The sequence below is a fragment of the Chionomys nivalis genome, chromosome 18, assembly GCF_950005125.1.
Source record: "Chionomys nivalis chromosome 18, mChiNiv1.1, whole genome shotgun sequence".
Classification (NCBI taxonomy): domain Eukaryota; kingdom Metazoa; phylum Chordata; class Mammalia; order Rodentia; family Cricetidae; genus Chionomys; species Chionomys nivalis.
Window position 1 is genome coordinate 58,667,687 of NC_080103.1, and position 576,716 is coordinate 59,244,402.

The 576,716-nt window shown below is 44.9% G+C and overlaps 7 protein-coding genes across 12 annotated transcripts; 4 read left to right on the top strand and 3 right to left on the bottom strand.

Annotated features, from left to right (window-relative positions):
- Positions 1-5,106: 5,106 nt before the first annotated feature.
- Usp33 (ubiquitin specific peptidase 33) lies at positions 5,107-56,350 on the top strand. Of its 2 annotated transcripts, none has more exons than XM_057793392.1 (24): positions 5,107-5,259; positions 16,821-16,951; positions 17,121-17,174; positions 17,573-17,635; positions 19,143-19,295; positions 21,250-21,352; positions 23,021-23,090; positions 27,146-27,259; positions 27,490-27,568; positions 29,079-29,493; positions 32,471-32,611; positions 35,250-35,362; positions 36,623-36,792; positions 36,888-36,982; positions 37,662-37,695; positions 40,127-40,172; positions 41,089-41,269; positions 42,090-42,216; positions 43,469-43,638; positions 45,192-45,273; positions 46,206-46,314; positions 52,597-52,699; positions 54,525-54,593; positions 55,228-56,350. In XM_057793392.1, the coding sequence occupies exons 2-24, from the start codon at positions 16,871-16,873 to the stop codon at positions 55,383-55,385; spliced, it is 2,730 nt and encodes a 909-aa protein (XP_057649375.1). In that variant the 5' UTR covers positions 5,107-5,259; positions 16,821-16,870; the 3' UTR covers positions 55,386-56,350. The 2 variants fall into 2 exon arrangements, with proteins under 2 accessions (XP_057649375.1, XP_057649376.1); XM_057793393.1 differs by having other exon boundaries at positions 36,912-36,982.
- Positions 25,171-59,865, bottom strand: LOC130889570 (atherin-like). The gene is made up of 2 exons (XM_057793397.1): positions 59,148-59,865; positions 25,171-25,257 (listed from the first exon to the last, which is right to left on the bottom strand). The coding sequence occupies exons 1-2, from the start codon at positions 59,576-59,578 to the stop codon at positions 25,218-25,220; spliced, it is 471 nt and encodes a 156-aa protein (XP_057649380.1). The 5' UTR covers positions 59,579-59,865; the 3' UTR covers positions 25,171-25,217.
- Positions 59,000-127,631, top strand: Zzz3 (zinc finger ZZ-type containing 3). 4 transcript variants are annotated; one of them, XR_009058606.1, is made up of 15 exons: positions 59,002-59,272; positions 80,728-80,838; positions 83,351-83,492; positions 88,350-89,902; positions 111,239-111,377; positions 113,192-113,339; positions 113,426-113,541; positions 114,114-114,185; positions 115,074-115,175; positions 116,261-116,356; positions 118,367-118,519; positions 121,125-121,259; positions 122,650-122,750; positions 123,014-123,453; positions 123,562-127,631. XR_009058606.1 is itself a non-coding variant. In XM_057793395.1 (14 exons), exons 4-14 carry the CDS (start codon positions 88,380-88,382, stop codon positions 123,156-123,158), a joined length of 2,727 nt encoding a protein of 908 aa, XP_057649378.1. In that variant the 5' UTR covers positions 59,000-59,272; positions 80,728-80,838; positions 83,351-83,492; positions 88,350-88,379; the 3' UTR covers positions 123,159-127,631. The 4 variants fall into 4 exon arrangements, 3 of the variants coding, with proteins under 3 accessions (XP_057649378.1, XP_057649377.1, XP_057649379.1); XM_057793395.1 differs by having other exon boundaries at positions 59,000-59,272; positions 113,429-113,541; positions 123,014-127,631; XM_057793394.1 differs by having other exon boundaries at positions 123,014-127,631.
- A 36-nt stretch (positions 127,632-127,667) lies between these two features.
- Ak5 (adenylate kinase 5) lies at positions 127,668-292,111 on the bottom strand. 2 transcript variants are annotated; one of them, XM_057793433.1, is made up of 15 exons: positions 291,731-292,111; positions 284,357-284,543; positions 280,601-280,768; positions 279,164-279,333; positions 278,963-279,076; positions 250,730-250,921; positions 197,012-197,102; positions 192,068-192,144; positions 165,537-165,579; positions 162,324-162,368; positions 145,972-146,135; positions 143,710-143,826; positions 138,021-138,212; positions 137,143-137,146; positions 127,668-128,789 (listed from the first exon to the last, which is right to left on the bottom strand). In XM_057793433.1, exons 1-15 carry the CDS (start codon positions 291,788-291,790, stop codon positions 128,734-128,736), a joined length of 1,680 nt encoding a protein of 559 aa, XP_057649416.1. In that variant the 5' UTR covers positions 291,791-292,111; the 3' UTR covers positions 127,668-128,733. The 2 variants fall into 2 exon arrangements, with proteins under 2 accessions (XP_057649416.1, XP_057649415.1); XM_057793432.1 differs by lacking the exon at positions 137,143-137,146 and having other exon boundaries at positions 291,731-292,110.
- A 33,083-nt stretch (positions 292,112-325,194) lies between these two features.
- Positions 325,195-404,719, top strand: Pigk (phosphatidylinositol glycan anchor biosynthesis class K). The gene is made up of 11 exons (XM_057793390.1): positions 325,195-325,304; positions 333,492-333,545; positions 335,040-335,131; positions 349,389-349,524; positions 351,602-351,713; positions 353,820-353,916; positions 355,769-355,886; positions 356,021-356,131; positions 359,859-360,031; positions 377,122-377,206; positions 404,497-404,719. Exons 1-11 carry the CDS (start codon positions 325,212-325,214, stop codon positions 404,611-404,613), a joined length of 1,188 nt encoding a protein of 395 aa, XP_057649373.1. The 5' UTR covers positions 325,195-325,211; the 3' UTR covers positions 404,614-404,719.
- Positions 404,720-423,379: 18,660 nt separating this feature from the next.
- On the bottom strand, positions 423,380-565,215 carry St6galnac5 (ST6 N-acetylgalactosaminide alpha-2,6-sialyltransferase 5). Its single transcript, XM_057793982.1, has 5 exons — positions 564,990-565,215; positions 564,075-564,308; positions 446,092-446,501; positions 440,906-441,013; positions 423,380-427,397 (listed from the first exon to the last, which is right to left on the bottom strand). The coding sequence occupies exons 1-5, from the start codon at positions 565,002-565,004 to the stop codon at positions 427,166-427,168; spliced, it is 999 nt and encodes a 332-aa protein (XP_057649965.1). The 5' UTR covers positions 565,005-565,215; the 3' UTR covers positions 423,380-427,165.
- LOC130890040 (NADH dehydrogenase [ubiquinone] iron-sulfur protein 5-like) lies at positions 488,087-488,407 on the top strand. Its single transcript, XM_057793983.1, has one exon. The coding sequence runs from the start codon at positions 488,087-488,089 to the stop codon at positions 488,405-488,407; it is 321 nt and encodes a 106-aa protein (XP_057649966.1).
- Positions 565,216-576,716: the final 11,501 nt, after the last annotated feature.

Consider the following 576,716-nt stretch of genomic DNA (forward strand, 5'->3'; position numbering starts at 1 on the left):
TTCTGGCTTCGGTGGGCGCCTCACACAGGTCATACACATACAAACATGTAAAATAAATTGTCTCTCTTCAGAGCAGCAGTCACACCTGTCTAAACAGCTGATGAGTGGCTGGCCTGTTCCAACAGCACTCCAGAACCGCCCCCCCACACACACAGGTAACCCCAAGGAGGGCCTTGGCTACTGAGCAAGGTGATGGGTAACCTGGAGCTTGATGGAATGTACTAAAATGCTGAAACAATTCAAAGCAAGAATTTCTGTAGATGAGATTTTGCTGGGGGCACATCTCTTCTTATTGGTTTTTAAAACTACATATTATTTATGTAAGTACATGTCTGCATGGCTTTTTATTGTTTTTATAAATATATATTTTTCCGCTCCCCTCCCTTACTTTCCTCTGCCCTTCTACCCTCTCTCATGGTCCCCATGCTCCCAATTTACTCAGGAGAACTTGTCTTTTTCTACTTCCCATGTAGATTAGATTCATGTATGTTTCTTTTAGGGTCCTCATTGTTGTCTAGGTTCTCTGGGATTGTGAACTGTAAGCTGGGTTTTCTTTGATTTATGTCTAAAAGCCACTTATGAGTGAGTACATATGATATTTGTCTTTCTGGGTCTGGGTTACCTCACTCAATATATGTTTTCTAGGTCCATCCATTTGCCCACAAATTTCAAGATGTCGTTATTTATTTTCTGTTGCTCCATTGTGTAAATGTACCACATTTTCCTTATCCATTCTTTGGTCAAGGAACATTTCGATTGTTTCCAGGTTCTGGCCATGACAAACAATGCTGCTATTAACATAGCTGAGCACATGTCCTTGTGGTACAATTGAGCATCCTTTGGGTATATACCCATGTAGCTGAATGTGTAAAAGAGGATAAAGAACCAAATTGAATAATCCCAAGGTAACTCCAAAAGATTCCAGTTATAATTCTTTATTGTAAGGGGGAAACACACAGAACAGAAATGAAAAGTTCAACCTCAAGGTGTGTGATGTGGGAACAAGAGAGGAAGAGGTTGGCGGATCAGTGGTTTTCTCTGGGTACCCAAAAGGTTACACCCTAACCTGGTCCAGCCTCTTAAAGGTCATTGGCTGAAGGAGGGTCCCCATCACACCCAAAAGTGGTATTGCTGGGTCTTGAGGAAGGCTGTTTCCTAATTTTCTGAGAAATTGCCACACTGACATCAAAAGGGGCTGTGCCAGCTTGCATTCCCACCAGCAATGCAGAAGTGTTCCCTTTTCCTCACAACTTCTCCAGCATAAGTTTTCATCAGTGTTTTTGGTCTTGGCTATTCTTGCAGGTGTAAGATGGAATCTCAGTTGTTTTGATTTGCATTCCTCTGATGACTAAGGATGTTGAGCATTTCCTTAAGTGTCTTTCAGCCATTTTATTTTTTTTTATTTTTTTTTATTATTATTAAGTTTATTTTTTTATTAATTAATTAATTTAATTATTAAAGATTTCTGCCTCTTCCCCGCCACCACCTCCCATTCCCTCCCCCTCCCCCAATCAAGTCTTCCTTCCTCCTCAGCCCAAAGAGCAAGCAGGTTTCTCTGCCCTGTGGGAGGTCCAAGGACCACCCACCTCCATCCAGGTCTATTAAGGTGAGCATCCAAACTTCTTTCAGCCATTTTAGATTCCTCTGTTGAGAGTTCTTCGTTTAGGTCTGTACCCCATTTTTAAAAATTGGATTATTGTCGGGCGGTGGTGGCGCATGCCTTTAATCCCAGCACTTGGGAGGCAGAGGCAGGCGGATCTCTGTGAGTTCGAGACCAGCCTGGTCTACAAGAGCTAGTTCCAGGACAGGCTCCAAAACCACAGAGAAACCCTGTCTCAAAAAACCAAAAAAAAAAAAAAAAGAAAAAAGAAAAAAATTGGATTATTTGTTCTTTTGATGGCCAATTCCTTGAGTTCTTTATATATTTTGGAGATCAGACCTCTGTCTGATGTGGGGTTGGTGAAGATCTTTTCCCATTCTGTAGACTGTGGTTTTGTCTTGTTGACTGTATCCTTTGCTTTACAGAAGCTTTTCAGTTTCAGGAGGTCCCATTTATTAATTGTTTCTCTCAGTGTCTGTGCTGCTGTGGTAATATTTAGGAATTGTGGGAGATGGATGTCCATGATGGCGGACACAGGTGCCAGCGGGTAGCTGGAGCAGTAACTCACACTCACATCTTGACCAGCAAACGGGAAAGAGTGCAATGGTAAGGACACAAGGCTTTTGTAGCCTCTAAATTTGTCGCCAGTGACATGTCTATTCCAGGAAGACCACACCTCCTACGCCTCAAACAGCCATCAACCGGGCGTCAACTTTTCAAATATCAGAGACTTATGGGGAATATCTTAAACGACCACAATGGGTATATGTGTGTATGTGTGTAGCAAGTGTTTTTCTGTACTGCCAGCTCCCAAATAACGACAGAGACTTTTTTTTTTTTTTTCCGTTTTTCGAGACAGGGTTTCTCTGTGGTTTTGGAGCCTGTCCTGGAACTAGCTCTTGTAGACCAGGCTGGCCTCGAACTCACAGAGATCCGCCTGCCTCCGCCTCCCAAGTGCTGGGATTAAAGGCGTGCGCCACCACCGCCCCGACAGAGACTTATTAATTAATTATGAAAGCTTGGCCTTAGCTTAGGTTTGTCCCACTAGCTCTTATAACTTAAATTAATCTGTTTGTTTTCATTTATATTCTGTTGCGTGGCTCATTGCTTCGTCTCTTGGTACTGTTCATGCTGCGTCCTCCACAGCTGGCTAGTGACCTGTCTTCTTCCTATCTTCCTAAAGTTCTCTTTCTCTCTCTCTCTGCCCAGAAGTCCCACCTATACTTCCTGCCTAGCTGTTGGATGTTCAGCCTTTATTACACCAATCACAGCAATACATCTTCATGCAGTGCACAAATATCCCATGGCGTGTGTGTGTGTTGAATTGTGTGTACTGCATGTATATAGGAACCCAAGGAGGCCAGAAAATGTCACCAAATCTCTTAGAATTGGAATTACAGATGCTAGGAAGCTAATTCAGGTCCTCTGTGGGTGTATGCATGTCTCTGTGTGTGTGTGTATGTGTGTGTGTGTAAATTCTCAGTGTCAAAGGCTGACAATTTTCATGGCTGGAGTTAAAGGGGGTTTATAACTGTTCAACATGGGAAAACACATACTGTGTACATATAAAATATTAATAAATAAAAATTTAAAGTACTTTTTCTCTGTCTCCTGATGTCTACTGCTGTACAAACAGCCAGATCACACTCCTACCACCACCACAGCTTTGCTGTGCCACAGACCAGACCCTTGAATTTCACAAGTCAAATGATCCTCCCATCCGGACTCTAAGAAATCAGGACACAGGGTCTATGTAACAGGGGCATGTCTTGAAAATAAAATACCAGGCTGGAGAGATGGTTCAGCAGTTGCAGACCGGGACTGCCCTTCTAGAGGAGTTGGGTTCAATTCCTAACACTCACAAGACAACTCACAACCATCTGTAACTCCAGCCCAGGTGGAATCTGACACCTGGCCTCCTGTGGCACCACACAGGCAGATGATGCACAGACTTAATGTAGACAAAATGATCATATAAATAAATAAACGAAGTTAATTAAAAATCGTCACCAAAACAAAGCAAACAAGCCCGTCCCCAAATCCTTGTATGTAGTGAACATGCACGGTATGGTACTCTGTCCTCTGGGACAGTTCATCAGAGACTCTCTGGTTAGCAGCAAAGCACCCTTGCCAGATGGGATTCATTAGCATTTTTCCCCATGGAGGGAGGGGCGGGCTCCCAGGCTCATGTAGCCCCTCCCATCTCTGAGGAAAAATACGTGGTTAACAATTGCTAGAGGCATAGGAGATACTCATGGTGGTGCAGCTGCCCTTTAAGTGGTCCATGCTTGAATAACCCCAATTAAATCCACTGGTCACCAGGATGCATGCGGATGGAAACATTTATTTGGTCTGCTGGTTGTTCTCTCTGGGTGACTAGGAATGGACTCCCTGGGAACAGTCATTCAGTGAAAATTGAAAATATTATTAATTTGGATATCGATGAAAGCAAAGAAGCAATATTTGCAATCGGCCGAAATTAGAGTATAGCGGCACCCACTGAGACCCTCTTGAGTGGGACGCTTCCGTCTCCTCCGTGTCGGGCCCCACAGAGAATGTGGTTTCAAGGTTAGTGTCCTCCACCTCCACCGGAAGAATAAGTAGAGGCCCCCGAGTTAGTAACCTGCTTCTGATGGAGCCGGTACACCTTTCATAACATTTGGATACGTCCTCCCACATAGAGACCAAACCGTTGGAGGTAATCAGATAAACAGGTCTCACTCTGTAATCCAGGGTGGCCTGGAACTCACAATCCTGCCTCCCGCCGCCCCCAAGTGCTGGGTCTGTAGGGGTGCACCACCACGCCTAGCTGACAAACTTTTTCAGCTTAGCAGTTTTTATTCACATCTGTTAAAATCAACCCAGGGAAATGCAACAGACTCACAACTAGAAGTTGGTTTTTTTCCCCCAGTGCTCTCAGCACCGAGAAGATCCCAAGGTTTCAATAAATATTTTATTTGATCTTGAGTTTGACCTAGTGGAAAATGGTAGAGATTAATTTCTTCTTTGTCTATGTGGAAAAGAGAAACGCAATTGCTCCCAGAGAGTGTAGGTCTTGAAGAAGTAAGAAGACAAACAAGGGTTGGGATTAGAGTTGAATTGAGGTAGGTCTAATATTTCTTTTATATATATATATATATAAAGTGTTAATGCCTCACACGGTAGCACAGGCTAGCCTGGAAGTCATGGTAATCCTCCTGCCCCAGCCTATTAGTGCAGAATTTATAGGAGTTCAGATTGCAACCCTGAGACCTTTCAGTGGTTTTCCGTACTGCAGTCAGCAACGTACCGCGACGAGACCTTGGGAAGTCGTCTTGTGACTGCAGCGGGTGGGAGACTACGAACAAAACCGGGAAATAGAAGGTAGCAGACAGGTCAGTTGCGGTTCCCTATCAAGGCCCCAGGCAAGCGCAGACCTGACGGAGAAGCCAGGCCAGACGCGAGGCTCCGCCCCGGGGCGTGCCCTCCGCTAGGCCACGCCCCCAGAGCCTGCTGCGGCCGCGGAGACACCGGAAGGAGCGGCGGCTGCCGAGGGAAGCGTCGGGCTGCGGCCGGGATCCCGAGGGCCGCGCTGCGAGCAGTTTTGCGGCCCTGCGGAGCCGAGCGCGCAGGGCTGTGAGGAGGAGCGCTCGGGCGGCGGGCGGCGGGCGGCGGCGGAGGTGAGCGCGGCGGGAGGGCGGGAGAGAGGGTGGGCGAGCGGGCGCGCCTGGGCTGTGGCTCGCACCCGCGCGCGGCCCGGCCGGGCGGCTCCTTAGACAGCGACCGGGGTCTGGGGACGAGACCCGTGCGCGCCGCCCCGTTATTCATTGCTACGGACGGGAAAAGCGAGGTGTCATCGTCCCGGTGTCTTCGGCCGACTCTGCGTTTGGGTCGAGTCCAGTCCTAGCGTCTGTCGGTCCGCAGCTTTTGTTCGGGTCTCATTTCCACCGTGTGTGTGTGCTTTCCTTAAGTGCTTAAATGTTTTTCAAATACAGAATGCTCTTCGTCGGAAAATTCGTAATGTTGGCCTGTTAGGTAACGCGTCTGATTGCCTTAGGGATTTTGCACTCCACCTAAAGATTGTTACGGTTTACATTCTCCTGGAATCAGTATTAGGCCTGCAAAATGGAGACAGGGGCTGACATCCTGGCTGGAGCAGATTCTAAACTGAGGATACATTTTACCAATGGTCTCGAGACTTAGTGATTGATGTACAATTCTAAAGTATTTTTTCTTTTTCCTTTTTTATTTTTGAGACAGGTCTGTCTGGCCTCCAACCTCCAAGTTGCTGGGATTCTAAGTGTATTGCCACCAAGTCTAGTTAAATATTTTTTGTCTGATTGGATGATTTTTTTTTTTTTAACTTTAAGAAAACCCTGTTACCAAAGATAATGAGAGTCAGGCTAGATAGCTCAGGCCTAGAAATACCAGCATTTGGGAGGCAGAGGAAGGAAGAAAAGGACGTGGAGATTAGCCTGGGCTACAGTAGCCCCTATTTCAAAGGCAAGCAAATGAAAGAATGGGACCGTTTCTCCTCCTTCCGTCTGCATTTGAGAGGTCAGAGCAAGTCAGACGATGGCAACAGGCAGTCTGATGATTTTAAGAGCCTAAATGGCAGTAGTGAATTCATACTGTTAATATACATAGAGGGAAACAGGAGAATCTTACTGTTTGATAATGTTACTTCTCTTTAGTAACTTACCCTGTGCTTGTAGTTTTGCTATTTCATTTGCTTTGGAAAGATGAGAAAAAAAGACACTTCAAAAAAAAAATCCTACAATAATACATTTGACCTGCCGTACACACCACGGATATTGGACTTATGATGACAGGTCATTTTTGATGTAATTAATAACCAACTTCCAGTTGCTTTCTTTTTCAGTTCTGTGAACCATGCATAAGCAAATCTTTTTACATAATTGCAGTAAAGCTGACCTGCTGATTTTCAGGAACCTTTCCCTTACAGAATTTTACTGCTCTTACCCCAGTCCTCTGAAGAATGCCAGTAGCCTTTCCCCAAGTCAGAGGGAGCTTCAAGATTGTGTAAGGAGCCGCATTTCCTTCTGAAGTCACATTGCCAAATCAGCCTGTGATAAAAATTGAGATAAAGATTAAGATTAGAAAGATTGAGCCGGCTGTGGTGGCACATTCTAATCCCAACCCCTGGGAGGCAGAGGCAAGTGAATCTGTTCTGGTCTCCAGAGGGAGTTCCAGGACAGCCAAGGCTGTTACAGAGAGAACCCCTGCCCCCAAAATAAATAAATAAATAAATGTATGTATATGTGGATGGATATATGGACGGAGATGTGACTTACCACGCGAGAGAGACTGACACAGGCTAGCCTTGAACTTGTGCAGTAGCGGTGACCTTGAACCCCTGATTCTTTTACTCCGGCCAAGTGCTTGAACTACAGTACATAATTGCCCTGCCACAGCAAGACTGTGTGCTTCAAGAAAATAATGTAAAATGCTGCAATACTCTTAAGAGAGGAAATGTGAATTGTTTTAAAAATAAGGAAATAAGGAGATAATGTGCTTTACCCTGATGCTCTGATTGACCTGGGACCTCCATGTTTTCCCTCTCCCAGCCTCCCCAGTGATCAGGACTGGAGGCATGCACTGCCACATGGACTAACACCTAGCTGCAGGTCTAGTCCATTAGTGTAGTTTTAAAACTGCTAAAACTCTACATGGGATTTCGGGAGCATTTTGATAAAATTCTGTATGAAGGTACATGCATGGGGTTGGAGAGATGACTCAGTGGTTAAGAGTGCTTGCTGAAGTCTTGACTTAAATTCCTAGCCAGGTAGCTTGAACTCCATCTTCTGGCTTCCATGGATACCAGCAAACACACCAACACAGAAAATAATACAAATAAATCATACATATAGGGCACATGAATTATGAGCAGTCTATATATATAACGAGGACTCATATTTAAGAAACAGTGTTGTACCAAATATTGCGTTTGTGTGACTTCGTAAGATTAGGTAGGTCAATAACTGGAGTCTAGTGAAGGCAAGGAATGGGGCTGGGGCTGTAGCTCAGTGAGAGGTCTCTTCGTCAGCATGCGCAAGGCTCTGGACTCTATTCCCTGGAACCAGCTAGGAAATGAAAAGGAAGCTTCAGGGTTTCTAAAATCTTAGTTGAGTGTGGTCTTTGCTGGGATTAAACCCAGGGCCTTGCACGTCTTTGTTTCTCCTGGCTGCTTGTTTGTTATTTTGAAACTAGTCTTACTAAAGAAAGAGCCTGGGTTGATCTTAACCGCTGAGCCATCTCTCCAGCCCCTTGAACTTTTTACTTTTTCCTTCCTTCCTTCCTTCCTTCCTTCCTTCCTTCCTTCCTTCCTTCCTTCCTTCCTTCCTTCCCTCCCTCCCTCCCTCCCTCCCTCCCTCCCTCCCTCCCTCCCTCCCTCCTTCATTCTTTTCTTTTTTAGTTATTTGGATGGAATCTCATGTAGCCCAGGCAGAAACTTGTTGTGTAGCTCAGGCTAGCCTTGAACTTGAAAAGCCTGCACCCATTCTAGGGTGTATACATTTTCCCCAACAAGACTATTTAGCCCTGGCTATCCTAGAACTCACTGTGTAAACCAGGGGGTGGGGTACATGCCTTTAATCCTAGCACTTGGGAGGCAAATGCATCCTGGTCTACAGAGTTCCAGGACAGCCAGGGCCGTAACACAGAGAAATCCCGTCTCAATAAACCAAGACAAAATAAAAAAATTACTGGGTAGACCAGATTGACCTCAAATTCAGAGATCTGCCTGCCTCTGCCTCCCGAGTTAAAGACAGGAGTCACTATGCCAGCTTGCCTCCCGTCTTAATGAATGTCCTTACAGTGCACTGCAACCTTTCTCCGTCCTTGCTTCATCATAAATAAATAACAGGAAAGGTCTCTTGGACGTTAAGTCGAGGGAGACATTCCATATTGCTCCCAGCCCTGTACAGAGTGAATTCTTAGGGCCGTCACAGAGACTGGAAGATTAACTTGGGTAGCTTCAGGTTAAACTAGATCTTGGCATCGTGGACTCCCTGGTTTCTTTACATGAACATGAATTGACTGTACACCATGGTGGGGTTCCGTGTGATATTTCAGTGCGTGCATCCTGGGATCTACATCGTCTTTGAGGCTTTCACAGTATCTGTTGAACTCAGAACTTAGGTAACAATATGGGTGTGCGTGCTGCTTCAGATGTGAGACGTGAGCAGAACCGCCTCTAAGGACGGGCCACCGAGGGCTTACTGCTGCAGAGACTCTGGAGCTGTCCCCAGTGTAGCTGCGGTGTGCTGTTTCCTAATTACCTCTGTCCTTGATGACTGTGACTGCTCCAGAAAGGTTCCCTTGTGAGGGCCAGGCGGGCTCCTGGAGTGGTAGAGGAACTTAGGGGTGAGCAGAGCTCTGGGGTGGGACCCTGGAGTGTGCCCGGAAGTCATTTGTACGGCTGCCGTGAGGCCTCAGGTAGGTCCAAAGGGCACTGTGGCAGTGTGTTCCTGTGAAGACAGTCCTGGTGTGATTTACAAGGAATGGAGTTGAGAAGTGGTGAAGACAACAACCAGAATTCAGCACTAGAAAGTAAGGAGGGAATTTCAGAGTAATGATGGTGGAAAGCCACCTGTCATGGGCCTTCAAATCAGTTGTTTCAGGAGAATGAAGGAATGAGTGTCAGGTGGGAGCAGGAGTGATTGATAAAGATGAATGGTCATTCTGAGAGCCACCAATCGCACCGAGTGCTGGTGTCAGGCCTGCATTAACAATTAGTCTGTTTCCAGGGCTTGTAGCAATCCTGACCTGACCTACTGTGAGTTAATGAAGGTATGGAGCTGAATGCGACATAAACGAGACTCTTGCTGACAGTTTTCAACTGATTATGAAATCCCAAAGAAGGAAATTTTTATTGGTTTTGTGGCAGCATTACTCAGATGACTTAGAATTCTTCTTTACTCTTTCGTTTTGAGACCAGGTCGCCCTGGGTAGGCCAGAGTGGCCTTGAACTAACAAGTTTTTGGCTTCCAGTTCAGGGCTGGGATGAAGGCGTGTGCTGACACTCCTGTCAGGGTTTACTCCATTGTGCTCGCTGATCCTTATCCAGTGAGAGTGCAAACAGGTCCACCATTTTCTTTATGCTGGCTGAATAAGTAGTTTGTGTGGTGCTGGAGAAGGAACCTGGGATCTCACGCCTGCTGGAAAGACACAGGATCACCGAGTGCATCTCACGTCTGCCGGAAAGACACAGGACCACTGAGTGCATCTCACCTCTGCCGGAAAGACACAGGACCACCTAGCTGCACTCTCCAGATGAGTTGTTCATGACTGACCGTTTGTTTCTGTCTGTGTAGCTCTGGCTGGCCTTGAACTCACTATGTAGAACAGACCATTCTCAAACTTGTGGGCATTCTCTGCCTCCCTAGTGGTGGAATTATAGGCAGGGGCTACTGTGTGGTGCCAATGACTGTTCTTGATCTTTTTTGAGTTAAGACTTAAGGCTCAGATTACTTAAGGCTTTTATTAGGCCTGTGTCAAATTTGTTAACCCCTCTCTCCCATGTCTGTCAGAACTAATTCAACTAGATAAACTAAAATTGACCATGTCTTATTACTTATTGGTTAGGGTTTTTTTATTATTTCTTTTTATTTTTAAGATTATTGTGTAATTATGCCATTTCCCCTCCCCTTTCCTTCTGCCCAGCTATCCCGTATACTCCCCCCTTAAGCTCCTTAAAGCATGGCCAGGTTTTTTATTAATTGTTTTTACACTTAGGAATACATATATATTCCTAAATATAATCTGCTGAGTTACTTGTATGAACGTTTTCATGGCTGACCACGTGGTAGTGGATGACCAGCTGGCGTGCTCTGCCCTGGGGAAGACTGTCTTCTCTCTCTCAGCAGTTCTTAGCCACCGTAGTTCTTTTGCAATGTTGAGGTCTTGTGGGTTTTCTCCAGTCTATAGTTTCTCATGCTTGGTCAGTCATGCTCATGAGACTATCACTTCTGATGTTACTAGGAGACACAGTCTCACAGAAAAGCATCTGGTCCTCTGGCTCATACAGTCTTCCCACTCCATCTTATGCAGTGTTCCCTGAACCTTAGGTACAGAGTTATTTTATAGGCATGTCAGTTGGAGCTGGGCCCCACAACTCTGCATTTTATTGGTTGTAGTTTTCTGTAATGGTCTCTGTTGCAGAGAGGAACTTCCCTGATGAAGGGTGAGGACTGCATTTGACTTAGGGCATGAGGACACACATTTACAATGTAGTTAGGAGTTAGGCTGGTTTAGTAAAGTGATATTTGTAGGTTCCCCAAGATGCTTGACTTACTAGGCCCAGGTAATCAGGCTGGGTTTCCAGAACCAGGCATGATTTCCTTCCTGCGTGGCTCTGAAGTCCAGTGAGAGCAGTTGGTTATTGCCAAGGTGTGCACACCACTGCTGCGCCCACAGTCACTGTGTGCTGGCCACTGTCGTTCATAGGTGTCATAGCTGACAGAGTTTTTTCTTTGTAGGAAATACTGCTTTATATTGACAGATCTCAAAGGATTTTTGTTTGGAGTGAGGGCTGGTACTTTGAAGCTAAGCTTTGGTCTGAATAATTGTGGCAGTGTTAGAAGTGGACTCCACAGATGTAAAAATAGGAGACTTTTTCCCCCAAGGCAGGGTTTCTCTGTGTAGCCCTGACTGTCCCAGAACTCACTCTGTAGACCAGGCTGGCCTCAAGCTCACAGAGATCCAACTGCCTCTGCCTCCCACGTGCGGGGATTAGAGGTGTGTCACCACCACCCTTTAATGGAGACTATGCTCTTAATAGACCTAGACTCTCACTGACTGGACATTCTAATTAGACAGGTATTTCTAGGAAGAGAGACTAGAGATTTTACTCACTTTTTAAAAATAAAAAGTTAAGGATGATTTGGATGTTTCGGGACTGCTTGTGTGAACTGTGGAGCTTCACACAAGTGTGAAGGGTTTGCTCCATAGGGTATTTGTATGAAGTACAAGAATCAGCTTTAAAATCTGTTTTGATGTTTTATTTTATGGGTGTGCGGGCATGGGCTTCAGTGCCTTTGTGGAGGTCAGAGGGAAGCTGAGGAGTTGGTTCTCTCCGCTCACCATGTGGGTCACTGCAGCTGAACTCAAGTCATCAGGGTTGGTGTGTGTTTTGTTTTGTTTGTTTTTAAGACAAGGTTTCTCTGAAACTTTGGAGCCTGTCATAGGGCTAGCTCTTGTAGATCAGGCTGGCCTCGAACAGAGATCTGCCTGCCTCTGCCTCCCGAGTGCTGTGATTAAAAGCGTGCACCACTACTACTGTCCAGCCGTTTTTGTGTGTTCTTTAGAAGTTGAATTAAAGGATTTAGTTGTTGTAACTGCATCTGAATACACTATAACGAACACATCCTTTTTGTTGTTGTTTTTTTTTGAGACAGGGTTTCTCTGTGGTTTTGGAGCCTGTCCTGGAACTAGCTCTGTAGACCAGGCTGGGCTCGAACTCACAGAGATCCGCCTGCCTCTGCCTCCTGAGTGCTGGGATTAAAGGCGTGCGCCACCATCGCCCGGCCCAACACATCCTTCTTAAAGGATCATTTTGTTGCCAAACTGAAACAACTTACTAAAGCTAGGTAACAGGAATACAGAAGGCTTTCTGTTTAGCTTTTTTTGTTTTTTTTCTCTTTTCCTTAAGGGGAAAGCCATTTTAGAAGTTCCTTTTCAGTCCCACCCCTTTATTTTCTCTGAGGCAGCCTTGAGAACCTTCCCATTCCACTAGCAGACAGCAGAAGTCCTTAAGGGACATGTATAGCTTGCTTTTTGTTTCCTTTTTGTTTCTTTCCCTTTTTTCCCCCTCTTCCTTTCTTTCCTATTTTGTTTAAGACAAGGTCTACTGTGTTTCCCAGGCTGGCCTCTAACTTCCAATTCTCCTTCCTCCATCTCCTGAGAACTAAATTATAGACGTGTAGCACCAAGCCTAGCATATTTTATTAAAAATTTTTTATTTTGTGTATTAGCGTTTTGCCTACATGTACGTATGTGAACCATGTTCATACCTGGTGCTTGAGGAGTCCAGAAGAGGGTTCAGAGCCCTGCATCTGGAGTTACAGATAGTTTTGAGGTACCATGTAGGTTTTGGAAACTGAATGCAGGCCCTCTGCAAGACCAATAAATACCTTAATGTCTATGCCATCTCTCTAGCCCCAGATTTTAATTTTTTATTGTGGCCAAATGTGACCCTGTTGTCCAAATTGTCTTTCAGATCTGGGCTCAAGTAATCATTCTCCCTTGGTCTCTTGTGTGGTTGCTGCTACAGGTGTGTGTCAAAATGAGTAAAACTGATCCATGAGCTAAAAATTTGAATTAACAAGTTATCTTGAAGGGACTGAAAAGGCTGGGCATGGTGCTACATGCCTTTAACCGCAGCTCTTGGGGGGCGGAAGCTGATCGATCTCTGAGTTCAAGGCCAGCCTTGTCTACAGAGTGAGTTCTAGACCAGCCAAGGCTATACGGCAAGATCCTGTTTCAGAAAAACCGAAGCCAAAGCGAAACAGAATCTTCAATGACAAAAGGAATTTGTCATTGAAAGCAGCAGAATAACAGATGGTTTTCACTTAAGACGTCGTCATCATGAGGAAAACCCTCTGTCCCCTGCTGGAAATGTTGCTCCACGAATACTGTCTGACATGCTCTTATCTCTGAAAAATGCTACCCACACACGAAACACAGAGTGGGTAGTGTAGTATTACCCAGTGGGTGTACATAGGAAGGAACGGGCTAGCCACCTTGTTTGGCTCAGTGGAGAGTGTTGCCCAGCATAGGGATCATTGCTTACCAGATCTGATCATAGATGCTATCAGCAAATGAAGCAAGAAATATGGCAAGCTGTGAGTCCCCTGAGAGGTACTGGATAAAGTTCAGCAAGACCAGTTTTCAGAAGACATCTGAGCCACTGGCGGAGCCTAGGTGGACTGGGCGGCTCTTCGAGAGGATCTAGGTGCAGTTCCCAGCGGTCCAGCACTAGGGGAACAGACGCCTGGTCTAGTCTCCATTCACCAGCACTTGCACACACTAGTATACAGTCACACATACACATTAAAACCAAAATAACCCTAAGTAAGAACAGGAAATGACAACAAAAAAATGCCAAAAAGTTCAGGAACTTCAAGAGTGAAGAGATAGGATTACAGGATGAGAGGAAAATGTGTTGTCAACTGAGCATCGAAGATAAGTGCTAGAGTTTATGAAGAACCCAAAAGGTAAACGTTCCCCCAAGCAATCATCCAGTAAACTAACCGGAAAACAAACAGACAATTCTCAAAAGCAGAACTACAGATGGCCATTAAATATTTGAAGGGAATGCTCAACATGAACATGCTGCATTACCAGGGAAATACCAGTTAAAGCTGTGTTCAGACTGCTGACAAGCAGAGTGGCTGGCCTCAAGAAGACAGGGACACATGCTGGGGAGAATGGGGAGGGGTGCTGCTGGTGGGGTATGCTGTGGCCGCTGTGGAAATCGGGATGGGAGGTTCCCCAGCCTGTAAGACAGAATGTCCAGCTGTGCCCTGCTGGCTCTGTACCTGAAGGGATCTAAGCCAGCACATCGCATAGGCGCTTGCACGTCCATGGCTACTGAGGCTCTAGTCATCGTAGTCGAGTGTGGAACCAGCAAATGAGTGGGTAAAGAAAATGTGGCATATGTACACGATGTAGTTTGGGTTTTTTTTGGTTTTTTTTCAAGACGGGGTTTCTCTGTAGCTTTGGAGCCTGTCCTGGAACTCCCTTTGAAGACCAGGCTGGCCTCGAACTCACAAAGATCCACCTGCCTCTGCCTCCCGAGTGCTGGGATTAAAGGCATGCACCACCACCGCCTGGCTACACGATGTAGTTTTATTCACCCATAAAAAAGGATGAAGTTATGTTACTTGTAGACAAATGGATGGACTGAAAGTCACCATGTTAAATGAAATAAGGTAGACTCAGAAAACCAGATGCCACATTTTCTGTCCTATGTACAACCCAAGTTTTGTATCACAGAAATCTTGAAATGGGTTTCAATTACAGCTGTATTCCCATGCTTCATCATCTGGGAGATGCTCTATTCTGTACTCTACTAGGAAGACAGAAGAGGTCATCAGCATTTTAAATTGTGCAGGTTGAATGATCAGGCGAAGGCTGAGCTGGCTCTGTCCTCTGCCTGCGTGTGCCACACCTTGATCATGTGTAGAGAAAATTGTGTCAGAAGGAGGTTTTACTTTTTAGTGGAGTAGACATTGTTACAGTCCCTTTGGAAAAGAATCTTGTTGCAAAATCTGTTTTTAAAAACGAGCCCTTTGCTGGATAGTGGTGGCACACACCTTTAATCCCAGCACTTGGGAGGCAGAGGCAGGTGAATCTTAGTGAGTTCAGGGCCATCCTGGTCTATAGAGCTAGTTCCAGGACAGCCAGGGCTGTTATACAGAGAGACCCTGTCTTGAAAAACAAAAACAAATAAAGCAAAAGAACCAACCCTTGCTGACTGGGGTTCCAGCTCACTGATAGAGCACCTGACCAGCATGTACAAGGCTCTGGGCTTGTAAAACCAAACCAACCAAAAATAAAAAAACCTCAGCCTTTTCCAAAGTTCTGTTTCTAAAGGTTCTTTTATGCTATGTGTGTGTGTACAAGTGGAGACCAGAGTCCAATGTTGAGTGTCTTCTACTTTGTTATTTTTTAAAGATAGAGCTAGCTAGGGTAATACAGGACTCAGAGGCATGAGAGGCACTGAACTGGATGGAGCCCAGCCTGTCTAATGTAATGTGTTCCAGGCTGATCGGGGCTACATAATGAAATCTTGTCTCAAAAATCAAATAAAAAGCCTGGTGGTGGTGGCCCCAGCACTCAGGAGGCCGAGACAGATGAATCTCTGTATGTTCAAGGCCAGCCTGCTTTACAGAGCAAGTTCCAGGACAGCTAGGGCTGTTACACAGAGAAACCCTGTCTCGAAAACCAAAATCAAACAACCAAACAAACAAAAAATTTGATTTATTTTTGTTTTATGGTTATGAGTGTTTGCTTGCATGTATTTTATGTGTATCATATGTATTCCTGGTACATGGAGCAGCCAGAAGAGGGCACAGGATCCCCTTGGAAGTGGAGGTATGTATGGACAGTTGTGAGAAGCCATGTTGATGCTGGGAAGTGAAATTGTGTTCTCTGGAAGAGCAGCCAGCGTCCTTTAATGCTGAGCCATCTCTCCAGTACTCCTTTCCCCTTCCCCCATTGTTTTTTTTTTTTTTTTAAAGACTTCCCTTTGAGCTTTTAAAAGGCAGTACCGAAATAGCTTTAGTTAGCAGGGATGGTTTTTTTTTCATTGCTGAGGCACTGCATCTGGATGCTGTCCTCCATTGTGTTAGCAGTCTTAAAGCTGTGGCCGGTGGCAGCACAAGCAGCCTTGTTCGTCCCTGAGAAGGGATGTCATGATCCAGCTGTGCACTCATTAGTGCTGGATGAGTCTGTGATGGCAGCCCTGCTGGTTTTCCAGAGCTTGGTTCCTGTCTGCTCTTTTCTCTGGGATGCTTGGGATACTGTACCCTGTGAGTGCCAGTCACCCTGGGCTTCCCAAGTTCCTTGTTGCCCCTTCACCTCTGAGACTGCCTGGCCTGTTAGCGGTTCACCCTCGCTGCTCTGAAGTCTGGATGTCTCTCCAGGAGCACGGGGCATAATCGTAGTTCTGTCTCATTTTTATTTAGTTGGGATCACTGTTCTATACCGTATGTTGTTCCATACCAAAACCCATTATTTTATATATTTGTTTGTTTACTTTTGTAGCTAAGTTAAAAGAGCAGTTGAATCCAGTTCTCCCCTCTTGACTGGCAGTGCATGTGCTTAGGGGCATAAAAAGGAAAGAAGAGAAGTTATCTTAAAAACAGGAGTAAGAACGTTAGCAACTGTTTAAATTGTGTCCACAGTGTAGTTTACTTAATAATTTTTCAAATTCTAAAAATTATTACATTATTTTTATCTGTGTGTGTGAGTGTGTGTGTGCGCGCGTGCATGCGCGTGTGTTTAGGTACATGTGTGCTGCGGGTGTGTGTGTGTGTGTAAGTTGAGGACAGCATTTTGAGAGTCAGTCTTCCCCTTCCTAATCAGTCACCAGCCCCAGGTGCGTCTGCACGTGCTTTGCAGGGTGAGCATGTATGTTTCTTATTTCATCTTTTGCTTTAATCATTGTTAGCTTGTTAACATTTTGTGATTAATTTTTGGGTCATTTTTCCTGTAGATATTGCTTGATTTGGAAAACCTTGAAAAACAGGGAAAAAAGTGTAAGAAATGACGACTTTTCGAAATCATTGTCCACATTTGGATTCAGTTGGTGAAATAACAAAAGAGGATTTGATACAAAAATCTCATGTAAGTTATATTGTAATCATCCTTAAAAAAACCATACTTGCTTTCCTCTTTAATACAAATTTAAGTAAATTAATAGAACACTCGTGTCAAACTTAAAACTTGTGTGTTGCTATAGTGAACTGTGTGTGTTCCCCGACATAGCAAATATCTCCTGTGTTTACTCTCCTAGGGAGCTTGCCAGGACTGCAGAGTCAGAGGGCCCAATCTGTGGGCGTGCCTGGAGGTGTGTATGTGTTTGTATGGGTTTCCTGAAAAGTCTGCTATTGTAAATTTATACATATTAATCACAATTTTTGATACATTAAAGAATTTTATGTGAGTATACTTTTAAAATAATAACAAAAAATTAAGGTTCAAACTTTGGATGAATTTTAATTCAGATGTTTGTAGAGTTTAGTGAACCACTCATATTTTTATCTTTATTTTTTTATTGAAGTTGGGATAACTTTCAGTTTTGAAATACTTAGTCTGGTCTTTGTGGTTGATGGCGTGTAGTTACGTTATCTAACTTTGGGAAGGAATCGTAGAATTAAAACATAAAATCAGAACTTAAGTGGGACTGTTGTCATGCTGTTGTGAACTCAGTGCGTCTGTGATAACATGCGTGCCTTTTATTCACAGGACAGGTGTTCCTACGTCGGCTGCGGCGAGTCGCAGGTCGACCACAGCACCGTGCACTCGCAGGTATTTACGTGGTGATGGGCCGCACAGCCGTGTTGGGGCTGGGAGTTGGATCCTGGGCTGCGCCTAAGCCGAGCATGCGCTGGGTCAGCACTGAGCTGAATCCTGGCCGTGCGAGAGTGTTTTCAGAAGAGCTTGCAGGAGCGGAGAATCCGTGTAACATTAGTTCAGACTGTGACTGATGCCTGCTAGGCTTCTGTGTAGCCTAGCCCAACCTGGCCTGGACTCTGGACTCCTCCCTGTGTCTCCTGTATGTCACACCACAGATGTGACAGCACACCAGCCTAGAGTTCTTGCTTTTTAGAAAATATATTCACTAAAACTTTGCTTGTTCTCAGTGAAAGGTCGGAGGGTGGGGTTTTGAGAAAATTAGCCTTAATACATGACTGTAGTTGAGTATTGATAAAAGAAGTAAGCATACATGGATGTGTGTGGAGATTACAGGTGTAGTGTCAGACATGGAGGTTGAAGTTAGTGTAGATGTGTAGGTTTCTGTTCGTTTTAAAGTTAATTTTTATTAGCTTGTGTGTTGGAGGCATGTGTGTGCCACTCCATGTGTGGGGGTCAGAGGATGCCCTTCCTCTGTAGGTTGTAGGTTTGATCTTAGGTTGTCAAGCTTGTACCAAGTGCTTTTTCCTGCTGAGCTGTCTTGCTGCCCAGTGCAGGTTTGACTGCCTGACTCCCTTCCTCGCGATCCAGCTTTTGCCCTTTCCCCTGCTCTACACACCATTCTGACTGAGTGCTGTTGACATCGCTCCCATGTGGTACTTCCCATGTGACTCTGATGTGAATCTCAGATCTGTTAGGTAGATCTTCCACTTTAAACTAAGTTTCTCTAATGAATGCTCTCTTTAGATGCCCACTGATAATCTGCAGCAGCTAGTCTCAACCAACGTTTCCAGTCCTAAGGCAACATTGTACAGTTTCTTCCCTGTGCATTGGAAGTGGTACTTTCTATGGCCATCCCTTAGAAAATTGAGAAATTAGCCAATCATATCTTGTATATTCTGTGCGCTCACACAAAGCTCCCTTTGAGAAAGGCTATTGACCAACTGTTGCTTGAGTTGTATTGTGCTTCCATTTAAATAATGTGTGTTCCTTTGTAGTTCTGTTCTCCTAGATTAAACAAACTAGCACTCCCAACTCCCTAAAAAAATGTCATGTATCCCGGGTGGGGCTTAGATCCGCTGTGCAGTGGAGATGATCTTAAGCATGTGATCCTTTGGCTGCTGGGATTCCAGCAGTGTTGCTGTACTGCCCATACTGTGTCCTTCTGCTCTCCTTTGCTGATGCAGAGCTGAGGAGCTTCCACCGCTGTGTTTATCTTCATCTTGTGAATGAGGGGAAACAGATGCTAGAATAACTTGGAGAGGAGGTTAGGTGTTGTTACTATGTAAGCATCTACAGTTACTCTGTAGAAGTATTTGATGTGTTTATGTGTGTGTTCTAGATTAGCTGTTCCTTTGCAGAATCATTCTCAAGCACATTTTCCCTCCTGTGAGCTGTGTAGGAGACCAAGCATTATCTGACTGTGAACCTCACCACTCTTCGAGTGTGGTGTTACGCTTGCAGCAAAGAAGTATTTTTGGATAGAAAATTGGGGAGTCCTCCTTCATTGCCTCATGTAAGACAACCTCAACAAACACAAGACAACACTGTCCAGGTAATCTGAGTTTAGATAATATGTGTTCAGGAAATCATGTCAGAATTTGTCGTGCAGTTGGAATTTACGAAGCAGGCCTGGGTACCTTGTACTTTTAAAGCCAAATGGAGCACTAATGCCTTGCTTTGCTCTTGTTTAGCGCAGAGTGAATGGGAGATAAGGGTGGGATTTGAGGTGGAAAACACCTATCAATTGTAAAAGTCTTTAAGGAAAGGTTGGAAGGGATATTCCATATCAGGTGCTAGATTTTCATTAATAACCTGTGCAGAGTGCCTGTGTTCAAGTTCCTTAAAAATTTTTAAAAATTAACTACAGAGTAGTAGGTTTCCATACAGCTTTTTAAAAAATAATTCTCAGCCGGGCGGTGGTGGTGCACGTCTTTAATCCCAGCACTCGGGAGGCAGAGGCAGGCGTATCTCTGTGAGCTCGAGACCAGCCTGGTCTACAAGAGCTAGTTCCAGACCAGGCTCCAAAGCTACAGAGAAACCCTGTCTCGAAAAACCAAAAAAAAAAAAAAATAAATAAAAAATAAAAAATAATAAATAAATAAATAAAATAAAAAAATAAAAAATAGTTCTCTCTTTCTGCAAATCTGAATCTAGGAAGGCGGTAAGGTTCCTAGGAAGGGAGAGAGGTCTGCAGCTGAGTGAATACAGCTTCTCTCCCGTTCTCTCCCCTTGGCAGCCTGCTACTCGCTGTTATCAGTGGAAACGAGTAGAGATGACAAAACTTAGTTAGCAACAGTATTAATTTCTCCCCTGGACCAGGAGACTCAACAGACAGGTTTGTGCAGATGGAGGACTCTGGTTTGCAGAGGTCTGTGCCATGTTTGTGGTTCCATGTGCAGGTCTGGCAAGCACAGTGATGCCCAGAGAAACAGTGGGTCTGTGGATGGGCTCCTCTGCCAGGTCCTTTGTTTCTGTAGAAGTTACAGAATCAGAAAAGACAAGGCATGCCACTAATTTACATAAAATTAGTTCTTGAGCTTGTATTCAGAAATGCCATTTATAAAATGTTTTTGGGGGACTAGAAAAGCGTCTCTGGTTAAGAGCACACACTGCTCTCACAGAGGACCTGAATTTGGTTCCTAGCGCCTCTACTGGGTAACTCAAAACTGCCTGTAACTCCAGCTCCAGGGGGTCTGGCCTGCCCTGCACCTGTTCTCACATATACACATTCTCACATAGATCTGCAAGTATATAATTAAAAATCAAAAAGCATGATTTTGGCTGGGTGGTGTCAGCGCATGCCTTTAATCCCAACACTCAGAAGGCAGAGGCAGGCAGATCTCTGTGAATTCGAGGCCAGCCTGGTCTACAAGAGCTAGTTCCAGGACAGGCTCCTAAACTACAGAGAAACCTTGTCTTGAAAACAAACAAACAAAAAAAGCATGGTTTTGTAGATATTTGCTTTTTGTAAAATATAAATGCAAATTTTATAGTAATTGCTAATGCCATAAACTCTTAGGGTTCTATCTTTATCATTGTTATTATGTTATTTTTTTAATTCTTAAAATTATTTGGATGTGTGTCCATGTGAAGGTGTGTGCACAAGTAAACGCAGATGCCATAGGACTCTAGGAGAGGCATCAGACCCCCAGAACAAGAGTCTAGACAGTTTAGAACCCAATGTAGGCGCTGGGGATCAAATTATGTCCTCTTGCTCTTAGCACGAAGCCATCTTTCCAACCCTGCTGTTATGGTTGCTTTTGAGTAGGGTCTCATGTAGCCCAGAATGGCTTCTAACTTACTAGTAGCCAGGACTGTCTACACCCCTTATCCTTTTGTCTCTGCTTCATGAGTGCTGGGGTAACAGGCATGTGCCACCGTGCTGACCAGTTTGTTTTAATATCTTTTAACAGTTTTGCAGTGTAGATGTTATATAAGTTAAAATTAAAGTGTGTTTTGATATTGTAAGAATTTATTCAAATGTGTTATGTCTTTTTGTTATTAAGGATTTTAAAATACCCAGCAATACAACACTGAAAACCCCTCTGGTTGCTGTATTTGAAGACCTGGATATAGAAATAGAAGAAGAAGATGAGCTGAAGGCGAGAGGTAAGGCTCCTCTGTCAGCATTCCTCTGTGGCACGGCTATTCCCTGAGGTCTGAGAAGTGTGGCCTTGCAACCTTGTGTTCGCAGGTCGTGCAGGCTTCGTTTGTCCAGTGTCACTTTGTCACAGCTGACGCCACCTTTTGCTAGTCTTGCCTTTTGTGAGCCTTTTGTTCCCAACCTATTTTTGAGTTTTCACCTGCCAGTAATTGCTGGGCTGATGTGAAGGTATTGCCCTAGCAGGCTGCCTAAGGAAAGCCGGACTATGGAACCTGAACTCTCAGGAGGCTGAGGTCAGCCCTGAGCCACTCAGTTTTACTTCCACCCACCAAAAAAGAAAGAAAAGAAAAGAAAAGAATTTTCAAGGGGGCAGCATTCATTTGGAAAAAGAATCAGGAGATTCCAGTGGACCTCTTGCCCTAGAATTTCAGCTCCTAGATTGTTAGTATTTTCCATATTTTTCAGGCTCAGAATCTTTAATATGAACCTTGATTTTCCTGCTAGTTCTTGGCTACATCATTCGTCCTAGAATTTTACTTTTTATGGTTGTTGTTCTTTTGCTTTTTTTTTTTTTTTTTTTTTTGAGACAGGTTCTTTCTGTTATGTAGCTCTGGCTGTCCTGGAACTTGTTATGCAGACTGGGGTGACCTTGAACTCACAGAGATCCACTTGCCTCTGCCTCCCTAGTGCTGGGATTAAAGGCTTGCACCACCATGGTTGGCTTATAATTCTATCTTTGAAGTATTTGCTGTTGCTCCAGTGTGTGTTAGAACTTGATCTCAGGGGCTCACAATGTTGAGTACACGGTTTGCCTCTGAGTTAGCATCCACACTGACGGTTTTTCTTTTAATGATGAGATAAACTGATGGAAACAGAGCACACATAGAAGATCTAAAGATACAGCCTTGGAAGGGAGCTGCTGTGAGGGCTGGCATCATCAGGTCAGCCTCCTCTTGGGCCTTGGGAGGAATGAAGATTGTAATCTTAACTCAAATTTTTTTTTTAAAAAAATATATTGTTAAGCCAGGTATAGTTGCACACATGTTTAATCCCAGCACTTGGAAGAGGCAGGCAGAGATCTCCGTGAGTTCGAGGCCAGCCTGGTCTACAAGAGCTAGTTCAAGGACAGGCTCCAACGCTACAGAGAAACCCTGTCTCGAAAAACCAAAAATTTTGTTTAGTGAAAGATTTTTAGAAGCCTGACCTCTGAGTTATTCAGACTGTTGTCTTGTATTTCCATGTTTTGTTAGTGTTCTTTTTTGTTGTCGTCCCTCTGTGTGTCTGTGCACGTGTGCGCATGTGTGTGTTTGTGTGCACAAGGCATCGAGTTCAGGATGTGTACACAGTAGGCACATGCTCTACCAGTAAGCAGATTTTAACCCATTTCTGTAGCTTAACTTTTGTTTTTTTTTTTTTGGCTTTTTTTTTGGTTTTTCGAGACAGGGTTTCTCTGTGGCTTTGGAGCCTGTCCTGGAACTAGCTCTGTAGACCAGGCTGGTCTCGAACTCACAGAGATCCACCTGCCTCTGCCTCCCGAGTGCTGGGATTAAAGGCGTGTGCCTCCATCGCCTGGCTTGTAGCTTAACTTTTGAAGTCATTCTCAATAAAAGCTCAGATATTTATGTCATTAATACCTTCTTGAATGGCGACTTATAGTTGTTCTTTCTTCATAGGTCTTACAGGTCTAAAAAACATCGGAAATACTTGTTATATGAATGCAGCTCTCCAGGCTCTTTCTAACTGGTAAGTAGTGAGACCGATACAGATTTCTTAGCTTGTTGCTGCAGTTGGTGACTAACTCCCAGCGCAGAGAGGCAAGAACCTGGGTGAAGACAGCTGCAGCCCCAGTGGGATTGCTGTGTGTACAACTAAGTTTGTTATGTTGCTTTTCTTTTGAGAGTGTCTTTTAGCGCAGGTTGGCCTGGAGCACTATATGAGGATAGCCTTGAGTTCCTGATCCTTTTCAAGTACTGGCATTACAGGCATCTATGAACTTACCCGGTTTATGCCTGTAGTTTTCTAAGGAGATGATCCTGGTAAGACTTCCAGAACTATGTCCTTGAGCAAAGTATTTGTGTTGCTTTTTGCAGAGCTTGGCTTTAAACTTAGGGTCTTAAGCCTGCTGCTCTACTGGATGATGTCTATGGCAAGTGTATTTTTGTACAGAAAACACGGAGCCTACACTTATCAAATACTGAGATCATTTTTAGGTTAGAAATCTTTTTTTTTTTTTTTTTTTTGGTTTTTTTCGAGACAGGTTTTCTCTGTGGTTTTGGAGCCTGTCCTGGAACTAGCTCTTGTAGACCAGGCTGGTCTTGAACTCACAGAGATCCGCCTGCCTCTGCCTCCCGAGTGCTGGGATTAAAGGTGTGCGCCACCACCGCCTGGCTAGGTTAGAAATCTTATTAAAGTGTTTTAGATATTTCTGTGTGGGATCTTGTGAATAGAGCGATTATTTTTCTCTCCTTGTCTGTGGCATAGACTGAGTGATTATTATTGATGGCTTGAGTCAGGGTGGAATTCGGAACCAATGACTGGCATTGTCGAAGCACAGCCTGAGTTTGTAAGCAGCAGCTTTGGGAAAGAGCTTAGTACCGAGAACCTGGAAAAAATCTGTGTGGCACGCATAGTATTGAGAAGTGATTACATAGTTCTATGTGCAGCCCACATTAAAATTGAAGTCTTTGGTGTGGTAAGAGACCACCAAAGTCCTTTTACTGCTGGGTAGTAATCTGTTTTATAGCACTGGTCGCCATGCAGATAGTGGATTGCAGGCGATTATAGAAAAATGTTTGATTTGGGAAAACAAGATTTGCAGTAGTCTAGGTGAGAATAATGGTGTCTTGCACAATCTTGGAGTGCATGCATTGGAGAAAGACAGTTTTTAGGAGAAGAGATGGTTGCTAGGATATGATTAGAGTAAACAGGGAAAGGAGGAGATATGAATTAATAATAGAATCATACGATGAAGGAACTGTTTTATGCTTAATTTTGTATTTTATGTGTGCAAGTATTTTACCTACACTGTATGTCGGTACACCATGTTCATGCCTGGTTCCCACAGAGTCCAGAGAAAGGCATTGGACCCCCAGGAACTAGAGGTGGTTGTGAGGTTCCATGTTGCGGCTAGGAATTAGAACTGGGTCCTCTGGAAAAGCAGCAAGGCTTCTTAACTGCTGACTCTGGGTTTTTTCTTCCTATCTCGTTCTCTTTCATATGCACAATGCTGATGGTAACAAGAATGTAGAGATTGTAACAATAAAATAATAATAATAATAATAAATTCAGGTTCACTTGAAAGTAAGAGTTTGAGCATGTTAACTTTAAAATGTCACGACAACTGTCAGTTTGGGCATATAAATTCAGTTGAGATAAGATGACTGGAGGCTGATGTTATACGAATTTGGCCATCATTGGTATATTGGTAGGGATTCAAAATGATCCAAGAGAAGAGTGTATTTAAAAGAGAAGAAAAATCAAAGAATCAGAGTCATGAAGAACTGAGAACCGAAAGAGTACTAAGAAAAACAAGTTGCATGAGAGGGATAGTAGAAGAATACATTGGTTGATTTGTTTAGGAATGAGGGCAGCTGACATGGTGCATGTCTGCACTTAGTGTGAACAGGAGGAGACTGAGGCAGAGTGGTCATGAGCATGAAACCAGCCTCAGCCACATAGGACTCCCTCCTCCCCTCCCACCATTTCTTTCTCTTTTACCATCTCTTCTTGCTCCTCAGCATCTCAGTCCTTCTCTGCCTGTTTCCATGCCTCCTTCCTTCCTTATTTTCTTCAGATAGGGCCTCTCTGTGTAGCTCGGGCTAGGCTTGGACTCATGGTGTTCCTCCCACTCCTGTCTCCTAAGTGCTGGAACTACAGGTTCGTGCAGCGACACCCAATTGCAAGACTTTGCCTAAAATCGGAAACAAAAACAAAAAAGAGATTGGTTTTGTGATTCAAGCATTTTTATCCCAGCATTTGGAAAGCAGAGGTCTCCTTAGTGAGTTTCAGGTCAGCTAGAGTGACCTAGAAAGATCTTGACCTCAAAAGAACAATACTCAGTTTTATATGGAAAAACAAAAAGCTCAGGATAACTAAAACAGTCCTGTACAATAAAAGAACTTCTGGAGGTATCACCATCCCTGATTTCAAGCTGTACTGCAGAATTATAGTAATAAAAAAACACATGATATTGGCATAAAGACATACGTTGATCATGAAATTAAATCAAAGACCCAGATGTAAATCCACATACCTATGGACACCTGATTTTTAATAAAGAAGCCAGAAATATACAACGGATAAAAGACAGTATCTTCAGCAAATGGTGCTGGTCTAACTGGATGTCTGCATGTAATACAATGCAAATAGATAATTACCACCCTGTACAAAACTCAAGTCCAAGTAGATCAGAGACCTCAATATAAAACCAGATACAGTGAACCTGACAGAAGAGAAAGTGAGGGACTGAACACATTGGCAAAGGAGACAGCTTCCTGAACAGAACACCAATCTTATAGGCACTAAGATCAACAATTAGTAAATCAAACCCCTTGAAACTGAAAAGCTTCTGTAAGGCAAAGGAAACCATCAAAAGGATAAAATGGCAGCCTACAAAATGGAAAAAGATTTTTACCAACCCCACATCCAGACAGAGGACTGATTTCCAAAGTATATAATGAACTCAGGAAACTAAATAATCAAAAACCTCAAATAATCCAATTAAAAATGGGTTACAGATTTAAACAGAATTCTCAGCAAAGGAATCTCAAATGGCTAAGAAACACTTAAAAAATGTTCAACATCCTTAGATATTAGGGAAATACAAATCAAAATGATTCTGAAATTCCATCTTAATGCTTGTCAGAATGGCTAAGATCAAAAACACAAATGACAGCTCATGCTGGAGAGGATGTGGAGCAAAGGGAACACTCCTGATGGGAGTGCAATCTTGTACAGCCACTTTGGAAATCAATATAGCAGTTTCTCAGAAAATTGGGAACCGATTTACCTCAAGACCAGCTATACCAGTCTTGGGCATATAGCCAAAAGATGCGTCAGCCAAGCACAAGGACACTTGCTCAACCATGTTCATTGTGGCTTTAGTTATAATAGCCAGAACTTGCAGACAACCTAGGCATTCCTCAACAGAGAAATGGATAAAGAAAATGTGGCACATTTACACAATGGAGTATTGCCTCAGCTGTTGGAAAACATAACATGAAATTTGCAGGCAAATGGATAGAACTGGAAGAAATGATCCTGACTGAGGTAACCCAGTCAGAGTTAACAATAACACATGAGAAAGACAAACATGGTGTGTGCTCACTCGTCAGTGGACATTGGCCATAGAGTAAAGGGTAACCATGCTACAATCACAGACCCAGAGAGGCTGAGTGACACGGGGGAAGGGGAAATAGAGTTCATGGGTGGATGGGGCAGGTGGGGGTGGGAACAGAAGGGATCACGTGGGGGAGAAGGAGGATGGAGTAGGAGCACTGAGAGAAATGCTTGGCATTGGGCATTTCGGGGATGAGGTGGAAACCACTGCAGGGGAAACTCCCAGGAATCTATGATGGCGACCCCAGTGGAGACTTCTAACCAGCACAGGCAAGGCTTTTAGTAGAGGAATTGGGCCTCTGACTTGGTGGTTCCACACGTGAGTGGTTCGGCTTATGAATGATGCAAAGGGCTGACCGCCAGACAGAGGCTGGCGTGTGCCGTTGGTTCACTGGGCAACTAGAAATGAATGAGAATTCAACTTTGATTCCACTCTAATATTTTCCTCTCTCTTAAACTAGCCCACCCTTGACGCAGTTCTTTCTTGATTGTGGAGGACTGGCTAGAACAGATAAGAAGCCAGCAATTTGTAAAAGTTATCTCAAGCTAATGACAGAATTGTGGCACAAGAGCAGGTATGTACTTACTATAATTATCTTTAAAAATCAATATATAAATATGGAAAGAGTGCAGATCTGTTTGGAGGGCTGAGAAAGTCTGGGAATGTACTATGTTAATTTTCTTTTAGCACTGTTTAGAAGTTGTGTTTTTGAAAAAATACTGTGCACTGTGAGAGTAATAAAATTATAAAAAAAAATGAAAAGAAACCTATAAAAATCTCTATTTAAAACTATTTCTTTTTAAGGCCGGGATCTGTTGTGCCTGCTAATCTGTTCCAGGGAATTAAAACTGTGAACCCAACTTTCCGAGGCTATTCTCAGCAGGTTAGTTATTCCTTTAAGAGCCTTACTCTTTTTAAGGTTTATTTTATTTGTATGAATGTTCCTGTGTGTATGTACGCATGTTCACTATGTGTGCCTGGTGCCGACAGAGGCCAGAAGACGGCACCAGACCTCCTGAGATTGAAGTTACAGGGGCCTGTGAGCCTCATCATGTGGGTGCTGGGAACTGAACCCGGGTCCTCTGCAAGAACAAGTGCTCTTAACTGCTGAGCCGTCTCTCCAGCCTCCACTTTAATAATCTTTAATAAGTAGAAAATGTCATCTTCCTTTGTTATTTCCCCATTTACCTTTCTGAGCATTGCTCCCTTGTGTCTGTAGAATTGGGGCTTTGGTGACAGGGTTTTCTATAGCCCTGGCTGGTCTTGGCCTTTCTGTTTAGCTGAAGATGACCTTGGGTTCTTCCTCTTCTCTTCTTCTCGTGAGCTGGGGCTACAGAGGTGCCACACCACACCTGACTGTGTGTTTTTGCATTTCTGTGGATCCAGTGAATGGCTGCAGGGCCTGTTGGATGCCAGGCATGTGTTTCACCACTGTGTTGCACCTTCTAACTCTGTGTCCTTTCCTGCTGTCATAGGGCAGCTTCAGTTATCGTAGTTTATTTAGTACCTTGAGAATTTATAGCTGCTCCTCACACATTCCTCTTTTCTCAAACTATTACTCTTTTTCTACTAACTTTTCCCATATAAATTTCCGAATCTCTGGAGATTATAATCTAGTGCTGCGGGTAGTGGGCCAGGAAGTTGTTTTATTTAACATTATTTGTGTGTGTGTGTGTGTGTGTGGTGCACGTGTAGCAAATGGTCATGCTTGATTGAGCCATCCTCGCAGCTCAGGAATTTATATTATCAACACGTTCTTAGGATTCATCAAGAATTTTTTTTCTTTTTTCTTTTCCAGTTTTTTGAGACAGGTTTTCTCTGTGTAGCCCTGGCTGCCCTGGAACTCACTCTATAGACCAGGCTAGTCTTGAACTCACAGAGATCCACCTGCCTCTGCCTCCCAAGTACTGGGATTATCCACTACTGCCTGATAAAGAATTTTTCTTTAAGACACAATCCATGGATGGGAAAAGCTCTAACTTAAACCAACTTACATAATATTTATTATTTTTATTAATTTTTTTATTGATTTTTTTATTGAGCTCTACATTTTTCTCTGCTTCCCTCCCTGCTTCTCTCCTCCCCTTCAGCCCTCTCCCAAGGTCCCCATGCTCCCAGTTTACTCAGGAGATCTTGTCTCTTTCTACTTCCACATAATATTTATTTTAGGATGTATTTCTGAATTCCAGTTATCAGCTGAGGAAAATCCTTATTTTCTGTTTCATCCAGTTTCTTCCCAAAGCACTGCTTTGTTTGCCTTGTTTTTGGAATGCAGCGTGTTGCAGCTCTGCTGAGCGAGGGCTACGGATGTACAATTCTACCCATGTCGTTCCTGTCGTAGGCTCCACAAGCGTTTGCTCTATACTCATAATGTGGTTGTTGTTGATCTGCAGGATGCCCAGGAATTCCTTCGCTGTTTGATGGATCTGCTTCATGAGGAGTTGAAGGAGCAGGTCATGGAAATAGAGGAAGACCCTCAAACACTGGCTTCTGAGGAAGCAGTGGAGGAGGAGAAGAGCCAGTCGGATGTGGACTTTCAGTCCTGCGAATCTTGCAGCAGCAGTGAGAAAGCGGAGAATGAGAATGGCTCCAAAGGCTTCGCTGAGGACAGCAATGAGACCACGATGCTCATCCAGGATGCCGACGACCTGGAGATGGCCAAGGACTGGCAGAAAGAGAAGATGTGCAACAAGATCAATAAAGCAGAGTCTGAAGTAGAACTGGATAAAGATAGAGACACTGTATGTGACGCAGTTGACCTGAACAGCCAGGAGACTGTCAAAGTGCAGATACATGGCAGAGCTTCAGGTGACAAGTTAATAATCAGATTGTGAGATGATAGTATTTCCTGAGCAGGGGAGAGTGCTTACCTGTCACTTTTGAAACAACTCGTTCATTTTTAGGCAGGGTCTCAGTGTGTACCCCTGGCTGGCCTGGGACTTACTGTGTAGTCCAGGTTATCCTTAAATACATCCACCCACCTCTGCCTCTTGAATGCTGAGACTAAAGGGGAGTGCTATCATGCCTTACTTTGGGGATCTTTAGCTAATAGACTTGAACTTTAATGCTGTCCATTTTAAGTGTTGAAATCATAAAATTATGAAACTAAAAGTAAGATAATTTTGTGGATCATTTACTTAGGAATTCATTTTTTTTTTAAAAGCAAGGGCTCATCAGAATTCCTTTATATGGTTACATAGTAATCTAGAAAATTAGTCCCCTTGGAATTATCTCTTTTATTTCTGTTGCCATCCTGGCAAAAAGAAAAACTCAATTTATCTTTTCCTTTCTTGTCAGGTAAGGGCATCAGATCCCACTACAGATGGTTGTGAGCCACCATGTGGTTGCTGGGAATTGAACTCAGGACACTGAAAGGGCAGCCACTGCTCTTAACTGCTGAGCCATCTCTCCAGTGTCCAACCCAAATTTTCTAATCATGCATGTTATTACATTCCAATGGTTATCACTGTAGACATAGCCAATATGTACATGAACTTTGTTAGGATATATTATATCATGATATTGGACAGTGTTCCTTTGACAAAGGGCAAATACCCAACTGAAAGAAAGTAGTTAAGTTGCTTTATATACCATATTTATCTCTTTATACCTTGATGTGGCATTGGCTAATCTAAATTCTGTAAAATTAGATGATTAGGAAATCAGATGATGTGACTCAGTGGTGAAGAAGTAAAGTTCATCTCTGTAGCAGCTGGAGAGGACTAGTAAGCAGTTCTAAGTATCGGAGTGCACTGAAGGTCTTTCTTGAACAGTGTTTCCTTAGCGTAGGAATACTGCCTTGTGCCTTCTAGCTGGGAAACCCAGGAGTGCTTAGACTTTTTACAGACTCGCTGTGGGTAGAAGTTCTTCAGTCAGTAAATGCCTGAATGTCAGTTCTGATAACCAGACTTCCTGTCAAAAGCCAAAGGGAAGCATAATTCAGGGACAGACTGCTCCTTTATTGCTGGCGTGTGGGTTTGTTCTTAACACAGTAACTAGATAATGAACTAAAGTAGGTCTGACCATTTTATGTTTTAGATCCTGGGGGGAAAACCATGACCAAGATCATGTAGTGTGCACAGGACCTGAAATACTCACTGTCTGTCCCTACAGAAACGCTCACTACCCTCTGAAGCCTTTCTGCTTCTCTTTAGGAAGTCCAGAACAAGGCTTTCACCACTAACATTTTGCTGTCTTCTTTAGTCATGGTTGATGTGTTTTATAATTATTATTATTAAATTTATATTTTTTGTGAATGAGTGTTTTGGCTACATGTATGCATGTGCACTACATGTATGCCTGCTGTGCAGTGAAGCCAGAAGAGGTTGTCAGATTCCCTGGGACTGGAGTGATGGATGGTTTTAAGTTACTGCCATTTGGATTTTGGGAACTGAACCTGGATTCTCTGCAAGAGCAGCAAGTGCTCTTACTGCTGAGCCTCTCTCCAGCCCGTGGTTGATATCTTCATCGACAGCTTTCCCTCTGCCTCTCTGTTTGCACAGTCATTCAACACAGCTCCTTATGTTGGGAGATAGATATGCTAGGCACTAAGACTCTAGCAACACACTGTCAGAGTAGCAGCCGCGAGATCTCCTTGCTTGGTGCCTCATACAGTTAAATTCCAAAGAGATAGTGTCCTGAGAGTTAGGTCTCATTTTCATTACTGTAAAAATAAATATGATTAACTTATACCTGAATTTCTTTTTAAAAAAGATTGTTTATGTGTATATGTGTTTGCACACAAGAGTTGTTGAAATCCTAAGTGTACCACATGTGTGCAGGATCCCACAGAGGCCAGAACTGGGCATATGATCTCTTGGAACTGAAGTTACAGGCAGTTGTGAGCTGCCATGTAGGTGCTGGGAACCAAACCTCTGTCCTCTGTAAGAGCAGTAAGCACTTTTATTTACTGAGTCACTTCTCTAGTTCCCAATGCCTAAGTTTCTTGTTTGTTTTTCATTACTGAGTTTATTTGGGACAATAGTCTTTTCTCTCACTTAAACAATCCTTGGGTTGAGGGAGCATGGGTCAGTGGTGGAACATTTGCTTAGCATTTTTTGAGGTCTTGGGTTACTTTCCCAGCACAGTGAAAAAATAAATAAATAAAAACAACGTGGGTGGGTGGGTGGGTGGGTGGAGATACCGAGATGGGTCAGCACTTAGAGCCCCCTCATTGGATGGCTCACAATTGTCTGTATCTCCAGCTCTCCTGGCGTCCAGTGGCATCTACACTCAAATGTATGTATTCACACAGAGACACAGGCACACAAAATTTGAAGAAATGTCTTACAAAGACTTAGGTTGCAGACATGGCAGTACATGCCTTTAGTCCCAGCTTTTGTGAGGTAAAGGTGAAGGGTCAGGTGGAATATGACCTCATCTCTGACTTTGTAGAGTAGCCAGCCCGAGCTACATGAGTGAGACCTGTGTTAAGAAAACAAATGATTCCTTTTGTAACTTGTGGGTAGATTTTTAGAAATTTTACTAAATTTGGGGAGTGTGATTGTCTTTGGTTTTGTATCACCACTACTTGTTGCTGATTGACTATAGCAGTAATGTGTTAGACATTAATTGAATACCTAGGTGGGAAAATCACTGTTACTTTGCTTAGCAAACACTTTGTTAGTATTTCACTTGGCATTTGTTAACATAGACTGTCTTCAGTATATCAAATTAAGGAGTCTTTCCATTATAGTTAGCATTATTGCCCACATGGAATAAAACTGCTTAATAGTTTTATTTGTAATTTTAATTGAAGGTAATAATAAAAATTTAAATATTACAGACTATATCACTGACGTCCATTTGAATGACCTGTCCACATCACAGAGTCTTCCATCCAACGAAAGCGTTAATACACGTTTATCAGCGAGCCCGCCTAAGTCAGGCAACCTGTGGCCGGGACTGACACCTCCACACAAAAAAGGTAACAGAATTCCCTCACTCCAGTTCCTCAGTTTAAACTGCTGATTCCAATGTTGGTAGAGTAATATGAAATATGTGATCTCTTAGAGTTGATAGAATTACACAACCACCATTAGAATTTTTTACCTGTGGTTCTCTGCATTAAATCTTTCTCTTAAAGTTTAATAGTGCGTTTTAATATTGTATGTGCATAAGTCTTTTCCTGCGTGTGTGTATGTGCACCACGTGTGTCCCTGGGCTCGGAGGTGAGAGGAGGGCATCTGCTCACCTGAAGCCGTAATGGACGTTGCAAGCCATTATCTGAGTGCTGGGAACCAAGCCTGGGTCCCCTGTAAGAGCATCAAGTGCACGTAACTGCTGAGCCTTCCCAGCCCTCTTAAGTCACCTTTTCTGTGCCTTTTAACCCATTCTGTCCTACAATTTCGAATCAGGTTATCGTCCTCCCCCAAGGCCGATGGACCCCTGACGCCTGCCACTCCTGTTGTCCCCTTTCCCAGAATGCCCTGTAAATGATACTACACAGTAGGTAGGCTTAGGAAATAGCCTTAAAAAATGTAGCATAATGTATTTAAGAATTGACTGCATTATTTCATATCTGAATATTTTTTCCCTACCAACTCGCATTTCAATTGTAACCCCAAACCTCTGTTTATTCCTCATCAAAGGATTTTTGAATTGTTTACAGCTTTTGACAATTATGAATAATACCACTGTAGATATTTGTGTATAGTTTTTATATGATCCTTAAGTTTTTGTTTGTTAGAGATAAGGTATGAGGATTTTATTTCCTGGGTTTTATGTTCATTCTATACTCAGTGCTATACAAAACTGCCCGTCTTCCCAAGTGTTTGTACCATTCTGCACTGCCATTTGCTTTATATCAGAATGTTAGCATTATAAAGTGTTAAACTATAAAACTTAGAGAGGGCCCCATGTGGTAGTGCATGCCTTTAGTCCCAGCACTAGGAGGAAGGTTGATCTCCGTGGAATCAAATCCGAGGACAGCATGGTCTAAATAGGGGAATCTAGAACACTCAGGGCTACGTAACGAAAACCTGAACAAACAAACAAGCGAACAGAAAAATATAGTTGAAGGTCTTAGAGACATTCTTATAGACATGAAAACACGGGCCAGCGAGGTGGGCCAGTGGATCACAGTCTCGCTGTATAAGCATGGCAACCACAGTTTGATCTGCAGAACCCATAATAAAGGGAAGAACTGACTTCCCCGAGTTGTCTTCTGATCTCCATACTTCACCTGCATCTACTCTGCCGCCACATACAAAACAAAAACCACCATCTATGAAAGAACTAAAAAAAGTCTTGGCAAAGGACCTTGTTAAGATTTTTTAAAAAGGGGAGCATAAGATTAGAAAGATATATTTGTAGGCTGAAAAAGAACCTGTGTCCAGAAGAATGTGTATAACTGACCTAACAGAATCCTTTTTTCATATGAGCCCCAATGCAAAACAAGCAAGTACAGTTGGGACTGTTGTGAAGGGATGATGTTCAGGCTAGGCCCTCCTGTTTCATCCTTACATTTTTACCCTGGCTTTCCCATCTTCGTCTCCTTCCTCTGACTTGAGCATAGATATCCCAGTGATGGGGGCTAACTCCTTATTTTGCATATGGAACAAATGAGTAAACTATTATGCTGTTTAATATTAACTAATTTCAGATTGTTTTCATATTCCCCTATGTACATTTTATGTGGCCAAGAATCATAAATACTTTAAAGCCAGCTTAAGCCTTATTTGATTTTTGATTGGCTTCTCTAAGTAGTGATTTTTTTAAAAAAATGTATTTTTACTATTATTCATGTATATGTGTTTTTCCGTGTATACATGCTATATGTGTTTGGATACTTATGGAAGCTGGAAGCAGATGTAGGATCCCCTGGTGCTAAAATTGCAAATAGATGCCTTATGTAGGTGCTGGTCCTCTGGAAGAGCACAGTGAGCCATCTCTCCAGCCCTCAAGTAATGCTCTTGGATGGCATTTTTAATTTTTCTTTAGTATAGTAATTAAAATTTTTCGTTATGTGTGTTTGTGTGCGTGTGTGTGTATGCACATACCACAGCATACTTTAGAGGTCAGAGGACATCTTGTTCATTTCCTCCTTAGGTCATGTGGGTCTTGAGGCTCAAACTGAGGTCTGAGGCCATACAGGAAGCATTTCTACCTGCTGAGCATCTTGCAGGATGAGTGACTTCTACTGTTAAAAGATTGTATACAGGGTTCAGGACCCAACAGTTAATTCGGATAGCTGTCAACTGCTTCTGACTCCAGCTCAGGGAATCCAGCGTCCTCTTCTGGCTTCCATGGGCACCCGCATGTACATACACCCTGACATAGTATACACATTCATAACTAACCCTTAGAAAGGAAGAGATTCTCGAGGAAGCTAGGCGTGGCAGCGGGCGTGGCAGCAGGCGTGGCAGCACTCTCTAACCCTGTGTCAGGCAGTGGAAGCCAGGGATCCAGGATTCAGGGTCAGTCGTGGTGTCGTAGGGAATTTGAGGCCAATCTATACTACGTAAGATCCTGTCTCAAAAAACAAAATCCAAGACAATGCAAACCTATTTTAGAGAAAAATATTCAAGCAACTAATGGTTCTTTTTATGTTCTTTTAATTCTAGCTCAATCTGCATCTCCAAAGAGAAAAAAGCAGCATAAGAAATACAGAAGTGTCATTTCTGACATATTTGATGGGACCATCATCAGTTCAGTGCAGTGTCTGACATGCGACAGGGTGAGTAGGAGGGACTGTAGCACACAGCATGTTCCTGCCAAATGGCTTTAAGGATCTGAAGAAGTCAAAGAGTTAAATTGCCATTGCAGACCATGCATACATGTCTGGTGTGTGTCAATCATAGATGGGAGGGATGAGACAAGTCCTTGGGAAAGGACCTTAGCTCTCGGTCTCTTTTGGTTGCATAGAAAGGTGAGAAGTTGCTTGGCAACAAGGTAGATAACAGTGCTTATTCTCTGAAGGCTGATGAAATTAGGTGTGTCTGGAAACGGTTGTGTTCACAAGGAAAGGCAATAAGTGTGTGTCTTACATTTGGTTTTGTAGGCAGCTTGTAAAGACATAGGTGCTTCAATAATAAAGATAATGCCAGATTCACAAACACAAGAAAAATAACTGACAGACGTCCGTGCCTGAAACATAAATTAAAATTATCGTGAGGGTTTGACTAACACCTACTCTTTGGAAATTCTTCGTCTCACTTCAGTGCTAGGTGTGTATGGTTGATGAATGAAATACTGTCTCAGAAGCAAGAGAAATAAGCTTTCCGTTATTGTGTCGGAATGTTAAGTCAAATGGTAGACGTTGAGTAGGGCCATCTTACATAGACAGTGTATTACCCAAGTGTTTTTACTTGCGGTGTGTGGGTAGTGCTGCAGCTAAGGACGGACTGCATGTGACTGTCATGTAGTGAGAGCCTATCTCCAAAGGCATTGTAGTCATCTAAGTGTGTGCATTTACACTCCATGGTCGCCTGAAGCCGTGTATCTCCCATGGTTCATCCCTGCTGTTAATGCTGGTCCATGGCAGGGCTGGTTTTCTCTTCACCCTCTTTTAAACAACATTTAAGACTATTTTCAGCCTGCAGTTTCTGTACTTGGGAGGCTGAGGTGAGAGAATGACTTGACAGCGTTTGAGAACCTCATGGGTCATAAAGCATATAATAAATGTCCCCTCCCCCACGCTCAAAGAATCTGCGTGCCAGTCTTCAGTAGCCAGGTGGCTGGATTTGCTGTGCTTTTTAACACTGTGATATCTCTGATCCATAGATAGAAATACCAGTGGCCTATATGAAGATTACATTTGAAACAGCACCTGGTACAAAGCAAGCCAAGCTCTTTTCTGTCTGTAGTATTCTAAAAGCAATATGCTTGTTGTTTATATTTGCTTATTATAATAACTTGTTTTCATCTTTGGAAGAAATCTAATCTTATAAATAACTGTGCTGGGTTCTTTCCATCCATTAAAACCAAACACTTGCAGGTGTCTGTAACCCTCGAGACCTTTCAGGATCTGTCCTTGCCGATTCCTGGCAAGGAAGACCTGGCCAAGCTGCACTCCTCCAGCCACCCCACCATAGTCAAAGCAGGCTCGTGTGGTGAAGCGTACGCGCCACAGGGCTGGATAGCTTTCTTCATGGAGTATGTGAAGAGGTGTGTATTTGCTTTCTTTGCCTTGACTGATTGTTGGCTGCTGCTTCTGCTGTACTAGCAGAACACTTCCTTTCTCTTCTTCAATGATGTTTCAGGTTTGTTGTCTCATGTGTCCCTAGCTGGTTTTGGGGTCCAGTAGTAACCTTGCAAGATTGTCTTGCTGCCTTCTTCGCCAGAGATGAACTTAAAGGTAAGAACTGTAATCACGTTTGTGGCTGGTTTTGTAGGGAAGCTAAGGCTGAGGTTTTGGGCAGCTTCAGCAGGACTTGCTCCTATGTGCATGGGAGACCTTCCACAGCAGTGGAGATGTGATGAGAATTTATTTATTTTATTTTTTTTGGTTTTTCGAGACAGGGTTTCTCTGTGGTTTTGGAGCCTGTCCTGGAACTAGCTCTTGTAGACCAGGCTGGTCTCGAACTCACAGAGATCCGCCTGCCTCTGCCTCCCGAGGTGATGAGAATTTATATACATTTCTCTAATACAAATGACAGACTTTGAAGTTTTGTGGTTCAGAGAAGGGAGAACTTATGAAGACAAGGGATGTCAGATGTGTCTTGAGTTGTTTTTACATCTTCAGCTTCTCTGAAGGTCCTCCATTTTTCTTGTGTGTTGAGCATCATGCTTGGACATATCACATATACAACAGATGTCAGTCTGGGCATAGCACAGACTACCAATAAATTCTGTTCAGTGAATAAAAGCAGAGACTGTTTCCTGAGTTAGTGTGTCAGACTGAGAGGAGAGGGAGGGTAGGGAAATGAGCATAGCGAGTTCACTGTCGCTGTGCTGTGAAGTCCACGTTGGGCACATCTGGGAACTGAGAGGAGTTTGCTGCAGTTAGATAGTGACTAGATCTGCTCTGTTTGCAGGTGACAATATGTACAGTTGTGAAAAATGCAAAAAGTAAGTAACATTGCTTTTGGCTTTGTATTTTGTATTTTTCTTGGTTATCTGAACTGGGCACATTGGAGTTATACTTGATGCTATGTCTAGAAAATTTTAGGCCAGAAAGCCTTCCTCCAAAAATAAGAGACTGGTTATTTTAATAAAATACGTTTAAGGTAAATGTTTAAGTAGTCTGATGTAAGATGCTATTAAATGTATGGATTTTGATGAATGAAGTTAAGTTTGTGAGTTTGCATTAACTATATTATAAAATAAAGTGACTCTTTTGAATTGCCATGCAAGAAGGTTTGCTATTATGGGGCAGAACAACAGGATGGCTAAGTCTCATTTTGTTCATATCTGCTACCAGCTTCCTTTTCTGTCTCGTAATAATTTTGACTTTTAAAAACCCTTTTTTGGACTGGGTGTGGTGGTACTCACCTTTTGATTCCAACACAAGGACCTGCCAGCTTGGTCTAGGTAGTGTGTTCTAGGCCAGCCAGAAGTTAACAACTACAGCAAACAAAGTAAACACCTCTTGATGATGTCAGAAAATGTGAGTAGAAGTTTGATAAAGAAAGACAAGTATTTTTGGTGTAGAGAGAATTGGAAAAATTTTCTGAATCTCTATAATAGAAAAAAGGAACTCCTAAGAAAAGCTGGAATCTTTATTTTTAATTTTTATTTTATGTGTATGACTACTATGCCTGCATGTGCGTATGTGCAGCAAGTATGTGCCCAGTGCCCATGGAGGTCACAGGGGGGCACGAGATCCCTGAAATTGGAATGTGGTTGCTGGGAACTGAACCCCTGTCTCCTGCAAGAGCAGCACATGCTCTTAACTGCTGAGCACCTCCCCAGCCCCTCCAGCTAGAGTCTTCACAGACGGAGAAGCTGCTGCAGCCACAGCGGATGTCAGCCTGCAGCTGTTGGAGTGCAGCATTGTTAGCCAGTCATACAACCACGTGTAGTGGGAGCTGTGGGCCTCTTCCCACAGCCCTGCTCATGGCTGCCTGGCTAGCTTTACCCGAAATAACAACACACAAACTGTATTCTTTTAAACACTGCTTGGCCCATTAGCTCTAGCCCTTACTGGCTAATTCTCACATATTAATTTACCCCATTTCTAATAATCTGCATAGCACCATTAGGTGCGCTTACCGGGAAAGATTCAGCATGTCTGACCTGGTGGCTGGCTACATTGCATCTGCTTTGGAGCACAGCATCGTGGCGTCTGCCCCAGAGAGGAGAGGAAATGGCATCTAAGCTTACTTCCTCTTCCTCCCAGCATTCTGTTCTGTTTACTCCACCCACCTATGTTCTAACCTATGAGGGCCAAGCAGTTTCTTTATTAATTAACCAATTACCTTCCTCCATCAACCACGAACGAATCGATCCCTCTCTCACCACGCAGAAAGGGCCGTGCCTAGTTTTACAGCTGAAAAGAAGCTGAGTCTAGGAAGGTATCTCCCCGTGATGCCAGACGTGCCAGCTAGAGGAAACAGCAATGAGGGGGAAGAACCAGTGTTCGCCCCAGATCCCCAGTGCAGATTGGACAAGTGGTCATTGATATTGGTTAATTATTATAATCTTTGGCTCAAAATTTTCTTCAATATTTAAGAGTAAAGGTTTCTAGTCTAAGTGTGATATTTATGTATTATGTCATGGGCCTGATGTGGTAATGCATGCCCTTAATCCCAGCTCTTAGGAAGCAGAGGCAGGTGGATCTCTGTCAGTTTGAGGTCAGCCTGGTCTACAGAGTGAGTTACAGGAATGCCAGGGCTACATAGAGAGAATCTGTCTCAAAACACCTGAAATGAAAAAGGAGAATAAAGGTTTTCAAGCCAGGTGTGTGGTAAATGCTGGTATTTTGGCACTGAGATAGGAGGATTATATTTGAGACTTTGTCTCTAAAACAAGATAAAAAGAATAACTATATGACCCTAAACAACTGATCTTGAAGAGCTGGAGTTGTTGCACTGTGCAGTATCTGCATGTTATAAAAGTGTAGACAGTGTCCCACTTCCGTGCTGTGCTTTTAAAAGCAGGAGCTCATGTATCTCAGGCTGCCTTCTAGCTTCTTAATGGAGCTGCAGGCTGACCCGGAGTGTCTGATTTTCCTGCTCTACCTCTCAAATACTGAAACTATAGGCATGCGCTCCCACACATGACCTGTGTAGTGCTGTGGATGGAACCTGAGGTCTGTGTGTGCTAGGCAAGTCAAAGCATTCCACAGTGATTTTTAGCTCTTTATTACTATCTTGGTATAAGTTATTTTTTATGATAAGGGGCATTTTATTGTTAGAGTATTTAGTGTATAAATATGTACATAACTCGGGATATGCTACTCTGATAACTTTTTTTCTTGACATTTTCTGCAAGATTTTTGTGGTCCACTTGAATGTAATAAATGTTTTGTAGATTTATTAGGTTTATTTTTTGCCTTTAGGTTGAGGAATGGAGTAAAGTTTTGTAAAGTACAGAAGTTTCCTGAGGTATGACTTCTTTTTTACTCATTCATAAAATGTGGTCATGTATTAACGTCACACACTGTGGTAACTTGGCATAGCTGAAGCATCATGCGTACCCTTAGAATTCATGTTAGGAGGCTGGGTTAAATATATGAGCACCTTTTAAGAGTGTGCTGCTGAACATGTCACCAGACATTGCGGGGTACACTAACACTCCTTCACAGTGTGCTGTTGAACATGTCGCCAGACATTGCAGGGTACACTAACACCCCTTCACAGTGTGCTCCTGAACATGGTCACCAGACATTGCGGGGTACACTAACACCCCTTCACAGTGTGCTGTTGAACATGTCACCAGACATTGCGGGGTACACTAACACCCCTTCACAGTGTGCTGTTGAACATGTCACCAGACATTGTGGGGTACACTAACACCCCTTCACAGTGTGCTGTTGAACATGTCACCAGACATTGCGGGGTCTTACAGGTCTGAAGTGTACAGTCAGGAACCAGTAGCACTGAACTTGGGAAGAGGAACCCTGCCCACTCTGTCACACTGAAATTATGTCTGGAATCATGTTAGAATTCAGGATGATATTTAACATTCCTACTTTGATTATGTAAATACTTCAGAGACTCTTATTGAGACTATAAGATGAGACGGGTGCGGTGGTTCTGCAAATCTCTTGAGTTTTAGGCCAGCCTGGGTCTACATAGCAATTAACTTCCAGGCCAGTCAGGACTACACAGAGAGACCTTTAAAAATGGAAGAAAAAAAATCCAAAACCAAAATACATTATTTAAAAAAATACATGTAAATGACTCTAATTGTATGTGATTGACTGCCTCATTTTCTTTTTTATAACGGAGAACTTCATTGTCCTTCTTAGCACTTGTAAACATTCCTAACCATTTGGATGCCGGGTTGTTCTTTCTTTAGATCTTGTGTATTCATCTTAAGAGGTTTCGGCATGAGCTGATGTTCTCTACTAAAATCAGCACCCATGTCTCCTTCCCTCTGGAAGGCCTGGACCTTCAGCCATTTCTTGCAAAGGATAGCCCGGCACAGATTGTGACCTACGACCTCCTGTCAGTCATCTGTCATCATGGGACTGCAAGCAGTAAGTACAAAGGCTTGATATTTGTTTTTGATTAAAAACATGTATCTAAGTTGATTGCTTAAATAAGCCCCACTTGACCAAGGGAGGAAAAGTTTAAAAACAGATTTTAGTCCTTATTATTAGAAAAACAACAGACTTAACCCAAGTGAATAATAACCATTTAGGAAAATGGCTGTAGTGGCACATGCCTATCATTGCCATACTCCAGGGCTAAGGCAGGTTTAGGAATTCAATACCAAAAAAAAAAAAAAAGGTCATCTACCTAAAACAGGTACCAGGAATACAGGTTAAGTATCTAGCTTGATTTTAATGGTAAACATTGAATGCTTGCTAAGTTCAAGACCAGCCTGGGTAGCAGAGACTTTCAAAGAACTTCTCACATTTAAGGTGATTGTGATGTTAATTGCCCTAATTATATCTTCTTCCCCATAAATATGTACAATTATTATGTGTCAGAAGAGGCATTTGAGACATTAAATTTAAAACTAAATATTTTCCCTAGACTATTCGGAATAGCAATTATAAGGTAACAGCTTTAACAGGGTGGGCTTCGTACAAGGTTTTCAGGGCTACATGGTCTAGGGCAAGTGTGGTGGAACACACTGTGTTCTCAGCACTTGGGAAGTTGAGGTGGGAGGATTGTCAGTTCACGACCAGCCTGGGCTACAATAGTGAGGCATTATCTCACAACAAAAATAAAAGGCTAAAAGTCTGGTGCTTCCTGTCTTCTGGAGTGCTGAGCGTAGTCTGACCCAGTAAGGCTACAGATGCTGTGTAGGTGTGACGTAGACCCTAACAGGCGCTTTTCCTTGCAACCCAGGTGGGCACTACATCGCTTACTGCCGCAACAATTTAAATAACCTGTGGTATGAGTTCGATGACCAGAGTGTCACTGAGGTTTCTGAGTCCACCGTGCAGAATGCTGAGGCCTACGTCCTTTTCTACAGGTGACGGGACTGTCATGTCATGGTGAAGAAAGGACATCTCTGTAGGACCTGCACTTCTGACTTGCAGGGCTTATGAGTGACAATGACAAATGTGCTCTTACGAGTAGGAGAAGGCAGCTGCTCATAGATGACCCCCTGTTCAGAAAACTAAGAATTCATAGACAGGCAAAGGGATATATTTTGTTTTAGAAAGATTTTTGTTTGTTTTTAAGTGTTTATTTTTTTAGAGGTTCACTTAAATTTATTTATTTTATGTATATAGGTATTTTGTATGTTTGTAAGTCTGTGCACCACATGTGTGTCTGCTGCCAGAGCAGGTCATAAGAGGGCATCAGATCCCCTGGAACGAGAGTTATAGGTGGCTGTGAGCCACCATGTGGGTTCTGCATATCTAACCCAGGTCCTCTGCAAGAACAGCAAGCTGTTGAGCTATCTCTCCAGCCCCTCATTTCTTTCTTTCTTTCTTTTTTTTTTTTTTTAAATATTTATTTATTATGTATACAATATTCTGTGTGTTTGTCTGAAGGCCAGAAGAGGGCGCCAGACCTCTTTACAGATGGTTATGAGCCACCATGTGGTTGCTGGGAATTGAACTCAGGACCTTTGGAAGAGCAGGCAATGCTCTTAACCACTGAGCCATCTCTCCAGCCCCCCCTCATTTCTTTCTTTAGCATTTATTTATTTATGCGTATGTGCATGTATGTTGCTGCGTGTGTGCACTGAAGCTGGTTTGTGGAGGTCAGAGAACCATTGGGTTCTGGGCATTGAACTCCTCTGATTTGCTGGCAGGCACCTTTACCCCTGAGCATCTCACTGGCCCAGGATTAGTTTGTTCATTTAAAGTATATAAAGTCAGAATTAAATACCAAATTTCTTCTCTAAATATCCTGTAATAAAAAAGGTATTACTATAAAAATCTTTGATATATTTCAGCATCTTATAAAAGGAAATGCTAGATACTGGAGCAGGAACCAAGAATGCAGCTCAGCCCCCCGACTTGATCTTACGAACACTGAATGTCTACCTTGTACCAGGGGTTACATAGATACCCATAGTTAAGATCCAGTGCTGACCCCTAGGGTAATATACAATGTATGGAGCTGTGGGACAAAGACTATTTCTCTTGAAATGCTTTAGGGACTGATCAGATCTGTGGTGCAGTGTGTATCTCAAGTCTGATAGTGAAGAGCTGCACTGCCTGTGTAATGCGGTAAAACGTGTATTAACTTCAGTGAATCTCTGTCCTCCACAGGAAGAGCAGTGAAGAGGCCCAAAAGGAGAGGCGGAGGATATCGAATCTGCTGAACATAATGGAGCCTAGTCTCCTTCAGTTTTATATATCTCGACAGTGGTTAAATAAATTTAAGACCTTTGCTGAACCTGGCCCTATCTCAAATAATGACTTTCTCTGCATTCATGGAGGTAAGGAGTGTTGTTATGTAAACAGTGGTAGAGGGTCACTGTTAAATCCTTTGCAAATTAATAAAGAGCCATGAATTTCCTCCCCTCACATCCCCATCTGGACCTGAGTGTATTTGATTCCTTATGGTTCAGAAATAGGCCCTGTGTGAAACCTAACACTAGAGCTAAGAATGCCAGAGACTGTCCCATGTTGTGAAAGCTTTAATTTCGAGCTAGAGTTGGGTGGCTAATTACGGTCGAGTGAGCCCTCTTCATGAACGTCTCCTGGGAGGGCCGTTCCTGGGCAATGTGGTTCTTACCTGTCTGTCTCTCGTGAATACGTGGCTTTCTAGAGTGTGAAGCATGATTGGGATTTATTATCTATAACATACACCTCTGTGATGGATGTGCTGTTACTGTCTGTTCCTGTAATAAAGACCTTTCTGTGGACGCTTGCACTGACCTTTATGGTCCGAGATTTGCTGTTGTTAATTATTTTTGTAATGAAAATGCATGTGTGGGAATATCCTGTATTGTATATAGAGACATAAAGTTGCATTATTTCTGAGTCTAATGATGCCAGTTAGTGATTGAACACGTGCTTGGTTTGCTCAGGGTCCTAGCCTCAAACCCTAGTGCTGCCAAATAAATAAATAATTCTGAATGTTTATTTCAAGGCATATGCTATGCTCATCTTTAGGAAGCATAGTTACCAAAAATGTTTTTTACATATATATATATATATATATATATATATATATTTTTTTTTTTTTTTTTTGGTTTTTCGAGACAGGGTTTCTCTGTGGCTTTGGAGCCTGTCCTGGAACTAGCTCTTGTAGACCAGGCTGGTCTTGAACTCACAGAGATTCACCTGCCTCTGCCTCCGAAGTGCTGGGATTAAAGGCGTGCCCCACCACCGCCTGGCTTACTTATATTTTTATAAGGAGAGATTTAAGAAGAGTGATTGAAAGCAGGTATGGTTGTATATTCCTGTAATCCCACTATTTGAGAGTCTGAGGCAGAAGAATTTCTGTGAGTTGGAGGCCAGGCTGGGCTACAGAGTAAATCCCTGGCTCAAAAAAAAAAAAAAAAAAAAAAAGGATTGGCCAGTTCCCATTAAACCTGACCTCACTGATAGACCATGCGTTGTTGACTCCCGTGGGAGGCTTTGCCGCTTCTGAGTGGAGCTGGAGGAGGAGTGGATGAGGGGGAGGAGAGGGGAGGAGAAACTGTGGTTGGTATGTTAAATAAGTAAATAAATGAAAATGACCTTATGTGCTGGGTCGTGATGACACACACCTTTAATCCCTGCATTCTGGAGGCAGAAGCAGATCTCTGTGAGTTCAAGGCCGGCCTGGTCTACAGAGCGAGTTCCAGGACAGCCAGGGCTGTTATACAGATAAACTTGGTCTCAAACCAAAACCAACCAAACAAAGGCTTTTTGTGGGGGAGTGTTTGCTTTACTTGAGTAAACTTTTGATTTAGTCTCTAGCACTGCAAAAGTTAGTTATTGAAAGTCATATAGAGAAATTAAAGAGTAAAAATTAAGTATACTTGTTAACTATGTTTTTTAGGTATTCCTCCACGAAAAGCTAGTTACATTGAAGACTTAGTTTTGATGCTGCCTCAGAACATTTGGGATAACCTCTATAGCAGGTTTGTTGTTGAATTCAACAGTATGGTGTCGTAGAGCAAGTGAGAGCAGTTACAGAAGGGCTGGGTTCTGTCACAGCTGCCTAGTGTGTTGTGTTATTTGATGCCTAGGAAGAACATTCCTTTTCTTAATTTAGTCACTCTAAAGTATTAGTAGGAAGACTTTTAGTTTGTGAGGCCCTAGTCTAAATAATGGTGATTTTATGATTATCTATAGCATATGTTGTAGTATATTTTGTACATACCAAAATTTCTCATAGTTGTACACTACACTACTAATATTGGATATCTTCCCAAATTATAAAGTTTTTAAATGTTATTTTCATTCTAAGCATTTTAAATTAAATATTAAAAATGCACTCATTAAGTGCTTTTAACTCGAGCATGGGAAGACTTCATTTGATTAAAATTTGCTTGCATAACTAAGAATATTTTGTGCTAATCTTTGAACCCTTTCACTCTGTGGTCATTTCTAATACTGTAGCAGAGGCAGCTGTAAGGGCAAAATGAAAGGTAGATAAAGCAGGGTAGGTGTCACATGGGCAGCGCTGTTTGTCCTGGGACACATAAAGTGGAGTTTGTAATGTGATTTTTTTTTTATATTACTTTGAGAATTTTCCTATAGGATTTATTCTTTAAATTTTTTATTTTTCTAAAAGTAATTCTGTATATTGTGCTATGCTATGTAATGTATGATAGAATGCATGCTATGGAGCACAGGTGGAGACCTGAGGGCAGCTGGAGGGAGGCAGTGCTTTGAGTCTTTCATGGGGTCTTGAGGAACAAACTCAGAACTTATTTTAAGACCCACTGCGCCATCTTGCCAGCTCCAGGACTTATTTGTAACTGGCAATTTAAACACTGATTAGAAAGCTAGCAGCAGTGTCCTCGAGCACGGGCCTTCTGCAGTTGTGACCTGCGCTCTCCGTGTCTAGGTATGGAGGAGGACCTGCGGTCAACCACCTGTACATCTGTCACACCTGCCAGATCGAGGCCGAGAAGATTGAGAAACGAAGAAAAACTGAACTGGAAATTTTTATTCGGGTAAAGATGTAACACTTTCAAATTGTAAGCTATGTTAGCTAGAGATGGCCAGCCGGCTGTCGGCGGTGAGAGAGCCGCAGTGGGTGTCAGGTCCTGCCTGCGCGGCTGTGACAGCCCTGCTCGGTTCTCCACAGTTCTGCTTCTCTTCTTCCTGTGGGTGCATTTCTGTTTCCTGTGCATTTGCCATGGCAAGAAGTTTTACTTCCCAAATTGTATGTTCTCTCATTAGAGTTGTCTGTAGTCTGTGCAGGCTGCAGCTGATTGTGGCTGTTGATTGCTAAAGGAACCTGCATGTTCATTCTCGAAGGGTCTGGACCCACAATAGTCTTAATTGTTAGATTTCTGTAAGGTTAAGTTTTAACCTCTGGTAAAAGATTATAGGAATACTGAATAGTATTTGTACGCAATTGAATATTGGATCCTAAAAGGCTCTTCCATGTTGTGCCTTTTGTGAATTGACCTTAATGACAAATGACACCTTGAAAAGAGCCTTTGCATAGGATTTTGAGGTGAAATCATCCCGAGAAGTTTGTGTAAAACCTAAATCCAGTCAGTGTCCCTTTCAGGACACACAGAGAAGGGAGAGAGTGCTATGGCAGGATGGAGGGCAGATTGAAGGAGGAGGAAGTGGAGGCTCTAGATCTCCAGGAACAGTGTTCTGAGCACTTTGATGTTGGATGCTTGTTTCCAGAACTGTGAAAAAACAAATTTCCCTTTTCACTTAACAATTTTGTGATCATTTATCATTGGAATATTCTACAGAAAATGCAGTTTCTGTTAAATTTTTAAGACAAGGTCTTTTTATTGTTGTTTTTGAAGACATGGTTTCTGTGTAGCCCTGGCTGTCCTTGAACTCACTCTGTAGATCAGGCTGGCCTGGAACTCATAGATTCACCACCACCTGGTTTAGGACAAGTCTTCATGTAGTGCTGGCTGGCCTGGAACTTGCTGTGTAGACCAGGTCTGCTTGGTTCTTCTCCCAAGTGCTGAGGTTAAGAGAAGTGCCAGCACCCCAACCTCACGTCACTTGCTTCCTAGCTCTCAGCTCTTTGCTCTTGTGTCGTGGTCATTTGTGTAATAGAATTTGGGAAGCAGTTACTGTAACTGAGCTTAATCATTTTAGCCAGTATTTTGAACTCTTAATTCTTCTTTCCCAGTTGGGTCAGTGACCTGAAAAGCACAGTATAGTCAAGGGACTGTACCAGGGCCAGTCCCATGAAAACTACTTTTCCTGTGGAACTAAATCCTCTGAAGCAGGAGAGGCTCACGCTCTGGCTATAGGGAGAACGTTTTTGTGAGTGCCAGTGTCGGAAGTTGCGGGGGGTTTTCTTCATCCACAACCCACTTTTTAGCATTGTAAATCCTACTGATGGGGAAGACACGTTACTGACTTCCAGAGTGGGGGCATGTACCATAGTACATAGAACACTCTCAAGCCTGCAAACTGTTGCTATCAGGTACAGAAATTGAGTCTTTTACAGACTAGCAGCTTTTGGGTGGCAGCCTGTGGTAAGATCAGTGAACCTTATGGATGTGAGACTTTTTCTTTTTTGTATAAAATGAATTCCATGATCAGAAGCAATGTAGGCGAAATCTGATGGCAGTGATTTTCTTTTAGAATATCATAATTGCATTGTACATGTGAAAATACAGTGTATTTTCAACTTATTTACTCCTGTTCCTCCCAGATCCACTCCTACAACTCACCTGTTTTTTTTTTTTTTTTTTTTCCCTCTCTCTCAACACACAGACTCACTGTGTACTTACTCTTGGCTGTCTTGAAACTCGCTATGTGAACCAGGCTGTTTTTAAAGTTTTAGAAAGCTGCCTTCCTTTACTGCCTGAGAGTCCTGGGATTAAGGACATACACCACTACCAACCCATCCCTTTTTAAAAAATAACCCACTGAGGCAATTTCTGCTTCTCATGTACTCATGGGTGTAGGGCTGTCACTGTACTATGGTCTACCTAATGGACAACAATACCCTTAAACAAAAGACTACTTTCTTGGGCTGGAGAGATGGCTCAGACGCAGAGCACTGTTGGCTTCCTGAGTTCTTCAGAGGTCCTGAGTTTAATTCCCAGCAACCACATGGCAGCTCACAACCATCTATAATGAGATTTGATGCCCTCTTCTGGCATGTAGGCAAACATTCAAATAGAATACTATATACATAATAAATAAATCTAAAAAAAGAAAAAGAAAACTCTCTCTATTCCAGAAGCCGTCAGTTGTCAATAGTTCCTAAACTAGACATGGGGGCTTGTGAGCTTTTTTCCTCCATGATGGGAATTTAAGAGATCACAAGTTAAATGATATAGCAGTCTGGTATGTGTTATTTGTTTGCTTATTTGTTTTATGGTATTAGAGATTAAAATGCTAGGTAAGTGATTTACCACGGAGCTATATGCCTAGCCTGGTAGGTTGGGGTTTTTTGTTTGTTTGCTTTTTTAAAAAATAGATTTAACACTTAGTCTATGACTCTAAGCAGCCTTGTTCGCAAGTATTTACTACAGAGAAAATGACAACTTATGTTCACATAGAACCTGTAAACAAAACTCCTTAGCAGTCTTGCTCACAAGTTACCCTAAAATGGGAACAGTGGAATGTTCAAAAGCTATCAGATCAGTAACAAAATGTCTTAGAGTTGTATAGAGGGATATTGTTCAGCAATGGAGAGCCCATGGTTTAAGTCAAGTGTCCTGGCATATACCTGTATCTGAACACTTGAGGCCAACTTGGTTATCTAGGAAGACTCAAAAAAACAACACAGAGAGCCTGCTGTGGAGCATTCCTATGGAAAAAGCAGAATGATAGGAATTCAACATCCTCTTCAACAATATAGTACTAGTTTGAGGCTGGTCTGACTACAGAAGACAGAGTTTCATATCTCCACCCCCATAAGCAATAATATGAAAGAATCTTAAGGATTATGTTCCGTTGCATGTGATAAATATGACCTTTCTTGGCTGGTTGCACCCAGTGCCATTAGCTTTCCTGGCAAACATTGCACATTTCTTGCATAAAGGCAAGTGCAACTTAGTCTTTTCAGGGCCTCCTTACGTGGAATCTGACCCTGCTACACATTGCCTTCCCTCCATGGCTTTTTGTAACCTTGATATAAGCTTCTAAGGTTCTTGTTACATTTTACACCATGCAAAAGCAGCATTATGTAGATGATACCCAGTTCCGCTGCCAGCCTAAGGGATAGCCCTTTGGGGGACATTTCATATCCAGATCATAAACAGCTTGGTCAGAAATAAGTGACCTTGGTGCTCTGGAAACAAGTGGAGTTTCTGGAAACTTGAGAAAGCAGATAGGATCAGTTTGAAGAACCAAACCAAAAACTGGAGGAAATAAGTGAGCATAGGACCTTAGGGTTTAGAAGTAACAGATACCAGTGATGACTTTGACATTCCACGTATGTGAAAGACAGCTTAAGGGAGTTGGTTCTTTGCTACCACTATATGAATCATAGGGATCCAACTGGCCACCAGACTTGATGGTGTCTAAACTCATTGAGCCATCTTGCTGGCCTGCCTTGATTTCTTTATTATTGAGACAGGGTCTCTGTATTCTAGGCTAGCTTTGAATGTTTGTTCTTCCTGCATTTACCCCCAATGTGCTGGGATTATATGTCACCATGCCCAGGTCTTTTTTTAAAAATTGCTTTTATTGAGCTATATATTTGTCTCCACTTCCTTCCCTTCCTCTCCCCTTCCCTTCTACCTGTCCCATGATCCCCATGCTCCCAGTTTACTCAGGAGATCTTGTCTTTTTCTACTTCCCATGTATGTTTCTCTTAGGACCCTCTTTGTTGTCTAGGTTCTCTGGGATTGTGAATTGTAGGCTGTTTTTTTTTTTTTTCTTTTTATGTCTAAAAGCCACTTATGAGTGGGTACATTCTATATTTGTCTTTCTGGATCTGGGTTACCTCACTCAATACACTGTCTTCTAGATCCATCCATTTGCCCGCAAATTTTACGATGTCATTATCCGTGTCCCCCCCCCCCCCCCGCTGTGTAGTACTCCATTACATAAATGTGCCACATCATCTTTATCCATTCTTCAGTCGAGGGGCATTTAGGCTGTTTCCAGGTTTTGGCTATGACAAACAAAGCTGCTATGAATATGGTTGAGCACATGTCCTTGTGGTATGATTGAGCATCTTTGGGTATATATCCAAAAGTGGTATTGCTAGGTCTTGAGGTAGGTTGTTTCCTAATTTTCTAAGAAATCACCATACTGAAATCCAAAGCGGCTCTACCAGTTTGCACTCCCACCAGCAATCAAGGAGTGTTCCCTTTACCACACAGCATAAATTGTCATCAGTGGTTTTGATCTTGGCCATTCTTACAGGTGTAAGATGGAATCACAGAGTTGTTTTGATTTGCATTTCTCTTGATGGCTAAGGATGTTGAGCATTTCCTTATGTGTCGTTCAGCCATTTTAGATTCCTCTGTTGAGAGTTCTCTGTTTAGGTCTGTACTCTATTTTTTAAAATTGGATTATTCTTTTGATGACCAATTTCTTGAGTTCTTTGTGTATTTTGGAGATCAGCCCTTTGTCTGATGTGGGGTGGGTGAAGATCTTTCCCCATTATGGAGGCTGCCGTTTTGTCTGGTTGACTGTGTCCGTTGCTTTACAAAAGCTTTTCAGTTTCATGGGGTCCCATTTATTAATTGTTTTTCTCAGTGTCTGTGCTCTTGGGGTCATATTTAAGAAGTGATCTCCTGTGCTAATGTATTCAAATGTACTTCCCACTGTCTCTTCTATGAGGTCAGTGTGGTTGGTTTTATGTTGAGGTCTTTGATCCATTTGGACTTGAGTTTTATGCACGGCAATAAATATGGATCTATTTTATTCTTTTACATGTTGATATCCGGTTATTCAACCATTTGTTGAATATGCTTTCTTTTTTTTTTCCATTTTATATTTTTTTCTTCTTTGTCAAAAATCAGGTGTTCTAAAGTATGTGGATTGATATTCAGGTCTTCGATTCAGTTCCATTGGTCCTCCTGTCTGTTATTATGCCAATACCAGTCTGTTTTCAGTACTGTAGCTCTGTAGTAGAATTTGGAGTCAGGGATTGTGATGCCTCCAGAAGTTCCTTTATTGTACAGGGTTGGTTTTTTTTTTTTTAGATTTATTTATTTATTATGAATACAATGTTCTGTTAACATATATACACCAGAAGAGGCACCAGATCTCACTACAGATGGTTGTGAGCCACCATGTGGTTGCTCGGAATTGAACTCAGGACCTCTGGAAGAGCAGCCAGTGCTCTTAACCTCTGAACCATCTCTCCAGCCCCTGTACAGGGTTGTTTTGACCATGTCCAGGTCTTAATTTTTTTTTTTTTTTAGAAACACCATACACTGACCCAGAATTTTTCGTATCCTGTTTTATGGATCCCATATAAGTAGGTTTTGAGTGTCCCAGGAAGACTCTTGCCCTCAGCATACTTGAATTTGGTAAATATTAAAGGGTCAGGAGCAACTGGACATGGTGACACATGCCTGTAATTGTAACTTTTGGGGGTCACGTGGGTATCTGGAATTTGAGGCTACCTGGGCTATATGAGCTATTTTCTTAAAAAAAATCTATAGGGAAGGACAAAGTGTTGAGTAAGGTTTAAAGAGCTTGAGAGTAGTGTGAGGGGCTGAAGTGGTTGAGAGAGCTTGACTGCAGTGGAGTTGAAGGAAGGGCTCATAGGGGTGAGAGACAGTGACATTAATAGCTGTAAATAGAAAAGTGTGTGTGTGTGTGTGATTACTGCAGAAGCCTGAGAATTAGGAGGGTATTAGGCACACACAGTTTAAAAGTCTTAAAGAACTGGCAGTCTGAATTTGGTTGTCTGTCCTTATCTAGTATATATTGTTGTCATTTTGTGCCCAACAAGAAATGCTGATGTAATTAGACAAATTCTAAATACCCTTTATTATTTTTTTGAGGCCCTGTTAATTGCACCTCTTTTTCATACCAGTGTTTCTAGCCATTTGATCTTTACTTTTTTTTAAAGTTGGCTATGGTGAAAGATTTTTTTAATAAACATACGAAGTATTTAGTGAATTCTTTGCCTCAGTCATCTTACCGTTTCTCATGCTCCTCCTTTGTATGTTTGTTATATGCTGAGACGTAATCTAGAGTCACTTATTGATAGACTGCCCTGCATCTTAGAACTAAGATAACCTCGTGTGTATGGGAAATTGCCTTGTTGGATGCTGAAGGAGAATATCTCAAGTTCCAGATACGAGGTGTCTGGCTTTTTCTCTCTGTAGCTCAACAGAGCATTTCAAGAGGAGGACTCTCCGGCAACTTTTTACTGTATCAGTATGCAGTGGTTTAGAGAGTGGGAGAGTTTCGTGAAGGGCAAGGACGGAGGTAAGTGCTGAACTCAAAGTTTCTTAGCTATGTTTTGTTTGTTAATCTGTGATTATTGGAGATTATACCAGTGAACGAAAAAGACCTATGATTTCAGGGAACTTATATTCTAGTTTATAGTCTTATTGCTGTGAACTTGTAATTATTACTTATGGCAAGAATAAAAGAATTAAAATTGTCTTTAATTTTAATACCAGTGGCTAGACAGGTGACTTGGCAGTTAAGAGCACTTGTCGCTCCTCTGGGGACAGAATCTGCATCAGTCAGTTCATCACCACCTCTCGCTCCAGCTTCAGGGAAGTCTGACACCTGTTTCTCATCTCCATTGGCACTGGCACACACATCCCGTACACAGATACATAAATAAATTTTTTTTTTAAATCATCTAGCATTGATTTCTGTTTATTTCCTATTTGAGAAGGATTCTTTTTTTTTTTTTCCTGGCTACACAATGAAGTTTTTTTTTTCTATTTTTTATTTTTATTCTTTTTTAATTAAAATTTCCACCTGCTCCCCATTTCCCATTTCCCTCCCCTCCTCCCAAATATTGCCCCCTCCCCCCACTTCCCTCCCCCTATCCCCACCCCTCTTCTCCTCCCCCCACTCCATTCCCCCTCCCTCTCGATACTGAAGAGCAGTCCAAATTCCCTGCCCTGCGGGAAGACCAAGGTCCTTCTATCTATGTCCAGAAAGGTGAGCGTCCAAACAGGCTAAGCTCCCACAAAGCCAGTTCATGTATTAGGATCGAAACCTAGTGCCATTGTCCTTGGCTTCTCATCAGCCTTCATTGACCGCCATGCTCAGCCTGGTCTACATAGTAAATGCTGTGTAATAGACTTCATCTCACAAAGACCACCCTCTCCCAACCCGGATAAAGAAAAACCTTAAAATATCACACAACAGCATGGTGAGTCAATTATAGTTTACTAGTACAGTGGAACACAGTGTGGACCTTTTAAAATAATTATGTATAAAATTTGAAGATAAGGCCTGGTGCACGCCTTTAATCCTAGCACTGGGGAGGCAGAGGCAGGGACATCTGAGGAGTTAAGGCCAGCCTCTTCCATATAGCCAGGACTATACAGTGAGAACTATTTCAATACTAGTACTACTATCAATAATAATAATTTGAAAATAAGCTGTTCTTCATATGTTGAGTTGCTTACAAAAATGTATGTATGTATTTGAATTTCTTGGTTTACTTTTTAAGTTAGCAAACAAAGTGATGGACTTAATTATGGCAATTTTAAACATAATGGCATTATACTTTGTTCTACTGGTCCTCCTGGACTGCCCCTTCAACTGTATTTTAAACAATGCATTATGCAAAAGCAGACCACACATATATTAAAACCATATGCCTATTTTTCTGTAAGATTTTAGTTATTTTCCTTCCTCGTGTCTGTTGGGAACTTTTTGAGAATGGACAAGTACTGCACTTTCATGTTCAAAGAAAAGAGGCTTTTTAATATTTCATTTTATGATTTTTGTTTAAATAAACAAATTTGGAACTGAGAATTTTATTTTTTAGATTACAAAGTTTTTTTGTAGCATAAAAAATATCTGACGTGCAGTTCCCAGTGAGCACTTAAGAAACTGTGTTAGACTTTGTTGCTGGGTGACCTCTCACCTTTCTTGGTTGTTTTTGGGTCAACTGAAATCCCCAAAGCTGAAGATACTTAAAATAGATGGCATTTCATAAAAAGTAAGTAAATAACTAACTAGATTTTATTGGTAGTTCTCAGTTATTTCAGCTATAAAATTATGTACTTCTTTGTAGCATTTCTTTGAACGTGTTTATAATTCTTTTATCATTTTGATTTAGATCCTCCAGGTCCTATCGACAACACTAAAATTGCAGTCACTAAATGTGGTAATGTGATGCTCAAGCAAGGTAAGTTTGTTTAATAAACACACATATTTTCTTTTCTGTGTACCCCAGACTGGCCTTGAATGTGCCATGTAGCCCAGAATAGGTTTAACTTGTGATCCTCCTGTTTCTCCCTGCCACGTGTGGGGATCATGGGCCTGCACCAACATGCTTTAATTAATACTGAAACCTTTACTTGTGATGATTTCTCACTGGTAGAAATACTAACCAGTCATCCTGTTATTTTTTTTAATTAACCTAATTCAGAGATGTTCAGGCTTACAGTAGAACAAAGGGCGGGAAAGCAGTGTGTGTTAGTTGTGGGAGGGTTTTAGAGTTGTTGGTAAGAACTAGGAATAGGGCTGGAGAAGATGGCTCAGAGGTTAAGAGCACTGGCTGTGCTTCCAGAGGTCCTGAGTTCAATTCCCAGTAACCACAAGGTGGCTTACAACCATCTATGAGACCTGGTGCCCTCTTCTGGTGGGCAGGCATACATGCAGACAGAACATTAAAAAAATGTTGAAAATTAAAGATATTGCTTTTAAAAAAAGAACTAGGAATACACAACTTTAGACATTTAAAAGTATTACGTATTGTAGCTTATATCTCTGCAATATATTCATGTTTGTAAACATTCTTTGCATGCACACAATTTTAGGAGCAGACTCTGGTCAAATTTCAGAAGAAACATGGAATTTCCTGCAGTCCATATATGGTGGAGGGCCTGAAGTTATCCTTCGACCTCCGGTGGTTCATGTTGACCCTGACGTACAGCAAGCAGAGGAGAAGATTGAAGTAGAAACTCGATCGTTGTAGTTTTGAGGGTACAGAGCTCTAACGAGAAGTCGTCCGCACTCGTACATGCATTCAAATCATTCCTTAAAACATGTTTATTTCTTTGATTTTTCACCTTTTGTCACATTTATTCCTTTGTACTGGGCATTATGGGAGGGTATGTTTAAATGTGTAATATAAGTTGGTAATATTTAATGCTAAATAACTTACCATGTCTTTCAGTGTACTGTTTAGGTTCTCTGACCTTGGTTCTGGGCAGACCCAGGTGCCCTCTTCAGTGATGTAAATACTTCTGCTTGAAAACCTTTTCATTACCCTAAGCCAATCTTTTCAGTTCTCAAAACAACCTAATTGTATAGTTTTGACATGGCTTTGCATAGTAAGGAGCTTATTTTAAATTGAGAATAGTGGTCAGAAAATTGTTAATTCCCTAAAGCTCAGGAAACATTAGGATGCTAATTCTTTTGCACTGTAGCATACAAAATTGCATATTAAAATTTACAAAATGTCTTTTGAATGTAACAGGATATATTTAGTTTGAATGGAATTTGTCACCAGATAATCAGTAACTTATTGCTGCTTATAATGTAAAATGTTAAACTTTAGTTCTGTAGATCTGAATGGTATTCATTAATGTCAGTAACTTAAAAAATCCTAGTTTTAGGCCACTTTTTATTTTGAGAGCATGAAGTATGGAATGTGTCAAATGAGACTGTTGATAAAGCTGAAACACTTGCAAAATGATTTTTTACTGAAATGCACAAAGTCTTTCTAAATAATAGAGTATGCATTGTTGTTTGCTTGATTATGTGATGTCAGAGCTTAACTGTATTTCAAGTACAAACATGCTAGACGACACCGAGGCTATGCAACAGCATTCACGACAGCGTTGTTTTTGTGTGCGGTAGCCACACCGTCTAAAAAAAATGTTGTTAAAACCCATTCAATAAAAATCATTTTAAGATGTGTAAACTGAATGTTGAATTTATTGATAGACTTTTTAAAAAGGGCATGAAATTTGTTATTAATGCTTTTCTTCATATCTTATTTGAAAACACGCAACAAAGAAGTTCTTTGTTGTAATAAAGTTTATTAAGCCATTTCAAGATGGGCAGCATGGTGGTTGGCATCTGTGTTCAAGTATGAGGCTCAGGCGGAGGAATTTGAGTTTGAGGCCAGGGTGGGCTGTGAAACAAGACTGTCTCAAATGGCAGCAAACTACAAACAAAACCTGTCAACTGTGGGTTAGGAGTACTAATTTTCTAATTCTAGCACTCTTTTTCTTCTTTAATGTAGGATCTTATGCATGTTAAATACTATCATGTTCTGCCAGTTGGTGGTGGCACACATCTTTAATCTCAGCACTCGGGAGGTAGAGGCAGGTGGATATCTGTGAGTTCGAGGCCAGTCTGGTCTGGACAGTGAGTTCCAAAGCTACAAAGAGAAACCCTGTCTTGAGAAAACAACAACAGCAAAATAGCATCATAGGTGATCTTATGGCTACAGCCCCTTAACAGAAGGTAACCAGACTGCCCTGTGCCCATTGCATCTTGTCCAGGCCAAAGGCCTAAAAGTAGTGGCCTCCAACAGTGCACCTTACTAACTGCTGGTAATGGATAGTCAGCGCTGTTCCTTGATGGGATGTCAATTCCCTAGGGGACACTGCTTCAGGAGACTGAGTGCAGTGAGCTCAACTGATGAGCCACATGGCTAACAGATAAGAATAATGGGCTAATATAAGTTATAAAAGTTAATAAAAGCCTGAGCTAATGGGTCAATCAGTTTATAATTGATGTAGACCTCTGTGTGATTTCTTTGGGACTTAATGACTGCAGGAACCGGGCAGGACAGGAAGTATATCTCATTTTGAAGTACCATCCAGCTGAGGTGTGAGATGGCTGGACCCTACATCATACGATGTGGTATAGGTGCCAGCATCACCCATGGGCTAATGCTGATCGGTTTATTCTGAATGGGCCGAGAGAAGGGAGACCCAGTGGGAGGGAGCAGGTTGCTAGCGGCATGCCTTGGAAGGCTACACTTGTCTGAGACTCCTAGCTGTCCCCGAGGGTCAGCAGCTTTTCTCTGCTATTATGTCTCTGCCCTGTCCAAGGTCGAAAGCAATGGGGTCAGTTAACCAAGGACTAAATCTTTGGTTCCTTGTTTTTCTTCAGTATTTTGTTATAAAGATCAAACCACAATGTTTTTATCATTGAGTTACACACCAACCCTAGCATTCCTTTTGAGAGACCTTTGTCATTACAATCATCAGTTCTCTTGGAAACAGATGACATGGTGTGACAAGGACATGGCTGGGGCTGACAACCGGTGCCTGGCTCTAGACAATGCTCTGAGCGGCGAGAGAGGTTAAGTTCTGACCATCCCCAGCAGGAGCTATTATGGACAGAATTTGGTGGGAAAACCATGTTATTTTTATATCTTTGTCTATTCCAGCAGAGTTCAATGAAAAGCATGAGAAGGATGTGCTCTGGTGAGGCCTTGGAGACCCGGCTACTACGAAGACTAAGGCAACGGAGGCTGCAGGTGTGATCATCAGTACAACATACCTGGCACCCTTTGTCTTGTAGGAGATGTTACTTTGGGTTCAACTGAAATAAATACAAGATCACTTCAATGACTTAGTAACTTAACAGCAATTGAAAAAAAAAAAAAGCACGAGCTGGGTGGTAGTGGCGCACGACTTTACTCCCAGCACTCGGGAGGCAGAGGCAGGCGGATCTCTGTGAGTTCGAGACCAGGCTGGTCTACAAGAGCTAGTTCCAGGACAGGCTCCAAAGGTACAGAGAAACCCTGTCTCGGAAAACCAAAAAAAAAAAAAAAAAAAAGAAAAGAAAAGAAAGCAAGGATATCTACTTGGAAAAACAGAATGACTGCCTCAGGTAGGAAAACAAAAGCACTGAAGCAGGACTTTTACTTTTGGGAAAAGCTCCAACAGCAGACTCCACCAGTGGACTTGGGATTTTTGGAACATAATCTCATAGCCAGAGGTTTAGGTCAGCGTTTCCGCAGCTCAGAGTGACAGTCTATGTGCTATCCACCCATAGTAAACGCTTCCCTCCATTACTGAAGGCGGGCATTACTTTCCTCAACTCCCAATACAGGTCTTTAAAGGCAGGTGTTAGGGATTGAACTCAGCTCAGGCCCAGTACGCACGCGCTGAGCTACATAAACACACCTGAGCTCCAGTAACCACTTTTTACTACGTGTTGAGTCATTTGTCGGAAAAAGGCCCGGAGAAAAGACGTCCCGCCTTTAAAGTTCCTACATCCTTGGTGGCGGGAACACTTACAAGTAACGGCTAAAAGTGCCGTCTAAAGGTGCGCTCTTGGGAACCGGGTGGTCTGGACCGCCCTCCGACAGGCTTCTGAGACCTGAAACCCGGGAGAGGTGGGGGCGCTGGGGCTCTGGGGTCGCGGTCGGCCCTAGGCAGGGCATGAGCACGGGCGGGAGGCGGAGAGCATCGCTGAGCCGGGGCTGATCTCGGGAGCCGGCCCAGGTCCCGCAGGAGGAGGGCATCGCTGAGCCGGGGCCGGTCTCGGGAGGTCGCCCAGGTCCCGCGGGCGGGAGGGCAGCCCGGGGAGGTCCCCACCACGCCGAGAAGCGGCCCCGCGCGCCCTCCGTCCCGCCCGGCAGCACGGCCGCGGTCACCACCAGGTGGCGCCGTGAGCGCCCGGCCCCACGCATCTCAACCCGGAGGAAGGAGGGGACCGGAAGGAGCCGCCGCTGCTGCGGGAAGTGGAGGAGCGGGAGGCGGGGACCCACCTGGAAGCGCCGCGGCGCCGCTGTGGAGCTTCCTGCGGCGGAGGGCGCTCGAACCAGTGCGCGGCGGGGGCCGAGGGCGGCCACGCGGGCGGCGCCTCTCCGAGTGGCCGGGCCCGGCGCGAGAGGTGAGTGGGCTCCCGTAGCGCGTGGCGGGGCCGGCCGGAGTGAGGAGGGAGACCCGGGGAGAGCGCGACTGAAACGCGAGGGGCCGGAGCCCCTCGGACGGGCGCCGGGAGGGGGGTGGCTGAGGCGGCGGCGCCCCCACGTGGGCCGGGCGCGCGCGTGCGTGCGCGGCGGAGGGGGCGGGGAGGCCCGCGGAGGCGCCGGGCGCGTGCAGCGCGGCCCACGTGACGCTCACGTGACCCGCGGCGAGGCCGGCTGAGGTCGAGCTCGGGTTTGTGTGTGGCTCTTCGGCCGGCGGAGGGCTCCATGCGTCTTCCGGCCCTGCTCCTTCCGCACGGGGGACTCGGGGGAGACGCACGGGGCGGGGAAGGCTTGCCCCTCCTCCCGTCCGTCCGCCGTCCTCCCGTCCAAGACCGAAGCACACTTCTCAAAGCCCCGAAGTAGTGATTTTTTTTTCCCCTCCCCTTGCCGCCGCCATGTTGGTTCCAGAGCACGCCCGCGAGATGCTAGTGGGTCTGTATCGCGAGAACTCCCGGTTCTCGCGGGACCAGGTTGGCAGAGCGGTTGTGCTGGATGGCGGATCCCCGGGTTCCGGGGACCTGGGACCTGCAACTCTTTTTTTCCAGCAGGCAAGTTGTCAGGGAGGGGCCGGGGCGCGTGCCCTGGTCGCCGGGAGCCTTGCCTGCGCGCGCCTCCCCGGCCACGGCGACGGCGACCGCTGTGCCGTGCGGACGGGCCGTCGGGGCGCTACGCTCCTCCCGCCCCCAGGCACCCGCCACCTGCCGAAAGCTGCCCCGCCGGCCGCTGCCCCACGGCTGCGCCCCCCTCTGCCGTGGTTCCAGACAGTTTCTGCCCAGTTACCCTTTCCCTAAAGCATTCCTGCCTTGTTTACTTTTCTGTCGCCTGTGGCTGGGGTATCTTTCTCCAGTCGCCTAAGAGAAAGCCGAGCATCTCTGCTTGTGTCCGGGCATCACTTAGTTACTCACTTGGCCATTGATTAGTTCTTAGTACCCTGGCCGTTGACAGGAGCTTTTTGCAATGTTTGGAGCCCCCTTCATCCCTGACAGTATCTGAGATCGGAATAAAATCGTTGTTCTGTAGGTGCTTGAGGTAGGACTTTGCCTCTTAGTGTTACTGAGGTTACCATTCAATATTCGGGGGTGGTGGTTCTAGGTTTCATAAAATGATACTGGATTGTTTTAATTAAAATCCCGCTACTCTTGCTACTTAAGTTTGAGGTCATGTTTTCTTAGAGACCACTCACCACTTCTAGTATTCACGCTTAAGTGTTTACTGTATTCGTTTCATTTATTTGTATTCAGAAGTATGAAAGATGCACAGTCGGGAAACCAGATAATTTATTCATATAGTTTCTTCTTTTTTTTTTTTTTTTTTTCCAGTTTTGAAGCGGGTTCGTTTTGTAGCCCAGGATAGTCTAGAGCTGTAGAGCTGACTAGGTAGGCCCAAAACTTGCTGCAGTTCTCCAGTCTCAGCTTGCCTACTGGTGAGATGACCGGCGTTTACCATCACACCGAGCACATACACTGTCTTGGTCAGTGTATGCGAACCTGTGCGCCGTTGCTTATGGAGGCAGAAGAGGGTATCTGATTACCTAGGAGCTGGTGTTACAGGAGTTTGTCAGCCGCGCAGAAATGAAGTAGATGTGGGATCAGAATGCTGGACCGAGGGGGGCGGGGGAGAGAAGTAAGCACTCTTAACCACTAAGCCATCCATGTTAGTTTTTTGTTTGTTTTTGTTTTGTCAAAACAGGGTCTTTGTAGCGTTCACTGTTCCAGAACTCCCTCTGTAGACCAGGATGCCTTCCAACTCACAGAGAACCTCCTGCCTCTGCCTTCCCTCTCCTGGGATTAAACGTGTGAGTCATCACCGCCTGGCTGATCTGTCTCTTGGTTTTTCGAGACAGTTTCTCTGTAGCTTTGGAGCCTGCCCTGGAACTAGCTCTTGTAGACCAGGCTGGCCTTGAAATCACAGAGATCTGCCTGCCTCTGCCTCCTGAGAAATGTCAATGGAAGTGTGTTGCGGATGCTTTAAAAAGAAAACTATTTCAAGAAAAATTGAGTTTGGCATTAAACAATACTCAATAGCAGTTGAGTATTATAATAGTATTTTGGCAGCTTTTAGTATAATTGTGATACTTTTTTGTATAATTTTCTATAATTAGTACTTTGGTAACCACTGTCGTACTAGAAAAAAGTGTATGCGTGAGTATTAGCATTGCAAAGTCCCAGAAGGTGTGTATGGCTGCTGAAACTCACTGTCTGGACTTGGTGGTTTTTGGCTTTGTTCGTCTTACCTTCCTATTGTTTTCTACTCAAGTAGTCTTTCTCTGTTTAGAGTTGTACAATAATTTCTGTCTTGTCAGATGAGTGAGCTGTGTAACTTTCTCTGAGGACAGCATTGTTGCATGAAAGTCAAGCTAGTTTATTTCTCCTTCCCCTTTATAGTGCTGAGAATTGAACCTGGCACTTCAATCACGCTAGGTAAGCATTACACAGCTCAGCTGCTACCCCAGCTTTCCACCCCTTCCCTCCGCCTGCTGTTTGAAGAAGCACCTCCAGAGCAGTGACGGGTCTACTGGTGTGTCCCACCTGTGTCTTCTGTATTTTTTTTTTTCCATAAAACATTTGAGGGAGAGAAAAGGAGGAGAGAGGCAAAGCCCCGTGTGTACACCAGGGGAGAACAGAAGGAGAGAGAGAGAGAGAGAGAGAGAGAGAGAGAGAGAGAGAGAGACCGCGAGCGAGAGAGAGCGAGAGAGCGAGCACGAGCGAGCTTATTTTGGTTTTTTAGACAGTTTCTCTGTGTAGCCCTGTGTCTTTCATTTTTAAACTTAATCTTCTTTCTTACATGTTAAGAGTCCTCCATCTAATGTTTATTGAGCAGCAGTGAGCTCGGTCATTTGTAACATAGCAGAGATTCTGGGCCTTAAGCCATTGGTAACCCAAGTGCGTTAGAGGACAGCTGTGGGGAGACAGTTCTCGCCTACCATATGGGTTCCAGATTGAATTCAGGTTGTCAAGCTTGACAGTGCTTTTATCTGATGAGCCATCTTGATGGCACAGCTAGTTGTCTCAGTTGATTTGTGAGTTCAAGGAAGGCCACGTGGTGGTGGCGCACACCTTTAGTCTCATCACTTGGTAGGCAGAGGCAGGGGGATCTCGGGAGTTCGAGGTCAACCTGATCTACAGAGCTAGTTCCAGGACAGCCAGAACTACACACAGAAACCCTGTCTCAAAAAACCAAACCAAACAAACAAACAAAACTTCAAGACAGCTAGATCTCTCTGTTATAGTTCTTTCTTTCCCCCCGTCCTCTTTCTTTAGTGCTGAGGGTCAAACTCTCCCAGCCTCATTCTGCTTTATTACACACTTATCACTTAGAAATAAAAGTTTATGTCCTGGACTGTGCTGTCTCACACCTTTAATTCTAGCACTTGGGAGGCAGAGGCAGGCAGATCTCCATGAGTTTAAGGCCAGTTTGATCTACAGAGCGAGTTTCAGGACAGCCTGGGCTACACGGAGAAACAAAAAAACAAAATCAAGTTTATGTTCTTCATAAGTGAAGTGAAATAACACTTTGGGTGCATATGGATGGATTACTTTTCAAGATTATTTTCTTGGAAACGTATGTTTTGTGGAATTACCTTACTAACATCTCTTTAAGAAGTTTGTGATTACTTCCATCTTAGGTCTCAGGAACCTGGGACAAAGGCTAGCTAGGGTGTCTATTAACATGTCAGAGCAGACCTGCCCCACCAGGTTCTTCAGTAACCCTCCATCCCTACCCTGTACCCTAAACTTCTCCAGCCCAAGGACTGGGCTGCCTTTCCCTATGTAGTCATTTTGGTTACCCGGTCTTTTTGTCTACTCTTTTCCCTCTTGGTGTCCTGGTCCTCTCCTCTTCCTTCCCTCCTTCAACTCACATGGCCTGGCTCAGGGACATGTTCACTCTGGACTCTCCCAGATGTCTCTGCCTGTGGCTCCACTCTCCCTTTCATCTGTAATAAATTTTCTGCTCCCCCATACCTAGGAGTAGTCATGTCCTTCCTTTATTTTTTTTATTCTCCCCGACACCGCCACCCTCCCCCACAAACACAAGTGTTCCTCATGCTTTTCCTCTCTCCCTCTCTTTCCAGGGTCTGTACCCCAGGATGGCCTCGAGCTTGCTACATAGCTTAAGGTTGATCTTACATTTTTTTTTGAACCTCCTGCCTCCAACCTCCCAAATATGAGCCTGTGCTTCCACAGTTAGCTGTAATATTTTCTATACTATCCAACCTTTACTCCAGACCTGTCCTCTCCCCACCCCCAAAGCCTCACACATGCTAGGCACACAAGTGCTCTACCATTTACTACACCTAAAGTGAACTATCCCACTAAGTTTTGTGTTTGTTTACATTAATGTTTCTTTGCTTGGGGAGATCTTTCCTTTTTTTCCTGCCCTGTTTTTTTTTTTTTTTTTTAAACATTTATTTATGGTGTGTTACATTTCTATTGCTATAATATGGCACCATGACACAGGCAACTTATTTTTTTTCTGCATACATTAACAGATATTAAGTTCTCAACAAGAGACTATAACACCAAATTGTTTAGCTTTTAAACATGTAAATACCAGTAAAGTGTGACACTCAGAAAGTTTTTACAAGTTCACAGCTGAGTGGATTTGCACAGATTGAGCAGACTGGATGTTATCACTGAGAAGCCCAAAAAGTCTTGTACCCTTCCTCTGGCTGTTAGCCATTCTTTCCTTCCCCTGGAGAACCTGTAATTTTGATATCCAGGACCACACAGTTGTGTCCATCTCAGCGTAGAATGTGTACTTCATTGTGCTTGGCTATTTGTGCTACCGTTGTGAGATGGTACTCTATCATCATCACTTCTACCACTGTGAGATGGTACTCTATCATCATCACTTCTACCGTTGTGAGATGGTACTCTATCATCACTTCTACCACTGTGAGATGGTACTCTATCATCATCACTTCTACCACTGTGAGATGGTACTCTATCATCATCACTTCTCCCGTTGTGAGATGGTACTCTATCATCACTTCTACCACTGTGAGATGGTACTCTATCATCATCACTTCTACCACTGTGAGATGGTACTCTATCATCATCACTTCTACCGTTGTGAGATGGTACTCTATCATCACTTCTACCACTGTGAGATGGTACTCTACCATCACTTCTACCACTGTGAGATGGTACTCTACCATCACTTCTACCACTGTGAGATGGTACTCTACCATCACTTCTACCGCTGTGAGATGGTACTCTACCATCACTTCTACCGTTGTGAGATGGTACTCTACCATCACTTCTACCGTTGTGAGATGGTACTCTACCATCATTTCTACCACTGTGAGATGGTACTCTATCATCATCACTTCTCCCGTTGTGAGATGGTACTCTATCATCATCACTTCTCCCGTTGTGAGATGGTACTCTATCATCACTTCCATTTGGAGCCTGAGATGGGGATCTCAACACTAACTTAGACGTTTTTTGAGGAAGTCCGAGGGGCGGCAAAGGGACTGGTAGAACACGTTTGTTCTAATGCAGTGTAAGTAAACAGTGTATTTTGAGTTTCTGTCATTACTGCCTTGTATCAGTACTCAACTACTCCCCCCACTTAATTGTTCTGAAGACTGGAGTCCCGCGTCCCTGACAAGCTAGTGCCTTTTCATTACTTGGAAGCTCGCTTTACATTCTTGGAATTCCTCAGGTAGTAGTGATTCCTGGGCCAGCATTAGGGGGTTGCTTGTAGAATCTTCAGTTATTAAAAGACTATTGAGAGTCCAGTAAGAAAAAGTCCTAATTTAAGTTAAAGTTGTTCTGCATTCAAAATATTTATGCACATGGTCGTATGCAGATTATAAAATCACGTTGTAAATTGCTGTGTGAGTCATGGGAGACCCTTACCAAGTCAGTGTTGCTTTCAGCCTACCTTCGGATGGAAGTGCGGCTTTGCTAGCAGAAGTCGCACTTTGTCTTCCCGTACCACTCTGCTCTCTTAAAGTCATTAGGAAAGATTCATTACTGAGTTTTTGCATATAATTTAAGCACTGTTAACTGCTGAACTCTCTCCAGCTCTGTCTGGATTTGATGGAACATTTAGGAGAACATTATATTATGGATAATAAAGGACAGAGTGACATGGGATGGTTAGAGTTGTTTATCAGTCTCAGTGGATGTGTGTGCTTATGTGTTGCGAGTGATGAAACACTGGTCCTTGAGCAGATGTTCTAGTCAGTTATACTCAGTTCATAAATGCCTTGGGGATGGGGCCATGATGCCCAGGCTAGCTCCAAACTCATTGTGTAGCCAAGGGTGACTTTGAACTCCTAATCTCCTGCCTCCACCTCCCAAGTCTTAGGATTCCATATGTGTATTATCTTTCTCGGCCCACAAACGTTAGTGTTGGTGAACTAGTCCCAGTGTTTTCATTCTTGACCTGCATACTTTTCTGTTAGCCTACTTTGACCAAAAAATTTTTGATTAATTTGTAACTATAAAGTACAGGTTCTCAAGGTTTGTCATGCTTCATAAATCACTTAAAAGGTTGGTTTGCTTTACTTTGTTTTTGAGATGGATTTTCATTATATAGTTCCAGATGGTTCTGAATAGAAAATCTGCCCCAGCCTACTAACTGCAGGATCATGTATACCACTGCATTGCACCCTGCTTGGTTTGAGAGTTTTTGTTGTTTTGCTTTTTGAGACTAGCCTCAAGACTAGCCTCAAGCTCGTCGTCAGCCTCCCATGTGCCATGCTGAGATGACAGAACTGTGTCACCAGCCCCGCCATACATGACTTATTCCATCTTTTAACTCCTGGGTTCTTCGGGCTCTGCTGTCAGTGTTTGGGGGTCGAGAGGCATGTACTGTTCTCCTCAGCAGCGGGCCTTGACTCACGCTGAGTTAGGATTTGTGACTTCGAGGAATTTCAGGACTAGCCTGAAATGAAGCAGAATTGTAGATTTCATTAAATATGTTCCAACACAGGCTTTGGCATGAGAGATAGGCCAAAAGGGTACTCAGAAGAAAATAAGGCTTGCTGGAGTGGAGCACACGGGTGTGGGCATCTTCAAGGTGAGTTCCTGGGTTTTGTAGGATTTTGGTTGTATTGAAAATTGCTGTCTTATCACTGATACATCCTTAAAGGTACCTAATAGAATTATAAAGTAGAAGTGTAGCCCATGGACTTATGGGAAAGTAGAATATCTTTGCTGTTAATAGTTTTTTTAAAAAAAATTATTTTATGTATGTGGGTACCTTGAAGGCCAAAGAGGGTGTCTGATCCCCCGAAACTGGAGTTACAGAATGCTGTGAGGTATCATGTTGCTGCTAGGAGCTGAACCCAGGTCTCTTAACCTGACCTCTCTTCAGACCCTGTTGTAGACTGATCTGTAGATTCTCTGGCCCTGTCCAGGAATGGAATGAGGCCCTCCCTGCCCAAGGTCCTGGATATTCAGCCCTCCAGCTTAGTCATTGCTACATTAGCATAAATTATCTGTATATGAGAGGTGTGTTGGCAGCCTTTATAGCAAATATTAACTGCTGGGTTTGCTTCTCAGCTACTGAGAGGCGCCAGCTAGACTCTGGGATGGTGGACTCCTTTCTTTCCAGAGTAGGAAACTGAGCTCCTTAACACTGAAGAATTTAAAGAGTATGTTTGGCATAACTTTGAGATTTTTAGTTTGTTAATTAAATAACAATACATTACTAATGAAAATCATCATAGCATTTGATAAGGTTTTTTTTTTTTTTTTTTTTTTTGCTGGTAATTTAAAAGTTGAAAAGAATTGGGGATGGAGAAATAACTGAGGTTGAGAGTTGTTGCTCTTGCTGAGGACCCGTGTTCAGTTCCTGTCACCCATGTGGTGGTTCACCGTCATCTGGAACCAAAAATTTCCAGGGGACCTGACACCTTCTGACCTCTACAGGTACAAGGCACAATACTCATGATTATAAAATGAACAAAGCTTTTGTAAAAATTATTTTCTCTATACTTTTAAGTGTGTGTATTTTGCCTGCATGTATGTGCGTGTGTCATGTGCATGCAATGGCTGCAGATACCGGAAGAGGGCATCAGATGCCCTGAGGCTGGAGTCCCAGATGGATGTGAGCTGTGTGGGTGTTCGGGGAAGTACAACAAGTGCTCTTACACTGCTGAGACGTGGCTTCAGCCCCAAATAAAGCTTTCAAAAAAGTTTAAAAGAATTGCTGGTATAGCATGGGTTCTGGTCACTGGTGGAGAGCAGTGAGAGATTTGGAATTGGTCATTATTGAGCACCTGTTTGTGGGCAGGTGCGCCCTTTTTGTAGTCATGTTCTTGGGTGGTATAATGTAGAGAGCATTATTAGCTCTGTAAATTTAAGCAAATTCCTTTATCTCTAATCTGTATTTTCCTTAGAAATAAACCTAGTGCATTCTAGTTGGATTCTATAGAGCAAAGGCTTGTGAGTACTGCTGGTTCTTACTGATGTAGAGGTGGGCAGCCAGGATTTGTCACACGGTGACATGTGTCACTCCTATGCCTATGTTTTTCCATGACTTGCAGCTATTAACTGAAGTGTTTCAGTTAATAAGTAGTGGCTGTGTTAGCTTGGAGTTTTAGTTGGAGTTTTCAGAAAGTTTAGAACAAAGATAGGCAATGATTATGACCAGTGTTAGTTGTTAGTACTGACAGATAACTCTTAATAGTGCAGTGTTACTGAAATGACAGCAGATTCTATTGAGTTTAGAAAGCTGTGTGAGTAGTCTGAAGAAGTTATACCTTGGTTGGGTGTGGTGCTACACGTCTTTGGTCCCAGCACTTAGGAGGCAGAGACAGGCAGATCTTTTCAGTTGGAGGCCAGCCACATCTACATAAGGAGTTCCAGGCAAGCCAGGGTTACAAAATGATGTACAGAAACAGATAATAGCACAAAACAGAACTTCCGTACTCGAGCAAATGAAGTATCAGGCTGGACCAGTAGGAGTCCATGTTGGCAGTATACATTTGTAGTGTTGACTCTGCTCTGAAAGCTGCTTTAGGAAAGGTGAACTTGGGGGAGAACTGGAGCCGTGACTGAGCTTCTTCCAAGGATCCCAGTTTGGTTTTGAGTACATGGATAACACCACAGATAACACCATATGACATCAGAGGATACATAGAATTAAGAACGTGAAATAGTAATAAGCAGATTTGTTTTGTTGTTTCTATTACCTTGTTTAATTAAGGGAGGATTTTTGATGTGTCAAAAGGAGAGGAGGAACTATTGATGGAGTGAGAAGGGAAGGAAGACCTGCTAGGAGCTAATAACTTGTGGAGCAGTTGTTTGCATAGAGCAGGTTAGAGTCAGGATGCCGCTAGCTGTTCCCACAGGCAATATGGTTGTTAATAGTCCCGTTAAAATGAACAAAATGAAGGGACCAGAGCGAGGTCTTAGTGCTCAAGAGCACCTAAGTTCCCAACACCGGGTCAGGTGATCCACAACTGTCCTCAGCTCTGGCTTCCAGGGCGTTGATGCCTCTGACTTCTTCAGGCATCTGGACTCATGTACACATACCCCACCCCCCGGGTGTCTTTGAGGTAGGGTCTTTCTATGTAGCCCCGACTATCTTGGAACTCACCATGTAGACCAGGCTAGCCTCAAACTCAAAAGAGATCTGCCTTATCCACCATAGTATTGCTGGGATTATGCATCTCCATGCCTAGCCTACCCTAAGGTTTTGTGATCCTGACATTTTTGGACAGTTTTAAGTCATTAATTTTGTTGATTTCCTTTAATTTATGTTTGCGAGCTTTGCTTGTGGCAAGACTGAGGTTATCTATACTGATATTTTCTGTTCTAGTTGCTGTAGTGTATACTCAGGTTTTCTACCTTTTCATAGTCTCTGTTATATTTGGCTTCCTATTTTAAAATATTTTTAAATTATTTAAATTAGGTCAAAACATGAAAGAGAATTCCTTGCGATTTAAGAATATCTGTAAATTGAACAGACGCAGACAGTCTTGAGTGCCTAGTCCATGTGTGCACAATGTGCATAGGAGGCAGAGGTTGACATCAGCTGTCTTCATGATCACTTTCCACATACTTAATACATTTTTTGAGATAGGTTCTTCCCTGGACCTCACCTCTTAAACTATATTGGCTGGCCAGAAAGCCTCCTGTCTCCGCCTCATTAGTGCTGGGCTTACCAGCATGTGCCAGCATGCCGACCTGTGTGGGTGCTAGAATTGGACTTAGATCTTCATGTTTGCTTAGCAGGCACTTTACTGAGTGTCTTCTCAGCCTCCTGAGTGCCCTTCTAGAGGCAAGACCTTTTGTGACTTACACTTGTGATAATTTCTGAGTTAATTTTGCTTTTTAAATCAAATGCCATTGGGAAATGCCTTCTTTTTTTTCCTGACAGGTCAGTTGTCAGAAAATAAAGATTTATCTTATACCTTAAACAACCTTTAAGGCCCCTTATAGATAGCTTTGAGTATTTATTTGGGGTTTTGTTGGAGGAGGCCACTAGTTAGTTTCTGATCCCTTAGCCCTGAAATAATCACACAGAAACTGTATTAATTAAATCACTTCTTGGCCCATTAGCTCTATTTTCTTATTTCTTAACCCATTTCTATTAATCTGTGTATCGCCACAGTAGCTGTGGCTTACCGGCTAAAGTTCCAGCGTCTGTCTCCAGCCCCAGGGCTACATGATTTCTGTCTGACTCTGCCTTCTTTCTTCCCCTCATTGAGCTTAGTTTCCCCCATCTACCTCTATTCCCTACGTAGGCCCAAGACAGTTTCTTTATTAACCAATGGTATTCACAGCATTCAGAGGATGTGGAATCCTACATCAGGGTTTCTGTGCCATTATTAACTGTATCATTTTCTGAGCGTGTTTTAAAGTGACTGAAGGTGTATGTATCTCAGTGAATTGGGCCCTACGTTCCGTTTCCTGCACTGCACACTTAAAGAGAGCTGAAGTGCAGTCTAGTGTGTGGATACAAGATTACGATGAAAATCATGTTAGGCGAACTTTATTCAGGTATGAGTTTTATGACTACCGCCTGTGTTGAGTGTTAATGAATGAGTCAGCAATGTTAAATAAGGTATCTTTAAATAGAAATCCACATAAAGTAAGATGTGTGTTGATAGGTTAATGGATGTATTGACTAAAGGTTGGCAGGAATTTAATACTTAAGTCAGGAGACTAAAACAAAACCATAAGATGGGGGACTTAAACACCCCCCCGCCCCCCCATTTCTTGAGGCTGAGAACTCCAGCATCAAGGCCTAGAGAGACTCAGGTGCAGACCTACTTCATGTGGTTTATTTCTACTGACTTCTCCAGGTGTCCTAACTACCTGAGGGCATGAAGCTGACTAGCCCTAGTCAAAGGAAAGGTGACTCCAGAGAAAAGGAATTCAATTTTGATCAATTATCTGTATTACCTGATAGGTTGGCTTGTCTCTGAAATCTTCTAGATGATAAGCTAGTAGGCTTACAGAGTTTCCAGGCCTTATAGCTGACTGTTCAGCCCCTGCACTTCTAGATAGTAGATGGCTGTTTTCTGTATTAATAGAGATAGGGGATGAGTCTTCAGAGGACACTGACTTCAGTTTATGTCTTTGTTTAAATTGTTTAGTCCTCGCTTTATCCTTGCACTGGGCTTTGCTCAGAATCTTCACAGCAGTGGTATAAAATGTTCCTGATACTCCTCCAGCCGGTCTGTGCTTTAACAGCCACTGGGAGGAAGTTAGCATAGACTGTGCTCAGACAATGTGCGTTCTTCTGGGAAAGGGCCTTATTATGCACCTACAAACTCATAACAGCTTTGTTGTCTGCTTACGACCTTGATCTTACAAGATCAAGCCAGTTAGTTTACGAGCCTCCAGCCCTAACTAAGGAGCTAGCCATAGTTAATGGCTTCTGGGGGAGAGCTAGTTTCTATGTGGGTGTGGCTCCTGCTAGATTGAGCATGTTCCAGAGGTGATTCCTGTACTCAGAAGCTACGCACAACAGAAATGTAAGTTGGTGGGTCCCTAAATTAAAAAGACAAACCTGGAGGTAGGGAGGGAGGTGGGGGCAGACCTGGGAGGGGTTAAGGGAAGGAGTTCATACATTGTGTGAAATTTTAAAAAAATATTTGTAAGATGATAATGCAATTATACTTTCATTTAAAAACATTAAATAATATAATATGTAAAAGGTAACAACTATACCACTCCCAAGACTCTTCTGCTCCTTCAGTAGTTAAATAATGTTTTCTAGTCTAAAATGGGAGTGTTGAAAGTGAAAAGTGATGTTTTGTGTTTTGTTTCATTTTTGACATGGGCTTTCACTATGTAACTCTAGCTGGTCTTGAACTCACAGAGATCTGCTGGCCTTCACCTCCCAAGTGCTGGGATTAAATTCATGTGCCACCATGCCCAGCCAACCATAGATTTTTAACGGCTTTAAAAAGAATGACTATAGTATCTAGCTGTCATACATAGTTCATACTAACAGTTAGTAATTTGTGCTATAGTGCTTTTGCTCCTTGATATAATTTATCTTTTTTAGTACTCAGGGCAATTGTATGTAATAGTGTTTTCCTTGCCTTAAACCAGTGATTTTCAACCACAGGTTCCTTTAAAACACAGGTCACAACGCCTTTTGGGGGTCAAATTGATCCTTTCTCTGGGATTGCATATCAGATATACTGCATATCAGATATTTACATTACAATTCTTAACAGTAGCAAAGTTATGGTTATGAAGGAGCAGCAAAATCATTTTATGGCTGGGGATTACCACAGTGTGAGGAACTGTATTAAAGGGTCACAGCATTAGGAAGATTGAGAACCACTGCCTTAAATGAATGAGGAAAATAGGGGCTGGAGGTGGCTCGCAAACGAATATGACGCCTCTGACCCAGTGTAGCCCAGAGTACGGAGCCTACCCGGTGTGCACAGCCCTAATTCAGTCCTCAGCAACTGTAAAAACGAAGTTTGTCTACAGTCAAAATTTCTGTATTGACACAAAACAAAACAAAAAGCCAAGCTACATACTACTCTTCCCAAGTTTACCCTTTCAGCATCTCCCAGAATTCAATAACAAGTAGCATTTGATTACAGGTACCATTCACTGTCTTGTCTATCTCTTCCCGTGAGTGACAGGCCTTCCTGGGCTCACATTTCTGCTTTAATACCAACTGGCACCAAGATCACAGACAACTGCTTCAGCTTTCTCACCACTCAAACAAAAATGCTCATAGAGAAGACATGGAGGGCAGTCAGCGTACAGTGCATGATAAATGTTAAGTGCTGGTTCCAAGTGCTCCTTTTTCTTTTTCTTTTTAAAATTAACTTGTGCATGTGACCATATATCATGTATGTCATGGTATTTGGTCTTTCTTTTCACCGTTTGTGTCCCAAGAGGCAAACTCAGGTTATCCAGTGATGGCAAACACCTTTACTCACTGAGCCACCTCAGCAGTATTTATTGAGACAGACAGACTATAGATTAGACTGGACTACCCTCAGAGTCCTAGTAGTTATCCTGCCTCAGCCCCCCTGCAATGCTAGGGTGACAGGCTTGAACCCAACTGCAATAATATGTTAAGCTGTTAAAGTTCATTTGTTGATTGATACATGGATATTTGAGTAACGCGAGACCCTGTTTCCTCTGTCATAGAGCTTTCTAGAAGGAATCTGAGGAGGAGGTGCTATAGCATGAACTTAGAGAAAGCAGCACTGTGGTAACGGAAGAAACTTGCTACAGAAAGTAATATGGGTATGGTTAAAGGCTAGGCCATCATGTGGGGAGCGGAACCCACAGGAAGGTGGTGGAGTGTTTTCTGGTGTTCGAGAGACTAAGTGAACTCAGACTGAAGTCTCCAGCCCCACAACGTTAAACCCATCTCTGTGTCTTGGGTTACTTGCTCTCTGATCTTGAACCTTGATTGAGTTAACCTCTCATTGTGACTCAGTAAACTGAGAGGTCTAATAGTAATTGTGATGGGTCCTAAATGAGATATAGGATGCGCATGTATAATTTTTTTGTTTGTTTTGTTTTTATTTTTCAAGATAGGGTCTCTGTGTAGCTTTGGAGCCAGTCCTGGCACTAGCTCTGTAGACCAGACTAACATCGAACTCACAGAGATCCGCCTGCCTCTGCCTCCCAAGTGCTGGGATTAAAGGTGTGTGCCACCACCGCCCGGTAATAACAAATTATTTTTTAAAACATTTTGGAGTGGGTTGGATGCCACAGTTTGTGGAGATCAGAGGATAACCGCTTTCCCTCCTGCCAGTATGTGGGATGCAGGCGAGCACCTTTCCTGCTGAAATGTCTCACTGACCCTGGCCCTTCTATGTTAAGTGTTTAATATGTATCAGGAAACAATAATATTTGTTGTTATGAAATGGAAAAAAGTAGGATGAGTTTATTTAGGTACATAGGTTGGTTATATGTGGGATGTTAAGGTAGTTGCGTAGAGAAAACTGCAGAAATAAACCGCCTAGGGTAAATTGGAGTGTGGGATAGTAAAAGCCTGGAAAATAGGTGGCTTGAGACCGGAGACATCGGCCAGTAAACGGCAGTGGTAGGCTGAAAAGGTTTCATAGGCCTTAGAGAGGCCTTGTCAAGTCGGGCATGGTGGCACATGACTTCCCAAAGGTGGAATTGTGATTTCCAGGCAAGCCAGGACTACGTAGTGAGATACTGTCTCAAAAACAAAGCAGAAAGGGCCTTGCCTCAGTTTCCCTAGAGTTTAAAGTGCTGATGGCATGAGTACACAGAGGAGAGGTTTGAAGTCTAGGCTCAGGTAAGAACTGTCACAGTCTGTGTGGGAACAGAGTTAAAGGAATATGAGATTCCTTACATCCCACTAGCATAGTCTGATGAGTAACTAAAGTGCCTCCCCAGGAAAGGAGGAGACTGTCTCTGGAGAATTGTCCTTTGAGAGAAAGCAGATTTAATTATTTTCTTCAGAAGCTGGACATGGTGACACTGTTCAGGAGACAAGGAAAGAAGAACTAAGTTTGAGGCCAGCCTGGGTTACCTAGGGAGACCCTGTCTCAAGCCAGAACAATGGTTCTCTTCACTTTGTGGCAGGCTTCATAACAGAGTACATGGACTTGACGAGACTAGCGTTAGCTTGGGTAGTTAGGTCTGTGTATGGTGTTCAGTAGGCCGGGAGACAGGAAAAAGAATGGAAAGGTTACTTTGGGGCTGCTAGATGGGTCAGCCAGAGAAGGCCCCTGCTTCCCAGCTTGACGTTTTAGTTGGACCCTGGGTCCCATGTGGAAGAAGATACGGCACCCACACATTTGCAGCTGTCAGTCTTCACCACATGCTCCTTTGCGGGGCTTGCGTTAGGAATGGAGGGCACTCTGCAATGCCACCCTTAGTTAGGAAGGTAGGACCAGGAAGGTTCTAGAACTGAAGGGAGGTGGTGCTTGGCGTGTGGATGGAATTTGGAGTTTGATACTGGCAGGCAGTTCGCTATATGGATCTGAAGCTCCAAAAGGAAATGTGCAGCTGTGATTTAGACTTAGGCGAGCCTTCAGCAAATGGAATCATGGTGCGGTTATGAGAGTAGCCCTGCAAGAGCACTGCCCAGTAGGAGTGTTAGCTTCCAGCGCATAGTGAGTTCTCTTAAGCTTGCCTTTGACGTCTAAAGTGAAGTGGGTAATTTCCTAGCTCTCCCACTGGAAACTTGGCCAGTGTTTCTGCTGTGGCAGTAATGACCTTATAAGCCATCTATAATTTTTAATTTTTTCTACTCTTTTGATGGGTACAGTTTGTTTTCCAGATCACAATCTGAATGAATACTTTAAAATACTGAATTGTGTTACTTACTGTCTCCCCCCCCCCCCCCCAGACAGGGTTTCTCTGTAGCTCTGGCTGTCCTGGAGCTCACTCTGTAGACTAGTCTGGCCTCAAGCTCACAGAAATCCTCCTGCTTCTGCCTCCCTGAGTGCTGAGATTAAAGGCGTGCATCACCACTGCCTAACTCGTTTTGCTGTTTTCTTGATCTGAAGTTTCCCAGTGGCTTCTGTCCTACTCAGGAAATCCCAAGTCCTTACTGTGCCCAGCAAACTGTGCGCGCTTTCAGTTTAAGTGTGACTCGCTAGAGGGAACGCCTTGGCGTGGTGTTACTCTTCATTCGTTGTCTCAGCTATTTTATTACCATTGCTGTTATTTGTAGAGACCTTCTCAAGCCAGAACAACATATTTTTACACAGTTTATAATAGAACAGCATACAGAGTGTCTACCAGAAGTGTCTGGTAATATGTATCTTGTTTGCTTATATTTCAGTATAAGCTTTGTGAAAGCCTGGGATTTTTGCCTTTGTAATTGCAAAGCCCAAACCACCACCGAGAACATAGCTGGTCCTAGTTAGTTTGTTTTACTGAATGGATGTGAGTGACAAAATTAAATCATGGCGTTTTTCTACTTAAAACTTGTTATCCCTTCAATCATGTATTGTATTGTGCTATATTATTGTATTATTCCTTTCCTGTTAGGCATGAGTCTGAGTTTATACAGGAGCCAATATAATCTTTGAAAAGTATTTATTAGATTGTGATCTTTCTAATTCTGTAATAGAATAAAAGGTCCCCAAATTAACATTTGAAAAATAAAGAAACATGTCAAATACAGAATAGATTTCTGCCATAGCCTACAAGGCTAGTTTAGAACCTGGCTGACTGAAAATTTATTCCATGATTCTTTATTCTTGCCACTGGGTTCCAGTCTTCTTGGCATCTCTCTTAAGTGCCTTAGCTTAGTTCAGGGCTTCTGTTTATATCGTTCCACTGCTCCAAACAACTTCTGAGATCTTATTATATAACTGTACTGACCTTGAACTCTTATTTTCCTGCCTCAGAGTCTGACTGCTGGGACTATGGACATGTGTCACCGTACTTGGCTTTGTGTGCTTTTCTTTATATACACCTGTGCTTCATATAAAAATTGAAATTATAAAAATTACAGAAATATATTACACTTAGATTAAATTCCACTTTTGTGGAACTATAAACCTCCCTCTCTCTGTATTTTATTTAGATGATTCTGATGCTGTGCTTGAAAACTTCTGGTTTTCTGGGTAGTGATGGTGCACGCCTTTAATCACAGCACTTGGGAGGCAGAGGCAGGTAAATCTCTGTGAGTTCGAGCCCAGCCTGGTCTACAAGAGGTAGTTCCAGGACAGGCTCCAAACACAGAGAAACCCTGACTCTAAACAAGGGTTTGAAAAAAGTTTTAGGAGAGGGACGTGGTCAGGTGTGTGTCTCATGCTGTCTCCCTCCTTGGCAAACGGCATCAGGACCACATGTAAAGCAGTTCTCTTCATTCTTTCTCTGTTGATGTGGAAAGGGGTGACTAGCTCTCGGTTCCAGGGTACAGTTCATCATGGTAGGACAAGTTAAGGCATCTGGATCTTAAAGCAGGTGGTGACGTGTCCCCAGCCACGCAGAGAGAGCAATGACCACAGTCATGCCACCACTCAGCATGCTTTCTCTGCTTTATATAGCCTAGGGTCTCCAGCCCAGGATGTGGCCCATCTATAGTAGGCAAGTCTTCTCGCTTGAGCTAATATATCACAGACATCTCAGTCCTATTCCCCAGGTGATTCTAGAATTTAACAAATTCGCAGGTAGCACTAGTGATATTCAGTAATCCACGCGATTGATGATGAAGGTCTGCGTATGAAAATGACCATGGGTGACTGTTACAGAAGAGAAACAGTTGGAGAGTACATTTGTGTATTTGACAACATGAAGGTTTTTGTTGTCCCTTTCAGTGTAAGTGTCTGTGGATGTGGTCTAGAAATAGTCTTTCTAACACACTCTCAGTTGAGTGCGGGGCACTGTAAAGTTTCAGAGGAAGCTTGAATCAGGATTAATAAAAACTCAGGGTCAGAGATTGGGGTTCAACCTGATGATCTGAAAAGTAAAACAGCCAGTCACTGGCTCTTACCTTGACCTCAGTCTGAAATGGCGATCCTACCTCCTGGAATCTCAGAAGGAGGCTGCGTCTAAGAGCTGTCTTCCCCCGTTTTATAATCCTCTCTCGGGCTGGGATTAAAGGCATGCACTGCACTGCCCAGTTTCTATGACAGCTAGTGTGACTACTGGGATTAAAGGTGTGTGTTACCGTAACCTGGTCTGTAGGGCTGACCAGTGGGACTGTCTTCCTCTCAGGTCTTCTGGCAGTCTTCATTTCCTACAGAAGGTGGCATAAAGTGTGGCCATCATTCTGAGATGATATGTGGCCTGCATTGAGATGTCCTCAAGTAGAATGAAGCTTTGTACACTACTAGTGTCTAGACCTGACTCACAAAAGCTCTCCACAGTAGTTCCCTGAGGTGGAAGCAGGTGGTATGTCTGCAGTTTATATATGAAGAAATGAATGTAGGCAAAGTGACTAGCAGTGACAGAAAATGAAACATCTCTCTGCTTCTGGGTCTGATATTTCTCTCTGCTGAGCCATATTTCTGGACCTATAAAGGAATCCTACTTAACCTGTGGCTTTGAACTCCAGGGAACCAGGAGAGTAGGCTTTTTTAGGTCAGGCTTTATACCAAGTAGTAATTTTTTTTAAAATGGGAAGTGACTATGAAAGAATAAGAAAAATGTTTAAAAATATCTTTGACCATTATTCTATGCTTTTTACAGTTGGCTGTATAAAAATCATACTATATTTTTACTAGTTTTACTTAGATTAAGTAGAGAGTAAAGTATTAAAAATGAGTCCATAATATAACCTTTTGTTTGAATTTCTTCCCCCCAAGCCTTTAACATTACAATATTGCAGTATCTTGCAACTCAAGTTATTAGTTTAGCCTGGATTTTGTGGTTTATCTTTAATAGTGTTTGTGCTTATCCCTGTGCTTTATGACCAGAGCCAGTATTTTTAGGGAAGTTGCTGTAGCCTTTTTGAAGGACTTGTGTGTCGTGAGCACAGTAGTTCTAGTGTTCATGGCAAGTAGTGGAGAAGAGAATTCTTTGCAGTGAAGATTGGTTTTTAGATTTGCTTGAATAGCCCATGAATTTATTAGTACAGGCAAACAACCGGAGCTTTGTGGCAAGGATCGAATAAAATAAGGCTTTAAGAACGGGGCTTACATAGCTTGTTTGTATTTTGTGTATTTAAAAGACAAATAGCTATTTAAGTGCCTAGAACTTATTACTAAAATAATTCAAATGGAAAATGTCATTGTAACTCAAAGTATTTTATCCGCTTCAGTAATGCAACATTTTTTGTGGAATGTCTGAAATATATGTGAATAACGGAAGGGTGTCACGAAGGTGGAATGAGTGTTCCTTTAGTTTTAAAGACAAGGACCCTTGTAGCTCAGGCTATCTTATCCATATCTGTAGCTATAGCTTCTTACTCTCCTGTCTTTACCTAGGATTACAAGTGTGTGCCACCATACCTGGCTTGACAGTTCTGTTATCCACAAAACAGGTGCATGGTTACCTACATTTTTTTCTATATAGCTTTTTGACTTTTCTATCATGTGGGAATTTGGAGTGACATTGTAGGCATCTTTCTTTGGTTTGTATGGAAGAAGCATAAGTCACACACAGACACACTTGTACAATGATTGAAATGACTTAAGAGTTTGCTTTTGAAGTGCAGTGTTTACCAGGATTCCTGCTGCTCTGCCTCCTAAGCAGCAGACTGTAGGTGTTCACTGCTGAGTGTGGTATCTTAGTTCGTATTCAAGAAAGGTTTGTACAGCTGCATTTTAGGGGTGTTTTTTTTGTTTGTGGGTGCTGAGTTTGACTTCAGGGTTCCACACCTGCTAAGTCCATATTTTGCCATTGAACTGTATCCTTAGCCCCTTAAATTATTTTGAGAGAGGACTTCATTGTGTCCAGGGTGCCAGGATCTGTGTATCCTTTGCCTGATTAGACCTCCAGTGCTGGGTGGAGCTACCACACACTCAGCTTCACCTTGTTTTGTCATTCATTTCCTGTGTATTCCTGTGATACTTTTGTAGAGGGTGTAGTCTGTGGTAACACTGCTATAAAAGAACCATGTGTACACATGTGCATGTGTGCTTAGTGTGTGTATGTGTGTGATGCCTCACATCAGACCTAGGGTCTCCTGCATGGTAGGCACGTGCTCTGCTCCTGTCCTGAACAGCACCCAAACTGGGTAGGCCTGCACAACCCCTGGCAAGAATTCTCAGGTTATATTTAAGAGGAACTCAAGACCCCCCCTCCCCCACCCCACTTCATTTCTTTGTGGCCAGCATTAGATGTCTTCTTCACTTGCCATTGGCCTTATGGAGTCACTCACCAGACCTGGAGCCTTACCAAGCCATCAACACCATCCATCTCCCTGTCTCTTGACTCTCCAGCCCCAGGTCCTCTGTCTGTGTGGCAGCATGGTATAACAGTGCCATCCTCCTAGCCCATCATGCCATTTTTTTGTTTTTTCATATTTATTGTGTGTTTTTCATACTTTCACCTGCTCAGCCATCTTGCTGGCTCCTGTCAGGTTCCAAGTATCATGGATTTCTTTCTTCTTTTTTCTTATTTTTAAGATTTTTTTTTTTTTAGTAAATTTTTTTACTAAATGGTTTCCATTCCCTTCTTTCCTCCTATTCCCCTCCCCCCCCCAATGGTCTAATGTCTCATCCATTGCTGTAAATTTTTTCCTCTTTTTTTTTTTTTTTTTTTTTGAGGCTGGGTTTTGTTAAGGTGTGTTACTTTTGTTTATGTTGTATTTGTTTTTAACTCTGTAAAGCTGTGATTCTTTGCCTGTCTAAAACACCTGATGGTCTAGTAAAGATCTGAATGGCCAATAGCGAGGCAGGAGCAAGGGTATGCGGAGCTGGCAGGCAGAAGATATAGAAGGAGAAATCTGGGAGATTTTCAATGTAGTAGCCCAAGGAGGAGGAGGACATCAGGGCCAGCCATTCAGCTACACAGCAGTCCACGGAGTAAGAGTAAGATTAACAGAAGTAAGAGAGCAGAAATGCTCAGGCAAAAGGGTAGGCAGGATAATAGAAGTTAAGTAAAAGCTGTCAAGCAACAAGCCAAGCTGAGGCTGGGCGATTATAAGAAAGAATAAGCCTCTGTGTGTGATTCTTTTGGAGCTGAGTGGTGGCTCCTCAAAAGAGTAAAAACATAATACTACAGGGTTTCTTTCTATGTGTAAATATCATAAAATACTAGAAGGTGCTTTCTTATTAATGTCTGATTATGAACTTCAAAAATGAGATATGTCTTTAAGGCCCTCTGCTTTGCAGGAGTTTAAATTGAGAATACTTGATTTTGGGTAACTGTGTAAGAGTTAGTAGATCCTCTGGCTCTGGTAATATGTGCCGTGGTAAATAGAGGGACTCAGTTAAGGAACTCAGAAGGATGGTGTGTACTATGTGTATCTGGAGATATGTTTGTTATCCACAAGTCTGTAAATAGTGACATCATAGTGACCGTCTTGTGATTTCCCTTCACAGATAACAAGTTGTGCTAGTACAGCCGTATAAATAACTCCTGAAGTCTCAGTGTAACGTGGACATTAGCAGTGATGACACATAAATGCAGTACTAGGCGAAACCCTTCAAAAGGTAAGAAAAGAATGTGTTGTTCCCAAAGGCCAGTAAGATGGAAGTCATTGGCGGGTGTGGTTCTAGTGTATCAGGCTTGAAATGTGCACAAGAGCCTGTCTAAAATGAGAAGTCAGCTATAAGTTATGGGTTCTTTTGTGAAAATAACAATGGTAGATATTCCTAATTGGCAAGTACAGTGAGGGATGCTCTGTAGTGAGCCCTCCTGAGAAATGAGAAATGAAATCACAGTGTGGCCACGATTTCAGAGTGTACAGGGAGCCTCTGGTCCTGATGGTGGCTGCCACATTATGGACTATCTGCTCTGTGTTCTGATGGACTTCTGGGGAGGGCAGGGAAGTCATGAGTTGGAGTCTTCAGTATAAAGCTGGATTTTCAAGTCAAGCTTACATTTTGTAGGATTATGTTTTCCCTGTGCAACCACTATTCTTGCTAATTTAGAGCTTTAAACAAAAAGAGGGGAAAATAGCAGGTTTTCTACTTTATCTACTGTAGAATTTATGAGGAGAGGTTGCATTCATAGTTAGTAGGTTGTGCCTCTGTTCCTCTCTGAGAAGCAATCTCTTCCTACGTAATATTTTATTAATGTAAGTAGGAAGATTAATAAGAAATTTCAAGGGTAAAAATATATACTAGAGTATAATTCTTTTTTTATTTTAATTTTTTAATTTCATGTTTTTGAGTGTTTCGTATGCATACCAGAAGAGGGCATGGTTTTCATGAGACTATAGTTATGGATGGTTGTGAGCCACCATGTGGGTTCTGGTGGCTCAAGACCTCCAGAAAAGCAGCCAGTGCTCCCAGCTGCTGAGCCATCTCTCTGACCCTAGAGTCAGTTCTACAAATATTAGGATGAGAATGCAAGCTTGAAGAGAAAAAGTTAAAAAAAAAAATCTACTTTAAATATTACAGAAGTGCTGGACATGGAAGTGCAGACCTTTAATCCTGGCATTTGGGAGACAAAATTAGGTCTAATCTACATCCTGAGTTCCAGACAACCAGGGTGATGTAGAAAGACCCTGTCTGAAAACCAGCAGAAGGAACAGCAGGCATAATTATTTGTACACACTCGTAACCCCATCCCTTGGGAGTTCAAGTTCAGCAACCATAGGGATGTTTGAGGTCAGTCTGTGCCACTGGAAACCCTGTCTCATAAAACAAAACAACAGGCTAGGTGTGCTGGCTCACATGTTTAATCCCAGCACTCAGGCGTCAGAGGCTGGCAGATTTCTGTGAGTTACGTTAGCCTGGGCTGTACAGTGAGACCCTGTTTCAACAAAACAAAACAGACACATAAACCAGCAAAATACTATATTATAGTAATGAAAAGCTTATTATGTGTGTTAAAATAAGTGTAGCAGGCATTGGATCATTTTAATACTTACTTAGTTTCTGTTGGCTGTATGTAAATAGACCAAGTACATCTCCTTGAGCAGTAATCTATTCATTTTTACTAGATAGAACCCTGGTTTATAAGATTTGGTAATTGCACCAGTCCTTAATTACAATACTTCACTTAAAATAGTATCCATCTAAAAATATCTACTTTAATGCTTAAAATAAAGTGGCAAGGTTAGTCATAAACATTTGCTTGCCTTTTTTCTAGTACTGTTATTTGCAGATGGTCATTCCTAATAACCCAATTAGCTAGAGCATGTGGTCTCTGAAAAAGATGTTATAACATACTAGTAAAACTGCAGTTATATAATATGCCAAGAATTGGAATTTTACTAGGTTAATTAAAATATCAGACTTAGTATTTAACTCAGGAAACTTTTTCCTTTTTTTTGAAAATTTTATTGATTTGGATTTCACATCATGCATATCGATCCAGTTCATCTAACTCTTGGCTTTTTTCTTATTGGAGAATCTCTGTGGTCAGACATGGTGGTGCACACTTTTAATAATATCCCATACTTGGAAGACTGAGGCAGGAGGGTATCCGAGCTTAGGGCCAGCTTGAGTTCCAGGACAACCAGGGCTGTGTAGGGAGACCTTGTCTCAAAAAAACCAACACCACCACCAATAAAAATTTAAAAAGAAAAAGAAAAGAAAATACATATGGGTAAAGGTAGCAGAAGCTTCAGTTAGTAGCTTACTCTGTGCCTATTTGTGGGGCTCACATGTGCTCGGATACAAAGGAGTCTCAGCGTAAACTTAGCATCATGGTTTTGTTTTTATTCAGTCCTAAGTCTAGGAAATCCTCTAGAAATTCTTTATATGGTCATCTTTAAGAGGGGGGGGGAAGCCTTTGATTACAGCAAATTGCAAGAAAGGGCTGAATCATATGTTACTTAAATTAATAATTGAGTTATTTGTAAGGATTTGTGTTGTTTCAAGTTTCTTCAAGCTTTGTCCCACTTGCTAACTGCCCTTGAGGCTACTTAACCAGGAAGCACCAAAAACATCACTTTGAAGATACTGCTGCCTCTGTGTACTTCTGTAATCAGAGTATATCATTAGCATAAGTTAATTTCCTTATTTAATACTTTTTTATCATTTTATTTTAAAGAGAGACGTTTAAGAGGGTCTAGTATTCTTCGAGGCTGAAGCTGAGAACCGGAAGCTTAAGCTCTATTGTAGATCATAGCTTCATCTGCTCATATAAGGAAAAGAAGGAATATTTCCACAATGATAGATCTTTGGTTATACAGGTAAGTTACTCAGTTGTGCAGTAGAGAAAACAACTTTAGTTTGATTTTATTTATTTTGGTGGGAGGAGACATGTTATTTTCCATCTTCCTTTCTCTGCCTTGCTGTTTGATGGCATTCTCGAGCTGTACGGACTGAAGATTAAATATTTTCCCATTTCTCTTTTCTCAACAAATGGATAAATGAAATGACTATTGGTATCTTGAGACTAGACTCAACCTGTCTGAAATATGCATGTTTAAGGAGCAGTGTGAAAGTCTTTGACTTCTCAGTTCTTTTAAGTGTATATTCATTTGAATCTATTCTGTCTTCCTGTATGGCTGTCTTGTCAATCATCTATTATATCTCTCTTGATAACAAAGAAGAGATCCCTTTGTATATAACTGCATGATAGAATTTCCAGACTTCAAAGAGGTGACCATTAACTTTTCAATGCATTGAGTGGATAGGGTCACAGGTTTTCTTCTGCTCCAATGGAGTGATGATCATACAATTGAAATAATTTGTCTGTTAAGAGAGTTGTATGACTAGGTGTCACAGTATGCACCTGTAATCCTACCACCAGGACACAGGAGGATTGTTAGAGTTTTAAGGCTGGTTCGGGATGCATAGCAAGACCCTGTCTCAGAAACTACATCTCAGAGACTTGAATGATAGAGAAAGCCTGAGCACAGCTTATGCTACAGACAGGCAGAAAGTCATACTGGCGACACCTCTCGGTTACCCTTACTTGCTTTTTTCTTTGATTTTGGCCTTTGTACCTGGAAATATGGGTATTGTGACCAGTTTTCTAGATGTTGTTCACTTAATAAAACTAATATGATAATATTGGTGTTAGCTAGGCATGGTGGCATACTATGCCTTTAATCCCAGCACTCAGGAGGCAGAAGCAGGTGGATCTCTGTGAGCTGAAGGGCCAGCCTGCTTTACATAGTGAGTTCCAGAACAGCCAGAGCTACATAGCAAGCCTCTGTATAAAAATAATAATAATAACTTATTATTATCCAGAATAATAAAAATAAAATAGTATTGGTGTTAATTGCCAACTCCTCAACTCCTAAAGTAAACTGGGACACTTGGTGAGTAGAGCAGGGGCCAGAGGCTACAGTATGGAGGTTACAGGCACTGTACTAGGGATAGTTTTTGAGTAAAGCGTAGCTGCAGCATGCTTTGTTTCTAGTGGGTGGGCCTTTGTCGTTTAGTCTGTCCTATTTCTTTTGGTTCTGATTCAGTAATGTGGGTGTAGTCACTAGGACTGGAGCTTCATGATCAGAAAGAGCTAATAATGTTTCAGAATTTTAATAGTTTTTATAGATTCAAGTTCAGGGGAAGGTGCTTCAGTGGAAGTCTGATAAGAGTTAGGATGTGTGGATTTAGGGGAAGTTTGAAGCTCTGGACAGGCTGATAACGTTTGGTTGCTTGGCCCATTTCATTCTCTTCAGTAGTATGAAAGCTTAGGAGGATGGGGCATACAGGATAAAGTGTGCTGATTCTAGTGATGGGTCATGTTCTCTTCTTGTCCTCTGGAAAATGGAAACTCAGGTTTCCCTTAATTCTAAAACTATAATAATACAGTTTCTCTTAATAAATGGGTGTGGCTAAGGCTTTCATCAGGTGTCTCTTAGTTTATATTATTAAGGGTGTTCCTGAGCTATTTGGCAAATAGGTTCACTTCTATTCCCATAACAACTTCATATTTGGCAAGGATATAATTATATGACCAAACCTCTTCATTGGATTCTTTAGTGACTTTGTATTTAGCTAAAATAAGGAAAATAACAGTTTCGGTCTGTACTACTTTGCTAAATAAATAAACTTGACACAACAATATTGAGATTTGGTTGGAATAATGTAGACAAACTTTATTAAAAGTCCCATATTGATTAATGGCTTTTACGTTCAGTTTATTAGGTAATTGCAAAGTGTATGTATACTTCATATATGCTTATGTAAAAATAGGAAAGAGGAAGAAATATAACAGATTTGTTTTAAACTCGGGCTTTCATAATTTGACTAGATTTTTACTTTAAGTGTATAAGGTAGTTTTGCAATCTGTTTATGCTTCTTTAGCCAAAGCAATCATGGCCTTATTTATAATGTTTTGTTTTAATCGTTATGATGTAGTAAAATATTAAAGAGAATTATGTATCTAATTTGGTTTGCAACCTTATGATTGAATGACGTTGTTAGGCTACTGCCTGAGTGCAGTATCTCAGTGTTTCTCCTACTCCAGCATGTGTGAATTGTTGGGTAGGGTCTAAGATTCTGCAGTTCTTTCTTTTTTCTCACCTTTTCCCCTTTCTGTTCTAAGTACCAAATGCAAGTCAGTTCCTAGCAAGCTTCAGGACATGCTTCTAATGTGAACTCTCGGGCTATATGGTTACAGCAGTTTGAAATACCAGAAAATACTCACTGTCAGATGAGCTCTTCTTGTTGGCCCCCGAAAACATAAACATATTTATTTCCTTCCTTCCTCCCTCCCTCCCTCCCTCCCTCCCTCCCTCCCTCCCTCCCTCCCTCCCTCCCTCCCTCCCTCCCTTCTTTCATTTTTACTGTTTATTAGTCCTCTCCCGAAACAGGTTCTTGATAATTGCAGCCTAGTAGTTAGCCTTTAATGTAACCAGTGGATAGAACTAAAGCCTTTTTTAGTGAACAAAAGACACAGAAAGAGACTTTATCTTTGGTTCTAATCAGTGTTTTAGTTTTATAACTGGAATCATAAAAGTACAGGCTTTCATAGGTACTCTTTGATAGTGATTTCATTTATATTTGTGTGTACATACACGTTTATATTCATACATATATATATATATACACATGTTTATATTCATACATATATACATACACTTTGAAAATAATTATCAGTATTAATGACAGATGTCTGATACAATACTCTCTTTTGTGGAAGTTAAATTACAGAGAAAGGTTTTGCATCTTGTTCAGATTGGTTTGAAAAGAGAAGAATGGTTAAGGAGAGCCAGTTAACTGAAATATCTTCAGGGGGTTATAAGCCTTTAATGGGCATCAGTTATTGAAAAATAAAGCTTAATCACAAGTTATGAAGATAATTAAATTTGTATTATATTTTATAGTTTGCTTAGAAAATTTATTTTTAATTTTACATTCATATTTACATAGATATTAGTATATAACTTTCAACTTTGAGAACTCCAGACTTTGATACTTCAAAGAAATAATTGCTTTTAAAAATTTTCAGTTTGTGTTCTTTTAACGCATTAAAGTTTAACTTATTTATTTTGATTGGAAGTAGAAACTGATCAGTAAGTAAAGCAGAACTGTTTTCTTGATGGCAAGCTGTTAGAAAAATAACTTAGATTTCTAGATAGTGCAGTTCATGTGAGAGCTCTCTGCTCTGATGGAGTATACCTGCTTACTGTTAAGCTGATCTCCAGGAAATTAGAACGAGTAATGCTGTTTTAAGGATTTTAAAGCATGCCCTGCTTCAGAATGAACCTGAGTTCAACCGACTTTGCATATTTCACAGAGTACTTTTCTTCCTTAGCTCCTTGTCAGCAGCCAGAAGCAGGGCAGCAGTTTTCTTTTGTTTCTTGTGCAGCGAGTTGCTGTGCTCTTCTGTAGTTCTAGTGTTTCCAGTATTAGGTAATGCAGTTGAGGCCTGGAAGGGAATGTGCTTGATTTGCATGGGGAGTAGATAAAATGGCGTTAGATGGGTTCTGTGTGAGGGAGGCCACTGGAAGGTGACCACGGCAGGAGGAAAGCATGGTGAAGCTGCGTTATGCTGTTGTTGACCCTTTCTTTATTTAACCATTCTGTACTCCTCTTGAAGTTGTTAAGCAGCAAGTGAAGTGACAAAATATCTAAGAAAACCAACAGAAGGGGAGGAAGGGGATGGAGACATGGAATATCATAGTGCCTTTGTTCTTCTTGATCACATGGAAGACCTGGAAAATGTCATAGCTCTTTCAGAGTTTACCCAGGTGGATCAATGAGGAGATTTTCCAGTAGGCTTCCTACTTCTCTTAGAAGGTTCAAGCATCTGTACCAGAAAATTCACTCACCTCCACACAGTGAGTTAAAGATACGCTGCCCTACATACAGAACCTTAAAGAAGAAAATGGGTGTGTGTGCCTGTGTGTAAATACACACATGTGACATGTGAGATGATACTCCTTACTTCTGAAGTGACTCTTTTTGAGGACAGCTCTTGCTTTCTGTCTCCTCAGAATGCTTTCATGTAGTGATATGCCTTTCTCTAGAAACTAGAGCTTTGATTGCTTGTGGTGTTAGGCAGTGCAAGCTAGTGTTGCGACTTCAGGCCACAGTTTAATTACAGAAAGTTCATAGCAATATACCATAGCTTGTTATCAGGGGACTTAACCGAAAACCATTTTAGTAAAAACCACAAACTGATTAGAAATGTGTTCTATAAGATAGCTAGCTGATCTATAACTTTAAGAGTGCTACTTTAATAACCAAAATGGAATCCTATGTTAGGTTCATCATTTCTGAGAGGCAAAGAGACAGTGAACTTGGTCTCTACAGTTCGCTATGAACTGGCTATATGTAGGTTGTCAGTAGATTGTTGAGGCTGTCTGTGCTTCAGTCTCCTCAGTTGTAAAGTAGGTACAATAGCTGTACCTGTGAGTCGTGAGACTTCAGGGAGTGCAGGGTATTTAACATAAACACAGAGTCCTAGAACGTAAAAAATGGTATTTAACTGTTAACTATTATTAATGTCATTATTGGAAATTTTGATAATCTTTGTCCCATTATTTATTAATAATGGCTATACTTGGATAAAAAGTTATAACTTCATACTTTTGTTTTAGATATATTAACTATTACCTTTTTCTCATTATTTTGTTTACATTTTGAAGGTTTCCCAATGAGTGGATCATGATGACCGTATGGTAGGGACTTGCCATAGTATGGCTGCTTCCCGATCTACTCGTGTTACAAGATCAACAGTGGGGTTAAACGGCTTGGATGAATCTTTTTGTGGTAGAACTTTAAGGAATCGTAGCATTGCTCACCCAGAAGAGATCTCTTCTCATTCTCAAGTACGATCAAGATCACCAAAGAAGAGACCAGAGCTTGTGCCAGTTCAGAAGGGAAATGCTAGTGGAAGAACTTGTGATGTAAAACAGCAGAGTGCGCGAGAAGCGTGGGTAAGCCCTAGGAAAAGAAGATTCTCCTCTTCCGAGAAGGATGACCTAGAAAGGCAGGCCTTAGAGAGCTGTGAAAGAAGGCAGACAGAGCCAGCAGCGCCAGGCCTGAGGAACATTAAACGCTGTTCTAGAGCTGAAGCCTCAAACAGCTCAGAGGAAGATTCGCCTGTAAAACCAGACAAGGAGTCGGTAGACCAGAGGACAGTAGTGGACCATGATGCAGAGTTTCAAGGGACTAAACGAGCTTGTCGATGTCTTATATTGGATGATTGTGAGAAAAGGGAAATTAAAAAGGTGAATGTCAGTGAGGAAGGGTCACTTAATGCTGCGGTAGTGGAAGAAATCACGGGCTATTTGACTGTCAATGGTGTTGACGACAGTGACTCGGCTGTTATAAACTGCGATGACTGTCAGCCTGATGGGAACACTAAACAAAATAGCACTGGTTCCTATGTGTTGCAGGAAAAATCAGTAGCTGGAAATGGGGATTCAGAAACGCAGTCTCCAGTGTTCTTTGGTAGTAGGAAGGAAGACAGTTGTATAGAGCATCTCGTGCCTTGCACAAAGTCAGAAGTGCAGATCAAGTCGGAGGACCCCAAACTAGTAACTTCCTGCCATCCCGTGGAACGTCGGAATCAGCTGACTGCTGAGCCAGCCGTGGGCCCTGTTTCTGAAATTCAGTCATCCTTAAGAGATTCTGAGGAGGAGGTAGATGTGGTGGGAGACAGCGGTGTCTCAAGAGAACAGTGTGATGAGAACAGTGGGGACCCTCTGGACACAGATCCTGAAAGCATGCCAGTCTCCGCAGAGCCAGAACCGTCCTCTACGCTAGACTGTGCTTCAGCTCAAATGACACCTTTATCCGAACCGCAAGAGCACCGGTATACCCTGAGAACTTCGCCTCGAAGGGCGGCTCCAACCAGAGGTAGTCCCACTAAGAGCACGTCTCCTTACAGGGAAAATGGACAATTTGAGGAGAGTAACCTCAGTCTCAGTGAAACGCATACAGTTGTTAGTGATGATGTAAGTCAGTCTCCCACAAATCCTGTTGAAATTTCTCAAAGTGAAAAGGTTCTGTGTTGTGACTCTCAAAACCATGGAAGTGAAGGACTAAGTAAGTCACCCTCAGAGGCCACAATGAATGTTGGACCCTTGCCGTCTGCCAAAGAGAGTGCCAGTCAGCACCCTGCGGAAGAGGAGGATGATGACCCTGATGTTTATTACTTTGAATCAGATCATGTGGCACTGAAACACAACAAAGAGTATGTGTAAATATGGTAACCATGAGTTGTGCTTTGTTTATCACTCCAGGCTTTCAGTATCATTCATAAATGTCTAGTCTGAATGTTTCTATTGCGGAGGAAGTTAACACTTCAGTATAAGTTTAGACTTAACATAAATTTCTTAACTCAAAAACTGAGATTAAGCATTGAACTTCATTACTCGTCTCTAGTTGACATTTTCTGGTGCTGAGTTCCCATGTGTCTAAATAAGAAAGGACAAGTGAAACCATGGGCAGTGTCACAGGAAGTCAGTGGAAACATGAGGAGTGCTAGTGCTCTGGATCTGAGTTAGCACAGTCCACTTGGACCTAGAGATTTATAACATCTGCCTTTATAAATCATAAGTATGTAGCTATCGTCTAGGTACTGACAATCTGGCAAACTAGAAATTATTTGTATTTAAATCTCCATTAAATGTCTGACTTAAGAATGTGCTTGAGGCATCATCGTTGTAGATTAGTGCAACAGACAGTGCTGTTAACACTGCTGGTGGCTTCGCTCAGCCCTGGCTCATGGTGCCTGTAAGGTCTCACACCTCTACCAACGTACTTTTGCAAAAATTTCTGTATCCAAATTTTTAACAATTTTGCTCATTTATTTTAAGTTATTCTGGAAAATAACAAAAATGAATCAGAGCTAACTGTCTCTAATCCTGGAAGGACTCTAAAGTGCTCATCAAAACTACTTTAATGGGTAACAGTGACCAATTAATTAAATTAAGTAAATTAATTCCTCTCATCGGTTGGCTTTTGACAGCTGTCACAAAGTCACATTGTAGTGGTTGTACAAAAATAATTGGAGTTGAAGAATATTCTAATGCTTTTATTGTGACAGATACCTGGTCAGGTATCACTGGGACATCATGATCTCTTTACCATGCTTAGCAGGAAGTTTGTTCAGGACATATATCTGGTAACACTGTAACCTTTTAGCATAGGTCTCTTTTCTGGAAAAGAGGTTTTTTTTCTGTGTTCTTTTTGTTTTTGTAGATTTTTTGAGACAGGGTTTCACTGTGTGGCCCTGGTTGTTCCAGAACTCACTCTGTAGACCAGGCTTTCTTCAAACTTAGATCTGTTCGCCTCTGCCTCCCAAGTGCTGTGACTAAAGGCATGTGACACCGCTGCCCAGCTTCCTATGTTCTTTTAAAATTGTATTTTAAAACCATATTTAAGAAAGATTTTATAAATTACTGTAGAAGGTTCCGAGTCTAATAATAAGCGAGATCAGTTTAAGGCCGGAAAATATAATAAGTGCATAAGTGAAAGATTTCAGTTAGAAATAGAATAACTGGTACACGGTGAACCCCGCACAGTCCCAACATGAGAGGCCAAGGCAGGAGGGTGCCTGGGTCATGTAAGGGGACCCTGTCTCAAAAACCAAACAAACCAAATCAACAAATGTTTTCCATTTATACATAATTTTTAAAAAGGGGAGGGGTGGTTTATAGGTACAAAGAAACATGTTTTAGAGAAACAACTAAAACCTCAAAAAAAACGATAATCTTGTTTCATTTTCTTATCTTTGAAATGGGGGCTATCTTTCTGTGTCACCTAGGTTAGTGTTGAATTGTGACTCAGGTGAGGCCCCTGTTCTTGAGAACATGGGACTTCGAGCTTTTGTCACCATGGCTAGCTCCAACTTAAATGGCTTTGAATTTCTCCAAAACTTATGTTGTTTCTTCTGAACTGAGAGCCTGGCAGGTGTGAGGCATGTGCTCTGCTCCTCAGCCACTACCTTCTCTTCCAGGAAACAATGTTCCCTTGATTTTTGTTTTCTTTGTTACAGGGTATTCTCTTCAGTTTTGACTCATCATTGATTCTGAGAAATAGTAATTCACTCTTGTCCTTAATAACTTCAATTTTAAAAGTAACAATACTCTCATAAAATAATTATCCAAGTAGTGGCTCTAACTCCCAACAGGTGATATTCCATGTACATCAGCACGGGGCATGGAGTCCTTTGGAGCTGGGATGCTGTTTACTCCATGAGGACAGTGCTCAGTGCTGATGCATCATTGAGTGACTGGGTGAAAGAAATTATTTTGCTCCTGTTATCTTTTGCTTTGAAAATGACACTTAATTTTAGGTTTTACTTTCTTTTGCTTTCTGCTTGCATTACCACTGCTCTTCTTGGATGGAAAGAGATGATCATGATTAGTATCTTGGTTTGAAGTAGTTCTTAGAAAACAGTATTTGATCATATTGCATGTAAATTCTTTATAAATATCCTTTTTTTGTTTCTATTCCCATGGTTTTTTATTTTAATACAAATGTCAGAGATAATTGGCTTTTAAAAAACTATTAAAAAAACTATAAAACAAGCCAAGTGATTGTTTAAAAACAGCGTCACTATGATGCTCTCGTGCTTTCAAGTGTCGGGAATTTCAAATGCTTTGAAAGTGGTATTGGTGGATCCTCTCTGTTGGTGCACAGTACTCTGTGCTAGAAAAGCTCTCTAGCTCATTGCCTGTGAAACTGGGGATTTAGCTTTGCCTAAGGTATCCTTTAGTACTCTGCCAGAAGGGACCACGTCCTACTTTCTGATGCCAATTAAAGCAGGTTATTAATGTCAGATGCCATGCTGCACACAATCTACAGACCCTGTCTCAGACAAAAAGTGTCTGAGAATCCCATGGTTGCCGTCGTGTTCTCTTAAAGAGTTAGGCGCTTTGATTCTACCTGTTACAGTTAAAACTAAGCTGACAGTAATGATTTAATTGGCAGGCTTCGCCTTGTCATTTTAATTTATCCATCTCTTTGAAAGACTATCACTCATAAATGTTTTGAGAAGATACTTTAGTGTCCTAGCTTTAGTCATGGCTCATGACAAGTTTGTCAACAGCACAGGGAAGTGAGTCTGAGTGTTAGGGTACTTGATTGTGGCTAACATTGTACTTTGGCTTATTCTTCCTCTAAATAGAGAACTCTACTTGCTAACTGAAAAAGAGGCTAGAAAATATGTTTTTCTGGTGAGGTTCTTGCTCGTGGTTATCTTAGTAGTATTGCCCAAGGCAATACTTTCCCTGAAAAGTTTCCAGTCCCTTGAAGGTCAATAATGCTCCTTTGGTAGCCTGGCTGATTGAGATCACTTGCCTAACTGGCTGCTCTTCCTGGTAAGCCCTGAGGTTCTGGCTTTCAGGATCAGATAAGGATTTTAAGGTCCTAGGGTTTAGATTTAGTATTATTTTTTTTCAATTCAAAAGGTAATCACTAGAAATGAAACTTGGTGATGGATGTCAAAGTAAGTGTATTACACAGGCTGTACAGCAGAGTCTGACGCCAGTGGTAGCATACATGCCGAGCGTGTGAGGACCTGGGTTCCGTGTCTGGGACTGCACTGCAGACACGAAAAGCATCACGAGCTAATGGTACAAATGGGTCACACTTGGCCTTTAAAAAAGATGAGTTTTGTTTGTTTTGTTTTCTTTTTTGAGACAGGGTCTCTTGTAGCTCAGGCTGTCCTTAAGTTGTGCTGTTGCTGAAGGTAACCTTGAGCTTCTGACCCTCCTCCGTCCCTTTCCTGTGTTGCTGGGATTACAAGAGTGCATGACTGGACTCAAACTTCTATTTTCTAGTTGGTAATCCGAGCCATGTCTGGTTAACCTCATGGAATGAAGACTTCCTCCAGGGACTTAGGGAGTTTTTAGATTGAGAATCTTAACAGAGCAGATCTTTGGTGTTTGGTTCTTAAACAATCTGACTATAGTTATAATGCCCTCGTTTTTAATCCATCAGAACCAGCATTTTAGGTGAATGACCCTCATTTAACTTATTTAGCTGCTTTCATGTTCTTTGTTTTAATAGTGTGTTTGTGAAGAACAAGTGGCTTCATGTAGAGGATTTGGTTAATTTACAAAGAGTATTCTGAGGGTTTAGAATGCGGTGGTCTATGAAAGTCAGCAGCTACTGAGGAAGAGGGTGCTCCGTGCTCCTTGCCGGCTCATAGAAAGTGCTGTAGAACACCAGCCAAACCTGACCCAGGCTTTGAGTGTACGGATTGATGGGAGGTGCGAACTCTGTCTTAAGTATAACATCTGTTGTCAGGAGTAAGTCACTGACTGATCAAAACATGTAGTGAATTGTTGCCAACTTATTTTCTTACGTGTATGGTTGTTTTGCCTGTGTGTATGTCTGAGTACCACATGCGTGTGCCTGGTACCCGTGGCGGCCAGAAAAGGAAGTTGGGTCCTTTTGTACTGGGGTTCTAGATGGTGCTGAGCCCCCATGTGGTTGCTGGGAACCCTGCACCCTGGAGTACCAAGCACCCTGGAAGCAGCAGCTGGTGTTCCTAACTACTGAGCCATTTCCAGGCCCATTACCAAAAATTTTTAATTTTCAAGTAATATAGGTGATTTTAAATAATTCTGTGCTCTAATCTTAAGTATACTGGCGCATAAATATAGTCTTAACATTGCTGGTTTAGGGTCTTCGCTGGCTGTCAGAGACCGTGAACCGACACTTGTGACATCACTGTGATAATAGGTCTACTTTTCCATCTGGTATGATTCCTGACTTCTTTATAATCCATAGTTTCGCTTCTTCCTGTGGCTTAGTATTTCATAGCTATATTTCACAATTTTTATAGTATGTAGAAAAAATAACTTCTGTACTAATCATGTTCAGTAGTTTGAGATGCCTCATGCATAAGAAAGTTTAACTTTAACAATACATATAGGTATCTTACTCGCAGTCACCAATTCTCTCACTCTGTAACTTAGTACAGTTCATTGACATTTTCTGACAGTAGTTGGCATGACTTAGAGAACAGCAAAATAAGATCTTAATTTCTCAAGACTTCCTCACTTTGTCCCCAGTCACAAAGAGGTCCTTAAATTTATCTGTAATTTCTCATGTGATAACTTATGACTTCCCTTTGCCCTCTCAACAATGTTAGAGAAGTTCACAGACCCCAGGGAAAAAAATTATTTGATCAACTACAGAAAATGCTTGAATGGATCTGCCTGAGTGGCCATATAGAGAGGAACACATGGGAGGTTGGGGAAAGGCTAAGGCACTGACGTTTGGGCGTAATACCATCCCAGTCATAGATTGTTTCTCTGAGCCCTGCCTAAAGAATTCTTTGTTCTGCATGGTTGGGATGTGTGTGGTTCTAGCTTTGTCAACACTTACTTGTTTTGTGTCCAGCTCCATGGTAATCTTTAATTGCTCTGTAGTCTCAGGTTAGGTTTGTGGAGCTTTGTGTTTAGCTAGAGGCTCCGTGTAGATGTGGGGCTTTTTTCTGTTACTCCTTTCTCTTTGGTGTCTTGTCCTACATATTCTAAGTCCTCAGCTTCCCCAAGCTGTTTTCTAAGTCTGTTCAGAAGGACACCTCTTGTTCCACATGCTAGCAGTTCTATGGGAAGAACGGCCATTGTGGCACTTCGCTCCTCACTCTGTCCTCTCTCACTCGTCATGGTTCTGCATTGTCTGTTGCCTAGATGTGACAAACAGTTGCTTCTTTATATTCTCCATCAAGACAGTCATCCAGTGCCATTCTGCCGTAACTGTGAGTATCTGCCTTTGTGAGCTTGCACGAGTTTATGTTCACAGGTGACTGTAAGATTGCAGAGATGGTACTGGTCCTCTGTAAGAGCAGTGAGTGCTTGACACTGCTGAGTCATCTCTCCGGCCCTCCATCTGGCTTAATTTTATTTTTAAAGTTTATTTTAGATATGCATTTTATTTTATTTATGAATGTTTTGCTTGTGTATTTGTGTTAGAAGGTGTCAGATCCCTTGGAATGGATGTTTGTGGGCCACGTTGTGGGACCAATTCAAGAGCATCAAGTGCTCTTAGCCGCTGAGCCAGCTCTCCAGCCTCATGTTATATTATGATCTTTTCCTTTATTTCATTGTTTTTCTTCTCCCTCCCTCCCTCCTTTTTTTTTTTTTTTTTTTTTTTAAACAGGATCACTCTGTTGCTCTGTAGACTAGGCTGACCTTCAACTCACAGAAATCCACCTGCCTCTGCAGGGAATAAAGGCATGTGCTAGCATGCCCAGCTTGACTTAATTTTAATGCATGCTGGGAGTGTTTCTTTAATGACGCTCCTCCCACCTGCTGGTTGACCACTCCTTGGAAATACTCATCATCACTAGTTCAGATACTGTGGGTTGAACTCAGCCTCTATGTTGAGCTTTACCTCCAGCCCTGACATTCTGTGACAGTGAGGATTGGCTTTTGTTTATAGCCTAAAAATTCATATAAGTAGACATAGATTTTTTAAATAAAGAAGCTGAGTTGAGTTTGAATAATAGGAATTTTAATTGAAGAATAGAGCTAGCTATTACTTGAAATACATTTTGTTGGTTAGATATTGATGTGGTTAAAGCAGGAGTTAAAGTTCACAGGAAAAGCAAGAGAAAGTGCATGAAAGACATGAAACTGGACGGGGTTTGGAAAGGTCATTCTGACATAGTAAGTGGTCTCATTTGTCTGGAGTTTTGGTGCTTTTTCTTAGTCTTTGGAACTTTTGCTGGATGAAGCCTGCTGTGGACTGTGTTTAGAAAGGCACGGGAATGTGTTCCTTTGTATCAGTACCAGTTTAATCCAGTTACTAATGAATGGTCTTTATTCCTTATTTTGCTTGTTATGTGTGTGGGTACTTTGCTCTCATGTGTATCTTTGCACCGTGTATGTCCGGTGCCATTGCAGAGGTAGTAAAGGGGCACCACATCCCCTGGAAACTGGAGTTGCAGACAGTGATGAGCCAATATGTGGGTGCTGGGAACCAAACAGGTCCTCTGAAAGAGCAACCTGTGCTCTTAACCACGACTCATTTCTCCAGCTTTCTTTTTAAATAAAATTAACTGGCATGGTGTAGTGGCACATGCCTTTAATCTTAGCATGTGGGACATAAAGACAGACTCTTAAGTTTGAGGCCAGCCTACATAGTTCCAGGATAAGCAGAGACATATCTAGTAAGACCCTGTGTTGGAAAATAAAATTTAAAAAAAATTAGTCCTAGAATGTTTTGTAGTAATTTGTTTTTTTAATACTATGCTTTCTGCTGTTTGTTTTGGAATTTTTTTTACTTACCTTTTATTTTGCTACTTTCTACATTTTCTACATTATTGTTTCTCTTTATTTTAGTAGTATACTACTGGATTCTTAAAATAATTCTTAGAAGGAAAGTTTATGGTCATATTTTATTGATAATAATGAGAGAGTCAGACTCACTATAGTCAAGAGCAAGTGTCTTTCTGATTAACACATAATTGTGTATTTTATAGACTTACGGCAGTATTACAAACTGTACATACTTTATATGAGTCTGATTAGGATAATCGTTACATGCGTCACCTTAAGCATGTCCCTGTTTATGCTGGGAACATTATGTCTCCTGTTTTGAATTACAGGATGCTCTTGGGCAACTACAGTTGACTCTGCTGTCCTGTAAAGCATGAGTAGTTATCTCTACTGTGCTCGTTAATCATCTCCTTCCTTGCATCCGTGTTGCAGCCTCTCCTGGAGTAGCTGCGTAAATGCTACAACAGGTAGAGTTATGTGAGGAGCCACGGTAAGCGAGTAGAGCGTGCATTTCATAAGTAGTATTGTTTTTTTGAGGTTACAACTAAATAATGTTTGCAGTTTTGAAATGCTATCTCATTTAAGTGTAAACTCAAATTCTTGAATTTCTTTTTAAGTCCCTTACAAAGGCAGCATGATTGTACTAGACAGGGAGAACATGCCCCCTTTCCCTCCTGGTGCAAGGCTGAACAGACGTCGTAAATGCAGCTGCATCTCTTCTGTGACTGTTGTCTACATGACCCCGACTGTTCTTTTCTCTTTGCGTTTCACCTTGCTTCTGATACTGCTCAGCCTAGGTACTGGCTGTCTTCTTTATGTCCTTCCCTGGGTTCTCGTTAGCTGATGTGGCTTAGAGGTCTGTCACCTGTGTAGTAATGGATTCAGCGGGGAGCCCAAGCTGAATTCTCCCTCAGCAGATCTTTCCTTTTCCTTGTCACACAGGAACCTGAGTAGACCATGCATGGGAATTAGTTTATTACTGCTTCCCAAACCATTTTCAGCGTCCTTCAGTTAACTTGTCAGTGTCTAGGAAAAGGAGCCTCTTTACTCACCCACCAGCCACTGGTTGAGGTCTGCTCTTCTTTCCATGAGTATCAGTCGGTGTCACCTCTTCTCTGCATCATTTGAAATGTTTCTGTGCTAGCTTAGAGTTCCCAGTTAGCCTAAGTAGACGCTGGTGACAGTACCTACTCATTTAAAACACTTACTGCCTGCCTCTTACTTCACATGCTAGCCAGATTCAACTGGAGTTCCGGAGTTTTCTTTTAACATTTTATTTAATGGGAGGGAGCAGCAGCCTGTAGAGATCAAAGGACAACTTAGAGATGTTGATTTTTCTCCCATGGTTTGGTGGCAAGTGCCGTTACCTGCTCAGAATTATCTCTCAGCCCAATTTCCCGAATTCTTTGAGTACCCTTGCCCCAGTCAACCAAGTGTGTTTAATCTGTGGCAGGCCTCGTGTGCTCAAGGACAGCTGTGAATGCAGCCCAACACAAGACTTTAGTAAATTGTTTAGAACTATTCTCAGGGTTCCTTCCCTTGTGTGATTTTTGTAACTCATTTTTCCAGTTCTCAACCTGTGGAGCGCAATGCATTTGGAATCACATATCAGATAGTTACATTACAATTCATAACATGGTAGCAAACTTACAATTATGAAGTAGCAACAAAAGTAATTTTATGCTTGGGGGGGCTCACCACAACATGAGGAACTGTACTAAAGGGCTGCAACATTGAGAAGGTTAAAAAGTATGGTCTTAGATGCTGACATTGTGTTATAACGGAAAGGATGGGCAAGCCTGAAGGCCTGCTCTGGTCTTTCTTATGCTGATCTTCCTGACTATCATCCTCTTGTCAACAGAGGGGAACCCTCTTAGTTACGTGAAGTCTCTCTCTTCCCAGAAGGACCGGACCCTGTGTGTGTGCTCTCTTCTAGTGAGCAATGACTGCTGTAATTGTACGTAACAGAACACAAGCTCTGAGAACCTCTTCTGGTTATATAGGAGAGTTTCCATGCCCTCATCCTAGTTCAAAAATCTCAGAAAAATTAGCATACTTCTGGTAATAAAGCCTTCATTTATTTTTTCAGTGCGAAAAATTGATCCTAGGTTTTTATGCATGCTAGGTAAAGTTCTACCACTAACCTACATTCTTATTTGAAATGACTTGCAGCCACAGAACACATTTGAAAGTGATCCGGGTTTTAGGTTTTAAAAGGAAGGTGCACAGGCTGCACAGCCATCGCGCAGTTCATTAAACCTACACATGGGGAGAGTGTTGGCGGGGTGCGTTGAGGGAAGGGTAGTCTGTATGATTGCCTGCTGCCAAACTAGTATTTTACAATGAAATATGAAAAATGAGAATAAAAACACGAAGTCAGTGCATTGTGAGATAAAATTTCTATTATCAAGATGATTTTTAAATGTATTTTTACAGTCTCGAGCTTTGTATATAGGCTTCAGAAAGTGTACAGAAGGGTAAGAGTTTGGTTGAGGTTGTTTGAAGGACTTGAAAGATTAATGGTTGGTCTTTTTATGGGGCTGAGAAGATCAGTGGACAGTCTCTTGCAGGGATCACCTTTGTGTGAGCTGTTTCTCCTGTGGACAGATTCAATCTTGTGTAGCCCACAAGACTGGAGGAATGTTACTGCAGTGGAATATTACTTGGTCAGGAAAAGGGAGCAGTGTCTGGAGAGGTGGCTCAGCAGTTGAGGACACTTGCTCTTGCAGCCCAGATTTGATTCCCCGCACTTACAAGGTCCCTCCCAGCAGTTTGCTCTCTGGTTCAGGAGATGTGACAGACATCTTTTGGTCTCTGCTGGCAGCAGCCATGTGCATAGCACACAGACACGCAGGCACAACATTCATGCGTACAAACAGCAGCAGCAGGAGCTTTAGAAAGCAGTGGGTATTGTGAGTCTTCATGACTGCAATGGCAATGAGCTGGACGCAGTAGTTCCTAGGACTCTGTAGCCACAACAGGTGCTGGGAGTGGGGCAGTGAGAGTCAGCTGTTAGTGGGAGAAGGCTTCCTTTCCAGTGGTGGATGTGCGGGGCTAGTGTAAAGTCGGTGGAGTTGTGCACCTCATCACTTGCTAAAGGTGACTCAGTTATACACCTACATAAAATGCCCCGAGTATTGTGGGAGATAGTTATCATGAATGTTTGAGATAATCTGGGAGACAAGAAGAAAGAAGGACGTTTTTCTTATTTTATGTGTTTACAGATTTACTTGATCTACACTAAGGCATACCTCTATTTTTTGTGTGACCATGTAAAAATAGAAAAACTAACATTTTAGGATTTACTTATTTGTTTTTATGTGCATTGGTGTTTTGCCTACATGATTATCTCTGGGAGGGGGCCAGGTCCCCTGGAGGTGGAGTTAATGTTGTGAGCTGCCATGTGTGTGCTAGCAATTAACCCAGGTCCTCTGGAAGAACAGCCAGTGCTCTCATCCTCTGAACCATCTCTCCAGTCCTAGAAAGTATTGTTTTAACAAGGAAAAGCACTCATTGATGATGGAATGAAGTGTGTAGAAGCCTACCAACATGAGAGTTCAACTGACTTCCAGCAGACTTGAAAGTAACAACTTGTTTGGCTTTAGAAGCCAAATTGTGTGATATATTGAAATACCTTAAATATGGCCTTTTGTCCTCTTAAGTAGAGCAACAAAGTGATCTTGGGAATTACAGATTCGTGAGTGTTTTTTATATTGTAAAGGTATTGTAATTTTAATGATAATGATAAAAAACAAACACTGGGTATTTAAAAGAAAATGGGTGTTTGGGGGAGTAAACACCAACTCCACCACTCTGCAAGGGTAGGGAAGAGGACTGTGTCTAACCAGTTCATAGGATTCCCCTCTCTCTCTCTCTCTCTCTCTCTCTCTCTCTCTCTCTCTCTCTCTCTCTCTCTCTCTCTCTCTCGGGAGAGAGCCCTGCCTTAAGTTTTTCAAGACAGGGCTTGACTGTGTAACAGTCCTGGCTGGCCTTGAACTCATCGCCTGCCTCTGCTTCCCTAATATTGGGAGTAAAGGCATACGCCACCACTGCCCAACTTTAACTCCCCCCCCCCCCCCCGAATTCTTAAGAGCCATGTTACTAGCTTAAAGGGCTCCAAGGTCTACAGGTTAATTGGGAGTGTACTGCAGAGTTCCCAGATGCCCTGCCCGTCTGTTGAGTGCCTTAGGTCAGAATGGGGCGTTAGTTACAATTATGAACTGATTTTACATTATTATTGATGTGTATTCTTTACTATAAATTTCTTAATTTTTAGACCTAATCTTTAATTTTAGAGATATTTGTGAATACTTAAGAATAGTGTTGGTAATTTCTTTTAAAAAATGGATAAATTTATTGAGCAGAAATTCTTATTTCTCTGTGCTTTGAATAAAAACCTATTTTGTAACTTATTTTGTGAAAATTTAGCATTTATATTCCTCCTGTATTTTGTAAAAACTCATTAAACTATTTTTCTCACTAGATTAAATGTGACAACTTTATTTCATGATGTTGGAATCATGGGGATTTTATTTTCATGTTCACATTTCTGCTCTGAGTTGTAATTTTACGATTTGAAAAGGTGTTCATAAAGTAACAGAAATCTGTGTTCTTTTGTGATGCTGGGGACTGAACTAAGTAAGAGTCTTGTGCAAGAAAATGCTCTGCTTGGGAGCCACCTCCACCTCAGTGCTTGTCCTTAAAGTGGCAACTTGGTCCAGCTCTCCTCTTCTGTGGTTGTTACTTTGTTACGGTTACCTAACGTTTTTCTCCTAAAGTGCAGCTTCTTTCACAGCCTGCTATGTGTCCTGACAAATTAATCCCAGAAACAAACAGATAAACTGAGGTATGATTAAGTCTTACTTGATAAACTGTATGGTGGAGAAGAACAGCCTGCCTTCCTCCACAGGATCTGGCCTTGAATTTGTAGCCTGGGCTAGCTCAGGCTTGTGAGCCTTTTGCCGATTACTGTTTATTACTGCTACCGTTGACAGAGAGGTGTTGGTGGAAGAGCTGAGTGGAGAGGTGTACTTGGCTGTTAGAGTGCCTTGGAGGACTGGCTAGAAGACGTGTCATATAGTTATATTTACTCAGAGCTCTCTCTCATATATTTTGACTGATATGAGGGTCTTTTGAAATTTTTGAGGTATTAAAATGGATTATAAAGTCTGCTGAAAAAGATTTTAGTTGTTAGTATTTTTGTTTGCTTGCTTGCTTATTTACTTTTTCTTTTAATGTTTAGTTTTTGCTGTTTTGAAACAGGACTTCACTGTGTGATCCTGGTTGGCCTCCAAATCATGGTCTTCCCTCTGCCTTCCAACCAGCTTGCTGACTTAGAAATTGTTTTATTGCATGTATTCATTTGTGTACATGTCTACATGTTTGTGCATGCACTTGACCTTGGTGTAGGTGTGGAGGTCAGAGGTTAACGATGGGCCCAGGGGATAGAACTCGGTTCCTTAAGCTTGGAGGCAAGCAGCTTTGCCCAGTCACCCACTCAAGGCCTCCTTTAAAGGAAGAGGCGTGGCAGTGCAGTATGGGAGGCTGATGAGTGTTAGTTCTTTTGCTAAACTCGGGGTACTCACTGTATCCTATAAGATCAGGTGTTGACAAACTTGTTCTGAAGTCAGGATTTGGAAGCACAGTGATCTGCAATCACTCAGCTCTGCTTGCAGATTTCTGGAAATGGAAGAATTATTTGTGTTTAATGGTTATGAAGCAGCTAAGCATCTTAATGATGTACTGAAGGCAAAATGTGTTAACTGTAACTCAGAATTGATGAAGGATCATCAGACCCTTTAATTTATTTATGGTCACATGCTGTAAACAGTTGTTAAGTATTCTTGTCTTTTGGCATACATTGTAGCTTTTCTCTTAAGGTATGAAAATTTAATTTTTATTTATCATTTGTTTTAGATTTTATGTTGTACGTATTGGGTGTTTTGCATATTTATGAATATGCATGCATTCTGTGCATGCTTGGTGTCTGCAGAGCCAGAAGAGGATGTCAAATGCCTTAGAACTGGAATTACAGATGCTTGTAAACTAATCTGTGGGGTCTGGGAATCCAAGCCAGGGCCTCTGCAAGAGCATCAAGTGCTCTAAACTGCTGACTCATCTCTCCAGCCCTTCAGATTTGTTTTTAACTGACAATAATCTTATATACTTAGGACTTGCGGCATGGTATTTTGAAATATGTTCTTTACACTATACCAGGTTATGTAAAATATCTTATTCTTAAACTATTCATTTTTTGGCTGACAGCGCTCTAATTCTCTAGCCTACCTGCTCCTGATAACCACTCTGCTTCCATGAAATCTGCTTACCTGGTTCTGCCTATAGCTTGACTGAATTCCTTACCAGAATTGCTCAGACTGAAAGAATTTCAGATTTGCTGATGTTTGTTAATAGATAATGGGGCATGTTGAAATGCATGCAGTTCAAGTCTAAAGGTAAAACTAGTTATATATGTTTTTATGTACAAATTACACACTGCCTGAAGGTAATTTTGTATGATATTTTCAGAGTGTCATGTGTTGACTTTGGCCTGTCTCACATCATCAGGTGAGGTGTAGTGGCCATTGTTAGTGGAATCGGGTACTCACTATGGTTTTGATTTACTTGTCCTAAGATAAGATGCTGTTGAACCAGTTGGCTTTTTGTATATGTTGTTACTTTAGGAAATGTGAAGTCAGGTTATTTGGCCTTTGTGTTTTGTTTGCTTATTTATTTATTTATTTGGTTTTTCAAGACAAGGTTTCTCTGTAGCTTTGAAGTCAGGTTATTTGGCCTTTGTGTTTTGCTTGCTTGCTTGCTTGCTTATTTATTTATTTATTTATTTATTTATTTATTTATTTATTTATTTGGTTTTTCAAGACAAGGTTTCTCTGTAGCTTTGGAGCCTGTCCTGGAACTAGCTCTGTAGACCAGGCTGGTCTCGAACTCACAGAGATCCGCCTGCCTCTGCCTCCTGAGTGCTGGGATCAAAGGCGTGCGCCACCATCGCCCGACTTTGCTTTTTGAGACAATATTTCTTTGTGTATCCTTGACTGTCCTGGAGCCTTGAACTCACAGAGATCTGCCTGCCTCTGCCTCCCAAGAGCTTATTTTTCAATGTGGTTTCTTGTGAGTGAACTGTCTAAATCATTGTGTATTTTGGCTACTAATCATGGTCGTATATGGTATGGAATTTTCTTCCATTCTATAGTTTTTTTTTCTTTCTAAAGGTGATTGTTTCCTTTGCTATATAGAAGATTTAAGGTCTTAATATTTGTTTTCAATTGTTTTTGAGCTGATTTCTATAATTGGTGTGACACTGAGTAATTTAATTCTTCACATGCTTATATTTTGTTAAAGAGAGTACCCCCTTTAGTTGTGTCGTTAACACCTTTTTCAAAGATCAATTGGTCATCGATATACGGCTTTACTTTTCGATTTCTGGTCCATTTATTTCTGTGACTTTCTATGGTAGCACAATTATGTTTTGGTTATGATAGGTAATGTTATCATTTTCAAACAAGGGGTGACCCGAGACTGGTCCCACGAGGGGCAGTGGCAGGCCACCCGAGGCCTCCATGAAGACTCCTTGCTGGTGGGAGACCACCTCGAGTGAGAGACTGACAGATGCGCCATGCAGAGAGAGCTGCGGTATGGAGTTTATTTAGTGGGTTATGGAAGGGGAGGGGAGAAAGAAGTGTGTGTGTGTGTGTGTGTGTGTGTGTGTGTGTGTAGAGGGGGGCAGGGGTAGAAATGACCTCTGCAGAAGAAGGGCAGACAGCTCAGGCTAGAGAGGAGGCAGGAGATCAGCTTGCCTAGGTGGAAAGGGGTATGTGGGAGTGGGTGGAGTGTGTCTCTTAAAGAGACAGGGTGCCCAGGTGACAAACCAGGCCTGCAGATTACAACACAGGTTTGCATAAAAATTGTGTGAGTCTGGATTTCACAAGTAGTATGGGAAAGTTTAACTATTATTTTATAGTTTTCAGTGTAAGGGTTTTTCTATCTTCTTTGTAACTTTTTCCCCAGAGTTTTACATTTTTATGTTTTTTATAAATATAAAAAAAAATTCATTGGAATTGGCTCTATTGGGCATTAAGAGTAGAGTCCACTCCGTGGTCTGGCCTCCAGACTCTCTTTGCAGTGATCTTTCCCACCCCTCTGTTTTCAGTCTGTGTCTTCCCACTCACATGTCTCCTGGAGACAGCAAACGGGTGGCTTCCAGCCCTCCCCTTTAAATGCAGTTAACCTGTTGTTTCTTGTTAGTTCAGCCCTAGCTGGCCTCATGCTTGGGAATCCTCCTACCCTACTTTTCTGAGCTCTGGGATTACAAGTGCATACCACAGTTATTAGCAGGCTGCGTCTTCTAAGAGAGTTAAGACAATTACAGCAGGGTTACTATTGAGGAATGTGTGTTAATTCTTTCACTTTTGTTGTTTTCAGGTTGATTAAGCACTTTGTCTTTTCTTTCCTCCTTACTCATCTTAGATGCTTATTGGGTTATTGATAATGATGTTTGGTTGTTATCTAACTCTCATTAGGTGTTTGTGTGTGTGCGCACTGACATGTCTATACTGCAGCATTCATATGGAGGTCAGAGACATCTTTGAGAGTTGGTTCCAGCCTTCCACATTGCCTGAGGCAGGATCTCTTGGTCATGACATGGTATGCCAGTGCTGGCCCCTAAGCTTCTGTGGGGTGGAATGGCTCTTGTCTCCACCACCCACTTTGCTGTATTTGTGCTGAGTTTACAGATGTGTGCTACCACATCCAGCGTTGAGTTCATAGATCCGAACACCAGTCTCACATTATGCAGAGAACACTTCATCCATGAGCCCCTCCCTCACCGACATTCGTTTGTTCTTAGTGAGATTGAGTCTTCCCTAGTCTTAGGACTTTGTCATCTTTTTCCTCTGTGAGTATCTTCCTTATTCACATTTAGAGGATAGCTTTGCTGACTGTAGTCCTTTTGATTTGCTTATTTCAGTGCTTGAGATATACTAGCCTGTGTTGTCTTGTCTGCTGTTCCTCTGACAGCTTTTTCGATTGTGAGTGACCTGGTACTTTTCTCCTGCAGCACTTTTCTTGTGACTTGCAATTTTAATCGCATTATGATGCAGAGTTCTTTTCTGATTTCATCTGTTGGGTTGGAGCTGCTGCCTATGGTTGGATGTACATTTTTTTCCCAGTGTGGGGTTTTGAATGACAATTTTACTGATTTAATTGTATGTCCTTTAGTCTAGATTCCTCCATATGCAGCAGAGATTAGTTGTGGTTGGGATTGCATTTTTCCAGTTGCTGTCCTGGTGTGATACCTGCCCTGGCTCTCTTAGACCCTGCTGCTCTTTCCTCAGCCTTCAGATGCTTCCTGTTCAGTCTGACTTCCTGAGCTTTCCACACACTGGATCTTCTCCATGCTAGACTTTCTGATTTTCTAGGTTTCTTATCCAAGTCTTGAGTTGAATTCTTCATTCTTCTGTTTACTGAATCATTTTTCAGGTCATTAGTCTTTTATTACATTAGTTTTTCAGTTTTTCAAGACAGGGTTTCTCTGTAGCTTTGGAGCCTGTCCTGGAACTCCCTTTGTAGACCAGGCTGGCCTCGAACTCACAGAGATCCGCCTGCCTCTGCCTCCCGAGTGCTGGGATTAAAGGCGTGCGCCACCACCGCCCGGCTAGTAGAGGAATTCTTAAAAAAAGAAATCTTTAAAAGTACTGAAGGTAATAGAGCACAAAGCCAGGATCTGGTTGTGGTGCCCACACCTGTCATTTTGGCACTGGACTAGGAGCTTTGGGAGAGTCTGGATTGCAGAACCACGGCAAGGGTTTTCTCCAGCCCCCCAGGCTGCTCTGTCTTGGTTCTCTGATGTTGGAGTCTGCCCTGTTGGGGTTGCCTGGGATTGGAGTCTCTTGTGGTTACTGTCGGTTCCTTGCTGCACCAACCAATCTGTGTGTGTGCAGGCTGAAGTCCAGCCAGCCGGTGGGCCAAAATGTGCTTGCTGCACTGTCGTGGCTTCATTAACTTGTTCTTTGTGTGGGGTTGTAGCTGTGCACTGCTGTCTGCTCCTCTTGTGATTGTCAGTGTGTACAGACGAGGACTGAGACACATTTGTGTGCCCTTTACTCACATCTGCCCGTTACTCACTGGTGCCTGTTTCTTTTGTCCCCCTCCCCCTAACATACATATTCAACTTTTTTTTTTCTGAAGTCAGTGGCCATCGGTGCCTAGAGAGCCTGTATGCTCAAAGCTCTAAATAGAATCCTACAACCTGGGGAAAGATGGAAAGATGAGGGTTTTTTTTGTCTTCCTTTTTGTGTTTGTGTTATGTTTTGCTGTGCTAGAGATTGAACCCAAGGCTTTGGGGTGCTAGGCAAGTACTGTGTCTCCAGGTCGCCTCCAGTGCTTGTCCATTCATTGTCTGTATGCATTCGCTCCCCACATGAGAGCACTTCCTTACATGTCTTTAAATACTTAGTATCGTGCCCACCATTTTAATATTGGTGCAATAAAATAATCTACATTCTGTCACAATCTGTATTTAAAATTTTTAATTTATCCCTTCAGTTCCTCTTAACAGCTGTTTTTCTCCCCTGTGAGGGCTAATCCAACATTGTGTGTTAGTTGGATTTGTTTGTAGCACCTTTGTATCCTCCACAGGCATAGAGCAGGGAGGGTGTGGCACACGTCCTCATAGCGAGCTATAGCAAATGCCTGTGCTTTGTGCACAGTGTGATTTCTGTTGCAGTCACTCTGCTCTTCGTATTCGTAGGTAAACACGTGTGTGTGGCTGTGTAGAACTTCATTTATAAATTCAGCCAAGCCGTGGTTGTATAGATTCCTGATACAGACTAGATTTCTGTCTCTCGGTTATCGTTAGGTCTCAGATCCTGACCTGACGACCAGTTTCTCCCAGCATCACTTAGTCCCTACCTGTTAATCAAGTGTAGCTGGCACACCCCGCCCCCTACCCTAAATTTTTCCAGCCCTGTGACTTGGCTGCTCGTAACCCACTGTCCTCTATATAGTCAGCTTTTTTCGTTACTTGCCCTGTTATCCACTCTTTACTCTGCTGGCTTTACCCTCTCTTCTGTCCCTACTCGTCTCAGTGCCTGGCTCAGGGCTCTTCCAGACGTCCTCTACCACACCTAGGAGCAGTCTTGTCCTTCCTTCTTATTTCTTTTTCCCCATTCATCTGATGCTGAAACCTGGGATCAGACCTCAGATCTTCTCGCCGACTATTATTTTGAAGAATTAGACCAAGTTTTTTGGCAGAATGTCTGAAAGCTAGATTTAAAAAAGTTTCCACATTATGTTTTAAGGCTAACCTGTCCATGTGAGCTCCTAAGGTCTTTCAGCCTGGACCCTAGAGAAAGATGCTGCCGCACTCAAACACAAGTTTTCCTCCTTCTCTCCTGTCTCTCCCTCTCAGTGGTGGCTGTACTTGCAGCATCCCTGCCTAGAAAAAACAGTAAAGTACGCTGCCAAGTTACTGCTTCCTTCAGTGCCTTCCCTAGACGTCAGGGTGGCCTGCAGACTGTTCAAATGTTCATGTTTATGAAAGTCAGTAAAGGAATGGTGAAAATAACTCAGAGGAGCTCTAGTCAGATACTGTCCGCTAGCCTGAGAGCTGAACGTCTGGTGCCAGTGTCATAAAGTAAACTGGAGAACTCTAGGTTGGTGTCACCCGGGGATCAGCTTTAGAACTGGGTAGAGTTCTTACAGAATCGGTGCTCAGCTGTCCTGCTGCAAAGTTGTGACTTTTTCATAGGAAGCACGTGTCGTTTTCACAAGTCACTCTGTTTCCTGGGAGGTTAAGGAATAGCCAGAGTGAAGTGTTTTATTGGTTCTGTGGTTTTTCAGGGTGGTTTTTCCCCTCTGTATTGTATTTGGATTCTCTTTAAATATTAGGATTAATACCTGTGGTGAATAGATACCATTCTGCCATCTTCCATTTGAGGCAAGAGTTTTCTTTGTAGTATGCCTTAAGTAACAAATGATACCTGTTTCAAGTTTATGAAACTTAAAATATAGCCATGTCCGGCATATAGTATATAAAATGAATGTTGGGCCTTCTTATGTTTTTGTTGTTTGTATTTTCATATGGGGTCTTAGTCTGTAGGTTAAGCCGCCCTCAAGTTTCCCATCGTTCTGCCTCATCCCTGTCAAGGTCTAATCTATCACATTTGGCCTTTATTACATAATTGTTCATCTATCTTTTCTGTTCAGGCTTATCATTTCTGTTCAGGCTTATCGTCCGCTAAGCAGAGCCTAATGCATCCACAGGTGTGATCTGACCAGGACCATACACTGTTGCTTTCTCTGTTACTTTGGATCAAAGACAGTTCCTTCTCTCTGGGTGTGTCCCCCCCCCCCCCCCCCCCGCTTTCTTCCTCCCTTTCCTTTCTTTTTTGAAACGGGATCTCACTAGGTAGCTGCAGCTGGCCTGTAGCTCACTAACTCGATCATGTTGGCTTCAAACTCAAGAGGTCCGCCTACCTTTATCTCTCAGTTGCTGGGATTAAAGGTGTACTCCATCATACTCAACCCTCCTTCTTTCAAACACAGAAAGTAGGCTGAGCAGTGTGATAGGTCTCAGCTGCATGCCTTGGTCCCTCTCCAGGATGCTGGTCAGTGCTGTTCACTCCTGCACACCCATGACACACACTCTCTCCCTCATTGTTACACCTGAGCTCCACGTCTAATTCGTTTTGGTAGTTGCTAGAGCTTTTAAGAGAGTGCTTTGTTTTCTAACAAGAGGTGGCATTAATGAACAACCGAGTCTTACCTTGAATTCATTCGTGAACTGACTTGTTGGTTTTGCTTTTGAATGTGGAGAAAGCGGAGGTGGGACTGAAAATAGATTATGCCAGACTGGATGTTGCTCCAGTCTATCCAGGGATGCACCTGTAATCCCTCCCAAAGTGGCAAGATCTCCGAGTAAGCTGAGAAATGATTGACGTTGGGCCAGAACACTTGATGTCACATCCCTGTTCTTCTCCAGGTTTTTATTATTCTGGCTTTAAGTATTTATTCTGTGCCTTCTAGTCATTTTGTCTGCATTAAGGAAGCAAAATGAGAGTTCAAAAGTTATGCTTTCATGTCTCCCCCAGCATCTCCTGTACCCCAAGATAGCCTCAAGCTATGTACACAGCCCATACAGTTCTGTTAATGCTCAGCTCGTCATCAGGTTAAACAGAAGCAGGACGACGAGTCTCGTGGCTGCACAGTTTCACTGTAGATGTTTCTGGTGCTTTGTGGCTTCTAACTTACAAGACTTGCTCTGCTTCTGATTGGCCAAAACATCAGACAGTTGCTTATTCAAGAAATACTTTCTGAGCATCTGTATGCTGGGAAGTGCATTATACCTTGCCTGAATAAGAAAGGTAAACTAACCGGATATATTTTCTGTTATGGAGTCACAGTCTGTTGAGAAACGAAATATATTTGGACCATAAAGGAAAGCTGCTCAGTTGATATTTTAAGGACACAGCCTTTTACTTTAAAGTGAGTTTCAAGTGACTTTGTAATTATTTCTGTGAAAAGCTTCTGCATATTCAAGGCTTTGGGATTACTCATTTCTATGTGTATTTATATACAACTCAGCATTCCAGACTCAGGACAGTGTTAGCAAAAAGACTCAAAATGAGAATGAACTGGTTAATGTTTCTCTACTGTACTGAGGTTCCAGGATGATAAATACATTGATGATGTGGTTGAAATTGATGTTTGCTATTTTAAGAGAACCTTTGCAGATAGGGAAATAAAAATGCCTTCAGCAGTTGCCTTTGTCTTGAGTGCTGGAGAAGGAAGGGTGAGGAGATGCTCGAGCAGATGAGAACCTGTGACCTACTACCATATCAGCCTGTGGGCCACTGGCTTTGGGAAGAAAATGTGCCTTAGATGTTATGTCCTGCACAGTGTAGCCAGAGGGCTGCCTTTGCTGCCTCGTTTCCTTGTGTGAAATTATGTGATTTTACTTTTATTAAGAAGTTTCTTAAAACTTTGGTTGCTGGAATGTCAGAATGCTTTCTTATTTTCTGAACTCATTCAAGGTTCAAGAATTAGAAGGTTTAAGATGGGGAAGAAGGCTTTGCTTTCTCTAACTGATGTTTTCTGACTAGGTACTTCGTAACTCAGGAAGACCTCATTTATTCCCAGTAATATGTTTTACTAAACTCTTTCAGGTAACTTGAAAAAGACTGTGTGACTTCATATACAGTAGATGATAACTTGAACTCGGTTTTTAGTTATTGTTATCAGTAGAAAACTCTAGTGAGCTCTCTCTTTATCTCCAGTTACCAGAGACTGCTGCAGACCATTGCTGTCCTTGAGGCTCAGCGTTCTCAAGCAGTCCAAGACCTGGAAAGTTTAGGCAAACACCAGAGAGAAGCACTAAAAAATCCTATTGGATTTGTGGAAAAACTCCAGAAGAAGGTACCAAAAAAAAAGTACTTTGGTACTTTTAAACATTGATTGGAATATACTTGGTAATTTAAGATAATTATGTTTTTTCTGTGAGTCTGTCTGTGCTTTAAGAATATATAATTCCACCCCGCCCCCACTTCCAAGTTAGTGATTGCACAGTGAGATTTGCCCAGGAGAAGAGAACTTATTGTTTGGACAGAGCTATGTGCTCACTCCTCCTCTGTCCTCCGCGCATCACTTCCTCCTCCTGCTTCCAGGGCTCTAGGATGTGGAACTGAGCCTGGTGCAGAGCATTTATTAATTATTAACTGCTTTTGTTTGGGTTGCATTTGCTACTGAGAGAAAAAGCAAATGTTTATAGAGGTAACACAGAAATTTATTTTACGTGTTAAAGGCATAGGCATAACCAAATCCATGAAGAGAACTATGAATTTCATTTAATTTTGAAAAAGCCTTTTTTCCCCTTTAGTGTGAAACTAACTAGTTTTCTCTTTTACTTAAACAAACTTTAACAGTGAGCCATTCAGATGTACACTTAAGTGACTCAAACTAGGGAGCCCCTTAACTGATATGTGTGTCTACGCACAAGTACGTTGTGTGTGGGTGTTGCTCTTTGGTCTGGGCTGGAACCAAGTGCTCTGCTACCACTGAAGCTTGCTTAATAGATTCGAAAGCCTCGTATTAGCATTGTGTGAAAACATGAAAATAAAATCAATATGTAATGGACTCAGGGTAACTGAGATGTCATTAATGTACTGTTCCTTTCTCTGGTTTCAGTAAACACGGCATTTCATGATCAATATATAATCTATGTATTGACTGATTAGAATTGGTTTCAGAGCTATATTGTACCTTCTGTTAGATAAGGCTCCCTTGGTCCAGAATGGTGCAAATTTAAAATCTCAAAACTTGGCTGAAGAATGAGGCTCCTGAGTAGAAGGTCATCCTCAAATTTACCCATCAGATTTGAGGTCACCGTGTGCTAGAAGAGACACGGTTCAAAGAGATTAAAAAAAAAAAAAAAAACAAAAAAAAAAAACAAAAACCTAAACAACAGCCTGAGATCTTACAATAAATAAATGGAAAATATCTCCATCTTTTATCATTATTACACAGTTTGCTCTAGCACAAAGACATCATTCTCAAAATGGCAGTTTTGGGCAAATTAAATTACAACTGTTAGAGAAATAATGTATCAACTTTAATGTAACTTTGAATGCATTCACTTTGTGTCTGGTAAGCAAAAACATGCATTTAGGCATGCTTACTGGATTTATGTGCAGTTGGCTGTTTTTCATTTCCAGGTTTTATTATTTTTTTTTAAATTCAGAAACGGATGTGTTATTGAACATCTTAACTTTTAAAAATATTAAATACAGACACTCAGTAAACAGGCAAGGTTTATGTTGCTTAGGAAGACTTCTTTGTCCTGGATTTAATTTAGAAGTTTCATTTTTTTAGATGTCATAATTTAGAGCAAGGGATATAGCTATGGTGTGGGATGCCTGTGTTTGTACAAGGCTCAACACTGCGAGAAAGAAAAGTGTCATACGTTTATATGTGGCAGACTTACAGATTGTGAATTCATTTTTTATTTGTTACAGATAAAGTACAGCCTTGCGACTGAATGTCAGAGTGTGTATCTCAGAATGTGCTGGTGCATCGAGCACCTTCAGTGTGCTTGTGACTAGAGCTGATAGGTCTCTGATGCAATACAAAGAATAGTGTTTGCAGTGTGCCTCTTACATTTTATTGTACCTATTATCTTCTTGAGCTAATGTAGATTGGCACTCTGATATCTTTATTTTGTCTTTTTTTCCCAGGCTGATATAGGGCTTCCATACCCACAGAGAGTTGTTCAGTTGCCTGAGATTGTATGGGACCAATATACCAACAGCCTTGGGAACTTTGAAAGAGAATTTAAAAATCGCAAAAGACATACTAGGAGAGTTAAATTAGTTTTTGATAAAGGTAAGAACTCACATGGTAAGAATTTAATGAGGAAAATGTCTTGTAATGTCTTGCTTGAATAATTCTGTGTATGATTTTACTTTTAGTAGGCTTGCCCACTAGACCAAAAAGTCCTTTAGACGCTAAGAAGGATGGAGAGTCCCTTTCTTACTCTGTGTTGCCTTTGAGTGATGGTCCAGAAGGCTCCCATAATCGTCCTCAGGTAAGTAATGGGAAATTTCTGAGAAGCATAAAAATGTTTAACGTTTTGTTGCTCTGTATTCTTAAAATGAAGAGTCATTTACTGACTAATAATGGGCACATAAACTCTGAGGGTAACCAGAAACTGTCTGTCCAGCCTGCCAGCTGAGACCCTTTAGCTGTTGTGTATGTTCCAGTGTTCAAGTTGTAGTCCCTTAAAAATGAGATTGGTATCAGTTACATTGTAGGGTCTTTATGAATTTTAAATGGCCTTTGTGGGTACTGTGCCTAGGACCAGTGGCACGTGGAGTGAGACCAGGATTTCAGATGAGGCCTTGTCTCTGTAGGACTTGTTACTTTTCAATTTTGAACCCACATTTCTTGTTTCTAGAGATAAATTGCTGTCATTTATTTATGAGGGTTGTTAAGAGCTTAAAACCAAATGAAATACAAGAATATGAAAAAATTATTAGGAAATAGGTGATGTATATAAAATATGCAGAGATAGTTTGGAAATTCTAAAACATTCCCTGTGTGATCTTTGGCTATATCCTTGATGTTTTCCATTTATTAAAAGCCTTCTTTTACATGCAGATGATAAGAGGTCGCCTGTGTGACGACACCAAACCTGAAACATTCAACCAGCTGTGGACTGTTGAAGAACAGGTGATGCACACATGTAGCTTATTTGGGTTAAAAGACAATCTAAACTGTTGACAGTAGAATTAGCACCAGGCAAGTGTTTACTCTTGCACTGTAATCCTTTTAATCATGAGTTTAAAATAATTAGACTTACTTTTGTCCTTTTTGCATATTTTAAGAAATTTGGATTTTGAAAGTGTATGAATTTTTGAGGATAATTCTTAAAGAAAAGCCCTGGGTTTGGGAAGGAGGCTAGAAGTGATGGATATTCTGAGAAGCAGCTTTGAGAGGAAAGCCTCATGACAAGCAAAGCTCCTTCAAGTTGGGTTTTAATTTCTGTTGTCAGGGAGCTGGGAACCTGTGCCTGTGACGCCTCTGTCAGATTGCAATTGAGTGTGAGCTTGATGTATGTGGAGTTAGATTGTATATCTATAGGGCTTGTGTGATGTTAGAAGCTGACTTTTGGTCCCCAGTCAGATACTTGATGACAGATGGCACAAAAGAGGAAGACTTACTATTCTAAATCCAGGGTACGGATGTGGCTCTGTTGGCGCTACAGGCGATCTTCTGCGCATTCTGGAGCAGAGATAGTTGGGGAGTGGCATTCACTCATGTACATAACCCAAATGTATTTCTTTCTGGTTTCCTGTGCTTTATGAGGACCTACATAAGGGTTGTCATTCATTTTGCCTATGGTCTCTTATGTTTTTAAGTTTTCCTGTTTTCTACTTTGAGACACTCTAATTGGCCTCCAGAGTAGTGAAGCAGCACTGTGCTTTCAGTAAAATGTGAATGGATTTATTTAGAAATCCAGTTTTTTTTATTATTGATTTTTATTGAGCTCTACATTTGGAATTGAGTGTTTTAAATGGAATACATTTTCACTTAAAACTACTTCTTGGTTTGGTGCAGAAAAAACTTGAACAACTACTTCTGAAATACCCTCCTGAAGAAGTAGAATCCCGGCGGTGGCAGAAGATTGCAGATGAACTGGGCAATCGGACAGCCAAGCAGGTGATGGGAAGGGCTGCATGCAGGCTGTGCATGCAGATGCCTTCTAGTGGGCAATTCTGCTGCCACACTCACAGAACTGCTACAGTAGTAGCTCTTGTGTGTGCTGGTTTTACATTGATTAGCATTGCTTGTCTTTATGTTGATTGAAGAAACAGTCTAAGTAACCCTGCTGTGCATCAATGAAAAAAAAAAATGTATAGTAAAGCTGGGTGGTGATGGCACACACCTTTAATCCCAGCACTTGGTAGGCAGGGCAGGCGGATCTCTGTGAGTTCAAGGCCAGCCTGGTTTACAGAGTGAGTTCTAGGACAGGCTTCAAACCTACAGAGAGAAACCCTGTCTTTTTGTGGGTGTGGGAGTAAATAAATAAATAAGTAAATATATATTTTTTATTTTTTTAACCTGTTCTCACTTTATGGTGAGAGTATTGACAGGCAGTTGTTACTTATGAGCTACGCATTCTCTCCAGACTTCTTCATACAAAGGCATACAGGCCATAATAAATAACATGTAAATTGTCTTGTCGCAAACAAATAAGCTAGAACCGCTGTTATTGAGACAGACTCTCACTATGTAACCCTAGCTGACCTAGAGCTCATACATAGTGGACATTGTATCTCTTGAGTTCTTGAGTGTCTAGGGAGTGTGCTGGCAGTATCATTCCGGTTAGATTGTGCTAGTGGGTTTCGTGGCATTGTATTTATGTCATTGGATTGTCTCCTGAGCACAGACGTAGAAGCCCCCCCTCACGCCCTCCTGTGTCATATACAGCCCCCTTCACGTCCTTCTGTGTCACACACAGCCCCCCTCACGCCCTCCTGTGTCACACACAGCCCCCTCATGTCCTCCTGTGTTACTACAGACGGGCTTCCTGCTGTGCTCCCCAGTGTCACCAAGGAAAAGAAGGACTCAGCTTTGAAATCACACAAATTTAAATTTATTTGAAATGATTTTGTTAAGATTTAAAAATACAGATGTGTTTGTTGACTCTTTAAAAGTTATTTCTTGATTTAATTGTTATCATTTGAAACTTGGCTTATATCGCATTGTTTCATTGTATTAAAAGAGCTGTTGTGTCTCCTTAGGTTGCCAGTCGTGTACAGAAGTATTTCATAAAGCTAACTAAAGCCGGCATTCCAGTGCCAGGCCGAACACCTAACTTATATATATACTCCAAAAAGGTAAGGCGCACAGACGAGCAACCTTAGTTGAAGTCACAGCTCCAGAGCTCCGTGTGGGTGTGAGTGTGCTGGGCTGCACCTCTTCTGACATGTCACTGTGCTGAGTGCAAGTGCAAAGTGAGAGTCCGTGGTTCTGCTTAGAGAAATGTGCTGGGCTTCAGCAGCTCTGTTGTTTTCTCGGAAGTATTATGAATGAGTACTGCTTGAAGGCTTTTGTACCAATTTTGTATTAGGAATGTCTTAGTGATGTTAGATTTTATCAGGTGTTGGCTCTGCTGCATGAAGTGGTCCTTAGCCCTCACCGAAGTTCTAGAGCTGTAGGGTGTCCTCCCTGCCCCTTGGCAGGCGGCTGTTACTTATGAGCTACGCATTCTCTTCAGACCTTTGCATACAAAGGCATACAGGCCATAATAACATGTAAATTGTCTTGTCGCAAACGAATAAGCTAGAACCGTTGCTTTGGAGAAAGAATCTCACTGTGTAGCCCTAGCTGACCTAGAACTTGCTGTGTAGATGAAGACTCCTCTGGCCCCTACTGCAGCAGAATACTGGGGTTGCAGATGGTGCTGCTGTGCCAGTTTCATACTTAGTCCCAAGCAGCCTTTTTGCCCCCCAACCCCTAGGGCTTGAGCCTAGGGACCTTTAGCACGCAAGGTCCCCTTTCCACTTCCCACTAGTGAACAAAGCTCTATCTATCTCTGACAGACAGGGCGTTGCATTAACTCGCAGCCTGTTTTGGAGAATTGTAATCAGTAGAACTAGGAAAGCTAGGCTCAGTTGGCTGCTTTTGTTAGCTTCATAAATCCTTATAGCATCGCCTTTCTGCCACACTCCCTTCAAGGAAGCTAACTGTACCTTCCTGGTGGGTGCTGGTTCATGTCATTTTAATGTTACATTGAGGAAATTGTTTCTATAGTTCACATCTTAAAATTTTTTAAAGATTTACTTTTTAAATTATATATCTATGTGTGTACAAGAATGCTGATGCCCACAGAGGCCAAAGCACTGGACTCCACTAGAGCTGGAGTTTTAGGAGGTTGTGAGCCACCTTGTGGGTTCTGGAAATGAAAGTCCAACACTGCAAGAGCAGTACATACCCTTAACACCGGAACCGTCTCTCCAGCACCATCAGTTTTGAAAGTTGTTTTTAACCAACGTTTTCAAGCTTGTTTTAGTTTGCTAATTGTCTTAAGCACCGATGGTGTATACAGCTCTTACAGCCTTGGAGTGCTGGAACATTGCACACCACTGTTGAGACTGACAGCTACAGTCTCTCCTCCCTCTCCCTCTCTCCCCTTCTCTCTATGTGCTGTGGTTCAAACCCAGGAGTGTATTTAGCTTGGCAAGTGCCCTTAGTTAATCTTTCTAAAGTAAATTTATTAATGTTATTTTATACCTTGTGTTTTTACAGCTAACTAAGACTGAGTAATGACCAGAAAGAACCCTGGTGAAGCCTAACTTTGTTTCATTCTCTGTGTAGTCTCTTGTAAGGTCACAGACATTGTGAGTGTGGAGGTCTAGCATAGCCATAGCCGCAGTGGTTCCTGACTGTGGTAAGATTTGAACTATGAAGTGGGTGAAATGGTGGCCCTCACAGCGCAGAGAACTACCTGTGGTGTCCATTACCCATGAGCGTTTGCATAGTGTCGATAGTGAGGGCTGTGCCGCATCCAGTCTAATCCCATGACATGCTGGTTCCTTGTGCCTATGTTTCTTCCTCTCTAAATAACGACTTTGCTGGAAAGTTGTGAGGCCCATGTGATACTGTTACAAGGCAAGCAGTTACTTGGTGTTAGGTGATTCTGTTTAGATACTCGAGTATGACACTTCTCTCTAACTGGAAGGTGTTAATCTGACTCAGACCATTTTATGCTGTGATTTTCAGTATAAGTTGATCGTAAGAGTTCAGTAGAGCCAGCATTGAATTCTTGTAACCAGTAGAGTGTGTACATGTTTGGTTCTGTCAGTGAGATTTCATCGTTCCAATAAGACATTTGTTTTCTCACGTAGTCTTCAACAAGCAGACGACAGCACCCCCTTAATAAGCACCTCTTTAAACCTTCCACTTTCATGACTTCACATGAGCCACCCGTGTATATGGATGAAGACGATGACCGGTCTTGTTTCCATGACCACATGAACACTCCTGCTGAGGAGGCATCGGTAAGTTAGTTACCTGTTTCTATACAGACGACTGTACATTATGTATGTAATTTTCTGATTATCTCTCCTCTTCAGAGATTGCTGATGTACATTATGAGAGTACTTGATTTTTCTGACTGTTCCTTCTCTTCAGATTGCTGAGGACAGATTCTCTTTTAACTTGACAAGTCAGATTTTAAAGTTACTATGCTTTGTTTTTCATGGGGAAAAAAAGACCTTCAGCGTACGCCTAAATAGTGAGAACAGCCCAGTGAGCCCACATTCTGTCATCAGCTTTAGTATTTGACCGAGTAGTGTTAGCTCCATTGGCAGGAGTTGAGGATACCAAGCTCAGGTTTATGAGGAGGGAGCTCTTCATGTCATGGAGTGTCTGTGTCTGGTTGCTGCAGTCGTTTCCCGATGTGTGCACACACACATGCTAGGGCCCTGTGTTCCGTAGGCGAGCACTCTGCCAGCTGAGCTGTACTCACAATCTCGGGGTACTTTTGACTTGTTTGTTTGGATCCAGAAACTGCAGTGAACTGGAGGTGGGAGTGAAAACCCTCCTGTCATTTCCTTACCCTTACTGCTTGCACTGAGAACTGGGTCATTTGTTCACAGTGTGGACTGTGTCATTTGACTTGGTCCTTTGTTCTGAATTTCCTGGGATGAAATGTTTGAGTCCTTGCTGAAAGAGTGCACACTAAAACTCTGGTTGCGTAGAATCAGAACATGAGATGTTAATGGAGATGCAGCTTTCAGCAGATTCTGTCCTTTGTGGTGGTTAGTGTGCTGCAGATGAGGACTGCTTTACTAAACTGTATGTGACAGGTTGTCCCAGGCACTGTGAGCATACGTATCTCTCTGTTCTACATCTTGGGCTTGTTGATGGATCATATCAGTAAGCAGTTGTTTAGTGCTTCAGAGGAATAAAGGGAACATTGTGTCACTTAAGAGGGAGGTCAGAGAGTGAAAATGGTACAGAAAGACTGGGTGAGAGTTAGCCATGTGAGGAGGGGTGCAGAACATTTCAAACAGGCGCTCTGTGACCATCATTGTAGTGTGTGCAAGGCCCTCGATTCATTTCCCAATACAAAAAAAAAATTTAATTTGACAAAATAATGTAAAGTTAATTAGATTTAACTTTTTTGTCTCTCTGTGTAGCCTAGGAAAGTCTTGAAATGATAATCCTCCTGCCTCAGCAATCCTCAGAGCTAGAATTACAACCATGTATCACCATACCCTTCTAATCCCCATAGCTATTTAAAATGTGTATTTATGAGTTTTCTGATGTTAACATGTATAGATTTCTCTTTCCAAAGACACAGCAGCTAAAGATACTATATGTGTATCATCTACTCTTTACTGAAACATCTGTATTCCACCTTAGTATTGAAATTAGTCCCTTTTAAGTAATCCTGAAACAATGTAACTCAGAAAGCTCTTGAGTACACAGTTCAGTAGTATTGATTTGTGTTACTGTACAGTTCCCAAAATCCTTCCCACCCTGCTACCTGAAGCTGTGTCAGACAGCATCTCCCGTGTCTCTGCACTCCTCCAGCTCCTGTGCCCACCGTCTCCCTGTCAGTCTCTCTGTACAGAGGTGACCAAGTGAAAGCACCTGGTGGCTGCTGTATCTGTGTCTTTTGATTTACCCATCTCTAGACTGAACTATTTAGGGGGAAAATGTCTGTACCAAATGTGCAAGAGAGATGGGAAGGAGCATTGTGAGAGGCATGCGGCTCACGTTTGGAGCAGTACACACTCTGAAGGCAAGATCCAATGTGTAACTGTTGAGTGGGGACCAGGGGAGACTAGAGGGAAGTGACTGTGGGACTGAGAGCAGAGCAGAGAGGTCACAGACAGCACTGGACACTGAGAAGGAAGAGGACAGGCTTCACAGGACGCTTTTGAATGACACTGCTGGTCAGCTCCAGGGCTGCAGCAGTCGCCACTGGATTTTACACCTTTTGGTCCAGTGTTGTATTTATGTAGTCCACACTGTTTTCTAAGTAGCCTGTGTAACTCGGGTTTTCCCCTTGAGTGAAAACTGTGCTGCTCTGGCCAGTCACTACAGATGCAGACTGGAAAGCAAGGGTGGACATTGGTTTGCTTATTTGGAAAAAAAAAAAAAAAAAAACCATGTTTACAGAGCTAAGTGTGAAAACTAGAAAAAAGAAACCACTGCAGAGCAGGGAGGGGTCTAATAGGCTTGTGAGGTAGCCCTGGAGGCATTGAGTCTTCACTGTTGAGTCACACAGTATCTTCTTACTGGTGAGGCAGTGTGGTTCAACCTTGGAATAGCATTTAAAGTCCTATAAAATCGGAGTGACGAATCAGTGTGTAAAGTGCTTGGTGCATAAGCATGAGGACCTGAATTTGGATCCCCAGCACCCATGTTTACATGCTTAGTGCTGGGGCAGCAGAGACGGGAGGAATGATGGAACCGTTGACCTCCAGTCTAGCTGAATTGGTGAGTGTGCACATACCAGAAATACTAGCATTAATTTTCTGGTCTTAAAAGTGAGAAATGTCAGTAGAAAAATAATCAGGATTGTGTTTCTTACACTTTGTCCATTTTCATTATCAAACTAACACTTTTGTATTTTGTTTTTTTTTTTGACAGGATGAGGAAAGCATTCCTATCATGTATAGGAGTTTGCCTGAATATAAAGAACTATTACAGTTTAAAAAGTTAAAGAAGCAGAAGCTCCAGCAGATGCAAGCAGAAAGTGGGTTTGTGCAGCATGTGGGCTTTAAGGTGAGCAACTCGGTCATCTCATTTTTAAAAGGGGGGAAAGGGATATCTGGAGTATTCAGCTCTAAAGTCGATAAGCATTCAGGGAAAGGTTCCTAAGTTTCTCTGTAATTCTTTTATGCAAAGTTATGCCCACAGTGTGGGTGTGGCTCTGTGTGGAGAAGAGAACGCAGTTGTCCGCCATGTGCACTAGCGGGTGAAGGTCACCTGCTGCTTCCCCAGTCCCTGCTGGCCACGAACACATTCCCTGGTTCCCGTTGAGCGGCCTCATTGAGCTTCAGGAGGTTGGAGGAGGAGCCACTCATTGTATTCACTCCAGATACTTTCCTGGGTGCTTGAGGCTGGGCATGAGAGAGGCAGACTCAGGTTCTGCTCATCCCGGCGGTCAGGCGGGTCTCTGTGAGCTTGAGACCAGCAGGGCTGTGGAGTGAGACTGTCTTCAAATAAAACAAACAAAATAGCTGAGTCCACCTGAAGAGCATGAAAGTGGTCAAAGGCCGCCTCACGCGGGGGTTTGCCAAGGAGTTTAAAAAGTGACTGCACTTAGTGAGCTTGGGGAGAGTTCAGCAAGATGACAATGTGGTGTTGCTGTTGGTCACACACAGGACAGTGTTGATGTGTGTGGGGGTGACTGCTGGGCCTGTGGAGTACCCTTTCCTCTCGACCTGCCAGTCACCTCACTCATCCTTAAGGGGTTTTCCTAACTGGCTTCTAGATTTTGAGAGGAAATGAGATTTACTCTGTCTTAGTTTGTTCTATTGCTGTGCAGAGACACCGTGACCAAGGAAATTCTCATAAAGGGACACACTTACCTGGGGGCTGCTTAGTTTGAGAGGATGAGTCCAAGGCTGTTGTGGTGGGAAGCAGACAGACGCTAGAGCAGCAGCTGCAAGCCTTACATCCCAGCCCGCAGGCAGTGAACAGAAAGACGAGGGCAGACTTGGGTTTTGAAACTCAAAGCCCACCTCCTAATTGTTTCCAAAGAGTTCTTCCAACTGGGAGCTAAGCACTCAAACATGAGCCTGTGGGGCCAGTCTCATTCAAATTTGACATGGAGGGCAGGCTGAGGAGTCTTGTTGTGCATTACCTATGGGGTTCAGGCTGGTGACTGTCTACAGAGGAGTTGGACGCTCTCTGGGTGTCTGCCACTACACGGCTGGACAACTATAGGTCTGGTATGAGCAAGTCAGGTGTCCACATTCACACTGGTGATCGTTGGCCGAATGCCTGAGTTTGAGGTGATGACTTAAAAACTTCTTGGGTAAATACAGAGGTTGTTTCTCATCCACCAGTAGTCTCCTTCACTGGGAATTCATTCTAAGCTAGTGTGTTGTATTTCTCTACAGCAGGGGGAAGGGTCTGTCTGTCATGTGCCTTTCTGTGTCTGTTGCAGTGTGATAACTGTGGTGCAGAACCTATCCAGGGTGTCCGGTGGCACTGCCAGGATTGTCCTCCAGAAATGTCTCTGGATTTCTGTGACTCTTGTTCAGACTGGTAAGTGCTTTCTTTGTTTTGGGGACAGGAACCTCAAGCAGTGAACTTTATCCCCAAACTTCTTGTGTAACACTTTTATGCATTAGATTTTATTCTAAGCAGCTAAAATTTTCCTTAAATCACATCACACATCAGCTCTCTAGCAGTTTCCTATTAAGGCTTTCCAAGGGATCAGTTTAACTGAGAAGATTCTGTGGTGGGTAGATGGACATACATCTGGAGTCATGTGATGATGAGTCTGTCTCTGTGTTTTCTCCTTGCAGCCCACATGAAACAGATATTCACAAGGACGATCACCAGTTAGAGCCTGTTTATAAGTCAGAGACGTTCTTAGACAGAGACTACTGTGTGTCCCAGGGCACTAGTTATAGTTATCTTGACCCCAACTACTTCCCAGCCAACAGATGACATGGAAGAGAGTGTCGGCTCTAGTTCTCGTCAGCACACAGCAATGGCATCATTGTTGAAGGTGTGCTCCCCGAGTGTTCTCGTCAAGTACAGCTCTGCACCGCGTGGCTCTAGATCAGCAGCTGAACATTCCTGGTGAGCTGAGCGTTTCCCTGGTGAGACTCCACCACCACCTTAAAGCCTTGTAGGTGGTGATCTGAGATGGGCAAGATGGAAATGAGAGCACGCGTTAACGCGAGAGTAAATCCCAAAGGTTTCAGAGACCTCGGTCATAAGTATGGTGATGGAAGCCAAGGTATTTATATTAAGTCAGTTTAGTGGCTTTCAGTTTTGTGAAAATAGTTTTCAGCGCAGAAACTGACTCATAGACGAAGTTCTAACCAATGCTGGTGTTTGCTTCTAGGATGTGTACTCTAAAAGAACTCTGTCCGGTGGTCACTGATGGCCTTTAGTAGACTGGAGCTGCGTAACGGTTTGATACCTAACTTTTAATCACGATGAACTGTCCTTACCAAGAGCAAAGCGTGAGGCGGCTGCGCTCTGCTCCCGTAACCAGCTCATGAGGCGGCTGCGCTCTGCTCCCGTAACCAGCTCATGAGGCGGCTGCGCTCTGCTCCCGTAACCAGCTCATGAGGCGGCTGCGCTCTGCTCCCGTAACCAGCTCATGAGGCGGCTGCGCTCTGCTCACGGTGCGAGTGTCGTGCAGCTGTCACGCAGATACACTCTTAGAGTCATGTTATAAAGATGATCATGTGATGTGTGCAGACTGTGGTGAACAGTGCCAGTGGTAGACTGTAAAGTCTGAGTCACAGCGTTAATCCCTTGAGATACACAGCCTTCTGCCTCTGTATTCAGAGTTGTCCGTACAACTCAAAGAAAACTGCCTAATATAAAAATCATATATATGGTGATCATTTTTCCCTCTTTTGTAGTCTGCACAAGATCCATAAAAGATTGTATTTTTATTACTATTTAATGAGTGATTAAATGTAGTCTGCACAGTGAGCAAGCGTTCACAAGCATTCTTTTATACTGCTGGATTTCGTTGTGCATCATTTAAAACATTTTGTACGTTTCTTATCTGTCTGCAGTATGTTCTTGAAATGTTCACTTATCGGGATAACTGTGAGAAATAAACTATGTGGATATGTTGTTTATATTATAGAATGCTCGTCGTGGCCTCCTTTCAGCAAGTTGTTAGCTAGAATTCATCACTTGAAAGCCTGCTCCATCTGTGTGCGCTTTCTGTTCTCTACAGAGGGTGAAGAGTGTGAGCTTGCGTCCTGCTGGGGGTGCTAGTGTCTGTCCAGTGTGCTGCACACTGCAAGGCAGGGCGCTCACCAACGTTCACACGGGGTCTCGGGATGAGGCGGACAGTTCATGCGAGTAGTTCCGTCCTGACAAGTCAAGTCCCGTGTATAGAAACAGGTGATTTCCAACAGTTATCAACCAGGAAAAGATAGTATGTTCTATGGTGGATTAAGTATTATACTAGTCTTGTTTTTAACCTTGTTTGTTTTTCCTGTTTTTAAGTTCAGGGAACATTATTTACCAATTCTTTTCAATACTTAGCACTAAAGTATTAAAATCTACCCTGAAATTTTTTAAGTAAGAAAAATAGAATTTTAAATATGGAAATGAGAGTTTTAAATAATATATTGATAATGTATCACTGGTCATATTGATGCAGTCTATTGTGCTCAGAAAGAAAAGTTGACAGGCTTTTATCTCTGGGTCATTGGTGAAGGAGAGAGGTGTTTCTATACTAAATGCTCAGTTCACAGCCAGAGGGCTGCCTTCCATCTGTAAATATGCAGGACAGGGACAGCTGTCTGTATAGAAGTAGTACCAGATCACTCTGGAGAGCAGTTTCCATCCATCCACAAATCCCATGAAGCTTGAAACACCCCTTGGAAGGGGGTGAGCGATGCAGCTGTAGTGACATCAAGAGTGGACAAACACTTGAACGCCTTTCTCAAAGCCAAGGTTTTAGGCGGAGGTCATGATGGGGTTTTTCCTGTTTGAACAGAAGATGGATTTATTTTGGATTTTTCAGCTCTAAGCACATCATCCCTATGACTTGGTGGGAATGTTTTCTTGTAATTTTATTGGAGGATTGCAGAGTGGGCGGTGCTCTTCTTTGTGTGTGGACTTTCCATCTGTCTGCAATGAATACTGGCTGCTGACCGCTGTACTTGAGAAGCAGTGTTGTGAAGTGTCTTAGTAGGTCAGATTTATGTTGTGGCATGTGATGCTCAAGGTGTTTGCTACCAATAACAAGCCAAAGCTGATGTTGGGGAGAGGCACCAATAGCAAATGCCGAGACAGTCCTTACAGAGCAAAAAGCAAGCATGTGGTAGGCAGCTCACTGGGTTCTCAAGCCAATGAGGCAGGTTCATTTATTGCCCTGTTTTCATGGGAGACCTAGCCAGAAAGAAACAAATGCCTCGAGGCATATTGTTAGTGTAGTGATGAGACCTGCCTTTAAGATTTGTCTGCGTTAGGCTTGGTTTCCTAAGCAGGAACAACCCCCACTGTCAGGTACTCTGTACTCGGTGTGGTTTTGATACCTTTGTTTCTTGTGCATTGCTAGAGTACAAACCTGGGCCCGTGGTCACATTCGTGACACAGGAGAGAGATCCGTGAGTGGCTGGAGGTGACTCGCAGGAGCACACACGCATACATGCATCTCCATTTCCCCCACCTGACCCGTGGTGTCCTTTGACTCCTCTCTCCCTTCTTTCACTTAGATCCCAGGACACAGCTGACTGAGGTACGAGAATAGTATTTAAAGGGTGACAGAAAGTGATCTCCTGCTGTACTAGACAAGTCTTGTGTTGTGACATTTCCCTTACGGCCATGTGAGATATGATGAATGAACTTTATTACTGTGGACAGCACGTTTAAAGCCATGGTTCTGGGTGCCCTGGAGGAAGCGAGCGTCTCCAGGCATTCATTGTCCTTTTTAAGCCTATAGAGTTCTGGTTTTCAGTGGCAGAGTTAGTAACTGCTATTCATGTGATCCCAGAGGAAGCCAAAACCCACTGCTTTGCTTACAGGGAGTATGTATCTGTTAAATGGAGTGATTTCTGAGAGTTGTGTCACATTGAGCTTCTTGAGAACACAGTCCATATCTGTGTCTCTAGGCTCTGACCGTTTAGCAGATTCTCTACAGTAATTGTTGGTTATATGACCCAGAGTTTTGCTAAGTTAAACTTTTTTTTCTTTAGAGGTAGTGGGGCCCAGTACAGAGGTGCCAGTAACTCTCAGGAGGCCCCTTGACATGCCCCAGAGAACAGCCTCTACGTCCAACTTAACCAGTCAGATCATCCATGGGTGTGGCTCCATCATGCTCGCTGGGATGTTTTGGGTTCTATCACAGCTGGGAAAGTGAAGTACCTTTGATTGAGTTCTAGGAACTAGTTACTGATTTGCACTGCGTGTAATGGGGAAATGAAAGGCACTGAAACTTATAACATGCTATTTCTTAGTAGTAACAGATGTGTTGGGAACTGCGATAGAAAATCCAGGCCTCTGTGGAGCTTATAGACCAGCCCAGAAGACAACAATGTGCAGATAAACGTAAATAGCCCTTAGTTAAATAAAAGAACAGCAGTGTGAAGAGCATTGTCATCTTAGGTTGAGAAGCCCTCAGTGGCAAGGGTAATCAGTTTGGAGTGTGGGAACTAGCTGTGTGGATCAGCTGTAGGAAAAGGCAAGAGGATGTCAGTGGTCAGGGCCAGAGCCAGCCAAGAACTTGGTTTGCTTGGGCAGCTTTGAAGGCAGGCGCTGTGGCTTGAGCAGATGTGTGAGAGGGAGGGAGGGCACAGACCAGTTCGGGTGTGGTCTTGAGTATAGGTCATAGCCAGGGAGTTGACATTTGTGTTTTGATGTTGTCTTTGGAAGACTGGTTTGCATTCCCAGGTACTGATTTCTTTCTGTTGAAGTTTTCCAAAGTAGCTGCCACCTGATGGAACCCCGGGCTGGTCTCCCTGCCTGTCTGCGTCCTCATTTCCTCATCCAGAGTTGTGGGTGTGGTGTTTGCCAGTGTGTGTTTTGTGTTTGGAGACTGTTAGTCCCTAGAGTTGCTTGTTTAAGCTTTGATCCTGTAGCAGCACTTGGCATCTTTGCTCAGATATCCATGTTCCCCTGTCGGGAGTGTGACAGCCTGGGGTAGTGTAAGCATTCACAGCTGTGTGGATCTGGGAACATGATGCACCCTTGCTGGTAAGAGACCTGATTGTAACCAAAGAAACTTACTTTCTTGTCCAGCGTTCCTGTTTAGGAGCCAGTGCTAGGGAAAAAGAAATAGGAAAATGACCATGTATCATGAATACATTCACAATTTCTCTGTAATAGCTCAGATCTGGTCTGTGGCCAAAGTTCAAACCATATAAGTGGATCATAATTTTAAACTATTACTGTGTTTGCTTCTGTTTGGAATGAAAGCTGTCAAAGGCTTTCTAGAATGATGTGCGTTACAAATAAATAGAGAAAGAGTTTTGCTGGTTTCCATTTATTTCATTTGTACACAACTGTTTTGAGGGGAAAAAATGATTTTAAAAATACAGTTCTGTCCTGGAAACATATCTGTATTTGCACACTTGTTGAGGAAAAGAATCATGCAAACCAAACTGTTGTGTGGTGACTGAGCGCAAGATGCAGGCATTTCAGAAGACAGAAGCAGCTCCAGTTGAACAGCTCCGCACAAAGGACCCATGCCTCGCTGGTGTGGCGCATATATACCCATGGAGCAGGCCCATGAAACATACACAAGAGCCACAAGACACCCACGCACTAGCCTGTCCCCCGGCGTCGCTTAGGATACTGTTCCTTTCTTCTTACTTGGGCAGTATGTCAGGAAGTAATCATCTCCTATCAGAACTGCAAGATGGTTTTGTCCAGTGAGTGGAGTAATCATCTCTCCTACTTTAAAATTACTTCTGGTCTCTGATGCCGAGACGTGCCACACCACACGGAGAGTAGCTTGTACAGCTGCTTAGATTCCGTGTAGCTGGGCTCTCAAAAATGGATAGTACTGACTGCCTTTTTGGCTCCCTTAGAGAAGCTGGGCAATGCCTTATTTTGAAACATTTCTGTCAAGTACTGCTGGCTTGGTGCCTCTTTGTTCCACAGGGCAGTTGAAGTTCCCACCAGAGCCAGTGCAGGATGACGTGTCCAGGCTTGCCCCATGCTAAGGAAGTAGCCACTTCAGGGAGGACAAAGGGGTGAGAAGGAAGCTGTGATGGAGAATTAGGGACACGGTCTCCCTGTGGGATCGGGCGGCACAGGCGGATCCCACACTGCTCTTCCTATCCTGACTTTGCTCTGCAGTACAGCCTGGTGACAGAAAAACGTGTGCCAGAGAGGACAGCTATCTACCGGAGGGAAAGTGGGCAGTCCCAAAGATACCATGCATGGCTTCCAGGTATCTCTTACGTGAGTCGGGCTGGGAAGGAAACGGCCTGCTAGGATTGGGGGACACAGGGAAATGTGTTAATTAGGGGATGGATTTCATGTTTTTCTGTCTCTGCTTTCCTTAACAGTTGTGCATTTTCTCCTTCAGAAAACAGAGTCAATAGCTGTGCAGAGCTGAAGAAAAACTTGATCTGGTGTTCCCTCTGCGTTTACCTGTATTTGAAAGGAAGAGAGAGTTAGTAGCCCTCTGGCCTGCTTATAAATGGCATTTTTTAAGATAATGACACAAGAAGCTGCTTCTGCTCAGCAAACTTAAAACATAGTGTCGTCCTGTTCACCGCTCCCCACCCGCACCACAGGGGCTAGAGTGAAAAATGGCTTCAAAAGCAGGTCCCTTGAAGTGACTCACACGTTGAGTCACAGCACTAAGAACGGAGAGGAGGGTGGGTTTCTGAGTCCAAGATCAGCCTGGTCCACATAGACAGTTCTAGGCCTGCCAAGGCTACATAGTGAGACCCAATAAGTGGAATTACCCTCTCTAGATTAACATGAAAGAGCATCGCTACACACTCATTTGCATGCCCCAAAGCCCAAGGCTGACGCCACCAAATGCTGCCTGGGATGCGAAACAGCCAGAACTCTTGAGTGGAAAATGGCACGGCCACGTGTGAGACCCCAGCAGCTTTATTCCACACAGAACTTGGATACAACCAGCCTGCCTGTGCGTGTTTACAACAGCTTCCTTCGTGATTGACAAAAGTTGAAAGGTACCAAGATGTCTCTTAGCATTTACACAGGCAAGTAGTGGCCCCCAGACAGTGGAGGTCACTCAGCCTAATACGAATGAGCTTTCCATGCACATGACTAAGTGGCAGAAGCCAGTCTGCAAGGGGCACGTGCTGTATAGTCAGGCCATGGCAGTGCAGAGGGAGGTGAGGGTTAAGTGGGAGGATCTGAGTGTAGCTGCTTCACATTGTAGACTTATCCAAACATACAGTGAACAACACGAAGGTGTTGATGTCAACCATTGCCTCTGGGTGACAAGTACAGGTTCATCTACTATGACAAATGGATGACTGTTGAGGTGATTGTATTTGAGGATGGGGTATCTGAGAACTCTTCAGTTTCTGACCTAAATGCTCTAAAGCAGAAAGTACATGCAAACAACAAACTGAAGGCCGTGCTCGGAGTATTGTTAGAAGTCAAGGGACACTTGGGTGTTGCCATGAGAGCCCTTTTAGATCACGGTGGGAGTGTGTAGCCTGGACCAGAGGGCTCAGGAGCAGGGGTGCGGAGAAGCAGCAGAGACTAGGCCCACAGTCTACAGATCCTGGGGCAGAGTTGTCGAAGATAGATGATTCACCCGTGTAGGGAGCCAGCAGCAGATGGAGCAGGAGGGGTGGTGTCCTGGACACCCAGCCAGCCGCTGCAGAGAATAAAGCTCTTCAGAAGACGGCCTGGCCCCAGAAGCTCTGCGGAGGCCAGAGAGATGCTGGTAGCATGCCTTAGACCTCACAGGCCCTGCTTGCTTAGGAGAGTTGATTTGGGGTGGGGGGGCTTACCACTTAAAAAGGAACTAAGTTCCTGTACAGTTTCTAGTGAAACTGCATACACATAGGTCAGTGAGCAGACAGGTGCCTGGAGCCATGGTCACCAGCAGTGTCCTGCAATTGGGGGGGGAAGGGGGCTGTCCCGAGGGCTTGAAGCCATCAGCTGTGGAGGTTCATCCAAATGCTAACAAGTGGGGAAAGTATTGGGAGGAGGCAGAGGCCTGGTGGCAGTAAGATCCCCTGCAGGTGGTCTAAGAACTGGCTGCAGCACAGGGCCCAGTGAATGCCCAGACTCTGTAGAGTATCCAGCTCCTTGCCAGAGGCTCCGCGCACAGTCGGCACGTTTTCAGATGATTTTACCAAATTTTAGATGATTTTACTAAATAGTGAGTTTTACCATGATGTCTTCATAATTGCACACAGCATCCCTCAATCACAGATAGCTCTCTAGTCTCTCATCCTGTCTCCCACTGCCTCTCTGTCTTTTTAATGGTGTATTTTTAGAATCTTGATTATGCATACAAGAGAAAACATGCAATGTTTGCTTTTTCTGAGCATGTAGTTAAACCTGCTCTCCACTTCTTACATTTCCCTGGATACAAGTGATGGTTTTCCTTTTATGCTTGGATAAGCTACATTTTCTTAACCAGTCTTTTGATCCCACACTTGAATATTGTGGAATATACAGCAATATACAGGAAACATGGATGCCCAGGAGACAATTTTCCTGAGAGCTCAGGGTTGTTTGAGGTAACTTAGAGGAACAATTTTTTTTTTTAAATTCTTGTTACCTGCCTACAGTAGCTTCAATTTTGCAACCAGAAATCAATTTTTACATGTTTAAACACTCCCAAAATCTTATCTAGCAATATTTTTATGTATTTCTCTTTTCCACATTTTTTTTTTTTTGAGACAAAGTGTCATGTATTCCAGGCTGGCCCCAAACTCCTTTATATAACAGAGGATCTTGCTTTCATGCCTCCAGCCCTGAAGTGCTGAAATAAGAGAGATCCACATTAAGTTTACACACACATGACCAGAAACAAAGCTAAGTTCTATTGATCTCTTCATAGGTGATCAGACCAGAAAGAAAGATGACTCCTGAGAGCCAGAGACTAAATTGGTTCTCCTGGAGAAGAATGGGACCCAAGGAGACGGTGGGGCTTGTGTTTGCTGGCCTGTTTGGTAGTTACGGGAATGTTTGTTTTACTCTTCAAAATGTACATATTTTAAGTCCGTTTAGGACCCTCAGCTGAAGTATTTTGTACCAGGGGTCATCACCCCTGTGCTTAGGTCCCTCACAGCACTTCCTCTGCCCCAGTGCCAGCAGAGTCCACACTGAGGGGCGAAGCCGCCAAGAGACAACAGTGCAGTTCTGCAGGGGCACGGCGCTCGTTGACAGTGAAGTCCAGCAGTTCACACTGTTAGGAGCCAGGCGAGGGGCTGAGGATTAGGTATGTCTCACACAGTCCTGGGAGAGCAGAGACAAACTCTGAGAATGATAAAGGTGGCTAGTCATGCCACGTGTGATGTTGAAGTAATGAAGGAATAGTGACCTGAAGGACAGGTGACTGAAAGATGACTCATGTCGTCCAAGCCAAGGATCAGACCACAAAACTGAAGTCTGATACTTGTCAACTACATCATTATCAGATAGTTTGTTATTATTTGGTTTTTTGAGACAGTTTCCCTGTAGCTTTGGAGCCTGTCCTGGAACTCCCTCTGTGGACCAGGCTGGCCGTGAACTCAGAGATCCGCCTGTCTCTGTCTCCTGAGTGATGGGAGTAAAGGTGTGCATCACCACTGCCCAGCAATCAGCTATTTTTAAATGGCTGAATTTTTGGACATGGGTCAAGGAATGATGGTGGAATGGGAGGTGGAGAGTGAGCTACAAGGAAATGCAGAGACAAAGGTTCCTGAAAAACAGACGTAGGTGTAAAACTTTGCAAAGAACCGACAGCCGCTGAAGTAAAGCCGAGCCCTGCACTAGCAACGACAGTCTCTAACCGTGTACCCAAGCCTGCTGCCCCAGCACAGCTCAGGGCTTTGACTGAGCACCTGGGCTCTTGGCGTGAACTAGAGCTGAACTAACTGGGCTTTGCTTGGATGCTCTGTATTAGCCATGGCTGAGTTCCTTTTTGAGACAGGGTCTCACTATGTCAACTTAGGCCGAAACTCACTATGTCGACCAGACTGGCTTGTGTGACAGGATTAAAAGTGTTTACCAACAGGCTTCTGTCTTTAAAAAAAATTGTGTTGTGTACGGATGAGTATGGGGTGCATATTACCCTGTGTTCCTGCAGTAACCAAGTACTGGAATGCAGGTGTGCACCACTTTGCCCGTGTTTGTTGAGGACGGGTGAGATAGCTGTAGGGCCCCTGACAGTGGGATCTTGCAGAAGGTCGGTAGGTAGGTCAAGTCTGAATACAGTGTCAGCAAGTGGGAATTTACAGGCAAGAAGCAAAGTGGAGGCCAGTAAGGATATTACCAAGCGGCAGCAAACGCCAGCTAAGCCCACCTAACGGCTCCTGCAGTAGACGAGCTGGGGGAAAGCCACCTGTGGTGGGCTGTGCTTATACTCTTAGCACTGGTGAGGTAGGGGTAGGAAGGTCAAGAGTTCAAGGCCAGTTTCCCATAGGATGTCACAGACAGGGACATCCTCTAGGAGATGATGGGCATGGGGTAGTGATGATTTATATATGAAGCCTACAGACGGGCTTGGGATGTTCTAGAGCTTGACCAAAGTTTGAGCCAGAGACTCTTCATCATCGAGTTGGTCAGTTGTTCCTGAGGACGAGATTATCTCTCAGCACTGTTATCTCCGGAGTCTGACAGGTAGGCCCAACACAGAACAGCGGGCCAAAGGAGCATGACTTGCTTGAGTGGCATGTTTCCCCTTCCTCCCACACAGGCTGCTGGATCTTCCTGGTGGGAGATCCTGGGCTTCAGTGGGGCTAAGGGATGCTCTCATGGAAACAGGTGATCCCTTTACACAGAGAGCCATTGAGTGCCTGCTCTGAAGGACAGTGCTCGGGAATTCCTGGCCAATCAGACTTGAGCTGGGGGGAGAGAGGATGGGGGTGGGAGGCGGTGCTAGCTTTCGTGTACGGCCTTCATTTTGCAACATAGTTTAAATACAAGGATTTCTATCATCTATCCTCTATCTATGGAAACTCTTTCCCAGAGACTCATGCTGTGGTCGTTGCTTCTGGAAGTCTGAATGTCAGAAAGTTTAAAAAATAGAGAAACAGGCTTTCCCAATAGAAAGTGGCTTTTGGCTGTGGTGAGAGGGAAACCCATTCACAGCTGGCCGGCCTCATTAGGCTAGTGAGACATCCTAAGTGCAGCCTCTGTTTCCTATTGACAGGTGAGGGTATCTGTGGTGAGGTAAGGTGGATTGTGCAGGAAGCCTGAGCAATGGGGTTGACCTAGAGCCTCTGTCCTCTCCATTTCTCCCCGGTCCTTCCCAGGTTCCTTCAACACTTCCCTCTGCCTGTTCATCTCAGTTCCCGTAGAGTAATTTAGATGAAATATAAGGGGCTCTTTTTTTCTGCACAGGAATGAGGCAGACCAACTTACATGTGTAGAGCCACGTTTTGTGGGGTGCTTTGTTTTGAGAAAAGGAGTCACATAGCCCAAGTTGGCCTCGAACTTGGTATGCATCTGAGGCTGGCCTTGAACCTGAGTTCCTCGGGCTTCAGCATACTTAGTCAATTCTAAGGTCCATTTTTGGTGCTTGCAGATTTTGCACATTTAAACAGTAAGCTAAGAAGATGCCCGAGTTCCTTTTCCTCTGAGAACAGAAAAGGATTTATGGAATTAGCAGACATGTGACTGGTAGCCTCCACCACATTGCGCATGGTCCCCATGACTGCAGCAACTCGCTGTTCTCAGTCAAAAGGAATTTCATGATCCACTTCACCCCAGTGACTCCAGTGCTGAGCCTGCAGTTAAACTATGATATCCTGGTGTGTAGTAGAACACCGGGTGGGCAGGTTCCTCTCCAACGACGGGGTCTGCCTATAAGGCTCTGAAATTTGATAGCCCCGCGATGAGGGATGTCCTGATGAGTATAGAAGACATTGTATTTGTGTTTTTAGTCAGAGCTAGTGTTGGGAAGTGAGGAGGGTGACCTTGGTGGCTGCCTGTTTTCTTTGTTCTTTCTCTTTGCTTCTGTCTGGGGATGTAATGTGTAATTGTGAAGCTGATGGTTCTCTGAGTGTCTCCCAGTGTCAGAGTGGACTAGAGTTAGTGTCTGCCCCATCACTTCCTATGCTGTCTGCTTAGCCTACTGCCTGTGACCATGTCCACCACCACATCCAGGCCATGCTCTGATCACGCCCATCACCGTGTTGCATGCAGTCAGTGCTCTGGAATGTTCACCCGATTGGGCAGTGGAACTCAGAAATGGATTTGCTATATTTTTAAAAAATGAGCATGATTAAAACTAGAGGGGAAAACTTTTCTCCACTAAGAATCATAAGCTAACAGGCTGAAAGAATTCCCACAGCTGCTACCAGCACTTTATATCAGAAAGACCCATAAGGAGGACGACCGGCCTGGGACTTTCCACCACCTGGACAAGCGTTCCCAGCAATATTTGGTCAGTGTTGGCACTTTTCACAAGTGTTTCGTTTCCAGCTACTGACTTAACAAATTCACCCACTGTGGACTAGCTCTCCCCCACTTGGGCTAGCTTAGCCATCTGTGGGGCTCTGCCCTGAGGCCTGCACATCCCAGGTAGAGCATGGTGATCGATGGCAGCTGCCTGCAGAGCCCAGATGGAAGGGAGAAAGCTACAATGTGGTCCCCCTTCACATCCCAAGACAGGAAGCAGAAGCCGTGCATCGTTCCCATGTCACTGCTACATCCTAGGTGTAGAGTGTGTTCTAAGAGCTGATCTGGCAGCGGCTGTGTACACAGAGGACCTGGCAAGGCAGTGGAGCCAAGTGATGTCTCCCCTCTGTTCTCTGGTGTCCGTTTTCAATACTGAAAAAGTCGATGATAAATGTTACTTCTCTGGATCCAGATGCCGCATCCCCAACAAGGGGAAGCCTGAGAGAGGAGCCAGAGGCCTGGGAACCTGTTGTCTTGGAGAGTAACACAGAATTGTAAGGACTGCAGAACTCAGGTTTCTCTGAGAACCCTGTTCAGTGTCAACGAGCCATTCATCTGGGAGTCTGCAGGCTTAGATTCAGATAATTCAAGACAGAGAGGAAGAAGCACAGATGTGGGGGTATTTCCTGATCCTGAAACGCAATAAACTGAATTCTGTCTGGCCTTCCCTAGTCTCAGACTGAAGTGGAAGATTCCCTTCTACCTGGAGAATTCCTCGGCTGTTCCAGGCAGCACCAAGTGGGGAAGCTTCCTAGGGGCTTTAGCCTTACAAAGGTTCTTGCAGCCCTAAATTTCTTTAAATTATTCTTATTCCTATGTATAAATGGTCGTATTGCCTCCATGTATATCTGTGCACCAAGTACATACAGTGCCCTTGGGGGACAGAAGAGGGTGTCAGATTCCCTGGGACTCTTTTTAAGAAATGGTTGTGTCATGATGTGTGGGTGCTGGGAATTGAACCCAGGTCCTCTGGAAGAGCAGCAAGAGCTCTTAGGGGAGGCACTCGCTTCCAGCTTCAGCCCTGAGTTTTGCACCTGGGCACTCACGTGATACCTTCATGTTTGTTTATTTTACTAACTTTTTCATCTTATTCATTGGTGGGTATATGCACGCCAGTGTGCAGAGCAGACGGGGGCAACTCGTGGGGTTGTGCTGTGGGAATTTTCTTCTAGTGTGTGGGTCCTGGGACCTGAACTCAGGTCTTCAGGCTTGGTGGCAGACACCTTTGCCCACTTAGCTCCTCATCAGCCTGTTTGTTTTTTAAAGGTGTAAGTCTTTGTTGTTTGTTTAATGGCAAAAGTGGTTACAGGAAACACTTGAGAGTTTCAACATTCTGGATTGCGGAAGAGGCGCTTTTTCAATCTTTCTTACTAAGGGCATAGGATTCTGAAAAAAGGGGGGCATAGATAGGTTTAGGACATTAAGAATTTGCTCTTGGGGTAGAGAGAAGACCCAGCAGTTAAGAGCACTGGCTGCTCTTCCAGAGGACCCAGGTTTGGTTCCCAGCACCCACATGGTAGCTCACAACTGTTTATAACTCCAGTTCCAGGGAATCTGACACCTTCACACCCATGCACATAATAAAGTTAAATTTAAAAAAAAAAAATCGCTCTCAATAGTTTCACCCCAGAAATTGATAATGTAGCCTCAGAGAGCAGTTTGCTAGGAGCTGACTGATGCCTACCATCCTGGGGACATTGGGAAGTAGACTGTACCCTCGTACCCTTCCCATGTTTCCTCGGCCCCCAGTAGCTGCCCTGCACCCTACCTTCTGTGCTCCTTTCTCTGGAGGACAGGGGAGTGAGTTGCAGAAGGAAGACCCACAGTGGCTCCTTTTTATAGATTCTCGCACGCCCCTCCACCCATTTCTGCACCTCTCTCCTTGACCCTTAATGTCACCGACAAGTGAGTGACCTGCCCTCCTGACCTTGTGGCCTCTCCTTTGGGATGCACCCTGTTCCTTTTCCTCTGCTGACTCCACACGGTTCTTGGTGATGTCCCTAGACACTGTTGCTTTGTCCTTGGGTTGCGAGTAACTCTAACCTTACACCCTGTGCTCTCTGCCTGCCCTACTAAAACCCTAAGCGCTGTAGGTTCAAACTACATCAAACCACCATATGGTTAGACCAGACACAAGTTATGCAATCTGGGAAAGAACGGGACTAGGGAGTGTGCCAAGTATGTGATATTAATGGTGGCCATGTGGACTGCACTGTTGCATTGCATGACGTCATGTGCCAGCCTTCCCTCCCATCATAGCCCCATGTATGACGTCACATGCCAGCCTTCCCTCCCCATCATAGCCCCGTGTATGACGTCACATGCCAGCCTTCCCTCCCATCATAGCCCCGTGTATGACATCATGTGCTAGCTCCCCCCCCCCCCCAGCCCCAATGACTGGCCTGGCCTCATGTGCTTCTTCTCCCCCAAGTCAGTTTCTGGAAGAAGCTGGTACAAAGGAGCCAAGTGCCAATCAATCCCTGTGTGAACTCCAGAACCCAAAGGTGTCAAATCTAGGATCTGAAACAAGCCTGCCCTTGGGACATCCTGTTCACCTGCGGTCTGGCACCACCTACAGTTAGTGGTAGAGCTCTCCCTTAAGCTTGCCACTCCCTTTTCCTTTTTTCAGTACTGGAAATTGAACCCAGGCCTCATACCTGTTGAGTGCTCCCCAGGCCTTGTGTGTTAGGTGAGTGCTCCCACGAGTGCTCCCCAGGTCTTGTATTAGGTGAGTGCTCCCCAGGTCTCATGTGTGTTAGGTGAGTGCTCCCATGAATGCTCCCCAGGCCTCGTGTGTTAGGTGAGATCTTCCTATCTCAGCCTCGCCAGGGATCATAGGCTCATGCTTTAGGCCCCACACTTGCTGTCTTTTGGGAAAAGTTTCAGCGACTACAGCGGCACCTGCTGCAGATTAGTGACCAACTTCTTATGGCCACCCGACATCAGATACTCTTATTTTTTTTTTAAGGACAAGTTTTCCTTATATGACTCTGGCTAGTCTGGAATTTGCCTTGTAGACCAGCCTGGCCAGATTCACAGAGATACGCCTACCCCTGCCTCCTGAGTGGTGGGATTAAAACCGTGCACCACCATGGTCAGCGCCCCTCTTCTGTTCATACTCACCTCCGATTGAGACAACAGCAAGGGAAGCAAGCAATGCCTGCTTTGTTCTCGCTCTTGCAGCTGCCTGCCACTTTCCCGGATCCCGTAAGAAAGCGTGACTCTCCTTTCTCTGAGAAGGACAGAGCGCGCAGCCCATTTGAAGATGAGCCTCACCTTCCGTAGCTGTGTCTTTGTCTCGTAGTAGGCGATGACGGGGACGGATGCTCGGTGGTAGGCCTCGAGGCGCTTGGCAATGGCCCTGGCAGTGTCCTCCCCTCGCTGGCTGCTCTGGCTTCTCTGCAGGAGGCGGTTGGTCATGGTGTCTGCCGAGCAGTCCATGCAGATCACCAAGTGTGGCTCTCCAATCTGGGGTGAAGAAGCAGAGCATAGCCGGGTCAGCCGGAATTCTAGGGGAGGTCTGGGGGCCCTTCCATTCCTGGGGCTCTTGGTGCCTCAAGTGCCCAGCACCATACTGCAGTAGAGATGGGACTGGATCTCGTGGTTTCTCACTTCCAGAGCAAGCCTCGCTGCCTGCTGCCTCAGAGCTCTGTCCACATAACTCAGCAATTATCAATGTCCCAGTATAGCCAGTCAGTCCTTTACACGCAGGGGAAGGGTGTGTGTGTGCGCGCGTGATCATGTGCACGACTGTGTACATGTATGTGTGTATGTGTGCAAGTGCATGTGTGTGATATGTATGTGCATGCAACTGTTTGCATGCAAAGGTCTCCCTGACCTGGTAATTCCTTCTTCATGCTACCAGGGTGCCTTATTGCAGCCACCAAGAATGACCTGTGCTGGGTGTGTTACCTGGAGACAGGGGAACACAGTGACTGAAAACAGGGACAGACGGGAGTCAGGCTGTTAGGACCAGAGTCTGACAAGTGTAGCAAGTTTCAAAGTGGACTTCATCCACCCCTGCCACCTTTCACCTAAAAGCTGCCCTTCCCCTGAGATGTGGAGCCCAGCCTTCTGCGCCCATGAGTCTGTGCCCTGTGATTCTTGAACAGTGGAAGGGGGTAGGAAGGATGCTACCTGCTTTTCGGGGTGAGGTAAGGGCATCCTAAACTGTTTCCATGCTTGAGGTCCCATTGTGCCTGAGTAATTATTACACTACCCCTGTGGTACAAATATATAAAATAGCCGTACAAATTAAACATTTGCTGATAATACATTATGAAGAAATTAATTCTTATACATTTGGTATATAGTTTTACCGTAAGAAACTGCACTGTCTGGTCTTGTGTAATACTTAATATAGGGGAAACCAGCTACTTTCTATGATGTTCAACTACTCTGACATTGCCAAATAGTGAGGAAGTCTCGGTTAGCCACCAGGAGAGACCACGTGAGTAGAAACTCCAGGCTAGTCAGCTGCCAACACATGCCCAGCTTTCCCCAGTAGCTGACTATTACAATCCCGGGGACCTCATGGGAGGATCCCTCCCCCAGCAGAGCCCAGCAAACTGCACAACTATGAGAGATGAAAACAAATTCTTTTAAACCACCTGACTGAATCATTCACTAGAAATCCCACCCATCATCTCAGCATCTTGAACCCCATGAGGATGGTGAGGAGACCACAGGCTGGCTGAGAGGGTTGAATGCAACGCTGCAGGTGTGCTGCTGGGCATGCAGCAGCAGAATCTGCAAAGCAGTAGCTGCTCTCTGCTTCCTTCTGGGGTTGAACTCCCACCTCAGTGTGCAGGTCTCACAGACTCTGCTTCCAGTCCCAAGTCTCACAAACAGAAGGAATGTCCCACAAACGGATGACAGTGACCCCCTGTGAGTCCAGCCTCCCCATCTCCCCATGAATCTCCTAAACTGTCTTGTTGTGTGTCGGCCCCAAAACTGAGAGCCTATTTCCACCTTGTGTGAAGGTCAGAGAGTTGGAGGTTGCTCAAAATCGTTGACAACTGCACGTCCTGAAGAGGATGTGGTGACTTGGTCCTTTTGACATTAAGATGACTCCTACAGGTGGACCTACTCCACCCTGACAGATGGTCAGGATACACAAGCCTACTTCTGCTCCTTCTGTAACTGGAGGTTTAACCTGGGGAGTGGCTGCCTTCAGGATACTCCGTCTAGGGCGACTTCAGTGCCTAAACAACACAATGCTAATGACTTGATGTCTCAAAGTGCTGGAACAATTAACTGCTCGAGTTGTCCTTTGTGTCATGTTAAAGATGTTTGTTGTCTTCCTTCCCCTTTTGTATTGGGTATAAAAGTGTAAGGACAATTAAACATGTGTAATTTCAGTATTCACTGGAACTCCATCCCGGCACTATCCTGTTTTCCGTGTTATTATTATTATTATTATTATTATTATTTTGGTTTTTTCGAGACAGAGTTTCTCTGTAGCTTTGAAGCCTGTCCTGGAACTCTCTTTGAAGACCAGGCTGGCCTCGAACTCAGAGATCCGCCTGTCTCTGCCTCCCTAGTGCTGGGATTAAAGGCGTGCGCCACCACCGCCCGGCCTGTGTTATTATTTTTATCATGCCTTTACTATTTCCCTGATCCCCATGTCCCTACCCTGGCAAGAGGCATTTTTGTTGAAGCTGGTTCCTGACATTGTTGTCCCTGCTATCCCTGTGATGTACCAACTCTACGTCCCTATCCCTGATCCACAAAAGCCATTTCTGTACCGCCACCCCACCAGCATGCCTTGTTCAGGATGCAGGGGGCAGGAAGCCTTGCCACCCCCCTCTGAGGGAAGCACGGTGCATAAGGAACTGAGTGGAGGAATGAGCTAAAGTCTGACCTCTGGAATATAACTCAGCCTTGAACGGGTCATGCTTTTCTGAGGGGTGCTTGTGCCCAAAGGCTGGGTGAGGGAGCAGGAGAGAACGATCCTGGTTCACCAGCAGAGGGCGAGCGTGGGAGGCACTGGTGGTTGAGTTAGCTCTCCCAGTGATTAGCTGCCAGGTCACTCTTGGGATTCATTCAGTCACAAGCAGAGGTTATTTGTATCTAATCTGGAAGCCAGCCATGAAAGGCCACCAGGACCAACTTAAGAGCAGGGAGAGCCGTGGCTTCAACACCCACAACTAGGGTGGTATCGCCAGCACCAGCACACTGTTCCGGACTTGTTAGGCATGCAGCCCTGGCATAGACCTACATTGAACCAGTGCCTGCCTGCATGTTACCAGAATCCATGGTAACACGGATGGTACCATGGTAATGTGGTAACAAGCCTCACAGCGAATTGTCTAGAGCTTCCTGCCAAGTTGTTTCCTTGGACACCAACCGCAAGGCTTGACCTCGCTCTCCTGGATCCTGTACTGTTGCCATGAACACAGCTGGCACAGTAATTATGTCTGGAGTGACCCGAATCACTTACATATTGTTTTCTCAAAATTTTTCTTTGAGAAAAACAGTTGAGAATTTTGTTCCTCTGGAAGAGTAGCAAACCCTCTTAACCTTTGTGCCAGTCCCCTGAACTTTCTCTTAATATTTGAAGATATTGTTTTTTTTCATGGACCTCATACCAAGAGTCTTCTTATTTAAAGTTGAGATGGGCGCTCACACTTCATGTGTGGTTCGTGCACACCTACTTAGTGGACACTGGGATCCGCTGAAGTCATTCTCCTGGCACTATGTAAGGGCCTGACTCTGTAAAGAATAGACATGTCACTTGAAAGTGGCTGGGTGGTGAGGTGGGACACCTCCAGCTAGCGAGGACAGATGAGCTGCTTCTAGCCACCTCTGAAGGCTGACTCAATGGGGTTCTCAGTGGGATGGAATTCCCATACTGAACCTTGAGCCCATGCTGCCTGGGTTCTAGGCAGAGGAGGAGGAAATGATGGACAGGAATATTGAAGGGTTGTGTGGAAAAGTTAGGGGAGTCTCAGTGCCTTGTCTGCGCTCCTGTCCAGCAGCCAGAACCAGGCTGTAGGAACGATGAGCTGTAAGGATGTCAACATGGAAAGACATGGAAAGGCAACAAACCTCTTGGACTGGGACATACTATTACCATCTGTAAACATGTTGGGCTATATCTATAGCAGTCTTGGGGTGCACGTGGCCTGTTGGCTGCTGGTTGGCTATGCCTGCATCTCCTCAGATCCCCACTGGTGCCTGGTGTGGCTTATAACTCCACGGGCATCCATTGTGGGATTTGTCATCAGCCCCGGCTCTAAGGAGTCCAAAGGAAGAACTCAGGCTATAATTTTGTTGTTGCTTTTACCTGGAGAGTAAGAGGGCTGGCATTTACAATATGTCTTATCTCGGAGACCTTGGGGGTTTCAGAAGAATATCCTATTACCTCTGAGCACATCCTGAATGTGCAGGCAGGGCACGGCCTGTGCTGCCACTCTTTCTGCCTCAGCAAAGGCAGCTGTGACATCGTCTGGTGTCACTCAGAGGCCAGCTGCAGTCACCTGCCCATATATTTACTTGTTTTTGCTGCTGTTCTTCTCATTTATTTATGGATGCTGCCATGAGGCCCGGCCACATGAACCCACCACCCCTGTCCACCTTTGCCAAGTGGACCATGAAGCTTTTCTTTGATCCTACTCTTTTAAAAAGATGTATTTAATTTTCATTTTATGTAGTGTGTATGTGTGTGCCTCTTTGCTTCTATGATGAGCGCCTTCTGCTTGCCTGGTGCCCACGGAGGCCAGAGGGGGAGTGGGGTACCCTGTATCTGAGTTACTGGCAATTGTGAGGCCTCACGTTGGGGCTGGGAACCAAATTCAGGTCCTCTATAAAAGCAGCAAGTGTTCCCAACTAGTAAGCCATCTCTCCGACCATGTGACTGTAAATTTAAGAGGGAGATAGGTGTGGAGGGATCCTGAGGGAGGTTAGACCATGCAGGCAAGGGCAGGTGAATCTCCAGGTTTAGCTGCCTTTATCCACATGGCAGTATTAGAAGGGGTGGACCTGGGTACCCCCAAATCTTGGTCCTATCAGCTATGTGACCATAGGCAAGTTACCAAACCTCTCTGTGCTTGATCCATCCCCTTAGTGTGAGGTCTTTCTTTATGCTCTCTACCTGAAAAGGTCACTTCTCTTTAAAAATAGCAACTGAAAGGCTTCGAGGGAAATACTGCAGAGTGCAACAGTAGCCAATCTCCATGGCTTCCTTGTGGATTCTGGCGTCAGTGCCACAAATGCGCCCCCATTCGCCTGGAGTTGCAGTCAAGGTGTCCTATTTACCGCAGGGCTAGTGTTCCCGGGAAGGCCCTGAGCCACTTACCTCATCGGGAGGACATAAGGCTGAGGATGGCATGGGGGGGAGGGGAGGGAGCGGCACACATCTGGATCCTGCCCTCACAGCATCTCCTTCCCTCTCTTCTGTGTAAATACATCCCTGTTCCCCCAGGGTGACTGCCTTTCTTTCTCAGGCAGAGTGCCACCTGCCCGCTACCGGCTCCTCTAGGCTGGGTCTATCAGATACCCTTCCCTTGTCACAGCCATTCAGTGATGAAGGGTGAGAAGGAAACAGTCTCGGGTCTTGTGTGGAACATCCCGCCACCCCTAAAACAGAAATGGTTTTCTGTGAGGCCACAGAAATGGGGACGTTAAGCCTGGAATAGAAGAGACTGGGCCAACATGAAGATGGGAAAATCCAGACTGAACAGAATGAGTCTACAAAGGTAATTCTCCACCTACAGCTCATCTACGAGGGTAGTTAGGTACCTACAGCTCATCTACGAGGGTAGTTAGGTACCTGCAACCTATCTATGAGGGTAGTTCTGCACCTATGACCTGGCCAAGCCTGACCACGACTGACTTCTTGCCCTGTTTTTATATTCCCTCTTTAAAAAAAAAAAGTCTCTGTTATTTCTAATGGAAAGATCTGGTCAGTGTTACTGGGCCAATGAAGGCCTTGAACGTAGGGATAGCGCCAACATCCACTCACCCTCCTTCCAAACTCTTCCCCTTGTTTCACTTCCCGTGGGTAGCCGTCAATCAGGAAGCCCTTGGTGTTTCCCAGGCTAGCCACCATGGCCTCCTTCAGCAGCTCCAGGATGATACCCTACAGCAGAGAGAGCGGTCAGCCCGGGGCCCAGTCACAGCCCCCATCCTCAGACATTCTTCTGCGGAGGGAGGACTGGCCAAGCTTATCGGCAGATCTCCTGGGCCAACCTTCACGAGACATCCTCCCCTCCTGCACCTTTATGTCTGTGGTGTTGGTAGCTATTTCAGTCAGGTCTGGGTCATGGCTCACTTGGTGAGGGGTTCCTTACTGGTCTGTCTGTACTACTGTTTTCTAACTAGGAAGTCTTCAAACACGGCATTTTACACCCCAGGAGACATGCTAGCTCTGTCTCACCCGGCAGCAACTGAACAAACAGGGCATCGTGGCAGATTAGGGGCAAACGAGACACCACTCAGAACATATTCACCCCGATGTCCTCCCAGGAAGCATCATACACATCTTGACATGTGCTCACTTAAGACTGTGAGATTGAAGAACTATTTCTCTAACAACACGATTCCCCATTCAAAAGATGATTTAACCAATGATTGTGGAAACCAAGAATGTGGAGGGAGGCCGGGAGAGCAGCGTGGAGGGAAAAGCCTGTGGAGGAGTAGGGGGGGCTCATTCTCTAGTTTTTAGGAGTCTGAGGGAGTGCAGATGTCGCAGATGTGCCTAGAACCCTTCCCTAAGTAATTGTGAGTTAATTCTTCGTCAGTTTCACCGTGTAATAAGGACAACAGAGTAGATGACAGCTGGAGATAACAGACACAATGAGAGCAGGGCCAGGGGCCAGAGCAGAGCAGGGATTAGTTTTCCCCAGGGTGGCCTCTTTGATGGCTTGTGGCACTTAGGTAGGGCTCTGCCGGAAGCAAATGAGTCAGCTAGAGAATGCATGTGGACATTACTGGGCTGAGGAGCCGGCAGAGGCAGCGCATCCTGACGAGGAGGGAGCTACATGGGAGCCAGCACCGTGAGGGCGATGAGGGGGATGGCGCTGGTATGAAGAGCTTTGAGGATCCGTAGGTCAGAGTGTTTGCTATGAACATGAGGTCCTGAATTCAAATTCCCTAGCGCCTGTACTGAAAGGCTAGGCACAGCAACACATACCAGCAGCCATCCACGGTACTGGGAGGCAGAGACAGGTGGATTCCGAGATCTCCCTGACCACCCAGCCTGGCCAAAAAGTGAGCAGGTTCAGTGAGAGATCCATCTCAAAAACTAGGGTGGGAAACAATAGATGGGAGAAGACACCTAACCTCCTCTGGCCTTGAAACAAACAAACACACACACACACACACACACACACACACACACACACAGAGGTAAATACAATATATGCTGCTATGTAGCTTTCTCCATCTTATACAGCCCATGGCTGTGCTGACTGCTCTTTGTCAACTTGACATCAACCTAGACATACCTGGGAGAAAGAACCTTAACGGAGGAATTGCCTCCACTGTATTGGCCTGTGGGCGTGTCAATGGGACACTCTCTTGTGGATTGATATGGGCAGGCCCAGCCCTAGGTAGAAATATGCTTCTCCTAGCAGGCGAGCCTGGGCTATATAAGAAAGTAGGTTTGAGCAAGCTAGGGAGTAAGCCAGCCAGCAGCGTTCCCCTGTGGTCTGTTTCAGTTCCTACCCATGAACTGTTTCCACCCATAACCTGCTTTTGGTCCTGGTATTTATCCTAGCAATGGAGAGGCTCCTAGGACAAGGGTCCCCCACTCAGAGTACAGTCCTGTCCACAGTCAACCTGTGTCCTCACACCAATGAACCCTGTCAAGATACTCTCCCACGGGCATGCTCACAGAATCGTCTGTCTTCTAGGTGATGCTAGGGTCTGTCATGTGGACAGTTAGCACAGCACAGCACACCACCAGTCCAAGGAGATTTCATTTCCTTGAGCGTTCTTATTTTAGCTTTCCATACCTCCTGCATTTTCAAGATTTTACTCTAAAGCAAGGCTAGATTTGGAAACACAGGTTCCAGGTTGACATTTAAGCGGCTGGCCACGGAAGAGCTTGGAAGGCGAGTGGTTGTCAGCACAGACTGGACCACCTCAGGACTGTCACCACAGAGAATAATAAAAGCTGTTCCTTGGCCCTTAAGCTTTCTCTGTCTTGGTGGTCCAGCCTGCCACAGCAGCCAATGGCTTGACGGCAGGGACAGCAGGGAGAGCAGGGTGGGTCTCTGCTTACCGAGGGCACCAGGTCTCCACGCTCCATGACGTCACGGATCAGTCTGCTTCTTTCTGACTCTGAGGCCAGTTCCTGGCGCAGGAGCTCTCCAGTAGAGAGCTGAGTGAATCCGTATTTTTCTGCCAGTTTCTCACACTGGGTGCCTTTGCCGGAGCCAGGGCCACCTTAGGAAGGAGACATGTCAGGCATACATCTCAAGTCCACTGCCTCCTTTTTGGGGGACATAATTATTTTTTCTAGTGGATATTCATTGTATAAAATAATGGTTTCCTAATGACATTTCATGTATGTTTACCATATACTCTGCTCACTCACCCACAGCCCCTCACAGCCCTGCAACACCAGACCCCTCCTCTTCCCAAATGACCAACTTTCTATTTGCATGTTATGTATGCATGTGCGATCTAGATTCTGTGGAGGAGACACAATGACTGCATGTATTGGTGTCTTCATTTCTTTTGTGTGTGCATGTTCATGTGTATGAAGGTGCATGTATGTGTCCATGCTTCCAGAGGTCAGAGGACAACCCCGGAATCATGTTCAGGAAAGTGTCTCCCTTGCATTTTAGACAGGCTCTCTCACTGATCTGGAGATTCACTGGTCTAGAACTCACCAAGTAAACTAGGTTGGCTGCACTGTAAGCCACAGGGATTGCCCTGCTCCCCTCTCCGCAGTGCTAGAATTCTGAGCACATGACACCTGGCTTTTCTCCCATTATGAATCGTTTGTGTGCTTACACGTGCAATGGTGCACGCATGGAGGTCAAAGTACAACTTTTGGAGTCAGCTCTCTCCTACCAGGTGGGTTCTGGGGGCTGAAGCTTTGTGGCAGGGGCCTTCATCTGCTGAACTTGTCAGTCCTCCAGACTTTTAAGATTTATTTTTATTTTATGTGTATAGGTACTTGCCTACATGTGTATCTGTTTATTGTGTGCATGCCTGGTACCTATGGGTCCAGAAGACAGTGTCATATTCCCTGAATCTGGAGTTATGGGTGGCTGGGGTTGAGAATTGAACCTGGAACCTTGGAAGAGCATCTAGTGCTCTTAACCACTGAGCCATCTCTCTGGCCCCACCCCTGGCTTTTTTCTATTCTGGAGACTGGACTCAGGTCCTTGTGCTATCCAGGTAAGCACATTCCTGGCCCTCAGCCCATCACATTTTCTCCGCTGGTGAGCTTCTGGACGGGCTTCATGCCCTGTCTATATGGACAGTGCAGCAGCTCATTTGGCATTGGGGTCATTTGGTTCGCTCGCCTGTACACTTCAGAATGGATGCCCAAGAGTGACATGGCTGGCCACGAGTATCTCCAGCTTCCGTTTGGTGATTTTGCTGTTGTCACCACGGGCTAAGCTGTAGTATTTCCTTCACCAGACATGTACAGGAGCCTTATGACATTCAGCATTGTGCTGGGACCTACGGATACACGCACACAGTGTGGAACATGGGCCAGTCCTGAAACAGGTAGCTTTCTGTGGAGTGGCGGGGGCTGGGGCATGCACAGCAGCTGTGAGCAGGGGCAGGTGCTGAGCGGGAGGAACTCAGCCTGCTCCAGGGCCCGGAAACAGGAGCATCCACACTTCTCCTGAACCACGGGACCTCCAGAGCACAATATCCTACACTTAGTGAATTCTTAAGAAACCCTGCCTATTCATTCAAAACATATTGCTGGTAGCTTATGGCTTCAAATATTTGTAACCCTGTAGAAGAGCTGTCAGAGAAGCCTGAAGAGCGTGTGGAGTGTGAGGGTGGCCAGTGTCTCACCACTCTAGAGCACTCCAGCGTCCCTGCTGCACACGGTTCCATCCGCAGACCCAGACCGCCTTTGACTTGGAGTGCAAGCACACCCGTGGACCCAACAGCGTCCTTGAAATCCAACAGTCAGAGCCCCATATTCCTCTTCTGGTCACTGTCAATGTGGAACAGTCCCCCGGGCTTCTTTGACACCTTTTAGGTTCTCCCTCAATGAATGTTTTCTATTTTTCAAGCTGTTAATAATTCTGAGTATCTGGCCCTAGCGCTGGTGGCACACACCACAGCACTCAGGAGGCAGAGGCAGGCGGATCTCTGTGAGTTTGAGGCCAACCTGGTCTACAAGAGCTAGTTCTAGGACAGGTTCCAGAGCTACAGAGAAACCCTGTCTCGAAAAACCAATAAATAAATAAAATTATGAGTATCTGCCCTATTGGCTTGAATATTACATTTGACTCTTTCCCCACCCTTCCCCAAGTTTAGCTAGTTGCCAAGTTGGAATATTTTACATCTAAAACAATAGCTAATCTTTAATAAATACCCATGGCCCCAGTCACTACTCAACCCTTCTATGCATCAATTTAGAATAGCAGAAGAGGCAGGCATTGTGATAATGTCCATTATACAGGTGGGAAAATAGAGGCAGAGAGAGGTTAACTCCCTTGCAGGTGTAATAGGCTCTAACCTGGACTTTGCAGCTGGGGCTCTGCTTGGCAGAGGTGGCCCTTCTCCCCCCACTGGGGCCACCTTTTGTCTCCTGATGCTATCAGCCTAGGAAGAGTACGGCCTTCCTTCAGTCCCTGCTCACAGGATGGGTGAGGCTCTAGAGTGTACAGAGCCTGCTGCCGTGAGAGTCTACCCGAGAGCATGGCATCCTCCGGCTCCTGAGTGGCCAGTGCTGCCCCATGCCCCGCGAAGCAAAGCACAAAGCTGGGGCGGTGGCACTTGGGTCCTTCAGCCTCTTGCCCTACTTTCCCTCTTCCACCTGTTCCTTTCTAGGCCCTTAAAAAAACTGATAAAAAATTAAAAGTAACCTTTTGATGCATCAAAGAAAGCCAGCGGGGCTGTTCCCCATTGATGGTGACCAGAAGAGGAATGTGGGGCTCTGAATGAGTTTGCTGGCTTTCGAGGACACTGTTGGGTCCATAAGGATATTCCACTGCAAGTCAAAGGCGGTCTGTGTGTGTGGGGGGGGAACTCTGGTCCCGTGTGTAGCAGGGACGCTGGAGTGCTCTAGAGTGAAGAGACACGGGCCACCCTCACACTCCACACGCTCTTCAGGCTTCTCTGACAGCTCTTCTGTGTCTTTACGAGTCTTTTAAAACTGGTTCCTTCTAGAGGACCTTGCAGCATTCACTCTTCCTGATTCAGCTTCAGACACCAGGACCTTTCTCTTCTTTCTATTCCCTAGCTTTTAGAGAAAATTTAAACTATATTTACGTTATTTGGGGTGTGTGTGTGTGTGTGTGTGTGTGTGTGTGAATAACTGGTGCTCATTCATGTCTCCTAACTGCAGCTTCCTGAGAAGGAAATATTTGAAATAAAAATGCAAAACACCATTGAGAGTCTAGCCTGAATCCCGGCTCTCTGGGCAGTGGAACTCGCTACTAAGGGATGCCAGCGCCTGACCCACTTTAGCGGAAGGGCTTCTCAAGCTCCCTTCCTTGCTGTGACAGACAAGCCAGGAAGGATTCACGTGTTCTGTCATCTGCTCATCCAGAGAGCTGCTGGAAGCCAAGGGCGGGAGGTTCAGACACCTCCACAGTACTGCACAGAGGGCCCAAACATACTAGGAAACCAGCAATTACAGAAGGTAGCAGAAACGAGACAGACCCCCCCCCCGAGGAGCAGCTGTCCCCTAATGCCAGAGCGCTGCCCCAAGCAGGGACTCTTGCTTCCAGCTGTAATAGGAAGGGAGAGCGTGGGGACGAGAGAGGACACTCAGAGGAAGAAGTGCTTCCAGGTAAATGACTAAGGGGAGTTCTCAGCTGAGCTGGGGGGTTGTGTTTACCTGGAAGCGCTTTTCCCAGGACAGCTGGTGGCTGGCCACGTGGGGAAGATATTTTACGACTTAGCTTCCAAGGCAGACACTGTGTTCCAATTATTTTCTCCTTCAGCCTTCTACTAACATGACTATTACAGGTTTGCCCTTCTGAAATGTTATTTAATAAATCTTGACACAAAGGCAATTAAAAGGCTCCATCTCGAATTAACAACAGCTGTGTGCAGGGGCGCTCGCTGCCCCAGTTAGAAGCCTTCCGTGGCAGCAACAGCTGCGGATTCTTAGCATTTTTGGGCCGAACGGTGCAGGCAGTGTGGAATTTTAAGTAACCTGTACAATGGCATGATTCTTCCCTTGGCTCCAAACTGGGGAACAATCTGATTTTCTCACTGTAAAAGCAGCACAAAATCTGCTAGGGGCTGCATGGCTTTTCATCCTGTCTCTAATATCAAAGTCCTAACGTAACACTTTTAAGTAAAGAGGGGCTTGGTGTCCCTCTAGGATAATTTGATACATGGGACATAATTCTTCTGAAGAACCCTGTCTCAGAGCTAAGGGCCTATGCTCTCCAATGGCCGGGTGACTGATAAAGACAAGGGGCTGCCGCAATTGCCGCCCCCTCACTGACTTGTAGCCCACGGTTACTGTAGGCTCTTGCCCCTAGTAGACCCTTACGCAGCCCCATGTGGTATGATTTAGAGTCTAAATGAGATCCCATTTTGAAGGTAAAAAGAACAGAAAATCCTTACTTTCAATCTCAAGTGGGATTTTAAAGGATTGGGCTGTTGAATTCTCCATGTGAACCTCAAGTTGCACTGATGGAACAGAGCTCAGGGGCCCTGAGCCTGGTTTTCCACTCCGTCTCCGTCTGTCGCTCTCCAGAAGTCGCCGAGTGAGCGCTGTTCCTCGGACCTGGTGCTCTTCGGGCAAGCCCTGTTCCAGTTTTCATGACCTTGCCTTAGATGCAGCTCCTGGACCCTCAGCCTCAGATCCAAGGACTGGATCCCAAGCAACTCTTGCTGCTCCCTGGCTTTAGGTAGGGTGGGAGGAGTCAGCAAAGCTGGCAGGGATAGCATTTGCTGATCAGGGCCTGGAAATCGCGGGCAGATGAAGACAATCGGCTGATAAGCCCCTGCATCCCCGAGGTGGAGGAGCACGTGCCCTCAGCGTGGGTGACTTAGGGCTGTTTCCACAGTCATGGTGCTGAGCTGGGCACGCACTGCTGTTTCTGTTCTCACCACCTGATGCTTTATCTGCCATCTTGTGGATCAGTGGGGTTATTTAAAAAGCCGGATCACAGATTTGCGTGAACTCACAGTCAATATTAGAAACACATTTCCACAAAACATGATAACTTATTTCCCCACCAAGTGGAAATGACAGACGTCATCTAGGCCATTTAGTCCAGGGATACTACGAGGTTCATCTTTTATGAAGAGTATCAGATTCATAGTTTTATACATTTACAGTTACATGTGTAGCTGACATGGGGTGGACATTTTAGATTTTGAGCATGAGGACCTCATGTAGTCCAGGCTGGCCTTGAACATGATGTAGCCAAGGATGATTCTGAACTTCTGGTGCTCCAGCCTCCACCTCTCAAGTGGTGTGATTACTGGTATCCACCCCAGTATCCAGTTTATTTGGTGCCAAGGACTGAACACAGCTCCACGGGCTCCGAGGAAGCCCTGTACCAGGGGAACACAGCTCCACGGGCTCCGAGGAAGCCCTGTACCAGGGGAACACAGCTCCACGGGCTCCGAGGAAGCTCTGTACCAGGGGAACACAGCTCCACGGGCTCCGAGGAAGCCCTGTACCAGGGGAACACAGCTCCACGGGCTCCGAGGAAGCCCTGTACCAGGGGAACACAGCCCCAAGCATAGTGTGCTAGGCTGACGTTGTGTTGTGTACTGTTAGCTCTTGACTAAGTAGAAGGCACCTGGGAACCAATGTCCACGGTTGTCTTCTGACAACACACGTGTGCACGTGTACACACGCGCGCACACACCGATCTCAGTGCTAACACGGCACAATTTTACAATGTCTAGACATAACTTACAAATTGTGGTACTGTTTTCCACATCTTTAAAGACGAACAGTCTTTGCAATTGCAGTTTTGAGAGTATTAAGTATGTTTTGCAAATCAGTCTGTACTATTCTCAAGTAATCTGTTTGTTGCTGTTTTTCTTCAAAAACCCACCCACTCCTGCCCTTGAAATCCTCCTCTCTACATTAAAATGGTCTCAGCCCTGAGCTCATGTTTTTGTGACTGAATGATTCCTTTCAGAGAAAAGCTATAATGCCTCTTACTGTAAGCTGACCGCCCAGGAACGACGGAGCCAGCTGGGACCCACAAGGCACTTGAAGCCTCCGGTAGCTAACGGGAGTGCTTTGGCAGGCCTAGCTTCAGTGTGCTATTGCTGGGAGCCAATGTTATGGGGCCCGGAGCGAGTAAGAAGCCCACATCTCTATACTAGTCAACATTTCTGTTAGCGCTGGGAGCCTTTGACAGGTGTTTTGGAGGAGTTGTTGACGTACGCCAGTGTATAAGTCCAGCTGTGGGTCATATAAGAACTTTAAGAGGGACCAGAACCCTGAGAACAACAGACATACTTCCTTATTATTATGGCCTGGCATCTAGGAGGTACTTGGCAACTGTTGTATCAGGAACAGTGACTCTCTAGGCCAGGCAGCCCTGTGTATGGTGCTGGGGTCAATGGGCCTGGTCCCAGGCCTTGGTTTAGACTTGCTGAGTGGTTGGAAGAGAACTGACTTGTCCCCTCTCTGAGGCCACAGGACTTCTACATCCTGACTCTAACAGTCATTGATACCATTACACAAGGAAAGTAAATGAGAAAGCCCTGACCCCCGTGACATGCTAACAACCATGCTGCCTCCATGGCCTGGCTTCCTGGACTGTGAACTGGGACTGGATTTCATGACGGGATCCCTATTTGGGGCTGTGTTACCCCACAATATCCCAGCCCATGGAAGGCTTTTTAATCCTGACCTGCTACAGTTAGGTCTGGAATATTCTCTAAAGGCCCATGTATGTGGGAAAGGCTTTGGTGCTCAGCTTGGCACAGTGGGAGGCTTAGGTCTTGAGGGCTGAGCCCTGAAGGGGACTGGGCTGCTGGTTCATTTGTTTTCTCTCTCACGACCTGGCCAGGAGGTGAGTGGTTCTGCTGTCATGCGATCTCACCTCAGCACACTAGGCAGGCACGCTACTACTGTGGCCTTAACCCATTTCTCCAGCTTCGCGTTTGGCTGCCCAGCTCTTCTCTTTGCTACAGAACCGTCAGAGTCTTCTCAGTAGGGGCCCCATCAACATGGTTCCTCAGGGAACAACCAAGAAACTTAGTGTTAGGGAAAAAAAATTCCCCACCAGGATGGAAACCTCTAAACGCCTGCAGCTGGTGCCTCCTGGACACCCAAATTTTTAGAAGACTCTCCAGGAAAAGGAAGCAGGTGTTGACAAGTGACTCTGAAATGTCTAAGAGTTAAAGAAACATGGAGGGGCAGTCAGAAGCGCAGACCCGTGGGAAGCAGTCGCTCGCTAAACGTGACCAGTAGAACGAAGCTGACGGGCGCCCGAGCTTATTGTAAAGATGCTTCCAACTCTTTTGGAAGCCTGAAATTTCTCATTATTAAAAAAGATAACCACCAGAACACATTCCCCAGGTGATTCCAGGATGGGCCGGACTGGGAGCTTCTAGACCAGATGAGCAAGAAGCGGTCTGCTGTGATCTCCCAGGGGTGCCTGGGGCTGTGCTGCTCTTTCTCTTCGTATTTACAGTGTAATAACGCTGGGATAATGGCTCCGTGGCGAATGAGCAACTGTTATGACAGTTAATAAAGTCCTCAGCGCCTTATTAAATGCTCGGCCATTCCTCTCACAGCCGATGGGAGGAACTGCTGGTGTTCTCTGTCGGGCTGGGGGGAAGGCAGTAAGACTGGGGGTTCAGAGGCGTGCCTGAGAGTCCCTGAATGCCACCCAGAAGAAAGTCTCCATTTCGTCATGCTTTTTGGCTTTCCGTGTCAGCTAAGAAATGTCTGCTTTGTTTGTAATAGGTCGTGTAATGTTCTTAACAGCATTTAAAGCAGGTGCTCTTTAAAACTCTAACAGAACACTATGCTGAGAGCCACAGGTGTTTTGCTTGCTACCGCTAGGTGCTGTAGGACCCCCACCTGTAGGACCCTCTGGAGTTCACACACACACCACACAGTCCTGTGTCAGTCAGGGTGGTGCCAGGTTTTAACCACAGACCCACAGATTTGCCGTAAGAAACACATCCACGAAAGGAGGTTTGTCGTGACACCAAACATGAGCCGCCATTTAACAATCACCTTTAATGAACGACTTCATGGTTTTACATCTTAAATTGGGTCACGTGATCTGGCTGGACCGTTTGCTAGTAAACTCCATTGACCTTCACTCTGACAAGTCAGCGATTGTTCAGTTCTGCCAAAACTGAGCACTGTCATAGAGAGACGTGACATATCTCATTAAAGCAGAACCTGGAAGGGGGACATTTACATGCAAAGTCAAAGAGGGTTCAAGAGGCAGGCAGATCTCTGTGAGGCCTGTGCCAGCTTGGGCTATACAAAGAGTTTCAGGCAAGCCAGGGCTGCACACGTGCCACACACACACACCCCTCAGGAAACTGAGGCACTCGTTGAAATTAGCCTGGTGAATTCCTGCAGTAGAGCACAAGGGGCATTCAGCGTTCTGTTGACTACACTCAGTTGTTAGCGCAGGCTCAGGTGAGACTAGGCCAGCATTTTAGTCAGTGTTACGGGGCTTCCAGAAGGACCTCAGTCAGGGGGAGAGGGCAACAAGTGTGAGGTCAGTCCTTGTTGTGCCTGGCAAGCACATATACTGTTTTTTTTTCTTTCTTGAACTATTCTTGCTATTCCCAATGACCATGAAGTCCGCAGTACTGCTTTCTTGGAGGAAATCATTAAAAACTTGAAGAAGAATGGAAGAATGGAGGAAAGAGAAAGAAGCTTGGTTGCATCATGCAGTATTCCAAGGACAGGCTCGCGTTCTTTTGAATTGCAGTCTTTTGCAGAGATTCTCATTAACTTTGTTTGAGTCAATGAAGAAAGAGTGCATGCCGCTCCCACTAGACATGGCATCCAATCGCAGTGTAAAGTCTATGCCACTGGGTTCTCTCTGGGGACACAACGCCCACATTAGAGAAATGTCTCAGCTGGCGATGCATTCAAGGGCTGTCTTGGCAAGTACTACAATGTCCGTTTACCTTTTCTCCCCAAATGGCAAGGTGTTTGAAGAGACAGGTGCTGGGGCCAAGGCAGAGTGATGGAGGCATTCAATATCTGCGCACTTTCACAGAGGGAAGAGTGTGAGTGTGTGTATGTGTGTGTGTGTCTTCAGCTAGACCCGGTCAGATGGAAACTTACTTCTTTATGGCAACCCAGCTTCCTTGGCCAGGGGACTCGTAGCCGGGTACAGGGTACAATGGCACAGATCTATTACCCAAGCATTCAGGAAGCTGTGGCAGGAGGATTGGATTAAGTCTGAGACCAGGCTGGGCTATGAAGCCTTATCTTACAAACCAAAGCCACAGCAAGAAGGGAATCAATTGTGGGAAGTGGATTGCTTGACTCTGAAGGCCAAGAGGTCCCACGGTGGCCATCTCAAATCAGACTCAGGGAAACTGACGGCGTTGAGTTAAGCCCTAATGTCGAAGAAGCTGGAGTCCTCTCAGGGTGCTGACAATTTGATTGTCTAGGTGGATGTTTAAGTTCTAGAGTCTGAAGGCTGAAGAGCCTGGAGCTGTGAAGTCCAAGTGAGGGTAGATGCATTCCTACTCCCGAAGTGATAGAGAATCCCCCCACTTCTTCTGTGTTTCACTCCTCCCTACTCCCCCGACCCCCGGCACCACAGACCGAATGGTGCTCACCCATATTGGTGAGGTCCAGTCTACCTTATTTGGTCCAGGGATTCAAATGGAGTTCTCGCTTGGAAAAGAACTCAAACCACACCCAGAATCCACGCTTTGCCCACTGTCTGGGTAACACATAACCCAGTCAAGTGGGCACAAAATTGCCCATTGCTTGGCTCTTGTGCTGTCTGCTCTCCTCCCTGTTTCTCCCCTTCAACCCTCTGCAACTGTGTTTTCACAGCCAAAGCTGCCAAACATCAGGGGACCCTCCCCTCCGAGATGCCTGAACCCAAAGGCTCTCTTTTGGTCCCATGCACCATCTCCCCCCTCAATTCCCTGTAGCTGCTGGTTCCCTGAGTCTGCTCCACAGACACTGGGGGGTCCTTACTTGCACTGTAATTCTAAGGTGTTGTTTGCTTTCCATGGACGGCAGAGGCAAGGAGTAGAACGACTGGATCAAAGTCTCAGAATCCAGCTGAACTAGCCATTCTAGGCTCCTTTAATTTTCCCTACATTCATTCATTTAGAATGTATGCACGCATGCCACGGCATGTGTGTGCGGGTCAGAGGACAACCTGTAAGAGTGAGTTCTCTTCTGCCATGTAGGCTTCAGGGATCAAAGTCCAGTCCTCAAGCTTGGTGGCAAGTAATCACCTTAGCAGTGAGCTGTCTCACTGGTCCATGTTTTGACCACAGTGTTCTTGAATTAATATCACTTAAGGACACTTCAGTGAAGCAAAAAAAATTAATAATAATTAAAAATAATTACCCTTAAGTATGCATTATTAATTCTTTAAAGATAGATTTTCACTATGCAGCCCTGGCTGGCCTGAAATTTGATACAGAACAGGCTGGCCACAAACTGAGAGTTCCCCCGGCCTCCACCTCCTGAGTGCTGGGTCTAAGGACTGGCATTGCCTTACCCTGTTTATTTTACTAAGTGGGACATGCTCATAAAGCTGTTGGGCCTGCAGAGGAATAACTGTTTCCTGGAGGAAGGGCTTGAGTGCTGAACTAGCTGCCTTTTTAACTCAATGCCATTCCTGATGCCTCCTTCCAAGGTGCTATCCAGGCCCAGATACTGAGATCAGGTAAGATGAGCTTCCCCACGGCAGTGTGGCTGTAGCTCTCTTTACTTCTGGAGGAGCCAGCTATGACTTGTCAGGCTCCAGTGTCTGGCAAACATGTTTTAGAAGGTGAAAAAAGCCTGCCACTGCGAGGGAAACAACTGATAGTGTTTCTTGACAACACGAGAGCGTTTCAAGCCCCCATCCCACTCAAACATATACTATTTTCTAATTCATCGTTTATCTTTCTGCCTTCCTGGGAAATGAAGGCTGGAAATGGTATCCTGTCCCTTGTCTGGGCACAAGCGTTCCATAAAGTGACTCTGGAGTGCTCTCTCTAGCGCCTGCCTGTGTCAGGGGCTAAAGGGAAGCTGCTTTCTCTCACCATGAGGGGGAATTGGAAAGCTTCGAATCGTTTTCTATTAGATGTGAATAGATTCATGAGCTGATGAAACCAACATATTCGTGCCGGTCCCCAAGCAGATACTCCTGAAAGGCAATTCAGAGTTCTTCCATAACAGGGAACAACGCAAAGACAATGGGGTTACAATGAAGTCAAAGCAATTGTAAATTATTGAATTTTAGGAAAAGCTCTCAGTTCTCTAGGAAGAGAAATAACACTATGCGCAGTGGCTAAACAGGCATATAATAACACAGAATCTTATCTGAATATCTCTCAAAGGTGACGCTAGTTAGGCTTTGGCATTGCTATGACAAAAGACCCGCGAAAAGCAGCTTGAACGACGGAAGAGGGGTTGTGGCTCATGGTTCTGAGGAGTTGCTCTATCACGGCTGTGAGAGCATGGTAGGGCTAAACAGTTCTCCGTATGGCAGCCAAGAAGCAGCGAGAAAAGGAACAGGAAGTGGTTGGACATGACCTATCCCCAGAGCAGGTCCCCGTGAACTCCTTCCTCCAAGGTCCCAGCTCCTACACTGTCACCCTCCCCCGATAATGTCATCTTCTTATGACTTAAACAATGGATCAGTAATTCCACCGATTAGGTCAGAGATCTCATGGTCTAACAATCCTCTTTGGAGACCCCTCCCGGACGTAGCTAGAGGTATTTATTAACCCAATTAAGTTGGCCATCAAGATTGCCATCACAATACTTAAACACAGTTCCCCACAGCACCAGTGCCAACATAAACAAGGCCATCTGTGTCCTGACACTCTGGAAGCTGCAGCACCGAGTGGTGGCCCCATCGTTATGCCATTAGCGTCGCCTCTCACGCGATTAGCCAGATGTGTTTTCCAAACACGGATAGCACGCCTATCAAGGCTTTGGGTGAGTCAGTGTGAACTCAGATTACAGGATGCTTTGGGCATAGACAGAAGTGAAAAGCGGAGAAGGGAAAATGAAGCCAAACGAGATTGGGCAATAGCAGATACTACTCAAGAGAAGGAGGGAAGGAGGAAGAAGAGTCATAGAAGAGGCTATTAAAGTGGTAGCCACGCAGTGGTGGGACACAGAGATGCTCTTTGAAGCACATTCGCCAAATGCTTCCCTACTCAGCTGGGCCATCTTGTGTGAGCAAAGCTTCCTGAGTCATGTATGGGACAATCCAAAGCCTGTGGAGTCTCCACAGACTCCTGTGGGCTGCTTGCTTGACCTGAGGGGAGAGCATCTGTGTCCTTAGAAAAGGTATTTCTCTACAAACACAGGACTGCTCTCCTCAGGAATGGAATGGTGATATTCACACAGAAGTCGGCAGTCAGCTAAGTTTATCCTTGGTGGGGAGGGAACACGGGGCCTGAAGTTCCTCCCACTGGGATAGAGGAGAGTATTCCTACCTGCTGGCAGTAGCTCAGGTCTCAAGGCCTAAGGGGCCGGATTCTCCCTAGGCCTAAGCCTAAGCCTTAGGGGAAGTCAGTGCCCTCAGTGAGAGGTTGTGTAACAGCAAGGGAGGGGTATCACAGAGGCTCCGAATTAACATGAACACTCTCCCTCACAGCCCCAGCCCCAGCAACGTGCCTGCCAGTTCCAGCCCAGGAATCCTGATTGCTGTGTCGGTTGTTATGGAAACAGACCACACTACTTCCTGAAGAATTCATTATTCCAACAATCTATTTTTTTTTTCACTAGTTATAGGCCCCCGAAACGAACGGTTCGTACGCCAGGGACAAGGAGCTCCGAGGAGCAAAGTTGGTGGCTAGCAGAGACTTCTAGGAGCAGGAAGTGAAGGCCACCTTGGATGATAGTGAAACAGACTGACGAGGAGGCCAGCTCAGGAGACAAGATGGTGCAGACAGAGCTGGAGTCTAAGAGAGACCTGGGGACGTAGCAGCAAGGACACGGGGGCCAGCCAGCATATAGTGATGAGGACAGTCTGTCAGGGGCTGTCCATTCTTCAGGGGCCAAAGGTACTCGAACACAGGAAGAGTGTTTGGAATATTAGCTCTGTTTCGAGCGTAGACATGAACATGTCCTCCTAGGTGTGGCCAATCTGCAGTTCTATGATTGCTCTGACTGGTTGTAACCTGCACAATTCAGGAGTCTTCTTTTTTCTTGAGACAGGGTTTCCTGTAGTTCAGGCTGTCCACACAGCCCTTTTGTAGTCAAAGATGACCTCATGGTTTGGGAGGCCCTTCTGTCTATGTGTTGCTTTTATTGATTAATGAATGAAGAAACTGCCTTGGCCTGTTGATAAGGCAGAATTTAGGCAGGAAAAATTGGACTCAATGTTGGGAGAAGGAAGGCAGAGAGAAAGAGACGCCATGGATCCGCCGTTGGAGATAGAGGTGCTGAAACTTTGCTGGTAGGCCATGACCTTGTGGCTATATACAGATTAGTGGAGATGGGTTAAATTAATATGTAAGAGTTAGCCAATAAGAAGTGAGACCTAATGGGTCAAGCAGTGATTTAATTAATACAGCTTCTGTGTGATTATTTCGGGGCTAAGCTAGCCAGGTGGCCGGGAAGAACAAGCAGCCCCTGTCCTACAGCCTCGACCTTTTGGTCCTCTCTCTGCCTTCAGTGTTGGGGGCTGAACCAGGGCCTCATGTGTGCTAGGCAAGCACTCAACCCATTGAGCCAGACCTCCCGCCCACTAATCTTCTGTAGACAGAACCATGTTTGTACCATTGACATCTTGTGGCTCTTACTAAAATTCACCCAAACGGTTCTCCCTGTGCCTTCATGTTCTCAGGGACTTCACGACTTTGAACAGACCCGTGATAATATAGCCAGTCTGCTGTTTGTCACGGGGGTATTTAGAACCTAGGCCTTATTTTAATAGATGCCTTAGAAAAAGAGAATCCAATTCCCTCTATCACAGTGGCTTTGTCCCTTCTGTCAAAACAGTGAATTGTTTTAGTTTTCCAAGCAGAGCAGTGGCTGACCAGTAAGTAGAAAAACAGGAGATATTGGTCAGATGCAAGAAAATTCTTGTGTTCAGAGAAAGAGGGTCTGAGGGCTCTCGTGTTCAGTCTCGCTGTCTATGGTTCCACACTGTGTTCTTTGAGTCTCCAAAGGGCAAAGGGTTTTGCAACAGGTGAACCAAGGTCTTCAGTTATGCCATAGACAGAGGCAACATTGCATTTTCTAGGCATAAACTATGAGACAGAGCAGTGAGAAAATTGGAAATAATATTTCCAGAGGTGGTAATGACAACCAGAAGCCGGGCTGTATTATGGTTACAAGCTTTTGGGGATCACATTATTAAAGCAACATGGTAATGAAGGATTCCTACTGCAGGCATCTAGATATCAACCTTAAGGGCGCTCTCCTTCCCCCAATTTGCCTTCTAATATAAAATATGAGCAGAGACTAGAATTTATTACAGTATATGCCTAGAACACAGCTTGTTAAAGTTTTAGTAAGCCATACGCAGGACCAAGAAATATACTTTTACTTCCTAAGAAAAATACAAAACAAGAACAGAAGAACTGAGCTAAGGACCACCAGAGGCCAACAAAGGAGCCCCAGCAAGACTGAATTCCGTCATTCTCATGAACTCTCATGGGCACATGCTGTCCTCAGCTAGAGTTTCCCTTCGGCCACCTCCCATGAGGCCCTTCACCAGCTCCTAGTTCTGCGTCAGCATGGCCTCCTCAGGGAAGCTGGCCTGGCCTCATGACCCACTTGACCAGATTACTCTCTTTTTCTTCTTTTTAACTCTTTTAATAACACTTCTCAGGGGATGTGATCGGTTAATTACTCTCTTCCTTAAGATGGGGTGTCTCGCTCCATTGCGGCCACAGTCCCCCTCAAATAGTTCATGTGTGAGTCCGGGAGCTCAGATGACAGCTCAGGTAGCTTTGTGATGAGGGTGAGAGCCTGGCACAAGGAGATGTAGTCCCAGACCCTTGTCTCCAGACTGCCACCAGGTTAGCTCTCAGCTTCTCTGGGCTTCATTCTCCCCACTGACAACGAGGGAGATTTCCCCCATAGATTCACAAGTTGGTGGGTGTCCCTAAGGTCAGCACACAGTTGATCTGGTTGTATTTCCCTGGGAATAACACCATTGTTTTCCCATTCCTGAAGAGGTAGGGAAACTTTCACTGTTTCGAAGTACAGAAAGATACTTTTGTGGAAAATGGACAAGGAGTGAGTACTTGCTAATATGTGTATACATATATTATATATACTGATATATATCATATATAATACTATATATTTTTTTTTGGATAACAAACAGGAAAGTGTACCTTTTGGGAGGCATTCTGACGACCTGACATGTTTTCACATATGTTGGAGAGGGCTGGGATTGAACCCAAGACTTTGAACATCATTGTCAAGAGCTCTTGTCGCTAAGCCACACCTCCATCTCCTTCCCAACCTTTTAAACTTTTGCATAACTGGTTCCTTCCTGTCCACAAGTAAAGTTAATCTCTACCCCATGATCTTGGCTAAGTCCCATAACTGTCCTGAGTGTCGACTTTCTAGTCTCTATAACAGAGATGGAGCAGGGCTGGGTCACCCAGCTATGACATGACTTGAGGATTATCTGCAGTGACCTGGAGCTTGGCAGGTGCACAGAAGGAGTTACTCTTATGGCATTTTATCCAACAAGTAGCTAGAAAGTATCACTCTACTGGGACATTAAAGAAATGAGTTTTTGGTGTGTGTGTGTGTGTATGTGTGTGTGAGTGTGTGTGTGTGTATGTGTGTGTGTGTGTGCTATTGGGGATCAAATCCAAGGCTTCACATATACTAGGCAAGTGCTCTAGCCTTGGGCTGTACACCCAGCCCCAAACTAGACTTTTTTTTTTACTGTGAACTGTGCAGAATATAGCGCGTGGCAAGGGAGGAATATTTTCAAATGTGGTCACCATGCATTTAGTTTTAATAGAGGGTTGGTAGTCAAATAGCAAAAGTGAGTGTTGGACTTTAGCACGCAGCAGCCCTTTGGCCTTGTATTTCACTCCACTGCTGCTACAGAGCTGAGCTCTGGGGCTGAGATTCCTACAACCCCGCCTTTTCTATGCTGAAAAGCAACAACGCAAAAAAAAAGTTTAAATAGCATATTTATGCATGCAACCATCTGGAAACCTCAGGGGTATTATTTTGGTCAAAAGAAGAACATGAATTCAAAGCAGGACAGAATGAGAGATGAATATAATTTTTCTGCTATTACAACATTATTAGCAACTGTATTAGCAAAGTTGAGAGCTATTACTCACCCATCAGGAAGATAATTTTACATTTCCTCAAATCCTCCATTAAGCCTTTAAAAGAAGAATAATTTAAATTATCGACAAGAAATACCACACTGACGCCCTGGTCCTACCCATGCTCTCCAGAGCTGAGCCCACAGGAATAAACAAGCTATGACCACCAGGGGGTAGTGAGTGTGGAGGCTTTCCCCTACCCAGGATTTTTATTTAACATAGATTTTTAATTCGAAGTGTAAAACTGATACCATCAAATAGTGTGACTCACATGGAAAGCCAACTTTTTGTCTGTTTCTTGTTGATGTGAAGATTTGTTTGTTTTTGAGACAGGGTCTCCCTGTGTGTCCCAAGCTGGCCTCAAACTCAGCTGAACTTCAAACCCTTCCTTCTTTTGCCTCAGCTCCCTGAGTGCTGGGATTACAGGTGTGCATTATGCCTGGATATAAAGCCAATCTTAAACTTTATATTTAGGTTTTTTTTTAAACATCCGGTTTGTTCTTTACTTTAAGATGCAGAACTTCTGTTTTTAAGGGTTTCATATGTGCACACAGAGCATGGATTGGATCCATTCCCACTCCCCTACTCCTTCTAGATCCATCCCACCCTGATCCAGTATTTCACATTTGCAACCATCCTGTTTAAAAAAGGAGAAATTAATATACAAGATGTCTAGAAGACAAAAATAGCTTATGGCTATCGTAGACAATGCCACTTTCTGTTTTAAGTTGTGATGTAAGGTTTCCTTTAAAATATCAATCTTTATTCATCGTGAGTCAGCGTGTAGAGCAGGACCAAACAAGAAGTTAATAGAACCGGTAGTACAGGGCGATAACCATGGCAGTGGAAACAAGCTCGGAATCTGGGGAACCACTGCGGGAGAGACGATTCGAGATGAGGAAAAGCATGAGAACATCCGGAGTCAGGGGGACCCTAATGGCTTCGCATTGCTGAGGGTTGGAATGGGGACTTCAGGGCACGTAGGTAGGTGCCACATTACTGGTCCTGCAAACAACAGGCTTGACCTACACAGGGGAGGGGTGTGGGGTGCTGGGGGGACAGGGAGAAAGACCGTGATTGTGCATTTTTACTAGGGTGTGGGACTGAAGGTTTCACACACGCTAGATAAGGAGTCAACTGCTGAGCTGTGTCCCCAGCCCTTAAAATCTATTATTATTATTATTTACTTTTTATATTATTATTATTATTATTATTTACTTTTTATATTTTCCTGCTTCTATGTTTGTGCACCACACGTGTGCACGGTGCCCACAGAAGCCAGAAAAGGCTGTCAGATCTCCCGAAACTGGAGTTATTGATGGCTGTTAGCTTCCACGTGGATGCTGGGAGCTGAACCCAGGTTCCCTGGAAAAGCAGCTAGGGCAGAGTCATTCTCCAGCCTATCCCGGTTCTTCAGGTTTTATTTTTTGTTGTTGTTGTTGTTGTTGTTTTTAACTTTTTAATATGGGGTGGGGTTTTACTAAGCAATGCAGGTCAGCCTTGAATTCACCTTGTAGCCCAGGCTGGCCCTGAACTTTGGGTATTCTGACTTGGCCCCCTAAAGAGCTGGGATTACAGGTCTTTGCCATGGTCCAGTTGATGTCTGGAATTTTTCATAAAGTCAGATACGGAGCATCCCTAATGTGTTCTACATCATCCCAGATTCCCTGAGCATCTTTGAATGTATTTGCAGTTTAGGAAGGTGACCATATTTACTGTGGTTATTTTCTTTGTTTTCAGGAGAGCTGATGTGGCTATACCCTATTTCAGTTTAAAAATTACTTTTTAGTTGAAAATCATGTATTCAATTACTACGTTGTATGATAATTTTCAGTGACTTGGGAGCATACTCATATAACAATACATAAAAATGTGACTATATTTATACGCACACGTAGATTTTCAACGGGATAAAAACAGGATGAAGATGATGTACTCAAGCGAGGCATGTGAGAATGTTCGGCACAAATGCCATTGGTCCTAGAGTTTTGGGTGGTTCTAGCTTTCTACCTTAAAATGCTTCTGCAGTGAGTGCTCTGATGCTATAACCAGGGATAAAGGAAAGTTCGTGCGGCAGCTGTCAATCCCATGTGCAGTGGAGACAGAGTTGGCTGTGGGCGGGGCCAGGTGATAGCTCTGTTACAGCTCGATTCTGGGCCTTCCCTGATGACGGCCACAATCATTTGGAGACTTATTTTCACACAGCTGCTGCTTCTGTTCTCATCGAATAACACCTTCTCTAGCCCTGCATGGGGCATTGGGGGTTAGGGCTGGGTTAATTTAAAAAGCCAAATCACTTGTGTGAGTTACAGCCAATACTATAAATCGATGTCTACAAACCATGGTGACATTCTTTCAAGTAGATAGGACAGAATGTGTTAACCTAGGCAATTATGAAGCTCATCTTCTGTAAACACTATTACATTCACAGCATCCCACATACAGCTAGCACGGAGTGGCTATTTTAGTTTTTAAGGGACATTTTTGAGATGTTGTCTCACGTATCCCAGGCTAGCCTCAAACTTATTATGTAGCTGAGGAGAATCTTGAACTTGATTTCCTCTGTCTCCACCTGTTAAGTACTGGGGTTACAGGTGTGGCCATCACATTGGGTTATGAAAGCCTGGACACTGAATCCAGCTACGAGCATGTTAGACAAGCACTCCCTGTCCTTTGAGACACTTTTAACATGATAAAAATGACCAAGTGGTACTACTTCAGGATGCGGGCTGGGCTGGCTCCCAATGGACACTGTAGCACAGTAACTGCTGTTATGGAAAAGAAATTCTGTTTCCAACTCAATTAGCAAAAATGGCACCTCTGATAAGCCCCATTGGCTGTTACTGCCACTGAGAAGGTTTTATGTTTTAATTACGTGTGAAGAATATTGAGCTGAAGAACGCTACTCTCTACTGTGTGACCTTACTACTCTGTAACACCCAGTGGGGATGGGACAGAGAGTGTGTCCAAACATCTTGACCAGAGCATCCACTTCTCACTGTGCTCCTTGAGAGTCACATTCTCTGGGCTGCTGGGCAATGCATGTCTTAGTAAGGATTCCTTTCGGTTCCTTGTGTGGACCAAGAAGTCGGCAAGCCATAGATTCCCAGGATAACTCATGTTAATTGGTCAGGGGAAAATGCTCTGTTGTTTTTAATCTTAGCTGGTATTAAACAAGGACAGCATATTTGAAGCTGTGTGTTCTGATTAGGGAAGGAAACTCACCTCCCGCCGTGTCCTCTCCAAACACATTTAGTTCATCATCGCCCTGTTTTGAAAATAATCATAGCATTAGATGGGAACATTAATAGACACGTTTAAGCTCCTTGTTAACGATAAATGTGGGACATTTGAAACAACTCCATTAAGGGAAGAACGTCCAAACACTTGTAAAGACAAGTAACAGAATTTCAGGCGTTACATTGTTGATCTGTTGGCAACCAGTACAGAATTCAGTCTCATTTTTTTGGTGCATAAATTATGTGTGGACAGAAGAGCTAGCTTCAAGACAACAAAATTCTTCAGTGTTAGAAGCTAACAGATAGGCGAGGTCACAGCTGTGTTATGAACACCCCCTAATTTAAGGTTAATGTTGGCAAAGTTTTTCAGCCAAGGCCCTGCAGTGAGCATGTTTGATGTGAGCCCCATTGTCCCTGGCCACAGTTACAGTTTGTTAGTTCTTATGGATAAAATGAGGAACGATCAAGTGACCGTTCTTTTCTCATGTTTATCTGTAAAACTCTCATTCCCCTTTGGCGAGGTCACTGTTTTCCTTCTAGAGCACCATGGTGTATCTGGGGGTCGGGTTTATGAAGAGTCATTGCTGAGAACTCCCAGCACCATCTACCTCGTTCCTATCTTGTTTTCCTACTTCCTTACCCACAGGTTACCACGTGTTCTAAACATCAGCTTGACACAGCCTAGAATCATCTCTGAAAGAGTCTTTTTTTAAAAAAAATATATATATATATTTATTTATTATGCATACCATGTTCCTCCTGCATGTACAACTCCAGGCCAGAAGAGGGCATCAGACCTCATTACAGATAATTGTGAGCTACCATGAGGTTCCTGGGAATTGAACTCAGGACCTCTGGAGGAGCAGGCAGTGCTGGATGTTTGCCTTCTCACTGGTGAACTTAAGCTGAAGAAACCCTTTCCTCTGCAAAGTTGCTGTTAGTCAGGACATTTTATCATAACAACAGAAACACTGCTAGAACAGCACATCTAGATGTTTCTATCCAGGTACATGAAAAAGTGACTTCCACATATCCAAGAATTTAAATATGTGTGTGTCAGTGTGTGTGTCAGTGTGTGTGTAAGCGTGTGTGTATGCATATTGTGTAAGCGTATGTATGCATGTGTGTCAGTGTGTGTATACACGTGTGCGTATGCATGTGTGTGTAAGCGTGTGTAAGTGTGTGTGTCAGTGTCTATGCATGTGTATAAGCATGTGTGTGTGCACGTGTGTGTAAGCACGCGTATGCATGTGTCTGTGTGTTTATGCATGTGTGTGTAAACGTGTGTGTGCGTGCATGTGTGTGTCAGCGTGCACTGCTCTTCTATTTTTGCAGTGTACTCTAGAGAAATTTCTGTTAATACAGGGCGTTCCCAGCATAGTATTCTTGGCTGTACAGTATCTATTGTGAGACTGGGAACATATTAATTTTTAACCTCTTTATTGATGAGCAGAGCTGTTCTCACTCTGACTGATTTAGGGAAGGTGGCTCAGTGAATAATCCATATAAAACCACTTCACACAAACATTCCTTCGGGGCAAGTTCAGGATTCCAAATTTGTGTTCACAGATTCAATGTATTTACAATTTTGATAGATTTTCTTTTCTTTTGCCAAGCTGGTCTCTGGAGAGGTTACAGTGCTCTGCAAGGACAGCATCCATGACACTTTCCCCAGACTTTTGCCTTTAATTCTCTTGGATGCCAGAGTCAGTTCCATGAGGTCACCTGGTTTCATGGATCCCCGAGGCAATGTGCAGGGAAAGCACTTTGTCCAAGTACAGGGCCTTGCCACTTTGAGAGTCTGAGCCTCGGGGCAGCTCTCCCGCTTGTCTTCTTGGATTTGCCCTTGTCTCTGGAGCTGCGGCTGTGACACAGGATGCTAAGTGGAGTGGTCATTCAGGGACACATTCACACTACTTAATCCTCCCTGTGAAGGGAAAGAACCTCAGAACTCCTCACAGACACTCACATTCTATAGTCCCTTACAGAAACTGTCACGTTCACAGTGGGGTCATGGCCATGAATCCACCCATTCCTGCCTTCCCTCCCCCTCTCCATTCCGAAGATGAAGGAACTGAGCAGCCTCTGGCTAGGTCACCAGGCCCCTGATGACGTCAGCAGTAGATTGAGACCCATGCCTTTCACAGTCGTGAGCAGCTCCACAGCTCCCCTCAGCAGAGCCGTCATGGCAGGTGTTGGTGGTCTTCTACTGAGCCCTGGACCGCTGACCTTAGCATTCAGGAGCCGGCACTCTGCCCTGTGAGCTGGGACGACGCTATGATACAGCTGGAACTCTGGAGCTCCCTCCATGATCAAGAAAGCTTGGACGGAGCAGGACCACCATACTGCTGAGCTTTGACCCCTGCACCATCCCAAGAGCAAAACCATTCACACCTTTGCATAAGAATCCCCTCCTCAGGTGCAGCTTGGAGGGAAGCCAGCCCACTGGACTCTTCCGGAGTAATGAATAGGCTTGTCCGAAATGCACACACTGTAAGAGGGGCACTAACACTGGGCGGAGAATGCCTGCTGATCAGAATCTGCTCTCCACTGGTCAGACACTTGTTGGATACGTCTAGGTGATGTCAAGAGGAAACCGAGTGCTCGCTTTGGCAGCACATATACTAAAAAAGAGGAAACCGAGTTCATACCCTCACTCTTCCACATCATTAGACTATACAATTATACACAGATGGGCTAAGCTGTGGCTCATCTTTCCTGCCTATGGTAGCATGTCTTGGGAGTTTGATCAAAGTTAATCTGAATCCCTAAAACAAGGGGCCACATTGAAAAAAGGCCCTCCTCCTCTCTAGCTGGCTTTTGGAGTTTAGCCTGTTTTTATCCATCGCTCTTATTCACAGCTCTGTGTTCTGTTTGCCTGGAGGCTTTGACTGAACCCCATTTTACTTCTATTAGCTCACTGGTTTCTAGGGCACAGAAGGAACTGTTATTTGTTCTTAGTAATGCCATGCATAGACATAAAAACCCAGATGAAGGAAATGTCTGATTGAGAGTACAGTTCTCCTGTGATTGCCAGTATATCTCACACTTCCAGGATAAATCTTCTGTAAGTAAAATTACAGGATCAGTGGCAGAGTGCTTTCTTAGAACACCCAAGGCCCTGGTTTTTATTCTCAGCTCCATAAAGTAAAATCAACCTTTTGCCTAGAATTTGTAAGGCCAACATTCAATTTAAAGCAAAATCAGTCAACTAAGCAACCAACTAACCAGCCAACCAGACAGATAGTCAGATAGCCAGAGAGCCAGTCAGACATACAGAAAGTCAATGATTCAACCAAACAGCCAGACAACCAACCAGCCAATCAGCTAACCAACCAACCAACAAATAAACCAACAAGTCAACCAATCAACCAACAAATAAACCAACCAGTCAACCAACCAACCAACCAACCAACCAACCAACCAACCAACCAACAATAAGTGCCAGGATTGTAGCTCCATGGTACAGTACTCTCTTGGCATGCAGATGGTCCTGAGTTTAGACGTCAGACATTGCAAAAATAGTGTTTATTTGAGTTGGGGATATAGACCTATGGTACAGTTCTTTTCTCGCAAAAGAAGAAATAAAGAAAAGGGAAGAAGGAGGGAAAAGAGAGAAGAGGAAGGAGGAGGAAAGGAAAAAGGAAAGGGAGGGTAGAAGGAAAGAGGAGTGGAGAGGGGAGGGTTAAGGAGAACTTGAGGGAATGGGATAGTAGAGATGGAGGAAGGACAGAGATGAGACAAGGAAAGAGATATCTTGATTGAGGGAGCCATTATGGGGTTAGCAGAAACCTGAATCTAGAGAAATTCTCAGGAATCCACAAAGCTGACTCCAATTAAGACCCTAAGCAATAGAGGAGAGGAGGCCTGATCTTAATTTGTCCTGTAGTTAGACCAATGATTATCTTTTTTTTTTTTAAAAGATTTATGTATTTATTTTGTTTACAGTGTTCTGTCTACATGTGTGTCTGCAGGCCAGAAGAGGGCACCAGATCTCATTACAGATGGTTGTGAGTCACCATGTGGTTGCTGGGAATTGAACTCAGGACCTCTGGAAGAACAATCAGTGCTCTTAACCTCTGAGCTATCTCTCCAGCCCCCAACTGATGATTATCTTAAATATCTTCATAGAACCTTCATCCAGCTACTGATGGAAACAAAGGCAGAGATCCACATTGGAGCACTGGACTGAGCTGCCAAAGTCCAGTTGAAGAGTGGGAGGAGTGAGAATATGAGCAAAGAGGTCAAGACCATGATGGGTTCATCCACTGAAACAGTTTACCTGAGCTAATGGGAACTCACCAACTCTAGCAGGACTGGGAAGGAACAAGCATAAAACCAAACTACTCCCTCTGAATGTGGTTGACAGTTACATGGCTGGGGCAGACTGAGGGGCTACTGGCAGTGGCACCAGGATTTATCCCTACTGCATGTACTAGCTTTTTGGGAACCTATTCTCTTTGGATGGATACCTTGTTCAGCCTAGATATAGTAGGGAGGGCCTTGGATTTTCCACAAAGCAATGTGCCTTACCCTCTCTGGGGGTTGGAGGGGGTGAGGTAGGGTGTGTGGAGGGAAAGGGAGGAGGGGAGGGAGTGGGAACTTGGATTGGTATTTTTAAAAAATGTAATAAATTTTAAAAAAAGAAAAAAGATGCTAGAGACCTCTGGAGGTACAGTCTTGCCTCTTTCCATGCTAAGTACATTTTACATGAAGGTGCTAATTTGGGGGTATCGGCTGGACAAGGAGGGAAGGTACAGTCTCATTCTGGACCATCTGCTGTGTTATTTATGGTCAGTTGCACTGAGGTTTCAGCCCCACTGAAGTGAGACTTGATAAATCCCACCGCTCTAACCACCAAAATTCTCCTGAGTGCTATGGATGCTTCTTTGGGTCTCTTACTGTGTTCATTCCATTCAGCCGGCCTTTTGTCATTTTGAGTCTGCATCGAGGAGTTGGCTTTATGGGTGCAGTGAGGCAAAGTGACTTTCCATAGCCTTCAATTAAAGGTTAGGGACATGCTATGGATAGCCTATTCTCTGCACTGACAAAGCATACATGTAGGATTTTATGTAAACATCATTCGCGACACACACACACATGGAGTCTAGAAGCTCCCTGCAGTGATGCAGTTAGTCCATAATGGCCTGAGAGCGAGGTTGTAAAGTCACTGATGCGGCTCTGCTTGCTGCCTGTTTCTGGCTCTCTCTGTGGAGCAGTGTGTTGATAACTGGTGGGAAATCGTTCACGACTCAACGGAAGGGCGCATCAGCTTGTTGTGTAAATGCTCAGAGAAACTCCGGCTTCTGGCACAGCTTGTTGTGGCTCCAGCTGCCATTCCCCAGCCGACCAACACTCTGCTTCCTATACCATGTGGACGTGCGGACGGACACAGATTTCCTACAGCTGCACTGGGGTGGGACCACCTGCAGGGGCTTCAGCTGATTGGCGAGAGGCGGCTTCCTCTGGGATAATGGAGCCTGAGCAGTTACTTCTCTTGTCATCAAGACCAAATGCCTGGTGCCGGTGGCCCTGTCAGAGGAGCAGCAGGGTGGCAACTGAAGTTCAAGGTGTCAGCCCCCAGGGGGAAACTCCCTGATGGCAAGGCTCTGAGACCACAGACCCCGGAATGTCTTCTGCTTTTGCTGGGCCTTTGCATGTTTGCCGCTGCCCTCTTTTTCTGGTATCTGGCGAGACATGAATGGGTGCAGGGAGATCCCCACTGCCTGTAATGTCGTGTGTTTATCTCATGGAAACATCCTGTTCTACTGGGCATTTTTACCTGAGGATTATTATGAAGACGATTTCTTCCTAAACTGTGCTGTCTGATAATAATAATGTTAGTTTAAATAGAGTTTTGATTATTAAAGATGTAAACAAGGAAGTGTCACACAGCAAGAACACATGAGTTTGCACTGAAGAGCATATAGACTGTGGCTTACGTTAATGATTAAGGAAAAGAACTGATCCCGGTCGCCCAGCTAGTTTAAATTTTTAAACTTTTAATCTTAATGATAGGGGATGTGTTCACAGGTTTTGGAGTATGTAGTAGATGAAACAAAGCTTTGAAAATAACTTAAAGTTAGACTAAGATGTTCTCATCAATTAACTTTGCAGCAAAAAACCCAAGAAGTCAATCTAAAGTTTAGAAAGGCACATAGTTGAGTGAGGAACTTGTCAAGGTCCAGGAACAAGAACAATGCAGTCCAGTTATCCTCAGCTGATGTTCCTTGCTAGGGTTGGCTGATGACCAGAGATGATGATTGCTTCCTTGTACCCATTTCTGCCCTCAGTCTCCTGATATAGGAAACTGTTGATGGATGGGTACGCACCCTAAAGATTTAAAGCAGAGCTGACTGAGAACACCTCGCTTCCCCACAAGGTGAGTCTGTAACAAGTTGCTTTGGTGTGAATGTACCTGGGTTCTTGGGATAATTTGGTTTTCACCTGTAATATGTAAAATGTTTAATCATGTAAGGGAGATGGAAAACATGCTGTTTTTTTTAACCTGTATTCATTACAATAATTTACTTGAAAAATAGACTGTAACCACATTGTAATTTGTATATTGCCTGAAGGATTTTGCTGAGGAATGTAAGCTGTGAGGGAAAGAATAAAGATGGGGTTAGAAGGCAAACATCAAGAATGAGAGAATTAGGAAAATATCAAGAGAGACAGATGGGGCGTTTCTGAATAGAGATAAGAAAAGCGAATGCAGAACACAGAAGAATAAAGAAGGGTGAGGTGTAGGTCTGGGAAGTACGGAGGAGCCAGGTTAGCCAGCATGGAGAAGTCACAGAAGCACACAGCACCAGGAGGAGTGAGGGTGGATTTCCTGGCTAATAGATGAACGGGAGGTGAATCACATCCATCAGGAAATTAAAGGAAATGATTATTTCTATGGGTACGGGTGGTTTGCCTGCCTGTGTCTGCGTACTGCATGCATGCTCTGCCCATGGAGGCCGAAGGAGGCATTCGATCTTCCAGAACTTCAGTTTTAGATGACTGTCAGCCACCATGTAGGTGCTGGGAATTGAACGCAGGTCCTGTGTAAGGGTGTAGTGATATCTCATTTGCATTTTAATAAATAAAGCTTGCCTGAAGATCAGAGAGTAAAACAGTCATCCTGGTCAGCCTAACAGACCAGGCAGGGGTAATACACACCTTTAATCCCAGTAGCCATAGAAACCGGGTTCACGCCTTTAATCCCAGCCCTAGAGAGGAATATAAGATGGGAGGAGACAGCTCTCAGACACTGTCTCATTCTGAGATTCCTGGAGGCAGGATCACCATTTTGGGCTGAGGTTGAGGTAAGAGCCAGTGACTGGCTGTTTTGCTTTTCTGATCTTCAGGTTGAACCCCAATACCTGTCTTTGTTTTGTTTTTGTTTTTGTATATAAATTGCGCTGCACAGGGGTAGCAAGCACTCCTGTAATGTCTGAGCCATCTCTCCAGCTTTCTTTGCTTTTGAGACAGGGTCTCCCTGTCTAGTCCTCGCTGACCTGGAACTTGCCATGCAGACTCACAGAGAGGAGTCTGCTTCCGCCTCTGGAGTGCTGTGTTCCAGGTGTGTGAGCCGCACTTCACTTCACTGAGTGATCCAACAGCGAATCTAAGCTTTACTACTCGGCCGAGAAGGGAGTTTTTGAAATCTCTTGTATCTCCAGCAGAAAAAGAAAAAGAAACCTCCAAATGTATAGGAAGTGGTATGTAATTTAGATACGCTCAAGAATTCAGTCTGCAGCAAGTCTCATTTGCTGTTTACTGAGGTGTGCACAGTGGGAGGCTTGCGCACCGTGAAGTACTGGTAAACAGAGACGGAAAAACTACAGTGTGCTCCTGACTAACCCTTCCCTGCTGCCCAAATTGCAGGCTCTCCATGCGAGCAGCTTTCAGAGGTTTCCAGGCTGCCCTCTTAGGAGTAGCGCTTTTCCTTTTAATGTATACATTGAAATGCGGGTGTTTCTAATCAACAATTTTAAGGAAAACAATTTCTCAGTAGACTATCGGTTCCTGACTTCATAGCCGTGTGTCGATGTCAACTCGCCTGTCTTCTAGAAGGTGCGGAAGGAACCAGCCTCACTTTCCCTCACACACTGTAGACGGCCCCTAAGAAGCTGGCGGGCTAAGGGGAGGGGCAAAGTTGTGGGTTCTTTTGGAAGGTTCACGTTGTTTATATTTGTATGTGTGCCTTGTGTGTTTGAATGTGTGGCATGTGTGGGTGGGTGCTGGCAGAAGCCAGAAGGGAAGAGAAGATCCCCTGGAACTGTTGTTACAGGTAGTTTGAAGAGCGCATCCTGGGTGCTCTCTCCAAGACAGCTGAGATGGTTAAGTGCTTGCTGCCTAAGAGGATTGGAGTTCGATCCTTAACACCCACTAAAGAGCCACTGTGCCTGTAATCCTAACGGAGGGACCGCAGGCGTCCTGGGGCTCGCTGGTCGGCTAGTCTTGCTGAATTGGTGACTTCCAGATTCAGAGATTCTGTCTCAAAAAACACTGTGTCAAGCAATTGAGGAGGACATTGCATGTTGATTTCTGGCCTCTACACATGCGCACATGGAAGGTCTAGGGCCTCGGAGAACGTCTCCCCAACCTCCTTTTCTTTGGGTAAAACTAAAGCTTTGTAGTTCTGACCACCTCAATTATCACCATCCCACACAGCTTCCCAAAGATCACTCCCGAATCATCTATAGTCTAGCGCTGTTGTGCACCAGCGTCTCCCGCCTCCACTAGTCTCCTACTTGAATGTTATTTTCCATTCCCTGAGAATCTGAGGGTGAGGTTGGGTAGAGAATGACACAGAGACAACGACAGTGGAGCGGAGGACTAAGGAGATGAGGACAACAACATCCAGGTTGCATCAGAGTGACAGGTCAAAGTGTTAGATCACAGACCTTCTCTCTCTCCCTTCCCCCACGGAAATCAGGCCAGCATCATCACCCCTTCCCTTGCAGCTCTCTCTTTCTGGGACAGAGAGTTGACAGGAAAGCATGCTGCCCCTCCTATGAAGCTGTAGGATATGAGTATGCTCCACTTAGTACCTGCCTTTTGGCATGTAGCCTGAACCCGACTAAGCCAGGGGATGTGGAGCCCATTTCACCTTCCTCACCCCAAGCACTTTTGAGTGAGAACCCCCTTTTATTTTCTCTAGAAGTGCAGGGTCTGTTTCTCCCTTCAGGCCCCTGTTGTATTGTACACAGTGGCCGCCTCTTCTGGTGCCTTCCCCCTTCAAGGCCTGATCATGACGGTCCACAGTCACGGGGCTCTCTCCTAGTAAGGCTCATTCTGAAGGTTGATTTCAGATCAGCTCCTTTCAACCAGATTGCGTTGAGGTGAAAGAACAAGTAGAGGTTTTATGAAAGAGATATTTTCTAGATTAGTATTTTTAATGAACAAGAAAATGAGCCCCATGTGGGGCAAATCATTCTATAATCTCACTATTTGGGAGGTGGAGTGTGTGTGTGTGTTCATGTGTGTGTGCATACATGTATGTGCGTGGGCATGCATGTGTTGATAGAAATTAAACATGCTAGGAAAGTATTCTACCACTAAGCTCCATACAGCTCTTGTAGTTTTGGAGATAGAATCTTTCTGTATGGCTGAGGCTGACTGGGAGCTCACAATTCTGTGACTCAATGCTCAGACAACAGAATGAAGCTGCGCAGAGGTTGAACTAACTCCTAGGTCATATTTCACAGCCCCATGTGCTCTGTTTCCTCCGTCGGTCACCTCCATCACACACACACACACACACACACCAGGAACAGACATGAGCTTGCCTGCATGTCCATGAAAGGACACGTAGAGGGATGTCTGACTCACCGTACTTGAGATCATCCCCTGCAGCCTGAGCCTCTGAGCTGGCTACCCAGTCAGATACAGACTGGTCTATTTATGCCCATGCCCACATGGACGTCTTTTCCTGGGGTTCATGTAAGAACCTGGTTTACACGACTGAAGGGGCTGAGGAGGCAAGCCTGACATTCACAGATGACTGTGAGTCTAGAGATAAGAGGTGGCACATTGAGTCTAGAGATAAGGTGTGGACATTGCTCCCTAGAACTTCTCTGGGGGACCTTCAACTGACTGAATAAGGCCACAGCAACTGGCGGTTGACACCAGTAATATCTACAAAACATTTTCTCAGCAAAAGCAGGCTCTTTGGAGAAGACGCCTGTAAGTTTTACACAGAACTGCAGTGATGCAGCTGCTGAGTCCCCCACACTCTTTTAAGGGACCCCTCAGATTCCTTGACTCTTGGAATTAGTCTTAGCTGGGTTAGTTTCTTTGGTATGTCGTCAGTACTCCATCTCAACTTGTTCCTATCTCCCCAGGAAAAGTCACTCGGTAGTGCCATACCTTAGCAAGGCTGACATATGAGTCTAAGCAGCACACACTGTAAATGGAGAAGTCTGCTGAGATCAGCCAATTGGGTGGAAATTGGTGGACATGCCCAGCTACACCCAGCCATGTGTCCCACCCATATCTGGAGAAATCACCAGGAGATGCTGGCTTACGCCCCAAGGTTCTAGGCAATGGCACAGTAGCAGTTAACAGAATCCCAGCTTCTTCTTTTGAGATGATACTTGAAAACCCCTCAGCCTAAGAATGATTGCCCTTTCTATTTCCACTCTGTATATATATACACACATACACATATATACATATACATATACATGTATAACACAGAAGTCATCTCCCAGCATGGCTTGCAGTGTGACCTCACGTGCTGGACCGCGAAGCCAGCCTTTAGAGCGCTTCTTTCTTTTCAGACGTTAGCACAGAACTCTGCAGGTGGTAAAGAGAAACATTCGCTGTCTTTTGAAAACGCCTTTGGGAAGAGTATTTTGGGAATATTTAAAAGGCACAGTGACATCACCAGGAATAGCACACATTCAACCAGTACCAAAACGCCGGCAGATGCAGGAGCCCGGGAAACTGGCCTGCCCCTTTCGACTGGGGCAAGTCCCTCACAGCATTGCGCACAACAAAGAAACGCCATGATGGCTAGAGAGGAGAAATGCTCAGACAAGGCTGGTCTGGGCCCCAGGGAACACTCAGAAGTGAGGACATTGCCAGTGGAAGGCAGGAGGCTTCCCTTTTCTATGACTAGGGACCAGAGTCTGCCCTCTAGGGATGGCTGCCCCCACACAGTTCCTTGCTGTGCACCACACAGACATTCTTGGCCATGGGGCTGCGTGGGTGTTGACTGCATGAGCCAATGTATGTGCCCCTAGCAGGCGCATGTGCTTAGAGAGGGCTTAGCCTGAATTGATGTAAAAATATCAACCCTTTTCATTTTAAATATTCAGAATCTAACATGAAGAAAACATGAGAATAAGAATAAATGAAAGGTCACAGCTTTTGCGAGCACACATCCATGGTTCCTGTCCGATGTTGCAGGACTCAGCTATCCCCCGTCATCTGGACGTGTGTTCCATTTCCCGGCTGAGGATTTGCTGGCTAACATGGCTCAGATGGATTCTCTAAGCTTTCGTTCTTTTTGGGAATGCAAGGTCTTGTGTACAGCCCAGGCTGGCCTTGAACTCTTGACCCTTCTGTCTGCCTCCTGACTGCTGGAGCCGCAATTACACAGGCGTGCACCACCATGCGCAGCTCCTAAGCCCTTGCTGACCCAGCCCAGTACTTTAGCTGCTTCCTGCACACACGTTCCAGAGTGGAAGCCACTGCTCCCGCCTCCTTCGTCGATGCAGATCAGGAGAAACACCATTCCTTCCCTCCGACGGTGGCCATGGTGTGGATCTACTGAGGTGTCAAGAGAAGGAGGCTAGGATGACTCATGGGAGAGGGCAGGACGGTCTTCTCAGAAATGCCCCGTGAATTCAGAGCCATCTTCTCCTGCAAGAGCTGCAAGTGAGGTCAGGGCCATCGGAAGGCAGGATCCTCGCCTTGGAGATGGGCACCCCGTTCCTTCTGGCTAGGAACTAGAGGCCTGCCTTAGGCGTGACTGCCCATACAGCTCACACTGCAGCTATCTGAGGGGCTACGGAAAGGTCCCAGAGGCAGGAGCCAGTCCCTCCCCTCAATGTCAATGTCCCTTCATAAGTTTTCCCTAGTGATACTAAAACAGAGAATAAAGAGACCTGACTAGAGGTAAGCATGGGAGGGGGGTTGCTGTAGGTTTCACACAATAATAGTTATTTTAGGAAAAATCAAGAATAGAATTACCATATGGAAACTAGATAACATATACATTTTTTCCCTGAAAACAATTTTATTGTTGTATGACTATATGGATATGTATGTTCTCAGGTGTGTGTGCATGTGCACATTTCTGCATGTGAACATAAGGAGGTCAGAGGTCAGCCCCAAGTGTCTTTCATCAGGTGCTGTCCATTTTCTTTTCTTGAGACAGGAATTTGCCAGTTAGGCTTGCCAGCTGGCCAGAGACCCCAGGGTATGACTGCCTCTACTTTCCCAGACTATAGGTACGTGCCATTATGTCCAGAGCTAGCCAGGACTATAGGTACGTGCCATTATGTCCAGAGCTAGCCAGGACTATAGGTACGTGTCATTATATCCAGAGATAGTCAGGACTATAGGTACATGCCATTATATCCAGAGATAGTCAGGACTATAGGTACATGTCATTATGTCCAGAGATAGCCAGGACTATAGGTACATGTCATTATGTCCAGCTGTTTTACATCCAGCTGTGTTACGTGGGTTCTGGAGACTGAAATCACATCTCAGGTGTGAGTGGCAAACACCACCCACTGAGACATCTCCCTAGGCTCCACCTTTCACTCCTGAACATCAACTTCACAATTTCCAGTGAAGGCATCAGCAGCCTTGGGCTCCTGGGGTGAGTTCCCTGCCCTGCTCCACTCACTTCTGCGCAGTATGCCCTACAGAGCAGAACGCAGGGGTAGATAGAGGATTCCCGTGGCTGTGAAGCAGGGATCAGAAAGGCAGGAAACAGAGGTTCCAGGGTGGGTGGACCACAGCCCTGGCAGTTAGAAGACGCTGTCACCCAGTACTTGGACTCAGAAGACTCCGTGTACTCAGCCATATGCATGCATGAATAGCTGAGGAATCGGGGTGTTATTTTCCAGGCAGGAGCGTGACTCCACACAGAAAGTCACTGTTTGCTTCGTGCTGACAGCTAAGAGGGTGCTGTTGACAGAAATTGTTGCTTTTCTCTCTAAATGTCCTTATTTTGTATTTCAGGTCTTTACGTAATGAAGGATAATTTCATTTCTATGATATGTAACACTGTGGTATATTAGCAAAAAAATGTTGGGTTTGGGTTTAAACTCCGCTGAGGGCTCCTTGGAAAGGCGAGAGGACCTCCATCCAACACTGAAGATTTGTCTGTGCAGTACTGGCTGGATCTGGGGGCAGATGGCAGACACAACATATCCTCACGACTCCTGTCCTCTTGGACTTTGGTGTCTACCTGAAGAGCGGCGCTGCTCAATCCATAAGTAATGCATTTCCAAAGGACTGTATAATAGATGCAGATTTCCCAGACTATGAAAATGAGAGCTTTGATCTGAACTGCGGTTGAAGACTGGACTCAATTGGTCAATGGGGACGAGAAGGGAAGGTGGTGGGGAGAAGCACACATGTACTAGGAAGAGCACTCTGGAGAGACAAAGGAACCCTGGGGAGGCTGGGGCTCAGAGCGGGCATGTGGATGGCTGGGGGTACAGTGAGGTGCCTGGCAGAGGGGGTCGTTGAACATCAACAACAGAAAGAAAGACCCAAGGATAGATAGTAACCCGAGAAGTGACATCTTCAGTCTGGGGGTGTCATAGAGACCGTTGTGTGTGGAGAGAGCACCGGAGGCTCCAGAGGGCAGTTGGTTGCTCTAAAGTGAGATTCCAGCTTATCCTGTAAGCACTACATCCCTGTACGCATATAGAGCACCACTGTATCCTGGGTCTTAGAGTATCGGGGCAGAGCTGTTTGTCATTCATATCTTGAGAGTCACATCTCTTAGCGAAGGTTACAGGTGTGGGCTCCGACCCAGGATTAGCACCCACTAGGTACTCCTCCTGGGCTGTAAGCTGCGCCCAGGCTTGCTCCTTTGGGTTCTGCCCGAGGGTCCAGCAATGGAGTCTAGGTCTTCGCACACATTACCAAAGAGCTTTCTGAGACAACATCTGACGTCCTGGCTTCTCACCTCAGTGACAGCTCTAGCATTCAGCTCCGTGGAAAGTGTGTACAGATTTGCTGATTAAAATGCAGAAGAAACACCCTAGGAAAAGTCTGGGGAAAACAATTTACTAAATATATTACTTTCCTTCCCCCTCTTCATCGTCATCATTTTTAAAAGAATGTTAAGCTCAACAGTAAGCATAATAAGTACACTTTTTTCCCCACTTAATTGAGTGGTTACCATGGTAACTTGAGAACCGACTACTCATTGCCTTCAATGAATTTCAGACACACATTTATTTTTTTCATCTGTTTAAAGTTGTAGCATGCTGTTAGGAAAGGCCCTCTTGAGCTGTGCCCCCCACACACACTTTGAGGTCAGCATCCCTTCACTATGGGACCCAGAAATGGCAGCATTTCATTTCTCTGGGTAAGAAAGCTATAACCTGGGGAGGGATGTGTTGGAAAAGTCCCTAGGTGTCAGATCTGCAGCCAGCACTGGAGAAGCCTTGCCATCCTCCCAGAAGCCTTTTTTCTTGATGGACATCTTCTGGAGGCCATCTCCAGAACGGAACTATGGTGTGAGGACAGGGACCCTGCAGTCCACTCTCCACTGCTCTCCAGGATCTTCTCTTCCCATTCTTCCTTCTGCTTCTGCCCCACCCAATACGTCATCTACCCCAGCTTCTCCGCTTGCCTAATTGTTACTGTGGAACAAGGGAGATGGCTTACACAAACCCTAAAGCAATCAAATGTAACACAAATAATAAAAACCCAGAGACAGATATTGGGGTGCAACCTCAAGATCAGAATAGCAAAGCAGTCAGCCACTGGCTCTTACCTCTACCTCAGACTGAAAATGGGCTATCCCGCCTCCATGAATCCTCAGATTAAGACTGAGAGTGAGACCTAGCTATTCTTGTTTTATATTTATATTATATATGTCTTTGATTCGATGTCCTCCTGTCTGTTTTTATGCCAAACTGACTGTTTTCAGTACTGTAGCTCTGTAGGAGAGTTTGAAGTCAGAGATTGTGATGCCTCAAGAAATTCTTTTATCATCAGGATTGTTTTGGCTATCCTGGGTTTTTTGCTTTTCCATATGAAGTTAAGTACTGTTCTTTCGAGGTCTGTGAAGAATTTTGCTGGGCATTGCGTTGAATCTGTAGATTGCTTTTGGTAAGATTGCCATTTTTACTATGTTAATTCTACCTACCCAAGAGAATAGAAGATCTTTCCACTTTCTGGTGTCGTCTTCAATTTCTTTCTTCAAAGATTTAAAGTTCTTGTCATACAAGTCTTCCACTTGTTTGGTTAGAGTTACTTTGAGATATTTTATACTATTTGTGGTCATTGTGAAGGGTGCTGTTTCCCTGATTTTTTATTCAACCCATTTATCACCTGTATATAGGAGAAGTAATTTTTTTTAGTTAATCTTGTATCCTGTTATATTACTGAAGGTCTTTATCATTTGTAGGAGTTCCCTGGTAGAATATTTGGAATCACTTAGGTATACTATCATATCATCAGCAAATAGCAAAAGCTTGACTTCTTCTTCTTTTCCAATTTGTATCCCCTTGATCTTCTTTTGTTGACTTACTGCTCTAGGTAGAATTTCAAGAGTGGACAACCTTGTTTTGTTCCTGATTTCGGTAGGATCACTTTCAGTTTCTCTCCATTGATGTCAGCTATTGGTTTGATGTATATGGCATTTATTATGTTTCAGTATGTTCCTTGTATCCATGCTCTCTCCAAGACTTTTATCATAAAGGGTGTTGAATTTTGTCAAAGGATTTTCAGCATCTAATAAGCTGATTATGTGGCTTTTTTCTTTCAGTTTTTTTTATATGACAGATTGCATTGACAGATGTTCATATGTTGAACCATCCCTGCATCTCTGAGATGAAGCCTACTTGGTCATGGTAGCTGATTTTTCTGATAGAATCTTGGATTCGACTTATATTTTATTGAGTGTTTTTGCAGTAATGTTCTTGAGGGATATTGGCCTTTCTTAGTTGTGTCTTTGTGTGGTTTGGATATCAGGGTAACTGTAGCCTTGTAAAAAGCATTTAGCAATGCTCCTTCAGTTTCTATAGTGTGGAACAATTTGAGAAGTATTGGTATTAGTTCTTCTTTGAAATTCTGGTAGAATTCTGTACTGAAACCAGCTGGCCCTGGGATTTCATTGGTTGGGAGACTTTTGATGACTGGTCTATTTCCTTAGCAGTTATATGTCTATTTACTTTGCTTATCTGGTCTTGGTTTAATTTTGGCATGTGGTAATTATCCATTTCTTTTAACCTTTCCAATTTTGTGGAGTATAGGTTTTTGAACTAAGACTTGATGATTCTCTGAATTTCTTCCATGCTGTTGTTATGTCCCCCTTTTCATTTCTGAATTTGTTAATTTGGATATTTTCTCCTGCCTTTTGGTTAGTTTGGATAAAGGTTAGTCTATTTTGTTGATTTTCTCGAAAAACCAACTCTCTGTCTTATTAATTCTTTGTATTGCTTTCTTTCTTTCTATTTTGTTGATTTCAGCTCTCAATTTGATTATTTCCTGTCATTTAGTTCTCCTCAGAGAGCTTGCTTCTTTTTGTTCTAGAGCTTTCAGGTGTTCTGTTAACTTGCTTTTTCCATTTTCTTTACGTAGGCAATTAGTGCTATGAACTTTCCTCTTAGCACTGCTTTCATTGTGTGCCATAGGTTTCGGTATGTTGTATGATCGTTTTCATTGAACTTTAGGAAGTCTTTAATTTCTTTCTTTATTCTTTCCTTGACCCAGTGGTGATTAAATTGAGCATTGTTCAGTTTCCATGAGTTTTGTGGGTTTTCTGCAATTAGTGTTGGTGTTGAATTCTAACTTTAAGCTCTAAGTGGAGACTGCTTGTCTGTTTCCTGGCCTCCCAGACTCGAATAATCACACAGAAACTATATTAATTACAATGCTATTTGGCTGATGTTTCAGGCATATTTCTACCTAGCTCTTACATCTTATATTAACCCATTTATATCAATCTGTGTATCAGCAAGAGGCTGTGGCCTACTGGTAAGGGTTCAGAGTCTGATTCCTTTGGCTACCACGTGGCTTCTCTTTGCCTCCACCTACTCTCCCTATCTCTATCTCTTCCAGCCTGACTTTACTCTGCTAAGCCATTGGCTGAAACAGTTTTGTTCATTACCCAATAAAAGCAATACATATACAGAAGGATGATGATCTGATAACTCACAGAGGGTTATTCCAATTTTTTTGTATCTGTTGAAATTTTGTATCTGTTGCTTTGTTCCAGATTATTTGGTAGATTTTAGAGACAGATACATGAGGATCTGAGAAGAAGGTATATCCTTTTGTGTTGCGGTGAAATGTTCTATAGATGTTTGTTAAATCCATTTGAGTCACAACATTTGTAAGTTCCTTTATTTCTCTGTTAAGTTTCTGTCTGGCAGACCTGTCCAGTGATGAGAGTCGGGGTGTTGAAGTCTCCCACTATTAGTGTGTGGATTAAGCTTTAGTAATTTTTTTTTCAAATGAGGGTTCCCTTGTGTTTGGAGCATAGATGTTCAGATGAAGAATGAGACTTCCTTTTGATGGATTTTTCCTGTGATGAAGAGGAAATATCCTTCTTCATCTTTTTTGACTAATTTTAGTTTTAAGTCTATTTTGTTAGATACTGTGATAGCTACACCAGCTTGTTTTTTAGGTCCATTTGATTTGAAAATATTTTCCCAACTATTGATTCTGAGGTAATATCTGTCGTAGTTGAGGTGTGCTTCTTGTATGCAGCAGGATGAGTTCTGTTTTCATATCCGATCTGTTAACCTGTATCTTTTTATAGGCAGATGGAATCCATTGATATTAAGGGATATTAATGACCAGTGATTGCTAATTCCTGTTATTTTTGTTTTTGTTGTTGTTGTTGGTATTGTGTGTGTTTTCCTTCTTTGGGATTTGCTGCTGTGAGATCATCTATTGCCTGTGTTTTTGTGGGTGTAGTTAACTTCCTTGAGTTGGAGTTATTCTTCTAGTACTTTCTGTAGGTCTGGATTTGTGGATAGGTATTGATTAAATTTCGTTTTGCATGGAATAGCTTGTTTTTTTCTGCCTATGTCAATTTAAAGCTTTGCTGGATATAGTAGTCTGGGTTGGCATCCATGTCTGCATAATGCCTGACCAGGACCTTCTGGCTTTCATTGTTTCCATTGAGAAGTCAGGTGTAATTCTGATAGGTCTGCCTTTATATGTTAATTGACCTTTTTCCTTTGCAGCTCTTAATATTCTTTCATTATTTTGTATGTTTAGTGCTTTGATTATTTTGTGGTGAGGGGACTTTTTTTTTTTTTTGGTTCAGTCTATTTGGTGTTCTGAAAGCTTTTTATATTTTCATAGGCATGTTCTCCTTTAGGTGGGGAACATTTTATTCTATGATTTTGTTAAATATATTTTCTGTGTTTTTGAGCTGGACTTCTCATTCTTCAATTCCTATCATTCTTAGGTTTGGTCTTTTAATGGTGTCTCAGATTTCCTGGATATTTTGTGTTAAGAATTTGTCGGATTTAACATTTCCTTTGACTGAAGAATCTATTTCTTCTATCATATCTTCATCACCTGAAATTCTGTTACATCTCTTGTATTCTATTGTTTTTGCTTGCTTCTGTAGTTCCTGATCATTTACCCAGATTTTCTGTTTCCAGATTTCCCTCAATTTGTGTTTTCTTTATTGCCTCTATTTCATTTTTCAAGTCTTGAACCATTTCTTTCACCTGTTTGTTTGTTTTTTCTTAGTTTAAAGGTTTTTCTTTTGACTTCTTCCAATTTTTTGTCTTTTCCTACACTTCTTTAAGGGAATTTTTCTTTTCCTCTTTAAGGGCCTCAATCATCTTCATAAAGTTATTTTTAAGGTCATTCTCTTCTGCTTCATCTGTATTGGGATGGTCAGGTCTTTTTGCTGTAGATCCACTAGTTTCTGGTGTTGCTATATTGCTCTTTATGTTGTTGAGTGTATTCTTACTCTTTTGTCTACCCATCTCTTCCTCCAATTGGAACAGGTAGAGCCTGTGTTTCAGAAGGGTCCCTTTTCCTCCAACTGGTGTAGTTGGGACCTGTGGCTGTGTTGAGTGCTCCTTCAGGTATAAGCAAGGCAAAGCCTTCAGTGATCACTCCTTCAGGTGCCTATGGGCCCAAGGGTCAAATGGTTGCTCCTCCAGGTGCAGCTGTTGCTACGGCTCTGATGGTTGCTCCCCCAGGTGCAGGCAGGGCTGAAGCTGAGGTTCCTGTGGTCAGACAATTTCTGGAGACCACTGTTGTTGCCGCGGCCCACTGTGCTGCTGAGTTGTCTCTAGGTGGCCTGGCCTGCCTGCCATGCTGCTGAGGCTTTTCCTGGCAGCCTAGCTTGCCCAATGCACTGCTGATCTCCCTTCCTACCCTTGATGGTTCTCCCACTTGTCAGTCCTTATGTCTTTGTGTGTCGAAGTCCTTTCCAGAAAGGTTTTGTCTTTTTATCTATTTTGATATATTCAGTCTGTTTTCTCTAACAATTTTAAAGTTTTAGGTTTTATATGAAGATCTTTGAGCCCATGGTAATAGCTTTTTGTGTATGGTAAGAGATACGAGTCAGTTTTATTCTTCCGTATGTATATAGTCAGTTTTTCCACCACTTTCAAGGAAACCACCTTTTCCCCCAATGTGTTATTGACACTTTTGTTAAAAATTAGGTAGTTGTGGCTATGTGGGCTTAGTTTTTTAGTCCTTTCTTTGATTCTATCTGTCTCTGTGAATGATTTGGTAACAGTACCAAGTTGAGACTTTACCCACCATGGGAATAAGTGATAACCAAGTGTGTTGTAATTTCATGTAGTTATGTTACCACACAGTCAAAATGCACCTAGCAATCTGCATTATCAACACAGACTGAAGAAAAGCACCAAGTTGCATGGGATAGGGACGACATAGGCACTTATAAGGGATTGAATATGTAACAAAACGACACTTACAAGGCTTAGGAACACATTATCTCACAGCCAAAGAATGGTTTCTGTATGCGTGCCTGCCACACACCAGGTGTTTTAGGTATCATTGATAAGAGATGAAGTTCCTGCACCCCTGGTTCTGACATTACAGGTGCAGTGGAAACAGGAGGACAGGTGTAGGACTGATCAACCCTGCACTGAGAGCAGTGGATGCCTCCAGAGGCTGGGACCAGGAAGTGATACACAGAGGTTTTCTGCCGTCTGCAGTTTTGTGTGCGTGGTGCAGTGTTCATGGTGCAGCGGTGCACAGAGCTGCCTTCCAGCTGTTTGCAGCTTTAATTCTTAACTCTGGGGTGGGTAAATGATGCTTCCAGATTCATTCTCTATAACGTTTAGCCTTTCTGAAATGCCCAATGAATACGGATTTACATTTGTTTCCTGGTTTTGCTTCTACAATTTTCTTTTGCTCCAATAAAAACACGCTCCCCCTACAGACAACAGTGAGGTCACAGGGAGATTAATGAAGGTGTTCCAAGCACAAGATGTATTAAAAAAGCCTGTGTGCTTGGGAATGGCACGGTGTCTTGATATTTTCTCTGGAAGGCTGCGGGCAGCACTTAGAGGCATGGAATCAAGATAGATGGTGAAGCCAATCATTTCCCAGGAGGCTCTGCTGCTCACCCTAGAGCGCTGACCTCAGATGACCATAGGTGGCTGGGTGTCAGAGCAAAAGCTTACTGGCCAGTGGGCTGCAGATATTCGGGCATTCTATGTGTTCTGCAATCCAAGCCGCAGAGCCGAGAACTGCATCAGATTTAACAAAGGAACAAGGTTCTAGAACTCACTCCCCAGTGCTCCCACTGCTCCCATTTGTGGAGTACATGTTGTGTGGCAGCCACTGGTGACAGAAGGCATCCCATGTTTTATGACAGGCAAACAAATATTATGACTTAAGGTGTCACGGGTCCTTGAAAAAGATGAACAAACCATGATTGTTAGCTTTTTTTCTTTTGAGAAAGGGTCTCACTACATAGCCCAGTTGGGCCTGAAATCACTCTGTAGACCAGGCTGGCCTCGAACTCACAGAGCTCCACCTGCCTCTCCCTCACTGTTGCTGGGATTACAGGCGTGCACCACCACTTTGACTGACGGAGCATGTTAGTAAGCGAAGGGCTTCCTCCAGGAGCCTGGCCACTATGGCCACAATCAAGGCTCTCAAGGAGGGGGTAATGGGGCTGAGGAAGCTTCTCTATGAAGGGGAGAGACTGTAAAGGAGAACTCTGCCCAGTGATGACTGCAAATACCTTGGTGTGGCCGGACCAGTCACAGGATGAGCGTGGAGAGCAACGGAGGGGCCCAATTCTCATTCACAATCCCCTGGGTTGCATTAAGCAATTTTGAGGTCAGGGAAGAGTAAGGAGGGGTTTAAAAGAGCAGACCACCATAGTTGGCTTCCTTTCATAGCAATCATTTCGTGTGGTACGAAGACTGAAGCAGAAAGACTGGTTAGCGGTGTCAAGCAGGAGGACAGAGAAGTTGCTCAAGCAGACAACTGGAGAGGACGGGAACCGTTGCTGCATAGGACACCTGATTACCTACCTGGCTGAATGGAGGTGGGAGGGAGGGAAAGGAGAGAGACTAGGAAGCACCTCAGTTTCTGGCTTGGGCAGCTGGGGGAATGGTGGTATCCTTCCCAGAGATAGAGGAAACAGAAGGAAGGGCAGGTTTTGTGGGGGACGATGGTTTTGGATGTGTTGAGCTAAAGATGCACATGGGAGATCCAACCAGTGCTATTTGGTGGGTAGGTACCTGCGACAGGAGCTCACCAAGGGGCTCCGTGAAGCCAACCCTCTGAGAGGAGAGGGTATGCCGTCAAGTGGAAGGGGCCACAGACAGGACGCTGGGCAAGTACCCGAGGAATGGATCAGTGCAGAGTTTGCCCGGGAAATGAAAACTGAGCAAGTAAAAATAGGGGGCTGTGGGGCTAGAGCCTTAGGCTAAGACCAGGAGCCTTGCTGTCCAGTCTGACTGGGGCTCACGGACCTCTCTGGACACACAAATGCTCCTTTTTGTATCCTCTTCACATCATCTGGGTAGAGTTACTGATTGCTACCAAATACATGGTGAGTTCATATTTGGCTAAAGTTCATTCCTCAAGTCCCCCGGACCCTCAGACATCCATGAACTCTTTGGAAGTCACCCATAAAAGGCCCTCTGGGAAGAAGGCAATTGGATTTTGATTGATTTAGTGTTTTAGCACAGCTCAGCCTATTGTTCTTGACTCTTCTTCCCAGATTTGACTTTTGTTGACTGTTGTGACCTTGCATTAACTACCTAATTTCTCCATGCCTCAGCTTCCAGATAGTAAAACAAAACAGTCACATCTATTCCTAGGGATAAAACCACCTGAAAGAAGTGAAGGATCGAAGATCGAGGAACATCAGACACTGACAGAGAGGAGGTTATCAAGAGCCAAGGAGTGGTTCATAGTCGAGATCAGCAAAGCGTGACCCACCCGCGGTCAAATCCATCTGGCTGCCTACTTCTGTCAGCCTCTCAGATGAAGCAGGCTTTTTTGTTGTTGCTATTGTTTTGTTGCTGCTATTGTTTTTAAGAATAGTACATATTTTACTTCAATAAAAACCAAGTCATACTTTGTCTTTCAGCAGAAGGTTGAGCTAAAGAAATGAAGACATCGGTGAAACACTACTTCAGTTTACCTTCAGTTTGACTGCCATGAGAATTAGGTGGAGCTCAGCATTCACTCCCCACAAACACTGCCGCATTGGCCTTCTGCAGCATTCATTTGCTTTTATATTGTTAGAGCCTTTCTGGTCTGAGTCACTGCAGCAGAGGCCAGATGGCCGGCAAGACCCAAGATATTTGCTACCTGGTTCTTTAAAAAGAAAATTAGGTGAATTTTACAGTGTCCAATGCACCAAGGTCAAGAAAAATAACTAAAAATTGGCATCTGGAATTGGCAATAGATTTCAGGAGGAACCTTGATCATGGCTCCTTTAGAAAGGAGAAGCAGATTTTTGTGCCTGGAATATCAAAGCTTGATTTCTGACCATAGCCTGTTGGCTGAGTGGTCCTGGAAATCGCGCACCTCCAGTTTCCTCAGCTGTAGTTGGGGAGGGGCAGAGCACCTTCCCAGCGCGGTCCAGATAGCAAGTCCAAGTGCACTGTTTAATCTGCTCCTGCCAGACTGCTGTGCTTTTGTAGGCAGGGCCTTGTCCCGCTGAAGGACTTGCTTTCATTGCGTGCACCCTGACACCCTGTTTTGTGCGTTGCCCTCAAAATCTCCCCTCTTTGCTGAAGTCATCCAGTTGGTTGAGCATTCTGTTGAATGCTGTGCTCGGCCCCGCCCCCAGGGTCTCTAGCTCCCCTTCCCCTGCTCAACTCTCCGTTTGCTTATGGCATCTGGTAAACCTAGAGAATTTACTAACACACTGGGCTTGCTGTTCACCGGGTGTCGTCCCTGACAGATGCAAGCTCCCTGAGCAAACGTCCTCATGTGGCCAATGAGGCTATATTACAAGAACCCGGAATGTAGAACTCAGCATTCCCCCAGTGACCGCATGAAAGAGACTAGTGGAGATGGGCTCACAGTTCAAGGGTGCTGCCATCAGCGCACGAGGACCAGGTGACAGGAGCAGGTCACAGTGCGTCCACAGTCAAGACGCAGGGAGGAGGAGGTGCATGTTCAGCCAGCTTCCTCCTCTTATGCAGTCCAGGATCCAAGGTCTGGGAATAGTGCCAGCCTTCTCCAAGGTGGGGCTTCCCTTCCCAAGGAGCTAATAAAGAATAGCCCTCATAGGCACACCCAGGGTCCAGTTTAATCTCTCATGGGTGTGCCTGAAGGTGTGTCCCTTAAATAACTCCAGATCCCGTTAAGCTGATAACCAACTATCACACTTATGATATTAATTTTTTTCCTTTCTCTTTCCACCCTTTCCTATAGTTGCTTCATGGTGTCTAGTCTTCCTTTATTTTTTTGAATGTATAAAATATTCCTATCGAAGATTTCTTCCAGTGTTTTCCATTATCGCTAGCTCTTGGGGTGTGAAGCCCCTCACTTGTTGCTGGGCTTTCTTGCTGTGGCTGTCTATAACTTTAGATGCTCCCTGTGAGCAGTGGCCATTTGACTTGGCTGAGGCCTTATGGGTCAGCAACTGAAGAGGCGCCAACACTATACCCTGGTCTGTCTTCCCAGGGTTGGACAGGAGATAATGCACTATGGCCTTAGAAATGTGTGCTACAATTAGACATCTACAGCACACCCGCCCTCCAAGGCCCATGGGACATCATGGAAGACAGAGTCAAAAGAATGCCAGGGTGAGGAGGGGGTGATGCAGAGCTCCGTCTTCTATGCATAGCATGGTCGTGGTACTCCTGAACTCAGCAGCTGTGAGCACTTCAAAAGACATGGCTGATCTACAATCGGCTTTGAGTAGGGGAAAGTTCATAAGGTCTTTCCCCTTCCTGAGAATGTGTAGGCAGTTAATGGTTGCTGGAGGCCAGACACTTTTTCAATGTTGTAGCCACTGGTGAATATAAATATTCTTGTAACTAACCTCTGACCCCATGCTTCTATAAGCTACCATAATAAAACCCACTGGGTCATCAAAGTGTAAAAACAGAATATCAAAGTAAAAGAGAAACTAATTGTTTGTGGAGTCAATGGACATGGAAGGAGGTCACGAGAGAGAAATGTGTGGCTATGACTAAAATTCATTACGTATATGTATGAAAACAACACAACAAAACCCATCAATATTTATAATTAACACATGCTAATAAAAATACTATAGGCAAGAAGCTACATCCCATGCTCCACATTTCCATTGTGAAACTATTTGTGTGACCTTGGGCAAATGACTCTATCCTCAATTTCTTTTCTTTTTTTTTTTTTGGTTTTTCGAGACAGGGTTTCTCTGTGGTTTTGGAGCCTGTCCTGGAACTAGCTCTTGTAGACCAGGCTGGTCTCGAACTCACAGAGATCCGCCTGCCTCTGCCTCCCAAGTGCTGGGATTAAAGGCGTGCGCCACCACCGCCCGGCTATCCTCAATTTCTTATCTGTGAGGTAGAAATCAAAATTCTACCTGTGGAGATGCTGTGGGAAGTTAGTACAACAGTCAACACAAGACCAATAGCTTAGTTTTCTCTGTAGTAAATGCTTAATAAGTATTACCAGGTACTCTAAACACAGGGTAACCATTATGTCAATATTTTCATGTTTTGTGATGGGAGGAACTTAAATTATGAATACACATACACACATATACATGTGCACGCATGCTCACAGTACACACACACACACACATACACTCACAGTACACACACACAGCCAGTCATCATATGTGGACAGCAGTCAGACATGTTTGCTTCACTCTTGACGTAAACTAGTTGGAATAGAAGCAGAAACCATGACAAGAACACACTTGGCTCTCCACCACTTCAGAGAAGCACTGTCAGGAGTGGGCACAGAGTCTAAGACATTATCTTTAAAAAACCCTAAGGCCTAATTAGTGAGTCAGATCACTGGCCAACTATTTTGGGTCATTAAAATATAGCAGTAGAGAACGTTCTTGCTGGGATGGAAATGACCCAGATTGATGTCTTCAGTTCTGTTCAAAGGGAACAACATTGAATGCCTTGGCCGTGTTTTCCTTGGGCATCATTCTCTGCAAAGCATTAGATACAGAATAGCAGATCTCCGAAGTCACACCTCAGCCGTGTTCTCTGTTTAGTACTGGGAAGGTAGAGCGCATTCATTACTTTTCTCATTGCTCTGACCAATGTCCAGAGGAGTGACTGAAGGGGGAGAGGTTTACTTTGACCCACGGTTTGAGACGGTACAATCTGTCACAGAGGGGAGGCATGGCAGAGGGAGTCCTCTCAGGGTGTGGTGACAGCGGCAGAGGGCTGTGTGTGTGCACGCGCGCGCGCGCGCGCGCGAGAGAGAGAGACAGACAGACAGACAGAGAGCAGGGAGGAAGAAAGGCTGCTGCCAAGTGGTTTTCTCTTTTTTCTCTTTTTACAGTCTGGAACTCCAGACTGTGGAATATTGCTTCCCCTGTTTTGATCTTGCTATCAGTTAATCCGTCACCCAAAGGTTTGAGTTACTCATTCACTCAACTACACAAAATTAACCACCATACAGACAAGAGGGACTTAATTTTATCTCAAAGAATTTTCAACCATAAGTCCCCACCTTAATAAACTGTTTTGGGTCTGAAATGGGGGCAGGTGAGAGAGAAATGCATAGCGGAAGGAGCTACAGGGGACAATGGCGTAACACGAAACGCATTATCAGGGACCTGTCAGGATCTCACAAAGTCAACATTTCAGTTTTCTTGTTCATAAAAAGCGGAGATTAAAATGAAACACATTTGAATAAAAAGATGCTTTGAGGTTCACTGACCTGGTCATCATAATCTGATCCTGTGTCAACGATCTCTCCAGGGTCAAACATCATCGAAGGATCAAGGTCGCTTGAATCTAAGTTTAAGAAAGACACGATTAGCTGGTGGAGACTGTGTGTTTCCAAAGCAGTAAGTTCCCCAGCAGGCTGCCTCACTGTCCTATGGCCCTGTTAGCTGTACACACACTCACACAATCCTCCATCTGCCACACTCTGTGTCTGGGCTGGAGTTAGAGGACACAGACACTCTGGACCCTGTCCCAGCCTTCAGAAGAGCAAGCTCTGGAAGAGACTAACTTGTCAACAGCCGGACTCAGAAACCAGAAAGTGTGAGGTATTAAACCTGACCATCAGTGAAGGTGACACTGGACCTGAGCCAGAAACTTGAAGTTGGAGAGGGAATTTGAGTGTTTAGGAGAGATGGCTTTAGGATGTTCTATGACGGAGACACCAGGAGCACCATAAAGAGAGCAGAAGAGCTCCTTTCTAGGGGCTTCTGGGCATACAAGGACTGATCTTCCCATTGTAAACCATGACTTTTGCCTCAAGCCTACGGGTCACCTTAGCCTCAGTTCTAGCTTCATTTCATTTGCTGTGACAAATGCCTTCACAAGGAGACAGAGGAGGACAGGGATTGCTTGGCATTCAACTCAAGGTTTCACTTCATAATTGAGGGGACGTCAAGAACTCAGGCACCTTGTCACTCACATCTGTAGTCAAGAGCAGAGAAAGATTAACATCGCTGCTGCTGGCCACTCAGTTGGCTTTCTCTACTCACACACAGTCCAGGGCCCAGCCCAGGAAATGATGTCGCCCATTTTTAGGGTGGGTTTCCCACCTCAATATATAGTCAAGATAATCCCCACAGACATGTCCACAGACCGGGCAGATCTAGGCAGTTCCCACAGGCCAGGCATCTAGACAATTCCTCAGCTAAGACTCTTCTATGACTCTAGATTGTGTCAAGCTGACAGTTGAAAATGATCATCCTTGTCCTCAAAGACGAGAGGTTGTCTCTTCCCGGTAGTATAGGCTGCATTAAGTCAGTTGCCATTTATTCCCTAGGCTCAGAGTTAAACCATTAATTCCTGTCACGGGTTCTCACAGGACAGTGGACTTGTTCTCTCTTCATGATGCTTTCCTGTGGGGAGACACACCACCTATCTCGGTACACACACCTCCCTGGCAAGGAAAGAGCTGCCCATAAAAGGTTTATGTATTCTGTGAAATAGCAAACCGCCTCCCATTTCTCTGTAAACTGGGCTTTGACAAGTCATTCTTGGTCAGATATGAAAGTTTGATGGAGCATATTCTCACAAAACAGTACCCACTTCATCCACTTCTCAGAAACAGAGCACCCCAGTAGTGATTCATAGTCATTCGAATTCCAGAGGCAAAGTGGGGTCTCACCCAGTGTCTCCACTCACTTTATCCTCTCATCCCTTCCCTTCCTCCCTGTCCTTCATCCTTTCTGCAGATAAGCCTCAGTCTTTCGGTCAGGCTGGTTCTGAATTTGGAAAGTGCGGGTGTGCACCACTATGCGCTGCTGACTGTCGCTAACCCTACTCTCCACCAAACTGAGAAGGTCCTCACTGTTAGACCACTGTTTGTGGTTTTCATAGTCTCCTCCATGTTCCTAGGACAGTTTGACTGCATATCCCGGGATGATCTCAACTTGGAGCAGGTGCTACTGTGTGACAGCAATGACAGAACTCTGAGCTTCCATTTCTCTGTTCACTCAGGCACCCTGCTGACGACAAACTCTAGCAGAGCCGCCCAATGGGCTCTACCCAGACCGCCGTTCAGTACAGTAAGCTACACGGACAAGGACTTGGAGGGCGTGGCTGTCCATTCAGCATTCTGAGACAAGAAGGGGCAATAATGCATTTGGAGGAAGCACATTGCAGGGGGCTGTGGAAACATCAGAGGTGGAAGACTGGAATCTCGTTCAAGCCAGGACAATCAAGTTTCTTCGTGGCTTTAGTGGACAGCAGTGTTAAAGACAACCTGAATGAATGTGTTGCCTCTCCTTAGTCACAGAGTGGTCATTGTCTTCTTGACTAGTCAAGTGGAGGAAGGGTGTGGGTGGATGTGTTTCTCTCATCTCTGACTGTCCTTTGCTTCCTAGCGAGTCCCCAGGATCTGAACACAAAGTCTTGGTGAACACGTGGCAGCAAAGAGTCCCTTGTCCTACTTATTTTGTGGAGTTGGAAACAATTCTTCCAATTGGTTTCAAGAAGTGCAATCTGAAGGGCCCTTAAACAACCCCCCAAGTAGGGACCACATGCTAGCCTTGGAAACAGCAGCAAATTCATTAGAAAGTTATTTCCAATCACATCAGAATGAAAAGCCTTTTGATTAAAACAAACTTCCGTCTTAGGAGGAGGAGGAGATTGATGAGCCTTCCTAATCAAGGGCTCTGACAGAAATCTCACTGTATTACTAAGGGATGGCAATTCTTGACACACTGTTGCCCCTGGCAACTGCAGTATTAATATATCTCGGATGATAGACAAAGGGTCTCATTATCAGCTCAGATAATGATTGAATGGCTTCCATTTTTCAAAGCACTGGTTGCTCAGTTTTCTGGAAATGGGGACTTCCTAATAGCTCAAGGCTCAGCAACCAAGCGAGGAGACAAATGCTGGTGTTCCCCGTCTATCTTCCAACCAGTACGGGGCCACAAGAACACTAGACATGACTTTCTGCCTCAGAAATGACCACGGAATTCAGACATTTGGAAGAAGTCTGGCTTTCAATTCTCCCCCATTTTGAGTTTTCAGTTTCTTTTCAGATTTAAAGATACCCCCCGCCTTTTTAGAAAACAAAGACAGGTCTGATCTGCAATGGCTCCCCACTTCCTGAGACACGCACTATCACTTGTTTTAATGTAAGGGGATCTTCAGAATACTACCTTCAGCACAGCGTTAAGTGGGAACCAGAGACAAAAGGTTTTAAAGAGGCAGGCGCTAAGCCAATTAGAGAGCTGCAGAGATGGTGTGGGTGAGGAGGGGAGATGATACATCATCATTGGACATGGGACAGCTAAGAATTCTGGGTGTTTGGATATAAGAAGGGCACTGGTATCCCGCCTGCCACAGGTTTTATTTTGTTGTTTATCAGGAAGGCAACGTGGTTAGAATGGCATTCTCTGAGGATCCCCTTGCAGCTGGGTTACTGACTGGCAGGAAAACCCCAAAATGGAAGCTGATAAGGCCACCAATACTGCAGAAATGGAGAAGAAACTGTAGATTTCCATGAAGAAATACCAACTGGTACAGATATGAGAGCAAGAACATTGTTGGCTAACTTTCTGGAAAAGAGGTAGAGAGAATTTACACTTGTTCTTAGCTACAGCTTCTTTCTAGACCATTACAGCCAGAGTCAGGATTTTTTATTTATTTTGTTTTGTCTTCAAGGGCTGGTGTAGGAGTTTCTTCTGTTTGTGTGTTGCTTTCATTGGTTAATGAATAAAGAAACTGCCTTGGCCTAGTTGATAGGGCAGAACTTAGGTAGGCGGAGAAAACAGAACTGAATGCTGGGAGGAAGAAGGACAGAATCAGAGATGCCCTGGATCTTCTGCCTGAGATGGACATACATCCCTATCCAAACAATTAAAATGAGTAAGATTTAAAAAAACAAAAGAATATGTTTTGAGGTCTAAAAAGATAATTTTGGGTTGGTAATACAAGTTAGGTAATACAAATTAGTTAAGAAAGTAAATTAGGTACACATCTTTGCATTCACCAAGAAGGATAGATAATGGAGTATTTTCTCTGAATTTGAAAATACAAATTGCCTGGATATTGTAAATGTAATTCTTACTTGATAATTGTTCTTATTTTATATGTTTTATATTTATAGTCTTACTATGTTAAAGCTAAAACCTTTCTTTTTATTTAGACAAAAGGGGGAAATGTGGGATATCTAACTATGAAAAGATGTGTTGCATTTGCTTATGTAAAGATGTATTACATTTATTTATGCTTCATTTATTTAACTATATAAATATGTGTTACCTTCATTTATGCTGTATTTAATGGTGTAAAGATGTGCTTCCTTTGTTTGTGAATAGATGTGTTACATATTTCTATGTTGCATTTGTTTTACTTTGCCTGTCTGAGGCACCTGATTGGTCTAATGAAAAACGGAACAGCCAGTAACTAGGCAATAGAAGGACAGGCAGGGCTGGCGGGCAGAGAGAATAAGTAGGAGGAAGAATCCAGGCTTGAGAGAGAATGAGGAAGAAAGAGAGGGAGATGCCGGGGGCCAGCCAGGCAGGCAGCTGCCAGTCAGTCAGACATGGAGGAAACAGGAAATTAGGATGTACGGAATGAAAGATAAAAAGCCTCGAGACAAAACATAGCTGAAGAGAAACAGGTTAAGTTAAGGTATAAGAGCTAGTGGGACAAGCATAAGATAAGGTGGAACATTCATAATGAATAATAAGCCTCTGTGTCATGATTTGGGGGCTGGCAGCTGAAAAAAGTCGCTACAGGTGACCGTGAAGCTATGGGATGGGACAGGTGACCCTGGAGCTGTGGTTTGGGATGTGTGTCACTATCAGAGAATGCTTTCTCCAGGTAGAATAAGACAGAGTTGAGTTGCAGGAGATAGAGGGGCCCTGAGCACTATAACCTTCTATAGCCACACAAGATATGGGGCAGACAGTATTTTTCCTACTGTGGAGACGTAGGTGCTATGTTACATCATGATGGCCAAAGATTTCTATGTGCTACGACTAGAAAAAAGTCAGCAAGTACTCAGGGAGAGGTTTTCAGTCTTTCCTTTATATTTGATTTTTTATCTTTATTTTTGAATCAAGGCTAAGAATAGGGAAGCCCAGTCCCATAGCAGCTGGTGGAGGTTTGGCCAGGGATAAAAATCCTGGGCCATTTGGCAGTTGATTCTCATATTCTGATGCCAAAGAGAGTGGTGACTTACCTGTTGCAGCCTCCTTGTTTGGAAATAACTTGTTGTCGACTGCCACGCTGATGTCATAGAACACGGCATCCTCATCGCGGTCAGCATCAAACTGGGGAAACCAGGGCAGACAAGTTTGCAACATGAGACCCATAAATGAGTTGAGTCTGAAGTACAGTGAGCATGTGCCATACAGTCGTGTCTATGATGAGACAGGAACTAAAGCAGCTGTGTTTATAACCAGATCTGAGAGAGCTTTTTGATTCAGATCTCTAGTCAGATGGGGAAGGGCAGTAGGAAGAAAATGTTCATTTGCCATGGCTAAGAAAAATGGGCAACATTTTCTCAATACATAAAGCAAATTCTGGAAAGATAATTAAAATTTACTTATGGCTTTGTAATTTGATTTTTCTAATAAAAAATAAAAATATATGGTTATAAACAACAAGGGTAAAGATTTCTGTTTATCTATCTATCATTTATTTATTGTGTGTATGTTGTATGAGTGTGCACAAGTATAAGCAGGTGTGCATGCATACATGTGTGCAAGCATGTGGAGACTGGAAGTTGATGTTTGTTGTCTACATTTCTTTGGAATTTTTATTATAATTATTTTTTTGTGTGTATATATGTGGTGTATACACATTATAGATGTACACTACTGTGTCTATCTGGATTACAAATTCACATATCTGGGTCTGGCTGGATCACAGATACACACTACTGTGTCTGGATTACAGACACACACTGCTGTGTCTTTCTGGATTACACATGCACATTTACTGTGTCCAGCTGGATCACAGATACGCACTTCTGTTTCCGGCTGGATCGCAGATACACACTATTGTGCCTGGCTTTATTCGGGCCTGGGGATCCAAACTCAATTTCGCGTGCTTGTGAACCAAATACTTTACCCACGGAACCAGCCCTTTTCTTATTCATAAGGTCATAACTCACAGAACAATCTGCTTATGCCATTTAGTGCAAGAGGACCGAAGAGGCCAGCTGGAAATTTCAAAATGAAGTGCTCTACTGAATTCCCTAGTCTGACCACAGCACGCATATTCACATGAAAAGACAGGCGAAAACACAGCTTCCCAAAGCACGGATGAAGCATCCATATCAGGAAAGACAACGGCAGTAGTGGTAGCGGAACGGGCAACAGCCATGCGACACAACGGTGTCCACATTTTTGTCTTAGTTTGACCACATCGTCCGGAATCAACAGGCTGTGTAAAGCTCCCTAGGGATACGGCCTTTCCCAGCGTCCTCTCTGCTACCCTCCCAGGTGTCCCACCTTCAATGGGAAGGAACCGATTCAGTCCTCCTTTGAGAGTTTACCTTTAACTAAAGTTAGGGATGAGTTTGAGAGGAAACCAATGGGCTGCTTCTTTAGCATTGTTTCAGCTTTCTATTTCCACTGAGTGCATTCTCCAGCATCAGGCCAGGCTCTAAAAAACATTCTCTTCTCCCTTGCCACAGGCCAGAAATTTCTACCAAATACTTTCCCCATGGTCATCTCTCTCTGCCACAGGAGGGCCCTCAGATGCAAACAGCCTCTAGAATGCTCCATGAGAGCCGTCCATGGGAATGCATAGGGGCTTGTCATCTGCTGGGGAGCTGGAGAAAGGCAGATCCCTGGGGTTTGCTGGCTAGCCTGGCTGATTGGTAAGTCCCAGGTCCCAGTGAAAGCTCCTGTCTCACAAAAACAAGTGACAGATACACAGTAAAGAGAACTAGCTGCTCTCCCAGGAGACCCGAGTTTGATCCTGAGTACCCAGTGACAGCTCAGAGCATCTGTAGCTCCAGTCCCAGGCTATCCAATGTCCTTGGGCAATGCACACATATACCCCATAGATATAACCTGCATGCAGAACACCTGGTCACATAAAATAACAATAAATAAGTCTTAAAAGCCAACCAAACAACAACAAGGAGAATGGCTACTGAGGAATGACATCCAAAGTTGATATCTGGCCCCCAAATTCATGTACACATACATGTCTGTGTATGTGTGCACCTGAACACAGACACATGCTCACACTCATACATGCTTTCTGTCACAAATTTGAAAGTTCCCTCTAAGTCACAGGCTGCTTAGTGTCTTCTTGGCTTTGTCTTTTCCATTTTCTAGGTTAAAAAAAGGTAAAGATTGCATTAAAACCACAAGACTTTAAAGACTTATGGTGCCTGCCATGAGGCCTGCAGACATCAGCGGTGGATTTGCGGCCAAAGGAATCTCTTTGCAGGATTGAGTTTCCAAAGCTTCGTAACTCACCACAGAAAACGAAAGAGACATACCTACACAAAGGGGCAGGAGCGGTGGGAAGGGAGGTTTGTGTCTGAGACAGGGCGTCCCTGTATTTTGATTTGAATTCCTGCTGCTCAGACCTGTGGACTCAGGCTCTGTAGAAGATATTTCTTTATAGAAGAAATAAGGGCAAGACGCAGAGGAGAGGTCTAAGTTCCAGCAGGGTTCTGTGCAGAGAGATGCGTGCAGGGCACGTGGAAGCTACAGATGGCAGAGTCAAAGACTCATGGTCTCCACCTTCTCTTACTGAATTCAGATGCTCAATCAACAGTGTTGTTGGGAAAAGCAATAAGAGTAAAGAGATTCCAGACACGCCTCTTAGGATATTTATAAAATGCTTCCAGAAGAGAAAACTCCTTGAAGTCAAAGTCTTAACAATGTGACTTTGGTTGGTTTGGTGATAGATAGGAAGGCAGCTCAATGATTCTGCTTAGCTGATAACACTAGCTCAGAGAATGTTCTTCACTGTCTACATCAACACAACACCAGCACGGCTAGAAAGATCACAACACATCACTATTGGCTGAGAAACTTCTCCACCATGATGGTCCTCTGCCGTGTGTACTTCAGCCATGCAGCCTCTGCAACAGCAGTGTGAGAAAGTGTTCCCACAGATGTGCGCCCCACCCAGGAGTGTCCGCGGGTACAGGGACACCCTCCCTCTCACCGTCAGGCTTGAAACAGCCTCTGCCTGACAGGCCACTCCGTAGTGGGCGCTTCCTAGTGTGGGGGAAGTACATGTGAGGCTGCAGGCTCATCCCTAGCACTGTAACACAGCCAAGCCACCAGACAGAACAAAGACAAAACCGAGGCTGCGAGGGATTAAATGACCCTTCTAAGGTCACGTAAGTGCAGAGCCAGGGGCTGGGCACACTGCTGGTCATGCCCAACCATGGGCTCTATCAGCTGCCCATGCTGTGAGATGAGCGCTCAGCTCCCCCTGGCAAGTCACTGAAAAAGTATTGAATGTTGGGTATCGTTGCTCACTCCCATAACCCCAGGATGTGGGAGCCTTGGCAGGGAAGAGAAGGAAGTTTGTGGCCAGTCTGGGCTACATAACAAGACTCTGTCTCTAAGAATAACAACTTCCTTCCTCTTCCATTTAAAACTTGGTGTGTGTGTGTGTGTGTGTGTATGTGTGTGTGTGCATGTGCACATGCATGGGTGTGTGCCTGTGGGTGTGACTGCATATGCATGTGTACATGCTCCTGTGTGTATGTATAGAAGCATGTGTACATGTGTGTGCCTCTGTATGTGTGTACATGCTCCTCTGTGTGTGTGTGTGCACGCATGCATGAGTGTGTGCCTGTGGGCGTGACTGCATATGTATGTCTACATGCTCCTGTGTGTGCACATGTGTGTACATGTGTCTGTGCCTCTGTGTGTGTGTTTGTGTGTGCGTGCATGGTTGTGCGCCTGAGGGCATGACTGCATATGTATGTGTACATGCTCCTGTGTATGTATAAGCGTGTGTACATGTGTGTGTGCCTCTGTGTGTGTACATGCTCCTGTGTGCATGTGTGTGTGTGTGTGTGTGTACAGGCACGCATGTGCCAGAGAGCACACCTGGAAGTCCGAGGACAACTCTTATGAGTCTCCTTCCACCCTGCTGGGGCAGAGACTTTCTGTTTTTTTCTCCTGCACTGCATACACCAGGCTTGCTACCCATGAGCTTCTGGGCAATTCTTTCTCCTCCTTCCATCTCTTTGTAGGACTGCAGGGATTACAGACATAAGCCACTGCACTGGGTCTTGTGGGCTCCAGTGATCGAACTCAGGTCATCAGGCTGGTGAAGCAAGTGTCTTCACCTGCCGGTTTCCCCCAGTTCCCCATTGAGCACAGTCTGTATGACAGGCTCTGGACTAGATTATAGTGATTCAAGGGAGAAATACCAGACAATGTTGGTTTTACCCTGCTATAGCACGGTTAAAGGAAAGAAGAGGTTAAAAGGAGAAGATGGAGAAAGGGAGCCATGCTCTGCGGGCTGAGGACCACACCGTGCCTTTCCTACTTCTCACTGTGCTCAGCAGCGTTTGAGCTGTCAGTCAGCCTCCAGACACCAAAGCGAGTCGACCAGAAAGCTAACTTAATTAAAGTACCCTTCTCCCTTCCTCTTCTCTCTTTCCTCCCAGCGTTCTTGCAATCGGAGGCTTTTGAAAATCACAAAATTGTTAGATAAAGATTTAAACTTTTGTCAAGAAAGTTTGCAAAATAAAGAAGCTTGAGCCATGAAAGACAAATTTCAGCTTTCTGTGACACCCATACCTTTCCTAAGTCTAGGCTCTATTGTCTCTCATGCCCTCAAGTTCTGAACAGCACCCTGGAAGGCTGAAATGCACGCACGCACACACACATGCACACACGCACGCACACACTTTTGAAGCCATGAGATATGTGACTGGAGCTAATTTTAGTCCTAGAAGATGGAAGATCAAACTCATTCCAGTTTTTGTTTGTTGGTTGTTGTTCTTTTCTTTCTCTTCCATATTAATCTTTTTCTTAGATGAGATGCTTCAGCCAATCATCACCACCACCACCATCACCACCATCATCATCACCATCACCACCATCACCACCACTATCATCATCACCACCACCATCATCACCATCACCACCCACCATTATTGTCATCACCACCATCATCATCGATACCATCACCACCACCACCATCATCACCATCACCACCACCACCATCACTACCACCATCATTGGTGCTGGAGATGGAACCCAGGGCCTGGCACCCACTAGTCTAGAACTTATCCCAGGCTATCTTTTCCTTTCATTTCCTGGCATTCTCTAGCCTGAGACTCAATTGTCAGCAAAAATAAATAAATGTTTCTGTCTTCTTGACTAGCTACGATGGCCAGATATGGTCAATTCATAATTATGTGGAAGAGTCAATGGAAATCAAATAGAATTAAAGAGATCAGCTTAGAAAATTGAAAACGATGGGAAATGTTTCTGACAGAGGAGCTCAGGGCAAGCTGATGAAAGGCATGGGAAGAGGCAGGAAAAGGGCCCAGTTTTCAGTCAGTGCACACTGCGGTAACACTAAGGGATCACCCTTCTTGCACATCTAACAGCACTTAACATTTATGGAAGCATTTTGTTGGGACAGTGACAATCAATCTGGATAGTCAGGGCCAAAACAAAGCATGCTTTCAGGATGTTGGGGCCAGGGGACAATAGTAGAATGGGGTGGGACATGGTCAGAGGCTACAAGGGATTAGCATGCCTTTGTACTGGGAGGGCTAGCAAAATGAAGAAGGGAAGGGCTCCAGGGAGGGGCATAGCAAGGAGAGGGAAGGGAGGTTGAAAGGCAAGTTGTCTATTTGGAAAGCGGTTATGCAAATCTTTCTTCTAGAAGGTCTGCTTTGGATTCAGGAGCTTGCTACTCTCCCGGAAACCTCCGGCCATATATGCGAAATGAGTGGGTACCATTCATGCATACAAGAATGAGACAGGGGAGCGCGGGTGTGTAACACACATTTGCCATTTTTTAAGCTTTATTCCAGCTAGGTAACAGGTGATCACCACCAAACATCCCTGTGGAGTTCTAGAACAATGTGAAATATTGATCACCACAAGAAATAGTTGGCCTAGAAAATAAGTACTTTTGATGGTCATAGACCCAGTAGAGAAAATGGCTCAAATAAGACGTTAGGTTTTTCTCTCTACAGTATTTGTACTTTTAAAAGCTAAGTTATTTCAGCTCTGGGAAGAACCAAACCATGTTCTTAATTATCTTGTTTCTCTTTCTATTTTTAGCTGGAGACTTATTGCCATCTTCTGAGCCCTTTCAATGCCCATCCTCACTTGTTCCTTGGCACACTATCCTCAGCTTTAACATTCTGTGGTGTTTGTATCAGCTTCCCTCTTAAGAAAACCAATCAACCAACCAACCAGCCAACAAACCAGCCAACCAGCCAGCCAACCAACCAACCAACCAGCTAGCCAACCAACCAGCCAATCAACCAACCAGCCAGTCAATCAACCAACCAACCAACCAACCAGCCAGCCAGCCAGCCAGCCAGCCAGCCAGCCAGCCAGCCAGCTAACCAGCCAACCAGCCAGCCAGCCAGCCAGCCAACCAACCAGTCAACCAACCAGTCAACCAACCAGTCAACCAACCAACCAACCAACCAACCAACCAACCAACCAACCAACTAACCAGCCAACCAACCAAGAAAACCCAGGCTGATCTTGGCTTCAGAGCAATTAACTTCTCAGCCAGATGGCCCAACGATAGAGATAATTACAGAGTGGAAGGCTGTTAAAATTCCTCACTGGCTCGTTGGCTAATTGAGCAATTTCGCTCCAAGTTTTGGGAAAACATAAATGTATGAGAAGGAAAAGAAGAGTGAGAGTGGAATGGAATTTGTAATACTGAGGTAAAGAGACAGACTTCACAATCTGCAGATGAGAGTGGAATGGGATTTGTAATACTGAGCTAAAGAGACAGACTTCACAATCTGCAGATGCTTCTGAGGCTAAGACCTGATGTGCATGTAACTGATTCAACCAGCAGGACAGCTGATTACTCTATTGGTCGGCTGACCTGGGCCTGTGACATGTGTCTGGGACGGCGACGAATGAAGCTCAGAAGTTTTATAGGTGACAGTTAAGTACCAGCATCAGAAAGCTGGACACCCTTGATTTAGGGCTTTGACAAGCTGCAGGTGGGAAGAAAGACTGGTTGCTGTCTAAAAGCAATACCTACACTTTAGTCATTGAAATTTCATTCCCTAGAAAAGCAGTTTTATTGGCCTCTATCGCTCAACCAATTACACTCTTAGCTGGTGCAGTCACAAGTGGGGGCAGGGCTGATCTAGTGGGGGTCAGGGGATGCGGTAGATCTTTTAGGCAGTTGTTGATCTGGGAAACAGAAGAGGAGCGAGGCTGGGTGTCCTGATGAAGAAAACTCACCAACCACATTCAAGGAAACACCCACATATGTCATTTCTGCAGTCAGTCTGTTCCCTGCCCTAAGTTACTCCATATTGGGTAACACAATGGTTTTCAGGCTGTGCCTTGCTTTCGGTTATTTGCCATGGGTTATAATCAGCATTTGGCACCATGTTGAGTGCAGATGCAGAGGCAGGAAGACTGCGCCTTGCTGTGCCTGTAAACACCAGTCCCTACCCAGCACCAACAAAAACACAGACTGGTAACTACCCAAAGTACCACTATAAATCCATCAAAGTCCACTGGGTACAGACAGACATATGGGCGCATTCAAATTCTATCAGCACACCAGGCTCAGAACTTACTGAATCCACAAGCCTATGAAAGGATGTGACATCCTCCCCAGGACCCTGCAGGGGAGGAGAATGTCAATACTGTGATGGTGAACTCTATCATTGACACCTGGGGTGTGTGCATCAGGGCTCGAGGACTGACAGGCAGAGCTCTCCTAACAGTCCCTGGGGCTCCGGTTCTCCTGGGTCTCACTGCTGGTGAGGTCTTACAATTGCCATCTGTCCATCCATTTTGTTTGTACTCAGTCCTACACTTTGCCTCTGTGGCCTCCATCGCCCGTATTTAGCTTCTTTAGCTTGGCTTGACCCTTAGGTTTGGTTCAGATTTGTGACCCTGGGCCTTGTTTCTGTTTGCAAGGCTCCAATAACGTGAATCTAATGAGGCTGATTAACGTCTTAATTGCCTATTGCTGTAGCGGCTCTCTTTGCATCTCTATCTATAGTCTGGGGGGGGGGGGGTTCGGAACTCTTTGAACACTATTGTGGCTTCTTTAACCTTTTGTAGCTAGTCTCTCTCTCTCTCTCTCTCTCTCTCTCTCTCTCTCTCTCTCTCTCTCTCTCTCTCCTTCTCTCTCTCTCTCATACACACACACATACACACACATACGCACACACTCATCTCTCTCTCTCTCATACACACACACTCATCTCTCTCTCATACACACACATACTCATCTCTCTGTCTCTCACTATCTCTCTTACACACACAGGTCTCTCTTCTCCTTTGATACATAATACGTGATCTGAGAGTTGACATTAATAATTAAGAGTGTAATAAAGGACTGTGTTTCCCAATGGCCAGATACTGAGGGAAATTGGGACTATCAACTGTAATCAACAAAACTTATTAACTTACTGTGATATAATGAATTCCAGCATTGTAGACATACATATGTGTATGTTTCTAACACAGCATTCTCACTGCATCCTGGCTCTGTCTTCTTCCTCCGTTTGATCTGGCTACCTGTAGTCAATTTTCTGTTAAGCAGGCCTCAAGCCTCTCTGTGTTCATAAACCTGAGCCCCTGGAAGAAATCCTTCCTACCCTAAAAAGCAACAATGACAGATTCTGTTCTGGAAAGGTGTGACTTCACTCAGACAAGGCGACCAGAGCGTTGGGGCAACACTTAGCTTTCCTGTGGCCTGTTTGTCTCCAACTTTTCACTGCTGCCATTAGGATATAGTCTACCTCTTCTTAAAGGAGACTAGAATCGACAGGCTTCCCTCAGAAATACAGGGTGTCTCACATGTGCAACTCAACAGGTTTCTGCACATTTGTAGAGAAAACATCCTGCTTGATGCATGGCTTCAGCTAGAGACTGACCCCCACCCCCGTCTCCCCCACTAGAATCTGTTAGGAGCTATAAGGGCCAAAGGTTCTGTCTGGAAAAAACAAATGCTAATTACGGATGCAGTCTTCGGCTTTGTAGAATGAGGCCAACCAGATCACAGAACACAAGAGACCCGTCAGCATCTACAATGCAAGGAAGAAACTTAGCAAGGCACCCATAAAATTCGCCAAGCTTTGCAGGATAGCTTCCTTTCAAAAAAGCTCCACTCTTAGCTTGAAAATAATTCACCCTATCCTTGGTGAAATAAGGGATTGGTGTCTGGGTGAGACCTCGCCCCAAATATCTGTGGGTTTTTGAGCTTTAGTTGCTGCCTTCATTGAAGAAGCACGGGGGGGGGGGGGGACTGGGGGCTCTAGCAGGGCTCTAGCAGGCCTGAGCATGTCAAACATGGCTCTGACAGGCCTTGCCCATCCCCATTCCCTCCTCCTTGCTAGCCACCAAGGTCTATTCCCTTATTTGGCCACTTCCAGCTATCAAGATATTGAAACCCAGCAACCAAAAGCCCCTTTTATATACCTTAATTAACAAGCCCAATCAAAATTAACCAACTTACCCTAACCCAGGGTTTCCCCTTTCCCTTTTTAGACTGTCATTTGTGTATGGGCACGCCTGTCTCCTCTCAGTCCTTTGTCCCTGTAGGCAAATGTCACCCCCACCACCACCTTGTTTCTTTCCCTTTCTCCCTCATTCGCTGTCTCCTGTCTTTGTCTCTTATTTCCTTCCTGCCCCTGGTCAACTTTGGGGCAAATAAACCTCCTTTGTGCTGAGAACATGGTCTTGGGCTGTCTTGTGCCAACTCAGAGAGCCTTTCGTGGTAGTACCTCCAGAATTATAAAATGCTTTCTTGAACTTAAAAGATATGTAAAAGGAAATCCTGTCACTATTTCCTGAACAAAATGTTGGAAAGGGAGATTGAGGGTAAAGTGATTGTTTTGATGAGAAAATAACAGTAACAGCACTAACACAGTGTCCACGGATCACACACGCACCTCACAGCAAAAGTCAGTGTTCTTCTGGCCACTGAAATGAAAAGCCATTTCCTTCTGGCATAAAACCATGACCTATTTAGCCATCTTGTCAGGCGATGCAGAGCCATTATTAGGAGTGCACAGACTGGTTTCACAATTAGCACAGCTGAACGACGGGGGTGAACACAGTGCCTGAGTGGATGCAGAAAGATCAATGTAGGTTTTCTCTTTTTAAAATTCAGGTACATAATTGTCCGAGATTCACGAGCAGCCACATCCTCATTTACCTTAAAATAATATTAGTATTCACTAAATGTGCGGGTTTGGTCTTTTTCTTAGGGTATCTGGTGGACAACAGAGGGATTTGTTTAGACTCGAAGGCGGTCATCTCCATGGCATGGAGCACACCAGCAATTGTCCAGCAGCAGAGCCAAGCAACTCGCTAGGGAGCCCCACTGCATTAGAGGCTCCCCACCGTTCCATTCATGAGGGTTTGGATTTGGAAATTTGTGCTTCAGAGGAATGATGAGAAATTAGCATCGATTTTCATCGCGTGCCTTCTAGTGACTTCTACATCATACTTTTAAGCACAGTCAGGCCTAAACATAAACAACCAATTTCGAGTGTGTAATTATATTTGTACACAGTAGTTAATCTACCACAGACAAACATGCTTAAGACCTTCTGTTCTAGATGTCTCAACCATTCTGCATGACCATAGGGTTCTAGGATCTAACTGACAAGATTGTAAAAATATTCCTGACAAACTTCATTCTACACTACTATTGTTAGTACACAGAAAGAATATATAACATCAGGGGAGGGTCAGGCGATGGTGGCACATGACTTTAATCCTAGCACTCAGGAGGCAGAGGCAGGCAGATCTCTGTGAGTTCGAGGCCAGCCTGGTCTACAGAACTAGTTCCAGGACAGCCAGGGCTACAGAGGGGAGGCGAAAGATGCAAGACCTCTCTCAGGGCTTTGGTTAGCCGGTGTTAAAGGCCTGCTGGCATAGGTCTAGCCGGCTCCTGAGAAAGCTTGCTAACAGACGTGTGGATGAATTGATGATAATTAAGAGAACACACAGACTACTTTACTCCCCAATGCAGCATTTAGCCCTGGACAACACAGGACAGAGATGGTGTGACTGTAGCTTCCCTTCTTCCCCTAACGACAATGTCTCCTAATACAGCGGTTTGTCTGGAGCTGTGAAATATGAATGTTACTATGGAGACCAGTGGGACTGGTATGAACACGCAGTGAGTGTCCAGACTTTTCTTCTTCTCATAAGGCTTATGTGTGTCTGTGTGTGCACATGTGTGGTTTACCTCTGTGCCTGTGTAGTGTATGTGTGCACATGTGTGGTGTACCTGTGTGCATGTGTGGTGTATGTGTGCTCGTGTCTGCACATGTGTGGTGGGCCTGTGTGCATGTGTGCTCATGTCTGCACATGCATGGTATACCTGAGTGCATGTGTGGTGTATGTATGTGTGCTCATGTCTGCACATGCGTGGTGTACCTGTGTGCATGTGTGGTGTATGTATGTGTGCTCATGTCTGCACATGCGTGGTGTACCTGTGTGCATGTGTGGTATATGTATGTGTGCTCATGTCTGCACATGCGTGGTGTACCTGTGTGCATGTGTGGTGTATGTGTGCCCATGTGGGGTACATGTGTGCATGTGTAAAGACAGATGTTGATGTCAGGTGACTTCCTCACTCTCTCCGTCATATTGAAACAGTTTCTCACTGAACCCAGAGCTCATAGATAGTCAGGAATGGCTTGCTGAGGAGTCCTGTTGCCTCCCTCCCCTGCTCTAGAGTTACAGATGTGTGTGACCACATCTGGCTCTTACATGAACGTTGGGCATCTCGACACAGGTCCTCAGTGGCAGGCACTTTACAGACTGAGCCATCTTTCCAGCTCCACTTTGCACTGTTCCATTCTTGGTCTTACGGAACAAAACTAATGCCACACAACAGAGAAAGAGATACTCGAGTCTTGAGTCTGCTACAGTCATTTTTAAAAAAGAAAAATAACATCTTATTATTTTATATGTATGTGTGTTTTTCCCGCATGTATGTATGTGTACCATGTGTGTGCCTGGTGCTCATGGAGGTCATAAGAGGGCATCAGATCCCCCGACACTGGAGTTACACATGGTTGTGAGCCACCATGTGGGTACTGGAAACTGAACCTAGTTCTTTGCAAAAGCAAGCGTTTTCAATTGCTCAGGCAATTCTCCACTCCCTCCCCACCTCTTATAGACATGTGCATGGACATAGAATTTCTAAACAATATCATTGTCAGCGTGTCATTATGCCACAGCAGGATACCAAGAAAAAAAGCAGTCAATAAAGCCATGCTAGGAAAATGTATCCAGGCTGTGGTTTTAGCAGACAAATTTTAACTCAGAAATGATGGCTCTCTTGCTCTAGGCAACAACAGATTACTGATGGGAAAGTTGCTCTTAGATAAAAGATCAACAAGAGGACTGTTATTTGCTTTCCAAATGACTTCGATATTTAAAGAATGCTACAAGGCAGATACCAAGCCAGGCTAACTCAGCAGAAGGAACTTTGGATGAGTTTCAGGCAGCCTTGCTTTTCTGCCAGCTGTGCCCTGAAGTCTGTCCCAATGGCTCTGACTTCTCCCTCTACAGATGGGCTCGCACTGGACCCAGCCGGCTCTGGCCGACTCAGAGTCCCCAGGGTTTGGGAATCCGTGACCAGCATAATCAGCTACTTTCCTCACCTGCTCCTCTAAGAATGCTTCGCAGAATTGCTCCCTTTGAGCCTACAGGGGGCTTAGCGAGTAAAAGACTTGCCATGCAGTCTGACAGCCTGGGTTTGGCTCCCAGAACCCATGTTGAAAAGCCACATGTGGTAGTGCTTCTGCAGACTGAGCACTCCTGCCGTGAGCAGTGGACACAGGACGGCCCAGGAGCCAGCTGGCCTGGTGTGCACAGCAAAACAAAGGAGAACTTCACAAGGTGGAGGAGAGGGTGTGCTTCTGACCTACACACATGCAGAACACACACACACACACACCACACACATTCACCACACACTAATAATAACAATAAACTAAGTAAGAAATCATACCTCTCTCATGTACATATTCCAAATACCAAGCAAGACCTGAGTTTCTTTGCTTGGCCCTCTCAGTTTAGCAAAGTTAACACATGTTGATGATACAGCCTAGACATTCCCAGAGACACTCAGCATAAACTGCTAATGTTTTCAAGGGTGAAAAGATCGTGGGTTTCTAAGTTTGTTATTCTTAATCTTAACGTGTGTGTGTGAGTATGTGTGTGGTGTGTGTGTATGTATGGTGTGTGTGTGGTATGTGTGTGTGTGGTGTGTATGGTATGATGCACACGGAAGACAGAGGACACCTATGTGAGTCAGTTTTCTATTTCCAAGGATCAAGCTCAGGCTGCAGACTCGATGGTAAGGGCTTTTCCATGCTGAACCATCTTACCGCCCCGCTAGGTGTGTTTTCAGTCCTCAGTTCATCCATCCCTTCCATCCTCTGTCCCTCCTTCCCTCCATCTCTCCTGCCCTCTGTCCCTCCCTCCGTCCATCGCATCCTCTGTCTCTCCCGCGGTCCCTCCCTCCCTCCCTCCCTCCCTCCCTCCCTCCCTCCCTCCCTCCCTCCCTCCCTCCCTCCCTCCCTCCCTCTCTTCCCTTTCTTCCTTCAGCAGCTTGCTGTGTTATGTGCACTGACTTCTACACTCCACACTATCTTCCCCGTCAACTGAAGCCTACGGCATTTCCTCCTGAGCTCTGAGTCATTGCCGGTCTGTCATTGTTATTTAGTTTTTGAAAAATGCTGCCTTGTAATATTGTCTTCCTGGAATTTTAAAAAAACACAAATTCTTAGAAGAAACTGGATTCTTGTAACCCTGTACAGGGTTCATAGAGCCTAAAATCCCCTATCTGACTAAGAGCTTAAAGATACTATTGATTTATAAAAATTAACCTATGTAGATTGTCAGGAACATAGTAATTATATGAGGTGATATTCTGGTTATTACATTTCTTTTTATTTAAATATAATTAAATCAAGGTAATATTTCCAGGGTTGCAGAGAATACGCTATCAAAAGGCTCAAAGAGACTTAGCAGCCTTTAGTGCTTTAAACATCAGGACTAGTAGCAGGGCGTGTACTGGGCTTTTCTCTAAATTGTTCTTTATTTCTCCTATTAAGTTTCGGTAATTTTATTTGTCCAGTGTTAGAGAATGCCATATTAGTTTAAGTAGCAAATACTTATTATTGCTGTTGATGTTGCAAATGAGATCTTGTTCATCTAATGACCACTTTACCAAATTTTCTAGATGATGACAAATGCCTTTAAGTATGTTATACTGGATCTCCTAACTATAAATGGTTTGAAAATTGTAATATGTTTCCTCCTGTTTTCTTCTATTAATACAGTTTTTAATGACATCCCAATCACAGCAATCTTTTATAATATGGTAAACTTTAGTACAACACACCATACCCCTTGTTTGTACAAAAATGTGTGTGTTGTGCTCGGTTTGTACGGAAATGTGTGTGTTGTGCTCGGTTTGTACAAAAATGTGTGTGTTGTGCTCGGTTTGACTCTCATTATTATTTATAAGAATCATTTTATGCTTGAATTTTACTTCCAGAATCTCAAGAGAAAAGTGTAATTTTATCAAATGTCTTTGGGAGCAATCTGTTTATATTTTAACTCATTTTTGCTAATCATTCTGTTGATACTTGTGTAATGATTTTTCTCATGTGGTACTAAATCATGTTTTAGAGATAAGTTTTATTTAGTTGTGGGAATGAATTGACAAATGTATTCTTTTATTCTCTCATTTAGGCTCAGAAATATGCTGTCTGTACAAGAATCTATTTCAAAATGTGGTAGAGTTTATGCTCAACATAACAGAAGCCCCGAGAATCCTAGGAAGCTGGCTAAAGGGGTATTATTTTTATTATTAACAATAACATCACAGCATCTTAGTATTTAATACTGGGGCAACCTGTGAGACTTTGTGTCCATGTTAATTCTTGGTTAATATGCAAGGAATGGAGATCTCAAGATGTTACTGACTTCTTTATGAGTCCATGGGGGTTAATGGCATAGTACAATCACATATATAGAAAGTGTGTTTCACATCATTAGAAGACGTAGCAATAGGGTCTGGGAAGACAGCTCAGTGAGAAGAATATATTGGCTATAAAGGAGGACTTCAGTTTGAATCCTTAGCACTATGCAAGAATAAAAGCCAGCCACAGCAACGCACATCTATAACCGTAGTCAGAGAGTGGTGTGGAGACCGATGGGTCCTGGCAAACCACAATGATTTCAGTTCACTGAGAGATCCTGTCTCAAAACTCAGAGAGAACAATGGACTTCTGCATGTGAGTACACTTACATACTCATGTGCACACCCAAAGACAGCAACACTGATTGCCACTAGTTCACTGAAATCATCTACTACCATTGGACTCAATTACTGCTCATAATTTAAACAGACAAATAAACATGAAAAATTCAGAAAATGGGTTTTACAAGAAATTATGAAAGAAACTGGAGTCATCTAGTTTGTGGGGGTGGAAAGAATGAAAGTTCTTAATATCATCGTTTGTGCAACTTTTTTTCCTAAAGAAAAGAAAACCTGTGTTATGGGAGTTGTTGAGGAACTGCTGAAGATATAAGCCTGAGATCTCCAGGTTTCCCTGTGATGGAGAGCCCTGCCAGGTGATGGAGAAGGAGCACCCTGCCATGAGATGGAACACCCTGCCAGATGATGAAGCACCTGCTAGGTAGTGGAGTGCACTGCCTGATGTTGGAGTTCCTGCCAGGTGATGGCGTGTCTGCCAGGTGATGGCGTGTCTGCCAGGTGATGGAGTTCCTGCCAGGTAATGGAGAGCCCTGCCAGGTGATGGAGTGTGTGTCAGGTGATGGAGTGTGTGTCAGATGATGGAGTGTCTGCCAGGTGATGGAGTATGTGTCAGGTGATGGAGTGCCCTGCCAGGTGATGGAGTGTCTCTCAGGTGATGGAGTGTCTGTCAGGTGATGGAGAGTCTGTCAGGTGATGGAGTGTCTGCCAAGTGATGGAGTGTCTCTCAGGTGATGGAGTGTCGTCTGTCAGGTGATGGAGAGTCTGTCAGGTGATGGAGTGCCTGTCAGGTGATGGAGAGTCTGTCAGGTGATGGAGAGTCTGTCAGGTGATGGAGAGTCTGTCAGTTCGTCAACATCTCTGTGCTGAAGGAACATAGAGGGGAGGGGTGTGTGGTAGGGAGGCTAGGTGAGCAATCCCTGAAGTTTAATAACTGGGCTTAAGTTATTTAAAGTTTTAACTTACTTCAAAGCTACCTACTGTTCTCATGAAGGCTGTTTCCACACCAACATGGGATTTATTTTGCTTAATAAGATGTTACTTTTGTATAATAACGTATTTCTAGAGTTTGGCTAAATATATACAACAGCAAACACCGAGTACTGCCAGTAATAACAGGAAAACAGTGGTAATGATCAGCTAGAGTTACTCGGGTGCCCCTTGGATTTATGAGCTGAAGAGAGTTCAGAATCCCTTTTGTTCAGAGTTGTGTTAAGCAAAGCCCTGGGAAGTAGAAGGCCCCAGTGCTGCTGACTTGGAGAGATCCTGACAGCGGCCGCCTGTGGGGACAACGGTCTGCTGCCTGTGCCCGGAAACCTCTGGTGCTGAGCATAACGTCCACCTCACAACTGCACCATTAGTATGAAGAGCTGCCCGACGCCTGGAACCGGGAGCAGTTCTGTCTTGTTGCCATAGCAAGGTTCCATAGACTTCGTGGCTTACAAACAGTTACTTAATCCCGCACAGTCCTGCAAGCTGGAAAGTCCAGACCGACTTTGGTGCGGGCCTGCTGCCTGGTTCACAGAGCCATCCTCTTCCTGCAGCATCGCATGGTGTAGGAGGATGCAAGCTCTCTGGGGCTCCATCCATAGGGTGGGTGGAAGGTCACCTGTAGTGTATGAATATGCGAATTTGTATATGAGTTTTAGCAAGAGCTAAACTCTTGCCTGGGAAGAGAAACTCTCCTTTATTAATGCTCTGAGACCCCTTTGGCTTTAAAGTCTTGCGAGCACCGAGTGACAGAAGTTGGATTTTGTCTTTCCATCCTTTGAAAAATAAAATTATCTGTTTCTGTGTGTGAAGTGGTACGTGGTGGTACACCCGTCCCACTGTGTATTTGGTGGTCAGAGGACAACTTTAGGGGGTCCTCTCCATGGGTTTTGGGGATCAACACCAGGATTGTACACCACAAGCACCTTCCCCACTGAGCCATCTTAGCAGCCCAGAGTCCAGGGTCAGCTCCCAGGAGCCTTCAGTACAAACTTCAGCCCCAGCACACGGGACATTTCTAGGACAAAGCAGCCTAAACTTTCCTCTTTGTGACCCCTTTTGCTGAAGAAAATTTCATGGGACCTGAGGAGTATAGGAAAATAAAACAGGTGTACAAAGCAAACGTTTGCTCTACCGAAAACATGAAAGAAATGTATTTAAAGCATATTTGTCATGCACTCTTCTACTATTTATCAAAGCTGGGAGCAACTTGCATATTAATGAGATGGGTGTTCTTGTTTACTTTGACATAAAGAGTTAAATCTTGGCTGAACAGTTGACACTGTGGCATTAGGGGTCCTTCACTGGTTTTCAGTAGAGCGATGTTTTTATTTTATATTTGTCAATCTTGAGACTGTGGCTTCACATAAACATGTTGTGGAAGATGTTAAAAGTATGCTTAGCGCATTTCAGAAACGGTTGGAAATCCTGTTGTCACACTAAGCCAAAATTCACCAAACAATATTTTATGAAACTCAAATGAGCAATTTAAAGATCAATTTCAAAAAGTATCATTTCAATATAATATAATCAAAGATGAACTAATTTTGTGCAGTGGTAGGAAAAGCGGGACAGTCTGATTTCCAGTTAATCTGCTGTCTCTGCAGGGGCAGGAGATTTTGCATGAAAGCTACAACGCTGCAATTCCCCACGAGTCTGAGACGAGGGGTCCTGGGCAGCCGTCTGGCACTGTGAGGTACGGCACACACACACAGAACCAAGGCTGGAGTAAGTCCCGTGACACAGCATCGATGAGCACTGTCAGAGACACTCAGATTCGTTACATGTTTAATTCTGAATTGAGTTTTGCTGCGCTCGGAAACCTTCCACTGTTGCTTTTTGTGTTCCATTGCCCCCACGTTCAGTGATGCAGCCCTGGGGGAAGGATGCTCAATTCGTGAGCTCTGGACCATGCCCTGCCCCTCTCTTCTGTGCGTTCTGCCTCCAGCACCTTGGCTTCCAGCCTTCACCAGCTAATTCCCCTCTCCCCTACCCAACGAAGCTCAGGTCTACCTCCCTGAGACTTTATCTGACCTTCCTCATGGCCCTGACTCTCCAACACACCTCTATCTTGATAGCACACAATATACAGGATAGCTGAACCCCAGTCTCCTGCAATGCCACAACTAGTCTATGTCCCGGAGGGCAGGAACCATGACCCACTTACGACTGAAGCTCTCTACTTAGCACAGCGCCTGGATGCTCAGTAAACACTTGCCGATGAAGAACGCAACACAATTACAGTTTGGGCCCCAGGCCTGCTACACTCCTTACACATTGTGAGTGGCTGGTGAACCCTGAAGATAGAGTGATACCCCTGGATGAAACAGGACAGGCAGAGGGTGTGAGGTTGGCAACACAGGCTCTGGGAAGCCCCGTGGTTAGATCTCTCTGATCTATTGCTTGTATCTTGACCTCTTAGGACCACAGCTCCTGGTCTATAAAAACGGGTCAATGCAGTGCTGAGCTCCTCAGCTTTGGTGGGATGGGCTGGCAGAGTGCTTAGTCTAGCATTTGGCACCGGGAAAGCGCTTGAAAAAAGCAATTATTATCAGAAGTGCAGCGTGGGAGCCCGCATTCAGGGTTCGCACAGTAGTGCACTTTCCTTCAGATTTGGGGGCCAGGGAGGACAATGCAGTCAGCAGTTCCTTCCACCATCCCAGCCCTGCCCAGGAGGATGCCAAAGTGCACCCTCGTGGCCCTCCCAGGTCAGCTGACTCATTCAGCATCGGCCTTCTCGGTGACTGGAAACGCTCCAGTCTGTGGGCTCAGTGGGAGCGCTCAGGAGGCTGTCGTTAATAATTACCAGTTCCTCAGAGCCCTGCGTGCTGTCGGCGGGCGACAGAGCATATGGAAAGCCCCGTTTTCCCACAAGGAAGCACCAGACATGTCTGGATTCCACTGGCTTTTAAGACAGACCTGCACTGATATCTACACAGAGCCCTGGTCCAGATTTGGAACTTCTCGTATCTCACAAGTCACCTTCCAAGACATGCCCTGCAGCGGACTGCCGGAGGGACAGGGTGCCTCTTGCCTCTGTCCCTGACATTTCTTTTGTTTTCAAACTTCAAAATGGACACCCTGCTTCTCCTTGAACAGGAGGGCACAGATGAGACGGTTGGACCCAAGTTATGGCCTTGAAGAAGCCACAAAGAAGAGAACTTCTTTTGCTCCTCCGTTCTTAAGTTCGTGGCTTTTCCAGAGTGTCTTGGTGCCACAATGAAGGTCACCCAGATCACGAGACACAGAGGGCCCTGATGGTGACAATCAGTGGCTCTGTCTGGGTAGCGTTGTCTCGGAGTCTCTCGTGGTCCTCAGCAGTGACCTAATTTCACTGTCAATTCTGCCAGCAGAGAAAAGAAGCCACATATCCAGTGCCCCTTCCTTTTGGGGGTCTTATGACCGTGATTAGTGGTCTCTGGAAGCCACAGAGGGCGAGTCTCCAGGTGGAGTGTCAAAGCTGCCAGCTGCAGCCATGTCCGGGATGCATACCTGTGAGGTGGGCAGTAATTCTCCCCTGGCTGATCCAAAGGGGGGCTACCTACCACATGGACTTCCTTCCTGTTCGACCTCAGGTCCTTATCATGTGGGGTCACTCTAGGTCAAAGGTCATTCACAAAGGTCAAAGGGCATGGAAAAGATTTAGACCACAAGACTGGAACATTGTAAAACAGGTGATGATATTTGAGCAATAAACGATCTAGTTCACAGAGCAGTCCACGTGCTCTGTCCTGGGCCTGGTGTGGTACATTTTTGCCCAGCGTTGCTGAGAACATGAAGGATGTCCACTGCATAAACGACAGTCGGAATCACAGTCCCCACAAACCCAAACACTGCTCACGGACTGTGCTGTGCTGTTTATTCAGATCCACGGCACTTGGCTGAGCTAAGAGACCTCCCTCAGCCCAGAGACGCTCACACTTCAGCTCCATCAGCTCAGGGTTTCCGTGGCTCCGGACATTCCCTGGAGCCCTCACAGTTCCCCTGCACATTGACCCCAACCTCTCTTGGCCCAGTGGTTTCTCCTCAGATTCCCACACTCTAACCAGGCTTTATCATACAGCTGTAAATGACCAGGGCTCACCATCAAACTCTGTTACGCTGCTTCCTGCCAGCCAAGAGACAACAGGAAATCCTCTTTTTCTCCCACATTCTTTATGCTCAGGGGTTTACACTGTGTCCCTACATCCTATAATTCATATAGTTATGATTCTGCTGTATAAAAGCTGTGAGCATATAATCCAGGTCTTAGAATGATTACAAGCATACAATAAATTTTGGTTTAGACAGCTTTATTCCTTTCTTCCTTTCTTTCTTTTTAAAGATTTGTTTTTTCTTATGTGTACGTAATACATTGTATATTCTGCCTGCATGCCAGAAGAGGGCACCAGATCTTATTAAAGAATGTGTAAGCCACCATGTGGTTGCTGGGAATTGAACTCAGGACCTCTGGAAGAGCAGACAGTGCTCTTAACCTCTGAGCCATCTCTGCAGCCCAACACTTTTGTTTTCTAATCATTAAAACAAACAAACAAACAAACAAACAAAAATGAACCATCAAGATGGTTCAGTGAGTAAAATGGAGTTCAGTCCCCAGACTCCATGTGAAAGGAGAAAACAGACTTTAAAAGCTGTCCTCTGACCTCTATACATGGGTGTGGCATGTGTGTGAGCACACTCCTCTGGCCTCTATACATGGGTGTGGCATGTGTGTGAGCACACTCCTCTGGCCTCTATACATGGGTGTGGCATGTGTGTGAGCACACTCCTCTGGCCTCTATACATGGGTGTGGCATGTGTGTGAGCATACTCCTCTGGCCTCTATACATGGGTGTGGCATGTGTGTGAGCACACTCCTCTGGCCTCTATACATGGGTGTGGCATGTGTGTGAGCATACTCCTCTGGCCTCTATACATGGGTGTGGCATGTGTGTGAGCACACTCCTCTGGCCTCTATACATGGGTGTGGCATGTGTGTGAGCATACTCCTCTGGCCTCTATACATGGGTGTGGCATGTGTGTGAGCACACTCCTCTGGCCTCTATACATGGGTGTGGCATGTGTGTGAGCATACTCCTCTGGCCTCTATACATGGGTGTGGCATGTGTGTGAGCACACTCCTCTGGCCTCTATACATGGGTGTGGCATGTGTGTGAGCACACTCCTCTGGCTTCTATACATGGGTGTGGCATGTGTGTGAACACACTCCTCTGACCTCTATGCATGGGTGTGGCATGTGTGTGAACACACTCCTCTGGCCTCTATGCATGGGTGTGGCACGTGTGTGAGCACACTGATGTATACATCATACACACACACCATGATGATGATATAAAACAAAAAATTAATTATCCCTTGTCTTCTTCTACTGCATTTCAAGTTCTCTTTCTTCACGTGTGTTTAAATTTCTGTTTAATGTCATTCCTCTTACCTGAAGAAGTTCTTACAATATTTCTTGTATGATGGTCTGCTGACTCCAAAGTTCTTGGTTTTAATTAATCTGTGAAGACATCATCTCTTCACCTTTGAAATACATTTTCACTGGTTTATTTTTAAAACTGTGTTCCCTTGCAAACATGTACTTAATTGTCCTCTAGCTTGCAAGGTTTTGACAGGAAGTGTTCCAGGTCTCTTAGTTTTCTCCCTCTTGATATAATGTGACTATCTTCTCCTCTTCTTATATTTTATCTTTCTTGTTTTTATTACTTAAGTTTTGACACTCTATTATATATCCTCGGTATTCTCTGGGTCTTTTGATTCTGTGGCTTGTTGTCCACTATCAAGTCTTTGGAAAGTTATTTTTCTATTGAAATTAAATTTGAATTCTTCTATCTCCTTGTCTCTCCTGCTCCTTTCAGGGTCTCAGCCATACAGATGTCAGAAAGTCTGGGATGCTCAGGGCCTGCATCCTGAGTTTCAGTTTCACCGCCTCCATCATGTGCGTTCCAGTCTGAGCGATCTCTGTTGACCTGCCCTGAATTTCTTTGATTCCTTCTGTGGCTACGCTGAGTCAGTTGGAGAGTCAGCGGACAGTCTTCATCTCTTACCGAGTCTCCCTTCCCAGCATCACAGCTGTTTTCTCTTCCTCTCTATCTCTCTGATGAAACTGCCCATTTGATCTTGTACGCCCGCCTGGTCCATCAGCATTGTGAATTCATGAATCAGACTGTTCATGCAGCCCCGCATCTCGTTCTATTAATTGCTTTGTCCATCGGCAATGCACTGCTTTCCCTGACATTCCGTATAGCCCATCATATTTGTTGAAAGCCAGACAGCAGGGACTGAAGAGAATTGGATCAAGCTTGCCCGCCCTTTGTCTCAGACTTCTATAGTGTGTGAGTCATTTAGTGCTTGTGAGGCCGGATTTGAGCTATTTGCTGCTACAGTTACTCACAGGGCTCTGCGGCCTCAGACTCCTCTAGGGATAGCTATGCATTTGGTGGTGGCCTCTGGAAGTCTTCCTAAGCTTTAGGCTTTGCCATGCATCAGAGTCTATCCCCATTCCTGAGAGATTCCCCACAGGATGCCTGTCCCTTGCTCCAAGATGCTGGTCTTGCCCCACAAGAAGGTGTCAGCCCCATTCTGAGCAGCCACCCAAGGGTTCCACGGTCCCTCAGAAGCCCACATCTGGCTCTCCTTGTAGTTGACCTCTCCAGTGGGAATCTTCCATTTGCCCCTCTCTGCCTGGCAAACCTCTTCCTTACTGATGCTCATCTTTATCCAGATTTCTGGTTTAGTTGGTTGCTCTGACTCCCCAGTTTCCTGGTGAATTCAAGGAGAGTGCAGCTCCTCTGACGACTTTTGTTGTTTCTCTAAGGGTGGGAATGAAGCTTTGTCCAGAACTACTTTCTGAGCACACACAGGAAGCTTCTGTAATCTTCCTTGACGACACAGTCCATCATACCCTGTTTAAGGAGACCTACTCCAGACCAGCCCTAACACTACTTGCCTTTATTTATTATAGTGTTTGCTTTTCTGGTTTATTTGAAGATCCTTTGACATGCCTTTCCTTGTGCCTTCATCTCATGGAATATTTATGTACAAGGAGAGACAAATAAAAGGCCGTGACCTTCCCAGAGCTGGGGCAGAAGTACAAAGACATGTTTGGAATGTTCGTCACAGGGTTGGGTGAGGGCAGTGAATCCAGAGACAGAGATACCTAGAGTTTCAGATGCACTGCTCACATTTTATTTCTTGGGCTGAGGGTGATGATGACTTTGTTGTTATTACTATCTGAAATGAACTGTTTAGGTCTTTATTCCCCAACATGCTTTATAATCAAAACCTTAAAGCAACACTGTATGATGTCCCACTGCAGAGACCACTCAAGTAGAAGGAAGGGGAAAACCTGAATGTCATTTAAATGAGTATTTCATAAATGCCATAAAATTTCACGGATTGTGTCTATGTAGATTTTTAAAATGCTGTGTCTCAAAAACAGCTTACATGGATGTGAACTTGGTATGTTCTTGACAACTGAGCTAAAGCGCTTCAAACAGTGGTTTTGGTGAGGAAAAACACCTCGATTTTAAAGACACTCATGAAAATGTGTGATCAAAATCATTTCACGGTGTGCAGTAGAACATTCTTAATGAGACAACATGATATTTTCAGGTTGCTATAGGAACCCAAAGCAGGAAGATCTCAAGATTGTGACATTTGAGTCAAGTCCAAGAGAGTGAAGAGGCATTCTCCAGAAGTGGAAGCACCAGAGGAGCATCCTCATAAAAGCCAAGAAGAGCGAAACGGTTCCCCATGAAGGGGAATCTGGGGCTTTAGCAGAGTCTGAAGGAAACACCATAGAGAAAGGTTCTTACTAAAAATCCCCCATCCTTCACGAGACAGCACAGAAGCCCTGAATGGCAACAGGGTAGCGCCAGCCACTGGGTCTGAGGTAATGGCTGTCAGAGATTAGGTTAAATAGAGGCAAAGAAAGAGATACATGAAAGGAGGGGTACTGAGAACCTGGCTGTTGACTGGACGTGGGCAAGCAGTGAGAAAGATGGTGTGTGGTGACTGAGGGCTGTGCACTGGGCTTCTCAGGAGGTGGTGCTGGCATTCCCGTTCCTTGAGGGAAGAAGTGTGGGGCAGGAGGTAGGGCTGAGCAAAGGTTAGAATCTAGCCTTGGGCAGGCTGTGCTAACTGCCCTGGGATGATGAGGAGAGAGACGGATTCCCACAGGGAGTCCAGCACATGGCTTTGGTGCCTTCATGGAGAGTGTATGACAAACAGGAGAGCCCAGAAGAAATGATGAGCAGTACAAAGCCTGCGGTGGGGACAGCCCCCTGGGGTGGGGACAGGGGATACTTCATACCTTTGGGGAAAGTGACTGTCACCTTGATTGAACCCCTTGAGTGGAGGGATGTGTGACTGGTTACTACAGAGCAATGCTATTTACTGGCACCACTTACTGAAAGGAAGCTATTTGCCATCTCACCCTTCCATCTCCCTTTACCTTGGCTGACACCATCTACCTTCCTGGTAAATATAACATCAAAAGCCAGCAGCTCTTTCTGGAGTCAGAGGGGAAACATGATCAAAGGAGAGTCCTAGCAGAGGCTACTGCACCAGCCATCAAGACAGCAGTAACACGGAAGGAGGGGCACGTTTCAAATGTGTGGAGTCCAGCGACATTGCTGCTGCTTAGCTTGGTTTTGGTTGCTCCGTTTCAGGGGTGCGTGGGGGAGGTATGTGGGGGGGGGGCAGTGCACAAAGACCGCTAGAGCTTGTCTCCAGCTTGCTGTTCTCCGGGGAGTGTGAGGGGGGAGGGTGACACTTAAACCAAGCCACTGTAGACGTTAAATACGACCATGCTCCGTCATTACTGGTCAGCGCCTGGAGTTGCAAGAGACGCAGACCTGCAGTGTCCTCTTTGGGCTCTTGTGGCTGCAGGAATCAGAGGCTGCCTTGGATGCTCACCACTAGGGTATGATCAAATCAGTAAACAAACAGCAAAACCACAAAACAAAACAGCCGGACAACCCGTGAGCCGCTGTACCAGTCTCCTCTCTGGTGAGGCAAGCACTCAGCTCCATTTACAGAGCGTTCCCGCTTTCTCGTACTGAGCACCCCGGCAGCCTAGTGAGCGCATGTTAACAGTCTGATTTACAGAGATGAAAAATGGGGGTTCAGGTGTTGAGCCACACTTGGAGAGTTACCCTGGTTTTTCTAATGCCAAACAATAATCTTTCCCCTGCACTTCACCATCCTCCACGCTGAGTCAACACTTCCAGTCTCTGACTATGCCAGTGCCTCAGAGAGTGGTGTCCTATGACGCAGACGCTGAGAAATGTGGCCAGTGCAGCATAAGAACCATCCAGTGGGTCCCTATTTTCTACTCTACTGTGGGCCACACTGCATAAGGGCCTCAGACCCACCCCGAGAAGCTGGTTGGTAGAGCAACTGAAAACCCAGCTTATCAAATAGCTGTGACCGAAATGAGGTAAATAGAAAATGTCTTCCCACACCTCCCAAGCAGGAGAAGGGTGTGGGCATGTGGCATCCCCAGGGGAGGGTGGCAAGCTGCCATTGCCTTCCCACCCGCTCCAGTATTAGCTCTTTGAGGTCCGGGGTGTCAAATCTCCCACACTCCTGCTGTCATTGCCTCCCGCCTTCCCTGCAGATGCCACTAACTGACCATAAAAACTCCAATGTCCGCATCCACATAGCCTCTACCTGTGCTGCTGGTCAGTTGGGCACACCAGGTAAAGGGCCCCGGAGTCCCTGTCTGAGGTCAGTGATCTGAACTGAGGCATCAGGGACATAAAGTCCGACCCAGCCTGAACCAGAGCACCGGGTCCCTTAGGTGAGTATGATGTCTCTGCAGCTGAAGGTTCTGAGCCTCAGTTTCCCCATCCGCTGCATGAAGCAGCAAAGCCCTGCAGCCCAGCATCACTGGGAAGGGGAAAATAAAGCAAGGAGCCACTGGGCTCAGTGTACAGAGTAAACAATCATGGCCTTGTTAGCTGAAGCAATGTAAAGGCCAGGGCGATAGGAAGTGTAACTAATTTTAACAGTTGGAGAGTGCACTTGTTAATATAATTAAAATAATTAAAACTAATAAAAGCAATGCATCCCCTGCTTTTTCTAGCCTATTATGTATTCACTTCTTCAAACAAACCTTTACTTATCAAAAGGTAGAGAAAAGGCTGTCCTCAAGCATAACGGATACTGGGAAGGACTGGAGAGATGGTTCAGCAGTTAGGAACACCGGCTATTCTTCCAGAGGACCCAAGTTCACTCCCAGCACTCTGGGCTCACAGGCATCTGTAACACCAGCCTCCAACACCTCTGGTCCACATGCATATACCCACAGGCAGACACACACAGATGCACACACCTACACATAATTAAGCATAATAAAAATAATTTAAAAAGGAACAACACATATTTGGAGAAGAAATCACTCAACTTGTGGTTTTCTTGTCATAATTTAAAAAACGTATTACCTCAACTGATATAGAATTATTGAACTGAAACTGTGATAGAGACCTGGGGTGATATTTTGTTTGTGCTATAACAAATAAAGCTTGCCTGACAATCAGAGAACAGAGCCAGCCACTGGTTAGCCATAGAGGCCAGGCAGTAGTGGCACACACCTTTAACCCCACCACTCGGGAGGCAGAGGCAGACAGATTTCTGTGAGGTCAAGGCCACTCTGGGCTATACAAGATGGATCCAGTCTAAAAGAGAAACAGATCCGGGGGTGGTGGCTCACATCTTTAATCCCTGTACTTGGGAGGTGGAGACAGGAAGGGATATGGCTGGACAGAGAGCGGAATATAAGGCGGGAGGAGACAGGAGCTCACTGCATTCAGTCTGAGGACTGGTAGTGACAGGATCCCGCCTGTTTGGTCTGAGCATTCCGAGAGGTAAGAACAAGTGGCTGCCGCTCTGCTTCTCTGATCTTCAGCTTTCACCCCTTAGTATCTGACTCCGGGTTTTTATTTAAGAAGACTAATTAGGATTGAGTTATAGAAACCTAAAGCCTGAAAGAAAAGTCATATTTGGGATGACTGCCTGATAACTATTGTGAATTAATTGGTCACTTTACTATCAAGCAGAATGAAAGAAGGAGTAAAGTACCTGGGCGGTGGTGGCGCACACCTTTAACCCAGCACTCGGGAGGCAGAGGCAGGCGAATCTCTGTGAGTTCGAGACCAGCCAGAGCAGTTACACAGAGAAACCCTGTCTTGAAAAACCAAAAAAGAAAGAATAAAGTGAGCACAAGTCCTTTGCTTGACTCAGAAATAAAATGTGGACCTGCCCAAGGGAAGCTGTAAGTAATTTTCTGGAGTGGTTTTGGGTTTTCAAGTGATTTGCTTAGCTATTATGGATGATTAGGAGAGAATACTGAGAATGTAGGCAAAAATGAGGCTAAAACTAAATTCCCTATTTTTGGCACATGCTTTGATAACATAACTGAGACACCAAAATAATTTCAGATGGGTGCTCCCGCCTCTCAGCTAGGATTCATTCAATTGGGAAGTAATGGTGTTCTAAGTGGAAATCTCAGAAACAATGTATTTATCCAATATGTTATTTATCTTGTGGGCTCAAAGACATACATAAAGCCTTGGGGGAATTTTTAAGTTGGAATAATATTTGATTTTCCTGACATTGTTATAGTGTCATATTTAGAAATTCTTTTTTTAAAAATACAGAGTATGTTTAGCTCAAAAGCATTTACAATTTGGGAGATGTAAATAAATTGTAAATTAATCCACTGTTTGTAGCAATTAGATAGCTACCTGGCATGGATACATATTCAGCCACGTGGTTATTTGAATATTCTGTGCCTGTGTGTGTTAGGCAAGGGCTCATGACAGAGGATGGGGCAGAGCCATTCCTTAGGGAACTTGGGGTCACACCCTTTGAAAAGCAATCTCCTTGCTGAAGGGTGGCACTGAATGGCACCCAGGGTCTCCATCATCTTTGAACTCGGCCTGTGCTGGGATGTCTTCCTCGTCAATTTGATCGCTTTTGCAATCCCCCGGCACAGGCATCCCCAGGCTTGTCGGGACTGCAGCTCCAGGGAGGTTTAACCAAACGTGCATGGTCCAGCCGTGGGTTGTGGTCCAAACTGAACATAAAGGGAAACAGGAGGAAGGGAACGGGGTGGCTGGCATTCCATTCTCTCTGCCTCCGTCTCCCAGCACCGTGGACAGGAGCGAGTCCTGCTCCCATAGTAGACTATTTCCCCTGAACCACTAGCTAAAACAAACCCTCTTTCGGCGGTATTTGGTCACAGCAAGGAGAAAGGGGACCAACGAGCCGGGCGATGGTGGCGCACGCCTTTAATCCCAGCACTCGGGAGGCAGAGGCAGGCGGATCTCTGGGAGTTTGAGGCCAGCCTGGTCTACAAGAGCTAGTTCCGGGATGGGCACCAAAGCTACAGAGAAACCCTGTCTCGAAAAACCAAAAAAAAAAAAAAAAAAAAAAGAAAAGAAAAGAAAGGGGAACAACATACATAACAGAAGCATGTATTTAAACAGCCGTGCTCTCTCTGGCAGGACACACAGTGGAATCTCTTCCTCCAATCCTGGTGAGGGTTTAAACTAACAAACCTTCCCACGAAAGTCATTTGCCATATGTTCCAAGAATCTAAAGAATTTTGACTTCTAGGTTTTTTTTTTTTTTTTTTTTTTTGGAAATAGTTATGAAAGAGAGAAAGTTATGACACAGATAATCAAAGATTCTTGTCACATCTTTATAATGATAAAAACAGAGACCTAAACATCAAAGGATAAGAAAGAGTGGCCAAGCAGATCAGACAGATCCCTGCGAGGGAAGACCGAGTGGCTGCTGAGGCAGCGCTCTGTGCCCGCCTTGTAATCAGTCAACGCTCATGCTGAAACTCCGAGATCAGATGCTGGGCTCAGTCGTAATCAGAAGCAACGCTCACCTGCTGTGCCTCCCACACTACAGCGTTTCTATTTTATTTGGAAAGAAAGCAAAAACATTTGGAAGTTGAAGGTAAAGATGTTGATCTGGGACCATAGAGATGGCTCGGTGGCTGAGGGTTTGCTCTGAAACGTGAAGACAAGCACCTGTGTGACAAGCTGGTTATCCATGCTTTCCTGTAGCCCAGTTTTAGGGCACGTGTGTGTGGAGATGGGAGGGTGGCTGGGGCTGGCTGGCTTCCAGCCTAGCTGAGAAAACATGAGCCCCAGGTGAAGGGAGAGACCCTGCCTAAAAGGATTGGGAGGAGAGAGGGAGAGCAGGGTGCAAGCCTGCACACACAAGTACGTACACTCACACACTCACACACACACCACTCACACACACACATACACACACCACTCACACACACTCACACACACACCACTAACACACATATCACTCACACACACACACACTCTCACACACATACCATTCACACACACACCACTCACACACATACACACACACACCACTCACACACACACACACTCATATACACACACCACTCACAAACACAGATATAATACATCCTTAAAGATTTTGATTTAGTGACACTCTTGTGTCAAAAGACCTCTTTATTCTGGGCTATTTTTTTTTTTGTGTAAGTAACTTCAAGGCCTTATTTACTGAAAGAGACTTCATAGTTTTTCATGATCCGCCCGAGGAAAGGGTTTGGAGACTCTTTGCAAAGCCTTGGTATTTGACATTATGAGCCAACTGTATCAGGGAAGAAGACTCAGAACCAAACAAAATATCGAACAGACTTAGCCACAGTCAATTTGTTTCAGAAAATGGAACAGAGGTTTAACCACAGCCTATTGGTTTCAGAGGCTAAGACGATGCATGGGTGTGGGTGTGCGCATGCATGGTAGCCAGAGGTTGACATTGGAGGCCTTCTTCAGCTGCTCTCCTTCTTAAGTTTTGAGGCAGATTCTCTCATTCAACCTGGAAATCTCTGATTTGACTAGAGTCCTGTGATCTTCCTGTCTCCAACACTGCACATGGGTGCTGGGGATCTGAACTCAGGTTGTCATAGGCAAGCACTGTACTGGTTAAGCTACTGTCCTGGCCCTCCAAACTTGCTTTTATTATCTGATTTGAAACCAACCTTCCAAGGGCTTCAGGGAACATCAGAATATTCTATCCCTGCCCCCTCTTCCTCAAAAAACTACCAGCTGGCCCCCAGGGAAGCTAAGAGGGTTCCTTCAAAACACCACATCGATGTGTTCTTGGAAGTCTCAAGCAGATGCCAAGAAGGGCTTCTGGTCACGTGAGAAATGAAGTTAGGAATGAAAGCACGTACCATGATTCAGAGCTGAAGCAGAATCCTGACTGGCAGAGGGAAGCCACCAGGCGCGTGAGACATGTGAATGGAAGGAGGGAGATATTTATAGTCGCCCGTGCCCACGCCCTCCCTGTCAGCATGGGAGAGCCAGCGGGCAATGAAATGTGACATGCAACCACACATAGAGAGAGGCAGAACGGGGTGGGGGCCTTGAGAGAGGAAACGTGGAACAAAGACCAGAAACTCCTCATCACCATAGGAGAGGGATGGGCAGAGTGATCCCAGCCACACTGTAGGGGGACAGCGAGTGAGCTGTGAATGCCTGTCACTTGGAAGACAGAGGAGGAAGCCAACTGCCTCGGCAGCCCAATCAGCTGGGCTGTGCCCGAGGAAGGCCAAGATACTGTCAAACACCCTTTTCCTTCCACATTCTCTGGTTTTCCACCATGGAATACTGAACTCAATGAGACAACATCAAAGGACGGGTCTCTGTGTCATTCCCCACCTCCTTGCAAATCTCCATCCAGCTTCCAAGTTTTTGAAGAGCAATCATTAAAACACTCTTCATGGTTTGCAACAGGAAACTGGAAGCAATATTGTGATCCACATTCCTTCATAATCGATTTCAGGTTCTTTTGTGTAGAATAGAGGCGGACTTTGAAGGTGTCCCCACGGCACTAAGGCTGCCCAAGAGCTAGTGAGAAAGAGTGTGCTCCCGACCGTGAGATGCCACCAGCAAGAACTAGCTTCCTTTCAGCTCTGAGACTTGAGGCTCACTCACTCATTTCTCCGCGGGAACACGTGTCTGGCAGTCAAGCTCACTGCTGGCATCTCCACGAAGCTATGGTGAAAGTGAGAACACAGAATCTGAACGCTGCCATTCACGACAGCGGTGTGAATGGGTGAGAAGTAACAAGGGGCCGGGGGCAGGGACAAGAACCCTCAGGAAGGCTATGGCTTGGTCTGGAATCTCTAGTTCTCAGGGGTGGCTCCATCCTGGGTCTAAAGGGACAGGACACAAGTTGTGGACAGAAGCTCCCTAAAGCACTTAAGTCTAGAGCAAGCATCCTAGAGAAGCCTTCGGGCTTCTCCAAGCAGGAAAACCTGCAGCTCATAGCAAGAACAAACTTCCCTGTGTGGTACTGGAAGGGCCAGGCTGCACCCTAAACTTCCCCAACTTCTCTGTTGTTGTCCTTTAACAAGTCTGGATGAATTTACCTTCAATACATTTATCAAGATACCCTTGCAGCTACACCTATGTCTACTATATTTAACAGCAATGGCACTAGAGGGTTGTTTTCATTAGTTTTATTAGGTTGATGCATGCATGTATATATATGGTCATGTATGAATGTGTATATGTGGTAGGGGAGAGTCAGAGGTAAACATCAGGCATCTTCCTCAAATCTCTTTTAATTTTATTTTTTTAGAAGATATTTGTTTGTATATTTATTTTTATTTTACATGTAAGGGTGCTTGGGCTACATGTATGTCTATGTATCACGTGTTTTCTCCATTGATAGTATCACTGATTTCTTAAGCATGGGCGAAGGAAGAACAGGCTATACAGGATGCCTAAATGGAGGCAACACTGTTTTTGTGATAACCTCTGTGATGTTCTGGGTCATTTTGCATGCTCAGAAAACAACAGACTTTGAAGCACTGTGGCATTCTGCTCATATATGTCACAACACATCACAGAAAGAAAACCCAAAAAAATGCATTTTTTTTCAAAGTTAAAACATTGTGTTCATTGAAGTAAAATGGTTTGAAAACTAACAGTAGCATATACACTTAGAGAGGATGAATAACAGACATTTCAATTGGTTATCTTTTACTATAATAACACACAGCCGTAATGAAAACAAAATAAACATTTATATAGAACTTACTATGTGTCCTGGGCACTTGGATGGGTATTCCCCAATTCTTCTTTGCTGCTCTATTCTTTTTAACAATTGTGAGGTAGGTTCCTATTAGAACCTGCTTCCAGAAAGAAGGACTCTTGAGGAACAGGGAGATTAAGTAACTTGCCCAAGACACTGCAGAAGAGCTGGGGTCTATACAGTCTGAGCTAAAGTTCCAGGTGAATAGTCGTTGCTGCAGACACACTGTTTGATTTGATCTTGATAGCAATTTTCAGTGCTAACTTGATCCCTGCATCCTAGGGATGAGAAAACATATCTCTTGCATCCTCATATAGGTAATAAGTGATGGGGGCTGGGTTTAGCCTGGGTCGTGCTGAGACAAAGTTGGGCTCCTTCCCCTCCCACACAAGTGCCTGGAAAAGGCTCAGTACGCAAACATTGACAGAAGACATTCTAAGGCAGGAGAACCTGTGCTGGGAAAGATGTGGGACAGGGAGCCACAGCAAGACAGGATCTATGAAGAAGAAGGAAGTGAGTGCAGGAAGGCTGTCCACCAAGAGCGTGAAGCTGACCCTTAGTGTGGGGGGGGCTCCACGTCAGGGAATCTCAGAGGACCAGGCTGGAAGGATGTTGGTGCTGGTCATGGGCTCACATGGTCTTCATAATTTTCTTGGACTTTCTCAGTGACTTCTCCTAGTTTATGTTAATTATCCTTCCTGCCTCCTTTCTGGAGCATCCTTCCTTCCTGCCTCCTTCCTGGAGCATCCTTCCTTCCTGCTTCCTTTCTGGAGCATCCTTCCTGCCTCCTTTCTGGAGCGTCCTTCCTTCCTGCCTCCTTTTTGGCAGCATCCTTCTTGCCTCCTTCCTGGAGCATCCTTCCTTCCTGCCTCCTTTCTGGAGCATCCTTCCTGCCTCCTTCCTGGAGCATCCTTCCTGCCTCCTTCCTGGAGCATCCTTCCTTCCTGCTTCCTTTCTGGAGCATTCTTCCTGCCTCCTTCCTGGAGCATCCTTCCTTCCTGCCTCCTTCCTGGAGCGTCCTTCCTGCCTCTGAATGAGTTTCCAGTGAACTGTAGCTTCTGAAGGGCAGAGAGCTCACCTTGCTCATTTTGGGCCCCAGCCCGTAAAGACAACATATACATTGTCGAGCAACTGGTTGGATGTGCTTAGAGTTTTAGATATAGTGGCTTAGACTCACCCACACCAGACCTTTTCCTCTTAAATGCATCCCTTGCACCAGCACTGAAACACCCTAAGTTTTGTTCTCCCTAAAAGAATGCCAGTGCTACAGGCATGGTGATACATGCTAGGAATCCTAGCCTGGGGGCATCGTGTTATAAGGTTCACTGTGAGTTTAAAGCTAGCCTGGGCTACAAAGTAAGATCTTGCCTAAACAATAAAAATCAAAACATACCCCCCCCCCCCAAATCCCAAACCAATATGCTGTAAAGAAAGCAGCGCACACAGGAACCCAGACTCTTGCTGTAAAGAAAGCAGCACACACAGGAACCCAGTTCTTCTCAGTCCCGCCTCCCCCCACTCTGATATTTCTCTCTTCTTTCCCAGTCAGACATCTTGAGTTTTCCACACTTCCCACCAGCTCCACTTTCTCACCACCCCTGTGTCTGCCCACTCCAATCTGGCTGGCTTCTGTGTCTGTCTATCCACCAAAGAAGAAATGGACCATAAAATTCACAAGCTTCCTACAGCTGTCGAAAGGAACAGGCTTTTGGCAGTCTGCATCTTCCCGACTTCTCAGACAAGCAGCCTTCAGAACTTGGCTCCATTCTTTCTGAACGTTAGGATCTCAGGCCCCCCAGTCTTCCTTTCTCTCCCCTTGGCCCTTCTCCTCTTGACTCATCTTCCTCTACCAACCCCGAAATCTTGCTCTTAGACTGTCTCCGGCAACTTCACTCGACTTCAATCTGTTTGGCAAAGACTACAGCCCTTTTTGCATTAACAAAAGGGCAAGGGCAAACAACCTAGAGTCTTCCAAGGAATCCATCCTTTGCCACTGCTGATGGCCTCTTTGAACCCTATTCATGTGCTGTACCTACTTGTAACTTCTACACTTTGATAAGTCCAAAGTACCCATGATCCTCAGCTCACCCAAGATTCATTCTTGGTCCTGCCTCTGACAAACTTACTTCCAAAAATTTGGAAAATTTTTGATGTGGCTAATCCCTGGAAGATTTCATGGAGGGAGAGAAACACTTGACATGGAATTTGACTGTTTGATATAATATGTGAACAACAAAAAGACGGGGGTGGAAGCTGGTGAGTGATCTGTCGAGAGGCTTTCCAGGTGTAGGTAAGCTCCCGTGTGCCCTCGCCCTATGGAGCACACTCCACTGCTTTCCCAAGGCTACCATGTTGCTGGGCTTGGATAATTTGAACCAAATTCTCCCAGTTTTCACATATCTGAATTGGCTGACTTACTGCCTTCATTTTTTATCTTCACCATATGCAGTTTTAAGCAATTTTTATTTATTTTCTTCACATCACCAATATCATAAGTTAGAATAAAAATTTTGTGGAAAATGATAAGAATAAAAAATTTTAAATCATCTTTTTTTTTTTTTAATTTTGAGATAGGCTCTCACTCTTTAGCCCTGGCTAGCCTAGAGCTCACTCTGTAGACCAGGCTAGCCTTGAACTTGCAGAGATTCACCTGCCTCTGGTTCCTGAGTGCTGCGATTAAAGGTGTGTGCTACAATGCCTGGTTTTAAAACTCATTCTTAACTCCAGATTATGAACCTTTCCTTAGTAGCATATTAATTATACAAAACCATTCCTCACTGCATATGCCTGTGGAAAAAAGAAAATATTTTTATACAACCTAAATTATCAGAATCTGTAGGGCCTCTTTAATTGTTTTTTGAGGGGAGTGGAATGTTTTTTCCTTTATCAGCGAAAACACTGTTTTTACGATCTTCATCAACCCCAAATCAGACAGAGACTGATCTCCAAAATATACAAAGAACTCAAGAAATGGGTCATCAAAAGAACAAATAATCCAATAAAAAATGGAGTACAGACCTAAACAGAGAACTCTCAACAGAGGAATCTAAAATGGCTGAAAGACACTAAAGGAAATGTTCAACATTCTTAGTCATCAGAGAAATGCAAATCAAAACAACTCTGAGATTCCACCTTACACCTGTAAGAATGGCCAAGATCAAAAATGCTGATGACAATTTACACTGGAGAGGATGTGGGATAAAGAAAACAACCCCTTTGGATATCAGTAAGGCAATTTCTCAGAAATTAGGAAGCAACCTACCTCAGAACCCAGCAATACCACTTTTGGGTATATACCCAAAGGACGCTTAATCATACCATAAGGACATGTGTTCAACTATGTTCATAGTGGCATTGTTTGTCATAGCCAGAACCTGGAAACAACTTAAATGCCCCTCGACCGAAGAATGGATAAGGAAAATGTGGTACATTTACACAATGGAGTACTACACAGCAGAAAAAATAATGACATCTTGAAATGTGCAGGTAAATGGATGGAGCTAGAAAACATCATATTGAGTGAGGTAACCCAGACCAAGAAAGACAAATATCATATGTACTCACTCATAAGTGGCTTTTAGACATAAAGCAAATAAAAGCCAGCCTACAATTCACAATCCCAAAGAATCTAGACAGCAAAGAGGACCCTAAGAGAGACATACATGGATACATGGATCTAATCTAGAAAAAGACAAGATCTCCTGAGTAACTTGGGAGTATGGGGATCTTGGGAGAGGGTTGAAGGGGAAGGGACAGAAAGGGAGGGGAGCAGAAAAAGGTATATATGTATATATATATATATATGTATATGTATATATATATATGTATATGTATATATCTCAATAAAAACAATAAAAAGAAACAAAAACAAAAAAACACAAAACAAAAAAGTAAACACTGCTTTTATTTAAGCCAGTCATTGTAAATGAATTTACAAAAATAAAGCTATCTGCCCCCACCTCTCTTTCTCTCTCTCTCTCTCTCTCTCTCTCTCTCTCTCTCTTTCTTCTCTTTTTTGGTAGGATTAGAAAATATATTATTCAACTGGCAAATCACATCACCATGGTTGGAATTATCATTGTGTTTCAGGTAAGAAAACACAATTCTTTGAAGCATGGCTCATTGTAAGGTGGAAAGAAAGGCACTCAAGATCCGAGAACTCTCTAAGCAATTTAGCAACATCCCCCTTGCCAGCCGCAGGGCTCACCCTGAGCTCCATCCACTCGAGCTGGAAACTTGCTGGGGTCAGAACTTGTGCATTCTCTGGATCTCCAGAGTCCTTCCAGAGGGCAGGGTGACACAATGCTCAATAAATCTGGGCTTTCCAAATCCCCGAGACGCGAGGGTCAGAACAGCAGGAGCTGCATCTGTGAGCTCTTCAGGAGACGGCTAGGGTGTCAGCTTCCCTGTCACACACAGACGTCATGAAGTAGACATCTTTACTGAAGAACCTTCTAAAGGGTAAGTAAGCTACCGATGATACTCTGCAGACATGCTCACGATAAAACTTGAAGATAAAAGCTATTGAAAACTAAGTACGATGCCAACAATCATATCAAACTATGAGAAAAATATAGCATGAGCAAAGGTTAAATGTTCACAGGGGTTACAGAATCACAGACCGTTTTTCCTTAACTTCCTCCTTCTGCATCTGCATTCCTCACCCGCTATGGTGGTTTGAAGGAAAATAGTCCTGTAGACTCAGTCATATTTGAAGGCTTGGTTCCCTGTTGGTAAATCTATGGAGGAGGATTAGAAGGTTTGGCCTTGCTGGAGGAGATGTGCCACTGGGTGTGCGCTTTGGGATTAGTGCGCTCTCACTCAGTCTTGTGGTTGTGTCTGAAGATGTGCCCCATACCTGCCTGTCTGCTGCCATGCTCCCCACCAAACCGGAAGCCCGAATAAACATTTTCTTTTATAAGTTGGCTTGGTCACGTGACTTCTTTTCACAGCAACAGAGAAGTAATGAAGACAGCCACCCACACATGTGTACACAGACACACGAGATACACATAAATATTATTTATGTTAAAAAGGACCCATAATTAGTTCACATAAAATGAATTAGAAGCAGAAGTAAACACCCCATCTCCCCTCCTTCTGCTATTACCTTGAAAGCTGCACATCCCACAGGCAGGACTTGCTTGCCAACGTTAAGAAGTAAGACAGAAAATAGCATGGCATGCATCTGCCAAGACAGATTTGTGGCTGACATTTCTTCTGAGAGAAGGCTCCATTTAAGTAAGTAGCTGTTGGCGTTGTCTCCTAATTCAGTCATTTTGAAAAGGGATGAGTAAGAAACTCTCGGAAGTGAATGTTCAAGTTTCACTTGGAACTCGGCGCTTTGAATGGAGACACCGCAGAGGGGCCAAGCATGTGAAGAGCGAGGGTTGATGGCCAGGCACCCAGCAGCTTCTTTAAAGAGACTTGCACCATGCTACTGCCCGTCGTGAGGTGTTCGGCACACATAACTATTACTTATTAAAACATTGCACATAAAGTTTGATTAGACTCTTTTCAACATGTTCTGGAGCATGGGCTATCGATTCCATACACTAATAACCACAATGTATTCATTCAGCCACTCTTGAGAGGAGTGCTTTATATCTGATATTTTTTGGGTTTCATTAATCCCGTAACTTCTCTCCATCATCCTCATTTTCTGAGTGCTTCTATTTAGAGAGGTTAAGGAACTCAATAGCTTTCAGGTCTGGTCTTTGTAGCTCTTGGATTAGCCCTAATTTAGCACGTGACGCTGCATTTTCGTTAATGGCATATGCAGCAATCCGTCCTGGCAGCCTTTCTCCAGGAGTCTGTTCTGCTAGTCTGTTAGAGACCAAGCAGGTTTGTAGCAACTGAAGCGTGAAGAGAGAAGCGGAGATTACCATCCTGTCCCGCCATTCTCTTCTCCCCAATCTCCTCACAGAAGAAGAGAGGGGGAGTCAAGGAACACAGGAACATTGGAAGGGGGAAAAGAAGAATCAGCACCACAAGCTTCTAAAGTAGCTTCCGAGAGACTTTTACAGCTGGTGACAGGTTTGGCGACAGTTCTTTTGAGTTGAGCTGTGTTCAATTTTCTCAGTTCCTTTCATAGGAATTACATAAACCACCTTCCTGAGTGGAAAAATGGCCTTAGAATACAGTAATCGCTTTCTCGTCAAAAACCCAATCTTGTGAAAGACTCGGGAGAGAAAGCGCACCGCGCGTGCGGCCAGCAATACTCTGGCGGCACTGGGACAGCACTATCTGCACATCAGAATGAGGGAGGAGGTGGCTGGGACACCTTTGTCTGAGCCAGGTGCCCTGCTGCAGGCCGTAATCGCCCTTCCGCAATGTGCTCCATCTCCCTACGATGATGAAGGTCACAGGAGAGGACTTTTCACTTCGGAGGGCAGAGGCCAAGGGCATCAGTACCTTGTGCGAGGCAGGAGCTTGTCTTCCAGCTCCACCTTGCTTTCCGAGGTTTGAGTGACCAGCTCACTTTGTCCTTTGACAGATGGTGTTATTTCCATCTGAGTGTGGTCATTTTCTTTTCTGTCTTAGATTCACCTCTTTATGTCTCCCAAGCCAGAATGTGATCAGGGTCTTCGTGTAAATCCACGTTTCGCAAGCAGATATTCACAAAATACCTACTTTATGACGCACCAGGCAGTACTCCAGAAATTTAGAAAGAAGGGGGAAAATATCAATTAAAATACTTTCCCTCCAGGAGCCTTTGCTTCAGTGACACTACATAATATTTCTGAAATTTTCATTATTTGAAGGATTACAATTAACTTTATGGGACTGTAGGTTAAAATCAAAACCAAATTGATGTGAAATTTAGGACATATAACTTGAACCAAGAGATGTAAGAGTTGAAAGGAAAAGCTCATGTTCACATAGCAGTGAGAATGTGACTATGTCATCTAGCGTGGGCTGCACGTAGTGGGTCTTCATATGACTGCAGCCCAGGAACGTGGCCTGTGGATGAAGTAAGTGTGCGCTGCGTGGGAACACACAGGCTCCCAGGGAGGCACCGAAGATAAAGAGCTGAAGGAGACCAGAGGGAGATACAGGAGTGGGCAGCGGAATTACAGACGCAAGCTAACAGCCAGGACACAGAAGACAGTATCACTGCTAGGCATGGGGCCAAAATAGATCACCTGTCCCCACCAGGGTGGCTTCCCAAAGAAACAAGATCACTTGAAAGAATGGAAGATTCCTACATTTTTCTCTTATAATTTAAAATTTCAGAGACTATATTGAGTTGCCTACTCAAATAATTTTAAGAAATTAATCACTTGATACTACTGATACAAATTAGTATTTCATGAATTCAGATTGAAAGATGAAATGAATAATAATCGGAAGTAAAACTACAGTCACCCAACTCTAGTCAGGTGACCAAGAGACTTTCACTCTATTGGATCTTCTGAGCTACATGGAGCTTAGTAGGGAACCCTGCACACTAGTCATTCAGTTGTAAGGGATCACACTGCACACTAGTCATTCAGTTGTAAGGGATCACACTGCACACTAATCATTCAGTTGGAAGGGATCACACCACACACTAATCATTCAGTTAGAAGGGATCACACTGCATACTAGTCATTCAGTTGGAAGGGATCACACTGAACACTAGTTATTCAGTTAGAAGGGATCACACCACACACTAGTCATTCAGTTGGAAGGGATCACACTGCACACTAGTCATGCAGTTGGAAGGGATCACACAATCTTTTGGAATTCAGCCACAATTAATTTGTTATGAACATGTGACCACGAAAGCCTTGGTGGGAAAACCAAAAGCAAACACTGTCAGTGTCTACCCAGCGATGGTGCTGTCTGTGTTTACGGCTTTAGCCTGGAGTTTTAGAGTAGAGGAGACACAATCTCACAATGCACAGCATTTTTGATATTTTCAGATTAAATTTCAGACAGGAGACAAAAATCCATTATTTTGTTCCTACATTCGACAGCGATCGTGGCAATTGTCTGAAGCCACACTCTGGTATTTTCCGAGAAGTCTCTCAGGGTGTCCGGCACCTTCAGATAACTTGTGAATTGATAACGGTTAGAGGTCAAACCATGAAGAAAAACAAGAATCTTTTGAAGGCTGTTTAAAACGTTACCACAAAGTGTATTCAGTCCAGAAGAATAAGTTTAAACAAGCTCTACTCCACGGGAAACACGCTCATGTTGTCCTGCGCATTAACTCCACCTCAATTCAGTTCTCATCTCACCATCCTCTCTATGTTCTGCCATGGTCCCGGCCACACGAGTGAGCAAGCACCTACAGATGACAGCCAGGCAGCTGCTGAGACTCCTGTCTGCTCAGGCTTCCTTCCTGTGGGTAGCTGTGTTTGCTATTCTGCGTGGGAGTTCTAGTCAAAGATCAACATTTCCATCAGTTTTCCACATTATCTAGAAGTCTCAGAATAAATACAAGTATTCTAAAGGTGGTTTTACACTGTGGTAAATCAAATGTCTGAATTAAGAAAGACAGAGAATCAACAAGAAATTAAAATGATTAATATACAACTTTAAATTTTTTCCCATTCCTTCTGTGACTATCTCCTTTTTTATCTTTCCTTATTCACATTGCGTATGTGTGTGTGTGTGTGTGTGTGTACGTGTGCGTGCGTGTGTGCGCGTGTGCGCACGCGTGCGCACCCATGGAGGTCAGAGGTCAATGTCAATATCAGCTGTCTTCCTTGCACACTCTACCTTGTGTCTTCAGACAGGTTCTTAATTGAACCTGGAGCTCATAAATTTGGCATGAAAATGGCTAACCTGCAAGCCCCAGGGGTCATTTTGTGACCTCCTCCCAACTGCTGGGATTACAGGTGAATGTTGCCATGCCAATATTTTTTGATGTGCGTGTTGGGAGTCTGAGTTCAGGTCTTCATGCATACGTAGTAAACATTTTACCCACACAGCCATCTCCTCGGCTTCCTCATGTTGATTCTAACCCTGAACTTGGGAGTGACTATGGCTTCATTACAGAACTTCCGGTGCTTGGGTTACTTCCTACAGTGCCTGGAGGAGCCTCGTTCTGATTGTTTGTGTTCATCCAACCAGTGAGGTTATCAAGGATGTGGCAGGTACAGTTCAGGCCATCTTGCAGCGTTTTGTCTACTCTTCTTTATATGGACAGATACCTCAAGGCCACTCATTGATTTCCTCTCCCCCACATTCCGTGTGGGCTCCTGGAGACACATCTGCATAGCCCCCTCCCCACCAAGTCGATCAGGTTCGAGTGAGAAGGCATCGTTTTTTTCGATTATGCTTGAGAAAGAAAACATAGGGGTGCTGCTGGATGAGTCAGGGGGTTTGATGAAGGAGCCAATCGGGGAGAAGATAGCAGGAGGTGTTCTGAAGGGCCAGGCAGGGCAAGTAGGAAGAAAGCAAGGTCAGGATGAATGGCACATGGGCAAGCTAGGTTTATTGTGGGTTTAGTGTGCAGATTAGGGTTTATCCCAGAAAGGGCATAACTACCTTATGGGGTTGAGGGGCTGGAAGAACAAAACTTTGTAAGACAGGCGCAACACTTGAGGTAGGAAGTCAGCTCTTCCTTGCTTCCTTCAAAATTCAGTTTCTTTCTTTCTTTCTTTCTTTCTTTCTTTCTTTCTTTCTTTCTTTCTTTCTTTCTTTCTTTCTTTCTTTCTTTTTTTTGGATTTTCGAGACAGGGTTTCTCCGTAGCTTTTGGTTCCTGTCCTGGAACTAGCTCTTGTAGACCAGGCTGGCCTCGAACTCACAGAGATCCGCCTGCCTCTGCCTCCCCAGTGCTGGGATTAAAGGCGTGCACCACCACCGCCCGGCCAGAATTCAGTTTCTTATTTTGTGATAGTAATAGATACTCTGAAGTAACTTAAAATAGAGACCAGGGATAAGGACCCACAAACAAAGACAGGCAAGATTCCCAAGGGAGATTAAACGTGAAAGCACGAGAAGCTGGATTTGCACTGCATTTCCCGCAGACGGAGAAGGTAAATGTAAAGGAAACTTGTGACAGTCAGCCACCTTGCATACCTGGGCTTTCCTGCAGGACAGGACAGACCACCCAGCTGAATAACCGTGACGAATATTCCCATCAGTGTCTTTCTGTGTGTGTCCTGGAAAGCCCGTCCCTTCGGCTTTCACTCTGGCATCTTCCAAACACTTCCTGTTTTGAGATGTCCAATTCATAAACTAGTATTTAAGCAAATGAACTCATTAGAGATTTTTACTTCTCCTTAATTTAACCTTTCAAACACCATTAGTGCTTCTCATTCCTTCCCATCTTGGATCACGTGAATACGACATTCTCAGAAACTTTTTTCTGACTCTTTCCAAGGTAAGTGTGTGCAACAGATTAGCCAGAAAGTCCTTGTGGTTCTTACTTTTCTACTTACTGAAAGAATATTTGCTCAATGAGCAGCGAGTTACCAAAATATTGTAAGAAAGTCTACTTAGTTTTCATATCCGATTCCTAGCACGGTGTTCCTAAAATAACAGAATAAACATTGGATTTTGCCAGCTCCTGAAAACAAGGAGACGGAAAAGCCCCTAGGAATAGAAGGAGCTGAGCTAACACTAAAGGCTTAGAGATTCTAATCAATTACACTGTAGCAATCTAGAGAGAACCAAATACACAGAAAAAAACAAATGCTGAAACACAAAAGGCATTTGGGCCTCCAAAGAGACGCATGGAACTTCACCCTGGCCTAAGTGAAAATTAGAATGGAAAGAAAAAAATGCTAAAAGCTGTATGAAAAAAAAAAGGAACTTTACGTGACACCTGGAACAGGGTACTTTGTGAGCATTCTTCTCCTCAGAGCAGCTTCTCAAGGGCTCCTCGTCTCCTAGTTAGAGCCTGAGGGCCGTAGATCTTGCCCCAGAGAGGTGGGGCCGTGTCACACAGCCACCATTCCAGGTCTGGCCTTCGCAACCCCACCTGGGGTTTCCACACAGTAACCAGTTTTAATACCTTCTTGCTCTGTCACAGCCTTTCTCAGGTACCCAGGCTGGGCCTCCACAGACGACCTTCCGCCTCGGCCTAACAAGCACATCGTTGGTGCCTCCCTCGTTGTAACCCCATGCAAACCCTTTCTTCCCTAAGCTGCTTTCGGCCATTGCGTTTTGTCAGAGCAATAGAGAAGATACCGATACAGCATGACTTATATCCGCCTGGTCGGCTTGGGTGAGGCGAGATGTACAGAAACACAGGCGCAAGGCCTGACAACTGACTGCTTGTGGTACAATGTCTTGTTATGTGTTCTTGGAGTCAACAATTTTATAAATTATCTTAATTATTTTATAACCCTTACCTAGTAAAAACACTTTTTATAACAAACTTTAAAATCAACAGAATATTTTTTCATTGTCTTTTTTTTTTTTTTGAAAAACGCAGTGTAGAAATCGCGTAGCTGCGTAGTTGAATAGAAACACAATGCTAAACACCTGGAGAAAGCGGGTCAGAGTGCATCACTGTGCCCTGTAAGCAAAAGGCAACACCTGTGTGCTTCCTCAAGGCCTGAGGCTGAGAGCCTGCAGGGCTCCCCACTGTTGTGGGATCCTGGACAAGTGAAGGATTCTTGTGTTTAATTTACACAATGCAGATAGTCAGAAAACCCTTCTCACTAAGACACAGTGCAAGATGACAAGCTACCGTGACACATTTTCATTAGTACCAGGGACACGCCAAGAGCTCAAAACTGATGGCTGTTGTTGATGAAAGCACTTTCCAGTCACAACAGTGTTAGGTATTTTCTTGACGGCTAAGCATTTGCCTGCTCTTTTTTTTTTAGGGGAGAGACAATTTATATTCTGTCTCTCTTTCTCTCTAAAAGTATTGATCAGCTCCAATGTTTTTCTTACAACTGTTCCCAATAAGACTCATAAAATTTGTGTGCCTATCTCTCTCTCTCTCTCTCTGTGTGTGTGTGTGTGTGAGAGAGAGAGAGAGAGAGAGAGAGAGAGACAGAGAGAGACAGACAGAGAGGAGCGAGAGAGGGAGAGAGAGACAGAGAGAGAAAGACAGAGACAGAGAGAGGAGAGACAGAGGGAGAGAGAGACAGAGGGAGACAGACAGAGAGAGAGAGAGGAGAGAGAGAGACAGAGAGAGAGAGACAGACAGAGAGGAGCGAGAGAGGGAGAGAGAGACAGAGAGAGAAAGACAGAGACAGAGAGAGGAGAGAGAGAGGGAGAGAGAGACAGAGGGAGACAGAGAGAGAGAGAGGAGAGAGAGAGACAGAGAGAGAAAGACAGAGAGAGAGAGGAGGGGGATGGAGGCCAGAGGCCCACGTCCGTTGTCTTCCTCTATCACTCTCTGTGTTACTCTTTAAGACAGGGTCTCTCACAGAAACTAGAGCCAACCAGTTGGCCAGGCCAGCCGACCAGTGAGCTCAGAGGCCACGTTAGTTCCTTTTTCGCGGCTGTAATGAATGAAATGCCATGGCCGAAAGCCACTTAAGGAAGAAAGGGTTTGTTTTGGTTTGTGGTTCCACAGGGACAGAGTCTTCAGGGCGGGGAAACTCATGACGTGGCAGCAAGGCAGGATGCTGGCTGATCGCATGGTGACCAATGCATGGGAAGTGAAGAAAGAAACCATGAGGTCATGATGCTATGAACCCCCAGGCCCGCGATGGCATACTTCCCCAGCAAGGCGACAGCTCCTGGAGATTCCATAGTGGCCCCAACTGGAGAAGGGGGTGCATTTCTCATTCAAACCACCACAGATGCTCACTGCCATGCTCAGGAAGTTGCATGTAGTTCTGAGAGAAGATGAACTCAGATCCTCTTGGCCTCTTGGATTTTGCTTGGGTGGCAGGAAGTTCACTAACTGAGCTGTCTACCCAGGCTTATTACAACATTTTAACGTAAATGAAGACTCAGTTCTTGAAGTCTGGAATGTTTTGATGAAGCTATTATCTAGAGATGTAACCATATGTGTGTGTGTCTGTGTGCACCTGCAGAGGCCAGAAGAGGACACTGGATCCTTTGGAGCTGGAGTTAGAGACATTTGTCAACCATTCAACATGGCAGTGAACACTCTTAACTGAAGAATCATCTCTCCAGCCCCTTGAATATTATCTTAATTGTATTAAAATAATTTCCTTTAATAGTTATCATACTAAGGCCTTCCTTTGTACTTAAGAAAATTGAAAAACATCAGTAGGGCTTTTTGGACTAGATTTGTCTAGGCTCTGTGCCAATGAAAAATCAGCAGAAACGTGATTCATTCTTAGAGCCCGTCCTTACATCACCCACGTAACCCAACACAGTGAAAATGCTGGACTCAGTGCAAGCGTCCTTCTCATTCGGAGCTAGCAATAGGGCGGCATCGACTTCTAGCATCATTTTCTAACTTGGAGAGAAGACACGCTCACCGAGTCATGTGGTTTGCTCTCTGCCTGTGGAGATGGAGATGACTGGCGCTGTGTGAGCTTCGAGAAGGAAAAAAGATGGCAGGACACGTGCTTCTTGCAGAGACGGAGTGGCAGCAGCTAGAAATGCTGCCTCTGCTTGTGTCCCTCGTCTTGATGCTGCTGAGGAACCGGCCGGATTTACGTTCCAGGACTGTGGGTCTTGCCTTGCTCGTGTGGATGGCAGCGCCGTGGACAAAGGGCGCCATTGTCCAGTTCTCATGCTTTACTTTTTAATGTAAAGAAGCACAAAATAAAACTGGAATTATGGTTTCCCTTTAAGAGTGCACAATAAAGACAATTCATGAAAGTAATCTGAATAGGTTCTGGCTTTTTAAAAATCATACTTATGAAGATTGGTCATTGGGAAGGAAATCCTGAGCCACACAGAGTTGTGGCCTTCTGAAGCCACAGCGGCACTTTCCGGAGGCAGCACTCTCTAGCCAGACCCCACTCACCCACACACACCCTGCAGGGTTTGGCAAACTCTCACCATTCAGGCAGCAATATCTTTGTTGAGTCAAAAATAAGTATTTTTCATATTAGTTCTGGGCTCTTGATTTTGAGGTTCCAGTGTTGCTGTGATTCATGCCGGAGAGAACCCTTTAGTTAATATCTTGAGCAAGTGGAATATGGTTTAAAGGGATGTATTAGCTTCTTGTTGCAATGATGAAACATAACGGAAAACAATTAAGGTAAAAGAATTTATTTTGGCTCATGACTTGAGAAGTACCAACTGCTTAAGGCATCCTGGTGGCAAAGGCAGGGTTGAGTTCCTGGTACAGGAGTTCCTGGTGCTGGAGCATGTGGCTGTGATTACTCACATCTGAGCAACCAGGAAGCAGAGGGCAGGGAATTCTGCTGCTCAGTTGACCTCTTCCCTTCTCATTCTGTCCAGGACTACAGCTCACAGGGTGATGATATCACACGCTGCACCCACAGGGTGATGACATCACATCTACACTCACAGGATGACGACATCACATTTGCAGCCCATGGGATGAAGACATTACAGGCTGCAGCCCACAGGAAGACGACATCACATGCTGGGTGAGTCTTCCCTTCTTAGCTAAATTCTCTGGAAACACCCTTACAGATGCGCCCAGAGGTGTATTCACAATGAGGATGAACTGTCATGGAGTCCCATATCTAGACACGTCAACACGCTGTTCTACACCTCTTTAGCTTAATTTGTTAACTTTAGACATTCCCCTGGGACTCGTTTCTCAGTTACTGAATCCAACAAACAGGAATGGGAAGGAGTGTTTGGTCACGTGACAATGGAGCCATAACAAGAGAAAATAAGCCATGGCACTGAGAAAGAAATACAGGCTCAGTGTCTTCCATGCTGTGAATTCATCACTGTCCCCCTGCTGAGAAGTATGACAAAATTTTCCTCCTGGCAATTTTGGGAGAGTGGGTTTGTTTGGGTGAGGTGCTAGCAAGTGTCTTCTTTGCCTTCCTTGAGATGAGGCCGCTGCTGAGTCTCCTGATTGTTTATCGATTGTGACGCCACTTAGATTTATTTCTTCATACACATTTCTGTTTCCAGTTCAGTTACGGTATACCATGGCAGCAGTGGAGATGGTGCTGATCCCCGGAGACTGAGCGCTGAGCCTCTGGGGTAAGAGTTAGTTCCTTTTCTGTTGTGGTAGAGTACCCTTCCCAAAACCAGGGGAGGGGAGAAAGTGTATTGTGACTTCCAGTTCCAGAAGGGTTACAGTCCATTATGACAGGTAAGCTGTGGCTGTATGATCATGAGGCTGGCCTGGCAGTCACCAACGGGAGGGGGAGGAGGAGCAGAGCCAGGCTATAAAACCCCAAAGACTGGCCCAGCGACAGACTTCTTCCAGGAAGACCCCCATCTTAAAGGCTCGCTAACCTTCCCAGACAGTCCCAGCAGCTAGGGCTCGGCGTGCACACACATCCATGCACATCCAAACCTCATCAGCTTTCTTGCCTTTTGAATGTCAGTGCCAGTTCCCAAGCTCAAAGTTAATTAAAGAAAAATCACTCATTGTTTCAGTCTGAATGCAGTTACTTTTCTGTTTACTTTTCCTCTGGGTAGCAGTATCTGGCGGGATGGGAATCACGGTTTCAGTGGTGAATCTGAAATGTGCAGAAGGGAGATCTCCTAACTGAAACAGAGGGGCATGGAGCAAACGAGGAAGTGGGACTTTGCAGGCTCAGGGACAGTGCCAGTGGGTAAAGAGGGGGTTCATCGTACTCAGCAGCACACCCCATAGGACAGAAACTCTACCACTGAGACATAGCCTCTGCCCTGCAGTGTGGCTTTAACCGGGTCTGTCCTCTGGGATCTGTTTTGATACTACATGGTGACGGAATGTCCCCTGAGGCACAGGAAAGCAGGAGGGGGGGGGGGAGCCAGGCAGAGGTTGAGGGCTTTTATTGTGTTTTGTTTTGTCAGAAGTTAAATACCGATTTAGAGACTTGATTTGTAGAATCATTTCTAGTGTGTGTGTGTGTGTGTGTGTGTGTGCATGCGTGCAGGGCACACATGTTGGAAATATTCATTTCAGGGAATGAAGATGGAGCTCAATTGGTAGTGGGCTTGCTTAACATTCAGCAGGCCTCAGGTTCCATACCCTGCATTGCATATTCCAGGAGGGTGTGTTGGGACATGCCTATAATACCAGCACTAGGGAGATGGAGGTGGGGCGGTCAGAAATTCAAGGTCATCTGCAGCTATACATCAAGTCTGAGTTCAGTCTGAGCTACATGACATCTTGTCTCAAAAATGAATAAATATATTCACTTCAAAGAATGCCAAGAATAGATAACTCTTTTTTCTATTACTCTTACTATGTAAAACAAAACTTCCCAAATTATGTGAGATAATTGCTGAAATGAGAGAATACAGTCCTGCTACAATCATGGGATAATTACTGAATTGAGGACATACAGTCCTGCTACAATCATGGGATAATTACTGAATTGAGAGAATACAGTCCTGCTACAATCATGGGATAATTACTGAATTGAGGACATACAGTCCTGCTACAATCATGGGATAATTACTGAATTGAGAGAATACAGTCCTGCTACAATCATGGGATAATTACTGAATTGAGAGAATACAGTCCTGCTACAATCATGGGATAATTACTGAATTGAGAGAATACAGTCCTGCTACAATCATGGGATAATTACTGAATTGAGGACATACAGTCCTGCTACAATCATGGGATAATTACTGAATTGAGAGAATACAGTCCTGCTACAATCATGGGATAATTACTGAATTGAGAGAATACAGTCCTGCTACAATCATGGGATAATTACTGAATTGAGAGAATACAGTCCTGCTACAATCATGGGATAATTACTGAATTGAGGACATACAGTCCTGCTACAATCATGGGATAATTACTGAATTGAGAGAATACAGTCCTGCTACAATCATGGGATAATTACTGAATTGAGAGAATACAGTCCTGCTACAATCATGCGATAATTACTGAATTGAGAGAATACAGTCCTGCTACAATCATGGGATAATTACTGAATTGAGAGAATACAGTCCAGCTACAATCATGCGATAATTACTGAATTGAGAGAATACAGTCTTGTTACAATCAGTTGTCCATTATCTTGGGAAAGCTGGTGTTGATGAACAAGAAATAATCCTGTTTTAGTATTTCTCAGCCTATGTGTTTGTTTTGTGGAGAAATCCAGTTGGCAAAGTCTGATGTGAACTAAGAGGCTTCGCATACATTTTATGACTGTAGTCTATGTGTGAACTAAGAGGCTTCTCATACATTTTACGACTGGAGTTTACATCCCACTTTAAATTCTTGTATTTTTCCCCCTCCTCTTGCAAAAGTCCACAAGGAAAATGGCTGTGGGACTGATTCACCACCTAAAGTAGGAGGTAGGCATTCACTGACTATCACACAGTTTTAAAAAGAAAATCTTTTACATTGAATTTTACTTATTTACTGGAAGTGTTTTTTGTATGTGTGTGCGCATGTGTGTGTGTGTGTGTGTACATGTACACCATGGCAAGCACAGGGAGGTCAGAGGACAACTTGGAGAGTGGGTTCTGTCCTCTCACCAGGTGGGGCCAGGGGACCAAACTCTGGTTGTTAGGTCTGCTAACAAGCACCCTGATCGGCTGAGTCATCTCACTGGCCCGGGTTATCACCCATGCTAAGCAGCGTTTGTCCAGCACTGGTAAGTTGTTTGTCTTTCTAGCTTGGTGAAATGCCCAGAGCACAAAGCTTGATGCATTTAGAAGATAATTGGCAGTCCCTTTTCCCCTCCTGTTTACAAGCACTCAAAACATTTCTTTCTCTAAAAAAAAAAAGCTTTGTGTATGCACTTTTGGAGCCACCATATCTATACATAACTAGACTGGAGCTACGTCTCTGTGATAGAGCACTGGCCTGGCGTCCACGGGCAGACACCACAGAGCTAAGAAACAAAATTACAAGACTTCTTGATCAACAACGACTCAAACAAAACTAATATGCTTTTGTTTAAGCTTTTAAATTAAGATAATAGCAAATATTATATTGAGACTTCAAAAATCTATAAAAAGGGAACTTATTACCCAATAGTAAGGCAGTTCATAAGTCCAAGGGCCCAACATGTCATGAGAGTCACTCACTCGGTTAACACCAAATAAGCAACTTCCCTAATTCCTAACACCCACATCATCATGAAAGACATTTTCCAAATTCTGGAAATCCCAACATCCCACTCTTTAATTAAAAATGTAAGAATCAACAAAGAATGAAAGGAAATTATATCTAACATAGTTCCACAAAGACCCAATACCCCAGCCTTCGGAGTTCCTAGCATTTAAATTCAGCCTGTGAACAATACTGCATGCACAAACATGTAATAAATGACGTGCCACGGAGCTCAACTAATGGGAAGAACATTGACAAGATCAGGACCAGGCGACATTACGCCATACCTCCGACGATTAGACTCTCTGCTCAGTCAAAATGGCTTTTCCTTTAGTCACGGCTACCAACAGATACATAGCCAATGAAGGAGCAGGAAAAAGAAAACAGAATGGGTTGACGTCCATTATGATTCAACGACACGATTCAGACACATCTTGCCTATGTAGACAGTATGGCTGTTAGAGAAATTCCTGGCCAAGGACATAGCTCAGTGGTGGTGGGCTTGTGTAGCAGACATGAAACTCTTGATTCAATTCACCTCAAAATCGACAAACAAAGCCATTGGATCAACTTCATAATCCATCAACAGTCATATTTCAAGAAAAAAAAAACAGGCTGGCCTGGAGTTTTAGACCCATGCATTACTAACTAGGGTTTCTTCAGTGACATCTGTTTGGGAGCAGCAGCTGTTTCCTCAAAGGCATGCTCTTACTAGTAAGAGTTTTAGATCCTAGAAGAGCATTGGGAGGGGGGGGGCAGAAGAGAAAATAAGAGACCCAGAAGTCATGAAAGGATCAACCTCACCGAGCTTCCTGCTCTTCAGCTAGGCTGGGTGGCCAGCCAGCCAGCCCCAGCAATCCTCCTGTCTCTACCCACCCTCAGTGCTGGGGCTAAGAGTATCTCAGTCATGCCTAGCTTTATATATGGGTGTTAGTATCTGTCTTGGTTATTGTCAACTTGACACAGACCTAGAAGATTTTGGGAAGACAGACTCTCAACTGAGAAATTACCACCATCAGACTGGCTTCTGGACATGTCTGTGGGAACATTTTCCTGATTAGATGATTGATGAAGAAGGGCTTAAGGTTACTGTGGTCAGAACCATTCCTAGGTAGGAGGGCCTGGGCTGTACAAGAAAATTTGCTGAACAAGTCTGGGAGAGCAAGCCAGAAAGCAGCATTTCCCTGGGGTTTCTGCCTTGACTTCCTCAATAATGGACTGAACCTAAAAGGTGCAATAAACCCTTTGTTCTCTGCGTTGTCTTTGGTTATGGTGGTTATCATAGCAACAGTCCCGAACTCGGTGAGCACCCTTCCCCACTGATCCATCTCAGCCTGCATCCCTGACAACTAGTGGAGCAGCATCTTCTTAGTGGTCCTTTACTAGGTGAAGAAAGGACTCTATTAGGAGTGGCAGGCAGATGCCCAGGCAGGGGGCTGGATGGGAGACAGAAAAGGAAAACTCTGAGTCTAACCTATTAACTAACAGATTTTTATTAAAGTGTTAAAATGAATAAAGATGATCATTTTTATTATTTAGCTCATCTCCAAACACAGAAGTGCCACCAAGTTTCGGATCTAAAAGGGAACTGTGATCCCAGCACAGAAAGAGAATGTGTATCTCAGGAGACAGTATTTATGTCTTTGTCAGGAGATTTGTATCCAAATTATTATACTCTCGGGAGCTCAGCCTGTGTTTCCTAGTCTCTAAAAGGTGACTCTGCAAGGCAAGTTTCTTCCCAGTAATTAGAGGCATTTATCTTAGGACTCATTTGGCTTCAGCAGTGAGGTCATGGGCCACCAGCTCCACCAGTACTGACTCCTTCAATTACAGGCAATGGCATTTTACCTCCACGCAAAATATTAGTAAATTAACACTCCCCATTCTGCATTCATTTGGGAAATCTGCTCAGCTTGCAGTGAGGAAGGCAGGGAGCCATGAGGACACTCTGGCGATACCTTGAAGCCTTGAACACAGCAATTAAAACTCTGGCTTTGCTCCCTGCAGTTGGAATTTAGGCTGCAGAGTTCATTTCTTTTATCATAGCACAAGGCAAAAATCAGCACTGGTAGGTGAGAAAAACACAACAACCAAACACACGCACACATGCGGGAGTGCGCACGCGCACACACACACACACACACACACACACACACACACACACCCCGATGTTCCTAACTCTTTCCTAGCTCTCAAGTACCTGTTTTAAGTCAAACAATAAGCGACCTCTAGCACGGGAAACCATCTCCAGACCAGACTTACAACTCTGACTCAAAGCACAGTCACAAACAATACATCAAGATGGAGAAGACTACCATCCAAACGTCACAGCTGTCTCTTCTGTTCTAAGGACATCTTCGTCCAACCAAGAGACAGTTGGTACAGGCACAGTTAGGTCACAGGGGTTCTGTGAAGGCTCGTAAGTCATTACACATAAACACTGGGAGAAAGGATGGGGTGTACATCGTTCTCAGCTGATTCACAGCGAGCTTGCCAGCCTACGAGGCCAGAACTCTTAGTCTGGGAGAAGAGGCAGAGGGCAGGAAAAAAAGGTCCCATGCTGCCTACCATAGTCCAGCTGCCAGGAAGCTGCTGTGGCTCTTGTGGCATGAGGAGCTTTTCTGTGGCCTGGGATGTCTGTCTTTGCTGTGACTTAATATTGATCAGACCTGGAATGTTGTCAGTCGGGGTGGGTCTTTTTAGAACGCTCAAGGCTCACGTTCTAAAAACTGCAAGGCCGCAGACCCAGTATCATCCTTCATTGGCACACTGAATCCCAGTAACCATAGGACCAACTGAGTGTGTAGGAAAATGTTTACACCGACATGTGTGTATACGTTGTACTGTTTGAAAGGAGCAGAAAGATGGACAGCTGCCATTTCAATACCAGCCCTCATTTAAGACAAGCCAAACCATCAGAAAATATGATGGCAGAGTCAGAATCTGTTATCTCGTAGAGTACATGACTAAGTCCAACCCAAAACTAATCTATCACACCATGCCAACTGCTGTCTATAAGTTTACTGATAACTGCGGTAAACAGAGGAATGGGCGAATGTTGCTTAAAACTACCCAGATGATCACTTCAAAACACTTCAAACTTGAATGGCAGGGAACCATAGACAAGATTAACAACATATCCTCTCATAAAAATTAAAAAATCATTATGATTAAATCAAGGGATATTATCAAAAATGACTAAAATTTTTTCATTGATACTGCCCATTGTCCCCAAAGCCACCTCTTAAAATAAAGAGAATTTCTAAGTGAGGACAGTCAGAAAGGTCGCGTCATGCAGTTGTGCCCCAGGGAAGCCAACTTACAGTCACGATGAGTCCTTTCTCCTGGAAGTATTTCACCAGTGGGGCGGCGTTCTGCTTGAAGTTTCCTAGTCTCCTCTGGGTGGCTTTCAGATTGTCATCAGGCCGTCCCTGTTGCTCTGCACGCTTCGCTAATCTCTCTCTGAGCCTCTGGCTGGCACAGGCCAGGAAGACCACCAGGTCAGGGGTGCAGATCTATGGGAAGCACAGACAGGCAGACAGATTTTTAAGATGCCAAGCAATATCCACATGGACAGCAGCAACGGCTCTCCAGCAGTTCCGGGGCCACATGGTAGGTGGAGACTGCTCATTTGTTTCCCGGCTTCCCAGAAACTATATTAATTACAACACTGTTTGGCAAATAGCTTAGGCACATTCCTTGCTAGCTCTTACAGCTTAAATTAACCCATTTCTATTAATCTGTGTATCACCATGAGGCTGTGGCCTACTGGTAAGGTTCTGGCATCCTTCTCCTTAGGTAGCTACGTGGCATCTCTGTGACTCCACCTACTCTCTGTATCTCTGTTCGGATTTCCTGCCTGGCTTTGCTCTACTAATCCATTTGCCCAGGCAGCTTCTTTATTAACCAATGGTAATAAAACATATTCACAGCATACGGAAGTGAACCCACATCATCGCATTCTTGGTGCCTTATTTCTTATGCCTTTTCCATCATATTTCCCACGCTGCTACCTACACAAGGCCAGGGCCACCCAGTCCCTTTACAGTCCTTCAAAATGAGAGCCAGCCCCATGTGGCAGTATGTGGGGGCCCCTTTATACCTCAGAAAACATCTTTTCTGTCTATGCTCACATAAGGTTTCAGGTTGAATAAGGAACAACGCAGTCTGACCTTTGTTAGAGTGTACATAACTTGATTTTGGAGTAGAGATGTTATCACCGGCTCCAGCTGTCCGCAGCAAATCCACGCTTCCACGGTCACCACTACCTCTTGCTACTTTAAAGCTGGCTCCCATATACTAAAGGCTCAACGCTAGCCTATTTCCCAATATCACTAAGCTCTGTGGCATTCTGCAAGGTGATAAACATCGAGTCTATTTGATACATGAGCAGAGCAAGGCACTCCTTGGAATTCACACAGTCACGGGGGTTAAAGATGACTCTGGATGAATCTGGGTCCGTCTGGTCTGTACTGTCTGTCCCCTTCCCTGCTACACAGCGCCAGGTAGTCCAGAGTCCTTCATGACATACCATGAAGTTACGTGGGTAGGCTTAAGAAATAGGCAGTTTTTATGTCACTGAGAACTGGTATGTTTAAAAGGTACCCTGACCCGGAAGTGAATACAACTTCCTGCTGAGCGTGGGAAGAAGTTAAAGGTACAGTGGCTTAAAGTAAGAGTCGCCCATGAAAACAAAACAATTGTTTCTGTGGCCTGTGAGGTGGCTCAGTGGTAAAGGCATTTATCGCCACGGCTGACAACCTATATTTGATCCCCAGGACCCATACGGTGGGAAGACAAAAGCACCTCCAACCAAGTTATCCTCTGACCTCCTCACGCATGCCATGTTACTAAAGCATGTGTACACACACACACACACATGCACACACGCACGCACGCGCACGCACGCGCACGCACATACACAGACAACAAAAAATAAAATTTTTAAGGAAGAAAAGGAAAACTGACTTGGAAGGCTGGCAGGATTTGTGCTAGGACCAAGCAGGGCAGAGAGCTGGACCGCCAAGCATTTGTGCCCTCATTTGCTAATATGGACCTGATGCCTCTGAATTACCCTAAAGACATCAGAAGAGGAAGCTCCCAGAACAAACTCAGGACATTTTAGCCACGCTCCCTAGTTCCTGACTTCCCCTCCTCGTGTGCTTCTGGGTTTCCTTTGAGACGATGTTTTAATTTTGTTGGTTCTCCCCCTATACTTTCTCTTCTTCACTCTCCGTGTGGCTTGTTTTCCAAGGCCTCGACCCTACTCTTCCTCTCTCCAAGCTCGCTTTTGGCAGCGGCGGCTTTCCTGCTTATCTTTCATCTGCACTGAATATTATTCCAGGTGTACACTTTCTCCTCTGCCTCTCAGCAGCCCTGGCTCCTGTGCGCTCAGGTGTTTTTGTGACAGTCCTTTCAGAAGTCGTAATGTTACTTGTGACTCAACAAGGTTCAAAATTGATCTTAGGACCCTTTTATCTAAACCACGCCACAGCAAAATTCTCTCTGGTTTCTCTCTCCCTCCTTCCCTCCCTCCCTCCTCTTTCTCCCTCCCCACCCTACCTCATTCCTTCCCCTCCCTCTTTCCTTTCCTCCTTCTGGTAGCAATGCTCCCTTTTAAATCTCTGAGCTAGAAACCTCCATGCCCTAGTGTCCCTCTAGCCCCCAGCACACTCCAGGCTGTACCAGGTATCTGTACATCTATTGGTTGTCTTCAGCAGCCCCTCTGCCTCCCTCCCTCCAGTCCTGTAATCTCAGCTGCACTAGGGGAAGAGACTGAGAGCAGGCGCATCCAGAACGAGATTGCCTTGACTATCCATCTATAACCTGCCACCCTGTCCTTTGGCAAACTTCAGCTTTCCTGACACATTTTCTTAAACAAGACGTTTCTAACACAGCACTTTAGTATCCCCCCCCCCAGAAACGAAAGAAATAAACCCCAAACCATGTGCAGCTGAGGAGACGGCTCTGCTGGGAAGGTGTTTACCATGTAAGCTTGAGGACCTGAGTTTAGGTGCCCAGAGCCCATGTGAAAAGCCCAGCATTGAGCACATGTCTGTGACCCTACGGTTGAGCAGACATGGTCCTGGAGCGCCCTAGCCGGCCCGCTTGCCCAGCTGACTCAGGGAGCTCAGGGCCAGTGAGAGACTCCGCCTCAAAAACACAAAGAAAACTGGAGAGAAGCAAGGAAGACCTTCGGTGAGGCTGACCTCTGGTTCCCAAACACACATGCGCCTGTGCACACACACCACCTCCACACACACATACAGGAATGTGCACACACATACACCACTGACACACACAGATAAACACAGCCAGATGTAAACTGCTTTTGAATAACCTTAATAGAAGATCACTTGTACTTTTTATGACATACAATCAGGGGATTACATGAAGCTAAAATTATACTTTCTAAAATACTGTACTGTAAAATTTGTATTTATTGTTGTATGTAATATTCATCCCTATAGGACTTAATAAAGGACACATTTAAAATTATTTTAAATAAATTATGTAAAGAAGAAGGCAATTATTGCCCAACAAATTAAACTATTTGGCTTGATAGCACTACATATTAAAACACAGGGGAAGACAAGCCTGAGCTACCAGGTCAGTATTGGATGCAAGTAAAAACATCTTGCAGTTTTGGGTTCTCACACTGCGCACCTATGTGAACAGATTGGTTGATTCTAGTGTGTTTTGTGTTTTGTCCCAAGTGTGATGAAGAAGCGTCCATCTATGCAACACGGCAAGGTCATAAGCAGTTTTACATATTACATTTTTGCTTACTTTTGCTTCTGTATACCAAAGACAGCTTCAAATCTATATTTTACACTTAGAATAAAATTGCATTTGTTAAGTTAGTATTTAAATTAGTAGAGTTTTAAAATAGTAAGTAACATACATAAAATTTCTTCTCATGAACGGAAAGTTGGTGTGGAGAAAAATAGCCTGGATGCGAAATTGTGAACTTACTTAATTTTATAACTGGGATTAGTCTGGTGTCTTTCCTGGTACAAATGGGGAAGCATATGACTGTAAACTCAAAACAAAACAAGAATTCAAACATAAATAATGAGACCCAGCACAGTATCTAGGGAAGTAGTGACCTGAGCCAGCTGCCGTGGCCTGGCAACTCTACATGCCAGGGTCTCAACAGTATTCCATTTTAAAGAGAAAAATATTGCTGAACTTGGTGGTGCACACCTTTAATCCCAGCACTCGGGAGGCAAAGGCAGGCAGATCTCTGTGAGTTCGAGGCCAACCTGGTCTACAGAGTTAGTTCCAGAACAGTCAGAGCTATGCAGTGAAATCCTGTCTCAAAAAAAAAGGGAGAGATAGAGATGGGAGAGAGAGAGATTTAACTTGCTTGTGTTTTTCTCTCAAAACTTAAAAAAAAAAGAAAGAAAGAAAACCAGCAGACACCATTGCGTGAGAGGGGCATGGGAACTGTAAAAGCTCCATCAAGGGTATGAAGGAAGCCCATTTGCAGAGGAAGCCTGGAACCCCTCCAAATACAAGCGACAGTGTGGAGGAGGATGGCAGAAGACCATGAAGGGCTCTGCAGCTCTTTCCTTAGCTTGATTGACAGCCGCCCCCTCATTCTAGTTCCTTTTCCTTTCTTAACGAGCTGTGTGTGTCTGTCCGAAGCCTAACTTAAAAGGCATGGCTCTCCTTCCATTTGCCTTCCCAGCGGCTGCGAGGATCTTCAGCTCACCTGTACTGCGCTTTCCCGTACCATCTAATAACATCACCCTTGACCTTCCTTGTGAGTCCACCTCTGAGTCCTTTGAGCCCCCGAGGGGAACCTCAGGTTCTCTGGTAACAACTGTTCATTGAGTTGGCTTGAGACACACAGGGGAGGGCAGTGTCCCCAACAGAAGGGACCCTGCAGCCCTTTCCTTGGCCCTTAGTCTCAGAAAGTACGAGCTGATGAATGGATGAGCAACTGGATACAAAAGGACATGAGAACAAAGACAGGGACACCACTTTCGTCTCCATGGCAGTAAAATCTGAAACAGCTGATCCTGTTTTCCCCATTGAATTAAGACAGCAAATCCTTTCCCTGCTTCACATGAAAATTCAGTCTCCCTCTATCCATTTTAAGCCCTTAATTCTGTTCAAAGGAATCAGCCGTTGTATAAACAAGGATATATTCACAGTCTCGGTTCCAACGGGAATTCATTTTTAATAATCTCTGATCTCACCCAGCAACCATTCTTTGCTCTGCTCTTTATGAAGCTGTGTTAGGAGACCTTCAGCTCCTAAATTGGATCAGCTGCACCATCAGAAATCAGGAAGCAAAATGCTAAAGCAAAAGGACAATTAGCGTTGAAACAAAAAACTACGGTCGCATAAACCAAAAGATGGGTAAAGCATGGAGGTTGTCCAGCCTGAGTTAACCCCAGACCTGGAAACGTCTGCGCTCTGGTGACAAATGGCTTTCAAACTGGAACATTCAATGCCCTGGCCCGAGCGCAGCTCGTTCCTGGTACTGACGACTAAGGGGTGGACCTGGGCTGTCCCTGAGGACTTGATGCTAACACTGGGCTGTTTGCCTCCTCACGGCTTCTTCCACACATTAAACATTTACCAAGAGAAAACCTGTGTGGTGCTCCGCAGAGGCAGGAAAACTGATGGATAACTGGGCTTTATCATCTATTTAAAAGAAGATCTATTTTATTTCTAAATTTTGTGTGTATGTTTATCTCTGAATGTGGGTTTGAGCATATTAAATGCAAATGCCCCGTGCAAGAGCAACAGGTACCCTAAACTGCTGAGCCGTCTCTTCAGTGTGGAACTTCATCATCTATGTGACGGATAGGATATGGAGATCATTTCTGAGAAACTTTCAGCAGACCGCAGGGCCAGGGAACAAACCCGGCAACATGACTCACCTGCACTGGTTAAACGGCAGCTGCAACAAAAGCCATTCTATCACCCAAGTTCTTCGAAAAGTCTAGGAAAGGGTGGACAAGATACAGCGAGCAAAGGCTCCTCCTGCCAAGCCGGACGACAGTTTTTTTTTTAAGGAAGCCTGAGGCCTTAACTGTTGGGCTCCTCAGTCTTGAAAGGAAAGGGCACAAAGTGAGACCACACCCATCGTTCCCCAACCTCTTCACATTTTGGGCAAAAGGAGGTGATGGAAGCTGTGGGGAGCAGAGCCTTTGAGCATGCTGCAGTACCAAGCTGAGGGACAGCTTGTCTCCCTCTTATTGCCGGAAGGCAGGAGGAGAGTCATCTCTCTCTTCACCCTCGGCTATCATCCTGACTTAGGAGCTCGCTGCTCTGCACACAGCTAGTGTGCGTGCTGGACTAGGTTCTTATTGGCGCTGTGTGCAGTGCTGGCTCCCGCCTCTGTCTCCTCCACTGTGACACTGCCTTGATCAGCTTCACTGGGGCAACAGTGGGGCAATCTGAGATGGACCTCCATGGTTTTTACTCCATTAGGGGAATAGTTGCCTGGTGTGTTCTGTCTCGTCCACAGTTAGTCAGAAACCAAAGTAGTCCTGTCCACTAGCAGAGTGCACCATTAGTGGTTTAAAAATATAATCATTAATGTTGGCTTATGAAAAAGTACATTTCTGCGGCTTGTTTTTAATGGTGCAGGGCTTCGTTTGATAAAAGCAGCCAGGGTACATTAGGCTGTGAACATGCATGGACTCAATAAAGAGACAATTAAAGGTGCCATTTGATGTATCTCAAATAGACAACAAGAAAATGATGCATACTTTTATAGCATATGATAATCATAGCGTAGGATAATAACAGCATATAAGGCTATATTTTACAGATATATTCTTCCATCATTGATTTGGATATTTAGGCATCTAGTTTATTGACTTTGGTTATTCATTCAACTAATATGTACTAATATCTTGCTTACTATGACCTAGAAATTAAGGTTCTGGAAAGGCAGTAGAGTGAGAGACAGGGACAGTCTAGGGGCAGAACATCTGGAAGCCACTAAGACCACTCTGTGGAAAGCTCAAACACAAAATAATGAGAAGCATTCCATGTGATTTTAACCACCACCTAAGAACTACAGGTAACCTTTAGTGGCATTAGGCAGTCAGCCCAAATGCTGAACAAAAGGACCAACCAGGCACGGTGATGCAAGCCTGTAATCCCGCCCACCGGGGTGGCCAAGGCAGGAAGACTGTGGGATCAAGGGCAGCCTAGGCTGAACTATGAGACCTTGTTTTAAGAAAATACTAAAGAAAAGATAAACAGAGGGACTTTGTCATACTGAAGGAGATAGAGAGCCAGGGTAGAGTTACAGCTCTTCCCAGCTCTGTGGACCAAGCCTCACCTTCCTGGTTCACAGTGGTCAGTTTATGGACTCCTTGACACTGAGGTAGGTAACACATGACTGATCAGACCAATGACAAAAGAAAACAATAGTAAGAAAATGGTAGAAGAATTGGATGTTAACGTCATGTGATGCTGCTGTTGGCCGTAGTGATTTTCCTTAGCAGATTTGGCGGTAGTTTTTTTTTTTTTTTTTTTTTTTGGTTTTTCGAGACAGGGTTTCTCTGTGGTTTTGGAGCCTGTCCTGGAACTAGCTCTTGTAGACCAGGCTGGTCTCGAACTCACAGAGATCCACCTGCCTCTGCCTCCCAAGTGCTGGGATTAAAGGCGTGCGCCACCACCGCCCGGCCCTTGGCGATAGTTTCTAAACCAGCCCTTTTCCATATCCTTGACAATTCTGAACATTTATATCCATAATCTCTACACTAATTGTCCTTGATATGTGATTGCTGACCTGAATTAAATTGTCTATTGTGCTGATAAATTCATGGAAGCAAAAAGACCAGCACTCATGAGGCAGAGGCAGGCAGATCTCTGTGACTTTGAAGACTGACTGGTCTATAAAGTGAGTTCCAGGACAGTAAGGGCTATACAGAGAAACCTTGTCTCAAAAAATAAAAAAGCAAGCAAGTAAGAAAAGGAAGGGAAGGGTAAGGGATGGAGGAAAGAAAAAAAGGAGGGAGCAGGGGAGGAAGGAAGAAGGGAAGGGAGAGAGAGAGAGAGAGAGAGAGAGACAGAGAGAGAGACAGAGAGAGAGACAGAGAGAGAGAATCCTTGCTCCTGTCCCCAGACTGAGACAGGATGATGTCAGAGCTACAGAGGAGGTCAAGACCAGCCTGGACAACTATGCGAGACTATATCTCAAGATATAAAATTCTAACACAGCTGGGCATAACTTGATGGTAGTAAGCTTGCCTCTCAGATCCAAGGTCCTGGGTTCAGTTCCCAGTGTCTGACTGCTCTACCAAGAGATCTAATAAATGGCTTGGGAGAGTTGGGGTTCTAAAATGGGGGGTGGGGACTGGCTCAGTGGAAGGAAACACTTGCCACCAAGTCTGATAACCTGAGTTTGATCCTGCGGACGCACGTGGTGGGAGGAGAGCTGGCATCCTGCTAGATGGCCTCCGGACTTCTACACGCATGCTGTGGCATGTATACACACACCTCACACATCTCTCTCTCTCTCACATACCCTGACACTTGTTAGAACACAGGGTGGAAATGATTTGGTTTTGGGACTCAGGGAGGGAACTCAAGGTCTTTAGCTCTCTTGTCTGTAGACGGGGGACGGGTTCCTTTGAAGAGGGTTTACATCTATGGGTGTTCAGACAATTACCATTGTCTACTGATTACGACACCTAGGATACAGCCTCAGCGGGGCAATAAGAGAACCGTGAACATTTAACTGTGGTATATAAGATGAGCTATTTCTATTACCACTGGCTTATACGCTAAGTGAGATGGTTCCCTGAGGCATATGTGAACATTATTTGAAGTCTCATGGTATGGCCACCACAAGCAACACACAAATAAACATGCTTTTCTAACGCATTTTATGCTAGTTGAGGTTTTAATGTTTAGCACTGGTGGATGAAAACCACTATTTTTATGAAAGTCAAAGAAATTATTTCTGAACGTTCTTGATGCCTATTTTCAATGCACCCCCTTCGGTGAGTTTTGGCAAGCTAATCCATGGTTGCTATCTCATTAATAATTGGGTATTTTTTTTCTTATTTTTTTTTTTTTTGGATTTTCGAGACAGGGTTTCTCCGTAGCTTTTGGTTCCTGTTCTGGAACTAGCTCTTATAGACCAGCCTGGCCTCGAACTCCCAGAGATCCGCCTGCCTCTGCCTCCCGAGTGCTGGGATTAAAGGTAATTGACTAATTTTCCAAGGCTCTGTCAGCCAACAGCTATTCTAAGAATGGGTCTTTCAAATTGTGCTGGTGCCACTGAACAGGAAGAAGGCTCCCTTTCTGCCCCAAGACAGAGCTAGAGCGCAGAGGTGAGCACCCCAGCAGGGTCTTTCCGTCAGTAACTCACAGCATTTTTGTTTTCTTTTTGGGAAATATGAGTGACTTGGGAAGAAACTAATACGTGATTTAACAATGTTCTAAATGTTTCTCCTCTCTCCTCCCCTCCGCTCTGCTCTCCTCCACTTCTTCCCCTCCCTCTCGTCCCCTCTGTTTGCTGTTCTTCCCTCTCTATCCCCTTTCCTACAATCTGCTACCTCCCTCCTCTCCTCCTCTCCCCTTTCTTTTCCTCCCTCTCCAGTCCATCCCAGCCAGTCACCTGATCACCCAGTCTGTCCATCCCAGCCAGTCACCTGATCACCCAGTCTGTCCATCCCAGCCAGTCACCTGATCACCCAGTCTGTCCATCCCAGCCAGTCACCTGATCACCCAGTCTGTCCATCCCAGCCAGTCACCTGATCACCCAGTCTGTCCATCCCAGCCAGTCACCTGATCACCCAGTCTGTCCATCCCAGCCAGTCACCTGATCCCTCCAGGACTCAATTTTCTAATGCACAACATGAAATCAGAGGCTATTGATTTTTCTTTCATTTAAAGGCTTTTAAAGTTTTGTTGATAATCTCAAGAACCTCCATAATGAAGAAGAAGATGACATTGGCTGATGGAGAAGCTGCTAATGGTCACTGTGCACCTGGGTGTGTTTGATGCTGCAGTGACCTAGTTACTCTCAGAGTAGATACAGGGGCCACCAAAATTTGTGACTAAGTGATTCTCTTACAAAGGGTTCTTTACAGCATGAGTGGGAATTTGTTTGGGCTAGGACACACACACACACACACACACACACAGAGAGAGAGAGAGAGAGAGAGAGAGAGAGAGAGAGAGAGAGAGAGAGGGCGCCAAGTACAACATAAATATGGCAATTACAAGCTGCTCAGTGTTAGTGAGATTGTTGTTGACCACCTCTGAGGCAAACACGATGTATCTGCCACCTACCCCACCCCATCTTTAGACCAAGTACCCATGACCACACATTTTAGCAAGGCTGTTAAGGAAAAAGATGTTTCCCTTCCAAGTCAAGGTTTTATAAACATCAGCGCTGTCATCAAGAAGTTAGATAAAGTAAGGATGACTTACTATATAAAACACAGAAAACTGCCGCAGAGTGAACAGGTGCAGTTAGACCACACAGGGACGCTGAGTTCCACAGCTTTGCTAAATTTAATGAATTATTTTTGATGTTCATTTTATAGATTATTTTAGGATTTTCTAGCTAGATGATCAGGTAATCCACAAATACAGATCAACTTCCTTTCCCCTACACTTACACCTTCCATTTTTTTCTCCACCTGTGGGTCATGACCCCTCTGGGGATCAAGCAGCCATTTCACAGAGGTCACATGTCAGATCTCTTGCATATTAGACACTTAAGTTATGAATCATAACAGCAGCAAAGCTACGGCTTTGAAGTAGTTATGAGATAATTTCATGGCAGGGGGTCACCACAACATGAAGAACCGTATTAAAGGATCGCAGCACTAGGAAGGTTGAGAACCACTGTGTTAGAGTTATTTGGAACTTCTAGTTCAATGCTAAACACAATAGAAAGTGGATATATAGCTGCAGTTCCCAGTCTTAGGAGGAAAACACACACTATTTCACCATTAAATATAGTGTTAACTGTGGGGTTTATAAAATGCATATTTTGTCAGGCTGAATTCCTTCCTATTTCCAATATGCTAGACTCTGCCCACCTTCTCCTCAATAAATCATTGTTGAGTGTTGTTTGATGTTTTTTCTGTCACTATCTAAGAACACAGTCTATTGTACTAAGACTTGTTTGGTACTTGAGAACACCATGCATTACAGTTGTTGCACAGAGTGTTTTAGATGTGTCTACTACTGTTCAAAGTGTCTCCCTACTGCTATTTTTATCTAGTTGTTATATTAAGCTATGAAAACAGGCTAGAATTTCCAACTGTGTGTGCCCATTTTATTTCTGTCATTAATTTATCTTAAAAATGCTTAAGTATTTTTATTAGTTTAAAGCATTTTTATTAGTTTAAAGTATTTTTAATAGTTTAAAGCATTTTTATTAAGTGTTTAGACTTTTATAATTTACATGTCATTAAACATATAAAAATACAGCTGTCGGGCCAGGTGTGCTGGTGCACGCCTTTAATCCCAGACCTCAGAGACAGATGAGGCTTATCTCTGTAAATTTGAGGATAACCTGGTTTACACAGCAATTTCTAGGCCAGGATGGGCATCACAGTAAGAAAATACAGCTGTATGTACTCAAAGGACTCAGAGAAGTAACTGTTCACATCAGGGCATGTCCCTCCACCCCAGAGACCCTCCTCGTCTTCTGCAGCATCACTAAGGTTAGCAAGTTTTCCTCTGTTGGTGTTTGCACGCTCTATATTCTCTCTCCTTTATTCTTGATCCCTGTCTTTATTTTTAAAAGCGCTGTTATAAAAAAGAAGCATATTGAGGACCTTGGTCTTCCTGTAGGGCAGGGAATTTGGACTGCTCTTCAGTATCGAGAGGGAGGGGGAATGGACTGGGGGGAGGAGAAGAGGAGTGGGGATGGGGGAGGGGAGCGGAGGGAGGGGGCAATATGTGGGAGGAGGGGGAGGGAAATGGGAAACGGGGAGCAGTTGGAAATTTTAATTAAAAAAGAATAAAAAAAAAGAAGCATATTCATTTATACTCAAACAATAAAGATCCCATTTGAATATCCCACTAGAAGTGGGCATCCTTCATAGCATATGCATCCATCCTCCTAATTTCTTGGGTAAATGCCAAGCTTCATTTTCCCCTTGTCGTATGGGTACCCTTTACCCGGGGCCACTGCTTACAAACTGCAATATGCTTACAGTTGTGGTACACTGGAGTGATGGGAGAAGAATATTTTGGGTTTCCCTAATCTGGGACAGCCAGCTTATTTTGACTTTTTTGGGGGTAATTACTTAAGATACTCAAATTAGAACTGCATGTGCATTTTCTCCAGGAACCGTCATTCAGCAAGGGAAAGATGGTTAAAGGGAACTGGGCTGGGTAATTAAGGAAACAGTCACTTATGTTGGAGGGGATCACTATGCAGGAAATACTGGGTGATAATCATGGACAACCTTTGGTAACTTGTCCTTATGAAACATTCTGTGGAAACGACCAAATGTCTGCTTGGTGAGAAAGATGATGTGGTTACTCAGGAATTCCTATACACAGAGAAGCTGTGAGGAAAAAAAAAAAAAACGTGTTTGGGGCACGCTCTGCCCTCCGCTCCGCCCTCCACTCCGCCCTCCGCTCCGCCTCCGCTCTGCCCTCCGCCCCGCCCTCCACTCCGCCCTCTGCTCCGCCTCCGCTCTGCCCTCGCAAGTCTGCAGCTGCCCTCCACATTGCCCTCTGCCTCCCTAGTCTGCTCCCCACCACTCTGTTGGCAACCCTTCCAGAATGCACTCACAGGTTCTCTGGACCTCTGGCTTCCTGCTGGTTTGGAACAAGGGCGAGCATGAACAGGATATGGGAAGGTGGCAGAGGGAAGGTAGACGTTTATCCCCTGGCTCTAATAAGAGGCCACCTCCTTCTCCCCAAGGAAGGTCAAGGCTCCTGCCTGTCACCTTCTTCTGGCATCTTTTTGTCATGAGCTTAGTATCTGCTTCTTGGGCCTCCAGGCCTTGGGATGGAGAACGGTCTCTCTTCCATCAGCCGTATGGTGTCACTATCCCCATGTGCATCTTGCAAAGGTATCCTAGGCACAGCCTGTTAACCACCCTCTGCTCAGTCTGTGGGTGTGCCCTTGCTTCCCCGTGGAGCCCCAACAATTCAGCCATCTGCTGAACCACATGCACTACTGTGATTAGGGCTGTAGACATGTTTCAAGTTGGAGCATAACTTTGGTAAGTGAAGAGGAGAACACAGCCACCAAGGCTTGGTACCCGAAGGGAGGGCGTTCAAGAGAGCCTAGGGCTAGCAGCTTGTTTAGATCACCAAAGATGAGCAGAGAGGAAAAAAGAAAAAGTGTATTGATGGGACAGGGGTAAGACTAGACCCAACTGGCTAGATCAGACTGCACGGGACAGATTCCTTGAAGACACGTGTCACTCAAAGACATTAATACTGCGAAGGTGTCTTCTGCGGGAGTCCTGTACTGTAAGGGGGTGAGAAGATGAGTGTGGGCACAGATGTTGGGATAACTGGGTGTGCATGTCTTAATCACAAATTTAATGCTATTACGACTAGACAGCCTGCTCTGTCACTACGGACAACACATCCCTGGGAATCACTATCAGATACTATGTTTAAGCTGCCATGGAATTTTTCTTTCTTTCTTTTTTTTTTTTTTTTTTTGCGTTGAACCAAAAAATCAAAAAAAAAAAAAAAAAAAAAAAGAATCAACTTTGCTAAGGATGTGTAAACTTGCAGATTCTTGGGTTGCGTTCACAGGACACTATTCCTCAGTCTGTGAAATAACATGGGCCATATACTATTTGTGGTTTGTTTAGAGACAAGGTCTCATGTAACTCAGGCTGGCCTCCAACCTACTATTTAGCCCATGTTGACCTTAAACACCTGACTCTCCTGCCTCCACCCCTCAAAGCTGGATGTTGGGTATCTGCCGCCATGCCTGGTTTCATTTTTAAACAGGATGCATATTCTGAGTGTGGTGGCATGTCTGTAGTCTCTCACTTGGAGGTTGAGAGAGGAAGATTGTGAGTTTGAGGCTAGCCTTACCTACATACAGAGTGAGTTGCCGGGCTAGCCTAAGATACAGCAAGAGTCTGTCTCAAAGATCTAAATAAAATAAAATAAAAGTTTTTAAACATAAAACAAAGAAAAACAGCCCACAAATCATAATCCCAGAGAACCTAGACAACAATGAGGACCCTAAGAGAGACATACATAGTTCTAATCTACATGGGAAGTAGAAAAGGGCAAGATCTCCTGAGTAAATTGGGAGCGTGGGGACCTTGGGAGAGGGTTTAAGAGGAGGGGAGAGGCAGGGAGGGGAGCAGAGAAAAATATAGAGCTCAATAAAAAATCAATAAAAAAGCAAACAAGATATTCACCTACTTGTGAGACAAAACATTTGGGACATGTTTGTGGACAGCAGTCACCCAAGGCTTCTGACTAGGAGAGTGATGTATGGTTTTCTTGGGGGAAGAGTTGGAGTTCATTGTGAGATTATAACATAGATTTTAAGCATAAGGGTTAAAGGCGGATGAATAATGTATAAGTCACAAGCACAAGGCACACTGTATGCAGTGAGAACACAGACAAGGAAGGGGACAAGAGGGACCAAGTTCTTGGCATGAACAGCGAGAAGAAAGGAGCACAAGGGAAGGCGGTGTGAGCAAGGGAAGGTGATGGCTGCTTCCTGAGCTTCGCGGTACACGTCAACAAGGTTTCTTTTGAAACTTGGTCTTGCTCCTCAGCCACGCTGGCCTCTACATCTTGATTGCTCACGCCTCAGCCTCTAGTGTGGTTGGGATTACAGGTGTATATACCACTACACCTGACTCAGGTTTGGTTTTGTTTCTGATTTACAGTCATTGTATTCTAAAAAAACCAAAAAAACAAAAAAACAAAAAAAAACATCTGATTCTCCGGCCCTTGAATATGAGTTAGTCTTGGTGACTCACCCCTGACACATACATAAAAGACAGAAGTGTCATTGTCTAAAGCTAGGTTAGCGTATGCAGCAGGGCTTCCTTCTGGCTCTCAGGGTTAATGCCTTTGGAGCTTGTGCTCCCTGGGGACTATAGCGTCCCGGCCTCTAGCTTCTGGAGTCTGTCCAAAACCAAGCATCAGGCATCTGCGTAAGTACAACACTGGGGTGCTGCTCACTCCAGGCACGGCCGTAAAACAGCCTCCTAGAGACCCTGAGTCGAAACCAACAACGCTTGTTGTTCCATGTAATTAATCCCTGTGCGTTACAGTCAGTGCTGAAAGCCTCAAAGAGTGAGGGTGCTGTGCTTTGTCGAACCCATCCCCAGTGTGCCCGGCAGAGTCAGGGCGACTTTGATTTATGACTCTACGAAGTTGGGAAATGACCTTCCACTTCACAGAGGTTGCTTATGAAACTCTCATTAGCCCCTGGTTTTAATGGACTTAGATTGTATCACAGCACATTGCAATAAAAATAAATGAATAACTACCTTCTAATATAATTTCACTCTCAAAGTCTAATTATTGAATAATTATAAACAAGCTTCTAAGCCATTAGTTCTAGGGAAAGAATCAAGATTTTATTTACTATTTTGCATGGAAGTGTTAATGCTTAGGAAAAAAATTGTGTAATTAAAATTAAATCACTCCCCCTTAAAAGCAAATCAAATTTGTCTCCCTTAGGAACAGCAAATCAAATTACTAGTCCGTCAAATCAATTCGCTTCACTATGCAAGTAGGTAGTGGCACCCTTCTGGTGATTAATTTTCCTTTATCTCTAAACTTTTAAAAAAATATTTGTCTAGTTGGGTTTTTTTTCATATGTATATCCTCAGTCACTCAAACTCAGGACCAAATCTATTTTTAGGCTCCCTTTTAATGACAAAGCTGAGGGCAAATGATAGGCAGCACAGAAAATGACTAGAAAAAAAAGAAAAAAACCCAGATCACCATATACGGCTGCTCTGCAGATCTCACCAGATCACCATATACAGCTGCTCTGCAGATCTCACCAGATCATCGTATACGGCTGCTCTGCAGATCTCACCAGATCACCATATACAGCTGTTCGGCTAATCTCACCAGATTACCATATACAGCTGCTCGGCTGATCTCACCAGATCACCAAATACAGCTGCTTGGCTGATCTCACCAGATCACTGAATACAGCTGCTTGGCTGATCTCACCAGATCACCACATACAGCTGTTCGGCTGATCTCACCAGATCACCATATACGGCTGCTCGGCAGATCTCACCTCTTTAACCTACAATGCAAGATGAATGGAGTCCACAAGGGCTGTGTGAGCTCAGAGGCCACGGCCCTCCTAAGTACAGTTACTCCAGAAGCCTAAAGGATGTGGGTATGTGGTCACGCTCATGCTTAGCATGTAGATGACACTGGGTCTAATTCCCAGTATCATAAACACATATTCTGGCACAAGCCAGCACTCAAGATGGGAAGGCAAGAGGATTACTACAAGTTCAAAGTCAGCCTTGGCTAACCCAGCCAGTACCAAACCAGCTTGGGCTAACACAGCCAGTACCAAGCCAGCCTGGGCTAACACAGCCAGTACCAAGCCAGCCTGGGCTAACACAGCCAGTACCAAGCCAGCCTGGGCTAACACAGCCAGTACCAAACCAGCCTGGGCTAACACAGCCAGTACCAAGCCAGCCTGGGCTAACACAGCCAGTACCAAACCAGCCTGGGCTAACACAGCCAGTATCAAGCTAGCCTTGGCTAGCACAGCCAGTACCAAGTTAACCTTGACTACATTGCAAGACCCTGCCTCGGAATACATAGACAAACAAGAAGCAGAAGCCTGAAGCACAGTAATTCAGGTGTCTCAGGAGGGTGTTAAAGACCCTTCACCTTAATCCCCCACCCCCGCCACCACAGCCAGCACAGCACAGTCTAAGTCAGTTTTCTTGGCGCTGGCTATGGCTAAGCCTCAGCCTTTTGACTATGAACATTCCACTGCCAAGCACTGAGCACACCTCAGAGAAGAAAACACCATGGCAACCGCTGCCTTAAACAGAGCTGGGATCTGTGTTAGAAGAGCTGCCACTTCCGTTGCTCCCTTTGCCAAGCACCTTTGGGTTTGGTTTAGGAATGCCAAGTCCTGGATTCCATGACTGTAAGGTACATGTAGTCGTGGGATGAGAAAATGGGGTACCAGAAGAGGAAGTACATCCTGTTTTAGGTAGAGGTGCAGCTCCAGCAATCTTCCACACATACACTAGTGTCGCAGCCCCACACTGTCGGCGTCACCCATCATCCACAAAGGACTTACACATCTTTGGAAACTTTCCTGTGGTACTATAATAATCATTATCTAGCATAACTACACAATCAGTTCAGAGCACCGTCCTGGTGCACGCCTTTAATCCCAGCACTCGGGAGGGAGGCAGAGGAGGTGGATCTATCTCTGTGAGTTTGAGGCCAGCATGGTCTACAGAGTGAGTTCTAGGGCAGTCAGAGCTACACAGAGACCCTATCTTGAAAAATACAAAACAAAACAAAAATTCGTTTCAGTTTAAATCATTCTTTGAATGTTACAAAGGTAAAAATAGGTTAGTTAATAGAAAAACATCAGTTTCCACATAAAACACAAGTGAATGTAACTGTTAGTTATTTCCCCTGCCCCTGACTCTCTTCAACACTCAGGTGTGTGCTTACACGGTTTGCAGTGCTGGGAAGTGTGTTCAAAGGTTACAGCAGAATAAGATCCAAACATACTTGGTGCAAAAAGCCAAAGGTTCGGAATTAGAGAGATAGTTCAGTTAGTCAATTTCCTGCTACACCAACATGAGGACCTGGTCCAGATTCGAGCACTGACGTGAAAAGACCGGCCTAATGACACACACCTGCACCCATCGGTGTTACAGACGGAGCCCTGGACGCACTGGCCAGCCAGCTTAGCCCAGTTCTAAAGCAAAACCAACCAACCAACCAGCTAACCAAACAAATAAACTACGGTGGATGATGTCTGAGAAACAACACTCAGAGTTGACCTCTAGCCTCGATACTCAACTGCACCTACGTGCATATCTGTGTGCGTGCACACACACACGAACACACACAACTGAGAAAATCCATTTTGTTCACGTACACTGTATCTACACCCAGGAAAGTAGCCTGGGTATGGGTAGGACACAGAGCCCCAGAGTTGGTAATTTTATACCTTTGTAGAGTCCAACTATGGGAATGTAGTCTCCATTCCAAATTACAGTTCAAAATACTGAAAAGCGGAGAGCAAGACGACACACTCTGCACTCACTCTGCACTCTCTACAGTTATTCGCACCGTGAGAACTTACAGATTTGTTCAACCCTGTCTTGTAAAGTGAAGTGCCACAGGCTGAAAGGTTAATGAACATTCATTGCTGCCTTTTTTGTTTGGATGCAAGGTCTTTCTCTAGCACAGGTTGGAACTGACTAGGTAGCCTGGGTTAGCTTCAAACTCACAGCCATCCTCAGCCTCCCTGGTGCTGGGATTGCAGGTATGAGTCACCACACCAGGCAATGCCATAGGATGAAATGAAGTAAAATACAAAGACTCCGGCTTTTCCCTGAGCAGCCCATCCTGATTCTTCATTGGAGTACCGGAGACGGTCCAGCTATTTAGCTCTCATTCAGTTTGCTTATCCTCCCACTAGAACTAAACAATGTCCTTGAATACGCTGACCTCAGTTACTGTTGTACTGCTATGAAGACGCCAAGACCAAGGCAACTTCAAAAGAAAGCATTTAATTTGGCAACTCAAGGTTCCTGAGGGTCAGAGTCCATGACCATCATGGTGGGAAGCCTAGCAGCCTGCAGGTAGACGTTAACTCCGGAGGAGAGAGAGAGAGAGAGAGAGAGAGAGAGAGAGAGAGAGAGAGAGAGAGAACCAGCTAATTGGAAATGGTATTGGCCTCTGAAACCTCAAAGCCTACCCCCAGTGACACACCTTCCCTAATCCTTTCCAAATAATTCCACCAACAAAGGATCAAGCATCAAATACATGAGCCTACGGGAACCGTTTTCATTCAAGCTGCCATAGTTGTTTGTTGCTTTTTAATTGTTTTTATTTTTAATTTTTTTTATTTTTAATTTTTTCTTGTGTGTGTGTGTGTGTGTGTGTGTGTGTGTGTGTGTGTGGTGCAGGAATTGAACCCAGGGTTTGCCTGTGTCAGGTTAACCTTTTACTACCCTGACTTTAGGTTATCAAATGTGTTTGTTTATTTTGCACATTCCCGGGAAGAGGGAACTGCAGTTGAAGAACTGTTAGTCTACAGGGGACCTTTTCTTGATTAGTGATTGATGTGCACAGGCTCAGCCACTGATGTGGTGCAGTTGCTGTGTGATCCTGGAGGGAATGCTAAAGTCACTGAGTGTGAGGCTGGGAAGCATTACAGTATGATGCTGTATTCCATGGCCTTGGCTTCAGCTCCTGCCTCCAGGTTCCAGCTCTGAGCTCTCGCGTTGACTTCTCGTCACGATGGACTCTAACCCTATGCATAGAAACAAACCCTTCTTTCCCAAGTTGCGTTGGCAGTGGTGTTTATCATGGCAATATGAAGCAAACTAGTACACAAAGTTAATATTGTGATGTATGTAAATAGCGACACCCACTATCTAGGCTTCTTAAAACATGGGTGGTAACGAGATGAAATCCTCAGAGCTTACCCCTACACCACCTGAGCTCAAACTACATCTTTGCTTCTTAGAAGTGCTGGGACTTTGCACAGGTTTGTAGATTATGCATTCTTCATGGAGAAATGTCCTCTCTCTATTTGCAGAATCGACATATATTTGTGTAAAAACAGATAGGTTCAGAACAGCGTCTGGTGCACAGTAACTTGTCCATGCGTGTCCAACATGACGTGTCTATCATTGTTACTAATCTTTTCCCCTTTCCCCATACTAATCAAGCAAACAGCAATCTCTGTCCTTCAATGCTTTACAGATGTACAGCAGAGAGATCAGGACTCCAGTTTCCAACAGGCTGAGTTTCTAGGAGAATCTGGAAACACTGGAGGGGGCTATCTCAGGGCTGTCATTGTTGGGAGCACCGGCTATCCTGAGAACAAAGGGACAGCCTCTGACATTCAGGACAACATGGAGTCAGAGTCACGGGAATGGTGATCAGTCCGTGGACTGGGCTCTGTTGGCAGAGGTCATAGCTAAGACCAGGGCGGCTGAATGGGGCTGTGGGATATGGATTCAAAGGCTTCGTGAGGGCTGAGCTGAGGGAACAATCACGAACTGAAGAGCATCTCCTTGTCTGAGCACCGACAGTCACCACGAGCTTCAGGGGTGGAGTGGAGTCACCAAATCTCCAGATAACTGCTTTCTATTTTCTAATCTTCCAGTTTTAGAATTTGGCATGCATTGTTGTTGTTGTTGTTTTTTCTAAAAAACAGTTTGCAGCCCACACTCAGCCTGAAGACTGCCTGTTCATAATCTCTAGGGTACGGGAGGCTAGTGGTCTCCAATCCATGTCTGCACCAAGACTGGAACGCCAGCCGTGTCCTTGCTGACAGTGGGTGAGAGGGGTCTCTTCACTTTCTGAATCTCAGTTTCTTCATCTGCAGACTGCAATAAAGACATCTGCCTAGGAAGCCATGTGATAACTTAAGCACACGTGATATACATCATGTTAAAACAATACTTTGCTTGGGCCGAAACTGGAATACAAATATAACCAAGCATGGTGGCACAAACCTGTAGTCTAAGCCCTGAAGAGGCTGAGTAAGAGGGATCGAGAAGACTTCAAGGCCAGCCTTGGCTATACAATGAGACCATACCTCATAACCAAAACTGCTGCAACAGAACATAGACCAACACAGTCAGACAAAATGAGCTGCAACCCGATACCACTGAGCTGCCTAATTTGCACAACAGAAATTGAAGGATAAGGAATGGAAATCATATGCACAGTGGCTCATTCCAACCCCCCAAAGGGCGGAGCCCAGTGTCACATGCAGGTGGCTTTTCTGCTGCTGCCATGCCTGTGAGTTTATTTATCTGGATAAGTGTGTTCTGTTTCCCACTCTGATATAGAGGTCAAATTCTTTCACCAGCCCATCTAAACACATGCAGGCGAGCGCGCACGTGCACACACACACCCACAAGCGTGCATGCGTGTGCTCACACAAACACACACATGTGACTGGTACAGGCAATGAGGATCTCACCTCCCATCTTCCATCATCCTTACTTGGGACCCTTATTGTTGTATCCAAAGGCCTCCTGGCTCCTGCTCATACTTACTGCCTTGGGGGGTAAGGGGCCCAGCTTTTGGTAAGAGTCATTCCTCATATTCTCTCTCTCTCTCTCTCTCTCTCTCTCTCTCTCTCTCTCTCTCTCTCTCTCTCCATAGAGGACTGGGGAACTTTCTAGTCAAAGGCCTCCCTGTTCCTGTGGACATGCACAACCATCGGAAATGATTAACCTGGCCTCTTTGAAAGGCATTCAGTGGAAATCCTCTTCCCCAGTAACCAAGGGTCTCTGGCCAGGGCGGCTCCATGGAGGGTTAACTATCCCAGCAAAGGACATAGCTGATGAAGGAAAAACTAGAGTAACCAACAGGACTTTAGGACTTTCTTAATACCGCCTCTAGGCACACTAACCAACCATACAAAAGGTAAATCTTGCCTACCTACATTGTCTTAAAGAGCCAGCAATAAATACTAATTAGTAGTATTTCAAAACAAGATTTTACCATCCCTGACCAGGGTTGTCTTCCTAACCTGGTTCAGCTGGGAATCTGGTGTTCCTGAAGGCACACAGAGTTCATCACCAGGTACCCAGCTTCACCCTGTTTAAAAGGGACCTGGTAGGTCTTACCAAACACTCCAATGTAGTCAAACACTAGAACATTACTAACATGGTTTACCTGTCTGATATAAAACCCAGTCTGCTCAAGTTGAGAAATAAGAGAGCCACACTGGAACAACAAACCTGTCAGAAGCTTACTCTTTTTCTATAAAAGAAGCAGCCGAAGGTCCCATGCAGGCAATGCCATCTGTAAACCTGTGATCCGCAGCTGCCGCTCCTGCTCTGGGTCTGTCCTCATGGGACATGACCTGGATGACAGTCTGGTCCTTACCTGTGCTATCCAGAAAATACTGCCTTAGCTACCACAAAAACCCCTTTAAGGTACTTTATTCTTTGGTCGAAATAATTTGTCTGATTCTAAGTAAATTAAGTAATGTCCCCTTCATTGTTACTGGAGAAAAGTCTCCATCACAGCTCAGTCACACATCCACCCTCAGGTTTGCCCCAGCCTATCCCACCCGTCTTCAGAACATACCCTCTAAGCCTTCCAGCGTGCCTCAGACCGCAGAGGACTCCCCGGAAGTCACGAGACAATCGAAAATGGTATCTTCACAAACGATCCTTAAAGGGCAGATTCGCTCTTCCGTGACGCGGCACGCTCTTACCATCCTGCTTCAAGGGGTGTGACCTTGCCACGCCTGCTGCTCTGCGTTTCTTTTCCCAGTACCCATTTTCTAATCATTATTTAGACGAGCGTAACCATGGCTAGCTCCCCTCATCTCTTCAATAGGATTCCTTCCCCCCTGTTTTTTCTCTATTTCTGGCCCTGGCCTCTGTCAATGGCTAATCAAATCTATTCCTTCCAAAATAAAACAGATTCAATTCCAAATGACTCTGTATATTCCATGGAGAGCCAGGCTGGAGTACCACTCAAAACCTGCTTACTTGGGACCAAAATGTCTCACTTTTTACTTTCCCCGTCTGACGTGCAACCATGACCTCCATCCTCCGGAAGCCACTAGAAGAAGCTTTCTACAGTTCCACCTTTCTGTGCGGGTCCGCATGTATTTCCGCCTCCCACCCTGGATGGGAGCCTTACCTTGGTAACCATCCTTCCCCATACCATGCTGGCTCAGGAGAACATGGCCTGTATATTCAATACTCTGGTCATATTTCTTTCTCTTTAATTCAATAGTTCTGACTCCAGATGACATTTAGACAAAGCCTTCAACCCCTATCACTGTAAGAGACACTTCCTTTGAGCGCCTGGACCAAGCAGTGTGGACCTTCTACTAAATATGACCCTAAGGATAGTTCTCTTTGCGTGGTACACTGCAGAACCCTTTCTAGGAAGGCTGGACCAGCGTGCTACCCCTCTTCATTTCAAATAAACCAAGAAAAACTCACCCAATCAAGACCCAAGACTGGATTTGTAGCACTATCGTGGGCGGGAGAAGCATTTGGGGGGAAGAGAGATCAAGACTGAGAGAGAGTAGAAAGTAAACAGGTCCTCCATGAAAGTGTGGCCCAGAAGTTATCCTTAAAACCACAGCTGTGGGGGGCTGGAGAGGTGGCTCAGAGGAATAGAACACTGGCTGCTCTTTCAGAGGTCCTGAGTTCAATTCCCAGCAACCACATGGTGGCTCACAACCACCTGTAATAAAATCTGGTGTCCTCTTCTGTACTGCAGGATACATAAAGGAAGAAACCTATATACATAATAAATAAAAAATCTTAAAAAAAAATCACAGCTGTGTTCTGCCCAAATGGTCAAACAGCCAATGGCATAGCCAAGCCAAATCAGCCATAACCAAATAACAGAATTATTTCCATTTATAAGATATGAATGATATAAAACACACTAAGGAGCTCATGCTCATTGCCCAGGACTGATCAATCTGCAGTCCTCTCATTTTCTTGGTCGGGGGGAGCATGCTGGGGTTCTGAATACAAAGTAACTTAACCTAAGGAATGTGGAGTCCTCCACAATGGAGGCCCTCACAGCTTGTTATTGTCTATTGGTGGTTCTTGCTCTAATACCTCAGGTCTTTTGTTCCCTGCAATGTAATAAATAAACTTTTTCTACACTAGTATAAGGGGTGAACCCCTTCACCAATCCACCAAACATCCCAACACGGACAGTATATAGAATGAGGGCTTTTGTTTTGTTGTGCTTTGTAAAGATGCTTGAGAGTGCCTTAAATCTGTGGTTGTCTGTAGCCATGGCTGTGTGGGTGGATCAGACTGCTGCAGGGCTCGGTGAAGGAGGGCTATACTGTCGGGGCAGCGAGTCTGCAGCTCCACAGTTCTGAAGAGCCCAACGGCATCAGGGCATCACGTGTGCCCAGAGCTCAGAACCTGCACTCTTAGGAGTAGCTTTTCCATGGCTCATTTTGGAACTGGGTTGTTCTTGCCCCTGGGTTAACTTCAACTAATCAATTATTCTTCAGGCAGGGAAGAAGAGGAGGATGGAGGCAGGATGGGCTAATTAGTGGACTTCCAAATTTCCCTGCCCTGTAGTGCTGCGCGTCCCTGGACTCCAGCTGCTGGAGCTCTGGAGTGGTTTCCAGCCATTCTCAGAAGCATAAAAGCCTTCAAATGGAGGTTTAAGGCCAAACTCAGAAGGCAAACTAAAGTAGAGCTGTTGTCGGCAGCCTTGACACCTGAAGGTGGCCTCTGAGGGCTTAATCAGTCAGTTTGAAAAATAGACTGCAGAAGGAACAAAGTCTTTGCCATCACATCCTCTGACAGGAGGGAAGAACTGGTCTTCCCTGTCATAAATCAAAGGTTTTTGTTGCTGTCCTTGTTTTTGATCTCACTATGGCCCAGTAGAAATCATTACACCCTCTGGCCATGTGCTTCCCTAGAGCCACAACTCTGCAGGGAACTAGAGGATTGACTCAGTTGCCCTCCTGAGGTGGTGTCTCTGAAGGAGAACACTGAGATTAGCAGGGTCAGCACTCACCAGCTCGGCTGACTCCAGAACCAGCCCTACTGGTTCACAGGAAGGCCTGGGAAATGATTCAAAATGACTTCCTCTGCAGTTATTAGAACTGTTCCTTTGTGTGATATCCAAAACTCTAGTGTTTTTCTGCTCCAACCCATCCTCTGTTTGATAGGACCCTCTGTAATAAAGGAGCATAATGAGTTGATGAGGCAAGGGTAAGGGTCCCAAAAGAGGGAGAAGGAAGTAGGCCTTCAGAGTGAATGAATCCACTCTGCCTCAAAAAGCACAGAAGAGAAGCCTTGTCAGGAGGCAAACCACAAACGCGCAATAATCCCATCAAGGTCAGCCAAACACGGAAAGAAATAGGTTACAAAACAGGCAATTGGGCCATAATGCTGTAAGCTGCAAAGGAACACAGCTAACAAAAACAGCACAAGGTTTTTATATCGAACACTAGAAATTTTCCTTTAACAACACAAAAGCAGACCTATTACACACAGCAACATGGCCATGGTTATGTGTGTCGGTCAGTTTTGTCAGCCGGGCACAGTCTAGAATCACCTGGGAAGATGATCTCAATGAGGGACTGCTTAGATCAGGTTGCTCTGTGAGCGTGCTTGTGAAGGGTTTTCCCTCACTGACTTAATTGATAGAGGAGCATCCAGCCTGAATATGGGCAACACCATTTCATGGGCTCAGCTTTGGACTGCATGAAAGTGAAAACAGCCAAATAAACCTAGCTGATCAAGTAGGCACACATGTGTTAATCTCTCTTTTCACATAGATATGGTATAACTAGTTGTGTTTCTGCCTTGACTTCTTCAAAATGATGGACTCTGACTTGGAACTACAAGCTGAGTAGACTCTTTCTCTCCTAAGTTGCTTTGAGTTGGGGTATTTTACCACACTAACAACAGAAATGATACTAGGACTCATGGGTAGAAAGATGTGTCCTAGTATCTATTATCCCCAAAACATCTGCATTTGAAATTAAAACCAAGATTGATACTAAATTCATATATAGTTACATATAGAGAATAGCCAGTTTGGAAAGAAAGTGAAGTACATCCATCTGTTTTGCATCACTATAAGGGATTGCCTGGCAGACAGGCTAAGTATCAAGTGGAAAGGTATAATTTGGCTCCCAGTTCTGGAAGTTAGAGCCTAAGATTGAGTGTCCCCACTCTTTTAGGTCTGTGGCAGGGTGACCTATCCTTATGGGAGCACATGTCAGAAAGAGTATCACACCACAATTGGAAGAGAGAGTACAGGAGGGACCTTATAGGACCTTGCCTCCAAAGACTTGAGCATCTCCCACAAAGTCCCACCTCTCACAGTTTTGCAGAACCTCCCAGTACTTCCATCCCAAGGATTAGACAGTTATGTAGACCTGTGGACGATGTTACCCATATTCAAACAACAGTAAGATGGGAATGTCCTTCCCTGATCAAGATATAATTTAGATTTCTTTAATAGAAACCACAGTATTGGGGGCTGAAGAGATGGCTCAGAGGTTAAGAGCATTGCCTGCTCTTCCAAAGGTCCTGAGTTCAATTCCCAGCAACCACATGGTGGCTTACAACCATCTGTAATAGGGTCTGGTGCCCTCTTCTGGCCTGCAGGCATACACACAGACAGAATATTATATGCATAATAAATAAATATTTTTTAAAAAAAGAAACCACAGTATTGGAAATAGATAACAAGCAAAATCACCGACGAGAGAAAGCCTGAGCAGACTCATGTCTACACATCAGTAGAGACATATTCCAATGGGAAAACTGGCTTCCCAAGGCCAACGCAAGCCTGTCCCCACCCTCTTTGGTAAGGACCAGGTAAAAACTCAGAGAATGCATGCAGAGGACAGTGATTACACTTCCACAGGCTTAGCAGATGGGAATGCATGGCCTCGAAACACCTCTGGCCTGAGCAAGAAGCCCTGCAACCCACTTGACATGGTTCTTACCAGACACAGTTGATTCTGTGATTTCAGCACACATCTCCAGACTCCTCCCCTGCTAAAAAAGGATTGATTTTACCTAACCCAGTCTTGTGCCTCCAGCATTTTAGTTGCGGGGAGGGAAGAGAACTTGACTTTCAGTTGTGGTTAGCCAAGTGTGAGGAGTCAGAGCTGGATCAAGTGAAGAGAATTCTACACACACCCAAGGTGCTGAGCTTTCGAGTGACACCATCACACGCCAGGCTTCGGAATGACATGATCACGCTCAGTGTGTGTGCCACACTGAGTGATTGTGTGCCACGTGGGGGAGGAAGGAGGTGGGCCCTCTCTGCTGGACCAGAGAGGCAAATAGGTATAGGCTGCAACGTTTCCACAGCCATGAAGTGGTTGCCCACACCTATCTGCCCAGGTGGACAGTATTTCATCTCCAAGACAACAGCATTGCCAAATTCTCAACAACACCAGTGAGCGTAGTGCTGGGTGTCATCTATACCAGTGAGTGCAGTACTGGGTGTCATCTACACCAGTGAGCACAGTGCTGGGTGTCATCTACACCAGTGAGCACAGTGCTAGGTGTCATTTTTGACCTGGGTCTTCAGACCTTCATGCCCCCTTCCTCACAAACTGGCTGGAACTTGTATTTGATGATAGCTATCATTTCAACCACACAGTTAGGAAGGGAATATGCTTAATGTCGAAGTAGAATTAAATTCCTGGATGCCCAGTTGGTGATGGAAATACCTGCACATCTGTTGTCAAAAGTGGAAAAAGAGAAAAAGATCCTGCAGGATCTACACAGTTTGAGGGGAGCAGGATGGGACCAACTCTGACCTTTTATATAAACCTTTCACCTCTGCACCCACTGAACTCCTGCAGCACCAACTTCCAGTACCGCTGCACAGCCAAAGTGGCCGAGAAACTCCAGGATGCAGAGATGTAAGCTTATGAAGAAATGATGCCGGATTTTCTCCAGTCTCAGAAGTGTGGTGGAGAACAGTAAGTACAGCGACTGCAGACCATTCCGAAGGATCCGCTGGCTGGGATTCTGTGAGCGAGGATGGAGATTGGAGTTTCGAGGAGAGCTGTTCCTGGCTCCCCTGTATGGGAGGAAGCCATCTCTGTATGTCCCTCTTCCCTTCACTCTGTCTAAGTGCATTGCATATTCTGGGAGAATGCTTTCAAGATTCTGAGCTGCGAAGATGCTACTATGGGTTATGGATCTTTTTAAAGATTTAATAGGCACTATATTTCAGTTTTTGTGTTTGTTTAAGATGGATACAGTAGATGCTAAGAAGGCATAATTTACCCCATTTGGATACATTTTGGCAGCTGGACGCCATGTCAACAAGGAAGCCCAGCATTTCTGACCTCCTCAGCGTGCAGGCATGGTGGTGTAGGGTGACCCCAGGCCCATCTCTCGACATTACCAACTGAGACTTATTTTAAAGAAATGGAACATAAAAGGGCATCTTAGAAAAATATTTTGAAATAAAGTTTATAAAGATCTATACTTTTAAATAAAATTAATAAATTCTATTATCACTTCTCATCTTTCTTCTTGGCAGATACTGCCTTCAATTTTTAAACATTTGCCAAAGAAAACACCTTTGCCAACACACATTGATGAGTTTGGCTGTTTCTGATAAGAATTCAGAAACAATGCCAAGAAGTCATTGTTTGTCTTTATCACTTAATCTCAAAACTTTAAGTAAAAAGTAGGACATTAAATTTATTTTTAAATAAATTCATACAAATAAGGCTAGGCTATCACTCAGTGGCAGAATGTTTGCTACCATATGCAAGGGCCTTGGTTCTATGCCCAGAAACATGTGCACACGAGCATGAACACACACAGAGATAGATAGATGACAGAAAAGGGAGCACACACAAGAGAGGAGAGAGAGACGAATAAAATACCAGAAGATATTCTTACCTGGTCTTCAAAGGACAGAGCCTGGGCAACATCTCTTGGGAATCCATCAATAACAATGCCTTCTTCATCAGGTATCTGCATCAGTTTCTGTTTTATCTCTGTGATTGTTGTCTCCTATAACACAAAGGTGAAAATCTACAGTGTACTCCAGGCAGGGACGATTATTTTCACGCACAAGGAAAGACACCCATGCAGTGATACCTGTGGGGCCAGCTCCCCGTTGGTGATTATCTTGGCGATCAGACTCCATTTTCTGTTGCTGCTGGCACTGTGGATTTTCTTCCTCAGTAATTCTCCCACTGAAATGTACTGGAATCCGTACCGCTCGGCAATCTTCAAACTCTGAGTTCCCTTTCCGCTTCCTGGGCCACCTGGCATTCAAAACAGACAAACCTATGACCTTGATGCTCCCTCCACGACAATGACTTAAAACACGTTCAGTGTCTATTTCTTATGAAATGAAATTGGGCTTGTATCTTTGTATTCAACACAAATTTCACAGTGATTTTATCTTTTCTTTTTGCATAATAATTGGAAGTTTCTGGTGGCAAAGAGCACCCTTCTCCTCCATCAGCTTTTCAATAAGACGGAAAGTGACTTTACTATAGGTACTATGCTTGCACATAGGAATACTTCCAATATGTTATTATTTCTTTTCCTTCTGTGGTTACTAGGGAATAAACGTTTGATTTGTCAATTAAAGAGAAAAAAATTTCTATTTGGTATGGGACAATGGTCTGTATTCTGTCAATTATATTTTAAATAAATGCTGATTGGCCAGTAGCCAAGCAGGAAGTATAAGCGGGACAACCAGACAGGAAGTAGAGGTGGGTCAATGAGAACAGGAGAATTTTGGGAAGAAGGAGGCCCATTCCTCTGTAGTCCTGACCCAGTCACAGAAGAAGCAAGATGTGACTGCCTCGCTGAATAAGGTACCGAGCCACATGACTAACATAGATAAGAATAATGGGCTAATATAAGTTATAAGAGTTAATAAGAGGGGCTGGAGAGATGGCTCAGCGGTTAAGAGCATTGCCTGATCTTCCAAAGGTCCTGAGTTCAATTCCCAGCAACCACATGGTGGCTCACAACCATCTGTAATGACATCTGGTGCCCTCTTCTGGCCTGCAGACATACACACAGACAGAATATTGTATACATAATAAATAAATAAATAAATAGTTAATAAGAAGCCTGAGCTAATGGGCCAATCAGTTTATAACTAACACCTCTGTGTGATTTCTTTGGGACTTAATGACTGCGGGAATCAGGTAGGACAGAAACCCCATCAAGAACCATTTTAAACAAGTATCTAATTGACTATCTACATTAAAGATTAATTGAAGAAATCCACCAGCTCATAAATCTTGAAGGGATTATTTTCAGTTCATTATAGAGAATTACTGCGATATTACAGTGGAAATCTAAGAATGTGAACTAGGTCTTAAGTAGAATTATAATTCTGCTTTATTGAAAATTGCTCTAAATATTTTCGTTAGTAGCCCTTGATCTTTTGTTTCTGGTTGTTGTTACTACCCAACTCAACACTAGTAGATATGTCACCTAGCTGGTATCTCTGAAATGGAAGCAGGCAAACCACGCCAGCAGCAGTGGGGAGCTTGACGCTCACTGTCGCACCTATGACGAGAATGATCTTGGGTCGAGGCCTCGTTGGGTCAAAGACCTCATACTCCTCTATCAGCTCTGCAGTCTCAGACAGGTCCGTGTCGCTCTCTATGGAGAACTGGTGGATGGGAGGGAGCCGGTCATAGCGTCGATAAGGGAAGTTGGAATTTTCAGGCATTACTGCAAAAGAGTAAGATCAATTTGAAAAGGGGAAAAAGGGCCGAGCAAACCACTTTTCACAGTTGACCAATTAGTACAAAAAGTTGTGTAAACTAGCCAATCCCTGGAAGAAGGGAAGCTTCCTTAGTGGCCAGCAAACTTTTTTTCTTAAAGGGGCAGAGAGTCGACATTCTGGATTTCTAGAACCAAACCATCTCGACAGCCAAGGTGGCATGGGTTTTCCTACACCACCCCTCAGCGAATGAGGGGACCAGTGTTTAGGAAAACTTTATTGGCACAGATGGTGGGCTGGCTTGGGCCACCTGCACTGAGAAAGGATAACTTTCTCAGGCTTAGCTTCATTGTATTTCACAGCCTCTGCCTAGCTATTCTGGGATTTGAGGACTTCACCTCACCCTGGTGCCCAGGGACTGAGTTCCTGTGCGGAGTATACTTTGTTCACTCTGCAAATAGAGACAGCACTCACTCTGGGGGGTGGGGGTAGAATGTTCAGTGATGCAAAGATCGCATGTCTAACTCGTAGTACCTTTCGATGTCATTGCATTCTATGGGCTCAACCTTTAGTGCTGAGGTGATTTGAAAAAGAAGGCCCCATGGGCTCATCTTTGCATACTTAGTACCCAGCTGATAAACTGTTCAGGAAGGATTAGGTGTGGCCATGTTGGAGGAGGTGTGGCCATGTTAGAGGAGGTGTGGCCTATTAGAGGAGGTGTGGCCGTGTTGGAGGAGGAGAGTCACTGGGCTTGGACTTTGATGTTTCAAAAGCCCACATCACAGCTAGTGCCTCTTTCTCTCCCTGTTTGCTGCCTGGGGACCAGGATGTAAAGCTCTCAGCTACTTCTTCAGCACCACCTTGCCTTTCTGCTGTCTTGCTCCATGTCATGATAATAACAGACTAATCCCCTAAACTGTAAGCCAGCCCCCAAATAAATGATTAAATGCTTCATTTTATGAGTTGCCTTGGTTGTGGTATTCCTTCAGAGCAGTAGAACAGTGACTAAGATGGATATCTTTAAGTTCATTGACCTACAATGAAAATATGCACATATGAAGATTTAAATTTATGTCTACACTGGCAGCAGGCATTTGCCCTTTATTTCCAGATGTGTCTGTATGTGGAGAGTGTTTTAGTAGGAGACAAAGCTGTAGCTGTCTCCTTAGTGCTAGCGGAAGTCTAGAGCCTATGAGCATAGATATGACAGCCACCCCGCCAGACAGAAAGGCTATGCCTCAAGTCTCTGCTGGTAAACTCTACAGCAGATGAAGGGATGGATAAACCCACTTGGACTGGAGTCATAAGAAATGATGTGCAAGAGGGGCAGGGTCCAAAGGCAGAGGTGATGAAATGCGGGCATCAGATCCCACCGACAACATGAAAGCGAAGAGTCGAAATACAAAGCACACATGTCCCAGTGGTCCAAAAGACAGACCTGGCAAGCTCCAGACAGTCAGGCAGACGGTATCAGTCATCGTCAATATATATATCATGGCTCCTTCTTTTCTCATGCCAGACACTGTTATCGCACCCAGGATACAAAGAGAGCCCTCACTACCCAACGATCCTGGCAGGAGGGAGATGGACATCTACTTGGCCTTCCGTAGAGCTTTTAATAGTTGATAGCTTTCTAAGCACAACACAAAGTGTCACCTCCCAAGGAGCTCATCAGTTGGAACTTTGCATTCTCCAGTGATCTAACATGTTAAATCATTTGCCTAATGACTCACTAGACTTTGATTCTGCTAACGAAGTCTTCAGACGGTGGCAGACAGTCCTTAGAAAATGTGGGGAAAGGCATTGATTATAGTAACCTGTTCTGCCTTAAAATAAAATAATTTAAAGATCTGTCCACCAATCACTTACCTTTGCTTTATGGTATTTTCATTTAGGGAAGTAGTTTGCTTAGTTGATGAAAATATTTTATGTGATAGACTAATTTCTAAAGATAATTGTATGTTAGTATAACATTGTCAATATGCTTGCAAAAATTCATGAATCACTAATTTTTAGAGATATTTAAGTTGGGGACAATTACCAATGTTATCAAATTTAACAACCTATTCCACCAATTATGCTTTACACATAGAAAGGGGTGGAGCTACGATTCAGTAGGTAGAATGCTTTTCTCACTTGCATGAGGTCCTCCTGAGTCCAGTATTTTAAAACAAAAACAAAGAATGCAAAAGATAAATAACTTCATAAAACAAAAATTTGTAATCAAAAGATAAATGAATTTAGAAAATGTTTTGCTTTGTCCTAGCTTATATTCCAGATATAGGACAGCATGGTGTAATATTTTCTTGACCACAGTCTATAGAAAGGTCTATCTAATGATTAATGAAAATATAATTAGCAGCACAATGGCCGCCGTGTGAACAAGGAAGGATGCTTCTCACTCTGGAGATATCTCTGAAGGAACAATATTTCTACTTTCCTCTTATTGAGCTTCTTAAAAATGAGCACACATGACTTTTTCCCTAAACCACATTCAAATCAAATCTAACTGGGTTGTGACTGATGAAGCCACACAGACTAAGCATTGTTTTCTTTTTGTGTTTATGGAAATTGGTTTCATGCTCTTGGTGGGCCAGAAACTTCTGTGAAACAGCATTTTAAAATCCGTTTTTATTATTTATGTATGTGCATTTCTGTGTGGGGTATGCACACATGAGTGCAGGCGCGTAAAGAGGCCAACAGAGGGCAGTAGATCCTCTGGAATGGGACATACATGCAATTGAGGGCTGCCAGCCATAAGTACTGGGAACTGAAGCCAGGTTCTCTGGAAGAGGTGGAACTGGTCTTAACTGTTGAGCCATTTCTTCCAACCTCACTGTAGAACAATTTTCGAACATGGCTTAAATTTTGAAAAGATATCATCTTGGTCACTGGAGAAGAATTAGTTTAGCTTCTCCTGATTGGAACCAATTTCGCATTTGCATACTGTTATACTCATGACCAAAAAGGCTGATTGACCCTTGGTTTCTGAAAAAACACACACTTCAGAATGAGATTGGAAAACTCGGCGTTGTCTAAAAGATTATAGCTTTCACTTCTCACCTGACACAGTCAACCGATTTATTTATCTCTGCGTCTTTCATCCAAGTGACAAATCTATTGTATTCAGTAGTCATTTAGTGAATCTTTATTAAATAAACCTTAGAAGGTATCCAGGCACTTGTGTAAACACACTAATGTGTACCCTATTCTTGGAAGCAACATTAGTGAGCAGTGGCTCTTTCTCACCACTAAATCAATGCTGAGTGTTACATACTAACTACCAATTTGATCTGCATTCTTCTGGTATATCTGGGGAAAGCCTATTTGCAATTTTAAAAAATAAAGCCGTAATTCTTAAATTATGTTGCAAAATAATGAATTTGGTAATATAGATTCTGTATAAACTTACAGAAAATTGCCAGTGTGTTGTTTTCCCCCTTATCACAGACGGTTAGAATTATTAGCAGAAATAGATAAATTCTGCCAGAGCTCTTAGAAATCCAATCATTAAAAGTGCTCTCTCCAGCCTGCATGGTGTGTTTTTAAGAGACCTGCTCTCCCGTGAGATGTCTGCCATTCTGCGCACGCATTACCATTTCTGAGGAAGGATCTCCGAGACTGTCCTCCGTTCAGCGGCGGTAATGTCTTCTTCTCCTGGCTGACGAATGTGTCCCACTTCACTTTCTCACAGCCTCCTAGCTCCTTGACTTTCTGTAAACAACTTTCCAAGTACTCTATGGGGTCTTCCGGCTTGGAACACATCAAGCCATTCAAAAGGCTCTGAAACACATATATATACAGTAGAAATAAAATCTGTTTTGGCACCGTGTTCTAGTTTGCTTTCTGTTGCTGTGATAGACATCATGGCCATACACATGGGAGAGAAAGGGTTCATTTGGCTCACACTCCCACATCACCGTCTATTGCTCAACTCACACAGGAACACAGAGGTAGGAACTGGAGCAGAAGCCATGGAGGAAGCCAGCTTGCCCCTCACAGCTTGCCCATCCTGCTTTCTTACATAATCTGGGATCACCTGCTGGGGAGGGGTTGGGTGTGGCACCACTCCCAGCGAGCTGAGCTCTCCCACATCAGTTGCTAATGAAGAAAATGCCTCACAGGTTTGCTTCCAGGCCGACGTGATAGAGGGAGTTTCTCATCTGAAGCATCGCTCTTCCCAGATGACCTTAGCTTGCATCAAGCTGACAAACTCACCAGCAAGCATTAGTTTTGTTAAAATGTTGTTACGTCTTATCTCTAAACTCTGGGTTGTCTTCAGTCTTTTCATTTGGTTTTTTGTTTGTTTGTTTTATTTTGCTGTTTTTTTCATTACACAAAATAATGGATTTTATATGCTATTTTCATACCTGTATGTGTCTCGTGTTTTGGTCATGTCTGTACCCCATTACCCTCTCTTGGCTCCCCCTCCTACTGGTCCCCTCCTACTCCCAAACGATCCTTCCGTGCCGTATATATTTATCTGTATAGCTAAGACTCGATTCCGTCCACGATACAAAATATGCACTACTGGCCATTTCCCCTCTTCGCCCTTTCCTGTTAGACCCCTTTCTCCTCACAGACAGCTCCCCTTGATTTTCATGACATTTACTTATCTGTTTAAATCTAGAATTTTACATTAGCTAAAGCCTATGGTATTTGTCTTGTTGGTCTGGCTTAGTTCACTTAATGCGGCCTCCAGTTCCAGTCATGTCTCCTGTGTCCCTGTTCTTCTGTATAAGTAGTTAAAACTCCATTGTGTATTTATACCACATTTTAAGTCTATACATACGTAGATTAATATCTGTCCAAGTTTTCTTACCTGTGAGTTTGACACAGTCCAGAGTCATCTGAGTGAGCCTCAGTTGGAGGGTTGCCTAGATCAGACTGTTTGATCTAGGAGATTACCTAGGAGATTATCTCAATTGATTGATGTGGGATGCATTTGATGCAGGCACTGTACCAACTGAGCTATCCTCGAGTTCTACAGTGGCTACAGTAATTTGCATTCCCACAAGAAGCTTATGAGGGTCTTCCTCCAAGTCCCCCTGCATCTTCTCCAGCACTCCCTCAATTCCCTCACCACAGCCTTTCTGACCAGGGGAGATGGAGTCCCAGCATGGAGAAGACTTGCTTTTCCTTGATGACTAAGAATGTTGACCACTTTTTTGTTTACCTCTTTCTGCAATTTAGATTTCTTTTGTGAAATGTCTATCCAGTTCTTTTGTCCATTTATTGATTAGAGGATTTGCTTTGTCGGTGCTTAATTTTATGGTTCTTCATATATTCTATGTGTTAACCCCTTTTCAGGTGTATAGCTGGTCAATCTCTTTCTCCATTCTGTATGCTGTGTCTTCACTCTCTTGTTTCCTTTGCCTTATAGAAGCATCTTAATTTCAGGGAATCCTGTCTGTCAAGTCTTGCTCATACTTCTGGAGCTACTGATCCCCCCCCCCCAAGAAAGCTCTTGCTTATGCCTAGATCATGATGGAACTTCCCTGTTTTCTCTAGTTGTTTCAAAGTTTCATGTTTTGCATTCTGTAAGGACTCAGATCTATTCTGAATTGTTTCTTTTTAACAAGAGGAGAGATACATATGTGGTTTTGTTCTGCATATGGATATCTAGTTTTCCCAGTTCCGTTTGTTAAAGAGGCTGTCTATGCGCCAATGTTTGTTTCGACCAAATTTGTCAAAAATTGCATGTCTGTAGCTTCACGCATTTATTTCCAGACTCTCTATTTTATGAGGTTGGTCTACATATTTGTTTCTATTCCTTTATTACACTGTTTTGTTGCTTGGGCTGTATAGTATAATTTGAAACAAGCAGATATAGCGATATCCTCACAATTGTTCTTTCATGCATTTCTTTTAGTAAACAATTTGAATTGGAACAGTGATTTGACTGGGGATTTAAGACAACCCCGTAAATTCTTGACTAATTTGTTGTGTTTTGTTTGGTTTGAGTTTTTTTTAAATAGGGCCTCACTATGGAGCCTAGGCTAGGTGAGACTCACTATGTAGAACAGGCTGGTCTCAAATTTACAGAAATCCACTTGCTTCTGCTTCTTGAATTCTGGGATTGAGGGTTTAATCACCACACCCAGTACCAGTGAGCTTTCAGGTCAGCATTTTCTGCCTTTCAATTAGCAAGGCAACTGAGCAGTTAGATACAGGAAACGCCAATCAAAGCAAGGGTATCATGGGAAATACTTCTGTCATTATCTATGATTTGCTGCCCTAAAGTCTTATCCTGTCTTTATTAAAGTATTAAGGTTTATCTCTGCTGTGAAGATTTTGTTTGATAGGATTTAAAAAATGTGAATATGGTGCTTACGAAGAACTCCATGTGTACACACACTCAACAATGCTGGCGTTACTTGTTTCCATCATGATAATTATCACTGAATACCTAGGCTGGCCTGTGGACCCTTTCTTTCGTGTTCCTACAGGACTCATGATGTCATTTATATTGGAGCAGTGGTTTATGCATCAGCCTCCCAAACCTAAAGATTTCATGAAGACAGAGTAGGCCACACCCACTTCTTAGTTTAAGTACCTGATACTCTCCCTAGTATATGGTATATGTGTTGGAGTTTTAGGAGTCCCTAGAATATGGTACATGCATGTTGGAGTTTTAGGATTAGGACTAAGAGATAATTCCAAACGCAAGTCTAAGTGAGACTTAACATTGCAGTGAAGGAATGTAAAGATTGCTCGGTGGTTAAGATGTCTCTGTTGTTTCTGTAGGGAACTCAAGTTTGGTTCCCAGCACACATATCTGGCAGCTTACAATTGCTTATTCCAGCTCCAGGGCATCTGACAACTTTTGCCTTTACGGACACTACACTTACGTGCGCAAACCCAAACACACATACACACACTTAAAAATAATAAAATAATAAAAGCTGGGCTGGAGAGATGGCTCAGAGGTTAAGAGCATTGCCTGCTCTTCCAAAGGTCCTGAGTTCAATTCCTAGCAACCACATGGTGGCTCACAAGCATCTGTAATGAGATCTGGTACCCTCTTCTGGCCTGTAGGCATGCATACAGACAGAATATTGTATACATAATAAATAAATAAATATTTAAAAAATAATAAAAGCTAATCTAAAACTTTAATGTTAGATTTCCAAAATGCTGACTGATATGCAACACATCTCTCTACCGGATCTGTTAAGATTATAGAGGTATGGTCTTACCTGTTTTTAATTCATGATGCCTTGTAGAAGGCAAGAGGTCCATGTGCTCACAGACACACAGGAGAACCAGAACTGTTAAACACTCGGGCTTTGTTCTTCAGTGGAAAACACTGACGCCTGCTCACCTGGACGGCTGGAGTGGACGCTGTCTGATTGCTTAGTGACCTGCCTATGGAGCCTGCCTTCACCAGCACCCCCAGGATCTTGAGCATTGTTTCTCAGGCAATAGAATCCATCCTTACACTTATTGCAAACCTGTCCTCCCTCACCCCTTATCCTGACTGCTGCTGCAGTCAAGAGAACCCACTTGTGTGGAAAAGGACACAGGGACCTTTCTAAAGAGATGTGCTTTGCAAAGGCGTTTGAATGTAGCCATGCCGAAAGCTTTGTTGTGAAAATTGTCACAAGGAAACTTTCTCCAAAGTTTTGTGTTTGAATATGCAAAAAATAACCTGCTTAGCATCAGACTCTACATTTGAACCAGCGCTAAGTCGGGCTGAACCTGAGTTTCCTTCTTACCTCATTCGGGTTGTTTCCTCGTCAGCCACAGTGTTTGCAGGGACCCCTAAAGTGTGTAACTGGTGGAAATTTACACATACTAGTTTCCAAAAATTCTACATCTTTGGAAATGCTGACTCCTAGGTGCTGGTCTGATGTACGAACATGTTTTACTCTCGCCTGTTTCATGGAACACAAATTAGTCCCACCTATACATTACTAACATATAAGGCATGTGCCCTTGGGAAGGTTGACAAACCCCCGAGACAGCTTTTGATTTTTAAATCAGTATTGTTCCATTTCCCCCAAGGCCAGGCAGTTCCTACTAGGTTCCTTTGTTTTCTGAAGTCCCAAATAGAGTGGATTTGGGTGTGCAGCTCCATTGGATGAGTTCAGCCACTGAGGGGGCAGAGAAAGCGTCATCCAGTTTCTGTGAGGCAGGTTAGTTTCCCACACTTCTGTCATTCTCTGGGCCAGAGCCAACTCGAGGGCCCTCTTCACTTATGTGTATAGTGCACTACCTCTGTTTTGGAGGGTCAAGAAATCATGTTCCAGGGATAGTAGTGACTAGCTTAGCTTCAGGACTCCAAGCCAGTTTCTCATGGTAAACTCAGATAATCTTCCTTGTACATCTTACAAAAAACATGGGACAGAATGAAAGAAAACTCCAGATTCTACGTTCCTCGTATATAATCCAACCAAAATACTGACATTTAAAAATCCCGGCCTCTTAATTTTGTCTTTTCCTAAAGCTTAATTAAATTACGTGGGCGTATGTAGTGGACATTTTCTGACTGGGAGACAGATATTCCTATGCAAAACTAACTCCTGAGGGGCATTGACTTTTAAAGAAGACAATGGGCTTCAGTCTTTCACTGATAATTTAAGATAATTTAAGTCCTTTTTTTTTCTAGTAGCCAGCTGCCCCAGGGTGAAGATAACTAGTAGATGTTATTTCTTAGTTTCTGGATTAATCCTCTGAAAATGTGAATAATCTAATTGGACTTTTGATAGCATTCAAACTAATTGCCAAGTCTTTGCTCTAAGGTCCAAGATCAATACTCAAATTACAAAGCTCGGTAGAATTAGGAACACAGCAAAACCTGCTTAAAGTGTTTGCTTTTTTTTTTTTTTTTTTTTTTTTTTTTTGGTTTTTCGAGACAGGGTTTCTCTGTGGCTTTGGAGCCTGTCCTGGAACTAGCTCTTGTAGACCAGGCTGGTCTCGAACTCACAGAGATCCGCCTACCTCTGCCTCCCGAGTGCTGGGATTAAAGGCGTGCGCCACCATCGCCCGGCTTTGCTTTATTTTTTAATTTAATTTTAAAGTGGAAGTATGAATCTAACAGATACCCTATGCCACCCAAAGAAACCCTAGAAGTTTCATTTTATATATATATGTGTGTATGTGTGTGTGTGTGTGTGTGTGTTTGTGATCCATAGATTCATTTATGTGTTACCTGACCTTTAATGGCATGTGTTATCTGTGACTGGGGTTTTGGCAGCCACCTGTTTAAACTTTATATACTTAGAACAGTGTAGCTCTGGCACAGAAAATCCATTTTAGAAACCTGAGGAGTTTGATGCTTGTGGTCGGTGCTCATCACAGGGACAATCGGGTCCTGCTTCCTCTGGACTGGGCACAGCAGGCTCCTCTCACTGTTCAGAAGGAACCACGAAGTCACTGGCCCTCTCCTTCCAGCCCTTTGCAGACCAGAACTCAATCCCAGCACACTGCATTAGTGCCTCTCAAAAGGAAGCCAAAAGCTGACTTCCTTGTAGGTGTGTGCACTATTTTGAGACATTCCATTCTTATGCAGAAAGGCCAATCAAAAGCTTGAAGTCCCAACAACTCCTGTCATGACTTATCTGCACACACAGTATAGAGTTTTGTGACCAGGCCGTCCAGGTTTCCTGTTAGTTACCTGGCACCAGGGAAGAAAGCACTTCCCACATTTTGGAGTCGGGAGGCTCGCCTACCGATGCATCTATCATTCTTTCAGAAGTGTAGAAATAAAACTCATTTCAGTCTTCGCATTTATATGATATAAAAACTAAATCTTTCCGCTCTTCGTTTCCATATTTACAAAACAAGGGGAAAAAACACTCAAAGCACTGTAATTATGGTATCCTGCGTTAAAGATAGGGTTTCTTTGGGGGGAGGATGTAAGGGATTATTGTAAAAATTATTTTCTTAAGATACACTTTCCTTTGAAGAGAACAAGCAGAAAAAGGGAACAATGCGTGGCCTTTAGTTTATTGTGTTAGTCTATCATTTCCTTTGAAATGGAAGGCCAGGTTTTTTGCGGGATCAGCCTACGAAGGTTGGCTTGGTGCCATTCTTTTTTAAATTTTATTTTGTCTTGCAATCTAAGCCAAAGGCACTTTGGATTTAGGGGTGTTTTGAAATCGAGTATGGGAAGAAGAAAACGAAGCAGGACTTCTCTCCGGGAGGGCCGCTGTGGCTTGAGCAAGGTTCTTTTAGCTCATACTTGGAGCCTCCTTTCTCACATACTTTGAGTGCCACCGCATCCCCTGGTCCCTGGTGCGGATGCTGGTGCTAAGCCAGCAGAGGCTAGCAACAGGAGTCGCGCCTGGCGCCTGTCTGGCCGCTCCCAGTTCGACCCAGGCTGTGTAGGTGGGCGGGAGGGCTGGGGCTGAAGGCTGAAGCTAAGGGGAGAGACTGAATCCAGCAAACATGCTCAGGAGTTCATTGACTGGAGGCATAGAGCGTCACCGACCCAGGAGGTAGTGCTACACTTGATTTTGTGTGTTTGTGTGTGTGTGTCCTTGTCCATCCCTCTTCATCCCTCTCCTCAAGCTGCCCACCCTCTCCCCCTACCCCGGCTGGAGGGTTGCTTCTTCCATGCTTCCCCTTCCCTGCAAAGGTCCTAACTCTGGACCCTTCAGCTTCCTGTCCTGGCTCCATGTGGGAGACTACTCTCACCTGGCTTGACCCTCAGCCCCAGAGAGTGCTGCCAGGCCATGATCCCCTGTCCACTCTGGGTACCCATCTCTGAGGGATGCGCTGGGGGCATTCTACATCCAGAACCTGGCTTGAAGAGGGAAACTTGATCCCAAGATGCGGGTTTCGAAACCCACATTTGAAAGCGACCCTAGCAACCCGCGGGAAAGGCGACTTGTCTGAGGCGAGAGGAGCTCTAGCTTCTGTGAACACCTTCACTAGGTACCCCGCACCGGAAGGTGCGGCCAGGCGCTGGCCCTCCGAGTCCCGGGGGTGGCCGCTGGGAACCCTTCAGCCACCCAGCCTCTTACCTCGAAAAGCTGAGGAATGTCCCTCCGGGCCAGGTACTCCTTGGCGTCGTTGGTGTTCATGGCTGTACGGCGCGTGCCGTGCCGTGGGGCGCAGGCGAGGAGGCTACCGGAGCTGGGGCTGACGGGGTGCAGCTCTCACTTAGATGCGCGCAGGCCGGGGTCCCCTAGGCGACTCCAGGGCAGCTGTGCCGTCCGCGCTCCCGCCGCCCCCGCGTCCGCGCGGGTCCTTCAGTCAGCAGCGAGCAGCCGCTGCTTCCCGGGCACAGGCAGCGCGAGCGCCAGGGGAGGGGCGCGGAGGAGGACCGCGTGGCCGACGCCACCAGCCGCCGCCTCCCGGCTCTGCGCTCTCGGCCCGCGTCTCCCGGAGCCCGCTGCAGCGGCCGACAGTCACGCTGCGCGGGCGGGCGCGGGGCGCGGGGGTGGGGACACGCGGGTTGCAGTCGCTCCCCAATCCGCAGCACGGCTGAGGCACTCGGGAGCCAAGTACCGGGCAATTGAAACCTGCTACATTTTCACTTCTACACACACACACACACACACACACACACTACTCTGAGGTACCCGCCCCCCCACGCCCCCAGGAACTCTTCCCAGAAAAAAAGAAAAACAACAACAACAACAACAACAGAAAAACACACAAGTAGAGATTTCATCGTATATTCTTAAAGGTAATGATCTTTCAATGCTGGGGAGCTGGGAGTGGGAGAGGGGTTTCCGTATCAGTCGTTTTAAGCATCCAGTCCTTAAGAAAAGTTTGTCTAGCTGGTTTCACATTTCCTTAAACATTTGAGTTGGAGGCCTGAAATCATTAGGAGAAGAATTAGGGAGTAGCCAAAGAACAACTTCTGCTGGGAGAAGCCTGCTTTAAACTGTGGTCACTGGCTCTATGGGAACCTCCCATGAGGAGATGTCTAGTGAGGTGGACTGGTGCCTACCCAAGATGGTGGGTCTGTCTGTTGAAGATCGCTCTCCACCAAGGTGTGCCCATCCTCCCCAGCTTCCAAGATGACTCCTGTATCACATAAGAAGTCTTTTCACAGCCTCTGAGAGATGCTCTGAGCTTCCCTGGGATGTGGTCTCTAGTGCTTGCAAGAGCCCACTCTGCAGGAGGGTATGTGGCAGAAAGGAAGGAGAAGCTACAGACTGCTGGCATCTGGGATTTGGTAGAAAGCCACACTTTAAATACTTCAAGTTCAAAAACTCACTGCCTAAATGTCTGTTTCAAGTTCGTCTTAAAAGAGCTTTTCTTGGTCCTGTTTCTTGCCACACAAGCCACCGCTGCTTACGCCTGAGGATGGTTGCAGTTTTATTTGACGAGAGGGATGGAATTCAAAAGTTAATTAGCCCAGTTTGTCAGTTAAGCAAAATGTGTGGAGGCTTGGGAAGCCCTGTGCCATAACAATGTGTCCTGTGGTAGTCTTGATGGAGACAGGTGTTCTGAGTTACATGGGGTCCTCTGTGAGAACATTCTTTAGCTTATTTGACAGCAGGCTTTGGAAGGACACAAAGTCTCCTCTGTTCTGGGCAGCGGTTGCCACAGTCCTTGGGAAATTATAGGGCCCAGTGGCCTAGGGAATGTTGAAGCACACAGGACTGAAAAGGTCAGTTCCTATAGGTCTTCTCCAGGTCATTCTTTCCTTGATTTTGTTGTCATTGTTATGGTTTGTTTGTTTTAAGGTGGTCCGTGATTCTTAGGGTCTTTAGAAAACCCAGCAAGTAACAGCAACACCATCCCCCATCCCCCTTGTAAAAGGAGGTCAGATAAGAAACACTGTAGTTAGCTTGAGAAAAGACTAGCCTTAGAGAGTGACAGTGTGCTTTTGGGTGTATCCCAGGGTAGAGAGGTTCATGAGGGCCGGATGTGAGGCCTCCCGGGGGAAGAAAGCTCCTGTGCAGAAACTACAGTGGTTAGAATCTAGGCTGCTGGCTCAGAAGAGGAGAGCGCGCAGGGACAAGATCACAAGGTCGTCCTTGCCGTGTCTCAGCTGTCTTACCAGCTCCCTGACAGGGTTTGAAGGCTAGGTACAGGAAGAGCCTGACACCCCATACACTGGCAGATGCAATCCTACAAGCTCTAACAGACTACAATTTACTCCATGCCTGCTATATTTTTTTTAAACAATTTGCACATCATGACATTTTCCCACATTATATTCAGATAAAAATCTAAGGGTCATGACCAAATAAGTTTAAATAAACTGTTTGCTTTTGTTTTACATTTAATGCAAATGGAATTGTTCCCATCCTCTTCAAAATCTTTGATTTGGCTTTAACTTTTTGTAGTATAATATTCAAGAATGGTTAAAACTTTGAAGATAAAAGGAAAAACGTTAATTAAATTCTCTCTTGTGTTTGATCTTGGGAGACTATGCTAGTTCTGAGCTATGGCAGTAACTACACCCTCTCCCGCTGACAAGGAGCCGCTTTTCCAGGAGAATGTCTGTGATAAGTGTGATTGGGGCCAGGTCAGTGCTGACAAACCTGCCAGCCTGAGTTTGTTCCCTAGGACATGCTCGGAAGGGGAGAACCAGTCCCCCTAATCTGTCCTCCAATCTCCACACATGTGCTGTGGTGTTGTGGTACTCACCCATCCACCTACACTCATGCCCAAATAAATAAATAAAATGTAATAATAATAGGCAGGTGAAGCAGTGCATTGTGGGGGGAGCAAATAAAATGGGCCCACAACATTGGACTGTGATGAGCAAAAAACAGATAAACTACAGAGACAGAAGGAAAACACGTACATGAGCAAGAATATATCAGCTAGTGGCAAGTGTCATAGGAAAAAAAAAAACAAAGTTAACTACCTTGATTTGAAGCAAAGGAGGCGTGTCCAGATCTGCCCCGTGGAAGGGGCGGAGGAAGTGGACTGCAGATAATCACAAGACGATGACTCGGACTTTCAAAGGGCCAGGGATGTCGGAGGAGGAAGGAGCTTCGGGAGGGATTTTTATCTGAGTCATCCTTAAGGAGTCTGCTCCTGCTGACACACAGCCAGCTGGGTCCTGTTCCTCAAGTGGCTGGGATTGAGGACCACTTGCCCATGCTCACATGAATGGCCTGTGAATCTTCTGCTCACTCCATTAGACCCTAGACAGCAGGAGCCTACACTCAGCCCTCAGTTACTCCTGGCAGGCACGTCTGTCTTCTGTCATCTAACTGTGGTCAGTTTAGCATGGAAGATGTGAGAAATAATGGAGAAACATTTCTTCAGAAGGGTCTGGCTAGTGGAGTGGAGTTATAATGGAGGCAATGGAAAGGTATATATGAGCAAAGTAAGGAATATATGATTATGGATGAAATTTTGAAAAGCACTTGTAGGAGAATAGAAATCTCTACTGATAATATTTAAAGGAATAAAAAGAGAACATTTTCCATGTTGAAGTTAGCCCTCCCCGTCATGGGAGCTGAGTGTCACGGCGGGGCTAGTCTACTTGATGGTGCTGCTACAATGACAACTTTGGCCATAATGTGTATAGTCGATTGTTTGTTATATGTTGGCATTGTGCTAAGAACATCACAAAGTATACAGTATGACACACTTGTGCATGTCATTTTAATTTTTAAAACAACCTGAAAGGCATACATTATTTTCATCATGTTAATGCACTCACCACAAGCGATATAGAACAAACTTACACCGTGGATTTTTCTAGCTATTCAAAGTTCTTCCCTGCTTGAGATGTCTGTGGTTCCAGAGGCTGTGTAGGAAGCTCATCATTAAACGTTTGAGTGTTGAATTTCTCGTGTGTAGCACAGAATACATCGGTCTTCTAATTGTTCTGTTTCCTTCACTAATTTACAGCCTATTGGACCATTTAGGTCTGGGAGAAATTTGCCTAGAATACATAACTAAATTTGTAAGACCTGTTTCCACATTTTTGCATACATTGGCTTGATAAGTATACCTCTGTTTTACAAGCCCTTTTCGGGGGCTCTTCCTGAGGCTTTGACTTTTGTGGTAGTTGTGATGTATGCATTAGTCTCTTACATCTGGGATGAACACAGGGTTGTAACTGTGTGTGACACAAATCTCCAGCCAAAGAAAAATTTCCCCATGTCCCCTTTTTAAATGTTTACACATTTACATTCTAGATTCCAAAGACCACCAGGAATTCATGGGTTAGGATTTAAAAGACTAAAAATTCTCACAGTCTCTGAAAGACTTAAGAACAATTCCAAGTTGAATGATTTCAATCTGGCACCAAAAAAAGACTATGGTTTCAGAGGCCCTTACATGATGGTTTCATTGACTGATTGTTGATGCAGGGTACATTCCTTGAGCCAATGTTTATGAATAACCGTCTATATTTCAACCCATATTTGGAGCTAGAAATACAAAGGGCAAGACACAGGGAGTTCAATGTCTAGTAGAAAGAGAGAAATGGGTGTCAATTCGGTTTACAGAAATTCCACATTTTAGTGGCGGGATAGAAGCAGACATGTGAAGGAGATTTATAGTGGGGAGACAGAAGTGCAAGGATCGCATAAACAGGGCTGGAGAGATGGCTCAATGGCTAAGATCACTGACTGCTCTTCCGGAGGATCCAAGTTTAATTCCCAGCACCCACATAGCAGCTCACAATTGCCTGTAATTTCAGTTCTAGGGGACCCAACACCCATGGCAAAACATCAATGCACATAAAAATAAGCCATAGAAAAGAATCACATAAACATACATATAAAAAGCACTAAACAAAACCCCCCCAAAATACTTTCTTTCCATTTTTTTTCATCATCCTCAAAAAATGATTTGTTTTTTACGTGCTGTCTCTTCTAGCTCCTCAGCCCCAGACAGAAGCTGCTCACACATTATCCTCACCAATTCGATGTGCTTGCTCATGTCCTTGTCACCATCATTTTATATGGCTTTGCAACCCATTGAGAGATTTGGCAGAAGCAATGTCCCCATCTCCTCCCAAGGATGCACATTTTGGTGGCTTCTACTATTCCGCTACTCTAAGCAAGTCTGGTACAAACTCTATGCATATTTTTTCACATTTTTAATTATTCCTTAGTATAAACTTCCCAAAGTAGGATTGCTAGATGAAGTGGAAAAATCATTTTGTGGTTTTTACTTAAGTTTCCAGAAGGGTCTGAGCTATTTATAGCACCATAAGTCATGTTTTGAGTGGATGAGCGTTCTAGTTTTATTGCACGTTCTTCAATAAGGAACTCTATTTTCATCTTTCATTTTAACCAAAATGGATGAAAATTACACATTAAGACAATTTCGTCAGAACTTTGTGCCTATCTCTGTTGCTAGGTCCTGGCCTCTGATGTTTGACCATTTTCAGCTTTCCCTTTTCTTTCATTGCTTACTTTCTCATAATGATGCTTTTATGACTTGATTACAATATGTATTATGTTCTGCATTATAGAACAATTATTTCCCAAGTTGCCGGGATTTTTTTGTTGGTTGGTTGCTTGGTTAGTTGGTTTTTCAAGACATGGTTTCTCTGTATAGCTCTGGATGTCCTGGAACTTGCTCTGTAATCAGGCTGGCCTTGAACTTAGAGCCCCACTGCCTTTTCCTCCTGAGCCAGGTTGTGCATTTGATTGGCAACGGCATCTTTTGGGAGGAAGCTGTCTTTGTATTGGCCACAATGCACAGTGTAGCATCTTACACATCGCATGGCTGATGAGGAAAACACTAAGCATACTGACTCCTTCACCGGCACATAACTTGAGGCAGGCACTATTTCCCCTCTTTTGGATAAGAAGAAAATGAGACTGAGTCTCAGATCACACGAGTAGAGAGAGATTAAACAGTACAAACAAAATCACTTCCATATGAGCGGATCTAAATGTAAGCAGTAAAGCCTTACAGCTTCTAGAAGGACGTGGAGAACAGGTCTGTCACTATGAAGTAGATTAAAAACTTTTAAACAGGTTGTTGAAGTTCTTAGAAATGAAAAAAAAGACAAATGGGTCTAATAAGAGTAAGAACTTCTGTTCACCAAAAGATACAATTAAGAGAGTAATAAATGCAACCAGCTGACCAGGAGACATCTTCTCAGTACACATAGCCAATAAAGGACTCATATATAAAAATAACTTCTACAAATTAATAAGAAAAAAAATCCAACATAAAGCTGGTCAAAAGACTTAAATAGATGCCTCAACAAAGATACTGTCACAGTTCAGGTTCAATTTCCATTAATAAATCAAACTCAATAACTTTATTAGTGATAGAAAATATATATGATGGCTCTCTTTAATTGTTAATTCAATAGATCTAGAATCACCTTGGAAGAGAGTCTCAGTGAAGGATTGTCTTCATTGGTTGTTCTATGTCTCAGTGACGGATTGTCCACATTGGGTGGCCTATGTCTCAGTGAAGGATTGTTCTCAGTGGTTGACCTTTGGGCATATCTGTGAAGGGTTGTCCTCATTGGTTGGTCTATGTCTTAGTGAAAGATTGTCCCCTTTGGTTGGCCTGTGTGCATGTCTGTGAGTAGATGGTGGGAAGACCCTGTTCACTGTAAGTGGCACCATTACATACATAGAGAGGTCCAGAACTGTTTAACAGTGAGAAACTGAAATAAGCACAAGCAAGCAAGCGAGTGCACATCGTTCATTTCTTTCTTCTCTTAATCACGGCTATGATGTGACTGCGGTTACAGGTCCCTGCCTTGATTTCCCATAACCATGACTATAACCTGGAATTCTGAGTTGAAATCAGCTCTCTTTCCTATGCTGCTTTTTTCAGGGTGTTTTTATCACAGCAACCAAAATAAAACTAGGACAAACTAATGTCACAAGAGGATGCCACTATATACCCACTAGAGCGCTTAGATAGAGATAAAATAAAAGATGGCAATTACCAGGGAGTGAGCCGGTGGAGCTGCGAGAATTTGCTGGGCTTTGAGGATATTTGTGCAGCCACTCATTATAGAGTTGTTCCTTCACAGAAGCTCCATCTGACATGGCCCTGAGCTGGAAACTACGCTAGTGTTCCCCAACAGTTACACCTTGTTTCACTCACAAGCACTGAGAATCACTGCTTTCAAGTACTTGTTGAAATGGATGACGCTCACAAATACTTTCAGCAAGTGTCAGCCAAAAAAAAATCCACTCTGTAATTCTATTGATATGAAGTACAAAATTAGGCACATGTAAACTCACCTCAGAGACCACCACAGTGCCTGCCCACGGGAGACTGAAGGGGCCAGGAGCCAGGAGCCAGGAGTCATTCTTGGGAATGACTATTTCCATTCTGTTCCTAGATATGGGAGGAGGATAGCACTGTGTGCTCATTGTGTGGACGCCCGTTCAGCTGTACAAGAGGACGAGTGTTTTTCTGCACGAGTACCACACGTCTACAAACACTTAGTCACTAAAAGTGAAAGGTGATGGAGCATGAGATTCAAACCCAAGACTGTACCGTTCTTAAACCCCAGCCTTCAAAACTGTCCCATGAGGTTTTGACATTGAATGACAAAATATCAAGAGAAATATATAATCCACAGCCATTTTCTTGGGCCTTTATTATTGCATTTGGAGTTAACATTATATTGTTCATGCATCTTATTGTAGGCAGGCAATAATTCATTTCCGGTTTATTCTCTCACTGGTTCTGGGTGCCTCAGGGGCACGGATCATGTACTAGAATTCTTTATATTTCTGTGTTTTGGATAATGCTTGTCCTAAAATAGGCACACCTGGGTGGCAGAATGAAATGCCTATATCTTCAGCTATAATAAAATGCTTAAGACTCAGCCAAAGGGATTTATAAGCAAAAAAGTAAACAGCCTAAGACTGGAGAGATGGCTCAGAGGTCCTGAGTTCAATCCCCAGCAACCACATGGTGGCTTACAACCATCTATGATGAGATCTGGTGCTCTCTTCTGGCCTTCAGGATTACATGCAGGAAGAGTGCTGTATATATAATTAATAAATGAATCTTTTAAAAAAAGTAAGCAGCCTAATAACTTTTAAAAAGGAGCATATTGAAGCCTTTTAAAAATGGCAACATGGCAGCTTAAATGAACTCTTATTATGGATTCCAAACTTACCTTACAGGAGCGGTAAGGGGATTTATCCCTTAGTGTCTCTGTGATGTCTAACCATACAGTAGTTTGTAAGTATACAATTAAGCTTATGAGTAAACATACAATGAAAATAATACAGGATGATTCCTTGAGTCAACACATGTTCTTGAGATCCTACTTGTATGCCAGACACCAATGGCAGGAACCAAAGTGAGTAACTTGCACATCTGGACCAGCAGGTGACTGAGCCTGACAGAAGACCTGAGTGCAAACCTGAGAACCTGTATGATTTCCCCACGACATGCCTCCCTACAGGCTAAATACATAAAAGTTTGTTTATGTGGAATGCAAATGACACGTTACATTTCTGTTCTTTTCTATCATTACTGATAAATTGCACTTCTGTAAGCCTAGAGGCCCAAAGTGCTGTGCCGTGTATACCCTTCTAAGGGCTGCCATTGCCCTCTTTTATGTCTTTTCCTGTGGCTCCCGAACGGTACATTAGTAATGCATCTGTTAACCATCTAGGATGAGTAAGACAGAATCTTTGCATCCGAGGGGAAAACGTGATGTTCCTCAACAGTCACAAGTCAGTCACGTTGGTGTGCTGGAATTTTTTTTTTTTTTAAATTGCCAGAATCTACCATCTGCTGCTGTTTTTATCTAGTCTGCTCGGCCACGTTTCTTCCGTTAATTGTCATCCTGCAATATAATTAATTAATTTCCACACCGCTTCTAACTGGATGAAATCACTAAACTAAAGATGGTGTAGACTCTACCAGCAGTGCTTGTTTCTAAAGGGAACTCTTCCCAGTAAGTCAGCACTGCTGCAAGTGTGGATGTGAGTATGGTGTGGGTGCCCACAGAGGCCAGAGGAGGGTGTCATGTACCCTAGAATTGGGGCTATGGATGTTTGTGAGCTGCCTCTGACTTATGTGGAGCCTGGGAACTGAATTCTGGGCCTCTTGAACAGCAAGGGCTCTTAACTGCTGGGGCATCTCTTCAGCCTCTTGTGTAAAAGTTTGAGTACCGTCATATTCACGTCTACATGGTACCCACTATCTACCTGTATTTAGATTTAATATATTCAAATTAGTTAAATGTATTTAATTTAAATTCAATCAGAATTTTAATTTATTTACTGAATGAGCCACACTGCAAGCGCTCATTAGCCACATGTGCCCGTGCCCAGGGGCTGCCACGCTGTGCAGGTTTAGAACATTCCATTGCTGTGTGGAGAGCTATTGAGTCTGTATAGAGAAAATGGTTGCCAATAGCTTAGAGCTCTAGGCACGCCACAATCGCATTCTAACTAACGTTTTAGATAGATATTTCTCTACATTGCTCACACATGAGCTGCATGCCCTGAATTTCTTTGTGTATTTCTGAGCCTCAACTTGATTCTTTCACCTAAAATTCAATTCACAGAGATCACCTGCCTCTGCCACCCGAGTTCTGGGATTAAAGGTGTGTGCCACTATGCCTGGCTGCTGAGTTGAATTGAACACAGTTCTTTACCACCAAATTTTAGTTCATTGCCTCCTGAATTCCTAATTCTAAACATTGATTTAAGATCCTGATTCTAACATCCTCTGCTCCCTCCCCCACGTGATAAGCTCAGATAAGGTAGATTTGTTTCCATGGACACCTGAACCTGATGCCTCCTCATCTTAGTTGAGCCGATCCTTCCCATCTCCACCACACACAGCTAAATTCTTCCTGCTTCAACAACCTTGATGAGCACAACTATTTCATTGCTCACCCTAATTTTCCCTGTTTTATTCACCACAAAATAGTCGTTTGCCATAAAGCCCCAACATTTCAGTTGAAGCTATAACAATATTGTATTTTTGTGAGACGTTACACTTTGAGTGCGAGAACAAGAATAACTGAAATCTGTGCATTTAGAACTAGACCTGTGGCATCAGTCTGCGTTTTGAGCTTTGGTGGCAACGTTTACACTGAAGTGGAAAGAAGCTGATGGGGTACGGAGAAGGGGCAGTTGGCTGCTTTAGTTAGCTCTCTCTCTGACAAGATGCCTAAGAGGAAAAACTTCGGGAAGAAAAGATTCAGCTAATATCCCATTTCAGAGGGTTGTCTGGCCCCATGAGCTTAGGCAGAATGCCATGGCAGTGGGTGCCTGAGGAGGAGTTGTCCACTTCCTGATGGCTGGGAGCCGAGAGAGGATGCAGACATGGCCAGGAATAGCACAGCCCCAAGACACACCTAAGGATTTCTAGTTTCCACTTGCTTTCTCCTAAGAAAGCTGGGGCATGTTTTAAAGCCAATTAAAACATTAACAATTCACTACTCATAAAACCTTCATGCTTTAAAACCTCACGACTAACTTTAAAGTGGCCATTTTCAGTCTGTAGCTGCCTTGGCTTTTGGGTCTTGGTTTTGTTCGCTGACTTCTCTTTAAAGCATCTTTCCAAAGAATTGAGTACTTGGAAAACTGTGTCTCTTCGGAGCTTCAGAATGCTTTAATTATTGAAGAAAGAATGGATTTCACTGGTAACGTCACTTGGTTCATACATCATCAGATCCCTCAAGCAGTGAAAAAACTGTTAAATATTCATAAATAAGGAACGCTTTCTGAGTCAACAATTTGGTCCTGGTGTCAGGTTTGCTTCATATGCGTCCGAGAGTGCATGATGAATTAAATTATTCATTACCAAACAATATAGCTTGATGCTTGTGTTTGTGTATGTTTGGTACAGTTTTCTGAGTTCCAAAAATGCTCATATTCTCTGCATGGTATGTGTGATTTTATGGTAAGCCCTTATTACACCCATGGCCCCCAACAAGCAGGGCCTAGGAAGTGCTGCAGCGACAGCAGTGGGCAGCTATTTATAGTTTTGCCATTACCACCAATTGTGCCTTCTTCCACAGGCGTGTTCTTAGTCTCCATGTCCCCACTAACATACACACAAAACTGAAATAAAGTAAATATACATCTAATGGCTCCCTGAGCAACCCTGCCCTTTTAACCTGACTCACACTGTGCTCTCATGTGGTGACGCACATGCTCTCTTTCTATTTGCGTACGTGTATTGTTCTGCACTCAGATGCTTGCCTTCTTACAAACCCACCATTCCTGCCTCATTTGTCTTGTGGAATTAGTGAGATGGGAGCCCCAGCAACAAAGCTTGCCAGGGACTACTGCAGCACTGAGGTCAAAGGGCTCACATCCAAAGAACATGGTGTAACGATGAACTGGGTAGACCCAGCCCACAGGGTATCACCAGGGATGACAAGGAGGTTTCAGACTTGAACACTTACTTCCTCAGAGGGGTCCCGGACTCACTCCATTATAACAGAGGATATCAGAAGTCAGGGCACTGGTAATGACCACAGAAAAGTGACAATTCTGCCATGACCGAAATGGAAGTATTTGAGAAAGAAAGAACAGCTACTCCCTAGAATGGGCAGGAAACATTTGTCTCTTTCTCCCACCTGAGAGAAAACTGAGGTATAGAAAACCCCTAACCATGACCATGGCAGTGGGCTCCAGAGCACGAGGTACCCGAGTAGCGCACCCCGAATTCTAGATGAAGTAGCTAAAGAAAAGCAATCCCCAGACTGGAGGAAACAAAAGATGGCCGAGGACCCCAACTCCTTCCAGTTACCTCATGTAAGCAGATGCTACCCTTCAGCACATGGAGACCATCTAGACAGAGAGAAGCAAGTCTGGCTTCCTGAGATGTAGCCTGTTAATTTGAGACAGACCTTATTAAATATTTTTCATTTTGCTAAATAAAGTTTTACAAGGCCCCAGGTATATAAGTGTATAAAATAGGTTTATGAATCAAATATTTACTGATGATAAAACTCATAAAGAAATTTATTTTAAAACCATTCTCTGGTAAATATATATTTTCACAATTTATTAAATATTAAAGCAAGCGCACATACTAATGAGTGTGTTTATTCTACATAGATAATTTAATCTTGGTTAAATATTTGATGGTATAGGTAATAGATCATCTATAATGGCTGAGATGATTAATATTTTTATTTATAATCATCAATGCTGAGAATTCTGCTGTGCACAAATACATAATTCAAACCGTCAGAAGTGTGTGTAGGGTCATTTCAGAAACTTCAGAGCTTCTCTACTAACCCCAAGCCAAATTCATTGAATTTCTTGAACATTATTCAAGTCAGCAACCCAAATATCAATTTTCAAAACCAGACATTTCAAGACAATATTATCAGAAATATGTTAGCTTGGCACTTAGGTGCTGGGGAATGACTGTAGGACAATATTGTCACTTCCCATAATGGAATGGGTATGGAGCCCTGAGGGCAGAAAATTTTGCACACACAGTAAAAGCCCTATGGTTCACAATGTGTTGGCATGCCGGTCTGCACACACCGAGTGTTTGATACTAAGACACTGGTAAAATCATTGGATGCAACCTGGACAAGTGCTTCCGGTAACACCCCAGATTCATTATGAATTTGATTTTCAACAAACTTGTTCTCAGTGTGACAAGCTGCCTCCCCAGTGACCGGAAAGATTTGAAATGAAACAGGTAGACACAAAGACCAGACCAAACCCTCTGCCACAGGGGTTTGCTTCCTCTAATATCTGTTTCATTTCTGTGATTATTGGTATGATAAATAAAGGATTAGCAGTCTCAATCTGTTTGTCTGGGAAGATAATTTATCATCCTGAGGAAAAACAAATAAATGCTTACTTTGATAGGACTTAATTCCTGGAAAATGAAGTCTTGTTTAAGACGATTGGCAAGATAATTACAAAACTTCATTGGGTTTCTTGTTTAACATAGGAAGCCAAAAGACAATTTTTTAAGATTTGTTATTTATTTCTGTGTCCGTGTGAGTGTATGCCATGTGTGCAGGTGCCTGAAGAGACCAGAAGAGGACATTGGCTCTCCTGAAGCTGGAGTTTCAGGGGCTGGTGAGCCGCCCACCCTGTGTACTGAGAACTGAACTCAGATCTCTGAAAAAACATCTAGAGTTTCTAAATTTTGAGTCATCTCTCCAGCCCCTCAATAGTTTGCTTGGTCTATTTTTTCTTCTGAAGTTAGTAATACTGTCTGTCCATGTATTTGTAGTTGAGCTTAGAAATTTTCTTAAAATACATTTTTGTATTGAAAATGGATGTTTTTCTTACCATATATTCTGATTACAATTTTCCTTCCCCTCTCTCCTCTCAGATCCTCCTATTTCTCCATCCACCTAAATTCACACCTTTTGTTTCTCTCCTCATTAGACTACAAACAGGCATCTATAAATATGCATTTTATTTCTTCACATTTTGTGACTAACTCAAAGTTGCCAGTGTGACCAATGAGGACATATTTTGTGTCATTTAGGTAAGGAATGCTTTTTAGTTTTCTGGCCAAAACCAAAAAAATAGCTTTTGAGCCAATTAAATTATTGACTCTATATATCACACTTGTCATGCAGCAAAGATATATTTATGTCACATTAGGAAGAAGATCAAGAATTTCTAATGTCAACTTCTCATTTTCTCACCCTCTTTCTTGTGCCCTTGACTCCCGGTTCTAGCCTCGGGTCCCTGCCTGGCTCCAGCCCTGACATTGGATTGCACAGTGTAAGTTGAGATTGCTCCCCTGAGATCTGTCTAGAGGAATTTACTGCTTGTTTGCTTCATTTTATTTTTGTAGACGCTATGGTAGGCTTGAACTCAGCTCAAATGCAGGCGCGTGAGTAGACACAAAGAAAGAGAGAAGGAGGAATCCGTATCCTGTATGCCTGGAAGCTAGAGGATTTAGTGGTGTTCTCTGAACTTTCTGAAGGCTGGGAAGACTTCCAGTGGCATCGGATAACCACAGTCTAATTAGACGCCTCCGAAAAGAGAGATCTACTAAAAGTCTTTTAAGTTTTTGCTCAAAAGTTCTTGAGTTCAAGCCAACAGCCCCAACATTAGTATATTACTAGATACAACCAATGTACAGGTCTCCCCAAAGTAAAAATAATCCCTAAACATAATAAAAGCAGAAAATTTCAAAGTGTACTAAAATAGCATGCATTTCAATACGCTAAAACTCCAGATAAAGTCCTCTGGGGGGAATTGATGGAATAGTGGGTATTCTCCTGGCACACTTTACCCAGGCCCAATGCTGCCCCAGTGTGGCAAGCGTGTCCTGAGGGCTTCTGTGACCTGCGGGATGGTGATGCCTGGTGATGCTGGTGTCTGGGACCTGGGGGATGCTATTCTTCCTTCCAAGCACATGTCTTCCATCACTGCCTGAAGCACGATTAATAAAAACTCAAAGACAGATGTTGAGATTCAGCCTGAAGGTCAGAAAAAACAAAACAGACAGTCACTGGCTCTTACCTTTTCCTCAGTCTCCAGGAATCTCAGAATGAGACTGTCTCCTCCCATCTTACATTCCTCTCTAAGGCTGGGATTAAAGGCATGTGCCACTCGGTTTCTATGGCAAATTAGTGTGGCTACTGGGATTAAAGGTGTGTCACTTCTGCCTGGTCTGTAAGGCTGACCAGTGGGGCTGTTTTACTCTCTGATCTTCAGGCCAGCTTTAGTTATTAAAATACAAGTGCCTGGAGTTATGGGCTCATCCATCCATGGTTAAGCACAGGCAATATTTTTGTTTGTTTTCTTTCCAGAAGGAGGGCCTTCTGAGGATACATTTTTTTGAGCCCCAAAACATATGGAGTGCAAACCAGAGGTACTTATCATATTTTATTAAAGTTATCATCTTATTTCTATAGCTCCTCTCCTGGTCAGGGCTCTGGCCTGGGGACAGATGGAAGCCTTCCGTCATTGGCCGTCAGAGCCCTGCAGGAGGCCTAGGGAGGAAGATACCTCCTCAGTAACAGCAAGGATGCCGACATGGATAAAGATGTCAACACAGCTAGCGTCCTGTCCTTCATCTCTACTCCCCAGCTTGCTCCCAGGTCACCCCAGATATTGTCTTTCAGGTGAGTGCCATATTTATACCATCCATTGGGATAGTGGGACCTGTTTTTATTAGAGTTTTTCTTGACAATCCACACATCAGTGTGCACATTGCTTATAACCAATATGGAATAAAAATTAGCCAGCTACTTTGAGAAACTCACAATGAAATAGATTAATAGTTTTTTCATCTTTTATTCATATAAAAGTTTCTTCATGTTTGGCATAGCTTACTAGCTAAGAGGGAAGAAAGTCACAGCAACTCCCAAGGCCTTAATTTTCTCATCTGAACAATGGGGGTAAAATCCCATCACCTCAGAGGCTGAGTGGGGGGCTGCCTGTGTGAAATATTTGTCCATGGCTCAGTATTGTACAGTGACTTAAATGAAGTTGTTGGCTGCGCTGTGACAGAAATAAAGACATAACATTTATTTAAAGATGAGTAATGTTTCTTCCTTAAGATATCAAAAATTACGATAGTTATTTGTGGGAGTTTGCTTATCCAATATACGTTAACACAGATCTCAAATCACCCTTGGATGTTTGATGACTTTACCATAGACTCCCTTCTTCCAGCCTACACAAATCATGTGAGTGTTTCCTCTGATCCGGCCACTGTGCTAGTAATAAGGCTATAAACATAAACAACACATGTTCTTGAAATCACAGAAGGCAATTCAAACTAAGACAAGTCAAGTCCGCACATGGTTTGGAGAGCTGGTTAGACGCCAACTTTGAGCCTAAGCTCTTAAGAAGGCATCCTTGGTTCTGGCTATGATGAACAATGCTGCTATGAACATAGCTGAGCACATGACCTTGCCCCTCGACCGAAGAATGGATAAGGAAAATGTGGTACATTTACACAATGGAGTACTACACAGCAGAAAAAAATAACAACATCTTAAATTTTGCAGGAAAATGGATGGAGCTAAAAAACATTATTTTGAGTGAGATAACCCATACACAGAAAGACAATTATCACACGTACTCATTCATAGGTGGTTTTTAAACATAAAGCAAAGAAAACCAACCTACAAACCACAACCCCAGAGAATTTAGACAACAACAAGGACCCTAAGAGAGACATACATGGATCTAATCTACATGGGAAGTGAAAAAGACAAGATCTCTTGAGTAAATTGGGAGCATAAGGACTTGGAGGAAGGTTGAAGGGGAGGAGAGAGGCAGGGAGGGGAGCAGAGAAAAATGTAGAGTTCAATAAAAATCAATAAAAAAAAGGCACCCTTGGTTGTTAAAGACCCATTATTTAAAAAATTCATTAATTTAACAAACACAAACATCTTTCTTATGAATAAGTTATACAACAGATAAACCTACCACCTAGTCGGAAAATTTGGGGGGGACAGTGTATGTATTGACATGTATGGACTTCTTTTCTGTGAGGACTCCCTGAGTTAAATCGTGTAATAACTATCTTCTTAACACTTATGCCAAGAGTTATATTTAATTTGAATCCCATGGGAGGGTGTGTGTAGGATATATGCAAACACCACAACATTTTATGTAAGGTATTTGAGCATCTGCATCTTTTGATAGCCCCAAAGAGTCCTAACACCGATTCCCCCACACTTAGGAGACCACAATATGATTCAGGACAAATACTTGTTGGCAAGCTCTTGTTAGTCACACTGAGGCCTTGACCTTTTACCCAGGGGCAATAGAAGTGATGTCAGGGTTTGAGCAAACAGTGCTCTGTTCTGTCTTAGTTATTAGTGAGTTCACTATGACTACTGCATGGAGAATGGGCCTAGACAGCAGCGTGATCTGAAAGACGGGACGGTGGTACAGACCAGCATTGATGACGAGGGCAATATAAATCCATCATGTTCAGGCTATGTTCTGAAGACATGCTTGGTGATGAATCACATGCGGGGGGGGGGGGTATCACAAATGGAGAGCTGCTTTCAATGGAGACTGTGTTCCAAACACGTGTGCTTCTCCCAGAGACTGAGGAGATAAAGAAGCAGTTGAGAATCAGTGGCAATGGGAAGGGAGTGAAAAGCAGTAGAGAAGACAGCAATTGGATATTGTTGGAGAGCTATCTTGGGAGCCAGGATTATAATGAAATATAAGTGATGGGAAAGTTTGAATGCTAGAAGTTTAGGTTATATTAGAGTTGCGATTTTTGGTAATGCTAAGATCTAAGACTTTGTGTAGAAATGAGTGGCTGACATTAGCTGATGGCCACAGTCATGGAGAAAGAAAGCACAGGACTTAGAGGTTAGAAGACAAGAAGGGTCATCTACACAGCTGTGAGAGCACCAAGGGTTAAGTTCACAGTAGAGCTGAGATGCTTGGTTCTCAGCTGGAACTGAAATCTGTGGATAATTGCAACAAGAAGAGGAAATGACTTATGCCAGTCAAAAGAAATCATATTCCAAGTCTTAGTCTCAGGGACGAGGAGAGGAAAATCTAGTCTGAAGGAAGGGAAGAAAGGGTCTGGTTCTGCTTGCAGATCTAGTAGTTCAGGTATAGAAGAACAGCCTTTGTGCAGAAGGACCCCAAAGGAGAGCTAGGCTTACAGTAAAGAGAGAAGGCAAGAGAGAAGCCCAAGCAAATAAGAGTCACTGACGATGGACCGTGAGCTCCAGAGGGCAATGCCTCCTTCCTGCTTCAGCTGAGTAGAGGCTGCCTTAGTTAGGGTTACTATTGCTGTGAAGAGACGCGGTGACCAAGGCAACTCTTATAAAAGAAAACATTTAATCAGGGCTGGCTTTCAGCTTTAGAGGTTTAATCCACTATCAGCATGAGGACAGCATGGTGACATGCAGACATGGTGTTGGAGAAGAAGTTCTGCCCTGGATCTGTGGGCAGCAGTAAGAGAGAAGCTGAGCCTGGCATGGGTCTTTGAAACCTCTAAGCTTCACTCCAGGGACACTCTTTCTTCACCAAGGCCACACCACACCGCCTAATCCTTCTCAGGTAGTGCCTCTCCCTGATGACTAGTCAACTCTGTGAGCCTACAGGAACCATTCTTACTCAAACCATCACAGAGGCTGAAGACAAGGCATTATTAACCAATAATCCATTCGGTGGACATGAATGTTCCAAAGTTTATCAAGTCATTAATTCGGGTTAGCTGATTTCTGTAAAATGCCTTTGCATCTCAAGGCTAACATGCTTTGTGTGCTATAAGAAGCAACAAGAGCTAATTCCCGCATTGCTGCAGGTTCTCTGTAATGAAGGGGGCCTCCTCAGAAACAAAGGAAGAGGCCCATTTGGAGGGACAGCAGCATTCCATGATGAGGGCTATTTAGTAAAGAGTTGGGGATGGAGCCTTCATTGTCACTGAATTAGATGAGTGTGTGGATTCTTGGAACCTTTTGTGGTGCAATGCTGGCAAATTTCAGCCACTCTGCCAAGCACAGGGTCAAGGGCAGAGAATTTTTTTTTAACCGAGTTTCTGCTATCCTCACTTCTAAGTATCTGGCCAGTGTGCTGAGAAAACCAGGATAGCTCAGGTCTTCAATTGATCAATTCTGGCAGTTCCTGGCACAGAAGCGCCACGCTACTCTCTCTTTTCTTAATGACTGTTCTATGACATTAATTCAGAGTGGCAAATGGAGTTAGATTTTCTTCATAATGATTTTTTAAAATATTAGAATAAACCATCACTACACTTCACTTACCTTCTTCATCTGGAATAATGTAACGGATTCTTAAAATCATTTTCTTCCTTGATGCTATATTTTGGGGGTAAAAACTGGTCTTCTGTCCAAGCAATTTCAAAAGCATTTTACTGATTTGTTTCGGGAAGATTTCATTTTTATATTCTTAGAATAGAAATAAATGATATCTGACTCACTTAGGCAGTATATATTATATTTACTGTCTTTTATAACCATTACCAGGAAAGCAATAATGAAAATCAATCATATGCAACAAAATGCTTCTATTTTTTTCTTTTGGCACCCATAATCTCACATATAAACCTATGAGGCCATTAAATGTTACTTATGCACAATTTCATCTTTAATTTTTAAAGTACTTCTGGTGCTTTTATTGGTGTATATCAAAATAAAAAATATTGTGATTGTTCAAGAATCAAAACTCATGTGGTCAGGGTCCGGGTCAGGATCAGGGTCAGGGTTGGAAGCAGGGAGTGGGGAGCAGAGGCTCTAGCTAGGGCTGGGGCTGAGGAACTGTTTGCAGAGCATTTGCCTGGCTTGCAGAAAGCCCTGGATTCCATCCCCAGAACTTTGTAATCCCAGTGTGTGAGAGGGAGAAGCCCGAGGATAAGCAGTCCAAGGTCATCTTCAGACACATTATGAACTTGATGCTAGCCTGGGGTACTTGAGACCCCGTCTGAAACTGTAAACAAACGTCCCCTCAGCAGTATCTAAGAACTCAGGCACGTTAACAGTGATAATCCTCTACTTTTCCTACAACTCAACTATTTCATATCTAGTCTACCTTTGGCAGAAAGCTCTGTCTTTTTGCTTGAAGTAAAGGCAGGCAAACGCAGTCACATCTCCATCACAGAGGGAAAAGCAAGCCCAGCATGCACGCCTTTCTCCTCTCCTCAGAATGGAACATCACAGCTGGGCTGGGGGAGGCATGGTAGCTCTGGACTGGCGGGGAGCTCAGGGCTGTTGTTCCTGGAGATGGCAGATGGCTGCGCACACTCAGATCCACCCAGTCCACACTGGCATTCAGATATGGCCTCTGTGAAGAACTAGGTGACCTTTAGGCTCAAGATGCTTCTTTTGTGTAATTTAATCACTAATGCAAGCTGTGATGATCTGGGCATTGGCCACTGTTCCTTACCTTTCTTGTCTTTAAGGAAATCCAGGTGCCAGTGGATTCTGCTCTGTTTTTTCCTCTCAGAGAGGAACAAGAAACTTCTGTGAGGTCACTAATAGGTTTTTTTGCCCCAAATAATAAGTTTCTCCACTGACGCATAAGCCAGATCAGGTAAATTCAAGAGTACGTAATGACAGATTTATTGAGGGCAAAGCAACTTCCAGGTAGACTCACTGGTCTCAGAGATCAATGGCAGAGAAGTTGTGTAAGACCAGGAGGTTTTATGGATTGCAAGCGAGTGGTGATGATGATGTGTCTGCTATGGCGAGCCTGGCTAGCTGGTTTTTAGAACTTTGGAACTAGTAACATCATCTATGTGCTTTTGCAAAAGGCAGGAGTCATGGGATCACAGAAGTCTTCACCAAAGTTCCAGAACTCAGCTAAGGCCAGGCAATGAGTGGCATGGTCAGATTCCCTGCAAGGAGGTTCTGAGAAGCCACCGTGTAAAGGTGCAGAGGTACAATACCCTGGGCTCCGTCGAGGCAAGCTGCAAGAATGCAATGCAGCTGTCTCAAGAGAGGCTACATGTACCTCCAATGGCAAAACTGGAAAGGCAAGACTACCAGAGGTGAAGCCCAGACGAGCCAACTAGAGCCCCAGGTGCAGGACATGGAGTTGCAGGGTTTGTGGGATGTTTGTTTGTTTTTTTGTTTGTCCTGATGAGTTTGGTTTTGCTTTGTACTAGCCAAAATGGTGACCTCCAGGTTCAGTGAGAGACATTAAATGAAAAAAAAAAAAAGATGAAAAAGAAATGAAAGAGACACCTGCTGTTGCCCCTGGACTTTGTCATTTGTGTGCACATGTGCAGACAAGGACTGTCCCCCTCCATCTTCCCTTAGTCTACCTTTGCCTGGAATTCTTCTTCCCCCTTCCAAACTGAAAAATTCTTAATCCTTTCTCTCGTTCTGGAGACGCAGTTCCAATCCACCATCTCTGGAAAGTCTCCCGGCAATGATAAGTACAGCAGTCCTAAAAGAACAACCATGTTGTATTTATTGAGCCATTGCTATATGGCACACACTTTCCTAAACACTTTCTTATGCAATTTAACTTTGTTAAACAGCCCCACAAGGAACCGATATTAGTCTTCATATACAGTTGGGATGGGCAACTTCCTTGGTCTCCAGCAGGACTCAGATGTACCTCCTCTGGGGCTCTAGGACTCTGTTGCTCGGTTACTTTTTCAGTGTGACGGTTTGCCTGTCTCCCTGCGGAATGCAGCTGAGACCGGCAGCCTGGGGCTCGCACCCGCCTTTGACACCGGCCCAGCACACGGAGGCGGAAACTGTTTTCTTTGCCAGACATGGGTCTTCACCCAAGTGCCCAGAACAATTTTTAGACAATTTTTCTAGTATGTCTAATGTTTATATTAGATCCCTGAACCTGTTTGAAAGTTACTGTGTCTATTTTGGGGGAAACAAGTGATCTTAAGTTACCTTTAAAGAAACCAAAGAAATAGTAATGGTGCATGGGGATGCTAAGATTTCTTTTAGCTTTTTGAAAAAATCAACGTTGATATGAAATGATCAAAAGTCTCTACTTTAAGAGAAACTAATTATATGAAAATTTACATTCATTCTGTGGCAATGTCACAAACCAGAGGGTTTAAAATGCATTTTATTTTTAAATTTATTCTGAGATCTCTATACCTAATGATGCCCCTAAGAATTAAAGCGCTGTTTATTTTGTGTTATTTGAAACAATGAGGCTGTCGCTTTAGGCATTTACTAACATAATGGCCCTACATATCTTTCATTGGTGGGTCCTTCTCTATTCAAAGCAGTCTGTTTTTTATTGGCAAAAAAAGCTTGTAAAACAACACACGGAAAAAATTAGGCTTTTTTTATTATCAACACTGACAGATAAAATTAGAAATCCTATTAAAAAGATGCGGCTTTGTGAAAGAATTTAGTTTGTTTTCTTGGCAGAATATGCCTCCAAAGAGAAGGATGTCAGGCTGTGGAAATTATAACTATTTTACTATTTCTGTGGATCGAAATATTACATCATTAATTTGAATTTTAGATTTTCTTGAAGTTGTTGGGAAAGTAGGAACAGTGAAAACAGATCTTGTGTGCACTAAATGAAATTCAGGACAGTGAAGTGAATTTTGCAGAGCCGTTATTTGCTGGACCACTATAGTGATTTTTGTGCCCATAAGCCTCCAATGTGGAGTTCTTCGTGACAGCAATCAAGCTAGGAACTTGCTAAGGATGGGGGATAGGATAAAACAAAGACAGTATTAGTGTTAATTGAGCCTTTGCGTATCAGACCTTGGACTTCATCATGCGTAGTAACAGGATTTCCTTTAAACCCACAATTTTGTGGAACAGCATTTCTGTTATCTCCATTTTCTATTCAGGAAAACCAGAGCACGGAAGGACTGTGTAACTTGCCCATGGTTTCTCAGGTAGCAATGACCATGCTGAAAACAAAACCCACACTGTCTTGACTGCAGGTGTTGTGGGCCACCCCATAATATGACTGGAGACCTACAAGTCTCTGGTGGATCTATATTCAACATTAACTACTAATAGTTAGAAATTGATGGTGATCCACAGGATGATGATAAAGTACAGCTCTTGGGTTCAACTTAATACATTCGGCAAACTGGAAATCAAGGAAAACATCCTGACATGGTTGATAACCGTTGGCGTTGGAAGGCGTGTGTGTCTTAAGTATGCTATTTAGACAACACTCTGACCATGGTTGATAACCATTGGTGTTGGAAGGCGTGTGTGTCTTAGGTATGCTATTTAGACAACACTCTGACCATGGTTGATAACTGTTGGTGTTGGAAGGCATGTGCGTCTTAAGTATGCTATTTAGACAACACTCTGACCATGGCTGATAATCGTTGGTGTTGGAAGGCATGTGCGCCTTAAGTATGCTATTTAGACAGTGAAAGGTAAATGCAAGACCTGAAATGAAAAACTGTGCCAAAGTGTGTATTTGGTACAGCGGAGGAAGCTGCGCTGTTAGCTAAGATGGGAAAGAAGATAAAATTGTTGCAATGCTGTCAACTCTTCTGAAAGGTGCTATACAGATCCCATCACGTTAAGGTCCTTAAAGCTTCCAATGTTTCACCTAAATCTCTCCAATTCCCCTAATCATAAATGATTTATACACGGTCAAGAGAAATGCTCAGGGTAACTCTGCAGGGAAATGGTGACTTTTGGGTAATTAATTAGTTAATCAGAGTAATTCATGGCAAATTCTTTAGGCTAGAGCAGCTGACCTATCTTCCACCATAGAGGTCTATGCCCAGATTATACACTTGGGATTCCTCATGCCCACCAACTCTCGCCTCTCTGTAACAGTTTTACTTCTTTGCAGCTGTCTGTTTGTCAATGTGATCATAAATATTAGTTAGGAATTAAGCAGAATTTCTTGTTCCGTCTTCATGCCCAGCATGGTGTCGTATTTATTCTAATTCATAAACACTCCAAAGCAAATCATGATCTCATGCTTCATGTTAGAGTTCTTTATTCATTACTTTCTTTTTCTGTAATTTAAAAAAATTACCATGGCCAAAAGCAACACAAAGGAAAAGAATTGGTTTTGGCTTGCTGTTCCAGGGGACGACAGTCTGAAATGGCCAGGAGGGAGGAGCAGGAAGCTGGCTGGTTATATTTTTCATCCATACACAAGAAACAGAAAAAGAGAAGAGCAAGAAGGGTGAGGTTACAAACCTCAAAGACTTATTTCAGTGATGCACTTCCAATAGCAAAGCTTTACCTCCTATGGGTTCCATAACCCCCACAAACGGTGCCCCCAACCGGAATGCAGCAGTCCGTGGGAGACATTTCTCATTAACCAATTAATGAGAATTAATCAATTCATCTCCTCTGTCTCAATAGTCTCTTTACCAAATCCTAGTGTAGGATGCACTTAGTTCTCTCTCTCTCTCTCTCTCTCTCTCTCTCTCTCTCTCTCTCTCTCTCTCTCCCTTGACAGGGCTTCTTTGTGCAGTCTTGTCTGTCCTAGAACTAGCTCTGTATACAGGGTTGGCCTTGAGCTCATAGACATCTGCCTGCCTCTGCCTTCCAAGTGCTGGAATCAAAGGCATGCACCACCATGCCCAGACTCAAAGCAATCTCTTAACTGTGACTTTCTGTGAAATTAAAAAGCAAAAGGAAATCAGTTATGATTTTCAACATGCAAAGACAGAATATACATTTCCATTCCAAAAAGAAACAATGGTGGCATAGTGATGAAAGCCTGGACCAAAGTAAGACCAAAGCGGTGCGGAACAAACACCAAGTCTCATGGCTCCATGTGCGGTATCTGGGGCTTCAGTTTCAGAGGCCTGGGTGATTCGCCTCTCCGGCTTGGCTGTCTGTAATAGGACTATTCTTGGGTTTGTTTGCATTATGTGGGTTTTGACAAATGTGTACTGAACCATCCTCATCTGTGTGGTATTGTCCCAAATGTTGTCACGCCCTAAAAGTTCTCTGTGCCTTGCTCTTCATTCCTCCTTGCCACTGACCTTCTAACTGTTCCCAGAGTTTTGCTTTTTCTAGAACTTCATACCACTGGAATCACACAGTCTGCAGCTTTCTCAGTTTGATTTCCTTCATGCAGTAATGACTGTGTAAGACAATGGACATTCTAACAAGCATGAACAGGATTTCTGTAGAAGGACATCCCATATCTGAAGTGTCCTTCCACATGGTGGTCACTTGCTGTCAGTTATAGTTGGAAGTGGCATCCCCCTGGAGGTAGACCTGTGTTCTGAAACTTGTTTCCCAGCTTGGGGAGACTGTGGGACCTTTAGGAGGTTGAGTCCAACTAGGAGAAGCAGGTCAGTAGGGGGCAGGTCTTAGAAGGCTGTATCCTGACTCCAGTCCGCCGTCCCTGCTGGGTAGAGAGTTGAGGCTTCATGCTTTGGCCACATGGGACTGTTCTGCCATGTTTGTTCCACATGATGGATGAAAATCCTCTGAGACAATGAGCCAAAATAAATCTTTCCTGCCTTTAGTTGCTTCTGTAATGTGTTTTAATCATCACGTCGCAAAGGTGACTAAAGTACTATGTCATTTCTCTACACCACATACAGGCCTTGCATATAAGGACCAGAACAGGGAACTGGATTCTCTGGGACTGGAGTTACTGATGGTTTCCAGTCCTTGTGTGGGTCCTGGGAATCAAACCTGGGTTCTCTAGAAGAGCAGTCAGTGCTCTTAACAACTGAGTTACTTCTCCAGTAACCATTCATTTTTTTGGAAGTGTTATGATTCTAACATTCTAACATCTAAGCATTCTATGTGCTTGCTAGACAAGTTCCCAACCAATGTAGTGCTTTGAATAAAAGTGGCCCCCATAGGCTCATAATATTTGAGTGCTTAGTCACAGGGAGTGGCACTATTTGAAAGGACTTGTTGGAGGAAATATGTCACTCGAGGTGTGCCCAGTCTCTCTGTCTCTGTCTCTCTGTCTCTGTCTCTCTGTCTCTCTGTCTCCCTCTCTCTCTCTCCCTCTCTTTCTCTCTCTCTCTCTCTCTCTCTCTCTCTCTCTCTCTCTCTCTCTCTCTCTCTCTCTCTCTCTCCCAGACCAGAATGGAACTCTTAGCTACCGCTCCAGCACCATGTGTGCTGTTGTGGTTCCTGCTATGATGATCATGGACTCAGCCTCTGAAAGTATAAACAAACCCTCAATTAAAATGCTTTCTTTCCTAAGAGTTGCATTGGTCATGGTGTCTCTTCAGAGCAATAGAGCAGTGATTAAGATAACCAGTAAGCATCTTAACTAAAGTGAAGCGCCAAGGTGATGGTTCAGTGGTCAAAGATACCATCAAATCTGTCAACTTAAATTCAATCCCTAGAACTCACATAGTGGAAAGAGAGAATTACCTCCTGTAAGTTGTCCTCTGACCTCCACATATAGGCTATGGCACCCATCCACATAAATACATACATAATATATAAATATATACATAAATGCATACATAAATAGCATGTAAATTCATAATAAATAAATAAAAGTATTTTAAATTAGAGCAGTTGAAATAATCTAAACATTATTAAGTGAGAAAACTAGAAAGTTGTGTATAGTGTAATGTTTTAAAACTAAGACATCAACTTTGAAATGTGTTATTTTCTACTTGCTCACAAAACTGCAGGCATTCTCTTCTCATTCATTTGTGCTATTCATTAGTCATTGCTCTGGGCAGAGAATGTCTTAGAAACCAAGCACACAAGAAGAAATAGAGGAGCTCCCTGCCCTCGTGGAACTTCTAGGTATTGCAGAGAAGGCAGCTATTAAACAGACAATTGCATGGAAATTAATTGATTATGTAATGATAAATTGAATAGAGGGCAGGTACAGGGTGACATCACCATGTGCCAGGGCAGCCTAACCCAGGTCAATGTTTTCTTATGAGCCTCAGCTCAGAGCTGGAGGATGAATGGGATCTTGTGGGGCAAAGACAGGAAATCAAATGTCTATGAAGAGGCTATATCATTTTCATCAGAAAATGGCATTTTGAACTTTTAAGAGAGAAATAACTTAGCTCTCTCTCCTCCTTTGTAGCTGAAAGCCACAGCCGCACAGCCCCAGAAATGCCTGCTCTTGGCTTGATTTGGGCAAATCTAGTTCAGTGATGAGACATTTCCTCTCACATTCTAATATATCAGCTGAATGAAATAGTTAGGATAATAAATTTACACTGCAGAAAAAAACGCATAAAATATCACAATGATTCAAGAGTCTCCTTGCCTGGGGCTTACATTAGGGAACAGATTTGTGGCCTTTGTTAGTCAATCTACCAAAAGCTTGTGACATCGTCTTGCTGTTGACCTCGAAGAGAATCAGAGCCAGTGTCTATGCTGGTTGAAGTTCTGTTTTCATAGGTTCAAAATGAAGGCCCACAAGAAATTAACAAAGGACAAGCATTATTTCAAAATCTGTATAACATGTATCAGTCATGGAATTTTTCTCAACTTTGATGAATGAAACAGCTCTCACTCGATGCTAACGAGGAAAGATTCTAAACTTCCCCCTCAGACTCCCTTGTTGTAAGTATTTCATCTCCTTGAAACACCTTCACTATTGAATTATCCAACACGTGTTTGCAATCAACATTTTCCTGAGTGTTAGGAATACGAGGTGAATGAGCTGAGCGGTTTGATGCCCTTGACTTCAAAGCCTTCAGTCTTTGCACCATAGGCACGAAGTCTCTACAGTAGAAACACGCGTAGGATGTGTTGGGTGTGGAAGAGTGTGCAACTTCTTTGGCGTTGTGGCTTTGGTGAGGATAGAAGAGGAACCACTTCCACAATCAACATGCAGCAGTGGTTGACTTTTTAAAATTTCATTTACTAATCGTATTTGTTATTTATGGTGGTGTGTGTGTGTGTATGTGCGTGCATGCATGTGCGCGCGGGTGTGTTCTGGGGCATGCCTGCCATGACACAGAAGCTAGATGACAGTTTTCAGGAGTCAGTTCTTTCCTTCCACTGTGGGTTCCGTGGGCCGAAGTCGGGTCATCAAGTTTGCTTGCCAAGCACTTTTACCCACAAAGTCATCTCATCAGCCATGTTAATTTTCCCCCCACCCCATCAACCACATTCATGGTATTTATAGTTACTGTCATCTCTAGGAAAACCAAGAAAAATAGCTACACATGTTAACACTTATCATGCTGTGAAATAATCACCAAGTATTCAAGATATAAGTACTAGACATGTTTCCTATCGCTGCCTAAATAAATAACCACAAACCAGGAGGCCTCAAACAGACATACTGCGCTATAGTTCTGCAGGAAGAAGTCCAAATTCGACTCGCAGAACTGTGTTGCTTCTGGATGCTTTGGGAGAATCCATTTCCTTCTTCCAGAATCTTTTCACAGTCCTTGGCTCACAGCCTGTCTCCGACCTCTGCTTCAGACTTTGCATGTCTTTTCTTAGCCCCATTGCTTCATCTTTAGGGACCCCTATGACCTGCGTTCTCTCAACCGTTCAATAGTATCTCCCCTTCTCAATATGCTAAATTCAATCACATCTTAAAGTCTCTTTGCTCATGTGAAGCCATATGTTCTCAGGTTACAGGATGGGTGCATACATATCTTTAGGGAGCTGTTGTTCTGCTTGCTATGACATCCTTACAGCTATTTTCTACACAGGATGCTCATTCCTCTGTCTCTTCTCCATATCCTCCTATGAGGGTGTATCGCTACTGTTCACTACTATTATAAACACACTATCACCAAGGCAAATTATAGAAGAAGATGGTTCGTTGTTCCAGAGGCAGAGGGAGAGTCTGCAGTATCAGGGCAGGTGTGGCAATAGGCAGCTAGAACCATGAACAAAAACAGAGAGGGCAAACTCTGAGCCATCCACACTAAGTGACATGCTTCCTCTAGCCAGGCTGCACCTCCTGAAGAGTCTGTATGCTCCCCAAACAGCACACCAACTGGAGATCAAAGTGTTCGAATACCTGAACCTGTGAGGGCATTTCTCATTTAAACTACTGCAGAAGAGTGGTTCAGAGTGTCTTATAGTTCACAGGACCTGGTGTGTTGGTGGAGACAACTCATTTGTTTCCGGGCCGCTCAGACCCAAGTATTCACACAGAAACTATAAGAATTACAACACTGCTTGGCCGATGACTCAGGCATATTCTTAGCTAACTCTTACATCTTAAATTAACCCATTTCTATTATTTTATTTTGTATCACGAGGCTTGTGGTTTGTTACCTCTTGTTTCTTGGGCAACTCCATGGCATCTGCCTCCTTTGGTAGCTACAATGGTGTCTCTCTGACTCCATCTCCTTTCTCTCTATATCTTTGTTCAGATTTCCCACCTGGCTTCATTCTGCCCTGTCGTACACCCAAAGAAGATTCTTTATTAACCAATGGTAGTAAAACGTATTTACAGCATACAGAGGGAATCCCACATCAGTGGTGGAATTAAAGGAACTGTTAAATGTTCCCAAGATTTCTGAGACTTGCAAAGGACGTTTAATAAATAAAATATGTACAACTGAATAAAAACCAATCAAGGAAAATAAATTGCACTTGTAAGGAATTCTCAAGTCATAGAGACCTGAATTTTCCACCAATCACCCTTGTGTCGAGAGAAGCAGTGGCTTCCTGATTGTCATGTGAGGACTTTAACAATTTCCCGTTGCTAAAGAGTTTGCCATGACTTTATGTCCAGGTCGCTATGGCATTTCAGTAGCAACACAAGGCTACAGAGCGGGGGACTTGGAAGGGCAGCTGCTCTCCTTTTGCATTACTGCTCAGTCTGCAGCAAATGACAAGGGCATAGATGGAAGTGGACCATGGCAGAATCACAAACCACCACTTAGCAGTTCATTGAAGAGATGGGAAAAAGCACTTCAGGCCAAGACAAATGGAGCCAAGGTGATGCAATATCAAAGTCAGACTGCGAGACAGAGCAGATACCTGGGACCCAAGCCTGCTTTGATTCTTTCTTTGTGTTTGCATTTTATTGTATACATACAGTTTTCTTTTCTTTAACTTAATCCTGATCAAGGAAATATTTTGTCTGTTAGATATGATAACCCTAAGTTAAATACTTTGGGTTCTGATTGCTATAGCAAATAGATTTGTCCGAGGCAATTAGAGTACACAGTAAAAAGCACATTGGAAAATCTCAGAGGCTGTGATTGGTCCTGATTAAACTTTACCCTTACACACACACACACACACACACACACACACACACACACACACTACTTTGTAATGTTTATTTAGTAGTCACAAAATAGATGTAGGTGCATTTTTTTATAGATGTAGGTGCATTTGTTTTCCATATTGCTTTGGGTCATATTTAACCCAGACGTTGGCCACTCTTCTTCTCGTGGTCTCAGTGTTTGAAAGAAAGATAGTATGGTTTGTCCATTTGGACAGGCCAGACATCCCAAAGATATTCAGTCTTCTCTTTACCCCTGTTTAGTCCTAAGAACCTACATAAAAATACAGGTGTGCTGGTATGCTCCCAAATGCTGGGGAGGCAGAAGCAGGCCAATTACTGTGGCTCACTGGCCAGTCAGCCTTGTTAAGTTGTTGAGCTCCAAGCCAATGAGAGACCCTGTGGTGTGGGAAATCCTTCTGTATATGTGTTACCTTTATTGGTTAATGAATAAAGAAGCTTGCTTGGCCTGTGATAGGGCAAAGTAGAGCTAGGTGGGGAAAACTAAACTGAATGCTGGGAGAAAGAAAGCAGAATCAGAAAGTGCCATGTAGTCGTCGAGGGTAAAGATGCGAGCCTCCAGCTGGAACCTTGCCTGTAGGCCACGAGCCTCATGATAAAATATAAAATAATGGAAATGGGTTAATTTAAGATATGAGTAAGACAAAATATGCTTACACTATTGGCCAAATCACACTAGTGATTTAGATAATATAGTTTCTGTGTGATCATTTTGGATCTGAGCTGCTGGGAGTGAGCAAGCAGCCCCCTACTGCAACCCTGTCTCACGAAAACAAGGTGGCTCCCAGGAATGACACCTGAGGTTTTTGTGTGGTCTCTATACACAGACATGTGCACACGTACCTCTTGCCATGCATCCCCACAATACACTGCTATAATTACAAATGGATGTATACTTGTGTACCCTCCTAGAACTGGCCCCTCTCTTGTTCCAAAATGTAATCCATCCTTTTGTTCTTTTGGTTGCAATGTACTTTAAAGTCCCTCTTGATTCTCACCATTTTTCATTACCTCTATTTTTAGCACTCTGGTCTAAGATGCAATTGTCTGGACTGTTGCAACAGTGTGTCAAATGCTCCATTTGCGTCCATTCTCCTTATTGGAACAGATACGAGCTTCCAGGCTCATAGGATACACATCAAACCTCAAAGTCCTGAGGACTGGTGGCACGTTACCATGCAGCCTCCTTCATAACAGCCTTTGTTTTGCTCTCTGAACTTGAAGTCTGGTACAGTCTAATAGCTCCTCTGTGAAGCTGAATGCCCTTCTGCTGTGGAGTGTGCACCCTGGGCATTGCATTTGTTCTGACATTTTCTGTTTGCATATTTGCTTTATTAACAGATCAATCTCAGCTTAACATTTTTCCTCTGGGAAACATACTCTGGCTTTTCTCAAGTGGTTATATCTTCCTCTAGAAATGCCCGTTAGCCTTTTCTACTCAGCTAAATGTCTTTGTTGTCAGTGTCTAGCTCCTCTAGGTCCTGAGGTCAGAAACTTGCTCAGTCAGGAGAAAAAAAAACTTGGTTTTTTTTTTTTTTGATTTTTTGAGACAGGGTTTCTCTGTGGTTTTGGAGCCTGTCCTGGAACTAGCTCTTGTAGACCAGGCTGGTCTCGAACTCACAGAGATCTGCCTGCCTCTGCCTCCCAAGTGCTGGGATTAAAGGTGTGCGCCACCATCGCCCAGCTAAGAAAAAACTTGTTCTTCTGTGTTGCTCATGTCAGGCACAACATATGGTATATAGCAAATGCCCACTAAGTGTATGTTGATAGAAAAATATTACAGTCACATTCATTATATACATATGTATCTATCCATCCATATCATCTATCTATCTATCTATCTATCTATCTATCTATCTATCTATCTATCTATCATCTACCTATCTAATCCATGTATATCTACCTACCTACCTACTTGGTGTATGTATGTGCATGCATGTGTATTTGTACATCCATGTACAGATATGTGCACACTGTGGAGGCCAGAACAGGTCTTCTATCACTTTCCACCTTGTTCCCTTGGGTTATGGTCTCCCACTGAATTTGGAACTCACTGTTTTGGGCTAGGTCAGTGGCCAATGAGGTCCTGAAATCCTCTTCTCTCCTTACTTCTTACCCAGTGCTGGTGTTACCGGTGCACGAGGTCATGCATAGCTTTTTACTTGGGTTCCGGGGTCCCAACTTAGTGTTGTATGATAATTTTTGTTTGTGTTCTGACAAATAAAGCTTGCTTGGAGATCACAGCATGGAGCTAGCCACTAGTTAACAATAGAGGCCAGGCAGGGGTGGTACACACCTTTAATCCCATCACTGGGAAGAAGTGGGAAGATCAGGAATTCAAGACTACCCTGGGCTACAGTGAATTGAATCAGTCTAAAAGAGAAACAGAGGTGGTGGCTCACACCTTTGATCCCAGCACTAGGGATCTCAGCCCCATTCAGTCTGAGGATTTGTAGAAGAAGTCTGGTGGCTGGCTGCTCTGCTTCTGAGATCTTTTAGCTTTCACCCTTGATATCTGACTCTGGGTTTTTATTATTAAGACAATTAGGATCACACTTCAACTTAGATCCTTGTGTTTGCACAGTGAGTGCTCTTACCACCGAGACATCTCCCCACCCCCACCATCGCGGTGTTTGTCTTAGGGTTCCTATGGCTGTCAAGAGACACAACTTTTATTTTCTGTGAGGTTTTTTTTTGTGTGTGTGTGTGTGTGTGTGTGTGTGTGTGTGGGTGGGTGAGGGGGGGTGGTTTAGTGCTTAAGGGAACTGGCTGTTCTTGCAAAGGACTGGGATTTCGTTTCCAGCACTCACACAGTGGTTCACAATCACCTGTAACTCTAGTTCCGGAGGTTCTGATGTGCATTTCTGACCTCTGCAGGCACTGCACACACATTGTGCACATACAGATGTATGTAAGCAAAACATTCATACACAAGAATAAATAAATCTAAAAGCAAAAGCTTTGTGTGTGTGTGAAACAAAAAGGGTACTACTAAAATACTTAGCTTAGCTCTGTGAGTTCAAAGCTAGTCTGGGTCTATATAGCTAGTTTTAGGTCAGGCAGGGTTACATATTGAGACCCTGTCTCAAAAAACCAAAACAATATTCAGAGCAAGGATAATCAAAATAGCACAGTGATAACCTTCAGACATGTATTTTTTTTTTTTTTTCCGAGACAGGGTTTCTCCGTAGCTTTTGGTTCCTGTCCTGGAACTAGCTCTTGTAGACCAGGCTGGCCTCGAACTCACAGAGATCCGCCTGCCTCTGCCTCCCACCGCCCGGCTCAGACATGTATTTTTATAGCGAACAGAATGACCAGAAATACTGTATTTTGCCCCATCTGTATGGTGTGTGTGCGGTTCGGTGTGGTGGTGGTGTAGGCCCACTTACGGAAGCCAGAGACAGATGTTAGCTGTCATCTACCTCTTTCTGCCTCCATCTCTTAAAGCAGCATCTCTCACTGAATCCACAGGTCTTTTTCTGCTAGGTTGACAGTCAACAAATCCTAGTGAGCACCTTTCCACTTTATCCATTCTTTGATAAAAAGCTTGTTTCATTAAATCGAAGCATTGACAGCACCATACAAAAGGGACACAGCAAAAATTGTGGGTCCACAGATCCCAACCTCCTAACTTTTAAAAACCTTCCTCCTCAAATAGCGTGTCTATTTTACACAAACAAACCTAGAAGCACAGCTAAGTATATGCTCTTCAGTTAGGTTGACCCATTAGTTCTGGAACCAGAGGAGAGGAAGGTAAGTTCTTCCTCGTAAAAACAAAACAACCAAACCAAACCAAACCAAACCAAAAAATAAAATATACAAAATCCATCAGCCCCCCCAACAGAGACACAAACATACACTATACACATATGCACCACACACACACAGACACGCACTACACACACACATACAGACGTAGACAGACACACGGAGACACAGACACACACTACACACACATGCACCAAACACACATATACACAGGCGCACACACGCACGCACGACAGCGCGCTGCTTTATGGCACTCGCTCCGCCCCTCCGCCGTTCGGGGAGCGAGAAGCCGACAAACATGGCGGCCCCCTGCTCCCTCGCCCTGCCTGTGGCTGCCCTGGCCGCTTTGGCGCTCTTGTCTCCCCGCAGCTCCGCCGCTGGCCACATCGAGGTAGGCATCGGACCCCGGAGGCGAACCGGGGAGGACGTGTGTCGTGCTGCGAACCTGAGACGTGGGGTGCACGGGAGGGAAACCGCCCGCTGCAGCGTCTTCCGACCCGGCGGCCCCAAACGACGACCTGATCAGATCCGGGCTCCCAAAGCGTGCTGGTGCGCGGGCCAAGCTCCCTGCTCCTGCTGACCGGCGGGGCGAGCTTCCTGGGGACTGTCGTGGTCGTGCTGTTGCCCCTCGGCCCCGCCCTCCCTCTTCCAAGCCCACGGGGCGTCTGATTTCTTTCTGGTGTTTTCACCAGTGACCCTCCAAACGAAGTGATCTGGATTTCTGACATGCTTTTCAGACCTGCTTGTCCTGCTGGCCCAGGAACCCGGGGAGTTGGCAGACATTACACAAATGCCACACCAAAGTTTTCTGTCTCACCTAGATTGCTGTAGTTTCCTTACCGTGCTCGGAGTGATTCCGGTTCTCAGTTTTCTTCTCTAAGCTGTGGAAGTAGTAACTTTGAAAATGCTAACCCGATCGTGCCTCTCAAAAGTACCTTAACATGGTTAGGACCATAGGGCCTTCTTGAAGTCTCTTAAGCTCCTTTTTAAATGTCAAGATATATTAAACTGCCAGTTTCTCAAACCACTGGGACTCCTGCCATTGGCTCAAATTTTTTTGTCTGGAATTGTATTTTATCTTTTTTTTCATCCTTTGGGTATTCACCAAAAACGTCGCTTACGTAGGCAAACGTTCCCCGACAAAGTCTTATCCTCCCGTTACAATTAAAAAATCCACATTTTCTGACTTCGTAGATCGTGTGGTGGGCTCTTTGCTAAAGTGTGTCTTTAGTGGCAAGCCCTGTGACGTACTATTTTACACACCAGGGTAGATGTCCGATGAATATAGTGAATTAATAGGTGTTACACAGAAGTGTGTTGCATTTACACATTCATCTGAATTAAACTCTGATGTTCTCGAGAGAAAACAGCATGCTATTTGGTGATTTCACTGTATATTACATGGTCCATGGCACATAGTAGGTACTCCATTAACTAAATGTTGAGTGAATAACTTTGTGTTACCTCCCTCAGATTTGTTGGTAAAGTTTTAATAGAGTAACTATTTTGAGCTTGGAAAGTACACTAGAGATTATTTGCGTATAATAATCTCATTTTTCTTTTGGAGAAATTCAAGTCTAAAGTGCGAACTGTGACTTGTATTCCTGTTATATACAGCTAGAGTTTAGCTCAGGCTTTCAAATCCCTGTCTAGTGTGTATGCACAATAGCACCCTGCTTTTTGCTTTCCTTGGTGTCTAGGCAGCTGTTAAGTTTTGGGGGGTTGTGGTGGTAGTGGTGGTGGTTGTGGTGGATCTATTCTCTCACCTGAGTGGAACCGTTTGTCTCTGAAAGTTTCTTGCTAGTCAGACACCTGAAATTGCCATGTATTAGGCAGTCACTTTGCTGCAGTCACTGTCCCTACATTCAGTGGGGAATAAAGACCTGAAGACGGTAAGCAGCCTCTCTAAATGGTTATTAGCCAGCGAATGAAGAGCCCAGGTTTGAATTCGGACTTGGTGACTGTTCTAGTGATAAGTGCTGTTCTGAGCAGTTAGTTCATTGAGTTCAGCATTGTGTATACCCATCATGATCCAGTGTGTGTGCTGGCTGGTGAGTTCAGTGTTGTGCACACTCATCATTCATCATTATCTAATGTGTGTGTTGGCTGGTGAGTTCAGTGTTGTGCACACCCATCTTTATCCAATGTGTGTGCTGGCTGGTGAGTTCAGCGTTGTGCACACCCATCTTTATCCAATGTGTGTGTGTTGGCTGGTGAGTTCAGTGTTGTGCACACTCATCTTTATCCAATGCGTGTGTGTTGGCTGGTGAGTTCAGTGTTGTGCACACCCATTATTATTCAATGTGTGTGTTGGCTGATGAGTTCAGTGTTGTGCACACCCATTGTTATTCAATGTATGTGTTGGCTGGTGAGTTCAGTGTTGTGCACACCCATCATTATTCAATATGTGTGCTGGCTGGTGAGTTCAGTGTTGTGCACACCCATCATTATTCAATGTGTGTCTGCTGGCTGGTGAGTTCAGTGTTGTGCACACCCATCATGATCCAGTGTGTGTGTTGGCTGGTGCATGCAATGTTGTGCACACCCATCTTTATCTAATGTGTGTGTGCTGGCTGCTTTTGTCAATTTGAGACAAGCTAGAGTCATGTGGAAAGAGAGAATCTCATGTGAGGAAATTCTTCTGTAAGGTTGACCTGTGAGCAAGTCTGTGGGGACATTTTCTGGAGGAATGACTGATGTGGGAAGCCCAGCTCTTTTGTGCACACTTCCACGTGGTGCTGGGTTATATTAAAAAGAAAAAAAAATAAGCAAAAAACCAAGGTGAGCAAGCTAAGGAGACAAGCCAGTAAGCAGTGTTCTCATATGGCCTCTTCTTCAATTCATGCCTCCAGTTTCTGCCTTGAGTTCCTGTCCTGACTTCCCTTTATGAATGACTGTGATGTATAAGACAATCCCTCTCCTCCCCAAGTTGCTTTTGGTCTGGGTTTTAATCACAGAAACAGAGAAGCAAACAGAACAATGTGTCATTAAAATTGTGTTCATTAGTTGGGAAGATGATATTGTATGCTGAAGTTTTTATATACAGAAATAACAAATGTAGTGTAGTGGGAGCTGAGGGCTGTGTTCCTGCCACCCCAGCTCCTGGTCGCCTGGCTAGCTCATGCCCCGAAATAACAACACACAAACTATATTCTTTTAAACACTGCTTGGCCCATTTCTATTCATGTGTGTAGCACCCCAAGGTGCACTTACCGGGAAGATTCTAGCCTATGTCCATCCTGGGTCGGAGCTTCATCGCGCCTGATCTGGAGAGGAGAGCATGGCATCTGTCTCTCAGAGGAGCTGCCCTACATCGGAGCTCACTTCCTCTTCCTCCCAGCATTCTGTTCTGTTTACTCTACCCACCTATGTTCTAACCTATGAGGGCCAAGCAGTTTCTTTATTTTTAACCTCCATCATTTCCCCTTTTTCTGTTTAAACAAAAAAAAAAAAAGGAAGGCTTTAACTTTAACATAGCAAAATTACATATAACAAAACAGTTATCAAGTAAAAATTACAATATTTACATCTATTTTATCTTAATCATAACTAAGGAAAACTATAACTATCTATATATTAACTCCATCAAAGACTCCAGAAGGATATAATATTACCTAAGCAAACAAGAAATAAGCAACTTTCAAACTCTAGAAATGACAGAGACATCTTGCTGCCTGGACAGCCACCCAAAGTTCCTCTGTACTGTTGGGGCATCCATCTTTGGCTTACAGGTCCATAGTGTCCAGCAGACATTTCCATGAAGCAGGAAATTTCAAAGGCAGTTCAGTCACTATCTGCTGTGTCCTGCAGAGTGTCTTGCAGACTCTTTCATGAATCAGGAACCCCGGAAGATCATCTCACCTTTAGGCAAGTTCAGCAGTCCTCTCTCTGCAGGTTCTTTGTGTCCAATTTATGCAACAGTCCAGGCAAGAGCAGTTTCTTGCCCAAATGGCTAACCAACTCCATAAGGAGCCTCTTCGATGCCCATCATCCTCTTGAAGTAGATTGGTGCTGCTAGGAGCAGACGTGTCTCATTGTCATGAAAAGCCCTAAGTTATTAAAACATTTAAAATGCCATATTCTATAATCTTTGAACAATATGAAGAATGCCTATCTAAAATATATCTATGTACATCTAGAAAATCTAACATGACTACAAGCTTGACTATTATAGATGATTATCCATTAACAACCTATATACATAACATTTTTACATGAGCTACACAATCACAATACCTTAATCAATATCAGAAATACATATACATATAACAAAATTGACCTTAAATTTAAATCACTAAAGCAAAATCCATACCAATGCAAATTATTCATACCTATATCATATCCCCCTTTAAATGTAAAAGAACATTTATAAACAATATTTGGGAATATGGACGTAATTATTTCTCTCCAAACTGCTTCCTGCTGAATGGGGGTGCTGTTAATCAGGTATAACCTGTGTGCTAGATTCATGTCAGTCGGCAGTTGAGTGATTTTTTTGAAGGTGTTCACAGCAACCCTTCAGGAGGGCGTGGTCTATCATACCATATTGGAATAAAAGCAATCCACAGTGTCTCATCCTCTGTGAAAACAAAAGAAGAAACTCTTTTCCAAAGTATCATATCCTTAGATCCAAATTCTGAAGTCAAGGTATTTTGAAAATATCTATCTTGGATTAGTTCAGCAGCATTTATAAACAAATGTCTTTTAGCATCTGTTGCTCCTTCCTCAGCATTCAAACAATTCAAAGAGAGCATAATAGCATACAGTATCAAGATTCTCATTGTATTTTCCATCTTTGTGCAGCTTTATTTTAACTCTATTTCGTTTATTTTTACTTTTGTTTTATATTCTCTGTATATATTTGTTCTGGAATAACTCTGTAGACCAGACTGTCCTTGAACTCTCAGAGATCCTTCTGTCTCCGCCTTCCAGGTATTGGGATTAAAGGCCTGTGCTACCACACCTTGAAGTCACAGAGGTAAATCTCCCTCTGCCTCCCAAGTGTTGGGATTAAAGGTGTGTACTACCACACCCAACTACTTTCTTTCTTCCTTTTTTACTTTTAAGAACTTTAATTTTTAGCCTGCATATATTTTTAACACTCTGTAAATCATTTAAACATTTTCTTTGACTTTGAATCTTTCTTTTATTGTATATCTCTCTTTTTCTGACCACACAAGCCTTGAAATTACTGAGCAATATGGGTAGGTTTAAAGCTGTGGCTGGATCCAGCCCATTCCTTAGCTTTCCAGCCTCATGGCTGAGGTACCGGCTGTAGCCATGTTTATCACCACAACTCTGTGGCGTTTTAAGGTCCTTGCCAGCAAACAAACTACAACACTCAAATGCTCTCTCTGTAGCTGACCTCCTGCCTCAGAGTCAGAGTTTGCCCTGGCAGGACAGACCAGAAAGCCAGCATTTTAAATAAAACAGCACAACTTTTTTCCTGCTACAGCTGAAAACAAACAAGCATGCAGCCAGCTTTTATCAATACCATTTAAGTGTTTCGTGGCAGGACCTCTTAATGAGCTGCAGGGTTTTGCAGCTAAAGCTGAGTCAGGAAGCCTCTCTTAGATGAGAGTGCTTGCTTGCCTCTAGCAAGCAGAGCAGACCTGAGAAATTGCTGCTACCAAGAAAACATGCTTTATTCTTTCCCAAGCTTTCTCAGGCTTTCTGTAGATTCAGTGCCCCATGTCTGGGTGCCATTCTGTAGTGGGAGCTGAGGGCTGTGTTCCTGCCACCCCAGCTCCTGGTCGCCTGGCTAGCTCATGCCCCAAAATAACAACACACAAACTATATTCTTTTAAACACTGCTTGGCCCATTTCTATTCATGTGTGTAGCACCCCAAGGTGCGCTTACCGGGAAGATTCTAGCCTACATCCATCCTGGGTCGGAGCTTCATCGCGCCTGCTCTGGAGAGGAGAGCATGGCGTCTGTCTCTCAGAGGAGCTGCCCTGCATCTGAGCTTACTTCCTCTTCTTCCCAGCATTTGTTCTGTTTACTCCACCCACCTATGTTCTAACCTATGAGGGCCAAGCAGTTTCTTTATTTTTAACCAATGACCTTCCTCCATCAATGTAGTTCAAACATTGCAGTGGTACATGTCATAGGAAGTGGTACCTGTCACTAAGTCAGAGGATAGCCTGAGATACATTTGTGAGTTCAGATAGAAGTATTCAGCACATAGTAAGTATGGATATTGAACAACATTTTAACAGGAAAGACTTGAATCTACATATATATGATCATTTGCAGTGTAAAGACTGAGTGGAAAATGGAAACATACAAGGAAAAATTTTGTTTCGGATAAAATGTTTAAAACGAATAGCCCCACGGTAAACATCCCCTGCAAGCATAACTACAGAAATTGAAAGGTTGAAAGAAAAGCTCAGCAGTGTTTGTGATGCTCTAGCACGTTTGTTTTCCTGACCGTTGGTGTGGAATGTTGTGGCATGTATTAAAGCGTGCTCGTATTGCAGAGATCTTAGAGATCAGCAGCAGGTGACTCGAGTTGGAGGAGAACGTCAGAAGCCCAGGTTTATGCAGAAACTGCTTGTTTGTCTCCCGCCTGCCCAGACCTGTATTAATTACGACGTTGTTTGACCTACTAGCCCAGGCTTCTTAGTAACTAACTCTTACATCTTAAGTTAACCCATTTTTATTATTCTGTGTATCACTACAAAATTGTGGTCTACTGGTAAGGTTCTGGGGTGTCTTTCTGCTTTGATAGTTACTTGGTGTCTCTCTGACACTGCCTACTCTCTCTATATATCTGTTTGGATTTCCCGCCTGGCTTTACTCTGCCCTGCCACAGGCTGAAGCAGCTTTATTCATCAACTAATAAAGCAACACATATACAGAAGGACATCCCATGTCACTCAAGCGTGCTTTTTTCTTTTTTTTCTCTCTTTCTCTCTCTCTCTCTCTCTCTTTTTTTTTTTTTTTTTTGGTCAAGGAAGGAGAGAGATGATGATGATATGATATCTCATACTTGGGATCAAAGCTATCTTTGGGACACTGTTATACTCAACAGTGCAATAAATGGTGAGAGGTTCTTGGCATAACCACTTCCATGTTGTCTCTGTTGCACATGAGAGGGTCTTGGTGCCACCACCCCACTCGTGTTCTCATCACACATGAGAGGTTATTGGCATGACCGTTTTCACCTCAACTCCTCATTGCATAGAAAGGTTCTTGGTGTCACCATCCACCTCATCTTCTCATCGCACAGAGAGACTACTTTAATAATAACCTAATGAGAATTTTGACATTTAGTGATTTCCTTACAGTTTTTGCATAGGATTCTTTTGTATTGTGAACTCATCATGAGGCTTCAGTTTCCCATTTTCGTCACTGGCATCGCGTCGTGTAGACAATATATTCATTTGTTCATAAATATTTGATCAGAGCCCACTGCAGCAGTGCATCTGCTTGCTGAAAGGCCCTGTCCCTTAGAACTCAGATCCTGCTGGAAGAGGGGATGGCAGTGCATCCAGTAAGTTATTGGTTCCCAAGATGAGGAGCACAGTGGAAAAAATAAGTCATGGTGAGGAAAATGGCGCTGTGAGGCCGTGATTTTAAATGCTAACTTAATGTTTTCAACAGATAAATCCCTTGCACAAGAGTAAAATGTGATTTCACGCCTTGTGTAGTGCGTCCTGTTTTAACAGGGACAATGCACATGTCTCTGCTGACAGGGAATTGGCAGTGCTTTTGCTCAGAGTGTGTGGAAGGGGTTAAATTAATTTACTTACTTACTTTCTAGTGCTAGAGATTAAATCCAGCCGCCACTGCATGTTAGACAAATGCTCTACTGTTGATTTTTATCCTCAGCCCAGAGTCAGTATCTGAGTTAAAGGTACTTCGTTTACATAGTGTCTCAAGCAAGACTTCACCTTTCACCTCCAGTTTCTAGGTTAGGGCTTTTTCTCTCTTAAACTAGGACTTTTTGCTCTGAAACAGTGTCTTTTAGAAATTACATTAATTAACATTAATTAATTAAGATTAGTTAATTAACTTGTGTTTGTTTATATATGTGAGTGTGTTTTGCCATGGGATGCCTGTGGAGGTCAGAAGATAATGCATGGGACTCAATTCTGCCATGTAAGTCAGGGATTAAACCTAGGTCCTCAGACCTGCTGGGCCATCACCTTAAAGTAGTTCCTAGTGTGTGTTTGATTATTTTGCTCATGAGGTCAAATACAATATCTTCATACATTGATCATGATTGCTATTGCAGTTAAAGTCCACGAGGGGCTGGAGAGATGGCTCAGTGGTTAAGAGCACTGGCTGCTTTTCCAGAGGACCCAGGTCTGGTTCCCAGTCCCTACTTGGTGGTTCACAGCCATCTATTACATCAGTCACAGGGGATCCAGTGCCTTCTCGTGATCTTTGTGGACACTAGGCATGCACTTAGTGCACCTACATACAGGCAAAGCACACATACACATAAGTAAATCTAAAGATTCTATTGAAAACACCCATGAATCCTAGATACCGTTATCACTGATTATTGGGGGGATTGCATGTTTTAAAGTGTGCGTACGTGTTATTCATTTCGCCTTTGTCTCCCTCCAGGAACAAGCAGAGCAGTTGTTTAGAAGCGGACACACAAACAACTGGGCTGTTTTGGTAAGTACGTTCTTTAAAGATAGATCTCACTGCGCATATTAGATAGGGATCTCAAAACTGTTGTGAATTGTGAGTTAAATTTTTGAAAATAAAATTATCTTTTAAAAATAAAAATTTTGATAGAGAAAATCCTCCCCCTCCCCCCATTCCCTTTCCTCTTCTACCCTAGAAAATAATTTATATGAAGTTAGTATTTCCTGTTAGTGTTCTTTATATTCCCTGTCTGTTTTCTATTCCCTGGTAATTTGCTGTTGAAGTTTAGGGCAGTTTTTACATTTACTAAGTAAAGAGCTGACACAAAAGGCCTTTAGTTTTGCATAAAGTGCAGCAGAAATCTTGGCCTCATTGTGGTTAATTTCTTGTAAATTGTTTTGTACTTTTTTTAAATTTAAAAACTTCAAGTTATGGAAACTGTTGGCCTTTGGCAATGGTTTGTATCTTATTTATTTTCATTTTTGCTCAGCAGTGCTTTATTGGAAGAGTTGTGAATACATCCCTGAATATATGAGTATGACTGAGTTATATATGTTTAGTAGGGTCAGAAATTTCAGTCTGTTCCTGCTGCATTATAGGATGAAAATTTATTCTAAGTAGTAAAGAAATCACAACAGTTATGTAGAGCCCCGAGTCCCTGTACTACCTCAGAGTTGTCACTTCTGCTGGGACCACAGGCGTGTGGCAGAAGGCAGGAGTGTGTGTGTGTGGTGATGGGGGGGATATAATAACTGACCCTAACCTTTCAGTGCGTCTCCTTGGAACTAGATTTCCCCAGTAACTTAAAAAAAGAATTTTCTTTTTCTTTGTGCGTGTGTGTGTGTGTGTGTGTGTGTGTGTGTGTGTGTGTTTGAATATGGGCTTGTGCCTGAGTGCACTGCTGTGGGGACCAGAAGAGGGCACTGGTTCTCCTGAATCAAGAGTTGCAGGTGATTGTGAACGGCTTTCCCTGGGTTATGGGAACTGAACTTGGGTCCTCTGCAAGCTGAGCTGCACTATCTCTCCAGACCCTCTCTAGTACCCTTGATATTTTTAATGATCTTTATTTGAAGTGAAAAATTGAGTTGACTTGCTTGCTGTTTTTACTAACCTAATAACGTAGCTCTTCTCACGTGTGGATGAAGCTATTTTATAGGCTGTATTTTGTGTCTGTCTCATTTCCCACAACAAATGAAACAAATTAAGAAGCCTATATTACATCCTGGAGGGCATCTAGTCTGTGGGGAGATCATAGGCATTTTCTCTTATTCTAAAGAATTGAATCTGTTAGCGATAGAACATTACAGACACACAAAAATGGAGATGACCTGGGTTGTTTTCTATTCCATTGGGTGATCTTTTTATTTAAAAAGCCTCCCTCTAGGAACATTGATTTTATTGAAGGTTCTTTGATGTCTTAAGCTTGAGATGCTTTCTTCAGGCATTTCTATAGACTCCAAGGGACATAGTCCTGTAAGCCATGGTCTGACTCGTGAATGCATGTCTCCTTTTTATCTTTAGGTGTGTACCTCCCGATTCTGGTTCAATTACCGGCATGTTGCAAACACTCTTTCTGTTTATCGAAGTGTCAAGAGGCTAGGTATTCCTGACAGGTAAGCCATCTCAAATAAGTTTACTGTGAAACCCAGTGAACATAACTCTTAGGTGAGTTGCTTTTGAAAGAGGTGAAGAAACCTGATTTCAGTTTTTGTTGTTGTTGGATACACTGTCAAATGTAGAATAGATGCTAGCTTAGGACCATGGTGGTAAAGTACGCGTGAGAGCAATGAAATACTAGGGTAATAGGATTTGATAAAGTGCGGTTATCTGCTGTTGTTTACTAAATGCTTTCCTTAGTGGGTTTTGTTTTGTTATAGGTTACTATTTTAGCCTGAAATCAGAAAAAGGACTGATTGAAAACTTACTGAGTTTTGTTTTGTTTTGTTTTCTGGAGACAGGGTATCTCTATGTAGCCATGGCTATCCTTGAGCTTGTCCTGTTTACCAGACTGGCCCTGAACTCACAGAGATCTGTCTGCTTCTGCTCCTGAGTGCTGGGATTAAAGGCATGTGCCCCCGCCCAGCAAAAGTTTATTGATGTATTCACCAGATTCTTGGGAGGGTTCTAGCCTTAGCTAATCAGAACTGAGAAAAACCAGATAGAAAAGGAAACTAAAAACCAGCCATGACATGAAGCTTGTTTGGTGACAGATGCCATGCTGCAGATTGCTAAAAATGGCTCTGCTGTGCCGCACACTGGCAGGTTTATCTGTGGTTCTTCATGTTACTATTGGCTCCTGCTGCCCAGACCAACCTGGGCATTTTCAGTTTTTCACTGTTTCCTCTGATGCCTGTTGGGAATACCATGCTGGTAGTAGAGTTATGTTCATGTGCCTGCTGCAAGGTGACTGGAAGGATGAGTGTGTGACATTGTGTTTTCTGGGTAGAAAGATGGGCTCCGCCTTTGCTGACTCTACCTAAGGTGGAACATTTCCTGCTTGTAGGGAGTCAGGCACTCTACCCAGACCATGAACTTTGGTTTATTATGGTTAGTTTGGTTTTACTGCTACCCGAGGAGTAACCACAGAAGATACAGGTGTTTCATTTTGAGATTAGTTTATTCAGTGCCCACAAGGGAGACAGGAGTTTGCAACCTGACTTTTGTGCTAATTTTGTTTGTGACTTACACTAGACTGAGTATGGTTCTCATCGTTTATGACGTAGTGTTGATGTAATGGGACCACTGCAGGTCCAGACAAAGAGAGACAGGACAAAGTGCTGCAGAGGGAGAGGACACAGCCGTGGCTTGGGAGACAAAGCTTGTTCTACGTGAACTTAATTAAACATAACTTTTAATCTGGAAAATCACAAAACACAACTCAATACCTGTATTCCATCTAGAATCAAAGCAACCAGATGATATTACTGTTTTTAAGTTAAATTAAATCTGGAAAGAAGGTTAACTTGTGTCAAATATGCAGGCGTAATTCTTTTTAACTGACATTGGGTCCTTCTCAGGTAGTCCTTTGGTTTATAACTTTCCCCTCTGCCCTGAGACTCACTGTGATGGTTTCCTCTGCCCCGAGACTCACTGTGATGGTTTCCTCTGTCCCGAGACTCTCTGTGATGGTTTCCTCTGTCCCGAGACTCACTGTGATGGTTTCCTCTGCCCTGAGACTCTCTGTGATGGTTTCCTCTCTGTCCTGAGACTCACTGTGATGGTTTCCTCTGCCCTGAGACTCTCTGTGATGGTTTCCTCTCTGTCCTGAGACTCACTGTGATGGTTCTCTCTGTCCTGAGACTCACTGTGATGGTTCTCTCTGTCCTGAGACTCTCTGTGATGGTTCTCTCTGTCCTGAGACTCTCTGTGATGGTTTCCTCTGTCCTGAGACTCTCTGTGATGGTTTTCTCTCTGTCCTGAGACTCACTGTGATGGTTTCCTCTGTCCTGAGACTCACTGTGATGGTTTCCTCTCTGTCCTGAGACTCACTGTGATGGTTCTCTCTGTCCTGAGACTCTCTGTGATGGTTCTCTCTGTCCTGAGACTCTCTGTACATGGTTTCCTCTGTCCTGAGACTCACTGTGATGGTTCCTCTGCCCTGAGACTCTCTGTGATGGTTTCACAGTAGCTTTCATTTTGGAAAATACACGACCATGTTGTACGAGTCAATAATTAGGATGTGTTTTATGGTTTGAGTAAGATTGGGAGGGTCCTTGTAGAAGTAGAGATAGCCATAGTATGTATTATTCTGTATACTGAGTTTGGTAGGTTTGTCCTTGAGTTTCTGAAGGATTTCTTTTGAAGTTATTTCTGTTTCAGATGCCTGTTTGTAGCTCTATTTCTGCAGCCTTTGTTCTAAACAAGAATTGGGGGATTCAAACAGTCATGGTTTCATACTGTTTATTTATTTAACAAAGAGAATTTAACAAAAGATGGTTTTGTCTTTAGCTTCGTATGGTAAATGTTCCTTTATAGTTACAGCTTTTATAGTTAGAATTCCTTTAATGTAGATTATCTCACTTTATGGTGCAGTACTCTGTAGAGATTGGTATACTTATGCTTATGATTTAAATACCTAATTAAATCCTAAAAGGTTTATCTATGTGTTGAAGACAGTAACGAGGTGGCCATGGAAACAGTATGAGGTACAAACATAAGAGCACCTCTCTGCCTTCTCATTTTCTCTTCACTAAGGACTGCTGCTGTCTGGTTTGTTTCTCTTTCCCACCATGCCTTCCCGTGCTGCGTCTCAGCAGGCTCTGTAGATACAGCGCCTGCTGTTCTCTAGCTCCCCAACCCGAAATCTCCCAAAATCTGACCCTGTCACGTATTTCCAGGGGAAAGTGCCGCCCTTGACCTCCCGTGATAGACTGCAGGTGAACACAGGTGTCTGTGAAGCGCCAGTGGATTTCCTGTGCAGATCTGGCCGCACCGGCAGGATGCTTCACTGTGTGCTGAGACCTGAAGCTCCCTCGAGCATTTCATCTGAAGGCTTCGCGTGCTCTGGACTGTGGACTGTGGAGCTATTTGCTCCTGCCTCTCATCCCTCCCCTTCCCAGCTCGTCCCACACACAGCTGTTAGAACGAGCTTCCCCAGACACTGCCTTCGTCCTTGCCCTCCCACAAGCACTGGTGGGTCTCTGCCTCACAAACCCTGGCATTTCTAGCTTTAGCTGTTGCTTTGTTAATTCTGACTCGCTGTGTTCAGTTTGTTAACTTGTTTTGGTTTCCCTGGCTTCAGGTTTGGTCTTTATTTCTGATTTTGACCTTTATCCACCTAAGCACTTGGAGTGGCCTGTGCTCACTTCCCTATTCTTATGTCTTTTTCCTTTGTCTAGAAAACTATATAAGAAGTTCACTATGATTTGATAATTGACTGATGAGTTAAAGCCATTCTAATAGTTTATAAAAACTAAGGTCAATATTTTTATAGCATTAAATTTTTGTTCCATGATTAGTTTATGATTTTATTTTATTATGCAGAAAAGCATCAGTTTATAAATTCGCCTTATTTGTAATGAACAAAAGAAGTTGAACTATATAAATATGTTTTGTAAACAGTTTCCAATAAGCTGCTGTAGTTGTGATGGGGCTTATTTTAGCTCATGCCTTTGAATGCTCTTTTTCTTGTCTCCTGCCACTTTCCAACAGTTTTTTCTCATGTAGTCTTAAACATGTAAATAATGGTGCTTGCACATAGAACTTAGACGTTCTGAACAATCTGTCCTCCCCATCACGTTGGCAGCCGATCCGTCTCACACTTCATGTGATATCCCTAGTGGAGCACTGTGCGATCTTGGTGGGGAGCACGTAGTGTGGTTGGGAAAGAAATGTGCTTTAAGGAGAGTAGGGGCCAGGTAACAGGGACATTTTAGCCACCACCTTCGTATTGTTGTGCTTAGAAAATGAAAAGGGTCCGTTTGCAGGCCTCGGAAGATCTTGAAGGGTTTTGTATAGCATAAGGGAACATTCTGCCTTGATTTGTGGCTAGATTGACAGGTCTTGGGGTGCTTATTCCTTCAACAGCACAACAGTGAGCCCGTTGCTGCCACCGTCCTCCTGTCTGGTAGCCTGCTTCCTTTCCTTTATTCTCTAGAGTCTATTTGTGGACCTTGTCTTCACATGGTCTCTGTGTATGGTAGAAGGGTGCTGCCCATGGGCCGCTAGGCAGATGCCTCTCCACTTAGCTGCGGCCCAGCCTTTCTACATTAGCTTATGTTCTAAGGGAAGCATAACTATTCAGATAATTATTTTTTAGATGTCGACCTAAACAGTTGGCAGCCCTCTTTCTCCATCTCTCCCTCCCGCACACATTCACACACACATGCACGCACACAATGTGCACAATTTTGATCCTATTCAAGCCTGTATCACATTTTATTTCCCTTCCCCTTCACTGAACCCTTTCTTCTAAAGTGCCCCTCCCATCTACTTTCTTTTTTGCGACACACTAAGTTTGATTAGAGTTGCTTGTATGAGCAGGGGTGGAGAGTTCTTCACCCAGGGATAGACGAGCAACTTACCGGTGGCTGTACATTTAGTACAAGGTCTCTTCCTCCCTTAGCAAACATGCATAGCATAGGGCAGCTGAAGGGGAAGTGGGCTGCAAGAGCCCTTCCCCTCCCATGACAGAATGTTGACAGTCTTGTGCAGGTCACCGCAGCTTCTGTGACTTCATGCGTGCAGTGGTCATGTGACATCCAGAAGACAGCAGTCCACAGTGCGCCTCCTCACATCTGGTCACAACTTCTGTGACCTCATGCGTGCAGTGGTCATGTGACATCCAGAAGACAGCAGTCCACAGTGCGCCTCCTCACATCTGGCCTTTACATTCTCTGTCCCATCTTCTGATGTTGTTCTCTGGGTCTCTGAAGGGTGTTCTGGTTAGGTTGTTTGGTTTTGTTTTTGGCAGTTTGACACTAGCAAGAGTCATCTGGGAAGGAGAACTTCAGTTGAGAAAAGTGCCTTAATCAGATTGCCTGTAGGCATGAGTGTGGCATATTATATTTTCTTTATTAGTAGTTGATGTGGGAGGCCCTCGCTCACTGTGGGTGATCACATGGGAGGAGGTTCTGGGTTGTGTGAGAAAGGCTGAACAAGCCATGGGGAGCGAGGCAGTAAGGAGAATTCTCTGGAGCCTAGTTCTGCCCCCAGGCTCCATCCCCTAGTCCCTGCCCTGACTCCCTCAGTGATGGACTGTGAATTTTCACCAAATAAACGCTCCCCTCCCCAAGCTGTTTTTGGTCAGTGTTTATCACAGCAAGCAAAAGAAACTAAGACAAAGGGGGGTGATAAAGCTGTCTAAAGATGTCCTGTTTAGGAGTGAGCACCCCATATTGTCTGCACGTTCATCCACTATGAGTCTCTGTAGGGTGTGGTGCCACATTAAAGAGGAAATTTCCTCTTGGAGTCATTTAAACCAAGCGTTAGCCTGGCCTAGTTCTGTCAGCTTCTCCTTGACAGGGGCTTTGCTCTGTGTTGTTGTTATTATTATTATTATTGTTATTATTATTATATTACCACCACCACCAGCACATAAAGCGTGGGCTGGGAAAGGAATGAAAGGCCGCTGTTGGCGCTGTAATCTGCCTTGTAGTGAACTGGGTTTAGTTCAGCGGGTTCTGAGTATTGGACCCTTCCGTATATGAAGACTTATCTCCACTTGATAACTGGTAGCCTCAATTCAATTGATTCTTACAGTTTTCAGTTATTTTCTCTGGAACGTCTTTGTGCAGTGCTTTAGTTATCTGAGTTGTCTTCTTCTTTTGCTGTATTACAAGCAATACCTTTCTCCAAATATGTTTTTCTAACTTTGATTGTTGTGCGTGCAGTTTGGTTTTTGAATCTTGTTCTAGCAACTTGCTGAACTTTAATGATTTTGATAAATTATTTTCTTAGAACTATACACAGCTTCCTTAAAAATCTTTGTACCTATAAGTTAAAAAAAAAATCCTGAGAATTTCCAAAATTAAAACTTTTGTGTAAAAATTATCTTTGGAGCCCTCAGAATTAGTAGTCCAGTTTGAGACGCTTTTATTTTGAGTAAATGTGTCCTTGAGAGGGAACGTGATTTTTCAGATCAACAAACTGCATGTGGAGGTCCTGGTAGTCGGAACTGAGCCAAGTGTTTTTAATATTCCCTGCCGCCCAGTTCCCCGTCCAGATAGATGAAGCAATAAGGACGAAGGCTAAGAGAACGCGACTAATTATGCGAGAGATGGATGCTGGGAGGGCTTATGAAGTTCACATCTACACAGGCTTGATTTGCTGTCGTAAGCAATACCTAATAACCATGGGGACTGGCTGCCCCTGAGAGCTCTGCTATCCGCTTCCTCCCTGAGAACGGCTCACCAGATGCTTCTGTTTTCACTCTGGCACTCGCCTGCTATCACCTACTGGTCTTTTACAGCAGTTTTTAACTTGGTTTTTAGAGTGTTTTAATGGTCCTGCTAAGTAGCCTTATATAATGTTTATTTAATGATTTAAAAGTAAACTTAAGCTCAGCGTTCCCAGCTGTATAATGCTAAGGGCGATATGGTTCAGCAGGAGGCAGTTAGCAGGTGGCTGGGGTGTGGACCCCAGTGTCCAGTGACTTGTTTGAGTTGTTGCAGACTGGCAGTAAGGAGCAAGGCTGATGACGTTTGCTTCAGGTTGGTACAAAACCAACAAAGAAATGATGCAATGAACGTGTGAGCTGAGGACGCAACTGAGTGGCTCAGAGCTCTTCACCCCTCCTTTCTCACTGTGATGCACAGTTAGCTCAGTGAGGAGTCAGAGTGGTGTGAGGGACCCAACAGCCCAGAAGGATTGCGCCTGCCACACTAGGTCAGTCCTTGCTGTATCCACTGTAAAGATATACTTCTTCCAATTCTGTCTTCTCACATCTTCAGGCCTCAGTGAGCTTGGGAATGGCCTGGGGGTCATGTTTAGTTCTTTCATCCTGGGCAAGGTCTTCTCTTTCCTTATTAGTTCCTCATGGGTATAGATGGGGTGGGCGTTTTCGGTTGCCTAAAACCCAGCTCCCTCCCCCCTTTTTTTTCTTTGCAGTTTCTTGAATCAGCCTGTCATGTTTTCTAATATGATTGCATGACTCTAGCATTAACTGACTTGGCATTGAATAATTTAGTTTATTAGTTGTACTTTTGGAACCGTAATGTTGAAAGAAAGGTCATGAAAAGGTAAAGTTTTAAGCTGAACCATTGTCAATGATACTTGTTGCCTGCTTCCAGATCTGACAGGAGTATGTGTGTAGGCAGCAGAGAAAACATGGAGTAACCAAGTCATGTCTGCCCCCAAATGGAGTCTGATGTTCCACAAGCGTGTTGGCATAAAATCTACTCTGCGTTCAAATCCCTGCAAGACCTTATTCTTTGTGTGCTTTCCCTCTGGTGCCAGAGCTCAAACACAGGGCCTCTCTCATGCTCAGTAAGCACCCTGCGGCTGCACCCCCATACTCAGTAAGCACCCTGCAGCTGCACCCCCATGCTCAGTAAGCACCCTGCGGCTGCACCCCCATACTCAGTAAGCACCCCTGTATCTGCACCCCCATGCTCAGTAAGCACCCTGCAGCTGCACCCCCATGCTCAGTAAGTACCCTGCAGCTGCACACCTATGCTCAGTAAACACCCCGTGGATGCACATGCCCCCCCCCTTGCCTCCATCTTGGTTTCTGCTAAGTTGTGCTACATTGTTATATTTTCTTGTGTGTGTTGAGGAAGCAGCACAGCTTGGCTTGTGTTCACTTTCTGGTTATTACTCTGGAAATCTGTTAAAGGCAAGGTGCTTTCTTCATGGTAAAGATATTTAGTTTTGCGACCATAATTAGACTGAGATATGGAAATGGTGAACATTGAGAAGAAAGACAGCTCTTTGGGCTTCTTGGGGTCATAATTTCTGAATTTTGTCTCTTTCCTTTAAGAACCCTAAGAGCGTACCTCTCAGGAATTGTTCCGTAGGATGTCAGCTCCATGGGCGCCAGTGGTTTAGTAGAAGTGAATATTCTGCACACCCCATGCGAGCCTCATTCCCTCATCCCTGAGCTAGTTCCTGAAAAGACAGAGAATCGTTCTGGAAGATTCTTTCAGTTTCTCCTCTTCCCTCCACTCCCTCCCTTCCCTAGCTCCTCTTCCTCCTCCCCACACCTGTTGTGTCTCTCACAGGCAGACAGGCACTCTCTCACACACACACACACACACTCATGAGTGCTGTCTCACGGGCTCATCACGCAGGCTCACGTGTTGTGCTGTCAGCAGTAGCGGTTCTCTGTGCTCAGAGCCTTTGCTCTTTGCAGTACATTTACCAATTGCTCTAATTCCAGCCAGAGCAGGCTGAGGTGGAAGAGGAGGAGATAGGGAGGAAATTACAGTCGCTTCATAGGTTTAGACCTTTGGGTGGGAGTAATAGGAATGACCTCGGAATAAGTCAGACTACTTTGACATGCCGCCAAAAAAAGGGTACTAATTATTTCTAAGAAGTTTCTGAGGATTTTTCCTGGAGAATTGATAGGATGTTCTATCTCTAGCATGTTATATCTGACACTTTGGGGCATTGGGAGGATAGTGAGATTAACATGTGTGAGTATAATTTGATCTCCTCAGAGCAAAGATATTTCTCAAAAATTTTTGTTAATAGTTTCTAAGAATTTGTCTGAGTATGAGTGAGAAGTTATCAAATTGTTTAGATGCCCTGTTGTTAAATCCTTTATACCATTCGATTATCTGTGGTCAAGGTTTAGGTCAGGGGATTCAGCTATATTATTCTGGGAAACTCCATATTAGTCAAACTTAATTCACTGACACTCTTTTTACTTATTTTTAAAGACAGGATCTAACCATGTGCTTAGACTACCAGTGAACTTCTCATCCTCCTGCCCCGCATCCCTCTCTGGGCTTGCTTGTGCGTTCTGCACACCAGATAAGCTCAGGCGCTGATGAACCGTAGAAGCATAAGAAATGAGATCATTAAGGGACTACTCACTAATATGTTTTTGAAGTTTCTCTTCAGTAGAAAAATGTCCAACCTCATTTTTAATATATATTTCAGCTAATTCTGTCTATATTCTTCTGCTTCTTATTATGCTAAGGCATTCAAAATATTGTTTTGATCTACTGATCAAGACTTGTGTATAGTATATTGTACTTATTCAGGAAAACCCTTCACATCCCTGTGAGACTCTGTATGTAGAGGACCCAGTGGTGACACTCACTGGGTAAGCTCAGCTCCTTCTTCCAACACCCCATTTGTACTATTTCTGCTTTATTGTGTAAGCTCAGCTCATTCTTCCAACACCCCATTTCTACCATTTCTGCTTTATTGTGGCCATGTGTGGTGTGTCTAGGTGTGTGACCTGTTAGTGTGTTCTAAGCAGTGCAATCAGGAGACGTATCCAGCTCTTCACCCACAACTCCACTTTCTCTTTTATTTTTAATTTGGTTTATTACACTCACTGTTCAGAATCTAATTAGAAAATCCAAGATAATATTAGTTTCTCCACCTAAATCAGTTTTCTCTTTACTGTACTGGAAATTCAGTACATTAAGTAGTTAATTATATAATCTTAGTTCCATTCTTATGACACATGTAATCCAACCTTTCTGTAATCTTAGTAAAATAGGGAACTGGAAACTGATAAAATTTTTATCAGTACTGGGATAAATACTATGAGATGGTTATGTTAAATTCATGTCTATGAATACATTTATATCACTTAAAAATGTCTCGTTGAATTACATTTAGTTGGGATTAGTCTCTTGTCAGTTCCTGTTCAGTATTGTTTCTGCTGAATGTAACATGTATTGTCACACCAAAGAGCAGGTCAGTGGCTTGGTGTACTTTATCTCTCGTGTTTCATGTATTCTGTCGTCTTTAAAAATTAATAAGAGAAGCTGGGAGGATGGTTTAGTGGTTAAAGCACTTGCCATGGGACTGGAGTTGAGATTCCCCAGAACCCACATAAATGTGGGGTAGGCATGGTGACCTACCTGTAATTACACATGTATTTACACACACATGTATACATGTACATGTAGACATGGGTACGTACAGACACGCACATCTCACACAAATACACATGAAAACAATGTGGCTGTCATCTGTCTTCATGCCTGGAGAGAGCCAGGAGGACCACCAACTCCCAGGTGCTAGGATACAGGTGTGTGGCACCATGCCCAGCTTCAGTCTGATCTGAGAGTTAGCTAAGAAATGGATGGTTTCATTTAGAATTTCAAGGGCCTACTTTGTTTTCATTATGTGTTGTGAATATTAAGCAGTAATAATGGGTTCATGCATCTAACCTAGTCATCTGAGACAATTAAGTTATCAGTATGAAATGAAACATTTACTGAATCTTTCTAAATTCAGTTAACAGAATTAATTTCAAGAGATTGCAGAGTTGTTAAAAAGCATGTGTTCGTTCACCATAACCCAGCTGTAAACTGGGATTCAACTCCACCGCCCTCTAGCCACGGGGCCCAGGGATGATACCTAACACTCGGTGCTATAGCTTCATGGCCTTCAGTGGAGATGCCAGCACAGGTTTCAGAGAAGTAATGAGCTCACTGGATTAGTGCAGTTATTGAGCTATACCAGCACTTCCCAAGCGCTTGCTGTTGTCTTGCTAAACTAACCTGCATTATGTCTTAATTATATATGAGCCTGTAACTGGCTTTACCCTCATCCTAGCGTGTTTGCTTTCCGAATTCCTGTCTGCCATGTATTTTAAGACTCTCTCTTTTCCTTCCTTCTTTCCTTCCTTCCTTCCTTCCTTCCTTCCTTCCTTCCTTCCTTCCTTCCTTCCTTCCTTCCTTCCTTCCTTCCTCCCTTCCTCCCTTCCTCCCTTCCTCCCTTCCTCCCTTCCTCCCTTCCCTTCCCTTCCCTTCCCTTCCCTTCCCTTCCCTTCCCTTCCCTTCCTTCCCTTCCTTCCCTTCCTTCCCTTCCTTCCCTTCCTTCTTTCCTTCTCTTCCTTTCCTTTTCCCTTCCCTCCCCTCCTCTCCCCCCTCCCTGCCTCCCTCCCTCCCTCCCTTCCTTCTCTTCCTTCCCTTTTTCCTCCCCTTCCTTCCCTTCCCGTCTCTTCCCTCCCTCCCTCCCTCCCTCCCTCCCTCCCTCCCTCCCTCCCTCCCTCCCTCCCTCCCTCCCTCCCTCTTTTTCCTCCCCTTCCTTCCCTTCCCTTCTCCTCCCTCCCTCCCTCCCTCCCTCCCTCCCTCCCTCCCTCCCTCCCTCATTCTCTGTTTCTCATCCTCCCCTCTTAAGTGTTTTTCTTTCAGAGTCTCTTGTAGCTCTCAGTGTCACTAACTTGATATGTAGCTTAGTTAAACTTTGATATGTAGTTATGTTAAACTTTCAATCCTCTTGCCTCTACTTCCCAAGTGCTGAGATTTCTCATGTGCCTGGCTTTGCATTTTTCCTTCTAATACTGTAAGTACAAAATAACTGGTCTTAGACAGTCTGGGAATGCAAGCAATTCAGGATATCCTCTGTTGTTAGCTGGGCTGCTATGATTAGTGCCATGTTATATTGGTGGTTAGAGTTATTAGTCTGAAGATTCTTTAAGGTATGGAGGAGGAAGGAAAAACATGAAAGTAAATACCTTGAGTTCAAGCTGCTCATATGCTGATTTTTAATGGCCCAGCAGTCTTTACACTGAGCTGAATCAAAGTGCCTAAGATGTTTCCTGTGGGGAGAAAGCAGCACCCCAGAGGCAGAAAGCCAGTGGGCCAGCCAAAAGGGGCTCTAAGGAGCTGTGAGCTCTTATTTTGGCTTCTATTGCAACTTCACTGTAGTGATGTTGAATGGAACACCAGCTCCAGTAGTTACTGATTCTCTCCAGGGAAGTATTGTTTGTACCATACTGTTTCTGTAACTAGCCTGTCTATAGCTGACTTGCCTGCTACTTGAGAGCTCATGCTTCTTCCACTTATCTTTGTTTTGTGAAGAAGGGTTAGCTGGGGACTAACAGAGCCAAGTCTGAGAGTCTAGTCTTCACACACGGCAGCAGGGTCTTCCAAACTGTGAGACGTGTTCTCCTCTAGATTGCGTGTGCTTGAGGAGTTTTGTGTTACTTTCACAAGTCATACAGCTCCCTGCCATGTACAGAAGCTGGTCTTCAGTGTAAATATCCCTGTGTGCCTTGGACCCGTACTGGTTAGTCTTATTGATCCAGTAAGTGTAGGTTTAAATCCCTGCTGTGATGCTAAAGAGATGCCATGAGAAGAAAGATGCTGTAAGGGGCCAATGAGTCAACTATGAGGTTACAGCTGTCGCTCAGTTGTTGATGGGCAAAACTTGCCTAAGTAGACACCTTGATTGTCATGAACAACAGACACCGAGGATTATTAATTACATATTGTCCAGGACATTTCTGTGGAGAGACATTGCTATATCATCAAATTATGTTTGTAGAGTAGTTGTCAAAATAAAGAAAAAAATTTAATGTGGAAGCAGACCTGACCCCTCTGCTGTGCAGCTGCACAGCCATTTAGTAAAGGAGTGTCCTCATCCTCCAAATGGGATGCATGTTTACAGCATTCTTAGTGTGCTGTTTTCCTTAGAACTTCATTTACAGTTTCCATCCTTAGCCTGTCATTTTATAGGAATTATAAGCTCAAGTAGTCTCTGTGTGTATGTGTATGGTTAGATGTTATATAGTGTGTGTTTAAGTGTTGTATAGTCTGTGTGTGTGTGTGTGTGTGTGTGTGTGTCTGGTTAGGTGTTATATAGTCTCTGTGTGTGGTTGTGTTATACAAAAGATTAAACGCCTGGGCTAAGGAAGGAGTTTATTTTATCAGAAAAGCAGTTTTCAATAACTTCTGAGGACTAAGAAGTAGTGAATTAGAATGTGTAGTTACACTTCTGAACCTTCATAATCCATTTTTCTTTAGCTTGTTACTCATTTATCTATGTTATTACTAGTAAAATTATTGTATGATATATCTATTATATTTAATCAAGGATCATAGTAGTACACTGAGGCTCAAAATTATCTCTAAGAAAAACATGGATTATATGTACTGTGATTGATATGGTGATCATTTCACTTCATAGAAATTAACCTAAACAAAGCCTAGCCTGAAAGAAGACTGACTTTATACATTTATGTGTCAGTTGTGTCTTGTTTAACAGAGATCATATGGTTTATTAATAACTTAATGTAAACTAATCAGCTTCCTAAGTTATAAAGAGAGGATAAGTTCTCCTCTTTAGAGGAGTCACAGCTGGAGTCTGTATCTGCGTGTGCAGGGCTGGACCCCTTCCAGAGTAGAAATCTAGCCAGTTTTCAAGAAAAATCAAGTTTTGAACTTTAATGTATTTGGAACATATATATGCAGCAAAACATTTTCTTCCTGCCATCTCCTGGTGAACAAACTGTCTACCAGCATATTGGGTTCCTTGTGCGGGGAGCTTAGGTATATGCAGGACAGAGAAGCCTCCTGACTCACAGTCCGCATGTCAGTGCTGGGACCAATTTCCTCTTTGGTTTTTCAAAAATGAAAATGCTTGGCTCATTTAAATATCAGCTACCGGCTGTGTATTCCAGCCCTGAACGTGGTGGCATCTAGGTACAGCCGTCCTCCGATGGCTTATGTTCTCATGGTGTGTTGCAGAGTGCGGTGCCGATTCTTGGAACAGCAGTGTCCTCAACACACATGGGATAGACCATATCTAGGGAGGACTGGTTTGCAGTCTGGCTGGTCGGTGACCTGGGCGGTGTGAAGGAACAGGAAGATCGGTGACAATGAAGCGCTATGAGTGTAGATGCAGGCCGACTCCAGGAGACACTTCCAGTAGCTCCGCTTTAGCCGGAACTGGATGTTTTCAGAGGGCAAGCTTGACTAATGGCAGGAGAGACTGCACGGAAAGTGACACGGGGCCAGAGTTCTGGCCGAGACCCACCCAGCATCTAGTGGAGGGAGAGTGGTGGCTGGAGTTCTGGAGGACTGTGAGCTGCATGGTGTGGTTTGAGTGGCTCTGAGCCTGACCACACTGCTAGCGTAGACTCCAGGATGACAGATTTCATGCTAACATGGCTGAAAGTTGGATTCCTTGGAAGATGATATTTTAGTGTGGACTCTTCCAGTCTTGACGGTGTTAGATCTTCCAGAAAGTTAGGATGTTTGTCTGCTGTAGCTCCTTCAGCTTCCCTTTGTTGCATGGAAAGAGCTAACTTCCCCCAAGTTCAAGTTCGAGTGTCTGTTCTCCGCTTTGAGTTTACCCCACTTATGTGTACTATAATGAGAACTAGTTAAGGTTTATGTATTTATTTATAACTGCCTCAATGAAAATTCAATTGTTTTTAATGAGCGAAGACTTGTACATGAGCCATGTATTGAGCTTTGGGCCTTCTGTAACGCGTGGGTTTCTGGGATCTTCTGTTAGTCACATTGTCCTGATGCTTGCGGATGACATGGCGTGCAATGCTCGCAACCCCAAGCCAGCCACGGTGTTCAGCCACAAGAACATGGAGCTCAATGTGTATGGAGACGACGTGGAAGTGGACTACAGAAGCTATGAGGTGCGTTGTCAGACTGCAGAAATGCTGCCGCCATCTTCTTTCCGCCCTGCCTTAGCTGTCATTTAGCTTTGGTGGAACTGAGTCTGCTTTTGAGGTTCACAGTATGGAAGTAGTGACACATGGATAAAACCCTGAATGCATGAAGTCAAGGACACTTATGTCAACTTTTTTTTTTTTTAAGTAGGAAATGCTTGGTTTTCATACTTTATCTAAAATTTCAAGTTCAGTAATTTTTTTTGATATCCGAATCGTGGGAAACTCCATGATTAATGCGCACTCTTTCTATTGCCCACTGGGGGGCTTTGTCCAGTCTGTGCCCCAAAACAGAGTTGTAAACTTACTGAACCATTTTGCAACTTTTTTCTTTTGTGATTTTTTTTTAAAAACTTGATTGCATGGTTCCCAGACATGACATGTAGATGGCAGATGCTTTAGTGTAAAGGTTGGGCACACCTGTTTGACATGACACCACCTCAGATAGGCTTCTACTATTTTACCCTTACTCAGTTAAAATTAATATGCAAGTTAAGAATGGCTTTATACTATATTTCTTTCTTAGAAACTTAGCTTTTAATAGTTCAAGGCTGTTTGAAATTTGAAGCCATCTAGATAATCCTTGTTTTTTGCCAAGCCCACTGAGAGTAGGAGACCATCTCGTGTGCAGAATTCTCTCTCGTCAGCTGTCAGGGCACCTGTCCCAGTGAGACTCACATATAGCTGCTCAGAAACGCTCTGTGGATTGAATGTGTATGTATGTTTGCCTTCTTACTTCTTTGGTCATTTGAAAATGTTAGCCAATAAGATTCTATTAAAACAATCAGCATTTTGCTGTATTCTGGGAAAGATTGTACGCTAAACAGCTTGTGCATGTGTGTTCATGAATGTTTCCCACTCACGATTTTGGGGAAAATCCGTTAAAAAAGCTGACTGGATTTTCTGCTTTTTAAATTAAATATGGACAATATATGACTTGGCTGTCAAGTTTAAGTCGGTATTTTTTTTCCTACAACTTTAAACATGCCTCTGAAGAGCTCCAGACACCTAGAATCCCCAACTGGGGAGATCAGTTCTAAGTGTGTCGGCAGTAGAAGAGATTTTGATGGAAATCTAAGTGACATAATTTGGCAGGGGTGGTGGTGGTTGTGTGTGATTAACCTGTAATTGACTGAATGGTGGCATAGATTAGCTGCATGATTAACTAGTTATTCGTGTTTGTATTTCATGTCCTCTCAAAGAATTGCTTGTATAATTAAGTCAATAAATTTAACACATGATATTTAAATTTCTAAATTGGGAGTTAAATTATTTTGCTCCAATGTAGCTTTTCTTTGTTAGTTTCTAGTATGAAGGTGCTTTTCTAGGTTGTGTCTTGCTGTGTCCCCGGTCTGGCTTTGAGGTTATGCTTCTCTTGTCTCAGTGCCCCCCACCACTACCCACCTAACGTGACAGGTCACAGGCACACACACCCATCCCCCATGCCGGGTCACAGGCACACACACCCATTCATCCCCCGTGCCGGGTCACAGGCACACTCACTCATTCCCCATGCCAGGTCACAGGCACACACACACACACACACATCCCCCATGCCGGGTCATAGGCACACACACCCATCCCCCCTGCCGGGTCTCACACACACACACACACACACACACACACACACACACACACTCATCCCCCCTGCCGGGTCACAGGCGCACACACACACACACACTCATCCCTCATGCCGGGTCACAGGCACACACACATACTCACACTCACACACACACACACACTCATCCCTCATGCCGGGTCACAGGCGCGCACACACACACACACACACACACACACACACTCATCCCTCATGCCGGGTCACAGGCACACACACACCAGGCCTGTCTTTTACTTTTAGGAGCACAGTCGTGTGAAGGTGCATGCTTAGCTTTAGTAATCTAAAAGAACTGCACTATAATTTGTTTTCTGTTTCATTTTTAATTTATGCTGAGTAATATGTAGATAGGAGGAATGTTTTTAATTTCTTCAGGTTCAATTTTATCAAATTGCTCTTGTTTTGAAAAAAGTATTTTTACTTTTTCAGGTAACTGTGGAGAACTTTTTGCGGGTATTAACCGGGAGGGTGCCACCTAGTACTCCTCGTTCAAAGCGTCTTCTCTCCGATGACAGAAGCAATATTCTTATTTATATGACAGGTATTTCAGAATTAAAGATCCGTAATTGATTATGTTGAAGCCCGCTGGAGCAGAACCCCGTGGACAAGTGCTGAAGTTTAACTTAGCTAAAGTAGCACAGTGTGCGGTCATTTATTCCCATGACACAGGGCTATTTGAAATGATACCTAATGGGGTGTGGGTTGAGGATCTTTATTCTAGAATCTGGAACTGTTGCCGGCCTGTGTAAATGTCACAAGTGGAAAAATTCCCTTCTAACGTCATGTGACTGGTGGGAGTCAAAACGCAGGCCCACTGAAAGGGACAAAGTCACCTGCAGACTCTGTGCACAGGAAACATGGGTTAGTTTCATGTCTACACCTGGGTCCTGGCCCAGAACGTCTGGCTGTGGAAACAGGTGTTCTGCAGTCAGCGGTCCTCCTGGTCCCTCGTTGTGGAGGACAGTGCACGACGTCCCTTTGTGTTGGTTCCGGGCTCTGCACAGAGCTCTTCTGCTCTGTCCTTTTCCTCGGTCTCCTGCCACCATGCCGCACTTCCTGTTGGCCTCTTGTTGGCCGTCATGCTCAAGGACTTAATAGAAGCTGCAGGCCCCGTCCCTTCTCCGCTGAACAATTTATAGTCCCCAGTGTTCCTGCCTTAGGATTAGCGTAGTGTAGCGCTCAGGCTCAGGACTCGGACTTAGCCTGACATCCTTTGTTCTGGTCGGGGCGAGGCTCATGAAACTGTATGGTGAACATGGTCTCCAGTGTTCCAGTTTGTGGGCTAGCTTCAGTTAGTGTACTAGACTGCACATGTTACAGATTTTACATTTCTCTTCTGGATTTGTTACCATTTCCTTGACGATAACTCCAGCCATGAAGGAATTCAGTAGTTTAACAGAGCCTGGCAGCCTGCTCTCCTGGGTTCTGCTGCTTGTTTAGGGAGCGTGGCTTTGAGGGCCCTGTCGTCACTGTGTGTTTTTTCATCTTCTGCCCTGCTTTCCGCTACAACAGCAGAGTCTAGTGGTTGTGGAGAGACAAGTGAGCTTGTAGCTTAAACATTCCTGTCCACTGTTTTACAGGGAAAGGTGCTGAAGTCCGAAATAGTGGAATAGCTGATGATTAGGATACTAAATAATAAAAGCTGCTGTATTTGTGGCTCTCTACTCTACACCATGAACTGATGGTAGAGCTGGTGTATTTACAGCTCTCTACACCGTGAACTGATGGTAGAGCTGCTGTATTTACAGCTCTGCACACCTTGAACTGTCTTTAGCCCCTGCCTCTGCCAGCACATTTCCCCTTCAGCAGCCGGTGATTTTGGTGATTTCAGTGCTGCTCCCCAGAGCCTCTGTGCATAGTTGTGCAGCTCTTACCGTGCACACAGCTCTTGGCTTGGTGCTCAGCGGCAATTGCAGTCTGGTGTGTTCTGACTGACTTGTGTGCCCTGCTGCAGGGATGTCTCGTGGGCAGGGGAAATGCACCTTACCCGCAGAGCTCACGTCACGGGGCCGGAACTGACCTGGCCTTTCCTCCTTCACTGCGGAGAGGAGGGCACCTTAACAGTCTGCACAAGGGGCTGCGGCAACTGTGTGCAGAGGAGGGTGAGGCAGAGATTAAGTTATTTACCTAAAATAGAACAGGCGGTAAGTGGCACAGCGAGGGTCTGTGTCCAGACAGACCAGCTCTTTGATGTCACCACCCCCGGCCAGCTCTAATGGATTGTGCTCCGTGGTCAGGGATGCAGACATCAGTTTTTATCTGAGACCTGCGCTTCCTAGTCATAATAGCGTGGAGCATACACTGAAGGGATAGCGTACCAGGGACTGGGTGGTGTTCTTAGTGCCTTTTTCACCAAAATGTGACACTTTTGTATGGATGAGATAACAAGTGGAGGCCAGTGGAGTTGTGTGACTGAATAATAGAAAACGTGAAAGAATTATATGAGCTGCTCTTGTACAGTCCAGGCATTCTTTGTGTAGTTGGTGGGGAAAATTGAAGCTGTTTTCCAGTCCATATTTTAGGTAGGAAAGTAGTATTAAAGCATTGCAAGAAAGGATGTACTGTGTGTATCTGTGTGCTTTTATTACTGCATGTTTCTGTATGTGCCAGGAAATTTGTCAGTGTTGTCTTTTTGGCTTTCTACAAGGTCACGGGGGAAATGGTTTCTTAAAATTCCAAGATTCTGAAGAAATCACCAACATAGAGCTTGCGGATGCTTTCGAGCAGATGTGGCAGAAAAGACGGTAATTAGCACCTCCTCACTCTGTTCTTACTATCTCCTGCTCTTTACCACAGGGCTCGTGCACACTGGGCAAGTGCTCTAGCCGGGGCTACACACACAGACCAAACAAATCATGCACCTATCAACTTCCCGTGGGAGATGTGTGATTATTTTACATGATTTTAACTTGCCCTAATCACTTCTTTTACTGTGAAATTGATATTTGTTATTTCATTGAACAGCACTTTGTGAAAGGAAAATTCAGTTATTTAACATGAATGAGTTGACTTGAAACATTTTTCATTTATCTGTTTATTTAGTGTGTGCATGTCTGCATTTGTGTACACGTACATACATGTGTGCACGTGTGTATATGTATGCACATATGTGTGCCTGCGTGTGCACACACCCTACTGTGCATGTAGAGGTTAAAGGGAATTTAGGGGAAGTGGTTCCGTCCTTCCTCTATGTGGGTTGTGGGGACTGAACTCAGGTTGTAGATCTTGGTCCCCAGAGCCTTTTCTCACGGAGCCCTCCCACTGCCCTGGATTGACTTTAAGGTCACATCTCCTGCTGTGTGTTCTTGCCACGCCAACTCCCGCAGCGTGTATTTGAGGCAGAGTCTCACTTTGTCACCCAGACTGCCCTTAACCTCACCATCTTCCTGCTTCAGCTTCCCGAGTCGCTGAGTCACAGATGTGTGCCACTAAATTAGTTCATTATGTTTGATTCAGCCTCACTCAGAGTTTCAGAGCACAGGCAGATGTAGCCAGATTCTTTGCTGGAGTACACGTGGACCGCCTCTAGTCCAGCTCCTGGTGTCCTGGAACCTGACGAGCACAAACTGTCCTGTCTGTTTCTCTTGGCATGGTGACCTTCTGAGCCCCAGCACATGATCCACCCAGAGCACTCTAGGACTTCCCGAGGCCGCAGCTCCAAACTGTTCCACACTTGGACACCTCACATGTAATCCAGCAGTGACTCCACCTCTCAGAGGCAGTATGATTGTTGCGAGGCTGCAGCTACTTGGCAAGCACATTCAGGGAGGAGAGTCACTCTGGCCCACAGTCTGGAAGGGAAAGTTCATCTGTTTAAGAAGGCACAGTGAGCGGGAGAGTCTGATGCTGCTGTCAGGGAGCTTGTAGTTGGCTCCTTTACATCCTGGAGGTTGAAGAAGCAGAGACAGGAAGCCAGGACCTTGAGCCTCTGAGGGTTGCACTTTTAGCTGGTTGCCCTCTGCTGAGAGGCTGTGGGACCCTTGGGTCTGTGCCTGATCTCTCTGGGGTAGATGTGAGGGGGATGGCTGGGGCTTTCAGATTCTGAACTACAGAGATGTGACTATGTCACAGGCTCCTGCCACCACGGATGGAGCCAGCCAGCCCCTGTGCCTTCCCTCTGCTGGAGTGGAACTGTGAGCTAAAACAGTCACCCTTAAGTTGTGTCTGTTGGGGCTTTATGTCTCAGTGTGTCTGCAGCGCTTGCCTCTCCAGCCATACTGGGCATTGTTTGAGTGTGGTGACTGAGCCATACACGCATGCGTGTGAAATATGAGCATCAGCAGAGCATATATACTCATACGTGCTCATATACAGAGTTAGAGCTCTGTGTGTATGTGTTAAGTTTCCAAGAAAACCTGTATGTCAAGAGGTTCTTAAATATTTGAGCTCTGAATTGTGTGGCCGAGAGGAGAGGGCAGACACATGGAGACAGCTGTCTTGGGACATCACCTCTGTCCCCTTTGGAGTGCTCTCATGAATAGAATTCTTCTCTTAACTTTCAGCTGCTAGGTGACTCAGGTTTACATTACTGAATCATTGGAGGAATAATAGTGTATATCTAACAGCATGATTCAGATTTTGCCCCTTTTCTTTCAGCTACAATGAGCTGCTGTTCATTATTGATACTTGCCAAGGCGCGTCCATGTACGAGCGGTTTTATTCCCCTAACATCATGGCCTTGGCTAGCAGCCAAGTAGGGGAGGATTCGCTGTCCGTGAGTGTTTTCCCTTTACTCCACGTGTTTTATGAATGTGCGTGCTGTTGTTAGACGTTATAAACAGGAAGTTTCGATGTTTCAAACAATTTGTCAGGATGATCCTGTGTGATGAGTACATCCCCTTCTTGCAGCACCAGCCAGACCCTGCAATCGGAGTCCATCTTATGGACAGGTACACCTTCTACGTCCTGGAGTTTTTGGAAGAGATTAATCCAGCTAGCCAAACTAACATGAATGACCTTGTAAGTATTCTATTGATTTTATTTCACATATTGGTGTGCTAGCTTTTATGTGGTTCCTGAGGTCTGTTCTTCCCAGGATTCCAGTGGGTTCTGTGCTTGCATCATGGTGTGCCCTTTTGAACTTCAAAATTATGTTTATCTGTCTATGTGGGTGTGCATATGTGTGCATGTGTGTAAATATGTGCATGTGGGCAGAATATGTGTGCATGTGTGTATATATGCATGTGTGTGCATGTATGTGCATGCTTGTGCATATGTGCAGAGGCCAGAAGACAACTTGAGGGAGGCAGTAGGTTATGTCCTATGCGGGTCCTCTGGTCATCAGGCTTCGTGGCGTGTGCCCTTACCTGATAGGCCATCTTGTTGTCTCCCAGTATAACCTTTAGCACACGGGGCCACCAGCTGTAACCCAGTCACCCTCTTCCTGGGTCCTTGACTACTTTGTTTCCCTTGCATTTTCTCTTTACCTACTGGGTATATTTTAAAAGCCATCTGTTCACCTTTTGAAGTTCTCGCCATTCTGAGTGAGTTTAGCCGGGCTGTACTCTTCCAGGAAGGCCAGCTGAGCTCTTCCTTGGATTTTATTTTACTCTCTCCGAGCTTCCATAGAACTTAATTTCTCTCTTGTAACGTTTACCAGTCATTGTTGATTTCAGGCACTGAGCGAAGTCTTTGTCATTTGACTTGAAGCTCTCGGAAGCTAGAGCCCTTTCCTTACATAGTTTTATAGCCTGTAACTTGTAGTGGAGTCTCTCAGGATAGCTTGAATTTAATTAAAATCCCCTTCTTTCCTGTGCTGTGCCCTTTCAGTCAGAGCAGCTTGAAGCTGCTGAGTTGGCAAAGTGAGAACCTGCAGAGGGCAGTTATGTGATGACGTCACTCTTTCCACCTGCTTACACTGTTCATTCATCTGCACACACTGGTCCGGCCCTCCTGTCCTGCCCTCCCAGTGCCCGTGTCCTGCTAGCACAGGGCCGCTGGCTCAGGACGTTCCTTCTGTGTCTGATACATGTGGTCACTGGCTGTGCACACGGGCAGACACAGCTTCTGCTTTCCTGGACTCAGGAACGAGGGTGACCGAGCAGATGGCTCTGTCCTTACCCTCAACCCAGCAGCTCTGCACTGGCCCTCACTGAGCAGAATCCCTTCGAGTAGTTGTCAGTATTGACAGAATCCTGCCAAATTCTAGAGCTGCTGCTGTGGGCAGCCAAGTGGGCCAGGAGTACTCGCTAACACCAGCTTGAAGATTATGTGTGTTGATGCGTGTTAAGTCCTGATAGGGACTTGAATATTAACACAAACTTTTTGTAATGCTAATTTCACTTTTTAAAAAATCAATTTATTTATTTTATATCCCGACCACAATCTTTCTTCCCTCTTCTCCTCCCACTCCCTCCGCCTTCTCTTTGCACCCTTCCCCACCCTTCCCCTGTGTTTGCTCAGAAAGGGGCAGGCCTCAGCATGTCCTGTCAAACTACCATAAGACCAAACACCTCCCCTGTATTCAGTCTGGGCGAGGCAATCCAGCATGAGTAATGGGTTTCTGAGAGCTAGTCAAAGCAGGGCAGCCCTGTTCCCACTACTAGGGGTCCCATGAAACACGATTAATAAAACTTGGAGAAATTGGGGTTCAACCTGAAAACCCAAAAAGCAGCCAGCCACTGGCTTTTACCTCAACCTCAGTCTAAAAATAGTGATCCTGCCTCCAGGAATCTCAGAATGAGACTGTGTCTGAGAGCTGTCTCCTCCCGTTTTACATTCCTCTCTAGGGCTGGGATTAAAGGCTTGCACTACCCAGTTTCTATAGCAAACTAGTGTGGTTACTGAGATTAAAGGTGTATGTTATCATTGCCTGGTCTGTTTTACTTTCTGAACCTCAGGCAAGCTTTATTTGAAATGGCCTCCAGTCCCTCCAGTAGACAAGCTGTGCAGAGGCCCAGGTCAGGCCCGTGCGGGCTCCCTGGTTGTTGGTTCTGACTCTGAGCTGCCATGAGTCAGGCTAGCCATTTCTGTGGATTTTCCTGTGATGTCTCTGAGCCCTGCTAATTTCTCTTGTTAGTAGACAGAAGCACCACCTTGCTTCTCTCTCTTATGAAAACATGCTTTTTCTCGACTTCCGCTGTCACAGAACCCGAGCACAGCAGCTCCTGTGGCAGCTTAGCTCACGAGGGAGTGCAGTACCCATTTATTCCGAGAAGAAAATGCATCACCTTGTTTACAGTGCTTATTTTTAAAATCTTTTTTATTTTATTTTTTTCATTTTTTTGAGAAGGGTTTCTCTGTCTACCAGTTCTAGTTGTCCTGGAACTTGCTTTGTAGACCAGGCTGGCCTCAAACTCACAGAGATCCACCTGCCTCTGCCTCCCAAGTCCTGGGATTAAAGGCTTGCACCACCACCACCTAGCCTAATTTTAAAATCTTATTCTCAGTTTTTGGAATGCATGGCATGCTATCTTAAAAGTTTAAAATATGTATTGTTCTTTGATTTCTAGTTTAAAAAAATATTTTTCCCATTGAAATTATGAGAAAGGAGACTTTTAATTGACTGCAGTATGCACACACAAATATAATCTATCAGTCATCTATTTATCCACACTACTCATTAATATTGTATCTTGGTTTCTCACCTCCATTTGAATTCATTGATGACTAATCTAATGTCTTTCAATAAGAACGATCCCTAAGTACCAGATGTGGTTTTACACACCTTTAATTCCAGCACTCGGGAGGCAGAGGCAGGTGAATCCCTGTGAGTTTGAGGTTAGCTTGGTCTACAGGGTGAGTTCCAGGACAGCCAGGCCTATCTAGAGAGACCCTGTGTCATGCATGCACACAAGTGATGGGTAAAGTGATCCATAAGAACTTAACGATTTGCTATTTCTCTAGGTCATAATAGCACTGTTTTGAGTTCTGTTACGTAGAGATCCAGAGTACAGTTTGCCGAGGGACTGTGGTCATAGGGCCGTGTTGGCGCTGTAGGAGAATATCTGCCTCCCTTAATAGTACACTGTACTGTTCGAGTCTGTGTTTCTGACCTCCCTTAATAGTACACTGTGCTGTTGGGGTCTGTGTTTCTGACCTCCCTTAATAGTACACTGTACTGTTGGGGTTGGGGTCTGTGTTTCTGACCTCCCTTAATAGTACACTGTACTGTTGGAGTCTGTGTTTCTGACCTTAGTCTCTGGCTCCTCAGGTCATCTTTAGAAGGTGACCGTGAGCTCAGTAAACACTCCTTTTGCTTTCCCAGTGAGTGCATGTCTTGCTAATCACTAGTGTGGAGTGTCACAGGTAAGATTAACACAGAAATTACCATGACATCTGTGAGTGGAGAAGTCTGGTTTTCACTGCATCTCTGTCTGGGGGATGCTACCGCGGTTAAGCTAAGTTAATTGGTTTCTGAAGGGACACATAGTTTCACAGCAGTAGAGGTGTGCTGTAGATGGCCATACTTCACCTTCCTCGAGTCCACTTGAACTCTGTAATCTTTACGTATTGGACTGCTGTGGCTCATTTTCCTTGACTGCTGTGTTAGTCAGATCAGTACCTTATAGCATCTTCTGCTGTCCGTAGGCTTCCTTCTGAGACCAGGTACTGCAATAGGAAGAAAATGCTAGTCTTACCCAGGGCCTTATCTTTATGATACACTGCCGTCTAGTGCATTGCTTATGTAATCAAAGTTGTTAGTGCATATGCTTATCTCGATGACTAATACTGTTATTATTTTCAGTTTCAAGTTTGTCCCAAAAGTCTCTGTGTATCTACTCCTGGACATCGTACTGACCTTTTTCAGCGCAATCCTAAACATGTCCTGATAACCGATTTCTTTGGGAGTGTGCGGAAAGTGGAGATCACGGCAGAGACCATCAGCCTGCAGCGGGACCCGCCAGCCGTGGAGAGCAGGTATTCATCTCAGCTGCTGCACAGGTAGCAGCTCCAGGCTCATGGTCTGTGAATTGTTATGAAGCGTACTGGGCAGTGACAGTGTTTGTGAGTAGCATGGAGCTCCTCGCTGGTCCCCACCCTTCACAGGCTGTGTGCTCTCAGGTCATGGTCAGACGTTGTCAACATAGCTGGGAAACTGGTTGTGCTCGGATTGGGATGGCTTCCAAACTACAGTGTTGGTCACATTGCAGTGTGCGATGTGCTAAGAAGGCTTGAGATGCCAACAGCAGTCAGTCAGCCATGGGTTGCTGCTGGGAGAGAGGCATGAGACAGACATAGCTGTGAGGGCAGTGGTGGATGTGCATTTGTGTGTGAGAGGCCGAGGGAAATTGGCTTAAGTTAGGGCTTTGAAATATTTACAATGCTCATTTTTTTTCTGTAATTATTTTTGAAAGGCAAAATGGAAGCTTTTGTGGGAACTATAGCAATGCCTTTTTCTAGTAGGTAACTCTCTTCTAGAGCTGCCTGACGTCAGGCAGCTCATGCTCCAGGGCCTTCCCAGATCACCAGGGGAAGCTAGCACTGTTTTAGGGATTTCTAGTTGCTGTACGGACAGTGACAGAAACAAGTTAGAAATGCCAGGAGGACTTCCTGTAAGGATTTAGGTAGAAGCTCGGTTCTTGAGCTACAGTTCAAAGCCTTACATTTTTTTTTTCTTTTCCAATTTCTTATAGCTGTTGACTTATAAAACTGTGAAGGTTGCAGATAAGAGCAACAGAAATAACAATTTTATTAATTTTTTTAGATAGTAGCTTTAAAATTACTTTTGTAAAAATTGCTAAGCTACACTTTAATAAGCTATGAGATTATTTAATTATGTCTTTTACCAGATTAGTTTTAAATTTTCCCTCGACTTTAAGCATGTGAAAGTCTTTTTACTCCCATTTAGCCACCTGAACACTGATATAATCTCCCTTGGGGACGAGGACATTTTTGTCCCTTACTTCTTTCTCCCAATGCTGAACTGTGTGTATTGTAACTGGATGCTGAAGAGGATTGCAGTGGGATCGTAGGAAGTTTTGTTATATGTTCTGGAAGAATGGATTTTTCCTCTTCAGTTTCCCTGTCTATTTGTTTGAAAGCAAAATTCTTAATGCTAACAGTAGTCACAGTTTGTATTTAAGGATAAAACTAAGTTTTGCAATTGTGTTCCAAAGTCTGTTGGCTTAGCGCGCCCTCTAGTGTTTGCAAGTAAGTTTTATCTAGGGTGCTCTTTACCAGGTGACTTGATAATGACTGATATAAACAGGGCCTCGTGGTGTTCACTGGTGTCCCTGCCCTCCCATCTGTTTGAGAGGTTCAGGCAGGAAGACTACACCCAAGAATTAGCTGTCCCTTGCAGCATAGCGAGACCTCTCTCAAAAACATGGCTGTTTCATTCATTCAGCTAACATGAGAATTCTGTTCCTGTTTTGTTCCAGGAGCTTTTACATGTATGAACAGGTATTACTATGTGCAGGTGCTATTTACATGCAGAGATGGCTGGCATTCTATGCAGAGAAGAGTCTGTCCATCAGGAAGTAGATATCACAAAACCATGTTGTGATGGACATTTTTGGATATGCTGTATATTTACTTTTTCAGATTTTAGACCAGCAATGTTAATACAGCATTACTAAAAATGCTGGGTGCATTTTGAAAAACACAGCACATAGTGGAATAGGGGTTTCGTTTGATTTATTAAGTCACAGAACTAATATTGAAGTTATCCATTTTGTCATTTTGCAAACATAAAATTCTTATAACTTCAAAACACATTGATCGTTTCATAAACTTTTTAGTAATTTATTTACCACGTATAGAGAACTGAAGCCCACAGGGATTGCCTTGAGACTTCTGAGACAGTAGTGTGCGTGCGAACAGTGCAGCTCCATGTGGCTGTTCCTCTTCCTGGAAGTTCAGCGTGAGCAAGGGGAAGTGGCAAATACCCTATGTGCCAGAGTTATAGACTCCACGATTAACATTTCAGACTATGTCAAATCAAGCTGAGTTTTCTTAGAGCATTAACTGTTGAGCATTAAAAATGTGAAATTGTGTTCAATCTAAAGTGGGGTGATTGCTTATGTATCACTGGCGTCTGTCCGTGGGTGCTCAGAGGGTGAGTGTCTGATTTAATCACAAGATTGCTAATGCTTCTTTCAGACTTTTGCCTCTGTCTCCTGACACTCCTGACTGTCGTATTAATTATGCTACTGTTCCATCCCAGTAAGTTAAGCCTGGGTTAATTTTTTTCTGCATGATGCAGGGAATATTACAGCTTAATAAAACCCCAGAGTGTGTTCCTGGGTGCAAACCCCAGCACTCGCTCACAGCTGCATAGCCAGGGGAAGGCTGCGCCAGCTCTCCTTAGTCTCAGTGGCTCTGTCTCATACGGTCGCTAAAGAGTTAGCTTTGCCTGCGCTTACAGAGCCAAAAGCAAGAACTGCTTCACACGTAGCTAAGTCGCTTGCTCGTGTTAGCACTGGGAGACTGATCACACCGTGCTTCACACGTAGCTAAGTCGCTTGCTCGTGTTAGCACTGGGAGACTGATCACACCGTGCTTCACACGTAGCTAAGTCGCTTGCTCGTGTTAGCACTGGGAGACTGATCACAGGCATCATCAGAGAGTAACTGTGGCTGCAGTGGTGGCTGTGCCCCATTCCTCCATTTGTTTGACTGTCTGATCTGCTGATGTTGAAGCCATCTGGTCATTTGCTGTTTGAGAACTGAATTCTTTGCGCCAGAAGATGGCAGCAGTGTTTCATGTTTGTGTATGAGTACCAGACCTTTCCAAAAGTATCAGAGATTGAGGTAGACTGGAGCTTTAAATAAAATGATGCTTCCATCCTCACCTTGATGAAGACAGTAAGACTCTTGATACTGAGTTGTCTGTTTAGAAAAGAATGGTGGGGATGTCTCCATGTGTAAATTGGTTGCCATAAGAAGCCTAGGAATGCATAATTTTTCTTGTATGAAAGCTTTATATGTAGGATACTTTGGAATCACCACATTTTAGCAGCTTTTAATATAGTACTTTGCATATTTGTTAATTATTTGAAAAAGAAATTGGAGGTCAAAAAATCATAGGATGTTTGTTTGAGGACTGTTTGTTATTATTTAATAAATAATAAATGATATTTAATCTTTAACTTTAAAAGCAGATTGGAATTTTAAAAGGTTCACTTTATAAAATAAATACTGGGAATATAGTCTTTAGGAGATGCAAGAGGCAGAAGCTAGAGTAACAATAACAACAACAATAATAATAATATCAACTTAGAACCCCGGTTTAGGAAATGAGATAGTAGTGTGCCTTTTCACCAGGTCTCAGGCTGGCACTGCCAGACCTCCTGTTCTGGTTCTAGGAGTCCCCCGAGGCCGCATGGCACAGGGGAAAGGCATGGTGAGAATGCAGCATTTTGGTCTGCTCGTTTGCTCTCCTTCTTCAGACACCACGTTCTTTAGGCTCCCTTCAGCTCAGGTATTTGGTCTGAGAAATGTGGTTGACTTTGCACCTTTAGAGTGTTAGGATGATGATGCACACAGCAGGCACACTTCCTATCTATAGCTCCTGCCCCTTCTCTCTCCGTCAGTGTGAGGTGCAGTGTGGTGTTAGCCTCTTGCGTGGTCCCGGAAGCTTTGCTTTTATCAACATGCCACACACTGCCCAAGCTGACGGGAACCAGTATGGTTTTGTGCTAACCTCTGCAGATGATGCTTGAAGAGTATTTTAGGAGCTGGGGAGATGGTTCAGTGAGAAGTGCCCCGTGCAAGCAAGACCTGAGTTTAGATACCCAGCACTGAAGTCAAAGCCCTGTGTGCCTGAGCATAGCTGTACCCCAGCACTTGGGGGGTGCAGGTACAGAGACAAGAGGATTTGGCACTTCAGCCACCCTGACAGGAAGACAAACAAACAAAACAACAAACAACCAGGTTCAGGGGACATGGCAGAGAGTTACACAGCAGGAGACCCAGTGTTGCCTCTGTCCTCTGCCCATGTGCAAAGGGACACCCTTGTCCCCCCACACGGTTAAGGGGTGTAGCTCGGTGTCTGAGGACCTGTCTAGTGTTCACAATGCCTGTGTTCCAACCACAGCACACAGAAAGCAGAAGGGGAACAACTCTTATTCAGGACTGCATGCTTATATATCTGTCTTTATCTTACTTTTATTCAAGTCACGTCTTAAAGCTTTTAGTTCCTTATTGTAGCTTATCAGATTTTAAGAATAATAATTTTTGATATTCATGATCAGCTAGCTATCTATGAGCTGCACTGTGCGAGGAGAAAGGGACCTGGCCACACAAAGGGCTTGGGGTCTTTTTTTGGCAGTATTTTTCACAGTCGGAAACACTGCACCTGCTTCTCTGTCCTGACAGGCTCTTGTCCGTGAGGAACCTTAATCCTAATAAACCCGTCCGTCTTTAAGTTGCCTTGGCCATGGCGTTCTGTCCTGGCAACCATATGGTGTCCTTTGTTCAGTGTGATGAAATGAGGGCCTAGTCCCCTGAACCTTTGTCTCGGGGAATATTATTATGAAATGCTCAAAAATGGCATTGACTGACGTCCTTTTAACCTCGGAAGAACCCTTCTGTCCTTACCCAGTGGCCTCGGCTCCCAGTGTTGCGTGTTTTCCAGCACAGCTTCCCGAGAAGTGAATACTAAACAAACTAATGGATTCCAGAGCCCATAGGTCGCGACCCTGGCCTCGCTCACTTGTCACGCGGGGACTAAGTGGGAAAGTGGCTGATACATTTTCCTACTGTGACACGGTGCTGTCTCTGCCCATAGTGTGAAGTGTTTTCTCTGTATTTTCTTTTAATGGTTTCAGTGTTTCCCATCTTTTGTTAAGTCTTTGGTCCGTTCTGAGTAAAGAATTGTGCGAGGTTGAGGAAGATAGTTCCTGTTTCATGATCCAGTATCAGGATGTATACTCCCTGTGCTATGGATGGGAGTTGCTTTTTCCAGCGTTTTTAACCCTTTGTCATCAATTTGGCTGCTGTGCTGGAGTTTATTTCTGGATCCTCAGTTCTACTCATTGATCTATGTGTTTGTTTGTGCTACTCCCCTGCTTTGTCCTGCGGTCTATAGTGTGACTTGAGCGCAGGTATCATGATGCCCAGGGTCCCTGTCAGGATTGCTTTTGATGTTCAGGGCTTTTGGTTTCCATATAAATTTTAGGACTGATTTATGCGTGCAGTACAGTCCCCCCTCCCAAGATGTTGTCTGGACACTGCCCTCGTGTGCAGTGACAGAGGTGCCTGGACACTGCCCTCATACAAGAGACAAAATGGGATTCTGTCCATTGCTGGCTTAGCTGCCATTGGAATTGATATCTCACCAAAATAAGCAGCTGGATTTCTGGCTCATGGGCAGTGTGCTTGTCCTACAGAGGATGGTCCTCCTGCTCTATCACCAGGCCCACTGGGCCTACCTTTAGGATAGAGCTCCTGCTCCCCCACCCCGTCCTGGGAACCAGGAGCGCTAGTGTGGCTCTTCTCACTACTGCCTGAGACCCAGGATTTGTTAGCTGTTCTCTCATCTCCTCTCCGAGTTTCTAAGTTCTTTGTCTCCTGGAATAGAGTTTGTTCTTCCATGGACCCGCCTTAACCAGAGTACAGAAAGGCAGCTTCTAATCTGCCAGCTTACCTGGAAGTCCTATAAAGTTAATGTTTTCTTTCTTCATCCTCTAAATGTGTGCATTCCGAGTGGGTACATGGAGAATGGCGTGGGAGCATGGCATGTTCGGCTTCTGTTGATGTGTGCATTCTGAGTGTGTACATGGAGAATGGCGTGGGAGCGTGGCATGTTCGGCTTCTGTTGATGTGTGCATTCCGAGTGGGTACATGGAGAATGTCGTGGGAATATGGCATGTTCGGCTTCTGTTGATGTGTGCATTCCGAGTGTGTACATATAGAATGTCATAGGAGCGTGGCATGTTCTGCTTCTGTTGATGTGTGCATTCCGAGTGTGTACATGTAGAATGTCATGGGAGCATGGCATGTTCGGCTTCTGTTGATGTGTGCATCCCGAGTGTGTACATGTAGAATGTCATGGGAGCATGGCATGTTCGGCTTCTGTTGATGTGTGCATTCCGAGTGGGTACATGGAGAATGTCATGGGAGTATGGCATGTTCGGCTTCTGTTGATGTGTGCATTCCGAGTGTGTAAATGGAGAATGGCGTGGGAGCATGGCATGTTCGGCTTCTGTTGATGTGTGCATTCCGAGTGTGTAAATGGAGAATGGCGTGGGAGTATGGCATGTTCGGCTTCTGTTGAGTGCACACATGGTGCATGTCTCTCAGCAGCCTCCCTCCTGCACGTGTGTTCGCAGGCCATGGTGCGGTGTGTGAGAGATGAACCTGTACCTGCTGTAGTGGCTTTGTGTAAACATGATGTATGATTTAAAATCACACGTCTAATGTATGCTAAAAAATAAGAGATGGTCATCATTGTCTCTGTCCAGTGTGTCCATGCAATACATATTTTCTAAGTTACAGAAATGATTGGAACTCACTTTGTATAGTTTTGCTATTAAAGGTTTTTTTCTTTATACTTTTTTGAAAATTAGCCATAGCAAAACCTTGACACTCCAAAAACTGTAGTAGGAGCTGCGGGCTGTGTTCCTGCCACCCAGCTCCCAGCCGCCTGACTAGCTTATGCCCTGGAATAACAACACACAAATTGTATTCTTTTAAACACTGCTTGGCCCATTATATCTAGCCTCTTCTTGGCTAATTCTCACGTATTAATTTAGCCCATCTCTAATAATCTGTGTAGCACCCCAAGGTGCGCTTACCAGAAAGATTCTAGCCTACGTCCATCCTGGGTCGGAGCTTCATCGCGTCTGCCCTGGGGAGCAGCTGCATTGGCATCTAAGCTCACTTCCTCTTCCTCCCAGCATTCTGTTCTGTTTACTCCACCCACCTATGTTCTAACCTATGAGGGCCAAGCAGTTTCTTTATTATTTAACCAATGACCTTCCTCCATCAAAAAACTAAGTAATTTTTGGTCATAATGGGTATGTGAAAGCCACCGGTGAGTCCCCACAGAATGTCATCTCGTGTTTGCCTCTGCTATGAAAACACAGCTAACTCTCCTGCCTTTTGGCATTGAGGTTCCCATTTTCCAGTGAGAGGGTGCTGTACTACGGTGAGGGAGCCCCACTCCCCGCCCCCCCCCCCGTTTCCAGAGCACAGCATCTGTAGGTGAGGTAGAGAGGCCCTTGGAGTGAGTGTACACAGGCCTCAGCTGGCTTCACATGGGGTTTCTGCTGACCAGAGCCTCCTGAAAGCGTTTCTGAAATACTTAGAGACACCGCTGGTAGAATGCACTACAGCACGCAGTCCGTGGCCAAGATAGCTGGGTGGACAGATGTGTGCTCCGTGCAGGCTCTTCTGCCCCGCCCCATTCAATGGAAGCCGCTCAGCTTCCCCCAGTCTTCTCCAGAGTAACTGCTGGTGTTAATCCGTTTGACACGAAGCTCGCCATGGCTCTCTTTTTATAAGGTTTTGGATTTCCTTAAGTTGGTGGGGCTGACTCCTGATGTCACATCCTGTGCTTCAGGATGGGAGTTTCCTTCTTGGTCCAACTCATGCTGTGTCCAAATGCACTTCATCCAAATGCGCCTCCGTGGGCCACGGCACTTCATCCAAATGCGCCTCCGTGGGCCACGGCACTTCATCCAAATGCGCCTCCACGGGTCACGGCACTTCATCCAAATGCACCTCCATGGGCCACGGCACTTCATCCAAATGCGCCTCCATGGGCCACGGCATTTCATCCAAATGCACCTCCATGGGCCACGGCACTTCATCCAAATGAGCCTCCACGCGCCACGGCCCTCCCTGTGAGCAGAAAATATCTGCCGTAGCCAGTTGCTAGAAAGCAGCTCTGCACAGGAAGCTCTCGAGAGCTTCGCCTAACAAATAAAGAAAGCTCCCGGGAGAGGACAGCAAGGAGCCAAAAATCAAGTGTTCTGTATAGCGCCTGCGTATTGATGACTGAAGGGGAATGATTGTATATGAGGACCAGGACTATGAGTCCACTGTCTGTCATGCAGGATGTTTTCTATATTGTAGACAGTGCTTATTGTTTGCTAGACAGCATAAGCAGGAACAGTTAATGTCCACCTGGATTTGTCTTTAAAGGTGTCCATCATCTTTATGGAGATTATTAATTATGAATTTATTTACAGAACATAAAGAGCCATGTAAGTGATGGAAGGAAGATCATCTTCAGAGACATGAATGTCTTACTATCGAGTAACTTAGCCTTATTTGTGTCTATAACTCCTTTCAAATCTCCGGTGTTTCGGAAATGCCCACTACTGTCCCACGAACTGTAAAGTTATCACCATGTGTACTCCTCGGAGCAGCTGCAGCGCATGAAGTAAAATTGGGTGGCTGCAGTGCAGGGGATGACTTCAGTGCAGAGGAGGATGGCTACAGTGCAGGGGAGGATGGCTGCAGTGCAGAGGATGGCTGCAGTGCAGGGGAGGATGGCTGCAGTGCAGGGGAGGATGGCTGCAGTGCAGAGGAAGATAGCAGCAGTGCAGAGGATGGCTGCAGTGCAGAGGAGGATGACTGCAGTGCAGAGGAGGAATGCTGCAGTGCAGAGGAGGATGGCTGCAGTGCAGAGGAGGAATGCTGTAGTGCAGAGGAGGATGGCTGCAGTGCAGAGGAGGAATGCTGCAGTGCAGAGGAGGATGGCTGCAGTGCAGAGGAGGAATGCTGTAGTGCAGAGGAGGATGGCTGCAGTGCAGAGGAGGAATGCTGCAGTGCAGAGGAGGAATGCTGCAGTGCAGAGGAGGAATGCTGCAGTGCAGAGGAGGATGGCTGCAGTGCAGAGGAGGAATGCTGTAGTGCAGAGGAGGATGGCTGCAGTGCAGAGGAGGAATGCTGTAGTGCAGAGGAGGATGGCTGCAGTGCAGAGGAGGAATGCTGCAGTGCAGAGGAGGAATGCTGCAGTGCAGAGGAGGAATGCTGCAGTGCAGAGGAGGATGACTGCAGTGCAGAGGAGGAATGCTGTAGTGCAGAGGAGGAATGCTGCAGTGCAGAGGAGGATGACTGCAGTGCAGAGGAGGATGGCTGCAGTGCAGAGGAGGAATGCTGTAGTGCAGAGGAGGATGACTGTAGTGTAGAGGATGGCTGCAGTGCAGGGGAGGATGGCTGCAGTGCAGAGGATGGCTGCAGTGCAGAGGAGGATGGCTGCAGTGCAGAGGAAGATGGCTGCAGTGCAGAGGCAAAGCATGGGGGCACTAGCCCTGGGCTCTGAGCCGTGCTTGTGCTCTGTCCTTCTGAGATATCGTGGAGTTTGATAAGCTCACCGTCACATCTGGCGCTGTGGTGCAGCCTGCATGCCCAGGCATCTCTGTCTGGGTCGTGTAAATAATTTGTGTTGACTTTTCAAAACCAATTTTGTCTTTATTCTTGAGGACTTCATACATTTGTCCATTTGTACAATGAAACACGGTCACATTTACCCTGCCTCCCAACCAGTATCTTCTCTAACAACACAGCTCCCTCCCATACATCTCCCACCCAACTCGTCCCCCAGCTCCTCCAGGCGAGGGCCTGGAGAGCCCGTCTGTGCTGGAGCCTTGGCTGGATTGAGCTGTGCAGGTGACCCTGCTGCTGTGAGGTCACGAGTGTCACACACTTACCGGCACCTTCCCCATTCTCCAACTCCTCTCCCACGGTGCTCCCTGAGTGGTGGTGGCTGGCAGTGGGTTGGCACAGATGCTTGCCTAGGCCTGAGCACTCAGTCTCTGCTCAGCACTCTGAGCAGCTGTGTGTCTCTCCACCCACTACTGCTCACTGGGAGCAGCCCACATCTGTGGGAAGAAGTGTAAATAATCCGAAGGCAATTGGATAGCATGACCATTTAGCACATAGCAATAAAGGTTCTGCCCTGGGGCCCATGACCTCCCTAGTCCTGGGCTTCTAACCAGTAAACTGCACCGGTAATCTGCAGGGAGGAATCCTATACCTTCTCTACCAGGCAGGAGAATTGCATTTGAAATCTTTGGGGTTGTTTTGTCCTTCCTTCCTTCCTTCCTTCCTTCCTTCCTTCCTTCCTTCCTTCCTTCCTTCCTTCCTTCCTTCCTTCCTTCCTTCCTTCCTTTCTCTCTTTCTTCTTTCTTTTCTTTGGTTTTTCAAGACAGGGTTTCTCTGTGTAGCTTTGGAGCCTGTCCTGGAACTTGCTCTATAAACCAGACTGTCCATGAACTCACAGATCCACCTGCCTCTGCCTCTGAGTGCAGGGAATAAAGGCATGTACCACCACTGCCCAAAATCTTTAAGATTTTTCATAAGGCTCCCATAAGGCTTTCCATATATGTCACCCTTCCTTTGGGCTAGCGCCCCATCTGCCCTACTCTTACACCCTCCCCGCTAATGTCTTTCCACCCCCAGTATTGTCTTTCGACTTTGATTCTATGCACAGTCTACCACGTCTTTTCTGTTGACATGTCTCTAGTTTCCTGGCTCTCATTTGTGCTCAAAGTTAAATGCAAGGGAAGACTTGAAGCTGGAGTCAGCATGTAAGGGTGGTCATGCAGACTTTTTCTCTGGGGCCTCAGTGATGTCACTCCATTTACTGGAGGAATTCATGATTTCTCGTTTCCTCACATTAGTAATAATCCATTGTGTATATGTTCCACAGGTTTTTTTTTTAAGATTTAATTTATCTTCGTGTGTATGTGTGTGTGCATGCATGAGTGTACGTGTGCATGTGTTTGCTTGTGCTTGTGAGTGTAGGTACCCACAGAGTCCAGAAGAGAGCATCAAGTCCCTGGAGCTGGACTTGCAGGGGGTTGTGAGCTGCTTGACTGGGTGCTGGGGCCTGGACTTGGGCCCTCTGCAAGAGCAATATATATTCTTAACCACCGACCCCTCACTCCCACCCATGTACCGCATGTTCCTTGTCTCTTCAGCTACTGATGGACATTTGGACAGCAGAGAGGTGTGTGCAGGTGTCTCTGTAGTGGGAGTCCGAGGCCTGTGTGTATGTCCATAAGCAGGACAGCAGAGGCATGTCACAGTTCTAGTTCTGTTGTTTGGGGAGGAGGGTCAAATCTCCAGACATTTCTGAATGGGTGCTCTGGTTTACAGTTTACACTCCCACTAACAGTTAGACATTTTTTGTCACTTGAATTCTTGATCATGGCGATTCTCACTGATTTGAAATGGAATCTTAAAGTGGTTTTAATCTGCATTTCCCTGATGGTTGAGGATGTTGAGCGTCTTTAAAAGTGTTTCCTGGCCATTTGTGGCTACTTGAACATGTTTTTAAAAATACAACTAAGGGATAGAAATTTTTTCCACGCCTTTAAAATATATTTTATATATACAATTTAATTAATGTATTACATATAAATTAATTTGCTTTCTCTAGTATATATTTTAGTTTCAAGTAATTATTTTGAGCTGACTTATTCAAGGACTTATACCAAACATTGGGTTTGGGGTCTGTTTATGGAGTTTCTTCCTAATGTCCTTGAGTTACTTTAGATAATGTGTTTTGAATTATTTAGTGATTGTATTTTTAGTATCTAGTATAGCACAACATCTCTGCTTTCCTGTTCCTACAATTTTCAATTCTTAGAAGAATGCTTTGGCCTTTAGTGACCAATAAACTATACATTTTATACATGAATAATCTGATTTTAACATGGCATTATGGAAGCAAATCTACTCTTTCTGGGTCAGAGCTGACCTTGGGCATGGGCACTGTAAATAATTCTAGAGTTTTGTTTTAGGAGTGCTTGGGTAGCATAATAAGGAAGATTTTTTTTTTTTTTTTTTTTTTTTTGTCTCTGGACATCTAGGAAAGAGAAACCCAGCACACAGAAGATGGTGACTATAATTGATTTCCTGAGCATCTCATGTGCCTGCTCTGCTTCCTTTACCTGCACAGAGCGTTTGAGCAGTGCATTCATCAGTTTCATCAGAGTGCAGCATTGTGTGCTGGGTTCCAATCCCTTCAGAGTAGCAGACTCTGTTTGTCTTGTCTCTGAAAGCCTTGTTGTTTAGACATAGCGCTGTCAGGAAGAACAACACAGCCTTTCTGTGCAGTATCACTTCTTCATGAGAGAGTGTCAGCTGATCTTAGTGAGGGACTTGGAAAGAGAAAATGGAAGGCTAACCTTCAGAGGAGCTGAGTGGATAGGAGTGTGGTCGGGTTTTCCTTTGGGCCACCAGCTCTCAAATAATGACATGGAGACTTAATAATTATGAAGCTCAACCTTAGCTTAGGCTTGTTTTTAACCAACCCTTATAACTTAAATTAACCCATTTCTTTTAATCTTCTCCTGCCATGTGCTGCCCGTCCTGCTTCCTCCATATCTGTAGGAGGAGACTGCTTGTTCATTCTCTGCTGCCCAGACCCGAAATAATCACACAGAAACTGTATTAATTAAGACATTGCTTGGCCAATCACTTAGGCGTATTGCTAGCTAAGTCCTATATCTTAAGTTAACCCATCTATTAATCTGTGTATCACCATGAGGTTGTGGCATCTTTCTCCTTCAGTGGCTACATGGTGTCTCTCTGACTCCGCCTACTTTATCCCAGGTTTAGTTTTCCTGTCTAGCTCTATTCTCCCCTGCCATAGGCCCAAGCAGCTTCTTTATTCATTAACCAATAAAAGTGACACATATACAGGAGGCCCTCCCACATCACACGTCTGGTCTCTCCCCAGAAATCCCAGCCACACCTCCTGCCTAGCTATTGTCCATTCTGATTTTTATTACACCAATCACAGCAATACATTTTCACACAATGTGCACATATCCCTCAACATAAGAGCTCTCAAAATGTAAAATAAAAGGAAGGGACTTTAAGGAAGGGACTTGAAATGAGTTGGAAGAGAAAAATCAGTCTTTTGGGGTTTCATCTGTGTGTAAGATGAAATGAGCACTGTGGTTTCCTCAGGTATAAGCGTCTTAGAGAGCTTGGGGGCTGTGTGTGCCCCCCTTAGGAAAGTGGTTCTGTGGGAACAGAAGACTTGGGGAGGAGGAGGTGGGCACGCAGTGCCATTGAAGTGTTGATGTGGAGGAAAAGAAGGAGGCAGTTGCAGGTACGGAGAGGCTTTATGGAAGCAAGGGAGCATTTAAAAATAGCCCTGTGTCCCACCACTGGGCCGGCAATACAATTTTGAAGAAACTGCAGTTCACTGTAGCTACAGAAGAGGGCACACTTGAACCGAGAACCTCTGTAAACTAGTTCATCTCCTCTCTTCCTTCAACTCCAGACAAATTGCCATTACTAATCTCAGGAAAGCCAATGTAAATGATCCTCACCAGAAGAATTTAGAAAATGTACAAAGTTAATCAAGAATAAAATAGGAAATTAAGATCAAACCTTATTAAATTATATGTAATATATAATTTATATACATTTTGTTATATATGTAAAGTCCTTCAGTGATTGAAAGCAAAATAGAAAGAAGGGTTGAGGGCATGGCTTAGTCACAAAGTGCTCACATGCAATCGTAAGGTCCTGAGTTCAATCCCCAGGACCCTCGATAAAGAAACTGGGTTGGTGCTGTAATTCCCGCAGTGATGAGCAGACACAGGTGGACCTCTGGGTTCATTGGCCAGCCAGTCTGAGTCAGCAGGAAAGCCCAAGCCAGTGAGAGGCTGTCTCTAAAAACTTGCTGGACAGCTCCTGAGGAGTGACATTTGGTATCACATATATGCACCTGCACATACGTGAACACACAGACACACACACACACACACACGAGGGGGGGGCGTGGATAATAAAAGAGATACCAGAGGAAGAGCAGACAGCAGCCCTGGAATCTGAACAACACCTTAAACAAGTGTCTGTGCTGAGAAAGAACGCTCTGGCCGTCAGCTAAAAAGTCACGACAGAAAGAGATAAACAGCAGGCATGTCTGAAATAGAACCCGACTGAACTCTGGGAAGAAATTGACAAAAAAAGACAAAATCACCTCAGAAGCAAAAACTAAATTACAGGCTCCCCAAGAGAAGGTATCTGTTAGCAGAAGTTGAGTGAGAGGAACAGAGAATAGAAATGAGAGTCAAGAAAATAGCAGTGGACATGAGAGGGAGTGTGGAGACGGTCCATTGTGTTCAGTTCAGTGTTTCAGCTAGAAAACCAAACGGAAATAAACAGAGAGCATTACAACAACAACAGAAAACTTGGAGCTGAAACAGAATTTTTGAATCGAAAGGTCCTATCTCTTGTGTCGCTGAGAGAATTGTCTAGACTATCAACCCTCAAAGAACGTTCTAGACCTCACCTCAACATAAAGTGGGAGGAAAAGGCCCTCTGGGCCTATGTCTAAGAAAAATAATACAGAAATAGTAGAAGTTAAAAGCATTAAAGTGAAGATTATCTCAGTAGACAGAGCACCCAGCTGGGTCCCGGAAGCAGTGTGTATGTGGGGAAGCAAACACGCATTTCCGGAAACTCAAGAGTGGTTGTTTTAGCTCTGAGACAGCAGTGAACTAATGCAAAGGCCCCATCATATGGTGCCTGAGCTTCGCTGGGAATTAAACGCCGAGTGCTGAAAGGTGCTGACATTGTGAGGGAAATACTCAGATAGGTAACTGACGGGTAAGTGCTGGGGTACTCAACATGAGCTGGCCACGATGCTTCAACCTCCAGACAGTCCAGCAGGAACAATGTAGACAGCTGCACACGACTGTGGAGAGTGTCTCTGCTTCCCATCAACCTTTAGCTGCCTCTATGTCCCGGGCGACCCTGGCCGTTCCCACACCCAGCCTGTGGCCCGCTGCAGTAGCCACAGCTGTGGGAGTTTGAGACTGCAGGGGTGTCCCATCCAAACTGTCACCCGTTCTCTGTTCTTTGACTAGTTATGAGTCCGTGCAGTCACCGCTACCGCTGCAAAGAGGAACTTCTCTGGCCAAGTCTGTGGTGTCAGCATGGCTCTGTAGAAGGGCATTTGATGTGCATGTGTGTGCAACCGTAACTTCCACACTGGAGCCACAGGCTTTTGACGGGTGTCTGTCAGCGCCCCAAGCCAGGCCTGCCACCGCTGCAGCAGAGCTCTCCCTGTTCCTGGCCAGCCGTGCTGGCGCACTGAGGGGAGCTGCTGGGCACCTTCGGGCAATCTCAGGCTAGCCAGTTTGGGGGGGGCTTTGAGTGCAGCTCCAGCTGGGGGAGGCCTCGAGCGTAGCCCCAGCTTGCTTTCTCTGTGTCTCCTGACCACGCGTGTGTTCCATTTAGCAGTAGTCTTACCCCCCACACGCCCCACCTCCAGCACTCCTGGGCACACCCAGAGGGCTCTACATCCATGGTCATTGCTGTGCTATGCACAGTAGCAGCTTTTATTCTGGAGAAGCCTCCACACTGATTCCTTGGTAGCTGTAGGTTTACACTCCACCAACACCAGTGCAGTCTGTGTCTTGATGCTCATCGCTTCCTGGTGGAGCTGGGCTCCCAGCATAGTTTTATCTAGTGTTTCTCTGATGCTAAGGACATCGAGCACCTTCCACAATAATTTTTGCTCATTTGTGCTTCTTCGGAGAACTCTCTTGCTCGTTGCCTGTTTAGGGTGTTGGGCTTTTGTTTGTCTTCGGCACTAATCCTGTTGACTGTATAGTTAGTTGGCCAAGGTTCTCTCCTGTTCCTAGGCTGCCTCTTCACCCAGCTCTTTCTTCGATGAATGGAAGTGGTTTTAAATTTCATTTGTCCTTGTTGGTCTCACTTACCCAGCATCCAGGGTCTGCTCAGGAAGTTCTGGCCTATGCCAGGATCTTGAGTGTGTTCCCTGCTTTTTCCTTGAGCTGTGTTGTCAGAGTTTCAGGAAGCTCTCCTCATGAGCCAGTAGACCCCCTCCCCACACCCGCCGTCCCCCAGACTTCTAGCAGTGACCTCCTCCTCTCCTCCCACCAACACCAGAATCTATGGCATTCTGTGGAAGGAGTCACCCGGCTTTACTCCGGATGCGTTGGCTTCCCTCCCCCCCTCCCCCCCCCTTGAGAAAGACGCTACAACCCTCATCCTTGCACTCTTGAGTCTTAGACCAAGCTTATACCTATGTTTTCCAGGAAAAGTCCAAGTTTGGGGTTTTAAAATCCAATTTTGATACATTGATACAGAACTCACTGGAAAGGGGTAAAAGAATGTTCACTGCAGTTAAGTCTTACTGTCTAAAGTTCGGGGTTTATTTCTAAGATAGTCAATAATTGAAAAAATACATTTTATCAGACTACTTGGAAAGATTTTTTTCTTTTTAAAATTTCTGATTTCCAGGAATCAGGATGATGAGGGAGTGATGGAATGTGTGTGTCTGAAAGTGACATTGAGGGCCACATAGGAGCAGGGCCCACAAGGGGATACAGGTTAGGGTAGTGAGGGGCGGAAACAAAGGAAGATGATCTGTGTGTGAAAATGTCACAGGGAAGCTCAGGAGTTGATATGCCCACTAAAAATACTAATCCAACAATCGGAAATCTAAGGGAAATCTGTGTTTCCGTGTCGTGTAATTCATATTGTTTCAACCTGTGTTGTGTGAATGTTGTATATCATTTTAAATTTAAAACTAAAAGTTGGGTTTATTTCCCCCTTACCAAGATAGATGGTGAGCACCCGTAAGTAGAGAAGCACGTGACACAGTTTCTATCTTTGAGACATGAATGATACAGTTCGGTGGTTTTAAATGAATCTGTACGTGTAGAAGAGAGAGCAGACGGCAGGATTAGAGGCTGGTCCAGACAGGCAGAAGTAATCACAGGCAAAACCCAAGATCCGGAGGGGCAGGGCCAGTGGAATGGTGCGCAGAGAAGGCGAGAAAGAAGCAACTGCCCTGCTGAGAACCCAGACCTCACGAAAGGTGGAGTGAGAGAGGGGGCCAGGACAGTAAGTGACGTTAGCTGATTTCATCACACAAGTACGTGTAGTCTGAATACATTTCTGGTCACATCATTTAAATTGGGGTCATTTTGTTGGGTAGTTTCCCCAAAATTATTAATAAATATTATTTCTAAAAGTTACATTAGGTCTGTGGTAAGCACATTTCCTACATATTCACCATGGCCACTTGCCTGAGTGTGTCCTCTGCTTGCTTTCCAGCTACACGGAAGACGGGATGGAGGAGGAGCTCACGGAACCTCTGCAGTACGCGGAACAGCTCCCGGTGGCTCAGATAATACACCAGGTTTGCTTTCCATTAGATCCTTGTGAAAGAAACAAGATTTGCTTTTGCTAGATTTTTCAGAATCAGTGTGTTCTGGGTAAACGGCATCGTGGGCCTTACCCGTACTGCTAATGTTCCCATTTGAATCCCAGTATCGAAGTGTGAAGAGTGCGAGTGTGGTGCTAGAGCGTCTGTGGGTTGTTAGTAGCGCCAGTTTGAGTTTAAAAGAAAGACTTTTAAATGAGAGTTTTCACTCTACAGATATAACTCAGTTTTAAAGTTCTGCATGAATCTTAAAAATGGTTAGAAATTTGCCCCTCTGGTGTGCTCAACTGTGTGGTAATCAAGTCCAGTTTATATGTTAGGGATTCTCAGGTTGACAGCGCCTAAGTGACCCAACCGTCTGCAAATGTCACAATTGGAATTCTCTCTTCATGCCTGACTCCAGCATAAATGAATCAACCAGCAGGCCAGGCAGCAAGTCAATATGTTCTTAACAGCGAGCATGTACACGGAGCTGTGTGCTTTGCTGGGAATAGGTAAACAGGACCTCCCAGAGCAGTCACCTGGAGTAAAGCCTGACCGCAGAAGCAGGAATTAACCTTTCTGGTGGCTGACCACTTGAAATGTCAGAAACGATTTTATAATGGGAAGGAACCAGTAAACTGCCTCTTTTCTGACCGCTGTTTTGTAGTTAAACAGTTTGAATTCAAGGTAAAACATTTGACCTGGCAAGAATTTTAGGTTGTGGGTTCTTTTTTAGTATAAAAGAGATGGTATTGATTTAACAGTAAATTTAAAACAGTGTAATTAAAAATCTGAGTGATCTATCATAAAAATTTCAATGTATAAGAAATTTTGCATGATAGGAGTTTATGTTATGGCATGAAAGGTCATTTCAACAGCAGATATGTCATTCAGTCTTCAGTCATTGTCCTTTTGTGGCAGCTCTGGGACAGAAACAGCCACCGTCTCACTCTCCAGGTAGGTTCACTTAGTAAGGAATTGGTTATAGGTGGATTTTTCTCTCCTGCCTGCCAGTTCCCAAATAACCAACATGGAGACTTAATGTTATTCTAAATGCTTGACCGATAGCTCAGGCTTATTGCTAAGTAGCTCTTACAACCTAAATTAACCCATTTCCATTAAACTACATTCTGCCATGAGGCTCATGGCATTTATCTCTCCAGCATATCTTGCTTCCTCTCCATCTGGTTGGTGACTCCCCTGACCACATCTTTCTCCTTCCCAGCATTCTCCCATCTAACTTTATCCTGTTCAGCTGTTGGTCAGTCAGCTTCTTTATTAAACCAATCACAGCAGCATATTTTCACACAGTGTAAGGGAATATTCTACAATTTGTCTTACAGTTAAAAAAATGGTTATTTTTAATTTTGTGGATGTGTCTGTGTGGTGCACCTGAGACAGGTCTGAAGAGGGAGTTGGATCCCTTGGAGCTCCTCTAGATACAGAAGGTGGTACGGATGAACAGAACAGAACCCTGTGACTGTGAGGAAACCGTTGTTGATGTTGTGGTATAACAGACCTCTAGCATCCAGCTTACCTAAAGCCATAAATGTAGGCCATTTTCCATGACATAAGGAGCCACCAGCTTCTAAGAGGTCTCGGTGAGTTGCTGGGACTGTGACTTGGTATAGAGGGTTTGCTGAGCAGGCACAGCACCTTCACCAGCAAAGGGGAAGGAGGAGAGGAGAGTTTCTCCAAGGCTGAATGCCATCTCAGCAGTGAATGAAAGAGCCGCAGATGCCAAGAGTGGACTTCATAGATTCAGTGAGTCGTTAGTGTCACATTGGGAGGAGGGCTGGGAGTTGGTGCTATGCCTGAGAATCCTCGCTTCCCTAGCATGAGGACAGATTTCACGGCCCACATCAGCACTGTGGGCTAGAGAGAAGCAGAGACTCCGGGTTCGCTGGGCACCACACCTTAACCCAGGGCCGTGAGGCAGAGAGCGACAGAGCAGGATTCCTGGTGTTCTCTTCTGACCTCAGTCAGTGTACCCATGGATGCCCCCACATGCACAGATTAAATCAAGTCACACTTCTGAACCAGTGGTTCTAACATAGGCCCAGGTCCAAGAGACTTGAAGACAAGGAGCCCTCCAGAGCCATGTTCATTGCAGCAGCCTGTGAACAAACGGGAGGTGGGAACAGCCCAACCTCTGAGCAGCTGTGTACAGTCAACAGAATATAGCACATTCAAGAAGAGCAATAAGAGGGCGGAGGTGCATATGAGCTGCGGCATGGATCACCTTATCACCTGTGCACGTCACACTGTGAAAGAGGTCACACATGAATGTCCAGCACGGCCACATCTGTAGAGTAAGGGTGGCCAGATCTGGGAGGCAGCAGGGCATAATGTTCCCTGCCAAGGATACAGTTTCTCTTTTGGAGTAATGGAACTATTCTAAATGGAACGGAATGACACACAGCTCTGTAAACCATCCAACTTCAGAAAGCGAATGCTGTGGTGTGGCACTGTGTCTAAGAAAGGTGTCTGAATGGTTCAAAGCACCTGTCTTCAGCCTGTGACCCTTAGCTGCGAGGCTGCAGGGCAGTTTCCTAAGTGGTGTGTAGTGGACAGTGGTTCTGCTCATGAGTGCAGCGATGTGTGCCACACTCACTGTGTCCCCTGCACACTGGGAACACACTACAGCACTCATTGTGTCCCCTGCACACTGGGAACACATACTACAGCACTCAGTGTGTCCCTGCACACTGGGAACACTACAGCACTCAGTGTGTCCCTGCACTCTGGGAACACTACAGCACTCAGTGTGTCCCTGCACTCTGGGAACACTACAGCACTCAGTGTGTCCCTGCACCCTGGGAACACACTGCAACACTCAGTGTGTCCCTGCACACTGGGAACACACTACAGCACTCAGTGTGTCCCTGCACGCTGGGAACACACTGCAACACACATAGCTGATGTAGGAGGCAGACTGTTCAAATCCAGAACTCAGTAGAACAAATGGTGTTTTCTTTGTCTTTGCCTTTTTTAGATAATTGAATTTTATTTTATCAACTAAATGCCCTTTTCTTTCTCTCTGTTTCTGCCTGACAGCAGAAAGTTTAATCTAGCTGCTTGCAGATAAAGTCACTCAAACCCTGAATCTTCTCCGTCTCCTTTCTGGTCTCGGTAGGGTGATGGGCGCAGTGCAGGTGTGACTGACATGTCTTCATAGCACACGAGATTCAGTGTCTGTCCTGCTGAAACGTTCTGTTAGCTATGACTTTGTCCTAGTAACCCCTGGTGCAGTGTGCAAGGCACATCTGGAAATACTTGACATTTCTCTGTCTGTGGTTGTAGAGCTGGTGAAATTAGTGAGCAGTGCAGGTAACTGGAGTGCCATGGTGGAATCAGCAATCTCTGGGGTGCCTGGTGGCTATGTTGACTGGCGTTCTGTGGGTGGGATCCTAGGCTCTCTAAGTAGAAAAATGGAAGCAAGCAAGAGCCCTGATTGTAGCTAGCAGGTGACCAGCTGCCTGCAGCTCCTCTGCTGTGACTTCCCCACAATAAGGCTTGGTACTTGGCTCCTGAGACAGCTAAGCCCCTCCTTCCTGAAGTTGCTTCTGAGTGTTCCATTGCAGCAGCTCTGCAGCAGAGACTGGGGAGCCCCCGTTCTGCTGTTGGCTCAAAATGGGCTCCCCTCTGTCTTCAGGCTTACTCATGTCTCTTTCTTCCCTCTCTATCTCCTTCGCTTGAGACTTTAACATGCTTCTCTCTCTTCCTAAGTGTTGTCGCGTGAGGAAATGTTTTGTGAGCACTTGTGTTGAAGAATTAAACAGCGTGTCTAGTGTACAGTATTCTGTGTGCATCTGGTGCCCACTGGTATTGCATTCAGGCTTCCCACTTGTTTGTTTTCTGGCCGCCCAGACTCCAGAAATAACCGCACAGAAACTATATTAATTAAATCACCAATTGGCCCATTAACTCTAGATTCTTATTGGCTAGCCCTTACATATTAATTTAACCCATTTCTATTAATCCATGAGGCTGTGGCTTACCGGGTTAAGTTCTGGTGTCTGTCTCCAGTTGTGGCTCCGTGGCTTCTTCCTGACTTCGCCCTTCTTTTTCCCAGCATTCAGTTTAGTTCCCCCACCCCACCCCGCCTAGCTCTGTCCTACCCTATCAGGCCAAGCCAGTTTCTTTATTAACCAATGGTATTCACAGCATACAGAGGGGAATCCCACATCAACTGAGGAGTGCAGGGACTAAAGGGTCTCTCAAGGGCACTGAGGACCTTACTGCCAAACTTGCTTGTGGTACTTTCATAGCCCACAGTGGCGGTATTTATCACCTTAGTGTTCATGTGCTAACAGTTTGGCAGCTCTTTGGGAAGTAGGAATTGGAGTTGCTGGTGTGGGGCATTGCTGTGTAGAGCATGAGTCCTTTAGGAATTTGTTGTGCTCACAGGGCCTGGACCATGGAGAAGTAGCAGGAGAGTGCACACACAGAGAGTGCTTGGCGACCCTACGTGCCTATGCGATGATCTCTGTTCAAAGGCTGTCACTTGTTCTGTTTTCAAGAAGACAAGTACGGTCTATTGTGGGGACATTAGAGAGACAAATGGGTGATGTTTGTGTATAAGTCAACTTCCTAGTTACCCCGCAGGTGCTGGTTTAAAAATCAAACCACTTTTTAAAAGATAGTGTGGATTTTGAATTAATATTTAAAATTTGTGAATATAATATGGTATTTTATTGAGTGTTAATGCTACTTTCTTTGTAAATGCTGTCACTCACAAGTGAGCTAGATAACATTTTTGGCAGTTAGTAGGTTTGTTTCACTTTAATTTGTGAGCATAAAAAGTTGATTAACACCATGTGGAGCTTATTAATTATAAAATAATGACAATTAGTGATTTGAAAATTAGACATAAAAATCTTCAAAAAGAGAACTATCTTTGTAATTAGCAATATCTATCCATCTCAAATGCTAATTTAAAAAAAACTTCCTTTGAAATAAAATCTATCAGAAGTGACGTGTGCTGAGCAGACATGCGAGCCCACTGTCAGGAGAGCCTCTCCTTATTTCCAGTGAGGCGTGCCTTTAAGTGTTGTATGAAGAACCAACTTAAAGTATTCCTCACACATACTAAGGTATTTGGGCCAGTGTCTTCTAGATACAGAAGGTGGCACAAATGCAAAGATGTGATGGCCCCTGTGAACAGAGCACACGTGGCTGGAATTGGTCAGTTTCCTGGTGACCTGGATGACGTCATGACCTGAGGTCACATGCACTGAAGAACCCACACCTACACCAAAGGCTGCTGCCTGACTAGAAGTGGGGTGTTGTGGAGGCTGGAATGGCGCCGATCTGAGTCGGGTGATCTGGGGCTGTGTTTGGCTCCCTAACTAGCCACTCATTGCCCATCTGTGTCTGACCTACCACCCTGTGACCCTGAGGAAACCATTGATGTAATGGCCTAAGAGATCCCTGGCGTCCAGCTAACCTGGAGCTAGCCATGTTACCGGCAGCATCAGGGGCCTGTACCAGATATCACCACCTCCCTGTGACCCACTCACCTGCTGCCTCTGCCAGCAGGAACCCCATGGAGTTCACAGTGAAACATGGAGTTTGGGGTGACCCAGGACTTGGTCAGTCATAATTGGCTCCAAAATAAAGTGTGTTCCAGCAAGGGTCTGAGGCCTGTGGAAGGATGATAGACTATCTAATGACCTTCTAATTTAAGAGTACATTTCTTCTATTGCATAGGAAGGGATAGTGAAATAATGACTTCAGGGTAAAGCTGAATCAAAGTCTTATTTTGTATGTTAGTCCATGCAGTCGTTGCATGGGTTTAACAATGCTCCAATTGCTTGTTTAGTGACGCCCATGATCTAAGTCTACAGCAGTGACTTGGTACACTGTACTGTGAAGGTTGCCAAGGCGAGGCATGCATCAGCAACTACTGAGTACTGAATTGAAACCTCGTTCCACCTGAGCACCCTAGCTACCCCAGCGTGCCCTGTATTGACCAAGTCTCTGCCCACATGCTTGGAACAGTGTGAGTGAAGGTTGATGTGTTTGTGGGAGGGTTGAGATGTGCAGAGCTGACACCAAGACTCAAGGTGCTGAGATAATCTCTCCCTCTGACTCAGGTCCTTTTACTTAGCTGGTGGGTTCTCTGCTGTTGTAACCGAGCCCGAGACTGTAAGAGTGTACAGCATATCCACGTGTTCAGCATCAGGAACATCACCTCCCCACCTGTGCTCTTGTCTGTATTCCAGGCTTCTTCAGGGCCTTGCTTTTAATTACAGGGTCTTCTGCAAATTCTGTATTTGGTAAGAGTAGTGCATGTTAGTCCTCAGACCAGGGTCTTCCTAGCATACCCTGTTTGGATGGTGTCCTGGGCTTCTGTGTCACTCTTGGGGACCTTAAACGGTGTCCTGGGTGTCTGCGTCACTCTTGGGGACCTTAGATGGTATCTTGGGTGTCTGCATCATTGTTGGGGACCTTAGACAGTGTCCTGGTCTACAAGTAAGTTCCAGGACAGCCAGGACTACACAGAGAAACCTTGTCTTGAAAAACCAAAACTAATTTAATAAGTAAGTAAATAAGATTTGGAGCCTAACCTACTTATAAGTTTTCTAGAACAAAGGCATTCCTGTTTCCTGATTTTACTAAATTTGTAAGGATTTAAAAAAATAATAGTTGATATTAGTGCAGAAATGGCAGAGTCTCTTTTCCCTTCTCTCCCCTCCTTCCTCTCCCCTCGTCTGCAGTTGGCATTCAATTCCCCTGTGTTCTACCATGAAATGTCTCATTTGCATCCTCTACCCCACTTCCTTTGTGCAACAGATGATTATCACCACCATCACCACCTCCCCTTCTGCTCCTCCTCCTGGTTCTCCCCTCCCGGTGCTTCTCCTCCTCTTCTTCCTCCTCGTCGTCACCATCAGAAGATAAACGGTACCACTGAAGTCATCTAAGTGAGCTGAGGTTCAGGTCACGTCAGTCATCTCCCTGAGGTCTTAGAAATGACCATGCCAGAGTTGGGGTCTGGGTCACGTGACTCCAGAGCCAATACTCTTGTCTACTATGCAATGCACCCTCCTTAGGAGCACTTGAAATTGTTTGGAAAGAAGTTTTTCTCTTAGAAAATTTGATGATTATGAACTATGAGCAGGTGTGATTCCTGCCTGTCACGTGAAAGCATAGTCTGGAAGATCCCACTCCCAGCAGAAGGCTCTCTGTATTCCTCAGCAGATGGGGGTTTGCTGATTTGAAAGCTTGTCTGGAGAGAGTCTCTGGGAAGACCTGTGCCTGATTTCCTTCTCCACCATGACTGCACTGGACCCCAGTGAATTGGGACAAATGGAATCTGAAGGGTTGGGGGTGGAACCAGACATGTGGGTGGGGACCAAAGAATTGAAAAGGGGTAGCCCTGAAGAGCCTCTTAGCACTCTACCCGTAGGTGGGTCACTGGGCCTTTACGTTGCTCAGTTCCCTGTTTCAGGAGTCAGTGCATAGTTATGGTAGCTGAGCAGTCGTCGGGATTTCACAGACTCTTGTGAGTTGTCCAGGCAGCACACACATGCTTGTTCCGTGTTTTCCAAAGACACCACGTCCCTTCCCATGAACCCACAAAGAGAATGTTAAAGGTGTGACTCCATGACGCATTGCAGAGTGCCTGCACTGACTACCTGTCCCTTCCCATGAACCCACAAAGAGAATGTTAAAGGTGTGACTCCATGGCATATTGCAGAGTGCCTGCACTGACTACCTGTCCCTTCCTATGAACCCACAAAGAGAATGTTAAAGGTGTGACTCCATGGCACATTTCAGAGTGCCTTCACTGACTGCCTGTCCCCACAACTGTGCATTCTCATGGCAAGTGGGATAACCAAGTTGTCAGAAAAAAATGTCAAAGATCTTGGATCACTAACTTGTCTGAGTGGGCCCTGGATATTTGAAAATTAGTGACACACAACTAAAACAGCTAGAGAAATACACATTTCTTCCACAAGTCCCTTGAAAGTTTGTCACATTTAGAAAGTGAACATTCCTAACGAGCATCGGGCATTTGACTCCATGCATTGCTTTGAGTATTAGCCACTCTGTCATAATTCCTTCGCCCATTTATATTACAACCCCATCATTTTCGTCACAAGACAGAAGGCTTTCACAACAGAGTTTTGCTGCTGCTTCCTAGAGAATATATAATTTTAAAACACTCTTAGATACAGTAAAGGCTTATTAAAATGTTCCATAATTTTATTTATTGATAGAAACCATGGTGCAGTCATGATGGTAGTTATGAATTGACTTTTGATCTTCTAATAGCCGGTTGGTTATAATCTTATAAATATGCCAAATAGAAGGAATATTTTCATTTTCTACATTTTACCAACACGCACCACCAGCAGAGAAACCGGTGCTGTCACTGAGGTGTGTGTGCTGTGGAGGAGGCTCCTGGCTTGTGAGCAGCATTTGCTTTCTGTGCTGAAGCAGAGAGGACCATTTTCTACCTCCAGAAAATAGAGGCAGTGCTGTCTGAGTGATTCACTAGTTGAAGAATGTCTGTAAGAAAAGTCAGGTGAGAAAATGGACCCACATCACAGGTTCCCGCCTTGTGCTGGCAGGGCAAAGGTTTTAGCCTGCGGTCAAATTGGCAATAGTCACCAAAAGGGAAAACAAGCCAATGCATTGATGATGCTCTTGGCGGTTGCTTTCATTGTTACATGCCCATTTTAAGGAACTTGACTCTGCCAAATTCACCAAAAATTGTTCCTGAAGTATTGAAAAGAGAACACAAAGCCACAAGGGCTCCCCACTTTTGTGAGCAGATCCCAAGTCCTTAGGTGAGTGAAAGTCCGTTCCCTTCAGCTGCATAGCCTGTGCTTGGCAGCGTTGCTGGCTTGCCACATGATGAGCTAATGTAGCTGGGGCATTTCTCTGTCACCTCAATGGCCTGAGATGCTTCCTAATAAAAGCTGAGGTGGTCATTTGTGCTCAGGCTCACTGATATGCGCAGGCCAGAGAAGTCCCGTTTTATAGAAAAAGGCTTTAGTATCTTTGCTGACAGAGTTTGGTAGTCAGGGTCCACTTCATTCCATCGCACCAGTCTCCTTGGGGTTATACGTCACTATTCAGTCCCTCTGAGCATCCTTTCTGGTCATTTTTAGAGAAGTCCCGTTTTCCTTTGGGGACCATTCCCAGTGCTTTCTCTGACTGCGGTTTCTCATTTTCCTGTTGTGTGTGTGCCTCCTTACAATTGCCAGTGCTCTAAATTTACTAAGACAAAATGATGCCCACATTGTTTCACTTCCTAAAATCGGTGGTTTCTGGTGTAAGATGTGCCAGTAGACATCGTAGTCTTACGAAGTGCATTTGTCTACATTCAGCCTGTAATGTAGCTGCTAGAGCTATGTGATAGTTATAAATGGATAAGACTAGGTACTAATTAATTTTTCCCTTTCTGCTAAAAGCACCATGTACTATAATTTAAAGTTATAAAGCTTGTGGTAGCGCTTCTCTGAAATGTGAGCAGTTGATACCTTAGTAGTTTACGTCTCCCTGGCTGTTTGGCTGATGTATTAAAGTCATAGCCGTGGTCTACCGTGAATCTTACTCTGCATGTCTGACTGCCATTGAAAGAGGAAGGGCTTTATAAGAGCGTTGTTGCAGGGACCTCAGCCCATGGGAAGACTCCTTATGAAAATGGGTAAAATAATTTATAATATATGTTTTTATTGTACAGATATGCTAAACACATTCATAATGACTGCTGAGACTAACAGTTGCTACTTTTATTAAAAATGCTTTGTTGAGCTTTATTTGAGAAGGCATTCAGTCTTTGATCATTTTTTGATGCAAGCAAATAGAGTTCCAAAAAATTAATTTGGCTGAAATTAAATTGTTTCTCCCATGAATGGCTTCATTTAAGCACAGAGGGGGGCTTTGTGATTTGCTCTTCAGAGAGTCTATCTCAAAAGAGAATACACCAGGATCCAGACATTAAAACTCGAAAGCATTGTGAGCATCTCCTGGGAAACCCACAGCAAAGAAGTTATAAAGATTCTGCCTAAAACCAGGAAGTTGGAATTTAACTGTGTTTAAACAAGAGAGTAACAGAAGCCATTACAGCAACTTGAGATACATCTCTTTAACTAGTTATCGCTCAGAGGAGTTCTGCAGGCTGCAGCGAGTTTTACGTGTGTGTGCTGGGGTTTCTTTTGGTATGCTTAATGTTTGTTTTCTGTTTTTTGTTTTTTATCTGGGGAAATGAGTTGTGGTAATTTAGGCATTCGACTTTTTTACCAACGCGAGAAAATTTCTTCGTGTTTTGAAATGCCATGATGATCTAACAGTGTACACCATGCTGGTTTTCGCTGGAGAGTCCTGTCCCCGCTGGCTGCTGCAGAGTCTGTTAAGAGTATCTCAGACTGTCCTCCTCTGCTTGTTCCCTGTGGACTCAGATGCCTCCAGTTAGGAAAGTCCTCTTCTTCCCCTCTGCCTTTGTTGGACAGTCTTTCATTTATTTGGAAACTGTCTGTGACACATTCTGTCCTTCACTTTAGTTGTGGCAGAAGCATCCAAACCTGGCTCTGTCCCATCTGCACTGTCTCTGCTCATGGACAGTCTAAAGGGGACATTACAGTGGTCTTGAAAGAGCAGACCTTCGGTGCAAGCCAAGATTAGGTACAAATGAAAGTTTGCTAATTGATTATTTTTTCATGCTGAGTGATTTCTTTGTCACTAGTCTTTTATTTTTCTTTCAAATCTGTAAAATGACATCAAATTGAGAATTTGTACAAAATGATTTATAGAGCATACCTAGCATATGACACATTTGACACTCAGCAGATGCTGGTTCTGGGGTACATTGACACCTTCTCTTTCCTCTTTAAACAAAACATTTTATTGTTAGTCTGCATGGTGAGTTGCGATATAGATGCCCTCAGAGTCCCTGAGCACCTGCCGGAGTGTTGAGGGAGTCTAGGCCAACCCTTGTCCCTGCCTCACTCATTTTGAGTGACAGGAAGTTGTTATGCCTGCTAGAGATCAGAGTGAAACAGAGAATGTTGCGGCTTTCTCGGGGAATTTAAGTATCGAATTATTTTAACAACTTCTTGCCGCCCAACGATGTTGGAATCCTTTTGAAAAGGAAGTAGTTGCCGTCCTTCTTTCCGAGGACTTTCACGAAGGACTGTTACTTCTGCCTGCCAGTGTTTTTGCATGTTACTATGTACTTGGTGGTATGTTCGACTGAATTGTTAGATTCAAAGATTCTACCTGGTTACACCTGGAGCCCAACTCAGGCCATATTTATTACATGGGTGGTTGACAGAGTAAACCATTGATGTTTGCATCTGATTGGTAAACTGAGTGCCACCACAGACATTCATCTCATAGACTGCATAAAGGGAGCATGTTGTCGCGTGCACTCACTCGTTCTGCTACCTGTGTCTCAGAGCCTGGTCTCGTGTACAGCATTGAGTCTCAGGCTTTATTCACAACGGTGGATTCTGCCTTTCAGCTGGAGTAGTCAGACCCTTTCTTTCAGTCACTGTCTAGATGGGAGCCTGCCATATCACTGTGTGTATTTGCCCCATTTGCTCTTTTTTTCTCCTTTTGTTTCTGTACATTATTTTGGATTGTGTAACTTTATTTTTTTAAAATTTATTAGATTTTTTTTTTAAAAAAAATACCAATCCAAATTCCCACTCCCTCCCCTCCTCCCATTCCTTCTACACACCCTCCCACACCACCCTATCTAATCCTAAGAGAGGGTAAGGCACTTTGCTTTGTGGAAGGTCCAGGGCCCTCCCTACTGCATCTAGGCTGAGCAAGGTATCCATCCAAAGAGAATAGGATCCCAAAAAGCCAGTACATGAAGTAGGGATAAATCCTGGTGCCACTGCCAGTGGCCCCTCAGTCTACCCAGCCATACAACTGTCAACCACATTCAGAGGGACTAGTTTGGTCCTATGCTTGTTCCTTCCCAGTCCAGCTGGAGTTGGTGAGCTCCCATTAGCTCAGGTAAACTGTCTCAGTGGGTGAACCCATCATGGTCTTGACTTTCTTGCTCATATTCTCATTCCTTCCACTCTTCGGCTGGACCTTGGGAGCTCAGTTCAGTGCTCCAATGTGGGTCTCTGCCTCTGTTTCCATCTGTTGTTGGGCGAAGGTTCTATGGTGATATTTAAGATAATCATCAGTCTGACTACAGGGCAAGGCTAGTTTGGGACCCCCTCTTCTATTGCTTAGGGTCTTATCTGGGGTCATCCTTGTGGATTCCTGGGAATTTTTCTAGAACCAGGTTTCTTGCTAACCCCATATGGCTCCCTCAATCAAGATATCTCTTTCCTTGCTCTCATATCTGTCCTTCCTCCATCTCGATTATCCCATTCCCTCAAGTTCTCCTCAACCCTCCCCTTCTTTTACCTTCGGTCCCCATGCTCCCAATTTTGTCAGGCGATCTTGTCTGTTTCCAATTTCCAGGTGCATCAATATATGTTTTTCTTTGGGTTCACCTTATTACTTAGCTTCTCTAGGATCATGAACTATAGACTCAATGTCCTTTGTTTATAGTTAGTATCCACTTATGATCCACATATCATATTCATCATTTTGGGTCTGGGTTACCTCACTCAGGATAGTGTTTTCTAATTCCATCCATTTGCATGCAAAATTCAAGATGTCATTTTTTTTTTCTGCTGAGTAGTACTCTAATGTGTAAATGTGCCACACTTTCTTTATCCATTCTTCAGTTGAGGGGCATCTAGGTTGTTTCCAGGTTCTGGCTTTTATAAATAATGCTGCTATGAACATAGTCAAACAAATGCTTTTGTACTGTGATTGATCATCTTTTGGGTATATTCCCAAGACTGGTATTGCTGGATCCTGAGGTAGGTTGATTCCCAATTTTCTAATAAACTACCATACTGATTTCCAAGGTGGTTGTACAAGTTTGCATTCTCACCAGAAATGGATGAATGTTCCCCTTACTCCACATCCTCTCCAGCAAAGGCTATCATTAGTGTTTTTGAATTAGCCATTCTGACAGGTGTAAGATGGTACCTCAGAGTTGTTTTGATTTGCATTTCCCTGATAGCTAAGGAAGTTGAACATTTCCTTAAGTATCTTTTGGCCATTTGAAACCCTTCTGTTGAGAATTCTCTGTTTAGTTCAGTACCCCATTTTTTAATTGGGTTATTTAGAATTTTAATGTTTAATTTCTTAAGTTCTTTATATATTTTGGAGATCAGTCCTTTGTCTGGTGAAGATCTTTTCCCATTCATTAGGCTACCTTTTTGTTTTATTGACTGTGTCCTTTGCTTTACAGAAGCTTCTCAGTTTCAGGAGGTCCCATTTATTTATTTGTTTTTTTTGTTTTGTTTTTTTTTTTGGTTTTTTTTTTTTTTTTTTTTTGGTTTTTCGAGACAGGGTTTCTCTGTAGCTTTGGTGCCTGTCCCGGAACTAGCTCTTGTAGACCAGGCTGGCCTCGAACTCCCAGAGATCCTCCTGCTTCTGCCTCCCAAGTGCTGGGATTAAAGGCGTGCGCCACCACTGCCCTGCCCAATTTATTTATTTTTGCTCTTGGTGTCTGTACTACTGGGGTTATATTTAGGAAGTGGTCTCCTGTGCCCATGTCCCCTCTTCATTTCTGATTTTGTTAATTTGTATGTTCTCTCTCTGCCTTTTGGTTAGTTTAAATAAAGGTTTGTCTATTTTATTGATTTTCTTGAAGAACCAACTCTTTGTCTCATTGATTTTTTTTTTTGTATTTTTTTTTTGTTTCTATTTTGTTGAATTCAGCCCTCAGTTTGATTATTTCCTGTCTTCTACTCCTCCTTGATCAGTCTGCTTCTTTTTGTTCTAGAGCGTTCAGGTGTGCTGTTAAGACACTAATGAGAGCTTTCTGTTTTCTTTATGTGGGCATTTAGTGCTATGAACTTTCCTCTTAGCACTGCTTTCATAGTGTCCTATAGGTTTGGATATGTTGTGCCCTCATTATCGTTGAATTCAAGGAGGACTTTAGTTTCTTTCTTATTTTTTTCTTGACCCAGGGGTGGTTCAGTAGTTGACTGTTTAATTTCCATGAGTTTGTAGACTTTTTGAGAGTCGTATTGTATTGTTGTTAAATTCTAACTTTAGTCCCTGGTGATCCGATAAGACACAGGGGGTTACTCTAATTTTTTTTGTATCTGTGGAGGTTTGCTTTGTTACTGAGTATATGTTCAATTTTAGAGAAGGTTCCATGAGGTGCTGAGAAGAAGGTATATTCTTTTTTCTTTGGGTGGAATGTTCTACAGATGTCTGTTAAGTCCATTTGATTCATACATATGTTAGTTCTCTTATTTCTCTGTTAAAGGATTGTGTAATTTTCATTCCACCTGATTCCACTAGTGCGCTATCAATGAATGTACGTCCTCGCCCTGGAACTTCAGCTGTGCATCTTGACTATCACAGTCTGCTTCTGGTGTGTGTGTGTGTGTGTGTGTGTGTGTGTGTGAGTGCGCGCGCACGCGTGCATGCGCGTGGGTAAATGGAGGCCAGAGGACAACCAAACTGGGAAGGCCACCCACCTCCTCTGAGACAGGGTTTCTCGTTTGCCTGAATCTCACCAATCAGGCTAGGCTGGCCCCATGGCTCCTCCTGTCTCTGCCTCTCCAGGACCTGGAATTACCAGCACAAGCTTTGTGACACGGGTTCTGGAGTTTGGACTCAGGTCTGTGCACTTACACGGCAAACACACTACCAACTCTCCATGCCCCCAACCCCACAATTTATTTTAAATAAATTCTATTCATGTGTGCCATAGGAAGTTTGTATTCCTGGCTTCTTGTTCTTTGTGCCATTCTGAGCTCCGCAACCTTTAATCACTTTTGATTTTAAATAGTGAGTTATGTATTTTAAATGTTGAAAACAAGGGAATATTTTTATTTGTTGCATTCACTTCACTTCTCCCCTCCTCCCCCTTGTGTGAGTCCTCCTTACCCCTCTTCTGCCCGAAGAGCTCTTTACCACACCTTCCCTGCAGTGTGAATCTGCTCCTGCTGGGCTCCCAGAGCTCAGCCCTAATGCTCTTGTCTGCCTTCTTCCTAGAAATGGCTTTCCCATCTGGTCCTTTTTCTCTAAGTTCTAAGTTAATGACTTTCCTTTATTTTCCACATTCTGGTGATATCTTTTCTCTTGGCTGGGAGTCAGTGGAACTTGATTTACAGACCTGGGATGCATCGTGGCTGGAGTTTGCCCACCCTGCTTCTTCTCGCTGCTTGTCCCTTTTCCTTGTTTTTCGTTTTGATTCTGATGTTCCATTCTGTGGCTTTTCTCTCTGGGTTTTTTTTTTTTGTGTGTGTGTGTGTGTGTGTTAGGTGTACAGATTTGAAATCTGGAAGGACTTCAGCCATTATTTTAGATCTTTTCCTCTGCACTTGGGAATAGGCGTGCAGATGTGACTGTGTGCCCTGTCACCTGGCTAGGTTCTTGAAAGTGTGCTGTTGCTTGGGAGGGTCTCAATATTGTACCTGTTTCTCGACAGGCAGACAGGCTGTCTCTCCTCTCGTCTGCCTGCGTGGCTCTGAAAATGAGATGTGTTCCTCCCTTACCTTGACACTCCTGTCCCACGTGCGCTTCACGAGCTGCAGCTAGTGCGTTCTTATTTCATAGGGTTTCTGATGACAAAATTGTGTGTGTTTGTTACATACAACATACTTTAGAACACATGTACATTGCAAATGCAGTCTATATATAGTCTTTTTATCAGTGAAGTATAAATTCTTGTGGAAGTTAGCTACAGACAACAAATAACAACCAGAATGCAAGCCCGGGATGTGTAGACCGTTTTCACTGCCAGCCGCAGTGAGGTCTTACTCCTTTCCTTGAAAAGACAAAGGACTAACTGTAGCATCTTGCATAGCATAGATTCTCTTTTCTCACTTAATACATCCTGATTACAGTTTCCCCTCCCCCTACTCCAGATTCTCCCCCACTTCCCTCCCATCCAGATCCACCGCAATTCTGTCTCTCATTAGAAAAGATACAGGCTTCTGTGGGATAATAATAAAATACAATAAGATAAAATAAAAGCTAACACCTCTGAATGGAATAAAACAAAGAACCAGAAGGAAAAGAGCCCAAGAGAAGGCATAAAAACCGACCCACTCGCCTGCACACTCGAACCCCATAGAAACACTGCACTGGCAGCCATGATATACATGCAGAGGACTTGTAAGGTGGAAAGAGAGAAGAAAAATGTAAGAACAGTAGGATTGCAGAGACAAACAAGGAAAAGCTCCAACACAACATCATGGGACAAAGACTCTCCAAAGTCGCCATTGAGTTAGCCTTCTGTTGGCATCTCCTGCTGGGCCTGCGGCCTCCCCTTAAGGGCGGTTTGTTTCCCCAGCGAGACTCCGGTGGAGAAAACTAAAGTTTTGTTTGTGAGTGCTTACCAATTGAAGGTAGCTTCTGAGTTAGGGGGGCATGTGTCCAGTTTTTCAGCTCTGGAGTCCCATGTGGTGCAGATCCTGTGCGTGCTGCCTCAGTCTGTGAGTTCGTGAGAGCCTTGCTTCCTTGCTGTCTTCCGTCCCCTCTGGCTCTTACAGCCTTCCTGCCTCCTCTTCCTCAGAGGTGCCTGAGCCCTGAGGGAGGGGCTTGAGGGTACATTCCATTAGGACTGAGCTTTCTACGGTCTCTCAGTCTCTGCACATTGTCTGGCTCGGTGTCTCTGTATTGTTCCCATCTGCTGCAGGAGGAAGCTTCTCTGGTGACAGCTGGGCGAGGCACTGGTTTTGGTCCCTGTCTGGAGTGGCCTGCTGGTTCCCCAGGGGTGCCAGCTGTCACTGGGGACTGCTTCCCTGACCAGAGTGCCATTGATCTTATTTTTGTCTTCAGCAGATCTTGCATGGGTCTTATTGTATATTCTGTTTGTCTTCCCAGATCTTTGTGTTTTCCTTTATGCCCAGTGTAAAGTGTATGTTTTAAGTTCCATGCTCACTAAATTCCTCGTCTCTTCATGTGTGGTTTTCAGTTATGTGCTGGTTTGAATAAGAACACCACCAGAGGCTCATATATTTTAATGCTTGGTGATCGGGTGGTGGCACCGCTTGAGAGGGATTAGGAAATGTGGCCTGGTTGGGGTGCACGCGGCCTCTATAAGAGTTGTCGTGGTCATGGTGTCTCTTCACAGCAACGGAACACTGACTGATGCTTGGATATGATATTTGAGCAAGATTTGAGTACGTAGGAATAGAAAATACAAAGAGTTACAATGGAGTATTTTGTTTTATTATTATGTATTTTTTAAAGAGTGATTATTGTCTGAGGGAACAAGTATCAAATTTGATACATTCATTTCCTATCAATATATCTTTCTGCAAATGTGTCCACTAATTTTGTATTGCTGTGCAACAGTGATCGGCAGTCCTCATTCCAGGGTCTTGTCCTGGCTCAGCCGAGTCTTCTGCTGTGGAGCTTCAGTCAGGATAGTAAGTAGTAATGTACCCTGAGGCCCTGGGTCATCTTCTGTGTCGACAAGACAGTGGTCCATGTCACATGAAGGATTCAGTTGTCTGCTCTCCCTGCTGTTCCCTGTTCTCTGTCCACTCCGCAGCTTGGCTTTGATTCTTCAATACCTGGGAAGCATCCTGGCTGCTTCTAACATGTCTGTATCTCTGATTTCTCTACCTGACCTCTAGACCGTCTTATAGGTCAGGCCCTTCCTTTGCATTGGCTTACTCCAGCCCAGTGACCTTCCTTTTGTTTAGAGACCCAGGTCAGTCCTTGGAATCCTTCTCTTCGCCTTGTACAGCTGGTCACAGGGTCCTGTCCTCAGGTCCCGTTCTTGCTCTACATAGAGCGGGAATCATGGGGTTGTCTTACAAGTCTGCCTACTGTGATTTCCCTTGTATAGTAATATAATTTAAAGACTTTAATCATGGGATTGCAGAGATGTCTCAGTAGTTAAGAACACTGGCTGTTTTCCCAAGGGTTCTGGTTCGATTCTAGAACCCACATGGTGACTCAAATCCGTCAGCAACTCCAGCCCCAGAGACCCAACAACCTCTTCTGACCTCTGTGGACATTCATTGCACATGGTGTACAGAGCTAGATGGAGGCAAAACATTCATACATATAAAACACTTTTATAAAAGGAATTAAAATATATTTTTGGAAATACTAATAAACTGTATTAAATAGGTAGTAGAAACCAATTAATTTTCTGAATTGTAACTTAACCTTGGTAGATTATTTTATAATTTTGTTTCTCCAGAGTATAGTGTAATTAACTCTCATTATTCTTAGAAAAGAATCTTGGTGAAATTTTGGTAATTTTCCCTTTGCTTAGCAATAAATATGTATAATTTCAGAAATCCTGTTTCTTTACATAAATGTAATACTTAGATCTGCGCTCTCCTCAAGTGTTTTGAAGTTATATGGTAATGCTCTAGCAGCATGAGACAGGAGCGAGGGCTCTTCAGGTTGTAAGTGTGGTGTTGCTTAGCTACCCGGCCTTTAATAGGAAATGGTAGGCATTGTGACAATTGGTGGCCCTTAAACTTCTGAGTGTTGGCTCCAACACAGCGGTTTTATGTAAGCCATTCACCTTTGTATTGTAGATGTTATTGTGAGACGTTAAACAAAAGAGGAGTGTATTTAACAGCAGTCTGTAGAGTACCGTAACTCTATAAAATCAGTCATTTTAGGAAGCGCTTTAATGGACACGAATGGAATTATAAAAATACTTTAATATGAGCTCACTTCAAACACAGCTGTACTACAAAGTGCAATAATTACACTGATCTTTCACTTGACTGTAAGGAAAAATCATTGGAGGATATCTAAAATATCACATGTAGTTGTATTAAAATAGCAGTGCTGTGAGGGCGTGAATGGTGTTGAACTCACACTGAAAATGCACTCTGTGGCATGCTGCTGTCATGGTGCCGTGGCTGTTTGGTAGCTAGCACGTCAGGAGTGGAATGCTGTGGAATGCTCGCGCCAGTGAGATGAGTATGTGAAGCTTCTTTTATTTTCTTCTCCACTTTGTGTGTGTGTGCATGCGTGTGTGTGTGTGTGTGTGCGTGTGTGTGCATGTGTGTACCTGTGTGCAAGTGCATGTATGTGTGCATACACATCTGTTTTCATGCATGTGGAGGTCAGAGCTGATGTCAGGAATCATCATCCACTGCTTTTCTACCTTAGAACTCACATATATGTCAAGTCTCCCGTCTGTACCTGCAGAGGCTAGAGTTATAGGCGGGCACACCCATCTTCACTTGTGTTTCTGGGCATCCTAACTTTAGGTCTCTTATTTGCAAGTCAAGTGTTTTAACTACTGAGATATTCCCACAGCCAGGAGACTATTTTAATGCCGTTTTTTTTTTCTGTGTATTCCCCTTACCTGCCTCACATAAATTCATACCCTCTAAACATATACTTTCTTTTTTTTATTCTTTTTTTTTTAATTAAAATTTCCACCTGCTCCCCGTTTCCCATTTCCCTCCCCTCCTCCCAAATATTGCCCCCTCCCCCCAGTCCCCTCCCCCTATTCCCACTCCTCTTCTCCTCCCCCCACACCATTCCCCCTCCCTCTCGATACTGAAGAGCAGTCCAAATTCTCTGCCCTGCGGGAAGACGAAGGTCTTCTATCTATGTCCAGGAAGGTGAGCATCTAAACAGGCTAAGCACCCACAAAGCCAGTTCATGTATTAGGATCGAAACCTAGTGCCATTGTCCTTGGCTTCTCATCAGCCTTCATTGTCCGCCATGCTCAGAGTCCAGTTTCAACCCATGCTTATTCAGTCCCAGACCAGCTGGCCTTGGTGGGCTCACAATAAATCAGTTCCACTGTCACAGTGGGTGGGTGCATCCCTCGTGGTCCTGGTTTCCTTGCTCATGTTCTCCCTCCTTCTGCTCCTCATTTGGACCTTAAGAGCTCAGACCGTTGCTCCAAACTGAGACTCTGTCTCTACCTCAATCCATCGCCAGATGAAGGTTCTAAGGTGATATGCAAGATATTCATCAGTATAGGATAGGGTCATTTCAGGTTCCCTCTCCTTAGTTGCCCAAGGTACCAGCTAGGGACATCTCCCTGGACACCTGCTAACCCCTCTAGAGTCAAGTTTCTTGCCAACCCTAAGATGGCTCTCTTAGTTAGGATATATACTTCGCTGCTCCCGTATCCTCCCTTCCTATATCCCAACCATCCTGGTATTGGCATAAAAACTGAGAAGTCGATCAGTGGAACCGAGTAGAAGACCCTGATTTTAACCCACAAACATATGAACACCTAATTTTTGATAAAGGAGCTAAAAGTATTCAATGGAAAAAAGAGAGCATCTTCAACAAATGGTGCTGGCAGAACTGGTTGTCAACGTGTAGAAGAATGAAAATAGATCCATATCTATCACCATGCACAAAACTCAAGTCCAAATGGATTAAAGACCTCAATATTAGTCTAAACACACTGAACCTGATAGAAGAAAAAGTGGGAAGTACTCTACAACATATGGGTACAGGAGATCACTTCCTACGTTTATCCCCAGCAGCACAGACATTAAGGACAACATTGAATAAATGGGACCTCCTGAAACTGAGTAGCTTCTGTAAAGCAAAGGACACTGTCACTAAGACAAAAAGGCAACCCACTGACTGGGAGAAGATCTTCACCAACCCTGCAACAGACAAAGGTCTGATCTCCAAAATATATAAAGAACTCAAGAAACTAGACTTTAAAATGCTAATGAACCCAATAAAAAAATGGGGCACTGATCTGAACAGAGAATTCTCAACAGAAGAAATTCAAATGGCCAAAAGACACTTAAGGTCATGCTCAACCTCCTTAGCGATAAGGGAAATGCAAATTAAAACAACTTTGAGATACCATCTTACACCTGTCAGAATAGCTAAAATCAAAAACAGCAATGATAGCCTTTGCTGGAGAGGTTGTGGAGAAAGGGGCACACTCATTCATTGCTGGTGGGAGTGCAAACTTGTGCAACCACTTTGGAAATCAGTGTGGCGATTTCTCAGGAAATTTGGGATCAACCTACCCCAAGATCCAGTAATACCACTATTGGGTATATACCCAAGAGATGCCCCATCAAATGACAAAAGTATCTGTTCAACTATGTTCATAGCAGCATTGTTTGTAATAGCCAAAACCTGGAAACAACCTAGATGCCCTTCAATGGAGGAATGGATGAAGAAAGTATGGAATATATACATATTAGAGTACTACTCAGCGGTAAAAAACAATGACTTCTCGAATTTTGCATGCAAATGGATGGAAATAGAAAACACTATCCTGAGTGAGGTATCCCAGACCCAAAAAGAGGAACATGGGATGTACTCACTCATAATCGGTTTCTAGCCATAAATAAAGGACATTGAGCATATAATTTGCGATCCTAGAGAAGCTAAATAAGAAAGTGAACCCAAAGAAAATCATATAGTCATCCGCCTGGAGAGGGGAAGTAGACAAGATTGCAGGACAAAAACTGGGAACTTGCGAGTGAGGTGGCAAGGGGCAAAGGGGAAATGGGATGAGAAACATGAGAAGGGGAGGAGGGGAGGAGCTCGGGGGATTATACATATACTTTCTTTAGAAGTACAGATTAAAAAAGAGAGAGAGCAGGGTCTGGGAGAGTTTTCTTTTCCAGCAGGGGGCAGCATCTGACTGTCAGTAGTGGGTCCCTTGCTGCAGATGGCCAGTAGAGATGCCATAGGAAGGGTACCAGAGATAACCGAGCAGACATTTGATGCTGGGACTTTACACTGCCCACGAGACAGGACATGCTGAGGTCTTTGTGACCTCACCTCTGACTAAATTTCTCTCCCTAGGAAGGTCAGCGATGATCTTGGCAGAACTCAACTGTTTCAGGACAGTTCATGGTGGAGCGAGATCTGTCAGGTCCCTCAGGCCCTTGTGGGCACATTGTAGAAATCTGAAGCTACCTGGGGATCAGTGGGGAACTTTCTGTTAGGACTGTAAGAGTCAAGATTTTCCTAGACTTTTGATGCATGATAAACCACTCCACAAATTAGTGGCTTCAAACCTTGATTGTTTATTGAGTTGGTAGTTCTGCAGGTTGGCAGTTTGGGCTGAATTCATCTGGACAGTCTTCTGTTCTCTCTGGCCTGGCTGTGGTGAGCCTGGGTGTGGTGAGCTTGACGGTCTTACTGTGGTGAGCTGGGCAACCTAGCTCTGGTGAACCTGGCTGTGGTGAGCTGGATGGCCTAACTCTGGTGAACTTGGCTGTGGTGAGCTGGACAGTCTGACTGTGGTAAGTTGAACGGTCTGGCTGTGGTGAGCTAGACGGCCTAACTCTGGTGAACCTGGCTGTGCTTTGCTGCGAAGATGTCTGTTCTTCACTTTTCTTCCCAGAAGCTTGGGCTTGCTCATGATGGGAGCAGGTGTCTAAGAGAGCACAGAAACAAGAAAACCCTGAGGTTACACCTGAGTTACGTTCCTTTAACCAAAAGCTGTTTCTAGATCAGCTGATTCCAGAAGCAGGGGTGTAGAAACATCACTCCTGTCCCCAGCCTGACAATGAAATCTGAGACCTTGCCTCTGCATGCTGGGCCAGTACTCTACTGCTGACCTGCATCCCTGCAAACTCCACCCTTGTGTGACCTGCTGTAGGCCAGTGAATGAAGAACCCGGAGATCACAGTGCCCCTAGCCTGGGTGGAGCTTCCTTTACTGCAGGAAATCATGCTGCTGGCTTCCGTTTCATCTTGGCCTTTGCCCTTCTTTTCTTCTCAGACCAGAGGTTCCCAACCTCCCTAACTCCGAGACTCTTTACTACAGTTCTTCATGTTGTGGTGACCCCCAACCATAAAATTTTCATTGTTGCTTTATAACTGTAATTTTGCTACTGCTATGAATTGTAATGTAGATATTTGTGTTTTCTGATGGTCTTAGACAACGGTTGTGAAGGGGTTGTTCATCCCCCTAACAGCTGCCACCCACACAGCTTGACAACACTGTTTTAGATAATTCTTGTGTTTTCTATTATTTGTTCATTTTTGTTCAAATTCATGTTGAATATTAATTTCCTAAATTATATCATGGTACTTACTAAATTTTATTTACAAGTGTCTTCCCTATATCCTCAGGATGTATCTCTGCAGTGGGTGGGCATTTTTCTTCCTAATTTTCTTTATGGTTTTCCTTTTATTTATTATTGCTGTGTGTGTCCATTGCTGCTACACACGTGTTGAACTCTTAGGACAGCTTTCAGGGGTCCAGGCTCTCCTTCTGCTTTGTCTGCTGTGGTCCCTCCTATTGTCTCTGTTGCGGCATGCACGATCCAGGTTTATTAAGCCGCAAGGTTCCAGTTGACTCTGCTCTCCCCACTTCCACCTGGGTCTGTAAGTTCTGGGCCTCAACAGAGTGTGAGTGTCCCCTGTGCCCTAGTGTGAAGACTTCTCAAATCTGTGTCCAGGGGGTGGTTTTCCTGTTCGCAGGCCTGGCAGGCAGCAGAGAAGCTAAACTAGAGTGGGAATAGGAGAAGTGCACTCGGTCTTTCACCTGGGACTGACAGGGCTCACGCTGTACGTCCTTGGAAGATGGCTTACCACACAGATGCCTGCTCCTCTGCCTAGATAGCAGTCTGTGTGTCAGTACCTGCTGTGGTGTCACATGTATGTAAATGGATATACGACAAGGTGTGCCACTACGGAGGTTGGGATGCAGTATGTGGCTTGGGCCATCCCATAGGTCCATCTTCCCCCGTAGAAACAGCAGGCAGGAAGACAGCAGGCTCCCACAGTCTCTCAGCAGCCTCGCCCTCACGGCCAAGCAGTTTCTAGCAGAGCAGAGCAACTCGAGAACTGGGCTGGCCATCTCCTCCTGGCCCTGCATTTAAGACTTGCAGACAGTGGAGGCACTTGGGAGTCTTGGAGGAGTTAGGTGGGTTTGGGCAGGATGTGTGTTGTGTTTCTGTACCTTTGCATGGGGTTGCAGTGAGGAGACGGGAAAGGCTGAGTCGATTCACATGCCTTCTCAGCCCCAGCTCGCTGGCCCCAAAGCACATTCAGTGAATGGATTGTCTGCCTCTTATCAAACAGATGTATTGAATGCATAATAAGTAAAAAGCCTATCACTGCAAATGATGGAATTTGAAAGCTGTAATTTGCTGCTTTCATTGATCTGTGTCATATTTTATGATTCTTGTACAAGTGCACATACGTGCACGTGCGCACGCACACACACATGCATGTACACACACACACTCATGAGTACGTACATGGAGACTCTCTCCATCTTTTGCTGTTACTTCCAAAGCTTCCTCTTGGGGAACTGTAGACCCTGCTTTTCTCTCTGGTCCCCTTGTTCACAGGCTGAAGGCCCAGGAAGCAGCTCTCTGGGCTCTGTAGGAAGACCACACCACACCCGTCATGGTTAGTTGTTGAGTCTTTGGAGGAAAGATAGTTACTTACAAAGATGCTGTTTTCTTGTAAATTGGCTTAACTTTGGCAACTGTTTCTGGCCTCGGAGCTTAAGATTTAAATTGAGTGCCAGGGAAGCTGTATCACCAGAAGTAGCTTCTCCAGCTGTAGAAGTGGTTTGCTGCTAACTACTTGTTTCTCCAATCTTGTGGTGAAACTTAACGGGAAACACCTACCGGAATCTTCCAGCACCAAAACTGCTAAACTGAATTATGAGAAGAGTCTGTGGGCGTAAGTAGAGCCTGCTTGTTTGTTTTCCAGCCGCCCGGACTCAATCACCCAAAAACTACATTAATTACAACACTGTTTGGCCAATGGCTCAGGCATATTTCTAGCTAGTTCTTCCATCTTAAATTAACCCATTTCTATTAATCTCTGTACCGCCATGAGGCTGTGGCCTACTGGTAAGGTTCTAGCATCCTTCTCCTTCAGTAACTACATGGTGTCTGCCTGACTCCGCTCTCTCTCTCTCTCTCTCTCTCTCTCTCTCTCTCTCTCTCTATCTCTCTCTCTGGCCATTGGCCAAAACATTATTTTCTTGCCATTGGCCAAAACAGCTTTATTTATCAACCAGTAAAAGCAGCACATGTACAGAAGGACATCCCACATCATGTGGGTCCTACCGCCCCCTGGATGGTCCCCCTGGTGCTGAATCCTGACACTAGTTGTTTATTTTACTAGGAGAGCAATGCGTGTGTGCACCTGTGTGTGCTTCCAAATGTCGTGTGCATCAGGCACCAGTTGACCTGAAGGCTGTGTGAGGTGTTTTGCAGTACTGGGAGCAGTAGCCTGCTCTGGTGTGTTCAAGAGTGACGCTCTTACGCCTTGCTGAGGCTTCCATACCCTTACCACGTGTTCGACTGGGAGCAGAGGACTATGATGGGCAGAGCAGAAACCATGCTTAGTTAACACGTCAGTTTTTCTGTACATTGATGTTACCTAGGTTTAGCCTAGCTGCTTTGTATTGATCATTCTAGACTTTGACAGAAAAAAATAGTTTTCTATGGTATAAAGAGACCATGACATCTAAGAATTCTAATGTTTAAGTGGCCTGAGAACTGCTGCCCTTAGAATACCATAAGATGCTAGAGGGCAGGGACCTTTGTCGTCACCAGCATCACACAGGTGAGCAAGTCCATCGAGCAGTCTTTGTGTGTGTGAGTGCATTGTGCGTGGGTGAGGGGATGCATGCCTGTGTGTGTGTGTGTGTGTGTGTGTGTGTGTGTAGTGCTGGGGACTGAACCCGGGGCCTTGTTCAGGTGGTTAAACACAGCTACAGCTCAAACCCCCATTGCATACTTTTAGTAGGAAGTAAATAGGGAAATTGCATTTTTAAATTCTTTATTTCATTTGTCCTATACATTTGTTTCTGAGGCAAGATTTTAATATGCATTCCAGGCTAGCCTAGAATTTGCTATGGAGCTCAGGTCGGCCTCAAATTCCTGCTTTTGCTTCCTGGGTGCTAGGAATAGATCTATATATACCACTGTTACCAACTTAGGATCTAATATTCTTGGACCAGATTTTGAAGCCCTTTCTGGAAGAAGACTGTAGGGGCAGACGCAAGAATGAAGTTGGAATGTGCCAGTAAAGAGTTATCAGTTTACTTCATGGTACATATTTGATTAAAACTGCCTAAAACTTATTATGATCTAAATTAAAATACTAACACTTTTGTCAGTGTGATGAATTTATTTGAACTAATAGAAGTCGCTTCCCATTTTGTAACTTATTATTGTCCTGGCCAATATTAAGTAAGTTGACACATAAAGATGTAATAGTCACACATCATAGGGCCATAATGCAGTTGTTGAAGACACAGCAAGGGGGGAGAATGGTCTATCCTAGACAGAAGTACATATGCATGACACTTAGCTGTGCACTGTGGGATGTGCTGAAGAGATGTTCAGGGATGCTAGACCAATGGTTCTCAATCTGTGGGTCTTGACTCCTTTGGGTGTGGCTGAAGTGACCCTTTCACAGTGATTGCCAAAGACCATCAGAAAACTTTATGGTTCCTAACAGCAGCAAAGCTGCAGGGATGATGAAGGGCGGTGGGGGCACCGCCTTTAATCCCAGCACTCGGAAGGCAGAGGCAGGCGGATCTCTGAGTACGAGGCCAGCCTGGTCTTAAAAGAAAAAGAAGTAGCAATGAAAATAATTTTATGGTCAGGGAACTGTATTAAAGGGTCACAGTGTTAGGAAGGTTGAGAAGCTCGCTGTAGACAAAGGCACACACGACACAGCGTGGACCGTGGGGCTGTGTTAGAGATGTGTCCTGTGGACTCAGGCAGGCTTGGGCCTCAGCAGGTTGGTGTGGAGATGCACAAGACAGGTAACGAAGGGTGGGGGTAGGAGCGATAGCTGAGGGAGGATGCAGCTGTGCGGGAGTTCAGCTGGGAACACCCTGGGAGCTAGCGTCTTTTGGTCGGTGAGTTTTGAGGCAGCACAGGGTAAAGGCATTCTCTGGGACCCCCCAACAGGTGGTTGCTGCTTTGGGATAAACCCTGGAGTGTTCTACAATGTCTTTGTCCTCTGGTTTAGTGTGATGTGTGTTTCCTATCAGCAGCGTGGCCCTCATGGAGCCATAGTTCAATAGGAAATTAATAGAAATAAGCAGTGGCAGGACTCTCCCCTGCTGAGCAGCTTGGTGGTGGGGAGGGGCTGGCCCTGGTGGTCAGGGCGGACCCCTCTGAGGAACTGATCTTGTTAGGAGTCAGCTTGCCTTCCAGATATTTATCTCATTTGAAGTCTTTGCCGCTATTGCTGTCCCAGCGTGTTCATTACCCCTGTACTTCCTCTTTCCCATCGGCACTTACTTTACCCATTGCTGAGTCCCTCACCTCTTGTTAAGCTGGCCCTGTTGTCCTTGTTTTGCAGAAACCAAAGCCAAAAGATTGGCACCCTCCTGGCGGCTTCATCCTGGGGTTGTGGGCGCTCATCATCATGGTCTTCTTTAAGACCTACGGGATCAAGCACATGAAGTTCATCTTTTAGACTCAAGGATGTGGGAAGAAGAACAAATGGAAGATGGCAGCCTTGTATAAAAGCATAGATTTTTATGTTTTTAAATATGTTGTTTGTGTGTAAATTTGGGAAGAAATTAGGAAAAAATAATTTTAATGAACGTTTGACTTCATCATTAAAATATTGTTAATACATTTGTTTATTGTCCATTAACTGTTTTACATTATGTTTGTGCATGTGTGTGATATAGAGACTGGGACAGTGACATTGGAATATATTGGGTTTTTTTGTCCTCTTTTCGCTGTAAAACTAAGAATTGTGAAGGTATTGATTATCACTAAAAGCGGTAACTTCTGTTAATTTTGTGTGTGTTCTTTGAGTCTTTTTATTTATGTATATTTTTCCCCAATGCCCAACTTATACGAATATATTTCATAATCTTTTTGTTTTTATAACATATTAGTAAGCTTTTCCTCCTCCTTGGGTATTCTTCAAGAATACTTTGTGAACGGGACATGGAGGTACTTTGCTATAGTCCAAACTGCTCAGGAGGCTGGGCTGAGATCATGTGAGCCCTCAGGATTGAAGGTCAGCCTGGACAACAACAGCTAATAAAAGACATGTAGTGCTCATGTCATGACCCGTGGTTGTTCCCTTACCCTGTGCGTTCATTCTGGAGGGTATTACCGACTTTTAGCCGTTCCTGGGATCCTGCCGAGTTAACTGCACGGGAAATGAAAACAAAGCTTCGGTAGCTGTCCATCTGGAAACTTGTGCCTTAGAGAGTTTCTTCTGTTAACTACTCAGAGAAACGTGCCTGCTTATTTTCCATTTTTAAGCATTCTGTGATCTTCTAGAATTGATTGTATCCTCTTTAGTTTTTATCCTGGAAAAGTCAGATTGCCAACTAGCTGGATCTTTGCTTTCCCTGAGGACAGTCCCGTAACTGGATGGCATGCATGGAGCGTGTACGCGCACTGCTGGCCCTGATCCCACAAGGCACTAAACATCCCTTTGTATTCCATAAGATGTAAGAGTTCACCCCCCACATTGACGCTTCTAGAATGCCAATCATCTCTCCATTTTTTCCTATGATGGGAGGAGGGCTGACCTGTGTTGTGGTCAATCTCAGAAGCTCTAATCCCTTCAGACCTTGGCTTCTGAGTGTGGTTAATAAGCCACAGAATCTCTTTACCTTTTAGCTCTTAAAATATGGTGTTGTAGTTCTAAGCAAGACTCATAATTTCACAGGCAAAAGATTGTCATCTCCTGGACTAGTACAGGTAATGTTGGGGTTTCTTTAGCTCTGAGTCTTTAGTTGACATTTTTATTGGTGTGCTGTATAAGACAAAAAGGAAGTTTTTATCTGGCTACATAAGGAAGCCTTCTTGAGCATGGGAAGAGGACACACAGAAGTGTGGTTGGCCAGGAGGTCGCAGTAAGAGCCATCTGACCCTGTCTCCCTCCAGACCACACCCAGGTCATGGAGAGCATGCCCGCCCATGGAGTGAGAGGATTGTAGCAAGGGAGTTGCTCTTGGGTCAGAGTCTGAACATCAAGAACCACACCCTGATGTGAAGACTGCGGGAAACAGGGCTCTCCCTCGGAGGTGGGGAAGCGTTCTCTTTTAAACCAGCCTGAGAGTTAGGGAGTTAGGGTTAATTCTGCCTGGGCAGGCTTTCGGAGGGCAAGGGTTTATTGTTTTTGTTTGTTTTTGTTTTCGTTTCCCTTCTTAAATTTTTGGAATACAATTGAAGCAAAAAGCTTAAAAAGTCTGCTTGTAGCTGTAACCTTCTTGAAAGTCTTCTGTCTTCAGTAAGTAAATCGTGTGTGAGCAGATACAGAAACTAACACCTATCCCGAAATATACCCTCAGAGTCCCAGGGAGTGGAATGAAACAGTGGCCGGGGACGGATGAGATAATGGTGTCCGGGACAGATGAGGGACGGATGAGATAACGGTGTGATAAACATTCCGGAAGTTGTAAATGCGCTGTGCTGTTGTTCTCATTTCTGCTTAGGGGCACACAGGGGCATGGGTGGTGATGACAGGGTCCATCCCCTGCTGCACTTCCGGGCCTTCTTAAGTTGCTCCATGATACTCCTATTTTTGCTGATGTTTTTTCTGTCCTCCCCCATGGTGTCCTTGAGGGAGGAAAGAGAAGGAGACAAATGGACCCCCATAGGCACGTCCTGACATTTCCGATTTGGAGAGTGCATGGCATAACGATGCGGTCCCCAGAAGGCAGCCTGCCTGAGAAACGAGACCGAGACCAAATGGTGTGGATTCCAACCTCACGAGACATTTATTTGCAGCTTGCGGAAGGAAAATGTAGCTTGGATGCAAAGATGATAAAATCGAATCAAAAATTAGAAGTAAACACAAAAATAATGCATGCATTTATGATTTCAATTTTTATATATTCTCTATACTTGAAAGTGATGAGCCCCACAGCAAGCATAACTCAGCCCCTTCATGCTTGCCCAGTGCTTTCTGTCCTGGCGGATGCAGCAAACATTTCTTCCATTATGTATGTTGTATAGCCGAGTTACAGTTACTGTGGGAGTCATCATTCGAGATTTTGATGCATGTGTTTCTGGAATCTGTACAGCAAATGTTGAATTAACATATTACCCTTTTCAGTTTCTTTTTACCAAAATTAAGCTTGTCTGTAGTAGACGCTGTTTTAACTTGTGAAAGAAATATTTTGTAAATGTACTTGGAGGTATAGCTATAGAGCAGTGAGATCAGTATCCGGGTCTGCTTAGTGGCACCAGCCTCGTTGCTTCATGACTTCGCTCCGACCCCAGGGCCTTGGCTGCTGTTGTGCTGCCCACACATGATGGCCCCCACAGAAATGGTTCTGTTCTGGACAGCACACCCTTGGGAGTAACCCAGCTCCCCCTCCTGAGGTGCGATAAAACTCTTATGCACTGGAAAGAATTGTCACTCATGTTGGCAAGTAAAATGCTGATTGACCATTAGCCAGGCAGCAAGTTATAGGTGGAGCAACCAGACTAGGAGAATTCTGGGAAGAGGAAAGGCAGAGATGCAGTCACCAGCCAGACACAGAGGAAGCAAGATGAGAATGCCTTACTGAGAAAAGGTACCAAGCCACGTGGGTAAATGTAGACAAGAATTACGGGTTAAAAAATTTAAATCATAAGAGCTAGTTAATAATAAGCCTGAGCTAATAGGTTAAACAGTTTATAATTAATGTAAGCCTCTGTGTGTTTCTTTGGGATGGAATGACTGTGTGACTGGGAGGGACAGAAACTTCCATGTACACTCTCCCTTTTCTTTTGGTGCAAAAACATTCACTGTCTTGTGCTATGAAATATGTGACTCTAATTAATTATGTGCATGCAGATAGATAGATAGATAGATAAATAGATAGATAGATAGAAAATTGTGCTTTGCTCTTAGCTGTCCCTCCTGCTGCCCTTGTCTCCTTGTGGTTCCTTTCCACACCCCAAGTAGTTCCTCGTCTGTATCACATACATGTATGTGAAAGGTTTCAGATTTTGGATTCAAGGGTGATAATGTGACAGACTGCCATTTGTAAATATATATTATATATATTTATGTATTAGAAGAGAGATAATCACCACAGGCAGACAGACAGCAGCATGCAGGGGCTCCAAGAAGAGTTCAAACCCACATGGCAGAGTGAAGGTTCCTTATACATTTTAGAGGAAGGGGGAGGGGAACTAGACTGAAGAGTTTGTCACTCCCCCCCCCCCACAGTCAGTTAAAGAATGGTAGGTCATGGATAGACATCTCTCCTGGTTGGCCGTTACATGGGCTGGTAGGAAGGGGAGACAAATGGCGAGAGAAACAGGTTACTCTGGTTCTGAAGACCAAATTATTTTAGATTCTGTAATCAGAGTTCAGTCAAAATGGAGAAGCTTTACAAAAGGTGTGGCCATCACTAACAAGATACATATATGAAGGAGATATGTGTATATATAGCTGAGTCTAACTCTGCATGTAAGAAAACATGCAATACTTTGTCTTTGCTCCATTGTCTTCTATTTTCTCCACCCCCTTAGGCCTCTTCCCTCAAAATCCTACTGTCATGTTCACCCCTATATTTGTGTTTGTATGTATTTAAGTGTAGAGTTTACATAGAGAATGTAGTATTTGACTTTCTGAGCGGCTTACTTCACTTAACAGCAAGGTCTCCGATTCCATCCATTTGCCTGCAGAAATGTAGTTTGGTTTTTTTACTGCTAGCTTCAGATTCACTGTGCATCATTACACGGTCGTCCGTTCATTGGCTGATGGGCATCGCACTGGCCCTGTATCTTGGCTATTATGGGCAGTGCTGTAGTAATCATGACTGCAGATGGATGAGGTTTTACTTCCTACCGAGAGATTGAATAAGATTAGCAGCACTCCCTTTAATAAAGGCGTGGATAGTGTGTTTTATAGGTTGATCAACTTTGCAACATTAATTCTGACTTCTGTTCAGATCTTTTGAGACTGCACACCATTCTCATTTTTCTTTGCTTTTTCAAAATGTAAATGCTGGAAACAGACATCTACTTAGTGTTTACATGTGTGAAGAGCCTCTCCCTCATCAGGAGGTGGAGTCTACAGTCTCCCCATCCTTGGATCTGGGCTGGATAGACACTTAATTCTACTCACTAGACTAGTATTGCCACATTTCAGAGTGAAGCCATAAAAGGTGACCGTGTATATGTCCTGCTTGTCCCTCAGAGCCTCCAAAGCCAGCCACCACCCCCTGAGGGAATCTGAACCCTGTGGGAAGCTATGCATTTGTGTTCTGCACCTGCAGACCAGGTACCAGCCAGTCCTCAGCATCATCACCAGAGGTCCAAGAAACAGGTTCTGGAGGGACGCCACCTCATTATTGCCCAGAAATACAGGAGAATCACAGTTAGAGAAATAGTGTTACTTTAGAGCAGTTGCTTAGCAATAGTGGCCGTATTCCTGTGCTGCCCCTGGAGGGGATCCTGGGAATACAAAGATAGGATTCCTTCCTACAGAGTAACAAATCGATTCTAGAGTGACTGCTACCAGGGAAGAAACAAAAACAAGTCTCATTTAAGAGCTACCAGCTACAGACTTCACACAAGAACTTTCACTTTTAGTTACTATGTAAATAGGACCGTAATTTTGTATTTCCTAGCAGTTAAGAGCATGGAGACCACCCCTAAGGGGAAGCCACCCTTGATTAAGCCGTAATTTGAAAATACCCACTGTTATATGAGAAGTGTATATTTTCTTCCATTTTATTTTTATGTCAACTCCTCTCTGTTACCACAAGAGTTGGCTTTGTGATCTGAAAATGAAATTGGGGCAGTGGAGCCCCTTCACTCCTGCCCCCCCGACTCAGAGGTGGAGGCTCATGTCCCTGCACCTTGAGTGTTGGTCGCATCCCTTCTAGGAGCTCCTGTTTACTGACAACGTCATCTCTTGTCCTGTCCAATTGTCTTTGTATAGACGCCTTCCCTTATAGTGTGTTCAAACCTTTATCACCAATGTAATATGGTGTCTTCTAAATGTTTCCCCGTACAGTTTTATCTGACTTTGTACCCATGCGTTTCTTTGTGACAGGGACCTCTGCATTGCCAAAGACAATGGAAACCCCACCTCCTATGCGCGCGTGCGCGCGTGTGTGTGTGTGTGTGTGTCCTCCTTGCCATCTCTCCTTAATAACCACACTTTAACACTTTAGGAATGTCTCCTCCACCTTTGTGGTGCTGTCCCTTGCCAGGCATTCTGCACTCATCTGCTTCTTTGAAGTCTTCTCTGATTCTTCTTCCTGGTAGCATGCTCCAGATGTTCTGAGCATCTTTCCCATATCACACGCTGCTTGCTGTCTGCATATATGTACATTCCCATCTGTGTTTCCAGTGATCTCCACATCGTTGAAAGCCAAGTGTCTGTCTATGTCTAGGTGTCTTTCTTGATGCCAGATGACCCATCCCTTTCTACTTGAAAGCCCCCTTTTATACCCTGAACCCAACCTGCCATCTCTTCTCTCATTACCCAGCCTTAAATGACCTAGGATTGTGAAGCACGGGTCCTATGTTAGGGCATTACCAGATGGCAGTGGCATACTTTGTGGGTTTACTTAGATCCCAGCCATCCCAGTGCTTGCTCCACAGGCTTGTGAGGACGGCAGTGATGGTGACAGGGTGAGGATGTGTGTAGACGCGACAAAAGGAGAATGTCTGGGGATCACAGTAGTGAGTCACTGAGGTGAGGCATCTCCCTTCTGAGTGAAGATTTGGTTCTTTTCTTCAGATGAAGAAATGGTCACTGAGCTTCTGTGTTTGGGGCTGAGGAAAACATCAACCAACCTTTCCAACTATGACCTTCAAGTCAGGTCTTTGGATTTGAGGCTGGCTTTGCATTTTATTTTTATATTCTGTTTTATATTTTTCTTTTGTTTGTGACACAAATCCTACAGTATCACCCATAGGCAAGAAAGTACCCAGCGAAGCAGTGATGAGCCGTGTGGGGTTCGCTGTAGATGCAGGGACCACATTGTGCATCTCTTTCTTTTGGCATTGGGTGAGACTTTCTTAACTTGTTGGAGTAATAAGGGCATCTTGTTAGATGGCAAGTGTCTTTGTACTGAGCTCAGATGTGTAAAGGAGTGGGATCTGAACAGCCAAGGAAGTGTATCATTGCATTATCAACTTACTGTTTTCAGCTCCAGTTCTACTCATTGTTCCATGAAGCCGAACCTTCAAGAGTCTCTTCTCTCTTGTGCGCACCTCACTGAGCTGTGTCAGGATAGCCACAGCAGGAACATGTCCTGCAGGACATGCTTGTGTTGTTTCGTGTCTTACTTCCTCTGCCCATTGTGTGTTTCTGCAGTGGCCAGTGGCAGACAGCACAGAGCCCCTTCCAGTGAGTGGCTGTGGTACAAGGCATGCCTGTATGTGTCTTTGTCAGCTAGGTGGACCCGCGCAGCTCCACAGTGTCTAGTGACCACGTTCCTGCAGACAGCACATCTGTGAGCACTTTCTGGGAAGTCCTGAGACAAGGTCCCTTTTAGGGGATGGCTCTCTCTAGCTCCCCAGCTTCTTTCCAGCAAGCCCCTGATGGGAAGCTACAGTGACCCTTTGCTGCCGTCCATCTTGCCATGCTGTGTCCTCTCTTGTCCTGTGTTAACCTCAGACTTTAGAGGAGGGAGCCTCGGACTTGAGCAGTCTGTGTCGGTGCTAGGGATAAGGGCTCCTCTGAGCCCTTGACTTGGAATCTCTCACCAACAGGTTCCTTTTTACTCACGATTCTTTGATCACACGACACTGAGTGTTGTCTCCAGACTGGATCCTGATAAGCACCTGTTCTCCCCGAAACACAATGGCATGAAGTGGAAGATTCTTATTATTTGGTTTGTTGTTGTTGTTGTTGTTTTGAGACAGGGTTTCACTGCAGTTTTGTAGCCTATCCTGGAACTAACTCTTGTAGACCAGGCTGGCCTCGAACTCACAGAGAGCCACCTGCCTCTGTCTCCCAAGTGCTGGGATTAAAAGTGTTTGCCACTACCGCCCAACTTGAAGTGGTAAGATTCTTCACCAGAGTCATTGACATCTCAGTCTTGGAATTCAAGGAAAAATCCGTGACAATCTTAAACAGATGAACAAAAGACTGGAGATAATTCCTTACCACCGGCCCTTGAATTCTGAAGGAACCCAGCCCTAAGGGCCCGTGGGCTTTGAGAACCCCGCATCTCCTCCTAGCTCTCTACGGCACCTCTTTTTCTGAGTAGAAAGAAACTGATAGCTTCACATCACAGAGACACCTCTGTGTCCCTGCCAAGAAGCATGGTGGATCAGAAGAAGAAACCTACTAGGAACAGGTTGGTGCAGACAACGCCAGCTCGGCTGTCTGTGGAGGTGTTTACCGAAGAGGCTGTCTGAGCAGGACAGAGTGGGAGAGCCTGGGCTTTGCCTTCTGTTGTTTGTCAGGCTGATGACCGCACTCTATGCAGGGACGGAGTAATTAGATCACAGCTAAGGAAATATGCTGTAAAACTAATAAAAGAGAAGGTGGGAGAGAAAAGAGAAATCAAATAAAACAATCGAACAGAGTAAAAATAGCACTTTTAAGAGGCTGAAAGCAAAAACAGAAGACTCAGGAATGAAAGTGCCTAACTAGAACACGTGACAGGCTTTGCAGTTGCAGAGGCTGAATCTAAACCTGAGAACTTCAAAGATGCAGTTATGAACTGAGCTAAAATGAAAAAGAAAACATATTTTAAGGTGAAAACAATAGAGAAAAATTAAATGAAAGGGAAAGACCAAACCAGGTAGTCAGAAGAATTTGAAGGAAGATTTCAAACGCTGACATTAGGAATATAACGTTCTCTAAGTGCTACACATTAAGGCAGAAACAAACTAAAAATAAATATGGAAGATAAGAGACAAACAACTTAAAACAAGGCAAGTGGAAACATCATTTAAAGCGAGCCACCTGCCTTAGTTGTTGTTCTCAAGGAACCATGTGTTCTAGAAGGTTCTGTTTGTCTGTGCCTTTCATTCCCAAGATCAGGTTCTCTACAGAGCACTCCTCAAGATTCCTTCAGGTCAAAGCCAAAGGCAGCAAGCCTTTCCCTAAAGACCCTGTCTCCTGTGTTGGGGGTGATTAGTACCTTGAGAAGGGCCTGGCCTGGCTGGTCTGGTCCCCTGCCTCAGCCATCCATCATAGTGTCCTGACATCCAGGGATAATACTCAGATTTCCTGCCTGTCGGTGTGACACTTGTGATAAGTTTTGGGGTCCCCTTTCTCCTCCTTCCACAGCTTAGAGTCCCCGTTGTTTTTGTTGTATCTGTGGAACCCGGGTAGAAAGCAAGCAGGTGTTTTTCACAGTAAAGAAAAAATATGTGTTTCACGTTGTGTGACTTGGCTTGTGTTGTGTATGCCATCTATATAATGGCAAAGGGAAATGTACAAAGTAGGCCATCTTTTATGCTGTGTTGTTTCCTGTTTTTCTGTAGTCTGTGCCAGAATTGTTTCAGAGGAAGAGCTATGGTTTCCAAGAATATTTTGAAGTGCACTCTACACTGTGTCCTAAGATCCATCTCTGCGTATCTGTGCGTCTGTATAACTGGAGAAAAATGAGAAAGATTGCTGCTGGCATTCCCGGTACGGTACCGCCTTCAGTTCCCCCTTTTACTGTATGTAGCTGTGTGTCTGGCTTCCCAGCAACATCTTGCTATCATTTCCAGACTTCCCGTCAAGCCGACTCAAGCAGAGCCTGGAGAAGTGCGGTCGGTCGGGTGAAAGTGGCCCTCAGGGTGGCAGGGTTGCTGCTCAGCTTGTCCTACACTGTGTTCCCAGGACACTGGTGCAGAAGCAGCTCCTTTTCTCTGAGTGACTCAGACTCTGTCTAAGGTGCTCACATAGGAGGCAGGGAACCGGGGACCTGGAGAAAGGGCTCTGGGGAGTTTCTAGATTTATTGAACTGAAAGTATCTGTTGGATGTATTTTTTTTTTTGGAATTGGTAAAAAACCTAATAGAAATATGACTAGTTATGGAGTAGAATGTGTTGCTGTAAACAAATGTTCAGGAGAGATTTGTCTTTGAGCCCAGCCCCATTAGCACCCCGTAGAGCTGTAGGTCCCACCCCAGCCCAGCTGTCCTTGGTTCCATCTGATGGTGGCCCCCGAGGGAGCTAATGTAACATGCCTTGACCGGAAAGCAGTATTAACTGGAAGGAAAGAGTTTGTGTGTGGGGACACATTCCAATCTTTCAGCCACTGTGTCTGGGGGGAAAAGAATGTGCCATGGGTTTTAGCCTGCCAGAGGCCATTTCTGTGGCCGTGTAGAGAATGAACACACCACGGACCACTTGGTTAGGAGCGGAGGGATGGATCTTCCCAGGAAAATATGGGGATCTGGGATCTAGAGAGCCAGCGAGTGAGAAAATGGGCTGCCAACGGCCTCCATCTGTGTGGAGACAGGAAGGAGTCTTGTTGGCAGGCAGGGACATGGGAGGGGGACAGCTGGCCAGGTAGAAGGGGCAATGTAGGCAGAGCATGGGGTTACCCAAATCACCTGGCAGAGCTGAGGCTTCATGAGTGGTTGGGGGCTGTGAAGACTGAGATAGACCGACGAGGCCAACTGAGTCCCAGGCAATGATGAGGATTGATACAACAGCCACTTAGTGAAGAGAAGATTCACATAAAGTTGGCATGGCAACAGATAGGAGCAAGGCAGTCCTGGGAGATCACGGCAGGCTGGGCAGGGGTTAAGATGGGAACCAAGGAAAGCAGCTGTCCATGGCGTCACCAGACAGGAACTGGCCCACAACCCTAGGACATTGCCCACTTTGTTGGCTTATGCAAAGAAGGGAGGAAGGGTCCTTTAGTGGTTAATTGGCTTCAAACAAAGGCTGAATAATTGCTGAAAGTTTTACTTTCAGAAGATGAGAAAGAAACCATCGGTTGGGAAAACTAGCTAGTGGTTTTAGAAATCACTTCACAGGTGTGCTCCATCAGATGACTAAACCACTTGCAGCACATGAGACGGTCTGAGCCTTTCCCAACCCGCTAGGCAGGCCCCACTGGCCTCCTGGTCAAAACGCCTGTGCTCTCCGGGCCCTTGGTCGTAACTGAAGTGTGTTAGGATGCCATGTGTATACCTCTCTGGATAGGGCAGGAACGCTACAAGATCATGGCTAGGCTGGACTACATAGCGAGTTCCAGGCTTCCCTGCCTACATAACAATATTCTATCTCAAAAAAAAAAAAAGAGAGAGAGAAAAAAATGATAGAAGCCCTGAATACACGTGAACCACAGCTGGGGAGGTGTTGGAGATGGGCTGGGCTTTGGGGGGCAGCAGCCCACAGTCCCATAGCTCCATTACAGAATACATCTGCTGCCCTGCTCCTGTTGGCTGTGGCTGCGGTTCTGGAGCTGAATCAGATCAGGGCAGTGGGGTGCCCTTTCACCCTCAGCTATGCCTGCTTTCTGTGTCAGGATCAGCCTAGCAGTGCTGAAACTGTTAAGTGAAGATGCAAGCATACACCTGACCAGGCGCCCACCATGTGCCTCTGTAGGCATGCACTGCACAGGCGGGGCTGGTGTTAAGGAGGGTTCATTCTTACAAAGGAAAACAAGCAAGGGTTATTTCTCTGCATTAGGGTTGTTTACAGTTGCGCTGGGAAGAAGTCATCTGGTACTTGGTTCCGCTGTAATGCTTTCTCTGAGAAAGAGGAGAGGTTTTAGTATTTCTAGAATCCATAAAGAACTACCTTATCATGTGACTTCCACACCTAACAGGCTTTGGTGATGCACTGCTAATGTCCCCACAGCCATGCCTTCCAGCTCAGAATTCAAGGTGTGGGAGCTCAGTCTTCTTTCTCAGTGCACCGCTCAGGATTAGCATCCCTCTGTGGCATCCTCCTGACTGGTGTCTTCTGGAGCAGAGCCTACAGCTCACTCCTTTTGACAGTTTGTCCATGTCAAAAAAACAAACAAAAACGTAATACACATGAACCTCGCAAAGATGTCTGAGGACAAACTCTTCATGTTGTTACATCATGGTTGCAGATTTCTTGCCAGCGAGATGTCTGTGGTCTTCTCTCATGCTGTGAATGGACCTAGCTGGTGGTACTGCCATCCAGACTTTTTCTTTGGTATAGAATAGCTTTGGTAAAGAATTTCTTTGGTAAAGGATAGCTTTACCCCAGTGATTTTTAACGTGTGGGTCATGACCCCATGACCCTCTTGGTAGGTCACATATCATATATCTTACATATCATATATATACATTATGACTCAGAACAGCAGCAAAATTAGTTATGAAGTAGCAATGGGATAATTTTATGACTGAGAAACTGTATTAAAGGGGCACAGCATTGCAAAGGTTGAAAACCTCTGCTCCACTCTCACAAGAGGCCCCTTAGCCAGTAGACGATGGGTAGCAATCAAACGCACACCTGCTGGAAAGCCACACACAGGAAAGCCACAAAACAAATCAAGGCACCGTCCCAAAAGCATTACTAAAAATGCCGGAGCGTTTGAAAACGATACTTGTGTATCTCTTGAAGTCCAGGGAGGGAAGGGGGTAACATCTGTATACCACTAAGTGGAAGACCATGGTTGTGAAGAGGACGAAGAGAGTGGTAAGCATTGCAGAATGCGACAATGAGGGCCACGCTGGGAGGGAGCCTAGAGAGGGAGCTGAGAGCAATGTATCTGAAGCAAGGCCACCATTGGTGACCATGTGACTGTGTTTGTGGCCCAGCTGTTTATGGCATCTTCCGCAGCATCCTTAAAAAAGAGCTTGGGATCAGGTAGCAAAAGCCCCGTGACTCAGACACACATGAGTTGTCTCCTTCCTTCCTTCCTTCCTTCCTTCCTTCCTTCCTTCCTTCCTTCCTTCCTTCCTTCCTTCTTTCCTTTCATTTTTTGGAGTCTGTCCTGGAACTAGCTCTTGTAGACCAGGCTGGTCTCGATCCACCTGACTCTGCCTCTGAGTGCTGGGATTAAAGACATGCACCACCACCGCCCAGCTGAGTTGCCAACTGTCTGTGTCCTACGGGAAGCTTCTGCTCCAGCGCCATCTCTAGTAGTGACACACTCATCAAGTCTACACTCGGCATGAGAGTGAGGACTGCATTTGAGATGGCAGAGGCAACACTGTGGTGACAGGCAGAGACCGGCAGGGTAAACCGAACACAGGCAAGTGTCAAGCTTTCTGTGTGTGTTCTCCAGAGTGTCTTCTCCTGGTGTGTAAAGCCGTGTAAGGAGGGCTCGTACTCAGTCTTTGTCCTCTGCCATCCCCCAAGCTTGTTCCCTGGTGAGGATTGGAGCCTTTGGGAGGTAATTAGGTCACGGGATGGGACACATGAAAGGGGCATGTGCCCTTTTTAAAGAAGAAGGGGCATGGGGTCTACCTGCCTGATATATTAGGAGATCTGAACTATCTGAGTAAGTTGGGCAAAAGAGATGGTTCTTCCTTACAGTATACTCCAGGCAGAAATATAGGATAAACAATGAAAACAGCAAAAAACCTCTAGAATGACAAAGAACATAATTTAATTAAATTGAAATCAAACATTTAATCAATTAGTAGAAGAGCCTGTTATTTAAAAAATTAATGCAATCTTATATTTATTGAAGTTAATGGGAAAAGCAGATCGATTTTTAGCTTCCAGTGTCTGTGAAGCCTGCATGGGAAAACAGTGTGGAGTCACTGAAACGGGCACCATTCAAGCTGAAGAATGACAGTATTTTTTTAAAGGACTCTGAAGCGGGATGATGTCACAGGCAACAAAGGGATGACTCCAGTGTTTGCGAGAAAGTGTCCCTCAAAAATGGAAACGAAGTAAAGTTGTGTGTGACAAGCAAAATCTGTGGGCCTCTATCCCAGAACACCCGCCTTTGAAACTGGAAAACTAAGGAACAAAGAGGCTCCCCCCGGGGTGTGTGCAGGGGCAAATGCAAAGAATGCTGGGAGTGTAAGCCAGTAATCAACAAAGAACAAACTTTATGGCTGTCGTAATTAGAAGTTAAAATGAATAATAAATAGCACGCACTGTGAAGGGGTTAATAGAGTTAATTACTCTGATCTTTTCACAATTTTTTGAAAATATTGAAGCATTAATCATAGGAAGATTAGAAGTCAGTAATAAATATTTATTATCACATAGAATGATCAAAAATCCCTATGAGAAGACAGACAGAAAGATGTGGTAGGCCTCTTAGTCATTTTCTGTGTGTGATAGAACACCGTAACTAGGGAAAGGAGGGGGAGGCATGGCCCAGGAGTCTGGGCCAGGAGGCTGAGACCTACATGTCCACCTCTCAAAGGCTCTGTAACCTCCCAAAACAGTGTCACTAGCTAGGGGCCAAGTGTTCAAATACCCTAACCCTTGGGAGACGCTTTTCATTCAAACCTTTATACCCTCTGTATAGAAAACTCCCAAATTGTATTCATAAATTAAAAGACTACATATCAACAGGTATCAGTTGTTCTCAAACAGATCCATGAAATCAACGCATTCCCAATGAAAACTCTATGAGGTTTTATTAGAGCCAAAAGAGTATCCTCTTGTAACATTGTCTATGGAAATAAAGTGTGGCAAGACTAATATTGACTAGAGCAATTTTAAAGATGAATAAGCTAGCAGCGTTTTCTTCTAGATGTCAAAACCTATAAATGCATTATAATTCTGTGGTGTATTGGAAAGCTAAAATGGGGCATAATTCATAATCGAGAAATCATCCAACACATGTGTGATGACTTATCACGAGAGAAGCAGCCAGTACGGTAGAGAAAGCGTGACACAGAGAATGGCTGTCTGCCTGGGGACTCAAGTGAGAAAAGAACTCAGCCCACCCTTCACACTGGGCCTCAAGTCAGCTTGAGATGGATCCTACGTCAGATTTGAAAAGGGACAAAGAATAACACTTCTAGAAGAACAAAGATTAGCTTCATGATTTTAGGGCTTTAGAACCCTAAAGTAGGACACAGATTGTATATAAAATATAAGTAACTTTTGACTTTAATCCAATTAAGAACCTTTAGTCACCAAAATATTTCATTAAGGCAATGAATAGCCAAGCAACACATTGTTATTCCTGCCCAATCAAATACTTGAGTCAGTACTATATAAAGGTGGGGAAATGCGCGGCATCTCATTAAAGATCAGGCAAACACTTAGAACAGTGACACCACAGAAGATGCTATGCAAATGGTTCAACGGGGGCATTAAGGGATGCTCAATTCAGTTGTGTCAGAGATGAGTCTAAATAGCCATTAGAAGGGTCAAAGGCAACTGGAGCTCTCAGTTATTACTGGTGGGTGTGTAAATGGCTCCGACCACTTGAGAAAATCATTTGACATTATCTGTTGAGACCTAGAGCAGGACGCAATGCTGCCCTTTGCCGTGTGTCCATTAGAAGTAAATGTTCGGTTAACAGTTATAGATGGAGTATTTCACATGCTAAAGTCCTACCAAGTGGGATCATTATCTCTATAAAGGACACCCCCAAAGGACTCTCTTGCCCTCTTTTTCCCTGGAAATGATATCATCCACCATGCAAAGGGGATCCTCATCAGAATCACATGATGCAGCTGCTCTCATCTTGGTCTCCTAACTGTGAGAGATATATTGTTTGTAGTCACCCACCTCATGTTGTCATGTTATAGTCACCCAAATGGGCTAATAGTTCACCAAGGTACAGGCATGAGAAAGCGCTAAACGACCGCACTAATAATGTATCCAAACAGTACACACCCAGGTTGGAATCACCGGTTCCAAAGTTATGTGCGTGTGGCAGTGAGACAAAGCTGTGACTATGTGTGAAAACGGAGATAAATCTTTCAGGGTGGGACACCCCAAAAAGTTCTAAATCCCGGTCCTCATACATACTAGGCAAACACCCATCTCTAAGCTATATCCCCAGCCCCAGGGATAAATCTTAGAAACATAATTTGGACTAAGATAAGGTAGACACTAAAGTTTATATAGCATTGGATGGCATTTGGATAAAATTTAAAAATAAGCAAAATGGAAGACATTCACCTCCTAAAAGACACTGACGACAGGCCAGAGAAACAGTTCCCTTCAAGTCTGTTCTGGGAGTCATTGAGTTTACTGTGGATACTACAGCAGCCTGTGTGCCTCAGGGGAAGCACCGTCACCAGAAAGCCCGCCCTAGCACAGGAGGTTCATGAAAGCAGTGTGCCTACAGCTCCCACAAGACTTGAGGGCAGCTTAGTCACTGGGAGAGACCCTCCCCAGCACTTGGTACTGCTTATGTAATGGTGGGCAGGGGACTTGGGGTCTTGCTGCTTTCAGGTTTCTCTGAACCTTGTAAGTTTCCTTTACTTGAGCCTTGTATATTTTGCTTATTTCCTGACTCCCTGGAGCCTTTCACTTTGCTCCAGGAGGGAGTGTTTCAGCCCGAAGAAATAGCAACACCAGGACTGTTCTTCAAAAAGGAAAAGACGCGAAGGGGATGAGCAGAAAGGGGTCAGGAGTGGCAGTCATTGGCCGATGAGGTGAGCCCCGGACGGGAGGCGTGATAGTGGAGCGGTAATCCACGTCAGGAACTGAGGACAGGCAGGTGAGATTTTAAATAGGATGGTTTGTGCCCACGGACTGGGTGGAGCTTAGCTGGAAATACTAAATATGCTAACAGCGTGGGCATTCCTGCTGGGAGGACCAGCACCCAGACACTTTGGAAGTCAGTCTGGTGGCATCTTGCCATGAGAATATTTTTGCTGTGCAGACAACCCAGCTTTTTCATTCCTAGGTTTGTACTCTAAGAAATTATTATATGTATGAATGAGAACTCCCAATAATTTTCATAGCATTGAAAAAATAAATTGTAGCTATTAGTAACAACTGATAACTGGGAGGAACAGGTAGAAATACGGTGTATACTATGTTGCAAGCCTTCTCTGCTGAGTTGCTGTCTTGTGACCATTAAGAATGAGGTACATTGACATCATAGAAGAAAGAGATGAGTATTTATTTATAAGCGAGAGAGAGAGAGCTCTTGACAGCGGAGAGGGGACCCAGTGATGGGCATCTGGCAAAGAGGCTGTATCTGGGATTTGTTTCTAAGCTTAGGTGGGCTCAGATTGGTTTGGTGTATACGAACTCGGTGAGAAGTAAAGACCAAGGAGGACAGGGCTCTCAGAACTGGGGCAGGCTCTCGGGTCACCAGCTCTGCTCCCCATCCCACTTCTTACTGTTGGGATAGCGAGCGCCGCCAGGTGGAGGGAGTCAGGCTCCACCTTCTGTCTCCTAAGTCAGATTTCTGGTCACTGGCTCCGTCACAGGCAGAATCACTCTTCCCTATCTCTGTGTGTTCCAGGGCTCCATTTACCCCCACCAGTGTGAGTATGCTGCACAGCGGACAGCATGAGGGTGAAAATAAAGTAGTTATATGGAAAGGAAAGAGACACACTGAAGAAAAGAAGCCAATTTCAGGAGCCCCTATGAAGTCTCCTAGCGGTCGTACGATATTTATGAGTGTGGAAAGCCAAACAGCACAGCATTTATAGATGCATCTCTGTGTAATGAAATGAGTTAGAAAGCAATGGAGTGGAAACTCATGAGCTCAGGAGGGACCTGCAGGAGGCTTCAAGGGTGGGATGCCTGCTTCATAAATTACATATTTGTTTATATTTAGTGAGTGTAAAATACTACATATTGAATATTCTGACAGAAATGATTACGCTTAAGTTTAATTTCTGTCAAGAGCTCTTGATGACAACAGCTAGAAACTCCAGAAATAGGCTAGACTGTCTGGTTCCTAATATGCTTTCCCCAGTAAACAGAGTTATGACTCTGGGGAGTTATGAAGTGTCTTGTGCCTCAGTGTTCACATCTGTAAATGGGAACAGTGAAGTATGAGACTATTTTGATTGCTGAATGCATTTATAAAGGGAAAAGCCCACAGAAAAGTTGGATAATGAGGATTTCAATGATTAACTTATATTGACAGTGGCTTGGAGGGCCAGTGATTAAGGTGGGTGGGATTGTGTCAAAACAGGATACATGTTGTAAATGATACATCGAACACACTAGCTACCTAGTATAGTATAGTAGAGTAGAGTATAACATTTGATTTATCCTCGTGGATTTCCTAATTTGTTAACTGAAGAACTTATTTCATAGTAAAGAACCGGAGATGCAAAGATGACTTCAGGGGGGCAAGCATGCTGCTCAGGACAGAATTGTGACTGCATGGGGGGCAGGCATGCTCCCCAGGACAGAGTGGTGACTTTCAGGGCAGGGAGCAGACATGCTCCCCAGGACAGAGCGGCACAGTATGTGCCAGGGTCTCCACACTGCCCTTGTTGAGAGTCTGAAGTCCTGTTAGAATGACTTCCTTAACAATTCCATCACCAAGTTGGGAAATGTCTAATTCTGGTACAAGAACAAGCACTGTCCTGCTCCCATGAGGAATCCCCAGGCCTCTTTCTCAGCTTCAGCAAATGAAATTGAGAAAACTGACTGAGGATGTGGAGGGGCAGACAGCGAGAATGGGGAGTGTCCCCAAGCTCAAGAAGGCTCCGACATTGTCCTTTGGAAAGAAGCCCTGTGGCAGCCTGCTCACCCTTACCACCTCCACTGCCTCGCCCTCTCCTGCCTCCAGGAGTGACAGGCTCCGGAGTGACAGGCTCCGGAGTGACAGGCTCCAGAGTGACAGGCTCAGGAGTGACAGGCTCTAGGAGCTGGCCCCAGTGATTGCAGAGTCCTGGGTACCTTCCATGTTCTTCCCCTCACTTCCTGATAGGGATGAAACTTCAGATCTGCTTCACGGGAACAAAACTGTCTCTGTTTTTGTGTTTTCTATTTATTTGTTTTAAAGTGAGAGTATCTCTAATTTTGATATGGCTGTCCCAGCACCTTCACAAAGCAGTCAGCCAAGGGGAAGGTAATCTGTGTCTCGCCTCTGTTTAGCCTTTCCTTTGTAGTCTAGCCACTGGAGTCGGAGTCCTTGCTGTTTATTTTGCCTGTCTGCACTCACTGTAGCATTTGTCAATATTAAATTTAATTTGTGCTCAGAGCACTTCGCTAACGGCGAAAACACAAAGCTCGCTGAACTTTACCTTCCCTGTGTGTTCAGTCCAGCCAGCATTAGCAAACCTAATGAACTCTGCAAGGTTGTCCTACCCAAATGTAGGTCAATGCTGTTGACTGAACACATTGTGTGCTTAGAAACTGACCTTGTAAAACCCACTTGAAATTTATCTACCTAGCAGCCCCCTGGATCACTTGTTCTTTTACAGTAGAATGTATTTGTGTCCGAGCAGCAATCCAATGAGTCAACAGGAAAGTAGTCAACACCAACAACAGACATTTATTGAGCGCCTATTGTGTTCAAGGCACTGTACTAGGTGTGGGGCTACAAAGACAAAGGAGAGACAGCCCCTGCCCTCAAGGAGCTTACAGTCTAGTCTAACAGACACATACAGAGAAAGACAGGGACAATCCAAGGTAGCATATTATCGTGGGGCACAAGTACAAAACAGGATCTCAGCCTTTTGTTTTCATTTACATTTCAGTACCCTGAGTAGGTGGGGGAGTGAGCTACAACCTTCCAAGCCCTCAGAACAGCCTCGCTGCTTTCCACTTCCAATGTCTTCCGGTGCTGGTGCTAAAACCTTGGCACCTGGAACGCTTCTTGTCCCACCACCTCAGGCTTTGGATTTTAGGTTTTGAGGGTTTTGTTTTTGAGAAACTTCAGAGAGGGTGACATTCTTGTAGTGGGGTAGACTCTGGCACCCACCACACCACTGCTTTAGGAGGCCTGCACTGAATCTGTTCCTAGTCAGGTCGGAGTTGACAGCCCACCGGGAGGACCTCCCTACCACAGCACTGGAAGCTTTAGAAGACACAAGGATGTGGAGAGGTTGATGGTAAAGAGATGGGGGCTCGAGAGGAGCAGGATGAGGAATGAAGTCTAGCTGGTGTGGAATGGGCCAACCAGGAGAGAAGCTTGGGTCTTCTGTCGGGGCAGGATTCCCTCTGGGAGATCCTGGGTCACCCACCCAGGGCAAATGTCTGGAGAGTACAGAACAGGTCAGTAGGTACTGAAACAGTGCCGTCTTCATCCTAACAGCATCTCTGCATTGCCTTTCACTTCCTACTGTCCATTTGCCGTCTAAAAAGTCATTTGAAATATAGTGTTTATTTCACTATGAGATCATCTGTGTCCACTCCAATGTAGTTCGGATGGCTTAGAGACAGGGAGGATTGAAAGACAGGTGCCCCGTCTCCAGAGCACGAATCTGGCAGTAATCTAAGAGGACTTTGTTGTTTGTTTTTATTTCATTTCATGAAGCACTGAACTCCGTGCTCTTAGAACCTGTGTGTCCCTGAATCTATCTGCTTCTTTGCCTCTGTCTAAGGAGTAAAGAACGGGGTGAACAAAGTGAGGGGCTTAGCTCCCTAATGCCCATTCCTGGGAATGGGAACCACACAGCCAAGTCCCCACGCAGCACACTGAATATTTACCTCCTAATGTCCTTTTAATGTGTGCTTTCTTGGGTGAATATTTACCGTAGAATATTAAATGTGAGATTCCTCTTTTTATGGACCATTTGAAGTGATTGATTTTGTTTGTGGATTCCTGTATCTTTGCCCATAATGGCTATCTATTGTAATGACCTCTGCCAAATGCTCTTGCATTGAAATAACAGAAGCAGGGGATCGGCCAGCTGTGGCATCGTATTACTGTGGTCTCAAAAGCCAGGAGGAGTCCGATGCCACTGGGGAGAGAAGAAAAAGGTGTGTAACATACCAAGGATGTCAGAGGCTTCAGATCGCCTGAAATCGTGATGTCTGTAAACAGGCTTTTGTGTCTTTTATATCAGAGTTTCTGTTTAATGGTGTTGAATGGCATTAAGTCTGACAGTTGGGAAATGACAGTGGCAAGACATGAGCTCAATTGCCCACAACCAGGTCCATCAGCACAAGCCAGCAGTGCTTTTGGAATTTTCTTTAATGCTGCAGTAAAACCACCACCCAAGTGATAATTTCTTACACTTAGCTACACCGTGTTTTTGAAAAGAATATGTACGTGTGTGTGTGTGTGTTGTGTGTGTGTGTGTGTGTGTGTGTATGAAGTCACATATTGTAGCTGCATTCTGGGCGTTTGGTTGCTTCTCATTCTTTTGCATATTTGAGAGGAGGAAACAAAAGATGGGCTTGTCTTGGTGCTCTTTATGGGGTTCTCTTCCTTTTAAAAAGGAAAAACACATAACCTAATGATACTCAAACGTGTGCAATAGTAGGCCAGGTGATATAGTTACATTCCGGCAGGCATGCTTTTCCAAATTTCCCTAAGTACAGGAATTGTCAAAGGAGCCACTTAGATTTTAACAAATGATCTCTTCAAGGGATTGTGAAGGTGACCTGTCAATCAATCGTGTGTTATTCACACCCTTCTTCTTGTGTTTCATAAAAACACTGCTCAGAGGCCATGCTGTGGTTGAATAAAATTCATTTTCCTACAAAAACCCAGAAGACACTTGAGGAATGAATCTACGAAGACTTAGACAGCAATTTCATTTTTTAAACTGACTTTTAATAACTCAAGCCATACTACAATAATACTTTGTTTTTGCTGTCTGGATACCTGGGCTGTATTTGTATCTCCACAATGGTACTCTGCACAATTAATGGTTCTATTGAGTGAAAGTGAAAGGGACATTATCACTAATTAAGAAGAGGGGAAAGAGCTGTGATGTGACCTTTAATCCAAGCCCTGTCCTGATTGTAAAAGCAAAGCCTGTTTCCTCATGACATTAGCGGCTGCCTTCAAATCTGTCATCAGAGACACTGATGCTCCTTTGGTAGCGTGCAAGGAAAAGCCTAGCATATTCTTACTTTTCTGAGCAGCATACCTTTTTAAAATGAAAATCCATCATCCTATCTACCTTGGTTTTGAATGAAGTGGGTGAGGGAGGAGTCCTTCACATCCAAAGACTTGTAGCCAGTGCGTGGGTCAGAACAGTCCATGGGACAGTGAGCTGGGAGATGGGGAATAGTTTTGTGTTCTCTTCTCAAGAAAGGGCAGATCTTGGCACTCATAGTCAGGGAACACACAGAAGCCTCCACCGCTTGCTCCTCTCACTTTCTTAGAGAGGCAAGGGATAGAGTTTAGACAAGAGAGGCCAATGAAGAAAACTGATTCCTACCCGGGGGACCCTAACATCTTCACCATGACTTACAGTTTCCAGCTACTGTCAGAGTTCCATCAGTCCACATGTCTAATCCTCATAGAGGCCAGCGAGAGGCTCATACAATCTTAGATTTGCAAGAGGAACTCAAGGGATCTTCTGGTGCATTCTAAAGACGAGGAAAGCAGAACTTAAAGAGAAATTACTTGTATCAGTTACTGCTGAAGAGAGCTGCTGTATCTTTAAGTCCCTCTCCTTAGCATCTCTTTGTTTTAATAATGTAGTTTTTGGTTTTCAGTTTTGTTCTTTTGAACATTTATGTCCATCAGAAAGTGTTCTAGCTGTTCTGGTTTTGAAAGAGCAATTTGCCTGAAGCGGAGGGGTTCAAACAATGCCACACATTTCCACGTCCAACTCTGATTGCAGGCTAATAGTGAGCATTGTGAATTCAGTAAGTCCTCGGCCTGATTCTACACATTCCAACCACCATTCAGGATTAAAGAGTCGGGAGCATAAATCGCCACATAATCATAATCTATAAAAATACTGCCTAGAGTACACTAAAAAACTCTCAATAAATAAATAGCAGACATTTGCTTTATGAAAATCGTTGGAGATGTGCTCTTCAGAATCATGTCCGTTCTTTCAGGCTTTTACAAATCACAGAGTGCGACAAATGACACCGATTATTGGTCAGGTTAGGCTATAACCTGATAGAAAAGTCTTTTGGCGTGGACGTCTGTAAAGAAATGCAATTAAAGGTGCTGGGCTGCTCCTGTTTCGGTTTCGAAGGCAATGCTTCCACCCTGGAGTGTTCCCCGCCATGGCAGTGTCACTGAATCAGTACTCATGAGGATGTGCCGGTCTAGGGCTGTGGGGTTCTGTCCATGGTGCTGAACGGCACCACTGTCCAGCTCCCATTCCCGGCCTGGAGTTCAAACCTCAGAACACAGGCTTCTCCTCAGCGTGATTCACAGCAGGTGGCTCTGGTTTCCAGTCTGGCTGGAAAAAGCGAATGTTGAATGTCCGTGCCCAGTTCTTAAACACCCGTTTCTCTGTGATGAAACGGTGGTGACTGCCCTTGCGTCCTCTCTCGTGCGAGAGGTACATTGTACATTCATCGGGTCCAGAAGGCTCGTAGTAATGATAAGGTACTGAAGGGTGCTTAGGATCCCTGCGGGAGGAAGGGGAGATCACTATTAAAGCAGAAGAGAACAGAAACAAAATGAAAACCTAAACCACACACAACATAAAACATGCTTTTTTAATTGTCCAATTCAAGAAGGATGTTACTCTTATAAGCTGATAAACACAGATCAGATTTTCTCATCAAATGAACTTCAGCTGATGGTTTTCATGGTGTTGGAGTAATAAGAGAACAAAAGGGTTTTGAGGCTGTAAAACAAGTGTGGCTTCAGAGAGCTTGGACACGCGCTGTCAGATGTTCAGGTCTCCTGCTTTAGGCACAATGTACACGAGTCAAGATACTAATGCTTCTAGTTCCACACTTGTTACTAAACTCCCCACAGCCAGAGAGTTTCAGAAACCAAACCAAAACCAGTCTGTCTTCCTGCCCGCTGCAGCATCCTGTATCCACAGGGTGAGCAGGATTTCAAGGACAGTCCATGCCCTAGCTCCTCTCTGGAGTACTGCCCTAAGCCACCCCAGCCTTGCTTGCTCTGCTTCAGGCATGCTGAACATTCTGACTGTCAGCTGTACCCACTTTGTCCCTACTGCAGAGCCTTTGCCCATGAGGGCGACCACTGTCTGGAATCTTCCTCTCGAGTTCATCCTTCTCCCTGTTGAAAATCAAATGCATCCTCCTTGTGGTTGTTTGAATATGAATGATCCCCTTGGGCACAGATATTTGAAGGTTTGGATCCCAGTTGGTGGGCTGTTTAGGATTAGGGGGTGTGGCCTTGTTGGAGAGAGTGTGTCACTGCGGGTGGGGAGAAGGGGTAAGGCTTCAAAAACCCATGCCAGGCGCAGTCTCACTCTCTCTGCTTCCTGTTTATGGATCAGGATATAAGCTCTCAGCTACTGCTCCAGCACCATGTCTGCCTGCATGTTACCATGCTCCCTGCCATGACGGTCTGGACTCTAACCCCTGAAACTTTCGGTTCTAAGCTGCCTTAGTCATGGTGTCTCATCATAGCTATAGGACAACAACTAAGACATTCTCTGAATCCTCACCTTCTGTCCCCCTCACGCGCCTGTCAGTTTCCTTGGCGAATTAATCTCCTTGAAACTGCTTTTGCTTACCTACCTATTGTCTGCTGCGAAGGATTTATCTCGTTTCTGGGACTGGGCCTAGCATGGAGGTAATAAGCAATGTTTGAGTCTCTGTCCTTGGGTAGAGTGAGCAGCTGCATGCCACATCATTACAGAAAATTTCTCCTCCGCTGACTCTAAGTCTGATTTCATGGAGTAAAAAGAAGACAGCCAGCAGGCAGTCACTGTTTTATTCTTAGTTTTGTAGATGGACCCTACATCCAGCGTCTAGTGTGTCTTGGTCTAGAAATTCCCAACTCTCCCATCCTTCAGGGGAGACTGGCAGTCCTAACATGTTTATACTATAGCCGCCATCTCTGCCTCGGGAGAGAATACTTGATCAGTTTCTTCAAGGTGGTAGACCCAGTTCTAACATACGTGTGCCTGTGTTGGGGACGGGGCGCCTTGTTATAAAGAGAACCATGTGCTCTGGTGTCAGGCTAGTCTCCATTCTAGAATAGTGCTCCCGCTTCTTCCGGGCTTGAACAGTGGACAACTAGCTCCATCAAGGCTTATATCAGACAACCTTTGCTGTTCTGAGCCACTAGATATGTCCAGTCTGCTGCCATGTGTATCCCAAGATAGCTGTGACTACAGCTTAACACCTGTGTAGACCACAATGGCATGTCACAAGGTCAGTAGGTCAGAACTCCTGCTAGAGGAAGGAGCAGGCTGCTCAGTAAGACTCTTGCAGTTGCTTTTCAAAATCTGATGCTGAGGGCCTTCCTCTAAGATAGGCGCTATCCCCCAGATGCTCCCCCTGCTAGCTACCCTCCTGTTCTTTTTCTTTGGAGGAGATCAATACTCAAATGAGTTTTAGAGTTGCAGTCTTCCTGGAGTCAGAAAACCAAGTCTTTTATCAGGAGAGGTGTCAAGTCTGTGGCTCTGACAACAATAAACCCCTGGGCAGCTTCTCCTCTTAGGTTAAAGTTGTTCCAGGGAGAGAGATGTATTTTCGTCATGCTAGCCCAGATGCTGTGCTTGGTTAACCCTTTGCATCTCTAAGAAAGCCTGACTTGGATCAGGGACTGCTCATCTGCCCCTTCAGTCTTTGCAGATTTCAATGACTTCCTACCCTAGACTTGGAATAGTGTGAAGTTCAGTAGAAAGCATTTCTAATACAGAAGAGTCACGATGGAGAAAACTCGGGTTGGAACAGTCCACTACCTATAAACAACAAGCAAAAAGGGACAGAGAGCTTTCACGGTGAACCATACCTATAGTTACAGCACTTGAGAGGTTGAGGCAGGAGGATCACTGTGAGTTCCAGGCTAGCCTGGGTTATGGGGGGGGGGACCTTCTATAAAGCAAACATAAAACACGAGCAATAAGTAAATAAATCAAATCTCAAACAAGCAAACAGAATAACAAGGAATAGATGTGTGAAATCCATCTCTGCAGGGTCATATAGCATGACTAGGGAAGGCTGCCAAATTCATTCTGCCATGCTATTACAGGGGTTAATCTTTTCTTTCATATCAAATCAGCTTTTTAAATGTGATTCACCTAGGTTTTAGGCATCTTATTGGCACCAATCTACTAAAGAAACAATTAGGTTTCTAAAAATATGTGATGGATGGAGCAGCTGGGAGTAGAGGGTAATGGGAAGTCAGCTGACGGATGCTAGGGATCAATTTCCTTATCCAAGAGGACCATCACTTTGAATGAAAGCTTATTGGGTTCCATATTGACCACCTACAGGGAGATTAGATTTATGGATTTGGGTACCATGGTTTCAGAGGCGTGTAAGTGGCCACTCAAGTAAGTGAAGTTGTTTTCATCTTTGAACACTTTGTCCAAAGAATTGCAGAGCCCTTAGCTGGGCTTGGGAATGCAGAGCTGAGGCAGGGTAGGACCTGCTCTCTTGGATAGGAGTCTGCCTTTCCCTTCAGAAAGTCCTCCCTTGCTTCAAGTTGTAAGCTTGTTTGTTGCATCTCCAATACGCCTTTTCTTCTACCTGTTCCTCACCCCGTGAAAACCATCGGTGTCTGTGAATTTCCATACACAAAGGTTGTACTCAAAGGGAGGCAGTGCTGGACTCCATGTCTGGGGCCAGGGAAATAGAAGAGGCTGGACTGGGGCAGATGGGCCCAGAGTAAGTTCCCCTCCCTGCCTTAACTTCCCAAAGCCCACAGTGAGTTCTACAAAGCAACCGAAGGAGGACTGGTTTGCTCTTTCTTTTTAGAGAGAGCAGGTGAGGAGAGCGAAGGAACTAGCGTGCAGTGCTGATGGATCATCTGGTTTGAGTCATACAGAGAGGTCCCAGCACAAATGACTTTTGAACCATCTTTAAGTTTGAGCATCAAAATAAGTAGCAGCAATATTGGATAATCAAACTCACAAGGCAAAATAAATATCTACAGTTCCATGAGGATTGCAATAAAGAGTTAACAAATGGAGAAGTGGGCTTCTATTTTGAGAGAATTCCAATTAATAAGTATAGAAAAAATAAGGAGATACAAAATCCCTCCCAGGACAGCGTGGTGGTTGTTGAAAGCAAGGTGTGCCAACAAACCATTCGTAGGAAAGAGATGGGAGAAATAGTATGATCTTAATCTATCTCCCTCAGGTTATGTGTTAATGACCACGTAAAATTATTTACTGTACAATGGATAAATTCAGCAGGAATTCCACCAATCAAATAATTGTCACCAGAGAGAAGACAGAGACTCTGGTCCACATTCCACCCTCTCCATCTTGAGGAGTTTCCCTGGTAACTCAAAGGGACCTCAGCTCAGGCCAAACAGGATTCATGGCTGTGATGCTATAAGGAATTTCAGGACTCACCAGTTTAGGGAAGTAAAACTGATGGTATTATTAGCGGTGTTTTTAATGCAGACGTAAGCATGTGGATTAAAGGAAAGAGAGGCACTCGGAAGAAAGTAACACGTGCTCAAGTAGGGGTGTGTGCTCTTCAGGAGAGCACAGGGAAAGGAAGACATTGCTGAGCATGCATGCAGGCTCCTCAAGGGAGAGAAGCAATTAATTATCCCAGAATTAACCATTTGTACCATTTTAGTGGCTCTCAGGTTACCTCCCAAAAGGCCATTAAGAAGCCCTTCTTTCCTTCATATCTTGAAGAGACACACGAGGTGGCTCCAAAATGTTGACAAAGGCTAAGACCTTCAGATTCCCAGGTGGAGGACATTATGTCCCCAGGTATCCTGCCTTAGCATGACTAGTAAAGAGACATGGTACCACCATGTATAGTTTGGTAGGAGATGCTCATAGGGCTTACCGCATCTGTGGTCCCTTTCCCAGGATTTGCATCAAGCTAATCACAGGGAAATATCCCATAAGTTCAATGCTTGGGGAACTCTATGTAGTGCCTGAGCACCGAGCAGTACTGTCAAAGGTGACAGGGTCATGGAAGGCAAGAGAGATCTGCAGAGACTGATGGCAAGGGTGCTGAAATCCTGAAACGGGTCTCGGAGGAGATAGAGGCTATTAGCAGAGCCGCATGAGGTCTCACTGAAGTCTGGAGTTTAATGGAGAATCACACTGATGCTAATGTCTCAGTTTTGGCAATCAGATCACAGTTATGCTAAACCTCAGCACAGAATAGATAGATGAAGGGCAAATGGACTCTGTGCACTACTCTGGCAGCTTTTGTGCAAATCTAAAATTGTTTTAAACAGATATGTTGTTGAATGACAAAAATCATCTCATGTATGGATTTTAAAACAAGCAAAACAAACTCTTTAGGATATTTTTCTATTCATACAGTCAGGTTAGAGGAGATGGGTGTGTGTGTGCGCGTGCGTGCATGTGTGTGTTCTGATGTTGTCACAGGTGCCACCATGTTTGTGGAGGACAGAGGACAAACTCAGCTGCCATTCTTCCGGTGTCTTCCACTTGATTTTTTTGAGACACAGGCTCTCACTGGCCTGGAGCACACCACACAGACGAGGCTGGATGGTAAGGAAGCCCTGGGCATCCATGGTCTCTGCTCTTCAGTCCTGGTATTGCAAGCACACCTATGTCTGCTCGTGGGTTCTGAGGCTCCAACTTGGGTCCTCATGCTTACCAGCAAGTATTTTACTGGCTGAGCCATCCACTTCAGCCTGAGGGGACACTGGCTAAGCCATCTATCCACCCCAGCCCAAGGGGACACTGGCTGAGCTATCCACTATCCATCCCAGCCCAAGGGGACATTGGTGATCCATCCACTTCAGCCCAAGGTGACACTGGCTGAGCCATCTATCCATCTATGTTATGAGGGGTTTGCAATGTTCCATTTTTTGAAAAAGTATTTTGCAGGTAATCTGAATAAGCATGGGGGATATCATAATACTGAAGTACCCAGGAGGGATACTTCAACTCAGGGGTTCAGAAAAGTCTACCTCAAAATGTGACATCTTCGTGTTGAAAAGACGGCAGAAGCAAAGTCATTTTTTCCTTGCCCTCCTCCAATGAATGGCTCTTTAGAGAATTCTTGACCTTCCTGTAAAGTAGACCATAGAGCTTTCAGCCCAGAGGAAGGAAACAGCCTCCCCTCCGGGCACAGAGATGACAGGACAAGCTGAAGAAAGCCGTAGGAATCTACCTGACTCATCAACAGTAGGCCATACTTTTTGTCTAATATTGCTTCACAACTGTCTGCTCCATCAAAATCAGCCTGAAAACACATTTCTCTGTTCCCTGGAGTCTGGGAACTTTCTAGACATACTTCTGTGTTTGGGGAGAACCCGGGGTGTCGGCCACTCAGGAAACAGTTGAAGACGAGAGTGGGATTGACAGTGGCTGTGTGAGTGGGTGGCTGACTCTTCAGCTGGCCTGCCCCAGAGCCCTTTAGAGAAAAGCACCTCTGCCCGTGGGACCCTGCATTTCCTACCAAGTAGCCTCTTCCGCAAGACATTAGCCGACTACCTCAGAAGCCTCTGGTATCACCATTGCATCTGGGGAGAATGGGGCACCCAAAGCCAGCTGCCTATCCTGCAAGCCACTGGGCTCTCCTGAGCCCCCACCCTGACTCCTAGATGGCACCATGATGTCTCAGAGCGATCCACCCCAAGGAGACAGCAGGCCAAGGAAACAGTCAATGTCAGGCAAGAGTTAACCAGGTTGTGGCAAAGGCGGAGGCAGCAGCGAGCAGCCAGGAGGAGGCATGCTGCAGTTTCATGCATCACTGGGTGTGAGGCACACAGGTGGTGTTCCATTCTATATCCCCCCACCCCCCAACCCTCCCACCCCCCCACCCCCCAACCCCCCACCCCCACCCCCCGCCGTAAGTGTCAGATTTCGAGTCGGAACCGTCCCTGCCGCTTCTGCTGGCAGCTTTCTTGTTCACTAGCTAATAATTCTAGCAGAATCAACTCTCTAGTATTCATGATACCTTTGAGATGTCCTTCACATTATGGATGAGGTATTAATTTAGTTCCATGACGGTGATCACCCTGACTTATTGCTCCACTAATTAATAAGAAATGACGGCTAACAGAGAGTTGTAAACTCGGTAATGTGCTAAGTATGACCGGAAATAAGATTATTGGGTAGAATTTAAATGCTTAGCCCATTATTATTGCAAATAATTTGCAAAGGAAAAATGAGATTAAAAATACTCATCATGATTCAGTTTAGAAAGCAATGATAACAGAGGTCTCCTGCAATTTATGGTGCATTGGCTCCCGGTCTGGAGACGGCATGACTTAGGGTCTGTCGTACGCAGAACAATAGATTCTGACGCTGTCACTGGGGCAGCACACCGTTAATTCTCTCCAGCTTTCTGAACTCTGATGGATATGAAGTCTGGCCAGGGAGGAGGGGTGGGGGTTGACACTCAAGCCCCTCCCTGAGGATGGGATGCTAGCCTCCTTGGCAAGGAGTGTGCATGGACCGTTTGCTAATTGCCCCTTTCATTTGACTTGCAATGCATGTTTTGAATCAATTTCCTTTTTCCTCAAGGTTTATTTTTAATGTATGTATGTCTGAATGTATATGTCGCGCGTGATGGTGCCTGTGGAGGCCAGAGGTGTTGGAACCCTAGAGCTGGAGTTACAGGAGATTGTGAGCCACCTGCTGTGGATCCTGGGGAGCCAAATTCAGGTCCTCTGAAAGAACAGTATGTGTTCCTCACCGCTGAGTCATCTCTTAGCCTCAAATCAAATTCGTAAACTCCCAAGGGAAAGTCTTTTGGTTTGTCAATGAACTGGTTTATACTGAATACACACCATGCTCTGGACGTGGCAGCAAGACCTAAAGATACAAATGGGGACTGAGACATCACTGCCTGCTCTTAAGGAGCAGGTGGGTACATGAAGGAGCTGGAGAAACCATTAGTGAGCTGGGCAGAGTGTAGGTACAGTAAGAGAGCCCGCAGGACTATCATGGCTAAACAGGAAGGAGAAGGGTTAACAATGTGTGCTCTTCAGGTTGGCAGATCTTGGTTCAAATCCTGCTTCTGTCCCTTACCAGCTCCTGGACCTTGACTGGCCAGCTGTTTCAGGTCTGTGGCTTCCTTAGTAAAATATTGGAACCAGCATTACACTTCAGATTATCTCCCGAGTTGATGAATTAAACCGTGTGTTTATTCTAAGCTCAGGGCTGGCTTGAGGTGTGTGCACAGGAAATAGAAACCGTTCCTTAGGGAAGAGGCAGCAGTTTCCAGGTCAATGTAGGAAGGAAGAAGTGCAACCTCCATGCTGAGGGCAGGGAGGGTGTCTGTAGGGTCAGCTCTCTGGCAAGATTTTCTGCGTGGCTGAAATAAATCTGTGTGGGTGGAGAAGACAGGACCAGAAAAGTGTGTGAACAGTGCCTCCTGGACGGCTGCCAGACCGGGGTGGGGGTGGGGGGCTGGGGGCTGGGGGGGGGGGCTCGGGGGTGGGGCTACGAGTTCTGCATTCAAAGCTTTCGGAAGCCCTTGGGCTGTGTCAGATGATAAGGGTCAGGACTGGGATGAGATCTACCAGCCAGGGGATAGCTGAAAAGGAAAACAACCAGGGTGGGAGGAGGGGCTTGCTGCTCTGCTGGCTTTTAGCCCGGAGTTAATTCCCCCACGGTCATTTCTACGTCTACCACTTCCTGTAGCGGTTTTTGAATATAAATATGAGACTAAACTTCTTCCTAAAGAGTCTATTGACTCAGTATTTTAGGGGCTACTAGGAATTTTCTTGTTGCTGAATGACCACTCAGGGTTACTGGGGTCCATGGGGTAGAAGGAGACAGCCAGACCTCCAGTAAGGCTGCTGGAAGAGGATGGTCAACACCACCCCACACTTTACACCTGCAGCTTGGGGAGTCATGGATTGCTCAGCTTTCTGCCTCTCAAAATTTAGCCCCACCCCAAACCCCACATTCCTCTCTGGCACCGTGCAGAAGGCTGCTGATCCATAGAGTCGCTCCCATCCCAGCTGCCGGTCTATTAGAGTCAGTGCAAGCCTTTGTCCCTCCGGGCTTCAGTTTTCCTGGCAACAAGGAAGTGACAATCACACTGTCCTAAGAAGCCCACGGATGCTGTGTTTAGATTGGAAAGCAGTGGGATTGTATCTCAGTCTAGAGAGGCCATCAAACCTCTTATTTGCCAGGAGATCTCTCTCTGGTTGTAGAGGAATCTTATACAAGAGCCCTTTCTACAGGTCTGGGAGGGTCTTCCTTTGGCGGAGAGAGTATCCTTACCCCAGGAATGCAAAGATTCCTCTAACTTCAGGTGAAAAACTAAGGATAGATATTTCAGAAAAGCTCAAGAGGCCGGATGCCCTGTCAGGTGCGTGACAGGGCACCACTAACCTTCTGGCCTTTGCGAATAAACTCTGATCAAGTGGGATTTAGGCCCTGAAGTGAGACCCAGGCTCATTCATTGTTCATCACCTCCCAAGCACCTTACATTGGTTAGTGAGATGAACAAAAGTCTCTGTGATTAATGTAACAGATGACCTCTTTTGAAGGCACCTATGGCGTCTTGGTCTAAAGCAGTTGATTTGTGAAAATGAGCAGTTGCTGAGGTCTGGTGTCATGGTGAGAGCTGTGGGAACCTGGAGAAGCCAGAGAAGGGTTAGTTCTCTGAGCAGCCTGTGATAGTCTCCATGTAGCTGGCAGCCTTACGTGTGGAGTTGTCAGTGGGGCAGAAATGACCCGGCTCGTACTGAAGATCATTTGTGTCCTTCCTTTCCAGGACCCAGCTCCCCTCTGTGCCTGTGGGTTCCCCATTTTCAGACTAGTGAATACTTCCCCTCTGTAACCTCAGGATGGTGCTGAGCTCATTACTAGTGGGCTCATTGCAGATTCTCAAGACCAGTGCTGATGCCACCAGCATTTTATAGACCTGAGAGCTGAAACCTCTGAGATATAGTCACCGAGTAGCCTGACCAAGGTCACCAAGGACCAGTGAAAGTCAAATAACTCTTTCAAGGTCACAGCTTGGTGGAAATGGTTTGTTTTACCCATGGGAAAACCCTTTTCTGGACCACTAAAGAGAGAGTGGAAGGCAGCATCACCTTAGCACCCACTGCGTGAAGGAGAGTAACCATCCGCTGCCAGGAACCCTGGGGCTCCACACATGGCATCAAACACACAGGACTGCCCATACAGAGGTCACTTTCTGGGGCATTCAGCCAGCTCAGGGGCTACCACCACACAAACCAGGCCAAACTGTTATTAACCTTGTGATACAATGCATCTTAACTCCTACAGTTTAGGGTGCGTGTATGGTGTTGGGGTCCTTACTATCTTCAGCTACTTTCAAAATGAAGTTAAAGGCAGAATGGTCCAGTTAGAGAAAGACAGACTTATTGGTTGGTGTTTTTATTCTCTGAGGAAGATATCATTTCCAAAAGGCATTTGATCCTTAGATGAGGACTGTAGAAAATGCCATTTCATAGTCACATGCAAGAGACGCCCCATGCTCATAGTCGGATGTGGGTTAGGCTAGTGAGCAGCTGAGATAACAGAGCTGAGTCCTATTCTGTGACTCTTCCACCAAAAATCTTGATATCTTTGAAAGTAACTACAAAATAATGCTTGGGAGAATATCAACGACCTGTATATCTTACATCATAATCTTATCGGTAAGATTAATGCCATACAATCATCTTTCCTCAGCACTGTATGCAGGGTGCTGTCCTCACTATCATATTCTCCTCAGCCAGCGTGTTTGGTTGTTACTGTCTCCTGTGCACTTTACAGAAGGGAAGCCAGACTCAAAGTCACACAGTTGGGAACTGGGTCTTTGTCGTTCAGTCCGCATATCTTGACAATAAAGGGTGGGGATAGGCATGAGTCTGTGTCTTCCTCTGTCTTCTCATTGTGGTGGCTAATCTAATGATTAACTTGAAAGGGTCTAGATGAACCTAGAAGACAGACCTCTTGGCTTATTGGTGAGGGAGTTTTGAGATTGGTTTGTTGTGATGGGAAGACACACCGTAAATGTGGTTGGCATCGTCCTATGGGTTGGTCCCTGAACTGAGCCCCTGCGTCCATCTCTACTTCCGGTGGATACAAGATGACTGGATACCTCAGGCTCCTGTCCCCGTGACTCCCTGCCAGCATGTGCTGTACCTTCAAACTGTGAGCTAAGATAACCCTTGCTTGCTTAGGTTGCTGTCGTTGGAATTTTGCCACAGCAATGGGAAGACACCTTCCTACACTTCCCTCAACAGCCATGACTAAGAGGAGAGGCTCCCAGCAGCACCCAACCCTGCCCACTGGTGCCAACTGACACTCCACCCTCTGAGACACGACCTGGGCAGGACCCTTCTGAAAAGTCTTTGCTCAGAGCAGCTTGGGCAGACAACGGCTGAACCTTTTTAGCCGAAGTCCATAGCTGGAGGCAACACATGACTTGTTGGCATTATCTTAATTCCCTTGTTAATATCATTCTATAGATTGTCTCCATCCTAGCGAACATGATGTCATGAGAAACTGCCTGGGCATAAGAGAAATGACAGGTTAACTTGCCTTTCGTTTGTTTTCCATAATAAATGATATAGTTCCTTGAACACTTGAAGCCATTAACATTTTAATTTATTCATGCTTTTTCTTCCTGGCATCCTAATGGTGATATTACATGATGATATCAGCTTTGACAGTGGCACCTTGCATATCTTTTGTTAGACTGTTGACTGGAGGAGCCGGCTTGCTTTGCTATGCTGCTCTACCTATTTCTTGCACCTCAACAGTTAAACAGAGAAACAATGCCAATGATGTCAATGATCAGGAGCTGGATAAGGACCCAAGCTAGTGTGCCTCGCAAGGCATCCTTCCAGACAGCTGGCATGCACTGGCTTATTTATTCCAGCCGTGACACTCTGTGGTGGGTTCTATTATCAATGCGCCCACATCCACAGTCAAGGAGACTGAGACACAGGGCAATGAGGTGACTTGCTCAACATTGCTTTAGGCTCATCCATGCTGGGCTTGGCCCTTGCAATCTGAACCTGGTCTGGGGTGCCTGCATGCCTAAGGTTTCTCTGTCTGTGCCTTTTCTTCTCTTCTGTGACTGACTCTTACATATCAACAAGGAGCCCATTGTGCTGGATTGCTGTGTTAGTAAGGAAAATGTGGCACCGTGGTAATAGACATGCTACGACTTGAATGCAGACTCCGCAGTGAACCTTGGAATTTAATCGTTATGTTTGAGGGTCTGGGAGGAGGGTCACCAGACATGAGGGTGCATAACTATAATCTCAGTACTCAGGAAGCTGAGGCAGGAGTATGGGGAGATTGAGACCAGACTGAGTTACATAGGGAGACCCTGTACCTTCTAGAAAGCAAGAGGAAAGACCAGGGAGGATACTTATGATGAGGCAGGGTCTGGTCACAAGGGAGCTGTCCTTCTGAACAAATGACATAATTTTGGATCCTTGGATGGTCTTGAAGTGGGTCTTTTACAAGAGCCACTTTCTGTCTCTTGTCTATGCCCCTCTCGTAATGTTTATTGTCTGGTTTTGCATCACTATGACCACAGTACCTGACTGGAACACTTAAAGGAGGAAAGATTTATCTCAGTTCCTGAATTCAGAAGGTTTGGCCATCATGGCGAGGAGGATGTACCAGAAAAGAACAGCTCCTATCCTGTAGGTCGGGATTAGAGAGAAGGGAACGCTCGGACTCAGGTGGCTTCCTTTTATCTACCTGGACCACAGTCCATGGGCTTGCTCTGTCCTCTTCAGTTAATCCTCTCAGGAAATATGCTCAAAGATGTGCTCAGAGAAGTCCTCAACCCCCTCGGTCATCTTGACAGAGATTAACCTTCACACTGCGTTATGTCCTGGCAGTCACCCATCACAAACCTCTATCTTGAACAGGCCAGCCTCTAGAACCCCGAGTTGAATGAACTCTTAGTCTTTCTACACTACCTAGCGTGTGGCATGTTTTAGGAAGAGAGACAAGGCTAACAGAGATATGACTAAGTACTTTTCCTCATTCCTCAATCTTGCTGCATGTATTCAAAGTATAATTTTTGCCAGAAGACCCATGACCTTTGAGGCATTTTTAGGTTTAAAATAATGAAAAGAAGCCGGGTGGTGGTGGCGCACGCCTTTAATCCCAGCACTCGGGAGGCAGAGGCAGGCGGATCTCTGGGAGTTCGAGGCCAGCCTGGTCTACAAGAGCTAGTTCCAGGACAGGCACCAAAGCTACAGAGAAACCCTGTCTTGAAAAACCAAAAAAAAAAAAAAAAAAAAAAAAAAAGAAAAAATAGGCAAGCATATATTTGCTTAATGTGTATAAATAACATAGGTTTGCATAGGTTTGCCCATTTGAAGATTAGGGGTGCAGTCATGAGGAGACCATGGGCATTCCTGAAAACTAAGGCACTTTCAGAATTGATTGGCCTCAGTGCTCACAGTACACCTGCGTTCTCAAGTAGACTACCTTCCACCACCCAAGCCCGTAAATAGTGCTCAGTGCTTCTTTGTCTGGGCACAGGTCAGGAGGGGACTTCAGGCATCAAGCAGCAGAGATGTTTGCTCACTGCCCTTAAAGCAATAGATCTGTATAATCGTGCCTGTGATTTTGACTCTATGTGCGTGAACCAAGGCTAGAATGTGGTAAGCAAAAGAGACTCAGAGGAATATATTAATTTCAGGAAACAAGTCTCTTCATCCAAGGAATTTCCCCCATGAATTCATTTAGAAATTATTGCAACTCTTCCAAATGAAAAAGAAACTCATATTTCTTAATGCCTGTTCATCATTAATATTACACCAATTATTGCATTGCTTTTGGCTGATAAATATTCAGAGTACCAGTGAAGGCCATAAGATGGATTAATTCTCCAGGAGTACAAACAAAAAAACTTTCAGTATTTTATGTCACATAATTAAATGCGATTTCTAGAGCCTGAACTTGGGACTTACGGATTAGTTGCCCGGAGAAGATGCCTTAGACGTATTTTGTGCATGATGCTCAGAACCAGATTCTTTGTAAGTCCTGCATGGCACTGCTGACAAAGAATGCTTGCAGAGTTAGTCCTACCTGCAGAAGTCTGGGGGCACCATGCCATAAACATCGATCCTGTCGCAGAGCTCCAGGGCGATTGTCATGGTGAACCAGCCGGTGCTCAGCCAAGTGTTGGAGATCTTCCTGGAAGGAACAACGGTGAAGTCTACACTCTGCTGTAGCAGTCCCAGGTCCATAAACATGCAGGGGCCTTTCTGGAGTAAGGCTGACTATGAAAAGATCACCCGCAAACCTAACACACATGCACACACCACACACACACACTCACATGCCCACACACATTCATATCCACATGCATGCACATGCACACACACATGCACACACAACATACATACACTCACATGCACACACATATCACACACACTCACATTCACAAGCACACACATTTACATGCACAGGCATGCACATGCATACACATGCACACACACTCACATGCACACACACAAGCACACACGCACACACACTCCTTCTCTCACTCCCTCCCATTTGATAAACATCTGGAGTTTTGCTACTGAAATCTGTTATAGCACAATCATAGATGATGTTGATGCTTAAGGGGTTTCTACATCATTAAAGATAATGATCATTGTTGGAGTGTTTAGGTGAGTGTCGTCATAACTCAACTGGGAGATGACAGTATTCATGTGACAATTTGTTATTAGTTAGAATACTTGACTAGGAACTCTCCCTGTGCCCTTAACAAGCTAGATAATGATCTATATTGTTAAGAATAAGCATAAGATCTTGCTATCTCTCTATCTTTTTATATAGCCAATTATCTATCATCTATGTATGTATGTATCTAACATTTATCTATCCTCTATTAATATTTACCACCATCATTTATTACTTACCTAACATCACTCTTTCATTCTGTCATCTGCCTATCATCATCTATCACTCATTAATCTGTCATCTGTCTATCAAATATTATCATCTACGTATATATGTATGTGTCTACCTATCCATTGTCCCCACGCACAATAAGAACACCAGCACCGTAACTAAATGTCCTTTCTCAGGAGGAGCACATGCTTTTGGGAAAAGTGGAGGAGGAGAGCCAGGGGGATGTTTACAACTAACAGAACATCTACTTTACCTAAGGGCGCTCAAAGCCTTCTGAAAATGTCTAAGTCCCAAATCGACAAGTTTAAGGAAATCAGTCTGCATTTTGCCATCATTAACATGTCTATTCAGACATCTGAGTGGAGGCTGGGCAGCATGCCTAGCCTGAGGAGACCTGTGGAGACAGAGCACCAACGTCTAACTTGAGTCCTGAGAGCAACACGCTGGTTTGCATGCTCCACCGCTGTGGACGTTAATGTCCGTTCTTTGGGGACTGCCGCCTTTCTTTCTTCAATGCCACTGCATGCCTCATTAGCCAGCTCCAAACACCTTATCCCCAAGGTCAGACTGTCTGACTGCCCAGCCCCACTGCTGCATGTGAGGGGAATGGCAGAGCTGCGGAAAGGACTTTCTGCATGTGCTATTGAGGTCCGCACACAGAGAAGGGAGACTGCTAACGGGTTTGTTTTATGTCCCTTCATGCAGAGACAGGAAAATACTTTTAAGAACGCTTTTGCCTTGTAAAGTGCTTGACGGACATGGGTGACTTACAGTTTCAATTTCAAGTTCTTAAGCCTTAAGACATGTTTGGCTTACAGTTTCAATTTTGAGTTCCTAAGCCTTTAACATGTTTTTCTCCACTCTTCTGCCTCCTGCCCAGACTTGTTAAAGCCCCTACAGGTGAGGATAACATGAACCTGACTGTCTCCTGCTTCTCTCGTACTCAGCTGGATGACCTGAAGCAGTGGCTGCTGACCTCTGAGCCCGCTGTCTTATCTGCAAAGCAGGTATGGGGTGCTCCATCCTCTGGCCATTTGAGAACTAAGGGTCCAAGTGGGGTGTCCTGACACATGGAGAGATCCCTTCAGCACTGTGTGGTACCCACGAAGAGAGCCCTCTCCACCCTCTGCTGCTGGGGCTGATGGAGGAGGGACAGCAGAAGCCAGGGTGGCGCTTCCAGTTTCTGGAGGCATGAATCCAACCCTTCCCTCTCACCAGAGATGTTGATTCTTAGGCTTTCGAAAGCAGAAGGGGAAGAGGAGCAAAAGCCTTGGTTTCAGTGAGAGCCCACGCTCACATCCCTGCCGTCCATGTCCTGGGCGGTTCTTCCCGCACTCGTCTGAGGGATTACTAACCAAGAAATGTGGAGACCAGGAAGAAAATGACTCTCATGGTTGTATCTCCTGCTTTTCATTCCCAGGGATTTCCAAGGAGCAGAAACCCCCTGGAAGTGTCCCTCTGATTCGGGATAGATCACAAACCATAGCCTCAAATGCAGGAGGATGTGGGGCTGCAAGGCATGGGAAGAAGGCAAAGTCGAGGCTAGAGGAACTGGAGTGAGGCACTGTTTTTAAGTACCACTTAAAATTCCCCAGACTTCCCAAATAATAGCTTGGGATCATGCATCGTAGAAACGCAGCTGCTTTGTTCTGTCTTTCTGAAAGAGTCTGAACTTTTTCTCCAACAAAGGAATATCTACTGTTTTTACAGTTAATCAGCTGTAATGAAGGAATATGAAGAGCTGTCATGTGCTTATTAGTGAAAATTAGCAGATATTCTTTTATATGATGAAGTAACACACTGAGCAGATAATGCTATAGTACTCACTAAATTACAATTAAAGGCCTTTCTGCTCCACCAGAATCTCATTTATAATCTCAATGGAAATATTCTTCCTGCAGTTATTTCATTTATGCTTCCTTTATGTAATTACTATAATATTGGTTCTGAATCATATTTTCCTAATGTGCCCTTATTCAATTATAAAGTTATTTTCAAGTGTAGTTACTTTCTACTATCAAAGAGCAGGATTTGGCCATCTCTGTCATCTGCTGTGCTTCTTAATTGCAAATTGTTCATGAGTCATTCTCCTCTCCACTTTTAAGGGAAACATTTCCTATAAATCAAAGTCTACCGACTTGGCCCATTGCTTAAAAAGATTTTAGCCTGGACTGATATCCCAGTGATGAGTTTGGATTACTTAGAAATTAAACTCTTGATGCCTCTTCAACATACACTCCTGTTCTGTTGGATTTTTTAGCTTACAGGGAAAGAATACTTTTCAACCCAAATGTTCTGGGTTTCAGTCGAATGGGAATCTATTCTGGAAGGTTTTTTTTCTGTCTCCCAGTTTAGGACTAAGAACATAAAAGAAGAGTGAATCAATATAAGGCTGTCTTTTAAAAGACAGGCTCCTGAGGTAAGAGACACAGCTCCTTCGGAATGATTGGTGTGCTTTGGTGGGCTACAGGGTCACAGGTGAGACTCCGCAAGCCGGGGTAGGGTGAGTGCTAACTGAGCTGCTTCTGCAGAAAGAGCCCAGAGAGCTCTGCTGCAAAGGCCAGAAGAGGGCACCAGATCTTACTACAGATGGTTGTAAGCCATCATGTGGTTGCTGGAATTGAACTCAGAACCTCTGGAACAGCAGGCAGTACTCTTAACCGCTGAGCTATCTCTCCAGCCCCTGCAAAGACTTCTTATGGCCGGGACCAACATAGATGTACTTACTAAGTGGGTTTTCACTGGTCAGGCTTTAGGGAAGGGTAGGATAAGTTCCTTGGGGATCTCAAGTGACCAAAAGGTGAGATAATACAGTCTCCAGGCTACCCACAGCATGTGGTCCCTTAAGGGACCAGCCATGGGCAGTTATCCTCATGAACCCTGTACCAGGGCTGTGGAAAGACTTAAATTCAATGAACAATCGTTAAACAAAAAGAGAATGAATTTTCTACAGAACAGACAGTTTAAGCTTATTTTTGAAATTTCTAAGCAGCAACCTTTAATTGTAAAATTAATTACTTGTCCATTTTTTATAAAATATGTTCTTGGTTAAAGAATTTTTTAACATGCAAGACTGTCTCTACTGTTGCTGGGTCACTCTGCAGTCCAGGCTGGCCTTGAACTCACAGAGCTCCACCTGCCTCTGCCTACTGAGTGCGGGGTTTAAGGCGTGCACCACCACCACCTGGTTCTATTATCTAGTCTTAATGAGCACTTTGGAAAGCATTGCCCTGAACCACAGTTTGTCTCCTGCCGTACAAGTTACAGCTGCACTTTCTTCCTGTCACTGCTTGGTAAATGTCTAAGGCTATGAGTTTGCAGGGTGCCATCTTATCTTTGAGTCTCTCCAGAGGCAGAGGCAAGACGCAGTGTTAAGTGAGTCATGGGTTTTCAGTGAATAATAGTTGACAGCATGGTTGTGCGTCTTTGAAAGAGAAAAATAATCTCACCTTTCTCTCTCTCTCTCTCGTGCGTGTGTGTGAATATGGGTGCATGTGAATGTTTGTGAATCCCAGATCCTCTCTCTCTCTCTCTCTCTCTCTCTCTCTCTCTCTCTCTCTGTCTCTCTGTCTCTCTGTCTCTCTCTGTCTCTCTCTCTGTCTCTGTCTCTCTCTCTCTCTCTCTCTCTCTCTCTGTATGAATGTAGGTGCATGTGAATGTGAACTCCAGAGGTCAGCCTATCTTTCTTCAGGGGCTGTCCACTTTGTCTTGTGTGTCTCCCTGGTCTGGAATTCATCAAGTAGGCTATGGTTGCTAACACCAAGCCCCAGTCATTTACCTGTCTCCCAGTGCTGGGATTCTAAGCATGACCCACCATGCCCCCCACACCCCCTTTTTTTGCATGGATACAGGGGATTCACACTCAGGCTCTCATTCTAGTGCAGCAAGCACTTTACACTGAGTCCCGCACTGCTCACTTCCGGAAATGAAGCTACTATGTCCTGCTTTTTCCTAATGTGGGCCAGGGACCACTTAGCCTTTTTTTTTTTTTTTATAAAATAAGGACCTGGTCATAAATTACTCAGTGATTGTCACTGTGCACCATGCCATTCTGCATGGTACATTCAGCTAGAACAGTCTGTTACCAGGGCGACCCAACATGTGGGCCCCATTGAGGTTGATGACATGAACACGAGGCTCACAACACAGACCCTCAGCCAGAGCTTGGCTTTTAGTGAATCTGTCCCCAACCCACATCCTCTCTATCCCTGCTTCCCTCCATCCTGAGCCCTGTACCTGTCCCCAACACACATCCTCACTAACCCCGCCTCCCTCTGTCCTGAGCCCCCCCCCCATACCTGTCCCCAGCATACATCCTCACTACCCCTGCTTCCCTCCTGTCCTGAGTCCCGTACCTGTCTTTGCCAGTCTCCTGCTTGAAGAGCTCATCAAACTGCAGCATCTTGTGGCGTGTGATCATGAAGGCCTTCAGCCGGGGCAGCACCTGGCTGAGGAGCTGCAGGTTGTTGTACACCTGGCCCTTGCCATCCCGCCGCATGTAGCTGCTGGGGCCCCAGAAGATGAACACGGTGCCCTGGCTCACATTGAGCAGGTCGTGGCGGTTGCGGAGGATCCTCTGGATGCTGGAGTGTGCGATGACCCGCAGGCTGGTGCGGTTGCCCACATCGAGCCCATAGCCTCGGGTGGGGGCGTCGTTCATGCGGATAACACACTCTGTCCGATCGATCTGGGGGCCCTGCTGACTGTGCAGCAGGTGCCCTGAGCTGGTTACCAGGGCGCAGTCGGTACAGTGCATTTTCAGGGGCTGCAAGGCAGAGGGAGGAGAAAGATGGGGTCAGGCAGAGGAATTGCCTTTCTTGGCACCACCAGGTTACATCCCTGTCTTCAGATGTCTCCTCCCTTATTTTATTCACCCCTCATCCTCCCCACCCCCTTGTGGCAGATCATATCTGGGCCCATTGCAGCTGCATGAATCCTTGTGCTTCCTTCTAAACTGCAGCGGCTAGGCAGAAGGGTGGTATTGATCTGTCTGTCACTGGCTCAGGACTTAGATCCCTGTGTGAACATGTGACCCGGTAAGGTGGCCACTGGTGACGGGAAGAAGTCATACTTTCAGAACTACACCTTTCTAAATCCAAAGTTGGCCCCGAGTCAAAGCAAAGAGTCTTCCTCAAATTGCGGCGGCTCGGGTTTGGCGCCCTTCTCCATCTTGTTGCTAAGCTAAGCATTTATCACGGCTCTCGGATGCTGTGGACGCATGACTCTCAACAAAATGCCGCTTAAGAATCAGATGGCGATGACATGAAGATTCAATGCTGTCATTTTGACATGGAGAACTGACTATTTGATCTTGTTTTAAGGTTTGGAGGAGGGCAGACACCGCCCTACCCTGTTTTTGCTGATGTGAATAAAATCTTGCTAAGCATTTATCAGCCTCAGCCTCAGCCTCAGCCTCAGACCTGACTCTGGAACTGCAGAGCTTGGGTTCTTTCCTGCAAAAACACCCCACGATGGTGTGCATGGAAAGCCAACCAGGGGCAGCGCCACCAACAGTGCTCAGTCGAGCATCTGGAGTCAATGACTTCCTTTCTGAACACCTAAGAGCCAACAAATTCAACATCTCCTGCTCATGTTTAATGGGAACTATCTCTTACATGTTCCAAGAAGATAATGAGATTAGAGCCTGAGCCCAAAGTCGGGAAGTTCAAAAGAAAAAGAAAATGGCAGATAGGATGTTTATTTATTTTGAGACAAACGCCTCTGGTTTCCCGGGATAAGGGACTACTGTGCTTGGGAAAAAAATTCAAAAAGGCAGGTGGACAATCAGCAACGGAGTGGGCGGTGGAAACCAACCGGAGAGGTGCTTCTAAGAAGGAGGAAGTCACAGAGGTAGAAAGTGGTCTTGAGTGTTGATCACCAGCACCAAAACAGCTTCCCCGAAGAAAAGAGACAGTAGGCATGGGGAAGCAGAGGACTTGACTTCTAAGGGCTGATGACAGTGGAGACCAAGACACACGGAATGGACCCTAACACTGACTGCAGTGACTGCCCCAGTGTCGTCAGCTTGTCTGGGTGTGAGAGTTGGAGGTCCTGCATTTCGGGAACCCTTAGTCCTGGGAAAGCGAGTGTTCTTAGCAAAGTATCGCCATTGATGGAAAGGTCCCTGGAATGTCCTGTGGCAGTGAGGAACTTCTGCAGGTAGAGGGGCTGTTCGGACTGGGGCTGGGTGGGGTGGGGGAGTCAGGAGATGAAGTCTGTGTCTGATCTCAGAACAAGCTCACTAACCTCCTTTTTCTTTTAAGACCAAAAGGAATGAGTTAGACAGTTGTAGCCCAGTGACGCTGGTTCCTGAACCCATTTCTTCACTCTGACATTCATTTGAGGACCTTTAATGAATACTTCATATGCCCCGAGGAACCATACAGCTCAGAACATTTTCTTCATTAGGTTACTTTATTGGCTTTTTTACCTTTATGTTTTTTATTAGCATGTATTAATCATATGTAATAGTAGGTTTCACTATGAAATTTTCATACATGTATATAATGTATACTTAATAATATCAGCCCTAAATTAGCTTCTTTTGCCTCCTTTCCACTGATTCTTTACTCTTCCTAACCTTTCTACGTGTGTGTGTGTGTGTGTGTGTGTGTGTGAGAGAGAGAGAGAGAGAGAGAGAGAGAGAGAGAGAGCGCAAAGAGTTTCTTCAGGGTTGCTTACAAGAGCCTGGGCACTTAACCAGGTAGCTACACCACTGAGAAAAATGTCTTTTCTGCCCTCAATAATTAACTACCTACAGATCCTGAGAGAGCAGGGGCCTTGAGACCTTCCCTTCCTCCACGGCTGGGTGTGGACTGTTCATCGTCTCAGAGCTGCTGTTAGCTCTGTGATGTAACCCCACATCATGGGTGGCAGAGAGGGACCCACAATGCTAATCCTTCCTCTGGCTCCATGGTGTGGGATCCAGTCAGAAAATGCTGGTGATCCCCATAACAATCTTGTCTGAATGGTCACTCTAGCATTGCAGAGGACAGCTAAGACTATTGATGATTCTCCCTGGTGGCCTGAACCTTCCGTCAATACAAGGGCTCTCCAGCAGAGCGGATGCTTCTGGTCCAATTCCAGACAGATCTATCTACATCCGCCAATGAAAGCATGGGTGTAGGAATAAGGTCTGACCGTTTGGTTCTGGGGCAGCCAACCTCACTGTCACTTGTTCACATTGCTTCAGGGATTTCGGGGGTCTCCCTGTCAACCCCTTGTCTGGAGGTAGCCCACCCCAGCACTCTATCAGGTTATGTCGAAGTTCACTTTGGTGGACCCTTAGTCCACATCGGCTCAACTTTCCATGCTGGTTTTGAATTTCCAGCCAGTTTATTGACTGTGACTGGGGGCCCCGAAGAGGGTCCCAACAGCTCATTTTCCCTGTAATTATTCTGTTAACTCCTCACAGCTGAGGCCAACTGACAGATGAAACACCAGCCATCCCAGGGGCACTCCAAGGACCTTGGTCTTTTTCTCATCTCCCTACGGCAGATCTTTTCAGGGACGGAGAAGGCTTCTGGACAGACCTGCCTTGCATATCCTCTGTGATTGCCGGACACAACCAGAACCCACCAGGTGTTGACCAAACCCAGACAGCCGTCCTTTCTCTCCCCTGCCCACCAGCTCCTGGCCAGCACTAACACCCACTCTTCAAGCTGAGTTCATGTGCTGCATGGTGCAACGAGGGAAGTCCGAGTTCTGCCTTCCGTGTCCCTTGCTGAGAAGCCAGTAAGAGCAGCGCTGCTCGTCTACACGTGACGTTACACTTCCAGCAGTTGAGAATACCGTGTACAGGAGGGACCACTTCCAAAGAGAGGAGACAGAGTCTGGTTCCTGCATTCGGAAGGACCAATGATGTGTTGGAAGCAGAATGGCTGAAAATCACACAAATCGCACGACCCTCTTTCTTCCTGAGGGAGCCGCGCTCTTCCACATTTCAGCACATTACAGTCCTAGCGTCTGACTGAGCTGGGCGGAGCAGGCACAGGTGCTGAGTTGATTCCTGGTGCAGTGTCTGTGTGCTCCTCCTAGGTGATGGGATGTGGGGTGGACAGGTCGCTAAGCAGAGCATGGGAAGACCAACTTTGGTTCTGCTTGGGAGACAAAGTGCTGCAGACGATGGAGGTGGGGATGGGGGCTCTGAATGGAACATTTACCTAGAGAGACAGCTTGTCTGGATTCTTCCTCACGATATTTAGCCCCCCAGATCCTCTCTCCTTGGAGTCCATTTGCCCCATAGCTGTGTAGTTTTGTAGACAGTACGGCCACCCACATCAAGTCACTCCGATCTCGGCTGTCTCCCATCCTGATCTTTAAAAAGCATTTAACCGGTCTGGGAAGCAGCTGAGATGAAGCGACTGTCCAGGACACACACAGCCCTGCATGCAATCCCCAGCACCAGATAAAGCACTCAGCATGGCTGTGCCTGTTAGTAATGTCTTCACTTAGGCTGTAGAGAAAAGTTCAAGGGCATCCTTGGCTACAGAGTGAGTCTAGGTCAAGCTGGGCTGGATGCTGACTAGAGAAAGTGACGGCTGAGTGAGAGATTGCCAGCTTCTCATTTTCTCTGTCCTGTGAATGCATAAGAGCAGAAGGTATAAAGGTGTCCAACCAGCAACTCACCAGTGAGTGTCTTGGTTCTGATGTACAGTAGGAAGGGGACTGGCAAAGACACCTGTCTTCACGGGAGAGGACAGTGGCGTCATCATGGCTAGAGCTCAGGGCACTGCCCGAAATTAATGGCTGGCTGGAATAATGTCCCAGGACGCAGTAAGAGCTTGATGCCAAGGTCATTAGAGTGGCATCAGGTGAAAAATGCCCAGAAAAATCCACAGCACATCAGGTGTTCCCGGAGAATGAGTCCTCAGAGACCCAGAGCAGCAGTTCACCTTCCACCACCCCACACGGGGGTAAGCAAGGTGCCCGGGAGCTTGTGGGAGGCAGGTGGCCAGCAGGCTGTCCAGAGGAACGTGTGTGTACATACATGTGCAACTCATTAGATTTTTGCTGCCCCTTGCACTCTGTCACTTTGCAAGCATTTCCTATGGCCCTAGGACCCAGGAAAAGGTGTGCACCCTTCAGTGGGGCCCTGGATGGTTTTAGAGAATTTAGACTGATCCTTCTATCACGTTCCTGGCCTCTTTCTCAACATAAAGCATCCCATAAAATGCACGCATGCACACACACACATACACACACACACTCACACGGGACAGGGGAGCATGACAGCTTCTATCATGGCTAACCCCTTCACACGGTGGTGACAGAAACAATTCCTACTTGAGGAAGCAAGCTAAGAAATCAAGGTCTGATTTTTGCCACATCTAGAGAAGCAAGAGCAGGCAGAATTCTCTCCTGTGACCCAGTGATGCCTCGGGAGCGTTTCTTAAGAGAAGAGGCCAGGCCAAGCCGAATTAGAGCTGACACCTAAAATACCCGGTGATGTCCTTGCACACAGTTGCAGCCAGCAGCCCCATGGCTTCCCTTCTTAAAACGCTGATTTATTCGGCAGGGGGAAAGGTGCCTCAGAATGTGATGCCCATTAGCTCAGTAATGACACTGGCCTTGCGCTGGGGGAGGGAGCCTGTTGGTCTGGAGCAAACAGATATATTAAATGGCTTCAGGTGTTTCAAGACACTCTGGCCTTGCAATCTGATGTTTTCCTGTAATTACCAGGCTGTTATTAGCTGTCAATCTCGGTCCAGGAGCCTTGGTGAAAGCCACACTGATTATTTAATGTGAGTCTCCAGGAAAATGTGACTCTCTCAAGGAGTGGCTTTCTCTGCTGCTCAGTGACAGGCCCACCTACAGGGCATCAGCAGTCTCTCAGGCAGCTTCTCTCTTCTCCCATAACTTCCGGTATTGTTCCCACCCCTTGCCTGGGTGAGGATAGTGAGGCTCTGTGGCAGAAGGCGGGACCGAGCCATGTCTAAAAATCAGGTTTTTAATGTTGCTGGTGTCCAACCTACTTCTTGTACTTCTCAGGTGAGTATTACCGGGCAAGATGCTTAGCCTTTCAAGGCCCATTCTTCATCCATAACACGACCACGGGGAAACCCATCTCCAAGGGGAAGCGTGCCATCTCAATTCACAATGCACCTGCCCCTACTTGTCCCCTAATTCTGGGCTCTTTCTTGATATTTGTCCTGCAGCCTACAGTTCATGTATTCCTGTTGGGTCTGTCTCCTCCACCTCCTCCCTCTCCATCTCATCATGCCTCCTGCTTTCATAAGTCACCCGCACCTCACGTATGTGTCAGTGGTACTCTTAGCTCTGAGTTGATGGCGTCTCTCATTCCGCCTCAACTAGAAGTTCCTGGAGTCATCTTCAACACGCAACTCAAGTTCTGTTATGCGTCTGCTGAGCCTTCTGGGGGCTTCCCATTGAGCTCTGTGCTGCGGCCCAGCATCTGAAGCTTGCTGTTCATCTGTCCCCCAGCGTTCTTCTGTACAGGCACTCCACTGCCCTCTCCCACTGCTGTCTGTCTGACATGCATTGCATTGGATGTTCCTGCTCTCTGTGTGGCTCTTCTTAAGCCCTTCAGGAGTAGCCTCGCATGCTAAAAAATCCTTCCCGCTTTCCCATTTCACCAGTCACCTGTCCCATCTGTCACTTTCTCCCATGACCTAGATTTTACTTTATTTTTATAAACTGATGTGTCATTCTAAGGTATTTCTAATTATTGTGTTTTGTCTTTCCCATATTCTGGGATGTAAAAGGAGAGGCATGATCTTACTTACAGTTTCTCCAGCACTTCATGTCCAGCAGAGGTGGTCAACAAATGCTTTTGAACAATAACAATACTTGAGCAATAGGCATGTAGACACTTACTTGGGGCGTGGCCTGACTTGGGGCGTGGCCTGAAGAATGCCCATGGGTGTGCTTGCTGTGTTAGAGTGTCATCTTTCGGCAGGTGACCAGTCCCAGAGATTTGCTGACTTGGGAAGCTGATCTTATTTTCTGAACTGCAACATTGGAGTTCAGTACATGTTTCATAACCGTAAATAGCGCTGAATTAACTTCAAGGGGAGGCCTGGGAAAACCCATAATTTCTCTTTAATTTAATTGCATTTTAATGAGCTTTTAACAGTCTTATTAAGATATAATTTGTATGCCATACAATTTATCCATTTTATTTTATTACCATTTTAATATGGGGGTCTCCTGTAGCCCAGGCTGACCTCAAACTCACTATGTAACTAAGCAAAGATGGCTTTGAACCTTTGATCCTGTCCCCACCTCTTAAGTGCTGGGAAGTGACAAATTCACTGGTTTTAAATTCAAGTTAGGTGGCACCACCATGATCCAATTTTAGAATAGTCCCATCATTCTGAAAAGAGACCCTTTACAGCCCTGCTCATTCCCTGTCTACCCCTATTGGATGACTGGGCTTCCTTTAAACCTCAGTTTGCCATTTGTCTTTAGCTGTTTGTGGTCAATGGAATCCCCGTCTGCGGTCACACGCTCTACAGGGTACCTGTTTTCCTATTCACTGGTTTATTTGAGTTCTATCTGTTTTTTATTATAAATCATGTGACAATTATGCAAATATGAGTCTTTATGTCCTCAGGGAACCTAGGAATGGCATTGCTGCATCATATGACAATCTTTTTTTTTTTTTTTTTTTTTTTGGTTTTTTGAGACAGGGTTTCTCTGTAGCTTTGGTGCCTGTCCTGGAACTAGCTCTTGTAGACCAGGCTGGCCTTGAACTCACAGAGATCCACCTGCCTCTGCCTCCCGAGTGCTGGGATTAAAGGCGTGCGCCACCACCACCCAGCATCATATGACAATCTTGTTTAATATCTTAAAGTTTGCCAGACTGCATTCCCAAGCTGCTGTATGTGGGGATTCCATTTTCTGCATCATTGTCAGGGTCTCCTGACGGTAGCCATTCCGGTACGTGAGAGGAAATGCTTGTGTTTTCAGGGTTCTAAGGACAAATGAGGTTGACGTTTTTTATAGGATTATTTTGCCATATTTTGAGTTTCTGACTCTATGTATTGCACCATGCCCTCCACATTAAACAAGTCAGCAAAAGTAGAAGACTACTGAACTTTGAGTCAACATTCAGTTGACTTCTGGTATGTGGTAAGCCACGTGTGCTGGGTGATCTTAATGTCAGCTTGACTGGGCTAAGAGCCCCTGAGGAGATCAGGGAGGCATACCAGGGTGTCTATGAGGATGCTTCCAGGGAGGTTAATCAAATGGAAAAGACTCGCTCTGAATCCAAGTGGCACTATCCCCTGACTGGGGTCCTGAGGAGATAATACAGTCCTGCTAAGTTTCTTCATGGTCCTTATCACAAGCTTGGATGACTGAAAGTTCGCATTCTTCATCCTGGTGCTTGGCACGCAGCTTAGAGCAGGTGTTTAGGAGATACTTGAGGTCATTTGTTGCTGTCTTGGTCCCTTTTGTCCTTGGTAAGCCATAGATGGTTTTTCTTTTGTTTCCCATGAGTGTGCACAGTGACTTGAGGGGCAGGTCACATCCTAGAGACTGCTTCTTGACTGGAATAATTCTGGCACAGCGGTTGGTAGTTTACATGGGTTCACCTGCCATCTTCATATGACGCCATGATGCAACCTGCAATTGCACACAAGCAATTGCTCCCTGGAGGGCAGGCCACATAAAGACCCACGTGCTCATTCAAATAATCAGAAGGATGCTTTTCAGTGTTGCTAGACAAGTCTGATCCATAAACCTGACTCGATTGATCTGCTAGCTTTGCAAGAAACCTAGGACAAAGATGAGCATGTTCACAGTCCTGGGGAGGTAACTGAGCTGATGGCCATGAGAACTGAGAGTACCATATATGGCTGAGTAGAGAGTGGGGCAAAGCTGGTGGGCATCCTGTAGCCATGGTACATCCTCCAGGCCAGGCAACAACATGTTCTGTTAATACAATGAAAGTTTCTTCTTCTCCCTCTCATTTGCTCAACACACAGCTCTTAGGCACTGACTGTTTATGTAATGAAATCTCTTGGGTAGCTACCCAGGACACTACTGTCTTCACCCCTCTGGCTATTCCCTTCTCAGACATGGGAGGATTGAACAACGTAATGACACAGACTCCTGGCAAGAAGAGATGGGCATGTCTCATTTGGTCACATGACCAGAACAGTGAACATGCAGTACTGAGCTGGAGGGACCCCAGCGTGGGTGACAGGCATGGGTACCAGCCCTAGGCCCATCATTGTTGGCAGAATTAGACGAAGAGTTGGATATGGTCACATCTGCCTGCAATCTCAGAACTCAAGAGGCAGAGGACAGAGGGCCACCTTGGGGTCTAGGCCAGCCTGGGATGCACAGTGAGACTCTGTCTCAAGACCCAACAGAAGAAGAGAGGAAGGGGAGACAAAAGAAGGATGTAGACGAGGGGAAGGAGGCAAGCAGGAAGGGGCGGGGAGAAAGAAGAGAAGAGGCAAAAAGGCAGGAAAAGGAACAGAAGCCTGTGAAAGAGAGGGAACAAAAATGCCACCAGAAATTAGAAATCTTGGAGAAATTTAAAGAACCAAGGTGAAAGCGACAGTGCAGATGCTGAGAGACCAGGGAGGTGGAAGCAGGGCCTCAGCAGAAGAGGCTAGGAGTCAGGGGGTCTGCCGTGGGAACAAGGTCCTGCCACGGAAAGGCATCTCCACAGGCGCCACATGCCACTGTCATCTCCAGTGGTCAAAGAGGCTGGAATGAGGCCTCGCTCACGTAGGTAGGTACAAAATCAACTGGGACCTTCAAAAATAGCCTAGACAAGTAAGATTTGATGCGAAGAGGGATCATGCTTACGGTATTTTAAGCTTCATTTGCTTGTAAAATTTATTTCCCGACCACACATTGAAATGAAGTGCTAGAGCCGGGTGGTGGTGGCGCACACCTTTAACCCCAGCCCTTGGGAGGCAGAGGCGGGTGAATCTCTGTGAGTGTGAGGCCAGCCTGGGCTACAGAGGGAGTTCCAGGATATCTAGAGCTATTACAAAGAGAAACTCTGTCTCAAAATAAGCAAACAAGCAAAAAAAAAAAAAAAGGAATGAACTATTACATTGAGAAGTTATCGTTGGAGGGGACTCAGTGCCACCTTCCTCACTAGACTGAGGAGTTATCGTTGGAGGGGACTCAGTGCCACCTTCCTCACTAGACTGAGGAGTTATCATTGGAGGGGACTCAGCGCCACCTTCCTCACTAGACTGAAGAGTTATTGTTGGGGATGAGCGCTTAGAATGACAGTGAGACCGCTTCCTCCAAACCCATGTCTCCTTCCACGAGGCATCCAGTGGGTGTGGCTTTTTGGCCTCACACCACATCTCCAGTTTTTGTGTTTTAGGGTGAGCCACAGGCCTCCTGATGGACCTGAGGAGACACCCCTTGGACACTTAGGGAGAAAGCCATCCTTAACTCTTTGCTCTTCCAATGCCCCCACCTACTTGGCCTAGTGAATTTGAAACATTGATGTTGGCAGAGGGAAAGGATGGAGGTCCATACCCAGGTCTCCAAGAAGTCTTACTTCTTTTTGAATTTGTGACCAGGAAACTCATCTCGAGCTATTGTCCCTTTGGGGTAATCTCTTTGGGACAACCTGCAGCTTAAGCATGATTCTTCTATGAGGGAGACAGGGCCCTTGTTCTGTTGACACTGTAGCACAAGGCCAGAGGTCAGGTCCTCACATCTTTCTGAAGGACGGTTTTGACCACAGCTCTCAAACTTGGTTATCTGCTAGGACTTTACCCCCTTATCCACGAATAGAAGTCTGTGTTTCTAAAGGAATCCTTCACAGTCCTTTTCGCTGATCTGCATCAACTCCCTGCCCTGGGCCTCCATCCACTGCTCTAAATGGGCCCTGTCATTGCATCTGTCCTGAGACCATCCCATCCAGAGCACACTGCCTGGGTTGCTAGGTCTGGCACACCCTCCACCTGCCTACCACTTCAGACCCTGTGCCAAGGTCACCTGCCCAGCAGAGCTTTGGGTCATAAAGATCGCTTGGATTAAAATCCAGTGACTTGCCAGCTTTTCCCATTCTTTTTAATTTTTAATTCTTTTTTATTTTTTTTATTGAGCTATACATATCCCCCACTCCCCTTCTACCCTTCCCCTGTGCTTGACATACCCAATTTACTCAGGAGATCTTGCCCTTTTCTCCTTCCTAAGTGGATCCATATATGTCTCTTCTAGGTTCCTCTTTGTTGTCTAGGTTCTCTGGGATTGTGGACTGTAGGCTGGTTATTTTTTGCTTTATATCTATATTTGCTTAGGAGCGAGTATGTATTATGTCTTTCTCAGTCTGGGTTACCTCCCTCAGGAAGGTTTTTCTAGTTCTGTCCATTTGCTTGCAAATTTCAAGATATCATCATTTTTTTTTTTTTTTACCACTGAGTAGTACTCCATTTGTGTAAATGTACCACATTTTTCTTATCCATTCTTTGGTTAAAACAACTCTGAGATACCATCTTACACCTATCAGAATGGCCAAAATAAAAAAAAAACATGGATGACAACTTATGCTCGAGGGGATGTGGGGTAAAGGGAACACTTTTGCATTGCTCGTGGGAGTGCAAGCTGGTACAGTTGCTTTGTAAATCAGTATGGCCATTTATCAGAAAATTAGGAATCAATCTACCTCAAGACTCAGCAATACTACTTTTGGGTATGTACCCAAAGGATGCTCGCTCAACCAGACATAGCAGCATTGTATGTAATAGCCAGAACCTGGCTTACAAGTTTTTGACCTTGGGGAAATTATTCAGTTTCCCTATTTCTTAGTTTCCTCATCTATCAGGTGGTGCGGGGTGTGTGGTTTCAGGGAGTGAACTCTGCTTGCTCCTCTGCCTCCAGCGCTTCCCACTGCCGCCATTTCTTCCCCAGTTACAGCCATGCACATGCCACCTCCTCGCAAGGGATGGTGATCTTTTTTATCTTCATGTCTATACTGCTTCACAAAGTGGTTGAATTACAGAGCAGGGCCAATAAAGGTAGGCTGAATGAATGGATATGTGAATTTCAGAGGCATCCCAAAGTGGATTTCATGTTTCTATTCTTTATTGTTCGAAGAACTATGACTTTTTAAATATTTTTGATCCTGCTTAAATTCTCACCAGACAATGCTAAGACCCCCTTTAACATTCTGGTGCCTTGAAAAGGCTTTAATAGTGTGGGTGAAGCACTGAATCCCTAGACTGAGGATTCCCACAGTCCTTGGGGACTTTGCTTGGGTGTCAAAGGTGAAGGACTTAGAGAGTCGCCGTGGCCAGGTCAAGCAGAACAGGGGTGGCTCCTTCAGCTTTTTGCTTATTCCTGGGCACACCTGAGGTTTTAGAAGAGAGCCAGAGAGGGGTGCAGTAATTTGAGGCTTCAAGGACTGCATGTCCTTCAGCGCTGGTGGAGAGGGAGGTGCAGTGCAGGGCACTGTCAGCTACAGAGCTTGACAGCGCCTTCCCCGTTGGGCTGGCCCCACTCACTTTCAGCTGCACTCAGGCCTGCTGTGGAGTTTATTTAAAAAATAAGGCTTAGGATGGACATTGGAGGTAGAGGTCATTGTTTCATCAGACACAGGAAAACATTCATTTGTGTGTGTGTGTGTGTGTGCCTGTGTGCCTGTGTGTGCATGCACACACTTTCATATGCCACCCCAGGTGCTATTCTTCAGATGTCTTCTACCTCCCTCACCCCTTTCACAGAGAAACTATCTCACTGCCCTGGCATTCACTGAGCAGGCTAGCTCGGCCAGCCAGGGAGCCACCTGTCTTTGTTTCTCCAATGCTTGGATTACGATGTGAGCCACTGCGCCTGGCTTCTATTACTTGCATTCTGGGATCAAGCTCAGGTCTTCACACTGATGATGTGACAAACCCTTTACTGACCGAGTCATCTCTTCCAGCCCTGAGAAGACATTGTCATTGCTGAAATCGTGGCAGTCTCCCAGCCCTCTGCTCTGCAGTTATTCCTCTTCCCTTTCTGGACTTTGCTCTTTGGACAGCACGCACAGAGGTGCTTACCACAAGCAAGCTGAGCTTACCTCCAGTCTCCACAGATCAGCCTCTCTTCCCTCCCCATAGAAAGGCACTAACTCTGGACAGTTGCTCCAGCCAGAGCTCAAGGGTAGGTCATGCTCGGTCCTGCTTCTGTTTCTCCACCCCAGCCCAGTCTTTGTCCTTTAGCCCCAGCTCTCCCAGCTCTGTCCACTCACCTCTGTTCTGTCTGCTGGCTTCTTGCCCTCACTCCCTGGGTTCATTGAACTTCACTCTAGAGCCTACTTATTGGCCAACATCTTTTGCTGGTTGCTAGACAATTTGAGGATTTTGTTTATTCATTTTAAAATGTCGTTGGAGAGACGGTTTCCTGTATTCTAACTCACTATGTATTTAAAATGAACTTTAACGTCTACTATTCTGCCTCCAGCTCCCAAGTGCTGGGATTACAGGCACTGCCACCTGTATGTCCTTTATGCCGTCCCCCCAACACACACAGAGCCCTGGAGACGTCATTTTATCCACAGAGCTTGGCACGGTGCCTGACACACAACATGGAAGCAATATGTCATCACCATATCAATCTCTGGCTTCCAGCAGCTGGAAAGGCTGATAGCAAAGTAACCTTCACCCCTGTTCCCAGGCACGTGCCCTCTGAGAAGGGTTCATGATCCCCCCAGTCAAGAATGAAGGAGTCTGGGCACATCCAATCCATCTTTGTTGGGAAAGACAGCAGAGCATTGCTGTGAGGGATCTGGGCACAGACCATGTGTCCTTTGAGGTTGATTACCTTTTAGAACTGAGAAAGGACCCATGGGCAGCCCGTGCACAGGGAGCTCACTGTAGCGCTGGCTCCTGTCATTAGCCTTCATCACTCTCCAACACTTCTTCACTGCCATCCTGCCCTGGCTCCTTCATGAACTTCTGGGCACACACCCTATGTCTAAGGTGCTTGGGACCTCATGACCCCAACACTCGGTTTGTTCCTGGGTCCTCTGCTTGCCCCACTCTTGGAGCAGCCCTATAGGGGTGGTGTAATGGGACCATGTTTCCACCACTGTACCCACACCCAAAACATTCCCATTCATTCAAACAAGTGCTTGCCAGTAGCTGCTATGTGCCAGGCATCGTTCTTCATGCTAGGGATGAAATGAGACAACCAAATAGATCCCCCTAAAACTGAGCCTCTGCATGAACTGGGGAGATGGAGCGTGACATCTGCTCTGGGGTTGGTGGCCACCATCCTGTCTGTTCTGGTTTTACAAAGCCCTGCAAGTGGCATCAATCCCAGGAACATGGAAAGGAGGCAACATTTCTCTTTCTCTGGGGAGACATTAAGGTTAGCTTGCTGAACCCCTCGCAATGACAACCCTGCAAGCCAACGCCAAGGCTGGGATGAGGCCCCTGAGGCAAATCAGTTCTAGTTCCATGCAAAGGCAGACATGCCTGTACCTTCTAGAAAACAACCTCAAATCCTATTTTGGAGAGGCAGCATGGTGACAAAAGACAGGATGCAGTCAGAGAGGGTCGGAGGTCACTTCAAGTGCTCACAGATGGGAGCAGGACGGACCTTCCCTGGCTGAGATGCTGGGAGACTCTCCTTAATGGCTGGTCCCAGAGTCCTTTGCTTTCTATGAAAATAACAGCAAATGTATCAAAGGTGGTATACCACATTTAAAATTAGCCATGTTTGCAACTGTGGAAGAGAGAGCAGCCCTGGCATATGAAGAAACATAGCCAATGTCACATAGTCAGGACCAAAACTAATTAAGACTGGGCTTTGTGTTCAAAAGACTAACCAGTTCCCTCCTCGCTGTGCGATGTTGCCTCCTAACAGAAAATGGGGGCATGCAGTGTGTGTGTAGGGGGCGATGTTCTTTCCTGTCATCAGTTCTAGACAAGTCTGAGTCTCCTACTAAGCTGCTATGTCTACGTTTCCTCCCTGCTGAGAGCGGACAATCCCCTCACTCTGCATGCAGGGTTAGAAAAGGACAGGCTGCAGGGAAGAGTGGGCTGAGGTGGGGCTGGGGGCTTTTGCTCAGTAGATGTGGCTGTGAGGCAGGAGACCCCCGCCTTCCCAGCAGCCTCTTCTCACACACCCTTTCCCTCTCACCATCTTACCTTCTGGGTATCACAAGACCACTGGCTACAAATGTGCCCTGCGTGTCTGGGATTTCCAGATCAAAACTGCTCCTCTGTGACCCAATTGGAAAAGATTCAGGTACCCAGAGACAGCTGTTTCTCACCTAAGTGCAAGAACCCAGTTCCTTAAGCCAAAGGGGACTGTATGGGACCAGGTATTTAGCACTGGACCGGGACACGGAGTGATGTTGAAGTCTTTGGCGTCAGTGGAGGTTCCTAGGCACCATTCACTATCTGTCGTGTTTACACTGAGGGCGAATGGAATCCACGGGAACCAGTGTGGGATATGAGAAGAGGCACAGGGCCAGGGGTGACATGACCATTGGAGAAGACACAGGAAGGAGGGTCATGGCAGCTGGCCTTTGGAGATGGGAGGCATTCCTGGACAGATCCAGACAGTCAGGTCTTGGTTTGCTCCAGCATGGAACCCGGTGACCAGCTGTGTGCACGGCGCCCCTTTTGTGTAATCCTATCTTAGCCTGGGCATCCAGGCAAGGCATCTGCTGTGTCTTCCTTGTAGAGATTCTGGGCCTCATACGGCAAAGGCCTTTCTGAAACCCCTATAATCAGTTGAGAAAATCAAGACGCCTCTAGGGTCTCATCTCCTAAAGGTCAGACCAGAGGAGGACCCACTTTCAGAGACCGAATGATGATGCCAGGTCCCAGACAGCTCTCACCTAGGTGTGCGTTTTATTGGCTGGGGGGAGGGGACGACAAAGCACCAACGGTGGTGTAGCTCAGTGTGAAGGAAATGGCTGTATAGAAAAGGCATTGCTATTCTCATAGGAGGTCTGATTACATGATTCCCAAATGTCCCCGAAGCCTCCTGACATGGGTGTGAGGCACAACCCCGTGAATTGTCAGCACACAGAAAGCTAGGATTTAGAGAGCGGCTTCCGCTGTGTGCTCTGTAAAATGTGTCCCGTGAGGAAGATTAGTATCAATCACAGGCTTATTGGAGAGAGAGATGGGGTCCAATGATAACCTGGCACCATCAACGAGAGTAATGGTCTAAGAAGCAAAAGCAATCAGAGAGGAGAATGGAATCTGCACAGAGAGACAGAAGTAGAAAGCCGGCGTCTAATGGATCACGCTGATGAACAGGCGCTGTTAGCTGGCACAAAGGCGGGCGTGAGCGATGCCGCTCTGTGCACAATGCATGCGGCCAACACTGATCTTCAGGATGTCTCAGAAACAGACATGCCACAGCTAGAAGCCCAGCTGCACACCGTGGTACTAAAATGCAATGAAGTCATTACCAACACGAGGAGATTTGCTGGTTCCAGAAGCTGCTTACAGGAGGGGGAGCTGACACTGTGTTCGCAGAACCTCATATGGAAACAATAAAAACACACGCCCCAGACTCAGCTGATCTGGATTCCAGGGTTAGCCGGTCTCTAAGCAGAGATGGAGGAGACAGCTTGGACTATGTTCTGTTTTTGTTCTGATTTGAAGGGATGTTGGAAAATTTTCATACTCCTTCCCCCAGAGGCTGCATTTAGTTCCCCTTGCCCAGACTTAAGGAGACCTGAGTGCCTCTGTCAGCCAACAGCAGGTTGTGGGAATGTCACATGTTGGAGCTGGTGAAATGTGGCTGTTGCCCCTCCCTGTCTTGAGTTCCTCAACTTGGTGCCCCGCAGTGAGGCTGTTAGAAAGCCCAGGTAACACAGAGGGCACTGGAGATCCCTCCTCTCCTGCCTCGCCATGCACACATGCATGCATGTACACACGCGCGTGCGCGCGCGCATACACACACACACACACACACACACAGAGCTCCTCTGAAGCCCCTGCTCTCAGCCAGCATGGGCCCTCAGCATCAAGGGAGACAGGCAGACCCCGTGGAGGCCTGCCTCGCTGGGTCTCGTCAGCTCTCAGAACTTGGAGTTAAAAACCTAGGATCCTTAGGGTTTTGTGTCAGATTTGGGGTCATTTGAATGCTGCCTGCAGCAAATGATCAGGCATAAACCAGTTCCTCCCTCAAAACAAAACAAAAACAACAGGTCTGCAACTGAAAGGAAGTTGAAAAAATAAAAATAAGCTGGAACTGCTTCATGATCGTGAAACTGTACACACACTCCAGGGCTTCTCAGAACCACATTGAAGTCACTTTAAAATGACAGCAGGAGACTCCCCCAAACACCTGTCCTCAGTGGAGGCAGTGTTGTGGTGTATTATTTCAACTGGGCAAAGGTTGCATTTATTTCTGCTGTGGAGTGTGACTGTAACTGTGTAAAGGTGTGTCACTTTTGTTTATGCTGGGGAACTTGACTTTAACTGTGTAAAGGTGTGTCACTTTTGTTTATGCTGGGGAATGTGACTTTAACTGTGTAAAGGTGTGTCACTTTTGTTTATGCTGGGGAACTTGACTTTAACTGTGTAAAGGTGTGTCACTTTTGTTTATGCTGGGGAACGTGACTTTAACTGTGTAAAGGTGTGTCACTTTTGTTTATGCTGCATTTGTTTAATGCTGTAAGGGTGTGTGTTTAATTATCTAAAGATGTGCTGCACTTGATTAGCCTTGCCTGCCTAGGGCACCTGATTTGTCTAATAAAAAGATGAATAGCCAATAACTAGGCAGGAGAAAGGGTAGGTGGGGTTGGAATGCAGAGAGCATAAATAGGAGGGGAAATCTAGGCTTGAAAGACAAACAAGACAAGGAGGAGAGAACAAGGGAGTGGCTTGCCAGGTAGCCAGCAGAGGAGCGGAGAAAGTAAGGTACACAGAAGAAAGGCGATAAGCCCCGAGGCAAAAGGTAGATAAAGAGAAGCAGGTTAATTTCAGTTAAAAGAGCTAGCCAGAAATGTGCCTAAGCTAGGCCAAGCATTCAAAACTACCTCTCTAGGCCATAATTTGGGAGCTGGTTGGTGGCCTAAAAGACAAGGCCTGGCACAGACAGGGCCACTGAAAACTATGCCCAGTCTACAGGTGTTGTCATGCCTGCCACTTGCTCTTGTCTGGACTGGGAGTTGATCATCAGCAGAATTCAGGTATTTGGGGCAAGTCCTTATGGCATAAACTCAGTCTAAGGGGGCTTTTCATGTGTGATACGGTCTAAATGTTTTGCTAAAGTGTTGTGCTGAGCAGTGTGTGTGAATATCCATAGTCCAAGATCTTTCCATTCACATAGATGGAATAAGTTTGGAGAGAGGAAACAACACACTAGACACCCCTACATCCCAATGACTAAGAGCTAAACACCTCCGTTGGTGCGACAAAGCACCTCTTTGATGCCTAGGCTGGTCTTGGACCCGTGGCTTGGTGATCTCCCTAGCTCAGCTTCCCACAGAGTTGGATTCTGGTTGTATACTAACTACCACGCTTGGATCAACACCTAAAGCCCATGGACAAGGGCAGTAGGGATGTCAAAGGTAGCTTCTAGCACAAGCTAGGTTTCGACTGCAGTCAGGACAGCTGTCAGGAAACCTTTTGCTCCTTAGACGATAAAGAACAAAGCACTTGGGCATGGATTTTCCACAGTCGGGCCAATTGCAGATTCTGTGTGAACGTCTGTTCCGCCAGCGTGGAGCTGGGTGGTGCTCCCAATGGTTTTCCCAAACCCCTCAGATGTGAAGATGTGGGCTTCCAGATGCCACGCTTTGGAAGCTGCATTCATTAGCGTGTGGAAAGAATGGAGACGTGAGAACAAAGCTTACTCCTGTCCAGTGTCACCAAGCTCTTGTGTGGCAGCAGCAAAGCCAATGTCCCTGCTCTCCCCTCAGCTGGGTCCTGTGTGGAGAAAACAACAAGCTTCTTAAGTTCTGGGACACAAAGATGGGCATTGGGGATGTCCGGGTGGATCTGTCCTCGGCCTGTCACCGGAGGATGTAGTTTCTATGCAACAGAAGAGTTTAAGCAGGGGAGGCATGCTCCCTTCCCAGAAGTGTGGGGGAATTAATGTGGCTTCACCATTTCCCTGGGGCTTTGAGGAAGCCATCTGTCCTGCTGGCAGGGCCAGGGCCACCCACGTCCTCTCTGTCTGTGTTCCCGACTCCCTGGTGAAATGCCGTATTCATCTGTCGAGTGATTTCTTTGCTGTCCTGAAAGGTCCGGTGGCTTTGCAGTCTCTTCTTCCTGACAGTAAAAGCTGACATTAGAAAGCGTGAAGGGACTAAGAGTGGTCACCACACAGGTAGTGGGGAATAACCCGCCACACCTGTGCTGGTGTTCACCAATCCTCCACACCTGTGGCAGTTGTTGACTGAAGACGAGAAGTCAAATGACTTTGAAGGATATTTGACACATGACAGCTACAGGACACCTTAATTAGTTAACTCGTGTGTGTGTATGTATGTGTTTATGCCCATATCACAGATTGCCTGCAGAGGTCAGATGATAGCTCTTAGTAGCTGGTTCCTTCCTTCCATCATAAAGAGTTTGGGTATTCAAACTTGGTGGCAAGTACCTTTACCAGATGAGCCATCTCGCGGTGGCAGTTGGTGGGGATGCGATATTGACAGAAGCCTGGCTCCAGTGCACTTCTGGCGCACAGACCTTTCATACTGGTTAAGATAAAAGGCTTTGCAGTGGCGGAACAGCTGCCTGCCTCAGCCGGGCACTTGGCGCAAGTGGCAAAGGCTACTCTAAGCTCCGGTTCTCCGGTCTGCAAAGTGTACACAGAAATCCATGGCTTGAGCTGCTGGGAGGCTCTGCACGTGAATCCCACTGTGCGCTGGGCATGGTGAGCACTCGGTGGCACCGCTACTTCCCAGACTCAGAACTCCTTAGGGTTTGTAACTGTTGATAGGACAGTGAATTATTGATAAGGTGGCACCCAAGGCTGAAAACATAGAAAGATTTCGAGAGGAAAGGTGCACTGGACATTAGCTCTTTTCAGAACTTTCCTCTTTTCTGTGTTCTTAGCATTCATGAAGCTCTGAGCTGTAGTTTAGATCTTAAATGTCCCCCACAAGTGCTAAACGCCTGTCCCAAGCTTATGGAGCTGCTGGTAACTGGTGGCGGTCTGAGGAATGGGCCTACTGGTCTGGCGTCATTATCGACTGCAATCTCTTGAGGATCCTGGGTATCTGACCCCTTATTCTCTTCCATTTTCAGCTGACGGGATGGGCTACACATTCTGCCGCCATGGACTTCCTCACTACGGGCTCAGGAGCAGGACTCTGTGACCGTGGACCAACACCTTCAAAACTGTGAGCAATTTCTTTTTATCTTCTTAAGTCAACGATTTCAGTTATTTTATGATAACAGAGAAGAGCAGAAGCTGTGTGATAGAATCTCCTTCTCTCAAGTAGTCTCAGGGAAGGGAATCTACATTTGAAAGTAAAACTAGTACCGCCCCCTGCTGGTGGGACGTCCCCCAGGAGGTGTCTCAGGGATTTTCACGTTGTGTGTGAATATCTAGGACTAGGATTAAGGTTAGAAAAGAGTTTAGATGCCGAGTTAAGCCTTTCGCGTTACAATGAAGACTGCCATCAAGGCTGAGGGAGTTCTTGTCATGGCCTCTGCCGGTTAGCAAGCTATGCTCCATGCCTGTGCTCTTCCCACCAGGCTGAAGGGCCTCTCTGCGCAGGGTCCTTGCAGCTCCGCACCCTGCAGAAATTGACTAAGTCTTCCGTGAAGGCCCCTCCCTCGCGCTATGTAAGGATATCATGGGTTGAGCAATTGGCACAAGCTCGAAATCTCAGAGCCTCCTCAGGCTGACAGTCCCTGGTGATCTCTGCCCTGTGAGACTCAGCAGCACGTCTGATGTATGGGGCAGGCATTTGTCCCTATGTCCTGGACCTTCTGACCAAACCCACATGCCTGCCCCACCTTCAGAGCCTCCAGAGGCCTTTGTGGTTTTACCCCGTAACCCACACTGATTGGAGAATAAAATTGTCGTTTTCATAGCTCGTGGAAACACTTTGTTCCACTCCATAGACTAAAGGAAACAATAGCGGGCAGACTTCCTGTTGTGTCAAGTGTTCCCCAATGCTTTCTTCCTGGAAAGAACCTGGAGACTTGGGGTTGCCTCCCTCGTCCTTCAGTTTTTCCTAGTGACGGTTCAGACAATGGGCACTTAGTTGGGGCCCCTTGTTCCCTTCGTGTTTGACAATTGATTCTGTGACATTTCTGGAAGGCCCAGTGTGCCTCTCCCTTGCCCTGTAAGCACATCATATACCACTTGTGTGACTGCCTGCTTTCCATCCGTGTAGATTGTTCTGCCGTGCAGAAACAAAGAGCTTTAAAAGCAGGCTTTCTCAGTGTTTTTGAGACAATCACCAGAACATTCCTTTCACCCATCCAGAGAGGAAACTTAGAAGAAGCTGAAGAGTCTAATTCCACCATTGTCTCTTCTCCCTCCTGTGGCCGGAGGCCAGTTCAGAGGCCCGAGAACCACACTATTTTCTCCACTGCGAAAGAATGTGGGGAAGAATAGATGTGATTGCAAGGGACATGCACTCCCAGTGAAAACTCTGAGTGGGGTGGAAGAGCACATAGAAAGATCTAGTATTTAAATTCTGGGAGAAAGCCACCTGGGACAGGAAGCCTGGACTGTCTCTGTCTCTGAGGACATCAAGTGACCTTGGTAAAGCCACACGTGACTTTTTACGGGTGGGTGGGGGACAGTGGGTGAGCAGTCATCACTGTGTGTTGTAGAATAGGGGCCACCTTGAGAAGTGTTGGTGTGACCCCTAACTCCAGCCTGTGAGGAGGGAGGAAGGAGGCCGAACTTGGGTAAAGCTTATCTGCATACCTTCAAGAACAAGGGACCATGCCTGGCTTGGGTGAGGCATCTTGTGAGCCCCTCTGTGGACCTGTCCCTAGGGCCCTCCAGCCCTCTTGTTTTTCCACCTTCCACACAGAGCTCACCAGCTGCCTAGAAACATCGCCTCTCAGTTTTCCGTGTGCTGTGCCCTCTGCCTAAGAAGTTCTCCCATCTGGCTAGCTCCCGGCTTGCCCTTGAAGCCATATGTTATGTCCTCAGAAAAACTTGGCGACGTTCTCCTTTACTCCAAAGTGAAATCAATGCCCCTGCACTATATTCTGAAAGCACCCATTGCTCCTACCCCGTTAGTGATTTCCCACTGGACTCTGGGCTCCTGATGGGTGCCTGAGCCACCAGGCATCCCAGAGGGAGCATCAATGGGATTCTCAGGGTTCCAGAGGAGGCTAGAGTTTGAAGTAGTGAACTCGGTGTAGTCAACTAACCTACAGCTCTCCGTCCAACTCTTTCCTGACTCATGTAGTGTCAAAAACATCTCATCTCATTTTCTTTCGCCATCAGCTCCTCTGGTCCTTGGCCCTTGGGCTGATTTACAATATATGTATTCTTGACTATCTAAATGGTAAGTGATAGATTACAGACTTCTCAGGCTTCACAACCAGTGGAACCAATTCCTTATGCAAAGCATAAAAATCTGATTAACACAGTAAGTTCAAGGGCCTGATAATGAGCCTGGCCAATAGAAAGTTCCAAGCAGATGTCTGTGAGCACATAAAAGGGTATGCATCTACACAAGCAAATGAGTCGACCTCAATGTACAAATCATACAGACTTGGCATTTGAGAAAAAACTTATCTGGCCCAGCAGATCTAGAGTTTAAACTTAGCTTTGCCCTTGTGCAGCAATGCAAGCCGAAGGAGGCCAGTCAAATTGACAGACCTTAGTTTCCTAAGTGATAAGCTCTACACTTTCTGCATTACAAATCACTGGGAGAAAATATATGGTCATTATACATAGGGCTGTGTTTCCCAGAAGGCTCCAGGTAGCATCTGGCCAGATCCCAGAGACATTTATATAAGGATATGTCAGGTCCCAGGATGCAAGAAAAGAGGGAACGAGAAAGCTGGTGTGTGCCCCAATGCAACTCAGCCTTCTTCATGGTCTATTGCCCCATCTGTCAGAGATCTACCAGTCTGAGCTAGGAGTGGGCTTAGGAACTGCCGGTCCAGACAGTCAGGGACACAATCCTCTTCTACAGCACCTTTGGAGAGGGTAGTCGTTCCTGTCACCAAATTCATTGCTTAGATTATTCTAAGCCTTTCATAGTGGTGGGGGACTCTTTCTCCTTACATCCTTTATTCATTACTTTAGAAAAAAATGACATTAAATCTGCCATTGCTTCCTGCTAATTGCCTGTAAATCAGCCATGTGTGAAGTTCCACACGTTTGTCCACCAGCATAAAGTTGCCGAGTTCCGCACCGCAAAGGCCCCCCTCCCCCGACAGGAAACCTGTCATCTGGCCGACGGAGCAGTAATAGATGTGCAAGCGAGAGATACATAGTGGATCATGGGATTTAAAATCCAGCATCCACATCTGAGCCCCTGAAAAGGTTAGGGGATTATACGGCTGCAGCCACATCAGTTATGAAATAGAAGATGCTCGTCCTTGCCTTCCGTCTCAGAAGGAGGTAAACATTTTAGTGTGCTTTCTTCTGAGCGAGCTGAAGACTCTTGGTTTTATGAGTCATCGTAGGGTATTAAGTGAGTGAAGGGGACAGGGAAAAACAGCCCTGAGAATAACAAGCAATGGCCCTTTGCTTATGACTTCATCCACAATTTGCCTTGACAATTGATGGGAAATGAAGTGTGGTCAATTTCATTCACTGTACATCGTTCCCTATTGACTGACCTGCCAAACTGTTGATTGAATAATTAAAGTTCAGTCTAAAGAGACATGTTCACCGTCTTCTCCATGACAAGTCTTGAGGGCACCCTAAAGAAGCCAGCCTGCTGCCAGGAGCCGGGACATTAATTGTTTACCCTTTCACTTATGGGGTGAGTCACACTGTCGGTGTAAATAACTCTAGCAGTTACTGCGGGGTGAGTGGCAGCTGGGAGTGACAGCCCCTAGAGGAGTATGGCACAGCCTTGGGCTTTAGGGGTGGCTTCTCCTGACCACGAGGAAATTGTATTCAGAGGCAGTGAGAAAACAAGTCCTGTGTAGCCGCCTGCAGCCCGCCTCTGTAGCTGCAGAAAAGGAGCTAGGAGGATCATGGGTTCGAGGCCAGCTTGGACTACATCATGAGACCCATTTCCAACAAAGCACTCTTAAAATAAAAAGATTCAGTTAGCTATAGGTGAGGGGAGGATATGGGTCAGAGCTGGAGTGGGTAGTAAGCCAGCAGCCCTAACTGAACAGACGAGCAAAATCCTCAAGCTCCTGGGTTCACGCCTGAAGCGCAGTGACTAGTCACGAAACAAGAACCCCACCTCTTCCTTGGCACGCCAGCAAGCAGTGCCCTTCAGAAGGCTCTGGAAACAGACTTGGTTTCAACACAGGGACCCGGCACAGGTTCCCTGAGGCTGTGGGCTGGGCTGCTAGAGCTGGGGCTAGCTCTGGGTTTTCTCAGTATGGCAGTGGTGCAGGATGATTTTGCCCTGTGGCCTTGTATGTACACACGGCGCCCTGCTGGCAGCCCCTCCCACAGCGGCCTGGGTACCTGGAAACACTTTACAAGATCCCTTTCTTGAAGGATCGTTCTTAGCCCTCAGATGCTTCAAGTGCCCTTACTTCCTGGACGGCACAGCGATGCTGGGATGTCTGCTGTGGCTTCCACTCTCTTTACCGCCGTACTATGAGATCCTTAGGAAAGAGGGCTCCCTTTTTATTTTCCCTGTATCCTTCCACATCTTTTCCTCTATGGATCATCTGGAATACTCTCTGGGTCATCTAAAGCAATTGTGGACGTTTGTGAATAAACCATGTAGGCTTAAAATCCACTGTGAAACTCTGTACTCATGCATAACCAGAATGTCTGTTAAAACCCACGGAGGTCAAATTCTCCCATGCTTTGGACATGCTCATCCTGGCACACAGCTAAGGAGGGCTTTCCAGTTAGGCCTGGTCTTTCCAGTCTTTGCTTGGAGGATAGGGAAACAGACAGACTATATATAGCTCTATTGGGAGACATGAAGTTCTCCTCGGGTCTTGCCCTCTTCCTCTATTGCCTCTTGCTCTTGGGGGTCACTCAGGCGCAAGCTTTCCTCCCAACTTCTTTCCAGTGCAAGAGCTGCCCTGAAATTCCCATGGATTCTACTCTTAGCAACCCTCCAGTGAGGTTCTTCAAAGTCTGCTTTTCTACAGGCTCGGCATTAGTCAACAAGACACTGCTGACTACAAGTAGGTGTCCTAATTAACAGGGGACTCAAAACCTCCGCATAGGTAAAGCGTTTTCCTCCTTTGCCGCAGATATTTTATGCCTCCTGTGGTAGCTTAAGTATAATTGGCCCCCATAGGTCCAGAGGGAGGCGCTATTAGGAGGTGTGACCTGGCTGGAGTTAGCGTAGTTTTGTTGGACGGAGTGTGTCACCAGGGCATGGGCCTTGAGGTCTCTGAAACTCAAGCCAGCACTTTCTGCTGCCTGAGGATCAAAATGCAGAACTCTCAGCTCCTCCTCCAGCACCATGTCTGCCTGAAGCCAGCCCAAATTAAATATTTTCCTTTATAAGAGTTGCTAAGGTCACGGTGTCTCTTCACAGCAATGGAAACTCTAAGAGACCTCTCATGACCTCATAATTCAGTTCTGTCCAGTCAGATTTTCTGAAGTGTCTCGTTGCTGGCATCAGTACATCATGGTAGCTAAGTGTCTGTCAGTAGAACCACCTGGTTTGAGGGGGCAGCTTTGGTTTCTCAGTTGCTAACTGTGGGGCCTTGGGCCAGCGCCTCTTTCTATTCTGTTAAACAGCGGTAAATGATCACTTCCTCTGCAGAAAGTCCCCACCAGAGGGCGTTGAAGAGTTGACTCCCTGGTTAGGTGCTTGCTTCCCGAGCATGAGGACTGGCTTAGGATGCTCAGAACCCATGTAAATGCTGGATGGTTGTAATGGTTTATGTATAATTCCAGCTTCAGAGGGCAAAGACACGGGATCTGCCGAGGAGTTGCCCAGTGAGATTAGCCACTTTGGTGAGCTCTGGGTTTGATTGAGAGACTGAGAGAAACTGAGGGTGATTCACTTACCCGCGCACTTGTGGCCTGTACAAATACAAATATGTACATGTACCAAGATGCACATGCATGCCCCAGCATGCACATGAACACACACTCTTACCAATGCACACACCATATGCTTATACACATGAAAACACATTTGTACACATATGCACACATACACATGTGCACATATACACTTACATACTCTCATATGTACACGCACATGCACTCATATACAAGTACACATACATATTCACATATACATAAATGAAAAATGGGAAAAGACAGTGTGAAGATTAATGTATATAAAGTGCTTAAGTGAGTACCTTGTATGTAAGTAATACTTATATGTGAGGCAAAATGTACTTCCCATCATCATTATGTTATATAAAATACAAAGATTACAGACAAAAGTGCAAGGGTTATCCCTGGGGATGAATGGAGGAATTAATTCCAAGATGTCTCAAGATTCCAAAATCCAAAGATGCTTTTTTGTTATGTAAGATAGTAGAGAATTTGCATAAGTTCTATTCCTATAATTCTAAGTAACTTTAAATTATCTCCAAGTAATACCTAAAGCAATGTGGATGATATACAAATATCTATACAAATTTCTTTACATTATACTATATACAAATAACAGTAGATTGTCTAAGGAGTAGTTAAAAATTAAGTGTTTTGCAGAGGACCTGGGTTGAGTTCCTAGCCCCCAGTTTAGGCAACTCCAGCTGTGTGTGACCAAGCTGTAGGGGTTCTGATGTCCTCTTCTGGCCTGTAGGCAACGACATTCATGTGAACACACACAAACATACTACATGCACACAATTTTAAACTTTTCTGTAAATCATCTGTGTATGTCCAGTACAGACTGAATTTCCTCCAGGAATGTTTGTGCAGCACACTTGATTGAATCTGCAGATGCAGAGCTACCAGACAGAGAGGGATGACTACATTTAGTATTATCTGCCACATATAGGAAATATAAAAATGATTTCATGTGCTAAGTGGAAATAAAATATTATGTTCATATACCAAATAAAAACAAGCTCAAATAGCCTAAGATAGAGTTATGCAAATTGAGAGGGCGATTGCACTCGAGATCTATGCTTGCTAAAGTTTCCAGTGCTCTAGAGTCAAGTACAGTCTGTCGTAAAAGGGAAGTAAGTCAGCCGCGTGCCCAGGGGACAGCAGTAATGGCGCCTCTGGCCCTGGCAGCAAAGGAACACTGTAACCTGGGCCTGCTGGTGCCATCTCCACCAGTAACACTGGTTTTTGTTCCCAAATCACCAGTTTGAAAGTGTGGGTGCCCTTGTACAAACCGGAAGGAACAAGGCTCATACACAAAGCCGTGAGTCTGTGTCTCTTAATTCTGCCCTACGCATCCGTCCTCCTTACAGCAGCAGACCATCATTGTCCTACTGAATGCCCCTCAAAGATGACTGGCAGATCTAAGAAAAGGTCAAAGCTTGTTCCCAGTAGTACCATTCGCCTGCCAGAAAGTTCTGTGGTCTTCTGTCCCCTGCTTTTCAGCGGCTGTGAGCTACAGCTCAGACTTGAGGGGGAAATGATCAAGCATTCCAATCAGCCAGGGAGCCCAAGGAACAAGGGCTTTCTGCCCCCTGCAGTCCTGAGATCTCCAGACTGTGATTGCTTGGAGGAGGAGCCCAGGAAATCCCGTGTGTGAGCTAATTAGAATGTTGTTTTTAACGTCTTTAAAAATAGGAGCTGCCCGGTGTGCAGTCCATATGCCTAGGTATTCTAGACCCAAAGTCCAGATAATTGCCAGAATCTTCCAGTAGTGGAGACCACATGCCCTACAGGTCGAAACACACCATCTCAGCCTTCTGCTTTGAGGGAGGAGGGAAACACACTCCAACCTATGTTCTTATGCTTCTGTAGTAACAAGTAGCCTACATACTGAGCCAACAACGCAGCCCCTTATGGGGCGCACACACGTGTTCAGGCATGTATATCTTTACAGTTAAGAAAACTTCAAATGTACAAACTCAGATTGGACTCCAGACTAAGCATATCACCATTTCCCCAAGATGAGCAAGTCCCCAACTGTATTTGTGTATAATTCAAAGGGATGTGTCTACTAGGTCAGTATTAAATGAAGTCTTGCCTTTTGAAGAATCAGGGCAATACTTGGAAAAGTCACAAGACGATGTCTGTGTTTAAAGGATTAAATTCCCTCTGTAAATTCCTTGTTTAACGATAAGCAATCCCTGGAGGCCAGATAAAACACACCGTGAGGGAACCACCTCTCGCTCGGCTACAGCTCAAAGCTGGGAACGCTGCCTGGCTTCCAGAGCAATACCATATGGAATCCAAGAGGTGATTCTACCTTTCATTCTCCTACCACATTGGAGCAAGAGTAAATTGAATTGCTGTCTGAAAAGAGCCAGCTGTGCGAGTTTACTTCCCTTTCATAGCCACTAGATCTGAGCAGTTATGAGAAAATGTTGTATGGAAATGATTCTAAAATAATTTCCATTCCACGTGTGAAAACATTGCCTCCCTCCTGTAAGAGCCCGGCTGTTACTTATGCAAGGCAGAACTTTCAAATGCCGTCCCTAGGTAGGTAATTCACACGACAGAGACTACTCCATATTCGGCAGTGTATAATTACAAAAGAGTTTCATCTTCACACATTTCTCATGCATTCGTCACGGAACTTTCTGCCTCTGGAATTCTGATGGATCGCTCTGTGAGTGTGCAGGGCTTCAATATGCATCTGTGGGAACATTCCAGAACTCTAAACTTAAAAATCAAACTTGTAGTAATGAGCAGGATGCAATTGGAATGTCAAGAACCTCGGTTTGCTTTTCCCTTCTGGCCCGCAATTGTGCTCGCCTGTACAGAGGGTAGCTGATCTCTGTCCACTGTCGTTCTGCACTGCCAGGGGCTCTACTGTAAAAAGTACACAGTCATAATTATCATGAGGCTTCATTTAAAATGTCACTCACAGAGAGCTTGATGCCGGAGACAAACTTGTAGGCTCTAAATATAATTTGCATTGTAGCTGATTAATTTTATTTCTTTAGTGTAAAATGGCAAGACGGCTTAGAATTCTCTGTGTGCTACCTGCTGCAGGATCCAGAGGGTGGTAATTTAGCTGGCTGAGCTCTACTTATGAGGGGTCAGCCGCTCAGCATCGTAGAAGGACTCCAGGACACATGACTCTTCCACGCCTTAGTGCTGTCCGGCTGGGAACTTTACATGCAAGGTTAGGTGTTTGGGAGCAAAGCGAGACTCCATGCAGACAGTCCTCCCTCAAGTCCCCACATAGGCTTGTGTCCCTAAGCTTTTGTGCCGCTGTTTGCAATGACTGAACTTCCCAAGCAGCCTTCTATCTCGTCACCAAACTAGGAACCCTTCCACAAACTCTGGGCACATCCTACAGCAAAAGCCAACTTCCATCGCTCAGGTTTTATACATGATTTTCTAGTCACTTCCAAGGTTGTGTTTCTTTCTGTTTCAGAGTGATCTATCATGAAGCAAACAAAAACCCCTTTCCTTTGTAATCTGTACTGAGTGGGCCTTGCCTCTTCCTTAGTCCTGTTCACCAGACTTCTCAGGCCAGAAGGGTGACAGGCAATCAGCCAGGTCTCCGTCTCTGGGTCTTGTGTGACATTGCTGGCACGAACCCCTTGAGAACTCCTAGAAGACAGGCCTCCTGACAGAAGGTGTGCTGTTTTCCTCTGGCCACTGCTGGCAGTCTCGCCTGGTGAAGGGCTGTGATACGATTTCAGCCTCACACCTTGGCAGCCTCTCTTCGCACTTGGAAGTCTGTGGAGACGTTAGTGCTGGAGCAAGGGAAGAGAGAAAATATGCTTGCTGCCTCCATTCCCAGAATGGCGCTGCCACAATGCTAGCCTGCCTCCAGCTGTACACATCTGTTTCTGGAATTTCAGCCACCTGACCTTACCCCTGCCAGTCACATGGGGGGGTGGGGGCTTCCAAGCGTATGTGAACAATGCTCAAGATCTTTTTATAACCCTGAAGCAATGGTCGATGGGTGGGAAAGCTACCACCTTTGCTCTTCCTTCCCCATAACCGGATTATTATTGTAGCTGCCTTTTAGGCAATGATGTGTTTGAAGTTCACATGTTCGAACAACTCGGTTGGTATTAGCTGGGGAACGCTTTGGAGAGCAGGGACTGTAACTCCTTTGTCTGCCGCTGAAAGGTTTGTGTGACAGCTGGTGTAGCATGGGCACCTCACACACACAACGTGAGGAATGAGATGGAATTTCTGCCTTCTATGGGCCTACAGTCCACAAACCATGGCACGGAGGAGCCCCCGAAGCAGAAGCCACCTGATGTGGTGTTGTAAGGGGAGCCGCTTGTTGGTTCCTGGCTGCTCAGCCCAGAAATTGTCACACAAAAACTGTATTTAAAACATTGCTTGGTAATTAGCTCTAGCTTCTTATTGGCTAATACTTATATCTTAATTTAACCCATCTCTATTAATCTGTGCATCACCATGAGGTCGTGGCCTACCACGAATAAAGTTTCAGCACGTCTGTCTCCAGCATAGCTTCTCTCTCTGACTCAGCCCTTCTTTCTCCTAGCATTCAGTTTAGTTTCCCCTGCCTAGCTCTGTTCCCCTCTAGTTCTGCTAGAGGCCCAAAGCAGTTTCTTTATAGCCAATGATATTCATAGCATACAGAGGGGAATCCCACATCAACTTTGATGTGGGGAACTTTGACTGGTCTAGACAGGGTTACCAGATAGATTTGAGACCTGGCCCTAACAGTTAGCTGAGCCTCATGCCTCTGCAAGGCTGGGTGGGAGACAGTCATTCCTGTTGACTTTAAGGCCATAAGCTTTCAAGGCGCACATGTCCAGTGGTCGCACTAGTCCTCTGTGCACCATATATTCAGTTCCTCTTGGGCTCTGTGCTTGTGCAGATAATGAAATGCTGAGCCAAGGAGACCCTGCCCTTCCCTCACAGGGCCAACAGACTTCCAGACGACACAGCATTTAGTAAACAACAGCAATGGTGGCCAGCATTGACACTCAGAATGGAGTCTGTATGTGTACAGTCAGATTTTAATGAACATGATTCATAATTCTCTTGCGTTGAGAGATGGGGAAGAAAGACAGGAGCATAGTGGAGGGACAGGAGAGAGAGAGAAGGGAAGAGGGAATAATTTTAATAGTGTAGGTACCTTGTCCCTCAGACACGTTGTGACCGGACTTTCTCTTCCGTCACCCTCTGCCGATTCTGTGCTTCTCAGGGACTATGAAGGTGAGACACGCGGTGGAGGCCACCAGGCTCTACTGTCCATGCACTTACGTGCAAGCTGCCCCCTGAGTATGACAGGTCTCAGTCTGAGCGCCCATGATCTGCACCAGTCATTGGGGATTCATAAACTTGCTGGTTTATTCTGAACACATGGCCTTTCCTGAAAATTGACTTTAAAACTAACCATAGGGTTGAGATAGCTGGCATTTGAAGTTCCATGTTTTGGGTAGGAAGGGCATGTGTCCCATCAGCCACTTGCCTGGCATGAGACCACACATTTTACTGGGAGCAGGGTCAAGGTTCTAACAATCTCCTCTAGAGTTTGGGCCCAAAGGCTAGCAGGAAACAAAGGGGACTTTGCTGGTAGCTGTCTCAAGTTTTCTTTAAATGCTGCACAAATGGCTACCTTGGTCTTGAGGAGTTCTCTGTAGAATCAAATTCCCTCCCATCCATGGCCCCAAAGAGCACTGCAGTCTTATCCCGATCCCTAAAACTTAACACATAGGCCATGGTTCTTGATGCAGATTCCACATCTCTCTCACTGACATGAGAGGAAGGAACTGAAGGAAAAGGTGTCTGTGTATCCCTTCTAATGGCTGCATTCCCGCCAGCCTCCAAGCGACTTTGGGGAAGCCATGACCCAAAGGGTCATGTCACTCTGAATTTACTTGCGTAGGTTGGGCCTCAGAAATTCTCACCTTCATGAATAGAGCAGCAAAGTCATTTTGGAAAGGGAGCCAGTGACCATATTAATTCTTTTATGGAGCTGTCGGATTTGATTAAGTTGTTAGACTACATTTTAAAACTCATTAACAGGGTCTATCAAGCCATTTTGTAAGTGGATTTTTTTTTGGTAATGTCTTTATATTTACTGTCCTGGAAGGCTTTGGTGTCAATCAAAATAGATGACAATGCTAAATCACTGGCGTCGGAACATAATTCAGCACTGGGTGAATTCTGCTGTCTCCATGAAATATGACCTTGCGAGAGAGCCTGATTTGCCTGTTCTTTTCTGATAAGAAAAGTATATTTATAACCACACTGTGGCTGTGTATGTATTTCACAGTGTGTATTCCACACTGAGTTACTTTAATCATAAAGAGATTCTCTCTGATAGCAGGCATGGGTTAAAGGAGAAATTTAAAAATAGTTTCTTTCCCTAACTCTCTTTTTTGACCAAAGCTACCTCAAATAGTTTCTAAGCCAGCAAGCTTCCAGTGTAGGGAAAGTCCCAGTTGAGATCAGAGTGGGGATCGGTGTTCCTGAGTCTGCTGGAAGACAGGAAGAGGAGACAGCGGGATAGATATGTGCAAAGAGCGTCTTCTCGAACCAAAAGCTAAACCATGGCACAGTAGAGAAGTGACTGCTTAGCCACGAGGGAAAAGGACCCTGATGGAATCTGGCTTTACAAGTTCTATAACCTTTAACAAATTCCTTAAGTGGAAATCTCAGAGATTTGCCAGATAAGTCATTACCACCATCGGTGCTAGTAATACAAGAAAAGTATAAATAGGATCCAACCCTCACGTGACCAAAGATTAGTGTAGCAACAGTCCATATTTCTCACAAATTAGAGAGAGCTGCAGAGAATTGTAATTCAGAAGTAGGGGACAGGTGGCACTGGGGAGTGGGTCCCAAGAAGGCGGATAAAGTGTTCATTAGCAACCATTGCTAGAGCTCTTGGTATGTTTCTAAATCTGTGCGAAGATACGGTGATGAAGGAAAACTTGAGTATGGGCCATGCCTTTGGGTCTTAAGTTGGCCAGACGGACAGATAAAGATGTCACAACAGCGACAAAGAGGCAGGTACCGTGCTACAAAAGCAGCAAGGAACAGCTAGCGTGGGGCATCATGGGAGCATGATACTGGAGGGCAGAGCATGGGGCTGATGGGAACTGTGAAAGACTGGGGTGTCTAATTCCTGGGGGTGGATAAGGAGGGAGATGTGTTAATGCCAGTGCATCGTGAAGCCAGGAAGCAGGGTCTCTGGGAGGTTACAATCATACAAGTGGCTCAGAGGTTAGCGATACCCAGAGAAGGCGCGCTCGCTTCCAAGCACACGCGGTTAGACAGCGGGAACACTGTAAGGTGAACATGTGGAAGATTTCTTAGGTGGGGCCAGCAAACAAGAGAAAGATGTCAAGAGTTTTATTTTGTTGCTTACAAAAGAGGATGAGAGGGCCAGATCTGCATGCCGGAAGGATGACTTGGCTACAGGAGAAAGAGTCAGTGGGCAGATATTTGGAGTCGGACGGGCCCTGGAAGGCTCTTCAGCGTTGATGCTAAAACGCCAGTAGGGATGAGACAAAGAGGACCAGAGGCAGAGATAGCTTAGGCAAAGGTGAGAGGCACAGTGATTTATTTTAAAAACATTGTCATTTAAACTCCAGATGTTGGATAGAGTACCAGGGAAGGAAGGCACAGGTGAGATACCCTTACTGTGACCTTGAGGCCACCTGCACAGGGCACACAGGGGAGAAAGGGCTTGTGAAGTACCCCTGGATATCCCTAAGGAAACTGGCCCTTACATTGTGGGTCCCCTTCCCTACACCGAACCCTAGAGAAAACTGTGAATTTTTTATTATCTCTTCATGAAAATCCATGCTGGCCATTCTTGTGAGAGAGCAATAATTCTGCCCACAGGCTATTGAGTAAGAATGCCGAGGGTTGGTTAGCGGAGGGCTCGCCGAGGGTTAAGGGGACTTGTACTGTGTGGTGCGGGGCAGGGGAGGGCGAGAAGAGGAAACTGAAGCCAAAGTCCCAGCTTAGGCCTCCAGCAGGCAGCTGGGTCTGCCACCCAGGCGACCGTGAGCTTGTTTGGACTCTTGCTAGAGACGATGTGAAAATGGATGCTGATGAAATGAAAGAGAGATGTCCCCAGGAGAAAGATGGGACTTTCAGGGAAGACAGAGCTGGGAAATGCGGAGCTGAATGTGGGCATGGGAAGGGGGGGCTGTTAGTGGGGAGGGAAGAGCCAGCACTTGGTTTCCAGGCAATGCTCAGTATGGGGGTCCTAGCTTGCAAATCTAGGCATTTGCTGTTTTAGCATTGTGGTTATGGCTGTTCTCACCCCTCCCCTGAATTCCCCTGTCATTTACATATGGCCTCCTCAGACACAGGCCCTTGGAATAATCTTTAATTTGTGTCCCACAAGTCGACAACCTGTTTTCTATGAATGAAATCCTTTTCACAGGGCTGGAGAGATGGCTTTGTGAGTAAGGCCCTTGCTGTATAAGTCTAAGACCTGAGCCACAAGCAGAGAACCTCAGTTCAAATCCCCAGGACCCCTTTAAAGTAGGACATGTAATGTGAGCATTTGTAATGCCAGCATTTCTAAAGAAAAATAGGGACAGCAGAATCCCACCCAGGAAACCTGAGGGCAGCATGTCTGGCATCCAAAACAGCAAACAGGAGACAAAATGGAAGTTGAGGACTGGTATCTGAAGTTGTCCTCCGACTTCAACAAACATACCATGTCATGCACGTACTTAAAACACACACACACACACACACACACACACACACACACACACTCTTCAGGAGCCACCTTCCACGGGCTGTGTCGTCTGGCTCATCTTCAGAATGCCTCTCTAGGCTCTCACGTCACCCTCCTCCCTGTTGCTCTGGAGGCCTACTTTCACTGACAGATCCGGTGTCTGCTGGCCGTCTGGCTTTCAAATGGCTGGGACCAAGGGGCACATTGAGTAGAGCTGTGAAGCAAGAGCCGAGTGGGAAGGGTTTCCCTCACTTCATCCCTCTCCCTCTTCAGGGCGTAGCTCTTCTCTGGAAGCACTGTCTGGACCAAGGCTGTTATTAAATCTACTCACTGAGCCGGGCGGTGGTGGCGCACGCCTTTAATCCCAGCACTTGGGAGGCAGAGGCAGGCGGATCTCTGTGAGTTCGAGGCCAGCCTGGTCTACAAGAGCTAGTTCCGGGACAGGCACCAAAGCTACAGAGAAATCCTGCCTCGAAAAACCAAAAAAAAAAAAAAAAAAAAAAAAAAAAAAAAAATCTACTCACTGATAACTGTTCTTACCTAAGAAATATTTATGTGACCCTGGACAGTACCTAGACATATAAAGGATGTATACACATCTACTGATGATAAATCATAAAGGAACTTATTTTAAAACAGCTCTTTGGTATAGGTATAATTTCCCATTTACTAAAATAAAAGCAAATTTGCATAATGATCAGATAGATTTGCTTATTTATTTTTATATAAAGAACCAAATCTTGGCTGAATATTTTATCTTGAATATAGCTCATATTCAATGTTTTTGAGAGTGGATCAATATTTTGATTTTATAATCATCAATGCTGAGAATGTTGTTGCATAGAGATAGAGGACACAGTAGACGAGTGTTCGGAGCCATTTCAGGAAATTCTGTTCTAATCCCAAGCCAAAATTTACTGAACAATTTTTTTTTTATGAAACTCAATTTAGCAACTCAAACATCAATTTTAAAATCAAATATTCGAACACAATACAATCCAAAGACACACTGATTTGATACACGCTGGGAAGTGAGAGTTGTTCTGTGGTTAGGCCATTATGCTTCTGTGAGAGCAGAGAACTTAGTTTGTACAGTGAGACACTGAAGCCAATGACAGGCAGGAGTCTGAAACTTGGACAGTGTGTGTTGGTGTCGTGGGGTGTGAATGGTGGTCAGTGCGTATGCAAGGTGTGTGTCCAGACTCCTGGCTGCCACGATGCTGTGTGTCGGTGTTGTGGGGTGTGACACAGTGATCAGTATAAATGCATGATGTGCGTTCACACTCCTGGCTGCCAGGATGCTATGGAGCATCCTACAGGAGAGCCTCATCAGAAGCCCCTGGTAGTCATCATGCATTTGCACTCTGAATTTATTTTTGGTCTTTGAGTCTTTAGAAACCTTCTTCTGTTGCCATTTTTTTTCATAACCTCCAGATTTAGTCATGTGACTTTTGGGACCGTGACCCATAGTTAATAACCTTGTGTGGGTGGCCCTGTGCCATTGCTACTTTTTGTCCCTTTCAGTCCTAAAGAGGGTAAGAGCTCCCGGCTATTTATAAACTGAAAAGCGACAGTATGACTCTGAGTCCTGAGAGCGGGCTCTTGTGCCCAGCAGCCCCTTTATTAAACTCCCTAATCATCTAAATTGAGTGTGCTGTCAGGCTGGTTCACTGCCAGGAAGAGATTAGTCCACACAACAATTTGTTGCCTGTGACCCATTTTCCGCCAACTGTCACTGATGAGGAGTGGGGCTGAGGGGCCTGAGGATGCAGGAGCCAGGGTATCTCGGTCAGGGCACAGGCTGCTTTGTTCTGGAGTCGGCTATCCGCAGGGAACCTGGGACCCCGCACCGCATCCTCCCCTTCAGCATCTCTCCTCATCCTCTTGGACGAGAGCAACAATGACAGGATGCTGAGGTCCTGGATGCTTTCCTGACAGACAGAAGAAGGGACAGAACCTCATGTGTCTGGATTCCTAGGTAACTGTTATATGAGTTCATGCTCAGAACCATCAATTCTGTGGTGTAGGAGCCCCACGTATCTACCTGTCACTCCGTGAGCGATGCTTGAGCTGCAAGGGTGATATTCCTATGCTATTTCAGGCTCCATAGAGAGAAGCTACAGTGTCAGGAGAAAGAATGTTCACAGCGTAAGAGAGAGAGGACAAGGGGCCGTGGAAATATGCAGCCTACCACCAGCGTCTCCACCCAGAAACCATGGAAGGGGATGGAAAATAAGTCTGAAAACAAATGATAAAACTTCAAGAGAGCTTTAATATATTTTTAAGTTTTTTTTTTTTTTATAAGCAATTGAGATATCTGGGATGAAGGACAAGAGGACTTGGGATCTGAGTGGTAGAAGACCAGAGTTCATATATCATGAATTGTCACTTTCTGAAGGCAAGGGATGAGCTTCCTCAGAGGAGAGAGCTGGGTCTACCTCTGTGGCAGAAACTGTCTACTTTCTGCTGCATCGAGGCCACAGGTGAGTTTAGAGAAGAAGAGGAGGAGGAAGGAGGAGGAAGAGGAAGGATCAAAAGAAGATTCAGAAGAGTAGCTCTTTAATTTGTGAGCATGCTAGACCACACTAGGCAGAAATGGTAACCCGGCCATGCCTCAAGCAAAATCTTACCCTGTGAATTTCCAGGCCAGGGGAATGCAAATCACTGGTCATATATCATCTATGCAAAATTACCCAAAGACAGAAGAAAAGGGGTCAATATGGGTCAACTAACTCTAGCTTTCCATATGATAGCACCAAGGCGAGAAGAAGGATATACGAGGAAAGGTTTTGTCATGAGCTTGATAGAGAAATAAAACCAGATGTACTCATGGCCTGGCTGAAAGAAGTGTGTCAGGGTTGGAAGAAGAAAGTGTGGCAGGACAGCAGGGCTGGCAGATCCACTACAGAGACGCTGTGCCAGGGTGAGAATAGGAGCAATGAGCACACGAGAGCCAGGGTCATGGCAAGAACAGACAGCGTGGAGCCCATAGAAGACGAATGAAAGTTAGCAAAACAAAACAGGCTTCAGAAGGGCCCAGAACGGGAGGATGAGGCTGTCACTGGGCTCCTTACAGAAGGAAAAGTCCCTGGGGCAGGCGGGTAAATGGATCAGGTCGATTGTTGAGGGGAAAAGAGAAGAAAGAATGACAACATCAAAGCCCAAACATGCCTCATGATTTTGCAGCTGACACTAAACAGTTGATGCAAGGCTGGAGGGTCGGTTCAGCAGCTGTGAAAGCACTCGCTGTTCCTGCAAGGGACTTGCGTTTGGTTCCCAGCACCTATGATGGGCAGCTCACGATTGTCTGTAACTCTGGCTCCAGAGGGTCTGCCTCCTCTGCCTCCATGGACACGTGACTCATGTGCGCATAACCCCTACACAGACACAAATAAAAATAATACAAGCGTGTCTAATGACAACAAAAACTACACAGAAGGCCCACAAGAGCCTTAAGAGAAGGACATAGGACCTTAGAATTGTATCTCTATTAAACGTTTTCACCAGGACTACAAACAGGACACGTGTGAATGGTTTCTGTGGTGGTTTGAATAAGGATGGACCCCCACAGGCTCATATATCTGAAGGCTTAGTTGCCAGGGAGTCACAGTTTTTGAAAGGAATAGGATTAAAGATGTGACCTTGTTGGAGGAAGCGCGTCACAGAGGGTGGGTTTTGAGCTTTCAACATCTCACGCCAAGCCCAGTGTGCGTGTCTGCGTGTGGATGAGGGTGTAGAACTCTGGATGTGTCACCAGCACCAGGTCTACCTCCATGCTCCCCACCATGATGATGATGGACTAAACCTCCGAAACTGTAAGCAAGCCCCAGATAAATGCTTTCTTATATAAGAATCGCCTCTGTCATGGTGATTGTCACAGCAATAGATGAAGGCAGTTTCTTTTTGTTGGAGCTAATAATGGACAAAATTCAGTCAATCTAAACTTAGGCAAAGTTTGAAGGAAATGATACATTTAGTAATTCTAGGAGAACTAGAGGAAACATGGGTAAGAGAATAGATGAAGCACGTGATGGTTCACCTGTTGTCAACCTGGTGAATACTAGAGGAATCACGTGGACCAGGACCCTGGACTACACCTATAAAGTATTCAGGGGTTACCATTAGCCCTTCAGAGCTACAAACTTCTAAACATTCCCCCCCAGTTCAGGGACATGGCTGCTAGGATTGTCTCTTTCCCTCCCAGATGGCTGGAAAGACACATGTGCTGTAAAGAGTAACGTGAGAAACCCAGGCCATTTACATTCCGTGATTAATGACCGCATTTCTAGAAGATCAAGGCAAAAAGCATGAAATGAGAGAAATGAATGTTAATGATGTAATTCATGATGCAGAATGTAACAGCCATGTACTGTGTGTCCATCAAGAAAGGAGTGTCGTGATTGACGGGGGGGGAGGGGGGCTGAGAAGAACATTTAAAAAGAAAAATAAGTAGACTAGTGAAAATATCTTTAATTTTAACAGCAATAATTCATGTAACACACATTTTACCTACTTAACGTGAACAACCCAATGGCCTTTTTTATGTTCATAGAGTTGTGTATCCGTAGGTAGAACGAATTTTAGGACATTTTCCCTTATGTTTCCCCAACATTTGTAGGTCCCCACCTACGTTTCCATGGGTCTGTGCCCAGTCCTAATTAGTAACGACTAATCTAATTTATGTCCCTGTACATTAGACTATCCTGGGCATTGCATGCCAATGATGTTTGCTTAAGTTTTTTTGTGTGTGAGTATTTGTGAACCACATGCATGCAGTGTCTGAGAAAGACAGAAGAAAACGCCCTAGAGCTGCAGTGTGGGTGCCGGGAACCGAACCTAGGTCCTCTGCAGGAGCAGCAATGCTCTTGACCACTGAGCCACCTCACCCTATCAATGCAGCTATTATAATGTATGGTAAGCTTGACTTAGTTCTTTATCTTTCCATCATGTGTTAAAAGTCATTGTATCTAGCAGGTAAAGTCATTGGTACCAATTTCTGAGTGATATGTCACTGTGTGGACATAACCACGTTTTTATCTATCAGTTGATCCCTTGATGTGTTCCCCTGTTTGGACTCTTCTGTACAGTTCTTACAGTAACTATGCCCTTAGAAAATTCTATGTGAACATGCGCTTTCTCTTGGGTGGATTATCCCATCACTTGGTAACGCTATGCTGATGATTAGCTGCCGGAGCACAGTCACGTTAGTGTTTCTTTCAAACAATGAAGAAAGGTTGATTAAAATGCAAGGTGATGCGCGTTACCTTTAACAAGGTGTATTGGTGCAAACATGCGATCCAGCGCCTAGAGCAGAGGCAGGGGGATTGCATGTTGGGAGGGGGGTTGGATTCTATAGTTTACTGGTTGAAAAACATAAACATTAAAAACATTAAACAGAAGTGTTCGAGGAGAGACTGAACTAGGATGACTGTTGACAGAGTAGGTGCAGTGCTGTGGCTTAGAGGCTTTGTGTTAGAGCTCACTTTATTATGCTCTCAACAAATTGCTTTTATTAACGTGTGTGTGTGTGGGGGGTGGTAGAGGGAGAGAGAGAATTCATTAACAGGTAGTTCAACTACTTTCTCTTTAAATAGCAACTTTAATGCCCTGTGCCCCTTCATGCCTTTAGGACTTTCAGTTGCAGTTGAAAATAAAAATACTTGGCAGATTTGCTCAGGTAAGCAAGCGTTTGCTAACCTGAAGGGGATGACAGTATCACATATAGCCCCTGAGCACCGAATATGTCGTTGTGTTTCCTCAAGTCCTCTTGGGTGATACACTTGTGACCTCCCTTGAGCTGCCTGGCGCCCCTTGTGCGCAGCCGCCCTTCCCAGGCTCTTCCCCGCTGTCTTCCGCTCTAACCACCCAGCTGTGACTGCCAGGGAGTGCTGCTCTCTGCCAGCCAGCCAGGAGCTCTGAATTTTTTATCATGTTTTCTTAAGCCTTCCTCAGCTCTCCCTCCTAGCTATGCTACCTGTCTCCAGCCTGTGTATTTATTCAGTAGCTCCAGCTTCTTTGTCAGAGCTTACCAAACAATTGACTTGAAAGAAAAGCAGCCAGCTGTTGATCTGCTTTGGTGGGGGGTTGACGTTCTCTTGCTCTTAGACCTTCATTTTCCAATCACGAATTGTTCTGCATTAGTGATTTCACCTGAGCAATGATAACTCTTCATTCAGTGTGTCCGGTAGGCACCCGGAGAGATAGATCTTGTTCCTTCATGGAGGGACTTGTAGCGTTTCCTCTGCATTGGAGTGTCCCACTCCTGGAGGAGGGAGGAAGGCACTTAGGAGCTTGAGAAGCTCTCAGAACATAAAGTCCCAGGAAGCTCGGAAAGTTCCAAGACTTCCAAGTTCACTCCCTGCAGGCTGCGCCTGTGGAAAACAATTACTGGGGGTGGAGGTGAGCGGGGAGCCCTCTTGGGTAAAGCTGCCAACAAGCCGTGAGGGAAATCTGGGGTCATCACTCATGCTGGGGTGTACTTTTTGGTGATGGAACTGCCTTTGAGTAATCAAAGCTCCTAAAAGTGACCCCAATAAACTCATTGTTTCACCACAACGGGTGGAGTCATCTCCTTGGAGCCTTTCTGGGGTAAAGGTGTTTGTTCCCCTTTCCCCAGGAAAAGTCATACAACAGTGATTAGGGAGGAGGACACTGTGGTGAAGGACCCTGGCCGAGATGATGGGAAGGAACACCTTAGTAGTTCCAGTTGTTGTGTGGACTTGGAGCCCAGACCTATGAAGACAACTGTTTTGACAGAGCTGTGTTTGAGCTGTATCTAAGTGATGCCCATATAAACAATGAAAAGAGACGCAGAGCTGTATTCCAGGGAGTGGGGGGCGTCTACAAGTTTCTTCTCCCCACAAGGAAAACCGTGGATACTTCACCCATGGGCGGGGGGGGGGAGACGCCACACAATTCCCTGTCTTTACTGGTCTTTCCTTGCCCTCTGGGGACATCTGTGCACACTGTGAATGACTGTAACCAGAGAGGTGACACCCAGGGTCTGGATAATGCCTCTTGACTTTGCAATGCAGAGATTCTTAATTTGGTTCACAGTCAACTTCAGCCCAAATAGCTCAGTGAGTGAAGCTGAGGCAGTTGTTTAGGGGGATAATCTGTGGATATACCCAGAAAATACATATTAAAGGAGACTATTGATCAATTTCCATTGTCACCACTTCCGGAAGTTGAATTGTCCAAATGTGTCACCATTTCAGACGTCAGGCATCCAGATAGATGTGCGATCGGTACTGAAAAATCTTAGGAGGAGGAAGGACCTTATGTGCCAAGGGGCTGGCTGTCCCCCTCTTCTAAGAAATTTGCAATGAAGTTTTCCTCTTCCCCAGTACATTAACTTTAAAAACCATTGGCTGTGTTTGGACAAGCCATAGTTTCCCCTCAGTTTTCTAAGTATCTGTCATTTTTGGGGTAAAGGAGACCATGATTCCTTATGTTCTCCAGTGCCCACAGGCAATGACAAAAGGTCTGGACAAACAAGCCCAAACCAAGGAATAACTGCAGGAAAACTAAAGATTTAAAAAAAAAAAAAAAGCCATCCCCGAAACCGGCTGTTGTGATCTGCGCCCAGGGAGCCTACAAGGGCACTTCTGTGGTGCACCATGCCTTTCTTTGATGTGCAGAAAAAGCTGGGCATTAGCCTCGATCGCCACTTCATATTCCAAAGTGTTGAGCAGCCCTTCAAGATTCCCTCCCAATGCCATGCTTTCGAAAAAGAGTGGATAGAGTGTGCACATGGCATCGGTGCTACCCGGGCTAAAAAAGAGTGCAAAATAGAATTTGAAGATTTCGAGGAATGTTATCTTCGGTATAAAACGATGAAGCGCCTGGGTGAAATCAAACAACAGTGGGATAAGCTAGTTAAAGAGGGGAAATATACCCCTCCCCCTCACCACATGGGCCAGGAGGAACCCAGGCCCTGAGCAGAGCAGGTGGACGCTGCTTTTCATGCTGTTTTCTGTTGGGAGAAAGTCTAATGAAAACTGCTTCATTGAGTACATAAAAATAAAGAATTAGTCAACCTCAAAAAAAAAAAAGCCAGGAAAAGAGAAAAAATATAAATAAAATATCTTAATTATTTAAAATGAGAAATACATAATTATATTAATATTAAAACATCAAGAAGTTCCAATAGAAGTGCATAAACACACTTGGGCTTAGAGTTTCTATTCGTTACATAAAATGGGCATTTTCTCATGTGCTCTGCAAGCCCTACAAGGATGAACAATGAGAGCCAATAAGACAACGCATGATCCCTGTCATCTGCATAGCTGGGGGACAGATGGAGGTGCCGTAACTTTTTACCTACCCACCTGTATGTAGGGAAGTGGTTTGAAACCTCCAGAGCCAGCTCTGCAGCCCCGGCGGCTGGAGATGAGAATTGGCTGGAGAGCACTCAGGGAGGAGACAGCAGGAGGCCCCGAGATGGCGAGGACTGAGAAACTCACACCATGGGGAAATGCTACACCCGGAACAAATCATTGATAAGGTCCACAGAGTGATGGATCACAAAGTGCTTGTGAGAGAGAAGCAGAGGGTCTGGAGAGTGCAGAAGCCCCACGATGGGGGACTGGGAGCTGCAGCTATTTGGGGGAAAAGAGAAACTCTTGGTGGGCACAAAGGGTGGATGCAGATGTTTGAAGCCACAAGTCTATCAGGAAAGGAAGAGAAGGCAAGGTGCCACACCCCAACATAGGCCCAGGGCTAAGAAAGCAGCTCAGAGCTGGACTGCCCCAGTAACAGTACAGGCCCTGGGGTCGATCCCTGGTGCCACTCCCTGAAATGGTGGCTTTCATTTTAAATTACAAGTATTTTTATTTTTATTTTGTGTGTGTATGTTTTGCCTGAATTTATATCTGGATACCAACTTCCTGCAGTGCCCACAAAGACCAGAAGAGGGCATCAGATCCCTGGAACTGGAGTTTCAGATGGTTGTGAGCCACCACGTGGGTGTTGGGAATTGAACCCAGGTCCTCTGGGAGAGCAGGCATTGCTCTCAACAGCTGAGCCATCTTTCCAGCTCCAGTTTAATCCCCTTTAAAGAAAATGCACTTTACTCTGCTAAGAGAAGACAATGCTTTTCAACTAGAAAACCAAGCAGGCCTGTGACGTTATTGTTTCTGCTGGTCTGGGAAAATGCAAGACAGACGCTAAAGAGCACATGACGGACACCTGCACAGAGCCAGCATGAGGCTGTCGTGTATGAGGGTGGACGTTCTTCTCAAAGCAGCTATGTAGAAGATTATGTCATAGTCAAATATCTACACAAAAGCAATTAAAAATATTTTTAAATACTTCTGAAAACCAGAAGTTAAAAAGTTCAAAATAGAAAAGAAGGCAAATAAAAGGTAGGTGGGAAGTTGAAATCTGAATCAAAGGAACCAGGAGACATGTACATTATGATGGAGAGACATGACCACCTGCATCTACACGTAGCGATCACATACAGCATCAGTGATAGAAAAATCAGAGAGGCATTAGGAGACTCATGAGAAGAGATAGAACACGCAAGGCCCCTTCCAAAATGGTTGATCCTGATTGTAATAGTAAAATAAAAAGTCATACAAGCCCAGAATCAACAACTGACTTGGACTCTTAAAACCTGCACTAAGATGGAAAAGCAAAGATAAAGACAATTATCCTGTCAGCTAACAGCTAGAGCAAGGAGATTTGGGCTGTAGCTACAAGAGCTAATCCTTTATTTGATCCCCACTTGGGGGAAGATGCCATGCCAGCTAAGTCTTCCAATGGAGAGATCCGAGGGTCGGCATTAGATAATAGTATGGTGTCACAGTTGGTGTCTGTTGTGATGAATGGGCTGTGGGACTGCAGAAAATTATCTTTTACCAAATACAACAGATGGAATTGGTTAGAGATGAGATTTCAGGTCTAATACGTTCGGATGTAGCAATCAAGGCTGTGGGTGGATGGGTGGATGAATGAATTGGTACGTGGATGGGTGCGTGGGTAGATAGATGGGTGGATGGAGGGGTAGGTGGATGGGTGGGTGAATGGGTGGGTGGGCAGATGGTGGATAGATGGATGGTAGATGAATGTATTGAACAAATGTCAAAATGTCAATGACTATTTAGAGCTATCTTGAACAATATTTCTCACAAAAATGCCCAACCAGAATTGCTGAATGAAACCTTATTAGAGAAATAAGGTCTTATATAAATGTAACCAAATTAAAATAATGCTGTGTGGGTCTAGGGTGAGCCTTAAAGTTCAGGCTGATTAGAATAAGAGACACTGAAGTGAATTGGGAGGGTGTGGCACATGAAGGAGAGGCAGAGACTGGCATCCTGCGGACACAAGCCTAGGGTGCCTCTGGTCACCATCTGAACACGTGACTGGGAGAGAAAGGGCTTCAGTCAAGTTTCCAGTGTGTAGGACCATGCCACACCTCCACTGCAGAATTCTAGGCTCAACAATTGTGTTGATTTGTTTCCTGTCACCTGGTGTTGGGTGTCACCTGGTGTTGGGCAGTTGCTACAGAAGCCAGAGGAAATCATCAAGTGGTTGAAGATGAAAAGCTCTTAGGTCTGTAGGTTTGAGTGAGTTCAGACTCCAGAGTTCCCCCAAATACATAAAGTTTGATCTCTGTACGTTCAAGGCAAGCCTGGTCTCTGTAGAGAGCTCCAGGACAGCCAGGGCTACACAGAGAAACAAACAAAAGAAAAGAAAAATGAAGAAAGGAAAAGAGAGAGAAAGAAAGGAAGAAAGAAAAAAAAGGGCTCAGTTAATAAAGTGTGTGTTGCACAAGGAAGAGGAACTGAGTGTGGTGTCCCTGTATCCACACCAAGGCTAGGGGCAGTGGCAAGCGTCTGCAGACAGGAGGGATCCTGAAGCTGTGGACCGACCAGACTAGCCCAACAAAGAGCTGCAGGTTCAGGGAGATGCTGTGTCTCAAAGATGGGAAATGATAGAGGGAGATACCCAGTATTGATCTCCGGCTTCCACACGGTGCGCGCGCGCATACCCACACCCACACGAAGCATGTACATTGTGTCTATACAACATCACACGGGTATTACCTACTCTTGTTTTCCTGACTCTTGTAAGCATAAAGTCTAAGATAAAGAACACTCGGTGTTATTCTGATGTTTGAAATGTCAAGCAAAAGGACATTGACGAGTCTGGATGTTTATTTAATGCTGATTTATGGAATTCATTACACAAAGCATTGATTATTAGTAACATTTTTACAAACAAAACTGAATGTACCACAACAGTTGAAAATCTGACTTGGACATCTCAGCATTGACGTCACCATCCTCAGCACTGACGTCATCACAGTCCTCAGCACCAGGACAGTTCTCTGAGTACTGTATCACTGTTTTATCCATCTAAGAAGAGGTGAGGTGAATAGGAAATCTAGTGAAAACCCTCATTAAAATCTGCTTAGCATCTACCTAGTCACTACCTGTGACTCCCAAACTTGCTGGGATGTTTATCAAATCACTGTCATCTTCAAATTCTAGAAGATGGTGACAGAGTAGGAGGTGCACTCTAAAGCTCAGTCAAATCAGTTTTGTGTACAAAGTGGGCACAACAGTGTAACATGTATGTGACAAGTGTCAGGTCTCGGAGGGAGCCTGCAAGTCTTCTGGTGTCGTGTTGATCTCCTGCGCTCTCTCTGTAAGAATGGCGGTCACTCACTCTGAGCGCTAGGAACAGCACTGCATTTATGTTCATTGTTGTCTCTTTCCATCTTAACGCCCGGCTTTTCCCTCTCTCTGTTGCCATGGTGACAATGCTGTCTTGCCAGTGCCCACCTCTCCACAGGAATGAGGGTTCTTTGAGAGCACACCCCATGACTACTGTGTTCACTGCTGCATCCCTGGTCCTTACTAAGGAGCCTAGAACTCACTAAAGGCCAATTAAGGGCAAGCGAAGCCTTTCCTCAGAGCTATTAAGTGTTGACAGCAAGATTTAGACTTTGTTCCATTGGACCACAGAGGATATGGTGGTTCTACCAACTTCCCTGGCCAACCAACTAATTGAAGGGTATCTATTAATGAGAATGAGTCAATTTCAAATTGATCATGTCAATCACTTCCAAGATCAGAAGAGATCAGCCCCTTGCCAGCTGCAGCACTTGGGGGAATGGCTCCTGCACTTCACAGGAGAAACCAGAAACACCGTAGAGCTGGCCCTGAAGGTGCAGGTGTGGGAGAACCAACCCTGAGTGTGTGAAAGCAGCAGAACGGGCCCCACCCCTTGCTTACCACTGCAAGGGGTGAACTAGCCAGGGAAATGCTGGGGAGCTCACCCTGGTGGTGAGGATGGTGGAGAACTGGCTGGGTAAGCAATCCTGCAACTAACTAGGCCCAGAACCAGGGTTGTGTTGGCCCACCCCAACATCCACCCCATCTGTGAGCTGCTGGAACACATGAAGGGGCTGGTCCTGCAGACCCCAAACTGCAGGATCTCCATGACACAGGGCAACAACAAGATATCCAAGAAGAGTTCCAGTGAAGGCCCAGGGTCAGTAGTGTGGCAGAAACCATAGACCTCAAACAAGAACAATGACTCTTTGCAATGAACACTTGCAAGTAAAAATATATGGGAAAAGGGAAAATATCCGTAATTTCCAGCCCCTGCTCAGTCTTCACCCTAGGATGAGTGAGGTTTGAGCTTCAGACCTAGGTTCTAGTCTTCTCTAAGACTGTAGGGAAGACACTTCTGGGTCTTTGTGCTTTTAATAATGTGTTGGTTGTTGTTTGAAGATATATAAGCACCCCCTGCAATGCACTTGGATCACCCATTCTCTCTCCACCCACAACATATACCATTTTGGGAGGCAGCCTGGGCTGCTTAAGCTAAGTTGTAGGAATTTTGAGGCAGTTGTTTAATTAAAAGTGGAATTTTCAGAGAAATAAAATATATTAACAGTAAAGCAAATTGCAGTGGAGGAAGTGATCATCTTTTAAACTATTTTAGAAGAGCTGAATATCTAGCCCTGTGTCCCCCAACACCATAGTTTCAAACTTTCCACCTTAGAGTTGGAGGAAGGTAGGGGTGAATGGGCATGACAAAATCCATCAAATAATATTTGAAAAAGTAAGATGAAAAAATGTCATTTACATTCCACATAACAAAAAGTTAACTAAAAGATGGGTCATGGCTCTAAATAGAAATATAAAACTCGCATGAGAAACCATGGGCTAAGATGTTCCATATTGAAAACTAGAGGAAGCCATTATGCTGTGCACAGAAGATGAAGACCCTGAGGAGCCATACTTACCAACATCAAGAACTCACGTGGAGTGGAAGCAGGACCCTTCAAAGAGGGAGATGGAAGTGGTACAGACCAGGCTGGAAAACTTATCAACGATGTACCTGAAAATTCCTTTTCTGTAGAAAATATAAAGAGCTCTTGAGACCCAAATGGTAAAGAAGAAACTATCCACTTAGGAGCGAGTGATGGAGGCTTCTGGGGTGGCAAATCAGGCTAAGGAAAGATGCCCAACCTCATTAGCCATGGAGCAACGGGAGGCTCTGTAAGGATGTATGAAGGTGGTGCTCATTGACACAGGTGGGGTGACGGCTCAGTCACAGCAGAAAGGATGTGTGAGGTCTCTCACACAGTCATACGGCCACACCAACCATTCTTAGACACTTATTCCAGAAAAATAAAAACTTGTGTCTACGTAAAACTGTGCCTCTGTTAAGTGGTGACGACACACGCCTTTAATCCCAGCACTTGGGAGGAAGAGGCAGGCAGATGTCTGTAAATTCAAGGCCAGCCTGGTCTACAGAGGGAGTTCCAGAACAGGCACCAAAGCTACAAAGAAACCCTCTCTCCAACTCCTCCTCAGAAACAAAAGAACACCCAAAACTTGTGGCTCTAATCATAACAGCAAGATATGGAAATAACTCAAATATCCATTACTGGGAGAAGGTGAGACAAAGTTTGACACTGTGATGCGCGCCGTGCATCTGCATGCAGTGATGTGGATGAGCCTTGGAGAGCTGTGTTGAGTGGATGATGGGATGTGATGACTGGATTCCCCCTGATTGGACTGAGAAGCACAGAGAGATTAGCAGAGCTCATCACTAGGTGTGCAGGCAGTGTGAAGGGAGGGTAAAGATCTGTCCTGCATGTGGGCGGCGCCATCCCAGAGGAATAAAAGGGAGCGTGTAGAAAGCCAAACCCACACATTTCTGTGCCACCACAAGCAGGGAGTCAGGGCAGCTGATCTGGGAAGCTGCCAGCCCGAGCAACCCCTCTTCCTTTTAAGTGTCTGGCATTTTGTCACAGCGAGAAGTGGCTAAAATGGGGGAGAAAAATCTCAAGTGTCCTTGATGCTTGGTTCTGTTTGTGATAGTTTCATTTTGTTGCTGTGATACAAACACTTTGGCCCAAAGCCACTTAGGGGAGGAACAGGGTTTGCCTGGCTCATATGTTCAGGTCACAGTCAGCCCCTCTCTGAGGGAGGCCAGGGCAGGGATTAAGGCAGAGCAGGAACTGAAACAGCAATCATGGAGGAACCTTGCTTGCTGGCGGGTTCTTTGTCTTGTGTGTAGGCTCCGACTTAGCTAAGGCTCCTAAATGATCCAGGACCACTAACCCGAGAACAGTACTGCCCACAGTGGGCTGGGCTGTCCTGGTTAATTAATAAAGAAGACAATCCCCAGTGGACCAATCTGATCTGGGCATTCTCCCAGTTTCTGCTCTGCTTCTTGGGTGTCTCTGGGCTGCATAATCAGGGCAGTGTTTATCAAAGTTTGAGAACAGCAGGATGGCAGAGATTGTTGTTGAAGGATGATAAGTAATGGTAACGATATAAAGAAGAGGCATGAGGGGCACTCTCTGGTGACGGAGCAGCTCTGTACCCTTGTAGTCACTTTGATCTAAACACAGAATCTCTCGCCACTACTGCTGTCACCACCATTACCACTGCCACCATTGCCACCACCGCTACAGAAAAGGAGGCGCATAAAACAGTAATGAGTGATTAAAAATCTACAGTCTCTTAGAGGTGTAACAGGCTCGCTTTACCAGGCTGCAGAATTGTTAGAGCTGGGGAAACGCACAGAAGGCAGAGCAAACTTTGTACTGTTCCTTTCCTGCAATGCCTTATGTATCTGTAATTGCTACAAGAAGCCAAACAAAACAAAGGCAGAAAACAAATACTTAAAAACTCATCACTTCCTAATTGATGGATCTTTTACTGTTAACTATGCCATGAAATTATTTATATTGTCTGCACGGTGGGTGTATTAATTAGTCATCTCAGACTGTCATAACAAAACCACAGACAGTGTGCCTTAAACAGCAGTCGTTTGTTCTTCCCACGTTGGAATCTGTCTGGGAAATCAAGATCAAGAGGGCAGTAGCTGTCGTTTCTGTGACAGCCCCCTTTTTGGATTGCAGCCCTTGTGCCTTAGCATGTTAGAAAAGAGGGAAGGGAGGGAGGGAGAGAGAACATTCTGGTTTCTTTCTGATAAAGGCATTAATCTTGTCACGGGGCTCCACAGTCATGATTTCATTAATTATCCACCCAGTTCTATCTCGTTATTAGTCAGGGCTCCACCGCACGACCTCAGGGAGGGCACAGACAGAAATGCTTCGCCCATGATAGAGGGAATATCCTAGGGTCCTGCTATTCATGTCTGCCACATCCACATTTGGTAATATCTCCCTGGTGAGTGGAAACTGGCCACACAGAACATGTATACAGGAACCAGTGTGTGCCACCAGTCAGGACTGGGTGTGTTTACTGCTGGGTGTGGAGAACCTGAGGGAAGTCTACGTACAAGGGCTTCGGCTGGACAGGCAGGCACATTCTAGTGTTGGTGCAGTAGGCTGGCTGCAGCTCACACTCATGATTATGTAGTTGACAATGTCCATGGGAGAGTGATAAATGCTTCAGCGATATTTGTTGCTAATTCTCCATTGGTAACTAACATTACACGTGATGAGCATGGTATTATATCACATCACATCCGTAAATTTGTGGAATAATCACCTTGACCAAAAAGTAAAGCAAAATTAGAAACTGAACCAAGCGAAAGTAATATCAATAGTGGAGGTTAGACAATAGGTATGTCGGGACGGACAGCTTCTTATCTGATTTGCTGAAGAGCTCCTGAGACCACCAAGGGAAATTCTAGGGGTAGTGTTTTGTTTAACTTTCTCCTGCTCTCTAAGGTAACAGGAATCCCAACCATATGCATGCTAGTGACTCAGCCATTCGCCTGCTGAATCCACGGGCTGTCTTCAGGTATTTGGCTCAGATTTTTAAAAAAAAATAAGGTGGAAGAGTGTTTGAGGATGAACACATAGACACACACCCACCCACCAGAAAAAGGAAAAACACTTCTGGCACTTATACACTTTACCATGAAGATTATACATGAATATTATACATATTTCTGTTAATTGCAAATTTTGTGCAATTTTTCGTAAAACTCGAAAGAAACATATACATCCATGCTTTAAAGACAGTTATTATTGGAAGCCTCCAGTGTCTCAGTGGCTTCAAGGTTGGTCCTCTTTTCATTTTTACTCCAATGTTGCCAATCAGTTCAGCTCTCTTTAAGGGGGGGCTACAGTCCTGTGCCATCCGCATCTTACTGTTTACAGACGCGGCTTTGAAGCAGCTCTGCATATCAGCTGTGCTCTCCTGATTGACCAACCTGTCCATGCTCCAACCCCGCTGCCTGCGCAGGGAAGCACCCTGGCTTCCCCTGGCTCTAAAAGCAACCTGGGAAGGATACACGCTTCTAGCAAGTGTGCTGATGATCTCCTGGTCCCCATTGTATGGCACAATTAGGACAGGTTTTTTTTGGGGGGGCATGTCTTCGTGACATGATCACAACCACCTTTCCCATACTGCATGTTTATTTTCCCCGTCCCCCTCCTCCGGTCATCACCCCCTCAGCTGACTGACCCCCTGTGTGGTTTGAGACCTCTGGCTCCTTTTGACTTTTCGCCCCTGCTAGTGACTAAGCCCCGAGCCTGCTATTGGAAGATGCAGCCTGGCTTCCCTCTCCTGTGTTGTAGCTTCCCAGCGGAGCCTTCTCTCCGAGTTCCCCCAGAACTGAGATAAATGTCTCCTACCACCAGTCCTGATTCTCTGTCACCATACCGTTCACACTTATCTGTGGCTTATGTCATACGGCACTGTTGTTTCTTTGGGGAAATTTAGCTCTAAATTTTGTCACAATTGCTAATTTATTGCTGTGCATAGTAAAATGTTTTAAAGGCTGGGCTCCGTGGGATAGCCCAATAATCTTTGATTAAAGAATGCTAGTTCATCTCGCCAGGCCTCTGTTCTCTTGTCTGTAAGTTATGAAAAATACTAAGAATTATAGATGTAGTCTGTGAACTGCAATCTGTGTGATATGCACACCATATGGATATCATATGATTAGTATTGCTGCACCATGTATACAATGACAGTTATCAGCTGTATCACAAGCTCGTCACTGTACTGATTCCTGTCAGTAAGTCCACGAGTATCTATCTGGTGCAGCCTGGTGGAGGAGCTGGCATGAGAGTCAGAAGGGGCAAGGTCTCCCCTCAATTCTGCCCATGCTCATGACTTTGGCCCTGTGTGCATGACCTCGGGTTAGTCAGACTGTCTAGGTCTACAAGATGGTTGTGGACTGGGGACAGGGCTGAGCCTCTCTGCAGTCCTAGTGGTCTGTGATTGCACAGTGCTGTGTTTAGTCAAGCCCCCTCCGTCAGAGCTGTGCTCTCGGTGACAGGAGGGAGCTACCTTCTCTCTAAGCCCACGGGCTCTCTCTCTCAGCATGGACTGCGGCACTCTTGGCGATGTATTAGTGCACAGACATAGGCCTCTGCGCTCTGCTGAACACTGACTAGGGAATGGTCGTGGTCTTCAGTTTATAATCACAATGGCCGTTTGGAAGTTATGGGTGAAAAATGCAAAGCCAGAGAGCTGCCCAGGGCACACCTGCCGGCTTTCCCCGGGACCGATGCTGTGAGAGGGATTGCATCTTCAGTTGATCAGCCTGGTAACACAGCTCCAATTCAGCCTCTCTGAAGACACCTCAGGTCACGGGACTAGTGGCCTCAATTATAGAGGCAGGGACGGAGATGCCCAGAATCACAGAGTGTCACAGTTGGAAGAGCCCTTGTCTAGTCTAAACATTTGATTTTACACATGAGGGAACTTCATCTCAGAGAGGCCAGAGGACACCTACAAGGTCACAGAGCTAGAAGCTGAATTTTCTCTGGGTGACACATGCTCTGGAATCCCAGAGGAATGCTTCTCCAGCCCTACAGCAGGGGCAAGGATGGAAGGAGCCCAAACGGGCAGCATAGGGCACATCACCCTCTTCTGAAGCCCTTTCATCCCGTGGTTAAAGGACAAACCCAGCCACATGCCTTAGGGCGTGGGATGCAAAGAGCATGGCTGTGTTTTCTGCAATGTACCTGTCATGACTCAGAGGTCCCTGGCTAGACACAGGCTCTGTGAGAGGACAGCCTCGGGAGCAAGTTGGCGTGAGGCCTGGCAATTGGGAGGCATTCAAACAGCTGGCTGGATGAGCCCAGAAGGAGTCTCTCGTGCTTGTGACAACATCACAGAAAACACAGTAGAATGTGAAGTGGTTCGGCAGTTGGAACCCTCCGAGACACGAGGGGCGGGGCTCCGATGAGGGCCCAGACATCTACTGTGTTCACACGTGCGTGAGAAAGGCAAGGGAGGTGAGAAATACAGTCTCGCTTTTATTATCACTTCAGAAGACGACATGCAGACTTGTGATTCGGTAGTCTCTCCCGGCACCTTTCTCTCCCTGACTTTTTGCTCTTAAGCAAATGAAGGGTAGGGTAGAGTCCAATCTGTAGTCCTGCTTGGGGCTTCACACGGAAGACAGTGCTATTCTCCATTTTCTCTGGAGAGACCTGACTGCTGCAGAACCTAGGCCCACAATGCAGGCCTGAGGGGAGAACACAGGCAGCTGTGTGCTGAGGCTTGTGGGCCTCTGGGCAGTCAGGAAGTTTCCCGGGCTAAGCCTAGAAACTGTCAAATCCAGCTATATCCCTCTGGAGTCAGGTGACTGAGCTGTGCCCCATCAGGGGACCGAGAGAGTGAGTGTCATGAGTCCCTTATGACAAGTCTGGTGCTCGTGCCCAGCTCTTCTCTAGTAACCTCATAGGCTGATGTGGGAAAGGGCTGTCCGAGGCATTTTGGGCTTTTTTTTTTTTTTTTTTTGGTTTTTCGAGACAGGGTTTCTCTGTGGTTTTGGAGCCTGTCCTGGAACTAGCTCTTGTAGACCAGGCTGGTCTCGAACTCACAGAGATCCACCTGCCTCTGCCTCCCGAGTGCTGGGATTAAAGGCGTGCGCCACCACCGCCTGGCCATTTTGGGCTTTGAGCACAAAGAAGACTCTGCTTCTTGGGGCTCATTTGTAACCAAAGCACAGTCTTCCCACCCTCGCCTTTTGTTCTGGTCTATAAAGCCCACCTCATCTGAGGATGACAGAGGCCAGACTCTGACCCCCTGCCATTACTTCTCTGCTGTCTGGTTTGGAAATGTAACCGTGCTGGCTCAGGGCAGAAGGGCTTGTGGGGAAGTTCATGTGTCCCCTTACTCTCTGTTCTGCCTGGACTTTGCTGAAGTCCTGGGTTTCTCTAACTCCTTTTTTCTTTAAGTGTATGCTGGAAGACATTTTAAAGATGAAAATGAAGCTTTAATGGTAAGTTAAGCCTCTCGATGGCTTCATACTATTGACCGCCAATACTTTGAAATGTATTAATAACCCTGATGTAATTAAAACCTGGTAAATTCAGCATTTCACTTCAGAGATTAATTTTTGCTTATTTCCAGATATAATAAAGGAGTTTTTAAGCTACAAGTCATTGCTGTCAGGCCAGTGTCGTTTAGAGTATTATTAATCTGGAGATATAAAGTGCATTCATGCTAAACTTCTGGTAACTTATAACAGAAACAAATGGCTTGGTGGGTCAGAGCACTTGTTGCTCCTGCAGAGAACCTGCGTTTGGTTCCTAGCATCCATATGGTAGGGCACAACCATCAGTAACTCCAGCTCCAGAGATTCTGATGCCCCCTTCCAGCCTGTGTGGGTACAAGGCACGTACATGGCACACAGACATAGATGAAGGCAGAACACGCTTACAGATAAAGTATTTTTAAAGAAAATTCATGAATTATAGACTTGCCTGCATTTTGATTCTCTGCATTAACCTGCTAAGGGGTGGATCATAGTCTGCACATGAATCATTGCCCATGAGGACTAGAGCTACCCGCGAAGAGGTGTCCATGACAACGGGTCGGTAAATATGTTTCATAAGCTCAAAATTTCATAAAATTGGACTTGTTAACGCTTTAATATATAAAAATAATGTAATTTATATCGAATATCTCTTAATTTTGTAATATTCTGGTTTGATAGCCTACTCGGCAGTAGGCAAATGCATTTGGAAAGAAATAAGTTACCTGTAGGAAAAAATGTATATGCTTATCCCTCGAACATCTAGAGACACAAGCGCATACCCAAAATCTTTGAAATTCCCAGGTAAGTTACTTTAAAATGGTAAAACTAACCACTATACCTTAAATGCTGATCCTCTAGCAGCCACTCTGGGCCACTCTTGCAGAAAAGGCTCACAGGGCAGTTTGGGCTGGAGGTATTTTTCTCGTCTGACTCTTCCAAACGCAGCTCTGTATTAGTGTGTTCAATAAACCACGTAGCACGCTCACTGGATTACCCGGAGCCACTCTTGACCCTCGTTCCTTTCTAGTTGGAGGTAATTACTTGCTGCTAATGCAAAATGCAAAAGACACCCTTAAATTCAGTCGAATTATTATGTAGATTGGAAGCCAGGCCTCTCAATTCCTTTCTCCCCATAACTCTTTTGTCTACTTTATCAAAGAAAAAGGTCGACCTGATTTTTCACGGGGCGGGGGTGGTCTTTTACTTACAATAACACTGGTTCTGGGGCTCAGGGAAGGAATGGGTGAGCTGCCTGAGGAATAAATCAGTAATAATGTCCACTTTTAGTGTCTAATCCGGGAGGTGGAATGAGCCTTTATTCTTTCCTCATACGGTGCTTTGAAAGTACCAGCTTTTGTTTAAGGCATTCTAAAGAGAACCTGGGTAATTTTGTTGCTGATCTACATCTGGATGGAAATTCTGCTTATTAACTCATTTATATTCAAATCAATCATTCCGGTGCACTAAGAGCTCATCTCTGAATTAATAGTGTTTACAGTAAAAATGGAGCATGGGTTCTCCCAGCCTCATTCCAGGAATCAATAACAACAGTAAAAGGCTATTTTGTGTGTGTGTGTGAATACCTAAATGGTTTCAGAAGCATCATTCCACTCAGAGGAAAGATTGTTTTTCTATCACAACAAGAGGGAGTGACTGCATGGCTTCTGTTCGGACTGAGGGAGTTGGGTGCAAAGCTCGGTTGTCAGGAAGAGTTATTTGCACAGGCCTGGAGAACTTCAGGGAAATCTGCCAATCAGTTCTTCCTAGGTCAGAGAGTGGAGGGTGCTACTTGGCTCTGGCATTCATGAGTAGAGACCAGGAGCATTGTATTTCCTTGAAGTGAAATACCGTCTATAAATTAAAAAGATGGCAAGACAGTAAGTCAAGACTAAACAAGTGGGACTGGGCATTAGCCATTTTTCACGGTGTAGAAAATTAAAGTCTACCAAGTATAGAAACATCACACTCAGAAATCAGGAGCAGAGAGTGATTGGTAACCTCGCTTCCCATCTGCAGGCTAGGTCACTGTGCGTCTATGTTCTCACTCTTTCCAGTTTCTGGTCTAATCTAAACACTACTTCCATGCAGCCTCTTTGGGGGAATCGTGTGTAGCCCAGGCTGGCCTTAAACTTGCTATGTGGTCAGTCCATGATGACTAAACTTCTGGTTCTCCTGCCTCCACCAGGACACTGTCCCTTTTGCATACTGCGTCAGGATGCTTCTCGCCTCTCTTAGCTCCAGATGCTCGTGCCTTGTAAAGCGTTTGCTGTGGACATGACACCGTAGCCTGCTCTTCTTTCAGAAAAGGAAACACTTGCTAAGGAGCTGTCGCTTTTGTTCTCAGGCCGAGCCCAGGCCCTGTGTGCGTGAGACTCAGGCACCGTCTATCAGGGGCAGCGCTTCTGCGTCCTACCAGGATGGAAAGCGTTGCCTCGGGCGGCCTTCGGGTGACAGGACCAGTACCAGGGACACACTCTCCTCCCTTCTTTTGATCTGTCCACCTTTGGGGTCTTGTGCTGCCCAGCACGTGACCAATAAATAAACATCTGCTAGGCCTATAGCTCTCCTTTAGGTGAGGTATGCCAACCTTGCCCTTAAGGAATGTGGCATCCAGGTATTTTTCACTCCAGAGAAATCCCACACGGCTGAGACACGAGCGCCCTGAACCTTGGTTACTAACGGGCATTTCTATTTTATCAGTGCTTGCCATAAATTAGACATATTACCTCATCACAATACTGAGCCCAAATTACATACTGACTATCGGGAAACAATATTCCAGTTCAGAGCTCTCGTTCTGCTGCCTTTATCTCTGACTGCTGAGATGGAGAAATGGATTCCTCCCCAGATTTTACCCAAGGAGTGGGGATCCTGATCACTTTGAAAATATTTCAGAAGTTCAGACTTGGTGGCAGGAATGAGTGTGGCTGGGTGTCGTCCTCTGTGGTATGGAAAGGCAGCTAAACTGAAGGACTTGCTTCTTAGTCGGATGCTCTTTGAACTCAGTCAAATGCACCATTGCGATGCCACGCCTTATTATTTTAATATTCAGGCCCCGTCCCCCCACAACCCGCCACTGAGTGGTGGAGCTTCCATCACAGGTGCGTTAACACGTGTGGGTGTGGTTCTAGGGAGCTGATTTAGCATCCTGGCTTAAGAGCACAGACTTCAGAGCTAAGCTGACTCTGAACCCCATCTCTACCAGTAAAGGGCCCCGAAAATGGGACACGTCAATCAGCCTGTCTTTAGCTCAGTTTTATTTATTTTTTTAAATCTACAAAGTGGAAATAGCAGTACCATTTTCAGGCTGACGTAAAGAACGAATTAATACTCAAAACTCGTTAAGAGCAGTGGGCCTCAATACGCTTTGTCACAGATAGAGATACGTGTGAGACTGCCTGGCACGGCCGTCAAGCTCTCCCTCTGAGGCCATTGCTCACTGTGAGACCTTCTGAGGGAAATGAGATCATTTTTCACAGTGTTGAAGGCGCTCCACCTGAACTCTGGAGAGGGCGGTTCATCAGGCTGCTGCTGTGGGTCTCAAGTCGTTCTCGGTCTAGACCCAGGTATGGGGGCGGCTGCTCTGGATGTTTGCAAAGGTGCCGGAGATGTGAACACCAGCCTCCCTTCTCATGGGCTGGCCCGTGCCTGCAATCCCCATCTTGTTCATTTCTTCTCCATTGCCAGGTCCATCTCCTTTTGCCCCGCAAGCATTCCTCAGCACAAACCCTTCTATGTGCCATCCTTGATAGAGCTTATGCAAAGGACAGCTGCTTTATGAAAAGCAGCGGGACTCACTTCCTGGGCTGGCAGGGCAAATTATCACTAAGACAGTGGCTTAAAGCAAGAGAAACATACTCTCAAGGTGTAATAGACGCCAGAAGTCAGAGATGGCATTTCCGGAAGCACCACGCTTCCTCCTAAGGGGCCAAGAGTCAGCGCTTCCTTGCCTCTTTCTGTTTCTAGTGTTTCCGGGAGATCCTGGTCTCCCAGCATCTCTACCATGAACGATCTTTACCACATCTGTCCTTTCTGCGCCTGTTTTTTCTCGTACATTTTTTTTTTGTAAGGGCATTTTCTACTGGATTTAGATCACACCTAGGCAATCTAGGGGGAGCTATTTTCAAGGCGCTTAACTGTTATATCTGCAAGGATCCTTTGACCAAATAAGGGCACGTTTACAGGTCGTGGGGATTAGAAATTAGAATGTATTCCTTTCTCAACACTCTCTAGATAGCAATGCTGACAACTGGATTCTGAGGCTGTGTTTGCGGGGTCCAGCAGAAGTCTGTGTTACATGGGTGAAGTTCTTGTGGTATTGGCTAGTGTCTGCCCAGCATGGGAAGGCACACGAGGGAGAGATGGACGCATCCATTTTAGAAGCTGCTGCCTGAGCCTCCCTGAATGATACCTGGGTCACGTTCAGTCCTAACTGTGGAGCACAGCACAGGCTGTTTGAGGATGCTCATGGGAAGTGTTTAAGACACCTGTGTGGGCAGAAAGTTTACAGTGTCTGACCCCTGCGCTGGTCACAGAGCTGCTATGTTCAAGTTTGTCAGCATGACCGCATGTCTGTCTTGTCTGCAGCACCGACTGAAGTAGATCTGTACTCAATGTCTCAATGACAGCAATTTTTTAATTTAATACTCCCACTGAGTCAATTTTTTAAAGATGCATACAGAAGTTACTACACAGGAATAAGTAAGCCACAGCTATCCTGGAAATACTGGGAGGGCCAGGCCTACAGTTTCTGTCTTTTCACCTTCATTCAGAACCCAAGTAGAAGGTGGTGGAAGAGTAAGGAGCCAGAGACAGCGAACTGACTTGCTCCAAAACCACTAACCGAGCCTGGCATGAAGGATGCTATCTGGTTCCTGCACTGTTACCCCAGCAAGTGGGGGAGGACAGGGTTGGGGGACAGTAGATCTGCTCTCCCTGAGCAATGGGCCCGGCTTTGGTTTCTGCTTTCCCACTCTCTGTTCAAGCTGGTAGGTGACCCCCTTTCTTTATGACTTAATTATTACATAGGAAATATGTGCACCGTATCATGTCTAAGGGCCCTTTCATCATGGTTTCTAACGGAACCCGAAGCTCATAGATTTGGTTAGGCTGACTGCCCAGTGAGATTGAGAGATCGTACTCCTTGGTGTTGTGGGCACAAGCTACCACGTCCACCTGAGACCCGATCTTAGGTCCTTGTGCTTGCTCAGTAGACACTTGACCGGCCCATTCACCTCCCCAGCCCCCTTAGTACACACTTTCAACTGCTCACTAGAAAATGCACACCGGAGTGTGTGGGCTGTGAGTCTGGGTGTGCACGTATATACCAGCTGGTGCTTATTAATTGTTCATCATGCACAAGCGAGGCTGGCTTTACTTAGCAGGCGTACGTCATGAGAGTCACGTTAATACAATGCCCCCGGCTCAATGATAACAACAATGTCCCCAACAACTCGTACTTAAGAACCCTTATTCAGCATCAGGGTGGGGAACAGATCAAGTTCAGAGTGACTGTTCTGTTGCCATGAGCACAGCCATGTCCAAGACCACGGTGCCTTAGACCCACAGCAATGGCAAAGCCTTCCTTGGGCCATGAATGGATGTTACAAATGATTGACCTTTAGGTAAAAGCAGTGTATGCATGCAGAAACTGAACCACAGGCTCCTCCTCCTGCATGACTGTGACCTGAAACTGCTCCCTACAGAGACCTCCTGCTGAGACGAGAGGCTGCTCCTCCCCCTTCAGCTATATACAGTACAGGAGCCTCCTTTCTCAGTGGTACATGCTAAATACATTGAGTTCCTAGGATATTGATATGTCTCCATCAGTGTGCAGAGCCAACCTGATTCCAGCTTTTCCATAGGCATCTCTGTTATTTCTCCATCTCTCCAGTGAAGTCAGTTCCAAGCCTTGTGGTTCGTGGCACACTGGCCCAATAGTGATGCGCTTGCCTTTTTCTGAATTTTGAAAGCTGTATTCTCTAGCATCTGGCCACTCTCACTGTATCTCTGTATCTGAATTCTGAAAGCTGTATTCTCTAGCATCTGACCACTCCGACTGTATCTTCAGTTCTTGCCTACGACCACAGAAACTAGAGTTCAATATACAGTAAAGATTTTATTTAATGCTCAAGATGCCCATCTCATTAATATTCAAATACAAGTGTTAGTGGAACTGTCTGTGTAACTAATGTACAACCACCTGGTGAAGCCAGAGCTCAGCGTCCGCCTTATGATTTCAGGATTTCCCACAGATCCATATGCAAATGAGGAAGTGATCATAACCACCTTGTAAGAAAGGTCCTATGATTCATACTGTTTTATAGGAATGGGAATTCAGTGCCATGGTAGCTAAGTAGCTCCACACAGTCCTTCCACTCACGTCTGAGTGACTCAGTTTCTAGGGAGCTGTGTACTAAGTAGACTGTCAGTTCCACACAGGTAGCAACCCCTGCCCTCATGTTAGCTCCAGTCTCCCCTGCGTCCGCCCAGGTCATGGTATATAGGAGGTGATCAGAAAACACTGTGGAACAACCAAGACGCTAATTCAGAATCCTCATTGAGACGGCTACATAACATATGGATGACATGGTCAGTCCTTTCGTTGATTGTGGGATTCATGACAAGAGGACGGCTCTACTGAGCATCTGTCTCCTCTCCTGGAAGGCAGCTGACATTAACTCACATCCTGTTGACCCTTGGCTCTGTTATGCCTAAAGGAAGTTCATCTCCAAGTTCCTGGTCTGGAATTCGGGGATGGATACTCTGGTGGCTTGGACATCTGGAAAAGGTATTCCCATTAGCTGAAGTGTTCTTGGCTTTTGTAATGTGAGTGATGGTCGCTTGTGGGAGCCATGATTAGTTCTCATGACGCCCCTGTCTTTTCATCTCCAAAAACGTTTTTCTTTCTGGTCGCCAGTGTCAGTGTGTTTCCCAGACGCCACAGGAGAGAAACGGAAGGAAGGATGGCAGGATGTCCCAACAGCACTCAGCGTGCTCATATTAATGCCGAGCACTCTGAGCCCATCTCATTTGAGTTGACAGGATGTCCCTGAGATGACAAGCATGCTGCCCCGTCTCCTGTCACTTCCAGCACACCAGCAGGGAAAGAGGCTCTCCTAGAGGAAGGGCTTAGCTCTGTAGGATCCGAGAGGGCTGATTGTTTAGTAAATATTTCATCAAGAACATTAGCTGTGGAGTTTGGATGCTTAAGTAATGCAGATAATGAAATGTAAACAATTAAAAATTAATAGTGTTTGAAATGTTAGGCATAATTAGGCAGGCAGTGTTTCGGTAATGAGGGGGTCCACTCGTGGTGAATATCTTCCACCCACCTTCTGGGCTGTGCTACAAGAGAAACGACCTCAAAGAACTCCCCAGAGATTGTTCTAGAATTTAGCTCTGTGGGCTGGGGTGTCAGAACGTGGGGGCTGCAGGTGTCTACTGGAAGAGGCTGCCACAGCGCAGGCGTCTTTACATAGGGCCCACACAGAGTGCTGACTGGGCCATGTTGGAGGCAGGACACGAGAGACGGTATAAACACATCGCTAGAAAGCACAGTTCCAATCAAAGGCGAAGGAAGTGGGGCAGGGACGAGGCCACGTTTGTTTAGTGAGTTGTGTAATGCAGAGAGCTCTCTGGAGAGTCGTTTCGTTTTTTCTTTTCCTTTGCTCTTGGGCTCTCATCTTCAATCACTTCCCTTTTCTCTCCCAGTAGCTACTTTCCTTCTGTCTGTGAAAATAATATGTTCAAGTGTCCTTCGCTGCACAAAGAATTCTCTTCACATGCCTCCCTATACAAGCTGCCGGCCGCCTTCTCTCTCTTATTCCTCATCAAACTTCTTGGAAGCGGGCAGCACATTTCTGCCTTCAGCCTCCCTGAATCTCATCCCCTGGTGCCGGCAGCCACGCTCTGTTGCACTCTCCCCCTGACACATGCGCGTGTGCACACACGCGGTTCTTACAAAGCCACCTCTGCTGTCCAACTGGTTCCGCTCCCTGGTCCACTCTGCAGGTCTGTGCTCCAGTCTTCAGAAATTCTCCCCTCTGATCTCAGCCCCCACACTTTTGTACAGTGTTCTTTTGGCCTTTAGGTTCTGGCATGAGAACATCACCGCTTAGTTCTTTACTTCTTTACACACGGCCTGCGAATAAAACTCAGCCGAGACAGGACAGCAAACATACGTGTGAGAGAGGTAGGAGAGAAAGAAGGGGTGGAGAGCAAGGGGGAAACCGTGATAACCTTTCAACTTGTTTGTATGTTTTTTAAATTAATTTCTCTCTGTAAGTGTGTCATGGCATGTGTATAGAGGTCAGAGGATACTTCCCAGGGATCAGTTCTATCCTTTATAAAGTGGATCCCAGGGAGTCAGCTGAGGTTTTGAGGTTTGGATGACAAACCCATTTCTAGCTCTTGGTTCCTTTTCTTGTTGCTGAGGTAAAATGCCTTGACCAAGCTCTTTAGGCGAAAATGCGCTTACTTGGTTCACATTTCCGGGTTGCCGCCCACCATTGCAGGAAGACCAAGGTGGCAGGAGCAGCTAGTCATGTTATTTCCACAGTCAAGAGCAGAGAGTGCTCTGTTATCCCATGCCTGTGAGTGCTCAGCTCAATGTCTCCAGCCTCACAGGACTCAGTATCTCCTGTTCAGGAAATGGTGTTACCCACAGTGAGTGGGTCTTGGCACCAACCAAGATACCCTCTCTCAGACCATAGACATGCCTATTCACATCCAACCCAAGCTAATCTAGACAGTCCTTCACTGAGACCCCCTTCCAAGGTGATGCTAGACTGTACTGAGTTGACAACTAAAGCTCACATCACGCCTGCTGAGCCATCTCCCTCCATCACGCCTGTTGACCCATCACGCCTCCTGAGCCATCTCCCCGCATCACGCCTGCTGAGTCATCTCCCCATCATGCCTGTTGACCCATCACGCCTGCTGAGCCATCTCCCCCATCATGCTTGTTGAGCCATCTCCCCAACTTGTTGATATGTTGACCGTATTTATCATTTAATGATGTTGTTACTCTAACACTATATAACAGACCTATTCATTTTGAATTGTTCTTTTTTTTGTTTTGTTTTGTAAAACTTTAGTTGTTATACAAATCTATATAGCAAAAAACAAAAACCAAATCAAAATGACAACTAAACCCGCACTCTGGTCTTCTTCCCGCAGGCCTGGTTTTGGACTTTTTGTTCTGCTTCTCTCTCTGAGTGCTTTTTTCCCCCTGAATTATATGATTTTTGGCTATGCTTCTTACCAAGACCTGAATCTTCTAGCTCAATTCAGGGTCTTATAAAGCTGAAGACATTACATCAGCTATAAAATTCTCCAAGGAACATGTTCTAAATGAATCTCTTCTAGTCTTTCTCCCATACCTGCACATAAGCACATATATGTGACGCCTGTCCACACCCTGCATCTCTGTCTTCTCACTTGTCACCTCAGTTAGTCTTTCGTCTTTCTACTTCGATTGGTCCACAAAGGCCTGGCCATTCTCTCTCTGAGATAACATTTGCATCCAGCATTTTATGGTTGCTCTGAGAAGTAGGCTTTGTTTGGGGTCCTGGATCAGAGGCCACTGGTCTGTCATGGCTGGGAAAACATGATGGTACGGTCAGTCCGTGGTGAGAGTGTTTGACAGCTACTGGTCACACAACCTTTAAAGGCCTGCCTCCAGTGAGCCACTCCCTCCAGTGGTTCCTCCGGCCATCACCCAACCTCCTAAGATAGCTGCCACCTGGAGACAGGTGTTCCAACACCCAGGCCTGTGTGGCCCGTTCCTCATCCACATGCTGACATGGTCCTTTTGTGCCTAACTCTGCAGTCACTGCCCTCACTGAAGAGCTCATCTTCTGCCAAAGAAATTCACCAGCTGTTTCTTTAATTCCTTCAGTGCGGCTTCTACAAGCAGGGTTTCCACACAGGTGGACAGCTGGCTGCTCTGAACAGGTTTAGGGCAGAATTTGGTCTTAGTTCCCTAGGGTTCCTACTGAGAGAAATGTCACTGGTCAGGTGATGAGGACAAACACTTCCCACTACTCCAACCTAGATCACTCCATCTAACAGTGGTTAATCTTAGACGAGGCTAAGTATCCACGCATGTGGCATTCTTCATGAATAGGCTGGAGCGCGTTTGCTGAGTAAAGGATGGAGCTCATACCGTGAGTCTCTTATGAAACTGGGAGACTCCCTGACAACCTCCATTACAGTTCCCATCTTAAGATCCTTCTACTAATAAAGGGATGTGGAGAGCTGAGTGGTGTTGGGTTAGATGGGTTTTCTCCTTTAAAGAGCAAATGGTAGGTTGAATCTGGGAGAACCTCTGACCTTGGAGCAGCTCAGAAAACTGGGTATGGAGTATGGGGGGGTCCTTGAAAGGCGATGTCATAATTTCCTCATCTCTAATGTGTCTTCTAATGCTTCGTTTTTACAGCGAAGCTTTCTGGCTCTGAGGTGCTGAAGGGTTAGTGTATGGTGTATTATTTTGATTTCACCAGAAGATAACCTTTTGACTACTTAAGAAGAAACATTCCTCAGTGTTTGAGGACCCAGACAGGAGGTAATTTCTGGCTCTTTCCTTTACAAACAAGTGACAGCTGAGGTCAGAATTTCAGTTTCATGTGAGAAGTGTTAGGGTTCATTCGGGAGTGATTGTTGTCAAGCGTACTTGAGATGCTATACACAGGCATGGCAGGAAGTCTGGCTGAACAGGCACACATTGATAGCAGCAGGGGCTGGAGAGGGTTTGGGCTTCACAGGCATCCAATGGTCTTAGCTCTGTAACTTGAATTAAAGGACACCCACATGCTTTGCTTTACTGGCTTGCCCTAGGCCCTTTCTAGAAACCCTGAGTGTCTGTCTACAGAAGGTCAAACAGGAGTCTGTAGTTCTTGTGATAACTTGCAACCCAACTCGTTGACATCTGGGCAATTTCCCCTTTACAAAGAGAAAAAAGGGAATTAGCCAAATAATTTAAGTCTAACAGCAAAGTAATGAAATATCAATTTCATTCCAAAGTTAATGGCGTTACTTCAAGTTATTTAGCATTTCATAGCAGAAAAGCTCGCCAGCCTACACTTTGCATATACATATTTATTCAATTCAAAAGTGTGCCCTGCACATTGACTACCCATGATTTATGCCTATATAATAACTCCTGAATAAAACTCACTGCTTTATGGGTCTTTGGTGGGATTTTTAAAAAATAAATTCTGCACAGGGGATGACATTAAGAGGAAAAGGAGACTACAGTGTGATTTTCCTCCTATGTGGACACCGCGCTATTTTCCTTTTATTAATCCAAGCAATAAAAGTCACTTTGACATGCTGTCATTATTATTTATTTTTCACATCTTTCTCTTTTTTTTAAAGAAAAGGTTTAGCGTGGTCTATTTTTACATAGTGTTGGAGTCTCCAGAATCTGTTCCTGGAAACAGCTGTGTGACTGAATACACAGAAGTAAGGCCAGTTGTAGAACCAGTTCCTCATGGAACAAACAATGTTCATTGCATGCCTGCTAGCCTGCTATGCAGGAATAACTCCTATTAAATTAGCAATTAAGCAAAGCAAAGCTTGATTTAGAGAACGACCCAGAGCACAGTGAGATGGATGTGACGCCGATCGAATTCTCCAGTGCTGTGTGTAGCTTTTAAATGTTACCTACAAATTTATAATGTACCTGATTAGCTTGAAATGTCAAAATCATAACTGAAGACCCCACAGAGGCTTTCTAAAGGGCACAGCGCCTCTCCTTCCTTATTTTGCTTCACTTTCTTCTTTTCCCTCTTCAAGATTCTTCAGAAGACTTAGCTAGCAAAGGCTTCCCGCTCAGCCTGCTAATAACAACCAGAAATATTCACAGTATTCCCTGGGTCTCCTCCACTTCTCACATGGTCAGGTGTTAGCATGCAGTCCGTATTCTCAACCTAATCACTTGCGTATAAAGCCGGATCTTCACAGCTGTCTCAAAATCGTACACCATTTATTTTTAGGAAGGCATTGCTGTCAATAGCAGAAAGCAGGGGCGGGGGGGGGGGGGGTCCTCATCTCAATGTGTGGAATTGCACCTGACTGACAAAGCCACTGAAGAAGCTGGCAGATACTATTCTTACATTAGTTACCATATGTCTTACATCAAATGCAGCTCTGGTCTGATTACCATTCGGACTTTCTAGGAGGAGATGGGAGAGAGTTGTCAGGGAGAGCTGGTCCTGGGTGCAAATGCTGGCTCTCCCTGGAAATGCAGGCCTCCAAGTCTACTCAAGAAAACAATTAAAACTCCATTTGCATCAAAAACAAGAGAGCCCTGGGTTAATTACAGGTAAGGTTGCATTTGCATTCCCGGGGGCTAGCCACGGCCAGGTTCTGTTTTTGAGGGGAAAATGCTTCTGCAGTTTAACTAAATCCACATTCTTTTCTTCCCTTCTCTTTTAAAATTCCATGTGGCCAAAGGGAACCTGCCACTCAAAGATCTTTCAAAGGTAACCTGGGAAACTTGCATTTTCCAGAGTCTGGATGCAGCTAGGGAACCAGAAACTTAAACAAAAGAAGACACGGGAGGCTGATGGCTCTGGGAGGCTCAGAAAGAGTGGTTGTGGCTATTTCCAAGGCTGCATGGTCGGCCAATTGAGCTGTGCAGGCGCAGAGCCCAGGATGCTCTAAACTAAGAGGACAAGTTTGTCCAAGAGGTAACTTTCCCACTGGGGAGACAGCAAGCTAGGGAGAGTGGCTGCTTCACAAGGACCAGGACAGGGATTGGATCCCAGGACACATGTAAGAAGAGGGCATGGAGACATGTGCTTGCGATGGCAGCACTAGGAATCTGAGGACAGGGATGTCACCGGGGTTTGTGATTAACCAGCCAGTTCAAGTCCAGTGAGAGACCCTGTTTTAAAAACCGAAAAAGATGAACTGTGTCTGAGAAATGACTGCTAAGGTTGTCCTCTGATCTCTCTCTCTCTCTCTCTCTCTCTCTCTCTCTCTCTCTCTCTCTCTCTCTCTCTCTCTCTCATGCATGCACGCACGCATGCATGAATACATACACACATGTGTACACATATGTTGCTTGCTTCCCTTATCTGCAAGACTCCTTGCCCATCTTTCCTATCCATCTTCTCCTTTTTCTCCCTCCCTCCCTCCCTCCCTCCCTCCCTCCCTCCCTCCCTCCCTCCCTCCCTCTCTCCCTCCCTTCCTCCAGTTGCAGAGGGAATAATGGAGCAGCCATGTTAACCTCAGCAGCTGTCATTGTTGCAGCTCTGGGCCTAGGTGCCCAGTTACCTCTTTGGATTTAGATTCAGCTTTCCAGAGCCACGAGCCACAGATATGATGCCCCAGACTTTCCTGCCTAGTGAGCCCCAGGCTATTTCGCTGTCAGTTTGCCCTGCAAGTCCCCTGAACTCTGCAGGTTTAGCAGAGGAAGCCAGCCCCTTGGTAGTTTCTGACCATCGCTTCGCCCTGTGTTGATTTCTTCTTCTTTATTACTCCCGGCTCTCTGACAGAATTGTTTACAGTAACCTGTTTCTGTAGAACTATATCTTGCCCTGACCCCTTCCTGCATTCTCTGCTTTGTATGACCCATGAAATAGGAGCCTTTACTACATGTTTCTTCAGCCATGATGCCTGCCTCACCATGGGCCCAGACTCAGCCATGGTGAAACCAAGAGCCAATGCAAATTACCAATGAAGCCCTTGGAGGCCGAGGAAGCTACTCTGCAGAAACTAAGTTCAGATTTCCCTGTCTGCTGGAAACAAACTCAAACCCCCTCATCTCTGACTTACAGACCTCTGGTGTAGTGATGCTCATGACCGTCATGTCTCTGAGAGTCTCACCTCCTTCAGAAGCTAGGTTCCTCCTTGGGTTCAGTGCACCCCCCTCTACTTCCTAGCAGCTGTTTTAGCCATTGTGGTGGTGTCATTTCCTACACTGAAACTCCTCCCCCTGGAGCAGGAGTGAGAGACTCACCTGAGTCAGGAAGTCAGCACAACTTGCAAGGCTCAAAGGGTTCTGGAAACATTGGGCTTAGGAGGGTTAGAAGCTGGCCAGGTTCATGGATTTCCTGCTGGTTTAGAAGCTGTGAGAAATGCTGAGGGACAGGAGACTCTCAGGGGGAACTGACGGTTTTCTCTTGTCACTGGTGCTGGGAGACCCTTTCAGTGAGCCAGCTCCTCCAAGTCACCCATGCTCCTTTCCTGCCCTCAGATCAGAAGCATCTCTCTCCATCTAGAACTAGCTCCCCTCCCCATCCTTCTTGCTTGGATGATGCTACATTTCTGTCTGTAAGGGCCTGTTCTTGTTCTGTGACTCTTCAAGGCCAACAAGCATAGATGTCTGCCACTCAGGAGACCTCTGTTCTGGACTCTGCTTTCTGTCACATGTAACCCCTGCTTCCTCATTCAGGGCTCGCTCTGTGACTCTGAAATCCAGAGTCAAGCCTAGAGTGTTGCTAAAGTCACTAATCCCTCCCTACGTTAGATGCTCGAGTTTTCGTTTCTAAGACCGTTTCTTCAAGGAGCCCACACAGAGGACAGGGAGCTGTGCCAATGTGGAAGAGAAAGTCTGGTTTGTTCGCCATCCGTTTCAATCCTTTCCCCAAAGAGCCTGCCAGACAGTGGTTCATTAACTCACCTGCATCTCTCCTCCCTCCATCTCCTCTGGGGAAGATGAGCGTCAGGGGAAAGGAGCCATAGAAAACTGCCCGTGTGGTCTGTAGAGACTACTATTGCTGGTCCCGAGTACAGATTATATATAAAGCTGCCATCTGAGGGCTTGATGGGGCAGAAGACCAAGTGGCCAGTGGATTTGCTGACCTGCATTTTGACCCAGACAAGGAACCTCAAAGCTACACCCTCTGCTAGGCTCTACAAGGCTTGTCCTGTTTCTGTTAGAGAAGAAGGCCAAAGAGTTAAGATGAAGTAATCAAACTGCTGAAAGCTGAGAACCAGCAGGGAGAAAAGACTCGGAAGGGGCAGCCTGCTTCCTGCCCCTGCCTCTCTTTCAATTTGCATTACCCAGTAACAAAACAAAACAAACAAGTTATAATTTTTTTCCAGATTTTTGAGGCATGGATTTATGTAGCCCAGGCTGGCCTTGGACTCAGTACATAGCAGAGGCTGAGCTTAAACTCCTGATCCCCCTGCCTCCGTCTCCCACATGCTGGAATGGTATGTGCGTGCCCATAATTTTAATAATAATCATCCAGTAGCTACATTAAAGCTATAAAGAGCATGATGAAATTAATTTTAGTGACGTATTTATTAAACCTCAAATGCTAAAATCATTTTATGTGGTCTATTTTCTGAAAATACCTTCTGCCTTCAAAGAGACTGAAGTTTTGTCAGGTCTTGCAGTCAAGTTAATAGCAAGCTTTGAGATCATTTAAGACTATGTACTTAACCTGCTGTCCTACTGTGTGCTCGGCCTATGCGTTTTAACCTGCTGTCCTACTGTGTGTCCGGCCTATGCTTTTAACCTGCTTTTAAGAGAATGATGTGACCAAACTTACTATTCCTTGAATTTCCCACGCAACCAGCTTCACGGCCTGAACTAAGGCGTAGCATTCATATTGACTATGCACTCTTCCATGCGGCAGAGCCAGAATAGCGTGCGACATGCGTGTGAGGTGGTGATCATTTGCTGAAAGCGTCCCACAGGTTGGAAGCAACTTCAAATGAAACAAATCCCACAAGTTGAGTGCTGGGTTATAGGTTGATAATGTCTGATTGTGATTTGAGGGCCTTTCTGGGTCAGTAAATAACTCCTTCCCTTGTAAAACTCCATTACAGAGCTCTGCCAAGAATCCCTTGTTCCTTCCCCAGGCCATGGTTTCTGTGCTGGTCAATAAATACTCTTCCAAGTCTTTTGGGAGGTATAAGCACAACACACAGGCAACACACACACACAGCAGACAGCCTGTAAACATGTCTATAGATGCCTATAGATGCTTATAGACAGCCTACAGACACCTACAGACAACCTGTAGACATTCTTATAGACGCCCATAGACTCCTAAAGACAGCCTATATACAGATGCATGGAGAGAAGAGAGGTATTTAAATTTAGTCTCATTCTTGGCCAAAGTCCCAGGGGACCTTTCTGTTTCATTCATCAGTGTGAAATCGACCTGGTTTTATTTTTGCATGTTATCAATCTACATATTAAGATAGTTTAACTACATCTTCCAAATTGGTGTTTGGTTTATGATTACAGCTCGCACACAGTGTAACAGCTGCTTGTGGCTGGTGGCTGCCCTACACCACTTTGCTAGGACATTGCCCTGCCGGTAGCAAAGTCCCAGGTTTTGACTTCCTCTTTTGGATACTTGCATTGTTCTTGTCACTCTGGAGCTTGAAAGCATAGGGTTGGAAGACAGCTATTGAGTTATTTCATCCAATTTTAGCTGCCTGATGGCATGGTTATTCCTGCCCTTTCAACCTCCATGTCTCATTTTGGAGAACAATGTTCTTTGCTTTTTTCCCCTCTTGAGCACTTGCTCTTTTGTAGACATTGTACTCAAAAGGGGGAAAAAAGCAAGGACTTTTGCATTTTTACATTAATCATTTAATATGTTAATATGTCCACATTGGTCACTTATTGAATTCATCAAATGTCACCTTGTGCTAAGGCCTATGGCAGACACCAGACCCTAGGACAATCATGACAAACCCAGCCGTACCCTTAGGAAGTACACGAGGAAGACAGATTGTTCGCTAATACAATGCGGGTGTTCAGTAGGGCCTGGGCAGCCATGGGTGTGGTTGATAGCTCCGGTGGAGGCGAAAACTGCAGGAGTGTGGGTAAGGAAGCAAAGACACTCGAAGGGCAGGAATATAGCCAGCTAAAGTGCTCTTCTCATCTACAACAGTTAGCCAATTACCCAGTTGATCCTTGCTAGCTGGAGGTGGAGCTGACATAGAGAAGCTGCAGTACAACCCTGGCATCTCAAAATAACCTAAGACCCAGGCAAAGGGGTGGGATCAACGAGCTGTCTTTAGTCACTACAGAATCAGAGAAAACACAATGGAACTAGGTACACAATGGATTCAATAGGACACATCAGCCATGCTTCAAACAATGCCAAGCGGTTTCTTTCAGTGCTACTTGTGACAGCATAATTCTGGGGTTGCATACAATGGTGAGAATGGCCATGACGCATTACATCATGCTGACGTCGGTGAAGGGGGGGGAGGCAGGTGTGGCCGTCCCAACAATTCCCATTAGGATAAAGAAGTTGAACTTTACGGTCTACTTGCTGATCTGAGGGGAGAAGGGAGAAAGCAGTTCAGCCGCTGGTAAAACCTGAAACTTATCTCTGCTTGCTTGGCAGCAGGTACTCCACAGGATAGACCCCAGCGACAGCAAAGCGATGAACAAGAAGCCCGCCCCAGGGGCTCGCTCCACCCATGCTTGCTCAGGTGTCCCCGCCAAGCTCTCCACATGGGAAAGAACACCACTTTCCACACTGAACCCCAAACTGGTCCTGACAGCCTGCAGCTTATTTTCTAAGTGTGCGTGACATGGGCATGCACAGTTATAGCAGAATCACAAATAAGCGGCTTTAATAGATTTATGAAGAACCTCTATGGATAACTCATCCATCAAATATAAATGCCCGAAGAACACAATAATGGCACTTATTAGACAGGCATAAGGAGAACGGCAACATTTTTATTGTTGCCAAGAGTAACAAGATGTGACAGAGACAATTAGAGACCCCACAGTTAGGGGTGAGAGGGAAGATCTCACATCTCTTGCAAACAAGACACAAGAGTAGAACATGGAGGTCCCCTTACAACCATAAGTCTGTGGGACCACAATGAACTGCACTATAGCTCTCTCACAAGGAAAATTCTTTCCTCCCAGGACTGATTTAATATGCATGTTATGTCTTTAAGCTATTGGAGCTGACCCTTGGTCACTTATGGTCCCTTTCCCAACACTGACAGGAAACGTGGTCGCTCGGCTTTCGGTTTCCATGGGTCACAGCTGCTCTATTTCCTCCCTCAGCTCATCCCCTCTGTGCTCTCTAAAAGAGCACTATTTATCGTGCCGAGAGGTTGAAAATATGTAAGTGCATCCAACAACAGAGAAGCAATGGGATGTTTCTAAAATGCATTTTATGCGTCCATTAAAATATTACCTTAAAATGTTTAAGGGCATGGGGAGAGGGGGGCAGTGTTAAAAGCACAGAGCCTAAAATGAAATTATTAGTTCTTGTCTGAAGACATTGAAATCTATGCACGGGGTTGGAGATGTGGTCCAGTTGGAAAGGAGCCTGCCCCTCCCCCATGGGGTCCTGGTTTCCATCCCCAGCACTGCATGATCCAGGTGTGATGGCACATGCCCTCTGGTCATGACAGAGGCAGGGGGATGAGTGGCTCAGCGTCACCTTCGGTCACAGAGGGAGTTTGAGGTCAGTCGACATTAAAGACCCTTTCTCAAAAATAAAGAAAATTGTATGTGTAACTTAGAGACATCTGTGGGGTAAGGGCATCCCAGTTTGGGGACGGGGCAGAGTATTTGCCTAGCATGCTTGAGGTGATGTGCTCTATTCCTAGGATGTCTGCCCCCCATCACTCAGAAATAACATCATAACTAAAAATCCAATCAACAAACTGGACAATGTTTGCAGTATGTGACAAGGAAACCGTAGGAATTTTAATATGAAATAAAAGTTTACAAGGCAGTTTGAAACTAGACAAAAGCCTCGATGTGGGGAGTTCTCAGAAGAAATGAGGGGCAAATCTATGGAAACCTGTTTGAGGGTTGGGGAGATGACTCAGGAAAGAACCTGCTGTACAGGCACAGAGACATGGCTTGGCTAGCCAGAGCCCACTTTTAAAAACGCGAGTGTAGTGACCCATGCTGATACTCCTGGGGCTGGGGAGGCAGCTAGAACTAGGTCACAGGTCATCCTTGGAGCCCACTGACCAGACAGCCTAGCCTCTTTCATAGTCAGAGAGAGAGACCCTGTCTCAAAACTAAACACAATTTAGATTTTCTCTAAGGAATGACAGTTATGCCTGTACTCTGTGCATGTGTGCCTGTGGCACTATAGTCTAGCTGACTTGGTCATTATAAGGCCCCCGAGCCCAGGAATCCTGCACGTAGTGCCCTAGAGAGCAGGCACAGTCTGTAAGTCTGAGTATCCTCAGGGTCTTGGGTTACAATGTGTCTGTCAGGCAGCCATCTCCTCTAGAGAGGTTTGTTTCTTGTCAACTCTTGAAATACTGTTTTTTAAATACAAAACAAGCAAATTTTTGATACAGCTTTTTCTCCTTTGGTTTTTTTTTTTTTTTTTTTTTTTTTTTTTTTTTTTTTTTTTTTTTGAGACAGGGTATCTCTGTAGCTTTGGTGCTCGTCTTGGAACTAGCTCTTGTAGATTAGATTGGCCTTGAACTCACAGAGATCTGCCTTCCTTGCCTCCCTAGTGCTAGGATTAAAGGTGGGCACCACCACTGCCTGGCTAGCATTTTTTGTTTCTCATAGGCTCAAGAATAGAAGAAAAACCTATCTGTATTATCGGAGCCACAGGAAGCTTTACAACCACAGTGTACATTCATGCAGTCAAGTAATGGTGGAGTGTGCATCATGGGATACACATGCCACGTTGATTGCCTTCCTTCCTTCCTTCCTTCCTTCCTTCCTTCCTTCCTTCCTTCCTTCCTTCCTTCTGTCTTTCTGCCTGTCCACCTTTTTTAATGTGTGTGTGTGTGTGTGTGTGTGTGTGTAAGAATAAGCGTGCACAAACCACAGTGAATGAGGGTATGTCCTAGGAACCAAATTCAGGTCATCAAATCGTCAGACTGGCCGTAAGTGTCTTTGCTTTTCTTTTCCAGTTATGAAACATTTCACTTAGATGATTATTCCTAATAATGTAGGATTTGAAACTTAGCACAACACAGTGAGAACCTGTTGATTAAAATCTCACAGCAGTAGACAGATGAACTTGGCATTGGTTTGAGAAATTGTTCTGACCCATTCTGTGCTATGACCTTCAAGCATGAGTGACTTTTGTGGAAAACATGAGGCTCTATTTGATTATGAATTGGTAAATCCAACTAAATTGCCAGACTCTTTAAAGAAGCAATTCTTACTCTTTTCAGCTTCAAACAAAAGTGAATAAAATCTATGTTGAATTCTCATGGAAAAAGTACCAAGCTATGTGGCTAAACATAGTCAAGAATTATGGGTTAATTTAAGTTCTATGAGCTAGTCAATAAAAAGCCTGAGCTAATATGCCAAACAGTTTATAATTAATATAAGCCTCTGTGTGGGACTGAACAGTCGCAGGACAGAAACTTCTGTTTACAGATCTACACTAGGCAGAAATGAATGACTCAGAGACTAAACATTCCCCAAGTTTTGAAGATGTTTGTCTTGCTTCCATTGGCTGAGATCATCCTCAAGCTGGAACGGTGAGCATCTGACCCCTTGGAACTGTAGACACTCCAGTCACTGATGTTCCCAGTGATGGAGCACAGGGAACCTTGGCGTATGTATGGAAGTCCTTAAGGAGCCAAAGCAGCATGTGTAAACTGGTCTTTTCTTGAAATTGTCATTGCAGAGAATTCTAGTTCTGAACGTCTTAGGAAAGGGACAGTGTATGGGATGTTTTGATGCCCTCCAGAAAGTCCAGTAAGTGTTAGACACAGAAAAATGATCCCATGGACCTGGGCATTCACGTATCACACTCAACAAATACTCGGAGGCTCTGTACGAAGTCCTGGTGAGCAATCCATCAAAATGAATGGGATGAACTGCCCTCAGGAAAGCCAACCGTCCAGCTAGGGACATTGTCCCCACATGTTCAGGGGACACCCTCAGCATGCCTTCTGTACTCTGCTGTGGGCTTCTCATATTTTGACATTGACTAGAAGGCCTAGGGGATGAGAGAAGGGAGAGAACAGAGCCCAGTTTGTGCACTGCAGAGATATAAATAGTCCCCATTGACTGGGAAGGAAAGGTTCTCAGTTCAGGCCTGTGCCCAGCCAGCACACACTCAACTCGAGACAACCAGCAGCCATCCTTCTCTCTCCTCCTTCAGTTTCACAGTGGGGCTGATTTCCCCCACTCAGCTTTAATGTTCATTTTAGCTTCCTCATGCTGGGATTATTTGACCATGTTTTCAGTAAGACTTGGTTAAGTCCCAGAATGCAGCGCCAGTGCACATAACTTTGCTTTGGAATGGCACATTCATTTTTAAAGCTGATGCATTGCAGGTTGTATAAGTATCTGCATTGTATTTATTAGATGTGACACTCAATGGTACATCTTGGAATTGTGTTTTTCCTGCTGTTCTGTGAGCAACCTGGGAGCCTTGGCCTCTGTAACAGTAGAGACCAAACTGGGAATCCCACCATTTGTCTGGAGTTGGCACCTTGTGCCTCTTTCCTGGACTGCTTCATGTCCCCTTCCCTGACCTTCCCGTCTCATTATTTTCTTTGCTTTACACCATGCAAAATTCAAAACTTTTAAAAATAAGTTTGCATTTTAGCTATAGACTCCCATGCCATCATAAGGAATGCAGAGATCCCGTATCACACTAATATGCCCTGACTGTAACCTTGCAAACACAATCCACAGTGTCACAACAAGACCAACAGCCTAGACACGAGAGATGCAAAGCCTTCCAGATTCCCCCAGGTTGCACATTCACAAAAGTCACATCTGCTTTAGCCTGTGGATTCTAAGGCTCCAGCACTGTTCACTGTCAGTGCCTTTTGTCACATGGAATGGCTGTCACGCGCGTGCAGGTGTTCGCTTGGCAACTCTGTTTCTGGGTTCTCTGCTCTGTCCAGTTATGCCGGCCCTGCCTGCTATATTGTGTCATTTGGTTACTGTAGCTCTGCTGCATAGGGTAAACGTAATCACTTGATTCTTTTGGGAGGAGGTTCTAGCTATCCTAGTACTACCTTCCCCTGTACATCTTAGGATTTGCTTCTGCATGGCTGCAAGTCTTGCTTTGTTTTGATAGGAATGGCTTCCAATCAATGGATGGGGGACGGTTCACGTTTACTGTGTTGGCTTTTCTGTGAGTACAGCATGTCTTTCTATTTATTTAGATATTTTAAATGTTCTTTGGTTGTATTTTGTAGGTTTTTAGCATCAAGTTTCTATTCATGTTAGGTTTATATCTAAGAATCCATTTTCTTTGGAGTGATCATAAATATTTCTGAGTGTCAAATTTTATGGCATGTGACCATTGCAAGTAAACAGAACTGCAGCTGTCTTGTGCATGTGTCTCTTGTCATCATGCGTAACCTACTGGTCCAGAAGCTCCTATTTATTTATTTGTGCATGGTCATGAGTGTGTGGATGTGCATGCATGTGCTGGTGATATGCATGTGTGAGTATGAATGTAGAGAGCATGGCACATATGACCGTCTCATTCTCCAGACATGGTCCCCTTGCTTTTTGTGAGACAGGATCTCTCATTGCCCTGGAACTCTCCATGAACCCATCTGTGGGTTAATGTGTTGATGAAGTAAGAGTCCTCATAATCTAATCACTTCTAAATGGTTAGCCCAGTAACTGGTGACCACGCCTTTAATACATGAGCCTTTGTGGGCACTTTGTCCCTAAACTGTCACAGCATCTTTTTCTTAACTTTCAATTTTTTCTTTTATTTCTCCTCTTTTTCCTTTATCTTCTTCTCTTCCTTACCCAACCCTCTCTCCCACGCCCCCCCCCCCAACTTTGACTTCTGAGACCAGGTCTTTTCATATAGCTTGGGCTAGCATGGGACTTACCATGTTGCCCAGGCTGGCCTTGAACTCAGGAATTCTCTTGTCTCAGTCTCTGCTGTATAGGCATGAACTACCACACCAGGTTTTATTTTTAAGGAGTTTTTGGTACTAAGAGTGGTGTCATGCATTATTTTCTTATTTCTAGTCCTGAAGCAGGATGTATTCAGTCTTCTTTTGTGAGAATCCCAGTGGCCTTGGGTGCTGCTGTCTGGATAGCTTTTATCAACTGAAGAAACCTTCCTATCCTTGGTTTGCTGAGGGCGTCTGTAGGTGGGCATTGTTTTTGTCAACTGCTGTCAATCAGGCATCCCTCTGTTATCCTGTTAATGTGATCTGTTGACTCCTAAGAGGTGGATCAACTTCCTACCTGTGGAGCTTTCACGTTCCCAGTTCAGTTTATTAATGGACACAGGACAACTGAAGATTGAGCTTGGGACCTGGTGACTTTTCTGGAATTGGTCTGCTCTTCCAGGTGGCCAAGGGCATGAGGGTGTGAAGCTTCATCAGGCTGTCATCCTCCCAGCCTCCACAGAACTTGCACTGATGTTTATATTTTATCTTGGGTACTGATGATTTTCGCAGCCTTGATGCAAGATTATCAATTTTATGGACTTCTGTTGAATGATAAGCTTTTTGTTTCATTGATTTTTTTTCCTGTTGTCTCCCCTCCTTATACTGAGGACTGCATCCCCAAGATGAGGGGAGATAACTCTTCTCTCATTTTTATTGGTTTCTTCTTGTGATGGTTGCCTTTTATTGTTTGCTTGACACACCCCGGAAGAGGTTGAAGAACTTCCAAGGTCAAACTGGCCTGTGGTAGGCTTGTCTGTAGGGAACTGCCTTGATTATTGACTATTGTCAGAAGGCCCAGCCATTTGTGGGTGGAAGCATCCTTGGGAGGGCTGTATAAGAAAGCCAGGGGTCCATGAGCCAGAGTGTGTAATAGTAAGCCACATGCCTACACACTTCAAGGTTCAGTTTGTGTTTGACTTCCTGCCCTGACTTCCCCTGATGACCAACTTATGACCCGTGAGATGAACTGATCCCTTTCCTACCTGTGTCCTGGCATTTTTGGTCCTGGTGTTTATCAAAGCAAAGGACACTCTGTCTTTTCCCCAAGCCTTCTGTGTTGGTGGAAGGCTCATCTCTTTGTTTCCAAGGTGAAACACTCCTCCCCAGTTTGCTTCAGTGTTCTCTGGAGACCTCGACTCTCTCTCTCATCTCTAACAACTCTGCATACATTAGTTGCCCCTTCTTCCTACACTTACAAAGCTCACCCCAGCCCAGGCCTCATGCACTACTCAACTATTTCCTGTTTTCCTCACCACCAATCGACCTTTCGGGCCAGAAGCAGCATGCCTGTCTCTCCCCTCTTCTCACTCACTTGGGTTACCATAGGTTCTTAGGACTCCTTCACTTCTGATTCTGTTTCCTGGCTCCTGCCTCTCCTGACACTAATGGCTCCCACTCCCCTCCACAGTAACGTTCTGGCCTTCTTTCTCCCCTCTGCTCCTGGCTTCTAGTCTGCCTGTTCCCGGTGAGTCTCTGGTCTTTGGCATCACCTTGTGATTGGTGTTTCCATACTGGAGAGTGGCTTATCCAGTCACTCGACAAGCAGATGCCCGATGGGTCACATCCGTGTGTCAGGACTGACAGGCTGACTTTGGGCCAACTGCTGGTCTCTGGCTTAGCAGTACCAGCACAGGACAGTAGTGTGGCTACCTGAATGCTGTACCTAAGAAATGTGTTAGAGGCAGAAACATTAAGAGGAAAGTACAGCTCAATTCCTGGCTGGGTGTATGTCTCGCAGGAGTTATGATGTGCACTGTTTTTATTAAAAGCAGCTAAGTAGATTGTTGAATGATTGATATTATATCTGAACTGTCATTTTTAAAGCCTATTAATACATTTAGTTTGAAGTTTCTTCTCAGTTTCTGAGTTACATTCATCTAAAATTCACCAAGGATTATCAGTCAGATGGCTTTCTATCTTTAAGATACCAGAGAATGATGGGATTGATTCATAGAGGCCACTGGATTTATAGTAGCTGGGTTTTTAAGTTTTGAAGTTTTGCTATTTCTTTGTGGGAAGGAACATTCACAATTTTGCTGGCGGTTCACAAGCCCCGGTATGTTGAATCTACTCCAGGACTGGCTGTATTACCAGGTACAGTGGCACACACCTTTGATCCCAGCACTCTGGAGGCAGAGGCGGGCAGGTCTCTGTGAGGCTGAGGTCATCCAGGTCTGCAGAGTGAGTTCAAGGGCAGCTGGAACACACAGTGACCTTGTCCCTCCAGGAAAGAATTGGTGAGAGATTTACCTTCCTTTCCTGGTCAGGATGGTATATGGATGTGTGTCCCTTCCTCCCTCTTCTTCCCTCTTGTTCTATCTTATTGTGTGTTTTGAAAAACTAATTTACATGTCAAATAAGCATCACCACAGAGATGAACATAGCACACTGAATCATGACACGGGCCATTATTGCCCTCCCTCCTCCCCCTCCCCCATCCCTAAGCTTCCCCACAGATGCCCACCATATGGAAGGCTGTGTTTACGATGTTGTCTCTAATATTCTTATTGGTCCACTGTGTGACAGGTCGTGCAGTTTTCTGTTATTTCTTGTCCAGTGTTCACACGTCCATTCAGAATGTGTGACTCTTGTTCGCACCTCAGCTTTGACTCCCTAATTGAAGCTTATCTCAGGGAAAGGTATCTGAATTTGCTAAGAGTGTAACAAAGAAAGGTCAGACGTTTATTAAGCAGCTAAGAATGCTTGACTTTGTCTCTGGGAATTTGGCTTAGCTTGGCCCACATTTACTCAGTATTATACCCTGTGAGGCACTAGGGATGGGGGGGTGAATTGATACACATTCTTAAATCAAAAACTATATATACTCTAGACAGCCAGACAGCCTGGTTCATGCCCACTGTAGCTACAAACATTACTCTTCCTTTGGATGATCACCTTGTATTGTTGAGGAAGAAGTGGGTGCCAAAGAAGAGTTCAGACAAGACTCCAGAACCACCTCAGGACCAAGGATGGAAAATCATTAGGGAAGATGCTGCCAGCCTATGGGGATTTCAGAAAATACCCGCAGTGAGAACAGCTGTCAGGGAAGGAAGGCACAAACATTCTCTGTGCATTCACGAAGCTCTGAGCTTGTGTGGGCCGAGAGGTGAGCAAGGCCAGGTTGAAGGGGGCCGTCTGGTATTTCTGGGGAGCTTCCGTCAGTCCCGACATTGTTGAGGAGGTGGGGGAGCCGTTTATGTGGAGCGAGGCTTGAGCATATTTGTTCCTCAGCAGGGTCACTCCCAGCCATGTAGAGGGTATGGAGGGGGCTGTGCAATTAGGAGAAACTCTAAAAGCCTGACGAACATGGGAAAATTAAAAGCATTTTAACAGTATTTTAAAATATTCCAACGGCATTCTAATAAATGTACCTACAAATGTAAAGCAGAAGAAAACAGGAAATAGCATAAAATCCTCCTGATTTTCAGCACACAACCAACTTCATGCCAACTTTTAACATCTGTGTCCCTTTCTGTCTGCCTCCTCCCTTCCCTCCCCCTCCCATTTGTGTGTGTGCGTGTGTGAGTGTGTGATAGACACAGCTTAGGTTCCAGAGCTCTTTCTATTACTGTCCTGCTAAGAAGTGTGTTTGTCTTCACATGTAAAACTTTGGGAAGGCATAAGTGGAAAGAGGGGTGCAGAGCACCTGGAATTTGCCTGGGGCTCCACGGTTCTGACTGCCCTTTCAGCCATGATACTTCGGCAAACATGGCTCTCACAGTGGGTGACTGTCATAGAGGCCAGCAATGAGATTTCTGATACGTCAACAAGTCTGCTCTTTCCCATGGCTCCACTCTCTGAATATGATTCACAAGCCAAGGGTTAGCTTTTCAGAACAGTAGTAGTGTGACCGTTAAGTTATATGGCATCTGACCAGGCACAAAGTGCCTGCTCTTAGGTCAGATGAGTTCTGGGTAGGATTCTGATGTTGTCTGGATGGGGTTCACATGTGAATCAATAAACTGGGAAAGGCAGATTGGCATCGCTGGTGTGGGAGGGCCAGCCTCCTCCAAATAACCGAAGACCTGGCTGGGCCTACGAGCCTGAAGATACTGGATCAGTGATGCCCATGCCTTGGACCGAAAGCCTCTTCTTGTCTTTGGCCTCAGATCCAAACTCTGGCTTTTTTTTAGTCTTTCGCCTGCCAGCTCATGGACTAGACTTCCATCCCTGGCCTTCCCATCTCTCTAGCTTTCCCCCTGAGGACTCCACTCTACAATGGCACTCAACAATTCACCTTGATGGACTCATCATGCACTTTTAAGCAGACACCAAAATTATCATGTTAGCAAGACCTCCACTCACTGGAAGGGAAACCTTCTAGATGTGGCTGATCTGTGGATGGACCACAAGAATCCCAGGTTACCAACATATATGTAGATGACACTAAGGGATCCCAGTGCCCAAAGGTCAGACATGAGGTTTAGATCTGCATGGGGACTGGAAGAGAAACATTCTTGATCATGAAAGTTTGTCTCCAGTCCCCCAGGCCAATGTACGGCATCTGAATAGGACCAACAGTGGAGTTGCTATTGCAGTCTTGTTTTTTCTTTTCCAATTAAAGAGACCGAGAATGAGGACAAGAGGAAGGAAGAGTCTCCTCGGTAGCATGCAGCTGTTTAACATGAGCTGCTGGAGATGAAGCTGAGCAGCTGTGCACAGCTGTGTGGCTGGCGCAGCCCGGTCTTCCTTGCTGTGCTGATGCCTCGGCTACCCACCTGACTGTCGCACAGGCGCTCAGAGCACAGGCGAGGCATGCTTTCAGTCAAGATGGAATTCCCTCCTCAGCTCAAAGCTGAAAGACACCCTCCACCCAGCACTCTGCATGCAGAGCCTGGCAGGAGGCAGAGCCACTCCACAGAAGAGTATCACCAGTCGACTTTGGTTGGCACGCAGATGGTTCTGTTAACCTCCCTTGACTTTGGCTGGGAACACACTTTCTCTTCAGTTTTTAAATTCACACACACACACACACACACACACACACACACACACAGAGATTGCTATGAACATGTTGAAATCTCAGATTTACACCAGCCTCAGCTTCCCAGTATGAGTGTACCAGTTACTTTCCTCAAACGCACACACCGATTGCCATGAACATGTTAAAATCTACCAGTTACTTTCCTCAAACACACACACCGATTGCTATAAACATGTTAAAATCTCAGATCTACACCAACCTCAGCTGCCCTGCATGAGAGTACCAATTACTTTTCTCATAGCTGTACTCAAACACTTGATACAAAGCAATGAGGCTCACAGTTCAGAGGACACAGTCCCTTATGAAGGGCAAGTGTGGTGACAGGAGGGCGTGGTCCTAAACAGGAAGTGGAGAAAGGGGAATTCCAGTGCTTAGATGACTTGCTTTCTCCTTTCCCTCCTTTCCTCAGTCTGGGATGCCCGGCCATGGGATAGTGCCATCCACATTCAGGGTAGTCTGTCTTCCCCAGCTGGATCTCTGGGCACTCCTTGGCAGACACACTCAGAGGTGTTTCCGACTGCAATCAAGCTAATGATGGAAATTATCCATCCCAGTGAGCGTGTGGGGGCTCCTGAGAGCGAGAACAGTCTTAAAGAGGGGCAGAGATCCTTGGGCTATGCTTCTGGTATACATAGATGTAGTTTGAATGAGAATGGTCCCCATAGGCTCATGAGTTTGAATACTTAGTTTCCAGTTAGTGAACTGTTTAGGAAGAATGAGGAAGTGTGACCTTGTTGGGGGAAGTGTGTCATTGAGGGTGGGTTTGAGATTTTAAAAAATTATGCCAAGCCCGTGGTCTTTGTTTCTCCCTTTGCCTGCTGCCATAGAGCAGGATATAAAGTTCTCAGCTACTGCTCCTAGCACCATGCATTTCTATTTCCCACCATGACTGATCCCGGACTAACCCTCTGAAACTGTAAGCAAACCCCCAATTGAATGCTTTCTGTATTAAAAGTTGCCTTGGCCACGGAGTCTCTTCCCAGCAATAGAACAGTGGCTAAGACAGTAGACCTCTATAGCGTGTGGCATTAGCTTGCTTAGAGCCTGACTTTAGCTTCCTTTGTGCATGTGGTGATTTGAATACAAAGGGCTTCCTTCCACAGGCCCTCCTATTAAAAGCGTGGTGCCCAGGCGGTGGCGTTGTTCTGAGAGATTCTAGAAACTGTAGAAGACGGATCTAAGCTGGAAGTAGTAGTTTGGTCACTGGGGAACGGGTCTGAGTGTTTTCCTCCCCTCCTCTCCCTCTCTAGCCACAGCAATGCAGAATTAGCCGAAAGAGTGACAAGCTGTACCATGCCCTCTGCTGTGGCTCTGACCTCTTATTTGCCTGTAGTGTCTTCCTAATGTGTTGTCTGAGAAACAGAATTTTATAAACATAGGACTTTTGAAAGGAAAAAAAAATCTCAAAAATCATCACTGTCTATACCTCTACCTACCAACATATATACTACAGACTTAACGTAAATAGGTGCCGCTATTGGTAATATACAGCCCGGGCAGACATGTCTTTAAACTCACATTAAGAACATCCTCTAGCAAAAATACAATTGAGATGATATGGCCACTGGAATTGAACGTTTTGTTTTCTTGGTGTGTGTGTGTTCATGTGTGCATGCCTGTGTGCATGTGTGTGTGCATGTTTGTGTGCGTGTGTGCGTGCCTGTGTGCATGTGTGTGTGTGCATGTGTGTGAGCATGCAGATGGAGGTAAGAGATAACCTCAACTGTTGTCCCTCTTGTATCATCCATTGTCTTTTCCAGATAGGGTCTCTCATTGACCTGGACCACACCAATCACGCCACACTGGCTACCCCAACACCCAGGGTCCTCCCGTCTCTATCTCCCCAGTCTGGGTTACAATGCTTCTCATGCATCACACTTTTTTTTTTTTTTAACATGGGTTCTGGGATTAGAACTCAGGTCCTCATGCTTGTATAGCAAAGGTTTTTATATTTAAGTTAATAAAAAATTTGTTTTTCATGTTATCAAAATTATTTAAAACTGATTATTTAGACTAGACAAAAACAAAACTCCTTATCCTCCTCTACATGGAAGTATTAGGTTGAGTTCTTTGGGCAATCAGTGCAGACAGCTAGAATACTATCCTCTGAAATTACTGTATTTATGGGTCTTGCATTTTTTTTCAAAGATCAAAAAAAATCATGCATCTTTAACCACAGCAATTGTGACAGTGCATATCACCGCCTGCATGTTCTAATTCCATGATTGCGTACATTTGCACAAATTATATAATAAGATGCAATTACGATAATTAGAGGAGTAGGCAACAATTGAAAAAAATTACAAATTGCCCCTAAAATAACACTAAGTGATAAGAAAATCATCAGACAAACCAATTCATGAAAAGAAAGTGTTTTAAGATGAAACCAAGCGCAAAACAACAAACATCCCGCGAGAATACCTTGACTAAGCAAACCACACCTTTCATGCTCCAGCAGGACATAACCGGTTAAGGGTACCGCTTTTCTATTAGAGTGGGAACGCTAGCATCTTGACTTTGCAAAGCATGTTATGACAAGAGAACCCCTCTCCTTGTGATCTCTTATTGTTATTTCAAAGACAAGAGGAAGGATAATTACTGCAGCCATAAAGCAGAGACAGCTCCACAGAATCTTAAGTAGGAGGAGCTGGTTCCACTGTGATTTTCTTGTCTTTTTCCCTGTAAGCAATGTCTCCAAATGCATATCACTTCTAAGGATATAAAGTCCGAGCATATTTGTCTAACCATTTTCTTCTTAGGGAAATCATAGCCACAAGACAAATGACATGACTCACACACTGTCCTCATCTTGTCCTGTATTGTATTTTCATCCCAATTTCTCACCTTGCCTTTTATTTCAGACATGCCATTAATATAAGAATTGGGGCGTTTGTCTCTTTGGTTTCTTGTGCAGCTATTTTGTTGAATCTGCGGCCACATCTTGCAGACCATGACAATGAGAAATTAACACGTTGGCACACCGCGGTTCTTCACAGAGGAACTCAGAACCATCTTTGCTCTGCTTCTTCATAATCCCTCTCTGCTCTAAGCACTGAGCTGAGCTTCATATTTACTGTCTATGTAAGGTTCCATGCTGTGCCAGTGATGCCCGCTTTACAGATACGGAAACTGACGCTGTGAGCTGTGCGTGGCGAGAAGAGTCGAGGTTGCAAAGTACTTGGTCAGGATGTTCGACACCTAGCTCGCTTCCGGGGGCGCACAGAGGCTGTGAGGGTGCAAGGGTGGATGTAGTGTGGCCACAGCTGAGATGTCTTACAGTTGGCTGCAACACACACACCAAAGATGAGAAGTTCTGAGAGGCCTGGGCGTTTTTACCACAAAAGCAGGGCAACATCAGGACCTCGAGGGTGAGGCAAGATGCTCTATTCTATTACCTGGAATCAGAGCTTTAATAAACACTGGAAAGTGATACTCCAAAGGTGGGATGAATCAGATTCCTTGAGAGATGGAACTAATACATAATTAGATACGTGAATCTTAGTGTTCTCAGAGCGGTGATGAATGCATAGAACCAGTCAGTCAGTGAGTCACTGATTTGCATGACTGATGTAAACTGTTTGTTCATCCATAGACAAAGAGTCATTAAGCATTGGCTCTGGGTTAGTCACTGGACATGGCTTTGAGAATGTGGGAATAAGAGAAGGGGACAGAGACCTGCCTTTATGCTTTGGAGTGCACAAGCCTCCAAACAACACGATGGAGTTGGTGTCGTATGTGACGGGCAGGCAAGGAATGACAGAGGTGCACACGGGAAGAACTCTAGCCAGGAGGCCCAGAGAAAGGAAGGCCTGAGTGGATGCTGTGTGCTGGTCAGGTACAGAGAAAAGGTAAGAACTAGAGTCTAGAGGCAGCCTGCTACAACACAGGCTTGAGAGGACAGTGGGCTATGTTCAAGTGACCTTGATCCCACCTTGAGTTTGTGTCAGAACCTTAGTCCCAATCTTATGGTGTTAGGAGGAGCATGCGTGTGACAGAATTGCCGCCTTTGTGAAAGAGGTTCAAGAAAGAGCCTCACCCCTCTGCCATGAAGGACTACAGTGACAAGAAAACCATCTCCCGGAAGTGGGCCCCTGCTACACACACAGCAGGTACTTTCATCTTAGAATTCTTGTGGTTTAGAAAAGAACATTTCTGTTGTTGATGAGCTACCCACTCAGGGGTGGTTTGAAGCAACATCTTGCTGAAAGTAAAGCCTGCATTGTGAGGAGAGAAATTATAATGCTAAGAAGCGAGGCCTTTGAGAAGTGATCAGAATTAAGTTTCAGCTCTTATCAGATTGCCTTCAAAATATCTAAGTGTAGAGCCGTGGACCTGGGCTGCTCCCAGTGAAGAGTCGTGGACCTAGGCTGCTCCCAACCTCCGGCAGACAAGTTACCTTTTGCAGTGGGTTCTAGTTAATACAGAGACATAATGCTGTCCAAAGTGCTGAGAACAAATGATTTTGAGAGCTCAGCCTTAGAGAGGACCTCACTATCACCCCACCCCAAGGCTTGGGGAACATTGCAGGAGAGAAGGGTGAATTATGAGCTGGAAGATGGGGAGAAGTGCCATGAAACACTGTCCACTACACATAACATAACATGGTGTTACACACACGAGCCCACAGCAACTGTGGCAACCTACCCAAGATCTTTGTAAGATCAAGCCAGTTAAAAGCTCCAGCATGGATGGGGAGGGGTTTCTGAGGCCTCGCCCCCAGCTGTAGCACTGCAGTTGATAGCTACTGAGGACAGAGGGGCTTTTCTACAGGACTGTGATGACCAGTAGGTCTCCTACACTCCAGTTAGTGACTCCACATTTGTGTGCCTCTCAGAAGCCCTCATTGGACTCAGTGAGTTAAATATAATTACATGATGTCTTCAGTGTGAAGACCCCATGGTTGGCTCAATATAACTGGGAAGAGACCATGGCATATGTGTGTTCTGTGTCTTCATACCTTGTGCAGTCCTGGGCTGCCTCAGAACTTGGCTAGCAAGACACATAGATACAGTGTTGACCTTGGAATACCAGACTCTGTAAGTCAAAGTCAGCCTCCATTCAACTAAGACACAGAGCAAACAACCCACAATACTGACTGGAGTAGTACTCCAGGGAGGAGGGGTCACACACCTTTAACCTCAGCACTCCAGATACAGGGGAGGTGAATCTCTGTGAGTTCAAGGCCAGCCTGGTCTACACAGTGAGTTCCAGGACAGCTAGGGCAACACAGAGAAACCCTGTCTGAATAAACCAAAATAAGAAACAAAACAAACAAAAAATAATCCATAGCACCTTGAGGAAAGGGCTTACTTGATTCCAACTTCAGGTCATACTCTATCACTGAAGGAAGTCAGGGTAGGAAGCTGGAGGCAAGGCCTGAATCAGAACCCATGGAGAAATGCTGCTTACTGGCTTGCTTTTCATGACTTGTTCAGTTTGATTTCTTACATCATCCAGGACCACCCACAGGGGCACCACTCACCATGGACTGGGGCCCTCCAACACCATTCATTAAGATGCCCCACAGACTTCCCTATAAGCCACTCTGATGGACACATTTTCTCAAGTGAGAGTCCTCCTTCCCAAATGACTCTAGCGTGTATAAGGTTGACAAAAACCTAACCAACTTACAGAGAAATCAGGAGAGATACCACTAGACATCAGATGGGTAACTGTGCGAGATACCACTGTCATACGAAGAAACCTGTAGAGACATCACTAACCATCATACAGGGTAACTGGAGAGATGCCATTAACCATCACATAGGAAAACCTATAGAGATACCACTAACCGTCATATAGGGACACCTGTAGAGACACCACTAACCATCATACAGGGTAACTGGAGAGATGCCACTAGCCATCACGCAGGGACACCTGTAGAGATACCACTAACCATCACATAGGAAAACCTGTAGAGGTACCACTAACCGTCACACAGGGAAACCAGGGGAGATATCCAGACAGTTGTTTTGGGAAACGGACGTAGTCAGTGTCTATTCCTGTTGCCATGATCAATTACCCTGACAAAGCAACATAAGGAAGGAAAAGTTTATTTTCCTCACAGCTCAAGATGTCAGAGCAGGGAAGTCAAGGCCACAGTAGGCTGAAGCATTTGGTCACATCCTATCCCACCCATAGTGAGGAAACAGGATGAATGTATGCTTGTACTCGACTTGCTTCCCGCTACAAATGTTATCTATATCTATATATCTATGCATATTCCATGTGTGTGCAGGTGCCCATGCCAAGCAGAAGAGGGTGTTGGAGTAACCTAACCCTCGGTGCCAAGAGCCAAACAGGAGCTGTTCTTATCAGCTGTATCATCTCACTCTCCAGCCCCTGCTTCTTCCACTTCATACAGGCCAGGATTTTGTGCCCAGAACTGGTTTCACCTATGACTAATATGCATCTATCCATATCAGTTAACATGATTAAAAAGTCCCCCACTGACATCCCCAGAGGCCATCTCCCAAGTGATACTAGATGTTGTCAAGGTGATAACGCTAACCATCTTGATCGGTGGAAAATAAACACAGGAAAGCATGACGGAAGGGTCCATTGGGTTGTAGAGAAGGCTGCTTCCCTTTGAGCATCATGGAACCTGTGGGGCATTCAAAGAGATTTGTGTAGTAAATGCTCGGATGCACAGATCGGTGGCTCAGGAGACTGACCCACGGTCAAGGTAGAGACAAATGCCTTGCGCGAATGTTTACATAAACAGCTATGCAGAAAGGGTGAGAGGCGCTCCCTTTCCTTCACCTTAGAGAACTATTCCCGTTCCACCTGCCAATCAGAAGTGCTGCCTTGCCATTCTTGCTGCGCTCGCACTCCACAATCAAACCTGATGGGACGGCACTCTAGATAATGGAGGCATTCCTCTAAGATTCAACACTGAGTGGCATTCATCCGCTTCTGCCATCTTAGACTTTCAAGAATAATTATCTGATCAGGAAGTTCAAAAGTTCAGCTATTATTTTAACTGCCTTTCTTAATTCAAATTCTTCACTTCACGGAAGACAGGACCACTCTGTTTCCTCCACTGGGGAGTGGCTCCTGAGCCAGGCTTCCATCAGGCGCTACTGAGAGGAACCCAGAGGGTGCCTTTCTTCTAGGTGCTCTTGGAAGTCCCACTCTGGGGATCCGTGGGCTCATTTTCTCTCCACATCTCCATCTTGAGAGTGCTTTTCACTAGCTTGCATTGACTACCCAGTAGACACCAACTTTATCAAACATTTCTTTTTTACATCAGGTTGGGGATTTTTGCTGTTAGATAATTGCTTAAAACCATTTTCTGCTCTGCAGTTAAATAGCAAAGGAGGACTTGTGGCTCTTTCTACCTCCAAGAGGAGATGATGGATATGTTTAAAATGAGGGCATTTTGCCAGCTTTTAAGCAGTGGGGTCATGCTAACTCTCTTGCCTCACCAGGAAAACGAGGTGATTGGGCACAAGGGTACAGTGGATGCTCTCTTTCTGAATCCCATCCCCGGCTAAACCCCCACCCCCTGCTCTGCTAAGAAAGACTGCCACCAAAGCAGGGGCTGAAGCATCCCTCCTGCTCCTTGCTGTTATCCATTAAGCAAACAGACACATATCCTGTTCCAGTCTTTGCTTTCTGGACAATCCGTACACAGACCCTAGTTTACAAATGACTCGTATAATAGCCAGGTTTCTTTTTATGAAAACAAATTGGCAAACAGAGCAGAAGTCTTGTCTTCATGAGTAAAGTTGCAGTTTAACAGTTATCAAAGCACGGTTTTCTGTTCTGTGAAAGCACTGTTTCCCAGTCACCATTTAAGAAGTGAGAGTTAACCATTCTATTATTGTGTGTGTGTGTGTGCGTGCATGCTCGTGTGCGTGCCTACATGGGTGTGTAGACATACTCGCTAGGACCAGAGTGAAATCTTAGCTATTGTTCTCAGTCTTGGTCTTTTTCTTCAATTTGCTTGAGACAGTGTCTCTCATTGGCCTGGAGCTTGCCAAATAGGTGAACCTGGGTGGCCAGAGAGCCTCTGGGTTCTGCCCGTCTCTGCCTCCCTACTACAGAAGGTATAGGTAGGCAAAACCATGCCTGACTTAAATGAAAATCATCTGGGAATGGAGCTCAGCCCCTCACACTTGCAAGGCAGGCAACTTTACTTGAACTCCCCAGCACCAACAGTTCTGTTTTCCAGTGGCTTCTATGTAGATAAGCGTACATGGCAGAGAAGTAGCCTCGATCCCCTACCGCATTTGGACCCTGCCTTCTCTAATCCTTCCACCTTTCGGTGACAGAGTGGCCTGGCCACTGAGGCAAAGGGTGACTACAGAATCACAAACCTGATGCCAAGAGAAACTGCTGGGCGTTTTCTCCGAGATACTGAGGATGGAATGGCTGTGGGGAGGGGCTCTCTGCTTCTTGGTCCCTATGAGCATCTGCAGATCTCAACTAGACAGAAAATAAAGACCTCACCATGATCAGTTTTAGCTTTTTTCCAGAACATAACATGGAGAAATATGCACAGATAAGATTGCAACACTCTGGGTTTTCATAGACGGGCCTCTGTGTGAATGGACCAGATCAAAGGCCAAGCCTCCGCCAGCATGGGCAGTCATGGCTCTTTTCCACTTGGTCATCCACAGCCCCTCACAGGGTAGCCACTAGCAGCTAGCTTACAAGTTCCTTTAGATGACTTTGAACTTTCGACGTACGTCCTCGTCAGCTTCTTCTCACGATCTCTTCGTTCAGCATTCATAGCAGGGGCTTCTCAGGCTCCATTCCTTCTTGCTGCCTTATGGAATTCCATCTTGAGTGTAGCACAGTTTGTTTGCTTGAGCGCTGCAGGATTTAGGGGCGAATCCAGGAACTGCTAAGACATTCTTGTACAATCTCTTTCAGGGAAGGAGGGACGCCTGTAGGGCAGCTGCCGCTGTCAATCTGACTGGCTTCTCCCATCTTCCAAGAGGATCTAAACTGTATTCTCTCTGCAAACACAGGATGACTTCAGGGCCTGAGCAATGGCCTCTCTGGGGTGCCCTTGGAACTGTTTCATTGATATTTAATTTCTACTGGGTGCAGCTCGCCCGTTTAAAATGTACTGAGTAGGTTTTCTTAAATTTTAATTTTTTTTATTTTTTGCAAATTCAGTGGTAGATAAAAATGATACCATAGTAATTCTAGGACTTTTTAACATCTCAGAAAGAATTCCCTTGTCTTTAAGCTATCAGTAGCCATCTGGCCACTCTGACCAGCCTTGAGTAAGCACCCACTACGGGATGCACCAGGAAAATTCTAGACAAATGGAATTATGTAATATATGGTCGTTCTGACTCTGGTTTAAAATTTTACCTTAAAAAATTCTAAATTATCTCTATGTACATGCGGGGGCAGATGCTCAGAACCACAGAGGCCGGAAAGGCCCACAGTTTTGATCGCCCTGGAGCTGGAGTTACAGCCAGTTGTCAGCCTCCTAATGGGGAAGCTGGGAGTTGAACTTGGGCCCTCTGAAAGAGCAGTGCTTGCTCTTAACCACTGTGCCATCTGTCTCCAGCCCATAATTATCTCTTTAATTCAGAATAATGGCCTCAAGAGTTCATGACATCTATTAGTATTTCAGCCCATTTTGTGATCAAATATCATTCAGCTGTATGACTTCATCCATCACAAGTGGATGAGCATAAAAATGGCTCTAAGTGCTGTGCAGTATGTCTTCTTTATACAATGTTATTAATTTATTTTTACACAATATTTCTCTCCTTTCTCTCGTCTCCCAGATGCTCCCCACCTTCTTATCTACTTACCTTCATGTTTTCTATCTCTTTCTGTCCCCCTCCCTCTAACAGAAAACAAAAAATAAAATTAAAACGAAACCTCATTAAAACAACAAATAGCAAAATGAAACCAGAGGAAAAGAAAAAGGCACACAAAAACATGGGGTCTGTTTGTGCTGGCCAGCTACTCCTGGGCAGGGGGCCGCCTTGGAATGAGGTTGATGTACCCAGCGCCACTCCACTGGAGAAAATAAATTTTCCTGTCCCCAGCAGGTATCAACTGCGAGTAATCTCTTGGTTAGGGACGGCAGTTTGTGTGCACTCCCCCTCCTTGGTGCTGGACTTTCGTCTGGTTTGAGTCTGTGTAGCTATCCACGCCTCTGTGTTCATCTGTGCATTCACCTTGTTGTGTCTGGAAGATGCTGTTTCCTTGAGGTAATCCTCCACCTCTCGCCCTTCCGATCTTCCTGCTTCCTCTTCTGCATGGACCTCTGAGTTTTGCGGGGAGGACTTTAGTACAGACTTCCCGTTCAGGACCGAGTACTCCAGAGTGTCTCACTCTGTGCACATCTCCAGTTGTGGGTTTCTCTTGATTCTCGTCTACTGTAAGGAGACGCTTCACCCAGGAGGGCTGAGTGAGGAGCTGGTGATTGGGTATAGCAGTATTTTTTCCTAATATTTTTCCAAATGATGCCTGGCGCGGAATTGCTGGTACATTGAGTAACTGTGTATAACCATTTGAGGAACTCCCAGACTTTAAAGCCACAGGACCACCTCTGCTTTTGCCCTGGCTCAGAGCTAGGGATACAGTCTTATACATTCTTGATGGCACCTGTCTGAGGGGATGTGAGGTGACACCATACTGTGGTGGCGAGAACCTTTCTGGTCATGAAGGATGTCAAGAATCTCGTCTGGCATTGATATTACTTATAGATCTCCCTGGATGAATAGAATCCTCCTTTGCCCTTTTTCCAGGCATTGTTTATGTCATCTAGATGCACGTTCCACACGAGATGTGAACGACTTACAAATGCTCTCTTAGTCTCTGGCCTGGCTCTTCATGTGATGGTGTCATCTGAATTATAAATGTTCTTACAAAAATGGCTTCATTCTTTCCTTTGTTCCTCATCCTCTGGTTTGTTGTCATCTGTAAGACTCCATTTCCAAGACAGCACAGATTGTCCTCTAGAAGAAACTGCTTTATACATTCATATTTACGTGCATCTTCCATTTACAATTTTGCTCTGTTTTGAGTTCATTTTGGTGTGCGGCATGACAGCAGGGGGCAGTGACATGATTTTACGTCAGCCATCCAGTCATCTCAGCACCATTTGCTGACAAGAGGATTCACTCTTCACTGGATAGCCGTGACACTCTTCCTCAAGTCACGTGACGACAGATACAGCAGCCTCATAGCATCTCCGTGGCATGTCTGTCCTGATTTGAGTAACATGTCTTGATTACTGACACTTTGGAAGCTGACACTAGTTTTGAAATTGGGAAGAATAAACCCTCCAAGTTTATTCTTTTTCAACACCATTTAAATGAGGTCTAATCTCTTGCCTCCATGTGATCTTTGATATCTATCTGTCAGTTTGTATGGAGAAGCCAGAGGCTGTCCCAGTAGGTGCTGGGTTGAATCTCTTAGCGATTCTGGAGGATGTTGCCTTCCTATGTGACTCCCCCTGCCGTGAAACTTGACTGCTCTTGCTCCTCACTGACTTGGGTCTTCAGCTCCTTCAGTGCTGCTCTGAAGGTTCTATTATGTAAATTTCATTCTTCTTTGATTTCACTCATTCTTGAATGTCTCATTTTTTCCCGTGTATTGTAAGTGGAATCTTTTCGTCCATCACTGCAAATACAGAGAAATATGGCTGGATTCTGTGCATTGGTCTTGGATCCAGCAACCTCACGGGGCTCATGTTCTGGTTCAGTAGAATTTAGTGTGTTCCTGGAGGCTACGTGTGAAGGGTGTGTGCCCTTCTCTTTTGTTTTAAGAAAATAGTTTCAAAAGATGGTCATCTCGGCACAGTAAATGACATTAGCTTCCTGGGCTAGGGTGATGGTGTCTCCAATACAGATATCAGGGGATATCTGTAGAGTGACCAGGACAGAGGTTGGCCCACAGCCTCAGCTGGCCATTCCACTGACCCAGGAAACAAAGCAATGTGTGCAGCAGCTGCTGTTTAGAAATAAGCCCCACTTGGGAGCTCACTCTTCCTGAACACACTGAAGCCAAAACACTCATCCAAACTAAGGCAAGAAAGCAAAACTCACATCGGGAGGCAGTATTCATAGTTCTAAAAAGACAGATAGGATGTCAGTTGCTTCAGTCAGAAAAGCATTAAGAAACACGTGAGCTGTGAGACCAAGGCAGCAGAGCTCTTGCGAATGAAAAAGCACAGCCTGTTCATCCAAAGGCCTCGAATTCTCACAGCCTCCTCTCTTGGTTTACGTTATTAGCAGTTTCTGAATGTTTTGCAATTTGTCTTTGGGTTTCTCAGACACAGGGATGTAACGGAAGTGGTAAAGTGGTGTGTAGTGGCTAAGAATGACAGGTCACCATAGACAGAAGAGAATTCTTCACCCCAAAGGGAGCTTTACCCAACCCTTAACATCAATAGCCTGTAGAACGCTGGGCTGAAGGTGGTCTCAGTGCTGCCTTCTGGTGGCAGATATGGGGAGCGGGCAAAGGCAGCGGGCAGTCTGGTTTGGGAGAAGTCCCCAGATGCTGACCAGGGTGTCATGACATGCAACTGACTGCTTTTTATCATGATGAACGTGGAGGGAGCAAGAACTGTCACATACTCTCACCCCCTTTTGTGACCTGGGAACAGTCTGTGGCCCCGTTGATGGGATATGTGATTCTCCAGTTACATTTTCATCAGATACTGATGATTCATATACTATGAACACTATTCCATTTCCTCTAACTCTGCGTTACAAAATACAACTTTTTCTCATTTGAGGCTACCGAGGGAGAAAAGATCTACCTACTCGAGCGTTATACTGACATCTAAAGGAACTAACACTCACTAGCTATAAACATCATCTTGTTTGCTGGAGTGCACTGTTCTGAGGAAAGAGCGTCCACAGGACACGCCACAGTTTACTGTCTGGGCTATGTACTCAGATAGTTCTCCACAAAGTACACATTAAGTCATGGAAAACTTGTTGACACATAAAACTGTGTGATTTTTATCACTGAGTAAGAAACAGGCATTGAAGAAAAGTCATTTTAATTCTCCAAGTGTGGAAGGAGGTTGAAATAATCATTTTCTCGTTTCTTCACTTTTGAAGTCTGAGCGGCCTTTTTCCTACTTTCATTTTGTTCACTTCGAGTCTGTTTCAAATGCTTTGACAAGAAATCATGGAAATTGGGAAATTTTAGAAAGAAATGATAAGTTGGGTTCTTTTCATGGCAGACTTGGTAAATGTTTTCTTTTGTAAAAGTGTATTTCAATTCTGGGATTATTGAGAAATAGACATTTCCTATATGCTCTAACCTGATAGCCCTTTAATAGGGGCAGTCGGGAACCTACAGTCTTGGCAACACTTGGAGATAGCAAACCGGCTCAAACAGGTCCCTGTGCTCATGCCAGTCCCATCTGCTTCTAGTAACCTGGAGACACTTTGTAGCATTTGAAAGAATTTGGACTAATTGCTAGAATGTCACTCCTGACGATGGCTATTGGAAGATGACGTCATCAAGAAAGTTATTTCTCCTTGAGCATCTTGACCTCAACTAGTGCAACAGAGCCCATGGAGTTCACAAGGAAGCCCACTGGGCACAGCTGGATACAAAGTCTCCTCACTTACTGTCTCCTTGTGTGCTCTGAACTCCCGTGTCACCAGGTGTCCTTTCCTGCACTCTGCTGACTTTTGTCAACCACTCCAGGCAGGAAGATCCTTAGGAGCCCGAACACTGCTGACAGAGGGCTGGGGCCACATGGGGGATGTGCAAATGTTTCATTCAGGCATCTCTGAACTGCCTCTGGGAAGTGCAGAGCGTGTTGTGATAGTTCAGTTTCTGTTTAAGCTTCTCGGAAAGTGCCCAGCAAGACTCCAACCATCCGGCCTCTCCTACCAAGGTTTTCCCAACAGCATTGCCTCGAACCCATTTCAGAGGTAAAGGAAAACCTCAAGGCCTACTGTCTGGGGAGGGTTTGAAAACGTTCACGTGTCTGGACTGTGGTCACAGTTCAGGGTTTGAAGAAAAGCTGGATGAGAGCTGCATGCACTGTGTGTGACTGGCACCTCCTAAGCTGTGGGGTGCTCGGTTTCACAGTCCTTTCTGATTACAAACTCCCAGCACTTCAGTGCTCCCGAGGGCTCGGTACTGTTCCTTCCCAAAGGATGGGAGGGAAACCGAGTGTCAAAACCAACTAGGCATATTGGCTAAAGCTGTAGGCAGTGGGTGAAGATCTAATCCAGTCTGGTCTGTCTCCAGGGCCAGCCAGTGCTCTTAGACATCATACTCAAATCCTCCTCATCTGGTTCTGACTCCTTTGATTCTGAGAGAGCACCTCAGGATGCCGCTCAGGTCTGACTTTGACTAAATATTCTATCCTTGGCCTCCTGAATTCTGGTGACAGGTGTGTGTCCGCAGTTGGGCTGACGCCTGCTGCTGCTAGCTTTTAATTAAAACAGTTTTATTTATTATTTATTGTTATTTAGTGTGTGTGTATGTATGTGTGCTTAATGTATGAAGCCTGAAGGTCAACATTGAAAGAATGCTGCCCTCTCTCATGTTTTGAGGCAGGTTTTCTCACTGAACCTATAGCTGCCGTTTTGGAAAGGCTGGCTGCGGGCTGACTAGACAGCTATTCCCAGAGATCCACCTGTCTTTGCCCACCCAGCACTGTGTTTGCAGATGAGCACCTGAACACTTGGATTTATTCTTTATGCAGGTGCTGGGAATCTGAACTCATGCCCTCGGACTTGCACAGGGAAGCGATTTTCCCACTGAGCCATCTCCCAGCCACATCTGTCTCAGCTCATCTCTTCCGGTCTTCTGTAGCACATCTGTTCGTACCAGGACACAGCCTTGGTCCTTTGTGAAGCTGGATTCCCTTTCTTTCCGTTTCCTTCTCTGCCTTCCTTTCCTCCCATTAACAGTGTTTCACTAAACTCCTCCCCAGGCTGAGCTGTCTTCTGAGCACAGGGCCTCTAAAGAAACGCCATCCCGAGAGTAGGCTACATCTTCTTTTCCATTGTGAGATTTCTTACGCCTGCCAAAAGTCCAGGTGTAAATTAAGGAGTGAATGCATAAATGATATTTAGAATGCAAACCCTGCTGTCTAGGAACCTCGCATGCTTCGGGCTATGGTGATAAATCTGCACGCCCCAGCACAGGGTGTTTGCTGTCGAGAACAAACAGGTTATGGTGAGCAAGGGACACACTTTAATTCATTCTGGGGAACTGTCTAGGAAGCAGCTAGCGGCTCTCACTACCAAATTGCACATTTAATCCCTCTCCTTTCTTTGCAAAACTGCACAGACTGAGGTGCAAAAAAACTTAACAAGAGTGATTTGATTTTATGTGCATGCTTACCGTGTTTACTTTATGATTTGATTGTATGTGCATGCTTACTATGTTTACTTTATGATTTGATTGTATGTGCATGCTTACCGTGTTTACTTTATGATTTGATTGTATGCATGTTTACCGTGTTTACTTTATGATTTGATTGTATGTGCATGTTTACCGTGTTTACTTTATGATTTGATTGTATGTGCATATTTACTGTGTTTACTTTATGATTTGATTGTATGTACATGCTTACCGTGTTTATGATTTGATTATATGTGCATGCATATTATGTTTACTTTGATTTGATTTTATGTGCATGCTTACTATGTTTACTTTATGATTTGATTATATGTGCATGCTTACCGTGTTTATGATTTGATTATATGTGCATGCTTACCGTGTTTACTTTATGATTTGGTTGTATGTGCATGCTTACCGTGTTTACTTTATGCTGGTTCCTTTGTTACCTAAAGAACAGTTTCTTACACTGGTTCTGTGTGAGCCACAGGTGACATCCCTTCTGGAGAAACATAGGTAATATGTGCCCCTCGTCACAGGGCTGCTGGGCACCAGCCATGCTGGCAAGCTTAACTGAAGAGTGACATTATTTTGGATAGAATATTTCCAGGTCATCTTAGAGTGGGGAAAATAGCTGGGTCGGCAGCAGGCTTGCTGCACAGTCATGAGGACTTGAGTTCGGTCCTCACAATGGATGTAAAAGTCTTGGGCACACCTGTGCACACTTGCACTGCCAGTGCTGGGTGTGGGGGTGCTCAGTAGCCAGACAGCTGAGCCTATTCTGTGGGTTCCATGTCAGAAATAATGTGACGGGGCCTGTTAACGGTGACTCAGAGGTTAAGAACACTTGCTTCTTTTCCAGAGGACCTCATCTGTTTCCTGACATCTGTGGCTCATGATCACCTGTAACACCCGCTCCAGGAGACGGGACACCTCCAGTCTGCACACATACCTGTACTCCCATGTACACACCCACACCTATACATACATAGCAATAAGAATACAATTGAAATATAATAAGGTTGACTTCTGGCCTTCACACACAGACACACACAACACACAGTCACACATATGCACACACACACATACTCATGCACCCACAGACGTGCATGCTCACATTGTCTGTCTGTCGTCCCACATCAAAAGTCTGAGATGTGCTTTTCTCCCATTCCTATTCAAAACACACAGAGATGACACCAGACGCCAGATTTAGCCTCACTGACTGCAGGGAACGGAGAACATCTTCCCGTGTAAACGGAACGTCTCTCTAAGGTGAAAAACAGTCCCAAATATGGCTCTTTCTGCCTTCAGGTGTTGCTACTTACTGCAAAATGCTATCTTTGAACAATCACATCAAAATCAAAGCGGCCCCGAGCAACACAGCAGCAGCAGAAGCGACAGACTGCTTCTGTCCGTAGTAACACTCCCACGGGAGCTGTTGTTTGTGAGACTCACACTGGTTGTAAGATCAAGGTTCTTACAAACGTGATTTCAGAGGGGCGTGAGGAATGTTACAACCTTTGCACTACTTACTCAACAGTGCACAAACTATTCTTAGTCTGTGGAAAACAAAACAAAACGCTTCTCCTCCTCAGGGTAAAGCGCCTGTAGTTTGGAAACGACAGCCTCTTGTCGTTCCCACAATAACAGGTGTGTGTCAGCCTCATGACCCCTGGTAGAGTTGATGAGATACATGCCTTTGTCACCCCAATGAGATACGTGCCGTTGTCACCCCATTTCTAACTCCCTCCCTGCTTTTCTGTGTGCATTATGTCTCCGAGCAGCTGCTTTTGAAGAGAGTGCTAAGACAAGTAAAGGAGGGAGAGCTTTTAAATATACAGTGCCGGAAAACTGGACAGGTGCACACAAAAGACTATGTGGAAGTTGTATGACTTCTATGAGACTCATCCAGGATATAGAAAGATTGATAACTCGGCAACAAAAATACAAGTCACTCAGGGGCTGCAGCGACGGCTCAGTAGTGAAGAGGGCTTCTGTGTAGTCACGAGCACTGAGCGTGGACCCCATCATCCACACAGCAGTGCTGTCTGACACATGCCTACCATCCCAGATGCAGGAAGATATGTGGAGCTTGCTGGCTTTCAGCTAAGATGAGAAAGCAAGAGTCCCAGGTTTAGGGAGAGACACTGCCTCAATGGAACAGGTGGAGAGTGATAAAGGAAGAACTGGTGTCCATTTCTGGCCTCTGTATACTCAGACATGTGCACATGACCACACACACACACACACATACATATACATACACACATACACAAATAAGGAAATTTTTAAAATGCGAGTAATCTAATGAAAAATGTACAAAGGAATCTGAATAAATACTCCTCCAGTGAAGATACCGAAATGGTCGATGTGCACATAACAGATGTTCAGTAATATTGTACATCATAAAAATTCAAACTGAGTCAGAATAAGGGTTGGGGAGATGGCTCAGTGGGTAAAAGTACCCACTGCTCAAGCACAAGGACCTGAGTTCAAATCCTAAGCACTGACATAAAAAGTGAGGCGTGGTCACATGAGTCTGGAGATGCCGGCAGCAAAGACAAGAGGGTCTCTGGGGTGTTCTGGCCGCTGGCCTAGACACCCTGTCTCATGGGAATAACATGCTTGACACCTGGCATCCTCCTCTGGTCTTAAGACTTAAGACAATGAAGTCCACAGCTAAAAACATAATATTTATATAATCAGGAGACGCTGTGAAAAACTATCAAGGCAATTTGAATTATTATCTAAAAATGATAAAGAGGATTATTAAAACCTCTAGGGATAAATGTGTTTAGCAGATAAATGTGTTTAGTGGACTAGACACAGCTGAACAGCAAGCTGAAAGAATGATCGGAAGGAAGGGCTCAGAATGGGGTGCAATGAGACGAAGCCCTGTAAGCCTGCTCGGCTTCCTAGAACCCATAACTCATCAATTAAAGATGAAGTAACGAGATGGCTCAGCAGTAATTGCACTAAACTCCTGTCAGATCGACATCCGAGTTTACCAGAGTTAAACTGCTCAGGTCCGAATTACCTGGAAGAGGACTGAGCCATTTATTAACTGACATGGGTGTCATGGTTTGGATCTAAAAATGCCCCCCAAAACTCCCGACGAGAAAGCCCCGCCCATGTACAGTGATGCTCAGAGGACTTCCGGGACAGCATTGGCTAGCGCAGGCTCTGACCTCATTCACGCACTAATCCACCGGAGTGCTCATAAGTGGAGCAGAATGAAGTGGTGAGAAGGTGGGACGCAGAGCCTGGTGGGAGGAAGCATGACTCTGGAGTTGCACCTTGAAGGATTACATCCTTTTCCTGAGTCCCTCCCTTCCCCTCCCCTCCCTTGCTTGCTGGTTGCTGTGAGGTGTGAGGCTCACAATCTGGAATCTAAAAATGTCGAACTGTGTGTAGTACGTGTGCAGGGGGGGCGCATTCAGTGAAGGCTGAGGTGATGAGAGAGGAAAGAGACGTGTTGGTAAAAGTTGCACAGTTTCTGCTGGCACACCTGTAATTCAGCACTGGGGAGGTAGAGAGCCGGAGGATGAGAAGGAATTGAAGGTCACCCTCAGCTACACAGTGAAGTCCAGGACAGCCTGGGCTACATAAGACCCACACATAGGCTCACAGCATCCACTAGGAAGAGCACATTCGAGAGATCTGCTGCTGAACAGGGTAGTGCTGGTTAAAATGACATTGTGTACTTGAAAATCGATTTCAGAGTGAATTTTATGGGTTCTGACCTCAACAGTGTTGACTATGTGAGGTACTATATAGATTTTAGTCCTTCTGTATCATCTACAGATATTGAAACACTCTGGTATTCATGATCAATACATGCAATTTTTATTTCATTATTTAAAAATAAAAATGCTAAGAGATTGTTGAGTATACACATTCAAACTTCAAGAATATGATTTAAAAACAGAAAGTGTGCTGGCCAGAGGTTGCTGCGAGGTGCCTGCCTCTGTTGCCCAGGTCTCTCTCTGAACCTGATACTGTTTTCAAAAGACTTACTGGCCAGTGAGGCCCTGGCGTCTGCCTGTCTGCACCCCCACAGCTCTGGGGTTATAGATGCACGTCACTGTCCTGTCGTTTTGAAATGTGGGTGCCGAGATGGGAATGTGGGGCCTGGCGCTTGAGCATCAAGTGCTCTACCCAGCTTCCCGCCTCCACAGCCCTCCGCCCTTTCTTTCTCTGGTTGCTTCTGTCGGGCATGTTGCCAGACAGCAAGAAAAACAGCTAAGGTGGTTGTTTAATGCACAAACCCCAAAAACGATGAAAACAGACTTTTGGCAAGGGACACCCCCGCATTCAAGTAGTACATTACTCGTTTTTCTCTCATGAAACTTTGATTACTAATCAAAGGGATAAAGGTGGGAGAGTTATTCTGATCAAAGCCAGCAGTTGGATAGGTCAGACGAAACCTTTAAAGTCAAAATCCTTACCGAAGAAGGATATAATTATTGGGGAATAAAAGCAATTAGAACATTGTGGCTCTCCATTTAAACTTCCGTGTGGGCTTTTCAAAGAATAGGGGCAGCCTGGACACACATGGGAAGAACAAAGAGAAACTGACCACTGCAGGGTAGAAAAATTTATCCTAAAACCCAAAGCCAAGGGCTGGAGCCATAGTTACGTGGTGGACGCCGGCTTCACATTCACAGGCCTTGGGTTCGGTCATTAGCACTGAAAAGGAGGAAAATGCAACCGCTGACTACAAGACGCCTCGAAGACTAATATGTGCAAAGCAAAGGACAAACTCATTCCCACCTGAGATCACATCACAAGCAGCGTGTCAGCACTGTGATCTCAGCACTTGGGAGGCGGAGGCAAACCCCAGTACCATGACCTAGGAGAATTGAGTCTGAGACCCTAGTGGGCTGCACAGAGAGACTTATCACCAAACCAGATGAATTGTATCAGTGCTTAGAAATGAATTCAATGTAAAATAATGCAGAAATAAATTAAGATGGTGTCATTATTTATCTCAAAGAGGTGGGACTTGGGGGACTTTTTCCCATTTTCCCCTACATTTTAAAAATGTTTGCTATTTAGATGAAGAAAAACAATGCAGGAGTGAGTTTCTTGGACTTCCTTATTTCTCTTCTTCTTGTACATGTCCTCGGTGATGAAGACCAGAGCAGAGGTGCCATGTGGCATTGAGAGGGAGCAAAGGAAAGAGGGAAGAGAAGGAAGGAAGTGAAAGGAGGGGTGGGAACACGGACTTGCCAGGCAGCGTCACTCAAATGGTGGACACAATTCGAGGACCCACCAGGACAGGACTGGATGAACAGAGTGTGCTGCAGCCAAACAGCCGGCTGCTCGTCTGTGGACAGCACAGAGGTGTAATGTCTTCTACAACAGACTGCGCTCCGCCAGGGCGAGCAAGGGTCTCTCAAAGGCTTTGTGGAAGAGGGTGGTACTCTCTCTTGTCTTCCCACCTTTGGCCACGTAAAGGCAGAGCCTCCTTATGTGATAAATATTGGGAGGTTCCACTTATATGGATTATTGAGACTAGGCCAATTCATGGAGACCGAAAGCAGCATTTGAGGGTTCTGGGCACAAGGGGAGGGAAGGAAGGATCCTATTCCTTCATTGTCTACAGAGGCTGTGTTGGGTGATGGAAATTGTGGAACTAAGTAGCTGCACTCTCTGCTCGATACAGCACATACAGACACTGCCAGAGAAGTCTACAGGTAAATGACAGGGTTTGTGGACGCTATTACATATATCATTACAATAAAAGCCCTCCCAAAGGAAAATGGCAAGGATTGAGTAATTCTTTAATCCAGAGAGTGAAGAAGGGCCGGGCAAGCAGAAGGCCTGCTGCAATGAAGACACACTCTGCAAGTCCCAGGCTAGGGTTGGCCATCCTCTGCTGCTCTGTGTGGACAGGTGGCCCCAGGCTAGGGTTGGCCATCCTCTGCCACTCTGTGTGGACAGGTGGCCCCAGGCTAGGGTTGGCCATCCTCTGCCACTCTGTGTGGACAGGTGGCCCCAGGCTAGGGTTGGCCATCCTCTGCCACTCTGTGTGGACAGGTGGCCCCAGGCTAGGGTTGGCCATCCTCTGCCACTCTGTGTGGACAGGTGGCCCCAGGCTGTCCTCTGGCGCTCTGCTGGTGTGGACAGGTGGTCCCAGGCTAGGCTGTCTTCTGCCACTCTGTGTGGACAGGTGGCTCTAGGCTAGGCCATCCTCTGCCGCTCTGCCTGTGTGGACAGGTGGCCCCAGGGGCTCTAAGGGCAGATGTACTCTGTCCATGGCCTGGAAGAGCACTCGTTCTGAGACTGTGCCTCATAAAGATATAATTACTAGGCTATAAGCAATGCGGAAATTACAAATTCCTGTTCGGTGAAAGCTCTGTCTAGGAAAGCAAGTGTTGTCAAGCACTCTGCCCTGCATGTGGATGGCTGCTCTGAGTTATATTTATGGAACAGACGGAACTGTCAAGTTGAAACCAGGGACAAACAGGAGGCTGTGCTTGTGAAAAGCCACACACCCACCCCTCAGCCGCTTTTCTCCAGCAGTGCTCTGGAAGAGCCACAAGAGGCTTCCTCTAGCGATACCCCACAGCAGTTACCCATTACCTACTGAGATTTAAGGGAAAATGCCAAAAGGGATGAAAAGATTACTGGGAATATTTTATGAAATCTAAATTTATCTTCAGTTGGGAGAATCGGTGGGGTGAGAGGCAGGCAGGAAACACAACCTCCTCTGTAAAGAGTCTACAGGCTGACAGGATGGGGGAGTGGCCAGGATGCAGACGCCTTCAGGGGCAGCAAAGTGGGAACTTCAGCTTAAACATCAGGACCAGTTACTAATTAGTCCAACCGAGCTAGAATATATTTTAGTGTTAAGCTAGTGAATGAATTATGTTCATTTAGTACCTTCTCTGGTACCAGGATCCCTTAATACTGGCAAAGCATCACTAGACCCTGCCTAGTCCACAAAGATGGGTGAAATATTGAAGCCCCTCTCAACGCCACCGGCACACATCTCGATAGGTATGAAGACTCCCATAAGGAAATGCATGACAAATTTAATTCACGGGTATGGCTTAGTCTCTCCTTTAGCTTCCACCACACTGCCAAGCATCCACATTGACTGCAGGGAAGGGAGCGATGCTCATTTCTCCAAAGACAGCACCCTGTCTCTCTTTCCTTGTTGACGCTTCCCAACAGAAGGCGCTCTGTGCACACGAACACGGTCCACAGGCAAGATCTGAGTGAGCGGTGGCTGAGTTCGGGTGTTCCTAGGTTGGCACAGAAAGCCAGAGATACGCGGAGGAGCACCTGGCTCCATTCCTCCCTTGAGACCGTGCAAAGCTTTTAAAGTTGTGTGGACTCATTAGAAAGGTCCTTTAGGGACTGCTGAGAGAGTTTAGCAGCTGATAACACTGGTTGTTCTTCCAAACTCCTCATGTTTGTTGCCCAGCACCCACACGGCAGCTAAGAACTGTCAAAAACTCCAGTTCCAGGGGATCCATACTCTCCTCTGCCTTGTAGGGCACCAAGCATGCATGTGGTGCACAGACATCTGTGCAGACAAAACACCCATGCTCACTAAAATAAATGAGCAAATAAATAAATAAACGGTCTTTTCCCCTGGACATGGTGGTGCCCACTTGCAATCTCAGTGCCCTGAAGGCAGAGACAGGAAGATTGCAAGTTCAAGGATGGCCTAGGCTACCTGGCGAGACTAGGTCTTTCCAAAGAAAACAGGACTGGAGTAGGTCATGTACAACATGAGGGGTGTGATAAGCATCCGGGTACCATGTGGAGCCCCTCTCCATAGTTACAAATGGTCTTCGACGTGCGGACTATGCAATGCTGAGGGTGTAGTCCCCCAGGATCCTGGGGTCTCACTGTAGACCACAGTCACTGTGCCGCTCGTTCCGAGGCAGAGCCTCCTGGACTCAGTGATTCTTTAGCCTGTTGTTCCTGTGTTGTAAAACAGGATATCAGGTTGTGTTCAGATGAAATAACGGCAAGCGACTGTGACCCCTCCCAGATGAATCGGAACTTAGGCCAAGACACGCTTATTGGTGTTTCTAGAGACCGATTAGCATGTTCTAACTGCGTGACTGCAGAGCGTCTCAGCCGACAGGAAAGGAGCGAGCACTGTTTCCACATTGGTCCTGTATCTAATTATCATCACCTTGCCAGTGTCGTGGTAGGCCTTACACAGGTCTTACCTCCTATGGTTTGACTGTCAAAGGCTTCCTACCAGCCCCTGTATTTAAAGTTAAGGTCTACCTTAGGAGGTGGGACACTGGGGGGAAGGCCTTGAGGCTGATAGCCCAGCTCCATTTTCCTCAGGTTTCTGCCCCCCAGTTCTGCTGAGATGTGGGGAAGATCAGGAGTCCCAGGCCCAGCTCCCACTCCCTGAATCCCTTTACTGCCTTCCTCCCCCGCCATGATGACCTATGGCAAAAATCATGAGCCAAAATAAATGCTTCCTCCTCAGACTAAATCAGGTTGTTTGGGCCCTGATGACAAAAGTAACCACTGCACCCCTTGAGGTATTAGATGCCCTTATAACAGAGTCCCCTCCCCACCTCCCCTCCCATCCTCCCAGCCACCCCCACACAGGTCCATGCCTTACAGGGGGTTGTTCCATGTCTCCTTTGTTCAGCTGTAGGAGGGCACAGCGAACATTACTCGCCTTTTAGGATGCAGCCTTCATCAGATACCCAGTGCCAACTTGAAGCTTGAACTCTCTCCCTGCACAGTTGCAAAGCACGTTCTCTGTAAACTGCAGGATCTGGGGCTCTATTGGAGCAGCACAGAGTGACCACCATCCTGCCATGTCTGCAGGCTCGCGGGGCCTGTTTCTCTCAGTTATCGCTCTCTGACATCCATTTCTGACTTTTAGAATTAGTAATTCATCACACGGTAAGCCTCCATCAAACTATACAGAGCTCTGGGGTCAGGGCATGCCTCACTGGGTGTAGATTTGTGGCAGTCACAGCACCGGGGCTAAGCTTCTCTAAGTGTGACTGTGGCTGGAGCGATAGGAATGGGGGTCCCCACCATCCCCATGCCCCTTTCTGTGTTCTAGAACACACACAGATAATTACCTTGTGCATTCCTTGTTCAAAACTTGTACCCATGGAATGAAAACAAAACGATGGCTTTATGAGTTTCGGTGTGGATGGGAGCTTCAGGTACCTGGAGATACCTCGCGTATATCCCTACGGCAGCCTGGCAGGTGCAACTTGCTGAGTAACTCCAAATATGGGTCCCATAAACCTGCCATTCATTTAGATGTACAGTATGCATTTCTGTTTCCAATCAAATGCAGTTGGAGAAATTAAGATCCAGGCTTGCTCTTGACAAATTTTGCATTACTTTATGGCCAATTTCCTTCTGATGCAATGGGAATGGAAGCTTCCCTTCCCTTAGATGTTGTTAACGAAGGTGATTTCAAAGAATGGTAATTGTGTTCTCTATAGCGAAATGGGAAACGAGAGGAGGGGAACCACCCTTTACTAAGCTAGGCCTACACCTGGTAAGATTTACTATGTGACGAAGCCCTCCCTAGACAAGAGTGCAGTCTGCCTACCCCCCTGGAGAACTGTAGCACTGTAAGGGTCCTCAGAGCTCCTTTATCCCAGATCCTGCTGGCTGTGCTGCAGGGGGAGAGTTTCATGCCCGCTGTCACCAGCACACACTGTGGTGTCTCTACCAACAGCTTGCTTCTGCCCTCACCAGAACACTGCTGCTTCCTGTTTTTGCACAAGTCGGCATGTGGCATTAAGATGCACAGCAAGGCTTGAAATTAGACGAAGTTGAGCTGCCATCTGGGATCATCCCGGGACTCACTCTACAGCCCTTGAACCACAAACCTTCTGCTGTGGAAGACGCTGTATTCTGACTGAGCACTCTGGTGGCAAGCTTAGAATACTGTCACAGGCAGAAGCCTGTGTTGTCTTCATCCTCTGGCTGCCAATGTCCCTGACTCTGATCATAGTACTAGTTTGTTAGTTTGAACAACAGTCCCCTTTCCTGTAACCAAGAACTGCTTTAATCATGTTTACTGATTCTAGAATGATCCAGCAGAAACATACTGAGGTAAATTGTGTCTCTCTTTTACAACTGATTTCAGGATAAATTCAATCCCTGGAGCATGCTCAGTTTCCTATCTAAACCTCCACAATGCCTTGATATCTATTTCTCTGCTTTTACCGATGGATATAAATTTCACAGAGTTGGGAGTTATTGCTTTACTTGTCATTTGCTGCCTCCTGCCCCCCCCCCCAAGTGTTAGGTACAAGGTAGGCCCATGCAAACAGCTAACTAAGGAATGAATGCATATTGGTTAACCACTCATCAGACTTAAGCCTAGAAGTTATAAGAGCTCATTACAAAAGAAGTGGACATGCCCTCTTGCTTTGACATCTGGTCTACCATTCTGGAAGGTTCATTAATTGAAGTCTATATCTTCAAGAGACTTAGAAGTTAAGGCTAGGTATGTGCAGTTGTACTGACCCCACTTATCATCTTTGTCCATTCTTACGATTAATGTGTTTATTAGCTGGATTTATTTGAATATCTTCATAACATGTATAATCACATATCAGTATGGCAATTTCTCAGAAAATTAGGAAACAACCTTAAGACCCAGCAATACCACTTTTGGGTGTATACTCAATTGTACCACAAGGACATGAGCTCAGCTATGTTCATAGCAGCATTGTTTGTCATTGCCAGAACCTGGAAACAACCTAAATGCCCTGTGACCAAAGAATAGATAAAGAAAATGTGGTACATTTACACAATGGAGTACTACACAGCAAAAAATAAAATAAAATAATGACACCTTGAAATTCAGGCAAATGATGGATCTAGAAAACATCATATTGAGTGAGGTAACCCAGACCCAGAAAGACAAATATCATATGTACTCATAAGTGGCTTTTAGACATAAAGCAAAGAAAACCAGCCTACAATTCACAATCCCAGAGAACCTAGACAACAATGAGGACACTAAGAGAGATAAACATGGATCTAATCTACATGGGAAGTGGAAAATGACAAGATTTCCTGAGTAAATTGGGAGCATGGGGACCTTGAGGGATGGCTAAAGGAAGTTGGGGAGAGGCAGGGAGGGTAGCAGAGAAAAATGTAGGGCTCAATAATATCATAAAAATATGTATAATCACAGCCAGCCTCTGTCTACCTAGCACTCAACAAGGATTTCCTGAGATTTGATGCCTACAAAACATAATATCACTAAATTATGTATAAGAAGGTGGACCAGACTGGGAGACATGGAAGGGAACCACTGGAGATACCATGTGATCTGAAAGTGCATACAGCTACAAAGAATAGCTTAGCCTCACTGGGGTATGGTGCTAATATAGCCATGCAGAGTGGAAGCACATTTTTGTCAACAACAAACTATGTATACAGTGGTGGTCCCGGAAGATAAGGCCAGGGCACTGTCTTGTTTGGTACACGCACACTCCGTGATGTGTGAAGAACATTAGAACTCTCAGGGTCAAGTGCTATCTGACAGTACTTACTCCTCTACTGGGCGGGGTTGGTCTCTTGTCTCCTTCCCTTTTCCCTCTTATGCTTACTGCCTAGCAGCTGCTCCTCCGATGAGATGACTGATGTGGGCAGTCTGGAAGAGATTCTCCTTCCGCAGTATGCGGGTTCTATCTGGGGTTTAGATAAGGAGGCTGAGGCTGGGTCGTAATGAACAAGTAGGTCTGTGTCCAGCAATATAAGAGAATATTTCCTTTTAAGGTAAGTTTTTCTTTGAATCATTTGTATGTGCCTGTATGTGGTCACATGTACCTGAGTGCTCTTGCCGACTGAGAGAAGAAGAGGGAGTCTAATCCTCTGGAGCTGGGGGTCCAGGCTGTTGTGAGTCACCTGGTATGGATGCAGGGAACTGAACTTGAGTCTTTGCTAGAGTAGTGGCTGCTTTAACTTTTGAGTCATCTCCTGCCCCTGGAAGGTTGTTTTCTGTGGAAGGAACAGCAGGGACATGTGGATGAGCAACGCAGGCTCCCAGAGTGTGTGGATTCTGGGCTCAGCAGAGCTGCAGGGGCTGAAGCTGGGCACACACAGGCAGTCCCTCTAAGCGATGGGCCAGCATTGCAATGGAAGCTTGCAAGAAACATAAGTCAGTCTGTAAGAAGATACGCAGTAACACAGTCAGCTGAGATGTCCCATATGTGCAATTCATTTTCAGAATATGCTTCTTATAAGAAATAATTGTTTAACTCTGCGCTTAAGGCCGAGAACTCTCCGCATCTGCCTGAATCTGAGACACTGCAGATAGCACCATAGCCGCAGAGAGAGAAAATAATAATAATAAAGTTTTCTTTTCATGCCGACCTACAGAAACTGTCAAGGTTAATTCTCTCCCTTATAGTTCTAAAAGAGTCTCTTTCCTGCCTGGAGTAATTCAGAAGAGGTATTCCTTCTCAGCGGGGAGGGTAGGCCGTGGGCTTTGAGAGGGACGGTCCTTCGAACTCATGGTTGGCTGAGTCTCTAGATGGCACGTCTTCCCCGGGCTGTAGCATTGTCTTGATTATGCAGGTTAATTTTTATCAACTAGACACAAACCTAGGCAAATCTGAGGTGGGGGACCCTCAACTGAGAAAACGCCTCCCTCGGATTGGCCTGTCTGTGTTTCTGTGGGACATTTTCTTCACTAATGATTGATGTGGGAGGGCCCATACCACTGTGGGCTGGGTCAGCCCTGGGGTGTGTGAGCCATGAGCAAGGTGTGCAGAGTAAGCTAGTGAGCAGCACTCCTGCAGGGCTAGCTCTTCCTCTGTTCCTGAGTTCTTGCCCCACTTCCCTCAGTTCCTACCGGGAGCACAGCCACTTATGTAGAGTTAACCCTTTCCTTCCCCCGAGTTGGTTTTGGTCAGTGTTTTATCACAGAAACAAGAAGCTAACTAGGGAAGACATCTGTATCACAGTGTATACTGTGATGTTTGGGGGATGACTGGGGGATGCGTGCAATTGAGCTGGAAAAGACACTGAGTGTTCGGTGCTCAGTGGACCACGGTTCTGTTGGAGCACGCAGGAAAATACAGGTAAGGAGACCTGGTCTGTGAAGTTTCAGAGGGAAACAAAGCCTATCAATCATGGCTCTCTCTGTCTCTCTTTAAGTGTGGGGTGTGTGTGTATGTGATGGGTGAGTGTGTGGTATGTGTATGACTGTGCAGTACAGTACACAATGGAGTCAGAAATCAGTTCTCAGGAATTGGTCTCGACCGTTCTATCTTGTTTTGGGGCAGGGTGTCCCTTCTGTCCTGTAACTGTACACATACACCAGGCTAGCTGGTCCCAGGACCTTCTGGGAAATTCTCCTGCCTTCTCCCCGCATTTCTTTGAGGACTGTTGGGATTACAGGATCATGCTCTTGGGTTTTATGTAGGTTTAGGGGGTCAACTTCAGGTCTTCAGGTTTATGCCGCAAGCAGCAAGCGACACATGAAGCCACCTTCCCAGCTTGCCTCAGTGACTCTTCATGGCCAAATCTACTCTGAGTTGCAAATTGTTCCAATTACATTGGTGCCCTGTATTCTGTGCCTTAGAGTAGCTGTGGCAAGCACAGCCATTGGTGGAAGACCTGTTTCAGCTATCTGGAGGCATATTCTCATATTCATTTCAGAATAATGAGATGTTTAAATATTTATTTCTTTCCAATAACTGGGTAGGCCTAGGCTCTTCATTTTAATAAATTCTGTCCAAATACCGGCAAGTCGCTGCGCAGGAGATATTGGCCCGAATCCCCTCATGATAATGGAGCACACATCAGGATCACATGTCATCCCCAGCTGCCACTAGCCGTGACCTTGGGCAAATCACACAACTACTCAGGAATGCCTTTTGATAATTTTTTAAAGTTGCCTGTGTAACTCAAAAATCCTGAATATGTTTTAAGAGATCTTATTAGTTCAAAAACATAGAAATGAGTTAACTACTGAACTATAAATTCTGGTGGGGGAGATTGGTATTTAGGACATGACCTCTGCAGCAAATGGTCAGACATTTGACACATGCTAATTTTAGAAGAAATTAAAAATATTTATATAGACAGGGTTTATTTGACAAATATTTATTGCAGACCCAGGAATTATGCTAAAACCTTAAAATATAATGACATACACACAGAAAATAGTCCAGTCTCCAAAAGCCAGCTGCCAAACCGGGAGGCAGACATTTCATGGAATTCTAGATATGAAGACCAAACATCTAGCCCTGGTCTAACCTGAGCTACATGACGAGGAAGGCTTTCTGTGGATGGGATGTCTCAGCTGGGAAAACACATCCTGTGATTTTTGTCTGGGAAGTTACAATGATGTGAACACACAGTAAAAATATTTATTTGTCCAACGCTGGCCTAAACATTTAAGACAGAAGGATTACGTGGAAGAGAATCTGAACGCAGCATATAAATGTCGTCACCACCCATATTTTGCCTAATCATGCGTTCACTGACTTCCAGGAGAGTCCTTTTCCTGCATCAAGTTCAAGGGCAGAGGGGACACTCTTACCTAAGAGAAAGTTCAAGGGCAGAGGGGACACGCTTACCTAAGAGAAAGTTCAAGGGCAGAGGGGACACGCTTACCTAAGAGAAAGTTCAAGGGCAGAGGTGACATGCTTACCTAAGAGAAAGTTCAAGGGCAGAGGGGACACGCTTACCTAAGAGAAAGTTCAAGGGCAGAGGGGACACGCTTACCTAAGAGAAAGTTCAAGGGCAGAGGGGACACGCTTACCTAAGAGAAAGTCATTCATTGTCTCCCTAGCTTAAGAGGCCGCACAGCTGCTGGCAGAGTACACAGTCTGGAAACTTGCTGACTCTCTCCTATCCCCCTTCAATCTCCTCCAGATAGGTATTTTCAGGGCAGGAAGTCCACCTGCTGCTGCCTGGCCCTAACGTGATGGGCGTGCACCTTGCTAACAGGTCAAGTAAGCCCATGACAGACAACAAGTGCTGTCTGCGGCTAATGCGATTGTCTCCACATTCACCAAATGGAAGGTACAGGGTTTAGCTTAAATGTGATGCTGAGACCACGCTAAGAGGAAGCTAAGCTGTTCAGGAGACTGTCTCACAGGAGAGTGTCATAAACTTAACATCTTGAATGTAGAAATCAATCCCCTTGGCAGTAGTTTTGATACCCACCTTGTTGAATGACAAGTTATCAGAGCATGCGCCCACCCCAATCTATAGATGGGGTTAAACAATACAATGGTAGTTTTATATGCTCTATTCTGTATAGAAGGCCTTATTTACATGCTTCTACTGTAGTAACAGCATTTAGCTCAGTTTCTTGTCGAGCAACAGCGCGGATGCTGCCCTCTGTGAGTCAGTGTGCCTTGGCTGTCTCCTGCTCCCACATTGTCATTCAGCCCTGGCTTTATTATTTAACTGCTTTCTCCTTTGTCTGTCTTCTCCAAGGAGATCAAAGGCCCTTTGAGGATAGGGATTGTGTTCTTCCTTCAGTGCCCTGAAACTGTTCGGCCTTCAGTGAGCATTTGCCAGGGCCTGCAATGAGCTCCAAACCTCCAGAACAAATCACTGTGAGGCTAAGACACTCCTAACAGTAGCTCTCCAGCTTTAATATGTACAGGAATCACAAGGAAGCCTGCTAGGTGGATTCCCATGTCTTCTTTCCAACGATTTTTGTTTTGAATCTTTTAAATTTTTTTCTTCTCCACGGATATACTTATAGTTATTTTTTTTTCTTGCAAAGTAAATTTAGGAAAACAAGACCTACAAGGCCTTGGGACCACACTGATACTTCCCATGGATCAAACATGCGTGTGAAGTGGAGTGCTCAGCTCTGCCCCCACGCTCTGGCCTCCTTCAGTGCATACCCCCTAGTGCCAGGCTCTACTGCATCCAGTTCTTGGAGTTGCACTGGTTAAGAAGATGGGCAAAGACGTTTCTGCGACAGCACTAGATTCTCCTCAGAGGGGATCTCATAGACGGCTTTAAGCTTACTTAAATTAAGGTATTATGAGATACAAGGAAAGAAAAACAAAATGTGGCTCATTAAAAGATGATATCACCTGAGGCCCTGTGAGAAGACTTTGGGGAGGGGCTTCCCCTGAGAAGGAGGGCAGATCCTGAAGGAAGAAACTTCACAGGGAGCAGCCTACAGTCCCTCACCAAGGACACGGAGCTGGAGGGATGTTGGCACTGCCTCCTATGCAAAATTCTTACCTGTCACAGCAGTGTGGGGGTCAGTATTTTACACAAATCTTTCTTCTGTTAAAAGTAGCCATATTATTGAAATTTTAAATTAAAATTAAACCCTTTTTATGAGAGAGAGACGGGAGAAAGGGAGAGAGAGAGAGAGAGAGAGAGAGAGAGAGAGAGAGAGAGAGAATATGTGAGTATGCACTGCGATTCACCCTTAGAAGTCAGAGGGTAGCTTGCGGGAGTACCTTCTCTCCTTTCACCACATGGGTCCCGAGGATGCACTCAGGGCATGCCAGCAAGCGCCTCTCCCTGCAGAGCCAGCCCACCTGCCCACACTGTTGAAACTCTTCACTGGCAGAAGCTGCTTGACCTCGTGGCTCCTTTTCTATGTAATTTCATCGGTGTTGGCAGACCGAGTGTGCTAATACCCGAGCATGGGAAATTAGCTCACGCAGAATTTTCTGGACACCGAAATGATTTATCACTGATTGGATTACTCAAATGTCATCAAATGGAGCTTAATAAACGGTGTCAACTTGTCGTTAAGCATTTATAGACTTTCTAAAGAGGGACCCTTCGCCCATAGCTTTGAAGTAAGTTAGAGGACGTATTGGTTTTCTCCTGATTATTTTTTAGTTGCTGAACTGACTTGTCCATACTTCCTGGGGACATCTGCTTATTAATAATAACAGAACAATCCACAAAAAAATATCAAATAACCCAGTGCCCAAGAAAGGAAAGCACAGGCTCAAACATGCTGTCGGCCTGTGGCAACTCCTATGTGGCTGCTTATGAAGTATAGAGGTATCTGCAGGGCCTCAGCTGTAGGGTCATTTCACCGCCTTTTCCTTAGCCTGTGCAGAGAAGGGTAGGGCAGGTGACAGACAGGTGGGCCTTCTGTGATAAGGGCCTGTGAAGTGGGAATCAGCTCCGCTGTAATTCCCAAAGTCTACCAGATGGAAAATGGCTTTATCTACCTAGAAAGATCTAGACTCGAAACAGAATTGAGTTCTCTCTCTATTCTTGGTGCGGGAAGACTTGGTTCCTTCCTCTGAGAGCTGCTTGATTGAATATGGAGAGAGAGAGAGAGAGAACATGCACATGTGTGTATATGTGCATGTATGTGTGTGCATGTATGTGGTCTCTGTGTGTATCTATTTTGTTTGGTTACATTATGCTACAATAAGGAAATTTTCTCAGGATATGAAAATTGGTTTTTTCTCTTGTACTTGTTAGCCATCAATGACTTCCAAAACTGACAACACAGAGGATAATCATTAAATACTGATGCAGGGACTGCACTGACACAGACCCAATGAGCAGGAATGAGTGGGAGGGAAGAGAGACTGGGAAAGAGGGCAGCTCTACTGGGCAGAAAAGCAACATCCTGGCCTTCTGTGTGGATACTCATGTCGGGATTACAGTTCCTATCTTCTTGTCTATGAACGCGGGAGGAGAGGGAGAAGGGCCTATGGGCAGACAAAAGGATATTTTAATCTTCACATGCACCCACTTGATTCAGCCTATCATTTAACAAAAGCACACCATAATTTAATCTCAATAGTAATTTAGTTCACAGTCATAGGCGGCAAGCCTATCAAAGCAGACAACCTATAATTTGTAAAATTCATGTGCTGGGGATTAGGGCCACCTGTTGAATTTAATCTTTGAGTTATAATGTTAATTCCATCTTGTAAATGCACATAAACACTACATCTCTGTCTTTGGGACCTGGAGCTGTGGAGATGTGAATGGTTTCTTCATGGTATCTATAGGTCTCTCTAGGTTCTATGAATCAAGAGTAAACTCGATGTCCGTTGGAGTTCTGATCAGGATGCAGGGGCATATGGTTTTGGGGTTGACTCATTCAGGGTATTTGTGATTTTTCTGAGGCCTGATGTGAGAGAGAAGAAGAGAAAGAGGGACATGGTGCCATGTGACAGTGTGGTCAGGACAGGAGAGGTTTTGTTCCCTACCCCCTGCCGTGCTTACTGGAGTAAAGTTCTTCTCTAGCGACACCCTAACAAATGATTTCAAGCCTTGCCTGACGGAGACTGTGGACACTCTCAAGCAAAACTGAAGCCACCAGCAGCTTCTAGGTGTTCGTAGGGGTGTGTGCCTCAGGTGGCCACTGGGAGTGGGAGCTCCATCCATTTGCTGGCCAGAGCAACAGAGGGTAAAGAGGGCTATTGGGGAGGTTGGCCTCAGGTCCTTGGGACAAAGGGACATGGCCCACTGATGTAGAGCGTCTTGGGTTTGCACTTGTTGCTTTGCTTGGTGTCATCTGTGCTCTGGTGCAGCCTCGGAGTGGGACTTGTGAGATGGGTCCTGTCCTTGCTTTTTTCCTTTCTCCTTCTTTCCTCTCTTCTCCCTTCCTTCATTCTTTTCTCCCTTTATTCCTTGCTTTTTTTCCTTTTGCCTTCCCTCCTTCCTTCTTTCTCCTTTTCTTATTTCCTTCCTTTATTCCTTCTACTTCTTCCTCTTTTCTTCCCTCTCTCCTTTCCTCTTTGCTCCCATCCTTTCTTCCTTGCCTCCTTCCTCCATTCCTTATTGTTTCCCCTTCCTCCCTTCCTTCTGTTTCCCTCCCTTCCTCAGATCCCTCCCTTCTTCCTTCTCTCCCTCCCTTCCCTCCCTCCCTCCCTTCCTTCCTTCTCTTTTTTCTTTCCTGTCTCTCTTGGATTTTTGGCACAAGGTACCCTATGTTACTCAGACTGACCTCAAACTTGCCATTCTTCAGCCTTAGCCCACAGAGTGTTGGGTTTGCCAGAGTGTGCATACTGGGAGATGGTGGTTTTCTAGGAACGAATTGCATGGATACTGATAATTTATACTTGGAAGACCACCGTCTGCCAAGACTTTCCATTTGCATGTAGCACACAAGGCCCTGATCCCCTGAAAATGTTAGCAGCACACCTGTTTGCATAAGCATTTTTAAAAGATTACTGTTAAACTCTCAGTCCTCCTAGTTGGGGATAGGTTCCAGAAGAAACAAAGTATTTGGAATATCATCCCACGTCCATCAGAGCTTTTTCAGGGTCTTGATCTTTAGACATTCCCTGTTCATGAATGTTTCCAAAATTTGAGATGGGTTCCCACTAAACAACAAGTGTGAAATCCACCACCATACCTTATTGATCACATGCCGGTGACCCACACAGAACGCCACATCCATCCCCAGGCAGAAGCCAGGGCTAAAATTCCCCCCCACACCTGCAACCCTTATCAGCAGCCCGCACATGCAGACCCCAGCACGAAATCAACCAGCAGCCAAGGTGAACCGAATCTGTAACTGTTAAGCCTCTGCACTGGAGTTTTAAGTCTACCCCAAATGGGCGCCTCCTCCTGTTCACGTCTCAGAAGTCTCCCTGTACAACTTTCATACTGTCAAAGAAACATTGCTTGCCTCCCAGAGGATGTGAGCCCCTCCTTGGTGCACCCCACAGCTCCGTTTGCAGCCAGCGCCGGCTTCACCTAGCAGCGCATCTTGCTCCACACATCTCGGGGCTTGCCTTACTTTCATCAGGCACTCAGGCATGGGAAAGCTGAGTCCTGCATGAAGCCCCTTTGGGTTCTTCACATCTGTAGCATTCTACACAGCACAGGTGAGTGGCAATACTTGGATTGTCACTTAAAGTCTGACTTACTCATGTGTGACAAAGAGCAATCTTCTCACACAGAAAGAACATCTGCAAATATTACTTTGGTTCACGATCATAAAATGCAGTAAAATACAAAGTAAAAGAGTTGAGAGCTTTCAAGTCATCTTCTAGGTTTATAGACACAGAGTGGAAGTGTGTGTGTGTGTTTAATAAAAACACACTAGCAGTTTCAAATAATCAGAGAAAAATTTAAACTGTATTAAAATATCACTGGAATCAGGAAACTTGATTTGGTTTCTCCCAGTGGCTTCCTGTACTGAAACCGGAGACTTGTTAGTATAAGGAAAGGAGGTTCAATTTAAAGGGAAAAAACCCCAGCTTATTAATTATTAGCCAAGCCATGCAGTGGCTTCCCAGAAAGCAAAGGAAAACAGGCTTTCTAGCCAATGGGAGCTGTGTATGCCTCCAGCCCTCTGTGCCTGCCAGAACTGGGTTCCCCAGGGGCTGGGGCCTTTCAGCCCGGAGTACCCAGCAGAGATCAGAGGGGAAGCTGAGGACTGAGCTGTGACGTGGGGGGGGGAGGGCTCTTTCTTGTCTCCTCTGGAGGTGCAGGAGGAATCACGGTATTAGACTCTGCCGATTCATGTTTCCTCTCACCCGCGCAGTACTGGTCTAGAATACGCCAGGCTCCAGCAACTGGACATCCATCAGCAGCTGCTATTACTAGGGCTCTAGTAATCCAGGGTCTTTGAGGTTTGGGGTCCACTCACCTCATTCCTATTCCCTGGTGAACTTTGCACCCTCCTCGGAATAGCAATTCATAGCTAGCACACACCCCTCCCTGCCCCAACTGGTGCACACTACCTTCCAGCTTTCGAACTAACACCTTCTCCTGTGCCTCACCGCCCCAGCAAAGAGGAACGGTCAGGTGTACAGGGTGCCCAGGCCAAGCGGTGGCAGGCAGGATGGCGCACAAGCTGTCACCTTGTGGTCGGCTACGCCAAGGTATCCATCCAACTGCGGGTGTCCGGCGGGGGCGGTTCTACGTGGCTGGGGACTGCTCTCCGCTGGCTGTGCGCTGCTGGCAGTCGCCTGCTGCTGTTGTTGTTGCTGCTGCTGCTGCGGGGGCCGCTCCTTCTGGCTGCCGAGGCTGCTGTACACGAGCAACAAGCTGGTGCACATGGTAGTGAGCACTAAACACACTGCCAGACCATGGTGCTGCGGGTGAGAGAGAAGACAGCGACTGAGCGTGCAGCTGGGAAGCTTGCCGCTCCTATTGACACACGCAGGTCCCGGGCAGCCGCCCCCAGACCCCTTCAACCAGGGAGCAGAGGTGACATGGTCCAGTACACCTGCCCGGGATGCACTCACAGCCCGCGTCTCACAGTGGTGGCGCGCGCAGTGACCTGCGACGAGGATGAGCGTGCCCGCCCTGGGCAATTTGGGGAGGAAGGTCTGGTCCCCACCTACGCTGCTGGGATCTCATCCGTCAGCACACCATCTCTTCTGGGGCCCCGGGGCTTCCCGCACGCAGCGATCCCCGCTAAGTTTGAAATCCAACGAGGAAACCAAGAAAGTCAATGATGGTCCCTCCTCCCCGCCCCTCTGCCCCTCCGAGTTTGTGCCCAGCAGTGGCTGTGGGGCACCTTCCTTTCCGGAGAGGTCAGCCTGCTCCTCTGCTTTCCAATCGCTCCTTGGATCACTCACTAAAGATCCAGGAGCCCAGGCATCTCTAGTGTTTATCCCGGGGTTCCAAGCCAGGTGGAAAGTTGTCACCCATGACAGGCGACCTCTTGCCATAGGGCTAGGTACCCGGCAAGGCTTCTACGGGTATCCCCTGGGACATAGAGCCCCGGGGGTCCTTGCCTCTGCCTGGCGGAGTTGGAACAACAGACTCACCATCAAGGTCTTCATTTTGAGCGCCTCTTTTGTGCGGAATTCTCAGGCAAGCGCGTCCGGAGCCACTTTTTCTTGGAGGCTGTCCATGGTGGGTGATGGGGCAGAGGCGCCTCGGATGCTCGCCTGGCTGCTGGCCGGCAGCTGAGCTGGAGCCTAAGCCTCGGGACCTGGGAAGCGCTGCTGTGGCAGAGATTAGAGGAGAATTAAAACTGAGCCGGACCCTCCGAGTCTCAGCGATCCACACACTGCCGCCTGCCGCCGCCTGCTGGGTCCTAGAGTCCTCTGCAGTCCCCCTCCCAGCCCCCAAACCATCTTTTCAGTGATGTGGAATTTCTGGGGGGGGGGGGCAGTTAACCGCAAGGGTGTACCCACTTCTTGGTTTGGAGATTTATTATCTTTTCATGGAACCATCAAGCTAAAAAGGACTCAGAACCCAATTCGATTCGATCCTGAACATGGTAGTCATTTGAAAATTTACTAACAAAAATTTCAGTTTTATGATTCTATTAAAAACAAGTTAACTTCCCAAATGCCAATAGATTTATTTATATTTGCATTTTGTGTTTGCTGCTTGGCAAATGTTACCATGGAATTATTTTTCTGAAAAATTATGTCACTGCAATTTCTAGTTGTTTTCGAATGTCCTTTTCCTCCATAATTTTGTTTTGACAAATTGTTAGTCTCATGCTTCCTTTGGACCGTACTCTTTCATGTAAATGACTTCATCATTTGCTTCCAAGAACACAATTTATATTTATACTCAACCTTTGAGGTCCCTAGTACTTACTTAAACAATTTCAAAGTTTCTGAAACAGTCAGTGTATCTTACCCATGTGATTAACCAGGACCACAGAGTCTTCCTAATCGCAGTGAAGATGTACTAGCTCTTGAAGATAAAAAAATGATTTTTTAATCATATAAACCTGGTGCTTCACTTGTGCTGTGTAATCCACTGGCATTCACAATTTCATGTTCAGAACTTAGATTAAACTAAAAAATTAAGTCTGACCACTGTTCAGTGTTGAGTTCTAAGGCTGCTCTCGTCCCTACATCCAATCAGAGCATGGCTGAGTACCCAGTTAGCTGAAGACGTATTTCTTGTGGGACTGTTCAGCACAGTTGTCTCCGTGTCTCTCTTCACACTGGACCTGGACCTGTAGCAGCGTGAGGCTAAAGATCACATTAAGGCAGGGATGATGCTCAGCCCACCTTGGACCACGGGCACAAGGAGTTCTTTCTCAGGGCCAGCAGAGGCATTGCAATCTTTTTTTTTTTTTAATCTTCCCTAGTCTACCACCGGACAGGTGATACAGCCAGTATTATTTTTAACTTAAGAGGCCTACTTCCAGGCTCTATTACCAAAGTTAAAATGATTGGTTCAGTAAAGAACATTCAGGAGACAGAAACACACGCTATGGAGCCTTTCAGGGAAAACAAAAAATTCGAAGCACTGTCCAACATTGCCAGCCGTGCAGTTAGCTTTTTATTCAGTTTGTGCTGTGGGCATGAATAGTGCCCGTTGTCTGGGCAGGGAAAGCAGCAGCTGGAGGAGAGTCTTATCGGGTCTTGGCAGTTCTTTATTGTATGACTGCACTTGACACTCAAATTAATGAAACAAAGGACCGACCTGATGAATCATTGCAAGCAGATTATCTGTGTTTCTCCAATGCTGCTTGGGAGACGCAGCTAGACAGAGCTCCTGCCTTCCTCAGATTGCTCTCCCTCCATCTAGCAAGTTGCCCAAGTGACCGATAAAACACTTCTCGTGTATTTTGCCCTCCAAACAGAGACATCACACTCATGACTTAGGCCATGGCGGCACGTTGAACATCTGTTCTGCGGTGTGTCCGGCCAGACCCGTTAAGCTTGTGCTTTATCCCCTCCTGGGATTGCAGTTAGCTGCTCACAAAATTACTCACAAAATGAGTAGAGTATATTTAACATTTTAATGCTGAGCTTGATTTGAAGGACTTCAAGGTGTCCGGCTTTCCAGTTTCAGTATTTGATTCGGATGGTGCAAGTCTTGGCGGGATTCTGGTTTGGGAGTCAAATGGACAAGGTAGGGCCAGAGGAGGGCAGAAAAGATAATGAATGGCAGTTAATTCAACTTGATGATTGTTTAATGATCAATTAAGCAATTGATCTCTTTAGGAAGCACAGAGGCGAATCAAGCACAGCATTTTTCCTCTAAGGATTCAGGTGTGTGTGTATGTGTGCGTGTGTGTGTGTGTGTAGGAAACTTAATGAACAGACTGGAAGAGATCTATAGATTCAACATACACTTATCAAATATCTACTTTGTTAAGGGCCTACTGTGTTCTGGTACTAGGTGGTGCCTGGGTCTGCTGGTCTCAGGGAATTTGCAGTCTGTATTCAGGTAAACGCTGTGCACTTTTATGCCACAGAATAGGGAATGATCAATGAATAGATTTGTTTCTCAGCTTTGTCTCCTTGCTTTCTTAAGATCGGAGGGGGTTCTCCTTTAATCCAAGCACTTGGGATGGACAGGCAAGTGGATCTCTGTGAGTCTGAGGCCAGGGTAGTCTACGTATGGAGCCAAGTCAAGACTACATGGTGAGACGCCGTTATTGTGGAATAATCCTCTTGTACACTGTGAGGATTTGTCACTCGGGTTGTTTTAATTAAAAAACTGACTGGCCAGTAGTTAGACAGGACAGCCAGACACAGAGGAGGCTGGTAAGAAGAAGGGTGGAGTCTGAGGAGTTGCCAGACAGAAAGGAAGTAGGACATTCAGGAGAGGTAAAGGCCCCTAGCCTTGGGGCGGCACATAGATGAACATAAATGGGTTAATTTAAGTTATAAGAGCTAGTTAGTAATAAGTCTGTGCTATCAGCCAAGCATTTGATAATTAACATTAAGCTTCTGTGTGGTTATTGTGGGAGTGGTTGCTAAGACACAGAGAAGCTCCACATATACCCTTTCTTAAAAAAAAAAAAACCCAAGAAGTGAGATTTTTTTTTAATGGATTTTTTATTTTTTTTTAATATTTATTTATTATGTATTCAATATTCTGTCTGTGTGTATGCCTGCTGACCAGAAGAGGGCACCAGACTCCATTACAGATGGTTGTGAGCCACCATATGGTTGCTGGGAATTGAACTCAGGACCTTTGGAAGTCAGTGCTCTTAACCTCTGAGCCATCTCTCCAGCCCCAAGAAGTGTGAGATTTTAAGTGTATCTACTTATATTTATATAAACCTTTTGGTTATTAATCTGAATAGCCAGAACAAATATAAAATAGGCAAATTCATGAATACTAGATTTACTTGGAGGCAAGCAGACAGGTATACAAGTCAATGAAGATTTTTGGTTCATCTTGCTTTTGTAGTTCAGTACAGAGTGAGCAGAAGAGTCACAGTTTGTCTCTCAAAACCCAGGGAGCTGAGACAGATTTCTCACCATTTAAAATTTTGCTACATTTCTGCCTCTCCTGCTATCATATCCAATCAAATTGGTTCCTAGTTTTGGAAAAAAAAAGGGACTGGAAAATAAATTGAGTGTTGCACAATGTAGTTTGTGTGATAAAAATAAGCCGAGAATTTATGAAACAAGGCAAGTCCCTGGTGATGAGAGAGAGGTCGAATCCACGTGGGGACTTAAAGAACAAAGGAGCATAGATCTACCAGAGGTGGGGGAAGGCCACGGGCAAACTGCCTGGGAGCTCTACAGTGGTTCCTAAGCGATTATTCAGAGAAAGATGTAGCACAATTCTAAGTTGTCTTAAGACTAAAAACCCAGACTCAGATATAGGAGTTAGTGCTGAAAGATCAGAGAAGCAGAGCAGCCAGCTACTAGTTCTTATGTCTACCGAATCCTCAGATTGAAGGGGCGGTCATGTCCCTACGAATCCTCAGGCTGAATGCCTTGAGCTCCTATCTCTTCCTGCCTTACATCCCTCTCTCTGCTCAGCCATATTCATTCCTGTCTCCATCTCTCTAGTGTTGGGATTAAGGGCGTGTGTCTTCCTGGGATTAAAGGTGTGAGCCACCACCGCCTGGCTCTGTTTCTCTTTGAAACTGAATCAACCTAGTGTAGCCAGGGTGGCCTTGAACTCACAGAGATCTGTCTGCCTCTGCCTCCTGAGTGCTGGGATTAAAGATGTGCACCGCCACTGCCCTGCCTCTGTGGCTAACTAGTGTGGCTAGCTCTGTGCTCTGATCCTCAGGCAAGCTTTATTTGTTAGATCACAAACACAATATCACCACAAAAAGGTTCATGCTTTCCGTGCATAGTGAGTATGCACAGCGCACATACAGAACTCATAGGACAACCTCAAATGTTGATTCTCTGGTATTTTCACCTTTTCTTTGAGATGTTATCTCTCATTGGCCGGGAATTTTACCATGTAGGCCAGGCTAGCTGGTCCTGGGAGCAGTCAAGGATCCAGCTGCCTTGACCTCCAATCTTGCTGTTGTGCCCTTGCTGTTGTGAGGACCTAAATGCTGGCCCTCAGACTTGAGAGGCAAATACTCAGCTGACTCAGGCATCTGTCCTAGCCCATCATACATTTCTAAGACAGATGAAAACCATGAGTTAATGTAACATACGTTGATATGGAGTTATGGTTGCCTTTTACATTATGATGCCAGGGAAAAGGAAGACATTTCTGCTAGGTACGAGAAACGCAAACTTTGCAATAATGATAGTAAGTCCTGGAACATGTTTGACATTTATTCATCTGTACATAAGCTTTACTAACTTTCTTCTGCGCTGCCAGAACTCTGATTCTAGCTCTTAGCATTTACTAGCTCCAAAACCATGGCATCTTATTCAGCTGTACTTTAACTGTGTGTGAGAGTGTGTGTGTGTGTTTGTGTGTGTGAGTTTATATGTATGAGTTTGTGTCTGAGTGTGTGTGTGAGTTGGTGTGAGTGTGTGAGTTTGTGTCTGAGTGTGTGTGAGAGTTTGTGTCTGAGTGTGTGAAAGAGTTTGTGTGTGTGTGAGTTTGTACGTGAGTTTGTGCCTGAGCGTGTATGTGAGTTGGTTATGTGAGTGTGTGAGTTTCTGTGGATGGCTGTGTGAACATGCCACAGGACACGTGGAGGTCAGAGGACAGCCTTGGGTGCTGATCCTCATGTTTTACCTTGTTTGGCACAGGGTTTCTTGTTGGACTGACATGGGTACTCCTGGGCATTCTCCTGTCTCCACCTCTGGTTTTCAGGAATGTGGGGGTGACAGGCATGCCTGGCTTGCACATGTGTCCTGCAGATTCTAGTTTAGGCCCTCAAACCTGCACAGCAAGAACTGTACCCAATGGGCCACCCTACCAGCCCCAGTACAAGGCCTTTGAAAAGGGCAGAAACAGTACTAATGGGATTTGACTCTGGTGTGAAGGGGGCGGAGTCGGGGAGTGTGGGTTTAGATGTTGTCATCTAAACGTTGGGTAAGATGTCAAGGCACTTACCATTAAGAAGCTTTGTTGGGCTGAGATGCAAGAGCTAGGCACCTTGGGTGGAGCTCCTTGGGAAGGAGCCAGCACAGAGGAGAATCCAGACCAGAGCTCCGAGGGCTTCCCATTTTGTGTGGCAGGAAGAGGACTTGTGAGCATCACCCACAATGCTGTGATTTAGGTGGCTGATTATTTTCAGTTTGGATAGATTTTCCATGCTAAGACAGTCATTTATGTTCTCAAAAATACTTCTCAAATTCTATTATCATACCAAACGTATTTAATCATATTTATTTCTGTAGTATTGCTGAGCCTCCCTTCCAAACTATAAATTTCTTTAGAAGTGGGACAATGTTTCATTGCTATTATATCCACCAACCCTACCACATAACTGAGAGTCATAATATTAATCACTGACATTTATCCATCCCTTACTTTGTACCAGCATGATTCAGAGAACTTTACATATATTAAGTCAAAGAGGCTTCTGTTGTTGTTTTTTTTTTTTTACTGCTATGATCCAAACACCCGACAAGAAGTAACTTAAGAAGGGGGGAAGGTTCATTTCAGCTTACAGTTTGGAGGATGCAGTCCATCACAGCGGGAAAGGCTTGCTGGCAGAGCAGGAAGCTGTCAGTGTTACATCTGTGGTCAGGAAGCAGCTATGAGCACTGCTCAGCCCCTCTCTGCTTTTCCCTCCCAGCTCAATAGACGAGCGCCTTCCACATTTGGGATCGCTCTTCACTCTTCAGTTAGACTTCTCTGCAAACATCCTGAAGACACTCCCAGCAGTGTGTTCCAGTGTTGTATTGCTTTCTTGTTCATTGTTGTAAACACAAACCCAACAAGAAGCAGTTTACAGAAGGAAATGTCTATCTCTGTCATAGTTCCAGGAGGATGCAGTCCATCGTGGCTAGGAAGGCAGGGCTGTGGGAGCAGGAGTGAGACTCTTGATGTAGGATCTGATATAATACTGTACTATCACAGCCGTAGGATGAGGAAGCAGAGAGTGAGCAGGAAGTGGGGCCAGGCTAAAACACCCCTACTGACCCACTTTCTCCAGGGAAGTTCCACCCACTAACGGTTCATGACCTTCCCAAACAGAGCCAGAGGCCAGCAATCCAGTGTTTAAATGGTTAAGCCTATGGGGGATATTTCATCAGAGCACACGGCAATGGATTGTTGATTCTAAAGGTTGTGACTGAAGATTAAGTATCGTAAGACCCCCAAACAGCCACTTGAGGGAAGAAATTTCATTGTCTCTGTATTGCAAACAAATGAACCAAAAGTCAGACTCAATGCCCTATCAACAGATAGCAAAATGACGGTTTAGCTTTATAGGTAGTACTTAAAAATACTTATTAAAAGCAAATGCAAAGGACTTTTATAGAAGTTCCCACATGCAGGGTCTTGTACTGATCTCTACCTTGTACTAATTTGGGAGAATTTATTTAATATGTAATCTGTAAGATAGCATAACTAAAGGCAATTCTCATTCTATCAATGTGTACCTATTGATTCTTTTACTTTTCAAGATCTATACATACTGGGGTGGTGGATCTGGGGATGAAGTGCTCATCCTACAAACTTGAGGGCCAGAGAGTTCAGATCCTAGCACCCACCTGTGATCCCAAATGCAAGGGAGGCAGAGACAGGGAACCCCAGAGCAGGCTGGCTAGCCAAGCTAGCTTAAATGCTGAGCTCCAGGCCCTGTGAGAAACTGTGCCTTAATTTACAAGGCGCAGAGTGATGTAGAACGACACCAAAGCCAACCTCAGGTCTCCATACATGTGCACCATGTGTACACATGCACCTCCACACACATGAACACACCACACACATCCACAGAGAGGTATATATACATAGGAGGCATGTAATATTCACTGTGTGCTTGGGCGAATGCTGACAATCATTGCTGAAGTATAGACTGTGTCCATTGCTCCAGACATCACCAGGATGCTACCCAGCCACCATATTGCCCAGCACCCCACAAAGCAGCAGGGAAACCCTGCTTTGATTTTAGTAAGTAGAGGTTAGCCTCCTCCGCTATATAGCAGTAGAGACAACACCACAGCAGACCTGCATTTTTGTTTGACTTCTCTCAGCTAGGGTCATATTTCATGGTCTCTCCATGCTGAATATATTAAGAGCTTGCTTTTCTTCATTTCTTGGCATTATGGTGTAAAAACAGCCCAGGTTTAAAATCTGTTTCCTGTTAGTGTGCCTTTGGATTGTTGCCTGTTGGTTATGAATAAAGCTATTAAGACTATTCTTGCATAGGTCCTTTTGTGGGTTTGTGTTTGCATTTTTCTTGTGTGATTCCCAAGAAGTGCATTTCTTGGGTCACAGGTTAATCTAGAAGGCACTAATGTGCAGTTGTTCAAGGGGATACGAACCCCTTTGCACAAAGAATGAAGATCTGCATAGTTGCTGATTCTAGTCAGTTCCTAGTGCAGCTGGCTTTTTAAATGTCGTTTGCATCACAATGACTTCTCTAACTCTTGAGAGGGTGAAAAGAGAAAATCTTTGCCTACAACCCCAGGTCTTCATGACAGTGTGACCACAATGCTCTTTTCAACACAAGAACCCCTGGAACAAGCTGGGGGAGGTATTACTTTTGGAATTGGCAGTGTTTCCAATCGCTGAGTCCAGAGATGCTGTCAACCTCCTGGTCCTTCACATCTCAGCCTGGATCCCTTCACCAGCAGCCCTGCTTCCTGATATGTAGGCAAAGGGAGGGCCTGTGTGGTAGTTTTAATGTAATTGGCCCCCATAAGTTCATAGAGAGTGGCACTTTTAGGAGGCATTGCTCTGTTGGAGTAGATGTGATCTTGTTGGAGGAAGTATGTCACTGTGAGGGTGGGCTTTGAGGGTTCCTATGCTCTAGATACCAACCAGTGTCACGAACCCCTTCCGACTGCCTTTGGATCAAGATGTAGCCAGCACCACACCTACCCACGCAGCTGCCATGCTTCCTTGTCATGACAAGGGAGTGAACCTCTGAAACTGTAAGCGAGCCACCTCGATTAAATGTTTTCTTCATAAGACTGGCTGAGGTCATTGTGTCTCTTTCCAACAATAGAAACCCTAACTAAGACAGCTTCTCTTTAAATGCTTATTTTGCTGGGTGGTGGTGGTCCTTGCCTTTAATCCCAGCACTTGGGAGGCAGAGGTAGGCAGATTTCTGTGAGTTCAAGATCAGCCTGGTCTACAAGAGCTAGTTCCAGTACAAGCTTCAAAGCTACAGAGAAACCCTGTCTCAAAAATAAATAAATAAATGCTTTTATTTTTGTTTCTTCTTTTAAGACAAAATCTTCATATATAGTCCAGGCTGACCTTGACCTTGTGATCCCCCTGCCTCAGCCTCTTTAATGCAGGAATTTCAGGCCTATATCACAGTGCTAGGCTGTCAGGCTCCTCTTGATGGCTTTAATCTTGGAACAGCACAGACCAGGAATGTCCCAGTATCTGACACTTAAGTGTCATGTGACTAAGAGAAGCCATTGATGACTATTCTCAATTTTCTCATTTGTAGCAGGTGGATAGCCAAAGTGCTCTAGCAGAGTGGCTGCATAGGCAAAATACACTAATTACATAAAGTGTCCATCACTCTTCTGGGTACACAGATGGATCAATCTACAGGCGCATTTTTCACAGGGGACTGCCTGTGTTGTAGAAAGGGACGCATAGCCATTCTTCAAATGCTTATTGAGCTTGTAATAAAAATAATAGTTAATACGTATCTCTGCCTGCTGTCGGGCCGTGTGCTCGTGGCAGACGGCGGCTTATTTAATCCTCACAATGACTCTCTGAGGTAAGTGGGAGCAGCATCTCCGTTTTACCAACAAGGAGACAGAGAAGGAGGGCTATGCAGCCATTTCTCTGAAGACTGGAAAGTGACAAGCCAAAGTCTGGCCAGGTTGGTTTGTCAACTGCGTCCTCCCATCACCTCAGTTCACTGTTTTTAAAATACTCTGTCTCAGGCCTGAGGTGCCCACAGGAGTCAGGCCATGTGAACACAGGGGACCGCCACCCCAGCATCCGGAGCATAGGCTGAGTAACAGTAGACAAAGAAGGGCCACAGTTGCACGCACAGCTCTGGGGGAGTGGTCAGACAGGATCTGAGGAGGGGGAATGTTTGGTTGTCTGGCAGGGATTTCCAGAAGCAGAAGGAAACCGCGTCGGTGTTTCTGGGCAGAGGAGGAACACAGATACATCGTGGAGCGTAGAACCTAATCTCAGGGGCTGGGAGCAGACCAGACTCAGTAATAGTGAGCTGGGGGGTGTTGCATCCACGAGGGTTCTGTACGGTTGTGCAGCCGTTGCTTTCCCTTGGCATCCACACTGAAGTGGGACCACAGGTGTTTCTCTACATACATTCTCAACATCCCTGAAAGTGACTTGTAAGTAGTTTGCTTTATACACATCAGGATATTGTAAGAGTCACAAGCAGCAAGAGCCTTCCCAGTGTGCACAGAAGCTGACTTGGTGACTTTGTGGGTGGGAGGTGGAGACAGGAACCAAGAAGAGCACATTTGCAGAGGAAAAGGAGTGGCTAAAAGTTGCCAAAATTCAAGTAAAGAAGCTGACCAGAGCAATGTTTGTCAGAATGGATTTCAAATGTCCTTGGACTGGAGAGAGAACCCAGTGGGCTGTGCAGGTGTGAGAACCCGAGTTCAGATCCCCAGCATCTACCTAAGAAGGCATGGCTGTCACCCCATTGCTGGGAGGAGAGGCAGAGACTAGAAATGCAAGGATCACAGACACCAGCCAAGCAAAAACACAACATAAAACAGGAGCTCCAAGGTCAGTGAGAAGCCCTGTCTCAGAGAAGTGGATCTTCCCTGCCTGTCTACTGTATCTCCCCAAACACACACTTACTTGGACATATATACATGTGTCAGTCATATAGAAACACACATACACTAAGGCAAGTATTGTCATACCAGCTAGAATGGATCAAACGCTAACTTTTCTAAGTAGACTTGAAAATATAAAACATTGCTTTTTGATATAAGCATCCAAGGCACATTACAGAATGATATGTGATAATTTTTGAAAAAATGGCTGACAGCTTGTCTCAGCACGAGTCTTCTCAGAAGCACAGCCTGGATAAGGATCTCTGGGCACATATGTGTTTGGTAGGGGAGTAGCCTTGGCAGGGACAGTGTTGGCAGGGAAGGTGGCCAGTACCCAGTGGTCAAGCACATTCCTGCTGGAGGCAATGGAACTCTGCTGGGCGGGGGGGGGAAGGGGGGAGTTATGGCAGTAGACATAGACCTGGGCCTCAGCTACTCCCCCCAGGAGAGGCTGCTCTGGGGTGAGGTCCCATCGGTGCGTGCACAGCAAGGCAGGCAGGCTGAAGAGCCTGGGGGAAAATTCCTCTTGCAGATATGCGGGCGCTGGGGACTTGGAGTCTTTGCTTGCACTGAAGTAGTGTCATGGGGCATGGGCAGAGTAGCACATCTGTGCATGGTGATGACTCCTCGGAGCTTTAGAGCATCAGAGTTCCTCCTGTCTTGGAACCTCCCTTGTGGCAGAATTTGTCTCTTGCGGCAGAAGGTAAGACGTGAGGCTGGGAAGCTTGCGTTCATACCCACCCTTCTCCTGGTCCTTCCTGCTCATGTGTTTAGATGTCTGTCTTTTCTTTTTTTAAAGATTTATTTATTATGTATACAGTATTGTGTCTGCCTGCAGGCCAAAAGAGGGCACCAGATCTCATTATAGATGGTTGTGAGCCACCATGTGGTTGCTGGGAACCCAACTCAGGACCCCTGAAAGAGCAGGCAGTGCTCTTAACCACCGAGCCATCTCTCCAGCCTCTAGATGTATGTCTTTTGAGCTCTATTGTGAACGGTTGAATTTAGAGGCTTCGTGTTGTTTGCCTTTGCTCTTCACCTTAGCAAACAGAATGTATTTCATGTTTATACTTGTGAAAGAATTTACAGCTTTAACTGTTAAGATGGGTGTGGGAGAGCCAAGTCACACCCAGCTGCTTGTGACATGACTTGAACTCAACTCTCCTGTCTTCCTCTTGCAGAGTTCTGATCCAAGACACAGCCCAGCAAGGCACCTTGGCTAACCTTTGCTGGAGGTGTCTAAACTTGATATGTGTAGGGCATGCCAAGTGCTTGTGGATGCATGGAAAGGACTGGATCTACTTCACTGAGGGAACACTTGTTCTCCACAGCTAGTCTTTAGAATCCCAGGGCCATGGAACACGGTGCAGTTTTAATTCTGTTATGATTCTACAGGAGTGCTATACCAATAGGAATGGGGGAATGAGAAGAAGGGGAAGGGGCATTAGCTAAATTCAT

Bases quoted from the DNA above. Each gene is read 5' to 3' on its own strand.
- Pigk (XM_057793390.1), top strand. From the start codon at position 325,212: ATGGCGGCCCCCTGCTCCCTCGCCCTGCCTGTGGCTGCCCTGGCCGCT. The intron at 325,305-333,491 runs GTAGGCATCGGA...GTCTCCCTCCAG, and splicing joins CCGCCGCTGGCCACATCGAG to GAACAAGCAGAGCAGTTGTT. The intron at 353,917-355,768 runs GTAATTAGCACC...CTTTTCTTTCAG, and splicing joins CAGATGTGGCAGAAAAGACG to CTACAATGAGCTGCTGTTCA.
- Usp33 (XM_057793392.1), top strand. From the start codon at position 16,871: ATGACGACTTTTCGAAATCATTGTCCACATTTGGATTCAGTTGGTGAA. The intron at 16,952-17,120 runs GTAAGTTATATT...TTACTCTCCTAG, and splicing joins ATTTGATACAAAAATCTCAT to GGAGCTTGCCAGGACTGCAG. The intron at 36,793-36,887 runs GTGTGTATTTGC...ATGATGTTTCAG, and splicing joins TTCATGGAGTATGTGAAGAG to GTTTGTTGTCTCATGTGTCC.
- Ak5 (XM_057793432.1), bottom strand. From the start codon at position 291,790: ATGAACACCAACGACGCCAAGGAGTACCTGGCCCGGAGGGACATTCCT. The intron at 279,334-280,600 runs GTGCGACAGTGA...TTTGAATGCCAG, and splicing joins CAAGATCATTCTCGTCATAG to GTGGCCCAGGAAGCGGAAAG. The intron at 146,136-162,323 runs GTGAGTAATAGC...CTCCTTCCTAAG, and splicing joins TAAAATTATCTTCCTGATGG to GTGGCCCTGGCTCCGGCAAA.
- Zzz3 (XM_057793394.1), top strand. From the start codon at position 88,380: ATGGTAGGGACTTGCCATAGTATGGCTGCTTCCCGATCTACTCGTGTT. The intron at 115,176-116,260 runs GTGATGGGAAGG...GTGTCTCCTTAG, and splicing joins GCAATCGGACAGCCAAGCAG to GTTGCCAGTCGTGTACAGAA. The intron at 121,260-122,649 runs GTGAGCAACTCG...TGTCTGTTGCAG, and splicing joins TGCAGCATGTGGGCTTTAAG to TGTGATAACTGTGGTGCAGA.
- LOC130890040 (XM_057793983.1), top strand. From the start codon at position 488,087: ATGCCTTTCTTTGATGTGCAGAAAAAGCTGGGCATTAGCCTCGATCGC.
- LOC130889570 (XM_057793397.1), bottom strand. From the start codon at position 59,578: ATGGAGCCCTCCGCCGGCCGAAGAGCCACACACAAACCCGAGCTCGAC. The intron at 25,258-59,147 runs GTGGGTCCCCGC...TTCCGATTTTAG, and splicing joins CGGCGCCGCGGCGCTTCCAG to GCAAAGTCTTGCAATTGGGT.
- St6galnac5 (XM_057793982.1), bottom strand. The intron at 446,502-564,074 runs GTGACAGCTTGT...TCTGCCTTGCAG, and splicing joins TTGGCGTAGCCGACCACAAG to CCCCTGAAAATGCACTGTAC. The intron at 441,014-446,091 runs GTACGGGACTCA...TGTTCCTTCCAG, and splicing joins CAGGAGACTGGCAAAGACAG to GAAGATCTCCAACACTTGGC.